Source organism: Ochotona curzoniae, unplaced genomic scaffold (assembly GCF_017591425.1).
Source record: "Ochotona curzoniae isolate NIBS_2020 unplaced genomic scaffold, NIBS_Ocur_1.0 contig_430, whole genome shotgun sequence".
In the NCBI taxonomy this organism is placed as follows: Eukaryota; Metazoa; Chordata; class Mammalia; order Lagomorpha; family Ochotonidae; genus Ochotona; species Ochotona curzoniae.
The window spans coordinates 23688813-24265528 of NW_024466219.1; the positions used below are offsets into that span (position 1 = coordinate 23688813).

General features: G+C 41.4%; 1 protein-coding gene across 1 annotated transcript; it reads right to left on the bottom strand.

Moving 5' to 3' along the window:
- Positions 1-15393: 15393 nt before the first annotated feature.
- On the bottom strand, positions 15394-242449 carry ESRRG (estrogen related receptor gamma). Its single transcript, XM_040985312.1, has 7 exons — positions 242248-242449; positions 195867-196282; positions 166795-166911; positions 82709-82819; positions 78966-79127; positions 30519-30788; positions 15394-15761 (listed from the first exon to the last, which is right to left on the bottom strand). The coding sequence occupies exons 1-7, from the start codon at positions 242301-242303 to the stop codon at positions 15517-15519; spliced, it is 1377 nt and encodes a 458-aa protein (XP_040841246.1). The 5' UTR covers positions 242304-242449; the 3' UTR covers positions 15394-15516.
- Positions 242450-576716: the final 334267 nt, after the last annotated feature.

The following is a 576716-nucleotide window of genomic DNA, read 5'->3' on the forward strand; positions in this document are numbered from 1 at the left end:
AATGGCACTGGAGGTTGGAAGGTTGGAAGGGTTGACCCATCAGGAGGGAGCCCTGGCCCCCCAGGTTTGTGGAGGACGCATTGATCAAGCACTTTTGAATCAGGCTGCAGATGCCTTCTGCCATAGATGACGGACTGGGGGCAAGGCATGTGAGAGGCTCAGCAAAAGGCATTCTTTTAACGTTTTTATTGCCTTTCACATGCCAGGAGAGTTTCCAAGTAAGAGCAATCACTGTTAAAGAAAATAGGACATAAAATAAACTGTTATTACCTCCAAAACAGCTGTATTTCCTTCTCTTCCCAGAGAAGCACATAAACCCTCTGTATACCTTGACATGAGGAAATGTAATAGAACTTTTATTTCTGTAAACACTAGATATTTGTTCCTTGATAAGTAACATCTGAAAAAAATTTTTTTTTTGCTCAAAAGTTTATCAGCTGTTCCACGATTACAAAATCAACGCGAGGAGTTCACGTGTAGCTCCAGTCACTCACTGTCTCTAACAGGAGGAAGTGCTCAGGGCTAAGGGCAAGTGTTTTCCATCAGGAAACATTGGGGCACCATCCCAGTTCTGCCCCTTTGGCCCAATGTGTCCAGGGGGAGGTCATTTCCTCTTTGCTAGCCTCAGTGTTCTCATTGTCAGAGAGCATAATAGCACCCACCTCGTAGGTCTTGAGTATTACATGAGATAAAATATGTAGTGTTCAATACAGCATTTGATCCATCAGTAGCACCAAATCAATGCTAGTAACTTTGGCCAAACTTCCCCTAACAAATGGTGGTGTCATAATATTTTTTTAATATCTCAGGAACACTAAGGAAAATTTAAACAGACAATAATATTTTTAACTGAATCTTTTTTTTTTCCTTTTATCTAAACTCATCGCTTGCTCTGTTTTGTCTTTTTGAACACCGTGAATACTTGCCCACCGCCCTTCTCACCCATACATGTCTCACAAATCTAGAGTCACACGATTTTTCACTAGGGATAACTTGTATACATTTTAATATAAATTCTCCAATTGCTAGATAACGAAAACACGTTTTGAAAATGTGACATGGTCTGTGAAAAGTCACAGTTATAATCATCAACAAATTTCCAAATATTCTCGCTTTTTCTGCAGTGTGCCATCTGGGTAAAACTCAGTGAGTGGGAAAGTGACGCTCATCCTATTGGACCGTGTCTATTCACACAGGTTCCGACTGTTTCTCACTGTCGTTCTGTCCTTTTTATGACATTGCTTAACACTTTCCAGATTCTCTGGCCATTTCTACAATTGTCATAGTCCGAATTAAATATGTAATTCTATTTGGTGTTTACTTTCAGACAATAATTACCAATGGCTTCTTCCACGGGCCTGCTGTCTGCTCAGTGATATCAGCTGAAGACAAAATATAGAGTCGCACAGATGGAGACCAGGGTCTTAGTCTCTGCTTTCTAAATGACCTACCTTCTTTCTCAAACCCACAAAATGGGCATCACAGCACAAACCCCACAGCAATTCTGAGACTCACTGAAAAACTATTATTTACTTAAATACTTTTGCTCATTTTTTTAAAAAAAGATTTATTTTTTTAATTTTTTTAATTTTTTTAAGATTATTTTTTTAATTGGATATATGCAGAGGAGGAGAGTCAGAGAGGATGAGCTTCCATCTAATGATCCACCCCTCAAGCAGCCACAATAACTGGAGCTGAGCCGAACCGAAACCAGGAGCCAGAAGCTTCTTCCAGGTCTCCCACATGGGTGCAGGGACCCAAGGCTTTGGGCCATCCTTGACTGCTTTCCCAAATTTTTCCACAAATTTTTTCTTTTTAGTCTTCAAAAAATTGAAAGTTGGAACTTTTGTGACTGGGTGGGAGAAAACTAAAATTCAGTTCATACTGGAAATAATGAAGATTGCTTGGTAGGGCCTTTTATACATTACTATATATCTATGCTTCCTCTGAAAGTGTTTGGGAATTATAAAGTAGATGGCAAAGTTGGTCTGGGCAACTACTTTGGGAGTCTGACAGTGTTACAGAAAAGTTCAAAGAACCAATCAGAAAGACCAAACAGGTATGGAACTCAAATGGTTTTCATTCTGTGAAATTCCTGACAACTGAGAGACCCACAATTGACCTCTAATTGCTGTAGCTCAGCTTGCTTGCTGGATCCCTTTGCATGTGGTCTTCCCTGCCATGTGGTTCTCCCTTCCACTCTCTTCAGGGAAACCAACAGATAATGAGTTTCACTTAAACTACTTCTCATGCAAAGTCACTTTCTTCAGCCTACAAAAGTCTGGATTAGGGCTCTTCTGGTATACTCCTTAGTAGCCAGAAATTCCCCTTTGTAAGAATTCACTACAGTTGTAACCTTTCATTCAAGCCTGTCTGCATCCTGGCCCAGGTCTGCAGGCTTGGGAAGGCTTGTCCTTCCCAGATGCCATAGGACCAACACATGACAGGCTCTTAGTCTCTACTCCTTACTCAATGTAACAGACAGTGATTTAGGCTTGTGTCATGTACTGGGATGAATAAAAATGGCAAGGTAAAAAAGCAAATGAAAAGCCTGCTTCACAATGTGTACCTTCCATGTGGGGAAACAAGCAACAAAGAAAATAAATAGTTGCACTTCATAGAAATGCTTACAATGACCTTCACTCTGGAGAAAGGCAATGAGGGAAATGGGGATGGTGAGGCTGAAGCAAAAGACACTACGGGGAATGAAATAGCACAGATTAGGCGAAAAGAAAATTCATGAATAAACACCTAACGCAAAGAGTTAATTTTAAAAAGCAAAATTGATATAAGTGAGCAGCCAAAGGTAAAATACAGAAATCACCTAATGGAAGAGAAACCAAAAACAACAAAAAAAAGTATATATGTATCCAAGTGTTTTCATAGAAGCCACTTTTAAAAATCACAAATATTAGAGAGACTGGCTGCAGTGTAAGAGGAGGACATACAAATCAGCAGTGTTAGCATTAAAACAGTGATCAATACCATGATAGACCGAGGAATAATCCTACACTTATCACATCCCAGTACTCTCACGTAGAGCTGCAAATGTTGCTTCCCTTGGAAAAGCAGTTGTGTGATGTAATGAATGATATTATAATGGAGAGACTGTGTCGGATTTTGTTGGCACCTTAATGACATCACAAATAATGTTATAAACTACAATGATCAGAACCATGGAGCATTGCACAAAAGCAAGCACACAGATCAACAGAGCAGAGGTCAGACATAAATCCACACATTTACAGCCAATTAATTTTAGACTAAGTTTCCCAGAACACAGCACAGGAATAGAAACGTCTCTTCAAAAAGTCATATTAAAATAACTGAGTCCCCAGAAGCCGAAGAATGAACCTAGACTCTTAGATAATATTTTCAAAGTCTACTAAAATGCTCTGAATGACTATATGTAAGATAGCCAACAACTGACATGAAACATACAGAGAAAGCTACATGACACTAGATTTGGCAAGGATTATTTGGATAAGAATCCCAAAGCACAGGAAACAAATGCTAAAAAATGAACAAATGGGTCACAACAGAGTACAAAGTTTCTGTTGGGCCAATGCCATGGTATGGTAGGCTGAGCTCTGTCTATGGCACCAGCATTCCATACAAGCATTGGTTCAAGTGCTGGCTACTTCACTTCCCATCAGGCTCCCTGCTAGGAAAGCAGAGGAAAATGAGCCATGTCTTTGGGTGTCTGCATGCATGAAGGGGATCTGAATAAGTCCCAGGAAGCTGGCTTCAGACTGACCCAGGTCTGGGCACAGCGGTCACTGAGGAGTAAACCAGCTACTGGACAATTTCTTCTGTGTAAGTCTCTCCTCTTTCTATAAAACTAATCTCAAATAAAAATAACTAAATCCTTTTTGAAACTTTCTGCACAGACAGCCAAGGAAACAATCAATACACAAATAAACACAACCTACAAAACGTGAGGAAATGTTTGCAAACCATACATGTGCTATGAGATCAAGATCCACAACGTGTAATGCCTCAATAATGTAAATAAATAAATAAACTCAATGGTGAAACAATGATGGAGGCAACCAAACACGGATAAAGAATCTGGTTAGGGCCCGGCGGCATGGCCTAGCGGATAAAGTCCTCGCCTTGAACGCCTAGGATCCCATATGGGCGCTGGTTCTAATCCCAGTAGCCCCCCTTCCCATCCAGCTACCTGTTTGTCGCCTGGGAAGGCAGTCGAGGACGGCCCAAGGCTTTGGGACCCTGCACCCCTGTGGGATACCCAAAAGAGGTTCCTGGATCCTGGCTTCAGATCGGCATAGCATCGGCCGTTGCGCTCACTTGGGCAGTGAATCATTGGACGGAAGATCTTCCTCTCTGTCTCTCCTCCTCTCTGTATATCTGATTTTCCAATAAATAAATAAATCTTAAAAAAAAAATCTGGGTAGACATTTCACAATTCAAAAAATGAAGATGTAGAATGCCAAGAGGTATTCATGAAAAAAAAAAAAGCTTAAATCACTAATCATCAGACAATGCAGATCAAATTCAAATGAAGTATCACCTCGTACCTGTTAGAATGGCACTGATGCAGAGATTAGGAAAAGGGAAATGTTGTGTGCCAGTCATAAGAATACAAATTAGTATAGCCATTATGGAAAACATTACGGAGATGCCACAAAAATTAAAAACACAGGAACTACATGATCCAGCAACTCACTACTTACTATATATACAACAGATATGAATTTTGTAGGTCAGTCAAGGAGATAGCTACACTCCCACGTTCAACATGGCTTTATTTTATTAACTAACTTATAGAGTCAACCTGATCTGTTCATCAAATGATGAATGCACAAAGAAAATATGGCATGTATGAATAATGACATGTTCTTCAGTCTTTAGAAATGAGCAAACTCTGTCATTTAGGACAATATGGATGAAGCCAGAGGGTTTTGTGTTAAGTAAAATAAACTAGACACAAAAAGATAATTGTAACAGTCGCTCACTTAGACATGGGACCTACACTTCCAAGAGTGGAGGAATGGTTACCATGCATTGTGAGGTGACAGGCTTGAGAAGATGGTCAAAGAATACATCTTAGTTGATGGGAGAAATATATCCAAGAGACTTGGCTGTGCATCAGGGTGACTGCCGTCTCTAGCAGTGTATTAAATCCTTGACAATAACTGTAAAACTAATGCCTTCCAAATTAATCTACTAACAGACATGAATGCATACAAAATGATGATGCCACATTCTAAATAGAAATGCTAAAACCACACTGTGTTGGGCGGTGGGGGAAACAGGAAAAGGAAGTGCCTCGTCACATAGTAAGCCTTATTATATGTTCTTTAGAAAGTAATTAAGAGTACGTATATACAATTGACAAATGAATGAACAGAGCAGAAGAGGGGGTCCAGAAAAACACTGAATTTTTAGGAAAAGTGACATTATACAACAGAGAACAGTCAGCCTTTGCAACAAAGAATGCTTATACAATGGGATGCTCATACAGAAAAACAAAAACCAAGTAAAGCATTATTCTCACCCATAAAGTACTAATTACACAGGATTCAATAACATTATAGAGATACCATTTTGAGAAATTTAGAAACAGAATTTTCAAACTAATTAAATATTTGAAAGTAACATAAAGCCTGGTAACATAAGCAGAGAACACATGATATGTTAAGGCAAGCTATAAAACTACAGTAATGAAATTATATGACTTTGTGACAGTAAGATATAAATCGTCCAGAGAACAGAATAAAAAAAATCAAGAAATCAGTTTCTTTAAATAAGCTATTTGGGGGCCCGGCGCGGTGGCGCAAGTGGTTAAAGGTCCTCACCTTGCACGCCCGGGATCCCATATGGGCGCTGGTTCTAATCCTGGCAGCCCCGCTTCCCTTCCAGCTCCCTGCCTGTGGCCTGGGAAAGCAGTCGAGGACGGCCTAAGGCTTTGGGAACCTGCACCTGCGTGGGAGACCCGGAAGAGGCTCCTGGCTTCGGATCGGCATAGTATCGACCCGTTGCGCTCACTTGGGGAGTGAATCATTGGACGGAAGATCTTCCTCTCTGTCTCTCCTCTCTGTATATCCGCCTTTCCAATAAAAAAATAATAAAAATAAATCTTAAAAAAATATAAGCTATTTGGGCATAACATTAGTGTGACAACATATGTTAGTGGGAAATAAAGACTTAAAACTTGACATGTTAAAAAAAATCCCAACTTAATTGAAACCTAAATGTGAAATTTAAATCATACAAGTAACTGCAATGTAATTTGGTAGAACACATTTTTAAAATCTCAAACCATGGAGGTGAAACTGATTAACTTACCTTCATCGAACTTAATAATTTGTAGTCAAAAGACAATGCTCAAAGTCAAAAGACGCAATGCTAGACCAGCAGAAGACATTCGCAAATACTGAAACACAAAAGGATCAGTGCCCAGAATACACCAAACACACAGAAACAGAAAACCTCTTGAAAATGAACAAGAAAATAAAGGGAAACCCAACAGGAAGAAAGATTAAACAATTCCAGAAAAGGAGAACCTGAGTGGGCACAACAAAAGGGAAAGTCCAATGGAGAAGGTACCATTTCCAAAACTGACGAATGAGGAAAAATTCAGAGGAAGGTAAGACAGCATACTGTTCAGGGCAAATGAAACTCAAATGCAGTGTCAACAAATGTTCAACTGTTATAATCCTATAAGGTAATTTCTTAGGTGGAAATAAACATATACATGATCACTGACCTAGCAACCCTACTTCTTGACATACATTGCAGAACACTAATTTCATTGATTCAATGGGGGAAATTGGCAAAGACGTTCAGGGCAGCATTAGGTGCCGTATTAGGAATTATCACACCATCTATCACACAAGAAATACAACTAATAAATTAGATAAAATGTGAAACACGTGCTCTGTAGTTTGTTCTGCTGCAACTTTCTTCGTTCGACATGGACAAGTCTTGATCCAGAGCAGATAAAAGCTGAGAAACCTGATATGACAACATAGCATCATTTCAGCGATCACTCAGTCTTACTAAGTCAGAGGAAAGAAATCATAAACCACTGAATCCTCCGTGTGTGAAAACATCTCCTGCCTAAACACGTACTCACTTACTACCAAGTTCAGAAATTACTCTAAACGACGTATCTGTTTCTCTATATGTGATATGGTTTTCGTGTTCACACATATAGGCCATGTCTCTTCATTTGATTAAGAAGCATGGTAAAGTTGATACATCAGGCTTACTCTCTTTTTCTCAGGCAAGGAATATCAAGGCAAAGAAGTCTGCAGGAAATAAAACATCTCTCAGATCATTACCAAAGTAGCTGTAGCATAATGTTTAACAACAGTATCTCTCCTTTGTAATGACTTGAAATCACATATTTCAAGGGAAACATACACTCCTGCATAGCAACGAAACTTATTTTGGCAATTGGTCTTATGGTTTTAGTTTTCTGTGCTGTTTAGATGTGTGTGTGTGTGTGCGCGCACGCGTGTGTGTGTGTGTGTGTGTGTGTGTGTGTGTGTGTGTGTGTGTGTGTAGAAGCAGGCAGTTCTTCACTTCCCAAGGAAACTGTGAAATTCGACTAAGCACGGCAGATTGAATTGGAGTGTGAAAAGTGTGATTTAAGGCTGCTGCTAGTCTGAAATGTTTTTCTGTTAGGCCCTTGCAGCCACTCCTCCCAGCAGTTTGCATTTTCCTAGTGGGTTCTCTGAAGTCAGCCCGTTGCAAAGCACACCAGTCACTACTGATGTCACAAAGGAAACACGCCCCCCCTCACCCCTGTTCTCTCCCTTCTTTCCTTTTCTCCTTTCTTTTTAATTTTTTGTTGTTTTTGCAAGGAGGTGGGGTGGGTTAAAATAAGCTCTTGCTCTAACCTGCTAGCTACAGACTGTAGGTTGAACCAACTTTCACTGTCTGACTTCTTTGCCACATCTGAGATACAGGGCTTCAGGGGAATCATTCAGACCATTCTGCCCGCTCTAAGACATGCTGCCCTAAGTAGTGTTGGATGGTGGCTAGCAGGCACTTGAGCTAGCAGTGGACATGCCACCAGTTGTCTGGTTTTGCATCCCAGCTCTGTTCAAGCTAATGTGTACCTACCTGGGAAGAAGCAGGTGACGGCTCAGGGGCTTGCAGCTCTGCTGCCTATGCAGGAAATCTGGATTGAATTCCTGGCTCATGGTTTTCACCTATTCCAGCTCTGATGGCAGGAGGCTTTGGGGGACTGAACCAGCAAATGGGGGTTGTCTGTCAACTCTAACCCACTGGCCCTCAAATAAAGCGTTTTTTTTTTTTTTTTTTGCAAATGTTGGAAAAGATACATGATGCTCAAAGAGCAGCTTTATTCATGCTTTGTGCTTTTGTGCTATTAAACTCTGATTTTAAAAATCTGTGCACATAAACACACACACACATATGACTTATGATGTTAAATGTAAAAATACTTACTTAGAGCAAATGTTGTCTTGCCCCAAATCCTGTGGCATGATGTGGCAACGCATTAGTATACTGGTACATCTTTTTGTTAAGGTCGTACCGTTGATGGAATGGTTAATTATTAATCTGGCTGACATCTGTAATGAAAAAGGGAGTTGTTGCTTTTAGGCCATGGGCTGAGTACGTAAACCTCTCATGCAGCAGCAATCATAATAGTCCTGCAGCTATGGTGTCACCTACCGCAATTTTTCTGCTAATAAACAAATTTGAGCTAGCCAGGGATCCTAAACTTTTTGACTAGTTGTTTATCTAAAATATACTCTAGAGAAACAGTAATGCAGTTCTGCTTTGAATTTAATTTCAACAGGAACAGGCAAAACAAATCTCTATGGAGGAAATTTGACAATAATAAAATATTTCTCCCAGCGGGTGAGCTGGTAGCAATCGTATCGTTGCAATCCAAGCTCACGTTTCAGTAGGTCATTACCATCATAACAAGCCCTTGGACCAACTGGCATGGACATGCAACATTGAGCCCCTGATGGGCACATTATTTCAGACCTTTAACTTCATGGAGAACAAGACAAATACTCCTGGGAAAGGAGGATTAAATTTTGAAATTCCTTTCTTTTCTATTTCGTTTCATAATAAGATGCACTGCACAATCAATCTATTGCTCCTTGTTTTGTTTTGTACTTTCTTTACTACCAAGGGGCTCCATTGCAAGACTTGAAGGAGCCAAACACAGTGACTTAAACACTTTCATTGCTATTGGACTCTGGAAGCCTTTATTCAGCATGTAAACTGTTGTGGATAAAAAATAATTAAGCATGCTTCTGTTTTCTTTCACAGGTTAATGATAAATCAAATTTTATACTAGGCAAAGTATGCATCAAGTTTTTGCAGAAAAGCAAGAAGGAAATATTCTCTTTCCACTCTACTTCTCATTTAAATCAAGCACTTGGAATCTAAGAAGTGTCATTCCGAGAAATCAATGTTTCGTCTTTGTTGTTCAGTAGAAAAAAATAACTATTTTTCACTCCCACCAAAATGAATTTTAAATATCATTAAAGGGCCAAATAAGTAGGACTTTAAAAAAGATTGTAAAATATTCTGCATCCATGTGTTGGAGCAGGCCTATCCATCTTTACATAGGGGCATAACTAGAAAATGGGGTTCAGGAGTAATCAAATAAAATATGTTCTCCCAGTGTTTTGGGAAAGGGGGAGTTTGGACCAGCAAAAGCAGCAGCAGAAAGAGGGAAGGACAGAAGAGCCATGGTGCATTCACTGGCTCTGTGAGTACAAATCAATCAATAAGCAAATCTTTCTGTTTTGATATTAGAACAACAAATGAAAACCCTAACAAAAACTCAAGAGCCCATCTACAAATGTTTTTCATCTTTAGGGACAACCCTAGAGTTATTTGAGAAATGCATAAAAATTACACCAGCACTTTTCCCATTTTGATTCTAATTTCAGCTGGCCGTGGAGATCGTTTCCATGCCTCCCAAGGCCCCAACCCATTTCAGCACCACAAACCTTCATCCGCAGGCAGGACTGGATCTCAGACATGTTTGTCTTCCTCCTAGGTGGCAGAACTTTGTGTACAAATTTAAGAAACACTTGTTTTCAAAAATTGCTTATAAACAACTCACAAAATAGAAGTGATTCTTTCAAGCAAAGCTATCAAGAGCATACATGTAGCAGAGGGTTTGGACACCAGCATTGCACACTGCAGTGCTTGCATCCAATTCCCAGTCCTAGCTCCCCTTCAGCTTCCTGCCAGTGTGGATTCTGGGAGATGGCAGTGATGGCTCCTGCCGCCTAGATAGGAAAGGTGGATTGAGCTCCCAGCTCCTGTCTGGCCGCACCCATTATGGGCAACTGCAGAGTGAAGCAGCAGATGGGAGCGCTCACTCCCTCTCTGTTTCTCTGTCTCTCTCTCACATATAAACACAAATTAACAACAACAAATGTGTAACCCATCTGTCGGTGTTACTTGTTTATGCAAGGGTACTTTTTAAAGTTCACAAACAAATAGAATTATAACGTAGGTTTGTTTGGGGAAACAATTTTGAAAACTATCTATACAACAGATCTACAGAAAGCTTATACAAAACACATATTAGGAAAAACACCTGGATTTCCAAAACATATTCCGTTTTCCACGATTTTTTTTAAAGTACCTTGGCATATTGAGAAATATAATAGGCTAAAATGTCAAAACTGTACTTAATTTTCTTTTATACCCAAAGCACACATGATTAAAACATCTGTACTAGAAACATTGTCTTGTAATAATCATAAATTACCAAACCCTCCCACCCTCACACACACACACACACACACACAAACCAGCAAGTGAGTGCTGGTATTTGAATCCTTGAAAATATTGAGGGCCTCATTGGAAGCCTATCATTGCAATTTCTTTTGTACCTTGAGTTGTTTTCACTCCATCCAAGTATTTTGAAATATCCCACCTAAAACAAGTCAGAAACAACACAGAGCTGCTGCGCCTGGAATGACATTAAAATAGGACAGACAACACTGAGCTCTTGCGGTAGCAGGGACTCCAATGATCAACGCAATCTCCGGCCCCTAAAGCCAATTCAGTCTTGTGGCCTTTGTGTCATCAGCTTGCTTCTCCAGGGAGCCAGCCCCCTCTGAAAGGTGAGAAGTATGGTGGGCAAACACAATGACAAAACTCTCACGGGCTAGGCAGAGAAGCTGGGAAACACGTAATAGCACTTGGTGATGGACTCCAGGACGGTCCTGTGGAAGCTACAGTTTGACCCTGAGCACCAAGAGCTCTCACCTCTCCCAGCGTAAAAGGCAGGAAGAGGCCATTGGCTGTCAACAGTGCTGCTGTTTCACCCTCTTGAATTCCAAGTCAGCTCCCCCTCCTAACTCAGGACGATCTATAAACTCTGATGCCGAGGTCCATTGTGGAAATGTGGCAAGTCTGGGCTGCTGCGCGGAGACTCCAGCCTGCCGAGGAGCTCAGCGCGGGGGAGCAGCGCGCTTTCACTGTTGGGAGAGGGAAATAATAGGTGTCTCTAGCAGGTTTTAATATGATCTTAAAATAGGGGAAAAGTTTTCTGTTATGACATTGACATAGTGGCGATGATTTGGAGTAATGCAGGATGATGTGGTGATGTTTTAAGATTAAATAAGAGCTATATAAAGGCTTGTCAGAATGAATTCTAATGTGCCATGAGACACTTTGCATACTCTTAAATATGCAAAATGTCTCTTGGCACCCTAGAATGCATTCTGACAAGCCTTTATATAGCTCTTATTTAAGCTCCTATTTTATTTTTAGGGACCAGGTACTCACAGATACTCTTTGAATGGAAGCAACAAAGGGCAGTGTTTATTGATTTGATTCGTGAGTGAGGGAAAAAGAAGCACAGTACGAAAGAGCAGTCAAAAGTGGAAGCTTGTTTAATATTGCTCTACCATCATCCTGAAAGGCATAATAATTTGAGTTACACATCTGAACTGATTGGAGTTACAGAATCATATCTCCTTTTTGCATTTAACAATATATACAATATAAAATAAATACATTTACACAAATGGACATTTGCTGGAGCACACAGTATGGTACACATCACAAAAATATACAATTGATTGCTTTACAGATGTGAAGCCCATCTACAGCTATAGACATGGTTTTATTATTATCATTATCATTATTATTATTTTACTACTGGCTATAATGCAACTCCTGGATTATTATAAGCAGTTTAATTTTTTTTGTCCTTTTACGATCTTTGCACATAAGTCTGCCATAAAGTGTTTTCCTAGGCAGGTAAACAGAGACGCTTAAATAATTAAAATACAATCACCAACACCCATTTTCTCTTCTATAAGAAAAATAGCAGTTTTAAATTTTTTATATCATTTATGTTATCATTTAAATGCAAAATAGCGGAATAAATACAACAATCTGATCCGATTGAAACACGGGTGTTACTACGAAGAGTCACCCACAATCATATTGCTTTAAATAAGAATAAATCTAAAAGAAGCTCAATAAAAACTAAAATTATACGGCTAAAACATACACCTTATAACTTTGCAAAACTTCACATTAAGTAAATGGTCTTGCTTAAAACTTGATGAAGTACCCTCCGGCGAGGTTCTAAGATGCGCACCTCACCCTAAAGCCTGTGCTCTGAGATCTGTGTTTTCATTTTGATTCCTATTTCTGAGACACTTGTTCTTTTGTAATGCAGAATGTCAATTCAACTGAAAACTCATAACCGCATCTCATCTCCAGCTCAAGTTTGCAGCTGGCTGGCTCACAACTGTGAAGGCCAAGTACTTGAATGTGATACAGTGAAAACAACGTACCTATCGTACATAGTTCGTGTGTACTAGTGTGGCTGAACACTAGCAAATTAAACCCTGCGCAACGTTCCGGAAAATAATCTTTTTAAACACCTACATATATAAATAATCTTATAGAATCAGCACCTTTTTTACCCAGGAGTTGTATTTTCTGTTGTTCTTGGTAAAGGGATGTGCCAATTTCTGAACTCCTATCACAGCTATAAATTTCAAGTTATTGACCATCTGAATGAATTGCTAATGATGATTTATCTAGAATCACACTACAGTCACTTCTCTACTGAGAAACCACAATCTACAATATAGTCCCATATAGCTAATGATAGATACACAGTATTCCTAGCACTGGGATGATGAAAGATCAACCCAAGGTATTTTGTTTAAAGCACACAATGTAGCAATAGTTTTGGAAACGAGTCCGCACCAAAAAGTTTTTGCAACAACACAGAGCGAGTTAATACCAACATCTGAGAGATGATTGAGTGAAAGCCATATATACAGCATTTAAAAATTAGACTCATCTATATTCTTGAAATATTCAAAGTTTTATTTCTAAGCTATACATTGGTATTCTATAATAAACCATTAGAGAAATTATTCCGTGTTTTGAAAATATTATTATGATTTTGATGTGTATCTGTTCATAATGAATACTTGTTTGGAGTTTCAATCTCTTAATTATTATGAGGAAGAACCTTATTACTGGTAAGGATTAGAGTATACTACCGTAGTCTCCTGAGGAATTATACATCCAATGTTGTCTCTAATTCTACCCTGTGTCTAAAAGCACACGCCACAAGAATCCAAACACCACAAGAACAAGACAACAGTCTTTGAATGCAACATAAAATTCAGAAAAAGCACAGCAAACATGAAACATTGAAAAGCTGAACTACATTTCTTTTGTTTGTTAGGATTACAATTTTAATTACATCTGTGTACATAGAATAAGACTGTTCACATAGTACAGGGAGCAGCTACTAACACTGGTCCATTGGTATAGCATTGGATGGAGGTTACTGTCTATTGGCTATTCAGCGACTATGGATTTCGGGGGCATCTAATTAAATTCTTCATTAGATTACACCTCGATAGTCTGAAACCTGACTCACTTTCATGCTGTGACAACATGGGTGGAAAAAGCACATTGGCTTAGCTCTTGGTAAAAACCACAGATTAATTTAGATAAACATTCTTAAATTCATAAACTCACATGGATCAGGTTTTAGAATTTGGTCAGGCATCTGCTGCCTTTGATAATTAAAAAAAAAAAAAGAACAATCTGGCATTCGCCTTATTGCCTCTTCAATGAATACTGGCTCACAGCTCCTTCTGAGACAAGGTTTGCAACTTTGCAAACGGGCAGAGTCTCGCTCCTAACCACCGAGGCAGCTAGAAATCATATGGCAACTGTACCTCCCACCCGGAGAGGTACATTCATGATAACTCTATGGATCATGTTCGACGTGCAGTGCTTATAGGCGTGACTACGCCGAGTCACTGCAGGTGTAATCTAATTCTTTATGTCAGTGAACATTTAGGGAAACTGGAGCTCATGTTAAGAAACTGATGTTTGGGACCAGACTGGCACACAACATAAATTGCATCCGTGATAATATGCACCTTCCCTTCGACTATTGCTTGAGTAAGTTAAATTCCCATATTAATAAATGGCTGAAAAGTGGTAAAGCTGGTACAAAAAAATCTCCATTTGTAAGAAGAAACGAAACATTTTTAAAAATCTTCCTTCAGGATTCATTTGTCCTTCATCATTGTTCATAATTGTTCAAAGCCAGCACAAAATTGCAGTATTCTTATTTCTCTTTAGTATTGCATGAATGAATAAAGCTTAAACTATTCCCTGAAAAAGTTACATAGTAGCTAAACTAACAAATACCTGGAAGACTTGAAAAAACAATTAAGGAATCAAATGGCTGTAACTGATCAGGATGGAAAAGCAATGATAAACAGCAGCCGATGCAACGTGGCTTAGGTTGTCTAATCAGAGGCTGCTCCCGTGAAACCTAATACTGCACTCAGTCAATTCGTTTGCATCGCATGATACTTCTAGGTGCACTGGTTCTCTCGCTTTGATTCCTCAGTCATTGGGAACGTTGTATTTCACGCTAAGTTCACTGGCAACCACACAATGGATCTCCATCCTTTGGCAGGGCTGGCTTCCACCACTCTTCAGTTAGAGACCTCTTCTAAAAGTTCAGCAGCAGAAGGACGGACAGGAAAAGAGAGGGAAGGGAATGGGAGCAAAAGGGAACAGGAGAAGGGAGGAAATTACTTTAGCCATTAGAACTACTTAAAGTTTACAAGAAAAAGGGGAAAAGGAGAAGAAGGAAGGAAGAATAGAGAGAGAGAGAAGGAGGAAGGGAAGGAGAGAGGAAAGAGGAGAAAGAAGAATGAAGGAAATGAGGGAAAGAAGAAACCATTCATGTAGGAAGCCATGAAATATGAAGAGGGGGGAAGAAGTGAGGGAGACAAAAATACAGAGGAAGGGAAATGAGAGAAAGGAGGAAGATGAGGGAGGAAGTGGAACTTGTCAGGAAAATACAGAGGAATCTGAAGGCTGCTTCACAGTCTTGCTGCTAAAATATCAGTGCAGTCTCGGTTGATTTTTGATGTTGGTATCTAATCTACGTTTCTTCGACATCACTCTTGGGTTTGTTTTCCCTTTTTCTGATGTGCAGGACGGGAAGGCCCAGGGAGCCTTTAGTCAGACCTTGGCCTCCAGCATTTCCAAAAAAAGTTTGTGCATGGGGACTTTGCCTTCGAGTTTGATGTTGTAGAAGTGCTGCACGGCCTTGGTGGATGTCTGCCTGAGCAGTGGCAGGGTCATCAGCATCTTGCCCGCCCGGCGTGGGTCTTCCATGTGCTGGCCAGCCTCATAATCCTGCAGGGCCTCGTGCAAGACATCCTGAAGCTTCTGCACGGCCTCTACATCTTCTATATGCATGGAGTCTGCACAACGAAGCAAAAAACCCAAGAGATCACATTAGTAGCCATCAGCGGATGTAGGTTACAGTTACAAAAGTTAAGTCAAAAGCTCAAGATTTCTCCAATTCCAAATCACCCTACAGGCAATTTCAAATATTAGTTCAGAATGTGAGAATGACTTATTATTGAAAACTTGAAGGTTTTTTTACCTCCCACACTGGGCATCAAAAAGCTTTCTTTTAACAGATAATAATCTTGGATATTTTATTCTTTCCCTCACTCACGAATTTATTCATTCCCTCAATAAACAATGGTGGAAGACCATCTATTCAAAGCACTATTCTAAGAGCTATATGAAGTGAAGTTGTTCAAACTTCTGAACTTGGGGCAAGCATTTGACACAGTGGTTAATGTACCAGCTGAGATTCTTACATCCCATATTGCAGTGCCCATGTTTCTGCCCACGCAGCTTCCTATTATCGCTACCCCCTGGATGGTAGCAGATGACGGATGAAGTGCCGGTGTCCCAGTCACCGCCTTGGGAGACCTGGGTCAGGTTCTGGGCTCCTGGCTCAGCCTGGCCCACCAAAGCTGTTGCAAGAAAGTGCAGGGTAAGTGAGCAGATGGAAAACCTCTGCCGCTCTTTCAAATAAAGACAAGTTAAACGAAGTACAGAGAAGGGGGGCATTCAGGGTGGACCATCACTCGGATGCTCATATCCCATCTCAGAGTTCCTAGAATCCCATTTCCTGCTACTGCTGATCTGGCTCTCGCTAAATATTCACTCTGGGAGGCAGCAAATGATGGGTCAAGTGTCTGATTCCCTGCACCTACGTGGAAGATGGATTCAACCTGATCCAGCCCAGCTCTGGCTTGGTGAACATTTGGGAGAGACCCAGCAGCTAGAAAGATCTCTCCCCCACTTCTTCCTGGCTGCTATGTCTTTTGAATGAGTAAACATTAATAAAAACTTTAAAATTAAGTTTTAAACCTTCAGTAAATTAAATTTGAACCTCGCTTGACATTTTTCTCAAAGGAAAAAAAAATATTGGTGACTATAAGCTTAAGCAGTCCACATCAACATGTTGAATCCAATATCAAATGAAAAACAAAATAGATAGATTACGTTTTTAGGATGTTTTTTAGGATCTTTAATCTTAAAATCCTACACAACATTCATTAAAGCTTGGCTGCATGGTCAACTTTCCTGCTAAAAAAGCAAATGGTCTTTCAAAATTATTCAGCACTGAAACATATTTCACGTTTGTGAAAGTGAACTTTGCCCTTCCACAGGGATTCCGAAAAATTAATCCAGTCAAGTGAAGAAAGGGTTAACAAGGTTACCACAATTATTCTTGTGAGAAATGCGAGATGTGCAGAAAAAAATAAAAGTTACAGCTCTAGCTCTAAAACAGACACTTAATTATATACAAGTTTGAATCATTTAGCACGTTTTATTGATTCTGATGACAGTTTATCTGTTAATTACACATAATGGAGTCTTTGGGGGATTCTTCATGTTTAATAATTCTAGCTCTCCGTGAATGCTGAGCGCTAAGATATATGTAGTTAGCCTAATCTTCTACACAATTCAAATATACATCACATGAACCAAAAGAGATGAACACAATTTAAAATCTATTGGCTAAACATGCAAAAGCAATGATAAAGCAGCTGAAAGACCAATGCATTTAACCACTAACATGTTTTTTAAAACTTCACATTTTCTTTTTTTTTGCCTTCATATTATCATTTGGGATAGTTCACCACATTGTTGGTGAAAAAACACTACAGATGTTCACATTTCTTCAAAATCATTTTGAATAAACTGGACTCGAGCTGCCTGCAAGTAGTTACTGTTCAAGATTTAATTCCTGTGTATTAAAAACCAAAAATGTTGGGGCCCGGCGCGGTGGCGCAAGTGGTTAAAGGTCCTCGCCTTGCACGCCCGGGATCCCATATGGGCGCCGGTTCTAATCCCGGCAGCCCCGCTTCCCTTCCAGCTCCCTGCCTGTGGCCTGGGAAAGCAGTCGAGGACAGCCCAAAGCTTTGGGAACCTGCACCCGCGTGGGAGACCCGGAAGAGGCTCCTGGTTTCGGATCGGCATAGCATCGGCCCGTTGCGCTCACTTGGGGAGTGAATCATCGGACGGAAGATCTTCCTCTCTGTCTCTCCTCTCTGTATATCCGCCTTTCCAATGAAAAAATAATAAAAAATAAATCTTTAAAAAAAAAAAAAAAAAAAAAAAAAAAAACCAAAAATGTTAAAGGCCGTAGCATTGATACCAGTGCCCTGGAGTAGAGTGAAGGCATCCCGGGATACACCCGGCCTGGCCCTGTGGACAGCCCCTGCCCCTGCCTCCCTCCAGCCTGGCGCCCTTCCACACCGTCAGCTTGCCTACTTTCATATTCACACATGCTGTCTGCTGCCGTGTGCACGGATCGACAAGCAGCTGTGGAAATTACAACATGCTCTGATAATATCTTTTTATTTATTTTAAATGTCACTACACACTCACTATACTAATTTATATATGTATTATGTAGTTACATAAAAGTTTTATTTGTGTGTTCTATTTATACTAAACATATTTATATACCTATATGTCATATATGTATATATATATATTACATATACACATTCAGCCCTGGCCAGTTTATTCCCTCCTTCTCTCTCTCATCTGTGGAAACTTCGTCTGTATTTCCCACAGGGCTCTTAACTAGCTGAGCCGTACCCTGTTGTCTGCGAGGGTTCACACATTAGCAGGAAGCTGGATTCAAAAGCCAACGCTTCAACCTACATACCCCAAAACAGGATGTGGGAGTCCCAAGTGGCTACGCCTGAACCTAATACGCACCCCTCTTCTTCTGTAATTTTGTGCTTAAATGCTGCCTGCCTCACAGAAAACTGGGAGGAAAGGAGACACATGAGTTGGGAGACTCTAGATCCACCAAAGGTTGCAGCAATGATCCTGTGCACAGGAAACGGAGATGGACTGGTCTTAACCAACCTACCTGGGACTGTGTTAGCTTTCTATATTAACACAGGGGAATAGATGGATGGGAAAAAAAATGGTAATTCTTTAGAGACACAATGAAATTAAAACAATTATTTTCTAGCTAGACTCCAAAAGAAGCAGAAATTTTAAAACCTCACTTTATCATTGGTAAACACTTCTTTCAGGTGAACATTGCCTCATGTCATGCCCCAGGACCCTGTACACCAAGTGGCTAAGTTTCACTGGATCCAGTTATGCTGCTGGAAAGTTCAACATTCCCTGCCCATGGCAGTTCCTGAAAACACAGAGCTGACCCTGTGCTTGGAGCTCATCACCTCGGAGCCTGCACCCTCATCACAAACGACCCTACCATATTCCTAACGAGGACATTGCTCTTTGCATACAGAAAACGGATTATTTACAGGGACTGTCTTCTTCATACTCCTCCATACTTCTTCATACTTCAAGCTTCATCCTTCGGTTTTCGTTCTAACCACCAGAGCAATGCAGAATAAATTTCCTTTTTCCTACATGGCATACCTTTAAATGTTCGCAGTCACAGTGAGCCCAGCCCTCACCCGAAGCCTTGCCTTGCCCACTGCTGTGCCCAGCAGGAGATATATCACAGGATGTTGTAGGAAATGAGGCGGGAACACAGAGCAGAGAGATAGGCTCACAAACAGCAATTAAGACTTCAAACTATTCTTTAAAGGCTGTGATTTAGCTTGAGAGATCTAAAAATGATTTAATCAAATTACTGTGATAATTTAACTTCCCATTTGCAGAAAAAGATTCTAACTCATTTCAGCTTTAACCATTCTAAGATCTGCTAATACTTTAAATGCAAACTCACTAAATCTGAACTATTTAATTAGACTGTGATTCAGCTGCCAAACTACTGAAGAAAATATTAATCTCCATTAGGGATCCTAGTTCAAGTTCTGGCTCTTTGGCTTTAATTTCTGTTCTGTTCTTTGGGCTAAATTCAGATATTGATGCCAAGCTCACCAGAACTGGCAGTGGTATTAATTTATGTATTTAGATTTGGGGTATTCGTGATAGTTTCCTTTGAACTAAAAGTGAAAAGAAACAGTCTCTATATCTGTGCTAATGAAAGCCACCCAAACTTAATCATAGCGACCATGTGTTTATGAGCTAACTGTATAGGGCCATGTTACATAGTGCAAACACTGAGTGAGCTTCGAAAAGCTTTCTAAACCTCGGTCCAATCCCAGACCTATTAAATCCAAATCTATTGTATTTATTCGAAAGACAAAGTGGTGGCCAAAGAGGGAGAGACAGAGAAATCTTCCACCTGCTGGTTCACTCCCCAAATGGCCCTAATAGTCTGGTCTGAGTCAGGCAATAGCCAGGAGCTTACATCTCCAGCGAGTACTCTCACACGTGTGGTAGGGATCCAAGTCCTTCAACTACCTTGGGCGGCCTTCCCAGGCACACTTGGGGAACCTCACAGAAAGCAGATCAGCAAGACATAAAACCAATGCTCCAATATGGGATACCAGCAGAGCAGGCGCAACTCACTCCACTGCACCACTGCACCGGCTCCAGGATCAGCAACTTTACAAATCTAGGTGATTCTAACACAAAGCTTGGGTTGGGAGCTACTGATCTGGACAAGAAAGAAAACAAAGCCATCCTAAAAGAATGAAAAGTCTCAAAAGATAAAGTGCACATTACACAAATATTTATACTTATCCAACATTTAATGATAACACTGAACTCTTTTTTAAAATCTTTAACATTTCACATGAACATATCTAAAAGAAATGTATCCAGTTCAGATCATTTACTGAGCAAAGATGATTAAATAGCTTTATGCCAGCAGCTGTAAAATGTAAAAGTACTTAAAGCCATTGCAAATGATTTCATTTTTATATCTTACCTAGAATAAAGTAATGCTTTTCCCTATGGTAAACATGTTACCCTTTGGGGGCATAGGCAGAGCTATTCCAGCATGCCCACGTCTTTTTTTTTTCCAAGATTTATTTTTATTAGAAAGTCAGATTTACAGAGAGAAGGGGAAACAGAAAGATCTTCCATCCTCTGGTTCATTCCCCAACTGGCCGCAATGGCCAGAGCTCAGCTGATCTGAAGCCAGGAGCCAGGAGCCCCTTCTGGATCTCTCACATGGGTGCAGAGTCCTAAGGCCTTGGGCCATTCTCAACTGCTTTCCCAGGCCACAAGCAGGGACTAGAAGGGAAGTGGAGAAGCTGGGATATGGACTGGCACCCTGATGGGATCCTGGTGCATCCTAGAACATGCAAGGCAAGCACTTTAACCACTAGACTACTGTGCTGGGCCCAGAATGCCTGGGTATTGGTAGGAAAATGTCTCCAGGACTTGCAATTCATTTCTGGCGATATATTCTCAATGGTGCCAAATAAACTTCTGGGGGTAGAATTGAATCATTAGAAATAGACAAAGCAGATGCAGAGTTGGGTCAGTGCACAAGATAAAACAACACTGAATGTGACTCTCTTCTATCATAAAATGAATGAGATGTTACATGTAGAAAAGACAGAGGAGTGAACCAAGATGTGTTTTCTAAAAAAGAATTTGTATCTCAAGGTTTGTATCACCAATCTGTGAGACACCTAACAGTAACGCGGAAGGCCTCACTCGGCCGGGGCACTGAAGAACACTTGTTAGCAACAGTTAAATTGGTTCCTGATTAACATAATAATGTTCATAAGTGTAAAAAAAAAAAAGTCCTAACCAAAATTTTGGTTAAAACTAGGTAGATTGGACTTAGGAAAATGGCAGTGCTCATAGCAAGATTTTTAAATTTCTCCAAATCTTCATACACACAAAAAACAGCAACTAAATGACAAAACTCACGGACAGTTCAGCAAAATAAGAGCCGAAGCATCACCAAGAAACACATCAGTTCCCCCACAGCACACACTCACACAGTCAGGTGGATCCTTGTCTGTGTTCCCATAGCTCCAACACGGAGCCTGGAAAGAATGGGTAACCTAGCAGAGACCAGCAGCACCCTGCAGCACCCTGCAGCACCCGGGCTGCAGTGAGGTCTGAAACCCTGACCAGGGATTGTGCCAAAACAGTAGGAAATACGTAGTCATTCCAGAGAGGAAGGATATTCCAATACTGCTAGATCTTTCATGAAGGTTCCAGAGACCAATGCCAAGATGTCCTCACACTCCCAATATGAAACAACATGAGCTTAATAATACTTTATAATTGTCATTGATTGAAATCCACTAAATGTACTTACATGTTTAAATACATGTGTTATAATGATCTCTGATATAATGACATTTAGTGACCTAAACAATTTAAGTGGCATTAAATGACTTATTCTAAAATCAAGCACATAAAATAAAAGAATCAAGCATTCATAGGACTTTCCTTACATAAAATCTGTCACTGGTAACCAAGTAACAGGTGAGAAAAAGTGTTACTTTAGAAATAACCCAAGTACTAAAAGAAAAGAGGCAAAATACAAGCCACTATTTTGGAACCCTCAGCAATCAATGAATTTAAAGAATGAACATTTCCACTTGCTACCGTCACAAGAGAGACAACTACATATGATTTGCTCACTCTGATACACACTATAAGCGTAAAACCCGAGTCTGAGTAAATCTCTGGACCCAAGGCCACTTAACATAAAATCAGAGGACAAAGAAATGCGGTAAGCTGCGCAGAGTACACAAGCTTCAAAACCGCAGAGGCTGAGACAGTCGGCAAGACAAATGCTCTCTTTTCTTCTACAAATATAAAGTAACAAACATGCAGAAGGATATTTGACATTAAAGCAAATTTTACAACCGATCTGTGAGATTGTTCTTAATAAGTGCACAAGACAAAATTACAGCAAAAAGAATACGCATTTAGTAATGAAACTTAAATGAAACACAGGATGGTGTGATGACTCTGAAAGTCAGGATACAGAGTGAGAAGGGAGAGGATTGAGGCAAGCCAGGCAGAAGGGTTTCTGGGTATCTTCCAAAACTTTGCCTCCTTTGTTTGCCTCTATCTTGATTATGATAGGCTGAAAATGATCCCAGAAATATGTAAATCTTAACTGCTGGCATCTGTGATTATTACTTTATATAGCAAACTGAATTGTGATGTTATTTTCTATAGCCACTTCATTGTGTTGCTGTCATTATTTTAAGAGTCTTAATACAGGGGATCATTTTGAATTGTCCAGGTGGGCCCCCATAAAAGCACAGGTGTCCCAGGGAAGCAAAGGAAGAGGAAGGCTGACACCAGAGGATCCACTGCTGGCTGCAAAGAGGAATGAAGTTGCCCAGGAATGCAGGAAGTGAAGCTTTAGAAGCTGGAAGGACTGGGCAAGTGATTGTCCAGAGGGAGGAAAACCATGCCCACACTTGTCTTAGTATGAACCTGCTTCCAGACTTGGGACTCCACAGCTACAGAAAACCAGTGTTCTCATCGATCCACGTTTCACGTTCTTTAAGCTCGTGCCCTTTCCCATTGTAATGTCAAGAGACATAAGGAGGGAGTAGCAAACTTCCCGTGCAACCATCCCCTGGAAGATATGAATACAGCAGTGCCTATACAGGCTTAGAAACCTGTTGCAGAAACACCCAGGACATGCAATAGGTCTTCTGCAGTCCAAAGGTGTTAGAATTTGAATGCTATTAACAGCATTTCTAACACTGCTATGCTAGCCATAGTAGAACCGAACATCTGATTCCAGAACTTCCCATGGAGACATTCATTTCCCCGGGAGGCCTTCTGCGTTCACAGCAGCCACAGATGACTCTCGCTGTACTTCTTTAAACGTTGGATCACAGAAAACCTCCATCATCAGTGGTTCCTGCAGGCATCGCAGACCAATTCCATAATGCTCCTACCTTTCTCACAGTAACCTTGCCCCATTAGGTTCTATGCATATTCCTGCAATTATTCAAGGCCTTCTCACTCCCTCTGCATCTTCCAGCAGCTTTTTAATTGTTCAGTGGTCAATATCTCCAACTTCCACAACATTACAGAATATCTGTGCTATGAGAATGACCTTTGGTACAATTGTTCATTACCCTAAAACCTATAAATGAGAATGATGCTGGGTTATGGTTACTCCTGGCAAGCAAAACAAATGCAGAGTATTTTATGTGTCCTTATTGTACAGGTTGGAAGCAGAGGGATATTTGTGGCAAACATTTCCCAAATTCCACCAAATACAGTGATTATTGAGTGTGATAATGAACATTTAAGGGCCATCTCCTATTTTTTACCTAAAAATGGGCAATATCATAACATGCATGAATTGTTTTAAAAATCTATTTGCCTACTTGAAAGGCTGGATTAGAACGAGAAAGAAAAGATGAGAAAAAAGAGAGAGAGATTTTTCAGATGCTGATTCATCCAGATAAATAAATCTTAAAATCTAAATATATCATCTTTTGTAGCATTAAAAATAAAACGGTGATGGCAGATAAGTAAAAACCAAAGAAAAACATACTAGGAGGTGAGAAGTCATAATATTAGTTCTGATTTAGCTGATATTCATGATGATGTGCTCTGGGTAAGAAATATGAGCAAAGATTATCTGCTACAAGAGACCTGCGTATGTCCATTTCTCAGTAAACACTTTGAAAAACTGGCAAACATTTCACCTCCAATTCTATTTTCATCTTTCTGGGCAGTTTTATGTTAAAATCCTTTCTTATATCTATGGGTGATACAATCACAAACTCAGCCAAACATGGATTGAAAATATTTTTCAAAACATAGAAATCATCAGAAACATTGCATTCTACTAAATATGTGCATATTTCCAACCTGTCATTATTCTTTAACAAAGCAGCACAATTATTTACAGAGTATTTACATTATATGAAGTATTTGAAATGACCTAGACTTGAATTAAAATATAGAGGGGTAGTACAGATTAAATGTAAAACCTTTTGGCATTTTATATATGAGATGTGGGTACCCACTCATTGTATCCTTGGGGAGTATTCTCTGCAAATCCTCGGGGATATAAGCTTACTGCACCTCCATGAAGATGGCAAGATAAAGAGGGTGAGCATAGAATTCTAAGCAAAATTAAACATACTAATGTAAATTATGGCTGTGAAATTGCAATGGCTAATGTCTTCTGCATAAGCTTTTTCAAGGCACAGCACAGGAATATCTGGGAAATAGAAATGGCTCATTGACGCCAGGAAAAGGGGAGCCCAGCCCTCTCTCCTACTCCTTGCATCTCTTTGCCTCTTTATCAGCTGGCTTCAGGCACCTGAAAAATAGTATTGGACATGTTGTCCACACGGGCATGTTGAGGAAATCAAATAAGATTTCCCAGCAGAGACTCAAAAAAACTCACAGAGAGATTCTGAAAAGCAGATAATCTCTTCTCCAGAAGCTAATACTCTCCAGAATATCAAATAAGTAAATTTTGTTAAAACTTTAGCAAAAATTTGCTATAGCCCAGCAGATACTAAAGACTGATTGAAGGCTTTATATTTGTTGTTTAGATCCATGGAGATATCCATATTTCTGTTACAAACTCAGTTTCCATCTCTCTCTCTCCATATATATATATATATAAATATATATAAAGAATTTAAATATATACATTTAATACGCATTTAAATGTTTATTAAATGTATTTATATTTAAATTTAATGCATGTTTACATTATATATCCTATACTACTTAGGGATATAACACTATTTAATTTGCATGGCTTCCAATGAGAAGAGAGGAACCCAGTTAACTCGCATATTCTCAAAGAACGCAATATCTAGAATTTGTGGAATAGAAATGACTTATTTTTTAAAACAAAATGTCTGTGTGTGGGGGTGGGCATTGTAAGGCAATGGGTTAAACCAATGCTTGGGACACCTGCTTCCCACATCAGAATGTCAGTCTCAGCCCCATTGCTTCCAATCCAGCTTCCTGCTAATTCACCCCAGGACCTGTGGAGACCTGGATGGAGCTAAAGGTCCTGACTACAGCTTGTCTTGTCTCGTCGCATCTCCTCTCATGTCCACTCCTCCCTCCCTCCCTCTCTCTCTTTCTCTTTCTTTCTCTTTCTGCTTTTAAGCAGAAGAAAATAAACATTTTGAAAAGATTCTCCCCAAAGGAGTGTTAAGCAAAGATTAAGAAATATAGTGCTAGAATTATACAAGGGTACAAATAGACTAATCTGGCTGCCCCTCTAGATTCCTTAAAGCAAATATGATGTTTCTTTTCCTTGAAATAGTGGTTCTGCACACATTTGTCATATGGCTGCCATAATGGTTTAAGTTTTTACACTGATGTCCAAAATTTTCACTGGTACCTTTTTATCAGTAGCTATACAGATATATCAATAGGTTCCAGAAAAACGGTGCAGACATGAAAAAGAAACGTGACACCAACATGCTTGCCACTGAGTGGATAAGGTTTACTGAGCTTTGGGTTGAGTATGGGGCAAGGGTGGATCTTTGGCATATGAGTGACACCTACAAAGCTTGAATATTTTGTGACTGGAGAAAAACAGAATGATCAGGCTGAATCATTCTTAATCTTCAAATTCTTTTAGGCTTCCAGTATATAAAAAATGACTATATCACCTTGGGGACACTACTAATGGTTTCAAATGAATTCTTGAAAAAGAATCAGTGGAACCGATCAAGAGAACAGAATCCCATAATATCTCATTACCTAAAATGTTTATATTTCACTACATTTTCTGATATAGTGATAAAAGTTAATTGTACAATTCCCAAAATAGAATGCTAGTGATCATTCTAACCTCTTAAAGTAAACATGAAAAAACTGGGCCATAATAATTTGAAATATCAAAATTATGATGCAGCCTTTTTTATTTATTTATTTTTTTTTATTATTTTTTCATTGGAAAGGCGGATATACAGAGAGGAGAGACAGAGAGGAAGATCTTCCGTCCCATGATTCACTCCCCAAGTGAGCGCAACGGCCGATGCTATGCCGGTCCGAAGCCAGGAGACTCTTCTGGGTCTCCCACACGGGTGCAGGTTCCCAAAGCTTTGGGCCGTCCTCGACTGCCTTCCCAGGCCACAGGCAGGGAGCTGGAAGGGAAGTGGGGCTGCCGGGATTAGAACCGGCGCCCATATGGGATCCCGGGCGTGCAAGGCGAGGACCTTTAACCACTTGCGCCACCGCGCCGGGCCCGATGCAGCCTTTTTTAAAAAAAATCAAAATCGCAGATTCATCAGGACAGAATAACTGCTCAGTTCTGCTACTCAAAAATAAGAGGGCCTGAAGCTTAAGTAAGCCTAAGTTTATTATCATTTAGGGTTTTGAAATATTTTCATGTGATAACTGCAGTATTATTTCATGACATTTTGTTATTTTGGCCATATACCTGAAGATATACAATATACTTCCAATCATGATTTTTCATTATAACTAATCCTAAATTAACTTATGACAAAAATAAAGCTGTAAAAATATGACAGCCATTATCAAAATACAATCACCTGCTCCCAGGCATAAGCAAGCAATTACAATTATTTAATAAAGATGGATGTTTAGTGTAAGGATGAAACTTATGGGCCTGCATGGTGGCTTTGGTGTCCCATGTGGCCACCGAATCTAGTCATAGCTGCTCCATTTACAATCCAGCTGCCTGCTAATAACCTGGGAAAAGAGCAAAGGATGTCTTGAGTCCTTGGACACCTGCACCCACATGGGCGACCTGGAAGAAGATCCTGGCTCCAAGCTTCAGATTGGCTCAGCCCTGGCCATTGCTGCTGTTCATGGAGTGAACCAGCACATGGAAGCTATCTCTTTCTTTCACTCTGTCTCTCCCCCAGTCTGTAACTCTTTCAATTAAGACAAATAAATCTTTTCAGAGGTAAGTGAAACTTAGATAAATGGGAAAACAGCGGCTAACACCTGCCACCACAGAGGGAGGGTAACCTAAGCACCGACATAAACAGCACTGCTAGAGTCTTCTGGCACAGAAAGTGACACATATCACACGAAATTCCTAAACACTAAAAGAGAATTAGAGCTTTCAAAACTATTTATAAGAAGCATTACAATATTTTTATATTAATGTGTTTAAGAAAAGCTTACGAAACGTACAGCCAAAGTTGCACCTATACGTTTACTGTTGTCCTCAACATAATGATCAAAAATGGATTGTGATAATATTAAATAGATGGCATCAAAGAAAATGATCCGAAAGGATTATTCCAAAGTAACCTGCATATTGGGTGGGTGAGTTGCAAAAAGGGGGGAGGGGAAATATTCTAACATGTGGCACAATTTAGAGACAGAGTTAGTCCTTGCACTGGATCATTTTTTCTTTAATGCAAGCTTGGGTCTGCCCTTTTTCTTGGTATCGGAAGCCCAAAGGAATGTGAGAGTTACCACTAGGAAAATGTGTCACATAGAAGTTTTCTCAGAAACTATGCTACTCAACACTCATGAGAGAAAAAGAAAGTCTTATTAACTTCTTCCTACTTTAAACAAGAAAGCTAAACTGACCAGTTATTTAATGAAAGGGTTTCTCAATACCAGTCACTACTATAAAGCAGGCCACTTCCTCTTCTAAACAGCACAGCAGGTAGGATCAGAATATTTACAGATCAAATCCATTCACAGGATAGGCATTTGGCACAGCAGTTGGGATACCACTGAAACACCCACATCCCATGTTGGAGTGCATGGGTTCAAATCCCAGTTCTACTCTGATTCCAGCTTCCCACCATTGTACAGCTTGGAAGGTAGCAAGTGATGGATGGCTCAAGGACTTGGGTCCCTGCCACCACACAGGAGATCCTGATGAAATTCTGAGCTCCCATTTTCAACCTGGTCCAGCCTGAGCTGTTGTGGGAATTGAATGAGTAAACCAAATGACGGAATCACCGTCTTGGACTCTCTCTTTTTCTTTTCCAACTTTCAAATACATAAATAAATATCTAAAAATATATATATATATATTAATGAGTATAACTCTAAGCCACAGACATGAACACTGCTACATACTAAGGTACCAATGTAGCTATAAAATATATATCCAAGATCTAGAGTTACAAAACTTTGGCAATTTTGATGACCAAGTGTAAGCATCATTCAACAATTATAATCGGTTAATAATTTATAAGAGCAATCTGAAACAAAAGATATATGGATGTGCTTATTCCATTTCAAAAACAATTAGCCCTGTAATGTTTTCACATAATTTTTTAAGATGAATGTTTTCAATTAGAATCATTTCATGATTAGTAAGTAAAAATGCATCCCCAAACCACTGCTGTAAAATCTTTCATCTAATGCTTAGAGACTCTGTACTGTGAAGTCTCTATAAACCAATACATTCTCAGGAAATTTCACTTGCAGGTTCCACTTTGATCTCCTAGAGAAACAGAGCAAGGGTTCTTGAGGGTTTATAACAACAATGCCACTTGTCACACAGAATCAAATTTTACAGTTGCACATGCAAGTGGGAGGGGAGCAGTGTGTGGCAAGAAAGAAGGTTATATTCACAATGAAAATTATGATATGCTAAACTCTATTATGAAGACAAATAGGAAAGTACAACTTCATTGTTGAAAACAATTTTCCCTCCTATCAGTCGAAGGATTTGTGCATCAATATTGCAGATGAACTGTTAATTACAAAATCAATTAAAAATTATTTCTAAAAACAGTCACGCGTCCCTAGCTCTCATGGGGGCAATTTGGGCAGAAGGTCTCATCTTGCTAGGACCGCGCCAAATCACAAACTCGTCATCCACAAGTAAGCAAAAGCAATCAGGTTTTTCATTTTTCAGCGCGGCTGAGCCCAGCCTGAGATTGATCGTCACATATGGCCCCAGAAAACAAACTGTCAATACCTTGAATGCTGCAGAATTTGAACAAATAGCCGTCCGCCCATTCAAGCCACTCATTGCATCCCATTTAACAGATTTTATTGACAGTTTCCTTCTTGTAATTAAAGGGAAAACTACTGGCCGGCAACCAAGATAAAGTTCAAAGATAGGGTCAAAACAAAAGCAGATGGAGGGGCACGGTGTGGCTGTCAGCGGTACACAGCATCAGAGCGTGTTATTGACATGCAGGTATCTAATGATCGGCATGTCATTAGGGAAGGATCTATCCTGAACTTTATGCAAATGCTAAGAGGGACGTTAAGACCACGATAAAGCAGTAGCAGAGGCACAAAGAAAAGAACAACAAAGCAACAATGATTTTTACTTATCAGAGGTTACTCCCCAATGTAGCACACTTCACTTCAGATGTAAAGAACACTTATTCCCATAATTTTTATCCCTCCTGCACAGGTAGGACCTTTCAAGAAAGTACTCCTTCAGCAGAATTTGACTTCTGGAGAATTCCAGAATCTTAAGAAACCTGCAACCTTTCATCAGCAAAATTTGAAAGCAAGTGGAAAGTTTTCATTGCCGAGGGGAAATAGGTTAATGTACAGTTATAATTCACTTGCTTTTATTTATGCACAAAGAACAATCAAGCGCATTTTGTCCTCAAAGTGTCCATTTATGCCACTTGTGCAAAAGCTTATGCTTTGTCTAGATCTAAGTTAATACATGCATAAAATAGTAAAAGTTTCACAGTTTTCAATAAGAAAACTGAAAGTTACTCCTGGCAACGGTATTTCTCTTCTTTCAAACTTTTCACTAGAAAGCTCCAGTGATTATAATTTTGCTGACTCATACAGAAATTTATAAACTAGGCCTAGCAAACCTCCCCTGCCCCCCGCAAAGAAGTTAAAGGAAAGGGTAGAAACTGACGTATTGAGCAAAGTACCAACAATCATGTCAATATGCCAACCTGAATTAGCAAGAGCTATAGCTTTGAGGGTGACAAATTCTTCTTTCTCCAGCTTCATGCTCTTGTATTTCTTTACCAGCTGCAGGATGGCGTTGTTGAGGTCAAGAAGGCCTGCTAATTTGGACTGGTCTTCGTCCATGATATAATCATCTGCATAGACAAGTTCATCTTCAAACGATAGAGATCGGTATACGACACCGAGGATCAAAATCTCCATCCAAGCGCTCTGCAGAAGGCTCATCTGGTCCGCCAGGGACAGAGTGGAGAAGCCTGCATGGGAAGAGAGGCAGGCCAAGTTACTATAAAACCAACATTTCACATGCAATATGCATCTCCTATGGTAGCGGGCTCTGTGTCAGAGCTCACAGCGATGCTGTTTCCACCGGAAGCCCTTAGCAACTTTTCCTGGTCACTTAGAGAGTGCAGTGTAAAAATAAAAAAAATCAGGTTCAGTTTGTTGGCATTTTTATACGTTAAAAGCACAGTTGAGCATAGCAGAGAAGTGATTTTCTTTCATCTGAGAGAAAACATATTCTCTTTCAATATACGTGATTTCTGGCCGAATTATTTAGGAACATGCTATGTGCAGTCAGCTTAACTACCTCACCTCTACCAACTACCTGTGATAAATCACATCAAAGTCAACAGAAAGCCAAAAAAACGAACCAAATAATTGGGCCTCACAATACTGTACAACTCGGAAGCATTTCTCTCTCACCGTCGCAGCAGATGATGGATTACAACTGGATAACATTATTTAGATGCTCTGCCTTCACTGACACTTAGCAGGAATTTCTTGTAATTTTCTATGATAGTTATTTACTTTTTAATTTTATTTGAGGGCCCGGCGGCATGGCCTAGCAGCTAAAGTCCTCGCCTTCAACGCCCCAGGATCCCATATGGGTGCCAGTTCTAATTCCGGCAGCCCCGCTTCCCTTCCAGCTCCCTGCCTGTGGCCTGGGAAAGCAGTCGAGGACGGCCCAAAGCCTTGGGACCCTGCACCCGCGTGGGAGAACCAGAGGGAGTTCCTGGCTCCTGGCTTTGAATCAACATAGCACTGGCCGTTGCAGTCACTTGGGGAGTGAATCATCGCACGGATGATCTTCCTCTCTGGCTCTCCTCCTCCTCTGTATATCTACCTTTCCAATAAAAATAAATAAATCTTCGAAAACATTTATTTGAAATGCAGATAGATACAGACCTACAGACTTTTAAAGAACTCCCATCCAATGGTTCATTCTCCCACATGCGTGCAACAGCCAGGACTTGGCCACGCCCGAACTAAAAGTAAGGTCTTCAGCCTACCCCACCCCTGCAGGGGACCAGGACCCAACCACTGCGCCCATCACCAGCTGCCTCCAACAGCATGCATTTGTAAGAAGTGGAAACTGGGAGTCCCAAGACAAGATGTGGGCAGCCCAAGTGCCATCTTCATTGTTTTGCCAAGAATGTGTCCTGAATTCCCCACCGAGAAATTATGCTTATTGTTATAAAAAGAAAGTGGAAGACTTGGCAGCCTGGCCTCTGCACCAAATAGAAGACTACAATAAAATTCAGTTATTAGATATAACTTTGGCTATATCTTAGTAGGAAGGCTAGGGGGGGTTCCTGATTGTAAATAGTGGCTCCACTCAACTACTGGATGTGTCACCTTGAGCCAGACAATTATTTGTACCTTAATTTATGCCTGTGGGAAACCGAAAATAATACCCCCTCGACACTCATTCATTATATATATCCCACAAATGGTGCAGTGCTGTGTTATTTTTCTCTGGAATATCTGGCTATTATTTCAATTCTTTTTTTTTTTTTTAAAGATTTATTTTTATTATTTTTTCATTGGAAAGGCGGATATACAGAGAGGAGAGACAGAGAGGAAGATCTTCCGTCCGATGATTCACTCCCCAAGTGAGCGCAACGGCCGATACTATGCCGATCCGAAGCCAGGAGCCAGGAGCCTCTTCCGGGTCTCCCACACGGGTGCAGGTTCCCAAAGCTTTGGGCCGTCCTCGACTGCTTTCCCAGGCCACAGGCAGGGAGCTGGAAGGGAAGCGGGGCTGCTGGGATTAGAACCGGCGCCCATATGGGATCCTGGGCGTGCTAGGTGAGGACCTTTAACCACTTGCGCCACCGCGCCGGGCCCTATTTCAATTCTTTATTACAAATCTGACCTGCATCCACATGGGCGTATTAAAGTCCCTCTCGAGTTTGCAAACACTTATACTTTTTTTTTTTTAAAGAAACTGCAATTTTATAGGCAAGGATGGAGAAGTACAATTAAACTCACTTCAAGTAAAAACGTTTCCATTGCAGAGGGATGCATTTTGTATTCCAGAAGGCTATCTCAGTGAAGTACCTGCTGATCAATTATTTTTTCCCTGAGCATCTTATAGGAGAAATGTTCCTTAAGCCTTCACCCTCTCCACGAATTCTGAAGAAGCTCATTCCCCACCATGATACCAGAGGCCAGTGGTTCTACAAGAACAGCAATTCTATGGAAGGGGGAAGTACATGCTTTTAATAATGCCATAGATGAGATTTATATTTACTCTCTTCTGAAATATTAGTCTCTGAACTAGAAATAGTCATCACCCCACACCTTTGGAGGTAAGTGTTTATGGTCACTGTTGCTCTTCTTATTCATATGAAATTGTTCAGATATACCACAATATTATAAACTACTGTGGCACAATCAAGAATGCATTCTGATTTATGAATGAAACTGATGATTGGCTGTTTGGCTCCCTTAGTATATGCACATAATAAAACCACCAAAAGGAATTGAACTGAGCTTTTTAGAGGAAGATCTAAGCATGTGTTTATAAGCATTTCTTCCATTTTTTTCTAATCAGGATGCTTACATAGTGATTGTCTGGTTTTCTCCCCTTCCTCTTCTTTGTCATTACAATGGGGAGTTAAATTAATAAATACCACCTTAGCACTAGAGATGTCATAAGTGGTAACACTGTAAACAGGGATTGGAAAGAGAAGAATAGAGAGATCAACTGAGTGAACGTGGCTTCAAGCACTTTTGAATTGGGGAACATTATTGTCATTCATGCACCACCATCAACAACAGCATACGCACTACCCTTCATTTCTACCTGCCCCAGAAAAAGCAGGATATACGGCCAGGTATCTAACTGAAGGAAAGGAACCAAGGGAGAATTCCTTGGGTTAATTAAATATGAAAAAAATAATGATAATAAATAAACCCTTGCATTGGAAAAGTGAAGGGCAGCAAGAAATGGACCTCTTCTTTCCGCCCGAGTTCTGTTGTTGCGACTCCGGCTGCCAGGCGGAAGTTCCCCGCGGCAGCAGGTGGATGAGCCTGGGGTCGGCAGCACCTCCCCCTGACAGCCCTATTCTCTCGCCCAGACACTGCTGTTAGTAAATAGATTTACACATTCTCCAATCTCCACACATCTTTCTGCCGAATAATTAAAAGCAGGATGATTAGTTTATTGAGTGGAAGGAGGAACTTTTTTATTGAGGTCCATCCACGATTTTATCAGGGCCAGCACTTTTACGGTTGTCAGGGGGGTGCAGGCATCCAATTTTTCTTATCTGCCTGATTAATACAAACGCTGTTTCAGGACGCATTAATTAACAGATACAAATCTACGTTCTCATGGAAGGATCAATACGGAGAAGAAAAGAGGCATCAATGTGAATTTAGTGCTGATGATGGAGAAGGCACGCTATTGACATTTACGTGCACTGAAACTTGAAAGTTGCCCGGGGGAGGGGTGAAAAGGGAGGCCCCTTTTGTCCCTGTGATTTACAAATTAACAACTTTCCAACCACAGCAACATTTCACACACTTCCTTGGGGTTTCATTAAGCAAAAAGCCATAAAATCTTTTTTAAGGTGGATCCTGCCATTTGTTTCTTCTGTGCGAATGTCTGTGTACGTGTGTGCGTTTGTCCTTCCTGCAACTTAACTTTTTCCTTTCCTTGCATTTCTCTGTGAAATAAAAGGAAAAAAGGAAAAGATTTAAAAAGGGCTCTGTGTGTGTGTGTATGCGCACGCCTGCATTTGTATTTGGTTTTGCTCAGGATATGGAATGATGCACGCAGCACAGAGAGGTTGGACAAGTTTGCTAGTTTGATATCTTCAAGTCTGTTGTGACTGATGAAACAAAATGTTATTTCTGCCAAACTGTAGGAAAAAAAAAAAAGATAATCCATGATACACAGAAGAAAACAAGAGGCTGGACTTTTGTCTCCCTGTGGCCCAGATTACTGCCACAAAATTTAACCCTTTACTCTCACACCTCCGTAATTGCAAACTGGCATCGAGAACACTTTCTGACCACCTACATGCCCGGGCAGCAGTCAGACAAACCTGTTTATGACACAGTCATGTCCCTGCGGTCACCAAGAATGTCAGACATATGGAACACCTTTTATTTTAATAACGTGAAAGTATTTAATCCGTCCTGTAGGTTTGCTAATTATATGGAACCTACATAGAGGCACATGGGTAAGAATAATATCTTTATCAGGAGGCAAGAACAAAGTCTGAACACTTCAATGACCATGCCTTAAAAAAAATGCATGCTTTAATCAACTGAATCAAAAAAAAAATGTTCAAAACATAGGACTGTCCTATTGGCAAGCACACGCAACTACACCAGGATTAATGATTTGTGTATGCTTTTACCAGGTACTAAACAGGGCATCGTGGCATTCAGGCCAGAACGAGTGGTCCTCCCATCTGCTATAATTATAGACTACAGCTTAGGACTAATATTGATACGTAATATCTTTGGAAAGAAATCATTTTCCAAATAAAACCTGATTTGCAACTGTTGAGTTCTTTGAACATCATGTTCTGTCCATTTCAGAGTCTTTAGCATTCGTGTATGACAGCTTATAGTTTTATATGTTCAGCCATGGGACAGTTTTTTAAAATAGACTGAAGCCCTGGTAAGGTTTTTTGTTTCCTTTCCCAGCCACGACCCATTCCCAGAATAACGCTGACAATTCTGATCTCTCTTCATCTCTGTCCTGGAGCCGATGCCATTTCCTGTATCTCTGGCATTTTGCAAGCGACATGACTCTCTGCTTTGACCTGCAGTTAAACAGCAGGTTTGTCTGCAATCCAGTGTGTTCCAAACAATCCAGGCGACAGTTGGAAGAGCATCACTCCGTGGGATCGCAAGGCTGCCTGAGAGGCAGCTTCCCCACGTACAGGCCGGAGGAGAGCACGTGTGGTGCCACCCTCTTGCCTTCTTCTGCTGGAAACTTCGAGGATGACAGTGGTGCCATGGGCAGTTGTCAAGCACTTTTTTTTTTTTTAATCCTGGCAAACTGATGCACTTTGCAGTCAACTTACAAAAAAAAAAAAAAAAAAAGGCTAAGCATTTGCAAGTGTGAAGGGCAAAAAATATCTGACAGCTAGTCTTCAAAAATACACTCTCATTTCAGAAAGCATAAATGTTTATTTCCTGAATGGAGTGTTGACAGAAATAGGCTGCAGCGCAGGCATCTGGGTTTAACCCCTGCTAGGCAGCTTCTTCTCTGCTTTCTTAAAACAGCAAGCGTTTTAACTCTTCAGGGTGTCTATTAATACCAGGCAATTGTGGCATTGATGTGTCTGCTCACATTTTGGAACTGTAGTTTCCATGTTTTACCGAAAAAAAAAATGACATTTTTCAGCAAATAGTATAGCATGCTAGAATTGTAATTATGTCATAATAACTCAGACAGCAAATGGAGTTCATAGTGAGAAGATGACTGAGCAGGATTTCTTTCACTCCCACACAAATAAAAATGTTTTCAGGAATGAGGGAAGGAAAGAACAGTGAGAGTAAGGAGGGATCTTAGTGCCCACAAGACACATGGATGCATAACCCACGTTCCAGATAAACCCACTGAGTATTTTTATATCAGATGTTCTGCGCCCAAGTGGGCAGAAGGAATTACTTGTTCTATGTATGATTCACAGAATTACAAAGCCCTGAATCTCATAAGATATTTTCTTTCTAGGTATGTAATTTCATGGACTGTAATTCAGCAGGACCTAGAGTTAGGCAGTTAGAAGACAAAGTTGGGTTTTCTACATGGTGCTATCAATGATACGTGGCTCAGAAATTTTCTTTAAGAGGAATAATTATGCAAGTACTTAAAAATTAGAACGCTGAACACAATATTATTTTTGGACCATTATTCTTAAAACAAATCATAATACAGATTAAAGGGAGGATGGTATTCCCCCACTCCCACCCATACCCCCCTCCTTTTTAACAATTTGATCACTTGTTTGAACATTTACTGATTCCATCAATCTGTTTTTGCAGCTCTGTGTTTATTCTTCAACTAGATCTTTCAAACAATGTTGTGGAATAATTATTCTAAAAGAGTGATTTGGGGGTTGGTGCTAGCTCCCTTGAGTTTAATGGCTGCCTGCAGATCTGGCATTCCATATGGCTGGGATGCTCCACCTCCAATCCCGCTCACTGCTAATGGACTCGGGAAAGGAGAGGAAGGGGCTGAAGTCTTTGGGTTCCTACATCCACATGGGCAACACAGAGGAAGCTCCTGATTCTGCAGCCACTTGGGGACTCAACCAGCTCTATCCCTGCCTTCCTCCCGATCTCTGTAACTATCTTTTAATAAACAAATACATCATTAAAAAAGATAGTGGTTTCACAGAAAAAAAAATTTAAGATTTCTAATTTTTGTTGGAAAGGCAGATATATACAGAGAAGGAGAGACAGACAAAGATTTTCACTACCCAAGTGGCTGCAATGGCCAGAGCTGGACCTATCCCAAAGCCAAGAGTCAGGATCCTCCTTCAGGTCTCCCACACAGATGCAGTGTCCCATGTCCTTGGGCCATTCTCTACTGCTTTCCCAGACTACAATCAGGGAGCTGGATGGGAAGTGGAGCAGCTGGGATATGAACTGCAATCTGATGGGATCCCAGTGCATGCAAAGTGAAGATTTAGCCACTAGGCTATTGTGCCGGGCCCAGGAAATATTTTTAAAAACCCTGAAAAGTACTTAGCAAGCTTGAGCATTGCATTATATCCAGTGATCATCAAGAAGTTCATGGAAAAAATGTATGTCATGAAAACTGCATGAATTTTAAAGAATTTTTTGTACCAAAATAAATTTTAATCCAATTTTCCATGAATTTTTGAATCATCCTCACATATCATTCAAAAAATGATCTGAGTAATTGTGATAAACTAAAGAGAGAGCGAACAGAACAGTCAAAGTCCCACCACCACTGGAAGCCAGAATTGTCCTCGTTAACTGAGTTCATGTGTGCAAGGAACCACTGAGCACTGACGGTGTTTACACTTTTCTCTTTCATGGGCACAGAAAATCAAAACATGTTGTGCTGGCATTGGTGACATGGTTTACTCAGCAACTGTCCCTTATTTCCAAGTCCAGTTCACTAGAAAAGTTTGAAGTGCAACAGCAGCTGTGCAAAAACCATTCCAAGAGGCAACACAGAATAGTCACAAAATAAGGACACTAGGGTTTTGCTTTGCTTTCCTTTGCTTTGTTCTCTTTTCCCTGGAAGAGTTGGCTTCTAAATCATTTCTCATCTCCATATTAATCAGGACAAAAACAGTGTCTTAATTCCCACTGGAAAACCTGCATGCCTTTTTACGAACTCTGGGTCAAACCCACCTCCTGTGCTTCTGGTCTGGCTTTCCGCTGACAGCTCAAGAATTTGGGTCCCTAACAGCCCTCTGGTGAACCTGGATTGAGTTGGCTCCTGGCTCCTGGCTTTGATTTGGTCCATCCCTGGCATTTGCCAGTTAACTGATGAAAGACCTCTGTTTATCCGTCCACCTCTTTTAAATAAAATGAAAACTGTAAATAAATATAAATAAACATTTTCAAAAGGTCTAGAGATAGGACAGATAAATGCCAATTTCAAATCTACAGAGTGTACAGTTCCTCTCTGAAAGTCCTTACTCTGAGTGACTGCAGGGGAACTGAATCCCTCCCTACACTCCTTGCTTCACCTCAACTCAATTCTTTCCCCCGTTCATCTAAGCCAAGAAGAAACAAAAACTGCTTGAGGGATGGGTTGTGGAGAGGTAGGGAAACAAGGAGACGTGTATGAGCTGGGAGACCTTAAAGGAGTCAAATCAATTGATTCTTTTTTTCTTTCCCTACAAATTACTGCTTACTACTTAAAGATAAGGTTGCCAGAACAACTCTGCTTTCTGATGTGACCAAAATTTGTTCATCCACCAAGAAAAAGGGAAGACAGTGTCATATAATATTAAACCTTAAGAGTAAATCTTATAAACTGACATTTTCAATCTCCCTGTAGACTCAAGCCATGCTGATTCAAAAGAAAAAGAATCATTGCTTGGATCTAACTTGCTCTACCCAACCACTGGTATACAACTGGGTCATGGAATACCATTGCATTTATAGGACACCAAGCCAGGGAAAAGCAGCCAGGCTGGGATTTCAGGTAAATGGACATTGCCCTTTTCATGAAATTCCCAGACGTCAGCACCAACTTTGTCCTAATACCTGATTTAGAAATCAAGCCTGTAAAATAGACATATATGAACTCTATCTTTAACTTTCATCTCTTAAGTTGACAGATGAGTGCATGCGTTTTCCAAAAGACTGTGCAAAACATTTGGTGTCAATTGCCCCAAAGATAAATGCTTCATATCATGACATGATATCCAAGCGAACTGGTCAGTACGGGGAATAGTGAACCAGAGATCTGAGGATCTGATCATAAGTGTCATCCTCTTGGATTGAGCCTTGTTTCCCAGAAAGATGATGCAGCCCTTCTAACTTCCACAAGTCTGTGAATGTGACCATATTCAGAAATCAGAGTGTTGGCAAATGCTGAAACTAAGATAAGGGCATTTTAAGGTGTACACCGGTATACTATGAATACATCTGCATGGAATCAGGAAAATTAGGCACAGAAACAGACACAGTCAGAGGAAAAGATGATGTGAAAGCATTGACATTTTTCACTCAGAGGATGTCTGAAGCCACTCAAAGCTGCAAGAGAGGCACGGTACATATTTATCCTCTGGGTCCTCAGAAGAAATCAAACATGTGAATACCTTGTCGTAGGCTTCCAAAGCCCAGATTGTTAGCAGGCACATTTTTTTTTTTCATTGCTAAGGCCACCCACTGTGCAGGTTTATGTTATAGGAACCCTAACAAATAACCCATGTCCACAGTGGACCTGCTTTATAGGCCTAATTTGAAAAGTGAACTGGACCATTTCAGAAGAATCTTTCCATTCTAGTAGTTTCTGAGCATCACAAGCTGCACTATTTCCGTGAGGCACAAGGCTGTGTGGGTATAGCAAATGCCTTAGACACAGATTGCAGACCTGTGAATAAGGAGACTTGAAACTGGGTGCCGGGCCCAGCGCGGTGGCGCAAGTGGTTGAGGGTCCTCGCCTTGCATGCCCGGGATCCCATATGGGCTCCGGTTCTAATCCCGGCAGCCCCGCTTCCCATCCAGCTCCCTGCCTGTGGCCTGGGAAATCAGTCGAGGACGGCCCAAGGCTTTGGGAACCTGCACTCGCGTGGGAGACCCGGAAGAGGCTCCTGGCTTCGGATCGGCATAGTATCGGCCCGTTGCGCTCACTTGGGGAGTGAATCATCGGACGGAAGATCTTCCTCTCTGTCTCTCCTCTCTGTATATCCGCCTTTCCAATGAAAAAATAATAAAAATAAATCTTTAAAAAAAAAAAAAACTGGGTGCCACCTTTGCCATCAAGTAGCTGTGAGATTCTGAAGAATGACTTCAACTTCCAAGCTCCTGGTAGGAAAAGAAAAGGTGGGAAAGATGTTCTTAAGGTTTGTTCCAGCCTTACATCATTGGGTTCTCAATGGCTCTACTGCTATGAAATTAAAATCAATAGATATGCAAGGCATCAGTGTAGCCTCATCCTCAATACCACTGGAGTAGAAAAAAATGATAACGGTATAATTCCTTCCGCCCACATTTTGTAGAGAATAAAACTAGATTAGACCAGGATAGGCCTTGGCGCAATGGTTAAAGTGCAAGTTGAAAAGCCTGTCTGGGTTTGAGTCTTGGTTTCTCTCTTGATTTAAGCTTCCTGTTAATGGGCTCCCTGAGAGGCAATGATGATGGTTCATGCAAACAACCTGGACTGAGTTTCTGGTTGATGACTTTGATCTGGCCCAGCCCTGTTAGAGAAGAAACCAAAAGATGGGAGATCTCTCTGTGTCTGTGACTTTCAAATAATTTTTAAAAGTAGATTACAACACTAATACAAAGAAGATAGGAACTGTAAGGATTAGTCCAACTAAATGTACATGCACTTCTCTCAGATGGAAGTTTGTTTCTCTCCACCATTTCCTTTCCCTCCAAGATTTGGCTCATGCATCCCTAATTTTGGGGGGGGGGGTGGTGAGTAATCTTAGCAGCCACCTTACAATTCTTACATTTGGTATTTTCTCCTATCCTATCCCACAGGTACTCAAGGAATATTTTAAATAGGAAATCTAATGACTTCATTCATAGATCAGGACGGTTTCTTGGAGATGGGCATCTGGCCTTCGGATTAAGATGATCATGTGTTTTACCGCAGTGCCTCCACTCCCAGTCCCAGCATTCAAGTGATGCACTTTCTGGGAGGCAGCCAGTGATACCTTAAGTAGCTCAGCTCCTAATGTCCACAGGCGAAAACTGGATGAGTTCCCAGCAGTAGGCTGTGGCTCAGCCTGGTCCCTCTATTGTCGGATCTGAAGAATAACCAAGTGGAATGGAATGTTTACTATCACCCCAATGTATGTGTGCGTGTCAGATAAATTTGAAAAAGAACACGTTCTTGTTTTCCAGTCTCCTAAGGACAAAATAGACTCTCTGGAATAACACAGAAATTCTTTTGTTAGTTGGCTCCATTTCCTATTATATTTCCTGAAAAGTATTCCTTCCAGTAACTTCTTGGCAAATGTTAACCACCAACTGCCTCACTGAGAGTTCTCCATTGGTCTAGCACCACACTTTCTTTATTTATGAAATCCTTCTCAAATACATAAAAGCTTTCATTTTTCTTACTGCCATAATCACTGATCCTAACAGTATCTAGGGATACTTATAAAATGTAACAATGCCGAGGAAAGAAAGCACAAGTGTGAGTGATGACGGAAGTATGGGAGTGGGTGTGATGTCACATACCCTAAAAGACACATCCATATCCTGCTTACAGCAGTCGGCCATGTTTTTTCACCTCCTAATGGTACAGAGCTCCTCTTCTTCACATCCTGATGTACCTCCTGCCTCCCACTGTGCTGGTCATATATTAGGTGCTCAGTAAGTGTGTCCTTTGTGTAAGAATGGGTAGCTTTCCAACAGCTCAGTGACTGCCTATCTAAAAGAGGTAAGGGATAGAGATAGTTCCAGAACTCAGTCCCTCCACATCAAAAACAAATATATTATGATGAATAGCTAAAAATAATGGCCTACTAATGTATTACTTCAACAGATATAGGCACTGACTATTTCTGAAGTTCTTTGCTTGCATCTACATAGTACAGGAGATTTTGGCTAGAGTCACTGAAACTTCGATAAAGTCCTGCCTACATTTTTTAACTTTGTCACTGAGGTTTATTATTCCCAAGCACATGTGATTAGTTTACCCACTGTATCCTAATTGGATAATTATATATTCTGACAATGTACAAATTCCAGAAAATGTATAAATTTTTAGAACTGAGATTTTAAACTTGTGAAATCTTTATCCAATCAAGCCAGAGATGAAAACAAATGTTCCTCGGTTCTCTGTACTCCCCAAAAATTCTATGTCTACCGATTTTGTATAAATTCCTACAAGACTTTAATCTAGCTTTTGTGCAGTTCAAGTAAAATTTTCTCATGAATATATTTTTCAGGTTTTTTTCCTCACCATGAATCAAAAAGAGGAAAGATAAAATAGCAATTGAAAATGCATTCAGGCCCCATCACTTCATTCCGTTTTAAGACAATGGATTGGCCAGCACATACTCACTTGACAGAGTCCAGGTATTGACAGTACCACAGCACTGAGCAGCACCTTCAAGCAGCAGACGAGACATTTACTCATTCCAAGATGGTGCTTGTTTGTTATAACCATTTCCCTGTGTCTGTATACAGAGATGTTACTGGAATCTAAATGCTATTTGGCCATGTTTCAGGTTTATCAAACTGGCTTATATATCCATTCTTACATGATAATGTTGAAGAGGAATCACCTCCACCGACTCAAGGAATGAGCATTGGCCTGGGCAGCCCTATGAGAATATTCTGCGCCACACAGCAACTCAAGTTCACCTAAAATTCTGAAAGTTCGATTTGAGCTACTGACTAATGAAGACAGAGGTAAAGATCAGCAAGGGTTGGGGGAGGAAGGGAGGGATGGATGGAGGGGAAAGAGTGAGAGAGAGAGAGCGAGCGAGAGAGAAAGAACTGACCCAGCTTTGGACTTTCATTGAGATAAACACAAGTTGGTTTTGTGTAGGATCTCTAAGAGAAAAATCACTTACAATCCCCCCATCAATTTAAAACATCCTATCTTCCTAATTTGTTCCTTCATATATAAACAAAAGTTCCAGCAAGAGCCCTAATTAATAGAAATTCAGTGTTTGTAGAGTTCACAATGATCTCTCCCCAGGTCTTTTTACTGGTAACAAGTGGGGGAAAATTCTTCAGATGCGCTTTCTTCAATTTCTCTAAAATAGAAGTCACCGGAACTCACTGTCTAACATACACCCTAGAAGAAGAGGAAGAAAGGAAAAATTAGGACATCTTCTGCATAAATCCCAAGTTTAAGGATTTACAACCCAGGCCATTAAAAACAGTGTCATATGTATTCATGAAAGAATGGAGAAGAAATATGTCATCCATGAGATGCATGTCACAGATATGAAAATATAGCCTGCCGACCCTGAAACTCTACATTCAAATAATATTAGAAATATTCGCTATCAGTGCTTAAAGACCTGGGCATAATTTGTGCTCCAGACAGCATGAAGAAACAGCCTATCTGAATTTCTTGTCCCAAGATTTCAGTGTAAAGTCAGGCTCCCACACTATTTTTCTCCGTGGCTAATGGAGATCTGTTTACGAATATTTACTCCCAAGATCACGGCTGGTGTTTGCTGGCTCAAGCGGCACTAAGTCATTGCTGCTTGGCACACATCCCACTGGGAAGGCTACCAGTTGTCTCCTCATTGACAATGAAGGCAACCCCTTCAATTCTTCTCTGCCCTCCCTTCTTCGTTTCTACAGCATCCCCAATTTGGACAACTGGCCAACTTAAAACCAAACAAAAAAAGAAAAGAGAACACAGCTCCTGGAATTCTTCTGCCCCATGAATGCATAACTGCTACCAGCAGGAAAAGGCTGCTTGTCCTATTGGCAGATACATGGCATACACACCAAATCTGCACCTCTTGTAATCATTCTTAGCAGCTCTTCCATTCAAAAGCAGAATGGAGGAGGCAACTACAGGCGCAGAGCAAAGCTCTCACACTCTAATTTCTTTCTTCCCTAAATGGATGAGAACGCCCACAGCCCTGCCTGGCAGCCTCTCTGCCTTGATCTGCTGGGACACATATTTATCTTTGCATCCCACCTCTTTCCTCTGCTGTGACCAGTCCCTTTTATGTCATGGATACCTTGTAAATAAAGCCAGGAGCTCCTAGAAATTCTTCTACCAAGATGATGCAAAACGCAAGGGTTACCCTCCATGGATGAGGCTATTCTGTAGTTGTTCTATTTCCTGACATGATTTCAACAGCACTAAGATTACCTTGGAAGCCACAAACTCTTAAGTCTGCTACAATCCAAAATCAAAGTGGGGAAAAAAGGAGAGAGATGGGAAAAAAAAAAGTCTGCCTGATTCTAATACACCTAATTAGCCATCGGCAGATTCTTAATTGCATACATTAGGATGATTCCATAGTGGAGATTAATTCTAAATATACCCAAGCAGCTGGTTAAGATGCCATGGATTACAGTATGGACTGTACTTTTCCACTTAATTAGATATCAAAATTAAGCAGCAACAAGCATTTTGACATAACGGGGATCAAGCCGCTGCCTGGCATCCCAGAGCTGCACTAAAGTGACCGCTAAACAGAGCCGCACAGATGGAGAGATATTAAATGCCGCACTGGAAAGTAATTTCAAATAATAAAATATCAATATTTACATTTTAATTACCCCTACTGAGAGCCGCTCTGTCATTTTCACTATTGCCGACGCAGCAAGGGGTAGTGCAATGACATTGCGGCTCTGGCTGCAATGACTATTTTGTTTCCATTAAAGAATGACAAGTGTTTTAGAGGCAGTGACACTCGGTGTGTGAACAAGAATGACAGCAGATCAGAAAATTCCTATTAAGGGACTAAATGCCTCAACAAGAGAATTTACTCTGAATACCAGTGCCTCCTTGAAGCGCATAATCCTTTCCAAATTTTCTGCTGAAAGTTTATTATTAGAGAGGCCCAGGGGAAGTTTTAGTCTCCCATGAAATATTTAGATCCGTAAAACGTTATATGATGATTGTCAATTTAAAAACAATAACACTTGACGTGCACAAATATCTAGAGTTCTGTATAAATCATAACGCAGCAGCGGGAGTTTCTGGGTTTTTTTTTTTCTAGATTCTCTCACTGGAATGGACAATCCCATCTGTAATATTTCCCAGAAGCATATCTATTTCTTCCCAAAATCGTGAATGAAAGCTTTGGATGTGGCTTAGAATTATTATAATTAAAACATTTGAGTTTGCCATCTTTTCACTGGTATTTTATTGTACCCAGCCATGTTGATCATAATCTCTTTAACAGACATAATAAAGTCAAGGGGATCATAATTTGCATGTGACAACGCATACCAATGTATATGTCTATGTTTTTCTTTAGCTTCTATTATTTCAATATAGCAAATTCTCAGTGGTTCTTGCAGGCCCTCATCAAATTTAATTACTCTTTATGGAGTATGAGGATGAGATTATGAAAAGAATTTTTTAAAAAAACCTAAGGTGTATATTAGATGTGACATGCTGCATTCACAAGATAATAAATGAAAACAGTAAAGTTTTCCTTTGGGGATGACTGTCAAAACTATAGCAATCTTGAAAGAATTGTAATGCCCCAAGATATGAGAGAGTGTGTAAGGGAAGCTCCTCGGTCAGTGCACTATAGGAGGCTGTTAACTGGCCCTCTGTCCCAGAGCCTGCATTTATTTAATGTGTAGAGATGAATGGCCATAAATGTGATAAATGGCTCGAGCAGGAAGCTGTTCAGAATTTTTCCAAAAAAAAAAAAAATAGAGAAAAGGGAAGTTGGGAAGTTATGTAGATTTCTGCTGTCCCTTTTCCTCTCATTCCTTTCAAAATATCGATGCTGAAGTTAAACACTTAACAATGGGCATGGTATTTTCATGTGTGTATCTCAAGTGTGTGATGTTCCTTTCAACAACAAGAAACAATACAAGCACATTGGAAAGTGTTTGTTAAGCATCTCTAATGTTTTCAGGACAAGAAAGATCCCCATTTCTCAGCTACTAGCACCTTTTAATTTCTGAAAGAGCCACGGTTGAAAATCTTAATTAATTGTTCCATACTGCTTCAGGATCATTATGCAATGTAATAAAGGCCGTGTAATTATGAAATTTTACAGCCATTACCAAGGCTGATGGCTCGTATTTCATCCTCAGCTGGACCCATTGGCTTTTAGGCACTTGGCTCCCTTTTGATGAACTACAGACAGATCTATCAGGCCCAAACAATATCCAGGCTAGGCAGCTATAATAGCTACCTACAGATGAAACCATAGATAAAGATAAACTATAAATCTGTGCACACTCACACACACACACACACACACACACACACCCCCATGGACAGAGGAGACAACCAGAGGGAGTTGCCCTGCAAAGGCACCGTCCCACATCTCTCACCCATTTGCTCCAGAACAGGGTGGAGCTCACACAAAAATGAATGAGCCCAAAGTATGTGTCACATTCATCATCCATACCTCAAAATCAAATGAGAAAAGGGGTGTCCATGAGCACTGTGTTTAGTGCATTGGGAAAAAAGCAGAAAGTACTCAGATATCCCAGCACCTATTTCAGTGGTGCTCAATTAAGGTGAGGAGTGGGGGTGGCTAGATTTATGAGATTTTGTTCCTAGCACATCATGTGAACAAAGCACTCTAAAATCTCTAAAGCCAATTAAATTACAGCTCATAAAAACAACTGAAAATCGGCAAAAACTGAGGCTGACACATACACAAGGAAAATAAAATCACACTCCTATATAACTGAAACCTTTGTTGCCCACACTTCTAATTGATCGGGTGTAAGACCTTCTGCAGCCTTGGAAACAGTAACAACTGTTGTGCTTTGGGTATTTCTGACATAGGTCTCCTGGCAAATTTAGCATTTCTGTAGATCCTTTTAAATACCCATTTAGATGGCAGAAGCTGAGTGAGGAGGCTCAGGCGGCAGCCCCGAGTGCTACACTCCCGGGAGCATCTAGCTCAGCTCTGCCTTTGGGATATGGCAGCGGCTTCACGGAGCTAATGCCCTCTGTCCTTGCGCTGGCACTGGCCCCCTGCTGGCTTATTGCAAGACCATAACCTGGCAACTAGTGTGTGTCACAGCTTAACCTGGAGGAAAAAAAAAAACCATCTGAGGTCAATACCATTCCGGCTGCCATTCCGGAAGCAGTGGCTCATGCATAGCTGGCAAAAAAAGGAGAGGCTACAGAAGCCTGAGGCTGTGGCTGTGGGTGTGTCCAATATAGGAGGTGGGGAGTACATTTCCATTCAGGATGTCTTATTGGTTTCAGCAGCTTTAAACTTCTGGAAAGCACAGTTTGACATAGTGTTCTAAAACTCTGGTTAAAGAGAGAAAATCTGGCTTTAGCACAATCTCAGCTGCTAACCAGTGGTGTAAATTTGAGCGAGTCACAGAAGTGCTCAATTTCTCATGTACCAAGCCAGAGTGCTAGACTAGATGCTCTGGACCCTAGGACCATCCAGCCTGAATATTCCATCACCCTTTGATGTTCTTCACTATGGTCAGAGAAAAAAAGGTTGGATCTAAAGCATGCGAGCGACAGGTCTGTCTGAATCCCTGTCTTTCTAGGCTGGCTGCCTTTGATTCTGCTCATGTGATCTCACCTCCTAGGTTTTATAGCAATGAAAGGAATCAGATTAAAAATGCCCATGACATACTTCCCATCTTCTTCTCCGCCAGAAATAATTTCTTTAAATTATGTATTCACCTTCTTTCATTGTATTTGAAAGGCAGACAAAGAGAGTTAGAGACAGAGAGACACAGAGCAATCTCCCATCTGTTGGTTCACTCCCTGGATGACTGTAACAGTCAGGGCTGAGTCAGTCTGAAGTCAAGAAAATAGAACTGTATCCAGTTGTCCCTTGTTGGTCAGAGACTTAAGTAATTCAGCTATCAACAGCTGCATCCAAGGATGCACCTCAGCTTGAAGCTGAGTCAGAAGCAGGGAGCTAGAATTCATACCAGGCACTTTATTGGGATTTGGGAATCCTAAGTATCAAGTTCTTGGCTGTGTCAAACATCTGTTTCATCAGTACTAATTTTTAATACCTCCCCTCCCCTCTGCCCTTTAAGAGATTACACCATCTTTCTCGCGAAAGCTGTCACTGTATTCCCATCTCAAGACACATGTTAAGAATTGGCTCCACCAATTTTCTGCTCACAGTCTCTCCCTTTCTTCTATTTTTTAACTCCCTTCATCCTCATGTTTGCTTTCTTCATCCCTTGATCCTGATAAAAGTTTCTCTCCTCATTGGCTCTTACTCTATAACTAATTCTCTGTTTCTATCTCTATCTCCACTCTCTGCTTCTTTTCATCACCAAAATTCCTTACAAAATCATGTTGTGAGCTTCTTCTATTCCACCCATCTGTAGTGCACTAACATTTAGACTAACTGCTAGTACCCTGTGGTCATCTGTTGTCACATGCCATGGCCCATGTTCCTTCAGATCCTGTGTGACCTAAGTTACAATGAATCAAGTCTGGCTCTTCCTTTCTTCCCCTCAAAAGTTCTCTTCCGTTGCCTTTGTAACACTTCTTTGTTACATCTGGTCACACACATGATCTTTCCCCCCTTCTGTCGTGCCATTTTTTCCAAATGGTGTCTTCAATAAGTCTCTCCAAGCTTCTTTGCTTCCTCACCCACCTGCTCTTCATTTCTTTTACCAGCACCTATTTTTCCCAAAGGAGCTAGAATCTCATATTTCTAATTCCCTACAGGCAACTCCTACTGAAAAGTCTCATAGAAAGCACATCTCAAACTGCCTAAAACGGAACTCCTTTTCTGACCAAACTGATTCCAAAGAGATCTCCTTTAGCATTATTTCGTAGTGACCAGGACAGAACTCAAGTTTGAGTTATATTCAACTCTTCCTCTACATTCAGTTGTCCTATGCTGTATTTCTGTGTACCAACTCTTACTTCTAGGTGTACAATCCATTGCAGTCCATCATTATCTTCTACCTGAGCTAACTCCACAGCATTCCAATTCACAGCTGTGCTGACTTGAGTCTCTTTTCTTCCACAACTACGTTCAGTAGGGATCATCTCTCCTCCCTGTTCTAATGGTTTCTTTGAGGTTCCATTTAACTTTCTCTTTTCATTTCTTGCTAAGAAATAATGATGATGATAATGATGATGATGATGATGACAACGATAAAAATTTGTAAAATTCACTGAGGACTTATTGTTAGGCAGGCACCATGCTAAGCACTTCAATTTATCAAGTGTTTATTATGAGCCAGCCATTAGGAACACAAAAAAAAAGACAAAACACAGGTCTGTTGGGGTTGAATAATAATAAAATGGAAAGTGATACAGTCGTGCTATGGAGAAAAATATGTTCAAACAACTAAGCAAGAAATCAGGCATGTTGAATGAAGTGTGGAAAGGAGGAGGTGCTACTGTATGCCAAGGCATTCAAATACAGTCTCCGTGAAATCCGACCTTTGAGCAGAGATCTGAGGGCAGAGAGATGGTGACACAAATTGACTGCCTATGCCCTCCCACCTCCACACCCAACAACATTGCATCTGTTGCAATCCAACACCCAACCCAAGATGGCAGTATCAGGAAGTGAAGGTCATGAAGGCAGGTGGAACCACCAGGAATGGGATTAGTGTTCTTACATAGAGGGAGTCCAGGGGCTGGCATTGGGCACAGCAGTTAGGATGCCATCTGGGATACCCACACCAAGATCAAAGTTCCTGCATCAAGTCCTGGCTCTGCTTCCTGATGTGCAACCGGGAAGGCAGCAGGACTCAAGTCCTTGAGTCCTTGTCACAGCAAAGGGCTGCAGGCTCCTATCTTTAACCTGACCCAGACCTTTTTCTCTCTCTCTCTTTCAATTTCTCCCTACTCTCTCACCTTTTTAAATAAAAATACACAGCTAAATGAATAAAAGGAACCCAGAGAGGTGCCTTCATCACTTCCCCACTTTCCCACTTTCTCCATATAGGGACCCAGTAAGAAGATGCAATCTATGAAGCTGAAAGTGCGCCCTGATAAGATACCAAATATGCTAGTGCCTTGACCTTGCACTTCTCAGACTCCAAAAACGTGAGAAATAAACGTTCAGGTTTTAACAAGTGGCCCAGACTCTAGTGTGTTTAGTATAGAAGCTGGAATGGACTGTGATAACTGTAGACAGGCATCTTGGACAGAGGGAAAGACAAAAGACTCAGCCAAAAAATGATTACAGAGCCCAGTGAGATGGGAAGGGTAGCAGTAACGAAGCAGAATTGTCACCAACGCTTTGAAGGTTTTAATGGTTTTACCAGGATATAGGAAAGCAACTGGGAACAAAGAGGAGACTGTATCTGATTTGCGTTTCTAAAACTAAGGAAGAAGTACGGGGCAGCTACAAACATTTCATTTTCATTAAAACCTTGTGGATGTTTATATAGTTGAGAAGGATGCATGCCCATGTGGACCACTGATTAAGGTGGGACAGGTCAAGGAATAGGGGAAAGTAGATGAGACCATATTAAATTTTTTTAGAAATGCACCCCAAAAGCAACACATTGACTAAAATACTTTATGATTATCATTTGAATATATACATCGATCCTTGCAAATGTCATAAAACACACTTTAAAGTGAACAATGTATGTATGTGTTGTAACTACATCTTAATGGAAATGGAATAGTTCACTTAATACCTAAATATCTTCCCCATGGTGAAATAAAAATAAATAAGGAAATGCTTTAAAAAAAAAACCTTGTGGAGTAAATACTACATGTGAGGAACGTGAGCACAAACTCACTTGCGGTCTCCTGCTTAAAAATATTAAAATGGTGATTTGCAGTCTTGCCACTTGAGTTCAGAACATGAAATCTCATCACAATGTAGTGTTATTCTCTTCCTATATTCCAACTATAATTTATCTTTTCCCAAACAAGCCATGTGTTTTAAAACCTCTGTGTTTTTAATATTTTCATATCTTGCTTTTTTTTCTTTCTTTCTGCTAGACCCAGGCCTCTCATCCACATTGGAGAGATTTTCCTACAAGTATGTTCTTAATGAATTCAATTAGAGTAATACTGCGTTCTCTTCTAGCTTCTCTACTACTTTGCCCCATTTCTGTTATTACATTTTGTCAGCACTTTGGGGATAATCAGGTTCCCTATGGTGCCATACCATGTATTCATCCTTGTATAGCTAGTGCTTGGCATATAGTGGGTTTTGTGAACTTATTTTTTCATGTGTGAAATGTGTGTGTGTGTGTGTGTGTGTGTGTGTGTGTGTGTGTGTGTGTGAGGGAGAGAGAGAGAGAGAGAGAGAGAGAGAGAGAGAGAGAGAGAGAGAGAGAAAAAAAACATCCAGAACTAACAAGGCTCAATGACCTAAGTGATCTTGATCCAGGTTTGCCGAATAAGAAAGTAAATGATTTTGGGAAAAACAGAACGCTCACAGCTTGGTTAAAAGCAAAAATAACGTCTCTGAAAAGAACTTCAGAACAACACAGTTACAGAGCAGTTTCCCCTTTTCCCCATCTCTCTCTCCCTGAATTTCTGCTGAAAAAAAAAAAAAGGAAAACTAAGCCTCAGGAAGTTTCTCCACTGTGTCTGCTCTCTAAGCGACTCAGGCAGTTCAAGAACTCCTCAAGGGTAACGCAGGAGAAGCCAGAGAAGCTTGAAGACTCTGCGAAAGAACAGGCCGCAAATGCACCCTGTAGCCCAAGGAGAACAGCCTCAAACCTCTTAAATGAACCCTGACCATCATCCTATTCCACAGCTTAACACCATGTTACAGCTCCACATGCTTAGATTTAAATCTCCTGCAAGCCAGGCACCCAATTGAGAGAAAATGTTTCAAGGAAGCTCTTAAAAGCTCCCTAGCCCTGGATGATGCAGCCTAGGTAAGTGCAGGAAATGATTCTAGAAATCAAATTGTTTAAAACATTCACGGACCGTATGAGGAAGCTAATGACACTTAGAAGACATTTCCCATAATTATAGCAGTTAGCCATCACTAATTTATAATCAATCACAGGATTTAAACAGTTGCTGTCATGACATGGTTAAAGATACATTAAGTGAACTATGCACATTTCTCAAAAATTCTAACCTTTAAAAGTCTAACCTTTAAAACAGAGTCTTGAAAATGAGAAAGATTCCAGTTGCACAAAGCTTAACTTGGAAGCTTTGGAGGGATGGCTCCTCAAGGATTAAGAAGGGTAAAGTCAACAGGGAAACATGGATATGTTTTGCAATTCCACATGCTAGATGATGGTTAGAAAGCATCTTCTGGTGCTCTATTGAAAGAATCCAGAGAATTTTCACAAATATAAGCTTGTAGAAATGATACCATGCTTTTAGCATCATTTGGAAGTATACACCTTTAATTACTGCATTATTGTAGATTTTAACTCATAGGTAACTGTTTGAAAGCACCATGACAGTCAGTTCCTGACCTGCACCACTCTCTTCTCTTATTCCAACCACTTGGGTTTCCTTACATAGTCAAGAAATCCTTACAAAAATTTTTCTTTCTTTCCAAAATATTTCTTGATTGTGCCCACTAAATATAAGCCTAAAAGGGTTATTTTTAAGAACGCCATTGGAAATATAATTGAAATAGAGTTAGAAGCAAGAAAGAAAACAGCATAGTTTAACAAAGGAATTAGAAATTGACTCTTTCTCTCCTTCCCTACCATTTTAGGAGATACTGTTTGGTCATGTTGCATGTAGCTCTTACATACTTGACTATTTCTACCTCGTCACACACCTATGATAGAGGTAACCCTGTGAGCCTTCTCATTATGTCTCCCACTGAATTCAAGCACTACTATTTTCATATACTGAGCACTGCCAGCAAAGCCAATGGACTCGGCTACTTGTAACAGACACACATTTTCATATTCCACATAGAAAAATAGACAATCCTTAGTACACGTATTTTCCATTTAATACACAATTTTCATTCTGAGAAAAAACACCAGATTAATTATTGAAGCCTCTAAGTCAATTCAGGATATAGTCATAAACACATCTTATTTAGTTGATTGTACACTAAAGCAGATGTTCAAATGTTCTTCAAATGCAAAAATTCACAGGAGCAACTTGTCTAAGTCAGTCAACATTATTTTGAAATAAGATGCTTTCAGTTTTCACTGCTAAGTTCAACTTGGGACAGACATTTGGCACAGTATTTAAGAAACTGCTTGGGGCGCCTCTATCCACTGTCAGATGTGCTTGCTTTGAGTCCCAGTTCTGTTTCTAATTCCAGCTTCCTGCTATCAAGCACCTGGGGAGGCCACAGATGATGTCTCAGTGCTTGGGTCCCTGCCACCGCATGAGAGACCTGGGTTGAGTTCCAGGTTTGAGGTTTGGCCATGGCCCAGCTCCAGCTGCTACAGGCATTGGGCAAGTGAACCAGGAAATGGTAGCTCTCTGTAAATATGTCTCTGTGTTTCTTGGCCATTCAGATAAAATTTTTAAAAAATTAAATTGTTAAGAATACTTTAATGCACATAAAACTTTTTGAAAGCAATGTGGGAATAATAACCAGCATGTGTAACTATAATGGGGCTGCATGCTAACAGCATTTTCAGTTTCTCTGGATCTGGCCTAGGACGAATTTGAAAGAACAGTTAGAGATGCAAACTAATTCAAAGCCAATTATATCCTAATATCAACTTTTCTTTATTATGCTTTTACTATGTTCTCTAGACATGATAATTCCTATTGTGCTTGATTAGGACTTTGGCTATTTGAAATTCAACAGATTTGTTTCTTTAAGAAAGAACATCCAAGGATTTTTTTCATTCCTATTGAAAAAACAGCAGCTTTTTCAAGGTATTTCCTTATAACCTAGGAAAATGACATTTACTAATGTGTTGAAGAGACAAACATTCGTTTTTGAGGCAGACAACACTAATAAAGAAGAAAGGGTTCAATGTCCTACGTATTCTTCCAAGTTTATTAATTAGGTGGAAAGCCTTTCCCTCTGGAATAGAGCGAGGTATTTACTAGCACATCAGCCCACAAATAGAACAAATGCACAGCAAAGGAGGTAATTATTAAATACACCAATCCCTTTATCTACTTGGCAGGGACAACCCAAAAGACGGTTTCTGATTATGATCTTATTTCATGATATTTTAATTGTGCTTCTTAACCTGCTAAATTAAAAAAAACTACAGGGCAATCGCACTTAGATCACAGACAAAGGAGATCATATCAATTTGCAACAAAACGTCTGAATGCTTCTACCTGCTTTAATTACAGCAAGAATTTAATAGGCAAATCCAATAGGATCACAGGATTGAGAGCTAAATGTTATCTCTTAGCCAGTGATTTTATCATTTCTGTACGTTGTTACACATTACAGAGTATGAACCTTAAATTAATAATAAGTTTGGGAAATAATGACTTTTACAGTACGGGAGGCTTTGTTCACACATTTGAATCTGTTGCCTATTTTTTCTAGACAGTTATTCTACATACTTTGGTCATGAGCAGAAGAAACTACGAAGAAGAGTGAGGCTGGCCTAATTCTGTCTCCTATCTATTTTCTTCTGCTCCGTGTCTGTAATCATCTTTACCCTAAAACGCTACCAGAATTCTCTATAGCCAAATCTTTGTTTTTTTCTCAAATAGTCTATTTCCAATCCTTACACCAACTGTTCACATCCCTAAATGTGATCACACAGCATTCTCCTGCTTCTTCGCAGCTTCAATAATTCAGGGTTTGGAATGTTCATCCTGATCACACTCTCAGAGTCCAATCCTAGTTCCCTGGTTATAAATCGACCTACGTTTCAGTCTTTGGCAAGTTTCCATGAGCTGGACAGGAACCGTGGGAATAGGATATGAGAATGAAAGAAGGAAGGAAGGAGAAAGAATCACAGTGATGGGGTGGGGGAGGAAGGGAGAGAGTTTCCTGATGTTGATGCCAGTCTTGCTTAATCAATAGCCATTTCACTTGTGCGATTTACAAAAGACATCCTATGCAGCCCCATTTTTCCCTGTTTCCTGAACTGTTTTCTATCTCCCTCCCATATATGAGAACTCTTATTATCCCAGCATTAGGAAGTTAGTGTTTTTCACTTAGATAAATAAGAAAAAGTTACTTCATTTTATTTCCCATAAAGTAATCCTTAACAATCAGCCATAGCTCTGAAATATGTGCACAAAACAAAAATAACATCAACATGCAGGAATACAATGGAGAATCAGCTTACGCAAGGGTGGATGGTGTGTCACAAGTCTCCCTGGTTTTCTACCAGCTCTTGGGGAAACATGGAATGTCGTATGGGTGTTTATACATCAATCCATTTAGAAAACTACTGCTTTCTCACTCCAGTTAGGATATCTGGAAGCAGTCACTCCACATATGGTGGGTAAGTCAAAAAGTTCAGGGACATGCAGTTAAAAGATAAGTCTGTTTTGTTGCAAAAAAAAAATGGTTGAAATGATTGCACAGTTTATTCAAAATAGGCTTTTTAATTTTTAGAGGACTCTTTCATATATTTCAAGTTGCCCTCAAATGTTTGATTCTTCACACTTTCAAATTTTTTATACTCCTTTGCCAAATAAAATATCCTTCTTTACCAAATAAATGACCAAAACTGGTTTTTGAATGTGTCAATCACAAATAAGAAATAAAACCATATTCATTTAGAATTGGTCTTAAGTCTCAGGGTTTATTTACACTCAATTTGTTCTCAATCAAGGGTGTAATTAGCTATCTCCCCTTCCACCAGCAGATGGCATTTAGAAATATATGACAAGAAATTTGAACTAAGATATTAGTGAGAGAACCAAAGGATGTTGAAAGTCACACACACACACACACACACACACACACACACACACACACACGGGAGTTTGGCGTAGTGGTTAAGTCATCCATATTTGAGATGGAAGAGTTCCACTTCTGATTTCAGTATTCCTAATAATATAGACCCTAGGAGGCAGTGGTCCATGACTCAACTAATTGGATTCCTCCCACACAGGTGGGAGACCTGGCTTGCCTTCCTACCTCCTAGCTTTGGCCTGGCACAGAAGATGTGGCAAGCATCAGGGAACAGGAAATGGCACATGGTGGTCTACCTATCTGTCTCTGCCATATGAAGAAGAAGAAGGAAAAGAAAGAAATCAATACTATTTTTTAGAGATTATAATAAATAGTTATACAAAACAAGTTTTCACTAGAACTGGCAACAGCACTCCATGAAAAAATACTGTGAGTCAAGTGCACGGGAGAAATAACATGGAACTGACTGCACAGTTGTCATGTATTTTCAAATCACTGATACGAAATATATTTGGAAATTTCCACAGCAATGTCAAGTTCAACCACCAAATCCTTGGTAGTATATTCATTTTTAGGTTATTGTTTCCAAATATGCCTTCAATAATGCCAGTTTCTTTTAAAAGGATATCATTCTATATTTTAACTGAAATTTTTTGAAGATCTCTGCTACCACTAAAAAAAAAAAATAGCTATAACATGTATTCATTTCTTTTGTAGAAACATCTCAGAAATTTATCCTATGCCCCCCAACCCCTGAAAACTCTAAATCAAAAAACAGTAGTTGTTTTATGTCTCTATGAAAATGTGGCTTAGAAATTCATGTTTCAACATGTATTTTTTTAAGAGTATGACATGTGTCTCCACTGATTCACTATTGAAGCTGTGATTACATTTGCAGTACAGTCTTTGTCTACTGAACAGATACTGTGTACATCAGGTGAACAGTTTGGTAACATCATCCTAAAATCTACATTATTATACCTATTTTTCACATCTTCTTGACAAGCACCATTAAGAAATGGACCATTTTAAAAATAGAAATTATGAAATTTTTCACATGAAACATTTGTTAAAAATGAGAAAACATCAGAGGGTTGTTTCAAAGATCAAACTAATGGAAACTTTTGATAACTGGAACTTGCATATGTTGCAAATTTAAGTGATAAAGACCTGAGTGAGAATATTGGAAAGACAGAGTGAACTCCGTGTGTTTCCTGACCATCATTCAACCTTTGGGTCTTATCTCCTCATCTGAACAAGATAAGAGGGTAAACACAACAACCCCAAAGACATGTCATAGAAATCAAAGGCAAGTGGACAACAAATTTATTTGGGATGATTTTATAGTCCTAACATCCCTTACATGTGATAATCATTGTCACTGCTAATAAAAAAAAAGTAGTAATAATTCAGAACCCTCAAGGAAGGAAGCATTAAGTAGGTGCAGAATATAAACTGCAAAACATTTTAAAGAAACCTTAGTCATTGTGGTTGGAATCCTTCGAAATCATTATATTACCTCTTACTATTATATCTGTTAAATGTACGTTGGATCAGAATCAGGAATCAGATCTGTGGCTACACTGGGTGGCTCTTTAAGTCACTGAAGGATATGGGGCTTACACAGCATCCTTACCGAGTCTCCAGGGACAGGTTTTTAATCCGTGATCTGGATATTATGTTTTCTGTACAGACACTCTTACTTTGAATTGCTGTCCATGGAATTCCCTTCAGCATAAACCTCCCTTCAAATGCAAGAATAATTAACACAGAATAAGCTTTCATGGCCTAGGAATGAGGGACTGCAGAACGCCTTTGCAAAAATGACATATAGCTCAACCAGAACCGACTTTCTGTTCTTTTTTCTACAATGTCGTGGGGAACTGAGGCTGTTGGTATGGTACTATCCCCAGCTGGACAGGCTAAGCTGCAAGACAGTGACATCAGAGAGACTGAAATAAAAAATTCCACATAAAAACAGTGATTATTGCTTATTGTTTTTCCTTTAAATGATTAAAAAAAACTCAACAATTAGAAAATGGCAGCAGTGTTTAAGTTATATAGCCTCATATATGTTTATGTCATTTTCCAATGATTCATGCAATATAATCGTATATTATGCAACATTTTATACAAACTTGAAAATTCATTGTCAAGTTTTTGCCATGCTTATCCCAAGCAGCTGTCCTAATAAAGTGCAGATTAATATTAAGATTTATGGTTATTCTGCTGTTATTTGTACAAGTCCACATAAAATACTTCTCCATTAAAATTCAAATGTCTTTAACTATATAAAACATTTATCTGAGGACTCAGAACTGCTGTCATTTATTGTTTGTAAATTTTCACACATTAATTACATCCAAATAAAAAAATGCTTCTGTTTGCTGAATAAATGTGAATACACATGGAAGTATTTCTTAAAATGTGTATGCCGACTTGATGTGCTATAATGGCTCCTTTCTCATCACATATACGAATGTGTAATTTGCCACATAATAAATATCCTGTGAGAGTTCCAAAAAAGTGTTAATTGAAGAGTGCCATGGTCATTTGAAGAGTTCACTCATAGAAAATGTTTTATTTTTAAATACCAAAGTTGAAACTTTCGCTGCTTATCTGCAAGGTGCTGGTGCAAGATATCACAGCTTCTGAAAGAAGTTATTGATCTTGTTGGTGAAGGAGGCTTCTCCTTAACGGAGGCTAAGATGGCAGCAAAGCTACCATATTTGAGTTATATATTAACGTATGAAATTTGCAAAGCTGAATGCAAACTGCAGGGTGTGAGAGTTTAAGAGGTGTTTCTCCCTCAACACTATCGCCAGAATTCTTTGTCGGGGGAGGAGTGAGCAGGGTGTCTTGCATGTACTGCTCACTCGGTACCAGCATTTCTGGCTTCTGATAAATCCCCCTCGCTACCACAGCATTGTGATCACCAAAACATATGTAGAAGCTATCAACCCTCCCCTGTGAGGCAAATTTGTCCCCCAAGTAGGACCTCCTGATTACGGAGATAATGCAAAACACATCTTTCCTTCTTAAATGAGTTATTACTTGCTGAGAATGATGGTCTCAAAAATACCTTGACTTGTCTAGAATTCAGCATTTTGCCCAACTACCCCAGGTACAGCTTTGAATAAGATTTCCTCTATTATCTATCCCCAAGCAAAATCTTTGTCTCCCACAATACCAGTTCTGCTTCATTGGTCTGAAAGCCATAAGGGAGGCACACTTGATTTAAACCTGTGTAGCCCAAGTCAAAATTATGAGGAACTTTTAACAAGGAGATCTGTATTTTCATTTTACACTGGACTCTGTCATTGGTATCAAATCAACATTATTGGATGGCAGCAGATGCTTTTAAGATCACACTGTGCTGTGAGAACAAAATAAAGCCCATTTGTCTAAACAAGTCATTTGTGTTACAACGGTGGGTCGGGTCAGGGTTTGGAACCCAACAGGACAATATTTCAATCTTACTTCCACTATGTTATAGGCTTTGGGGTCTGAGGCAATTATTTGACTTCTCTAAGCTTCACTTTTCTCAATTATAAAATGGTGTCAGAAGCAATCGTTAGATGCAGAATTGTTTTGAAGATTAATCGAGGTACTGTACATAAAACAATTAGTAGCAGTTCAATAACACAGCCTGATAATGACAATGATGTTGCCAAAACTCACTCTCGACTAGGATTAAAACATAAAATTCAACCTCAAGTGCTTTCTGCACAGGCTTAGAAGGCAGATGTTCAGAATTCCAAGTTCTGTCCCTCTGGTTGAAGTACCATTCCCTCCCTGCCCCGATTCACTATTAACCAAAACGTCCTAATTCTAGATGGTTAAATGTTACCAAGTGCTCAAAACCTGGCCTGAATTTTCCCATCCAGGAAAGTCCAAATGTCCAGAGGAACAGGGCTGCGCCTTGGCACCTGCTGCCATGACCCTCAGGCGATGGTGGGAGCAAGTGTGACAGCACACCTCATGCATTACAGATGTAAATTTTATTCTTCAAGCTGAGAGCCAAGTGATTAATTCTCATAGCATAGGGATCAATTGGTACAGACGCTCCACCTGTATTAATGTTTGTGTTTGTACGCATTAGTAGCGGCAGTACACCAACAACACAGGTGTTTGCCACAGAGCTGTGTAACATTCCCTTTCGCCGGCAAACATTGAGATCAGTACTTAAGGCTGCACGTAGCACTGCCAATTTTTTCAATTAGAACCATTATTGATTTGATGAAAAGGCAAATTAAACATACCATGGTGGTATGTAAATCGGTTAAAGAGAGCATAAGGTTCTGGCACAAGGCTTCAAAGGCTTGAGCTATATGGCTTTCATCAGCTGAAACTTGCAAGGGTCCCAGGCACCTATCTTTATATATGGGGTTCACTGAGTGACGTGGGCTGGTTGGCAGAACAGTTATCTGGAAAGGCCAGTACTGGATTTTAAAATGTAACAGTACTTTTGCAGAAAGAAAAAGATTACTGGATACCTATTGTCTTCAAGTGGATGTGGAAAAGAGACAAGACACAGATGTGGCATAAAATTGCTTTCATGGGGGCAGCTACCTCACAGCTTGCAAGAGTCACATCCATCCTGAGGCTTGATACAAGTCCTGGTTATTCCACTTATGATCTGGCTTCCTACCAACACACCTGGGCAGCAGCTGTGATGGCTCAAGTGCTAGAGTTGCAGCCACCACACGGGGGATGTGCAAGGAGCTCTTAGCTCCAGCCTTCAGCCTGGCTCAGCCCAGAGTGCTGCCGCCATTGGGGAATAAATCGGCACATACAAGCTCTCTCTCTCTTCCCTTCTCTCCCTCTTTCTCTGTATCTATCTATGTTTTACTCATTCTATGTATCAAATAAATAAATACAACCTTAAAAACTGTTTTCATAAACTGATGTTTCATCTTTTCTTGTTCAAATCTATAGCAAGTGAAGTGCATCTAACATATTAACAAAGTGACATTTTAAAAGGTTGATTATGCTGATTCAAAGGCTTATCTTGATCACAGCCTCAAGCAGCGTACATTCTCAATGTCCAAGCATGAAATGTCATAGCCTTGTCTATGACAAGAGTTTAATGTAATCTTAAATCATAATGAATGCTTTAATTTTTGAAAAAAAAATGTTATTCAAACACCAATGAATGATGTGCTTTAGTTGCACTAATAAATATGGCAGAAATATTGAAAATGGGACTCTTCATCTTACATCATAGGTTTCATCTTAAACAGGATGTTAATATATAAATAACACCACTAATAAAGTTAAAAATAAATAAATACAAAATAAAGTTAACACTTAGTTCAACCTTATGTTTGTTATGTTAAATGTTTTTCACTAAATTACTATACATTGTGTAACTCTAGCTAAGATTCCATCTTTCTTAAAAGTCTACCTTGGGCCCGGCGCGGTGGCGCAAGTGGTTAAAGGTCCTCACCTTGCACGCCCGGGATCCCATATGGGTGCCGGTTCTAATCCCGGCAGCCCCGCTTCCCTTCCAGCTCCCTGCCTGTGGCCTGGGAAGGCAGTCGAGGACAGCCCAGGGCTTTGGGACCCTGCACCCGCGTGGGAGACCCGGAAGAGGCTCCTGGCTTCGGATCGGCATAGTATCGGCCCGTTGCGCTCACTTGGGGAGTGAATCATTGGATGGAAGATCTTCCTCTCTGTCTCTCCTCTCTGTATATCCGCCTTTCCAATAAAAAAATAATAAAAATAAATCTTTAAAAAAAAAAAAAAAGTCTACCTTGATTCCCAGAGTTTGTATCATGGCATGACCATAGCATGTTGTCTTACACCATCAATGTACTTAGAACACAGTGCCATGGTGCCTCTCCGGATTTCTCACCGGACTCCAGGTTTCGTAGTAGCGTAGCCATATCCATTAACTGTCACATACTGCCTTATACAGTGATTAGCATCAAGGTTGGGCATACAATGGCTCAGCAGATTCAGCTGATATCTGAGAAGCCTATATCCATAGGAGAGAACTGCTTAAGTCTCAGCTATTCTGATTCCAACCTAGCTTCTGCTAAGACGCCTGACAAGCAACAATCACTCAAGTACCTGAATTTCTGCCACTCACCTGGCAGAAGTGTGTTGTGTTCCACCCTCCTGCCTCACCTAGCCTAGCCTAGCCCTGGTTGCTATGAACACCTGGGGATTAAATCAGTAGGTGGAGGATCTCTCTCTCTCTCTGCATTTATGTCACTCAGACTTTCAAATAAATTAAAAATAACTAAATCCAGCAGATTAGCATAAATGCATTCAGAACATTTAAAGTAAATAAGCAGTATAGTAAGGATTTATTTTTGGCAAATTACATGAGAAATTTTAACAATTTTCTAAGGAGTTCCCTTTTTTCCATGAAAAGCAGGGGCCACACAGGCCAAAGGATTGGCACAGTCAAATGTTAACCTCCACATTTTATTATATACAATATGACAAATCTGTCAAGACAAAATGGAATCACTCAGTGACTATTTGAAGTGCCACTAAAATAAGTAGCAGGTGTACAAGGTCATATAAATATGTTCTTCACATCCTATTTAGCAACTTACACTGGAGAAGGCAAACAACTTTTGCAGAGAAGAAAGAGAAAAAATAAATGTGATGCCAGCAACGAGTTGAGGCTAAAACAAAAAAGAAATATCAAAGAGGAGGAGAGATGCTGTGAATTTTAAACATCATCAGATCAATGATTTAAAAGAGGTTTTGTTTTTATATTAGAAGTCAGAAAAAGGGAAAGAGACAAGAGGAAACTATTGGGAAGCAAAAGTATGAATATTGATTACATTGTGATTATTAAATTGAGTCCAGAGAGATTGGGGAGGGTCCTCCATTTGTGACAAGACAATTTCCGCAAGTAAATAAATAAATAAAAGGGCAAGTGTCACAGTTCATCAGCAGATATTGAGCTGCCAGGCAAGCATAATTAGGGGAAAGACATTCAGGCCAGGTACTTCATCCATACAATTGCATTGCTTAACCCTCGAATTACAGCCACTTGCACGCATTAAGATTTTATGATGTGCCAAAAATTAAGTCCTTTTTTCTCCTGCACTGCGTAAGAGTAACATAACATGCACAGTTTTCGAGGGTAGCTTGGAGCCAAAGAATACATTGCCCAAACACAGAAGGCCTATAACTTGAAATTTTACAAAGTAAAGTTTTGTTCCCTTTTCCCCTGAAAGGAAAACAATTCCATTGAAACAGAAAAAGATGGCATCAATCATCTGGCGAGGGTGTTTGCTTTTTGTTTTCCTTTATTTTTACATTTGTGAGTTCATTTTGATTTGATAGGGAATACAGAAGCAGAGAGCTGGCACTGCCAGCAGTTTCTGATGGGAGACAGCATATGTTTTCTGTCATGTTGGCATCTGACAGCAACAGCCGTGCAGAAGCCAGTTCAAGTCCTTACATCAAAGTTTGCTTGCCATTGTGGGGACGTTGTTAGAAGTTGGAAAAAAAAAAAAGCAATGTCCATTTGAAGCTTGTCTGTGAACTTTGCATGAACCGCTAGGAATAATGTAGTGTGATGACAAGCCAGTTATACCTTCCACTAAATTTGCTGTCTGGAATGAACTGAAATAGTGTTTGGTTTGTGTAATTACGTCCATCTATCTTTATATTCCAGCGGCATATCGCAAATTGAAAATACTAAAAATTGACTGTTGGTTCTGATATTTAATGATTGCCAAAGACAAGACGATGATTTATTGGTTACTTACCGATGTGACACATTTGCATCTTATTAGACGGAGATTACTATTCCTTAAAATGCGGACGAGGCCTGATCATGTCTGATGGATTGATTTGATTTGCAAATGTAATCAAACTAATAAGAGGGAAAAAATGAGCAATAATGCCTTGTTTTTCAACTGGCAATCACTCCCCTGCCAACAAGGCTGATATCCCTGACTAAGCAGCCTTTACACAGTCTTCCTGTCGCCTCAAATAAACAAAGGGATGCTAAGAGCTTGATAAGAGGATAACAAGCCATGCATGGATGTGATGTGTAGCTCACACCTCTGAACTGCGTGGTTGCAGGGGAGAACAAAAGTGAACAGCAGGAGACAGAACATGACCTCAACCAGCTCTGGAAAAACGCTAGCTGTCACCATCTCCCTGTGCCCACACTAGGGCACAGTACACAGAAGGCACGTCCTCAGAGCCAAAAGACCGCTACCCTTCCTAAGGCACCAAACTGAGCCCTGTTCCAAACAGGATCCTTTCCCAGAGGCAACTTAACCATTTACATCTCCCAATGGCTACAGATCCACCACACCCACATGGCATGAGAACAGCTTAAAAATGCTTCCCGTGGGTTGCTGGCCTTCCCTCAGACCACAGCATATCCCTGACTTCCCGGACACAGGGTGACTCTGTGGAGGAGTAAATGCTCAGATTCTAGGCCAGGAAGAAGCACTGACAGCTGACTTCACTCTCACTGTCAAAATACTTCTCTAAGTCTCTCAAGTTTGGGAGACAGAAAAATGAAACTTATGAACCCAAATGAGCTGAAAAGATCCTGAACAGAAAAATTTCAAAACATGATGATGCTATGTGAATTAGGCATTATTTTCAACAATAAAAAATGGGAGTGACTCCAGCATAAGGTCCAGTACAATGCAGATCTTCAATATCCACTCTGCTCTTCAGCTTGCTACAAAAACATGTTACAGGTGGTATTTTTGCTAGGGAATTACATGTTTCAAGGTATTAAAGAAAATGCCAAGCTGAGTTTATAAAACTTATTACCATATTCATCTATCTCACCCTACTTAATCTTTTCAGGATAACTGGACCGCTCATTCTCAGTCATGTAAAACTCACGACAGAGGGTGGTCACACTCACGTTAAATAGCAAATACTTCTTTTCTAACTTTATAAAATTAACTTGGCAAAACAGACACATTAAAGCCATCACTGTGTATAATAGGTCAGATAACTGAACAAGGTAATTACAACCCAGGTTTATTCACAAGCTAGATTTAATCAAATGAGAGATATTGATAAACAACACTTTTTTTTTCAAAGACAGCATATGCTTGTGTGCTATGCTTTTGATGCTTATTAAGTAATATACCTTTCATGAATTGCTGTTAGTTTATCCTTCCATTGTTTAAGCTACTTAACTCTACATCAGAATCCTTGATGGCACCTCATAAGTCAAAATATTGGCCCCCTTTGGGCTATTGTTTATATTTTTCAGTCTCAAACTATTTCACCTTGTACAAAATAGAAGGAACTCGGGTTGACCCTAGAATAGTAATAATCCTTCAGAATACCGTATGCCCAAGATGTATCGAAGAATAATATCACTTATGATATATATTATTAAAATTTTATAACATTTACACTGTTCTTCAACATAACTTCAAGAAATATAATACATCATCCATTTCCAATATGGTTCACATATATATGATATGTGGTGCATGTATATATGACATTAAAATCTGTCATTATATTTTATATGATAAAGATATGACAATAATTTACTAATAAAGAATACTATACATAAGGATATACACTCTTCTAAAAAGCTACTGGTAGCAATGATAAATGGAAGAGTGCTGAATTGGGAATGCAACGACTTGAGTTTCTTGTCTCACTTCTGGCTCTTATTGCCTCTGACTTTGTAAGATCATTCAGCTTCAAAGATCTCAAGTACCCTTAACAACAAGCAAATGCTCGGTAAAGGCATTTAGCATTTGCACACTTCAAGATCTAAGCCTGTTAGACTGAGCACTTTTGTGGCCAATGGCACAGCCGTGTGTCACAAGCATTACTAAACTGAGCTGCTGGCATGTAGCAATACCAAGATTTGGACAAAGGATTCCACCTCCACAGCTTACAAAAACCCTACTAAAACAAAACGCTCCCCTTTGAAAATGCAAAGTTCTAGCCAGTGATTGCTAAAGGTATATTCCAACTCCATTATCCCTGGATTGATGTTTTAGGAAAAGAGACCCTGTGTTATCACCATTCTGTGTATGACAGTACACAAAAAAGTCCATGGAAAATCATTAAAATAGGAGGTTGTTTGGGGGCAAACATTTACTTTGAAGTCCTTACCTACGAGTCGTCAAAATGCTCATGAGATATGCATATTGTGGAACACTATGCATGGATTGCAAAATGTTTTGCACCAAAACTTGTATTTTTTAAAAGATTATTTGTTTGAAAGTCAGAATTCCCAAGAGAAAAGGAGATACAAAGAGAAAAAAACAGAGAGCGGGGGAGAGAGAAGAGGGAGAGAGAGAGAGAGAGAGAGACATGTTACTTCTTCTGGCCCAGGCTCACTCCCCAAATGGCCCCAATGGCCAGGGCTAGCCCTGACCAAAGCCAGGAGCTTTACCCATGGGTGCAGGGAACAAAGCACTTGGGCCATCTTCTGCTGCTTTCTTGGGTGCCTCAGCAGGGCCCATCTCAATGGAAACGCTGAGCGCTGCAGGGAGAGAGTCTGGTGAACGTCCACCTGATCCTGCAGCTTCTCTGCTCTCCCTCTGCGGCCCATGCCACCACGTGCCCTGCGCAGACGCGCTGGCTGGCGGAGGGGCTCAGCCCTTCAGGTAATTAATCCTTTGTTAATGTAGGTTAAGCAGGTGTGAAGCCTCCCTCAGACAGAGGCCGAAGCTCCTCTCGGGAGACACCCCAAGAATCGAAGTGTTTAATTGGGCTCAGATGATTCCCCTGCACACGAATCAGCTATGCTGCTGATCTAGGCACTGCATTATCAACTTCCTTCATCGCAATCCAGTTCAAGAAATCGGTCCTTTCCCCTTCTTTATTTTTATAATATTAACAGTCAGGACTTTGTGACCAGTCTGGCAAAGAAAACAGACTTTTGAAATTGGAATAGGTTTATGTCATGAACAGACATTGCTAAAGTTTGGGGACTAACTAACTATATATATATATATAGTTTGTTACTAAAATTATATATATATAAACATATATATAAATAAGTTTAATATTTTTTCTTTGTAAAAAAGATTATTTTATTGGAGAGTCAGATATACAGAGAAGAGGATAGACAGAGAGGAAGATCTTCCATCCACTGTCTCATGCCCCAAGTGACCACAACGGCTGGAGCTGTGCTGATCAGAAGCCAGAAGCCAGGAGCCCCCTCTGGGTCTCCCACAGGGGCACAGGGTCCCAAGGCTTTGGGTCATCCTCGACTGCTTTCCCATACCACAAGCAGAGAGCTGGAAGGGAAGCAGGGCCACCGGGATTAGAACTGACGCCCAAATGGGACCCTGAGGAGTGCAAGGGGAGGACTTTAGCCACTAGGATATTGCACCGGGCTCTACATTTTTCTTTCTTTAACTAAATTACAATGCACTAGTACTCTGGAGTTCATACAGACCTTTGCTTTTATAAAGGTCTTTTATAAAGATCTTGTCCCTGTACAACATCTGTCATTCTTGCTAGAAACAAACAAACAAAAAACTGGCCAAAAAGAAAAATAAACCATGAACTATAGAATATCTTTTTCTGGGAAAAGAACTTTTTTCTTCTTTTTAACAGCACTATCAAGTATTTAGAAACAAATGTGTTAAAACATAAACTGCTTGAAAAATTTTGTCAATTAAAGCGATTTTGACAGGCTAAATGGGTTCTTTTAATTGCATTCTTCTAATTGAGGTCAAGTATAATGGCTGAAAATTGCCCTGAAACAGGGAGTCCGCAGCCTGATCTGTATTTATGTTAAATAGTTTGTGTATAAGTGCATGGAACTGTGGACATATATGATAGAGTGCGAAGATATCAGCGTTGACTTTTACAATGCCATTTTTAATAAAGACAGTCAGGCTACTTTTGACATCAGCTTCCCTGTTACATGAGTTGATGATTAAAAGAAAGAGAATAGAATGAAGATACAGTTAGATCTGAGTAGTGGCTCGATGATACGATGATGGGAACGCCGGTCATGATTAACAAGGAAGGTTCCTGCTGGACAAGGAGGAGGCAAAGGAGCAGCCAACGGCAGCTGGAGCTGTCACTCTCCTTTGCTGCTCTGACAGAGCCTCACGGACACACTGCAGTAGCCTGTTAGATCTCAATATCACAGAATCTTCCCTGATCCTCCTTGTACCTTTCAGGCCTCGCAAGTGCTCCCAGGGAGTTCAGTCCAAATCCCTGTCCTCTTGGCTCACCCATGCCAGCACAGCTATCTTCACACATCCAAACCACACCTGGTATGTCGGAACAGGGGTGACTTAGCCACCGCATCCTGGTCTGACAAGCAAGTCGTCTGCCTCTGTCACATGAAAGAATACAGAGCCCAGGCAGTCATCTTTGGGAGGAAAGGAATCTAGAAGAGCCAAGTGTCCAAGTGCTTCTATACTGAGATTTGTGATCTAGAATTATTTCATACTCACAAGTATGGTGATTAAAAAACAGTTCTCATTCTTCGCAACACTGACGCAACTACAAAACAACCCCTACTTCCATGTTACCCATGCCGTTTTGTGTACGGTAGCTTGAATACATCTCTTCCAAAGTAAAATTAGGCTACTTTCCAGCTTTCATAAACTAATTGTGATATGCTCATTCCGCATTACGTAATTATTTATAAAACTATATTATATGATCCCAGAATTTCTGAGCTCACCTTTTTCAGTAGGGAACACAGCAATTAGATTTTTTTTTTAAAGCAATCACTTCTTGGTGTGTTTGAAAGGTCCTTTCCAGGAACTCTGAATTCTCTAGAAGACTGTTTCCCCAGTGCGTGAAGTCTCGCGCTGCCATACAATTTATATCTCTTTCCTCACTCTTTGTTTTTCAGCCCTTTTCCCTGAGTGTCAAAGTCAATTTAGTGCATTTCACTTTGCTGAATAAATCAGAGGCGAAATCCTTGCTAAAAGTGAAAATTTGATTTGCTCAAAGGAGCTTAGGGCAACTATTAATCAATGTATCCAGAGTGTCAAAGCCAAGGCCAGCATAGACAGGCATTCATTTGGAGATTGGCTGAGGCAGATAAAGGGGACGCAGCAGGGAAAACGCAGCCAGGCACCAAGAGGCATGGGATCAGGGTTGAAGAGAGGGTCAGGGGAGAGCAAAGGGGAAGACAGACCGCTCCACGCAGTGCTCCGTACTCCTCTCCAGATTCTTCCTTTATAAATGAAAAGGCCATTTTAATCAAAGAGGTAAGCATATGTGAATTATACTAATCATACAAGCCTTTATAGGACAAGCTTCTCCCAAGATCCAAAAGGCTTTCTCTCTTTCATTCATCGGCTAGCCTTGAGATGGAACTAAAGCGTCAGAGGTAACAGCTCCATTAACAAAAGTCAGAATCCAGGAACAGACAAACAGGACCTCAGCCAAGTCCACAGGATGTCAATATTTTTACACTCTCCAAGTCTGTTTCAGGTTTTTGAAAGATCATGATACATGATAAATTCAATGATTAGACTCATCCTGTCATTTTATGCTTCAAGTTAGCTTACCCATGACCATACTCTACCCCAAAAATAATGTATTTTAGAAAATACTACATGTAGAAATCCTGACTACTTAGGGATGGAATATTTTCTTTACCTAAGTTGACTCAAAACTATTTTTTTCAAAATTCACTTCTAATCAGATAATTCTTTAAAATGTCAACAGCAACTCATTACCTTAAGTAGAAAAGTTGCTTTCCTACTAAGAATTTCAAAATTTCCCACGCTGTGGTCCTTGTTTTGGTCATGCCATACCTTCCCATCCACCTTTCCAGGGGCTCTGAGAGAGAACGCATCACAGACCTCATCACTTGCCATCATTGCCGATTCATTCTTCTCAATCACACAACACACTTGTGTGGGTCTTAAAAGCAGAATTGCTGAATTTGGGTGGATATCTCTGATGTATCGGATCAGATGCTTGGCTCATTAAATGCTTATGCAAGGCAGGGGATGAAGAGAGAGGCAAGCTACGACCCAAAGTTTAGTAGTGGAGCGAACATTTTTGATATGGTTGGAAGTCTTATCACAAATAATCAATTCTACTCCAGTTCACCTGAAACTTAAGACCAAATGTAGCATCTTCAGTACCTAGAGAATCTGACCAGTTGGCAAGGGGGAGCATCCAATCACAACAGCCATTCAAGAACTTTTCTACCTATTCGTCTGAGTAGCTAAACAATTTTGGACTTGTCACACTAACACTTGTAACCAGGCAAGACTAAGTTACCCTATAATCACGTAATTTTGTCTTTCTTATTCAATCTCCTTTACTTTAACCTTCTATTCTATAAAGATACAAAATTTTTAGAGAGAGAATAACTATATTACGCTAGCCTAAACGTGCTATGAAACTCAGGGAAGCAAACTGGGACAAACGACAGAGAACAAAAGGGAAATGGGTGAGGACTGGAAAGATAGAGGGAAATTATGGGTAAAACTTGCACTAAAGTTATTCTGTGGGTCTCAGTAACATCAGCAACAGTGTAGGTCACATTGGTGACTCTCAAGTTTACTTTTCTATAAAGCAGGGCTCATACAAATGAAACCAGCTAATGAATCATGTCATAAAATACAAGTTTTTAAAATTGTGTTATAGGGGCCAGCATTTTGGACATGGCAGGTAGAACTGCTACCTGTGACTCTATTATCCCATATGGGTGCTGGTTTCTTTCCTAGCTGCTCCCATTCCCAGCCAGCTGTCTCTTCATGGAATAGGAAAAGCAGCAGAAGAATGCCCAAGTGATTAGCATCCTGCACCCATTTGGGACACCCAGATGAAGCTCTTCAATTTGGCTTGGCCCAGTCTCAGCCTTTACAATCACTGGGGAATGAACTAGCAGGTGGAAGATCTGTCTGTCTTACCTTCTCTCTGCAGTTCTTTCAAGTAAATAAATAACAAATTAAAAAAAATGCTTTTTAAGCATTTGTAAGTGCTTTGTAAAACTTATACAGATATTATTTCCTTCATATGTAAGTTTAAACTCATAATAAGAACAGAATACAGCTGAATGATTCAGTTATGAAACTAACAAAGCGGCAAATCAAGGAGATAATCATAAACATATCATAGACATACATGCATAGGCTTATGCAGACACATAAACATGATTCCAGGTAAGTACTATGTCATGTAAAACTTTTAAACTTCTCACAGTACTGATCACAATGCAAGGCACATACCTGATATCCTTAAATACAGTGCTTACTGTAAAACTGCAATTTTCCCTTTAAGCAGAGGTACACAGTGGGACAACTGTGCAACCTTGGCAAATATATTTGAGGATGCCTGGGGACAAGCAAAAGTAATGCCTACTAGTGAGAAGCAGAAAGGAGCAGAGGTCACCAGACGCATAATGACAACAGAAAGTTTGTAGGACAGGTCACCAACAGTGGCTCTGTGTACAGAGGAGCATTCTCCCTGAGCCTCCTGAACATCTGCGGCGTTGTCCCTTGGTTTGGGTGTCTGCCTTGGAAGTCCTGCTACTTCTCTGTACATCTACATTTTCATTTCCAAGAAGGGTAGTTACAAAAAAAAAGTAGTCCTTCTCTGACTCTTCAGATAATTTTTTCCAACATACTTCTCAAAACTTCCTGTTCCCGTTTCTGTATCCTGCTTACGACTCCAGAGGCCGACTGACATTCTGCTACTCAAAGTTTGGCCCAGGAGAATGGGCTAGATTCTTTAGACTCTCAGTCTTGCATAGCTAGGATAGAACAATGGCAATATCCTCACTATAATCCTTCTGGTGGAAATAACTTAGAGATTTCTTGATTAAAACTGATGATTGTTCTGAACATTCTAAAATGACTTTTATCAATATGAATGCTGCAAGTCACTTGGTTTTATTGCCATAAATGACCCTATATATGATACCTTACAAATAAACATGAACATGAAATGTTTTACATTTTTTAAAGTTCAGTAAGTTTGTGGCTTTCAGTATTTTTCTTTTGACAGGAAGAGAGACAGACAGAAATCCAATTGCTGGTTCATTTCCCATATGCCTTGCAACTGCCAAGGTCAAGAACCAAGAACTCAATCCAGACGCCCCACATCACATGGCTGACACCTGAGACATCTCTGCTACCTCCCAGGGCCTGCATTTGCAGAGAACTGGAATGAGGAACAAATCTAGGATTCTATTCCCTGTACTCCTCTATGGAGTACAGGTGTCCAAGCAACATCTTAACCTATACATATATATAAAATTTTCATTTGTATTTTTTCTCATTTGATTTTCACAGTAAATGGCTGTAACAATTCAGTAACATACAGAAAAAGGAATCAGGGCCTGCTGCGATAGCCAGTGGTTAAATCCTCGCCTTGCATCCACCAGGATCCCATATGGGTGCTGGTTTGTATCCCAGCTGCTCCATTTCCCATTAGCTCCCTGCTTATGGTCTGGGAAAGCAGTGGAGCATGGCCTAAATCCTTGGTACCCTGTAACCATGTGGGAGGCTTAGAGGAAGCTCCTGGGTCCTGGCTTCATATAGGCTCAGTTCTGGCCATTGTGGCCATTTGGGGAGTGAACCAGTGGACAAAAGTTCTTTCTTTCTGTATCTCCTTCTCTCTGTATACCTGACTTTCAAATGAAAAAATAAAATCTTTCAAAAAAAAAAAAAGGAATCAACTTTAGCTCAGGTTTTCTGATTTTCCTTTCAGAACCATTCTACTTTTATTAACCACCACTATGGCTACACAAGTACAACCTGCCAGAAACATTAAAGACAAATTTCAAAATTTAATCGTTGGATATTCTGATTTTAAAAGATTTACTTCCCTATTTGAAAGGTAGAGTTACAAAAAGAGAAAGAGAGAGAGAGAGAAACAAAAACAGATATTGTCTGTCTGCAGGCTCACTCCCTAAGTGCCCGGAAAAGCTGGGCTGAAGGCAGGCCGAAGCTACGCACCAGGAGCTGCCTCAGAATCTCCCTCAGAATCTCCCATGTGCAGGAGCCCATGGACTTGGGACATCTCCCACTGCTCTCTCAGGCATATTAGCAGGGAGCCAGACCAAAAATGCGACAGCCAGGAAGGGTACCAGCATTCATATGAGATGCCAGCAACGCAGGCAATGGGTTTAAACCGCTGTGTCACAATTCCAGCCATGAAACATTCTTAGTCTTATTAAGTGCCAGGGCTTTACGTCTCACATTGAACTTTTTTCCCACTTAACTAAAAGACTCAACTACTTCAGCATTCTGAACTCATTATGTACATTAAAGAAAAATTAATCCAGAAAGAGGCTGTAATTGCTTTAATTAATTCACGGCAAAGTAGAAATTACAACCCCATGTGAATGTAGTTATGGGATGTTGTAGAGGGTGGAGCCGGGGACAATGAACAATTTTGTGTTGTGCATATTTTGAATCAGTGAATCAACAAGCATTTATTAAGTCAAATGATCCAGATTTGAGAGAGTTATCAGGTGCCACATACATTACAACTCCCCCTTCAACAAGCACACCCTGCCTCGTGAACATCAAGTCACACAAACACAGCAAAACATATTTTGCTTTATTACTGAAGACATAATTGTCTCATAATCTTTTCTGCCACACTTTTGTGCTTTTGTACACATCCTAACCACTTAAGAGGGCTATCAATCAGAAATGGCATTGTAGGGGTGGGCATCTGGTACAGTCTTGAAAATACCCACTGTGACTCCCATGACCCATTGCAGAGTGCCTGGGTGAGAGCCCTGGCTTCACTTCTGATCTAGCTTCCCATTAACCCTCACCCTGGGAACAGCTGGATAATCTCTGCTTGTATCCCTGCCATGCATGTGGGATTGAATGGATTGAATGGCTTGAATTTCAGGCTCCAGTTTTGGTCTGGACCAGCCCTGGGTTTTACAGTCATGTGGGGGTGTGTCCCAGGAGTGGGAAGTTATCTCCTTTTCTCTCATATAATTTTATTAAAATTTTTAAATATTGGCATTTTATACAGTGCTAGGTAGTTTTAAATGAGACCTCTCTAACTGGCGGGAGGCTAATACAGTATTGAGAACTGGTTTGGGCATAATGTTTCTTAGAACAATCAGTATATCCTTGAACAATATCCGTTGCAAGACATATTCAAATGTCCTTGAATATTCTTTTTACAAAACTTCCACTCTAACAATGAAATGGTTAAATCCATCATTTCATATATTCTCTCACTGCAGAAAAAAAAAATCTTAAATATTTTGCTGGCCAAATCATTTAGAAACACATCAACAAGCAATTTTTGATATACTTTCCTAACAGAACATTGTAAAAATAAAAATGTTTCAGAGCAAATGGAAAATGTTGGTTTCTACAGCTTAGATGTTGGTTTCTTGCACAAATAAAAATACTTAAAAATAGTTTATCACTTCACCTCTCTGCAGTGTGGTTTTCTGAGTGCTTAGTATCTCCTGCATCCACTCAATATGAAGAAAAATTACAGGGTTTTTTGTTTCTTATATTTGATTACGACAGACATGATTTTTAAAATGGGACCAAACTTGAATCAACCCCTTCTTTTCCATACCACTGCTTGATTTATCATGTCAAAAATAAACAAGCCAAACAGAAAGTTTGCCTAAATGAGAAATGTTAATATTTTCTAAAATATATTTGCTCATTTAATTGCTCAAATACCTTCCTGTTCTTTTAAGGTAAACTGTCTTGCCAGATCCATCAATATGTGTCAGTCACTTAGACGGGTCAACTAATACAGGCTATGCTTTTTTAGGCACCATCTGACTAAGCATATTCTGCATTTTGCTAACAAAGTTGTAGTCCATAATAATATTTTCATCAACCCCCAAGAACAATAACACATTTGACGGTGGAGCTGATAAGCCTCTTATCACACCCTGTGAAACCTAGCTCTAATATCGGACGGAGCCTCCATTACTTGGCAGCCCATTCTAAAAAAAAAAAAAGGCCAACAATGTGGAGAGAATGAAGTGGCGTGTGCAGTGCCTCCGTATCTACATAAAAGAGATTAGACGCGACAGCGTTCCATTTTACAGCTCAATCATATTGTGTTAGCATGCGCTTATCCGAGCGCGGACGAAATTGAAAGAGAAATAAAAAAGAGTCAGGCAGATAGGAAGCAGAAAAGCGAGGCATGAGCAATTTCCAAGGATATAAAAGGATGCTAATGGCGGGGCCCTGTCATTCTTAAAAAGGGCTATTAGGGCACCATCATCTGTTCTTGTGCCCTCATGCTCCTCCAACTAAAGTCAAGCATTTTCTAAAGCCCTCGTGATCTTTTTCCTTTCACAGATAAAGTGTGGTCATGTTTCATAACAACACTTTCCCATTTATATGATGTATTAATATAAGTCAACTAATTCTATTTACTGATAAAAAAAATCCACTCCATATGTATTTTTTTCAATATTTCCTTTTGTTGAATTCTTCACTGTTTTATGTAGCAAAAGCAAAGGGACAAAAGTACACTCAGAGCCGTGCAGAAAGGCTACTTATCTCAGCTGCTAAGTGTCTATGTGTGTGATTATACGAACTGAGAACAGCAAAGGGATAACAAAGACCTGGATTTCAGTACACTTTTAAAAAATATTGCAGTTTAATTTTTAACATAAGCTTTATAAAAACAAACAATTTGAAGTTAAGGCTGACAGGTGAGATTTCAATTTTGGTTTGGCTTGCATTTCAGAAGTGACCTTAAGGACAGATTTAGCTTATGTGTTAAGAACACAGTTTTACGTTGATCAAGACAGAAATGTGACGTTGGCCTTGATATTCTCTTGTTCAGTCCGCCCCAGTCCATATTCTACAAAGCTCACTCTAGTCCTGAGATGCCCAGCATTCCTGAAGGCGGAACAAGCACGTTGGCTAGTATCGGGACATCCTCTCCTACTCACACACCTTGAATGGAGAGACCGTATGCGGGCACAGTGGATTGAGCTAATGTTTGTAACACCAGCATCCCCTATCAGAGTTTGGCTTCGAATTCCCCCCAGCTAAGGCAACCACGAAGGCAGTGGATGCTGCCTCAGGGACTGGGGCTCCTGCCACCCATTTAGGAAACCTGGAGGAGGTTCCTGGTTCCGAGCATCAGCCTAGCCCAGCCTTGGCTGTTGTTACTGTTTGGGGAATGAACCAGCAAATCAAAGCTCCCTCTTTCTGCCTCTCCCTGTCTGTCACTCTATAAATAAACCTACACACACACACACACACACACACACACACACACACACACACACACACATACACACACACACCCTCCCCATGGTATTCATACTGTTAAAAAAAAAAGTTTTTCCAGTCCATTCTTGTTTTCCGTGTAATCACTGGGTATCAGGAACATCAGAGCCACGACTCATCACTTCGCAGAGACCCCCTAAGACATTTGCCAGAGGAACAACGTCAGTCCCACATAGTCTTGCAGCAACTGTCTCAACAACTGGAAATGACGTTACTCCTAGTTATCTCAGACACCGGCTTTACAGGAGCCACTGGAGCCCTGTGCTGCGACAAGTGCCTTTGTAAACTGACATTTCTGCTTAGATGCACAGTCAGAACTACACATTTATCACTGACGGCTCCTTCCCAGAAGGACCAAAAGGAGCTGTTGAATGTCCTGGTCTTTATTCTGCAATGTTTGCATGATATCAAAATAATGGCTTAACAAATCCCTTAACTGGGGGAGAACTTAGCAGGGTTCTCTGAAGAAACAGAGGGTTTGCAATCATACTGCTGCAGCCCATGTCATGCTGTTGTTACTAGAAAAGCAAGATGTGTTCTTCCAAATGCAGTCTTCTCAGGGGCTAAAATATCCTAATTCTACTGAGTGAGTAAGACTGAATGTAGGTTTTGATGGCACTGGGAGCATTTGGGAAGCTGAAGTATTTTGCCCCACCCCCCTTACCTCACATCTCCCTATCTCTTAATAGACAGGTTGGAATAGTGGTTCTCCACGGGACAGGGCAGGGGTCAGCTGGTGAAACTTTTCCCCACCAAGTGTATGTGGAAATATTAAAGAAAAAAAGTTTCCATTTTCCCCAACTGAGAGTCACTACCAGTTCTAGTGGCTAGAGGCCAAAGGTACTGCAAAACATCTTACAATGAACAGGACAGTGTTTCACAATAAAGTTAGTTCAATCACCAATACCAACAAAACCAAAGCTGAAAAAAAACCCTGAGTTATACTAATGATAATTCTGTGTGTATGTGTGTCCCTATAAGAAGCAGGAATAAAGAGAGTCTTCAAAATATTTATGGGAAAGGCATATCACAAAAAAAAAAATAATGGTCTTGGAGCCTATGGTGGTATCTTGGACACAGAACTTCTAGAAGGCAACTATACATGGAAGAGTGGGGTGGAAGGCCATTTTTTGGTGGCTATCAGCAAGGTCTCCAGAAACAAAGACAGCTCACAGCACCTAATATTGAAGGTGTTTATGTTGGAGAGGGAACTAAATTCGGCTCGGGGAAGAGATAGTTCTGTGTGTACAAGGCAATGAACACAGTGACTCCTGGTGGCAAACCCAGCAAAACCAGAGTCATCTGGGGAGAGAGAATCATGGAAACAATGGTGTGTTTTGTGCCGAACTCCAGAGCAACCTGCCTGCAGTGCCCACTGGACACAGAAGCCGTGTGGTGCTGCTCCTCCTGTGGATTTAAACTAATGAAAAGCAGACATGTAAAAACGGAGTTGTTATTTGACAAAATGGAAAAAAAAAATCTATAAATGGATCAAGATGCTTCCACATCAAAATAACTTACCTTTTAACTCCATTTTTCCACAAACATTTTAGGCTATCACATATTAGTATAAATGCTATCTATGATTATCTAAAATTGTCCATGGATATTTCAGCAAATGTTTGTTCCACTTCTTTCAATCCATTAACACTTTGTTTCCACCTACTTCTCATTAGCATTGAAGCCAATGCTGGATGCTTCCACTGCCACCATTCCTGACATCTTAGCATCTTTTATAAATCCTCTTTTTCTTTTTGTGAATGTCATAAAGATGGGATTACAATCCAGACACAATAGCAATGATGGACACCATCAAATCCTCATCCTCCTTTTAGATGGACTAACCTTTGTGGCAGCATCGTCTACAGAACACACTCAAGCTCACCTATTTAACTAGTTTTGACTTAATTTGGGGTGCTTTATTAGCAAACAGTGTAAGACAAAGTAGCTGGTATAATACAGAGTGATGTTTAAATTAGTTTACAATTTGCTTGGTCTCATCGAGAACTGCACCGAACAAAGCCATTCAGAAATGTCAGCTGTGTTCCTAACCACTGTAACAAATTGTCGCCTCAACGCTGCACACCTAATGACTTCAAATTAGCTTCACTGCGATATCGCCTGACAGTTCGTTACGACTGTTAGCAACATAGCTGGCGTATCATGACCAATAAATTGGTTTCAGTGTGGGCTGGGAAAGGGACTTCCATCAATTTGATTAAAGAAATTACTGTAGCATTCAAAGCATAAAGACAAACTAGTTTAAGGAGGCAGAAATAAGTTAACTGTACCAGAAAAACATCTCTCATCATTCAAAACTTGCTTTGAAACTGTTTGAAGAGCAAAGTCCAAAAACTAAAAATGAGTTCAAATAAAATACTCAAAATCTGTAATCAGGCGTATGGCATGGACCAAGAAAGAAAATTAACATCCTACAATATAATATAACATCTTTAAAATACTTTAAAATACTCACTTTAAATGAACATGAGAAAATTGATCCTATTAATTTAATATTTATTTTCATAACTCATATATGAAAGCATAGTAAATATCTAACTGTAAACGAATGTAAAGCTTATGATTGCAAATAACAATTCAATGCAAATAGGCACCATGAACCACAAAATGAGTTATTCTTCAAAGAAACAGAGACATTAGACTACCACTACTGAAAGCAATTGTAAGGTGAAATGCACAAATATTTCCTTAGGAAAAGAGTCAGAATTCTAAAAAGGACAGAGCTATTTTTAAAAAGTCTTCCCCCTGCCTTTTATATTGATAGTAGTAACTTCACATATGAAAAAAATAATTCATACGAGCTTCAGGGGTAGCAAAAAAAATAGAGCTAAATGATTGTATTAAGCTCTGAATCAAGCATAATCACAAATATGAAGGTTTTCAAAACAACAAGATAATTTTGAATTGATTAAAATCTTTGCTTTTTTGTTTTCAGAAAATGTACCTGGAATATGCTTCGCCCATCCAATGATAACCACCAACTCACGGTCGGCCAGGTCACACAGTGTAGTGAGGGCTTTGATGTCACTGTCGGGGACGGTGGGGTCAGGCATGGCATAGATCTTCTCCGGTTCAGCCACCAACAAATGTGAGACAATCTTGTTATCTGCGGGATCAGACCAGAGCAACACAAGTTCACTAGCATCAGCATCATCCCTCCTTTATAATCCCAACACGCTGTGTATTTTAAAAACAATACTAATAACAATTCCAATAGCCTATATTACATGTGAGGTATTTGGGCAGTGTCCAAACACACACACACACACACACACACACACACACACACACACACACACACACACACACAAGATGTGAACCCCTGAGATTGTGGCAGAGTACACTCTTCTGTTCTTTGTTCTCCCTGCTGATTATGGAAGGAAGGACGCGTCCTGCAGTTAGAATTTTTATATCAAACAGCTTGATGCTTTCTCTGTTTTCCTCTTTGATTCTTCAAGTAGGGTCTGGAGAATCCGATTAAGTACTAGTATAGAAGAGCTTTAACATAAAAACCAAGGGTAGCCCATTGGAATATTAAAATGTAATGCGAGAGGTAAAGGACCAATGTCCACAGTCATGAAGCGCCTGAAAGTCATCAATTGTGTTAATTCTTTAAAGGAAGAGCAAAGGTCAAGCTCTCGCCTGGGTGAGCAACTGACTGTATAACTCCATCTCCGTGGGAGGTACCCAGTGAGTCTTTCTCTGCTTTCCCATTGCCCAAGACATCCTCAGCCAATCTTCTAAACATAGCCACTAACAGCGGCTATCCACAAAAAATACTCCTACTTAAAGGTTACATTGTTTTGTCTTGCGAGTGTCTAATTCTTTCATGCCTCTCGTTTCATCTGTTGCCCCAGTTCACTCTCCGGTTCAGACCTATGTGTCTGAAATTTCTGATATATGTTTGAGAAATCCTTCATAAAATAAACACTCGAGACAAATGGGAAGCATCACATCAAATGTGCTCTATTGCTCAGAGGCATGTGAGAGTTTATGGAAGGGGGGTGCAAAGCCTTGCTAGCAGAATGGCTTTTCTCACAGGCCCTATTTTCCATTTCTACATGTAGCTTTGGAATTGATGCTTTCTTCAACCTGCGGAGATGCAGATAGGTAAGAATGAACTCAAACTTTGCAATACGCTATATGCTGTCGCTCAACAAAACCAGGAGATGACATGGGAGTTTTGTGAACCTAGACAAAATTTCCACTGTTTACCAGATCATTTGCCTTTTAAGTTTAATTTTATTTTTAACTCAAAGTTAAGGGTATTCACAAAACTTTGTTTTAAATGTGGTCCTCTTTTAGCCTCCTTTCATGAAATAGTAAGAGTTAGCAGCATTTTTTCAGATATGATGCCTCAAATTGTTTAACAAGACTAACCTATGAACTGCTTCGCAAATAATCAACAATCGTCATCGGTAGTGCCAATCAGTTACTATCAAAGTTAATATGCAGATTTTGAAGTAAATATTCTCCAATACCATATTTTTACAAACAACGTAAAAACAGATTCTTTTTTTAATTTGCAGGATATGCAAAGATTGGCATCTATTTCATGTAGATCCCAGAAATACAATGCCTAATTTTGTTATTTACACTTAGAAAAGTTGACAGCGCAACAAAACCTGTTAACAACCACTAGATTCCCAGGCACAAAAAAACAAAATCTTGTGATTCTAGGTCTTTTTTTTTTCCTAAGGAGGAAAATATAACATGTTTTATGCAAGTCAAGGGCTACTTAACTTGCGAGGTCAGAGGAATCTGGTTGAAGCTTAGAAATTCCCATCACTCAGGAAATGGAACAGCCTGCGGCACAGTTTCTAAGTAAATCTTATTTAATGTTTCCCTAATTAGAATCAATAGAACCCAATTTTCATTCCTGGGCTTTGCTGTACACAAACAATCAGGCAGGGTACAGACATCTCCGCCGTCACCTTGCCCGCACAGCTCCCGCACCATCTCCTGACACTTATCTGACAGGATCTGAAAATTAAGTTTTATAAATGTTTGTTACAAAAACACGCTAATTGGATGGACTAAGGAAATTAACACAAAGGCCCTCAGATAATGAGTAATGATTTATTAGGAGTCCTCTTTATCTCAGACAAATGGAGCTCACTAAAATTGCTGTAATCTTCTTAAAGATACTTGACAAGCCACTTCCCAATTTCTCAGGTTTACACAGGAAACCATAGATGGCCTTCTCCCATGTTGACTTAGAAAGGGGCTTGCGCTCACTCATCTTTCAGTAGAGGAAATTCTCAATGGTTTTTCAGTCAGTGCTTACATAAAATAAATGAGAAATGGGACGTCTGCATATTATTAAATCCAGGAACACTAAACCTCTAATGAAATTAAGCATTAGTGTTTATTGCATTTTATTGTATTATCAGAAAGGTTTTTTTATTATAATGTGCAAAATCTGCTTAATGCAGTCCTAGATTGTATTTGCAGAATGCCAAACCGCTTATGCAGGCTGAAGCGAAGATGCCAGATTGGACAATTGAAGGTATAATCAACATAATGTTTTTTGGAAAGGCAAAAGGAAACTATGCCATATGTTCACTTAAGCTTTAATTTTATGTAAAACCGGTTGTTTTCCCTTTGACATAGTTAAAATGTCCTTCCATTTACAGTTCAGAATCTGTTTTATTTATTTAACAGATTCCCATATGTTCACGTGTAGGATGAACAGCAGTGACCCCTCCTGGAGACTGCAGTCCAGGAGTTAGAAGTGGACAGACACTTCCCTTGCCATCAGAACCAAACTACTCCTAACCATTCTAGAACTGCTGTAGAGGCAGCCTCCTCTGATGAGGGCTGGTTGTGTCTTCTTTGACAAAAGCAGCAAAATGGGAGAAGTCTTCCCACCAAGGCACTCTACCTAGCATGAACTCTTTGCATAAACATGCTAAAGCTCGAGCTCTGTGGCACGACAGCTATTAACAGATTTTTCTGAAAATGGGACACAGTGATTGCCTCAATCTATATTCCACCTCTTCTGAGTTAATGACAAAGAGAATGGGGCTTGCATTTTAGCAATGTACCAGTCATCCTTTCAAACTGCAACCTGGCCTCATAAAACCGCGAGCTCTTTAAAAACAATTCGTAATGCCTATGAGAGCATCGGAGTCAGAATCACCAACCTATGGTTGTTATTAGGAGTGCCCATTCTTGTTTTACCATATTATGAGCTAGAGTGTTAACCTTCTATAGCTCCAAATTAATGAGGCTCCTAATGTATTTTCATTGGGAGGTTGAGCAGTCAAACTCATTTAGTTAGTGAAAACTACAAAAATCACCTTCTTGTGAAATCTGAAACAGCTTCAGAGAACTAACGATCGCAGTAGGATCCACTTTATGTACTTCTGCAAATAAAGGTAACCAGTAAATGTGAAATTCACACTATATAAGCTATGCATTAATATTCTCATGCTCCACAAAGTGACTAGATGAAAAAAAAAAAAAGGCAGGAGAGAGAAAATCATAAACATCTTTCAAAGAAAATAAGAGAGAAAATGAGCAGAGTTACCGACGCTCCTCACAGAAAATCCTTGGGACTGGGCACCATGCTCCTTCAAAGAGAAATATGCTTGGAATCAGAAGGGATGGGCGGGCCAATGCTGATAACACAGCGGGGCAACGGGGATGACATTCTGCGAGATCCGATGCACTGGCTGTACTTACATGGCTTTTTGGCTGGCTGGACCAGCTGAGGGTTCAGGTAGGGGCTGTTCTCTGCATCTATTCTGCGCTTGTACTTCTGCCGACCTCCGCGTACTCTGTCCAGACGCACCCCTGTGGGCAAGACAGGCACTGACTTAGTGTTTAGGCAGTTGTCCTTGAGATCAATCACACATATAAACGGTATTCCCCCAGCGGAGCTTTGAAGACCAACAGGAGAATGTAAAATGAGAGGAATGTGAAGCAGTGGCTGCTAAGTCGAAATTGCCAGTGATTGGAAATCAGACCTACCAGCACAAAACCGACCTGAAAAATGCTTGATGCAAAGCCATCAGAATCGCCATACGGCAGATCGCCAAGTAAATTAATACAAAGCCATTCTTTGGAGCCGATGCCATTTTTTTTAAATTAAAAACATTGGCTAGTTCAGAAGTTCAGACAAGAGAACAAGCCCTTCACCTCCCATCCCACCCACCATGAGATGCAACATAGACCTGTGGAACTGAGCTAGACACAGAGAACCTGCGTATGGCAAGGCAGCAGGACGCGTGGGTTTATTAACCCACACCAGGTCCTGTCCTGTAAGAGGCAAGCATTGTTTCACATGAAAAGGGCATATGTCTCAGAAATGGAAAGTTATTTACATTTTGGCACAGATTTGTATTTTCTGTCATGTGTAGGAAAACTGAGAATTGGGCTGGGTTAAACACAGGATAGCAAAAAGAGCTATCTGAAGGAAGAAGTCAGAAAATTAGGATGTCGGAAGAGAAATATGCTAGTAAGGGAGAGTGGAAGTGATACTGAGGAGAAGGCAAACACTGAATGGCAGGCGTACAACTTTTCCCCAAACAGCAATTAGTTGGGTGAGTTCTGAAAAGTTTTGTGGACAATGTATTTAAAAGCATAAGAAAGGGGAGGCCTCTGAGATACCAGCCAAGATGCACCTGTGCTTGCTGCTGCTTCATTTCCTGCTTAGGTAGACCGTGGGAGGCAGAGGCAACTCAAGTGATTGACTTCCTGCCACCCATGTGGGGGTACCTAGATTAAGTTCCACCCCCTGACTTCCACCCAGCACCACAGAGCCATTGTATGCATCCATGGGAGTAATTTGTGGATGGGAGCTCATCATCCCTCCTGAACTCTCTCAAATTAAAAAAAAAAAAAAATTAAGGACAAATTCAAAGGGAAAGAGAGAAACTGAAAATAAACAAAAGGTGGGATGGACATTATGGCGTAGCAAACAAAACTACCACCTGTGACAGCAGCACTCCATATGGAATGCAGTTCATGCCCTGCCTGGTCACTTCCCTTCTAGCTCTGCTAATGGACTGGGAGAAGCAGAGGAAGAAAAGTCAAGTTCTTGGCCTCTACCTCCCCCATGGGAGACCCGAATGGAGTTCCTGGCTTCAGAGTGCCCCAGGTAGCTTTTCCAACCATCAGGGAGGTAAACGGGTGTAATAAGGCAAAGTTTCATTTCTATGGGGAAGAGCTTGTTAAGAAATTTTAACGTACATATATTATTCAAATGACAAACATTACAGTAATCCGTGGGACAGAGGAAAACACAATTTTTTCATAGCACTTTAAGATATGTTAAGAGTTGATTATCTTTTAGTGAAATACATACACAAATTGTTCTAGCTAAAGCCTGGACTTTCATATTTAAGCATACTATTATTTAAATAAAATTAAGAGATAACTTCTATCACTTAAATAGAAAAACATGTATAAAAAGAAATGTTAGGTATAGTTTTAACTATTCACAGAAAATTTTCATGTTCATGGGTCAAAAGGACAAAAAGAAACCATAGGAATTGGTATTGTGGTATAGTGGGCTAAGCCCCTGCCTACAAGGCTGGGATCCTATATGGGTACCAATTTGAGTCCCACATGCTCCATTTCCAATCCAGCTCCTTGTTACTGTACCTGGGAAAGCAGTAGAGCATGGATCAAGTAAGTTCTTGGGCCCCTGCCACCCATGTGATATATGCAAATGGAGCCCCTGGCTCCTGGCTTCTGCTTGGCCCCGTCCTGTCTACAGTGGCCATTTGGAGTGTGAGCTGTTAGAAAGACAATCTGTGTGTCTCTGGCTCTCCCTGACTCTCTGCCACTCTGCCTTTCTAATAAAACAACATCTATCTTAAAACATTTTAAAAAGGAACTACAATTTTCATTGCTGCTTTTAAGACATTCTGTGCCAATAAAGAAGTTCTACTCCTTTGTCTAATCCCTAATATGTTATTATTGTTGTGACTGCATTGTCTGAAGTTTAACACTTTCTATTTCCTTCCACTGGTACGTTTTTTCTCTTTTTCATGGCTTCCTGTTCAAAATTTTCTCCAAGACTTTTCTTTCTACTTTACAGAAGATAATCACATTCTGTTTGGTTATCCAATATACACTTTCATGTCTTTCATTGTTTTTTTAATTCAAAAAAATACTGGAAGAGAAACAGCTTATATACTAGTGTTGTTCTCACATGCTTATCATCCAAACCTTCAGTCTTGTCTTACTCAGAGGTAGGAAAGGAGAGAGGGAGAGACCACAAGAGGCAGTGACAGCCAAAAGCTAAAAAGGGAGCAAACATTTTACTCATTTTTAAAGTTGTTAGGACTAAGAGAACTCACAGAATACATCTCAATGGGGTTAGCAGCTTCCTAAATTTGCTCCTGAAGCTTGTCAGGAAATACAGTTACCATGAGCAATAGAGCCTCTATATTAATAAAATATGTCCTCTCAGCCCTGAGGCAAGCAGGTGAGTTTCTGAAAACACCGTTCGTGCATCGTGAAGGTCCATGAAGGTTCATCAACAGACTTGACTCCAAGTACAACATGGAAATCATTTGGACACACAAGCCCAGCACACCAAAGCCACCTATCAGCTTAGTTAACTGGGCAAAATCTGTAAAGAAAGAGAAACTCTAAAAACTAGCAACTGTACATCATGGGGAAAAAAAAAAATCACACAGTATCAATTGAAAGAATTTTTCGTATGTGCTATGGCTCACCTTTTCTGTTTGTGTTTGCTCTGTAACTATTATCAAATAATTGGTATTTTCCTTTCTACGTGGAAAATGGAAAAAGGTAAAATCATACCACTTTCTCTGTGCTTTTCACAAATCTCATGGAATATTCTGGTATATATCCCTTACCTCCACCCGCTCCTGTGTGGGTGGAGCAGTAAGTACGCAGGAGTTTATACCTCATCTCATCCCTGCTATCTATTCATTCATCTCACCCATGCCTCTTTCCAAGTATCCAAGAACTGTTAATATTAAACCATGATTTTACACTTTGTTCCGTAAAATAGAAGTCAACTGGAGAAATAGTGTTTTCAACATTTGTAATGTTAGCAGACTGGATATTAGATGCCAGCTCATCAGTACATCATCAAAGAGATTCACTTGCAGGTAGTATCCCTCCAAGCATAGACAAGAGTGAATGGCGATGCTAGAGATATCTAGGGTAAATATGTTTGAAAGGACATAATGGCATATGCATGGGTATCATCACTCCCTGTGTGAAACAGACGCACAATGTAATTTCCAATTCTCCAAATCAAGTCAAAATTAGTTACGACTTCCCTTAGCCACTTTCCAAAATCTGGAAAATATGACTTTTTTTGCATCTTCTGGTAGAAATACCACTATTATCATCAGTCTTGGGTGACTTCATACTAGGGGAAATGTGAGAACCAAAAATTGAATATGACACTAGTACAATTAATTCAGTATCATCCTGTTTTTACAAAAGAAAAAACAAACAAGCAAAAGGCAAGCTACAGATGATAAAATATTTCACAAAAAAAGTGATGGTTCTAGAGTTAAATGACAATACTATTGGTCAAATGCTTTCAATGGAGATTCTATCTCCACTTTGCAATTCCCTTAGATACAGACATAAACCACGGTCTCCAGTTAGAATACACGCAGATGATATAATGGCCGAAAAGACAGATATTTATCTTTGAATATCAGTGGTCTTTCTACTTCCTGCTAGATGAATTCTTTGTTTAGTGGAGCGGCAAGTTTGTTATAAAGCAAACAGAAAGTATGTCATTGCACAAATTAAAATGAGGGCCACACCATGCCATAGCATGTTAAGCCACTGCCTGTAATAAGAGCATCCCATATGCACTCTGTTTCATGTCTGAGCTGCTCCACTTCTGATCCAGCCTGGGAAAAGCAGTGAAAGATGCCTTAGAGTTCGGGTCCCTGCCACCCGTGTGGGAGGCCTGGATAAAGCTGTTGGCTTTGGCACGGCTCAGCTCCAACTGCTGCGGCATGTGAAGTGTGAGCCAGTGGTTAAATGATCGCTCTGTGTTCGCCCTCTCTCTGTGTCTGTAACTTTGATTTTCAAAAAATTAAACAAATCTTTTTTAAAAAGTTAAGATTAAAATAAGGAATGAAGGAGAAAGTGAATATTGAAGGTTGAGAAGTTCTTACAACTATATTTGAAATATATCAAATCTATTCTCCATGTAAGATAAATAAAATCTAAAAAGAAAACTGATAAGGGATCAGTAAGAAATGGAAGGGGCAATAAAATAATCCAATAAGGACATTTTATGTAGTTGCTTATAATTACGATCAATATATCTAACCATCAAACACAAATTCCTATGCATGTGATATATTAGCACATGGATATTATTTAGTAATAATAATTTTGTGAAGAACAACATTTCCTTTGTTAGTGTTCCCAACCATAATTACATAGAAGCTTACTTTCCAATACATGTTAATACTATATCATAAAAAATAAAATAGTTTAATATATTTTCCTAGTTCTTGACCAACTAGCCATATCAATTCTCATAGGTTCCTTAACCTATTAGTCTCTTTGTGTACAGAGCATACACCTTGATGTTTTTTACAATTATCTAATAATACTACATCATGGATATTATATAAACGTACATTTAAAATATTTTATAAGCCTTAAAATACCAAGTGAAAATAAAGATATTGCCTCCATGTCATTATCTCTTTGAAATATCACCTTATTTAGGTCTGAAATACGTTTTTCCATGACAATTCAAAGAATGCTAGTCAAATATTGGGATTATTTGATTAAAAATTCACATCAATAGTAGGTACCCTGTTTTATTTATTGGTCATCTCTTTTACCAATAAAATCACCTAGAGGTGTCACCACTTTAGGGAAAAAAATCACACAGAAATTAGTCCATTTTATTGGAAAGAGTGTTTTACCTGAGCCTCGCTGTAACCACACAACACAATATAGAGAATTTAAATGCCCCAAACCAACCACTTTAGCAGAAACAAACAGTACTATTAGCATTGGGACCTCAAAAATCTGGATTTATGATAAACAGCATCAATGTAATCCAAATATTTCCACCTGACATGACAGAACTGTCTGTTTACACTTTTACAACCTTAAACACAATTTCTGCCTGGACTTCACTTGTAAACTGCTTTTGAAAAAAGTTTTCAAGATTTCTTGCAGGAAATATTCACAATGAACGTTGTTTGACAGTATTTGAAGTTAATTAAGGCAATTGGGTTTTTCAGGTGTGTGGAGACTGTCATTATCTTCTTTCCTTAAAGAAAAAAACGTGTTAATGCTTGGCATTCCCCATCTCATCGAAAGTTTCCCACTGTTTCTTCTTTCACATACTGCATATGCCCACATCGCCACAAGGGGATTACAAATCTTAGACACTGTCAGAATTTACAAAATTGGGAAAGCAAGAGTAGGGCAAAGAGGAAAAAAATATGCTGTGAGGCAAATAGTCACCAATAGAAGCAAAACGGTTCAGCACTAGGTCTTCCTAGGTCAGCTAATTTTAAGCCTACATTTTATGCTCATATGCAGATTTTTTTATAATATATAGTCCAAAGTCAAAAGTATTTTTCACATTTTTAATAGAACAAAGTCAGAGGCGTTTCATAGGATAATAAAAAAATCTTCCCTTTGGAGAATCACACAAGATGCTCTAGCCTACTTTCCGGATTTAAAAATAAGACCATTATTGTGTTGTTTCTAAACAAAAGTTGTGTAAAACCCATTAATTATAGAGACCCTTGGAATACATAAGAAAAATACACATATGTGAATACTCAAAAAAGTTATTGAAAAATGACTTAAAAGATAAATTTATTATGGTGAAAAAAAAAAGATTGGAACCCAAGCAGTTTGTTCATAAGAAGCATTTTCCATGAACTTCTTGAAGATGCTCTACATGTATGCATTTCAAAATTCTGGGGAGCCAGCTCTGAGTTACAGTGGGCTAAGATTCTATCTGCCATACTGGCATCGCATATGGTTGTTGGTTCAAGTCCTGACTGTCCTATGTCTATTTTACATCCCTGCTCTTATGCCTGGGAAAGCAGCAGGGCTCCAGCATGCACATGGGAGACCTGGAGAAGTTTCTGGATCCTGCCTTGAGCATGGCCCAGCCTCCATGGTTGCAGCCATCTGGGGGCAGTGGGAAGTGAACTAGCAGATTGAACATCTCTTTCTCTGCCTCTAGCCTTTTCTCTGTAATTCTGCCTTTCAATAAAATAACTCTCAAAAAAATTTTTTTTTGCAACAGTGCATCTTTTAATCCCATGTTCAACAAAACTGAAGTCTCCTCATAGTCATATCAAGTTCCTAATAATTTCTAGAAGACAAATAAATCATTGTGTTAAGTGTCATCAAGCATGACTGAATGAGGTGAACGTTCTGGAAGGGCAAGCCTTCTAAAAGAACAGAGGATGAGCAGTGAACCTGTGGCTTTGGTATCAGATTGCTTGGACCATCCACAGCCAATATCAGCATGCCTGGTTTGAGCCTAGCTATTCCACTTCTGAGCTCATTTCCTGAGGACATGCACTGTGGGAGGCAGCGGATGACTGCTCTAGTTCCCACGTGGGAAATCCTGAAGGAGTCCTGGGCTTCCGGCTTCAGTTTGGGCACAGCGCTGGCTGCTGTGGCCACTTTGGGGACATGAACTGGAGGACAGGAGATCTCTGTCTACCTGCCTGTCTGCCTTCAGATAGAATGAAAGTAAATAAACTTTTATGTAAAAAAACCAAAAGGAAGAAAGGGTAAGGATGGGAACTTAGTACTGCACGCTATGTCCCCCGATGCTGCAGCTCCCTTTGTTATCTGACACAGTCTTCTCCCTTCCTTTAGGATGACAGTATCTACGGATGCCCTTGAATTCTCTGGGGAACGACTATAAACACTAGATGGAGAAAGTCCCCTTCAGGAGCTGCCAGCAGAGGCAGATGAGCAGAGTCACGCACAGCAGCAGGGATGTGCTGGGAGCCTTAGCTGGGGTTCTCCATCGGGAGGAATCCTGACGATCCAAACTTAGAGTAGGGGTGCGAATTTCTACACTTCTCGGTAAGTGGATGAGTGAAAATGACGTGTCTACTCCCATGTATACTTCAGGGAGAATCTAATCACATTAAGTCCTACAAGGCAACAACAAAGGGTAACAAGCAACCTCAAGATGCCTTCTATAAATACCACTGCAACTGGTAACCAGCAGTCATTGGTGACTCAGGGCTCGGGACATCCTAGGTTGGGCTAGTTCTTTACATACATGAATATTGTTTAGTCCTGTAGCAACCCTCTCAGGCCAGTGCCGTGAGGACCCATTTCATGGATGAGAAAGGTGGAACCACAAAGAGGCAGAGTCAGCAGAGAAAATCTGCAAGAAGGCATGCTGAAGCGCTGTGCTGATGCTGCTCTGCTGCCATCCCAATCTATTTTTGGAAAAGAGCATTTGGTATATATTCCTGAAAGCAGATGCACAGGCAGATCAAAGCAGTTACTGAGGGGAGCATTACTTGTTAGCACAATCCATGGCAAGAGTGAAAAGGTAGGCAGGATGAAGAAAGTGCAGAAGCGAGGCGTACTCCCCTCGCCACCGCCGGCCTCCACCCCCCATCTGCCCAGCCAAGGTCTGGTGCCTCTGCATCTAGAACATCCTAAATCAGGAGAAAGGCAACAAACTAAAGTGAGCACAGGGATTCAGTTCCTCTGCTTTTCCACAGAGGCAAGAACCCAGAGACAGACATTTCCTTTTTCCTGTTTCTTCCTTGGAATATCAATGCAAATGAGCCTGGGTGTATTTTGCCAGTACCTTAGAGCAAGTGAGACATTGCAGCTGAATTTTACAGTTCAGAAGGGAGGCCCAGACGGCCAATTTTCCACTAGACACCCAAGCCAGTGATCACATTGACTTCTGCTGGAATATCATGACCACAACTCGGGAACTTTGGAAATTGCTCGGGTGCATGTGGAAAGACTGTAACGTCTGCTGATAGAAAAAAAGTCACGCAGGGAGTGGAACTGCATATCCATTAACCAGACTTTTTTCCTTTTTTTTTTTTTCAAACTGAGTCCTCAGTCACTAAAAGAGATAAAAGCCATGACTCACATTAAAGCCTCCTTGCTCTACAGATGAATTAACAATTAGCAAGGGGAAGTCTTTCGTTTTGGTCTCCTGATAGCTATCTGGACTATTAAACATGTGAGGCTTGCATAGGAAATTACGAAGGCAACCTCCCTCCAGTGCACATTCAAGTTGCATCCAAATACACCGGCAGATTTTTGAGCGTAGGACATAGCCCCGAATAAATTCCTTCTATGTTTTTTTTTTTTCTCCTTCCAAGATGTGATTGACTGCTCTCAGCTGATTCTGGGGCTCGTGTGCTAAATTTATTGCCTGAATCGGAGACAAAATTGAAATGACAGAAATTTGAAATAAGAGTAAACAAAATCTTTAGCAGGGGAAATGTTCTCTGAGAGGTAAAGTTGCCATGTCTGAAGCACAGAGCCCTCATCTATGACACATACAAGTACAAATTAGGTCACCGGCAACAGGTGACACGCTTTAATTGAATGTCTTCTGTCTGCAATTCTGACAAAAGGTGAATGGAAATAAATGAGTCTGGCAAGACAGCCCTGAGCCTTACAATACCCAATATCTCATTATTTTTAAACAGCTATCTATAAACTGATGCTGACAAGCCTTGAGCCTTTTATTTCTGCTCAAGATGAGGTGGCTGCAAAGGGGGGAGAAAAAAAGAAAAAGAGAGGCATCCAGAACACTACATTAAACATGCAATACCTACCATTATCACTTCCCCAATGTAATTAAAGGGACTCTCCTATTCAAAAGGCACTATTTCTTTCTTTGCTCGATGTCAGGAAAGAGAGAGAATGGACAAATGTGGCCGCCTTGTTAAATATAGACATTATCTTTTTTTCTATTAATTATAAACCATAAAAAGATATAACTGTGGTTTCTACCTGTTTAAACCATATTTTGTCTGGTTATTATTTAGTACTAGTGTCTTTCCCTTTATCCTTTTTTGAAATTGTCTTCTCATGGGCATAGCTATGAGTTAGAGGGCAAAGCCATGAAATGTGGTCATGCTGCAATATCAAGACAAGTGATTCTACTAATTCACAATTCAAGTTAGAACTGGAGGCAGTGAATCTAAACATAACAATCATAGTGATAACAATGATCAGAACCCCATGGAGCTACCCGGTATAAACACAAAAACACAAGCACAAATACTAATTTTTGCACAACTTAATGCTTGCTAAAAAATGTATTACATATACAATAAATCAAGAAGGCATATGCGTTGGTGGGCTGAGAGCTGCAGTAACTATTCCTTGAGTGAAGAGGAATATAGACCAAACCTCAGAACCAGAAATGGCAGACAAGGATCCCAAAGAGAAAATGGACTAAAACAAAGTGGTAGAAGATAAAGGTGGCCTGGGAGGCTGGGGACCATTTAGGTCCAGCCTGTGAGAGGCTAGATTACATGGACAACCCAGGAAGGGTTTACGAAGCTCGAAGAGAAGTTACAGAAATTCTAGTAGAAGAAAATTTCAGTCCTGGATATTTTGTTAGTAATTCAACGAAGAAAACAAACATCACTTGCCAGTGACTTAAACAGAAATTCTGATGTCAATTATAAAATAACAAGAAAGCATGATAGTTGGTATTTCTCAGGTGATCATTATAATTGCACTAAATTGAGGATTCAAAATAAACCAAATCAAGGCAGGACTTCGGCCCAGGTGTTAGGATGCTAATTGGAATGCCTGCATCCCAGCCCAGAGCCCCTGCTCTCCTGACTGGAGCAACCTAGCAGGCAGCCGGTGATGGCTGCAGGACGCAAGTCCCTGATGCCCAGGTGAAAGAACCGTTTCTCTGGCTCCTTCCTGCCCCATCTCTCAAATAAATTCAATAAAGAAATGTAAAGTAAGTCTGATCTAAGAATGCAGTACACATTCTCAGGGCATGTCTAAGGAGAATTCTACTGAATGCATAAAATTTGGAGGAGAAAACCAGTTCAACAAACATGAAATGTAAGAATTAATATAACGTGTTCAAATCTCACACCAATGAGAGTTTCTTTACGATCCTGCCATACTTTTCATTTCCTATGATACTGGCATAGTAACAACAACAACATAGAACACCACAAAGGAGTGTTGTGTGTCAACGAAAGCATGAATAATCCTATTTAACAACTCAGTATTCCGGGGCTGGTGTCGTGGCATAATCGGGTAAACTGTGACCAGCAGTTATGGTCTTCCACGTGAGCACTCGTTTTGAGTTCCAGCGATTCCCCTTCCAATCCAGCTGCTAACACACCTGGGAAAGTAGCAGAGGAGGGCTCAGGTCCTCAGGCCCCTGCACCCAGGTGGGAAGTCTGGAAGAAGCCTTTGGTTCCTCATGTCACACTGGCCCTGTCCTGGCTGTAGCAGCCATTTCGGGAGTGAACGGGCAAGTGGAAGCCCTCTCCCTGTTTCTCCATCTCCTCCTTTCTGTAGCCCTGTCTTTCAAATAACTGAATCTTAACAACAACAACACTTCAGTATTTTGTTAGAGGTGAACTAAACAGAAAACCAAACTGATTTTTCATGTTGCTAGTTGTGAGCCATAGGTACTCTATTTGAGTTAGTAGAGAGGAATATAGTGAAATAAATAAAAAATAATGAATATAAAAAATTGCTAATTATGCAATATGTAGATTTGGGCCACATCGAACCCAGAGGTCAGGGAGTCCATCCCACCTGCCACATTAACAGCAGCATCCAAGCCGTGACACCATCAGCCACTGCCTCTGGCATATTAGCAGGAAGCTGAATCAGAAACAGAGAAGCTGGTGTCCCAACAGTAGCTTAACCTACTGCATTACAGTGCCTGCCCCTTCTTAGCGATTCTTATTCAGTTTGCTTTTCTCAATATGCTAGTATATTGTAATTGTAGAAGGCACAAAAAAAAATAACAAAAGAATGGAAAGATTGTGAATGGAAAGGCAATGAGTTGACTGGAAGAATTTAATTGTCTAAAATTCTCCTGGATAGCATAAAAACAGCACTTTATTACTGGGACTACATTAGCTAGATACTAAGCAGAACTAACCCTTGAGAACTATGTTTCATAGTGAATACTGAATAAGAAAGATCACAGGTCCCTCTTTGACCAATGAAGCAAACCATTCTCTTCCCGAGACATTTTTATTGCCCTCCTGCCTGGAAGCAGATGAATGAGAATGATCACATGCTAAGCTTTCTCCCAGGCCCTATGAATGAGATGTTGTACTTAAAAAGATGGAAGTGACCCGCAAATTCAGACTCCGACAACTGCCTTGGCAGTCAGAAACATCAACATACTTCACATCTTAAATCAGGGAAGACCAGAGCCAAATGGATAACGTTAATGAACCAGGAGCACAGAAGGCTTTCTGGCACAGGCCTGCGTGTTCCCCTCACACTGACCTTGGCCAAATGCATTTCCTTTTGTTCTTGACGATAATAAAGCAAATAAAGTGCCCATGTTTGAAAAATGCTTCTAGCTTATTACTGCATTAAGAAAAGATCAATGTCTGTTGCACATTGCTGTGGAGACTGAAGTATAGGAAATCATGAACAGCTTCAAATCTGCATGCATTTTACAAATAGACAGATGAAGTCCAGGAGGGTATGACCAAAGAGCAGTTCTTTTGAAAACATTCAATGGTAAACTGGTAGATGTTCTGTTGGTAATGAAATTTCACCTAAGATTTTAAAAGGCATTTTGGCTACAAGCAGATTTGATTGATTAAATATATCACCGTGGGCAGTGATTCATCACAATACCTACAGATATACTTTTCAAACAAGGCAGCTGTCCCATATTATCAGTAAAGGACTTATCTGACACCTTCAGTGGATGCGTGAAATCACGCAGGACCAAACGCAAGTCATGTTTTCCTACACATACACAAGTGCAAAGTCTTTTCCATCCTAATCAAGCATTCATCACAAATTTTGGCTATAGCAGTTGCAGGATGAGGTGGAATAGCAAAACTGTCGCAAGTTGGTGGCCAGGGGCCAGAGTGACAATAAAACAAATTCAACTAGTGCTAATAACATCAGAATCCAATACCAGAGTACCAGTTCAAATCCTGGCTGCTCCACGTCTGACCCAGCTTCCTGCCAATGCACCAGGGAGAGTAGTGGGAGATGGTTTGAGTACCTGGAGCTCTGACATGCTTGCACAAGACCTAAGTGGAACTCCTGGCCCCTGGTTTCAACCTTACTGTGCTTTGGCTGTTGTAGGGGTGAAGCAGCAGATGGGGAGATTCCCTCCGTCTCTCTTTTTAAAACATCAGTAGCTATTTAGAAAGCAGGCTTTAATCATAATCATTCTTGCATATAAGCATAAATTCAATTATGTCAAAACTGCTTAAGTTATTCTAAAGGCTACAATTTGAAATACTAATTTGAAAACACTATTTAGTATGATTTCAGGTATAATAATAATACATAAAACATAAAAGTTTTCATTAGAATTAATTTCAAACAGTATAGGTTTAATCATACATGCTCAAACTTAGCACCTAATAGTTCAGAACGCTAACTTGTTTTGGCCCAGACAAGTTCTCGTAAAATTCTCATGCTAAACCCTGGTCTTTACAGGTATTCACAGTGAATAGCAGCAAAAGCTTTCTTGAAATCAGTCTATCATGTTTGCTAAACATTTTCAGTTTTTTTGAAGCAATGTCTTTCTGTACAGGGAAATCTGCAGGAACTAGCAATTCAGTTCTCCATGTCCAACCGGTATATCCTCACTGTCACTAAGACCATGATAAACATCACCATTGGGAATTAGTGGACAAAGAATGTATCTTCTGGTGGCTGGGACCCTCTGTCTCCCATCTTCCTATATTAGATAGAAAAGAAGGCATTTGAATGAAAAAAGAAGAGGATATTGAATCTTTTTGGAATAGTTCCATGAAGAATTAGGACTTGGGGATTAACAGTGTTGCCTTTGGGTTAGTAGATCATAGACTAAAAGGAGCAGAAGCTTCTGTGAAAATAGAAAACTAGGGAGAGAAGAACCAGCATCGTAGCATAACAGGTACAGTGTATGCCTGCAATGCTGGCATCCCTTAGGAAGGCCTGACTGAGTACTGGCTGCTCCACTGTTCATGCAGCTCCCTGCTAATATCCTGGGAAAAGAAGCAGAAGGTAGCGCAAGGGTTTAGGTTCCTGAGCCCACAAAGGAGACTGCTCGGATGAAGGTGCTGGCTCCTGACTACAGCCTGCCCCAGCCATGGACACTGCAGCCACGGCCATTGCAGCCATGGACACTGCAGCCACTGAGAGACGTGAATCTCCAGATGGCAGACCTTTACATAGATAGATAGACAGATAGAGAGATAGATAGATAGATAAAGTCTGATTTCCAAATATATAAATAAATTTTTTAAATTAAGGGTAAGAGAAATGGTCCTGAGTATGGAATATGTCTAATCAAGATATCTATGATGGAAATGAAAATGAAGGAAATTTCCTTTGAAAAGATGTACATGTTTTTAAAAAATGAACCATACATTTGAAAGAAGATGGTAAATCAGTTTTCTACGAGTATCTCAAAAATACACAAGTACATTCTGAGCAAATAACTGTTCCCCAGATTTAAACGATGAGTTTTGAATGTGAAATGTTAAATACTGGACAGCTAGCTATAGGCAGTACACCAACATTATATCATGGCAGTCAAGATTATTAAAAATATAAACTTATTATCAAGAGATGCCAGGCAAACCTGTACCCCTGCTGGAATAAATGGCTAAATTCCATTGCTCCTGCTAGGACCAAATCACACCAGGAATAGGAACCTCAGAGAGTCACCGACTTCTTCCCACATCTGTATTTCAGAAATTTACTTTAAAACCTCTCATCTCTGCTGTCATCGAGAGAACTAGAACGGAATCCCCTTGGAGGCTGTCACTGCAGGGCCCTAATCAGTCAAGAGGGCTGCTGTTGGGCAGCATGAGGCCTCCGCTCCATCTACTGGGGCTTCAAGGTTGGCCTCGCCACACTCCGAGTCCCTGCTGACCAAGGAAATGGAAGACCGTGAAATTGAACCCAAGTTACCACACGGCGGGTCAAGAAAGCACAGCCACAGGTCCCCAAAATAGCCCAGGAGCATTCTTTACTATCGCAATAGAATTTCTCTCACAGTCTTGGGATGAGAAAAAAGTGCAGCCCTTAGATTCCAAGTTAAAAACAAATAAACCCTAATGGAATAGACACAACTCAGATCACTCCTGCTTAACCACTCCGTAAAGAAACAGTATAGCTAAGAGTTTGTGTAACCTCAAGGAAAACAGACAAACAAAAACTACTCTGTCTGCATTCCATCTCCCCCAGCCCCATCTGACTATTCAATTTAACCTAATATATATATATACATATATATAATCTAATATATACATACATATATATATATACACACACACATAACTCAACAGTGTTTAATAGAATAAATCTGGCTTTGTGAATCAACATATTCTATTTTTTAAATGCTGTTTAAAGAAAAAAGTTGTAAGTGGGAAGAACTGGCATTCTTCCATGCCTTTCTTGCATAGCTACTACTGAAACTATTTCAGATTTCAAATATTTTCTCAGCACTGCTTTCAAAATGTACATGTCCTTTATATAATTGTTTTATGTAAAATGCAACATATGTGTTTTATTGCTACTTATAACAGCACAGAAAATAAAAAAGATGCTATTAGCCCAGTGTTACAGATGAGGAGAACTGAGCGAAGTCCTCTGTTTTTCCATGCGTCCCTCCAGAAATGATTCACTTTACCCAAGAGGTAGGGTGCAGTAAGTTCAGATTAGTTGTACGCTAAATATTGTATGTGTTGAAATGTTCCAGAGCCCAAGGTGCCAAAAATCTTTAGTGAAATACATTTTTAGCAAGAAAAAAAAAAAACACAGCTGAAATTATATAATTATCATACTGCTATCCTAGCAAGAAATCATACCAGTATGTGTTCTGTCCAAAACCAAGATAAACTGTAAAAGCTGTGAGATTTGGTAGGGACTTGGTATGAGGTTTAAAGTTTGATTCCCTGTTGCTTCTTGTGGATGTGCGCCTTTTGTTTGTAAGTTTGTGTTTATTCTTTAAAAGAGTGGCAGGGAGAAAGAGAAAGAGATCTTCGATCTGCCGGGTAGCTACATAAATGGCAGCACCCATGAGGGCTGGGCCAAAAGCTCAGGAATTTCCTCGGAACCTCTGCCCACAGACTTGGGCCATCTTCTACTGTGTTCCCATGCACTTTAACAGGGAGCTGTACTGCAGTGCAGCAGCCACGTCTTGAACTGGCACCCATATAGGATCTGGCATTGCAGACGGTGGTTTAACCCTCTGTGCCACAGCACAGGGCCTTAGATTTATCAAGGATGAGAAACGTTTAAAGAAATATCAGGAGATGAAAATTATGGCATGAATTCCGCAGATCTCCATTAAGTCATAACTAATAAAAGTCATGTGTTTAGTATTTTCATCTAAAAGTCATCTTCATGGATTCATTAACCAATGAACTCTACATTTCAACCCCATTTTTACAATGTAAATGATAACACAATAAACAACCTGAATTTAGAATGCACAATTACAAAAATCAAAGAGTCACATAGAAAATTGGAGAGTAAATAAATCCCAAAATATTCACTGAATGACTAAAACAGGGAGAAAGCTTGACCCAACATCTGTGAGGAAATATATTCAAAATTAAAATGTCATTCATTTCAAGCAACATTAAAATGCTTGTTTGCGAATGTGCATGATTTTTAAAAAATCGCTACGGCATACAACGTAAATACAAATGTAGGATCAACTATGCATATTTCATCAATTCCACTAATCGAGTCCAATAACAAATAAATAAGAAGAAAACTTTTATGTAAAAAGTTATTTTTAAGAAAATTTCAGGAAGCAACAATATTCTACTCTTCACATAATGAAATGGGTATATATACAATTAGTTTAGAATCACGGAATTGATTTCTTGAGTTAAAAATTCACATTGCTTTCTTTTACATAAAACCTAAAGCAAATTAATGGCAAAATTAAAGATGAATCAAGTTTAGCTCTTAGAAGTGTGCTAACCATTTTTAAATATAACCCAATAATTATGCAACTATTAAGTGAATCACACAGAGTTCTATGTCAGTTTCTCCTTTAACAAGGAGGCAGATAGTCCAAATAACTTGGGTTTTCCAAACTTTCATTTATTGGTAGTGTTATGCTATTTAAAACTGCATTTTATTCTGCTTGTAACTTCCACATCTGCTGTCTGAAGCTCATATGATAAACGAGAGCTCAATAAATAAATTCACCATAAAGATGCTTCAATATAAACTGGGTATTATAAATCTCATATATATCTCTGATAAACTGACAAGAAAAATAAAATAATCAGATATGTACTGTAGACATTCAGACATCTTTAGTACTGTAAACAAGAAAATCATGTTTTTAGAAAAATGATAATTTGCTCCATAATTTATAATAACGCTCCAAATGAATGTTTTGGATTAAAATGGAAGTATTTTTGAAAAGTCCAGGGCATTTAGTAATAGCCAGACATATTGATTACAATATGTGTCCACAGTGAACTTTAAAAAGAAAGCAGAAGCAATTGTATTGTAATCTGATAAAGAAGCATTCGGACCTTTGGGGAAAGAGTTAATGAATTATAGATCTGAGACCAGGTTTCCTGAATTCACCGTAAACTTTCACTCTAATAGTTAAAGTAGATGTCTGTCAAGCTGCTTATGAGGACAAATTTATGGAAAATAAGCAAGAGTACAGCTTTGTTCTTATTAAGAAACATGAATATGTATGTAATTTTAGCCAGACTAAATTAACCCAAAAATGAATAAATAAAAAAATAAGGACAATAATTGTTGTCACGAGAGAAGACTTGCTTCCCTTCCCCCCTCTTAAAAGCCTTTATGTTTTATGGCTTTAAAAAAAATGACAATTTAAATAAACCCATCTGGAAGAAACAAAAGAAAAAGATTCTGCAAATAAATCACCAAGGAGCAAGCAACGTAGACAGTTTTCTCGCTCAGGAATAAGCTTTCTTAAAGCCAGAGGAGTCTGCAGGTTAAATACTGTGTTTGATAAGCACATCATACATGAAAATGAGTGTCCATGCAAGCAGCCTGTTATTGCTGAGGTGTGTCCATCTCATGAGCATGACTCTTCATTTGGAAAGGTTACTGTGAGCCATTAATCTTCATTTTATATTAAACATCTTTTGCAGCTGCCTAAGCTCTGAATAGAATAAGATTTTATTTAGGCAGCAACAGCAAAAGTATGAAATGAGTATGAAACGTATCACAGATGGTTATATTAATTTGTGGGCATAGTACATTACTGTGTTCATATGCTGGGTAATGCTCAATCATCAATTATAAGAGCCAATATCAATAAGCAAGTAAATTATACCTGTTATTTCCTCTTTATTTCTAATCTAAACGGTTTGACTGAAGTCCACTGATCATTAAGGGTTTTAGCGTATGAAATAGGCACTGAGTGACTTTAGATACAAAAACCGTTCAGCTATTATCTCTTTCATCCCCTTGGCCTACTGTTTCTTCTAGAACATTTTGATATGCAAAGAGCTGCGAGTAAGGAGCTACTGCATTAAACAAGCAGCCAAAACAAAGTCAAGATAATCTGAATAGTTGTATTAATAAATTATTATGAATGAACTCCTGTACTGTCAAACACATGTAGAATTAAATTACTATAATTACAATGCCTTAATATTCTAGATACTTCTAATATATTATCCACCTCTGTTTCGCAGACTTTATAACACGGTTTTAACACCGAAATAATTTTACAAAACATTTTCCTGGCGATCATTGCATTTAATTATTACAAATCACTAGTATGTCCTATACCTTCTTTAAAGGTCTGAGAAGTTCAGCAACTCTGTGAAATTTCTTTAAATGACAAGAAACAGAAGGAAGGAAATAAGGAAAAATAACAGAACATAATTCCCCATGTTTCCAAAGTGTTTTGGAAACCTCTTAGGTGCTCGGAGGAATTGCAGCCCACAGGACGGAGTCGAAGGGCTGGCATCTAACACATCAAGTGTGCATCCTTAAGGAAAAGGAAATGAACACAGAGCCAAAGGAAATGCTAAAATTTGATCTCAAACTAGAGATAGTGTTCTTGACCAGAATGGAGAAACTCAAAGAAGAAATCAGTTGCTAAAGAAAGAAACATAATTTGTGTTTGTCAAATGTCAGATGCCCTTGCAAAATCCAAGATAAATTACATCAGTCTTCAAACTAATCGAGGTGAGAACGCAGGACTGGTGGTGTGAACTTGAATTAACCAATACAGATATTTGAAAATCTAAGTGTATATTTGTTCTGTTGAAACTAGAATAGAAAGAGTAAGATCAATCTTGGAAAGGAATCATAAATATAGATAAGAAGCAGTAAGTGGAATCAGAGAAGAAAACTAAAATTGATTTCAAAAGCAGAAAAAAAGAAATTAGTGACTACTGCACTGCAGAATTCAAAGGAGGAGAAGCCACTAAAACAGGAAATAACACATAAATCTGGAGTGAAATTTTAAAAAAATAACAATATAAAGATAACATAGGCATATAATTGCAAAATGTAATAAAATTGCTTATATTAAAAATGGTGGGCCTGATGTGATGGCTCAGTGACTAAATCCTTGCCTTGCATGCGTCAGGATCTGACAGAGGTGTCAGTTCGTATCCCATCTCTCCCACTTTCCATCCAGTTCCCTGCGTGTGGCCTGGGAAAGCAGTTGAGGGTGGCCCAAAGCCACCTGTACACACATGGGAGACCTGGGAAGAGGTTCCTGGCTTCAGACTGACTCAGTTCTGGCCATTGCAGTCACTTGTGGAGTTAACTAGAGGATGGGGCTCTCTCAACCTCTCCTCTCTATAAATTTGCCTTTTCAATAAAAATAAATAAGTCTGTAAAACAAATTGTATGGGTAGGGTGGAGTGCATGGGTTGCACTGCCAGCTCTGCTCTTCATTCCAGCTTCTCACTGCTGGTCCACACCTGGAGGGCAGCAGGTGGAAACCGAGTGAGCCCCTGTTCAGTGTGGGAGATTTGGTTTGAATTCTTGGATCCTGTTTTCAGTCCAGCCCAACCCTGGCTATTGTAAGAATTTGGGGAATGAGTGAGTTCAACATATGCCTTTGTCTTTCTCTGTCTCCCTTTCAGGCTGTCCAATAACAAAACATAGTAAAAGTCCTTTAAAAGAAAAAAATTAAAATAGCATAAATACATTACTTCCAGACTTTTAATCAACTGATAAAATATGTTCAATATCTCAGATCTTTGCTTAAACCAAAACTGCTAACAGAACTACCAATATATAATTATCATAGTATTGTTATACCAATAAGGAAATAACTCTATCCTACTTTATTGCTCTATTTATGTATATATTAAAGATAATCATATAGGAGTTGCGACATATTCTTATTTTTCCTGAACATAGCATGGGGGAAAAACAGATCAAAATCGAAGGAATATATCAATACACAATTGAAATATAGACAATTATCATTTTCTTCCAGAAAAAGCACAAAAGCTTCATGTTACCAACAGGTCTAAGAGTCCATGTCACGGGACTAGATTAACTAGGATGTCTGTTACTTTTTGGCAAAATTCCAGGAAAAAAAAAATCTTACAGTAGGTAAAACTGTGGAATACTTCACAGTATTTTGAATGCTATGAACTCAAAACACTGAACAACCAACAGCCTTGTATATGGAAATGTTACATACAATTTAATAAAAGAATTCGGATATATACATAAAAGGGAGCTTTAAGATTGATTTCTTCCCTATCTGGAATTTAGAAAAGCATGAAGACTGCTGAAATCCTATACCCTGTGATGTTTCCTTACCAGGAACATCATTGCTTCCACGGCTACAGTTACAGAAAACGAAGACAGAGTACAGAAATACTGGTTTAGTAATAAAGCCCCAAGAGGCTGAATATTTTTCTGTGAATTTAATTCTTCAAATGTATGTAAGATTATCTGATGCATCATTATAATATGGAAAAGTGTTACAAGAATTACAGACACATGCCTTTTTGTATAAAAGTGTTTCAGGCACATTGTCCCAATTAGAGTCTAATTCAATACTGAAAAGATGGGGTACCGATATATGTTACTCCCTGTCTCTCACAGTTCTTGGTTTATTGATACATGACCTTTTTTTGATACATGATTTCCATGGCTGAAATCTTAAAGATTCATGAGCACTCCACAGTAATAATGCGGCATTCCATTTATAGAAACAATTGTGACAGGACAGCATGTTGCTTGGTCTTTGTTTCTGATTCCAGGTTCCAGAAACCTATAGTCCTTGGACTTGGAATTTCCTGGTGTCAGAATGTGAAGGGCCTCTTTGATTCACTGAAATGATGCTTGGTTGATCCACACACAACTTGAGGAAGGAAGTTGGAATCCAGGTACAACAAGCCTTGATCAGAAACTTGGAATGTTCAGTCTCACTCCTCCCTAACTTTAACAAGGGGAGAGAGTTAGGAGACGGAGTTAATAATGTCTAATAACTGAAAAAAATCATAAATGGAATTCTGTAAATTTCTCGGTTGGTGAATATATCAGGGGACTGGGAGGGGGGGTGAACCTAGAAAGGCACTGAAGCTTCAATGTCATCATACCTTACGATGACAGGCCTACGCTAGCTTTAACATGACAATTACTATTATCTTCAATTCTACTCTAAAATTATTGGAAACTCCCTACCACTCGTTTTGGTAAAATGATCAGTGGGATCTGATACTAACTCTAGGTAGAAAGGATCAGAATTGAACTGAATGCTTAGACAACAAATGACCACCCAAAAAATTAGAAAACGTATTGGGATCGGAAAACAACCCAGAATGACGCAAATCCAATAGCAACAGAATCTAGATCTGGGTGTCTTAATATCTTTAAACACCTCAATGAATTATGTTTTCTTGGACAAACAGTAGATAGGGACTGCGGCATGAAATCTATCAAAAGAACGTGGTCACTTTTTTGTATCAAAAATGCAAGAACTGAGCCATGATTGCAAGAATGTGCCAAATAGTCACCAGAAGTCATCTTAATGGGACTGCCTACAGATAAATTTGTGACAATTGGAAAAGCAGAATACGTGATCATATAACACATAGTACCAGCTGAATAAAGCAGGAAGCAATGAGTCCAGAATAACATCAGCAAATAACTGAATAAACTGACAGAGAAAGTTAAAACAAACAAACAAACAAAAAAGCATATCTTTTTTTTTTTTTTAAAGATTTATTTTTATTATTTTTTCATTGGAAAGGCGGATATACAGAGAGGAGAGACAGAGAGGAAGATCTTCCGTCCGATGATTCACTCCCCAAGTGAGCGCAACGGCCGATGCTATGCCGATGCTATGCCGGTCCGAAGCCAGGAGCCTCTTCCAGGTCTCCCACGCGGGTGCAGGTTCCCAAAGCTTTGGGCCGTCCTCGACTGCTTTCCCAGGCCACAGGCAGGGAGCTGGAAGGGAAGCGGGGCTGCCGGGATTAGAACCGGCGCCCATATGGGATCCCGGGCGTGCAAGGCGAGGACCTTTAACCACTTGCGCCACCGCGCCGGGCCCAAAAAAGCATATCTTAAACTATAACTTCACCTAGTTCTTACTACTTTTGAAGTGGAAAAGAACATATTTACAGTGGACAAGCCTGGTAGGTACCCCAGTCAAATATTCAAATCAAATGAATGTCATCAGTCATGGGACCAGGGACAATTATAGGCCACCTGATTATGATATAGTGAAGTCATTGCATCATTTCTGTGATAACTGCTAACAAAGATTATGAGTTTACTCATTTAAAAAAAAATCCCAAAAACCCAACTATAAAATAACGGGCCTGTGATCTTCGAATGTATCAGTCACGAAAATCAAAAATACAACATTCAAGTGCAATTTCTATTGCGTGTCGATAGACACACATTGGCCTTCCTTTCCAGTAATTCTCTGAAAGGTTTGAGTTTAGCCCTGTTCTTGCAGTGTGGCTCACTCTTGGTTCTATCATCCATTTCCTTTTCTTTTCTGCAGACTTCAAAATGTTATTGTTATCTAGTAGCAATATCACCACATTGTCCATTTAACTCTCAATATTCTTTGCCTACCCCCTGAGCCTATAGTTTCTGTTCATTTCAATGATGTCAGAAGGAGCACAGTCTCAGGATCAGGCTGCTGCCTTGCTAAAAACCTGCCACCAGCGATAATTGGAAGACGATCGGAGTCCTGCTTTTCCATTGATGAAGCAGCTCACGGACCTCCCTCGTCTGCCCCTTGGATTTACTCTGCAGCATAGGGACTGGTAGGCTTCTCGTTTTACAGAAGGGGGGAAGTGAGGCAGATCCAGTGCATAACATGGATTATGGAGCACCAGGAATATTTCTAACATCAGTCCCAGTCGGCTGCCGTCCTGACATAGCAAAACCTCTCTGAATTTCAGCACTGAGAAAGAAGAAAAAAGGAGACAATTAGACAAAAAAAAACTGCCACTGAGATAAGTTGGTATTGTTCCTGCTGCTCAGTGTGAGGAACAGCCACAGTGCCATCTCAATGAATGTGTGGGAGACTACAGCCATCCATCTCCCGTTCCACTGTTGTTCGGCTTTGTAACTACAACAGACACTCCTTTAGAGCTAACCGCACTTTTAGACGTAATAAGAAAAAAAAAAGAACAAAATCAATTATACTTGTTGGTGGACTGTATATATCGGAGACAAAACTTTACTGTTTTAATTAAAAGGGAATACAGGCCTATTGTTTCAAAGACATTAAAAAAGGCAGTTTAAATCCTGACACACTCTCTCTCTCTCTTTCTCTCTCTCCAAGTCCATCTTTTTCAAGTGGAACATATACAACAAGCATGCTAACCACACTTAGCAGATTGGTTTCTGATAACACTCAGCTCTAAATAATTAACTAGTTGCATTCTAATTTTCCCTCTTAAAAATCCAACTTTACAATTCTACCATGTTACATACTTCTGTTAACTTTGGACAGTTGTACAGTTTAAAGGAATTAAGTAGACTTGCAGGCAAAATTGAACTAAACCAGAAATAAGTTACTCCAGGATTTATTTCATTCTCACTGACTGAATTTTAATAGTAGTATGAATATTGAAAGACGAGAAAAATCTCTTCTGTGCGAAACAAAGAGACAAATAATGCAGGCATTTAGACCTCTGAGGGTCAAATCCCTGCTCCTTCATTTTTTGGACATGAACTTGGTCTCTGTGGGCCTTGGTTTGCTCTTCTGTAAAATGGGCATCAAAATAATATCTCCTGGAAACATGATGACTAAATGGCTTAGATTCCTGGTTCAAAAAAAAAATGCTAGCATTCTTAAAATTTACATTTCCATGACAATTACCTTTTACTGTTCTTTGGGCTTTGTTTTGGTCCTTTGAAATTCCTTTATATGTAAAAATCAAATCAAAATGTGGATTATGTTTTTCAGGTTGCTACCACTTTCCAGGAAGCCATACTTGATATTTATGCTCTCGTCATCATAACATTTCACTTTCAGTACTCAGGCTAGACCAACATTGACAGGGCCGTGATTATCTAAAACTAGAAAATTCTGATGCAGCCCAACTGCTAGCTGCTAACATAATCATAACTAGATGTATATATCTTGAGAATTGATAAGATACGTTCTAAAATTGCTGCTGGAGTTATAGACAATAAGAACAAGCTTAAGTAATTTCAGATGATTAAATTTCAAACAATAAAAGCAACTGCTAGTTTCAAATGTTAAATGCACACAATGTCAATTTCTTGCAAAAGGAACAGTATGGATTCATGTCTATTATGCTTTTAGCCCTTTTCTCTACTTCTGCAGACAAATAAATTTCCAGAGTGCCTAATTAGCTGTCTCTTCAAGTAGTACTAAGTGTAAAGCTAAGGGCATTTCTAGCTGGGTGTCCCCTCAACTTGTGATTCCTTAGAATGCAGAATTTAGACTTCAATTGCCTCAGATCCCTTGGGATCAAGTGCTGATTTTATTTTCTACAATGCTGGATTATGAAAACTGTAATGCAACACATCACTAGCAATTTTTCTCTCTGCATAATTTTGGTAGAAAAAAAAGTAGGTTATTAAAAAGAAAAATCAGCAACAAGTTGAGTGTTTGTAGTAGCACGGGAGAAAAAGACAAGGGCTTATTGTCATATTTCATATGCATGATTTTGACATTCACTACCCCAAAGTGTGTTCAAGGGGCAATTGGGGGTTATTCACGGCCCCGTTTTCTGCAGAGAAGAACACATATTTCCTACACTGCTTGCAACCTGTACAAGCCTCATCCCCAGAGTCAACCGGCTCGGTGAGAGAGTCAGATGAGGAACAACATAAAACATGGTTACTGCTCTAGTTTTCCCTAAATGCTCCAGGTAGCCGTCACTTTACTCAGTGTACATGGCATTCCATTACTGCCCAGCGTAATAAAGACTTCTGTCACTGCAAGGGCTTTTCATCTCCAGTGCACCTTTCTCCTCTGCTGATAAGGCTGCCAACTTCATTCTCTGCAAATGAGCTCATGTGAACACTTTATTTTCGGTTTGTGAAAACAAAAAGGCCAGCGCCTAGCCTCACGCCTGGAGGGGTGGTGCCCCGACTTCAAAGTCAGAGAAAGATGTTTGAAAAGGATGGGAACTGACCCAGGGAGGCTCTTTTGGAAGAAGCAAGTGGAAGCTGAGCCACTGTAACTGCTCCAAGAGCCTCAGTTGTACTTTACTACTTGCAAGTGTTGAGAGGGATGGCGGGAGAGCAGGCCAGCTATCTCTAAACCAATTTCTGTTTGTGGACATTAAACATTTGCATTCATGTTGGCCAACACCACCAGCCAACATCAACGCTCCACGTATGTGTGAGCTGAACATTTCACATGTGGGACAGATGGCTAAACCATCACAATGCAGTCAATTCCGAAATAAGTGAATCGCAGAGTAGGCTTCGGCGTCCAAACAGTAACTAAATTTAATTTTTTTGCAATCAGTGGCATATGTTTGCATCTGTCTACAATATGACTGGGGCCAAATCTGATCTGGCCATGGCTGCCTGAGTACCAAGGCTACACAATTCCTAGTGTTAAATTTATTGCAAACACCAGAGGAGGACAGGTTAACTAATTAAAACATACATTTGTGGTTTGGGGCCCTTTGGATATCTGCTGTGCTTGTGACAAAGGAAAGAGCTGCTAAATGATTTTCTCCATCATATTTCCAAATGTTAAAAATTTTCCCATCCAATAATAACACTGATGAAAACAATGGTAACAGTTGGAGCTCATACTTGAAAATCTACTACCTCTAGGAGGAACTGCTTTCGTCTGTTGGCCTCACCATATTCATCCAATCCGATTCATCCAAGTATGATGAAGCGCTTATGTGCCAGGCACAGTGCTGGGCAAGGGCTCACAGTTTAGTGATAAGTACCCATGCCTATGTGATGCTTGTCTTTCAGTAAAGGCATGGGCCAGGACCTTAAGGAAGCATAAGGAAAATAATGTAACTCTTTGTAGGAACATCAAGCAAGATGTTCTGTTCAGGAAGGATGGGATGACGGGGGAAGCTGCATATCCAGATGAGGAAGGACATGTGGTCACAGCAAGTAAGTGGGCAGAGAAGCAAGTAAAAACGGGAGATCTGGGCAGGCATTCGGCCCAGCAATTAGGATGCCTTTTAGGATACCCTAATGGAGTGGCAGGGTTCAAGTGCTTGCTCCTGCCTCTATTCTATTTGCCTGCTGATGCTCACTCTGGGAACATAAGGTAATGGCCCAAATAGACCTGGATTGAATTCCTGTTTTCCAGCTTTGGCTTGACCTAACCCTGGCTAACATGAAGCATTTGGGGAGAGAAGCATGAGACAGATCTGTCTCTGCCCCTCTTTTTTTTCCCCCATAAATAGTAATAAAATTAAAAACAAATACAAATCAAGATATAGAAATGTACTATCCCAGATGTAAATAAATTTTATTTATTTTTTAAAGATGTATTTATTATTTTTATTGCACAGTCAGATATGCAGAGAGGAGGAGAGACAGAGAGGATCTCCTGGCCACTGATTCACTCCCCAAGTGGCCACGACGGCTAAAGCTGAGCTCTTCAGACACCAGGAGTCAGGAGTTTCTTCTGGGTCTCCCACATGGGCACAGGGTCTCAAGGCTTTGGGCCATCCTTGACTGCTTTCCCAGGCCACATGCAGGGAACTGGATGAGAAGTGGAGCAGCCAAGACACAAACCATTGTTCATATGGGATCCCGGAGCGTGCAAGGCGAGAACTTTAGCCACTAGCCTATCATACCAAATCTTATATTTCAAAAGCTAGAAACACATGGCTAATGGTTTAGCACATTGGAAAGTGTAGTTAACGAATATTTCCATAACTGTAGGAAGTTCTGTTGGACACAGCTGACTTGGAAATACAGACTATGAAAAAGCTGAGAAGCAAGAGAGCCGAAAAGTGGAAAATAATCTGGTCCTGCAGATCCAAAGGAAACAACAAAGGAAAAGGATGTAGTAGCTTACAGCACTTCAAGCATCACTAACAGTTCAGGTGCTGCACTAAGTGGTCAGATCAAAAACAAATGTCCTGATCAGATTTGTGTTTTGACAAAGAACTTCACTCAAGCTACAGTGTGGAAAGTGGCGCACATCCATCCATCCATTCACACTTTCACAGCACACGTTACACACATGAGTTGGCAACCAGACATGCTTATTTTTTGTGTTCCACTGAATACTAATGATAGCTGACACCTATTGAGTGTTTATTGTGAAACAGGCACAGCCCCAAACACTTCATATATATTAACTCAAAATCAAGAAGTGAAAACATACCTTAGAAACATTCGCTGACTTCTAAAGGCCAATATTTTAATTGATTCATTTATATTGTCTTATAGAGTTAGCATTCACAAACTGTGAAGAGAAAAACTACAGAAAACAGAAGATGATGTTGAACTGATGGCACACCCTGCCAACCAAACTTGAGTTGTAAGCAGGTTATTCTTGAACTTGGGGGCTGAGCAGATTGTGGTTACATGTTACATCCACAGACAACATGGCATTGTTGAAGATGCCACTCAAATCCTCCTGGACTGAGTTCTCTGCATACACTGAAGCATTCCAGCCACATCCCAGCTCTTTGTTGTCCCAGGCAGGGTATTTTGTTCACCATCCTCATCACTTCAAGTCATCATGTGCCACCCATAGCAAGTTAATACAATATGATTTTTTTTTCTTTAATGATTAAAATTTGATCCAATTCTAGATGACGAAAAAGAGGCTCGCTCTGGTCCGGGAAATGGAGTTGCTTCCAAGTTACTCTTGCACACTTGCTGTTTTCCCATAATCCACTGAGTCCATTCATCAGAGATGACTGAATACCTACTTAGAGTGTATGTAGAAAAGTGTATGGTATATAACAACACTCATAATTCTAGAACTCAAAATTCTAAACCCAATTAAAGGAGACAAGGCATGCATATGGGAAGGAAAAGGACAATTAAAAAGCAACAAGTAATCATGTTAAGACAGTACAAACTGACTCGGAATGCTCACAGCAACTGGGAATTCTTCATCAAGAGATGAGCAGAGTACATGATGTCAGGGAAGGAAAATCACTGGAAGGAGATTTGGGAAGTCAGCTTGTGAAGAAAGTTTTGGGGCAGAATAAATATCGTAGCTCATATATTTATAAGGGGCTCCAACGAATTCTTTTCTATTTTAAAACAAAACAGCAATCTGAGGTTTTGAAAAATCTGAAAAGCAACATGAGATAAAGTACATTAAGCTAGTACTCGTTCCTTAGGGATTTTGAAAGAAATGAATAAAATGACACCAGAAATTGCAAGACTTCACTTTCATCAAAAAGAGAAATTTACATGGTACACTTTCTTTATAATTTCTGGAAACTTTGCTATTTACAATTTATGATATAATTAATGGGGTGTTTATCTTGCTTAATGTTGAAAATCCTCTGATCTAACTAATTTTTAAAATGAATTATTCCACTTAACAAGGAAAAAAAATCCTTTCGATTTTTGTCCAAGTGCTACAGTTCTCTGAGTATTCCATATTTTCAGCCATTATCCCCTTCTTACAAAGAGCCCACTTAATAATGTTCACTCTAACAACCTCATTTATTTTCCAGAAAATTAACTCAGTTTCAACCCTGATTAATGATTTCATCTAAATGAATCAAATTAAAAATTGAAAATTATATTTCAAAAGCCAAAGGAAAAAAAAATTGACCATTTCCAGTTAACAAATGATCCTTTCAAATATTAAAAGATGACCATGAAGAGTTCGTGATAGTAATGAAATCTGGCTCAAGCCTGCTGCTTATCTGGAGTTCATGAAGGAGGAGAATTAACAGGGGGAAAAAAGAGAGAGAAGAGAAAAGAAATGAGAGAAAAGGAAAAGGTACCCTATGCATTTTTAACACCGAAACCCCCTGGGACAGCACACGGCCCTGCAGTAAGGCTTGGCCGGGAATCAGTGTACCAAAATAATGTGAGCTTTTCTCTGTTAATTAAAACGGGTTGGGCTGGAGATGCCCCTCAGCAGAAGGGGGATTCGGAAGTCACACACACTAATAGCCCCCGTTAACAAACCCTACCATATGCAAGAATGCTGCATGCCACCAAGACAGCGTCTCCAGGAGCCCGGAGCAGTCCATGAGGAAAATAAGCAACTAATTAGGGAGCAACTTCTGGTCTGATAAGTTATTTTTAAATATCCACTTTGGGCTAAGGGTTGGGGGCAGGGAAGAGATGAAGAGGCAGACCTCAGTAAAAGTATTCCATGTGACACCGTAATGACATGGTGGGGCCATGTCATGATGCATTTGTCAAAACCCACAGAAGCACAACACCAGGTCAGAACCCCCAATGGAAGCTATGGGCTTTGGATGATAACACTGTGTCACTGTGAGTTGGCCGAGAGTGGCAAAGCCAAGATGCTGGCACTGGAGGGAAGGCAACGTTTGGGGATTCACGGATTTGAAAGTATTTCACATTAAAATAAACATCTCTTTTAATCTTCCCAAACTATTCTGAAGGAATATTCTGATGTGTGCAGGAGCAGAGGAAGAAAACAGACTATTGCCTGTTCAATTTGATTGCAAATGTAAGATTGGTTTGAAATACATACTTTAAAAAAAAACTGAATAGAATCCAAAATAAATACAAAAACTCACTTTGAACATCTACAGGATTTCTGAGGTCTTGTTTAAAAATAAATAAATAAATAAAACGTTGTAGGTGATGTCGTTGTCAGCTAAATTTTTTTACTTGGTTCAAATTTTTAAATGCATTCGCATCAAGAGTGGCCAATCCACAAAGACTGCCTTAAAACAGGTCCCAGGAAACCTACACCACCCCGCTTGTGGGCAGCCTGCATCCTGTTTCCTTCACATACTCCACCTGATGTCTTCCCGACTAAGCACAGACTGTTTAAGATAAAACATTACGTCAAGTCAGGGGGGAGACAAAGTCGCTGCTTTGCTGGCCTCTCCCGTTCTCTTCTGGGATTTGTGGAGAGGGCCTGGCAAGGAGGCAGCAGCGGCCGCAGCTGCGGGCAAGGGCGGAGAGCCCACCTCAGGCCCTCTCCGGCCACCCACAGGCTGCCCACGGGGCCCCAGCGGGCGCAGGGCCAGGGGCTCTGCACGCACAATGGACAGCTGGGAGCAGGGACGCCGCGGGAAGGGCGGGCCTGCAGCCAGCGTGCACCCCTGGGCCTCACACCGGTGCCTCTGGCTGACCTCCAGAGAGAGGCTACCTACCTCTGGGTGCCCGGGGGAGGGCGCTGTGCACATGAAGAGCCAAGACATCACATCGCAGGCCAGAAACTCATGAACAGAGAGCAGGTGCCCCTCTGGCCTAGCAGGACAGCACCAAGCCAGAACCAGACGCACGGCGAGTGTCAGGGTCTATTATTGCAAACAGTCAGTGAACAGGATGAATGGTCATGAACTGTTCTGGTTCTCACAGCGAAAAACGAATTCCAAGCAAATCAGCACGGGCCTGTCTTACTCAGGGCAGGCGGATGTGTGGGTTTAGGATGACTCTTCCCCCTCGGCTCCCTTGGTAGTGGCCTGCGCCTGCATCCCTCGCAGTGGCATTAGGCCCACCCCCCTCCCTTACAGGTCGGAAGATTAATTCCTTCATTACCACAACAGAAAGCTGATAGTAATACTTACGATTTACAAGGGGGAAATAGAGAAACAGGAAAAGCAGTGGCTAGCATAGAGAGGAAAGTACCACAGTATAAGATTCCTTAACTATCTGCATCCTTTATAAAAACTTGCAAAAATGCATGTATGTGTGTATGTGTTTGTGTATATATATATATATATATATTTTTTTTTTTTTTTACAGTACTCTACACATCTTTGAAAAACTGAAATTCACTCGAAAGCCTTACCACTGATTAAAGCTTTGGGAGCATTCCTAAACACGTCTTCCATGAACAGCAGCAAGAACAAGAATTCATAATAGCTGAAAGACTTGTCCAAGGCCACACAGTTAGTAAATAAAAACAGGATACAAACAGATGAATATGTCTGGGGAAGATCTGGTCCTGTTACAGTCTGCTTAAACAGCCCAGTTTCGAATCACGGCTTGTATCATCCATCATTAAGGTTCTAACCCACGTTAGCCAAGAAATGAGCTGTCCCGGATGCAGTTTCTGATAGCTCAAAGATTTTGTAATGATTAGTGGGGAAGTCCCCGTGTTGTCCATTTCACTCTCTCCTAGTAAATGCCCCAGAACAGGGGGCACACAGTCCCCTCTAGGTTGTCACAGGCCAGAAAGACTTTTGAAAATACCCTGGCTACACTCAAGCTTTTGCTGTAGAAACACAATGCAAAGACAAAACAAAACAAAACAAAAAACTCTGCTTGTAGAAGCAAATAGTCTTCAATTCTGGGTATCATTTCTTTGCATTTTTCAAACATTAAAACTAGGATAAGAAATTCAGAACCAGAGCTTGTATTAACAGGTGCTAATAGAATTTCCTCATGTAATCCTGAGCCTGACCTGGAACACTTCGGCCATTTTAATGCCTGGTTTCCCTGGATTATCTATTCCAGGTTAACTGTTCCCATGTGGATTGCTGACTCAGTGCAATAGTTAGAGGATCTATATGGATTATTCTAAAATCTCACAAGACTTTCTCTGATATACAGCGTACAGGAATGAGGTTTCAAAGATTGCAGTTCAATGAATTGCCTAGTCAAGCAAACTGCACAGTTTAACACAACACCGGAATGATTTCTTCAGTGCTCCAGGTTCAGAAAATAAATGTAAACTCACTGTAAGTTAATTTAGTCCTTAAATTAATAGATGATCAATAATCTGGTACTGTCTTCATTGTCTACAAGAAGAAAATTAAAACAAAATCATTTCACAGCTCCACGTATCTGTCTATCACTGAGGAAAACAAAAAGGTAGAGATGCTATTTAATTTGTTACATAGAGCAAAACAGAGAAAGAGAGATCTCAAAGCGTTATCTTTTAACTTCCATTATTGCGTTTAGCTTCTGCTTACAATGATCAGAAGAGCCACATTAGCTTCCTTGATTTTTTATATTACTAAAATTCCCATTTTAATCACTGAGTATGCTGATATACCATTATAAAGGAGGTTAATTTGTGTATTTTGAAATAGCATTTAATTTTCATCCATATTTCCTTGCATTTTTAAATCCAAACTGTCATTACAGGAAACAGCCCAGAACAGGCCATGGAAAGTTACCCACTGGCAAACATTTGGCATGGGTCGGGGGCAGACCAGGCTGAATCAGTTCACGTCATCCACTGGCAAATCCAAGCACCAGAACAGTGTGGGTCGAGCCGGGTTCAGTCGCAACAAAAACTAATGCACAATACAGAATGCCAAGGTGAGGTTGCCTGTACCAGATGTGACTGCAGTACCCAACCAGCAAGCTTGAGAACCAGGAAGGGAGGGGGTGGAGCCAGCAGGGGGAATATGTGGGGATTCCCCTGCTGGATAGCTACTCCCACTGGAGAGCATGGGATGGCATGGGGGCAGACCAGACCAAGAAGAGCTATAACACCTCTGTGCCTCATGTGGACTAGATCAGGCAAAAGCCAGGCTGGGCTGATTATTCCTACTGGTGCAAACAAAATTAGAGTGGGTGAGGGTTGTTTGGGCTTTGCCATGGTATCAGCTGGCAGAAGCTGGCACTGGGGTCTAATTCTGCCAAGTCAAACCACAGAACTACCTGGAGAGTGCACAATCTGGGAGTGGGAGAGGCCTGGGAGGGAAACAGTGGGCTCCTCCCTCTTGGGTTACCACTTCCACAGGAGGGCACAAAAACTAGGACAGGGGCTGGGGTGGCTAGACAGACACCCAACAGCATCTGTTTGGGCTGCATAGTGGAGCTGGTTAGAGGGAACAAAGCATTAATATCCATTGACATGTATGAGAGCTGAATGGGATGTGGGGCAGACTGGACTACTGCTATGCATACTGGCAAACCAGAGTAGGGAGCGGGCCTGGTAGGGGTTATTGTGGGTCGCTCTGACTAGGCTGCAGCTCCCACTGGTTTATGTGAGGGCCAAGTATGTGCTGGGCAGAACCAGGCTGGACTGCAACACCCATTGGTTCCAGCGGAAATCAGGGCTGAAAACAGAACCAACCCAGTGATTGCAACCACCAGCTGACCGAGGTGATGGACTGTGCCAGGCCCTGTGCTTGCTAGTACATACAAGAATCTAGTCTGAGAACACCTCAAACAAAATTTCTTTGGACATCTCCCCAATCGAAATGCTGGACTCAGAACCCTAACCAAGAAAAGACAGAAGACAGAACAGGTCAATCAACCATCTCAGCTATATCTTGGCAGCGAAATACTGGGCAAATGGCAACTCTATGATAGACTGTGTCAACCAATGGATTTTTCAAAGACCTCATAGTGTTTGGAGTGGCAAGATTGGCAGCGATTCATAACTGGTGAACAATCAAAACCACTTGAACAAGAATCTCGGAACACTACATCTGGGACCTGGGGAGGGTGGGAAATTGGGTGGGCCTTCTCCCTTAATTTTTAAGCATGAAGGAAACAATATGGAAATAATAGTCTTACCCACTTTCCTATAGCCCTTGAACCTTTTTACCCTAATTAACTATGTAAAGATTGTCAAAAATATAATTTAAAAAATAAATAAAATTTTTTAAAAATCCAAACTGTGCTTACGTATTAAACACAGCTGAAAACCTATATACCTGACAGCCTTCAAAATTCATGTTTTTCATTATTTCTCCAGGAGTTTGACACAATCCCTAAATCAACCCTAATTTTTTACTGAAGTAGTTGCAGAATATTTGTTATTCCTTTATCCATCCGCCTTACCTGGTTTTACCTAACTGAGTGAGAACAAATTTCTATTTAATCCTCACCAGGAAAATGCACCACTGAATGCTAAGAATTCTGCAAGTATCCCAGAAAAGATCATTCACTTCAAATCTGTTTAAGTTGTAGATATAAACAAAAAATGAGGAACACAGGTGCTCATTGACCTCAGTAATTTTCAAACTGTTCGATGAAATGCTGAGATTCTCAGGAAAAAATACAACACAGGAAATACTGCTTCATTTTATCATAACACTCTCATCACACATCTCAGCAGCATTATTTCCCAGATAATATTAAAGACGCTGGCATTAAAACAGATAATGTATATAAATGTAAGCGGTGGTTGTTCATCTTTGTCGGAGTCCAGACAGAATCCACAGTAGGCATTTCAACAGGAAGAATTTAATCAGGAAAAAAAAATTGTTCAAAGGTTTCTGGCATACAGAATACAATGCAACAGGAATGTTGTCTACAGGAAGCTACTGCTGCCTCTGGAAATCGTGGGAACAAAAGGAGGGGTTCAGCACAATTAGCATCTGGAAGCCTGGGGAAGCTTCCCTCTCGGGAGGGAAGGCAAGGACTCCCAGCCTTATGCTGTGCACAATGGAGCTTGACCCAAGAGGGCTAGCAGAAGCGAATGCCCGTGCCAACTGTCAATACTAGCACCAAAGGGCTTTGATGGGGAGGCTCTGTCAGGAACAAGAAGTCAACAGGAAGCAAACACAAGGCACAAATCCCTTCTCCCTCTTGCCCCTGTTTCCAATCCCTGTCCCCATTTTACAATAGAGTGGGTTGAGAGCTGACACATAATAGCTTAACAAAGGGCACATACACTTAAGAAGGCTTAACTGGATCATCAACTTCATCTCTAAAAAACAGTAACCCTTCCAGAAAAGTGCATCGTCTGACATTAGAAAGGGATTGGGTCACTGTCATGATCCAATAATCTGTTGCTAAGACCAAATGTTCACCTCCCCTGTATAACTACTGTGTGAACATTCTTTGCCCAAGCCTATATTCCCTAAAAATGCATCTGCCAGTTCTGAATACTTCTTCTTGACATTTTAACCTTACAAAAGACAAATGATATCATCATTTCTCACAAACACATGGTGGTGTTTTTTTTTGTGTGTGTGTAAGATGACTGTATCTTGAATATATTGAAACGCTATCTGCTGTCTGGCCTTAGGGTTTCCTTGGCTCATTACCAGGTGGACAGGTGGATGGAAGGAGGAGGGGGAATGTTTGTATGTGAGCGAGGTATGGGTATGAGTGTACAATAAGGCTGTGATTTTAACGAGAAAACCAGCACAAAACAAGGCTAAAACTATAGAATCAAGAAACACAGTTTAAACTGAAACTTGATGGGAGTTCTTTGGGTCTTTCCATTTTTTTTTCTCTTTTCTCCTTTTTTTCACTAATGTTGTGGGTCAGTTCTCTAATGTTATATGGAAACAGAACCATGCCACGTGAACCAATTTACTAAACAAATAGCAGCTGTAGTTAAACATCTGTTTGGGAAAGAGGAAATATAAACTCATAAAATCAAATGAAGGCAATGCGATCTGTATTTTCAAAAAGAGGTGAATAAGAGACATATGGAGCAGTCTGCAAAAGATTATCAATCATTCTATTAAAAAACAAAGTGTGAAATAGGCGGCATTATGATCTGCACACAGGATATCAGACAGTATCTGAGTATGACTTTAGAAAAAGGTGTGCAAATATTTGGGGGGATGAGAATAGCTACAAACATCTCCCTTGCAAAATGTTTAAATATAGAGTGGCCATTATGTCTAAAAATAACGTCATGTGTCTATTTATATTTCCACTAATGTTAGAATTGTTAGAGTAATATACAAGATTAAATAACGACTGAAAGAAGCATCGTGAGTGGATTTGTTACATTACGCGTTGGGCTGCCCTCTAGTTTATGAGAACCAAAGTGGTTTGCTTTCTGTGCATCAGTCATTAGAAAACGCCCAGTCAACATTTCAGTGAAACTATGAAAGAGCAAAGTTAATGAAAGACTGGATTTCAACCTAATGTGCCCAGCCTGGGAGAAAAGCAAAAAAAAAAAAAAAAAAAAAATCAATAAAGCAAGCTTAAATTAAAAAGAAAGAACTTTCTGAAGAAGCTGTTGCTATCTCCAAAATAGCAGGAAAGCTGATTCGGGGGTTCGTTTGCTGTCTGCACTCACCCTGCCTTTGAGTCACGGAGTCTACGTTAAAACTCAAGAAAGACATAATACAGCCACCAACAAAATCACATCACCAGTCGAAAGCAAATCAGAGAGCAGTAATAAATGTCAGTGCGGTAACGGCAAAGGCAGCAGCCAGGTGCCTTTCTCGTCCCCCCCATCTTTAAAAGTGAAATGCCTAGCTGTTATCTTGGCGCTGGCAGAGCCTCCCCATTGTAGATTCAATAATACAAGAGGCTTCTTATCAGCAGCTGGGGTGACTGATTGGAGCTGTGATATGTTTAGACAATGCACTGTATTTAACTGAATTTACTGATGCCCCAACTCAGACGTGGTAGTAAACGCCAGAGACTAATAGGAAATTAAACATGTACAATGGACTAACTCCATTTGCTCTCACACCCTGTAATGTGTTTAGTTAACTTACTCATAGTCACACTTTATCTTTTTCTCTATGGATTCTCTAGGATATGTTTCAAATTGGCCTGAGATTAAATCTTCTTTTCAATTTTTTTTGTTACCATTTTATTGCCACTTTCCTTTATTATTGGCCACTCTTTCTCTTGCAGAGATAAGCTAAACAAGATGACCCCCGGTACGCCCTCTCCAACCCAATTATCAGACAGTCAGCAAGGAATGCAAGGGTACAGAAGATTCCATAATATTCATATTAATATAACATGAGAGGAACAAAAACCAGTCACTTATTTGAAAGCAATGGTGTATTTAACTCATTTGAAATTTAAATGTGAATTTTAATGTACCTGGTATGTAACACACACATACAGAAAGAGACTGTGGGAGCGGCATACAGAGGTCAAGTTGAGAATTATTTTAACTCCTCGTTGTTTCATAGACTTGTTAACAAAAACAACTTCAAACAGACACATGTCTACATAAATGCACAACTGTTGAGGGGGAAAGAAAAGATATCACAATGCTCTAGCACTTTCCATCTGCTTAACAGAGAAAGGTAATTTATGGTTAGATAAATCCACAGTTTGAGCTGTAGATGTTCTAGAGAATTTGAGAGGCCGTTCCAAGATCATTCTTATTCATGCAACACAACAGAATCCATAATGGCTTTTGCTGTCCTTAGGAAACTTAAAAAAAAAAATTCTGCTTTATGACAGCAAGTTAGCTGAGAAGTATAACAGAGATCTTGCATTTTCAGACACCTGAGAGGGTTAAAGCTCCATCTGAATCATGCTGAACCCCATCTGCCATGACCCTGGCCTTGAGAAGAATGGATGGAGATACATAAAAAAAAAAAAAAAATCAGCCACCAAGCCTCTCATCAGGCTTGACAAAGAAGACCTCAGTGTCACAGGCTTACATTCATTATGTAGACATTCAAGAATACTTTGGCACAAACCTACCTTGACAAATACAGGTAGATGATATCCAGAGCCAGCTAACTGGTCAGAAAACGTAGACAAGAAGGGGATAGTTGGTTGTACCACAGTTTACATCTTTAAAAATTGAAAGAATGAAACTGGGTAGGAAGATGTTACAGCATAAACTGTATATGCAAATATTCATGACTGCTTCGGAAACACTGGTCCCTGCATCAGAACAGTTCTAACCAGATACATCAGCAGAGGCAGGCCACTACCCATGGCCATGATACTACACTTTCTTCCCTTCTATTTCCTATTTTTTATGCTGCTACTTTTATTAAGAACACAGACTACCTACTAAAATCTTGCCTCAAAATAAAGAAAATCAAAAATGTGTAGCAATGATGATCAAATAAATGTGTGAATACCATAAGTATTTGCAACCCATTGGTTAAGGAACATTTTTGAGAGCAAGGTGGCATTCCTGAAGGTACATGGAACCACACAAAACCACTTCTAAACAAAGTTTATACTAAACAGATCAAGGCACTATCCTCCTCACCACCCTTGCTTATAAAAATTGGAAGAAAAAAACAAGGGAACATGGTATCAACCAATACTGATGGCATTTGAAAACTGAATTATAATCAAACAACCATGACTCAGTACAATCGACTTCGCAGTAATCGTTTCTTTCTATAACTGAGCAGGGCAATAAATGTTACTTCTCTTAATCAGTTCTGATTGGTATTTGCCTACAGGAGACACAGACAAAACTTTGACCAATCTTTAATTAGTATCACTGATGAAATATTTATTCTTTTAATTTGAATTTGGAAACTCAATAAAGCCATGTTTGCATCTTTTATCAACTTAAATATTATCTTGCTTTATTGCTTTTGTCATGACTGCAGAGTTTGAAATTTTTCTCCTGAAGCAATGTGCATTTCATATAGGCACAGTTGCCTGGGTCCCATTGCTTGGAGGGCAAATATTTAATGCAGGCATTCAGGTCATAAATTCATTTCAATCTCCTTTCAGAGGCGATCATGAGGTAGATTTCCTCTACGTGTCCAGAGAGAATAAGAAGCTATTTTTAGACATCCTAAGATCTTCTTAGGGAATCACAGATTCACCAAATCATAACCTAATCCTCCCCGGGGCGCCTGGTGTCCAATTCACAGAAATGCTGGGGCTGAGCATCACAGAGCCCTTCTGTGCGCGGTGGCTGGAATGTTCTAGTGCATAAGAACTGAATTCAGAGGCCAGTGTTCTATTTTTGTCTTGATTACCATTGAGCTGCCACTGTTAGCTTAACACATCTCCCAATCACAGTTACACAGCTCTCAATCTGATGGTTCCCAGGAATCTCTGCCCGTTGGAAAGAGGCAGAGATCACCACACATATTATTAAAATCCAATGAAGAACTTAGATCACTTCTTATTGAAAAACAGATTTGGCAGTTCCCTCTGGGACACAAAATAACTCCAAAATGAGTACAGCCAGAAAAATCTAGGCAGGGGGTGGGGGGTGGGGAGGAAGACTCATATTTTCTAGAAGATCCACACATAAATGACAGACCTATCTTCTTTACATCTTAAGAGTTGTAATATCTTTTCTAGTTTTTTAGGATGGATATTCTTCCACCTTCTTCTTTGCACTCCAATCTCCAATGAAAGAAATCTATTGGGCGTTTAGCAATATGTGGAACAAGAGGTGATTCACAGTAGCTGTGTTTGTTCATCTATTGAGTATGCTTCATGGGACCACATTCCTCCACACAACAGTGTCATAGATACGTGTGCTCCATACTTGCTTGTGAGGGCATATGACTGGGATCAGCCTTACACATTGGATTGCAAAATCTTTCCCAGACAAGAACCACACTGACTCTTGCCATCCTGACAGTACATTTATGGCTGAGTATACCATCTGGCACATAAACAATCATTAAATGCAGAACCCATGGACCATTCCTCACAGAAGTTAACAACTACTGTGCACTCGTCCCCAGTGAGCCTTTGGGGCTCACCTTTGTCTACCCTGGTGGGTGCACCCATTGTTGCTTCAGTTTCCACAACAGAGCCCTGTGCTGCAGGGGAGGTAGTCCCTGGGCCGCCCACATTCTTACTACTTTCCAAAAATAACAAAGCAATATTACCTAGTTTTTGATGTTTCAACAATATTTGTTCTATGAAAAAAAATGCAAAGCAGGAGCCCTAACTTTTTAAATCCAATTCAATAAAATGGAATACATGCTACACACACACACACATACACACACACACACACACACACACGTTAGCTAAAAACCACTTTATAAATAACTAGTCTATTTTTTTTCCTAAAATAATCTGTCATGAAAAAAGCAAGAGATGTAAATATAAAAATAGCCTTACTGTTGATATGTCAATTAACAATCCTTTGGGCTGTGTATGCAGGCATTTCCTGTTACAATCTTCATTAGGAGTTAATTCTGTCAAACAGGATCTTGGCCTACAATTCTATTTGGTGGTGACTGTCACCTTGCATTTTGCACATTTCAATATTATTTAAAAGTGCTTTTCCATATTTAATATATGATGGCTTACTGTACCTTTCCCCTGGCATTTATCACCTCTCAAGAGCCATCAGTCTCCACAAAAGTGAAGTGCACTGTCACAGAACGGCCTAGGTCTCATTTATTTTCCCAACACAGCATTTGGTACAGAGCAGAGTGTACAATAGCAGGTGTGCCTTCAATTTAGAGGGCACACATCTAGCAATAGAAATGTTGGTTATTAAAATAGACTTGTGATCCTTAAAAACATAAAGTGCCCTTAGAGTGAAGTCTAGGTAATTGTAGAAAATGCAACGAGTGTGTTTTCTTTCGTTTCAGGCTCCAAAATGATCCTAAAGATGCTGTCATTTCCCCAACCGGAATTTCTTTTGTCAGAAGGATAACCTACAATTTGTAAAAACACAGACTTAAAATAGCCTTAAGAATCCATTTTAACCTTTCCAATTTTTTTTTAATCCAATGAGATAAATCAGGTCAAAACAACTTATAGAGCTTGAGGTGCTTAAAGAATACTTAGAGGATCATGCTTTTCCTGTGTGACTTAGCTTCAGCGTGGTAAGATCATTAAACAGCCTGTGATCACGACTGTTGAAGAGGGAGGCATACCCAGGAGAACAGAAGATACAGGTGCAAAATCACTGTAACGGATCATTCTCATTGCTCTACTATGTAGTACTTCCTGGACTTAGGACAGGACATAGATCCTACTTTCAGATCTGTGAGGACATAAGGATAGGATCACTGTTCCTAAAAATCTATCATTCAAAACGTATCTAGGGATATTTCTCTGTATGTGTGATAATATATATTATTTGTTGATGATATAGAATGCTTATCATGTACAGAGCAATGTCTTAAGCTCTTCACATATATTAATTCATGTATCTCTTACAGAGAGAGAGCAACAGAAACAGAAAGTGGTTAAGAAATTGTACTTGACTCCAAGAGCAGAAGTGGGACCTAACTATTGAACCGCCTCTGTGAGAGGTATAGGAAGATTACAACAGCATCTAGGACAGAGCTAGGAACAAAACAGAAATTCTGTACAATTCTTCTTTCTGCTGTCTGGCTGTCTTGCACGTATACCTTTCATATAAATCAATAGCCAGATTCTCCTTTAGCCTAAACAACTAATTCAAGATCAGGTGCTTTGCATAGCTGTTACAATGTGTGCCCGCACACTGGGACACCTGGGTCCAATTTCTACCTCTGACTTCTGACTTCAGCTCCCTGCTGGTGCAGATCCTGACAGACATCAGTAAAGGCTCAATTCTTTGGCTTTTTCCAAAATCTATTGGGAAATCTGCCTTAAGTTTTCCTGGCCTGGACCTCCCCCAGAATTTGGGGAGTGAGCCATCAGTGGGTGTCATCTGCATCTCCGTAAGATAGACTGAGAGAGCACTGATTCAATTAGGAATGACATTTCTCAGCATGAAGTTGCTAAATACAAAAGTGTTATAAAAGTGTACATAATAAAAAGCTAACAAAAAGTGCACATAGTTTAAAAAGCCTACTGACAAACCCAATGCATGTATAGTTGTCTCCGCAATGCATGCGTGTTCGTGTGCTCACAAGCACACACTACCAACGTCAAGGAAGCATCCATAGAGTCTCCTGGAACACCTACTGCCAGTGAATGTGTCATCACTATTGATGGGATGGTGACTCCAGTCACATTTTGCTGAACTTAGGAGCAGCGAGGAATGGAGATAACACAGGAATGAAAGTCAGTGCCTCTCCTCCCTCAAGGGTTCAAATATACACTGAAGGGGCTTTTTGATAATCCCTCTAATATATTTTATGCTATGCTAGAGGTATGTAAAAAAAATCCTGTGTTAATGAAAGGCCAAGGAACAATTCATTCTGCTTTGGGATTCTCCAAATAGAAGTGATTTCTTTGGTATACGCTGAAAGGCTCCAGGAAAGATGATGGTAAGAAGGCGTTCCAGTCTGACAAATGAGCCAGTAGAAATAGGAAGACAGGGTAAGCAGGTGATTAGCAGGCAATCGGCTAAAATATACGGGACCTGAAACAGGCAAAGAAGGTAAATGATGTTTTAATTGCGAATTGCTCTTAAAATGAATACTGGAGAGTTTTGATTTTATCTAAACAGTGCAAAGACAGGTGAGAATGGAGGCATTGATCTCATATAGACCAACAGAGATGATTTGAGCAGGCCAGACTGAAGATACTGAAGTGATCAATCTACATTAAAGCAGTGCCAAAGGGGATATTAAAAGAGATGAATTCCGAAGCATCTTTGGAGCTACAGTCTACTGGGTTGGGCCCAGCGCAATGGCTCAATGGCTAAATCCTCACCTTGTAAGCACCAGCATCCCATACAGGCACCGGTTCATGTCCCAGCTGCTTTACTTTCCACTCAGCTCCCTGCTTATGGCCTGAAAAAATCGGTGGAGAATATCCCAAAGCATTGGGACTCTGCACATTTGTGGTAGACTTGGAAGAAGCTCCTGCTCCTGGCTTCAGATCGGCTCAGTTCTGACGATTGCAACCATTTGGGAAGTGAATGGTAGATTGAAGATCTCTCCTTCTCTCTGTATATCTCACTTGCATTTCCAATAAAAAACAATAAATCTTTTAAAAAATCTATTGGTTTAGGAAACCAAAGCGATAAAGAATTTAGGGGAAAAAAAGATGGATTCCAAGATTATTTCATGATAATCATCCACATAATTGATGCACTTATGACTTAGTCATGCTCAAAGTGAAGGAAAGGGATGAGGACGAGAGAGATCAGTGAAGGATTAGGAAAACAATGGTTGGTTTCTAATATGGGTTCCACATAATGAAAGCAGCCTGCTGTCTTTGGTTAAAGTGTGAGATACCAGGTCCAGTGCAGTCACCTAGTGGCTGAGGTCCCAGCCTTGCTTGAGCCGGGAAACCATATGGGCACTAGTTCTAATCCTGATGGCCTAGCTTCCTGTCCAGCTCCCTGCTTATGGCTTGGGAAGGCAGTTGAGAATGGCCCAGGGTCTTGAGAACCTGCATCCACGTGAGGAACCCGGGGGAGGCTCATGGATCCTGGTTACAGATCGGCTCAACTCCGGCCATTGCGGCCACTTGGGGAGTGAACCAGTAGATGGAGGATCTTTCTGTCTCTCCTCCTCTCTGTATATCTGACTTTCCAATAAAAATAAATAATAAATCTTAAAAAAAAAAAATAAAGTGTGAGATACTTAACCGAGGTCAATGGCCACTTCTCATCACTTCCTCAGCCACATAACACAGTTTACAAGTCCACCTTCCCTTCCCCTTTCTCCTGCATCTTCCATTCACTTTGTTTCCTCTTTCTCCCTTCTCTGTGGTGTCTCCTCACCCCAAACACAGGAGTGAAGCTTAACCTCTCAGGGTGGGAAGAATCTGCGCGATCTCCTCTCCCATTTCATACATAGGAACATTAGCGCCACAGGCACAATTTACTTTACACTCCTCAAAGCCCCATTATAAAAATTCAAGTTCTTCCAAAATGGCTTTGTGAGACTTATTTAACCTAAACGCTCAGTGATGTTTACCTCTGAGCCTGCAGCAGCACGGTGGAATAACTTAATAAATGGAAGTGGCGGAGACACCTTTGTGTTTCCTATGCAAACACTGCTTAGAAAAGCCATTAATGGGAATTATGGAAGGGAAAAGCCAACTAAGTACATGGGCCAGAATAAGCTGGATGACTCAGATGGTCTTCAGGGGCCTTCTCCTGTGCTGGTAATTTTATTAGAACTGTTACCAGGGAGGAAATGTGCAGCTTTTTGAAACGACTGTAAAGTGTTTCTGCTTTCCATGGTATCTTAAAGGAATTTCAGGGAAATTTTTCTTTGATTTATGGAGTGAGTCCCTGCAGGACCAGGGGAAGTCTTTTGGAAATTTCTGAGTTACCGCTGGGGATTTTTTTTTCTCCTGAAAGAAAGTCTTTTTTAGAAATATTTGTTTCATTTGAAAAATACATTGGACAATTGCTGTACAAAAATTTGCAGTGTGCTCCCCATGTTCTGCTCATGTAATCATAAAATATTATGGTATCAGTGATAGCTCTCATGGTGGAAATTTCTACTAGTTAGGAAATCCCAACCTATAGCTTTAGTTTCTGCAGTAAAAAAAAAACCCTATTTTTAAAAACACAGAATAGTTTTCTGACAATTCTTCTTAGCCCTCTTTATTTTTAGCAGAGATGCTCTAATGTTTTCCTTTTTTAATGTAGTAAAAAAATATTTTTTGCATAATTCTGGGAAGTAAGACTACAAAAGGAAGTCAAAAGCATCTCAAAATGTTTATGAGGCCAGATAGAGCTGATAATCACTCTTGTGACGTAGCTTCGATGGTGTTCAATCATCACAACATTTCTTTTACTAAAAAGTACTTGTCTTTCTGCATATGCCAATTTTAACAAAATAGTATTTTACCATTCACATCCTCCTTAGCAACTCTCAAGTTAACGTAAAGGTGTTGACCATTCGTGATGGCAACACAAAAAGTCCACCTTGGTTCTCCTCTAGTGCTTCGTTTTCAGCCGAAATCAAACAGCAATAACAACAAAACGCATTTGAAAACGGATAGGATACCAACGGGAGTAGTGCTTTTCACTTTCGGAGGTCAGCATCTTGTGATGCCCAAAGCTTTACTCTTGCTGTTATTCTACAGCACCAATAGATTCCCTTTTGCTCTTTTCTGTGCCGCAACCTAAGTTTCATGTGACAGTGGTTCCTTGGGCTATAACTTTTGCTGTCTTTGTCCCGTGTTGCACTGAACTGGGGAGTCCCTTCTCCCTGGATTCCACACCCTGCTTTACAAAAACACACCATTTGCAGATCAAAGAGAGACGATTTATGCTTTCATCCAGCTGACGGACGATTAAATTAAAACAGATCAGCGGTGCGGTGCATGGGCAGGTGGCTCCCACCACCACCATCGGCCTCAGAGCGATTAAATTGTGGCGGAGATGGAGGGCCTTCCGCTCCCATCCCCGCACTTACAGATCAAACGGTGACAAATGAGATGTTACTGCTCTTGTAAAGCAAGGCTACAATCTGTCAAAATCCAACATAATTTGTGACCCTCTGTGACATCCTCTTTCTCTCTCTCTCTCTCTCTTTTTTTCCCTGACATTTGAATACAGTGATTGTACTAGAGTCAAGTCCATTTAAGTGAATATAGTCAATTCTATCTAAAGGAATACAGCCTGTTAGCTCCAACATGGTAGCTGAATATGTATCTGGTGAGTACTCCAGCAACCCTTTGTGTTAAGTGCATACCATTAACAATGAATTCTGATTTTTTCCAAGTTACATAATTTGATATCTTGACAGCCCAGACACTTAAAGCACTACTATTTGTTTTAAATGGCTTTATTTTATTGTTTAAATGTCAGTATCAAAATAAAGTAATGCACACAGTCTTGTCAGTTCTCATGCAGGAGGAAGCACTCCTGTTGAGAAGAGTCTTGAAAGAGTTCGTTCTAAAAATGGACTCAAAAGTCAATTACAACGTCTCTTGGCTGAATCCTTAAATGACTCATGAAACATATTTATACTGCATTTTCTGTTGAGCTGGTGCATTTAATAAGGCACCGAAGCATAAACAGCAAAGGAAGCAAAGCATCTTAACTTACTGAAGTTGACATCATTGCCAAGTCTTACAAAAAAGCACTGACTGTGGGAAATAATTGTGGAATGCACAAGTGAAGCCAGGGCTCACTGTGCCCTAACTCCATCACCTGCTACAGAAGCACAGGTGGCTTATTCCTGAAGGCAAAGGTTAACTGAGTCTGGAGGTAAATGGAACCCAGTGTCTAATACAGGAGACCACCAGGTCGGCAGGAATTGGAGATTCTCTCATGCCTCTATTGCGTTTAGCCTCGTTTGGGGCAATATGCCTGTCACATTTCAGCACAGGCATTGCCTTCATCTTCAAAGTGACTCAAGCTCTTTCCCAAAAGATTTTTGTTGACCACAAACCTTGAGGCGGGTTAATGCCAACCTTCAGGGAAATTGCTCTGAAGTCACTTTGTTTACAAAGAATAAAAGTGTATTTGAACACTTTGAACACTTATATTTTTTCCAGGACATTGCTCTGTAAGGTTCTTGGGCATAAGATAATTTTCTGCCGGGCAACACATGCTGTGATCCATGTAAGTGGGCATGCTTGGGTGATTTTGCTCATCCTGGTGCATTTCTGGCACTTTGGGCTCTGCTTACACTCTTTGTAAAGTAATTGGTCCCCTTGATGTATGGTCTTTAAATGAATGACTTTGCTTCAGAAACACAGGCGGCTACAGAGCAAACCCCAATTCATGGCACTATGGAGTATCAACTGGGACTGAGAAGCCACTGGCAGCATGATATTCACATCTAGCACTAGGGCTGACAAACATCTGCCCCTATCAAGGTAGACCTTTAAATTCCCTCCAGGTTTTAGGGTTTGTCATTACCTTACAGCTACATGCATGTGGAAAGGTAGGGCACAATTCCTGTGACCGATAGACTTTGCCTTATTATTATTATTAATATATTTCCTTTTATTTGAAAGAATGATGGTGGGGGGAAGGAAGAGGACAGAGACAGGCAGGCAGCCAGATACACAGAAAGAAAGGGAAGGACAGAAGGAGGAAAGGAGGAAGGCAGGGAGGGAGGCAGGGGAGAGAGAATTTTTCATCAACTGGTTCCCTCTCCAAATACCTGCTACAGTCAGGGATGGACCAGGTGAAGGCCAGGAACCAGGAACTAAATTAGAATCTCCCAGACTGAGCCATCATCTGCTGCCTTTCAGGGAACACATAAGAAAGAAAGCGGAGTGGCCAGGATTTGAACTAGGCACTCCAAAATGAGATATAGGTATCCCAAGCAAAAGCTTATCACACTCACCACAACACCCACCCTCGCCTGGCCTAGCAGATGTATAGTCTTAGTCGAATCCACCATAGAAGCCACACAATTGTTTACTCCAGCTGGGAAAGCGCATCCCATTCCCACAAGAAGTCCCCCCTCCCTGCCCCCTAGCCTCTTATCAAAAATTCTATTTCTTTCTTGTTCTTTTGTTCCCCCTTTCTTCCTTCATTCTTCCCTCCCCTCTCCTCCCCTCTCCTTCCCTCTTCTCCCTTCCCCTCCCTTCCCTTTTCTTTCAAGAATAAATCAAGGCAGAGACTGCAAAGAATGTTCACAAAATACAGCTCAGCATCTCCTACTTCTTATTACCATGCATCCATAGAGACCTGGCGTGCAGAAGCACCTTGTGGGGTACAAGGGATTTTGCATGATAATGAAACCCTACTAGGAGACTGGGAGTGAAAGAAAGGTCTCGGTCCCACTCTGAGGCAGCAAGGGGATGTGTGTCCTGACACATGCATGACACACGGATCCTGCCAACATTCTCTTCATAACCAGCCTCCCAAAAAATCAACGGGGAAGATTTCAGCAAAAGTGCAAATCTATCAGTGTGCTCTGTGCCACTGCCTTGGCACATGGCATTGACTCAGACACACGCTCTGGCCTGCACTGGTTCATAGAACCTCTCATTTCTGCGAGTCCCGGGGCTCCTGGGTCTGCAAAGGCCTTGACTGATCTAACAGACAACCGAGAACCACTGAGCTGATCTCTCCTCCTCACTTGCCTCCTTCTGCTCCCTATTATCACTGTAAGCACTCCAGGGGATAACGGGGCAGGTGTGCACCTTTGCCTGCAAGCAGCAGGAGACCAAAGAGAAAGGTGGCAGAAATATTAACTTTAACATTTTCCCTCTACCTCCAAGATGAGAATAAATGTTCCCCAAAGATTTCCTAAGTACACATAGACAGTTTTCCCCATAGGATTCTGTGTCACTTCAGTTTTGTTTTTTTTTATCTTTTACTTCTTGTTGGAATATAAGACCCTCAGTGTATATGTGTATCTTTTCTAATGAAACCCTGGTATGGAATCTGTCAGGTGATATCTTCATAACATAACATCCATCCAGTTTTTTTTTTTAACATTTCCAATATTTGTTGCAGGCTACCAATTGTATCTTACCATTACCTTTCCATACCTACCAGTGTGAAGTCTCATTAACTTAGCCAGCTAAAACTTACACATTCTCATTTAACTTGCCAAGCAGCATAACAACCATGTATGAGTGGCTGACGTTAGTCCAACCAATAGGCTCTTGAGATAGTCACCCAAAGAAGAGTAGCTGATGGTTATAAAGGAGTGACATTATTTCTAAAACACACACAGAAGGTTTCATGAACAGTGTGTCACATTGCTCCAAAGTGGCTGCTGTGCCAAAGGTGTACGTAATTGCGGCATGGACACAGAATCATGAATTTTCTAATTGGGGCTCAACTTAATCACGGGCTCAGGGAGTAAAATATTTCCCATCCATTGCTGCTTTGTGTATCAGAAAGACAAGGAAAACTTGGGTGGGAGACTTTTCATGTGAAGAAACACAGCATCACAGAGCTAAGTTCCAAAGAATTGACATGGTTTGAACATTGAGCAATAATTATACCATGGCACGTAAGTCCACCAGGAACGTTTTGATAACAGGAATACCACTCTCCTGGTCTTTACCTCTTGCAGCACTTGTTGCTGCTGGGAGATTAATCTTTTGCATTTGAGCAATCCATATATATGTCCAAAATTAAACTGTAAATCAAGAGCCTATAAGATGGTTTTTAACAGCAATTTATAAATACTATGAAAATGCAAGTCATTCTCCCTCAGCTGAATGGCTAGTGCAGGACAAGATTCTGGGATACCTAAACCACTGAATGTCAGAAAGATTTAAGCTCAAATCACACACACTGATTCCACGGTATAGCAACACGGAAGCCTGATGGCATGAATATTTTACAGTAATGCTTCAATATTAAAATCCTCATACTGAGATTCTAGAGTAACATACAAATTATATTTAACCATCAAAAAATTCATTGAAGTACTTATTAGAGTATCAGTAATAACAGTCATTAAAATTTTATGATCACTTTAAAGAACACTAAATAAAGGCAGTTTAGCAAATGCCCTATTTACATATTTTAACAAGGCTTACATAGTGATATCAAAATCATTTGAATTTGAGAGTAAAATTAAGCTTGCCCTCAACAGGATAGATAGAAGATGATCTACCTTGACAGGTTTTCTTGTTTTCCCACTAGTGGAATGTACTGCAATGACTCACTTTGCTCTGTCCCTTTGGCTAGACTGCAGTGTTATACAAGATCTGAACAAGCACCAAGGGTTCAATGCAAGAATTAACACTTGCTACACAGAAATTCAGTCAGACTCTTTGATCTCATTTTTACCATGCCCTACACGTTACTTATCTGCAAATGTATACAGGGATCCACCTAATTTTATATTCAAATGAGTAATATGTCTATAACCACTCAGATATCTGTATGTACACATATGTACATACACTTATATTTTGAATTGTTATAGTATTTATGCAAGTTCTACTCCCCTAGGACCTTTTAAAAAAGATTTATTTTCATTTCAAAGGCAGAGTATCAGGAAGAAGGAGAGACAGAAAGAGAGAGAGAGATTCTCCATCTGTTGGTTCATTCCAAAAATGGCTGCAAATGGCTGCACCTGAGCCAACCCAAAGCTGGGAGCCTGGAGCTTCGTTCAGGTTTCCCACATGGGTGCTGGGATCAAGGCATTGGGCTTTCCTCCAGCACTTTCCCAGGCCATTAACAGGGAGCTGGATTGGAAGCTGAGCTAGAACTGACACCCATGTGGGATGTTGCTACTGCAGCTGGGGGATTAGCTTGATCTGTCTCTGCACTGGCCTAACGGTACTGCTCTTTGGCACACTTACTTGAGGTTTTCCCACTATTTTAGAATGCTGAAGAAAATCATCTTCAAAAGGTGATTCCCAAAAGGTACACAAACCCAGGGTAGAGCATCACACTGAAAAGAATTGGCTGAGACTGAGTTTTTCCACCTTATATGTTTAAGGTTAGCAGTGATCCCTGTAAATTCAATGAACTTGGGTAAACACTAGGTCACCACAAATTCTCAAAGACAGATATATGTGGGCACTCAGGGAAGACAGGTGGCCTGGGGTCAACAGCCAAAGCTTCTGAGAACAGCTATGCCAGTGAAACAGGTCACTTCGGTTTCCTTGGAAAGAGTGATTTACTGGCAAACACATCCACTAGAACCTTGTAGGCTCTGTCAAGATTTGAGGCTCATGGGCAGCAAATAACTTTGAGGCTCACGGCAGCAAATTACATAAGGAATAGATGTAGTACATCAACACACGGGTCTTTAGCTATTTTCCATCTTTCACAAACTCTAAAATGATTGACTATTACAAAATCAAAGAAGTGAAAGACTTCACTGTCATATAGACAGGGCATCTAATATGTATGTGTGTGTGTGTGTGTACATGTGAGTATACGATCAATGGCATCCATAGGTTTACTCCTGTGTGTGCGATAAGGGATCTTACAGAAATTATGGCGATTTGCATAACTGAAAATTTATTTTGAAAAGCAAGTATGAAATATCAAATTATATTTTCAGTAGTTTAGATAGAAAAGATACCATTAGAAACACTGGAGACCAACTTCATTCTACTGTGGATAACAATTCATCAAAAAAAAATCCAATGTCTTTATTATTCCTGTTTCATTTCTCCCAAGAAGTGGGAATTAAGTTGGATATAAGTAGAAGGGAGATATGGCTATATGGGAGCTTTACACTGAGGCCAGTAACATTGTTTTCTGCCAAATTGTATCAAACAGTAAGCAAGAAGTTTGGTTTTGTGCTGAAATTTAAATGATGGTGACAGAAGTCAGAAGGCGACAGGCAGCACTTGGCAATGCACTTGACAACCCTTCAGAAGCATGGTAAACCTCCTCAGTCATATTTTTTTAAAGTTAACATGAAAATATGGTTACATTTTTTAATAAGGGGAAAGCATTTAGTTAGTTGATGAGTTGGTGTATGGCTGTTAAAGAGACATGATGACTGAATAATTCAGAACACAATGTATGCACATGGCAAGCAGAGTAAAAGGTAACGATAAGCACTCATTAGTGCATCTGAAGAACTTTTAAACTGAAATATGTATTCATTGTGAATTATAAATATCCTGAATAAATAACACTGGGTCAAGAAGACCCAAAGCTATTTTCACTATTTTTCTACTTAGGGCCCTTCCCAGTATTTCAAAGCGTGAAAAAACCAATTCCTTTTGATATCAGAAACATATCTCAAAACATGCAAAGAGGATTTGCTCATGTAATATAGGAACTGTCCACTTTGTTACTTCAAATCATCATCAGATGTTCTTTAATACAAATCAATTCTGGCTTTGAATCTCAGCTCTCACTTATTGGTTTGAGGATTCTTAAAACACACACACACACACACACACACACACACAAACCTGTGGGTTCAGCGGCGTGGCCTAGCAGCAGAGGTCCTCGCCTGAAAGCGCCAGGATCCCATGTGGTTGCCGGTTCTAATCCCGGTGGCTCCGCTTCTCATCTAGCTCCCTGCTTGTAGCCTGGGAAAGCAGTCGAGGACAGCCCAAGACTTGGGACCCTGCAGCTGTGTAGGAGACCTGGAGGAAGTTCCTGGCTCCTGGCTTCAGATCAGCACAGCACTGGCCATTGGGGTCACTTGGGGAGTGAATCATCGGACAGAAGATCTTCCTCTCTGTCTCTCCTCCTCTATGTATGTCTGACTTTCCAATAAAAATAAAGAAATATTTTTAAAAAAAACATATTTAATGTTTTTGTTCCCCAATGTTATTATCCAAAAATGGGTGAAAATAACAATTTATAGTGTTGCTGTGCAGATGAAACAATAATACACATGTGGCCCTCAGTATTAGGAGATGCAATGATCTCTAATTACAAACCCTCATTAGGATCCAATGCATTTAAAGCAGTTCACCACCACCAGGCCCAGATTACTAGCTTCAATCGTATGTTCCTTAGGAGAATGCTCTGTATTCAGTTTTTTACTCATTCATTCATTCAATTGTTCATTTTCACAAATAACATTTGGAAATAGATGCACCACTATCAGGATGCAAAACCCAACCGAAAAAAAAAAGAATTAATAAGGCCTACTGTTGACAATAAGCATGCATTTTGATGGACTGGAGTAATTATTTGGATAATATAAGCCCGTCCTGCCTTCACCTTAACTCATTAGCATTACTTTGTGGGCAAAAAAATGAATAAGCAGTTTAATGACTTGTATGTGACCCAGGAAAATGTCTACAATGTATTTTATTTGACCTAGAAAAAAAAATCTAGTATGTATGAGAATGCACGTCCCTGAAAGGTGGCAGTCTCTCTGTTCACTGTCCTTTGATTTGTGTCCACAGTTACCAGGTAGAACATCTTTTCTGCTTAAAGATTCTCAATTTCAGGAAAATAGCTCACAGCAGAGCAGCATTTTGAATAATGTTGAAAAACGAATTGATCTCCAAATATGTTTGGCTTTCCAATCCGAAATCTGCTATCCCCCTGGAGATAATATCAATATCGACATCATGTTTGGACACCAGATGTCAAGATGCAGGGTGTTTTCCAATGAAGACTCCCATCCTACTTGGCTTTTACATCAGCTGATGAATATGGATAAGGCTCGGGGAGCAGCCCTGGATATGTATCCACAGCAGAAAGTTAATGTAAGTGGCATGTAAGTGGTATTTATGTATAAAATCTTGCTTACTTATTCTACACCAACACAACTCAAAGTACTAACCTTGACCTATCCTACCCAAATTGGCAAAAATCCAATTTATTATCCAATTGAAAAAAAAACTCCTTTTCCTCTGGTTTATTGGAGAATTATGCCTGTCTGGCTCATGATTTTACTAAAATAAACATCCTAGTGGTATATGCTTAAAATATTTTGACAAACACGTCTAACACCAAGGTCTACACAGTGTAATCATTTTTGTCAGTTTCATACGTCTCATCAAAGAGGGCCATCGGTTTCGGCCTTCTATCTTGTTGCTAACTCCAGGAAGAATGGACACAGATCTTACTCTACTTGTTTGGGGTATATGGTGATAAATCCACACCCTGTAGAAGAAATGTTTCCTTCAGATACACCGCAGCTCCAAAATCCTGTTCACCATACCTGGATGGTAAGAAGAATGCCTCTCATCCATCAGGGCAGGTAGGGGTGGTCATCAATGCCAGAATATAAAATTTCATACTCCAAAGTCCTCTTTGCTTTGCTGTTCAGAACTGCAGGCTGCTGGCATATGGGGATTAATCTATGGCAACAGATGGCTCCACTGATTTTCCTGATGAAGTGATTATTGCTCCTTCCAACAGTATCCCCAAATCCAGTGAGACATTGGTCAGGTTAATTCTGCCTTTGGACTGTTTCTCAATTCTACCCCTTTCTTTCTAGATCCACCACCACCAGTTTCCCACGGGAGCTCTCCTTCACACGTGCCAGCTCTGTAATGATGTGCTTGCTAAAGCAAGAGCCCATCACACTGACCATTCTGCATCCCAGATAGGCGTGCACTTAGGATCTCCCTGCACAACAGCCTTTATTTCGTGACTGTGCAGAGGACTCAGTGCAAAAACTTTGCTTGGAATTCAAATACCACCTGCTCCAGATCTTTCCTACATTTCCAACCTGATCTCTAAATTCTGCCCTTTATAAAACCTTAACCCTAGGATCCAGTGCTGTGGCAGAGCAGCAAAGTTGTATCATCCGTGGTGCAAATATCCTGCAAGAGTGCTAGTTTGAGTTCCAGCTCCTTGCTAATGCACATGAGAAAGATGTGTAAGATGGCCCAAGTTGGTGGACCCTTGGACCCACACAGGAGACCTGGAAGAGGTTCATGGCTCCCGGCTCCTGGCTCCCGGCTCCTGGCTCCTGGCTTTGGATCACCCTAGCTCTGGACATTGAAGCCATTTGGGGAGTGAACCAGTGGATGTAAGATCGTTCTTCATTTCTTTCTCTTTTCCTTCCCTCCTTCAATCTCACCACTTTGTAACTCTATCTTTTAAATAAATAAACAAATCTTAAAAACAAAACTAAAAAATCTTGCAGCTAGTGCCATGGTTCAATAGGCTAAGCCTCCAACTGTAAGGACCAATATTTCATATTGGCACTAATTTATGCCCTGGCTGCTGCACTTCCAATCCAGCTCTGTTAATGGCCTGGGGAAGCAGCAGAGAATGGCCCAAATCCTCAGGATCCTGTCCCCTCATGGAAGACCCAGAAGACACTCCTGGCTCCTGGCTTCAGATCAGCTCAGCTTTGGCCTTTCCTGCTATTTGGGGAATAAAACAGTGGATGGAAGACCTCCTCTCCCTACCTCTCCTTCTCTCTGTAAATCTGCCTTTCAGAGGGTTGTGGGAGGGGTGGGGGGAATCCCAGTACCTATAAAACTGTGTCACATAATACAATGTTATTAATAATAAAAAAATAAACTAATTTTTAAAAAAACTAAAGAAAAGAAAAAAGACACCTTACTAGAGCCAAAATGACATGTATTGCTCCTTGAAAACACTACACAAGTTCAACCTGTTAGATATAGCTGATTGCAAGAATGTCTTTGGCAAATCCATTCATCTCACCTTTACATTCCTAAGAACCAACATCTCCTTAGGAAGAGTAGAAATTTCACTTTTAGGGAATTTATTAAAACAGTAGCCATTTTTAATCACTCCAAGGAACTGAACTCTGAAAGGTATCTGCCATTTACATGGTATCTCACCTGTGCTCATCAACGACGGGTTCTCTATTTTCCGATTTCAGATGAAATCAGCACAGTTTTCAAGACAAATAAACAATGAATGGAGATTTGTTCATGTGAAGTAATTTAAATACTTTCAATAGAAGATCTCATCATTTTAAAAGATTCTTCCTTTTATTCTGTTGAAGTTCAAAATATTTACTTATATGGTCAAGGTTAAACGCAACTGAGCTTAAATTTAGCAGCAGTTAAAATTGTGAAGCTCTACCTTTTAAGAATAAATGGAGGAGTTAGCATGTGTGGCACAGAAGGTTAACCTGCCTCATGTGATGCCAGCATCCCATGTGAGTGCCAATTCAAATCCTGGTTGCTCCACTCTCAATCCAGGTTGTGTTCTCTTCTCCAAAACATGCTCAGCCAACATCTCCTTTGCCAAGAACCAGAAAAGCCTGAGCGATGAGTACCATGAGTGAGCACTGACTGCTGCCCTTGGACTCTTTCTTGCCCCTGTAGATCACAGGCAGTAATGAGTTTGAGCACAAATATGCTAAAAAGGAGTAAACTCCTAGAAGCGTAAGTAAAAAATGTGCCTCTGCTCATTTCTAGCGGTATCATAAGTTTCTCTTAGAACATTCACTCTGTGCAGTGACGACAACGCATTCAGATACTTAACAGTGTGCAATAACTGTAGACAGCTTAGAACAGAAATAATTCCAGATCTCTAAGAAACCTGTCAAAATTTTCCTGAGGTTGAAAAAAAAAATGACCTGCAGTAGACTGTGACCATGACCTTGCAGTTCGAGTGTTAACTCTTTACAAAGCACCATGAAATTTTTGATGACATCTGATCAAGATATCACTTTCACAACCTATGTTGGACAGAAACTATACCTTGAAGTGAATATTCAGCACGCCTGCCTCCAACTCCATTAGCAAATGCACAGAGAGACATGAGCAAAAAGGTACATTTTCCCATGTTAAGACTATTCAGGATATATGATACAACTCTCCCCTTGATGCCTCTGCTTTGAACTAATATTCGCACATCCAAAATATAATGGGCATCATTGTAATATTTTTGATGTAAAAGGATCTTTAAATTTGCCCGACAATGTGAAGGCTCAAGAAAAACATAATATCAAGAGAATTAAGAATTCTACACTCTCCTAAAAGTGAGAAATGTTAGTAAAAATATCGGTAAGTGTTGAAATAAAAGAAATCTCAAGGTAAATGATCACACATTTTGCAAAATATAAAAGTAAATGAAAGTGAGGTTGAGACTGCTCAACATGAACCCTGGACATTACGATATATACACATGTAAGACAGATCTTCAAAAGTTCAGAGTGATGTTGACGTCATATCAAGAATCGTACAACTAACACATACTACTCGACCCAGCTTTCCTTCCCAAAAGGAATGCATCTTAAACGTATTGTTCAAGGAAAGAAAAAGTTCATAATGATATAGAAGAAAGTAATATTTATTACAAAAAGAGATAGCATTATTTATAGTAAAAGAAAAAACAGAGAGCAACATATAGACACATGAAACAAATAATTAAGTGAATAAATATTAATTGACATGGAACTTTAAAAATACCAAAGTAAGATAAGAAAAAATTCATATACTATGATTACAGCTACAAGTGTAAAACATATGCATTAATAAAGATGTCATGGAGAAATAAAAATTTATTCACTATGAACTTGCTTTCAAATAGAATTTTAACAGACTAAAAACAGATTGCGTCTCCAATAACAAAGTTTTTAGATCTCTAACTTTAAAATATAATTATTGTATTATTGAGAATTTCAAGGGGAAGAAGAAAATAGTGTCTTTAGAGCTCACTGTGGCTGATGAAAATAAAAAGCAAATATTTATTGAACATCTATGACTGTTTAGGTCCTTTACAACATTGTATCTTCCATGTGATTGTTTCATATGGTGGACAGTGTCAGTTCCACTGAAGAGATGAGACTGAGCCGGAGCGGCTCAAGCATGGATCCAAGATGCAGAGCTACACGTACAGTTAAAAAAACAAAGAGTTCCACATGTTGCACCTTCCTGATTCCCATTCTTTCAGAACTTTGAATTTGAATGCATTTTTTAAATGGAAAGGAGGTAAGTGAAAGAAATTCAAAGGAAAGAAATTAAAACCAAAAATACATTCACAAATTATTCAAGATTTGTAAAAGATGTTAAAATAAACATGTTTGATTCTAATTGTCCTCATTTACATAGGAAAGAATGTTATAGTAAGCATACACTTATTTATCTACTGAGTTTAACCTCGTGCCATAAGACAATGAAAATTGCAGACATCTGCTCACCTGAACCTCACAGCAACCTGAAAACCTGGCCTGATCTCTGAACAGGAACGTGGACACTGAGAAGACGAGAATTCGTTGCAGTGTTGAGAATTCTTTGCCGTGTCCACTGAACACACGCACTGTCCCCAGAACACATTTCCTTGGCATGAATTTAGTTAAAGCCCACTTACTCAGCTACCTGCCCTTCCCCAAGCCTGTCTCTACTATTCCCATCGACTACTAAGCTACAAGCCTGAACCCTTTATTCCTTTTCTCTTTAAGTTAACTGGTGTTGATTTCTGTTGATTGTAAGAGCTGTTAGAATGGTAAGATAGTGAGACAGAACACATGGCCAAGTGATAGTAAACTATATCTCTGTTGCTTTTTCTTCACCATTTTCCTTCCATCAACAAGAATGATCTTCCTACCAGGGCAGTACTAAGAGCATCTACAAACTTGAATAAAAGTCAAATTTCTAGACGCCAAACTGCAGCTTGTCCAAGTGAAGAAGCTCTTTTCTGAATCTTTAAGAAACCATGAGAGTAGAAGAACTACATCTGCAGATATGATCTTGTTTAGATCCTCCAAAAAAGGGAAAAAGAGGGATCTTTGAACATCACAGAACTCATGTGCCTCTTTAATAAATTTTAGAGTCGATCTAGCTCCCTGTGAGAAAGTACATGCTCACCCAAGCACACATGGTGAGCAGTACCAACAGATGGCCTTCCAGTGGTAAATTTTCTCCTTCTCTTATTCTGCATTTCCGCATTCATTTTCTATAATGAATAATTAATCTTTTTTAAATGGAAGAAAAAATATAAATGTCAAATAATATACCATAAAAAAGCCTCATGCCCTTTTTAATGGGTTTGTTCTCCTAGTGGATGGCTAGAATACCACAGACATCTTCATAGCGTCTTCCACAAACTGCTTAACAAACTCCCCAAGATCAGTGGATGCCAGTAAATTTAGGAGAATTTGTGAGAACGTAATATTAGAGTTAGGCAAACCCACAACATGTACCATCACAGTCACATGCTGTGTATCAAAGAATGGACACCAGTTTTCAAGAAGTAGGAGCTGCAGAGGTGGATAAGAACTGAGCATAGCAGGCTCTGCTCAACACACATCCCAATGACTCAATGACAAAGAAGATAATGTCATAATATTTACAGGTGATCCAAAGGAGATGTACAGACATAGAGGGATGGTAAGTGATTCTGAGCTACATGTAAAGTTCAAGATTAGGCTGCATATCCAGTTAGGGAAGTAAAAACTAGGAGAACCAAAAGTGGACAACCATTTATGAATGATTCATGAGAAAAGCACCTGAGGATGGGAGCTGATGGGGTTAACAGCAAGAGGGAGAAGAGCTGTTGCAACAGCAAAGAGGTCAATGGATCTGGCAGGTCAATGCATAGTTATAAAGCATCAAAACAAAAAACCTAACCCTGTGCAGGTGTAAAACCACATGTTAAGGACATTTATTAAGTAAAAAGTAACGAGAGAAAGAAAACCAGCATAAGGGGCCTGAAACTAGCATTAGCAAAGAACCTTAGACAGTTGAATCAGAAAAAAACATGAAAGGAAAAAAAGTAAGCAGCTTCTAATTAAAAACAAGATGTGGGCAGAGGGGCATGGTGGAAGGCAGTATTGTGCCACATTGGCTTTTGTTTGAGTCCTGGCTGCTGCACTTTTGATCCAACTTTCAGCTAATATGCCTGGCAAATCAGCGGATGACCTGAGGGCGTGAGATGCTGCCACCCACAAGGGGCAACTCGACTGGAGACTCAGCCTATGGGCTTTGGAACAGCCTAGTTCTGGCTGTTGAGGTCCTGTGAGGAGTGAACTACCAGATAGGTCCTCTCTTTCTCTTCCCCTTGCCCTTACTCTCTGTCATCCTGCTTTTCAAATAATCACCTTTTAGAAATTCAAAGTATTTATTGAAGAAGCAGATAAAGAAAGTACCTAACCACTGATGTGCTCTTCAAACGCCTGTAACAGGGTTGGGTACTGGCAACTTGATCTAGGCCTCCCACATAGAAGGCATGAACCACACAGCCTGAGCCATTACCTACTGCTATTCAGAGTCTGCCTCAGTGGAACAAGGGGGAGTCTGGTGCCAAGCTAGGACTTGACTGCTCACTGCCAGTTTCTGATTCTTAAACCAAATTACACTTCTCTGAGATTTCAGACAGCTATCGGAAGGATGTTCAGGTGGAATTTGAGGGATGTAAGAGCTGTTATTTAAATTACAGATTCAGAGCAAAAACAGGTAAATTGGATGGAATAACAGCACAGCATAAGTTCATTCCGTGGAGGAAATACTTCTTCCTTTGTATCTTTGTGCTGCATGGCTCCATCAAAACATAACAGACTTTAAAAATTAAGACAAGTAGAAATTCTGGGGCTTGTGAGTACTGATGAGTACGAAATGGCCATGAAACCCTCAACAGACAGATTTCTAACTCAGTTCCATGGCGCTGACTTCCAGGGCTAGAGTAAGTGCTGCGTCACTGACACGATTTCATATGAACAGAACTGCTGCTTAGGGGAGCCACGAATCAGTAACTATCTCTGATAAGGCAACTACTTTGTAGTCATAAATCTTACGATTGTATCTGTATACCCGGCAATTCCTTCATTCCTAGGTGCTTTTTTTTTCTTCTAACTTACATATTTCCTGGTCACTCTTAATCCATACTGGCTATTTCCTATCATACCCATCTCCCCATATAAGCCACCTTTTCTTTTTGTATTGATCATCATGATCTGGTTCTTACTTCCTCAGATGCCAACCAGGCTCTTGCAATGCATCATCACACTCCCCTTAGTTCTCTTTCTACTCTGCTCCATCTAGTGGAATGCTGATCTTTGCAGTGTGGTATCAGCTTAAAAAAAAAAAAAAAAGCAATACTCTCCTTTATTACCCAGAGTTAGGAAAAACACACAACAAGATCTGTATGAAGGCATGCTACATTTATTTATGTTAGATAAATTAAATTCTAGTCTACAAATACTTTCAGTCAGAAAAACAATTTGAATAGCACACTTGAAACAAGAAAGTGAAAATGTGTCCAATCAAGTAACAGCATATGAACTAGGCTTAGTAAGAGCCATTATATCAAGAATCAAAAGGTGAATGATTATTTTCTCTAGTAGAGCAATTTCATTAGTAAACTCCTGTTAATAAGTAGTTATTTGGGCCCAGAATTATGGTGCCACTGTGCAGGCATCCAAACCCCAGCTGTTTTACTTTTGATCCAGCTCCCTGCTAATGCTCCTAGGTAAAGTAGAAGATGGATCAAGTGTCCCTAATGGGATAAGCAGGGAACTCCTGGTTCCTGACTCTGACCTGGCCCAGGTCTGGTTGCTGCAGTTGTTTAGAGAGTAAACCAGCAGGTTAAAGAATGAAAGATCTCTCTCTCTCTCTCTCTCTCTCTCTCTCTCTCTCTTTCTCTCTCTCTCTCTCTCCTCCCTCCCTCCCTCTTAACTCTGCCTATTGAATAAATAAATAAGATCTTTTCAAAAAGCAGGTTGTTATTTCATAATGGTAAATATGCTCTAGGGATCATTCTGAAGGTTGTTTCCCCTTGAACAATAAACAGTAAAAGTTGAAGTATTCAGAAAGTGAATATACTCCTAGCTTTGTTTTCTTAAACTTACAAAAGTCCATACGCACTTAAAATTATGTAAATATTAAAGTCATTACAAAGATATTACTATCTTTCTCTGAAAAAATCCATCATATCCTCTGTGAAGAAAGAGTGCACAACATTCATAGACTAAAAACTACAGAAAAAACTAGAGGTTGATAAGGTACGTTCTTCAGTTATGCAGTCATTAATATGATATCCTCATGATTAGAATAATGAATTTTTAGAATCAGAAAGGGTCTTAGAGTCTGTAGCATTAAATGTTCACTCATACCCTTTCTGTATTCACAAGGGATAGTGCTTGTGAATGCAAAAGAAGTTTGAAATGGACAAGATCTCTCTTCAAGATTCAAACTAAAAGCCCATTTGGAGAAAGCACCTTTCTGATCCTAGGGACATTGAGAAGTACAGGAATAAGCCCTGACTCAATCACTACGACATACAAATGAACAGCACTATTTTAAAATTTTATCAGGAACACAAAGAGTATGGACATAAGCTTGGATAGAACAGGGAAAAGTTTGCCCTGAAAAGGATAAGTCTAGGCACACTTCACCCTCAGGACAATATCACTGGCTCATCCATCTACTCCCAAATTGTAGGCATGCCTCTTGCTTAAATAAGAATCCAGTGTGAAGTAAAACAAGAAAGAACAAAGCCTTCAAAAACTCTGCACTGAGAGTTCTAGAAAATACTCCAACACCCTTGAGGAAGAACCCAACATCCTTAACTGAATCCCACCATCCTTCATGGTTATGTCCCTCACTCCATCTTCATCACTAGTAACCTGCCTCTTCGGACCATCCAAAGCTCCTTTGCCATTTTTGGCAAATTTCATTTCTTCAAAGAAACAAAACTCTTCAAGCCTCTGAGTTCGTGTCAACCAGCTCTTCACTGAGAACATCTTTACTCCTACCCTTCCCTAGTTGAAGTCTGCTCATTCTGGAGGTCTCATTTGTACAAACAGGCTGTTAGACACCTTCTTATGTGCTCTCCTGCCACCTCCCCCCGCCCACACCCCCACTGGAGACAGAACCTCTGGAAATTCCATTCACTATTCATCCCCATCAACTAGAATACTGCTTGGAACAAAAGAAATCATCAACACAGAATTGTTCAAAGATCCAATGAATATAGACGAAAATGAAATTAACATCCCAGGAATGCAGCACGGAAACCAATGACCTAAGAGGGAAAGTATCACACTTCAGCTTTATTAAACAAACGTAGAATGACAAAATTCAATTTGTAAAACTTTTGTAGTAATTTGAGAGAGACAATGAGAGAGAGAGTTTGATTTTATCTGCTGGTTCACTGCCAAAATGCTAGCAACATCCACAATTGGGCCAGGCTGAAGCCAGGAGCCAAGAACTCTATGTGTCACATGTGGGTGGCAGGTTCCCACGAACTGGAGCCATTAACTACCACCTCCAAAGTATACAGTAACAAGAAGTAAAATTAGGAGCTGTGCCAGGATTTGAACACAGGCACTTCGATTTAAGAAGCAGAAGTCCTAATTTATATGTTAACCACAGAATCAAATGCTCAGTCTGATTATTTTTCTCAAATGCAGGGTTTAAAAGCCACATGATTTTGCTTGTTGGATACATATGGACAAAAATACCACCATGAGAAGCACATTTAAAACACAGCTAGTGAGGGATGTCAGAATGGGCTAAATCTGGAAGAGAAGGACTACCCTATTGGACTTATTAACTCCAATATCGAAGCTACCCCCAGGGGAGATTTTGACTCTTACCTAGGAATGCTAACTTTTTTCACCAGAACAGCCTCTAATCAACTGTGTAAATGCACCAAATGGTAGGGGAAATTAACATCCCTCTTGTGGGTTCCCAAAGCATCTGACCACCAGGAAGTAACTTATGCACAGAATAGAACATGAATCATCAGAAAGAGTAATGCAGATCTTAGCAACACAAATAGTCTTTGCTTTTTGTGACGGTTAGAATCTGATGATATTTTCTGGGTGTCTTTGAGGTAGAGAATCTAATTAGTAAGTTTCACCCATGATTGCAGAGCTAAGAAAAGAAAACCTAGAATACAATTACAATGGTTATCTGTTTTTGGCTTCAAGCATTACATGAATAACTTTCTCATTTTTAAATACTCTAATAAAAAATAGTTTAAGTAAAGACACACGGGAAGTCTTGAGGACAATTATTTCTTCAAATAAACATACAAAACTGGAAACTCTGACACGTTCATTACAAACACAAATCTTGATGAAGTGGATCAGAATGCAGAGAGAACTGGCCAGACTTTTAAGCCCACATTGCTTCTTGGTCATCAAGACAAGACCTGATAACAAACAAGTACCAAGAAGAGTGTGACGACCAACTCTGTCTCGTGACAGTCACTTCGGTAAATTGGGTTTGTAACGAGCCAGAATCTTGGATTCCCTTTGGTCAGAGAGACCATCACCGATTATCAGCTGGAATTCTCTTCCCTTCTCCAGTACAGAATTACCACTACAGGGCAGTGAGATTTGGGAAGTCCTGTCTACTTGCTTATCAAACTTCACTTTTGCAGTAAAAACTAACACAAACACAGGACAGTAAATATGAGAGGAAAAGGCTCCCTACTTCTGCCAAATTTCAGCTGGGAACACATTTTTATGGCTACCTAATAAACCCGCTGCAAACAGGGACTGATAATGGAAACCCTTCGGAGCTCTTAACTACAGTGTGCGCAGCTAGAATAAAAAGAATTAATGCAGTCAATTTGTACCACTGTTCTTGGAACAAAAAACCCTATTTCAACCACCGTCTTTTCAACAGCTGATTGGCAGCCCTGTCCATTTCCCCACTGCAGTGTTGTCAGGAGTCTTCAACATGATAATGAGCCTGTCACCATATTCAAATAGCCCCGTGACAGCATGTTTTGTGAGTGTGACGTCCACTGCAAAAGCTCTGTCAAAAAGCACCTTTCAGAAAATGAAAAGAGAATGCTTCCCTGATGATAAACCTAATTTCTCCAGAGATAAAAGAGTGAAATTTTTCATCAGATTTTGTCAGTGTTGTGTTGCACTTAACTCTTCAAACATTCCTGTTTTCTTTTCTTCCTTTTAAAAAATATACATACATTTAGGTTTGTCAGTGACGAGGAAAAAAAAAATGATGATGATGAAACACGTTGTGCTGCAGGAAGCTGAGTCCACAGCATTCCCAGAGAAAGAACAATTCAAGAGCTGACACTTCTATCCCAACCAGAACTGGGATACTCGCTCATTCCTGGTTGCCGGAGAAACTTCAGGGATGTGTGCTTCCTTCACTGTGGCCAGCTGCCTTCCGAGAGCTACATGCAGAAAGTTGTCACAGGCAAACTGTGTCTCCTTCATGTCCTTGCCTCAGCACCCAAGCAAAACGGTAACCGTGTTAGAAACAGACAAAGCTCCAGCTCCAATTTGCAGGATGTTTATGGTCTTGGTAAATTGTGGTTGGGCTCTGAACAGTATGAATACATGTTTCCATGCCACACTTCCACACATTCAAGAATTGTGTCTGCAGCCAAGATGCTTTAAAGTCCTCATTGTTGCGGGGAAAAAACATTTCTTGTCTTGAATTCTCAAAATGAAGTTACCCAAAGCCCAGAGCACTACCTAATTTTCTCCCTTTTTTTCCTGTCTCCCCCTCTCTCCATGTGGACCATGTGCTCAGCACTCATCGAAAAATCCATCCTACTCATTTCCTAGAAAGGGACACGTGTGTGTATATGTGCATATGTATCTAATAGATCCACACACAGAGGGTGGTGCATTCTAGACAGATCACACACACGAGTGGGAAAGATATGCAATGTGCAAGGGGTTGCATTTTGTGATTGCTAGTGTCTGAAATTTTAATAAAACCCACACAGGTACCCAAGGAAAATGAGGGGCTCATTGGTTCTGACAGAGGAACAGGACTAGAATAAGCAAGTCCAGGGACAAGAAGATGCTCTGGACCGGTCACTCTCCCACTCCTGAGTGCCCCATGGACCACCTTTCTCAAAGAAACACAGGCAGGTGGCCCCATGGCCTTGTAAGACAGATATACAGGTAGACATTTCAATCTAATGCCTACTTGACTGTGATATAATTTCTGTTACTGTAATAAACTATAGACATCGTGACTGATAATATAGAACATATGGTACATCTCACTACCCTGATTTTAGTTGATGGTCACTCATACAAGACTCATTTTTAAAGTAACATTTCCCTTTAATCCTCCTAGCTATACAGCTTGATGCATCCCTGTGTGATGACAGCATTTCTGAAATACATTTGCTATATAAAAGCCAAAAAATGATTATCATTCTCCTAAGTTTGCAAAACAACAAAATTCCTAGGCATGTTCCCTTGGAACTGAGGTCTGAAGCTGCCACAAAGGTATATTAAAGAAAATGACAATATCACATTTTGTTGCATGTCATATAAAGAGTTTAAATGGACACAGCTGGAAAGTTTTCATCATTTACATACTCATTCATTCCCTAGACCAGGTGGAAAGTCTCCATCTTTGCCACTGATGTTATCCTAATATACCAAGGAAGATGAAAATTTCAAACACAAAATAGATTTTTAAAAAATGATTCACCTTGATGTGTCAACAATTGGTGACGTTAAAATTATTGAGGATTTTAAGATTTTTTTTTTAATTCCAGAACAATGAACAAGCAACAAGGGAGAGAAAAGGAGGTGCGGGGCTCCTGGCTGTGTAAGTGTCAACCTTTGAGAGAAGGCAAAAGTAACTACATAAGAAGAAGCAACAAACCTGACTGATTTTGAGTTTGTCAGCTGGATGAAATTATTATAAAGCCAATAAATAGAGCTGTCGACAGCTGTCTTTGTACAATACCCTGTTCCTTTGCCTAGATGTTTAAAAACCTGGTTTATTTTTGACTTTAAAAAAATCTTACACTGGGCTATCTCCAAATACAAAGCAAATTCCAGAATCTTGAAGACTCATTGTCTCTGAAAGTCATTGTCACCACCCTAATCCCCTCATTAAAGCTAAAGAAATGCTGGGATGGCATGAAAATGAATGCAAACCATTTGCAGCAATCTCCAGCTCACACCACCTCCAAATGAAGGCAGGCACATTGCATAATCCGGGCAGCAAGAGCCCCTGACAGGTGGATGATTTATGCTCATAGTCAGAAGAATCGGAGGGCCTGCAGAGGAGGCAGCATGAGCAAGGTGGTGGCGAGACAGATGCTCTCAGTGGGCTTGCAGGGGCTGGCAGGCTCCAGCTAGTTCAGGTGCAACCTGGACACTTTAAGTGCTGAACTCCTATTGCCTGGATTCCAACACTCTGATGTGCCATTTGCAATATTATATGCAATGTACACAATGAATAAACTGTCAAATCTATTCAAGCACTCTAGACACGTGGCCATCCCTCTTCCACACATAGATGCTTCGTACACGATACCCCAGTAACAGGAGTGAAAGCAACCTATGTTTACCCAATGATTATTTTAATGCAGATGTGAACATTCTATAGTTTAAGGACCCTTGCTCCTGAAAAAAAATATTTAGTCCAGGTATCATGCATAGCAAATGACAAAATTTCCTAACCATTGGATCAATAGTAAAGATTGCACGGGGGGATTAGGAGAAAGACACCTCAGCAGAAAACCAGCATCCCTGTCGATTATATTAATTATTTTTCAGATACATGACATGCTTTCATGACATTTTCTTCTGAGAAACCGTTTGAATATTTCAGAGGGAAATGAGGAAGGGATAGATAAAACGGAGAATCACTACAGGATTGAACTGTTGTGAAATCAATCGTTAAAATAGTTTTCCGGAATTTCTCTCAATAGCCCCAAACAATAACAATCTGGTAAAGATTATGGTATTGGGTAAGAGGGTAGATAAACCTAATTACAGCTATTGACGACAAATTACTGCTACTCTGGTCTGTGACACAAGGTATTAGCCAACATTTACTGGTCAGCAATAAACCTCCCCTGGACAGGGAAATGTACTCCACAGATCCATGTACAACTCCATAGTTCATTTGTTTCCTGCTCCTGCCAGGAACTGCAGACAGAGTACCCACAAAGGGCTGCGTATCCGCAAGCAAAGCCTGCAAGTTCTCTTGGATGGATAAGGCTCTCCTTTCAAACTCTGCATGCTTTAGAGTCAAAGGTAGAGCTGTTGATGAAAACCAAAGCCTTGGGCATCCCTTTAACTAGCTACCAGTAATCAAAGACCATAAATTCCCAGGCAGCCACTTTACCAAAACAAGGGTTACCGTGTTCTCTGGAGGGAGGGAGGGAGGGAGGGAGAAGAGCATGGGCGATGGCACTATGACTTATCTCCCACTAAAAGTTAATTTTTGAAAAGAACATAGTGGCATAAAGCATAAGTAATTTCGAATGCTCCAGACTATACAATTTCCCATAAAGATAAAAACATCAAGCAATGTTAACTATATCTAAATCATATTTTTTTCTAAGTTCATTAAACTCTAATACTTAAAAATCATACATAGCCAAATACTCTGATTGGATGCAAGCTAGTAGAGGAAATCTACAGAGGGTGTGTGTTCGCCTAGTAACAGGACAACCTGGGGGGCTGGGGCAGTGGGAGAAGGTGGAAGTAGGAACAGGCTGGAATTCACTGAGAAATGGGGTTGACACCTTTCCCTCTTTCTCCAGTGAAAGGTGGAGGTACAGGTTGGGGCGCTAAAGAGAAGGAGTCAGACAAAATCTTTGTGGTCTCAGTGTTCTGAGAGCAAGCATCAAGAAAAACTAAGCCGTGTGCCCTCGGATGCCGATTCCCCCTCGATGCCACGAGACTGCAACACTGCCTCGGGAATAATGGTTCTGGTACACAACTGCCATTCCAGGTGCCACAAAGAACCTCTCTCTGCAAGACCACCATTCACCTGACAGCAGGAAGCAGGGATGGAAGTGAGAGATTTCTACACATGGATAATTTAGACTCTATTTCTATCTCTAGGATGATGGCTTTGAGACAGGGTTTCAGAAAGCACACAGAGAACTCACAGGCTCCAAGGCACCTGCAACTTTGCAACCAAGTTGTTTGCACATATCAATAAAACAGCAGCAACACACTGACTTTTTAAGGGACAGGGGAGCCATTAAATACTTGGGACTCAAGGGAAAAGTCCTTTCTTCACTAGTGTCTCCGTTTTTTTAATCCTACAAGAACTGATGCACCCAGTAACATGAGCAAAAGTAAGCAAAATATGTGTAAATTACACCTCAGCAAGAGTTATCCATGTCCAGATGAGAAGGATTCCATGGAGTCAAGGTTATTTGTTTCTGGACCATGACAGACTTCCTTGCTGTCCCCACACAATTCACAGAGGGGTCTCTAACTCTGGCAGGCTTTGTTGACCCTACTTGTCACCTTCTGATCTCCTGCATACAGGCAAGGGTCTCAGGCTGGAGTCACCAAGAGTTTTAGTGGGAAACCTTTGACCTCAGCAAGTCAAAGCAAGCAGGCAATGTGAAGACAGCACAGACCTGCTGAGAACATAACACTCGGTCATTTTGGAGAGGAAAAAAAAATTCCCAAAAGATGGCAGCTAAGGCCAAACAGAAATGATTTTTCGCTGGTATAGCTAGCGAAAAAATCAGAGATTTTTTCGAAAAAAAAATTTTTCGAAAAAATGAGATTCTAAGTATTGGTACAAAAATGGAATAGTGACAATAATAATAATAATAATAATAATAACAACTAATATTTACCCAAGACTTATATGATATTTGTTTGCTAGCCATCGTGCTAAGCATTTTAAACACATAATTTTCTTGAACTTTCACTGCCAACTTGGCAGAAAGCATTATATGAATGCTATTGCAGTTGGAAAACCTGAGACTTGTTAGAATTTAGCAACTTAACAGAAATCACGCATATTAGCAAAGTCCATGATCTCATGCTCTACAGAATGATGTGCTTATAGTCAAAGTCCAAATGCAATCTCTCCAGTTTTCAGAAATACTGAAACTATCACACTACCTACTGGAATTTTTTTTTTGATGTTAGAAGAAAAGTGGTCATAATTTTTCTTCAGTCTTGAATTTTTCTAAAATACCCAGACTTTAAAAAAAAACCCAAAAAGTAAAAAACAAAGAAAATATGAAGGGAATAAGGCAAAGGCATCTTAGCACTTTATATCCGAAGACTTTTTCTTAGTGATGTCTCTTGCTGAGATCGAAGGAATACAGTAGTCAAGTCCCAGGAACTAACCTCGCTTCCCTGGCCCATTAGCTGTCTGCCAATGTGCAAATGCCTGGCTCTCCCAGGAGTGTTTAGAGTTCAGCTGACTATAGCACCAGCTCCTTTTGGGTTTCCAGTTACAATCAATGCATTAACCAAGGCTGCTAGTTAGATTCTGTGAGTGCAAGTTAAGTCAGGAGGGTGAGGAAGGGGAGAATTCTTAGCTTTACAAGCTTGGAAACATTCAAAGAGGCCAGTTCCCAAATGATTTTGAAATAGAAACAGAATCACTTGGAAAAAGATAGAGGATTTTGTTCTTTCCTCCCTTAACAAAACTTTCGATAGATTTTTCTCTTTTGGAGCACATAACTAAACAGTTAAAGATCTGTGAGACAACCAGGAGGTGCTCTAACATTTCTTGAGCACACGGCTTTGGAATTGAATTTCTATTCCTCTCACTTGGTCACCATTAGCAACGCTTTATTTTTCTCCACTACCCTCTTCAGATCCTAATTCATGACTTCTGGGGAGAACAAGAGACACATGCAGAATCATTGAGAAATACATTTGTTCACAGATCACAAATTTGAACCTGTTGGCCACAGAGCATCAAAGTGATGCTACAAACAGAAAACAAAATCACCAGTGACCTGGAGAGGCACTAGGGGACAGCTGCTGGCCCCTGGGAGTCTGTTCCGCTGAGCTGAAGGCTACAGCAGTCTCCCACCAGGGAAGGCACAGTGGAGAAGTGTGAGGAGGCTAGCTCCCTTATTCTTCAAATCGTTTCCAAGGAAAGGCAGGAAGAGTCTATACAAGAAAATGAAAGAAATAATGTCCTTGTTCTTCCAAGAGCGGTATTGACAGAAATTAGAACAGTCCCTGTGGCAGAATAGCTCTCCTATTTCAGAGGGTCTGCCATGAGGAGGGAGTGTGGCATTTTAACAACTTCCTCGTCAAAATCAGTCCCAGAAGTAAACGTCTCCTGGCTCGCCAAAGGAAGTCATAAGAGACTACAGTAGCTTCATGAGACTTTAAAAGGATTTCCCTTGGAATATCGGTAGAGCAATGCAGTGCAGTCAGAGAACTGCTACCTTAGTAGACTTCTGATCTTGGACAAGCTATTTACACAAGCTATTTCAAGTCTTAGTTTCCTCATTCAGGCTCACTAGCTGATCAAGTGTCCAGGGAAGGAAGAAAGACATCTTTCTTGATATCAGTTGCTTTTATGGCCAGAGAGGTCAATATAAATTCCATGAACATGACTTCCAAAACACAAGTAAAGTAACATGGGACCCACATATACAGGAATGTGCTTGTGACTTTTTCTAAAAATCATTATTTTTTTTTTCTTGCTCCAATGTATAAAAAATACAACTGAAAGCATGCTAAAATAAGTTAAACAAACAAACATACATACAAACCCAAACCAAATAAGAATAAAAAACCTCATGGTTGGGCTTTTAGCCCAGCAGTCAAGATGCCTATGTCCCATATCAAAGTAACTAAGTGGAATTCTCATCTCTGACTCCATTTTCTTGCCAAGTGATTGGTTAACTGGGTTGCTGCTACCCACTTGAGAAACCACAACAATTCCATCACAAGATGTCTGTTGGATCCCTATACCTTTTTATTCTATATTAATGACTACCAATGAGAGAAAGCATATGGCATTAGTCTTTTGTGGACAGTGTTACCATGATGCTTACTGAAATCAACCAGGCACATTCACTTTTAATCCCTAGGACTTAATGCATTGAGTGATACAGAGGTACCCTTCTAAGTACACCTGTTGAATAGGAGAATAGAAGTTTGGGGCTGTGTTACTCCAGTGGATGTAAAGGATGTTTTTTTTTTTTTTCTGGGATAGGCAATGAAAGTATTTACAGAGATCAAACCAAATCATAAGGCAAGAAATTACTGTCCTTCCAAATATTTCCAAATTATGTATAAATTGGTAATAACCTAAGACTGGCTGAAGCTGGAGTAATTGCCATTTAATTGGCTTCAAATATACTAATGATGATGATAATGTAGATACTGAAGAGACTTAATAAGCAAGTGTCTGGGAGAGCAGACAGAGAGGTGAATCCATGGGCGGTAGGGAGTAGAAGAAGGATAATTAGGACAGAGGGTCATAAGCCTGGGAATCACCAAGTGGTCACCCTCAACATGTGAAGAAACAATTAGAATTAAAAATAGTAACAGGTATAGCTGGGAAGGTAGCAACAAGGAATGGGAGTTGTCTGTGTTGCAAAAGTCTATTTAAAGTAAAAGCTTGGTTGGGGGAAATCCTCTATGTAAGGGCTCAGGCTGGCCCAAGGAAAACCTAGTTACTGTCTAGTGCTGAGAGGAGGCCAAACAAAATGGACTTGACTTGTCACAGGGACAATGTGCTGGCTTGCACGAAACACAAAACTGGAAATAAGTACAAAAGCCAGATACAGATCCATGCAGAGTCACATCCATTTATCTCATCCTTTAAATTTCCTATGGTCAAAGCATATTAGAGTTACCATGAAGCAGCCTATGTCAAAAAGACTTAACAAATGAAAACGTATTTATGGAGAAAAACAAGGAACAGACCAGATCCAAGATAACCCTGGGGCAACTATGAAGAAACACACCCTTGGGGTATTTCTGTGGGTCCCATTTCATCACAGATGGTCATCTGTAAGAGAAGAGTGTCTCACAATTTGGGGTTTCGAAAGTAGCAGAAATCCTGACACTCCTGTCAAAGGTCTCTGGCATATATCCTGTTTCTCAAGCCATTTCCATGTCACCCACTTTCAATGCAACGATGCATATTTGTGTCAAGTTTCAAAACCGTTTATGCTGAAGTGTGATAAGTGACAAATGTGTGACATGGACAATCACAGCAGTCTATCACATGTGAGGGTCACACACTGTGCCTGGGCTGGGCATTCTACTTGGTAGAGCTGAGTGGGAGTGGCAGGTGCATGATGCTTGTTCTAGTAGCCACAAAGCCACACAGCTCTCAAAAAGCACAATCTGCCATTCACTTGAGTTTGATTTGCCAGGAAGCCCAAGGATGGACTCCCCACTAATACCATCAGGCTCAGGGAATTTGGCTAGCACCAGGTACCTCAGACTTCTGCCAGCTAATTGGCTTTGGGGAAGCCGCTGACCTACTCTCCACTGAGTGGCTTTTGTGAACCTGGAACCCAGCCTGCCTCTCATCATTGATCAACCTTGGCCAAGCCAGCTGGCTTGTTCCTTTGCAGACAGCTTGCCTTAGGGAAGCTGGTTGGTGGCTCCTCAACCTACTAAGAGATGAGAGAGGGAGAGAGAGAGAACAGCTACAGAAGCATAACTTAGGAAATGGCTTGTGCTCATTTTCAGTTGAGGGAGACTGATGGCTGAACAAACACATGTCTAAAAACTGATGCAAGATAGATAGAGTAGAATTCTATGCAGCCTTAATAAGAGTGAAAGAATATTAACAAGTTAGAGATGGGTCCCAAATGAAATAAAACCATGAAGCACAGCATTACATGAGCCTCATTCAAGTGCATATCAGAATTCCTTTAAATTAAATTGAGGTACAATGTCATAAACACCAATGCTGCATTGATACATCTATACGTTGCTGATGAGGAATAAAAATCTATTGTTTGGAGGCTGGTGGTGAAAAAAAATCCACATCCAACAGACTCTGATAGGCTCCGGCCTGTGCCTCCCTCACCATGCACCAGGCTGTCACTGGATTTCCAGGGCTGAGCAAATGTTGAAGCAGCTTTCCTCCCCTTGGGGCTAAATCCATCGGGGATTTTTTATAATTTAAAAGGTATAAAAATGCGTAACATGCTATATAAATTCTGGCTTCCTATTTGAAGTTCACAAATGGAAATGAAAAATGGGGACAATCAAATAAATGATTAACTTTTAATAGTATTCCAATTAAATCTGGAGGAAGAGAGCTGAAAGCCCTGTTTCTCATGATTGTAGTCTTTCCCTCTGTCCTTTCTTAGTACAAAAGCAGGGAGAGTAGAATGATGGAGCCCAAAGAATTCTTAAGCCACATCTTTGGTTACTTTGTGCAAGAGATTCTATCTACCTCATTTCTAAAGTAATTTCAAATAAAAATATATATATATTAATTATTTCAGAGAATCAGGCATGCACAGCGAATGACAGTCTTCAAAGACCCACATAGATTATATACAGAAGTATGGACTAATCTTTAGAATACCAGTACTCCAATTCTCCTTATTTATACAATAGATAAGATTATAATACCCCCGTGGCAACTATGACTATAGCCTCAAAACCAATGAGGCAAAAGTGACCCCATCAAGGAGTCCAATCATTCCTTCCCACAAAGGCATGACATATAAGGAATGTTCTGAACTTTTCACTATTTAAACACCAAGAGAATAAAACTACGCCACAAGGCAAAAACTTCTACATTCCAGCTGGATTTAAATAAGATGTCTCATGCCATTTGACAAAACAGAGGCCTCCAATGAAGTGCTCCCAGACTGGGACAACTGCAGTACCACCGGGGTTGATTTGCGTAGTCTATAGCTGTCACGTCTCTCCGAAGTTCAAGTTGTGGCCTCGAGCCTTCCAGTGGCAAACCACCCCAAAAGACATTCTTGTCCCATATGCACGGGACACCCAATCTTGTTCCCCATAGCATTCCCAGAGAGCTGGGAGACCTCCTGCCTCCCTAAACAGTCCATTTAAAAGTGCACGTAAGTAAGGACCCTAAAACACAAACATAGTCCCTGGCACACAAAGCAAAGAAGCGGGGAGGGGGTTGAGTACGGAAGTAATCTTTGAGGGGTTCAGTATCTCACAATAACCATAGCCTCTGAAACAGAACATAAGCTTGAACATATTGAAATCAATATATACTTGATTATTCCTAAAGAAACAATATTAAACAAATACAGAGCCCAGGCAATAGGATCAAACTCCAAACACCTGCTCCAGAATCTCAGCTCCCTCATTAGCATGAGGACATCAGCAAGAATTATAATCTTTCTCAGACTACATTTCTTCTGTAAAATGGGAAATCCCTACCATGGGGGGGGCAACATATGGATTACCAGAAAAAATTAAAATCAAACCAGAGCTCATAGCGGATGGCCTAAGATACGGTAAGCTCTCAAGCATGTGTGTTGTTAGTTTGACCCTCAAAATCTTTGCTATTCACTTTGAGGCAGACTATTCAAGTTTCATATCAACAGCAGAAGAAAAAAAATAACTACTTGGTAATGAGGTATCTGTATGTGAAATAACTTTTTGTGGCACCTTAAATACATTCCCAAATGGCCTAATGTCAAGAAAAAGCGTACAAAGAAGGAACTCTTCGCTACTGCTTAGATTATAACTTGTAACTTTTGTTTAATACTCTGCATTAATGAGGAAGCTTCTTAGGATAACATTGCAACAGAAAGTGCAAGAAATAGCAGCGAGGTCAACACAGTTCTATTAACTGTCATCTCACAAAAAAATATTTTCCTTGAATACCATTAAAGCATTCTCTTCCTGTCTTTGTTCTGCCTTTTGAAGGCAGTAGGAACCCAAATTTTCCCACCAATAATTTCTGTTTTCAGCTCGGCAGCATAATGAGATTAGACTTGAGTAAAAAAAAATCACCTTGGCAATGTCTTCTTAAGAGATTTTTACAAAAGATATTTTGCTAGGATCAATTGTACTAAGCAATTGTTCTTTAAGCACAAACACATCCACTTGTCATAAGATACACTGAATAGACTTATATTTAAAAGAAAACCTGCAACAAAAATGCAATAGTTATTAAATCAACACTTTACTAAAACAGAAAGTATGAAAGAGGAAGGTTAACCAGATAAGTCAGAGGGCCCTTTGTCACTCTGGCTGTTAGGGTAAACCCAGAAGACTTAGAATTCCCACTGTCGTCCGTAAATCAAGACTCAAGCCAGAGCTGCAGGAAAATAGCACTGGGTCCTTTTTCTTTATAGACTGAGGGTTCAGAACAACTGGTTGAAACAATGTCATGATTGCTAAGAAAAAATGCATAATGTCCTCCTAACATACATTAGTATATGTGTAGATAGATAGATAGATAGATAGATAGATAGATAGATAGATAGATAGATAGATAGATAGCCTTCTCTAAAGTGTAGAAATAGGGGCCAATGTTATGGCACAGATATGAGCACAGGTCTGAGTCTCAGATGCTTGATTTCTGATCCAGTCCTCTGCTTATGTGCCTGAGAAAGCAGAAGATGATGGCTCAGGGATATGAGCCCCTGCCACACGTGTGGGAGACCTGGATTTAGCTACAGCATCTGGCTCCAGTCTGCTTGACCCAGGCCTGGCTAGTGTGGCCGTGTGAGAAGTGAATGACGGCATGGAAGATACCTGTCTGTTTCTCTTTCTGTAATTCTGCCTTTCAAATAAATAATAAGTCCAAAAAGAGAAAACAACTTCTATTTCAAAACAAAAACAAAACACAAAACAGACTATAAAGATTGTTCTAAGAAAAACAATGAAAAGGACCATGGGCCTTCTAATGTGGAAGAACACTGACCTCTCTCTCCATTCTCCTACCATGCTCCTATGTCCTTCCACTCAAAAATCTGTTCAACATAGGTCAGCCCTATTAGTTCACTGCTCAAAGCAAAACAGAGTCTACTCATCCAAACAGCCTGGCAATTCCTGAAGGATTTGAGATGCTTTGTGCAAAGGATTAAGGTTGGACACGGATGACCCAAGATCGTTGAAAGTTAGTGTCTTCAGTCTTGTCATTTGTCCATCCACTGCTCCTGATACATCCTGCTTACTGTGACTTCCAATCAGCGAGAGACCGAGCAGTCTGCTGAGAGTGCTGTAAGAGACTTGCTGGGACCACTCTCCATCATTATCTGTCTCCGCACCTTCAGCCATCTCCAACTCCAGATGAGTAGCCCACTTGTCCCACATTAAAATCCTAGGGAACCCCCCCAATCAATGTCATTGCCTAACTACCTTGACTTAAAACTTTGAAATAAGCCCACAAGTTCGACTATTTCCTCACATCTCTACATATCTTTTCTATTTCCTCTACCCTCAAATGAATATTTCAGACGAGTACAGGCCTGCTGAGCAGAGGTACGGGCAATTGGCCATCGTGTGAAGCAGAAAAGAACCCTTTTGTCCAAGACAGCAACAAGCTTGATGTAGATAAGAATAGCCAGGGAATACGACACGCTTTATTTTTATTTTTAGCTATTTATTTTTGAAAGCCAGAGAGACAGAAAAACCTTTCATTTGCTGGTTTACACATCAAATGCCCGCAACAAAGCTAACCCAGCCAGAAACCAGCAGCATGAAATTCAATCATGGTCACCCATGCCAGTGTTAGGGACCCAACTACTTGAGCCATCATCTCTTCCCTCCTAGGTGTGCCTTATTGTGAAGCTGAAATTGGGAGCAAAGCTATGACTTGAACTCATCCTCTCCAAATGAAACATAGGTGTACCACAAGTCACCTTAACCATTGTACCACTAACACCTGCTCAAATCTGATTGCTATTCTTATTTGTACTTTATCTGCCACGGACCTTACAGAGTTCCTTATCTAAATAACTAAATCTAAAACAACCTGGATCCCCTTTTTCTATAGCAGGTAAAACTTTTAAAAATATTTATTTATTTTTATTGCAAAGTCAGATATACAGAGAGGAAGAAAGACAGAGAGGAAGATCTTCTATCTGTTGATTCACTCCACAGGCGGCCACAATGGTTGGAACTGAGCCAGTCCAGTCAGGAGCCAGGAGCTTCTTCTGGGTCTCCCATGTGGGTGCAGGGTCCCCAGTCTTTGGACTGTCCTCTACTGCTTTCCCAGGCCACAAACGGAGCTGGATGGGAAGCGGGACCACTGGGATTAGAACGGGTGCTCATACGGGATTCTGGTATATGCAAGGCAAGGACTTTAGCTGCTAAACTACCACACCGGGCCCTATAGTTTGTAAATTTTTAATGTGATAATTGAGCCTTAATACATTTAGTAACTCTTTCAACACTGCATGATGGCTTATTCCAAATGAACCTTCCCGATCTCTGGTTTTATTTCATCTTTAACAGAAGAACTGAAGAATCAACTACATTATTTTTATCATCTGCCTGAAACTGCCATGGTTATACCTTGTAGGGTTTTAAGAAGTGGGTGGAAAAGGGTACACATAACATTGAGCGGCTCTGTAATTGAAACATACTTTAAAGAACTCAGATCAGATATGAAAGTCAAGAAAGAGCCTCAATGAAGCACGCAACCACTATGTTGCTAATGACTATTTCCTCTCCCAGAGGAAGTATTTAGACGGTATTTAACATTGTAGAAGCTTCCTCTTCTTCCCTTTTTACTGCTGTCAATACTTTTATTTTAAAGAAAAATGGAACAACACTTCAAACAAAATCTGATTGGTAGCAATCACAGCAATCTGTGATGAGATTTTAAATGCCCAGGAAAGTAAAACCATACTGACTGCATGCACTTCAATAAATTGACAGGAGGTGGTACGAAACGTGAGGAGTTATAGAGAAGTTTTTCGAACGTGAGCAAAAACACACAATCAATATTTCCGCTCCTAGTTACTCAAATGCTTATTATTTGCTTTACTGCTCCTTTAATTATCATTTCCATGAAACTTCAACAAAAGTAATCTACTTCCAGCTTTTAGGAGGTAGGTGAAAAGCAATCAAAGGCATTTGCTAAAACTTACACAAGAGCATACTTCATTCTCCATGCCTGTAAAGGCAGAGTTCCATTGTAATGCCAATCTCACTGACTTCAGCATCTATATATTCAGCATCCCTAAAGAGTCTATAGGTTATCCACGAGTATAATGTCTCTGCAGGAATTATATGTCTAGTGAAAGTCAGATAATTTGGTGTGTATATACATATGGGTCTTTTGCTCAACTTCAAGATAGAGAAAAAGAAATATGGTTCTGACTGTCCCGCTGTACTGATGGGAATAGAGACCCTTAAAGCTGAGTGGATATGCTAAATGCTAACTGGAATCAAAAGCTAAAGCACAATAGATTGTCAGGCACATGAGAGAAACTCCACAAGTGTGTGTTGAGGGTTTACTATAACTGATTTACTATGACTTTCCACTGTGTTGTCTCATTGAATTTTCATAGAAAAATGTTGCACACCTGAGCAAGGGCTATGGGGCTATGGGAACCTGGTGCACCTTCAAGAGGAAGACATTTTGTTATGCATCTACAACAGGTCCACATCAAAAGCTTAAAAACAAAAATGGGGGTTGGGGCAGCAATTGTGCACCTGCTCAATATGCCAACTTCCCACATAGGAGAGGCCAGGACTGAGTCCTGTCTCCATCTTCTGATCCAGTTGCCATGCACCTGAGGAAGCAGCAAACGATCATTGAGATAAGTGAATCTTTTTACCATTTGTAAGACCTGGATGGAGTCCCAGGCCTAACTCTAACTGTTGCAGGCATTTGGGAGTGAAATTAATCAATTTTTTCTGTCTTTCTCTCTGTGTCATCTCAAAATAAATAAGGGGGAAAAGACAAAATTTCAATGTTCAAATGAAGTTGGTAGATTTCTCATATGTCTTCTCGCCCATTTTAATGTGTGTGGTTTGCCCAGCCTTCTGGTGTAACATCTGCTTTGTCTCCTATTCTTCCTTCTCTTCCCCTTCGCTTTACTTTTGACATAATGAATGAAGTGCTTTCTTTTTAAACAAGAAAGAAGTCTTTTTTTTTTTCCAAACTATATTGGTGAAAACTGCTTAGGTGGAAATTTCTTTTCTTCTTCCTTTTTACGCTGTTGTCTCTCTTCATTTGACCTAAGGTCAGGCATCAAAGATGTCCTCAGAAAATTTCCAAGCAAATTCTCATCTAGGGATTGCATTCTTTTGGAAAGTACCTTCAAGGCCACTGACAGTGCCAAAGGACAACACATTTACGTCAACTTTGGTGTGGTCCCCAATCAACATGCTAGAGGAAATATTCAGCTTTGAGCTCACAGCATCTCCTGCTAATAGGGTGCCATATCCTGTGTCTACATGGGATCTCTTGGTCTTTATTGAAACCTCACAGTATGAGTCAATCTCCAACCCTGTATTTACAAATAATTAGATTGAACTCAGAGTCTTGAAGAAGTTAAACAATTGCCTCTTATCCATGAGCAAGGTCAGGTCTTGATTCTGGACTCATCTAACCCTAAAATTGAACCCACGTTATCTCTGACAGTAGCCCTTGTCGATCTTGTCCAAAATCCAGACCACATGGTAGGGTAAGCACTTAACTTGCATAATCTTATCCAGTATTCACACCGCTTTATTTGCAAATATGATTATGGATGCCACCACTCTGCAGGTGATAAGATTGAAGATTACAAAGTTTAAGTAACCGCATTTTGTTCTAAGATGAAGTATGTAGCACACTTTCTTGGCATGATATAACTAAGCCAGTTCTGTGTTCTGCCAGATCTGTTTACACTCTGGCAATGCACTCTGGTGCGGAGGCTGATCTGGGCAGAATATAGTGTTATGTGTTACTATGGGTCTTTTGTTCACCTAACAGAGCACAAGAAAAACACCTGATTTGCCAAGATTAAGTCCTTTGTGTCAATAAACATAAGAACATTCTTCATTCCCTTGATCAGTGGATTCTTACCTACATAAAAACAGTTATCGCTGTCATGCAATGTATCTGTTTGCCAGTGACAGAGAAAACTGAACCACTACATCCTGCAAGAGCCTTTAAATAACCAAGGAGAAAGATCAAAATAAAAATAAGTCTTGACGAGATTTATAGGTGCCCTTTGATTAGTTCCCATTTTTTCCTTCAAATAAACAATACCTGAAAAAAAATGAAAAGCGAATGTTGGGACGAGATACCACGTAATAGATGGGTTTTCCCTGACATGCGGTATGGTATAATGTTGAAAAAATAATACTGTCCCATCATTCGTGACGTTTACCAGCAAACTTGGGCAGAAAGAAAGATGAAGAGGATTTTTCAGGACCCTTAGTGGTAGCACCAGTTGGGTTGAGCCAAATATCACTCGTTTAACAGCACTTCTCAAAGTTTTGCTATGGTGTGACATTCTGTTGCTTTCTCCAACACAACAATCTGTTTCTTTCTCTTCGCCTCTTTTATTTCAACTGGTAATAATTCTTGGATCCACAAACTCTAAAAAGCATTTTTTTTCCCCCAAATGGTTAAGATGCTGTGTGGGAGGTATGCATTTCATACCAGAGGGCCTGGGTTCAAGTTTCAGCTCTGGCTCCCAATGTCAGCCTCCCCATTCTGTGTACTCTAGGAGGGAGCAGGTAATGCCTGAATTAGTTGGATCCCAACTACCCATGTGGATTCAGTTTCTGGCTCGTGACTTTGGCCTGGCCTAGACTAGGCTACTGAGGCCTGGGAAACGAACCAGCAACCAGCAATAATAATAACAATAATAATAATAATAGATAAAATTTTAAAATTTAGAAAAATTAAAAAACCCTTACTGGATACCACTCTGGTGCTAATGAATGAGAAAGTGTGTCTTGCAAGAACGTATTATTCACAGTGTAATGCAACTAGAAGTATTTACCCACTAAGCCGCTGTTTCCCTTTCACATTCCCACCTACAGTCATATATCTTTGAAAGCCATATGCCTCATTTAGCAGAAATTCAAGCCCACAAAACTAAGGATTACTATTTTCTCAAAGAGTCAGAGTCTCATTTTCCTATAAATCACTTACTTAATGAAAGCTTCTTCATTTCCCTTAGGTGACACTAAAATACACTTGGTTAGTTGAATAAAAATACCTGTTAAAGGAAAGATGGTTCCTATCAAAGCTGTGGAAATTTGATTTCATTTCAGATTCCAGAATTAATGCTGTTTGTTGGTGTAAATAGATTTTTGTCTGTAAATTTCCAGACCTGCTGTGCCATCAGCCTGTATGGACTGCTGTGGTCAACATGGGGGTTGTAGCAGCAAATTGTATTATGAACTGGTAATTGAATTGAACAGGTTTACATTTGAATAGATTTACTACATCATGATCTCTGACATACTGCACAGGACTGAAATCCCTCTCCATCCATAAAGATACATTTAAGACAGTATCATTCTCTCCAGGCCCTGAAAGGAAGTCTTGAGCCAAGGAGATGGCCACACATAATGGTGCATTTATATGCAGGGTGTAATGCAATATTTCACCGCATTTTTTAAGTACAAAGGAAGAAGAATACTCTATATTTACTCATATCTAACCCATTCTTTCTATGTGAAGCAGGACAAGCTTAGAGAACTGGATTCCCATTCAAGTGGATATAAGGGAGTAATGGAAAATAAATTATTATTTGAGTATCTCAGCAACAGCAGCAATTCCCTTGAAAACAGATCCTCTAACGGCTTGATAGCAGCAACTGAAGAGGTGTGAATTATAGATAAGCACTGCCCCATTTACTTTCACCAACAATGTTTAATTAAACATAGTTCACACCTCTTCATCCACTCTTACCACCCCCATTCGGTATCGCTCCTGCTAGAAACCACAAGGAGGCCTTTATTTAAGGGAAGACTTTTTTCCCCTCTGGCTTCTGAAACTTGGCAGGACAAACAGTTGAATAAATTATAGTAATACAACCAAACTCATCAAAAAATCCTGCCTGACTAGAAATAAAGGCATATCTTCATATTTAGTTTCTGAAAATAATGTTCTAATCTAGAACACATCAACACGAAGTGTTCACTGATATAACACTTTTATGATGTTTTTAAAATATTGATTTGCTTTTGGAAAATGATTCCTGAACTTTTAAGGGTTTGAAACTATTCTTAATAAATCTAGGAAGGAGTGCAAAGTTTAGCTACAGTTTCTACGGCCCACCAAAGTGGCAGTATAATTACAAGCCAGGAAAGTGACAGCTGATCGCTTGCTACATTCTTTTGTTTGTTTCTGTTTCGGGCTGAAGACAATTGCTAAGATAAAGCTTTCTACTTCCACGAAGTAAGTTATAACTATCGTCCAAACTGAAAAAGAAAAGTTGAGGCTGGCATGGTGGCATAGCAGGTAAAGCTATGGCCTGCGATGCCAGTACCCCCAAGAGCCCCAGCTTCTCCACTTCTGATCCAGGTCCCTGCTAATGTGCCTGGAAATGCAGTGGAATATAACTTAAGTTCTTGGGCCCTTTCACCCACATGGCAAACCTGAAAGAAGCCCCTGCTCCCTGGGTTCGGAGTGCCCACCTGTGGCCTTGGCAGCCATTTGGGGAACAAGCTAGCAGGTGGGAGATTGCTGTTTCTCCCTGTCTCTCTCTGTAACTCTATCATTCAAATAGATAAATAAAATTTTAAAGAAAGAGGAAAAGAAAAAAAAAAACTTTTTTGTTGTGTTTTACTGCTTGGATCTTGTTGAATTTAATCAAAAAATGTCCACCTGATGTTTTTAGTTAGGTTTTCTCTAGCAAGAGAGTCTGGCATGTGGAATGACCTCAAAAAAAAAAAAAACATTTATGAAGATAAAACATACTGATTGAAAAATCCCAACTTAACCAAAGCCTATACAGTAAAAGTATCCCCCATACTCCTGGCCATTGCACAGGTAAAACCATATCACAAATCTTCATGTATCCTTCCTCCTACTTCTTTGGAAACATAATTAATAGTACGTGTGTGTTAACCTTCTACCATTCTTTGCTCTGTTCTCTCTCTTTCTCTTACACACACACACAGACACATACACACACACGACTTTCCAAAAGCTCATGGAAAATGGAAGTAAAGGATAGGCTTCTTCTGGGTGCAGAAACTATGTAAAACCCATGCACAGAGGGGGCCATCAGACAGCTCATAACAATAAATGTTATAAAGAAACTATGCATAGATTCCAGCATTTGTTTGCATCAGATTATCTTTTAAACTTCTTTTCCACGATCTTTTAAAATCTTCTAGTGTGTGAATAAGTTGTGTGTGTGTGTGAAATCATACTAGTAGACATCTTTTTTACTTTATAATTCGCAGTACATCTTGGTCATCTTTTCGTAAGACTTTAATTATGAAGTTCTACACCCCTTTGTATACAGTTCTTTTTCAAGGTGAGAAGCCAAGCTGAAGAGGAGAAGAAACTGGGCTCTTCTTTTGACCAGACAGGTGCGAGGCAGAGGAATCCCACATGAGTTCCATGCACACAAATACCGTCTGATCTACTCATCACTCCGTAACTTTGCACATGGCAACAATCTTAGAATAAGCCAAGCAAAAGTGTTAGATCGAGCAACGACATCCCCAACCGCAAGCCTCTGGCTCATTCTTGGGGAAGTAATACATGAATCTATCCAGGTTCAGAAATTTAGAATAGGGGCTTTCCAGTAGCAATAAAATATACAAACTGATAAGACCAGCCCCAGGAACCAAACCCATCCATACCAGGCAACAGAAACAACACATTTCAGCATTTAATTAACCTAATTTTCTTTCAGAATCTGATTACGATATTTTTGTTCTGTTGTTCATATATATTTCTAAACTCTGGTAAAATCTGTAATGAGAAGGAAATAAAAATCTAAACGCAATGTGTAAATTTCACACTTTCATACACACCCACATCCCGTTCAAAAAAAAAAAACCTAAAACACCTAAAAGTAAGTGGTAAATTTCCCTCAAAAAATGAGCAAATTTTCTCCATTTGTAAGCTGATATGTTAGTTACACCAGATATGCTTAAATGAACAATTTAGAACCTTCATGTGTGGAATAATTGAGGAGCATCTAAAATCAGTAAGTTCCGTTCGTGGTTTCACCTCTTATTAACTATGTGACTTAGGCTTCTGGTTAGAGAGAGCATAAGCCTACTGTTATTATTTTGTATTTACTCCTATTATCCCCAGTGGGAGACAATTTTAATATTTTATAGCAAGGTCTTTATTATTAAAAATAAGTACAAGTATTAAGGTTGGAAATGGGTGGAGAGTGTTTTAAACCTAATGTTAAGATTTGAAAAATAAGTCTCTCTGTGAAACTAGCAATAAATGAGAAAAAGGACAAAAAGGCAACAGCAGTAGCATCTGGCCTTGCCTTCCACTAATGGTAGAGGCAAGAGCAGAAGAGGCAAGCGCACCTGCTGGACTGAACCGCACCTCAGATACGCCCTACTGGTTCCCTTTTGTGTGTGTCAAGCAGTTGGCCACGGGGACTCGCGAAGTTCAGGGCAAAGAAGCACCACCCCATTGGATGCTGGGTACTCACTGTCACCCCATCTCTTTCTGGTTTCTCTGATGTGTCTCCCTGCCATGCCAAGCACCCTCTGCGCCCCTCCCGTCCCCTCCCGCCCCCATGTGAAAGCGGAGACACTCGCAGAGCGCCTTACCTTCTTTGAGCATGCCCACTTTCAAACACTTCATGAAGCGGCAAGCCTGGCAGGATTTACGTCTGCGCTTCGTGATTTCGCACTCGTTTGTGGCAGGGCAGCTGTATTCTATATTACCTAAAACAGAGTGTGAGGAAAAGCAGCTGTGAGACTCAGGAGGAGACCCAGGACGAGACTCAGGACAAGACCCAGGACGGACTAGCACCTCCAAGGCAGCGGGCACTCTGTCACTGCAGCCCGGCTCCGCAGGCTCTAACCCACCTGCGCCAGTCCCAGGAGAGACAGAGAATGTGAGAACTGCCTCGGAGCTGGATATGGATGCTGGTCCACAACCTCTGAAAATGCAGCCAGCAATGAGGACACACATGAAGAAGCTCCTCTGAAGATTTTACATGAATTTTAAAAAGATTTATCCATGTAACTACTTAGTTATTATTTAAAGGCAGATTTATAGAAATAAGAAAGATTTTTTTTTCCATCTGCTAGTTCACTCCCCAAATGGTTGCAGCTGCAGGAGCTAGGCCTGCCCAAAGCCAGGAACACAGAGAGTCTTTCAAAGTCTCCCACATAGGTACATGGGTAACAAGAACAGGCATCTTAGCAAGTAATCACATGAGAAGTGGAGCAGTCAGAACTCAGACTGGCACCAACATGGGATGTTGGCACTGTACGAGGAGGCTTAGCCTGCCACACCACGGAGGCAACCCTTAAGATCATTCTGTTCTTTTATAAAACGAATCTACGTGGAAGCTTTTGGGATCTTTTTGTTTGAAAGACTAAAAATGCTACACTTAGTCCATCATTGCAGAGTATCAGTCCCTCAGAATCTGAGGACCTAAAAGAAACATTTAGTTGGATTATGGGTCATAAAATGCCAACAAAAGGGCTGTATTATCATGGATCCTATATATAGATATACTCTCAATGCTTTGGTATATCAGGTGTATTGCCTCTGTAACATTCAGCAGCCTAAACTTCACTGGGAAATGTTCAGCAGTCTAATTTGGGGGCTGGGGTGAGTCCCTAGGGAGCAGGCACACGAATGGAAGGAACTGCTGCAGCAGCCACCGGAGCCTGGCAGCACAGTGCTGTGCTGGGTGGACGGTTACTGAGGGTCACCATTATCTGCATATTTAACGCCAAGCACTCAAACACCGTGACAACGCTACGCACTGGAAAATCTAGTTGAAGTCATACTCTTACTGTTAGACGTTTCACCGTTCATGGTAGTACCTCCATGTCTGACATGCAAAGTGGATAACCAGAATCTCCGAACAGCTTCAGTTAGTCGCCATGCCGGTGTGCGGGAAACATTTAGGAGCTGCTACCGTTTGGTGAAGCAGTTGTCTTTCAAATAAAGCCTCCTTCCCCATCCACTCCGTCACACAGTGCTCGGAGGCCTTTCGTTACTTCCTAACCCTTCCCCCTTGTGATTAAGTGCATTAGTATCTTAATGAAAATGCATTCTGTTTATTGTCCTCCTGGGAAGGGGGAGGTCATCACACCAAATGCATAAATTGTCATCAGAGACGGTCCGAGCATAATTGCAATTTTGCTGCTCCATGTGCGCGGTACTCAGGGTCCAGCCAAGTCCCCTGAAACATTCACAGTGATTAGTAATTAGCATAGAGTCTGCCTGGGACCACAGCATTGATGAAATATTTCAGAGTTAATCACACTTTGTAAACACTGATTTATATTGACTACCTTTCTCCAGACTGATGTCTTCTCATTAACTATCGCATTAGTGGATTGCAGGATCGTACAAAGACTCAACTACTCAGCAACTGCTAATTCAACAGGAAGTAGCACCGAACCACTTACAACTACAGAAAACCAGTTAAGCATGCGTGACTTAAAAAAAAATGATCTGTGCATTACAACTAGAGATGAGCCTATCAAAACTCTTTGACTAAATTAGCATCCTCACTGGGGGCGTTTATAGTAATAAAAGCAACCATTTTTAACATGAGGTTATGTCAAAGGAATAATAGGAAATGCACCCACAGAAGCAGATACCATCACCTGTCTCAGAGACACTACTGATGCTTGGCTTACACAAAATCAAAGTGGAATAAAGCAGAAGGGCTGGAACATGGCTGAGAAGAAAAGGCTTTATATCTGAACTTCAGATGACCCTCTCTTCACGGCAGGGTTTTTTAAAACCATACCTGAAGATTTCATTTTGCATCAAATGGGTGGTGTTAGGTTTTTTTTATTTTCCCAAGGGTTAATTAGTATTGTAACAACCAGGCCCATGCTCATTTTGCAGCTTTGCCTGTAGGAGATGTGAAAAGACACACGGGCCTTTGCTCTCTGAGGAAGGACTCAACAGTGCTGGTGTGAAAGGACCAGCCACTGAGCACTCCTTCTCTACCCTGTGCCTGCAAAGTCAGTAATAATACTACGCTTGATCTTAGCCAAAAGGCCGAGGAGCGATTGCAAAGTCAATATTAATGCTTTGCTGACTCTCCCTAATGGAGGCCTGAGCACTAGCCCATTCCTTTAATCCAGCTCTGGAAAGTTCCATCAGGATGACCCCCCACCGCAGAGAAATATCATCTTTCTTTTCCCACGAGTTCTTCCTTCTCGTCAAAAATTGTATCCCCATCCTTCACATCAACACATCAGTCAGGCGGGTGGGAGTCTACTCCTGGACGTGGCAATTTAAACTCCCATCACGAATTTTGCCAGCACTTGCTCCCACCTAATCCTTGCTACATACCACTGTCACATTCCTCTTCTGGTGGCTGCTTTATCATGTCACTACCCTAATTAAAGAGAAAAGATCAATAAATTCTCCTGCCCTCCTGAATCAAATGTGTAACAGTAGACTAGCAAACAAGCTGCTCTGTCAATCCTACTCTCACCTACTTTTCCAGAAATATTATCATTATTACCTCACATGAACTTTCTGCTGCAGCCAATTCGATTTATTCATTTTTTGTTACATGTCTTTCAGACTTCCCGCTGGGAATGATCTATCTTTGCCCCTCTTTACTTCTTAAAATTATTTCCAAGCCTCAATGTTCAACTCCAGTTCCAGTCAAATCTTATACGAAATTTTTCCAGACCAGCCTAGGGGAAAATGATGTCTTGGTTTTCAGATTATTTTTCAGGTGTTGTCATCAAGCGAGAGAGAGAGAGAGAGAGAGAGAGAGAGAGAGAGAGAGAGAGAGAGAAGCCACATTTTGTTCACCTTTTCACATGCTAATTACCCAATAGATAGTGAGATACTAGAAGACAAGGGTCAATTTCTTATTCAAGATAAAGATCTTCTACCCATTGGTCAGCATTGGATCAGGCACTGCAGCACTATGACAAAGCTAGCATCCCATATGGGCACTAGTTCAGGTCATGGCAGCTCCACTTCTGAACCAGCTCCCTGTCAATGGCCTGGGAAGGGCAGAGGAAGATGGCTCAGGCGCTGGAGAGGCTGCTACCCACGGGGAGCACCTGGAAGAAGTCCCTGGCTTTTGGCTTTGGTCTTACCCACTCCCAGCTGCTGCAGCCACTCCAGGAGTGAATCAGTGGATGGAAGATGCTTTGACCAATCGATGGATTGATCTCTACCTCTTTTCCATAACTCTGACTTTCAAATAAATAAGCAAAACTTTAAAAAATATATATATTAGAAATATTAGGCCAACACTAAAGTTTATACATTTATAACAACTTGACATTTTCCTGTTAATTCAAGTTCATTATTATGAACACCAGCTATGGTGGTGTAATGGATCAAATGATCTTATGATGTATGAGGAAGCAATATTAAAATTAGGAAGAAAACCAATCCCCAAATAATTCAAGAAGAGAGAAAAACCACAGCACAGATATACAGAGGGGAAAAAGAAAAGGAGAACTGGTAAAATTTCCCAAATGCTGAAAAGTGACTTCGGAGGTGGGTCGGAGGCAGGGGAGGTGGGGTCGGAGGCAGGGGAGGCGGGGTCGGAGGCGGGATCAGGGGTGGGGAGGCGGGGTCAGAGGCGGGGCGGGGTCGGAAGCCAGGTCGGAGGCGGGGTCAGGGGCGGGGTCAGAGGCCAGGGCTGAAGCTGCCACTGGTGAAGGCAGTCCCACATCACAGCTGGCTGAGTTCCCCTTCGGATCCGGCTCCCTGCCGAGACACCCAATGCCGGTGCAAGTACTCCATCCCCGCCACCCCGAGGGAGACCCAGTGACCCAGGCTTGCCACTGCAGCTTGGCCACTGTGACCAATCTCCCTCTGTCTTTTGAGTAAGTACATCTTAACAAAACAAACAAAAAACAGGAGAAAAAGGAAGCTTTCAAAAAATAAAAATGCATAGCAATGAAAGGAGAGAACATCAAGGCAAAATTACAAAAAAAGAAGCCTTCTGAGGAATAACGTATGAAAGGAAAAGAAGCAACTTAAGAGGAAATACAAGGGCATCGTGACATGAACACGCCGACAAGGGGAAACCGAAAGAACAAGCAGGTGGCACCGACAGAGCTATACAATTCTTATCTTTTAATATTTACTGACAAAATAGATGTTCTCAAATTGGTAGTCCTATCAGACATAATATTTAGGAGAACTCTAATAGTAGCAGCCAAATTTGTGAATGATTCTTCTAAGAAAAAAACAGTCATTATCTGAAGATCTTTACAAAAGACAGAAGGGAAGCAGTCGAGCTGCCATGTGTGCTGTAGAATACACACAGAAGTAAGCTAGAATATTTTCTAATCATGACTTCTCATCATGCTTTGTTCACAATCAGTGATAGAAAGCCGAGTAAGCTGTTTTTTTTTCAGGAGATGTTCCATCCACAAGGACCCAAGTGGCTGTAATGGCCGGAACTGAGCCAATCTGAAGCCAGGAGCCCAGAGCCTCTTCCCTCATGGGCGTGGGATCCCAAGGTTTTGGGCCATCCTCATTTGCTCTCCCTAGCCACAAGCAAAGAGCAGGATGGAAACTGGGGCCACCAGGATAAGAGCCAATGCCCATAACTGGTATGTTCAAGGCGAGGACTTCAGCTGCTAGGCTAATGCGCTGGGCCCCTGGGTAAGTTTCAATGGCGACTTAGGAGGAATTCTGAAAGAAACATTGCTGCTTCAGTCTGAGCTGTCTCCTAAGTGTGTTTCAGCGAGCATGAAATTCATTCACTTATTGATTTCGAAAGTGAGAGTTACAGAGAGAGAAGGAGAGGCAGAGAGATCTTCCATCCACTGGCCCACTTCACAGAGAACTGCAACAGCCAGGACAGACCCAGGTGGAAGTCGGGAGCCAGGAGATTCCTCCGGTTCTACCATGTAGATGACAGCAACCCAGCTGGGTGGGTCATCCTCTGCTGCTTTTGCCAGGCCGTTAGCAGGGAGCTGGATTAGAAATAGAGCAGCCAAGGCTCACACAGGCACCATGGCGGATGTCAGCACGGCATGCGGCAGCTTATTCCACTACACTCTTGCCAACCTGGAGGAATCCGAGTCAAAGCTGGGTTTCTGGTCTGGGGCAGGCCACAGTCTCAGAAGATACCAAACAGGCAAACAAACAGCACCTCCATGTAGCCTGTGGTGTCGTAGGCAAAGGCTGCGGATGCAGGACTACTCAGTGTGTGCGCCCCACTTACAGTCCCACAAACACGGGACTCATGCTTCTGAAAGTCAGTGAATTCTTCGCACAGGAACAAATGCTTAAACTACGCTGCGACCACCTTGGCTAAAGAGATATGGACAAAGCTACGGGAAACATAACATGTTTGCAAAAAATGTTATCAAGGCTGGCTGGCAATTCTAGTGGTCTTAAGAGTTTTGCACAAATATTACATTTTCAGCTTAAATATACAGAACTTATTCACTGGGAATCAAGCACCCTCCACAATTGTTCTGGCTACATAACACTGTCTTCCCACAATGGATGATAACCTTGATTTCATTAAGTAACACTGGTTTATTTCTTGAAAAACAAGTCAACATCATCCTAAATAACTTATTTGCTGGAGGAAAACCTCTCTCATTTCTCCTGTCTCCTGCAGAGCTACCCAGTTCATTATCGCTGGCTATGATCACCCTGCCCCCAACACACTCTTTGATCCATGTTAGACTCTACGAGAGACTCTGCCCTTGAAAAACCTTCCCTGGTGTTTCTCCTGTTCAATAAAGAAAACATTTCATACTAAAATGTGCTGCCCCAAGCACCTGGGTAACGCTGTTCCATCTATTTTGGTAACGGTTCATAGACGCTATTCCCAGTCGGCCATATGATCTCCGTGGGACACTTGTTTTCCTTAGATTCGCTAAAAGTGGAAACTAGACAAAAATATTTGCAGCCTTGACCGTGGGCACCTGGAACACCGACACTGGACGGTCGTCCGGGAGGAAGCAGAAGTTCTTGTTTGCCACATGGGACTCTCATTGCAGACACAGAGTTGTCTTGGATTATAGCGTGCTATTTTCTGGGACGCATTTGTTGGATGGGCAGCTATGGATGACACGACTGGAATTTTCCCAGCTCTGTCAAGGGCCGGGGAAGTGTGCTGTGCTGTGCAGGGAACAAATCAACATGGAAACTTCGGGTCCCTCCACCAGGCTGACAAGAATGATAGAGCAATTTATAATATCTCCTGGCGGCTTTTCAGGAAGTCCTGGGCTCTGATTACTTATTTCAGAGTCTTTTGTGCAATTAGTTTGCAGGCAATATAATTTTCTCACTTACTGCTTAATAGAATCTTGCAGCTAGCTGGCGGACAGAATAACAGGGTGTATGTAAAACTCCAGCCTGGAGTGCCAGAGGATAATTTGTATATTCCTTTCAGTCACTTAATGGACTTTTACAGTTTGGCAGTGAAAGGACTGGATGATGTAAATTAGCATGGCATCTCAAAATAAAAATATACGTCAAACCCCCACTGCTCATTCCCACGCGGTCCTGATACACTTAGAGATCTGGAGTTCTTAAGAGCCACCCCCTTTTGCATCCATACAGACATCATAATTGTAAAGCCAATTTGAAAGCATCTGTACATTTCGCCCAATTGTTTTAATTTTATTAACAGAACCAAATGGCTTGAGATGACCCACAGGGCATTCCAAGTGGGATTTATCCAATTGTTTTTCAATGTTAAGTGATTTAAAAATAATGGGATTTGCCTTGGTACACAATTATAGAGCACTGAAAACATGCAGGCAATAATCTGGAGTATTTTCATTTTCAATGCCCTAAGACACAGATTAAGAAAGAAGCCATCTCTTCTTATTAGTCAGGGCTTTCTATTTGTACTGCCGTGTTACAGCCTTCTCTTCACTTTCTTGTTAACGATGCTTTGTTTCTAGCTATTCCCTGATCACTGCAACTTACAAAGAATATTCTGATACAAAATAAGCATTTCTATTACACCTGTAGCTTTTAAAAACTCACAGGTTTACCAAAGCATACCTTGGCTAAGGAGTCTGCTCGTGTTTGTTTCAAATAACACATTCTAAGAGTACTTGTTGTAGAGCCGGTTAAGCTGCTGTTTGTGAGACCAGCATCCCATATAGGAACACTGGTTAGAATCCTGGCTGCACTACTTCGGATCCAGCTTCTTGCTAATGTGCCTGACAAAGCAGCAGAAGATGGAGGCATCCCTACCATAGGAAACCCAGATGGAGCTGGCTTTAGTGTGGTGCAACCCAAACCATGGGCAGTTACTTGGGGCATGAACCACTGAACAGAAGATCTCTCTCTCTCTCTCTCTCTCTCTCTCCTTTAAAAATAAATAAAAACCCTTTTTAAAATAACATACAAACTAGACTTTAAAATACATCACCTAGTGACACTCTGCCTGCTCCCAAGGGACAGTGCCAAACACTTTTTTTCTTCCTTTTACAATTGTCTCCAGATTCACTTTGCAAACTACAAAGCCGGGAGGGAGTTGTATTACACCTTGTTTTCCCCTAAAACATTTATTACCCTCCCCATCACAAGACACACTGAATACATTACTTTTGTCCTTACAAAGTTCTAAATCTGTTCCCCGGGAGGTCACAGATCTGCCATCATTTCAGTCATTTCAGGAATCTGCCTCAGGCTCTGAAAGAGAATTCCCCCAAGTGCAGCAAGGCAAAGTCATGGCAGTGTCAGACAAGGACCCCAGACCACCTGCCAAGTACAGGCTGTGGCCAGTGAGGGCAGCAGGGGAAGACTGTCAAGTCAGGTCACTGGCACAGCCAAGCTCTTATGGAAACCCATTTCTCACGCTGTGCTGTGCCGAAGGGTCAAGCTGGGTGCCTGTGTGGATGATGGTGCTTTCTGTGTCTTGAAGGAAAAAGGCCAGAAAGAAACCCACCATGGGCAAGCTTGTTGGCCCTGACAATGTCTGCTGATGGAAGACCACACACTCTGGTCTCATCCTGCGGGAAAAGGAGCCTGGGAGAGACACTGAGGCTGCAGTTGGTCCAGCACGCGCTGCCTACCTGTACAGAGCATCTAACAGTGCCATCGGATTCCTCAGTGACAGTGAAGCAACAGTGGCTGGCAAGGAAAACAAGTATGTGAAAAAGGATCAAGTCTTTCCAGCCTTGATTTTTTTTTTCTTTTTTTCTGGTTGAAACATGATTTGACTCACGTGTTAGGATACCAGTGGGGAATGTGACAAGGTACAAACTGGGTGCTGACGTCACATAGCAGTGAGCGGATAGGACTGTGCTGTGACTACGTTTCGAGCATAGCTAACTGCAGCTATCTGCTTTGTGCTTGTAAACATGCCTGCCAGCTGACTGGCTTAACAGTGTGGTCTGAACTTTGTGTGGTGCGCCACCCAGGTGGAATGGGTGCTTTGCTTCGCGTGCCAGTGTGAGCTTAAAAGCCCCCAACTTCACAACCACGCAGTGAGGTGGTTCCTGGAGTGCAGAGAGCTGCCTTTGCCAGCAAGCTTAGCTAATAGACTCCTCTTATATCCAACACTTGGGACCAGTGGGAGCTTTCTCTCTTTCCATAATACTTGCATCAGTTTCCCTACATTTGTGAGCTGGACCATTGTGTTCCTCTAATCGTGTAACTATTGACCAATCAGTAGGTTCTATGTGAAGAGAAGACAGAAAAAAGATTCTTGTATGTCATGGAATGTCCGTCTTTAGAAAATTCTCTTACATGGTTCAGGAGGACATCTGAGAAGGAGAGGAGGAGAAAATGGCAATAGAGATAGGGGAGGAGAGAATGGGAAAATAAAGCGGCAATTCTTTCAATTTACTTGCTGCAATTTTACGAACCGTGTGGACTTGAACTAGCCACCTTTATTATTCTCATTATTCTAAAGTGCAAAGGAGAGATAATTACATCTGCTCTACAGTTCTGCATAAATGATAAGAAATAAAAATATTAAAAACATATATGGTGGGTCTCCGCTTCTAAGAAAAAAAGGAAAGGGCTGCGATGTAGTAGGTTAAGCCACCACTTGAAATGCAGGCAGCCCATATCAAGGCAGAAATTTCAGTCCATCTGCTTTGCTTCCTAGCTAGCTTCCTGATGCACCTGAGGAGGTAGGAGAAGATGGCACGAGGACTTGGCTCCGTGACACCCATGTGAGGAGCTGGGACGGAATTCCCAGTGTCTTGCTTCAGTCTGGCCCACTCCCAGCTATGGTAGCCATTTGGGAAATGAAGCAGTGGACGGGAGATGTCTCATTTTCTCTGCCACTCTGCCTTTCAAATCAATCATCAATCAATATTCTTCAGAAAATAAATGATTCTTTTTAAAGATTGACTAATGATTATACACCTTGACTCTAGCTCTGGATCTGGACTTTGTGACTATTATTAAAAAGCTACCTTCCTCAGATTCATGCCAGTAAAAACATGCTGACATTCACTCCAAGAAGTTGCAAGGGAATTTTTGTCTTGTCAACAACTCCAGAGTGAGTTTATAATTCTATTTCAGAGATACTAAGGAGGAGGAGGAGGAAGGAAAAAATGTAAGAACTCAAAAAACTTAGTCCATTTCTACAGGCCAGAATTATCTAAAAAGTAAATTTCTGAGCTATCAATCACATCTCTTGAGCATTTCCTTGGCCTACGCTGGAGCTCACACACTCCCTACCCTGAGTATAATCTGATTATAACTGAGAGGAACGCATTTGCAAAGCTCTTCAAAAATCCTAGCCCAGCCTTATCTCTTGCCACAGTCCCAGGTCAATTTCTGCCTCTGCCCCAAGGTCGCTCTGTTGGCTGACACCCACGCTGAACTGGCCCAAATTCCTGGAAAGCTGCATTTCCCCCTCTGCCTCTCTGCAAGGCTTTTATCATTCATCAGTGAAGTCAGCCTCCAGCGCACCTGGCTGAGCTGGGGGTTCTGGTGGGAGTAACTCGTTGACCTCGTAACTCCCTCCTTCCAGGTGAGTCATCCACTTGCAGCACCTGACAGGGCACCAGTGAGCTGGCCCTGCTGTCCCACCTGCAGACACCCTAGATTGCAGATCTCTTCCGCCTGGGCCTGGTCAAGCCTCGTGACTAGCAGGGGGCACTCACTGTGAGTGTCACCTGCACTGGGCTTTAGGCATCCTCTTCATTCTCCCATTTTAGCGATTAGTCACACTTAAAAATCTCACAGAATACAACTAATAGCGATCCGCTAACAAGATACCATTTGGTATAAATCAACCCAGATCTCCTGGATAGTCGAGTTCAAAGAGATCCTTTATTTTTCAGTTGCTTCTCATCTCTCTTCTCTGTAGAAGACCACAGAAGGGTGAATAGGTACTGACTTTCTAAGGATCACTTGACCATCTTTATAAGAATATGGGCTAGATGGTTTGTAGACATGAGACTAAAACTGAGACGCTATGACTTGCAGTTTAACGCTCCTTAAATGTACCCAGAAAAACTTATTACGTTGGAAAATCTAATAATAAACACTACAACTGCCAGGAATTCTTTGTTGTGATTTTCCATCCACACATTCACATGTTGCAGGTAAAAGACTGAAGACAGAGACAAATCTAGAATCGTACAGCTGTTCAGTGACACAAGCAGGCTTGGAGCCCAGGCAGTGTGGGTGCAAAGCCTGTGCTCTCACTAGGAGGCCAGGCTGTGTACCACTGACCTTTTCAAAGTAATTACTAATTGTTGCTCAGAATAGAAAGAAGAAATAAACACGCTCCCTTCCGAAAGGCTGCTTTGTATACCTGCTGTTGTTGCTAGCGCTACTGGTGGGAAAGGAAATTTTGAAGCCCGACATAGGCGCTTGGGAGTGATGGGATAAGGATGGCTCTTGGCATTGTCCCCTGCTGTTGTCGGACGAAGGGTACAAGGCAGGTGTGGGCTGGATAGGGTTGCTTTCAGAGAATGGAATCTCTCAACACCTCCAAAAGAAATCCCGCGAGCTGCCTCCGCACCATGCTGGTTTGTGGTCAGTCTAATTCCACAGAAACCAAACAAAGCATGTCTCCACAGCAACAGGTGTCAAGTTGTACACAATGCATTTTATGGAGCCCAAAATAATGCTATTGTTCATGATAAGCGAGAGGGGGTGGGGGGAGTCATCCAGGATCACAAGGTTGTGTTTGGAAATGCATTTAAAAAGGATCAGTAAGTGTATAACAAGAATACTGTCATTGGTGGACACAGGGAGGCAATCATTATATGTCACCTAAAGTGTGTACAAAGTCAGTGTTTGCAGCTTTCACGTCATGATGTTCTTGAAATAGATTCTTTTCCAGTATATTCTGTCGCTTGTGTTGTCCTGGCTTTCCTGCTGTAGTGCAGAAATATAGCCTACATTTGGGAAGCTACTCTGTCTTTATTTTTCAAGTTCTCTAGGACAAAGACCGTATCTTGGAGACACTTATAAGAAAGCTCATCAGTGCTTGTCACAGTAGCCTGGGCCTAAAGTCCTTGCCTTGTACACACCGGGATCCCACATGGGTGTTCATATCCCAGCTGATCCAATTCCCATCCAGTACCCTGCTTGTGGCCTGGGAATCAGTGGCTCAAAGCCTTGGGACCCTGAAACCACATGAGACACCTGGAAGACGCTCCAGGCTCCTGGCTTTGAATTAGCTCAGCTCTGACCATTGCAGCCACTTAGGGAGTGAACCAGTGGGCAGAAGATCATTCTCTCTGTCTCTCCGTACTTTTCAATAAAAATAAATAAATCTTTAAAAAAAAATCTCAATAAGGCCCCCTGTCATGAGGCATGTCTTCTAGCTGAATTAACCATTGGTTCCAAATTTGCTGTGCTTAATACCCAATGTCAACTTCTACATATCCTTTCTTCATCTACAAAATTTAAATAGGCAACTGCCTTCCTCTCTTTTAAAACATGCAACTAGGGCCCGGCGCGGTGGCGCAGTGGTTAAGGTCCTCGCCTTGCACGCCTGGGATCCCATATGGGCGCCGATTCTATCCCGGCGGCCCCGCTTCCCTTCCAGCTCCCTGCCTGTGACCCAGGAGAGCAGTAGGGGACCCTGCACCCACGTGGGAGACCCGGAAGAGGTTCCTGGCTTCGGATTGGCATAGCATTGGCCGTTGTGCTCACTTGGGGAGTGAATCATGGGACAGAAGATCTTCCTCTCTGCCTCTCCTCTCTGTATATCCGCCTTTCCAATAAAAATAATAATAATAAAAATAAATCTTAAAAAAAACAACATGCAACTAAATTTTTTGTTAAAAAAAATACCTGGCAAAAGAAATATATATAGATATATCCACTATTCTTGGATAGAAAAAGCTTCGGTATGTACATTTCACAGTGATAGTTGCGGACTGACAGAGTAAGTCTACATGCCAGCTGTGGAGGTATTTAAATCAAACCCCATGTGATTTTTAAAACTAAGAAATCTGACTTACAGAAATTTTCTTTGTATTGTAAACTGGTGGCAACAACTGTAACCTTTCTGAATACTGCCGCTAAGTATTTTTGTTCTGAAATAGTATGAATGTCCCAAAAATTTGGTCATAAAAGTGGCATTAGAATTAAAGTTTATTTATGAAACAAATACCTGTGTCTTCTGAACTTAATACAAGTTGAGTGGCTCTACTCCAAAAATTTGAAATTGGAAACTTTTCAGCACTGACAGGTTCCCACAAGTGGAAAATTACATATCTGACTTCTGGGTTACAGTCTGAATCAAAATGCTTTATAGAATTACATTCAGGTGCCAGCATTGTGGCATAGCCAGCAAAGATCTCAATTGCCAGCATCCCATAAGGCCCCACGTGCTCTTCCAACTCAGCAATCTATCAATGGGCAGAAGACGGCCCAACTTTCTGCGGCCCTGCCAGCCTGGTGCATGACGAAGATGGAGTGCTTGGCTTGTCGCTCAGCCTGGACCAGCAGCCCTGGCCACTGTGGCCAGTGGGGAGTGAATCAGCAGAGCAAAGATCTTGCTGTCCATATCTCTCTATATAACTTTGACTTTCAAAATAAATTTAAAAAAATCATATTCAGCCTATGTGTGGAAGACATGCATGAAAGATAGATTTCATATTTGTATGTGGGCCTCATCCCCAAGATTCTTTCATTACATATACCTAAGACAATGATTCATCTGACTGAAAACAGTAGGAGGAGGTAAAATGCGCTGACTGCGTGCTGACCTCTGGCAGTCAAATGGTCTGAGTTCCTGGTTTTACCATTTTCTGTGTGACTTTGAGAAAAGCTTCCCATGTGAAGTCACTGTTCACCAATGAAATAGGGATGGGTAACAATAACGGATGCATGACTGAGTTGCTGAGTTGCTGTTGATACTAACCAAATGCCTGACCTAGTGGGCATGGGTTACTGCAGCAATACACAAAGGTTTCCTGATTCTGAGAAATTTTTAAGACGGGCTGGAAAGTTGCCTAGGTACTTGTCTCTACACAGAAATGCTAGGCAGAGAGGTTCATGCAATAGGGCTAAACGGCAGAGGCCTGATGCCCCAGTCAAAAGACAGAAGCAGAAACCAAGCAACCCCACAGAGGACCACCACGTGGACTTAGTGGGAGAACAGGGCACATTCAAAAGAGAGCAAATATTCCAATAGTGAGGGAAGTGAGAGTTGCAAAGTGGATTTAGCATAATTCAAGGTAAATGTTGAGCAAGGTGATGTGGGGACTGGAGGGGCTGGCCGCTGGGAAGAGAAAGAAACATCAGCAGAAAAGTGCCTGGTATTTCCTCCGGGAGAAATAGTAAAGACGAGGAAGTATAGATGAACACTTAGCAGGGGGTGTAGGAGCTTCCTGTTTAATGATGGTCTGGGGGAGGCAGGTGGCTTGCCTCCTCCTCCTGCAGCATTTGTCTAACTCTCTTTCACATAATAGCAGGGGTCAGCAAGCTTCCCCCTTGAAGGCTCGTGGTCCCTGTGGTCCCCTTTGAGGGCCATTCAGTCCCAGTGGTGACTCCTTGGCTCCGCTGTAGGGGCACAAAAGCAGTCACAGACAAGGCAAGAAGGGGTGTGGCTGAGTTCCAATAAAACTTCCGCAGCAAAATGGATTTGGCCCGAGGCCTTGGTTTAGTAAGCTCTGCTCTAAGCGCTCAGGACAAAAGGTTTCCATGAAAAACAAAAATTCCCATCTATTGCCCATTACTTCCTTTCTTATTCACTACCAGGTCACACTAGAGTCCCCCAAGTTAAGTACAGACTTTTTTTTCAAAAGATATTTATGTACATAAGCATAATCTTGGAAAGACCAAATGGACTTAGAAGAGTTTGCTTGGAGTAAGTACATTTGAAATGGTTCTGCATCAAAAACATAGTGTGATTGGGCTGTTTCAGGCACATGGGGAAATTTGCCTGGTGGCAGGAAGGACAAGACTTTGGAAAAAGGCAGGGGTGTGGGACTGGAGGAAGGAAATACACTCAGGGACAAAATACAGGGATAGATTCACTCCTTGGAAGATTCTTGTTCTTCGGTTGAGCCTCCCTTAACTAGAATCTGTGTAAAGAGTACATACTAAAAACTGGTTATGAGAATGAAGACTAGAAATAGGCTTTCAGATTCACCTTAAAGTTCACATCTTAAGTTCTGAGTTAATGAAGATTTCCCTATACCATATTCTCATATTCCCTTTCCAGTAATACACAGAATCCTTTTTGAAAAAGCATAAAAATATGGTTATTTTCTCACATTTGCTCAGACTAAGATAAAACCAAATTTAACTGAATATAGCATTTAAAAAAAAAAATCTGGCAGGGCCTGGAGGCATGGCCTAGCAGCTAAAGTCCTCGCCTTGAATGCGCCAGGATTTCATATGGGCCCGGTTCTAACTCCAGCTCCTCCACTTCCCACCCAGCTCCCTGCCTGTGACCTGGGAAAGCAGTTGAGGACGGCCCAAAGCCTTGGGACCCTGCACCTTTGTAGGAGACCTGGAAGAAGTTCCTGGATCCTGGCTTCGGATCGGCATAGCATCGGCCGTTGCGCTCACTTGGGGAGTGGATCATCAGACGGAAGATCTTGCTTTCTGTCTCTCCTCCTCTCTGTATATCTGACTTTCCAATAAATAAATAAATCTTTAGAAAAAAATCAGGGATTGAAACTTCGACTTTCTCCTTCTACCTGGTACTCATTGTGCCACGACTCTAAACTGCTGTCTGCTGCGGTCACAAGCCTCACAGATGAGGACAGTCAGCCCCCTGCCAAACAGAAGGAGATAAAAGCCCTGTTCCTCATGAAATGAAGAACACAAGGGTCTAGAAGTCCTATCAGCAGTAGGGAGAAGATGCGCTTTTAGAACCACTGCAAGATCACCAACTGAAACCTGAATGGAGAAAGCAGCATCCAGCAAACTGAGAGCGAATGAAAAGGGGGTTCCTGAAGAGCCGGCCTCCAAGGCTCAGGTTCATGGGACCCCTGAAAGTCAACCGTAAACTTCTAAGACTTGTTCTGACCATCTCCCTCCCAAGAACCGTTAACATTATCTAATCATATCTTCTCGAATATTCCTAACACCTCATTTTTATTTTACTCATAGGTTGATTTCTCAAGAAAAATATGTTCAATCATTATTCAGTGCTTAAACGACTTTGAAAATACATATGACAGTGCAACGGAGGGCTTACGGACATGGACTCTGGGGCTCAGACTTTCCGGAGCACAACTATGATTTGGGCAATTACTGTCTTATCCCTCAAGTTCAATGTTTCTAAAGGGAGAGAGCATAAGAATAGTAGCCATGCCCACTTCAATGATAAAATGAAAAGATGAAATAAGGTAATTAATGTGAAGTACTTAGAATATACATAAGTGTACAAACTAAGGTAACTGGTTCATTATCATACTGACAGCTGCTTCATCTACGACTAATATGAAGGTATCTCATTGACATTTACAAGGCTGACAACAATTACGTGCACTGTCTACATAGTCACCATGTAATGGGAAACCTAAGAAAGCAAAACGTGGGATGTATGTAAAACCTGTCCAAAATATTCAAATCATGTCACAAATCCATTAGGTTGGCTATGGACCAGTAATGCAATATATATATTATATGTTATATAAACTATATATATTACATAAATTATATATTTATATATATATATTTTTAAAGCAGAAAATAACAAATGTTGGAGATGATGTGGAATGTAAGATGGTATAGCTATTGCAAAAACAGTAAGGGTACACCTCAAAATACTAAAAACAAAAGACCGTATGATTCCTACTTCTTCTTGCCATATATCTCCTTGATATATATCCAAAAGTATTGAAAGTAGGATCTTCTATGTGATCCACACTCACAGTGTAGCATTGTTTACCTTAGCCAAGAGGCAGAAGCAACCTGAATGGCCATCAATAGATGAATGGATAAAGAAAGTGTGGAACATAGACACGTGGAGTATTGCTTGGCTTTTAAATGGAAAGTGTTCCATGTGCTGTACAGGTGAGCTTTCAAGATGTTATGTCAAGTGAACCAGCCAACTACAAAAGGTAAGTAAGTAAAGTAGGAGGCATTGGGCTTAGTGGTTAAGCCTCTGCTTGGGATACCCATGCCTGGGTTCCAGGCCCACTCCACTCCCAATACCAATCTCTTGCAAATTCACACGCCACAGCAATGACAGATGACAGATCCATGCAATTGGCTCCCTGCTACACGTAAAAAAACAGAATTGTCTTCTTGACTCTGAACTCTGACCTGTGCCAGCCCTAGCTGTTTGGGCATTTGGAAGAAAACCAGTACATGGGAAATCTCTCAATGTCTGTCTCTCTTTTTCTCTCTGCCTTTCAGATGGATACATGCAGACAGACTTTTACAGATAAATATTGCATGATTCTGTTTATCTGAAATATCTCAAGAACTTTGAGAATCAGCATAATGGCAGCTGCTAGAGAATGGAGCAGGGCAACAAGAACGAAGAACTAATGTTTAATAAATACAGAGCAAGCTTTGCAAGATGAAAAAGTTCCAGTAATAACATAAAGACAGTCAATATACTGAAGACTTAAAAAGATGTTAAGATGGTAAATGTATGTCTTCTGATTTTACCACATAGAAACATTCTTAAATTTCAACATCATTAAATATAGGTGTGCATTTGTGTCTGTCAGGATACTGTAAAATTTTATCAGCCTATTTTTTTGTTTTTATATGAAACTCTGAAATTTTTCTAAAGTGTCTTCCAATGACTGTCCTAACACACTTGAACACCAGTTACAGAAACTTAAAAATGAAAGTGAATTAATGCAGTTTATGACTTAAATGGACTCCGAAACTTTACAATGTCTAAGATAGTACCTAAGCTTATCAACTGATGAAGACATCAGAAAAATTAATCACTGCCTTGGGCTGTACCAACTGAAGAAAAGCAGAATTGTGAGTCATGCCCTGGACCTACCCTGTCATTCCAGCAACTTATCTGAGAGCTTTCACTGCTAGACATTTAACAAAACTAGTATTGCTTTTCCTTGGGAACTGGCAGGTCCTGATGACTCATAGATTCCTACAGCTAATTACCAAAGAAAAGTGACCTTCGTCCTTAGGGACTTTTGACCACTAGGAACTCAATGCTCAAAATGGAGCTAATCATATCCAATTTTGAGTTTCATTGTGGAAGAGTATTACTGTGTAAGTATAAAAGTATGCATTTTGGAAAACAAAGTACAGGTATCATTCCCATTATTTTGTGCTCTAGCATTTAAATGTTGCTCTATGGGCCTTCCATTCTGGTTCCTGCTAATGTACCTGGGCCGGCTCACATACCCTGGTTCTTGGCATCCAGGTGGGAGCCCAGGCTGGGGTTCCCACCTCCTATCTTCAGCCAGTCCTGACCAATGCAGCCCTTTAGAGATTGAACCAGGGGATAGGAGACTTTAGTGCTCTCTCCTTCGCTCGCTCACTCACTCTCTTTCTCTGACTTTCTCCCTCCTCTTATCCCTACAGCTGTGACTTATAAATACATAATTAAATCTTCGTAAAAAATAAAATAAGATGTTGCTCTTGGGTAATCTAACAAGATCTGAATACAATAGCTTTATTTGTGGAGAACAGGCTATCAAGTAAGTCTGGGCAAGAAGGAAGGAGAAAGCTCTCACAATGTTAGCACAAGTACTGATGCTTTTGTTGAGCCCCCGCTCCTCCACCGAAACAAATGGTCATGAGGCATTTCTAACTATGGGTGCTGAGTCCTAGAGTAAAGTCCGGTGCTCTGGAGGCACACCCCACTTTCCTAGAAGTCCCCCGACAAAGGCAAAGTCTGCCTCGCTAAAAGGTAGGAGTTTGTGACAATTAGCTGGAGCAGATCAGAAAGGTCACCGTGTGCTGCTTGGGTGGGCTAAGGAAAGAAAATTAACCACAAATTCCTTGAAAGAAATGACACTGCAAAGGTTTCTTCTGGATGGAATGATTGAAGCGGGAACAGGAAGGCCTGTTTGAGGGGTCAAGCCGGGTCAAGACAGGGAGTGTCCCCACACTGGAATAAACAGGGCAGCAGGTGGCCAGCCAGAACATCAGCTCAGGTGAGTCATGGAATACTGATTTTTTTTTCCCCCTCTGAGTGCAAAGGGTTTTATTAAAAGAAAATGCTTATAAAGAGAAATAATAGCACAGGTGCTGATAAAGCACGCACATGTCAAGGTAATGTATTTCAGAATGAGACCTTTTTTTTTTCAGATTCTATAGAAAAGCCATATCATTGCTGAATCTGATAAACAGGCTCACAATACAGATACATACTTGAAGTTCAGTAACAATAGAGAGATTGGCCTAAGTTCAGAAATACATTAAATGGGGATGCTGTGATAACTCAACTAGCTAATCTTCCACCTGCAAGCACTGGCATCTCATATGGGGGTCGGTTAGTGTCTTGGCTGCTCCACTTCCCATCTACCTCCCTGCTTGTGGCCTGGACAAGCAGCAGATAGTCCAGAGCCTGGGGACCCTGACCCTGAGTGGGAGAACTAGAAGATACTCCTGACTCCTGGATCTGGATTGGCTCAGCTCTGGTCGTTGTGGCCATTTGGGGAATGAACTGGATGATGGAAGATCATTCTGTGTCTCTGTAAATCTGCTTTTCCAATAAAACTAAATAAATCTTTTAAAAAGTTCATGAATACCTTTGTGCTTTTATTAACTATAGCGATTATAATTACTGATAAGGCTACTACAAAATATGTTAAGTGGTATAGCAGGAAAAACAGCCATGAACGTGCTAGCCTCCCAATTGGATACCAGTTTGAGTTCTTGATGCTCCTCCACTTCTGATCCAGCTCACTGTTAATATATCTCAGAAAGCAGCAGATAGCCTAAATACGTGGGTTCCTGGACCCAAAAGGAAGACCCAGCAGAAGTTCTAGGTTCCTGCATTAAGACAGGCCTGGCTCCAGTCAAAGAAGCCACTTGGGGAATGGACTAGCAGATAGAATATTCTCTTTCTTTTTTGCTACCCTTCTCTCTTTCTCACTGTGGCTTTCAAGTACATAAATAAATCTCCAAAATAAATAAATAGATGCATAAGTAATCATGAAAACCATACTATCACTTCCTTCCAATCACTGTGAAGCAACATTTGGGAAAGAGGGTCATCCAGTTGGCAAATATATTCCCAGAAAAGCCCATGGTTTGCCTAGTTCTACAGTAAGCTATATTTACTTACTTTAATATGGCATTGAGCTCACTGCTAATCCATTTTCTTCCTGAATGCCACCATCATCGTATATGCCTTATAAGGAATGGGCTCCTATGCAGGGTCACCTGCTCAGAAACCAGAAAACTTGCCCACAAATCAAATGCTAAAATAATGTATCAATGTTTAAAATTTCTTCCAGGATATATTGGCATAATAAATATCATGTGTTTAATAAACATCTAAATGACAACACAGATTCTGATGTCTAATGAGCTGAGTTCACACCATTTTAAAGACACAAATATAATGCCGGTCATTAAGTTTGCTTCTGTTTTCCCTCCCTTAATCAAAGATCATCAATATAATTTAATATCTTGAAGTAATCATTTGGATTTTACATAGCACTAAAGTCTAACTTCTTTGAGTCATTCACTTAGCTATTTTATCTTAATGTGTATTGATTGTTTTCCTGTAAGCTAGGTCTCTCTCTCACACACACACACACACACACACACACACACACACACACACAAGTACATGTTATAGTACTCATGGATGTGTTTTTATTGAAATCAAACTCAAGATATTTAATAGGGAAAAGACATTAGAAAATTCTGTTCCCTAAAAAGCCAAAAAGATTGTGGAAGTTGAAATGAACTTAAAATGTTATAATATTCAGAACTTGCTTTCAGGTTAAATAAATGCTACGTACGCCACTTAAAGATCTTGTCAATAAAAAGAGAGTGTTTTGGTCTTAGAGTTACTCAACTACAGACAGCAAGTCCAATCCAGCTCTGTTCTGGTGTGTTCCCGCTCCGAGGGGTTTTTACAGTTTTCAGGAGCTTAACAAACAAGAGGACAGGGAAGGTATGAAACCCACAGATTTTACAATATTTAGTATTCTATGGTATTTAAAGCATCTATTATCTAATCCTTTATCTAAGTTTTATGATCAATAGGTCTTCAAACACCTCAAGTGGTGTGACTACTTGGGTTATTCTCTAAAAGTCAGAAGGAAGTATGGAAAGGAAATCACCACTCATTTAACAAAAGAAGTAGCTGATCAAAACTAACAGGAACTAAAATGAACTACTTAAGGGCAGCCATTCACACAACACATCCTCCCCAGCAAAGAGAGTCTCCAGGACTTTTACTAATAAAAATATCAATCATTCAACTTATTAAAACAGCAAGAGCTGAAAAGCACTTGTCACTTATCATTTGATAATGTGAATACATTTGAAGAATTCAGCCAAAATTGGCATCAAATGCAAGCAAAAGAAAAGTCAGATTTGTAAGAAAAGCAAAGTTCTGAGCTAAGGCAAATGAAAAAGCCATAATACTGCTTTTGAAACTGCTACTTGCATGTTCAACTTAATACTGCATTCAGATTCATAATCACTGAGATTCATCAAGTCAATTTAGACACTACCAAATCATTTTCCATTTCAATTTGGGAGCTTATTAAAAGCTAACGCTTCTCTTTACTGTACACTGAGATAATTAGTTTAAAAATATTGTGTTATTTTCTTTTGGGAGGCTGGAATTGGCACAGACACTCAACTTGTACGTTTTTATTACCGCCACTGCTGTGACTATTCTGTTCCAAGATTGAGACAGCACCCGACAGAAAACAAAATGCGACATCTAGGAAAGATCCTGTAGGACCACAGTGCCTGCTTCAGGAACGAGCCAGGTGACGTACACCCAAGAAATCGGCAGTTCAGATCCAAGAGTTGTAACCTATATGCCTTTAGCAACAAATACCTCATCTGGCAGGGTTTCAGGTGTCCCACCTGCAGACTCAGACAAAAGCCCCTTCCCAAAGGCACCGTGCTTTAGAAGGCTTCCACAAGGTGCTGAGAAACAGCCTGGCTGTTGTTGACCCTTGTGAAAGCCATGACTGCCAGCACCCAAGTCACTCAAAGTCCCTTGCTAAGCCAACTCCAGAGCCTGATATGGCCTCTCTTCTGGCTTCGTGCTACAGAAGCTGAACGCACCAGCAACCTGTGTGTGGCCATGGGTCTGACAGGGAGGAATCATGCAGCAGGGTGTCCACATCATGTGCAAGACATGACGGGGAGGCAGCTGTAAAAAGCAAAACTCCTTATTTGCCACTTTCTCACACAAATTCCTGGGAATCTCAGACTGAAAAGTACAATTAGCCTGCTCAGTCATTACAAAGATACACTTGATCAAACGAGAAACTCCAGGAATTCCAGCAATGTCTTCCATGTGGGAGGCAGGAAGCCGTGTACTTGGACCATTAGATGTATTAGCAGGAAGCCGGATCAGAAGCCGAGTAGCCAGGACCTGACCCAGGTTTCCCCGTATGTGATGTGGACGAGGCAACCTAGTGGTTTAACCCACTGGTTGTCAAAATCTGCTATCTACCATATTTTTAAATTTATAATTTCTTCTTTTAGTTTTTTAAATTTATTTTCATCTACTAGAAAAGTAGAGAAAGGAAAAAAAAATCTCCCATTTTCTGGTTCACTCCTGAATTCCCTATAACACTTGGGGCTGGGCCGGCTAACGCCAGCAGTGTGACACTCTGTCCAGGTCTCCCACACGGCTGGCCAAGGCACCTGAGTCGTCATCAACTACTGCCTCCCGGGATGCACTAGCAGGAAGCCAGACTGGACACAGCACAGCCAGGACTCACCCTAGCACTCTGACATGGGATTTCAGCATTGTAATTGGTACTTTAACCCACTGTGCTGCAGTGCCCGTTCCCCCTCTAATGTTTTAATTTTATTTAACAGGCAAAAAAGAAACCATTTTCTCATTCACTCATCTACTTCCCAAATTTCCACTAAAGATGAGAGTCATGACCGTTACTCAGGTCTCCTATGGGGATGTCAGGAATCCAATGACGAGCTACCATCTTTGCCTCCCAGGTTTGCATTAATGAGAAAGTGCAGTTAATTAAACCAAGGTACTGTAATATGTGATACAGGCATATTAACCAATAGGCTAACTGCCCATACCTATAAGTTCCTCTTTGAAAATGGAAAAACAATAATGTTGGGGCTGGCATTGTGGCATACTAGGTTAAGCTGTCGCCTGGAACGCTGACATCCCATGTGGGCACCTATTCTGAATCCTGGATGCTTCACTTTTGATGCAGCTCCCTGTAACGTTCTGGGAAAGCAGCAGCAGGTGGCCCTGTGCCCACATGGGTATCTTGAGGGAGCTTGTGACTTCTGGCTTCAGCCTGGACCAGCTTTGGCTTTTGCAACGATCCAGAAAGTAAATCTACAAATGAAAGGGCACTGTCTCTCCCTCTGTGTGTGTGTGTGTGTGTATAATATATATATAATTTTAACTTTCAGTAAGTAAATAAATCTTCAAACATAAGCAGAATTTTTTAAGTCCAACAATCAAACAATTGGAATCGTTATATTGCTGTCCAAATTTTAAAATGCACAAAATTATTTTTCTTATTAGAAATTAATTCCTTACATACAAATTAAAACTTCAGAGGACACATATTTTGGGTATCAAGTAGTGAGACTTGAGATGTGTAGTAAACTTTTTGGGACCATAAGACACTTTTACTTTTCTGGCTTCTTCACATGAGTCCAGGGAAAACTCCCCCTTCATTTGTGAATTAAGATCCAAATTGGACCTGCTGTGATGGCTCAGTGGCTAAATTCTTGCATTACAAGTGCTAGAATCCCATACAGGAACTAGTTCATGTCCCTGCTGCTCCCCTTTCTCTCCAGCTCCCTGCTTGTGGCCTGGGAAAGCAGTTGAGGACAGATCAAAGCCTTGCGACCCTGTGCCCACATGGAAGAACTAGAAGAAGCTCCCAGTTCCTGGCTTTGGGTCTGTTCAGCTCCAGCCATTGTGGCCACTTGGGGAATGAACCTGTACACAGAAGGTCTTTCTCTCTGTCCCTCCTTCTCTCTGTAAATCAGACGTTCCAATAAAAATAAATCTTTTTTTTAAAGATCAAAATTTAGACTGGAATTGAAAAATTGGAACCAAATAGTTATCATACTCCCCAAACTGAATAGGCCTAGAAAATGACAATAAAATTATTATTATTGCAGTAACCCTATTGGATTTTTGGCAGAATCATCAAGAGTCCTCCAAAATACATTTAGATCTTTAAAAATAAATAAAATTTTTTTTAAAAAAATCTCAACTTCTATTGAGTTCTGGCCTCAAGCATGATAACTTGGAAACTTTCAATAAATAAAATACCTTATGGGGCCCGGCGCGGTGGCCCAAGTGGTTAAGGTCCTCACCTTGCACACCCGGGATCCCATATGGGCGCCGGTTCTAATCCCGGCAGCCCCGCTTCCCTTCCAGCTCCCTGCCTGTGGCCCAGGAAAGCAGTCGAGGACGGCCCAAAGCTTTGGGACCCTGCACCCGCGTGGGAGACCCGGAAGAGGCTCCTGGCTTCGGATCAGCATAGTATCGGCCCATTGCGCTCACTTGGGTGTGAATCATCGGACGGAAGATCTTCCTCTCTGCCTCTCCTCTCTGTATATCTGCCTTTCCAATAAAAAAATAATAAAAATAAATCTTTTAAAAAAAAGTGTAACTCAAAATATTAAAAAAAATACCTTATGATTGAGATTCACTGAAATTTATGATTAACTGCCTTTCACAACTGAAACACCACATTCATCTTCAAGAAGAACAAATCTCATTACTGTTTTCAAGCTATATGCTCAGGGCTACACGTTTAAGAAACAGCTGAATTTCTTCTGTTTTTTTTTTTTTTAAGATTTATTTATTTTGATTGGAAAGCCAGATTTACAGGGAGAAGGAGAGACAGAGATAAATATCTTCTGTCTGCTGGTTCACTCCCCAGACGGTCCCAATGGTCAGGAGCAAGCAAGGAGCTGCTGAGTCTCCCATGTGGGTGACCATCCTCTACTGCCTTCCCAGTCCACAAGAAGGAAGCTGGATGGGAAGTAGAGCAGCCAGGATACAAACCGTTGCCCATATGGGATTCTAGGGCATGAAAGTTGAGGATTTTAGGGCCTTACCCAGTAGCCTAACAGCTAAAGTGTTCACCTTATATACACTGGCATCCCATATGGCCACTGGTTCTAATCCTGGAGGCTCCACTTCCCATCCAGCTCCCTGTTTTGTGGCCTTGGAAAGCAATAGAGGACAGCCCAAAGCCTTCAGATCCTGCACCCATGTAGGAGATACAGAGGAGGCTCCTGGCTCCTTGATTGGGATCAGCTCAGCTTCTGCTGCTGTGGGCAGTTGGGAAGTGAATCAGAGGATGGAAGATCTTCCTCTCTGTCTCACCTCCTCTCTGTATATCTGATTTTCCAACACAAATAAATAAATGTTTTTTAAAAAGATGAGGAATTTAGCTACTAGGCTACTTCACAATTTCTTCATGTCACACCTATCATTCATATAATAGTGTACTGTAAAAGTAATCAAAATAAGAAGTAACACCCTCCAGAGGGACCATTGCACATGAACATGTCTATGCTTGCACACATCATCCCTTAGTGAAATCAACGAGACTCGAGTCAAGCCATGGTGAGGCTGAAGTCACACCGCATGCCCTGGCCATGAGGGTGGTGAGACAGTAGGAAGACGCGTTCTGAAGGGGCGTCACACGCAATCTCTGCTCACTCCCTGGAGAGCTGGGGTGGAAAGGATGGAGGGCATGCTCTGTGGAGGAGAGTTTGGCTGTGTTGCCAATGCTGCCTGAAGCCACCAAAGTGGATTCCGTGGTCAAAGAGTCTCTGATGGTTACTAAACGTTCAGGCCACTTTCACCATCTTTGATGTTCAATCACTCTCACTATTTGGCTTCAGAAAGGAGGGGACGCTCCAATCTTCCTTACAATTACCACACTAATTACTACATTGCATTTTCACAATTTAATCCCTTTATTTGCCTCACTGCCTTTTTGGGGCTAAATGTGCACCACAGTGTGATGCCTGATGATGCAGCTAGCGGGGTAGCATCTCGGAGGGCTGCCCAGCTGCCAGCTACAAACACAGCCAGGTGGACAAGTCCAGAGTGCTAATCTGGACAGTGACATCTCTGTCTCCTGCTCAAAAATCCTTGAAACTCACTCTCTCCAATATGGAGGGAAACTGAGCAGCATGCATCAATGCCAAGAATCACCCTGTGCTTTGCTCTGTTGTGCTGCTGGGAGCATCACAGATTCCTAAAACAAAAAAATAGCAGTCAAGCACAGAATTCCAGTTGTTCGCTTCTAATTATTGCTCTGCAAATAACCATGGCAGGGTGATTAATATTGAGAATATACTGCTGGTTTATTTTAACAATTACCAGGATTTTCTTTCTCCCATAGTTAATCTATTTTTATTGGATGTGCTAATGGATTAAGAGTATAATCCCCCCTAAAAAATTTGGTATTTCCTTAAGGCAAGAATACATTTGTAGAAGGAATTTGCCTGAATGCACCATGTTCAGAAACAAAGCTTCAGTAAAATGCAGAGAAGAAAAAAATTCAAGGCAGCACTGCCTGACTCACAGTAGGTGTTCGTTCAATATTTGTTGAGTAAATGGGACTGATGTTCGCAGTGAGAGATTCTTGCTCGTATTAGCATACCCCGTACTTGTTAATTTATCCCAAAATATTTGCTTATCTTTGTGTAGTTAGTCTCAGAGCTGCGTATACCAAGTTAACAGAATCAAATTACTACCAACAGTTTAAATTGTATATACTTTGCAGCCGTAGGGATTATAGGACTGTTGAACTCTGGCAAGTCGCAACCCAGAGATGCGAGGTGTGTTTTCATCCCTGAGTCTCACAATGCTACCATCCAGGCAGAGGGGATCTGTCAAAGTATCCAAAGTGATACAAAACTTTCAACTTAGAATACTCTTAACTTTCTCATTGTACGTGGAATGCATATCATTTTATCTTTCAGGATTCCACTCGTTGCTAATTCCTTTCACATATAGGCAAGGACAAGTGGATGAGAGATGTTCATGAGAAAACACTAATAAGATATGGCCATGATAAACCATAAAATATGAATATGCATATATTACAATATTCATGGATTCCACATGCATTCCATACTAACTTGGCTTTGTGTTTCTCCATCAGAATTACGTCTTCTAAAGGTTTGAAAAGTTTAGGCTTAAGTATCTGTTACATTAAGGAATAATGATGTCTTGGAAAATTGTGTGCACTTCTAAATATGTTTTAGTTATTGTTTTATTTTCTTACTTACTTACTTGAGAGTCTAAGAGACACACAGGCAGAGGTCCTAGCCACTGACACACGTCCCAAATGCTCACAGTGGTTAGGACCAGACCAGGGACAAAGCTGGGAGCCAGAAACATACGCCAGGTTTCTCAGAGGAGCAGGACAAACTCAGTTACTTGAGCTATCACCCGCTGCCTCCTGGGGTGAAAATGAGCAGAAAACTGGAAGCCAAGCTCTGCCAAGACTTGACACCTGGAATTCTAATATCAAATATGGAACCTCAGCATCTTAATCACTACATCCAATACCCAACCTCAAAAACAGAGTGCTGCAAGAAAACCTTTTTACCTGTGTCTTCATCAGCCATACAACCAATGAAGCTATTCCACTGGCTGCAGAAAATCAAGGTGCAGATGAGAAGACCTAAGCCACCAGGATAATCCCCACAATCCCCAGTGCAAGAAGGAACAGCACTGCCAGAAACTCAGAGAAGGGCAGGGTGGCGGACTACTCTATGTGCACTTACATGATGTCAGCATCAGCTTTTGTTAAAGTATATGAGCATTAAAACTCAAAAAACATCTGTTTTTATTTAAAGAATCAGTATATGACAAAGTTATTACAGATCCAAACAAAATGAGTTTCATCAGGTCTAACAAGGGGCTATTAGATGACTACGATGGGATAAAAATGGAAAATCAGCAGCAACATGGAACGGAGCAACCTGGGGTTCACAAACCTGAGTGAGCCCAGCAACTGCCCAGAGGGCTTGGACAACTGCTGAGCCCAGCCTGGAGATTCCAATTTATTCCTGAATGAGGCCCAGGGATGCCCACTTCTAACAAACTTTCAGGTAACACTAACGGTTACCTGAGGCAGGCAGGACACTTTCAGAACCACCACACTAGAAGACAACCCTGGTATATAGGGCAATGATTTACCACCTTGGCTTTCCATGAAGTATCACAGAGGAAGTTTTCAAAATTCCTTCCTTTCCCCAGTCATCCCCATAGTCAAGTAGCTCAGAATCTGGAGGGAAAACTGCTGGCATTAATATGTTTAAAAAAAAAAGCAGCAGAAGTGGCTCAATTTCTGGGGCCCTAGCAGCCACATGAGAGATATGGGAAAAACTCCTGTGTCCTGACTTGGGGCTGTGCCAGGTGTGGCTGCTATGGCCATTTGGGGAGTGAACCAGTGTACAGAAGATCTCTTTCTGTCTTCCCAGTTCTTTCTGTAACTCTTTCAAATAGACGAAATACATTTCTTTAAAACAAAGAACTTATGCATAAGATAATATAGAAAGTATATCCTCTCACAGGGAAATAATGAAGATGAAGAGATAATGAGATCCGTCTACAGCGTTGGTCCTCAGAGTGTGGTCCCCGGACTGGCCGCATCTCCATCACGTGGAAATTGGTTTTAAAAAAAAATGCATCCTCAGATCACTGCCCAAGAGCTGATAAACATGAAGCTTTGCATCTGGGACCGAGGAATCTCCATTTTTAACAAGATTTCCAGGCGATTTTAACGCATGCTCAAGCTTGTGAACCACCGATCTGAAGTATTTATTCCTTACTTCCATGCCTCTAATAACAGAACCAAGGAGTAGAAGGCACTATTAATCTAATGTGCGTTTGTTTAGTCGCTGTAAACACTGCTGTAACAATAGCTATACGTTTAAAAACTGCTCCCAAAGCTTATTATCATTGCATTACGAGAGCTTATTAGCGAAAGCAGAATTAATGGACATGGAGTATATCTGGGGGAGGGATTTATTCTATAAATCCTCCACTATTCATTATAGTCTACTATTGTTTACTACTCCAGGTGGAATTAAGAATGTAAAACTTGACTTTGAAGAGAAATGGGGGGGGAGGGGGGAATGGGAGTTTGGAAAGGAGAAATCCCCAAATCCAATGACTAACCTTGAATTGTCCTCTTGAAGAACGCTTTGCAGGCTTCGCAAGATGCGACCCCATAGTGGTACCCGGAAGCGATGTCGCCACACACTAAACACAGTCTCTTGGGCATCGAGTTGAGCATGTATTCACACTTTGTTTGAGGATCTTCCACAATGGTGCTGGAGCAGTCATCATACAGTTTCCTGACGGGCCCGCTACCTCCCAGGATAGGAGCAGAAGGGTAGAGAGGTGGTGAGTCAAGTCCGTTCTGATGGCCATTCATGGTTGAACTGTAGCTCCCACTGGCGTCTGAAGAGCCACCAGGGCTGTGGTGGTTGACGCTGTCCGTCAGGGAGGCTGGGCTGGAGGGTTCCGTCTTGATGAAGGACGAACAGCTGGAATCAATGTGCCGATCTTTGTTTGACATTCTGCAGAGAAGCCTGGATTGAGGGAGACACAGACAGAAAGAGGAGAGAGTGTCAGCCACGGCACACAAAGGAGGGAGAAATACAGAGCTGGTGAAAGATTAAAGAAAGTGAAAAAGGAAGGCTAGAAAGAGAGGGGGAAAAAAATACAAGAATCCGTATGTTACAGACACTGCTCTTTGAGAGCGCTATCTCAAGGGCCAGGGACCACACATCACTCATTCTGTAGTCAATATCTCTTGTTCTACAAGAAGGTAATCAGCATAAGGGCATGACAGGGTTACATCAAAGGGCCCAGACAGGCCATAAACAAAAGCGCTAAAGAGTCCCATCGCTTTTATTTTACCTTTCTTGTGGAGAATCACTGTCGATATCTAAATCAACTGCCCTGCTGCTGAATTTACCCCTGGAAGTGGTGGAGCGTCGCCAAGTCCAAATCACTTGTAAAATTGCAATTATCTTCATTCCCCTTCTCCTGCCTCATCATGATGCAGCATCATTTTATTATAAGCAGAATCAAACTTTTCTTTTTCCAGACTGAACAGATGATCCTCTGTAATTACTGCCTGTCAGCATGCTTCCATAAGCATAACTGTGTCTTTTATTGATCTGACTAAAACACATAGGGAACATATCCTCAATCACTTGGTTGTTTTTTTTTTATATTATTTGAATGACTCTATTTCAAAGCCATTTAGCAATACAGAAAGACATCAAGTATGAAATTCTAGCGCAAACTTCAGGATTATTTTCTGGAGCCCACAAAACTTAGTGAGTGGGCATCAGCACTGATGAGTAAATATCTACGTGTGTGTATGTGCCTGCACGTGTCTTCCTGTACGATTTGTCACTGCTTAGGAGACGAATAAGTAAAAGTCATTTTAGCCTCCAGTACAACTGTGAGTCCATAAATCTGCTTCTTTATATTCAGAAATAGAACTGTGCTAAAAGAATGAGACCCCTGATGGACCTTCCTTTTCCCTCTTGCTGGCTGCCCTTTCACACCATACTTCCCAAAAGGAAGTATGAGGTAGACCCTCTTGGATATACTATTTCTCTCATATCTGAAAGAAACAAGTCACCCCCTTTCTTTGTTGAACCCATCAGTGATTGAATTTCTGAAAAGGTAACCAGATGAAAAGATACAGTTGGTTTGCTTTCTTTCCATTCAACCATCATTGCAAAAAACCCTTTGAGCAAAGTCTCTAGAACCTTCTGGGAGAGGGTCCACAATAGAAAGAGATGAGGGTTGAGAAGGGGACTTAGATACTGGCTTCCCAGTGGGAAGTAGGTTTATAGGACTTGCACTGCGCTGCGGCCATTCAAGGATGAAATTACCTTGTTCCCCATAAGTCCAGCATTATGTTACCACTGCACAAATTCCGCGCTCTCCTCCAGGGTTCCCTACCCCCATTGCCCGGTGACCCCCCATTGTCCGGTGACTTTACAGTGCAGATGGGACATGGACATTTCAGGAACGTGCATCCTGATATTCTAAGAAGGCTGAGCGTGAAGGTTTGAATGTGACTCAGTTCTATCTCCCTCTGCTTGCAGAGGTCAAGCAACCACCAGAAGTGAAGAAAGTGAGTAGGAAGGGAAAAAAAAAGTCACTAAAAGATCTCTCTCTCTTACCCGTTCATTTGCATTGCCATTTGCTTAAGCACCAGTCCAAGGAAAAAGCACCCCCCTCACCAGCCTGAACTCTGGCGTCCTGTCCCTCCTGCGTCTGCTGCCTTGTCCCCGTCACTGTTAATGAGCGTTGTAATGAATAGATCGCTCTCCTTGTCTCCCTGCTTGCACTCTGGGCGAAGCACTTTTCTCAAGTCAACGTTTGAAAGAAAGCGGGTCGGCACTGACTTACAGCAGCCCTGCGAATTCCTTTTAATTTAGAGCACTTACACCACCACTTCACTTATTACCTTATAATTACTGGACTGCTCGCACATACATTATGATCCTAGACTACAGTTAGAAGTTATTAGGGTACTAAACCATGGTTGCTCCACTCTCCTCCCTCTGGCACTGAATTTCTCACAGCGATGACAATTAACTCTTTCACCATCTGCCTACACCATCAAGTCCCTTTTCGCCACCCCTCCGGGGAATTGCTTGTACTGGTTTGTTCCCAGTTTTCCTTCTGGCCCTGGTTTCTCTCCTCCCTATGTCTCTCCCCTCCCCATCCCTCTTTTTCTCTATGGACTATGCTTACCAGTTACTTTCTTCCCAGTTTTCCTCCTCTTCCTTACCCTTTTGTGTTGGGGTCCATGCAGTAGATGTGGGGGACATGAGGGGGTGAAGAGTGTTCCATTGCAGGCAGGGCTGCAAGGAATTTCCCGCTGTTTCGCAGGGCCCACCCGGCGGATGTCTCTACAACCACCTGAATGCAACTCCACCTTCTTTTGCATGGACACTGGACCACCCTGCGGAAGAATTCCAATCCATCCTGGCATTTGCTACTGTGAGGTTAACCTTTTGCTCAGCCTGAGCTTGGAGGTCAATGTCTTGCAAATGGGGCCCTTTATCATTCCTACTGTCTTGGCTGTCCCCATTGAACCTATGCTAATCAAGGGATCTAGATTTAGGCCTTCATTCTTTCCTCATTCTTTTTTTTTTATTATTATTATTAACATTTAATTATGTGATACAGTTTTATAAGCACTGGGGAGTCCCCCCACCCCTCCCACACCCCTCTTCCCATAGTGGATTGCTCCATCTTGCTGCATAACCGCGTTTCAAGTTCAGTTGAAATTCCTTCATTGTAAGCATATACCTAGCATAAAGTCCAACGTCTTATTGTCCAGATAAGTTCAGTGGCCTCTTGGGGAGACGTTCTCTGGTCTGAAGGTAGAGCTAACAGAGTAAAGTTCTGGTCAGTTAAAACCCCCAAGATTAAGTTGTAGGATAAGAATTATAGCAGGAAATTCTAGGTAATGTTAGCAGGAACTTCTATTGTTTCTAGATAAAACTAATGGCAGAATTATCCTTAGAAACACCCACTTGGTCATGACGTAAAAAGTCTGAGCCAGAGTTTGACTGATTTTGTATAAATAAAGCGGACAGCTTTTGTGCGTGGTCCATTATGATCACAAAGTCCTAGTGGTTCGTCTCTTTCTTTCCTCTTTGCGCCTCATCCACGCACCCTTCGCAAGTTCCGAACTCAGCTGGAGCTGGACTCCGGCACTTTTGTTCATGGGGTTTCTTTTGTTTGTTTTTTTTTATGACTTGCCTAACTTATAATTGTAAGGAAGAAAACCAGAAATGATATTCTTATTTTTTGGAATAATTTGCTAAGCCACCAAATGTTTATGTGTCAAATGTGTGTTGTTGGGCCCTGTGTGATGGCCCAGAAACTAAATCCTTGCCTTGTTACCATTAGGATCCCATATGTGCACGGTTCATGTCCTGGTTGCTCCAATTCTCAACCAGCTCTCTGCTTATGACCTGGGAAAAAAGTGGAGCATGGTCCAAAGCCTTGGGAACAACCATGAACGTGGGAGACCTGGAAGAAGCTCCTGGCTTCTGGCTTTTGAGCAGCTCAGCTCTGGCCATGGCAACCTCTTAGAGAGTGAACCAGCAGATGGAAGATTTTTCTGTCTCTCCTCTCTGTATCTTTGCCTTTCCAATAAAAAAATAAATATTTTATTTAACAATGATAAAATTTTAATAAAAATGTGTGTTGTTAAAATTCCTGTTATTAAAAATGGGAGCATCTCCGACCAGCTGTCTCATCTAACATGTCATCCCATAACAGCACAATAACTCGGATGCACGCGACCCAGTCCCTGGAACAGAGGCAAGATCTAACCCTGCCTGGTTGCTTGGACAGTAAATGAGAGTGAACCAAGTGACTTTCGCCTTAAGCTTTCTAGCAGAAACTGCTTCCTCTGTTGAAACTTCTGTCCTGTGGAAATGCTGACACACTAAAGCTTACCATGTGCTCACCACACACCCCCAACCCAGCTCAGCAGTTTACTATTTCATATAATGCACCCCCCCCCCCAACAATCTTGTGCAGGAGAAATTTCTGTCGGAAACAGACATCAGAATGTCCCCCAAACTTGCTGGAATCCTATGGCAAGGAAGCGATGGAGGGGGGAGGGGGGTGGCGTTTAAACTCAGCTCTGACTCCCGAGCCTGCAGGGGAAAAGTTTTGACGATATCAGAGACCTGGACAGTGTCAATTCACGTGTTCAGATGTGATGAGGTGCAGGTGGCCGAGGTGGTACACACAGCGGTAGGCTGGATGTGCCTCTCCAGTTACGCCACAGGTCACGTGCCCATGGGAAGCAGCTGATGGCCTCCCCACCCTGGTGACAGGTCTGTCCTGTAGAGTCACCCTCGCCAGGGCTTGGACTGAGGTCTAGGCACAGTCTCTAAACACAGTTGTCTCCTAATTACTACTTATCTCGTTCCATTCAACACTTCCTAGACACCATTACATTATAACCTAAAACTACAGCAAGCCTTAATTCTCTCCCTCTCTGTCTCTGAAATTCTACAGCTCTATTATTCAAGCCTGAAATATTCACAACTATCTATAAATTCAATTGTCAGCTGGTGGATTTTATTCTAGACTTCACTTTCAATCTAAAATTAGAGGCACTAAAATTCACATTAACTCTAAGAGGAATGTAGTGAATAAGACTTTATTTCAAAAGAACACCTTTTTGTCAGAAAGAGCCATTTTCAAAATGATGGCTTTATCTGTAGCCAAAGAGAATAAGCCCAATTCCACATTGTGCTGTTTAATGCAAAAATTTTAGGTCACATTGGATTAATAAAAAACCTAACCTTAGTTAAGACTTATGAACAGAAATAACATGTGTTGAAATGTGTGGGGAAATATTTATTTTAAAGCCTTAGGAGGGTGACTTTTATTTTATTATTTTAAGAGAAATGAAGAAAAGGGAACAAGATGTGTTACTATCCAATATACAAACACCCAGAGAGCAGGCTGAAGGGGGAAGAACCGCGTCAAGAATGACAGAGTTTCCATACAAGCACGAAGTGTGAACAATTGAACAGCCTTCCTGAGGCTTCAACGCTTTGAAAAGCATTTTCAACTAAGTTTGAAGCACAGCTCAGTCAATTATGATTGTCACATACTGCATCATACGAACTTGGCTTCTCACCCTTGCTGAAGGGTGGGGAAAGGCTAACATTTACCAAACATTTCAGCTGCTAGACAATTAACATATATAATTTCTGAAAATTAACTAACTTTGATATGCTTACAGAAAGATAGGGAAAGAATAAGGAACCATGGGGCCCAGAGTGGTGGCCTAGTGGCTAAAGTCCTCGCCTTGCATATACGAGGATCCCATATGGGTGCTGGTTCTAATCCCAGCGGCTCTACCTCCCATCCAGCTCCCTGCTTGTGGCCTGGGAAAGCAGTTGAGGACGGCCCAAAGCCTTGGGACTCTGCACCCGTGTGGGAGACATGGAGGAGATTCCTGGCTCCTGGCTTCAGATTGGCGCAGCACTGGCCGTTGCACTCACTTGGGGAGTGAATCATCAGAGAGAAGACCTTCCTCTCTATCTCTCCTCCTCTCTGTATATCTGACTTTGCAATCAAAATAAATAAATCTTTAAAAAAAAAAAAAAAAGAAACCATGAAAATTGCTGCTGGTATGGGAGAGTGGGAGGATTTGTGAGTAAAATTCAACTATGCTATAATAATTAAGCTTCTGAGTTGTCAGACATTCTGCCTACATCCAGATAAATGAGTAATCTTGAATGAAATGCCATGAGTTTGAATTTCCAGACACTACAACGGTGTCCAGAGAAAACTACATTTCAAAGAAAGGAATTATCCCAGAATTTTGTTAAATGCTAGCAAAACAATAATGACCCAAGCGTAACACACACTCAATTCTCTCATCAAAATCTAGGTCCTTAAAATCAACAGCTCCATATTTTGTCTTCTCAGTCTTACGCAGAATTTGAATTCGTTATTACTTTGATATTTCACTTATTTAAAAAAAAGTACATGCGATTTTTGAAAGGAACATGTTTTGGAAGCTTATCTTACTCTTTTTAAAATTATGATTTTATTTGAAAGGCTAAAAGGTACATTGGTGGGTAGAGACATCTCACCCATTGGTTCACTTCCCAAATGGCAAGGGCTCCGCCAGGGCTCCAATCAGGTGGGGGGCAGAGACCAGCTCTGGGGGCTGGGAGTGCTCGCGCCTCCTCGCACAGCCTGCATTAGCAGGAAGCTGGAGACAGGAGTCGGGCCCAAGGGGCAAGCCCAGGTGGCCTGATGCAGACCATGGCTGTTCCAAATACCGGGCCAAACGCTAACTCCAGACCTTTGGATTATTACACTAAACCAAAAGCTTCTGAATCTTTTAGAGAACTTATACCAATGTCAGACACCTTCATAGGTAAGATAAATGTTAAAATAAATCACTGTTTTATTTTCTTCTTTGTCACTCTAAAGGGCTTGAAATAGTACTGCTCATCACCATCCATCCTAAGAGCTTTAAAAAGAAATTATTCCTCTTGTCTTTGTATAGGGATGTTGAAGCCAGAAAATTCGCAAATTTACAAATACAGAGCAGTTCCTCTCACGGAGCCACAGAACTTTAGGATTGGAACAGGAGGCTGTGAAGTCCCATAGGATACTCAATACAGGAATGCAGCTGCCAGGAGTGGGGCACTGTCCCCTATGTTCTGAAATCATCAGATTTTTATCATGCTCTAAAAAAATATATAACGCTTTCAAATAGCTCACAGGCTAGGCTTTTAAAAAATTTAAACAGAAACACTGTGAGTGGAAAAGCTCTAGACTAGCGCTGCAGCCCCCCCACGAGGGACAGCTTAGGAGCCCCTGGCCCAGCAGCTCCCATGGCAGCCTGAGTTACCAAGTCAACAACGGCCTCCCCCACACCCCCTTCCACCTCCCGCTTCAACTAATTGCGCTCTGGTAAAGTGGCGAAATGTGAATCACTTGGTAACAAAATGGGCACCAGCTGCTATTGTCAGAGAAGGAAGATGCCGAAGAAAAGGAAAGCCGCCGAATGAAGTGTCATGTCAGAAATCAACGGTGCAACGTGTGATTTGGGAAAACATGACTGCTTTACAGAGACAGGGTGTCATTATGGCATCACAGTAATACGATGCTTTGACAACTGCTGGGTCTAACATATCATCATTGCATTAAGGTACACTGGCTTAGTTGGGAAAGGAAGAGAAAGCATTTTTTCTTTTAATAAGAAATATCTTAAGGTCTGCCTGGTTAACCTAACGCAAGCCTATCATCAATGGTAAAGGAAGCAATTCTAAATCCCGATCCATTGGCTAAGGGTAAAAACACTTGGGCACACAGTTGAACACATGTGTATGAATAACTTTAAGGCCTTCCGTAGTAAACATGGAAGCCAATTTAATAGAACAGACTAATGGAATTATAACTCCTTATGAACGACTATACTATTGTTACAATATGGGAAAAATCAGTCAAGGGGTGGGAATTTGGGAGGCGGGATCACAGACTCTATGGAATTGTACCATAAAATTCAAAATAAAAATAAAAAAGAGAGTCACAATCATCTAGTAACACTGCTTCTTGGTTCTCTGAAAAAACAACGCATATATTTATTCCAACTTATTCCCTCATAAAAAAGCATAAGCCAAGAGCTGCCTTTAAAGATGGTGCTGAGTTGCTCACAGGAGATGTAGTGACACAGTATGGAGACAAGGGACAAGCCCTGGAAGCAAACTGCAGTCCTTGGTCAAGGCTTTCTCAACGATTCAGCTGCATTTATTTTTATTTCTCTGAAATCCAGGAGAGAGAGAGAATGAAAGAATGAATCTTTCATGTACTGGTTCACTCCCCAAATGCCTGCTTCATCTGGGTCAGTCCAGCCCATAAGAGGAGCCTAGAACTCCCTTTGGGTCTCCAGCAGGAATGGCAAGGATCCTAGTGCCTGAGTCACAAGCTGCTGCCTCCTAGGATATACCTTAATAGGAAGATGGATCAGAGGCAGAGCTAGCAGGGACGGGTGCTGTGCCATAGGGAACTAAGCTTCAGCCTGTGGTATCTGCATCCCTAAGGGCAGTGACTTGATTCCCAGCCATTCCACTTCCAATCCAGCTCCATACTAAGGCGCCTGGGGCAGCAACAGAAGATGGCCCAAATGTTTGGGCCCTTGCATGCCTATGGGAGACCTGGAAGAAGCTCCTGGCTCTTGACTTGGAGCTCACACCTCACTGCTGTGGCCATCTTGGGAAAGAACCAGTAGATGTAATATCTCTCCGTCTTTCTGTGTCTCTCCTTCTTTTCAAATAAACATTCTTTAAAGATAGAGAGAGCACTCAAATCAACTAGGACTGGTAGCACCACAAACACTGCCTTCCGCACCTGCAGCCCCTACTTCTGCAGAGTCAACCACTTGTGGATGGAAAAACTGGGTGTGTATAATAAACACATACAGACTTATTTTTCTTCCTGCTGTTCTCTAGACAATACAATATAATGACCACTTAAGTAGCATGGACAGGGTATCACAGATTATGAATAATCTAGAGTTGATGAAAGTGTCTGGGGACATGGGTACAGGTTGTGTGTTACATGCAAATGTTACTGAGAGACAAGCAAGGGTATGCAGAGGGGGTCTTGTAACCCATCCTCAGTTGGTCCAGAAGGACAACTGAATGTGTAAGCTAGAACATGGCTGCAGACGGCCCCACATGCCATTTCTTACAGGCCACTGCTGATTGCTTTGATAAGTTATCTGGATTATTTTAGATGTAGGAAATTGCAGTCACACCAGTTGGAATTGCCAGATGATTTCATATGCTTCCCGCTTGATAAACTTTATCAATGGGGAAAGAATCAGGGCTATGATATCACAATGTGTCGCACATTATGATTGCTGACAGTTTCTGTATTTAAGGATTCGATCTGACGCAGAGGCTCTTAGCAGTGTAATTTATCCTTAGCTTGTTTCCTTGGACCTATTTCAATGTGGGGGTGAGCATCCCTTGTTTATAGCTCTAAATACAGTAAGTGAGCTACAGGCAAATCAATAAAACTGTTAAATGCATAATAATGCTGGGTAATTGCATACATGATGTTTTGCATAATAAACTGTCTGAGCTTTTCTTTAATATAATGGGCACTCATGTAATATAGAGTAGCTATAAGTCTATAAAATATACACAGTTTATATGAGCCATGATTCTGCTTAAAACTCCGGCTAATCATCTACGTCGGCTTTGAAGCGAGAACTCTCCTTCACTGCCAAGTCCAAATCAATTCTTATGACATTACTTTATAACTAACATGATATTTAACTGATGATGGCTATTAGCTATTACACAGATTGCATCCCAGGACTGTAACAGTAGGGGGAAAATACCATTTAGTTTAAACAAACTTCTGCCATGTAATCGATACTATTGAGGCAAATTAAGTGTTTTAACAAGTGTGTATATTTGCCCTAATGCAGCTTAATTAACTATATCCTCACAATTGCCCAACTGCATGACACCTATGGGTCTTAAAACAGAATCTCAAGAATTGCAGACTCAGAGACTCAGGTGCACAACAGAGAGGAAAACAAGCATTTCCTCTTTGATCCCTGAGACCGCGGCTTACTTTACACAAGTTCCTCTCCTGGGAACCCAAAGCCAAAGGAACAGAGGGGCCGTTAGGAAATTGTGTCCTATGGTTAATCCACTTGGGTTGTAAATGTCCCCATGCTGACCAGGTCACCATCCCCAGGGGAAAGTGAAACAGCCCTCGGGGAAGTGGATGAGAACTGATGCTACAAAGCAAGGTCCTTACACGGGTTAAAAAAAAAAAACAACTATGCCAGATAAATCATCAAAATGAAGCTTACAATATCTTTGCTGAATGTAACACCTATTCGGTCTTAGAGATTTACTACGCCATGAGCTACCTCCCCTGCAGTAAGCTTTCTAGACGAAAGAAATAGTCTCCCACTTCTACAAATCTCTGGTCTTTCAAACAGAAATATGGATCAATAAAGTTTGCTTGTGTTCGAACAATCCTGTTTTTAAACAGTCAGGGAGCACAAGGAAGAGAAGTCAACACAACAGGGGGAGTCTGACATCTCAATGAAGACCTTCCCATGGCACCTTGCTGCATAGAACATAAACACGCACACAGCTCATAGAAAACCTTATGCACTGGTCTTTACAAATGGCAACCGGCTACAGACGCTTTATACACATAGCCCAGTCATGCAGTTCACAAATCAAATCCAGGTCAATGAATGCTCAGGCTGCCTGGAGTTCCTTCTCTTAGTCTGCTGGTTACACTGACATTGGAAATAAGGATGCTAGTATGAGTTGATGTAAGGACACCGAGACCATAGTATTGCTATCAACCTTTACTCCTTAAGAAAATGTTTTGCAAAAGCAATTAGAATTCTCCACAAACCAGCTGCCTCTGCACAGGTAGGTCACTACACTTGAAACTCCAAGAAGGAATCACTAGAAATAAAGGTTGCTTCAAGCATAGGCAAAAAAAAAAAAAAAAAAAAAAAAAATCTCTGTTAGAGGGAGATTCACAGTACAATTGGAGATAATAAAACACATCTGTTGGACAGCAGTTAAACTACATACTTTTCACTTAACAGCTTAGTCTGCAGTAGTTAACATCTGGATGCAAATGCAGCTGGTGTCGGATGATGTATGATAGCAGAGGTTACAATTATGGTCTGTCGGTATCAGGTGTTGTCCAGCTGAAGGGGCGGAGGGGCATGCCTGGGGGAGGGCAAACCAGCTAATTATGAAATCTAAAGATTCTTTCTTGTTCTGTCCTCATTCTCTTACACGCTTTCCACGAGCTAGCTGCTTACGAAGCAGGTAAAGCTGAAACATATGGGCCACTACTGCAGGGCAACGAAAAACAATCTACATCCACACATATCGTTAATTCCAGCCAGGGGAGTGACTAAGGATCTGCTCCGCCGCGGCATGACAGCTTTGGTAAAAAGGGATTATTCAGCGCCACAACAGCAACGGGGGAAGCCAACAGAACCATCCAAGCACTGGGAGTTCAGATCAGGCAGACTTGCTTGTTGTGTGTGACATTTAAAGGTTTTAACAAAAACATGCAGAGAAAAATCCTGAAATCTTATTTGCCCCTAAAAAAAAAAAAAAGAAAGCAAACAAACAAACACTTGACTTCAAATCAAAAAGCAGTTCTCACACAATTTCCCAGGAAATCCTGCCTTCTGCCAGTCCCTGGTAGAGGAGGAGGCGGCCTGGCTCTGGATCTGGCACCACATCTATCTCAGACAAAGCATGGTCCTCTCCCACCCTCCCTTTCCAAACTTGTAAAACAAAACGGAAGATTGCACAAACGTGCATTCTATAAAATAAATGATAGAAGAGGAAGCGTTGCTTTACTCTAGGAACACTGGATTAGCCTGGGACTCAAATTAGCCCTGGAGAGCAAAAACTATCCTATCAGGTGTGTGTGTGTGTGTGTGTGTGTGTGTGTGTGTGTGTGTGTGTGTGTGTGTGTGTGTGTGTGTGTGTGTGTGTGTGTGTGTGTTGCAGGAGAGACCACACAACTTGCACTCAAACTGCAATGACCACATTCAACTGAGGAGTCCTTCCTAGTGGGCTACAAAGAGACAAAGCAGCGATCATTTCGGAGGGGCTGGGGAACGGGACTGGTGGGGATCCCCCACCCCCAGCAATGGCTCTCTTTACACTCGTTCTGTTTCTTGTGGTGGGAGGCGCTGGCGGAAAGGGCAATTCCCCGCAATCAGTGCTTAAGTGAGTGTTTGTCCCAGTGTGTGACACCACGCTGTCAGCAAGCAGCGGGGCGCCGCGGAGCTGTTACTACATTTGATTTGACTGCCAGTAGGAAGCTTCATTTCTACCAACTGTTAGTGGCTGGCTCAAAGAACCTTTGCTTCATTTTTGGAGTGATTTTTTTTTTCTCTCTCTCTCTCTTCTCTTTCCTCTCCCAAATGCCACGTGGATTTGTAAGAGGCAACCTTGTTCGGGTCTCTTAAGCATGTCAGAAGTAAAGGGCGGGATATCCATGGCCCAGGCAATTTCCTCAGCGTTTCCAGTGTCTCTGTGCAACTTCCGACATCTGAGGGCTGCGTTTTAACTTTGGAGTTCCCAGAATCATCACAAGGTCAATGTCACCATGCCATGCCAGAGTTTACCTGGTAGAGTTCATTTTAGCGAATGGAGCAGAGATTTATCCAGCACCTTTAAAAAAAAAAAGTTCTGCCTTTCATATTTTCATACCGTTTGTTTTAACAGTTGCTGTTTGGGTGATTTGGTGACATCATTATATAGTCCTTCACTTTAATAACAAAACAAAACAAAACAAACCGGTGCTGATAATTAGGATTCTTGAACATTGCCTGACACGAACTTCTCAGAAGGGAAAGCATTTGGGGGTGGCGGGGGAGAGGGGAACAGCAGAGAAGAGGCAGAGTAAATAGGGTGGGACAAAAGGAGGAAGGAAACCCCTGAGAGGTATTATCGAAATTCAGGGTGAATGGAAAAGTAATTAACACTAAACAGCTAAAGCTGTAATTACAAAAAAATTTCATTAAGGGGTAGGGGGAGGGTAGGCGAGTCTGCTTTTCTAAATATGACAAGGTGCTGTGTGACAATAAAATAGAAGCAGGTTTCAGCGAGTGGAGCAGGAAAGCCATGTCTTTAACCAGATCAAATTCTCGAAATTGGCTGTCAGGACAGGATTGCTGTGATTTATACCCGTCTATCAAGTGCACGGACGCAGAGACAGAACAGAGGCAAGCTGCTGTCGCTTCCATTCGCAAAGAACCTTTAATTTCCACAGCACCATCTGTTACCAAATCTAATTCACATTCCCCCTTAATCTGGTTTAGTTCCATAATACTAATTCTTCCCCAACCTTTATGAACACAAACTACAGGGGGAAAGGGGCTTTGGTTCTCGGTGAGTGAGAAATTGAATACTACAGAGTTAAGGTGTTAAAGTCCGGGTGACTTAAGTAAAGCATGCGTTCCTGTAGAGGGATTTGTTTTCAGCCAATACAGTGATATGAAATCGTTCATATTTAGGGTAAAAAAAAATGATATTATGAAAGTAGGCCATGGACATGAAAGCAGAGGTTGCCATTCAATACAATTGTTGTCAAGTTTAGTCACTTTCAGAACTGGCTATAAAATCACTTTGTCATGGTTTTCACATAAGGAAAGCCTGAAATTGTGCTTTTGTTAAAGAAAAATCAAGAGTGGTGCATGTATTTAGGAAAGTTGGAAGGAAGGGGGGTGGGAAACCTGGGAGACATGGAAATGGGGAAAATCATGTCTGCTTTAACATAGAGTTGTGTGTGGGTAAGTCCGCGTTAGTTCCGCTCAGCGTAAGCTTCGATTAGCCCATTCTTTTATTCTTCATCAACTTCTACTCAGAGCCAATATAATAACTGGCATGCACAATAATGAGCCTGCAGAGCTATAAAATTATAAAGTGCTTTCTGCATCAGAGAAAGATTAAACTATGCTCAGTAAAGATTTAGTGTTAAATGTATTTTATTGCTTTCTAAGTCTGTGAAAATTTGTTATCTCTGAAGGCAGTAGTACATAAAGATTCGCAGCCATTTGTTATAAAATGAGGGGGGAAAAAAAGTATTGTTTGAATTCTGGGGTGAGTTCTGATTACACGTTTAGTCAAGTGGCTCAGTACCTAACTCTCCTCTGAACATTAAAACAAGTATCCTTTTGTCTCTAACCTGGCATTACAGGACACTGGCTGGGTCAAATGATATCATACCTCTAGTTTCAGTAAATACCAGGAGAGATGATAATAGAATAATATTTATGGTTAGCATAGTTAGGAATGTCAACCATAAGTTCATTTTTGTATGGATGATTTCAGAGTTCCTGCCTGAATTGGTAGTAACTTCACATCTAACTTTTTATAAAAACTAAAATCTCTTATGTAGAGATATGCCCTTTTGAGAGGGAATTTTTCATTTTATCAATGGACTCCTATGATTAGCTATGCCAATATTTTCAAGCATAAGAATTTGATTTTAGAGAAGGGTGATCATGGCAGAAGAAAAATTATTTCATAATACTGTAGCAAAGAAATTGAGACAATAAATATGCTTAGACACACAAACATATAACATTTTACATATATATATCACTTATAAAATATGAATGGGAGCCATAAGCAAACAACTAAAGATTCAAGATAATAAAACATTACACAATGCTTAGTATTATCATCATTAAAGACTGTGCCAATTCTAAGAACCATCAGTTATTATATAGCAGTTTATATTATATGATTTTTAGAATTTTGGTTATAATTGTAAATGAAAGAAAAGTTTCACTTTCTTCACCCACAAAAGTGCCTAGAATTCATAAGACTGACAACACCAAACGCTAGGGAGAATGAGGAGCCAGTGGAATTCACACGTTCCTGGGAGGGCATTCCATGGCACATCATCTTTAAGAAGGAAGCTAAGACATTGCTTACAAAGTTAAATACACCACATCACAGCAAGGCCACACCTAGATATTTACTAAGAATGAAGATACATTTCTAGAAAAGTAACTACGCACGAATGTGTATCACAGCTATTATTTATAAGAGCTCTGGGCTGGAAACACACAAAATGTCCACCAATGATAAATGAATAGGCAAATTGTTTTATATGTTTGAATCCCAAAGTTAAAAAGAAATGAACTGTGATAAATCCAACAACATGGCTGCACTTCGAAGGCTGTGGTTGACAAGAAAAAGACACTTAGCTAGAAAAGAGCCTACAGAGTAAAAATCTGTTTCACAAAGCTCTAGAACAGGCAATACTAGTCGGTCATGATAGAGATCTCCAGAGCCCATAAGGAATGGGGATTGCCTATAAAGGGCCATTAGGAAACTCAAGATTCTCCGTTTATATGGGTCAGATTTGCCAAGACTCCTGTAACAGTGCAGGGAAATTACGCATTTTATTGCAAGAATATATTAGCTCAAAGATAATATAAACAACATTCCAAATAAGGTTAAATAGGATATACCCCCAGACCTTGGCACTGACTGTTAGGCCTTGCGCTAGATCTTCACCAACGAGACCAAGATGAAGTCCCACTTGTCATTTATACACCAAGACATAAAGCGCTAAGGAAGAAAGGTAATTTTATTCAAGGATTCCCAGAATTACAAGCAGATAGGAGATAAAATTCCAGATTTCCAGGGCTTAAGTCAAATATTTTTCTAACTTGGATACACAGTAAAAAGCACTGTAATCATTTAAAAAATATCCTTTTGCTATTTAAAAAAACCATCTCAGATATTTTTTAAAAAAACATAAAATATTGCTACTATAAATATAAAGTACTTCTACACTTACTGCAAAGAATGCTAATACATAGCACAGAATCAAATAAGTTGAGGAAACATGTAATACATGGTTAAGCATAATGTGTCAATATAAATAACTCAGGATTTAAAAACTTGTTTGGGGGCGGGGGAGGCAGCGCACAACACAGTGGCATAGCAGGCCAATCCTCTGCCTACAGCACTGGCATCCCATATAGGCATCAGTTTGAGTCCTGACTGCTCCACTTCCCATCCAGCTCCCTGCTTGTGACCTGGGAATGCAGCAGAGGACGGCCAAAAGCCTTGCACCCCTGTACCCCCATGCACCCAGTGAAAGAAGCTCCTGGCTCCTGGCTTAGGATTGGTTCAGCGCGTGCTGTTGTGTCCATTTGAGGAGACAACTGGTGGATGGAAGACCTCTCACTGTGCCTCTCCCCGCCCCCCCATAAAATCTGCCTTTCAAATAGAAAAAAATCAACTTTAAAAAACAAAAACAAAAAAACTTGTTTGGTCTGGTTTTTGATAGATGTTACAAAAAAATAGAAAAAAGAAAGTTAAAATTGGAAAATGGAAATAAGAAAAACAATCATTAAAAAAAAAAGAGAGAGAAGTCTGATACATTGCAAAAGAAACAGACACTTTCTAGGAAGTCACCAGCAAAGAGAATATCTATAGCAACTTCAACAAACTTAAAAACTATTTCAACACCAATTTGCCAGATGCTTCTCAGGCAGAAACACTTGGATGCTTTTCCTTAGCAGGAAAGGAGATGAACAGAGCACGTTTCTTCCTGTTCATGTTCACACACATGAAGGTTGCGGCATTTAGCACCAGCTAAGGAGAAACACCATTATTATCCAGCTAATTCATGTTTTCCTCAAAAGACAGTTCCGCAGAGTTGTAAAGCCGAAAACAAGCCCAGTGAAGTTTCCCACATACTCCTTTCAATGGCTCCACAAACTCTCCCTAAGGTGACAGCCACACCCCTTGATCAGGGTATCCACATCCAAATCTTAGCTGAGCTGAACCAACGCTCCATCCCCAAATCTCATTTCACCCATCCTTGTACTATATACATGCAGATTCATCAAAGGGTCCACGGAAAACAAAACTCAAAGACAAGCCTATTTTGACACAAAAATTTTAGAAATTTTAGATATAATTCTTTGACACCAAATATTTCCACGAATTTTTTGACGATATCACCTATAAACCATGTTTAACGATTTCCCCCATGCCAGCCAGCCATCTGCTGCTTTTCTTCTGTTCTGTGATGCACTCCTTCTCCCATTGGCCACAGCGATCATTCTTCAGCCAAAGCCTCCCTGATTCATCCCTTCCCCAGCAAGCCTTTGCCGGCCTTCCTTCACCTTGATGCCCCCATGATACCCTGAGCTAATTTCTGCTATTGCACTTGGCACATAGTTCATAATGTATAGTCTTAGTCCTCTGTCTGAGGACTATCCCTTCACGTATGACATTCCTGAAACTGAGCTTGGGTTACTGAAAGAATGAAAAAAAACAGACACACACCGACACAAACACATGTAGCTGCGGACACTCAGTGCTGAAGAGGAAATGTGCTAAATTAAAACCCTCTTCATGCAAGCTCAACAATCCGTGAAATACAGTAGGCACAGGAGAGCCATTTTGATCGCTCATGTCACAGTGACTATCCAATGAGATTCAATTTAAAACACAACAAAATTCTGCTAGGTATACTACAATGACTAGAAGACTCTTCATTAGGAAGACCTGATTTTGAGTTCACCAGCATTGTTACTTATTCAAGATGGGCTCTGAAGCACTGAGCTACAATTCTCATTGCTACATTTATTAAATAGGTGGTGTAGCTCATTGCAACATGATGTAAAACAACAAAAAAAGTATTTGCAGATATAAGCCTGAATTCTGAAAGATATCCATGAGCAAGGAGTAAAGTTAAAAAAAAATAATAACAACTCTGTTCATAGTGAAGAAGCATGACCCTAATAATGAAAGGGCATAAGCAAAGTCAGAGCACAAAGGAAGAGGTGATGTTGAACGATGCAAGAGGGGATGTGGACGCAGAAGGCAAAGTGGAGACAGACTGTGAAAGGTTCCATGTTTTTCTCGGGCAATAAGAAGCTACTGAAGGTAAAAACAGAGAAAAGATGTAAGAACCAAGCTATGTGTGTCATTAAATGCAGTGTGTGCTCCAGCATGGTCCATCTATCCACTCACACATTTGTGTGTCGTAAGCCTATAACCTGATAGACAAAATGAACTAGATCTCTGAACTCACGGTAGTTAAAGCTTAATGGTGATGCTATTCTATCCAGACGAAACACGAGGGAGATCTGAATTAAGGTAGTGACAAAGAAGTTAGAGAGAAGAAATAAATACTGTATGTATCATGAAAGCAGGCTGTTCCACTGTTAGCGATTCACAGATAAAATATATAATAACCAGTTAAACAAGTTGTCTTGTGCAGGCCCTGTGGCAGCAGTCACAGGGATCTCACAGGACCACGCTGCGTGGGACTGCACACACACAGATGGGCAAATGCACGCAAAACACGGGTGACATCTGAAAACCCAGTGGACAATATATCAATGCCCATTAACCGGCTGTGAAAGTAAACCTCACTTATGCAAACTGTTACCATCAAAGGCAACACAGAGCCATGCCATGTCGTGCCATGTCATTCCCGTGCCATGTCAGTCCAACATGTGTGGGTCCACAACTATCCCAAACGAAATGTTTTAGAAAGACAAATTAATATTTTCCTTCAAGACATGAACTATATCCTATTCGATTTTCTATTACCAGAACACTGTGTTAAGCTGATTCTATGTTAACTAGTTAATACAGCCATCATTTGATGGATGTTTGTTGAAGAATAAAATGAATAAACTACCAGGCTTTACGACATCTGGAAATATCTGTTTTTACTAATGTTCTTATACACAGGTTCACAAGGGTTTCTATGTCTGACATATATATTTTATTTTAAGAATAGTTTGAAAGGCAGAGTGACACAGAGGAGAGACAGATCCCCTGACTGGCTCAGTGCTCAAATGCCTGCAACAACCAGGCATGGCCAGCGCAAAGCTCACAGTGAGAAACTCCTTCTAGACTGCGCTGTGTGCCCAGGACCCAGTTCCTCTGCCATCACCCACTGCCTCCCAAGCGATATGGACAGTGAACTGGAGGAGAAGCAGAGCGGCCAGGTCTTCAGCAGGCACTCAGGTATGGAGTGGCCGGCTAAAACATCGCACAAAGTGCCTGCCCCACTAACACTGTTTTGGCCAAACTCTGATCCTACATGCCAGGAAGTGAAGGTCATCTAGAGGCTGGTCCAGTAGGAAAGGTGGTTTTTCTTCTGCTACTTTTTAAAAAAGATTGATTTCTTTTCATTGAAAAGTCAGATATATAGAGAGGAGGAGAGACAGAGAGGAAGATCTTCCATCCCATGATGCACTCCCCAAGAGGTCGCAATGGCCAGAGCTGTGCCGATCCAAAGCCAGAAGCCAAGAGTCTCTTCCGGGTCTCCCACACAGGTACAAGGTCCCAAGGCCTTGGGTTGTCCTCAACTGCTTTCCCAGGACACAAGCAGGGAAAGCAGCACCACTGGGATACAAACCAGTGCCCATATGGGATCCCAGCACATGCAAGATGAGGATTTTAGCAACTAGGCTACTGCACCGGACCCTCTGTTACTTCTTAGACACTATGCTGGGTATCGAGTTAACTTTCTTTAGAAATATTGGGGGGAAGTAGGGAAAAGTGTTTGGTGCAGTGATTAAGTCACCACTGGGGACTCTTGCATCCAATATTGCAGTATCTGATTTGAATTGTGACTTCTCCACTTCCAATCCACTGTCCTGCCAATGCATACCCTGAGAGCAACAGATAGTGGCAAATGGGTTAGGCTCCCACCACCAACACGGAAAACCAGAATCAAGCTCAATACTCCAGGTTTTTGCCTAGCACATCCCTGGCTGTTTTAAGAATTAGGGAAATGAATCAATGAATGGAAGATTTCTTTCTGCTTCCCTGCCTTAAAGAGAAAATGAAAATAAAATACTGAGATGATTTCACTTGTCCAACACCAATTATATTTTCTGTGTTCATGGAGGAAAAAAAAATCAGTCTGACATGTGTTCTTAGGGTAGACTTTTAAGATAAGGCTTATCTCTATTTTCATAGATGAGAAAACAAGGCTTTTATGAAGCCAGAACTTCGACCTGAATTTTCAATATATAAGTCATTCACTTTGCAATGTAAAGGGCTGCATCACAATTATTTATTAATAATATTTTATAACAGGCAATTTGTCAATTGTAGTCATGCCTATATTATTAATACTTTAATCTTCTAAAGATTTTGTTTTTTAATGCCTCAATTTTTTTAAGATTTGTTTTATTATTTATTGGAAAAGCAGATATACAGAGAGAAGGGGATAAAGAGAGAAAGATCTTCCGTCCACTGGTTCACTCCCCAAGTGACCACACAGCCAGAGCTAAGTCAATCTGAAGACAGGAGTTTCTTCCAGGTCTCCCATGTGAGTACAGGGTCCCAATGCTTTGGCGGCATCCTCTACTACTTTCCCAGGCCACTAGCAGGGATCTGGATGGGAAATGGAGTAGTCAGGACATGAACTGGTATCCAAATGGGATCCTGGCACATGCAAGGCACGAATTTACCACTAGTCTATCGTGCCAAGCCTCCGATACTTTAATTTTTAGAACAGTCTACACAGTAAGTTTTATAAGTGTACCTGTCATGAGTGCCTGAATTCATGATAACAATGTGACCAAAATAAAACACATCTTAAAAATATAAGTCACTTAGTTCTTCTTGAGGACCCAAGGAAAAAAATGAGAAAAGTCAAGATCATGGAGCATCTTATAAAATAAAGGGATTATTTACATCAGAAAAAAAAAGGAAAAGGCTGAATATAATTGCTATTCAGTTGGTATAGCCTTTCAATAATTTAAAAAAATGACTTATTTCACAGCATGGGACACTAAAACTAGATATTAGGCATAGCTGCCCGGCCAATTAGTTGGTGTCATTGGTCATCTCATTCATTTCATGTTATGAGAGTAGTTTTGAAAATTTATGGAAAAAAATGAAAGATGCATTTAGGTGCCGGCATTTTGGTAGAGGTTAAACTACCATCTACAATGTTGACATCCCATTGCTGGTTCAAGTTTTGGCTGCTCCAGTTCCAACCCAGCTCCTTGATGATATCCTTGGGAAGGTGGCAAAGACTGCGGCGAGTATTCAGGGCCCTGTTACCAATGTGGAAGACCTAAACTGAATTTCAGGCTGTGGGATTAAGGCCAGGGCACAGGACCAGCTTCTGTGATGTTTTGTGGGAATGATCCAGGAAATGGAAAAGTTCCCTCTCCTTCTTACATTCTGTCTCTTACTACCTTTCAAATAAATAAATATGAAGTTTATTTTGTCATAAAAATCGTCAAATACATGCTTAGGCTTTTCAACGATGCACACTTTGCAAGAAGCTTTTCAAGTATCTTTATACTATGTAATAACTCACTCAGAACATTCAATTACGTTCCTAGTACTTCCCTCCAAAAAAGTAGACTGGAGAAACTTGCAAATAACTTAAGCATTATACAAAGATAAAGTATTACGATACATTTTAAGGGCAAAACATAAGTTTTAGTGTTTGCAGTTGTCATATCTTTAAATAAATATGTGTATAATTTGGAAATAAAACTTGGCAGTTACCAGGGCTACTCACAGAAAAATTATTCAACTTTTGTGACTGTCATTTGTGATTGGTGAAATGATTTCATAACCCAGTCTAGTGTTATTGATTTATTTTTTGTTAGTGCTAACTCACAGCATCACACGGAGTGTTCTCCTTAACTTGATGGTACATGACACGGCGAGGGTATGCTACTATCACGGCACAGCTCCAGTCAATCCATAAATGGTACATGAATGTGTTCTGTGTGCCAATCAGATGGTGCTAGCTCTGAAGAGTGGCGAGTTCCAGACAAAGTCAGAAAATTCAGGTTGTCTGGGAGTTATGGAATCACCGAAGCAGCTGAGCGGTCTCCCGCCAGGCTCCATGTGGATCACCATTTATTTAACACAAGCCTGGGGAAAGAGTGCTATCACAGACAACTTTATGTCTTTAAAAAAGGGTTGGGGGGCAGCGGGGAGAAGAAAGAAATTACCTCTTGTCTACCAGATCACTGCCCTAAGTTCCATGAATGCCAGTGCCACAGCCGGGAGTCAGGAACTCAAGTGAGCAGACAACACTGAGACTACTCAAGGAAGGCAGCAAAGACAGCGTAGTGAAACCTGTCTATTACTACTTCCAGAAAGAAAGTGACTGACAGGAGCAGAGGCATGGATGCCACGCAAGAGCTGCTGGGATCTTCTCAGTGGAGCTGCTTGTCAGCACACAGTATGAATTACAGGAGGGCCTAGTGCCAGCAGCCATCCAGGCCCACTCCATACACATATGTCCATTTGATCCCATGATGGCTAATCTGTCCATCTCCCAGAAGGAACACAGACAGGCCAGGGGTTTTCTTGGTTTTTTCCAAAGCCTGAGATGAGTTAGTGAGGGAACACAAGAGAGGGGAAAGCCAGCATCGTACTGCTCGTGAAACAGCCAGTGTGATACAGTAGGTATCTGGTTAGAGAAAAGATTTCCAGTGCCTCAAGAGCACTTATTTCCCCCATGCTCATGCTCATGACTAGAACTGCTGCCCTGCTCCAAAGCCACAAGATAGAAGAGATCATGGGAAACACAGTTACAGAAATAAGATCAATAGTGGGAAAGCAACTCCGGGGCAGATCAGAGAACGAAATGGGAAATGAGGTAGAGAGGCGCTGGTTCCATCACTCTAGAAACCTCTCTGTTAGCGGTGGAAGAACGTCTCTCCCAGGCCCAAGAAACTAGGGCATGTGACGGTGGAAACCGAGACCAAGTACAGATAACTCTCTGGAGAAATAGTAGACTCCTGGCCTAGCCTCTCCCACATGCATATACTTCTCCCAAATTCAGCAGGCAGGCTAGCAGGCTTGGATGCAAACGCTGACTGATGCTAGGAACCTCATTCATTCATCCATCTTTTCTACCCATAGGCCCTCATGAAATGGAGGGCTGCATGCTGAGGTCATAGCTAGTGCATAAATAAAGTCATCTGCTTCTATACCTGCAATGCTGTATCAAACAGGCTGTCAGGTTCAGACTAGACGGTTTACTAAAATATCTGTCGCAAGAAAACAAATAATGATTGCCACATGATGCTATGTGATTGGTTGACTGTCCTGGGGTGGGGGTGGGGGTGTTACTCTAGCAGTTTTATTAAATAGGAAAGCAAAAAGATTTATGCTGTGGGTGGTAAGGGCAAGAATGCTGTAGAAGTGAGAAAATATGGCAACAGGATGCTGTACATCACAGATGGGATAATTATTTATCTAAAAAGTTGGCATTCTTAGACTTCCAACATGCAGTGTATGGAATTCATATATTCAAAGGAGACACCATAATAACCTGCCGGCTGCTGGTGATGGATATGTTTTTAATCCAAATGACCACAATCTTCAGGCTGCCTGTCATGGAGGGCCAGAAAAAAAATGGAATTTTCTTTTCATAACTCTCGATGCTGAAAGAGGGAAAACCTGGAAGAATGATAAGTGGCTCATTCCAATGGACAAATGGACAGGGAGCTGAGAGAATGAGTGTGAATAAAAGTCATTGTTCCTTAACGAATGCAGTTTCACTTGTTACACACACACACACACACACACACACACACACACACAAGGAGCCCTCGGTGATTTCTACCCCCTTTCATGTCTGGGAAACACCAGTTCAAACTGCTACAAAGGCTGGGATACCTTCCACAGCGTGGCAGTTAATTTACAAATTACACGTCACTCGAAAAGTTCAGGAAAGGCTGGCATAATATTTGTCTATTAACTAAAACTTACTGTACACAGGCAGCAGTGAGCATGTCACTGGCGCGCTTTATTGGCTAGAACCTCTCGCCTACGACTTGCTTTCTTTGAGCTGTAAAGGAACTGTTATTTCTCATTGATAGTCTATCAGAAAAGGTACGTGACCTGTAATTTTTAATTTAAATAAAATCCACTCAGTCCATCAGTCTGGGTTGAAATGGAATGGATGGACCTGTCCTTGTTGGTCTGGGGTGAAAGCATGGGGTCCGCTGTCCACCACCCCCCATGGTATCTTTCTGTTAGACTCTATTGTTTGGCTGTTTGGTTTGGGTTTTTAGCCTTGCTAACCCATGCCGCCCTTTCCTGTTACGCTAGAAATCTTGAGAAGCTGTAGCATGAAAGAAAGAAATCTACGTGAAGATAACTGGAGAGAAATGTGGGCACACTCTTTGCTATCTAGTATTTTTTTTTCTTTTTTCCATCTGTGTTACGGCAACTTTATTACACAGTCATCAGATTTACAGAAACAAGATGTTCCAACAAAATAATCACTTTCCAAGCATTTTATCAGATAAATAAAATATCACCACAGGAGGGTAAAAATGAGCTCAATCAGTAAATTTAACCCTTCCTTAGGAAACTCACTTGAAATTGACTCAACAGCACCTTATGGACAAATGTCATACAATCCCTTCCTGTCTTTCTTACCTACTGCTACTATCAGTAGCAATGTTTGTAAGCAACTCCCTAACTTAGATCCAGCGAGTACTGCTTATTGGAGTCATTTGAAAGACAGGTATTCCTACGCTTTTCAATAGCCAGGAGAAACAGAAAATATGATAATCTCTTTAAATTTTTTTTCAGCCTGTGGTACACTGTGATACAGCCCAGGATGCTCACATCTGTACTGGAGTGTTCCGGGTCAGGTCCAGCTCTGCTTCCCATCCAGCTGCCCAGCAGTGCACACCATAGGAAGCTGCAGGTGCCCAGGTGGGCTCCTGCCACCTAGGTCAAGACCCACATGGAGTTCTCCACTTTGAGCTTCAACCTAGACCACTTAGGAAATCCACTCTTCCTACTACTCTGCCTTTCAAATAACTAAAAATAAAAGCTTAAAAAAATCTCAATATATATTCTCTATATTCAATATAGATTCTCTACTTTCTGCTTTGGTACCCTAGGTAGAGGACTCAGCATCATTGCTACATTCTTCTTAACAGTAATAATACTTAAATGTTACATTGTGAAAGTCTTATTCTTTCACTAACATTCCAGGGTAGGCAGAGAGCAGCCAGTGACTAGGCTTCATGCTTTACTTTGCTTTCCCCTTTGCTAATTTCAGAAAGCGAATCCAGCAATTATAAGTAGTAGGCGACTGATAAGGCGTCACACGTGCAAGAGAAATAGGTTCAATTCAAGCTTGCCTGACTAATCCTTATTCTGACTCATTTCGACTTCAGTTTGTCGCTTGAGGTAAGAAGCTAATTTGGCTTTCAGAAGTGGAATTTCAGTTGCGTACTCTCCTTCCAGTGCTACTAACAACCCCATTATTAAACACAAAGTTGAGGGGGAACGTGAAATTTATTTGGTGCCTACTCTTACCAACAGTTGGTGCATGCTGCTTGATTTCATCATTAGACTTCACACACTTTAAGTAAATGCATCATTTTTGGGGTACTCACACTCATGGTCTGTACCGTACTCGGTTGTGTCCCCAAATAAAGCATACCATTCTAAGAACCTGCAGCTGATAGGAATCTGGAACCACGAACCCTAGACCAAGTGTCTGATGGTATGAGAAGCCTTGACAGACAATGCCAGCTGGTAGATTTCTCTTGTTTCACTCCTGTCTGCCCACATGCTGTTCCTTCTGTTTGCACTCAGCAACAGGCCTGTCTCTTGTGCCATGGGTTCTGTCCTTCCAAGTGCAACTTGCATGTTTTAAGAAAACAGAGAAAGCTGGCATGATGCCTGGAAGAGTTGTCCCGCAACAAAAGATGACCAGGCCACACTGACTGGCTTAAGCAAATACCATTGTGTTTATTAGCCTGGTTTGGGGGAAACACCAAATGGTCACCTTACCTTCCCCCACATGCCACCATAAAGCCTCCAGGGTTTATTGGTGTTGAAACTTCTTTCTTCCTGCTGATGAATGGCGAAATGAAGTTCTTTATGGGAGGCTAGTAAGAAGCAACATAGATGCTACTATTTGCTACTTATCCCATATAATTAATAACACCGTAACTGCTCTTAGAGGACAGTATTTAAAGCAGTGAATGCCCCATAAAGATGGCTCATTTGACTAAACTTTCAAAGGCAAATTTCAAGAGGAATCACTAAAAGGAGATTTACCTTTGAAAGGGAGAACGTGTCATGCAAAGCCTTTTATTAACATTATTTATTTTGAGATCTAATGAAATCATTAGACTTACCAATTCACTACATAATTATAAAGTCAGCATTCTTAAAAAGCAAGTAGACACATTAATTAATTTCCTTCTGGGTATCTATTTGACAAATTGTAAAAGTTCCCTTTTAAAGTTTCTCACACATATTTGGGCATTTAACTTTCTTTGAAAGACGATGCTTGTGTTTTCAAATAATATCTTCAATGAGGATGCTGATCAAATCAAAAAGAAATCAACATCCAAAGTATGGATTCTCTCATCTCAGCAGAGAGCAAAGGAAGAAATCTGGAAAATGCCAAAAAGATGTTCACAAGAAAGGATATTGTGCTGATAGATGTTACTGATTCAGTTTCTGTTGCTATTTTTATGTGAAGAACTCACTTTAGTCAAAAAACATACTGTTATATGACCTTAGGATGAAATAAGTTACCACATAGTCCATACGAAGTTGACCCCAAAGTCATGATTTGATGATATCATGTGCATAGAAATTATTCTGTCCAGATTCAATCAGAGACCTCCAACACTGAAACAGGAGAATACAAAAGAAAGTAACAGAATCTGCAGGAGGACCCGTGCCAACATGCCTTATGTAGAAAAATGTTTAAAATATACACAGCCAGTTGTGAATGCAAAGCAATTAAAGCAGGAAGTAGAAAGTTTAAATATTCTGTGGTAGCACATTTTAATATTTTCAACATTTCGTTATTTTTATCTATTTAAGGAGTCTCAACATATCTATCAATGTCCCTGACAACTGTCCATTAAACACGGAGTCCACTCCGCTACTTGATGTTAACCACTCCTTCTAGAATGATGATTCATGAAGCCAGGTCTCTGTCAACTACACCCTTCTTCACCTGTCTAGAGTGGCACAGGTCTCCAAGGGACTCTCAGAGAAGGGGAACACACGTCAAGATCAAACAAGAAGAATAAGACCTTTGCTAATGATTCTAAGTAGATGTAATTTTGGAGCTTTTTAAAATAATGAACAACCCGACATGGTAGTAGCCTAGCGGCTAACATAGTTGCTTTCTATGCACCAGGATCCCATATGGGCACCAGTTCTAATCCCAGAGGCCCCACTTCCCATCTAGCTCCCAGCTTGTGGTCTGAGAAAGCAGTCAAGCCTGGCACAAACCCTGGGACCCTATACCTGTGTGGGAGACCCGGAAGAAGCTCCTGGCTCCTGGATGCAGATCAGCTCAGTTCTGACTGCTGCGGCCACTTGGGGAGTAAGTCACAGGACAGAAGATCTTCCTCTCTGTTTCTCCTCCTCTCTATATGCCTGACTTTTTAATAAAGATAAATAGATCTTAAAAAAAATAGATTTACAAAAATGATGACCCAAAAACACTGGCAAATTGTGCTGACACGGGCCCGGCAGCATGGCCTAGCGGCTAAGGTCCTCACCTTGAATGCGCTGGGATCCCATATGGGCACCAGTTATAATCAAGGCAGCTCTACTTCCCATCCAGCTCCCTGCTTGTGGCCTGGGAAAGCAGTCGAGGATGGCCCAATGCTTTGGGACCTTGCACCTGTGTTGGAGACCAGAAGGAAGTTCCTAGATCCTGGCTTCAGATCGGCACAGCACCAGCCATTGCGCTCACTTGGGGAGTGAATCATTGGATGAAAGATTTTCCTCTCTATCTTTCCTCCTCTCTGTACATCTGACTTTATAATAAAATTAAATAAATCTTTAAAAAAAAATTGTGCTGACACTGTGATGTACAAGGTAAAACAGCCACTTGCAAGGAGCAGCATCCCTTCAGGTGCCAGTTCTAGTCTGGTTATGGCACATCCAACCAAGCTCCAGGAAGATAGCCTGGGAAACTCAAGGAGGACATCCAAAGTCTTTGGGCCCTTACTACTTGTGTAGAAAACCTGGATGAAACTCCTAGCCTGTGGCTTCAGCCTGCCCAGCCCTGGCTATTGCGGCCACCTTGAAAGTGAAACAGCAGATGGATGATTCTTTTTCTTTCTCTCTCTTCCCCTCTTCTACTCTGTAACTCTTTCAAATAAATACATATATTTCTATAAAAAGAAAGATGAAGCAGTGATACACATGTTCAAATGGAAGCTGGTGTTTAGAGGGGGTGGTGGTGTTTACTATGGAGCTGAGAAGCAAAAGTGAGCACACTGGACCCAGACGAAAGTGTGAGTGAGGAACCCAACTTTGGTGCCTAATTCACCTAACTCCCTAAAGTTTGCAAAGTTCCCCATCTTAAGACAAATATTGCCTAGTGTTTGGTGCAGGAAAGTGGTTTGGAATGCAGATAAAAAGAAATCATCTCAAACATTATTTTTAAGATACTGAGTTTAAGTAAAAAAAAAAATTACTTATTTGAAAGGTAGAGTTACAGAAGTTGCAGAAACAGACAAGGAGAGACAGAGGACCTGGCCTTAATCAATCTGTTTTCTTTTTCACAATCTTACCACTGGCTTGTCAGCTAAAAAATACAAACAAGCAGAAAGGAATTTTAAAGAAGGGAAATGCTGATTGCACTGATTTGATCTTGCACACCTGTACTGCAATGCTACACAAATGCATACAAGTATTGTTGATATAACAAAAATAAGCTGGCTCGGGGTAAGTGTCTTGTGCACATTTTTGTCTGTGTGTGTGTATCTTTCTCTCTCAAATAAATAATTGCTTAAAAAGTTAAGGAAACAAAGGGAAAGCATTTCATTAAAAAAAAAACCAAAGTTTCATATAACATAACTAATGTCTTTATTCATCTAGAACATGAGAACAGTAGATATAAAATCATAAATCACTACACATGAAACCTATTCTCACCCTAAGAAAATGCTACAAATGATTCAGCAGGGAAAAAGTAAGTACCATTGCTCTAAGGGAGGACACTGTGATGTAGCTATTTGGGTCAGCCCCACCCCATATCAGTGCTTGGGATGAATGTCCTCTGTGTTTCCCTGCAAGCTTTCTGCTAACAGGACTGGCAGGCAGAAAATGGTATCCTAAGTGGTGGGGGTCCTAGCACTCCCATGGGAGACCAGGAAAGAGGCCTGGCTCCTGGTCTCAGACACCTGGGAGTGAACCAACAGAAGGAAGAGCTCTGTCTCTGTCACTCTGCCTTTCAATAAATAATGAAAAGAAACGCTTGCTTATCAACTAGATACTATCAATTCCATTAACAATCTTGAACATTCATTTACAATGTATCTACCTCCTTCTAGACTTCAATCATCATTACAGCTTAGAAACCCATCCTGTTGGATACAAAATGATGCCAGTGAGTCATGATCGTGTTGAAGTTTCCTCATTTCACAATGAGTATCAATGCCACATGCAACTCCAGTTAACAGTTTCTTAACTATTTCTTTTTTGCATCAATTGAGCAATTCCTGGGACTTTTCGTGCTGCTCATGTGATTTATATAGGTACAAAACACCCAGAGTTATACACAAATCCAAGTTTGAAAAGACTTTCACTTAATATTTAGTAGATCCTAATGACTATGATGGATCAGTAACAATGCTTTGTCCACAGCAGTTAACACATTTTGCCTGATTAACCTACACAAGTAAATCAACATGGACACTTTTCAAATGTTTTATTCCTAGTAGGAAGACGAGAGGGGAAAAAATAAGTATAAAGTATCATTCAGTAAAAAGTCAAGCATGTTATCCCCATGGGAAAAATAATTATATTTGTGAAAGGACACAGAGTTGTTCTACTTTTGGTAAATCAATGTCTAAAAATATTCCATTTTATCAGTTTCCTTTGTGTTGAAAGTCTTGAAGATTCCCTACCTGAATGTGACCATATTTCAGTGCAAAACAGGCTGAACTCTATCGAAATCTAGATAACACTAGTTGGTTTCTAACCTGCACAATGATATCTGTACGTCTAAATCTGTATGCAAACGGTCGTGTTCTTGCACTGGAGCATTCCAAAGCACTCAGAACTTCTTTCTCTTCTTTCCCTGCTATTCTCCTCCTTCCCTCCTATTTATTTATATTAGCTACCTAAATAATTCACACTGCCTGCTTTTCAGCCTGAATGTTCCTCCGAAGAGGCCTATGATGAGCGATTGCAGTCACCAGATGGACTCCTGGATGCAGCAGGTGGGGCAGATGGCAAAGCGCCCTGTCTGATGCTGCCTGCCTGGGCATGGGCTGCCTTTTCCTTCCAGGTACATTATCATCATCCTAACACCGAGCGGTGTGGAGTTTGGGGGTGGGGTGGAAGTGGGGCACTGGCAGATCTTTTCCATGCAATTCTGGAAGAATCATAAATTACCAGCTGCCCTCCTCTTCCCAATGCCCCACCCCCCAGCTCCAGCAACACCAACGTTTTATTATGTTGCCTTTGGGAGTGGGTCTTTCTTTTGAAGACTGTGATGAAGGCTTCGAAATGCATTTCTGAACTAGGCATAAAGAAAGCTGTATCCATTTTAAATGCTCCATCGCATTTTTTAAAAATAAAAAGTATTCAGGAGGAGTATCGACACGAGGCGGGGGGCAAAGTCTGGAAGACTATGTGGGGAAAAATATTTTCACAAATGTTTTGGGGGCAAAAATCTGCAAATGAAAGGGCAATACAGGTGAGAGGATGACTCAGCTCACTACTGTAGGATTTACATAAATATAAGCTGCCCTGGCATACATGGACGGGGGAAGCCAAAAACAATATTTTTATAGCCTTTTGGTGTTGCACAAAGTATTGGCTGTGCCCAGGTATAGTTCTTTGTCTCATATTTCCAGTGTCATTTCCAAAAGTGTGACATTTCCCTTACAAAGTTTCTAATCCTACAGCACTATAACACACACGCAGATGCTCCTTGTATCACTTGCAATTAGAAACTTGCAGCATTATGATACCAAGCAACCATGAGACAGGCTCTTGGTAACACGCAGTATAAATTTTAATAGAACATAAACACTTGACAAAAACTCTGCTGAGCCAATTAGGCATATTCTGGTTGGCAAGAGTATCATGATGCTATGACTTTAATCCTGCTATTAACTGATGCCAGTGTAAATCTCATTGCCTAACTTCACTCATCATTTCATTACAAACATTTAAAAATGTGAAAGACAATACATTTAATGACCTTAAAGCAAATTAATTTGCATCTTCAAAATAAATAAAAAAACAAAATACCAAAATAAAATGCACCCACTGAAGAAGATGCTGCAAAGGGACAGAGTTCTGCTTTGAATTCAGTCTTCCAGTCCTCAAGTATATTGAAATCCCAGGCTTTGGGGAACTCTACAGGGCACTTTTGCAGGAATCCTGGACAAAGATAATAGCTGTGAGATTTCTCAAGAATAAGGGTGAGGTTCCCTTATAAAAACTGCCTTTTCATAGTCATTCAGTTCGATAGCAAAGAGCTTGCTAATTCAAACCTTTCCCTCCACCTCAAACAAAATAAACTTTCAGGTAAACCCGCTTGCTTTTCTGACCATCAAAGAAATATATTTTCCTATGTGGTCTGTGCAAATAATTTTGCCCTTTCATTATCAGTCTATAAGTAAGTCTGCACATGTGTAAAGATTCTAACAATTTGCTGATCAGCTCTTCAAAGCTTCGTGCAGAAACTGGTCCTTTACTTTCTAGCTGATGGAATACAGGCCATCCCTGAGCTCAGACTCCAGTGCCACCCTGTGACATTCAGGACCTAAATGCACTTGTTCATTGCGTTCATGGTACTAACTTCATATCAGTTCTCAAAGGCCAAACCAGATTTTCAGAACGCAAGCTTCAGTTGGCTCAACTTTTCTATAAAATTACTTCTACCTAAATTTCTAACTTCATTTTCTGAAGACTGAGACCCATTTAAACTGAAGACTTAGGTATTAAAAAAAAAATCTCATTTCTAAATGTCACATAGGCAGTCATGATTATTCCATACTTGTATCATTTACTTCAGGGCCTTAGTGCCTAAAACAGTGCGTGCACACAAGTGCTTTTGACCGAACGATCAATAAAATGCCATAGAAGATGCTACATTTAAGACTTCAATGATTTGAAACATTGCAAAGGAATGCATGTAATCTGTCTCGATGCACCATGAAAAGTTACTACAAGCAATCATGTTGACACTGGAGAGTCGGTCATGAAAAATACTCTTCAAAAATCAATTCTAAACTGATATTGTTTAAACCTGTCATTAAGCCACAAACTTACAACCTAACTAAGGCAAATAGCAGAAAGTATTTTAAAGTACTAATTAGGAAGGAATAATAGATATTTCTAAGGTAAATGGCATTAACTGTTTAAGATAGTAACTGTGGAATTAAAACAATTTTTAATGCTCGTTTCGCTGGCACATACACTAAAATGTAATGTTTAGAATTCGTACCATTTTTAATAATGATTTAGATATTCTTGTTAAATTCCATGGGTGATAAGATAGTCATAATCAAACTGTAAGATCATATCACTTTTAAAATAACATTAACAGCTATTTAAAAAAATGTTTTAAAGCCAGCATATCTAGCAATGGGTGAAAGAATGAGGAAATAGTTAAAATTGGAGTCCTGGATATAAGTGGCAGTAAAAACAATGCACACGACCAAGTTGTTACAGAAAAAAAACAAGTAAAATTTTGATTTTTTTTTAACCTGACAAAAGTCTTCATGAATTACATTTGTATGATATTTCTAAGAACAAACTCATAAATGTCCATATAAGTGTGTAATATCACACACTCAACAACGATGTCAAAAGAGAAGTGAACCTCTAGGTGTGACACCATTTCTTTAATTGATTACATTATTATTTCCATTTGTTCCAGTTTTTTCCTGGAAGTTTCAAAATACCAGCTAATCTAAATTTCATAAAGGAAATAGATATCTACAGTGCAATCTAACATATAGTATATATATTAGAATTAGTAAAATTTTTTCTACTGTTCTCCTGCTGAAACACAGTATTGACAAAATGATTCAAACATCATAAATCCGATGCAATGCCCCATTTGCTCAATTCATACAGCATGTTGCCTCTGATTTTTGTTTCGTCACTTTGATAGTTGTATGTCGGTAATGCTGATTCATTTTTTAGATTGAGGGTGGAAGTGGGGGTATACTGTATGATGAAATTTCTTACTCTATATATTTGCGGGATAACCTACCACTGAGAACATCAATAAAATCACATAATTGAAAAACAGAAACAAGAATTCCCAACTAAACCTTCCTTAATATTGGTCCCAGATAGGAGGAATAGCACACCAAAGAACTCTTCATGTCTCATTTTTACATAAGCACAGTATCTTTGAAATTGTAACCTAAAATGCTGGTTCAAGATTTACCCAGGAAAATTCTGTTTTTAATTTGTTTGACTGCCTCCCTACCTTCCACTCTGAAAAGTTTTTAGTTTATGGCTTAAAAATGAGAGAATGAATCCATAACACAACCATTTGCATAGCCCATTGAACACTGTTGAGTAAACAAGCAGTGCCCCGGTCCGGACTGCCTTCCATCTTGCAGCCCTGACATTCTCTTAAAAGCAAGGCAGGGGTTCTGTTTTTAGTACACACTTTGGTTCAGTGTTAATCCTGTTTGATGTTGTTCACACCTGCTGCTGACTAGCAGCCTGCTGACGGGCCCGGGGCTCATGCTGTTCAGGGGAACGCTACTCCATGAGAAACTGCACAAAAGGTATCACTGTACAGGTTAGGGGAACCACGTCTGGTCCCGGTCCAGAACCCAGGAGCAGCAGACCCACAAAATCCTTCCTTCCATTTGCAAATAAGGCTCTAAGGTCCCAAGTTTGAAACACAACAACAACAACCAAAAACAAACACGCAAAAACCAATCAAACAAACAAACAAATAAAAAACACTGCCACTAATTGATCTTTTCAGAAACTAAAAAAAAAAAATCATTGAGTTCCTTTTTTTCTTGAGCCTTTTATGTCTTTTGGTGAAATTAATGCAAAATAAGAAAAAAGAAATGTCACTCTAATTCAGTATAACTGAGCTACTGGTTGGGGCTCCTGCCATAAGAATGTATGCTAAAACACGATTATTAATTTGAAAAGCTCTGTAGCTGCCTCACTGTTCATGGAATTTTATGTGAAAAAGGAAGAGAGAATATACAGGGGCCACCGTGTGGTCAGGACACTGCTGTGTGTGCTAACACTGCTCTCCTTCCACCGCCAGCCCCCCTGCACTGCATGTGCCTAATAGCAAACATCAAAAGGAATGATTTCTTTTTTGATCCCAGAACCAGCGATAAATCAAATTCAGTGCCACAGACAGGGGGGAAATGCACTACTAAGAAAAAACTCCAAGACTGACAGTGGGACCAGTCAGAGGCATTCGCTCAATCAAGTCCCCGTAAACGAAGCCCACCCTCCTTGTCTGCAGAACAAGATGTAAGCTGTCGTGTGCTTACCCGGGGTGAGAAAAACTTACCCAGGCCAGCCGTGACCCTAAGTCAAGATGTGTTTTGTGCTGACATTTCCAGCGGTGGTACCAGCAGTCCTCCCGACTGTCTAGAAAGAGCCAATTTCCTTCCTATCTGGAAGCTAAGTTCTGCCCACAGGTGGGCATAGAAAGCTTCCGTTGACCAGCCACAGGTCAGCTCCGAAAGGAGCCGCACCTCCGTGCAGGGGGCGGGTCAAACGGGTGCACAGGGATCACTTTATTACAACGCCTGAAGCCCCTTTCCCGCCTGCACCAGCTAATAAAGCAGCACGGGCTCCACTGACGACGCGGCGTGTTCTGTGTCTGCACAGAGGCACCCAGGTTTAATGGAGCAGTTTTAATACTTCTCTGGGGAAAGCCAGAAAAGTACTAACTAGCATGTTAAGGGTCTCTTAACGGAGAGATGTGAGAATGAAGTACTTGAGGTGTCTGCATCTTTCCCCCAGTTTGCTTTCAAACGAGTTTACCCTTAGCTGCATTGTCTGGCGGAGAAGGGGAGGGGGGTCCTATTTCCTGACCCGAGGAGACTTTCCTCTTGCTGGTGTCATGGTCTTCCCCAGTTTACAAAGCTACTCTTAGCATGGGAGTTCCACCTGGAGACCCACGAGACACCCAGTGTCAACAGCAGGCAACACTGACAGAGAGGAAGGACACAGCAGTTGGTAAATGTAATAACATAGTTGTCACAATTATAAATGGAATTCTTTCGTCTTTCATAGTCTGACCCAACCCACCACAAAAGACAAAAGTTGTCGCTTTCAATAGAATTATGAAATATGAACAGTATGGAAATAAGTTCAATGCTTGTGTCAAATCATATAACATTGCTGATATTTGATCATTTCTTGACCAACAGTAATGACAACTTTGTATGGTTCCACCTAATATAATTAGAATCCCATTATCTTGTTTTCATTTAAAAAAAAAGTGATGTTTTGTCAGAGAATTTCAGGGTTCCAAACTGGTTCTTTTAAAAAAAACATTAGTACCAAATTCAGAGAAATTATCTAAGAGTGTAAGATGTGAAACCTCTTAAGGCCTTGCACACCCAAGTCCTAGCAGTAAGTCTCAGCAATCAAGTTTGTACACAGGACTACCTCCACATTGGTGAACACACCCACACCACTCACCTTTGTGAAAAGCCACTTGGCAGTATGATTGTATGTAACAGCAAAAACTTCATTCCAAGCGCCAGGACTGCACAACGATGGAATGTGATAGGAAAGTTTACCCTTGAGGGCCTTGACTACATGACTTGAAAGGATGGAAGAATTTTGCAGCCAGCAACTTTGTAAGTTTACTCAATACAGAGAGATTCCAGGGGATCAGCAGTAGTAACGGTTCTTAGATCAAATAATACTTAGTGTTTTGCATGTAGCATGGGCGACATGATGAACACCCTGAGAAGGGGGGACAAACACGCTGCTGTGAGTTTGATCACAGCGTTCCACCTGCTGCTGCCTCCCGGCGCTCCTCCTGAGCATGCCCACTTCAGAAGGGAAGACCACCTTATTTTGATTATAGTGCTTTCCTCAGGCAGGAATTTTTATTTCCGTTTGAATCTTAAGCCATTACATTTCCAGTGATGCATTTTTATGTTTACAATTGACATCTTCATAAAAGAACAAAACCTTTGAGCAACAGCTCAAAAGCATGAAGGTTGCCTGCAGTAAGTCCTTAAATTATTTTACACCTAAATGGAGCCCAGTTGTTTTTAGTTAAAATTTAATAAACCTTAAACTGATGACCTTTCTTCCACAGAAAGGCCCCGAGTTGCAAAAACGAACTTTCCAATGAAATATATTTTAAGGAACTAGTGCTGAACAAAGGGCTATTTAAAGCTGAATGCTTTGTCAATTTATCAGCTTGTGAACATTCTGTTCCTGTATTCCCCACTGCCGCTGAATGTATAGAACGGTGGTGCCTTGCTTAATCGAATACTATTGATTCGAGTGTGTCACAGTGATCTCATTGAGAGTAATCAATAGTAATCCAAAATCAATCAATCTGCTCTTGCACTATCATTTATCAAATCTGAATACGCCAAATTATTTGTAGGCGTCAAATTACAAAGAAGAGAAAATGAGAGAACTGGGAAACCTAATGGTTTATCTGAAGAGCAAAACCAATATCTCTTCCTTACTAGGAAGTGCTTGAAAGCGGACCACTGCTTGGACAAAGGCATTTATCTTCCTATTAGAAAGTATGCTAGATTTATAATTAATCTCACTTCATCCCTAATTGGGTGGGGTGGGGTGGGGAGGTGGTTTTCTCTTCCAGGAGTTTGCTTGCCGGGGCTCCTGCTGGAAACTTACAGATGCCCTAACTTATTTAACAACAGCACTCCAGTGTTTTACAAGCCAGATAAGCTAAGTTTCAAATCCCTATCACCCACTCACAGGCAAAACAAGGAGACTCCACTGACACAGGGCCTAACTACATCTTCTGACATCAGAAATGATGTTTAATAGGATCGGAGTGGAAAAAGGCGTACTTAATTTCTCTAGAGAATGTTCAGCACAGAGGCACCTGCTTATCAAAGAAGCTGCTGTTGATGCTGAAGGTTCCTTTATCAACATATTCACCTGTAATTTAGGCAAGGTAATAAATCCTTCTATTCATTACAGCACACTCAAAAGCTCCCCTTCTATTTAACTTGAATGAAAAAGGCGCAGAGTGTCTAAAACATTTACTTTTGCTAATGTAAAAGTGTTGGCATTTTCCTTCATTCCCGATAAGCTGGTGCCAGGAGAAGTGATTATTCTTTTCTTATTCAAAGCCTATCAGCATTTTGAAAAGCTCTCTCAATCTTATCGGGTGTGTGAACAGCACAGTCACTGAAAGCAGTTTGTACTGCTCCTCTCTCTTTCTGCCAACCTATCAGATAAACCCCCAACTAACTAGCTATATTTACACATAATCAAACATAACTTGTATCTTCTATGCACTATAGCCAGATTCCAGGTTGCCACAAGTTTCTGTGCTGTGACATTAACTTAACAAAAATGTCAGCGGCGAGTATCCCAAAATGACAGTAATAATAACAAAAAACAAAAGCAGTATAAATACACCCAACTAGAATGCACAACAAACAGAAACAAAGAAAAAGCAAACACGAGAAGTTGAAGGCAAGCTCTTTGGAATTCAGAGGGAAAACCAAACGCACTACGTATGCAAATGTTGATGAGTACCATGCACTTACCTTTGGCCAAAGTAAATGATCCTTTAGCAAAACAGATGGATGGAAACAGAAATTGGAAAAGGCTCTACTGCTGGGTTCGAGAAGGGTAAGGTGTTCAGGAAAGTGGTTTAGAAGTGAACAGGCATTTCCCCCCCACTCCAGGTCATCTCATTGTGGAGGGAAAGGGATTCCATAACGTAAGCAAATTAAGACAGTAGACAATATCTCCGAACTTACCCCATAAACTGAAGACAAGATAGAAAGCAAGGCTGTCACATATGGTGACCACATTCTCAGGATAGATTTTCCAATCATTAAAACCCTCATAAATGCTCTAGACATTAAAGTTTTGTTCACTATAAGGAAATAAAGAAATAAGAAAAATACAATTTGAGTTTTTAACCTCTCATTATTTTCCTTATTCTTCAGACTTAACCAACTGAATAGCTCAATATAAAGGTATACATACACACACAAAAAGGATAATTATCCAAAATAATGTAAATAGATGGTCTGTTCTTTATTTCTAGCTATGGCAAAATACTTAAACCAGTTCATGATTGGCATAAACGGGGGGACCCACCTAATCATTTATGGGGACAACTTTGGAGCAGGAAGGACAACCATGACATTTCCCAAAACATGAGAAAAATCTGAAATTTATTTCACAACTGAGCAAAAACAAATTCCTGACCCTGGGAAAGAATCTGTGATTAAATTTCTGTGCATAAATGGTCCATTTGTTCCTCGCCTCTCTTTGCTGCATGGTTAGGGAAAAAAAAAAAACAGTAAAAGATGGCCACATGCTCCCACCTGAGCCCAACTTCTGATGCTGTCTAGACTCCAAGAAGAGAAGGAGCCTTCCTTTAGATGTGCAGAGCAAGAAGATGAATGAGCCAAGTGTGTAGTTCAGTACAATTCAGTGGATGACTGTTTTTCCATCTGTGACACTATGATCCCATGACTGATGAGGCAGGTCTCACTCAAGTCTATGGATAAAAGGGATGCTTCTGTCATTTCATAGGACCCAGGACCAACTGTATACAGTGCCTTCCCCATTGGCAAAACACATGGTTTTCCTCGACCGTTTCACATCTTTCCCATCTATAGCTCATGGGCTTAACATTCCTTCTCAGAATCTGTTTTAATAGATGAATGGCTAGAAAGAAGGCATTGTCGAAATATTCCTTGCATTTATGGAAACGTGAATACAGTTTAACATGGTCATCTCACTTTTTTTTTTCTTAAGACAAGCTAAATCCTTATGATAAATTGGAATTCTGGAGGGCAAAGGACAATTGATTGAACAACCTCATATATGAATTTTTTTCTTTTAAATAACTACTGTGGTCTGTCCTTATCACATGCTTTGCTCCTTCTGCTAACTTCAGATAGAATTCTGCACATATGATTAAGAAACTCTCAAATTATTTTCAAAGCAAACTCAATTTTTATAAAATTTCTTAGATATTTACGAACTTGAAAAGTATATCCTTTAAAACCTTTTCACTCACATTGTATTAAAAGGAAATACATTTATTTAACAAGTGCTTTGTGTAAATTCTGAAAAGTCACTAGAAATTAATAAACCTTCCTATAGCAGATGAAAAAGAAATTACCACTTACAAACACATCCTTCTGATCATGAAAAAAAGCAGAATTTAGAATCATTTGGTCTTTCTGTATACACAAGCTTCTGATTTACTTTATAACATTTTCTTTGCATATTGAATAAGCCATGTCAAAAGAAAACACAAGAATTTTTTTCCCAGAAAATGTACACAAATTACAACAAAAAAGATGGACACACAATTAAAATTGGACACACCTGACCCTACTTCCTCACATTTTTACTTTATAAAGAAAAGCAATCAAAGTTCACCATCTGGGAAATCCTGTTGGAAAATCTCATTTTACTTGCAAGGCAATAAAAGATAGGGCAGAAAGATTGAGAAGTTTAAATTATGTATTTGAAATACTCCTTATTGTTGATATTATTATAAGTATTATTTGTATTTAAAGCAAGTATTTAAAGCAAGTACTTATTATTATTTAAATAATAAGTATTATCTGTATTTAAAGCTGATTGTCATTAATTTTACCCTTCCCATCCATCTCTGATATGAAATGAGAATTTACAGGCATATTCCTTTTTACTTCACATCATCTTAACCAACTATTTGCAGAGATGGTGTATGATGAAGCAATGTTAAATTGACATGCCTGTGATATGTCTGACAGCCTTCAGTATCCTTAATATTAATGTGTTTTCTTTGGTTAGGTAAGTGCTGCCAGGCATATTATACATAATGTTTATGTCCAATCAGAAATTATGAAAATAATATATGTGATTTCACCTCACTCAAAGCAATATGAGAAAGTACTGAGGAATGTATATAACAAAGAATGTTTTCACAATTAAACATAAATTTAATTTTAAGCTCTTTTTTTTTGGCATGTAATCTAACCTGAAGTAGACTTCCTATGGGTTTTAACACTTCAATGAGGATCAAGCAGATTTTAAATGCCAAAAGGAGCTCATGTTTTCATTTACTATATTGTGTGAAAGAATTCCAAGTGGCCTTAAGATGTCATTTCCAATAACGATTGTTATGTGTTATGCATCTTTGGTCCAATGTACATACAGAACTATGCTAGCATATTGCTAAGGACTTTCAAGTTAATTTCTCTAAAACTGTACCTTCTCCATTGTTTCACCTCAGTGAGTTGCCATCCAAATACATGTGCATTGTCCCGAACTAAAATGGCATATCATGTGAGGAAATCAAGACATAAAAATCAAGTCTCCTCTAAAAATTTAAAAATAATTTTTAAAAATAGAATAAGGAAGGGATATATGTATGCACACACATACAAACAAAAGGCACAGAATCTAAACCCTCTCTTTCCAAGGTTTTGGATAACCAACCAGAAAATATCTCGTAGAAAAACTGCTTGGATCAGAGAAAAGCAGACAGCTGGCACTTTGAAAAGAGGAAGTAGACATGGAAGACAGGTGTGCTAAAACTCTGAATGGATACTATTCTCCATCAGCCAAGGCTTCCCCAAACTTAAAAAGCGTAAGCCTACAAATAAAGTTGAAGTTAAGAATAAAAAGCCAGGTAAGTGCTCCAACAGATGCAAGGCTGTCACTTATCGCCCTCTGACAATAAAGGTGCTAACTTTGATCTGATGGACTGACATTTAAAAGCAGCTAGCAGCAGGTTTGGGGGGAAAAAAAAACCCCACCAGTAACCGTCACCTTGTTAAAGTGCTACTCAATCAAACAAAGGTAAAAAGCAAAGCTGGGAATTTACATAGGAATATGAGTCAGAATTAGAACAGCAATTGTGTTTTCAGAGAACACTCATTTAAATTTGACAAATAAAATCACAGCCCGCTAAATTTATTTCTTAAAATAATATTTAGTAAGTGTGAAAGCCGTGATGCTCCCTTAGAAATATTTACTAATTTTATACATTTTGTTTTAGCCAAAAAAAAAATAGCAAAGGAGATATTTGTATAGTGCAGATAAATGGAATTCATGTTTTGCATTTGAAATTATCATGGTTTACATGAAGGCGCATCTGTCAGGCCCAATTGTATAAGACGGAGCCAAGAGCTAAATCCAAATTGTTTCTTGGATATGGGCCCAACCCATTAAATAATCCATTTATTATCAGTAGTCTATTTCCTATTTTACAAATTATTTATTATTATTCAATATTGAATAAATGAAATGGATAATCTTCACAGCATATCCATAGACTGCACAGATCTCTTCCCATGCATACATGGATTTCACATGCATAGCATACATGAACACACACACACACACTCGCGTGGAGATCGTCAATGGCTCTGGATTTTAAAGTACTACATGTGTTCTATTAAGGGTGGCATAGAGGGTATACCCCCATACGTACACAGCTGGGAGAATGGCCATCACGGGCAAAATATACAGAATGAGATAAGAAGAATGTCGAGCGGCAAAGATGCTTTGTGCCATCACTGCACTATCAAAGACACACATAAGTATGATTGGAGAAAGAGAGGCTAAATATTTCACTGTCAGAGAAGGTATGGAACTGCAATTCATTTCTATCTCATGTGCTTTAGGACAATGACAATTTAATACAATGCCGGTGGATGTAAAAGAGATAACAACTGAACAAACTGGGCCAGGGTAATCAAAGATTTTCTCCAGAGAACTGGCTAGGGCCGGGGCTCACGCGCACTTACAGCAGATCAACATTGCATTGTCTCAGCCATGAACTGGTTAGGAAGCAAGAGTCAGAGCAACACTTCACTGCTGGGGTGACTTCAAAGTTCTAGCAAGATCTCTTACATGCTCTCCTCTCACTGCCAGACCTGGTAGGGCATTTTTCAAAGTTGATTTGAGATGAATTGATTTAGCTATTAATTGCCACTTGCAAGGAAAAGTATCAGCTCTAAGTCCGCACTGTGATTTCTCTTAGGAAATGAAATAAAGCAAGACCTTCAGGACAGAATTCTCACTTCCCGAGTTAGACAAAAAAAAATATTTAGTTTGTTCACTAGGCTAAAACAAATGTTAAGAAATTTCTCATAAGTGATTCGGACATGGGATTGCACATTAAGCCTACCTTTAAAAAAAAAAAGTCTCTTCTTTGTCTGAAATTCTTGCAGAATTGAGGTACTGTGAAAGTATTGTTAAAGAACATCATAGAGAAGTTAGCTGCCCTCTTTGATGAATAGCACCAGGTATCTAAAATTAATTGCAAAAGTATGGCCCGGCTAATGAGATGGTCCTTATCTTTTCTCAGCATTGGAAGCACAAGTATTTTTCTGCTGGCTCAATATTTTACAAAAATGCCTCAAGTGTTATTAGCTAAGTAAGAACCTGATCCAAAGACCTTTCAGATACAAATTATTATAAATTTTAAGATCTGGAAAATTTGCAGTTAAAACAGATATCCTGCATTCTTTTCCTGTTAAGCCCTAATTTCTTGTCTTTTTTACTTTGAAAGGAACAATTTTTTTTCCCTTCTTCCTTTTATTAGCATTTTGAAAAACCAAATTAGAATACCATTCTTCATAAGAAGGCCAATATATATTACAGGTCAAATTAAATCAAAGAAATATATTAAAAGCTGCCTATTTAGAATTTTTTTTTAAAAAAAGAAGAATACTATCTTATTGGGGGAAAAACACTAGAAAAATGATCATCCATGCAAGAGAATTAATGGATATCCACAAGGGCTTTGCTAATAACATGGGTTAATTACCGCTGCAACACACTCGGCTCAGTAAATAAAACAGCAGTGCCATGAACACATTCAGATGAGAAACCATCACTCTAAGAAGTGGCCACACCGTCCCCTTTGCCTCTGCCCAGGAAATGGAAAGCTGTTTTTACAGCCCTTTCTCCAAAAGGAGGATTTTTCAACTTACCACCAAATGTGCATGGGGTAATACACAACATCCTGACACAAAGGGCTGGCGGAACCTGGTTGTCCATCATTGGCTCACCACTCCCATTCAACATTCATCCCATTAACTTAGGGACACTTCAGTTTTCATTATTATTTTTCTTAATTCAAGGAGAAAATCGTATGTTACATAACATACATCATCTGGCTATTTCAACTAACAAATAGTTTAGGACATGTACAATGATTATTTAGTTTTCTAGGAAAAAAAAGAATCTGTTCACTGTCGTGATGTGACGGGCAGGGCTGCAACATTCTAGAGCTCACCCCTCTGCGAAGGCAGGCTCAGCCCTAGCTGTGGCTGGTTGTCACTTGAGCAGTTTACAAAAAAAAAAAAAAAAAAATCATCTGAAAACCCCACCAACACCACATACCTGTAAGGCTGCAGATGATTTCAACAGATTTAGAGAGAACAGCAAGAAAAGTAAAATGAGCTCCAAGTCTCAAGTTTTAACTCTTCTTGCTTAGAAAAATCAACTTAAAGTGCCTGTTCATAGTTGTCAAATAATACCACATCTGAAGTGACTTGGGGAAAGCTCCTCACTTTCCTTTAAAAAAAAAAAAAAGGCTTCCACTGTGATTTAGATGTTGTTGTTACAGAATAATTTTTCCCTTTCTGCCTAGTTTCATTTCCTACGTTTTGACATGAGGGTATCACTTTTGAGAGTTACATTGCTATTAAGTTTAGCTTCGAATAAGGAGAGAAGAGCAGAGAGAAAGAGAGAGGAGAGAGAAAACAACAAACAAACCTGAAAGAAAAAGAGTTGACCACACAAAATCAAACTTCAATGGCTCTGAACAGGAATCACAAAATACAAAACTGCTAAATGTGCAGTGTCCAGATTTCAATGAGCAGGCTGAATTTTACTAAACTGTTCCCTCTTCGCCTTGTCTGTTTTGGAGTGTTTCAATTGCCTTTCCTTCTTCCAACAGCTGTGACAACTGTTAAAACAGTCGGTAAAATTAAGTCCGCTCTATAATCCTGTAGTCAATGTTACATTTTAATCAGAGGTTGAAAGGGATTCATGCGCTGAGCACACTCATTTACAATGATTAGACTGACACATATGTCAAAATGAGCAGATATATTATTTTCATCTATTTATGCTATCAGCTATGACTGCTATTAAATGTGAAACAAGCTTTCAAGCCTTATGTGCTTTAATGCGCTGGCACATTTCCTAAAATAAAAAAATACATAGTTAGAGGTTAACATGTTAGACTCTCTTAATGGTGGTCAATAAATTGTACAAATCTTTTCTAACAGGCTCCAAAGCAAAAGCTGTCCGATGTTTTCCCCTGAACTGCACGACACTGGTTTCATTTCTGTGTATACGCACACGTGATGGGGTTTAACCCAGTACAATTACTATGAATATTAATAGCATGTATAAATTCCGTGGTTTATTAATTGAGACAGAGAGACAGATGTGTTGCTTAGCATTGGGTCTGTCTGTCCAGTGAACCACATAACCATGAGAACCACATCTAGACAATAAACCTGTATTTTTAAAAGATGACTTTTAATTGAGCCAAAAAGAGAGCTAGTTTGAATCTTGCGCCAAAGCCAAGGAGACGTGTGCCCCGATTTCATTTAAATGCATCTGCTTTAAGAGGCTTATCTAAACTAATTATTCAAATTAGCTATCTAAGAAGTTAAATTCAAGAAAACCACTTTTAAAAAGATGCGGGGGTGGAAGAGGAGAATTTTTAAAGTTTGGTTTGCTTATTTATTTATGAGAGAAAGTTTAGAATCCGGGTGAGCCTGGCTAAGTCTCCTCCTGGCCTGAAGACGTTTTCAACTTCCCGAGCCCCAGGTATAGGAACCTTCAACCTGCACTTGAGTGGGCAGTCCTGTCTTTGTTTAGTTTTCATTTTTATTTTTGCATATTGGAAGGCTGTTTCTCCCCGTGAATGTTTCAAACTGATGCAAGCACACCCTGATACCCCTTCAATTTTGCATTCTTTCAGTTGGCCAACATCTCGTGGGGGAGTGTGGCTGTGGGGGCAGTGCGCGTGGGCGTACGCCTGCATGTGTACACACGCACAGACACACACCCGGACATACTTGAGCAGCTTGCACTTTTCATTTCTTATTTAATTACTAAGCTACGCAAAGCGCAGTCACTAAGGACAGCTAGTGGACATCTACCCACAGTGCACGGCCCCATTCTCTAGAGCTTAATATTTTCTAAACAATCTACGCAGGGAAATGTTTGCCAACAACACTGTTTTCAGAATGAGAACTCTTGGTATTAATGTAATGTTCAAGAGAAGCAGTATAACTGACTCAACAGAAAGAGAGAGAAACCAGTGACAATCCCTGCGATGTACTAATATTTTATCTGAACAGTGGGTTGAAATTAAGTTTATGACCTGCTCCTTTACCCAAGAACGCCTAATGTACTGCTTCCCCTCGCCCGCACCCCCTCCACCTTTAGCAATTTGAATAGGTATTCCTGTGTGGATATGGATCATCGTAAATACAAATGAAACTGCAATTAAGAACGAAAGTACTTTTCTACATTTTTTTTTTTCTGGCCAGGAAACACAAAACAAATCCACAATCCTAACACCGTCCCTTTCAGAGGAGATTTTAAAAGTCATTACTGCTTCTTCCTGAGTCTTTCCCCCCCTTAAATATTTATAATGTGTGAAAATCTCATGTTACTTAATGGACTGATTTGTCAGTTAACTGCTGACTTAATGCTAACCATGCAAATAACATTATTCTAGCCCAGAATCGCACAGGGCTAGTTTTGAAATTGTTCTCTGAAGGAGAATTAGTCAATGTGCAATTTGCCCTCGTGCTGAAATGACAGGGAGCCTCAAATATCTGTCAACCTGCAAATACATAAGAGGCACTCAATAGTATAAATCATTTTGAATATTGTATTTTAAAACATCTTTCCTTGGGAAAATGGGTCCTAATAAAAGATGCATTTTAACAGTTCACTAAGCATTTATGCCAAGTGCCTATTCTTAGCACCTGAATAAGAAGTGACTGTCACACAGCTGTTTCACTGCCAGTCACTGAGCTTGCCTCAAAGGTAACCCAGCAGTCAGAGAACAATTCTCTACTTCCTGAATTAGGAGCTCACCCTCCACACAAAAGGCACAAGAAAGACACAAACAGGCACTCGTGCACACACGAAACACCCAGGGCATTACCTGAACCAGGGTGCGAAGATACATCCTGTCCACCCCCGCACACGCACCCCCACGCCGAGTGGGAAAAAAAAAAAAAGAAAAAGGTACCTACTCTTCCTCGTAGTGCAGGGAAAAAGATTCAGGAAGGCAAAGTTCTACCGAATCCATGTGCGACCGGCAACCATTATTTGTGTACCCCAGCTATAAATCAAAGTTTCCTTGACAGAGCACGGTGCAATTAACACAAATGTTCTCCTAGTGACAAGCCTATAGGCACAGCCAGTTGGGACCAAAGCTCTCACACTCTCCTAATCAAGGACTTAAAGCCCCGATTGGAGCTTATTAATATGAAGTAGAGCTTCGCATATGCAGTCCCACCGGCCCAAGCGCGCAGCCGATTGGGGGGCCTCTGCCCAATCAGGAGGGAGGCGACGCAGGCTGCACGGAGCCGGAGGAGCCAGGCAGGTAGAGCGGTGCAGAGCAGCCAGGGGGTGGTGAACTGAGCTGAGCCGGCAGAGGCGGCGGGGCCGGCCGGAGGGGGCCGGCCGGAGGGGGCCGGCTCGGCTGCTCTCTCTCTCTCTCTCTCTCTCTCTCTCTCTCTCTCTCTCTCTCTCTCTCTCTCTCTCTCTCTCTCTCTCTCTCTCTCTCCTTCCCTCCCTCCCCTCACCCCCCCACCCCACCCCCGTTTCTCCAGAAGAAACACAACTAACTTCACTCTCTAAGCACTGGAGGGATTTGCCTGTGGTTTCTAAGATCTGTGTGGCTTTGAAAAGAAGAACTCACGCAGACTCTGTTAATGTGGGAAAGGATTCTGCGGAAGGTAGATAGAACCCCCAAGTTTGTCCTGCCCTGTCTGTGTTCTGTTCCCCTGGGGGCCGCCGCTTCTGGGGTGCCGGACTTTCTCCCCGCTGTCCTGGCGTATAATGGACGTTTTTGTTGGTGGTGGTGGTGTGAGTGTGTGTGTGTGTGTGTGTGTGTGTGTGTGTGTGTGTGTTTAATAAAACACATCCCTCTAAATTGTTGAAGCGTGTAGACTGGCAGGGTCCTCTCAGAGATAAAATCCAGTTTTGCAAGGACTACAGGGGAGGAATTAGTGCATCCACGCACTTTGAGAGAATGCCTGTGTAAATTATGTGTGTAAACAGTTCGCTGCCTGTTCCTCTCTCCACATGGAGATACACAATATGAAGCTTTTCAAAACAAAAAGGAAACAACCTCCAAGGGAATTGGTTCCTTGGAGGCCAGCGGACTGAGGGCTGCAGGGTAAAGAAACACTAGTTTGGATGGGGAGAACTTTACTAAAAGTGTTCTTGATTATACACTGATTTTAATGCAGGTTTCTAAACTCAGAGATGCATACAAACGTATATGATTTTACCCCCAAAACGCCCAGCTTTCAAATAAAATACAGTGTACATATTTGTTTCTCTAATGCTTCCTATTTGCCTAGATACATTTTGTAAACCCTCACGCAGCCTTAAATACTAGTTTCAAACACAATGATTGACCAAACAAAAAAATTCCCAATCAAAAGTGTTCCCAAAAAACTAAGGTGTGAGAAGAAAGAGGTGTTGTTCCTCCTTTCATAGTGGATACGGCGCTTTTAATTTCTATTTGACAAAGAGCAGGCTGGAGTCTTATTTTAAACAAGATTTTTTTTTAGATGAGCAAATGCACATTGCGATAGACACATGCTATTTATGAACATCTTGTTAAGACCCCACATTTTGATATAATTCAGCTCTACTGTTTTGAGTCTCAGCTTTGCATATGACTTAACACAAATAATGTAAACTCTGAGATAAAATCCATGCAGCTTTTTTTCAGTGTGCATTAGATGAACAAAATCAGAACTCAAGTCTCACAGCCCTCTTTCATTTTCTAGGTCTTCAAAAATCAACACACCGAAGGAGGACTGCCCCATTAACACAGAGGGGAGAAAATGACAGCCGTGATGTGTTTCTCCCCCCACGCCCCCTGGAATAAAGCAATCTCCCTGCCCTGTATTTAGCCATGTCTAAGACACGGGCCCGACTCCTTTTATTTGTGGTCTAAATGCAATCAAGTTTCCAGACCCCAACTCACATAGCTAACACTGTGCCTGAGAACACTGTATAAAAGCAGGTAGTAAGAGCTTAATTACCAGTAGCATTATGCTGTCTATATTGTTAAATGTGAACTCTGCAATTAAGATGTAAATTTGGTTGTGAGCAGTGAATTAAAAGGCTTGGAGATGTAGAAAAGTCAGGCCTGCTGCAGCCACTCTCGTAAGGGGAAGAAAAAGACTTGTCTATTCATTCTAAAAGGAGAGACATGTAATCACTGGACAATTAAAAGAAATCAATAAAAAGGCATTTTGAAAAAGGAACATGACTTTTCAAAAATGCAATCAAAGACATATAGGAGCTAATCCTGCATTAGACAGGAAAACATCTTTGTTTTCTATTCTTACTTAAAATCTTGAATAGGTTTAATTGCACACTGTTTGAAAAGACATATGTTCCAAAAAAAAAATTCTAATTTTTGCCCAATATCATTTCTTAAGTAAAAATTATTTACTGGGCTCAATACATCATAGTGGACTCGATGCACGCACTACAATTTGAGACGTGTGCAGAGAACCTGTGCTGTATTCAGTTTCTTTACATTGTTATGCTGTGACAGAGCCTGTTTTTATTCCTCCTTTGAAATGGCTTTTTAAAGGCAAGATTTGTAGTCAATTATTTACTGACGGACCTTGGGCCATCATATTTTATAGAGGTGATTGTTTATTCCCCAGAATTTTCTTATTTCCCTTTCAGGGTGTTTCTGCTCTTTTTGGGAATCATTTGATTTCTTCCGTGTGTATTCTGAAACATATTTAGACTCATCTTCATGCATACATCTTCCTTCTGTGCCCACAGAGACACACACGCGAACACGTACGCTCTCGTCCCCACTGATCTTGCACTCACCATATTTCATCTACGGAGGGGCAGTGTTCCCTGAGCGTGCCGCTTTCTGCAGGACCAGAAGTATATTAGGTTTGTGGAGCTGGATGTTTTCCCCTTGGGATCAAAGTGTCACCTGTATCGGTCAAGGGCCTAAGATTATACTTAGAATCTTGAATCCAGCATCACCAATTTAAAATTTAAAATCATACCCACTGCCCAGGCCTTTGAAGACAGCTTTCTAGCATATTTTATAAACCCATAGCTCAGTAGCTCAAAAATCTTCCTTATCCTAGAAGTTTCTCACCTCGAAGGTGAAAGGAAGAGAGTATCATAGCGAAATAGAGTAATACTGTTGTTTAGCCTTCAAGAAACTCAACTGCGAAAGCATGTGGAGTATGTGTTTTGGGGCAGGGTGTTTGTGTGTGTGTACAGGGGGAGCGGGCAGGGGGTGACTATCAAACACAGAAACAGCATGTAATAAACCCAGAGTGCTAAGCAGTCCATTCACTTCACAATCTTACCACAAGGAGTCAACCCAAATCAGGAAAAAAAAAATGGATTCAAGCAACAAAACGTCATCTGCCAGTTTCAAAAAGAATATTAGCACGCTGGTTAATATCAGTCTGTCACGCATCACACCATCGCTATAGGCATAGTTTCTCTTTTCTTCCTTAAACAATAGTTACCAGTAGTCCGACAACTTCACTCCCCATGTTCCCAGGTAATGCACAGATACACCAAAGACACCAAGCATTTGCTTTCCATTTGAAACAAAGGAGGGGCACCAGGGCCTCTCCTGTGAAGAGAAAAGGTGGAGTCCTATCAGTTGCACAAACTACGCATTTTTACTGCGCCTTAACCAGCACCATTGCCACCAGCATACTGACAATGGTTTTTATGCTGTTAAACAAAGTGGTGAGAGATGGTAAGTTTACTGTTAATAGTTATTTTTAGCTCTCATTTTCTTTATCTGATAATTAATAGGACTAATCTGTAGTAAACTGGTTAAAGCTTATCTATGTCATTTTTGAAGCAGATTTAGATTCTGCAAAGAGACCTACATAGAGTTCATGGAAAATGTACTTACAAAAAACAATGCCTGGATTTTGAATAAACCTGCTTTTTAATTCAATTTTTTTGTGAACTTATTGAAGTTTCCTCCAATAATGCACATGGTTCATTTGCTAAACATTTAAAACTAAACAAGTTCAAGCAATTTGGAGCTTTAAATCACTTTGTGATCTACCTTCCAGATTTTTCTGCCAGATCATAAAACCTTTGAGAACCTGTTTAACTTCTTGCACCATCTTCCCTGCGCCCTTTGAGGAAGCTTGCATAGTATATCTCACTGCAAAAAACACGCCGGGGCTATTTCAGTTTACTATGTTGAGCTCCAAGGGAAAAGCCACATTTTCTCCCATTAAAGAAAAAGCCCTTAAAGGATAGGCACAAAGGTCCGGATGCCATCCTTGCCGCCTTGTAAGGTCCCCTCACCGACTCATCCCGGATCTTCATCTACGCACTGGCATCTCTATTGTACTCTAACCTGCCCACCTTTCCCACTGAGAGCACACAGACTTCTTTGGAAGTCAGGATGACTACTTTGTATTACCACCAACCCTCTATCAATTCATCATATTTCATTTTCTGTTGCCTTTCATTTCTAGGGCACAGGCTTTGATATTTAAATTATTGTCTCCATTGGCAAGAAGCAATCATTTCCACTGAAAGTGATCACTTCCACAGAAGCACTAATAAAAATCTTTCCTTTTGATAAAGCTCTTGTCCTATAAATCCATCCCATTCCCAAATTATGGAGTCAAGAAAAAAAAAAAAGGCCCATTATCTAGAGAGCAATTGCTTCACCTTAATAATACAACAAACTTGGGTTCTGATGTTTTTGTGAACGTGAAAGAAAAAAAATTATAATCAGAGACACAAAATCTAATAGAAATAATTTGGCTCCTGTTTAATTAATTCAGGATTATTTCCCTTTCATTTTGTCAAGCTAATAATATACATGGTGAAATGTCAGTAAAAATTAAAGTATAAACTACAGTAGCTCCAATGGGACAATCGACTTTAGTTATACTGTACTTCCAACACACTCATCAGACCAAAATACAAAGTGTGTTTTATGGCATCCTACAGAGTTTCAGTAATCTCTATGGCACATATTTACAGGGTGCTAGTTAACATTTTGAGATTATACATTAATAAATGAGTTGCAGTCATATTCTTTCCTGAATGTTAAGCACTGTGAGCTAAATGCAAAAATACATTCAAGGTCAATGTCCCGTTTTAGACCTTTTCAGGCAGCTGTAATATTATGATAATCAAGCTTCAAATATTCCTATAGAAAGAGTAAATTAGCCTTTTCACTTGAAAGATGATTATGATAAACAATAAACCTAAGAGAGGACAGAATCCCTATTCTTAAAAGCCATAAATGGTTGACTCAATCATGTGGGTGATAGTGTGGTCCCAGGTGAAGTGTAACTTAACTCTGAGACGAAGGCAGGGGGTGGGGGGGTAGCACAGAGGAAGAACGGGGAGAAGGTGGGACAGATAAAACAGATTTCAGAATCGTCAACACCTATTCTGATGCCAGGAAAGTGACTCAGTTACACACCTTACCCGCTGCAGTCAACATATATTTGAGGCTATATATATCTATGAATTACCAAAACAACAACAAAAACACCAGGTGTTTTTTTTTCCTACTGTGCCTGAATGTTTTCTGAGTAAGAAAAGCTCTATTTGCTTTTTTTTTAAAAAAAAAGATTTCTTTCTTTCTTTCCTTCTTTTTTTTCTTTGTTGGAAAGTCAGATATATAGAGAGGAGAAGAGACAGAGAAGATCTTCCGTCCCATGATTCACTCCCCAAGTGACATCAACAGCCGGTGCTGTGCCGATCTGAAGCCAAGAACCAGGAGCCAGGAGCTCTTCTGGGTCTCCCATGCAGGTGCAGGGTCCCAAGGCTTTCGGCCATCCTTGACTGCTTTCCCAGGCCACAAGCAGGGAGCTGGATGGGAAGCAGGGCTGCCGGGATTAAAATCAGCACCTATATGGGATCCTGGTGCTTGCAAGGTGAGGACTTTAGCTCCTAGGCTACCACAGTGGGCCCAAAAAGCTCTATTTTTCTGGCTTTTGTTAACCCTTCTGTATAAATTTCAAAGAACCAAGTTGGAAAAAAGTGAGATATGAACATGTTATTCACATGAACAGTTTTAAAGTGGTTATTACGCTTGCTTTCATTGATATACTTTGAAGATTCCTTTTCACAAATGAATCCGTTTGATAAAAAGATGCTTATCCTAACCAAGGCAAATTAATTAGCGGTGTGTGTGTGTGCCATAACCTAGTGGAAGAGAGAAGACTGCAGAAGTGTTTAAAGAGGTTATAGCTGGCTCATGATTGGGGCTCAGATTACAATTACCGGGGGGTGAGATTGTCCTACCATCACTTCATCCAGCACCAGTTTCTTTAGCTATTAAATGGAAATAGCAGTAACAGTCAGACTTGTTACTGGAATTGGAGAAGCTGAAGCAATTCAGCGTCACTGACTGGTCATCATTGGTGATCACTGGTCATCACATTATAACCCAGAAGACTAAGGGCACACTGCCTTATCCAAGGTGTTCTAGCCGAATGATGTTCAGTTTCTCTTCCTTGTGTTTCAGTGTGGATACTAAATTTTATTACCAGCCTACATTTAGTGGCTCTTCCATAAACACTGGTCATATTATTTTAAAATTGTGCTAATCGAAAGATGAGATAGAAAAGAATGGCCTTGTGGCACAGTTGGCCTCCACCCTTGACCAGGAGTTCAAAACCCTTAATATAGAAAAGGAAACGAAACACTAACATTCCCCCAGTGAAGACAGCACTCATTTTTATCATGAGAATTTTGAGTTGCTGCCTCTCCTGCCCAACAGGCCTAGGCTTAATGTAATGAGAGGGAACAATAACAGTGTTTCCCCTTAAAGCCATCACCATGTTTAATGCATGTGGATGAGGAAGACAGACCGGAAACCTAAGTGATTTTGCTGACTCTTGGCGAATTCAATTGAACATTGTTTACCAGGAAGAAGGGGAGAGTGACATTGCTCCTGCTCCTTTTCTCTTCCTTTAAGACACTTCTTCCACATCCCTCTACCCTAACCATTCAGTCAATAATGCTGCTGATTTTATTACTATCTCAAGCACAAGCTCATTCACCCAGGAACTCTTTTGATCAGATACCCCAAGAACTCAATTTCTTCACAAGGCTTTGCTCTTGTTACATTGAATGGCCACTAATCTATGGCAGAACAGAAAAGTCTGGGCAATAGGGAATTACAGGCGAGGAAAGACTGCGGGGATTATGGATCCAACTTGGTTCTCATACAGGGGCAGAAAAGAAGGCTCAGGATGGTTAAGAGCCTTAGCCCAGGTTACACACCTGGGTGGCAGGAAAGCTCATATTAGAAAAGATTACATTTCTCCCCTCTGCAGTGCTTAGTTAGTAACAAGCTACTAATGTTAATCTCCCAATTGCTGACAAGATGCCCAGTGCATGGAAGTCCAACTGAGCTCAGAGCCCTCTTAGGACAGAAGTCCCAATGAGCCACATCAGAACTCGAAAGTATACACTAACTTGTACTCCGTTTTCAACAAAAGCTAAGGCACATGAAAAGAGAGAGAGAGACATATTTAAAAAGAGGTAGGGATGAATCAGTAGAAATTAATCCTCTCTCTTCCCCCAGCTAGTCAGTTGGACTTCTATAAGCACATCTTGACTATTTTTTGTAATTAAATGGCTATCTCTTTTGCCGTTCTGACTCCTACCCAGGTGTGATCTGTAGAGATGTGCCAGGTTTGCTGGAGCTTCCAAGGTCACTGACATGAACATGGCTTAGGATGGGTGAAGGAATGGAGGAAGTAATGACTGATGCTTTCACCCAGTGTACTATTGTTCACTTTAAGGGATGTACAGTCAGATCACTGAAATAGTAAGGAATGTTCTGAAAGATAAGGTAATGGAAGCAAAAACAAATGGGCTTCAAGATACAGGTCCCTTGGGAACTCAAAGAGAAGTGTAAGTTTGCCATGAAAGAGATGGGGAGCCCAGACATCAGGCTCAGCAAAGCCATCTGGGCCAACGCAAAGACCTCGTTGGCCTGGGATTGTCTAGAAAACATAGTGAGGAAGACGGTTTACAAAACGAGCTCTACTCTTTAGTGACCAGTGTACCTGTCATTACTTCTTAAAAAAACTACAATGTGGATGAGAGCTACAGATTCAAGTTGTAAAAGTGGAAAAAGAACAAACAAAAACCACAATCCCATAGGGAGGGTGTTTGGTCTTTTGGTAGAGAAGTCCCTGTCCCATACTGGAGTCTTTGAGATTAATGGCTGGCTCTAGCCGTTGATGTCAGTCTGACCCTGTTCTAGCCACTGTTAGCACAAAGGGAATGAACCAGTTAGTAGCAGCTCTCTGTCTAGCTGAATATCTCTGTGCCCAAAATTAATTAATTAATTAATTTAAAGGACTTATTTATTTGAAAACAGAGTTTAAAGAGAGGGAGGGGGAAGAGAAAAGGATAGAGCTTGTTTCTCTGCCAGTTCATTCATCACATGGCCTTAACAGCTGTAGCTAGAAGCCAGGAGACGGGAACTCCAAATGGCTGTCCTATGTGAGTGCACAGGTCCAAGGACTTGGGCCCATTTTCTGCTACCTTCCTAAGCACATTAACAGAGAGCTGGATCAGAAGTGGAGCTGCCTGGGGCTACAGCAGTCATGTAGCAAGCTAATCCTTTACCTGCAGCACTGGCATCCCATTTGGGCACCAGTTCATGTCCTGGCTGCTCCACTTGTGATGCAGCTTCCTGCCTATGGCTTGGGAAAGCAGCAGAGCATGGTTCAAGTTCTTGGGTCCCTGTACCCACATGGGAGACCCAGAGGAAACTCCTGCCTCCTGGCTTTGGATCAACACTGGCAGTTGTGATGTAAACCAGTAGATGGAAGACCTCTCTCTCTCTCTCTCTCTCTCTCTCTCTCTCAGTTTTGTGGAAAATCTGCCTTCCAAATAAATGTAAATTATTTTTTAAAAATCATATGCCCAGATATGTCCTGGAATCAAATTCCTGTGTTTCAGGATATGTAATGAAGCTGGCCTAATGTCAGCAGCTCCTACTTTTCCTTTCTGGTTGAGGAAACCCCTTTTAAACATGTGCTCTGCTAAACTCCTCATGAATCTCCTAGGATAAGCGTGTGTGACATTGGTAAGCATTTGGACATGGAAAGGAAACCTCAGCTCGCAGTTTCCCTTCTCCATCATAGATGTCACTCAAAGATTGACTATAGCTCCCACTGACTGCTTTCTCTTCCTAATTGTCACTGTCATGCAACTATTGAGTAATTCTAGCACATTCAAGTCTGGGAATCCAGACACTTTAGGCAGTCTCTGGATTTTTGTTTTGTTTTGTTTTGTTTTGCCCAAGACACAGCAGTAACAATGCAAAGACATTTTTAATTGAATTTTTTAAATTGCCCTACTTGCCTGGGGTTTTTCCAAGATTTCTCTCTCAATAAAAAAAAAAAAAGGATGATGATCAACCCATTTAAAGTAACAGATTCACAAACATCAGTGTTTTCCCCAGAATCACTCTATTTCATTTCTCTAATCGTTCCAGAATGCAATTTCAGGAGACTTTTGTTGCACAGTGCCAGGGACTCTTGGGTCTGGATATGTCACTGCTAAGATCTTGGAAGGAAACATAGCCACATTTTGTTTCCTCTATTAGTAAAAATGATCAAATGAGACAACATTATCTTTAATGGGCTCTTTCTGAGGTTAGAGCTTTCCAGTACTGTCCAAGTCTGTCCCACCATTGGCCTCATTCCCATTGATTGGACAGTTAGACCTACTCAATTATTCAAACCCAATCAATAATCTGAGACATATGGAAAGGAGATGTAAACATTTTGTTTATTTTTTTTCCTATCAGATTTAATTCATGTGCTCTTCGCCACGAAGAAGAAAGTCATGTTGTTTATAAATAAACTTTATGGAATTCCACAAGAAGTGTTCCTCTTATTGAAATTTGGCTCTCAGTCAGCTACAATATTTAGCAACAGAAGCCCTGAGGAAGACAGGACACCCTACACTGGTCTATTACACTCTCAAGGGTCCTTCTGCTGAAGATGGGATCAATGGTTCTTTCCTCTGTGTCTCATGATGTTCTATACTAACTGGTCTAACTGGATTCTCTCTGTCTTCCATTCATAAACTTCCTGAAGGTGTTTTTCATCCATCCTGTGCCTGGACTATAATCTGCTCACTTGAGGCTCAAGATAAATATTTGCTAAACAAATTTCTGATTTTGGCAAAAATCGTTGACATTTATGGTTTTTTTGGGTATATAATTTTTAACATCTCTCTGAAGATATCTTGTTCAAATTTTAATGAGGTCAATACATGAATGCTTTCACAATTACAAATAAAATTTATTTAAACTCATGAAGAAAAGAGTACTATTATTGGTAAATCCATTACTGTCCCATGGACAAGAATGTATGAACCGTATTTTTCAGCATTCTTCTTTTCCTTAAGACAGGGCTGGTATTGCGATGACAAAACACTGCCATCCATGACAGAACCTCCAGGATGGACGTTCAGTAGTTTTCAATACTCAATGTCATGTTTGTCAATAAGTCTCTGAGTCAAAGAACTCTGCCTAGTCTCACTTAACTCAATGATTTACTGAAATACTTGTTTGCCTGGGTCACAGAATGACCTCTACCAGAGAGAGAAACTTCCCAAACAGCAATTCCTTGTGTCTGTAAGGTAGAATCAAGTTGCATTTTAAGATAAGGATGAAAATGACTATCTCTGGATTTCTCTCATCTTGCTCAGAAGAGACAGTCACCGGAGGGAGAACAGTTGGGGAGTTAGAGTTCTTTGCTGTCAGCTGTGATCTTGGGTTGAGCTCATCTCCTGAGAATGCTCCTGCAGCGGCATAAAGGTTGTCAGAATGCTGATTCCAGATCTGCATCAACTCTAAGTGGGTTAGTAACACGAATTCTCACATCCAGCTTGCAGCTCCAAGATCCAAAAAATCTGGGGGCAGAAGCCAGCCATCTATTTTAACAATTCCTTAAGGGTATACTGATACACAGTAAAATGTGGAAACACACTGTCCTGGAGCATCTCTGGAGTTTGCTTTTGTTCCAAGAACTTAGAACTTCAACAGCAGGAACAGAGCTCCTAGGAAACAGGAAATGGCTTAGGGCCACTTGGGATGGAGTTCTGCCTCTACTTCTGGTCCTGGTTCCCGCTAATGCATATTCTGGGACATGGTGGCTAATGATGACTAAGATACTTGGGTCCCTGCGCCCCAAAGGGAAACTTGGCTTGAGTTCTGGACTTCTGGTTTTGGCCTTGCTGAGCCCTGGCTATTACCAAGGCATTTCTGAGGGAAGGCAATGGGAGGTGGGAGGTGGGCATAAACCAGCGCAGATGGAAACAATTTCTCTCCCTCTTTCTTCCTTTCAAAGAAAAATTAAAATAAAATTAAAGAGTATAACGAAGTGTTTTTATTTTTTTTTAAACTTGTTTGTCCTTCATCCCTACTTTGGGTCTAGGGACGACAGAAGAGGTTCCCTATGGGACAAAGACCCTGCATCACTCTCATGAACATGAACTAAATGTTCCTGACTTCCGTGCTGTAACCCCATCCCCGGAGAGGAAAATCGTACCCTTTCATTTTTATAATAATCTTGGCACTGAGGGATGAGTACAAAAAAGGTGATTTCCAAAGATTCACTAAAACAACCCTCCGTGATGTAGATGGGGATTCCTGAAGCGCTGAGAATCAGATGTCACAGTATCACAGCACCATTCATTTTACAACAAAGCAAAGATCTGTGCACGTAAGCTGTCTTGTGCAGTCTTTCAGGTTCTAGGTGAAGTTAACAGTGAAGCGCTTTCAAGACCCATGGCCCACTGATTTAACTGACAGTTACTTGGAAATGCAAATTATTTGGTCCTCCAATACATTGTTCCTGGCAGTGGTTCTCAAAGTAAAGGATCCTTATCTCCGAAGACCTGATAAGAATGGAAATTTCAGGGCCAACCAGGGAAAGTCCAGGGATGGGATCTCACAATTTGCATTCCTTGAAGTCCTTCAGGTCATTCTGAGGCAAACTCAAGTTTGAGACCCAGGGGTATGAAATTGCTTATAGCTGGGATGGAGATGCCGTTTCAGGCTTGGGACATCAATCGGTTTGGCCCAGTCAAGACATCTGTAAGCAGGACTCAAAATCTATAGTTAATGAAAAAAAATTTTTTTTTATTTTACTTTTATTGCAAGATCAGGTATGTAGAGAAAGGAACAGAGACAGAGAGGAAGACCTTCTGTCTGATTCATTCCCCAAGTAACCATAATGGCCAGCACTGAGCTGATCTGAAGCCAGGATCCTCTTGTGGGTCTCCTATGTGGGTGCAGGGTCCCAAAGTGTTGGGCTGTCCTGGACTGCTTTCCCAGGCCACAAGCAGGAAGCTGGATGGGAAGTGGGGCTGCAGGGATTAGAACTGACGCCCATATGGGATCCCGGGCATGCAAGACAAGAACCTTAACCATTACACTATAGCACCGGGCCCAAGCAGGCTAAATTTTAACTGACAATTTTGTATGGTCCCCATGATACCACAAATACTCAAATGGCCCTCAACAGATTAAAACAAACAAACAAATAAACAAAAACATGGCTCACTCCTAGAAGGATTGAGAAGCAAAAGGAAAAGCACTCTCATTGTTCCACTTCTCTTCGGATCCCAGTTCCCTAACTCAGCTCTGCCTTCTGATCTACCAAGGAGCAGTTTTCAGAACTAAGGAAGCCCTGCCTGAACTGTGACAGTTGCCGTTGCCAGTCCCGAAGGAGACCAAGGGTTAGGATGCAAAGGACAAACCTGTGTGCAACATCTATCCTTCCGAAATCCCTCATTCTTGACTCTTCCCTACAAATTGTCCTGCAGAAGTGGCCAGCACATGGTCAGGCCTGAAGCTGACTCGCGACCTCCTGTCTGTCACCCAGGTGGCCTCCTCTGTACCCAAGAACAAGCCTTTGGATCACTGACTTCCTGTTATTCTATGCGTAATAGCCCTGACCTGAGCAATTTTTTTTTTTTTTAAATTCTGGCTACAGTCCTATCTGTAAATTCTCTGTTTTGAGTGAGTACTGATTTTGTGACATGAAGCCTGCTATATAATGAAATGCAAACAATGAAAAGGCTAAATCAGTTTACAAAAAAATTCTATTTGTCAAACAGTGTGGAGATGTTCCCAATTTAGTCTGGGCAGTTCGTGCTGCTCTAGATAAGGGAGGTAAAAAGCAAGCTCTTGGCCAAATGAAAATAAAGGCTTCTGTACCACAGATATATTTTCCTTTCAGAAGTCTTTGTTGTAACTTGTAGCTAATTAAATGCCCTTACACAAGAGATGCACACACATAGCAAAATCAGGCGAATTTTCTTACCAGGGTGAAGCAAGGGGTAGAGCACTCCGGCTTCCCACTACCACCCCTTAGAATTCATTTCCATTTCTATACAGCTTCATCAGTCTGACAAAAAGAGCGCAAGGGGAGGCCCTTTTTATTCACTTTTGAACCAGAGAGATTTCTAAGCCCTGCAAAGGAGCATGCCTCAAATAAAAAGAAAGAAAGAAAGAAAGAAAGAAAGAAAGAAAGAAAGAAAGAAAGAAAGAAAGAAAGAAAGAAAGAAAGAAAGAAAGAAAGAAAGAAAGAAAGAAAGAGAAGGAAAACCTAAAAAGAAGGGGAGAAAGAAATAACACCCCTTTTTTGGCTGCTTCTGGAAAAATAAGACTTTTTCCAAACCTTTCTATATAGCCATTAGAGTAAATGCAAAATCATCAAGAATGTAAAGGGTTCAAATTCAAATACTTGGAGAATTTTCTTAACCCATGGAGACTATTTGCTGGCAGACATGTTCTTATATGAAGACTGACATTTCTTCAAGTGGCTTTGAACTCACCACGTCACATCTATCAAGACGTGGATTCACGTATATTGACATCCCTTAGCTTTTGCACCTCTCAATTTAACTATTTCATTGGGCAGACGTGAAAGTGTTAATTCTCAACCGAAACGTTTTTATCACGGAAGAAGTTCATTCTCCAACAACAGAACTGGTTGTCATCACCATCCTTAGTGCCTGTCCTCTATTCAGGGTGTCTGTCCCCTGTAATGAAATAGCATGGGATTTAAAAAGAATACATTGTCTAAAGCAAGAAGCCATTACAAGAACATGGAAAGTTCTTAGACTCACTGATTCATATAAAACCCTCTTTCTTTGTGCCTGGAACAATCTCATGACACTGCACATGTGGACTCATCAGCTTAAACACCATTCCCCAAAACTCTTTACTCTACTTTTTTTTTTTTAAGATTTATTTATTTTTATTAGACAGAGAGAATCTTTCATCCACTGGTTCACTACTCAAGTGGCCACAAAGGCAGGGCTAAGTTGATCAGAAGTCAGGTTCCTCCCATGCAGGTGCAGGGATCCAAGGCTTTGGGCCATCCTCAACTGCTTTCCCAGGCCACAGGCAGGGAGCTGGATGGGAAGCAGAGCAGCCTGGACATGAACTGGCACCCATATGGGATTCCCTGAGCATGCAAATTGAGGATTTTAGCCACTAGGCTCTTAAGCCAGGCCCCGTTGCTACACTTCTCCCTTCACTGATCTTCATGCATACACAAAGATTTCTCTTTCCACCTGCAAACTCAGAAAAATGACCTCCGCTCTAGAGGTCTCTGTCATGCTGCCACCATTTTGTGCTCCCCTATCTATATGTTTACTTCTTTTATTAAACTGTGAGCTGTTTGAAGGCAGTACTGGGTTATCCTACATGAATGCTTACAACCCAGCCTAGGGCACTATGGAGAGCTGTGCATTGAATAAATGAATGAAGACAAGGATAGCAAGGTTATTTGCCATTAACAAAAAAAAAAAAAAAAAGATTTATTTACTTGTAAGGTTTAAAAAGAAGGGAAGGAAAGACAGAGGGAGAAAAAAAGATGTCAGTCATCTGGTTTGACTCCTCAAATGGCCTCAAAACCCAAGCATAGGCCAGGCCAGTGTCAGGTGGCAGGAGCTTCATTTGGATCTCACAAGACTGGCAGCTACAAGTGCTTGGCCCATCGTCATCACTACCTCCCAGGTATACCAGTAGGAAGCAGGATAAAAGTTTGAAGCAGCCAGGACGTGAACCAGGCACTCCGAGAGTGGTGTGTGCCCCATCAACCACAGCAGTACCTGCCCTTTCAGCTTACAATTGTTACTATCCTAAGAATGATTCATTTGGGTCATTTTTTGACCATCAAAAAATATATGATTTTTGCATACAGATGAGAAGAATTTACCATTTTCTAGGTCCTTTTGATTCCTACCCAATTCACCTCTCACATTCTTTAATTTCCACCTACTTGAATCTTCTAACCAGGGGTTTCCTTGATCATCCTGCCACCTTTTCAGCTTTTTTGTTTAAATCCTAATTCCATTCTCCCCATATGCTATTCTCAAAGACTTCACCTCTATTTAAACTACTCCAGAACAAAATCAAGAGTTTAGCAATCTGAAATTCAGATCTGTGTACAACCTGACCCAAAGTATTTTGCCTTGCATATTTGTCTTTATTCTGCTGCTAACAACCTGGTTATAATCTCTTTCTCAATTGAACATACTGAATGCATTCCTACCCCCAGGATTGGAGAGATCTTTCATATGTTGGTTTACTCCCCAAATAGCCAAAGTGACTGAGACTGGGCCAAGTTGAATCAAGGAATCTGGAGCATCTTCCAAGCTTCCCCTCTGGGGTCAGAGGCCCAAGGACTTAGGCCAACCTTTGCTGCCTTCCCAGACACATGAGCAGAGGGCTGCATTGGGAGTAGAACAGCTGGAACTCAAATCCACAGACCATATTGGCTGCTGGCATTGTAGATGGCTTAATTGGCTATGCCACAATGCTGACTCCAAAAGAAAGGCTTTCTGAGCTAAGTCTCTAAAGTCTCGGGAAGCAAACATTTTTGGTAAAATGAGACAGGTTTTAAATGGCAGAAAAGAAGAGACCATATTTTTCCAGTGGATTCTAAGCACCATGAGGAAAGAAAATACCTGATTGATCTTACAGTCCAGCTGGCTCTACCAAAGTGTTTGCATGAAGAACTAGTTGGCCAACATCTGCTTCTTTGCTCTTCTCTACCATATCCTTTTAAGTCCTTAATATGGAATTTTGCTTATAGTAGGTACTCAATCAACATGCTAAATGAGTAAATGGTTTCTTAACATTTCCATTATTTGTCAAAATGCAATAGTGGGGAGAAGGATAAAGTAAGATTTCAGTTACTGAAAGAAGCCTAAAGCAATGGCTCAATTGGCTTTCAAGGATCCTATATGGGAACAGGTTCATTTCCCGTCCAGCTCCATGCTTGTGCCCAAGGAAAGCAGAGGAGGATGGTCCAAAGCCTTGGTACCCTGCACTTATGTGGGAGACCCCGAAGAAACTCCTGGCTTCAAATTGGCTCAGCTACAAATGTTGCAGCTACTTGGGGAATGTCTCTGTATAAAATATCCTTTTCCAATAAAAATAAGTAAATCTTTAAAAAATAGCCTATAGAAAATGAATGGTTATGAATATAAGGTGTTTATTTTGTTTACACATCTTACATGAACCAGCATCTGAAATGAGTTTATATGTTTTATTCACATCGCCCTCTGAGGTTAGATGACCAGGCAACTAAACACCCTCAAATCTACAGTTTAGGAAGATTTTAATGAAAAGAAAAAAGGGGTACAAGATTAAGCTTTCGCTGATAAATGCAAAATGAGTGTAGCTTTGAATAAGAAGTGCTTTGTCTTTCAAAATCACTTTGTTTAAATTTTAACACCAACAAGGAAAAAAACCAGCAGTGTATTTGCTTAATGAAGTAAATTTCTCCTTCTGTCAATGTCACTGCCTTACTCAGACAGTCATTAGAGACCAATGGACTGAGGTTTTACCACAGGTTGTTTTTATAAAAGGTATGCTTTAACACCCAAGAAAATATGACTTTGCAGTATTGCACAATGAGGATTTATCTCGACCCTGAACTTGGTAAGTCTGAAAAAACACAATGAGTAGAGAAGTTGGAGCACAGGTACAGTCTATCCCTTTGCTATAGGAGGTGGGAGTAATCCGGGGATCGGACTGGGCTCTCTGTCACTCTTCCCCCCACCCCACAAGATTTAAAACACATACGCTTGTTGGTCTTCAGGGGTAACTCAATTAAGACAGTTAGCTTATCTTTCAAAGACTAAGAATATACTTGAAGATGATTTTAGATATAGAAACAAATTAGAAAACAGATCGTATTATCAGCCTTTGGAGGAGAGTTTCTGCAGGCAGCGATTAGTCACTGTATGATCTCACCACCACCATCATCATTGCTTCATGGTCAGTGCTGCCCAATATCACAAACTGACACTTGGCTGGGCTTGCGTTCTATATTCTACATCACTTAGCTCACGTGTATAAACTCAATAAGATCCCAGTTTTTCTGATTAGGGAAATGATGTTAATAAACTTACTACAGCTTCTCTGGTGGGTGACTGGAGAAAAAAAAAATTCTAATTCTGTTCTGTTACACTTGGCTTTTGCTTTGAACCATGCTCGTTACTGCCATGAGGCCGGAACCCTTCCATTACCTCCTAGTTCTCCATGCTAAAGACATCCCCGGAGTGTGACTCTCTTCATGTATCTGCGGCATCCCTCAGTGCAGCTAAGTCAGGAGCAGCATGGCTCTCATAGGAGGGTTGGAAAGGGTTCAGTGCTTCCAGGGAGTAAACCTACAGAGACGAATCTCAGGTATTGGATAAGGAATCATGAGGGACTACGATGGGGCTTTGTCTGATAGCCTCTTCTACCTCGCGTCTGTAGAAATGGCCATTAAAAGAAAAAACTACTAGACTTCTGGCTGTCAAGTCAATTTATACTATATTGGGCAAATATTTATCACAGCTTTGTTAGCAGTGCACCAGGTGCTAAATAAAATATTTGTACACAAGAGAAGTGCAAGCCCATATCCTTTCCTTAGAAAGTAAACAATCAAGCGACATTCTCATGGTGGCTCATTTGATGTTTTAATCAGCCCTATCTCATCGGCAGCTCGTAATGCACGTTTGGGTATGTGAGTATGTGTGAGTACACGCACACACACACACACACACACACACACATGCATGCACTCACCCGCTGAACATAGCCCTGGGAGCAGGAGTTTAACAACAATTCGACTTTATAGATTTTAGGTGAAGCCGTTCAACATACAGATAGCAATAATAAAAATGTGAGTTCAGGAAACGCATACACACAGGACTTTTAAAGGTTATTTCTACATCTCACCATCTTTATTCCTGGCAATGCATGCTGTGTTACCTATGAGTAGTCTCTTTTTGGCTACAAATGTGTCCCATCTTCCATCTGTTCTTCTAGCAACACTGCTGGCCCAGTGCCACCCCCAGCTACATCAGCCTTCATGATGTCATTTGACTAGGTTTTCTCCAGGACCCATTTGTTTCACCTAGAGAGGGTGAAACAAATGAGGGCAGCCCTATATGTTTTTCAGCAATTCTCTGAGCAGATTTTAATGTCGGTTCCATATTAGTAAACAGCTATGTTTCTGCTCTATTTACCAAAGCTTGCAGCCTACTTGGCTGGGGTTGAAAACAGACTACGAAGTTTCTCAAGAAATTGCTGGCTGAGCCACCAGAGCATTTCTCCTTGGATGACAGGCTGTCACTAGGCAAAGTACTATTCTCTAAATCTTTTTAAAGTCTTATTTTTAAAATTTTTATTTGAAAGGCAGTGTTATAGGGAGAAAAGGAGAGACAGAGAAAGAGATTTACCATGTATGGTTCAGTCCCCAAATGGCTGCAATGGCTGGAGCTGAACAGGTCCAAAGCCAGGAGCCAGGAGCTGCTTTCAGATCTCCCATGTGGATGCAGGGGCCCAAGGACTTAAATCATCTGCCACTGCTTTCCCAGAACAGGGAGCTGCATGAGAAGTGGAGCAGCCGACTCATATGTGGGATGCTGGTGCACAAGGCAGAGGCCTACCTTGCTATGCCACAGTGCTGGCACGTGTCTCAATTTTTTTTTTTTGAACTGTCATTTTCCTTCATTCACCCACCTAAAAAACCATGTAGCCATACCTGCTCTGTCCCAGGCACTAATGAGGTACTGGAATGTTTGTCTTCAGGAGCTGAGTTTCCCCTGCACCTCACTGCACGGTCATGTGGCTGCTAGCCTAAGGTTAGCAGGCTGAGTCTCCTTGCCTGCTCTGTCCTTCACTGGGCGTTTGTCCTTGAGAAAGTTTCTTAACTATTTCGTACTTACTCATCTACAAAAGACGTACTCAATAAAGAGCAGCTATTAGTTTAAAATTGTATTTTGGTGATTTATGTTTCTAATCCAGATTTTTATATTATATAATCTCCTATGTATCAACCTTATGGGCATCTTTGTTGGAAAAACATACATAATTATTAAGTTGTACCATTATTTAAGACAATACTTAAGGCATGTCTTGTCTTAGTTTGTGTTGAAAAAAAGATAGAGCATTTATCGAGCACCTACTGTTTCCTCAAACAATGTGTTGTGTACAGATTATTTTGTCTAATCGCAAAAAAGTTAATACAGCGGAAGTAGGCTTTTCTCTTCTATAGCTACTCATAATTTCACCCTAACAACATAACATATACAAATTAGATAGGATGAGGATGACGATGATTCACATTTTATGAAGAAACAAGAGGAAAGCTACACAGCTGAGACATGGATGGTTCCGAGGAAACCTGGCCACTAGCGAAGAGCCAGAAGCTCACTGGAATCCCCTGTGCCACCAGGCCGTGCCCGTGCGCCATGGCAGATCCACCTCCTGGATGCAATACAGTAGGCTGTGATCGTTGGATGAAGAGACACAGCAAACTGAAAAATAAAGCATTTATTCTTTCAAGCAAAACGCCCTAACAGACAAAATAGTAATTTTATGTCTAGTAGATTTTTTAAAAAAAAACTGTTACAAACAGATTTATTTCTTTGAAAGAATGAAAAAACAAGAGAGGGACCTTCCATCTATGAATCAACTCCCTACAGCAACCGACCTAGGATGGGACAAAAGCAGCGGTGGGGACCTTTGCTCAGGTCTCCCAGACAGGCAGGAGGGATCCAAGCCCTTTGTCTTTCAGTGTCTCCCTGGGTGGATCAGCAGGAAACTGGCTCAGAGAGGTGCAGTAGCTAGGCTCGAATCAGGTGTCTGATATAAGATACAAGTATCCCAAGTGACGGCCTGACCCGTAACAACACAACACCCACTCCTCATTCGTACACCATCTAACACCTCAATTCTTAAGGCCAAGTTTTCAAAGGGTTTTTTGGGGTCCATTTTTAAAGATATAAATGACCATTTGTATCATTTATTTATATTTTAGCTGATAATTGGGCAATAATAAATAACTGTCCATAACTGGAAAACTCATAAAATTAGAAAAACTGTCCACTGTTTATTTATCTGTTAACCTGAGCTCTTGGTTATCAAATGCTAATTCTAAAAGCTGTACCCACCCAATAAGTAATGAATACACTATTCTGCTTTGTCTTGCATTATGTCTGTCTACACGAAATTTTGATGACTTTTCTCACAGCTTTTTAATTTAATGTACTTTTTTTTCCTTCAAGATATTCTAAAGGCCTTGGATTAGATCTGTAATTAATGATTTAGCAAAGACACCTCATTGAAGAATTGGTTAAAAATGGGCTTAAAAATGATAGATTTTACGGGTTTGCATGTTTGGTAATTTCCAGCACAAACGTATCACTTCACAGGTTCCAAATATGTTTGTACACACTTCATCTGACTCAGTTCTTTCACCTCAGTGTGAGATAAATGATGTTAATTTTCCAGTTTGATAGATTATGAAACAAGGAATCTGAGAGCTTGTTTAAATGGCCTGGGATCCTATCAACCTTTAAGTGGGAGAGACAAACTTCAGAGTCATTCCCTCCGCACGGGCTGTTCCTCCCAGTCTCTGCACCCCCTTCACTCATCCACCTCATCCTACAAGGCAGACACAAGCTAAAAATCCCAGCAGCGTTCAGCAGATCCCTTTGTCTCAGGAGTTAAGGCCTCGCCAGATCATCCCCACACCACTGTTCTTTGCAAAGCTTCCCTCCACATCCGCACAACAATATAATGAGAGAGCTGGATTTCACTCCGCTCCCCACCTCTGTCTTCAGCACTCCAGCTTCTCCCTGACTGGGGAATGCAGGAGACCTGGACAGAGGGGGGAGTGGGGAAGACAGGTTCAATGACTGCATTTTCTCCCAACGCAGAAATCATGGCTTTGTCAGCTGACGGATGAACATTTAACGCCAAAACGGACCCATGGATAGCTGTTGCGCATGCCCTGATCTGCTGTGAACACTTTGGGTGGCCTGGGCTAATCATCCAGTCTCTGTAAGCCTCTGTCTACTGAAGTTCCAGTGACAGAAATGGACTGATTTGTACAAAGCGCTCATTCACGTCCCCAAGTGCTATTAATAGAATGGTGTTTTACACGAAGAGCATCAATGCCCAGGAGCCCAAAATGTGGTTAATGAATAGAATCCAAAAAGTTTTCAATCTTATTTTGTATTTAATGTTACTTGGACTATTAACCTCATTTTGTTTGTCTTATGCAACCAAATTAGAAAGGGAATTGCATAAAGATGGATTCTAACTTGCAGTTTAAATAACAAATGTTGCTAAAATAAATAAGATTAAAAACTTCAGGCCCCGGTGCGGTAGCCTAATCACTAAGGTCCTCGCCTTGCATATGCTGGCATTCCATAAGGATGCCAGTTCATGTCCCAGCTACTCCACTTACCATCTCATCTCTGCTTGTGGCCTGAGAAAGCAGCTGAGGATGGCTCAAAGCTTTGGATCCCTGCACCCCTGTGGGAGACCCACAAGAGGCTCCTGGTACCTGGCTTTGGATTGGCTCAGTTCTGGCCATTGCGGTCACTTAGAGAGTGAATCATCAGACAGAAGATCTTCCTCTCTGTCTCTCCTTCTCTCTATATCTGTCTTTCCAATAAAAACAAAATAAATCTTTAAAAAGAGAGAAAAACTTCAGTATGTAAGTTCAATATATAATTCATCATGGGATATAATTACTGATTTACAAATAGTTTTAAAAAAGGGTTTCTGACGTAGAAAGTAAAGTTGGAATCTTTCATAAGCAACATATTCTCATTTCATTTGAAAATTTGGAAATCACATTTTTGATCAACACTTAGTGAGAGAGAACAGAGCAGCCAGTGAGAGTGGGAAGGCGAGAGGAATGGGGTTGGGGTGAGGTGGGAGGAGACCTTCCATTTGGTGACTCATTCTTCAGATATCTGCTGGTTTGCTCCCCAAATGCTGTCAACAGCCGTGGCTGCAGCAGGCTCAGACTGGAAACACACACTGGTTTCTTCCGTGTCAGAGACCCAAGCGTAAGAGCCTTCAGTCTCCCCAGGGGGGGCATTAACAGGAAATTGGAATCAGAAACAGAGCTGCCAAACATCATCAAAATTTTTTTAAAAAAGAAGAAAGAAAAGAATAAAGAAAAAGAGCTGGGATTTACCCAGGCACTGCAATAGGAGATGCCAGCGGCATCTTCACCTGCCAAACTCCCAACTTGACAAGTATCACACATTTTAATCCATGTTAACCAGACAGGCCAGAAATAGACCTTTTGTGGCACCGGAGTGCCCACTTATGCTCATCCAACTGAGACCCTATTTTGCATCCAATGTTAACAGTATAAGGAAAACCTACAAGGTAATCAAATGCTTTTCCAAATGCTAAAGCAAACACATGGCAAGTCATCTTAAAGAACATAAAATACAGTCTTGCTTCTCTCTCTTTTTTGCTATCAGTACCAAACCAAGACTCTGAATATTAGTAGAGCTATTTACACAAACTGTTTTCTACTCAATGCAGATGTTTCCAATTTCTTTTGCAAGTTGCTCTATCTGACACACAGGGGCCTGCACATCTGCCTTTGCCGTTTGCTCAAGGTACACAAGTGAGTTCACGAACTTTTGCCAATACATAATTTCCTATACCTTATTGGGGAATATAAGTTGGCCTTGTATGTTTCAAGTAAAATGCTTTGGAAGGGTGCTGTAGGGCCAGCCAACTTTTCTGAACTCACTTTAACCAAGTGCTATTAAAAACAGGGAGCAGCATGTGGCAAGGAAAGGAGATCCATGGCTGGGTGGAAGAGGCCTCACAAACCAGAAAAATAATCATGAGAGGTGGGGCATGTGTGGCCTGCTGGGTACAGCACCTGTCTTGGCAGACAGGGACAGAGCAAGACAGTGTGGCGGTCGTCTTCAGCTGCCTGCTTCTCACAAAGGAAGGCAGCATCTGCTTAAGTCAAACCTCAGCCTTCCATCCCTTCCCACTTCGCACAGGTACATCGTCTTCCTCCCAGTCATTTCTGTTCCTGACACTCTAAGGAGCAGGGAGAGCTGGCTAGAGCCCCCAGCAGCCGTCCCTTCGTGGAACAAGTGCACACCTAAGATGTAGAAATTTTTTTTTTTTTTTGCATCCTATGCCATCCCTCGGGGATCAACTAACTGGCCTTGGTAGCGAACGGCTTGTTCAGAGGCTGGTGCCCTGATGTGCCCTGGGCGAACAGACACCAGTGACAGACGTGTCTGTTGTTTGTCTTGCCTCTCAGGTTCCCTCAGACCATATTTGCGGCACCTGGTAAAGCTGCTTCTGCTAAGCTGTTCTGCCTTGGCCTGGATGGACTTGAACTTCCTGGATCTCTGACTGAACACAACGTGATTAGAAGGCCCAGTGTTTGGCGACAAGCACGATGGGGGGGCGGCGGGGAGGACTTGGGTGGAAGCTACAGGAACACCCTGTGTTCATAACCCCGTGCGGCGAGCGTCCTGCTAGATTCCTCACGCTGTGCAGATCAAAATCGTCTCTGTCGTCAGCTGTTAAACAGCAGCTGTCTAATGGAATCCCAAATGATCTGCTTGAATGAAGTTGTCATTCTTGCAGCCATTTTAATTTAGTGACATACGTAATGGAGCAACATTACTGTTATTTTAGCTTTAAAGAAGTTTGCAACCCCTGCTTTTTTGTATCTGGGCAGCAGATAAAAATCTGACTTAAGAAATATGCAACATTGCAAAGGAGAAAACTAGTCATCTATTAATATCAGCGTTTTCTACCATAGTAAGAAGTTTACCAAAGCAAAGACTTGAAAGAACTTTTTCCTCAGTAACGCTGCCGTCATCATTGATAAATTTAACTTGCAGCTTTCTCTTAAGGACTACTTCTTATGTTAATATACACACACGGCTTGGCCAGAGAAAGAATGTTTAATACATTTGTTAAATATTTGAATAATAATTAAGGCTCAAACGATACAATGGCCACACACAGGCTTCTCTCTTTCCCCCCTACCTTCTTTCCCTTCCTTTCTTTCTGCACCTGTTCCTTCCTTCTCTCACTTTATTTCCTCTTGTCAATCAGGACTTGCAGGGAAGTCTGTTTCCAAGTTAAAAAAAAAAAATGCCTGGCTGTGTTCTCGGGCAACCCTGCAGTTCTCCTGTGAACGACAGAGGGCACTGCTGCTTCTGATCTCGCAGAGTGAAGCCACTCCTCCGCGTGTGGCCGGTCTTTCAGCCAGCTGAACCCCCCGCACCGCATTCCAGTCCCCATACAGTCCCTCTCCCAAAGAAAGCTGCCTCGACTGACTCTTTATCATTCTATATTTCGTGTCCAGTTTGCAAAGCACTCTTTTCAAAAGCCATTATTCAGCAGCAGCTCATTTTTTGTTTCTTTTTAGTATCAACCGGCTTTTCTGATTAGAAATAGCTGTTCTTAAGTAATTCCTTCTCACCTCGTTGCTCTTCTTCCTAACCCCATTTTAATGCAGTTCCTCCCAAAAGGAAGCCACTTGGCTTAGAAAGTGAAAGTGCCACAGGCCACAGTCTTTAAGGATGTATGTCCCGACAATCTATTGTCTAGTGACATAGTTTACCAAATGTGGCAACTCAACAAATTGACAGTCACCGGGTGACCATCTTGAGAAGAACAAGTCATTGCATAGTTCTTTACTAAAGAAAGCTATTTGCTTTCGTTATAAACTCAAAGCTGTAGCGATTTCAAGTGTTTCACTTGAATCAAATGAGAGGCTCATCCGTTCCTCTGGTGTGCTTGCAGCATAGAAGCACTGACATGAAATACCTTAGGAAAGTGTTCTGTGTTTAACCATTTTCTCACCATAAACACAAAAATCAGCTAATCAGAAAACGCTCCATCATTTTACACCGAATGGCTCAGAACAGCCTGAAATCCCATTTAGCACTGTCACCTGCTCTCAGCTTCTACCCATGTAGAATGCTTACCCATCCTTCTCATTGCTATTCAGAGAAACCGATTAATTTCTCACCCCGGAGTTGGGAACTTTGGCATGCCAGATTGAAAATGTACCCAACACCAACCAGTGGATGGGTTATTCTTAGTCTCCTTACACACTTAAGAGAAAATGGGGCAGCGGATATCTCTAAATCAAGCAATGTTCTTCGGAAACTCTGACTTCAGCTACAGCTAGATTAGCAAGACTGTTATGTGAGAAAAAGAACAGGGATCAGGAATGACAGGAATTTGCACTCCAGCAAAAGAGATGCAGGGACACCTCAGGGATGGCAACAAGAGGGTGCAGAGTCACAACTACATTCGTCAGATGTCTGGGGGAAAAAATAACTTTGGTGAAGGAAATCCGAAAAATTCCTCCCAAGTCTCTTTGATGTCCGTGATTTCGAGTGGAAAAGGCGACCACTGACATGGGTGTGTCTTCACCCACGCAGCTGTGCAAACCCCTTTCATCATTCTCCTGTGATCCCTTCATCCACGCCCGGCTCTTCTTTCACGTCTCTCCCAGCCTGGGCATCGGGGTCTGGGAGCCCTGCGTGCCCGAGTGGGTGATAGCGACACGGGTCACAAGTGTAGCTGAGACGACTCCCGACATTCCCTTTCCCAAGTCTGGGGGAAATGTGTCACTGGATAATACACCCTGCATCACAGACCCTAGATCTTCCTAGCTAACGTTAAAGTCTACAGAATGCAAATTGGCATTGTCTGTGTTGACCTTTCTTGTGTTTCAGACTGTCATGGTAGGTGGGGGATATGAGGCTGATTTTGTTTTTGTTTTTTTTTTTTCTGTTTGGAAGAAGCTGTGTCCAGGCTGGCGCTGCGCTCTCCGGCAGCCAGCAGTGCCTTTGATTAGACGGCGACTTCATAAATTACAAACCACCAGAGTGAGAGTCATTATGTAGAATGGGCTCTGCCATCTGGTCGTCCACTCTCGACATGATAGAGCCCATCAGCTTTATAGCGTGGCTTACTTCAAGGGGCTCATGGCACAAAGAAAAGAGCTACGTTTCCATCCCAGACGCACTTGACCTTTAACTCTATCCAGGCACACAGAAAGACCCTCATCCCCATTTAACGGATTGGGGAAACTGAGAAATAAAAGTGTTTCCTTACAAATAGTCTTTAGAAAGGAAGGAAAGCAGCATTTCTCTTGGTGTCAACAGCAAGAGAGCAAGTTTTTTTCTCTGTGGCAGGATTTTCGCATCTTACTCCTCTGTTTTCTGAAAAGTTCTACCAGTAGAAGTTACAGGTGCCTGCGACAGGAGAGAATGGATTTCTCAAAGAACAAGTAGGTACTTTGCAACAATTCATTTCGGCTGCCTCCTGGGGAAAAAATTAAAGTTTTTTAGGAGGCTAATAAAATGCCAGGCAGAAATCAATTCTTGACTTTTGTGTGATTTCTTTCCCCAAGGAAACCGGAGAAACACGCCTCTCCTTAACTCTGAAAAAGAGTGCAGAACACACCGCTACAGATCCTGTCAACTTCACAAAGAACCTGCAGACATACAAACTAAATGTCACCAAACCAAGGCACTGCTCAGCTCCACAAGGGCTCTGTGATGTGAATGGCATCTTTGGCACTTGGCATGTCTTCCCCTCTCTGTAGCTTTTCAGAGTTAGATAGCATTTTGTAAGTGAGCAGTGTAGTCATGGAGGCGCATGTGTTATGACTCAATGGGTTAAGCTATAAACATGTTTACAATCTGTACCAGAGTTCCTGGTTCAAGTCCAGGCTCCTCTTTCAGCTCATGCACCTGGGAGGCAGGGGTAGGTGGCTCAAGTAGTTGGGTTTCTGCTACCTGCATGGAAAACCAGCCCGTCTCAGTTCTGGATGTTGTAGGAGTTTGTGGAGTGAACCAACAAATGGAAGTTGGATCTGTGTTGCTCTCCCTCCTGCCAACTCTTGCCTGTTACTCTGCCTTTTTAAATACTCCTTTCTTTTTTTTTTTGGAGTATGTTTTCTGAAACCAGTATCCATGTCCTGTCTGTAGCTTTTATTAGCTATTTGGCCTTGGGTTTGTAATAATCCTTACTTCACTGGCTTGTTGGGATAATTAAAGGGACAAACTTATTACACTGCCTAGAACAGAACTATTCCAATGAGAGCATTAGGTACTTTCTCACCAAATTGTTATACTATCCCTCTCAAGATTAGAAGTTACTAAAATGTAAAAACGCTTGGAGCAGGTGTTTGGAGTAGATGTTAGAATGCCTCCTAGGCCAGTAGTGTTCCAAGTCAGAACACTTGGGTTGGAGTCCTGCCTCCACTTTGGCTTCCAGCTTCCTAATGAGGTTTACCCTATCAGGTACTTGGGTAGGCTCAGGCTGGCTCACACTTTGGGGTGGCTGTCACCAATGTGAGACCAGAGTTGATGGCAGACTCCCAGCTTATCCTCTCAGGTCAGTCTGTGGTGGGCAATTTGGAAAACAAACAGTAAATGGGAGACATCTCTCTCTGTGCCTTTCAAAGTAAATAAAATACATCTTTTTTTTTATTAGGTAAGGCCAGGAATCAGAGGTATATTTACATCAAGATGATAACTCAGTTCTGGAATAAATTTGTATCTGATGTTGCTGTCTCCGTAACCTGCCGGCATGACCAGTTACCATGAGCAAACTGTAACAGAAAGCAAAACCTTTGTGTGCATGTGCGCACATCCTAGCATCCTTAGAGTCCCTGTACAGACACACCTGTGTCCCATGTGTTCTTATATGAAGATTTTAAAGTCACACTCTAGTGTTCTGGGTCTGTTTACTCTCTAAAAAGACATGAAAATTCCATCGGGTGCTTTCAACTCATGCTCACAGATTTCTGCCTTGTCATTACAGAGTATGTGGCCAAAGAAATTATCAAGGAGTATTTTTTAAAAATCCATCCTGATTATTATTGCCCCACTTTAAGAAAAAACTACTGGCAACAGATTTTAAGGAACTATTACTATTGCTTATTGCTGCAGGTTTCCTTTTTCTCTTAGGCCTGTGTTGTGGTTTTTAGTGAGATAGAAAAGCAGAGAAATACAAAGAAAGCAACTCATTTCCAATTTATTGGTTGACAGTGTCAATGCCCACAGCAGCCAGGACGAGGTCGGCTTGCAGTCAGGAGCTGGAAACACAATCTGGGTCTCCCATGAGCATGGCAGGGGTCCAAAGCCTTGAGCCATCACCTGCTATCCCCGCCCCCCGCCCCCTGTGGGTAGCCGTTAGCGGGAAGCTGAGATCAAGAGTAGGGATGGACACACTACAGGATGACATATGACATATGAGCAAAGTGACAACTTAATTTCTAGTCCAAATGCCCCTTCACTACTTTCTATCTCTCTCTCTCTCTTTTTTTTTTAAAGATTTATTTAATTTTATTGGAAAGGAAGATTTACAGAGAGAAGGAGATACAGAGAGAAAGTTCTTTCATTCACTGGTTCACTACCCTAGTGGCCCCAATAGCCAGAGCTGAACCTGTCTGAAGCCAGGAGCCAGGAGCTTCTTCCAGGTCTCCCCCATGGGTACAGGATCCCAAGGCTTTGAGCCATCCTCTACTGCTTTCCCAGGCCATAAGCAGGGAGTTGGATGGGAAGTGGATTAACAAGGACAAAACTTGGTCCCATAGGCATACTGGCATTTGCAGGTGGAGGATTATCCAATTGAACCATCATGTCAGCCCCTACTTTCTGTGTGTGAGTGTGTGTGTGTGTGTGTGTATGTGTGTGTGTGTGTGTGTTTAAGATTTATTTATTGCAAAGTCATATATACAAGGAGGAGGAGAGACAGAGAGGAAGATCTTTCATCTGATGATTCACTCCCTAAGTGACAGCAACGGCTGCAGCTGAGCCGATCTGAAGCCAGGAGCTTCTTCTGGGTCTCCCACGTGGGTGCAGGGTCCTAAGGCTTTGGGGCTGGCCTCTACTGCTTTCTCATGCAACAAGCAAGGAGCTGGATGGGAAGCAGGGCTGTCAGGATTAGAACTGATACCTAAATGGGATCCAGGTACGTTCAAGGCGAGGCCTTCAGCTGTTAGGCCACCACGCTTAGTCCTAAAGAGTTAGTCCTAAAGAGGCATTTAGGCTTTCTGTATATTTCACATTACCTGTGCAAGATAGATTAATATATATATATATATTTAGACATTTCAAAACCTAAGAACAAGATAAACACACAGTCAGGGAATTTTAAGCTACTGATTTACTCATTAACCGTCCTCAGCAGTTCCTGGCTGGGATCAAAGCTGGAAGCTTAGAACTAAGTACAGTTCTCCCATGAAGGAACCCAACTCCTGAAGCCATCACTCTGTCTCCTGGGGTCCACATTGTTGCGAAGCTGGAGTTTGCATCCAGAGGCAGGAATTGAACCAAGGCACTCCATGTGGGACAGGGCCATCTTCATCATCAGATTAAATGCTCCCCCCAAGGTTCACATTAGGGAGCTTTTCAATACAATGTAAAGATATGGTCTAAATAGACCTTCTTAGCTGAAAAGCAAAGCCTGGTGGGAGATAGCCAGGAGTGTGTTCTGGCTTCACCTAAGCACACATAAGCTGTTCTGGTTTTAAATATCACAGGATGGTAAGGTGTGCAGCAGTGTCACAGCAAGACCAGGAGTGTATGCATTGTCTCCATTTTCTTCAGCACAGGAATAAAAATCAGTCACAAGTGATCTTGCATGCAACATAAAGCTGGCCTTCCTGGGCTGGTGCTGCTCAGCCATGATTCCACTCGGCACAGGCGACTCTGCCTGGTGTTTGCTTATCCCTCCATTGTTGCCTGCAGGCCTGTAGTCAGAAACCATGCTGATTTTACTGCCCCTTTTTCTTGCAAATCACAAGAGCTTTCAAAAACAACCTCATGGGAAGTAGTTGAACGTGTAAAAAGAGGAGGGGGAAAAAGCCACACTTTCATACATCCTGAAACATAAGACAAACAACGAATGTGACCTAGATCCAGGTTTTCCATTCTTCCCAGGGCTTGTGGACTAGGAAATCTCAGGCTTTCTCCCCAGAGCACCCAGACACACACACTGCAGCTGGCTCCATAGAGTCCCAGAAACCCGGGCAGGCATCGCGGCAGAGCAGGCAAAGGCATAGCCATAGAGTCAGTTCATTTCGACGCTTCTCCACTTAGCATTCAGCACTCTGAGAGTGGCCCGAGAAAAGCAGCAAAAGACGTTCCAAGTGCCTGGGCGCCCGCCACCCATGTGAGAGATCTGGAGGGAGCTCCAGGCAGCTCGCTTCAGCCAGTTAGCTATCTGGGGAATAAACCAGTGACCAGAAGATTCTCTCCCATCTTTTCTCTCTCCTTCTCTCTCTCTGTAACTTAGACTTTAGAATATTACTAGTTATTAATTGATATTAATAGCAATATCACAAATTTGTGCTTTTGAGGATTCCTTAGAACATTTTTACTTGTATTCCCTTCACCCACTTCCACCCCAAAATTAACAGGAATCTTTCATCATTCAATGTTCTCTTGGGACATCCTGCTATCTTAGGTCAAGTTTGTCAAAGACTAATAAAAAAATATCCTCCAAATTTTTAATAAGGACAGTGAATGAGGCTTAGGGCACTGTTGTGATTTTTCAGAGATAGTTAACTATGAGACTCTAGATATTTATTTCAATTGTGACTTCTGATTTTATTTCTGGTGAGGGGCATCATAGCACAGTTGGTTAAACTGAAGCTTGAAATGCCTAGATCCCATATTGGAGTGCCTGGTTTCAAGTCCTATCTACTCGATTTCCAATTTTGCTTCCTGCTAGTGCATTTGGGTGGCAGGTGGTGACTCAAGTGCATGGATCCCTGCAACGCATGTGGGAGACCTGGATGGATTCTGTGGCTCTTGGCTTCAGCTGGGCCCAGCCCGACTTGCTGTGAGCACTTGGGAAGTAAACCAGCAGAGGGAAGGCCTGTCTTTCCCTTTTCCTCTCCGTGTCACTCTTTCAAATAAATAAGTAAATCTTTAAAACAAATCCCAGAATTTTATTTTATTTCTTCATGCTTAAGTTAAACAGAGCCAGGTAGTAAGAGCTTAATTACCACTAGCATTATGCTGTCTATATTGTTAAATGTGAACTCTTCAATTAAGATGTAAATTTGGTTGTGAGCCAAGCCAAAAAAGAGAGAGCTCCTGTGTAGCCACTTTTGCTTTATTACAACTGAGTTGGGTAAAAGATTTGGTGGGAAATTTTGAAGGTAACGGATCAGGTGAACTTTCTCAATGATTTGTGGGTTTCACTCTCAAATGTTCCTTTCCCATTTCAGCTCCATTATAATGGATAATTGAGAACTGACTCCACAGATGGGGAATGCATCCATCCATTCATTCAACAAATATTTCAAGATGATGACAGGGACATCAAATTTGCTAACATGTACCTAGGTCTCGCTTAGAAGAAGCAGATTATGACAGAGTATGGAAGAAGGGAGGGATAGAGTGTGTGTTTGTAATTTCAGGGATTCCAAGATCATGTCTACACAAACAAACAAGAGAGAGGGGTTGCACAAAGCACAGCTTATGGATTCCAAGCAATTCACATCTTTGTATTATCTACCATTTTCTTTTCATGAGATATGACAGTCTTAACAAAATTCAACTGCTGTTCTCAAGGCAGCACATTGGTGAATTTGTGATGTTTTATAATTTTGCAAATCTTGGTGTTGCATTCAATCTCATTCCTCTCTAAGTGACAGTAAGCTGCATGACTTGCCCCCTAAGCAACATGTATTAAGAGGCTATAGTGCTGGTTTATCTTCCCCATGGAGAAGAACCCTAGATGTTCAAGTCCCCCCAAACCCAGGTGCACTCTATCTTATGATACCAAATGTACCATTTGGTCAAATCAATAGCTACATATATTTTTCGAAGTGATGGTATCATGCATATGTGATAAACACTTCTTGTTCAGAATCTTAATTATATATATTATTGTGTTAAATATAAACATAATTATTAATGTTAGATAAAAATTAAGTGTGCAAGCAGCTCATTATAAGTAGTCCATTATATTATTTTGGCAAAAATAAAATTTCTTTTTACTCATATGACCTTGTATTTATTCTGTGTGGTCTCTACCTCAGAGCAAGCATTCAGAACTCGGCCCATGCCGTCCTGTGCCTAACACCCAGTCATTCGCTGCCAGACCTGAAGAGTATGCACTTTAACTTTCTCTTCTGAAAACTGTAGAAGGCATTTGCTCCAAGTCACAGACATGTGTGGAAATAGATGCAATAAAACAAAAAGCTCTGATAGTCAATAAAGTCCATTGTGCCTTCCAACCTATCAAAACCAAATGACTCAGAAAAGAAAAGTCACATATACATATAAGGGATATTCAAAAAGTTCATGGAAAAGTACATTGCAGGGGGAAAAAAGCTCCATGGATTTCAAAACATTTTGCATCAGAAATAAACATCTTTTCATTTCATTGTCCATGAATTTATAAAAAAGAATTCATTTTAGTTTTACAGAAGCAGCAATGGCTAGAGCTGAGCTGATCTGAAGTCTGGAGCCAGGAGCTTCTTCTGGGTCTCCCACATGGGTGCAGGATCCCAAGGCTTTGGGCCATCCTCTACTGCTTTCCCAGGTCATAAGCAGGGATGGGAATTGGAACAGTCAGAATAGGAACAGTGGCCCATATGGGACCATGGCTTATGCAAGGCCAGGACTTTAGCGACTAGGCTACCATGCCAGGGCCCCTAGAATTTTTTAAAGTGCACTCCGTGGAGATTTTTGTTTGTGTTTTTGCCTCTTGTCTTATGGTTCCAAGAGATCACAACGATGTACTATGGTGGACAGGTTCAATGAGCCCAGGTAATACAGTGTTTCTTGGTCTTGGAAGAAAAGAACAATTGGGGGAAATGGACAAGTTTGTTCCAATCAGCAAGGCATTCCTTGTCATTTCATTGTGTAACCCCACAGCTTGAAAGCAATGGGAGCATCAGCAACAGGACCTCAGTTATTGCTAGTCAAGACAATCAGATTCTTCCTCCAATAGACTCAGCCCTCAGATGACAGGCTTCGGCTTCTGAGGCATTGACAGATAACTCGCTCTAGCTTCTCTAAAGGGGACAAGGCGAGGGAGGGAAAGTATGGGCAAGACTACTAAAACTAGAGAACTTGAAATATATAATGAAATGAAACACGTATTTTTAAATGTTTATTTTGTCTTTATTTGAAAGGCAGATTTTGTTTTTCTATAAGGAGAGAGGAGACAGATACAGAGAGAGAGAGAGAGAGGGAGAGGGAGAGAGAGAGAGAGAGAATTGTTTTACTCCCCAAATGGCCAAATGGCTGCAATGGCTGGAGCTAAGCTGATCTGAAGCCAGGAGCTTCTTCTGGGTATTTCAGGTGGGTGTAGAGTATCCAGGACTTGGGCCATGCTGCACTACTTTCCCAGGCCATAAGCAGGGAAGAGTATCTTTGAAAGAGTACTGGCACTCATCATACTTAACTACCATCATGTTTTTCCTACCTGTCCAAACTGAAGGGAGAGACGCAGGCCTACAGGAGTTCTCCCAAGCCACAGCCCTCCCCAACCACCCCCGACCACTGTCGTTTCCTCAGCCACCTGAACACCTATCTAAAGGCTGCTGTTGCAACTTGGTGGTGCAATGCTTTTACTCTAAACAATTTGCTAATTCAAACTGTAAATCTTTATTATAAAGATTTCCTTTTTCCTAAGCAGTAATTCTCTTGGCTCTGAGGGGAGAGGAATGATTTGTTTTTTCGTTACTGGTTATTTATAAGATATCTACTCTAGATTAGTCCTGCTTGAGTGACATCCTAAATGGCTCCATTCCCCAGCAGTACTCTACTTCTGATGGGAGACTGACAACCTCTACTTAGAATGTCTTTCATGGTACACAATGAAGTGTAAAACTGCTGTGAAAAAGCCCATGTTTCAAAACAAACCGTCTCTATAATAAGCACTTAAAACACTTTTCATTAATATATTTCTTTGTGTATAAAACAAAAGCTTAATGCTGCAACATGGCCTTTGACAACTTAAAAAAAATAAACATGATTGCAATTTTTAGCTAGGCCAAAATAAGAAAACATAAGTGTTTGAGATTTTACCCACAGATAGTCTCTTAATGCAGGTGCAAATTGCGCTGTTTCCAGCCAAAATATTGCAATTCTATAAAAATTAGAAACGAAAGCCTGATTTAGTGAATACAGTTTCTAACAACCTTTCTACCTCAGATCTTAGCAAATTCTGAAAAGCTGTAGTTCTGTCTAATCCGTAAGTGAATCTGCAGTTAAGACTTCAGAGTTACAGGTATGTGAACGCTAGTCTGTCCACAGTTCTGCTCTCTTAATTTTATTTATTATTATTATTATTATTATTTTGCTCTCTTAATTTTAAATGACTGGACTCAAATCAGGCTCTGGATACACTGAAAAGTAGATCTCTATTGTCTAATTCAAGTAATAGATAATGCTGTTTTCAATGCCACTAATCCTGAGAAACAACTTGCAGTTACTGGGATGGGAAAAATGAACAAATCAAACAGCATTTAAAAAGGAAGGTGAAGGGAGAAAGGGAAGGAAAGAAGGGAGAAGGGAGAAAGAAAGGGAAGGAGGAATGGACGGAAGTAGGAAAAGAGGAAGGAAGGAATGAAGGGAAAAAGAAAGAGAATCCTCTTTGGGTAACTTGTCATAAAACTAAGATTATTCAGAGCCTTAATATAAACACAAAAGCAAGCAGATTCATGCTGATTCTTTGCTGTCACATCTCCTCCTCCCTTGGTCTAAATGTGCTTTCAGTTGCATTCCCATTCACTTCCATTAATTGTCGACTCCACCAGCACATTGCAAGAGCCTCGACATGAAGCACTCAGGACTCTTCTTTTTCAATCTCTTGTGGGCTTCTCTCAGTTTATCGCAAATGAACAATCATGTTGGAAGGGGCTCCGTCTGTTTAATGTCATTAGCGATTGTTTCGTAAAACAAACAGCCGCTCCACCGTTCGGCTGCAGTTAATCTTAAATCTAAATGTGGCGGCACTCAGGGAGCAGCGCCTGAGACGCGGTTTGTTCTCACCAGTGCAGGTCTCTTAATCTATTGCAAGTCAAGGCGCTTATCTTTCTGCTCAGTTCAGAGCAGGGATTTCTTTGTCCAAATACTCAACCAAACCCAGTTAACACTGTGCATTTACAATTTTTTTTTTCACAACCCCCCCAAGGCAATTTTTAAAAAGTGACTCAAAGCCTACAGTGTATTTATTTATGGACTGGACTATTTTACAAATATTTCCCCAATACTAACAAAGTCAAATTCTCTTTCAGGTTGGCGCCTAGAGCCAGCCTAATCAGTGAGTTTGGGAATCCTGATAAAAGGCTGAACTGAGAACAAAAACACATTTACGGGCCTGGAAGCGATGGGCATTGAGGAGGCGGGTGTCGCTCCCACAGGGGTTTGACGATGCCCACACACATTGAGCTCAGGTATTATCTTAAACAACAACAGTACTTATGTTGTCAAAAGCATGGCTATGAATACTTACTGCATGTTCTTTTTTTTTTTCACAAAATCAATCAAGTAACCCCAAAGATGATGTTATTACCCCCGTTTTCAGAGGCTTAGACCTCCTGGAGATGACACACTAGCTGACCCAGGGTACACATGAGGCCTCACTGGCTTCCAAGTCTACATTCCCAGCTATGAGGTCCATCAGAAAGGGGGATTAAACACATTTTGAACACCCCTGTCCGTAGCCATTATATATGGCACAGTTCCTGGAAGATTTTAATATATCAATTTTTATACCTCTTCTAGAGAGGTTTTCTTCTTTCGGAGATTTTTAAAGGCAAATATTATTATGATGCGGGGTTGGAGATCCCAGGAGGTGGCAGCTCTGTGGCTGTCCAGGCCGACAGTGAAGGGAACTCCAGGGTCACACCATCTAACTGTTCAAGGTCATCACCAGGCTCCACAGAGATGCTGGCTAAGTTCTCTGACTTAACCTTCAAGAGACTTTGAGTGCCAGTGCCAGCTCCTCCTCCCCACGTGATTTCTTCCATTCACCAGGCCTTTCAATGGCTGCTTGCTCTTTCGTGGACTTGATGGATTCTTAAAACATCCTTTAAAAACATCTTTATCTTGCAGAGAGAAAGACAGACAGATGGAGAGCTCTCCCATCAACAGGTCTATTCCCCAGATACCCTCAGCATCTGCGGCTGGGCCAGGAAGAAGCTGGGGACTTGCGGGTGAGTCCAAGTGTCCCACATAGGTGACAGGGACCTAACAACTTGGACCACCCTGCGCTGCCTCCCATCGGGAACAGTAACAGAATGTCTGAACGCAGAGTAGCGTAGAACCAGGACTTGAGCCAGGCACTCCAATATGGAGTGTTCCAAGCGATAGCTTAACTGCTAGGCCAAAGGTCTGACCCTTCCTTTTGTTTTAAACTTCTACCAGTTCCATAATACAGCAAAAATATACTAGCAGGCATAAATCAATGTATGAAGCACCTTACATACTACTGAGTACTCAGCTATCAATGAGCCAGGGAACATTTATTGATTATCTGTTACCTTCTAAGTTCAAGGCTAAGCACCAGGTAGGCTAATATTTGCTTCCTGATATACCTCTATACACACACTGTCTTCCTCTAGTACCCTGTCAAAGGTAAGCTGAAGGTCACAGGTCGCTCCTGTCCCTTTGCTTCCAGCCCTTCAGAGGCACTGCTGTCTCCAAGCATTCAGGCACAGTCCTCTCTGGCAGGTGTATTACCATCCCTCCCCTCACTTGGCTAATTCCTCTCAACCTTCACATCTTAAGAGGATGTCATCACACCATACCGGAGAGAAGTGTCTCTCTGATCGTTTTCTCTGGAAGCCAAGTTTTCTCTGTCGTTGCACTTACAGGTTATCCCTGTCCCCCACAACCCTATAAGCATCACGAGGTCACGACTGGTTCATGTTATTCACTGCCTGCTCTACCCCTAGTCGCATCATGAAGAACAGGGCCCGATAGAGAGGTGTTGCTTGACAGGTATTACCCGTACGTACGGACAAATAGATGGGAAAATGGATGGATGCATGCACAGATGGGTAAACAATCTCTTCAGTTATTTTATTGTCTTAACCCATCGAAAATATCTGAATTTTCAAATATTTGAAAACAGAGATAGGGTCATGTATGGCACACACATATATAAGTGTACTTATGTATGTGTATGTATGTATGTATGAAGCTAACTGATATGGATAAAGTTGAGTCTTTTGTAGTATTAATGTGAGAACTAAGAGGACATTGGGTTGGAGTCAACAACTTCTCAGGAAGAGTAAGAGCTGATTTCAGCAAATTAGAAGAAAGAACACATGCATACTGTCTGTTTTACAGTTCTGACCAATAGAAATCCCTGTTTTATCAGGATGCATTTAGAATCCACTTGACAAGTAGTCAATGGCCTTAGCCCTCGAGTAGATATGAACAGGTGGTCAGAGATCATTAAGACACTGTGATTTTGTACTGTCTGAGCAGAGAAACAGAAAGCAAAGCAAAGGCACATGGAAATCTCTTACAAGACCACAGGGAGCCAGGTGGCTCTGTCTCCTTTCTCACAGAGGCTCCACCGGGCAGATACAACTCACAGTCCACCCCTTCCAATGTCTACCACCTCATCCTCCTGCTGGGAAGAGACAGCGATGTCTCAGAGAGAAAGAAGGAAGACAACATGAGTATCCACCCTTGAACTTTACAACAGGAACTTTACGAGGCTCCCATGTGGGTGCCAGGGTCTTAAGACACTTAGGTCATTCTGAGTTGTCTCTGTGCCACATGGTGGCTTCCACAACTTGAGTTTCAAACACAAATATCTACCCTAAGAAATCTTAAGATTTAAAAATGTTTTAAAACAGAGTGACCAAAAATAACCAAACCATCTTGGCTTCACTCTATGCCCCGTGCATGTCTACTATCTAAAGCAAGCAAAACTTAAACACAGTAATAACAACAGTAACTCAATGCTTTGAGAAGAACAAAATTAACCTTTTTTGCCCGGGAGAGTTGTTATGATGCAGTGGGTTAAGGCATGGCTTGCAGCTCCAGTATCCTAAATGGGAGGCCTGGCTGCCCCACTTCTGATCCAGCTCCCTGCTGACGTGCCTGGGAAAGCAGCAGAGGATCCACTCTGGAAGCACTTTTCTGTAATTCTTATATCTACAAACTTGACTTAATACTTACACTCAGAGTACTTTCTCAAAAGTAAAAGCTCAGAACCAATAGGTTATACAGAAGTACCTTCCACAGACAAACTCCCTGCATTATTTGAATGAAATGCCCAAGACTGAACAATTTTTAAAAGTATATGAAGCAAATATAAAACCAAATTGTTTCTTGAATTAAACTCGCAAGTTATTATCTAAAAGCATGGAATCCTACAGAATTTTTAATAAATTACTAAGAAAAATAAAATCCTGATTATTTGGAAAAGAGTCTTTGGCTCTCAACCACATTGGCTGTACTGTTTTTTTTTTCCTTTTTACCAATCCTGTTTTAGTTTCCATCAACCAACAAGGTGCATCAGAGTAAAGCAGGATTGTCAGCAGAGATAAGAAAACAGAGGCGAATGAGAGAAGTACCATGAAAACACATCACCAAGGAGAAAAATTATCCCCCAGTTGATTTCTGCCTCATATTCCAGGTAGTTAAAATCAATGATTTTCTCCCATGATGTTGCAAAGTTAAGTTCAAGTGCCTATTTTGATTTGTAGTGGTCCTTCTCATTTAGATTCACTCCAGCATTACAGTGTCAAGGTGTTCTCTACACAAGGGGCCATGACAGCCGAGGAGAAGAGTGAGTTCTTGGATCTCAGCAGCCAAGGGTGTGGACTGGTGTCCAAGAGTGGCCAGCTCTGGGTACACGACTCCAGCTCGTGATCCACAGGTTTGTCATTTGCATAATAGGAAAAATAAGGATGAATCTCAGTTCGTGGCTATTACCTATAGTTTACGTAAAAAATTGTGAGAGTATACGGCACACAGGAGGTATTCAATGCGTTAGGGTTTCGTAGAGAAGATAAATCCTGGAGAAAAACTAAACAAAATTCAAGGTAAAATGAGATAAATGCATGGATAGTTAAAAGCAATATCATATAAACTTTGATACTTCCATGGTTTGAGAGTCCCCTGGGGACCCTGGCACCCACACAGATTGCTGGGATCCTTGGTAGGGCTGCACGTGGAGTTCAGAGGGTTTTTGATTCAGGAATCTGAAATTCTGCATTTCCAACAAAATTGTAATTGATTCTTTTTCTCCCCCAAAATGAGCAGTTGCATTCTTTTATTTACAATTTTAATGTTTCTACTTTGAAAGGCAGAAAGATAGAGACAAAGAGAGAGATTCTCCATCTGCTGGTTCTCTCCCAAAGCTTACCTCAGCCAGGGCTGGGTGTGAAGACAGAAGCTCAAAACTCAAGGTGGGGCTCCCGGAGGAGTGGCAGGGACCCCTGAGCTCACGTCCTCATCTGCTGCCTCCCCAGGTGATAATCAGCATGAAGCTGGAACTGAACATGGAATTGGGACTTTAACACAGAGGCTCTGGAAATGCAGGCATCCAACACATGGTCCTAACTACTCTGCCAAACATGTGCCTCACTCATTGTTTCTTGCAGGCATGAAAATCTGAGAACCTCTATTAGGGGGAAAAAAAAAGGAATTTTACTGATGAGAGAATCTAAGCTGAAACAGACAGGATGGTCAACTTGGAATAATTCTAGGAGGATGGATCTGCCAAGGAAGATGTAAAAGGACTGAAGAGGTGCCTAGGGAAGCCATAAGACATTGTGCAGGAACCAAGGGTAATGATAGCTCTGGAACCTGGAAGGGCTGTGAGGTGACTTAAGCTAAGGATACAGTGACCTTTAGTTCAAGGGATACTGGCATGGGGGGGGTAGGCTAATTGGAGTATAAATGATCTCTTTGCACTCTTCTCCCTTACCCCAATTTCCTAATGCACTTCCCCATTGGCCAGAACCATGTGGAATTCAGGAGATCTAGGAACCCTGTGGATTGATGTGATCTACTAAGATCACTAGTAGCAGACAACAGAACTAGTAAGAGAGGTTAGAGTTTGATGGCGCAAGGAAAAGAAGGAGGGGGACAGCAACAATGGGAAACCAGCCCCAGGACACAGCTGTCAGTGTTGCAAGTGACTCAGACATGGCTGATGGTACCAGCCATGAGGATGAGAGTCCTAGAGCCCCCGTTTCAATAAGTTCTGTTTTAGGTCATAGCTGATTAGCAGAAAGCTGAGTTTAGTTGAGCCAACTCTACTCTGGCACTGTGTGAATACGCTAGAACTCAGTTCTCTATATGGGGCTCCAAAGTGAGTAAAAAATATGAGCGAATGAGCAGAAGGCGTGGAAGTAGCCAGTGTGTCACTGAGGCAGAACCTGGGGAATTGGCCTGACAACAAACACATCCGAGAATTGGAGACAGAGGAGTAAGTTTTGCCTTTCCACACCTTGGAGGTAATTTTTTTTTCCCTCACAGTGCCTGTGGGACATTCTACTACCTCAGAAAGCTTTTGAACATGCTATTACTACAACCTGGGGACTGAGCTAAGCCCCAGAGTTGAGCTGAACTCTACATGCACAGGCTGAGGACAACTTCAGCATCATTCACAAGAGTATTACAGATCCTGGTCCTTTTTCACCTTTCATTTTTTTTTTAAACTGATATAACTTTTTTATATATTGGTAGCAATAGATACAAAAGCTCAAAATATCTCAAGGCAGTCGAGGTAAAAATAGACGGGGATAGCAAAGCACGACGCTTCGTCACAAATCTTATAAAGTGAAGCTGTCAGATCTTGATCTCTTCATTCAGCGAAGTCATCCTCACAGAAGTGCTGGCATGTACCACAGTGACAAAAGGCTCTCCCTCCCTCTCTCTCTCTCCCTCTGTCATTCTCCCTTGCTCTCTCTAATTCTCAGGCACCGCAAGGAAGAACAGAAAACTCCCTAAGTTCTCTGAGTTCCTAGCTGTGTCTGGGGTCACTCGGGAAGCAGACTCAAGTGTGGGAAGTGAGCGTGTGGAGGGAATCACCTGGGAAGGAGGAAGGGGGAAAGTATTAGGAGATAGCAGATGAAAAAACAACCCTGAATTCCATTTTCTAGTCCTTGATTCTCACTGATGCTCCACTCTTTCTACATTTCACACTCATTCTTATGGTCCAAGTGTAAATTTTAGGATAATGAAACTAAAAAAAGAAAAAAAACCCGAGTGCTATTCAGTGGTAAGCATCTGATGCAAGGGCTTAGATGCCACCAGTTGATGCCTGTATTTCATGATCAGAGTGTGCCTGGGTTCAAGCCCCGACTACACCTGTAATTCCAGCTTTCTGCTAGTGTGGATGCTGGGAGGCCACAGGTGGTAAGTCAGGGACAGAGGGCCCCGCTGCCCTTGTGGGATATGCGGATTGAGGTCTAGATGTGAACTGAAGCTCATGGCTCCACAGCTCCAGCTGTGTGCAGCAGGCATTTGGAGAGCAAAGACAGAGAAGGCAGGTCTCCCTGAGTCTTTCATATGAATAACAACAATCATGATGATGATGATAAAGCAAGCTATTCATCCATTTAGTGACTTTCCCAACACTGTATGAAGTGCTTTGGGGCAGAAGCAGAGTCCATCAGTTTAAGTGCTAGGAACATTTCAACACTTAAACTCTTCACCAGACTTGAAAAGGTGCTTTAATGTGACATCTGGGGTGAGGGCTCTGAGTATTTCACCACGTATCAAAAAGATGCTCCTGGGACCAGCAAGGTGGCATGGCAAGCTAATCCTCTTATCCTCTTCCTACAGTGCCAGAATCCCATAGGGGCACAGGTCCATGTCCCGGTTGCTCCATTTCTGATGGAGCTCCCTGCTTGTGGCCTGGGAGAACAGTAGAGAATGGCCTAGGTCCTTCGGTCCCTGAACTCAGGAGGGATGCACTGAAGAAACTCCTGCTTCTGGTTTTAGATCAGCTCAGCTCTGGCATTGCAATTATCTGGGAAACAAACCAGCAGAGGGAAGATGTCTCCATCACTCCTTTTCTCTGTACATCTTTCTTTTGAATGAAAATAAACAGATCTTTAAAAATATATCCTTCTAATTTCAATCAGAAGTTACACTATGGATTTTGAGCAATGGCCAGCAATTACATAAAAAGCGAGGCTTTCTCCTTAGCAGGCTCTACTGTACCTATCACTGATCTCAATAATTCTTCTCTCTGGGGTCAGACATGACTCAGACCGAATGCCTTTGGCTGGAGAGCCGTGTTCTCTATCCATTATTCTGTTAGTGTGGCTGTTATATATTTGATTGTGGTTATTACATAATCTCTTTTCTGATCTAAACCAATTTGCCTTCCCCTACAAATAAAACCTGATGAAGCTCAAAGCACTTATATTTAATGAACTAAGAATGCGAAGGTATCTTAAATCCACATTCTCCAACTCCCTGCTACCAAAAGACAAGAAGACTGAGGCATAACCAAAGGCAAGACCCTTGTCCAAGGTCATAACGTGTAGTGAGCCTGACTCGAAATGCTGTGTTTGATTCATCTCATCTCACTGACTCAGCAAGTTACTCAGAATTAACAAGGTTTTCTTCTCTTTCTTTTTTTAAAGAAAACCTTGTTCCTTATTTTTTTAAATTCACATTGGCATCTAAAGAAAGGAAAGTCAAGGAAGGAAAACACACAGAGTGGGAACTGGCCAACATCTCAAAGACACCATTTCTGAATAGTAAGGGCATAAGGGAAGAGGGAGGCAGTATTTTTGAGCCTACTGCCCAAAATGCCACCCAGATAGCTTACCCTTAATCTAATCACCAGCAAGATTTATCATGGGTTATGGAAACAGTGAGTTTAAAGCTATTTGAATAACAAGATAGTGGGTTTTTGTCAGCAATAGCTCCATGATGTCTGTAATTTTCAGTATATCTCATAGTGGAAAAACATAAGCAATCACTAAGCCTTTGATTGCTAGTGGTACAGTTTACTTAAACAGATGCATAACTTATCCACTGCAAAGCAGATAACTGACTTAACTGGAGAGTGGTCACATGCCTGTGGCCAGGTAAATGGGTGAACAACACAGAGTCCTAATCTGGTTTTCTTCTTCGGATAACTTTTTTTTTTGTATTCCAATAGCTTATACTTTCCCTGGATTTCAACAATTAAGTATGCACTGTGATTCTGGCACAAAACGTTGGGAATGAGAAAAGCAGGAAAATGACAATGCGTTAAAAAGACTTGACTGGCCTTGTTTCTCAGACAAAGGATTGCTTAGGAAACAATTCTGCCCATTAGGGAGCTACACTTGGGATTATTGGCCACAATAACAAAATATGAAGGTAAAAAAGTCAGCAGTTTTTACACCTTCCCAAATTGGAAGTATGCTTTATTAGTGAAAGTGGCTCATTGGGTATTCTAGAAGAGCTAACATATATCGTTTTCCACCCTCATACAAATCACGTGAGAAAGGCTGAGAAAGACACTATAATTCCCCTTTCCAGATGACGAAACCAAAGGCCTGAACTATTCTGACCACAGAAAGGCCAGATAGTGAACAAGCAGAGAATCTACAAACATTCAGGAATGTTTCGTCATCCATGTGGGAGCTAACAGTGGAACCCCATGAAGTCCGTCCCGCCCTGGCTGCCACAGGCATTTGGGGACTGAACCAAAAGATGGATTCCCTCTGTCTCTTTCTTTCAAATAGCACAAACAAAATAAAATAATTTTCAAAAGGGATTTTGGACAAAAAAATGTTCGTTGCATTTGGAATTACATTTTGTATATACGTATTCAACAATTTTTGCTATGTCGTAAAGTGTTGATAAGAGGTCCACCTTGAAGACCCTGCTGCATAACAAATTCATTTGTCTTTCCCTCATCCTTTGTCCATCCCAGTTCTTCCCCTTCTTTCTTTCTCTCTCCTTCTCTTCACCAATTCACCAAATATCCCCAGTGTCCCTGATGCAGTAGGTTAAACCATCAGCCCTGGCTTATCCATTCCACCTTGTAATAAATTTCAAAGATATGCTTTTGTGTCAAATGAGCCAAAGCTATATATTCTGATTCCGAGGCATTTTAAAAGGATAAGTATATAAGAAAACAATATCTTTTATAATGGCTTTACTCATTTAATACATTTAATACATATAATTATTTGATGTAAATACACATATGCTTACAGTAGTATATAAAAAATTCAATCGGAAAATTAAAATTGGGCATATTTCTAATTTAGTGCCCTATTATCTTTGCCATAGCACATGCATGTACTTATCTAATAAGCAAAATATGTAGAACAAGGAAGAAGAGTCTGGCCTTGAGGGAATTGATAATATATTCTAATGTATTCTAATGGTGTGTGAAATATACATTCCAAGTCAGAATTTTTCAAAATTTTGTGACTGGGAGTTGCTGATAACTACATTCAAGCATGTGTCTAAAATATTCCTGCCAAAGCCAAAAAAATAAGTCTTTATGTTATGATGCCCATCTATTATATGTAAAAGCTGCCTGATGTACTGCAAGAAAAAAAAATTAACATGCCTATACAAACAAAAATGTGAGAAAATAATCTAGGACAGTCATATTGGGCTTACTGATTATATTGTGTACGTTTTATTTTTACTTCCTGTTACATCACTACATAGGCAGATGTTAAACTTATTCCTGCTATTTGTTTTTTAAAGTTGTGTTCTTATTTTTTGAAAGACCCTGGTAATGGGATAAATAATTTAAATTCCAGACCCTACATTGTACCATGGAAATGTGACTGCTGTGGTAAGGAGGGGACCCAAAATCCAGCCTCAACCCTTCATAACCTGAACTCATAACCTCACACAACCTAGGATGGGGGTAAAGAAGAAGTGGTGGCCACATAAACTGATGTCAGCTCCACGAAGGTGGAAATCCCGAAAAGGGACATGTCCACAGGGACCACGTAAGTACCCAGCACGCTAAAACCACAGGGAGCACCAGCGTCCACCAAACCACAGAGACCCAATGAAAGGCATCTGCTTTTTCATGAAACCACTGCTACACACTATTCAAACAAGGCGTACCTGTAGCACTGCTACAGCCAGGAAGCAAAATCTATACTAGATGATACAAACAGAATTCCCACTTTTAAAATAAAGGCCCATGAGACTCCCCCCTAAAACCCTCTGCATTCTTCTACTCGGGCATCCCGAGGAAATCCAACGATGCTTCAATGTCACAGTCTTTAAATGACTTGTAGATTTATCCATGTTGGAATAGCTACAGCACAGTGTGAAAAAAAAATTTTTTTCAACAGGAAGATATGAACACTGAAGTACCCAAACTTCTTCTCCCTAATGCAATCATTAAAACTGCCAAAACATATTCTCTGTAATTCTTCGGTCTCTCAGGGCAAAATGTTTAGCTTGAAAGATCTGTGTTATTTGCCAATGAGCTCAGAAAAAGCAAGTTTCATAAAACAGAATGACACACAGAGTTAATTTTTGCTTACCAACATCTTTGGCTTTGGAGCCAGATTCCCCAATAGCTTAGTGAATCTGACCCAGTGTCAGGTTACTTAAACAGAGGCTTGGGTAGCAGCAAAGCAGAAATGCTAACATTTTTTTTTTTCTTTTTTTGGAAATAAGTATATATATATATATATATATGAACTCACCACAGTTAACCATTGTTTTTGTGTTTGATCACCACTGGGTAGGAGAGCAGGTGGCATCATCTTTTAATGCTCAATCGACTTTTTCAAGGTGTAAACTTGCTTTTGGTCTGACTGCTTCGGTAAACAAAGAAGCCACACAAACAACTCAGCATCCCCAAAAGTCCCAGCCAATAAATAGTGAGCAGGTAAAGAAAAATTGGCCTTAAAATTACAGACTGTCTTTTGGGTAATAGTCACAGTGAAAGATAGTATCAACTGTTTTTGTTTCCAAGAGATGGCAGAGTGGATGGTTTACCAAGCAGATAAAAAATTCACTCTGGAATTCATGCATTTTTGCACACAAACATAGCTTGTTTTTGATTTAAAACATCTACCAGAGATGCAAGGATCCAATTTAAGTAACACATAGCTTTCTTGACTCCCTGGTCTGCCTTGATTTAGATGTGATATCTTACTCAGGGAGTTTATTTCTGCACCACTGATTCCACTAAAGATTATTGAACACCGGAGGGATAGCCTGGGTTTTGACAAAATTGTTAATTGTAGTCAACAATGAGAATACTTCTGTATCAGTGGCATTAGACACAATCAGAAAATAAAAAGGAGGTATCAGGACTCATTCAACAAGCAAAAGATAGAAAACCATCCACAAATCTCCATCCTGCAGCCTCGAAGGTGTTTCACAAAGAGAAAGGCTAGAAGTCTCTTTTGTATACAGGAAAACAGTTAGACTTGCATCTTTCAGAGAAAGCAGTTGCCAGTCAACTTGTTTGGAGGCAACAAAAGATAAGATGAACAGTAGGGAGCAAAGGATATTAATAGAATCGTGTATTTTTTGTATATGTGCTTCTGAAGCAAGCGTGGGTTCATGAATTCTTGGAAATGAGAGTCTTTATAACTCAGACCATGCAGTTACTGGTAGGTTTTGGCCACAGATAACATTCCAGCCATAACATGCTGAAGTTCCAGGATTTATACAGAAGTGCTAGATGGTAATAATAATAAAAGTAATGAAATTAATATTTTAAAGGGTAATCTGTTGCTAAATATCTTATTTCTTTTCATATAAATCACAATTTTGTAAAATGGTTACTGCGCCACAATTTACAGATAAATTCACTCACAAAGATAAAGGCCATATAAGTCAGCCATTCAAGAACTCTTGGACAGAAATATAAACTTTTTGACAACAGAACCAATGTCCTGGGACGCACATCGTGGTACGTAAGTTAAACTGTTATCTGTGATTTAAACTTCTTTGTGAGTGCTGGTCCAAGTCCCAGCTGCTCATTTCTGCTAAGAAGCAAGGGAAAGCAGAAGGCAATCTAAATATTCAGGACCCTGGACCCAGGTGGGAGACCTGGCTGCAATTCAGGCTCCTTATGTCAGTCCACTACAGGTTTAGGCATTGCAGCCAACTGGAGGTCCAGTGATAGAAAATCAATCTGTGTGTGTGTGTGTGTGTGTGTGTGTGTGTGTGTGTGTGTGTGTGTGTGTGTGTGTGTGTGTGTGACGGAGTCAAAGTTACACATAGAGAGCAAGAAATCCACCTGGTTCATTCCCCACATGGCTGTAATAGCTAGGAGCTTCATCCAAGTCTCTCCCATAGATGTCAGGATCCCAAACACTCAAGCTATCTTCTGAATAGGGAGCTGGACTGGAAGTGGAGCAACTGGAACATGAACTGGCATCCTTGTAGGATGCCAGCCTCACAGGTGGTAGCTTTACAAACTATGCCAAGGCTGGTACCAATATATACATCTTAAAAACAAACAAACAAACAAGAACCAGTGCACTTAATGCCCTGTGCTCTTTTAAAGAGCCTGGGCAGGAACAGCCATCTTAGTTTGCGGAGTTAGTTGAGCTGCTTCCTGGAAAAAGTACTTTCCTTACCAGAGTCTCTGGGTTCAAGTCCTACTCCTCGTTCCAGCATACTACTATGAAGCATTCTGAAAGGCAACAGATAATGACTCAAATGCTTGGGTCCCCGCCACCACACGAGATCCTAACTCCTCCTTTGGGACTTCCTCGGCCCTGGCCACCATGCGCACTTGGAGAGCAAACCAGTAGATGAAACACTGTTTGTTCTCTTGCTCTCTCTGTCTATTGCATAAATAAGTTTATTATTATTGTTATTACTATTATTATAAAGAACTTAGCTCTCAAGAGGAATAGAACAGTTGCAGCTCTCCCTGCTGCCCTCTGCATTTTGGATCTGCCAGTGCAGGGGAGCCCAAGGAAACACTTCGGTTCCTTTCCGGATAATGCTTTGCCCTGTGTCCCAAGTCCATAGCAGGGGCCACAGTACAGCTCACATTAGATCACTGCTCGAGTCACAGATGTGGAAGCACATAATGTTCAATGACACAGTGTGGTTAGAGATTTTGATTTGCAAAAGCAACGTGAAATTCTAAACTTAAATCTCCTCTGTATGTAAGTCATGTCGTGCTGCCATATTACTCTCACTTTATGAATGAAAATCTATGTTGCTCGACCCTCCCAGTCTCATTTTCTCCCCTGCCCGCTTTAGATAGGCATTTTCAGGTCTCTATGCCATTGCTTTTAAATGAAGATTCTGAAGCCATGTAAAAAATGCTCATACTATACTAATAAGAAGAGCCCCCGTGCAGCACTACATCCGTAGTTGGATTAAAAGTGTGTGAAAATTGTGACTATGTAGGAAACAGAACCACAAAGGAATGTTGAGAAAACCCCTTAAGACGGAGGGACAGTGAAGGAGTTCTTTTCTTAGTTTTTACTTGTAGGAAATGTTCCTTTACTGTAGTAAAACTGTGGACATGGACATATTGTTCTTTTTCCCTTTGCCTTCTGCCATCTGTTGTCCATCTATTTATTGTGTAACAAGAGGGTTTCCCTGGGATCCAAGAGCAGGCCTTTCCCAGTCATCCTGCTTTCCCTGTGTGAGTTCCTCCACCCATCACAGTGTAATTGTCCCCACATAAGCTCTGCAACTATTTAACCCACGGTCAAGTGAACATGACAAAGCCATCGGAAGAACTACCTCAGTGTCAAATCGCCCTTAACTATTTCCTTTACTGCGTTCCACATGCTGATGAACTACACCATTCCTCCCAGCTGCGTGGCGATTTCCCATGTAAATAAAATAGTAAGTCTCTTTTGGGTAATACCACCCCCAACGTATCACTCACCTTTTACCCATTGCTATTGTTTTAATGGAGCATACTCTTGTTAGGAATCAAAGCTAAAATTCTTTCTACCAGGTCATACCAGTATCCAATGACAGTCCAATAGTTTGGCTCAACACCAAGACTGTCTCTACAGGAGCTAAGGAAGGTGTCCAAAAGGAGCTATGATCTCATTGCAAAAGGCCCCAACAACAAGTGCCAGCATCTCATCTTCCCTTTATTCTTTTAAAGCAAGACAAAGTGAGGATATTAAATGGGGAATTCTTCCTGTTATTCCTCTATGTGAAACCCTAACAAAATCTCCTGTCAATTTTAGAATTAAGGACAAACTGCTTGACAACTTTTGCAAGGTACTCTGACCTAGCTTTTAAATTTCTTCCTCCCTGCTATCACCTCTTCCTTCTTTATCAACCTAACAACAAATCATAACAACTCTAATCAGTGATTTGCCATGATCTGCTACTCTGTCCTTTGCACAATATAGGATCTACTTCCCTCTCCACGCCAACACAAAGTTGCTCCAATTTTAGTGTCCTTGCTTCTGAGGCTCATGTACTTATACATAGGTTGATGGCCAGGATTGTAGGCTTGTCCCTGTTAGCATTAAGCACACTCTGCTATAATTGCTCTTCAAAGGTCTGCATTTTCCCCGTGGATACCAGATATCTTGGAGATTGGACCTCTGCCTTATCCGCAGTTTGTATCCTTAGCACAGTCCCCGATACGGTTTATTGTAGACCAAGGCAACGCTGATTGGACATGTTTAAAAGTCAAGATCTACTCAAATATCCAGTATATTGGCATAGGCGACATTTGATAAAACGCACTCTAGATTTGTTTGTAGTAAGAAATTCTGTAGAGTTCAAGAAATAAAGGAACATTCTGTGACTTGCAAAAGAGATATGATGAGAGACAGGACAAATCTTAATGTTCCCAAATCTTGACGAAGCAAAGGGAGAGGAATGGTGACGTTTAGAAGCCAATGCTAGAAGCACAGTCAGCACAGGGAATTAAAAATATTCACAACATCCAGGTAGAGTTTGTTCTAAGAGCTGAATGTAGGATTAAAGCGATAGAAGATAAAAGAGGGCACCACTAGGCCTTTTAAACTGTGCACTCACACCCAATCATCTCTTAACCTTCTGATGAATATCCATCATTATTTGGGATTTATCCTCCTCTCTTCTCAGCTAGGTACTACTGGCATGATTTGTGCTAAGGGGCATAATTCACCAGTGTAGCTTGCCTATATAGGCTGTAATCAGCCGCAGCGTATTTTGTGACAGTTCTGTGTAAAAGATTACTAACATAAATAAAAAGCATTGTATATTATAGTCATAGAATATAAAGCACTTCCAATAGTCTCCTCTAGCAGTGAGGATCAAAGGCCCAGGAACTGCAAGAGGCGTTCTGACGTGAAGCTAGGATTCTCCTTATTAGCCCTGTCATGATGTAGTGGTAGCCCGGCAGTATGGGCACCATCAACTCAACACAAACGCTGCTTCAGTGACACTCTAGTGCAGGGTGTACCCACTTACTTGCTATCTCAAATCAAAACTGGAATAGAAATCTAGATTATTTCATTTGTTATACCAAAAAGGTTGTTTGTGTATATGTAATACATTATAGATCACTAAAACCAACTGATTTTAACTCTCAGCATGATGTTATGCAAAAAGGAAGAGAACAGAAGTTGATCAAAGTCTTCCTTTTCACTCCATCACTAAACAAGTGCCTTCCCATTACAAAATCATGGGAACCCCATTTTTCCTGATCTTTAAAAATGAAGGGTCAGGGGCCCGGCGTGATGGCACAGTGGTTAAGGTCCTCGCCTTGCACGCCCGGGATCCCATATGGGTGCCAGTTCTAATCCTGGCAGCCCCGCTTCACTTCCAGCTCCCTGCCTGTGACCCAGGAAAGCAGTCGAGGACGGCCCAAAGCTTTGGGACCCTGCACCCGTGTGGGAGACCCGCAAGAGGCTCCTGGCTTCTGATCGGCATAGCATTGGCCGTTGTGCTCACTTGGGGAGTGAATCATCGGATGGAAGATCTTCCTCTCTGTCTCTCCTCTCTGTATATCCGCCTTTCCAATAAAAATAAAATAAATCTTTAAAGAAAAATGAAGTGTCAGGCATTTGGTATAGCATATACGATGCCATGTGTGGGGTTCATATTCCATTTAGGAATGCCTGCTTAAAGTCCTGCCTCCTCTGCTTTAGTCGGCTTCTCTGTCTTTTAAATAAAATGAAAATAAAGAAATATGATCAAAACCTTTCCAATGGAGATCTTATTTATAATATATATGAAAAAGTGGTGATGCCTGTGGTGTACCACAGTTGGTCAAACTGCTGCCTAGGATGTTGGCATTCCATATGGGTGCTGGTTCGTGTCCCAGTTACTCTACTTCTTACCTATCTCCCTGCTGATGCTGGTGGCCTGAGGAAAGCAGCAAGAGATGGCCCAAGTGTTTCAAACCCTCTTGCCCATGTCAGAAATTCAGATGAAGCTCCTGGCTCCTGGTTTCTATTTGTCCCAGTCCTAGCTGTTGCCGTCACTTGCGGAGTGAACCAGCAGGTTGAAGAGTATCTCTCTCTCTTTCAAAATAAATAACGAATATGTTTTTTAAAAAGCTACTTTAAAATGAAACAGAGACAGGGACAGAGAGAATGAGATAAACAGGTAGAAATCCCATGTATTGGTTCACTCCCCAGATGTCTGCAATAATTAGGACTCAGAACCTGGAATTCAGCCTAGGTGTCCTGAGAGTTGCACGGACTCAAACACTGTTTCCTTAAAAGGTTTGCATTGGCAGGATCAGGGAATCAAAGTTAGGTACTATAATATGGGATATGTCAATTGCCTACACTTCATCTCCTTTCTTTTTTTTCTTAGTGATTTTTAAGTCTTTATTGGACAGGAAGATATACAGAGAAGGAAGAGAGACAGGAGAGAGAGGAAGATCTTCTGTCCCATGATTCACTCCCCAAGCAGCCACAATGGCTGGAGCTGAGCCAATCTGAAGCCACGAGCCAGGATCCTCCTGTGGGTCTCCCATATGGGTGCAGGATCCCAAGGCTTTGAGCCGTCCTCAACTGCTTTCCCAGGACACAAGCAGGGAACTGGATGGGAAACGGGGCTGCCGGGAATAGAACTGGTGCCCATACAGAATCCTAGCATGTACAAATTGAAGATTTTAGCTTCTAGGTTATCATGCCGGGCCCAGTCTCCTTTATTTCTACAGTCCCATGTTATGACAAATGATACACATTCTCTCTCTCTCTTTTTCTCTCCCAACACACACACACACACACACACACACACACACACACACACACACACAATTTATCATTTCCTATACTGAATGTTGACACACTGTTCATCTCATATCTCTCACTACAGAGTGATACATATACTTTGAGCTTCATTACCCCTTCTAAGCTGACTTATCAATACAACCAGGGCTGCTACCAGTAGTCTGAGAATTATCTGATGCCTTTAATTCAAACAATAGCACCTTTTACCTGCCTTGTACCCCAAACAGCTAAGTACTTGCTAGAAGAGCAATATACTGACTGAAGAGTGAGACATTTGTCTAGGAATTTACCCATGAGTCATTTTGGGTGCCTGATCTCAGGTATATGGGCATTAGAAAACCAATCAAATAAAGGAACTTGCCGAGTTTCATGGGAAACAAATTCTGAGATCTGCATATGGCATGATAGTGGTTGCTTACAAAAACTGCACGTGAGAAGAGGCAGCAATGGGCAGAGGGGAGTTAAGTGCACTGTACGGAGACCCATCGCAAGTTCCTCTAGAGTTGTTCCTGGTTGAGACAAGCAGGCTGGTATTTTGTAATATCTGTAACGACCAGTCACCGGAGCCCTGCAAGAAGCATGTTCCTTTGGTGGGTGGGATGCCTGAGGAGGGCCTCAACCCTCAACCATTGCTTCTGGCATTGGTGGGGTTGAATTTCTTGATCCTGAAAAATCTGGGCAGCATATCATGGTGCTGTGTCAGGCCTTGATTATGAGGGTCCCTGGACCCCCGAGTGGTAGAATAATAGTCTCTAATGACCTTTCTCAGCACAGCTCAGAGGATGGAAACCGGGATACCAGTGACCCCGAAGCCATTCCTGACCTGGCAGTACTTAGCAGGCCTCAGCAGACCACAGACACGCAAGTCAAATCTTTGTTTTGGCTGAAATGCATAGTACACTTACTGTAAAAAATTTCCTACTTAGATACAGGTATTTTTTTTTCTTTGTTTATAGGACATATAGCTATGATTAAGCAAATAAGAAAGAAATATTGACTATTATTGCGAGAGGATGAATTATGAAGAACCCCAGGTCCACTGCTTACATCTGATCACCTGCCTGGAGCCAAGTTCCTGAACAGAAACCTGTGTGTGGCGAGAGGTCCTCGGAGGGAAACAGCAAGGCAAGCATGATAGCCTGTGACTCCCTTGGCCTTGCTCTCAGTCATTCCACACGACTGACTCCATGGCACCATGGCGATGCAAAAATACAAACCTGAACTGCTAAGTAAAGCCCTTCTTTTACAGTTATCTAAATTCTGCTTACAGTTCTAGTATGCTAAAGTTGAAATCTTTGAACTATCCATACACAAACTGCTAGGGCAATATGTTCATCCAGTTTAGCTTTGAAAAAACTTTTGCCCTTTTAATAAAGTAAGATTGCGGTGGAGTTAGGGGAGGAGATGGTTCCAGCGTTGGTGTCTTTGGGTTAAGCTGTTATCTGCAGTGACATCATCCCATAGGCGACGCAGTCAGGTCGTGGCTGCTAACCTCTCATGCGAGTTCCTGCTACTCCTCCTGGGAAAGCAACAGAAGATGGTCCACGTGCTCAGGTCCTAGCCACCCACATGGGACACCCGGATGGATTTCCAGGTTGCCACCTTCACTCTTGCCCAACCCTGGCCATTGTGGCTGTAGGGGAGTGAGTGGAAGACCTTCTGGTCTCTCCCTCTCTCTGTAGGTCTGCTTTCAAATTAATGAATTAATTTAAAACTTAGTATAACATGTCTTCCTAGCCATTTAGTCGGTAATACTGAGGTAATTACAGAACTCCCTTTCAGGATAGGAGATTGGAGAAAAGATTCCTGCAGGGAAATAGTAGAAGATTCTAATCAAGGGATAGAACTGAATATTTTGAGATTGACCTCGGACAGCTGGCTTATTTCCTTGAGACTCTGTCGCTGTCCTCTACAAAGGGCGTGATGATGCACCACGGGGTCAATGTCAGAGATAAAATGAGAATGTCATGTACTCAGTGACCAGTACCTAACATGTCATATAGACTTAGCATACATTGGCTTTTTTCTCCTCTGAAACCTCACTGAGCACTCTGTTAAGAACATGCTGGGGCAGAAAAGACCACGAGCATGTTTCTGTGGCTGAAATCTGTAGCAAAGAAAAAATTTTTACAAAAGGGTATCAAGAGAACTCAGCAAAGAAACTGTGCTCCTGCGGCACAGCCAATGATTAGACCTTAATACAAGTTGGCAGTTTTAATTTTTATATAAATACCACCAGGGCCTATCATTCATATCCGGGATTCAAGCTTAACAAATGTAATTTGAAAACAACAAAGCTGCTCTTAAAGGAGTACTGTCAAAGCACTGACATTTTCAAAACAGAAAACGTTCCCTCTGTACGAGTTGAAATGGAAAACCCTGCCATTCTTCCCTTGACCTGACAGGAGTTTATGAGGATGGCTCCTGGGGATGCCTGGACATTTCTGCAATTTGAGTTATCGAAGGGTTGAAACAAATTCTCATTGACTCATCAACATTCGGATAAAGTCTAGGAGCTAGTAACTGGTGAAAGTCGCTGATCACTGAATCCAGTTCTGTGCATAAAGTGAGCTCTGTAACTGTCACTGGGAAAACCAGGATGGAGTGACATCTGTGCTTTTGATTTCAGGTTGTTCTCCTGTGATTTCTAGTGTCCCTGTATCATCACAAATCACAGTGCCAGTAGGTTTCTACAGAAGAAAAAGCAGAATCCCAGGAGGAGAAGGGACCCTTACGATCCCAGAGACACTGGAGCAGGCAGACAAGACCTGAGTTCTCAGGTTTACGCTCCTCTTCGGTACCTTATGCTTTCTCCAGTTTGTGGCCCAAACACTACAGATTAGAATGTATTCAGCAAAACCAAGCTTTGAATGTTCACAACCTGGAGCTCAATGTTGTGATTTTATTTAAGATCCTTACTGAATAACTTGCGTGAGTTCTATCCCTTTCGATTGCAGAGCTAAATTCAATTAGTAAATTTTAAAATAATGTAATCGTGTCACCATACAGTCTAAAGCAGTTCTTTATGCACTTGCAACCCACATTAAAAATAATAGACCTAATCCAAAACAAATAGAGAAAACATCTGGTTGATGGGGAGAAATTTCATAGAGGAGGATACGAGATTATATATTTTAACTGTTTGTATAACATACCCACTTTCATTTGGCAAGTATTTGTTGAGCACTTACTATGAAATTGACATTGTGCTTAGCACATAGGATGCCTCCCTGAAAAATAAGTAAAACCAAAAATCCCTTTATTCAATCTTTGCTGGTCAGTCATATCATAGAGAAATCAAATAAATCAGTTTAAAAGCAGTGGGGAAAGTGGCAGAATTTTTTTAAGCACCCTTATTTGCAAGCTTCCCTAAATAGCCTTCATATATTTCTCAATATCCAACAAAGGTCTGAATCGTGTGATCATATGCCAAAGGGGTTCATGAACGAGACAGTCAGCATTTATTTAATTTCCTTCGGTACTCCCGTCACTAAGCCAAACATTTTGTCACAGTTCTAAAAAGCTAATGAAGTGAACTAATTAAAGGAAGCAAAATAAGAAGTCGGCCCACATACTACCAGCCCGAGGCCCCTTACACAGAAGAGGCCAACGGGACAAGTGCAAAGAATCGCCCTTCATCTATCTCCTTGCAAGCACCTGCTGAGGCCAAGCAGGGGACCAGGGGAGCTAGAAATCATATGGGACCTGCAAGCATGACTCTTCAGCATGCTTCCAGACAATTCCTAGGAAACATGAGGTGCCGAGCTGGAGTCAGATTGGCCTGGCTCATATTCCTGTCGTGCGCAGCAGAGTCAATTCATGCCGTGTGCAAATGCTGGTGATTTCAAGGTGACAAGCCTTGGATTGAAAAGTCTGAAGGTCAATGTCTATTTGGAGTCACCTCAGCTTGTTGTTACTTTTTGCCTGACAGAAATGTTTAGAAAATATCCCTGAGAAAGCTTTCAAAAGGTGTAGTCTCCATTTTCAAAATATTTATCACACACAATTTCTCCTTGCTTTTATAAAACATCTGATTTCACATTTCTTTCTGTTATTTGCAAGCCTTCTGTGAGTAAACAGTTACCAACTGATTACAAAGTCCTTCGTTTCCAAGCAAAACACATGGGCAGGTGAATGTGACGGGCCTGGTAGCACTGCCCTTCCAGTCCCTTTTCCTTGGTCTCAGGGACAGAGCTGCACTTGCTACAGGATGACTGAGTAAGTCATTCATGGCACTGCCACTTGTGAATAATGGCAGGATTCCTTCCTTGTTGGGCTGTTAAGTATCTTCTGCCTCTGTCTTTCCCTGTATATATTAATATCTAATTTCCAACTGGGTTATCAGCATGCAGGCAAACATGTTCTGATATTGCATCGGGAAGATTGGGGACGTTTGAGAAACTCCAGAGGAATTCTAGCTTCAATCAAGTCCTAACTTATTGATTTATGTGAATCAATATGTATTTTTGCAAATTATCTTTCAGCGTGCTTGCTTTTTTTTTTTAAGTTGGCACTTAGCAGGGGAATTGGGTCATTTTCATTATAAAGGGCCTCTAATTAACTAGTACTTTATTTAAAAGAATACCAGTTCTGTTCTCCAGAATGCTATAACATTTTGTCAATTGCTCACAACAGGCCTAATGATCATTACTGAAAGTCCAGTGAGAGTTTGAGATCTTGATTTTATTTATTTGATCAAACTATGGGATCTCAGACAAAAACAATTTTACAATAATGATTTTCCATCTGATGAAAAATATAAAACAAGCATGCCCAAGGTGACAGTAAATGTGTGGTACAAAATTTTTAAAATAGTATTCCCCAGTAGTTCTTAGAGATACCTTGAGTTTGAAATTGAGACCATGAGAACTTGGGGGAAAGAGTTTCCATTTCTGTGTTTGTCTCTAAAAAATTCCTATTTGCATTAACATTAAATAACCTCATTTATTGAGATGAAGTAAGAAAGAAATGGGATGTGGACTGATGGCTTAGAAGCTAAATTCTTGCCTTGCAGACTCCAGAATCCCACATGGTCACCGGTTTTTGTCCCAGCTGTTCCACTTCCCATCCAGCTCCAAGCTTGTGGCCTGGCAAGGCAGTGGAGCAAAGCCCTAATCCTTGGGACCCTGCACCCACTTGGAAGACCCACTTCTTATAATCTGCTTTTCTTTTTAAAGATCTATTTATTTTTATTGGAAAGTCAGATATATAGAGAGAGGAGGAGAAGCAGAGAGAAGTATCTTCCATCCAATGATTCACTTCCCAGGAGACTGCAACAGCTGGAGCTACACCAATCCGAAGCCAGGAGGCAGGAGCTCTTCTGAGTCTCCCACATGGGTGCAGGGTCCCAAGGTTTTGGGCCATCCTTGACTACTTTCCTAGGCCACAAGCAGGGAGGTGAATGGGAAGCGGGGTTGTCAGGATTAGAACCGGCAGCCATATGGGATCCCGGGGCACATTCAAGGCCAGGACTTTAGCTGCTAGGCCATCATGCCAGGCCTGATAATCTCCTTTTTGATAAAATAAAATAAATCTTCAAAAAATCACGTTTCCTATTTCTACCTTTAGCTGCAGTTGTACATCTAAAATATGCCATCTTCTCATCTAACAGCTCATAGCTTTCCATCTTCAGTTACTATACTACCTTCTTAACCAGTCACACATTCCCAATAACACTCAGGTCCTCTGGTATACCTTCTAAGATCCTGACAAGCTTATGCGACTCGGAGGTGAGCAGTCCACACATCAAGGGGTCCCAAGACTACATTTCTGTAGAAGTAATCATGAAACTGCTCGACTCTTCAGTATTTTTTAGTCCATATTAGTCCAAAACATCCCCTGCTATTAGTTTATAAAATCTTTCTCTGCGTGTCTCTCTCAAGGAATTAGTGGGAACAAACAGAATGGCGAGACTTGGTAATTTTATTGCGTGGCCTCCTTTTGTAATACTGGATGATTCCAGCAGTACATGGGGCCATGCTTGGCTCTGATTGTGCACCCTGGCTCTTGGTTTTGTTTCTTGGTCTCTTAGTGCAGTTCTTCCTAAACTAACTATGGTCTCATGAAGTTAAACAAGACCATTAAAAGCACCACTTTCCTGTTCATGATTTCACCATAATATTCCTCTGAGAACTACCTTTCCATACGCACATCTTATTCTTTCTCTCATCAGCGTGTAGTGTTTCTCAATGATTTAACCTCTTTTGTTCATTTTCCATTCTTCTCCTGTTTGAAATAGTCAAGAGATTATTGCTTATAGTTAATTCTTTTCTTTTTGTATAAGAATAACTTTTTCTTAGGAGTAAAGTAAATCCTTTAGAGAAGTCTGTGTTCCAGTCCACAGCAACTGCATGTCTAAATAACATCTTATGAGTCATGCTAAAGGAACACCTTGTACACTTGACTTCTACGAATACAAGAACACATACTGACTGTAAAACATACATATAACACTTGGTTCAAATTCTGACGTTCAACAGAGAAGGAGGCCCATAAAATGTAACAATTATCCCAGGGAGCCTGAAAATAAAGACACAGTAATGAATTTCTCTGCAGTTTCATTTACTTATCTTGTATATCATTAAGGAATTATAAAACATGGCTCTGTTGATCGTCGGCTAAGCATGCTCCATTTACAAAAGATCACTACTTGGCCCTAGTTCCTTCCTTCCTTCCTGTCGTCCCAAGCCCCCAACAAAAAGCTTACCAGTTGGTTAGTCTCTGTGTTATTAGTTCATGGAAATGCTAGTATTATTTAACAATAAAAATAAAAACCGCACTCAAGCAAGCACTGAATTATTCATGCAGTCTGATTTTACATAATTTGGCCATCCCTCTTTTTATTGCTATTCCAGTTTCTATCACTAAACAATTCTCCTCTGGGTCCACCTTGGATTGCTGTGAACGAGGAGATAACACTTGCAGAATGTTCCGTCCGAGACGATGTTCTGAGCTGATGTCCAAACATCTGCAGCTAATGCCTAAACGTCAAAAACAGCAAGGAATACCCTCGGTGCCCAGAACGGCAGAGTTTTAACAAGACTTAAAAATAAATCAAATTTCTTTAAAAATCTGTAGGGACACAAAAGCCAGCAAAATGGAACCATCACAGCAACAGAATTTTAAGACCTACATCGTCAAGTCTATATTTTCATTATGAGTGCACACCGACTCGAGGCATCATTTAAAACACAATTAAGGTACTTAATGCATTTTTAGCCTTCAAAGTAGCTAATGGCCAATGTCAATCTCTGTTCAGCAAATAACAGGACACAGGGGCAGGAATGCATCTGAGCAGCCTATAGAATGGAAACGATTATTTGCACCATCAGCAAAACTTCCAACACTGGGGTGGTGAGCAGTGAGATGGTCAACTTTCTAGAAACCCAGGGTAGAGGGCTCAGCTTGCATTGCTTCTTGTAGCAAAAGTCTCTGAACTTCACAAGACTTTTTTTATTCCCCCTCACAGTTGGAGAGAAAAAGTGGTTTCAGAGGTGACATCCAATATCAACTGAACAAACGAGAAGAAAAACAAGATGGCTATGCAGTGACGATCAAGCAATAAAAATGGATTTGAGAATTGTCTTCAACAAGAGAAGGATCTGCTTCTTTAAAAAAAGAACACCGCTTTTCGCACTTCCAAAGTATTATTTTTAGCAAGTCATTAGTGTAAGTGACTGCAAGTGTAAACTAAACCTTTGTGGAGACATTCTTCAAATGTTCGGTGTTAAGTGTGGGAACGAAAAAAAAAACACACACACACACAGATGGAAAATACTATAATGAACTGACATGTTCTATTTAAAAACTGTTTGTCAGCCGTAGTTAAGTTGACACTGTCAGCATGGCAACAAATCATAACATTTTGCATGTTTTGCTGCATGCTTGAAGTAACCAGAGTGCGTGGCTCGCCCTGACTGTGGTGGTGGGAGTCTAGGCAGGGCAAGTCCATGCAATGGAAGAGAATGCATTTGTTTTCTTCTCCCCGAAAGGTCAGCCCCTGCCAGCCCTCCTCCCACCCCAGGGCAGAGGAAAATGCCTGCTGGGCTATTTCTCATTGACCATAAAATAAACCTACTGTTTATGTTTTTTTTTTTTTAATAGGATGTGAGCAGTCCAGGAGTACAAAATGATTCCCTCCCCTAAATTGATTAATTGTTGTAATTCACTTGGAAATTCCTGTATTGCAAGAATAGTCTTTCCAGACTTCTCTGATTCTAGTTTTATCTCAAGAAGAAACACACACACACACACACACACACACACACACACACACACACACACACTGATAAGCAGAATAAACTGGAAACAAACTAAATAACAAACTAAATATAAGACAGCAAGATCTCAGAGACTGAATTCACGCATTAAAAGAAAGCATATGTAATGACAAATAATTCAATTTCATAGTGATGTGTTGTACTATGTACTTAGTTCTGGGATAGGAAATGTAGGCTCTGCAACAAACAACAATAATAAAATGCTGGCTGTCATAATGGAGTAAACTACTATATTGAGAAAGTAGCCCTTTATACAAGTTTGTACACTAACTACTATGGACATTTGGCAGTAAGTGCAAAAAACCCCACGTTACCCAGAGTGAATCTCAGCTCTCAGTAAAAGAAGATCTGAACAATCCAAAGTAAACTACAGGAAGTTTACTTTATTATTGCAAAAGCCATCTGTGCACCAAGAGCATCACTTCCCTGTCTGATTATCACTGCAGTCAGCCAGGTAATACGACTTAACATGTAATATCCCAGCAGAAAGACTGTAAGCATTTAGCTCTGCACATTTTGGGGATACTTTGTAAGGTTTTGTGAATTATTTAAAGTATATTTAATTATATTTTAGAAGAATTACGGTGAGGGAAGGGGTTGGCACAGTAGCTCATCTGGCTAATCCTCCATCTGCAAGCACCGACAGCCCATATGGGTGCCAAGTCATGTCCTGACTGCTCTACTTTCCATACAACTCAGGGCTCATGGCCTGAGAAAGCAGCAGGGGATGGCCCAAAGCCTTCGGAACCAGCACCCCTGGGGGAGACCTGGAGGAAGCTCCTGGCCTCTGGCTTTGGACTGAATCAGCTCTAGCTGTTATGGTCATTTTGGAAATGAAGCAGTGGATATAAGATCTCTCATTCTCCCTCTCTCTCCTTCTGTCTGTAAATCTGCCTTTCCAATGAAAATAAATTAATCTTAAAAATATATATATAAAATACCTTTTGAAAAAAAGTTACAGAGAAATGGTAACACATGCACACTCCTGAGAGAGTGCGAGAGAGTGAGAGAGAGTTTTTCACGTGCTGTTTCACTCTCTCGCTGTTGCAATGGCCTGGAGTGGGTCAGGGTGGGCCACGCTAAAGCCAGCTGAACAGAACTTTATCCCTGTCGTTCCCACAGGAGGTCGGGTACCAAGTTCTTGGGACATCTGTTGTTTTCCCAGGCCATTAGTAGGAAGCTGGATGAGAAAAGGGGCAGCCAAGACTTCAACCAGCGCCCACATGGAAAACAGGCTGGCGGGTAGCAGTTTAACATTGTACCACAATACTGGTCCCAGGTTTTAGGAATTTAATTTCATACGCAAAAAATAATCGAAGGCTAGAAACAAAGTGGTCTTTCTGGATGTCCGGCAAAGCTGAACTTTTATCCAGTAGTTTTCACAATTGCATATTGTCCTTCTCTAGTAGAAATGTAGAAACATGAAGCATCCTGTTGGCCAAGGGCCAGCGGCGTGGGAAGCATAGGCCCTGTTCTACTTCTTCATTTCCCTGACCCCAGGAAAATCTACATCTCTCGGGCTAGCAGCTCAGGGGACTCCTTATTGCCAAGGAATTATGAACAACAGTGTAACTTCTACTTGAATTACTCAAAAGAAAATATTTCTGTCTGAACCGGGTCTCATCTGGTTGCTCGGCTGTACTGACCGATATTGACACAGCCTGGAAAGCGGTGTGATAAAGCGGGGAACACTGTCACCCAGGATCCTCTAAACAACCATGACGAGCAGAGTTGTCAGGCAAGCCAGGGATCCATGTTAGTCTGCTACCTGAGTGAGAACCAAGCAACCACATTCTATAACTAACACAAGTTTGGAGAAATCTGTAGCAGAAGTTTAGTATCCTCAACTCGCTGATTTTTTAAATTTTATACTGGACAGGATAAAATCTTAAGAAAGCCACTGACAGGGGTCCGGTGTAGAAGCCTAGTGGCTAAAGTCCTCGCTTTGCACACACTGGGATCCCATATGGATGACACTTCATGTCCCAGCAACCCTGCTTCTCATTCAGCTCCCTGTTTGTGGCCTGGGGAAGCAGTTGAGGATGGCCCAAGGCCTTGGGACCCTGCATCCGCATGGGAGACCCAGAAGAAACTGCTGGCTTCGAATCAGTGCAGTTCCAGGTGCTATGGCCAACTGGGGAGTGAACCAGTGGACTGAGACCTTCCTCTCTGCCTTGTAAATCTTAACAAATGAAGTCTCTCAGCCCTTTGCAGCCTGTTCTCCATCTCCTAAGTTCATATGGTCATATTTTATGTTTTAATGAAATAGAATATGGAAAGAAATAATTTTATAAAATGCTTTCATACAAATATTAAATACAAATTAACATGAGAATGTAAAGGAAAAAGCCATCTCATCCTGCGGGAGTGATCAGGGAAGACCAAAGCCAAGAACTGGAAATAAATACTCATAATTGGATAGGGTCTTAACACGCAAATATGTAAAGAAGTATGACTTGTGATTACACATAGACAGCTTGTGTTCCGAGAACAGCAGAAGGGAACTGGACTGCTGTAGAACCATTTGGTAGATAGGCAATGGGAAATAGGCTAGAAAAATAAATGTGGGTATCAGATTGCGTGGGTAAGAAAGACTTGAAAACCAGCAAGATGCAGTATGATGGATACTAGTCAGCTGTGATAATTTTATGCCCTTCACCGATGCTTGAGAGAGAACAGTTATCTGCTTGCATCACTTACGGAAAAGCCAAAGGAATCACCAGAACCAATCCAAACTGTCAGCCCTAGGGATCGGCCGAGCACAACCGCAGGCGGCTTTCTCCAAGCTTCCTGTGACCTCGTGTGCAGGTCACATTGAGCGGCATTTATGTGACTGTTAGCTGCGGGTAGGATTAACATAAAAACTAAGCAGTGTAAACAATCAACACTGCATCGCAGAAATCAAGGGATGGAGGGAAAGGTCTGACCGCCGAGAAGCTGAGGTGCAAAAACCACTTCAATTACTCAGAGAAGTGCACATCATTAGGGACAATGGGGCCACGGACCATCCGACCCTCACAAGGTCATACATACACACCGCATTCATCATGAAGTTCCCTCTATGTGAGAAAGACATTTTTCTTAATGAGAAAATATATTCTTGCTTTATGAACACAATAATATCATCACACCACTGGTGAGTAGTGTGTGTGTGTGTGTGTGTGTGAGAGAGAGACAGAGAGAGACAGACAGAGAGAGAGAGAGAGAGAGAGAGAAGGCCAATATACCCTTTGTTTGATAAAACCAGGAGAAATCTGATAAGTCAACTAGATTGTTCCTAGTTTTATAGGTGAGGAAATTCAGGCCTAGACGCCACCTAGTTGAGAATTTAGCATTCACCTCATTCTTTTTCTTCCCTTTTTAGATCACAATTAGTCCCATTGCGATCAACTAAATTTCCCTTTTGTTCACAGCACAAGAATTATCAGAAAAATCATTGTCAAGCTTTAGAGGCAGGGGTCAAGGCTTTCTGGCAATACCTATAATTAGTGCATCTGAACAAGTGCATTGCATCTAAAGTACTATATTTAAGAGAAGTATTTCAATGGTGTAGACCAAAGGCATATCCCAGTACATACACACTGGCAAGCAGCATGTTGTCACTGTTATTCGATATGTCAGTGACATCCATGCATAAACCGCTAAGCATTTCATTTCTTATCTCCTACATATACCTTATTTTACTAGAGCTAGTCCTGTATTAAGGAAGGATTTGAAGTCAGTCTGAGGATAAGTACTTTACTAGAAAGTAGTGGCAATGCAATCTGTTCTTCCTCTACCTCTTCTAGGTATTAGTGTCTCTGTATTTCCAAGGCTTTTTCCAGGTAAAAATTGGAGAAGCCCAGGGGACACAGGTTGTTTAGATATTTATTGCCTTTTACCATTGCAATCAAAACAAATATTCACGAGCAAAAGGTAAAGCAGAAGGCATATCTACTTAGGCATCCTTTGCATATTTGAAGATGGGGTAGGAACATTAGGAAAAAATGTCCATGTTCATAGACTGAATAAATGCCTTTTAACAGATTTCTTTATGTGTAATAATTCAGATACAGACCTATGCAGAATATGGTACTCCACACCAAGGTGGAAATAATTTTGCAAAGGTACCAGATTATTTTACAGTAAACACTGCATTAAATGTAGTAGTGCACGGAGAAAGATTGCTTAGCTAGAGTTCATTTGGATGCCATACTACCGGAGTCATGGTGGGGAATTCATTCAAATGCAGCTTTTCATGCTGTTCCCATTTCAATTTTTATGAGGCCTCATGATTCCTTAGTGAAAAATAAGTGCTTCTAGACTGCTGCTGATGCGAATATCATCAGCAGTCTTAAATCCCTTCCCTTTGAAAATCAAAATCATGACGACAGAATTCAGAATTTCCAGCCAACAAGTTTCCTACTCAGATATCCCAGGCTACTAGCCCTTTTAGAAGATCTGTATTTATTATGTTCACAGTCCCCCTTCTAAATTTCACTGCCTTCTCCTTCCAATGGCATTAGCCAACATCCAGATATTTCCATTCCTACTTCTTCATTGCTAATCTTAGGAACCTTGCAGGTCAGTATTTACATGGAGGCCCAGCAGTACGAAGCCCTGCGGATTTTGTCCAGGGAGTTGTCACTCCTACTATTCATTGAGTTGCATAGGCTCCTCCCCAATTGCACCTATGGTCCATGGGATGAATAGAAAACAGCACAGGTAGTGATTTGTCACTCCTGAGATTAGGTCATAAAAAAACATAGAGGCTTCCATTTTGGCCTTTCTTATTCTGAAATCATTTGCTTTGGGGAAGGCCAACCACTGTGTTGTAAGGAGCTCCATCAGCAGGGCTCAGAGACAAGAAATGGACACCTCCAGCTGGCAGTCATATGCAGCAGCGTGGGAACAGACCTTGCCCTGTCATGTCTTCAGGTGACTAGTGCCCAGTCAATATCATTGCTTTTTTTTTTAAGGATAACTTATTTATTTGAAAGGTAGAAGAAAAAAAAAGAAGCAAAAAAGAGAAAGGATGAGGAAAGGTGGGTGGGTGGGAGAGAAGTAGTAGCTAGAGAAGGAGAAATTTTCCATCTACTGGTTCAATCCACAGAAGTCCACAATGACCATCACCGTGGCAGGCTGAAGCTGAGTACCAAGAACCAGAAACTTGATCCCCGGGTCCCACATGAATAGGAGAGGCTCAAAACCTGGGCCATCTTCTGCTGTTCTTTGTAGACCATAAGCAGAGAGGTGGAAGGGAAGTGGAACAGCTGGGACACAATTTAGGATGCCAGTCCTGCAGGTAGTGGCATGACCCACATCCCACAACACTGACCTAACCTGCTCCTTGCCCAGTTAGCAACTTGAGTACACTCTCCGGTGAGATCCTGAGCGAGGACCACTCAAGTCAGCCTGGCTGGACTTCCTGAGCCTCAGAAACTGGTGAGAATGTAGATATTTGCTGTTTAAATCACTTTCAGATGATTTGCTGCAATGTAGTATGGACCAAAACGAAGCATAGGTTTGGGGATGAGGTTGTTTGCTTCCCCTAATTTCCAGGTAACCTAAGGACAAGTATTTATTTGTTTTTAGATTTATGGAGTTGCCTAAATAAATAGCAGATTTAGTAACCCTTTTTTTGAATGAATGATCAGCTTCTTCCTATTTTAATGATTAAAGTAAATTCAATGACAATTATACTGCCAGACTTTTGGCTTAACTAAGGATTTTTTTTTTCATTAATAATGTGGTTTAATTCACAGAGTATAGAAAAAAAAACAATCTGAAATGAGATCACCTTCCAGAAGTTCCAATTTTTTTAATGCTCCCACCATTAAGAGTTCAATATAAATTTACAATGAGTCTCAGTGAGCAATTTAGGAAGCCTTGGCCTCATGCCTTACAAGCATTCATGATTACAAACTAAAACTTGGCCTTACCAGCTAAGATATGACAGCATGATGGGAAAGGCTAAAGGCTGACGTAAGTGTGAAATAAATAAACTCCTGCAGGTCTTGAGTTTAGGAGACAATAGGCTAACATGCACCATGTCTTAGGGGCAACATTCTTAGAGGTAAGTGTCTCTTGGTAACTCAGATGGCTTAGGGGAGAGTCAGGGATCAAATACCGTCTCTCGTTTTCATAAACAGGAACTATATTCCATAGTATCAAACAATAGTTCTGAGAGCCACTTTTTAGGGATCCATCCCTCCAGACCCACCAACTCCCATATCCTATGGGGAAAATACAGGTTCTACAAAAGGGTTCATAACCCCAATACCATGTAGAGAAATAAAGATGCATCCTCTCCTTGGAGAGGTGGATGCTTGAGCTGATTCACAGAGCAACATTTCTTTTCTGCCCACTAGTTAAGTCCCTTTCCAAGACAGTGATCTCCTCTGGGGGAGAGGCATTCAAGTCATCAATCCAGGCTTAGCGAAAAGAATCCACCAGATGGAACAGAGAAAAGCAAGTGTTTTGCTCAGCACCGCTGAAATTTTACCAAAGCAAAGTCAAGTTGCACGAATGAAAGGGACAGTTTTTTGTTGGGAAATCATTTCCTGGATTGCATGAACTGTATCTTCAGAGACAATGAACCTGGGAAATCCCAAGCATTCTTTTGCAGAGAAAAAAAAAAACACCTGGGAAATCTGTCTTCCCTTCCTCCACACTAAATTATCTGACGAGTGGATATATAGCTCAAGAAGTCAATAGGCAGAATCAGATTTTCAACCACTTACAAAGTTCCCTAAAAGAATAAAGAAGATTCAAGTGCAGCAGTACAATATAGGACTTCAACTCGTTTCATCTCCATCACCCACAGCAAGCTTAGGTTCTGACATCACTCAGTAAAGACTGCTTGCTCCTCAAAAATATGAGCACCACCCCAAAGGCACACGCTCTAAGGACTGAACTTAAATGAGTCAAAACTACCAGATAAATGCATAGGCAGGTATGTTCCGACTATACATCTATGTATGTGTGTGTGTTTTCACTAAAATAAACAACCAAACTAAGGGAGATGTTAAATATTAGCATAGAGTTTAAATCTATATAACAACAAACATATATAGGGCAATAAATTCTATCTTAATTGTTGAGCACCAAAATTTTAAGCATTTGTTTTCATTTATTTTAAAGTCAGAGTGACACAGAAAGAGACAGACTAAATTAGCTATTGACAATAAAAAGATTTTCAGAGCTGGCACAGCCCATAGCACACAAAAGTTCTACCTGTTGCGCAGGCATCCCATATGGCTGCTGGTTCGGATGCCAACTATTCTATTTATCATCCAGATCCCAGCTTATTTCCTAGGACAGCAGAAAAGGCTGGACTTCACCCATTTCAGAGAGCTGGAACAGCCTCGTGGATCCTAGCTTTGGATCAGCCCAGCACTGGCCATTGTAGCCACTTTGAAAGTAAACCAATGGGCCCGGCGCGGTGGCGCAAGTGGTTAAGGTCCTCGCCTAGCACGCCCGGGATCCCATATGGGCGCCGGTTCTAATCCCGGCAGCCCCGCTTCCCTTCCAGCTCCCTGCCTGTGGCCCGGGAAAGCAGTCGAGGACGGCCCAAGGCTTTGGGACCCTGCACCTGCGTGGGAGACCCGGAAGAGGCTCCTGGCTTCGGATCGGCATAGTATCGGCCCGTTGCGCTCACTTGGGGAGTGAATCATCGGATGGAAGATCTTCCTCTCTGTCTCTCCTCTCTGTATATCCGCCTTTCCAATGAGAAAATAATAAAAATAAATCTTTAAAAAAAAAAAAAAAAAAAAAAAAAAGAAAGTAAACCAAAAGTTAAAAGATCTCCCTATAACTCTGCTTTTTTAAAAAATTAAGAATCTTAAAGCAAAACAAACCGGACTTTTCTGGTTCAAAGTACGAGGTATTGGTTTAAAGTGGGAGTAGGCATAAGTTAGAAACAGCAGAGGTTGCCTCTAAGTCCCTACTTCCTAAACAGCATCGCAACCACTTTTCCTCCATACTTTTTCTTTGCAGAAACAGCAAAAGGAATTATGAGGATAGCAATGATGCAGCTGTGAGTGAGTGAGCAGGGAGCAGAGGGGTGCCAAAGAACTCCTTGTTGAAAATGAGAGTGTTGTAGAAAAGCCAGCCACATTCTCACTTCCCCATCCCACTGGGCTTCCAGGCCATCTCAGCAGTTGGATAACTCCATGGCAGGATGCTGCTCAAGAGAAATACAAACTACCGGTAAAAAGGCCTAGAGACACCTGTGTTTTGGAATTTCCTCAACAGCAGCAAACACAAAAAACTGGTGTTTTACAAAACCATACTTAAGTAAAGCCAACCTATTCAAAGTCCCTATCCACGCATCTAATGATCACCTTTCGAGTGCCTCACTTGTAAACAGGAGAGCAACAATCACTTGGGCAATTTCTTCCTCTTTGTTAGAGGCACATAAACATTTCCTCAAGTCTCGAAAAACATTTTTCCTGACCTCTACCGTCTCTGGTTTCTATTCAATGCCCTTTTCTATTTACCCTGCACAACTTCCTGTGGAATTTCTTCCTTCTTAGTTCCAGGGTCTCATTTCCATTATTCAGCATTAATGACTTGTTGGTTTCATTCTACACACTAGTCAGATTTCCCTAAATTTTACCTATGTCTCTTTTTCTGATCCATACCACATTACTTTTTTTCTTCTTAATAAGATTATTCATTTGCAAGGTAGAAGTACAGTGAGAAAAAAAATATGAGAATCTTCTATCCCTTGTTTCATTTCTCAAATGTACACAACATCCAGAGCTGGGTCAGGTGGAAGGCAGGAGCCAGGAGCTGCATCCTTGTACCATCTTTTGCTCCTTTTCCCAGGTACATTAGCAGGGAACTGGATGAGAAGTGTAACAGCTGGGATACAAACCAATGCCTATACGGGATGCCAGTATTGTAGGCAAGGGCTTAACCCATTGATCCTACAATGTTGGCCCTGGAGCATGTAACTTTAATGCCTCTTTGGGCTCCTCTTGACTATAACAGGTCCTTGGATATTCCTGAGGAACAGTGGTCAGACACTTTATGGATTCCTCAATGGGATTTTCCTGGCATTTGTCTCATGATTAGACTAGTTACGTGAGTTTCAGAAGAAGGACCATGGCACCGAAGTGCTACGTGATGCCCATGTTGACCCTCCAGGTGAGGTTACAGTCCACCTCGTCTCTGTACTGCACTTTGGGATGCAGGTCCTCATGCACAGTCTGTACTTGGAGTGTCAGTCTATCTCCTGGGGTACTTCATTTGGCTTTGGGATTCTTCGCAGCATCACTTCGACCCCACCCTTTTATGGTTACTCTCTAATTTGTGCATTTCTCCAGAAGTAAGAGTATGGCTGGGCTCCAAATTAGATCCATGCTACAAACCCGATCTATCTTATTGAATCACCTGGAGATCTTTCCTTCCTGTCTTCTACTCCTCTCCTTTCTTCATTCCTTCTGTTCTTCAACAGACACTACTGTTGGCTATAGATTAGGTAACTAATCAACTGTAGAAATATAATGTAGGACATAGTCCCAGGGTGTTCAAAGATTCCTAACAGTGGCATCCAATCTATCCAGGGACTCAGAGAAGGCTTTGCTGAGGAGGAGGAAACATCTGAATAGGGAGTAGATGTCCAGGAAAAGAAACAAAAGCACCAGAAGGCAACCTGGACAGGGGACATCTGCTAGGCGACACAATGTGGGGGATGCATGGGAACGGGGATGACAGAGGTCTCCAGAAACACAAATGGCTGCCTCCTGAAAATCCCAGAACCCATATGTGACCACCAAGAGAGGGACAGCATCACAAACACATTGAAACTGTAAAAGCTGGGAATAAATTGTTAAGTTGGCCAATGGCAGAGTGTACCTTGGCAGTAAGAGCAGAGGCAAGACTACCAGTGAGAAAGACTTAATAGAAGCCCAGACGGGATATGATGGTAGTTTGGGTTAAAGTAGAGACGTGGAAATGGAGTGAAATGGGCAGATCAGGTGTGACACACACATATGTCATCTTGGAAGAATAACTGAGATCCTCTGGTTCCACTTTCTTGTTCCATAGAAGGGGAGCAATTATATATCTATCCTATGGAGCTTCTGTGAAGCAACAACTTAATATGTGCATAAAATTTTAACAAGTACATGCTTTGTGTGAACTACTGTGATAATCATGCATAGATATCTAAGCTGTGAATTTAAACCCTTGACTGACAAAATGAGGACTCTACCCAACTGTAGAGGGTTAACTTTCTTAACCATTATTCTTGGAGGTCAGAGAGGAGTACAAGCTCTTATGAATGATGTCCCTGAAGAGTTCAATAAGTGTTTATCTTCCTTAACTCTAACATTCCAAAAATCTGACACTAGCAGGAAAAAGTTCTCCTGACTTTGAAATGCTGATAAAGCTAAAACTGGTTTTTCTCTTCTACATACTTCACATTCAGAATCATCAGAATTTGGTCACCATTATTTTATTTGAAAGGCACAGTGATAAAGAGAGAGGGATGCAGGGAGACAGAGATCTCCTGTTCACTGTCTCACTGTCTGAAGGACCACAGAGGTCAGGATTGAATCAGGGTGAAACCAAAAGCCAGGCACTGTGCATGGGTCTCCAACACAGGTCAGAGGAGCCAGCCACTGCACTGCTTTCCCAGGTGCATCACCAGGAAGCTGGGTTGGTAGTGGAGTGGCCAGAACTAATACTTGTTCTTAAATATGTATTATTGGTGTTGTAGGCAGTGGCCGCAGCCACAGAACACAAATACATCACTTTTATTCATTAAACAATGGCCTTATGTTTCTCTTTCTTTCATGTTGAAAACATACCTCAAGGAAGAATCTTCCTCAATAAACACTACAGAGAATAAACATTTCAGGGGAAAAATGTCATGAAAAGATATGCTTATTTTAGTGTAAAGTGTTTTTTGCATATTTTTGCATTATACATTTTTGATAACTCTTAATAACTCATTGATTAATTCATTTGAAAGGGGGAGTTACAGATCTCGGAGGAGAGATACACAGAGAGAAAAGTCTTCTATTTGCTAGTATGTTCCCCAAATGGGCACAATGACCAGGCTGGGCCAAGCTGAAACCATGGGCCAGGGGCTTCCTTATTTATTTAGTTATTTGTTTGTTTTTATTGGAAAGACATATATACAGAGAGGAAGATCTTTTATCTCTGTTTTACTCAAGTGTCTGCAATAGCCAAAACTGAGCTGATCCAACACCAGGAACTTAGAGCTTCTCCAGGGTCTCCTAAGTGGGTACAGGATCCCAAGAGCTTGGTCCATCCTCTACTGCTTTCCCAGGCCACAAGCAGGAATCTGGATGAGAAGTGGAGCAGCCTGGATATGAACCAGTGTCCCTATGGGATCCCTGTGGATGCAAGGCAAGGTTTTAGCCCCTAGACTATTGTAGCAGGACCCAGGGTTTTGTTTTGGGTGAGATTTTCCACTGCTTTCCCAGGTGCATTAGCAGGGATCTTAAACATAAGTGAAGTAGCCAGTATACACATTGGCACTCAGGTGGGATGCTGGTGTCATGGTCGATGGCTTTACTTGGTACACTGTAATGCTGGCCCCTTTTAGAGGTTTTTGAAAACCACTCATTTTCAAAAGCACTACCCACAGAATCACTATTTAGTTGGCTGATTGGATTTCTCAAGATCAGAAACAAGCATCAAAATGATTGCATCACCGAGAGTTAAAAGCCTTAACAACAGGCCTGGCACAAGCTGCTCCATACACACGATGACGAAATTGGACTCTCGATGCTATGATGATTTCTCAGTTCAAACTCTAGACATATGGGCAAATATTTCAAGGAGAGAGAATGACGAGATGATGGAGCAAGCCAAGAACATTGGGTGATATAAGCACAGTGAAGTTTTTATTTATCAATCAAAGGCTTACAAAGTCTCAGCTAAGACAAAATTTTATTTCTATCAACCTCTGGCACAGCATATAATGTCAACATAAACACAAACTAGATTAAACAGAAATATTGCAGCTTTTTTCTATGATCTCTAATGAGAACTGCAAATACATCATTTTTTAATCCTTGGGATTATGATTTACGTAGTTGCAGAACCACAGGGTACCCTGCAGTATTCATAGGGGATTGGTCCTGGGATTATCTTGGACACTAAATATTCACAAGCTCAAGTTCTTAGCACAAAATGCCACACAGTCCTTGTCACCCTCCCACATCCATTAAATCATCTCCAAATAACTGGTATTCCTGATGCAATGTAAATACTATGCAAATACTCACTACATTCTGTTGTTTCAAGGATGCCCAATCCTTCTCATGACAAGGGCAGTCTGGATATTTATGACATCATTCACAAGCCACACAAAATTAGTAACATAAAAATTAGCCTGTTAGGATGTATTGAATTTCAATCCCACCTGTTGCAGCTTTGGCAGAATAACATGAAATGATTTTGAAGGCCTTTACATGACTTTTGGGCCAGAATGTATCCCATCCTTGTGATATAAGACCAGAAAAAGAGCTTGTATATATTCAGGACTGTTGCATATTTTTCTGAATTCTTCCACGATACAGTGGGATAAGTCTGCAGATGTGGAATCTGTGGATAAGTCAGCTTCTGCAACACGCTTGAGGGAGTATTCCCTTCAGAAAACTAAACGTCTGTTTGTAGGTAATCCTCCTAAATTAGCAGGTGGAGGATAAGTGAAATTCCCACACTTTCCAGTAAAATTGCATGAAAAGAAACAAAGTGGTGAAGGTGGGCTGGGCATCAGGTGCAGTGAGTTAAGCTCCTGACCGAGACACTGACATGTCTTGTCAGAAAGTCCAGGCTGAGGGTAGCCTACGCTTCCCTTTCATGTTCCTACTCATTGTGTACCCTGGGAGGCAGCTGATGATGGGTGACAGCTCATGCATTCAGTGCCTGCCACCACGCAAGAGGCCTGGATTGAGTTCCCTGGATCCTCCAGCATCACATGAGACAACCACAGGATCCAAGCTCTTTCACTCTCCCTCTTCACTCAGTCTTTTAAATAAATAAATAAAAATAACCAAGGTTTCACAACTGTTAACAGTGACAACAGTAGATCCAAAATTCAGTTGTAAATGAACTTACATAGTAGGTGAATTTAAACTAATAAAACAGATTATTTTACCTGAAGCTTAACACCTCTCAACACAACTGTCCAGCAAGTTAGAAAGCCATTATCATCTTGTCGCTCATGACCTAAGCATGCCAATGATATCACAGGAACCCAGAACAGAGGCACGCATCGCCAAGTAAGCAATGGCACACAAACTTTCTCAGTGGCACCTTTCTATGCCGAAGGATGCAAAAGCAGCCAGAGCACAGGTTGGAGAAAGAAACGAGGAGACTTTTCCCCCAAACCTATCGTTGATCAATGTGGGTTTGTTAAAACCATGAACATATCCCTTAAATAATGGCAAGCCATTTTAGAGAGCCTTCTGCTCTGCAAAGGAGAAACTACCGTTTTCTCAAATTGAAATACTGAAACAGAGGTCTTTCATTACTTTTGGGTTAGAAGCTCCTTTGAGGCTCAGATCAAAGCTTGTGCACCTTCTTCATGGAAAGTTGCAGATGCTCACAAAATGGAACTTCCGCTACCTCGTGGCTCAGCCCACCACCATGCCTTCTCCTACATGGGATTGCTGTGTTCTCCTGGGTCCAGGTGTTAAAAGCCTCAAGACTCCTAAATTTATGAATCCTTGTGCTAAGCAAAAAAAAAAAAAAAAAAAAAAACCAAAAAACAAAAAACAAAAAAACTTTACGTCTTTGGAGTAAGGGTTCTATTAACATGTTATCAAAAGAATAAGAAATATAAATTCTTTTATAGAATAATATACCGACTTGTATTATATGCTATTTACTTTCAAGTCAGCTCTTTCAAAAATGTTAAGGTGTCTTTTTAAAAAGATCTGTCTATCTATCTATCTGTTTGTCTATCTATCTATCTATATTGAAAGTCAGATATACAGAGAGGAGGAGAGACAGAAAGGAAGAGCTTCCGTCCGTTGATTCATTCCTGAAGTGCCCACAACAACTGGAGCTGCACCGATCTGAAGCCAAAAGCTTCTTCCAAGTCTCCTACGTGGGTGCAGGGTCCCAAGGCTTTGGGCCATCCTTGACTGTTTTTCCTGCACGCAAGCAGGCAGCTGGATGGGAAGCGGAGCTGCTGGGATTAGAAGTGGTGCCCATATAAGATCTCAACATGGAAAAGGTGAGTACTTTAGCTACCAGGCTACTGCACAGGGCCCTTTAATGTTTTTAAAATACGTAAAAGTGATGACATTTACTAGTTTAGGTAAACAACATGTTCTGGTATACAAATAGTAAATTGGTTAATATAGTCAAGCAAATTGCCTAGGCATCATCTTAGTTACTTCTCTGTGTGTGTGGAGATAATATTCGCAATCTATACTTTTTTTAGCAAAAATTTCAATAAATTTCAGTATTAACTCTCCTTTTCTCACTCCATCTCTAGACTTGTCCATCACTCATATTGTTCCTTGGCCTTTTTTTAACCTATGTCTCAACTTTTTCTGTCTTTCCCTGGCCTCAAGTAGCAATTGTTTAATTCTCTATCCCTGTGTATTTTTAAAACTAAGATCCCACCATCAAAAGAGATCCTGGCAACCTATTAACAGGTGGTCACATGCACAGAGCAGGGGAGGCACCCAGAGTGGAGCAGGCGAACAGGAGGAGGCTTGTGTCCCAACCCTGGAGATCCCAGATCCCCACCAAGGACTGACAATATGGGCACCAAGGACTGCATCCCAACTGCCAAAGAGACCACGGGGAACTGGAATGCCTTCGGAGGCTGAGAACTCAGAGGACATTCCCCCTCACCCCCGGACCTACCTACCATACGGGATGGAAGAAACCTGAGCCCTTCATCATGGGACCGAGGGCCATCGGAACAACAGACAGGAACCCTGAGTAGTCCTCAGAACCAGAAGAACAGTAAACCTTCGGAATTGAGGAGAGGAGCCTTCTCTAGTTCTTGCTTGGTTCCAACTTGGGGTCCTCACCCTCTCTGCAATGACCATTGATTGGGGCTGCTCCAGAGCCCCCCCTCCAAACATACACACAAAGTTAGAATAGATAGGCAGAGAACAAAAAGGAACACCTGATGAGCATAAACTCATACACACTTCACTAGGGAGGACACGAAGATTAAGTACTCCTCAGCAAGGTACTGAGAATTTCGCTGCATACCCCTCCTAAACTGCTTCGCACCTCAATAGTTGAAAGGTCATCTCAGTAGTCACAGGATGTGGTTAAGAACTTGCTTACTCGATGCTATGTCAGTGCCACAAAATTGTATATTGTTGCTGATGTTATGTATGGGCTTGTAACTGACCAGGATTTTACTTTGTTTGCTCTAACTTTGGACCAGAGAGGGTCACCCCAAGAAGCTGTTGAACTTGTCTGGATGATGAGATGCTGGACTCTATGCTAGGTATAGGTTCACAGGGAAGGAATCTCAACTGTACTTGAACTGTGGATACGCAACAAGGTGGAGGGATCCACCATGGGGGGAGGTTTGGGGAGGAGAGGGGGGAATTCCAGTACCTAAAAAGCTGTATCACATAATGCAACGTAATAAATTGGAAAAAAAAAACAAAGATCCCACCTAAAAGTGAAACTGTACAGTAGTGTCTTTCTACAGCTTCTGCATTTCATTTAGCATGTTTTCCAGGTTTAGCCATGCTGTGGCACAGGGCAAAAGCTCCTTTTTATGGGTTGAAGCTTTACGTCTGGATGCTTCAAATATAGCAATTTTTTAATTGGTTAGTTTGCTGAAGGATACTTTGATCATTCCAGTGTCTTGCATTTTGTGAAGAATACTGGCATGGATATCAGACAGACATTTGTAAGGGCTGGTAATATCACCTTCTCTCATTACAGACACAGAAGAATGAGTACCAGAGCATACAGGGATTCTACTGTAATTTCTTCTAGAATCTACACGCTTTTTCTACAATGGTTGCATCCATGTACATTCTCACCAGCAGTGTACAAGGGTTCCCTTTTCTCCATATCCTTGGCACTGCTACTTTGTGTGTGTGTGCATGTGTGTATGTGTGTGTTTAAATGATAACCATTCTAGCCAGTATGAGGGCACATCCTGTGATGGTTTGGATGGGTATTTCCCTGATGGTGAGATATGCTGGGCACTTTTTGTATACCTGCCAGCTGGACATTTTTATGCCTTCTTTGGACATACATGTGTATTTCAGTCATTCAGGTTTCTACCTTGGAGGCAACCCTGCCTATTTGTTTTTCTATGTACATACATTTGAATCATCCATTCCTCAAAAAAAAAAATACTCTGCAGAAGGAAAACAGAGAAAATGTTTATTAAAAAGTGAGACAAAAACCAGTTACTGGCAGGTGCTTAGCAGAGCAGTTAAGATGCCATTTGGATATCCCAATGGAAAATGAAACTCAGGGACCTTAGGGAAAAAATGATTGAGAACATCAAGACATTGACAGTAGAACATTAACCCAAATGCAAGGCCCTTCTGAGCATAGGAGCTGGTGCGACAACCCAGGTCACATATTCAAGAATCTAGCCTTGGCTATATTAGACGAAAATCTCAAATGTCAATGCTCACCCTTCATGATCATAAGTGCATGTCCCATGTTCCTCAGCATGGCTGCCATACAGCATTTAAAACGTGCAATGCATCAAGCTCTGAACTTTCCAGTCACTTCATTTTCTGAGTAGCCCTGTGAGGCGGATATTACTACCTCTGCTTATAGTTAATAGAACCAAGAGCGGTAATAGAGGAAACAGCGATCTCATATACTTGGAAGATATTCCCTCAACCACTCGCATCATCCTTTATATGAATTACAGAGACTTGGGAATGCCTGTTCTCATTGGTTTACCATGGGTTTCTCTTTTGCCTGGGCAGTAAAATCCAGATTCTTTGAAGCCAATCAGAGGGTTTGTGCTTAGAGGAGAGAAACTAGAGGGAGAAGGGACAGAGTCCACTTTCCTATGCAGTCCCATAACAATTACCACTTGCAGGAGTGCAGGGTGGGCCTGGAACAGAATGGCAACACCCCATAGAATTATCCCTTTTCCATCCACAGTTCTAAGGGGAAATGATATAATTTCCATGAGAAATTATGCATAAGAAAGTACATGTACATTACAAGAGCACTGAGTCTATTTTAAGAGAAGTTATTAAATCCTCAGAACCTAGAGTAATTTCTGATTTCTTCTTACAAACTTTCAATTAATAGTTTCTTCTTACAAAGGCTCGCTCTATTCGTGTTCAGGTTCCACCCACCCCGTCCCCCCGCCCCTCCCCCGCTTCCCATCCCAGTCCTTTTAATCAAATACTGCCATACCATCCACAGCCATCGATGAAATCGACTTTCTCCACACTAGAATGAGAGTAACAAGTACAACCGTCACAGCAGAAGGTTCATTTGAATACCCAGATCAAGATTCTTAACATTTATTAAAATTTTCTGGATTTTTCTCGACTTATCTGTACAGGTCATCACTCTTACATTTTACATGGGGGCTTCCTTGGCATATTCAGGACTTTCTGTCAAGATGACCCCTTGGTATTCACTATATTCATACAATTTCTGTAGCTTGATTAATAGCTCTGCCAGCCATTCCTGTTTAAAAATGATTCTTCCTTTATGTTTTTTTTTTCTTCTCATCCCAGATTTTTCTTGATTCTTATTTTTCTCCTCAGCAGAAACGACCCACTGTCAAGCATTTCCTACCCACTCCGAAGCCTTGTTGTAACTTTATCCCACAGTGTTTGGTTTGGGGGAGCTTCAGTTAAACAGATGAGAAGGTGAAACCTATTCAATTCCACCAAGTGCTTGGCCCCAAAGTTTCTATACAAGTTTTCTATACTAGTAGCCTGCTAGAACAGTTTCAGGTACCTAACTTCTTTGATCCATGGTTCCATTCCTAATTGCCAAGTTCAAAGCAGGAGAAAAAAAAAAAAACCCTTCCAACCACCACAGGGTGCACTGACCCACGCCAAGCAAGCATCCATTGCCTTGTTCTGCTTGCTCCCTGAAAGTGAGTGTAAGTTGCATTTTGGAAATTATTCTGTCAGGCTCATGCCAATTTAATTAATTAATTAATTTATCCACTTTCTTAACTCTGTGTGGGTAGTGATGTCTCATCAATATCTCATTCAGGTGTAGCACAGAGAAGCCGAAAAGCCCCGGGCTAGAAGCCAAGCTTACCAGTGACTGGCATTAGCTTAAGTGAGCAAAGATTTGCTCTGTAAGGGGAGGGCCTGACTATACAGCAACCAGCAGTGACAGCACGAAGGCTGGGTAGAATCCTAACAAAGCTACTTCCAACTTCGGGCTCAGGCAAGTGGAACTAGCACTTAAACTGCCTGTTAAAGGGCTCCAATATTGGTGCTTTTCTTCCCGCTCCCCACCCCATCATTTACCTTCTGAATAAAAATTGGTTGTTTAAAGGAAAAAAAAAATAAACCAGCACATTAGCACACTTAAATCGCAAACCCTTGTCCCTCTGTAAATCGCTGTTAAAGATTTATTAACTTGTAGCAGCAACGCGTGGTTTTGCAACACCACATACTATTCTTTCAAATGACCAAATTAAACCTGCTATACCAGTGCATGCTTTAAAGTTTCTGCCCAGGGATCATCCTTTGAGGGAGAGATAAAAAGAGGAATTGAAGTGCTACACTCACGTACAAACGTAGGCTGAACACCCACCCCAACCCTCACCCCACCTCCCTTTTGTATACGGAACACCATTCTCCTTTAAACGTTGCTAATTCATTTTCCAAGCCGGGTCCAAATCTCACTGTCATATTTCCCTCTGAAGTTTCCAAAGGAAAACGCATAAGCATTTACAAACAGAGGAACACAGCATCGACAATTTGGGGATGTGTAATGTGGCTGTGTGTCTTAGGAAAGCATTGTCACGATTGTTTTGCTGCACATCCTGTTTAACCGAAGAATTGTATGGTCTCAGTATAGCTGAAGAAATAAGTGAGAAACAGAAAATCTGTTCAACACCACGAACCTGTAAAAACTATTCTTTGAAACGACCTGCTACAGCAGTTAGCAGAGTCTGATGTTTAAGACTTTATCTCACAGATCAAATTCTACCCAAAGCAAATAAAGAGAATTTACTGTCTAACCTCCCTGCATTTGGTGACTTGCAACCTCAGAAACAAATGAGTAGATTGATTTCCCAGTTCAGAGATGAAAACACTGTAGGCCTGGATTGGTCCACACACACACACACACACAGCCCCCTGATTGGCATGACCAGTGCTGCACAGCTGTGTGCGCGCACCCACACCATGCCAGGGTGCCGGAGGGGGTGCGTGTGGGCTGTTGAAGTGCTGGATGTCTCTTCCTTGGACAACAGCTCTGTTCCGTTGCGTCAGACACCAAGTAACATGATCTCATCAGCCACTGTGAGCATCAAGCCCGTGAGGGTCACAAGAGAAACTTTCCTTGTTGCCAGCTGCAATTGCCATGTGATCTGGCATAAATATTGCACTGCCCAGGTCGGCCAAATTGGTGGTCCTGAGAACCAACAGTGGACCTGCTGGCATGCTGAGGGGGTGGCATTCATAGTGCTTCAGCCCACCTTGGCGGTTTGCTGAATTCTTGTAGATTAAAACATACTTCCTCTTGGGAATCTTTTTTCTCCCCCTTTAGGTACTTCATTTTGTTTTGTCTGTTTGTTTCTGCTGTTGTTAAAAACAAAAGGTGTTTATGCCTAGAATACCTCAAGGGGACATAAGTGGGCCTCCCCACTAGGGACCTGAGTATCTCTGGGTTTTGTACGAGACAGGACGCGGGAAAGGGCATTACAACTCCCAGGGAACTCAAACCTGGCTAGCTAGGAAAGTGTTCTTCTCTGGGACCGTCCTTTCTTTCCTCCTTGGGGCGTGGAACCTGGAAGCTATAATGGAAAGCCAGTGTATTAAGCATAACACATCAGACGACTGTTAACACCCTGCCTCCTGCAAGGCCGCCTCCTAACAGCTCTGTTTTCTGCCTACAGTATGTGCAAGCAAGTGGAACCGGCGCATGCACTGCATGCTGAAGGCCGCAGCCTTTGTCTTCTCCAAGTTCTGTCTGTTTCAGAGGCTAACATGCAGCAATTAGTCTAATTAATGTGAAACAATGAGCTGTGTTACCACTTATCAAATTGATTGTTCCCCTATCAAAACAAAACAGGCTGGGTTTTTGATGTAATTTCAAGAGATGATTTGAAATGTCATGTTGCTGCAAGCCAATTACCTTATGACTAGAGTCACGGTCAACAGAATACATAATTAGCGTGAGTTTGGGAAGGCTGCTTACTGCTAGTATGTTAATTAACTGTCTTTTGTCATAAAACAAAAAGGTTGTAGGGAAGATTTTGAAATAGGTCTTTTTTATTTACACTTCTTTGTGCTTATCAATGTGAGGCATGACAGTGCAAAAGAATAGAAAATTTTAATTCTACTACTTCAAATTAATACTCAGCTGCAAGGTCAGGCAGGAAGCTCACTGCAATACCATTCACCTCGCTCTAGTCCTGCCCCAGTGTATTAAATTACTCGTGGAGTTAAATTAAGTATCGGGTAAAGCGCGAATGTAAGAAATACTGAGTGCCACGAAACAAATCCCCTAATAGACTTCTTGGGGGGCGCACTTGTTTTTGTCCATCTTGCGGAGGGCAGGACAGCGCTGGGCTACCCTGGGAATTGCATTCAGGTGTCGTCTTTCCATTTCAATCTTGAAATTTTGAGAGAATAAACCCATCATCAAATAGTGTTATTGCCTTTGCCTCACTACAGTAGAGAGGGAATGCTTAATGGGCACCAGTGGGCTTGTAAAGGAATCCTATCTGTGAGGCCAGGGCTCCATAACGCATCCGCAGCTTGCTCTCATACACGGTGGCCTGGCAATTCCACTTTCTTGATTAAAGAACTAATTCTGCATTGTTTGAGCTTTAGTGCATTCTGGGGGTAGCTGCCATCAGTAACTGACAATTAGGAATCAAGTTCACTGGCAGCCTTGAGCCAGGATTTGCCATGCCTGTTAGTAAATTAGCTTCCGGTTTAAAGTACAAGTTGGAAGTCACCCCCAACAAATTCTAACACTGTTCCTCCGTTGTTTAAAGGCACAGTTTTCACTTGCAAAGGCAGTAAGGATAGGGTCTCTTGGGCATCTCATGATCTTCTATGAGAAATGGGCTGCCGTTATGTGAGTGCTCAAAAAATTCTTGAGTGTTTTCTCTGGATCAGGCCAAGGTCTTACAGTAAAATCAGAATGATTTTTAGTCATACGAAAACATAAAATCTTGCTGTTAGGAGAGTATCAATTTCAGCTTGCAAACTAGACTCTATCCTACTTTATCCTGTTTTTCAAGGCCATCAAAAAAAAAATGTGTGATAGAGCATAGTAAGTGGACAGGGTACAATGCTTTTCATTTGGAATATGGGGGTCTCACTTCGGGTGACACAGTGTAAAGAAATCTGGGATACAGATAATCGACAGGGAGGAAGTTGGTCTCAGCTGGACCAGGTGGGAGAAGATATCACTTGGTGATACGATGTTCAACCCTCCACTCTGCATCACTTCCTTCTGCCAATATAGAAATGCCTCTCGCATTGTGACTACAGTTTTCAAAGGGGTAGATGGGAGAGAAGGACCAGAATTGAGCATGTCTACCCAAGGAATCTTACTCATTCAGCAGTAAGACTGACTAGGCATTTCTGAGTGCTTCCAAGTTGACAGACACAGTCCTGATCCCTTCACATTTCAGATATACAGAAAGCCACACTAAGGTCAGGGGCTTAATGCGTGACAAGGAATACAGCAATGGAAATTTGCTGGTTTCACAGCTGCATGGAGATTCTGCAGTGCTGGGTACATTTCTATTTTAGAATCAAAATGTTACAGAATCTGAAAGTTAACTGAAATCTTAGAAATAATCTGGGGTGAGTGTTCAACATCGCATTTAAGAGTCCCTAGTCAGTGCATGGGTTTGAGTCCCAGTTCTGTTCTCTATTCCAGCTTATTAGTCATGTGCATCCTGGGGACAGTAAGTGATGGCTCAGATGGCTGGGGCCCTGTCACTCATGTGGCAGTACTGGATTGAGTTTGTGGCCGTTTCTATGGTATGGCCTAGCCCTGGCTTTTGTGGCCATTTAGGGAGTGAACACACAGATAGGGGACCTCTTCTTCATCTCCCTTTGCTTTCTGAGACTCTATGCCTTCTAAATGAATAAGTAAACACGTGTGTCTAAAAAAACCAAATATCCTGATTTTTAGAAAGAACTGATTTTAGAAAGAACTTCCCTTCTTTCTCCATGGACCACAACAGGGAATTCTTTCTCCACTGACCACAACAGATTAAGATGAAAGAGGTCTCTCTGCTGGGATTTAGAGAAACATCTGAGCATGCTTGGAAAGGGTTTATACTCACTCTGATAGTCCTTGGAACTCATGCTACTTCTTGCTCTAAAGCCAAGGTCTGGCTCTTAGATAACGCGAGGTTCCATGACATCTGAGCCTTGGCTGCTAAGCAAAATTAGACAAAACCCATGCAAACAGATTGCCTGAAACCAGAGGCTCGCATGAGCTTTGATAAGACATCTTCAAGGAGTCTACAAGTTCAATGCTGGAGACCACAATATCAGGCTTAGTTACCATCATATGTAAGAGTCTCCTACTAATACTTTCTTCCCAGCTCAGCATTCAATCAAACTATCCCCTTAGATCACAAAATCAGGATGCAGAGAGCACCATATCATTTAAATCTGACAAATAATTTCCCTTTCCTAGTTTATTTCCACCTTAGGTGGGGAAAGAACAACAACAACAACAAAAGAATTGAAAGAGGAAAAATTGAGAATACGGCTGGAGAAAGACACCGTCATGAGACTCCTAGGTGCTGCTGTGCGAGTTTGCATGATTTCTAGTCTAATATTTATGCATCAAGTGCTGTTCTTAGTTTCCATACCACCTTAGTAAGTTCTCATGAGTAATCCTGCAAAGTAGGCACTATTTTTTTAAGCTAGATTTTTTTCTTTCCAATGTTAATTATATGTCAAGGAGAATTAAAAAGGATAATTAATTAAGCATAGGTTTTGAAAGTCTGATTCTAAAGTTCCGTTCTTCCTAATCACACAGGGATGTTTGAGCGTTTGTTATCTTTTCTGTTTTATTTTATTCATTTTAAAGATTTATTTATTTTCATTGGAAAGGCAGATTTACAGAAAGGAGGCGAGACAGAGAGGAAGATCCTCCATCCAATGGTCCACTCCCCCAGCAGCTGCAATGGCTGGAGCTGAGTCAATCCGAAGCCAGTAGCCAGGCGCTTCTTCCAGGTCTCCTACGTCGTACAGGATCCCAAGGCCTTGGGCTGTCCTTGAATGCTTTGTGAGGCCACAAGCAAGGAGCTGGATGGGAAGTGGAGTTGCCAGGATTAGAACCGGCACTCATATGGGATCCTGGCGTGTTCAAGGTGAGGACTTTAGCCACTAGGCTACAGTGCTGGACCCTTATATTGTCTTAACCATGATGAAATATCTCAACTCAACAGGATTTTATTGCTTTGTCACAACAAAAGTCAAATAAAAAAAATGACCCAGTGAAATGTAACAAAATGAACTGGATACAGTAACCAGCTAAAAGGATATAGCTGTTGAGTTGCAGTTCTATCATTTGAAGGTTCACACATGATAGAATTAAGGAGACTGGAGGTTGGCAATCTTTTCTGCTGAACCCAAAGCAATTTCTTGACATTTTAGGAAATGAGATATTTTTCCAACTTAAAATCCAAAAATGGGCCCAATGCAATGGCTGAATGGCTAAATCTTCACCCTGCAAGAACTAGCATCTCATACAGGCACTGGTTTATGTCCCAACTGCTCTACTTCCCAGCTCCCTGTTTATGGTCTGGGCAAACAGTAGAGGATGACCCAAAGTTTTGGAACCCTGTACTGACATGGGACACTCAAAAGAAGCCCCTGGCTCCTGGCTCTCAATTAGCTCAGCTTCAGCCACAGTGGTCATTTGGTGAGTGAACCAGCAGATGGAAGATCTTTATCTTTGTTCTCCCCTTCTCTTTGTAAATCTGCCTTTTCAATAAAATTTTTCTTAAATAAATAAATAAATCTTTAAAAAAAAATTCCAGAGTGGGTGTTCGCCATAGAGGTTAAGTCACATCTTAGCACACATCCCGTCCCTGGCTTTCTACCATGACTGTCTCTGATGCTGCACAGATTGGGAGAGTGCAATTGACAGCTCAAGAGCTTGGGTCCCTGTCACTCAGGTGGGAGAGCTGCACTTAGCCCCATGTCCTGTCTTCAGCTATGTTCAGCCCTGGCAGTTGCAGGCATTTGGGAAATGAACCAGCAGGTGGGAGATTTCTGTGCTTCAACCAAACAACACAAACAAGGAAAAGCTACACTTCAGTTTCTCAGAAACGCTTTCTGTAATTTTAACCAAACTTGAAGCCTCCTTCAGAAGCAAACTGCTGCCCAGAAAGCATTGTCTTCACCTGCCCATCTAACTGGTATGCTGCTCCAAAGCCCAGGGGACTGGCCTAAGAGGTCTCCTGGCTGGGGCAGCTCAGAGTTGGAGACAAGAGAAGGTAGTCCCCGCAGTCACAGTATTGAAATGTCAGTCAGGCAGTCAGCCTGCCTCCTCCACCTTGCACAGAGCTAAACATCTCCTTATGTGAGAACAAACCGGGCAAGCCTCAAATCTTTTTTCTTTTCTCTGACTTCAATGAGATGAGCACGGGTGATGAAGAAGAGAGGGAAAGGCAAAGAGAAGGCGAGTTCAGTTCACGTGAAAGCACCATGACGCAGCCTCAGAAGCCTGTTCCTGTAAATACTTACAACCTTTTGTGGGTGGTGGTAGGGACAGCAGGGCAGCAGCAAGGCCAGATCATCCACTGTCTCACAGTGAGGTGTCAGCAGAGCTCAAGGCCCTTCCAGAACCTGTGTTACATCCCACCAGATTGACACTGAGGCTTTGGTGCAATCGGCAGGCATGCTGGATCCTTTCTGCACCATGCCACTTCAACTCCTTTTTTTGCTCTTGGTTACAGCCTGTATATATATGCTCACAGCACATGCTATTATAAATGATTTTAGAACAGCATACAAGTCAGTATGCCTACAGAAGCCTCAGAGAAAACATGAAAGACTGGGAAGAGCCCAGCTGAGAAAAAGACAAGATAGCACATAAGGGGAGGAGACATAAAGTTTGCAACACAGGCTGAAAAGCCTCAAAATGTAGCTGATGGAAAGACAGAATATACTAGTCAGTAAGAGGGCAGATTCTATGTTTAAGTCCCCATGATACTTTTGATATGCATATATGCATATATGTACATATATATGAGTGTGTGTGTGTGTGTGTGTGTGTGTGTGTGTGTGTGTGTGTGTGTGTGTGTAAAATCTACCTTCCCCAGTGCTTAATTCAGGGAAGGAAGGCTAAGCTTTTAAAAGAATGTATATGTCATATACACTACACACACCCATACATACACATTGTTATATAGTTGAATCTCTCTGTCTTTAGAGTAAACCCTAGGGAACCCAAAATCCACAGAGGCCCAGGTCCCTCATATACAATGCATACATTTTTCATGTTACCTATGCACACTTTCCCATGTATGATAAATCGTCCCTTAGATTACCTGTGATACCAGACACAAGGTAAATGCTACGGAAATAGTTGCTATGCTGCATTGTTTAGATAATCACGGTAAGAAAAAATCTATATATGCTCAACACAGGTGCAATTTCTTGAAATATTTTATATCTGCAGAAGGCTGACTCATGGACACAGAACCCAGAGACATGAAGGCCAACAGAGAGCGTATACACAGATGTATTCCTGGGCGCCATATTTAGGAATGATCCTGGCTTTCTGAAAAGTAGTATTAGAGTACAAGCAGGAGATACACACACACACACACACACACACACACACAAAATCACAGATAACTAGTTTTATGCACAGTCCTGGGGAAAACATACTACATAATTATAGCTCTGTTTTGAGAGGCAAAAACAAACATCGGAAACTAAGTGGAAAAAAATGAGTAAAATGTTGGATTACGACATTTATTAGCACAAACACAAAGACCTTGAACCCTACAAGGATTTCCGTTTTAAACAGGAGGCTACAGTTATTCTGGAGGAAGTGTTTGGTATGGAAGAAGATGGAATCTATCAAATAAAATGAGATAATATAAATATTTCATTTAGTCGTTATCATCTCTTTATGATGATGAGAAGACATTATTATCATATTTTTTTATTCTAACTCATAAAAATAGTCAATCTTCCACATTTGTAATGGGCTACAGCACACTAATCTTAGTTTGGCATAAAGCTCATACAAACCACTCAATATTTTCAATATAAATGTAATGACTTCTGATTTTAGGGAAAAATAACAACGCTCAAAAAAAACATTCCTAGTTAACTCTCACCTCTCCTATTGGCCATGCATATAAGTATGTGCACCTGCAAAAAAAAGAAAAAAAACTTTCTGCATATTCATTATGAAAAAGACGGATGATAATCAGTCAGAGAGACAGCAAATTTCTTCTTGAGGATTAGGCTACAATTGGTTGAATTTCAACATCAACCTGGCAATTTTACTATTAAGTCAGCAGAAGTGAGTTCTTATACACTATGCCACTTACTACCAGAGAACATCAGGCAAAGGGAAAAGAACACGCTAGAATAAATTGTGCATTATTTCTGGCATTAGTTAAAGGAACAGAGCATTATAAGAAAAAAAAATACAGTACCATTGATTTTTACAGGTGTTTAATACAGATAAGCTGAAAAAAGGGTTTCCATTTTAAGCCCAGTGATGGCTAAAGATGCATTCAAATATGTTCAAAAGCAATCTAAAGTCTTCTAAAATGATGTTTAAGCTATTCAAGCAAAACGTAAATAGTTTTTGTTGTAGTACTGAGGACTATAGAACAAAAATGGTGTGCAAGGAGCTGACTCTGGCACACTGGCGGCCACAGCCAAAATTAGAGGGGGTCATTAAAACAGAGGTAATACTGTTTATCCATTGCATGATCACAGGTTATTTCAGAAAAACACCAACAGACTGTCCTTAGAAAGCTAAAAGGCATAATTACTCCAAGAGCCTCCAGGACCCACTCTGGAGAGAAGATAAGCAAAAAAAAAAAAAAAAAAAAAAAACAAACAACAATGAAGTCCAGGAGTCAGACACGGACTTGAGAATGTTATTATTCAAAGAAGCTAAGGCCTTGATCTTCTAACCTTGTGTGTTTCTATTTCTTTAAAGTTTGCTTGGGAAAAAGAGGAAAATTCTTGGCTTGTGTCTGAAAAAAACTAAGCATATATATGTAAGAGCCTCGTGAAAACCACATTAAAAAAGGGAAGGTGATGTCTACAGAAGCGGTGAATGCGGATCTACTGGTCTTCATTGCTGAACAGCTGTTTGTGCACAGCAGATTGCATAATGAACGAGGCAGCAAAGACAACAGCCATTCTTTGGCCACAGAGACACGGCATTTATAAACCCGGCAAGAAAAATGGAGATGTCAGGTTTTGGCATTTTTCGCTATGTTCTGTGCTTTGTCTTGCTCTCCGAAGAGGAAGCCTTTCTTAAAAACAAATTCTGGCATCTTGGGCTCAAATATAAACCTAATTCTTGTAGATCCCACTTATTCTGGAATCTTTTTTTTTTCTTTTTGAAATCTATTTCCTCATATCTACGACCAGGACTAGATATCAGTTTCTGCTACCCATTGCTTGTGTGGCCATGTCCTAACTGACTACACAACAGGTAGCTTTTGACAACAACTAAGGACAGTAGTTGGCCAAAGCTGGTCAATGGATGGACAAGTTACATAGCAATGGGGAAAAGACTGGCATAGATCAGGACAGACAAGGGTCCATGGACCAAAGAATCTCCCTCTCCACAAGAGTGAGAATCAAGACATCAGACTACAAAGGAATAGAATAGCCATAACAGTTGAATATTGTGGGATACAAGCTAGTAGAGGCAGCCAGAGGTAATGTGGGTGGGGTTTACTGTGAAGAAGCTCTGTCCCTCACAGATCCTTTGAATTGGAGTGGAAAAACACGTGTTCGGGAGACATAAGAATGGACTCAGATAGCACTGTTCACTAAACACATGATATGGACACCTGCAACCTCGCCAAGCTCGTTAGTGATGCTTGTGCACATACAGTGGCTCAGCTATGTATCCTCTAAATGTCTTAGAATTTCTATATGTAAAATGCATAGGACATCCTTAGGTCAGAAAGGACACAAGAACAAACAAAATTGGTATTATTTGGGAATTTTGCTATATTTCATTTTTTTCTAGACACCAGACACCCAGTTCCAGTGGGTCAGGGGATACAAGTCAACTCTGAGGATATAAAAGTTGCCATTACAGGTGCCACTGATTGCTAAATGGGCTAATCTTCTACCAGCAAGCCCCAGCATCCTATTTGAATGTCAGTTCATGTCCCAGCTGCTCCAATTCCTATCCAGCTTCCTACTCGTGGCCGGTGAAGGCAGAGGAGGATGATCCAATGCCTTGGAATCTTGTACCTATGTGGGAGACCTGGAAGAAGCTCCTGGATTTGGATCTGTTCAGCTCTAGCTGTTGCAGCCATCTGGGGAGTGAACCAGCAGATGGAAGAACTTTGTCTTAATCTCTCCTTAACTCTGTAAGTCTGCCTTTCCAATAATTAATAAATAAATCTTTAAAATATTGCTATTACAGAGAGTTACAACTAAGATTGGACTATACGTAGGTAGCATGAGAAGTAGGCAAGAAGATGAGTTTTCACGTCAGAATATGAAGACTCAAACCCTTACTTAACTCATAAGTGAGCAATATTTGGTAAGTTAACCAACTTTTCTATGCCTTAAATGGCACATCTGTAAAATGGTGCACTAGAAAATTTCACCCCTCCTGGGACCATAGACAAGCTTGGAGGAAGGAGTAATAAACACAGAGAATGACCCAGAGGGCTTAAGCAATAAAAACACAAAGTAGTTAATCATTCTTCCCCTAGGTTAATACCCCAAAGTCCTGCTTGCCTATGGGAAAAATCAGTTGGTAAACCTGCTCCGTTGGTTGGCAAAGAAATCTTAGTGCGCTCGTGATTTTGAGAAAGAGTATCCCGGCTGCATTAACTGGTGTTTATTAATGTATTATGAACCTCTGCTGTGGCATCTGATTCACAATAAAGAGATTAAGCATACTAATTTGTCATTTATTTTCCAATGCCTGCTTTCCTGCCCGCAGCACCACTAATATCCCAGGAGCTCCTGAACCCAATTATTCCCCATTTTGCATTACTGCTCAAAGTAGCGCTAATGTGCCCAAAAGGCTTTGCTCCTTGGTGATGGGGGTGAAAAACACAACCCCTGCTCTACCCACGGCAACACTGCTGTCATTTGCTCAGAAGAAACACCCCCAGACCACTGGGTCATATCCAGCAATCAAACCAAATTTGGCCTGACTGTGCCGCGGACACAAGCAGCAGACCTGTGCTTATGCAGGATTTTTTTTTTTTTTGATGGGGGAGATAGAACGGTATTCCATCTGCAGACAAACTTGCAACCCAGAGGGAGTTGAACTATACAATGCCTATATACACCAACTGTTTCGTTTGCTTCTTGGGGGGAACTGTGCATCAAAACTTGCTCGAACAGCTGGTGAATTTACCTTTTTGCTACTCAAAAAAGTCAACAACCGGTTGTTCCACCAACTCTAAATATTAACTAGCAAGCTAATTTGTGAATATTGACACAGCTCATTGTGAAGGAACACTAAGGGTGCTTTCTAATCCAATCCTTCAAAAACTGGTTTTAAACTGACTGTATAATAGTTCTGCTACTTTCTTCAGTCCCTCACTTTGGAAATGTGCTTTTTGCGTATCCCCGGAGTTTCTGTACTACTCAAGGCAAGACAGTCTAGCATACTTTCACAATTAGGAACTGTAAACATTTTTCTACTTTATTCTGCCACAGGCTTAGACCTGTCTTATCTATGGATAGCGTCAGAAACCTACACGGCACCACAGAGTCACCAGCAATAATTATATTTTTAAAACTTGCCAGTTTCACCAAGAACATAAAGCTTGCATTTTCAAAAAAAAAAATCCAATAATTCTAGCCATGGAGAGATACTGACTGAACGTAGGTTGTTATTTATTTCAAATATGATCAGCTTCAAGGATGAGATGCAGCAGATTAAGTTAATCTCTATGAGGTGATTTCTTACCATTATTTTCTTAAATCCTCCCCTCGCTTTAATCACGACTAGGAGTGGTAAGGGCTTGATGCGGCAGAGAAGCATAGATTAGTGGTTAGCATAATAGCATGAAAGCCAGGAAACGTGGATTCTATTCTAGGCCAAGTGGTCTCAGGTGAGCTCATGATTTACAGCCTCAGTTTCCCCATGTAGGAAAGAAAGCACTGGGCACACGACCGAGACCAGCTGACCACATCGCTGAGTGCTAGGTGCGAGGCACGGAGGGAGGTGAACTTCAAAGGAATGCCTCGTTTTATCTTTTGTATGACTATTCTTCTATTTTATTTATTTTTATTTATTTGTTTTACAACGAAGGTGATACAGGCACAGCGGTGTTAAGTCAAAAGCTTAAAGCCACACAGCTGAAAGCCAGCTGCACAGGCGCCGCTGCTCTGAGCCATCAGCACTCCTGCTGTCTGCATTGTTGGCTTCAGTGTTATGTGGACAGACTGTGAAGAATGGGTTATGTTCCATATCGAATCCAGAAAACTTCCAGAATAGTGGCCCAGAATTTTCTTCTCCTCTAAGGTTTGGCCACCTGCTGGGGGGGCCAAGACCACCCGCAATCAAGCTCCCTGGTTTGGTTGCACCTGGTAGCTCCCCCTCCCCACCACACTGAAGTTGCGACACAGCAGGGCTTTATCTGCCAACTGAACCCGAGACATTTGTGTTGGATTCAGCGCAGCTGCTGGAGGGAGGCTCAGATTTCCGCTGAACTGAACACAATGAGCCGGCACTGTCACACGACCATTACGAAAAGCACGTGCTTACTAGCTAATTTTTGTAGTCTAAGTGAGTGGACTATTTAAAACTCCCTACCTCCTTTCCCCCTCTCTCAGCTTAAATGCCTTCCTAGGGGGAAAGTTCATCTAACGGCCTTTCAGTCATATGTTATTCTCTCTCTTTTTTCCATCTTGGGGAACGCACGGAAATCAGCTGCCAGAAGTGTGATCCCGATTGCTGACAGCACGTATACTGAATGACACACTTGCACGATGCTAAAGGAGTGATGCTATGAATCCTCTATTCAAGCCTGATGTCTGCAGGAAAAGGCAACTTGAACTTGACTTATCCAAATGCTGGAAAAAGCATTTTTTTTTAAACTACCAAGATTCATCTCAGTGCATTAGAATTATTTTCCAAAACACAGCAAATATTTAAGAGGTGTTACCACATCATGTTGTATGAAAGCCGGCTTTAAAATATACCGCATTCACATGTGTTCATTAGTAATCGATAACACACCTGTAATTATGGAATTCAGGCTATTTAAAAATATATAAGTGGGTGAGCCAATGCATATTTTAATTAGCTCAACTTAACCATTCCACATGGTATGCATAGTTCAGAATGTGCTGCATATGATAGATGCATACAATTTTTGTCAATTCGTCACATTTCATGACTGCCGCGTCAAATAAATAAATAATCAGTAAATGAGGAATATTGCTGTGAAAGGACCAAACTTCCAGAAATTCCTTGGTACTGCAATGTAGCCCTAGACCAAGGTTACATTTCAAACACACTTAACTTTTCTGAAATTTAAGTTTTCATGTGCAATTGCTAGATCAATAAGTGTGCCTTTCAAACAGCCAAATTAGGTTAAGAGAAGCTTGGTGTCTGCTGCAGTCTAAATTGGGGAAGAAAAAAAAAGGTGTCACATGTATGACTTTTGAAAGGGCATGAAAAACTTTTCTCCTTAAAGGCAGCTTTCAGATTGGGCAAATACTGAAAATCTGCCAATAAAGAAGAAAATTCCCTAAGAATTCACTGAAGAAATTGGTGCATCAATCAAGGCTTCATCATCCTGCTAGCAGGTTAGGAAAAAAATTTTTCTTGGTCTTTGCACATTTAGATATTCTCTTTTCAAAATACTACCTGCATTGGTTGAAAAATCACAACCAAATTTCAGATGGCAAATGATTGTTATTTAAGAAAAACCAAAATAGGAGCTTTGCAAATCAATGTAGTACAGCCCTCCTTCAGAGAGGGAACACTCAGGAAAACCTGTCGTAGGTACATCAGTGTTTGTGCTTCAAATAATATCTGTAAGTTGTGAAAAATAACAGGGGAATGGACTCCTCTGGTCCCCTACAAACAGTGAAACAACAGCCATCAGATGCAAATGAACTGTTGAACTCAATCCTGGGGCTTAACAATGTATCTCAATAGAATAGTCAATTCATCATCTCACCATGGAAAAGATACACAGCAATGGCATTTGGGAAATGAATTAAGACTACATTGCCATCAGCTCCAGCAAAGACAATCAAGGCAGAAAGGATTAAGAGGCAAGCATATCTTTCGGAATTATAAAATGGGTTTATAGGTCTTCTAATAACAACTTTTACTCAAACCTTACATAAATAGGCTTAGATGATACAAATATAACGTGGGCTGTGTGGACACTCCCAGGTTCCTAATCATGTTTAGGGATTACTTGACAGAACACCGACATTTCATTCCTATTGGGCCGAGGGATTACAGCAAAGAAACATCTAATATTCCATTTTTTAATTTCATGCATTTTTTATTTACCTTTAATGATGCTGTATATATTCATCATCCTGAAATATTAAAACAGTATGAAAAAAGTAATAAATTGGTGGAAAATTTAGGGAATAGGAATGCAACAGCACGCAAATCATACACTATCAAGTGCTTGATACACATTTAAAATCACTGCCTACTACGGCAAAGCCAAATTCCTAGCAGATTTCTGAAGCACAAAGTCACAATAAGAAGATCAGCAGAACAGGCTGAAATAATAGAATATTCATCCCTCTAATCCATATGCAATTCTTTAGGGCTTTTTTTTTTTAACAATGCATATGAGGTCTGACTGTATTCAGGATTTAAATAAGTTGTCTCTCTCCTTCCTGCTCCTATTTTTATAAAAAATATGTATATACAGTTATCATTTCTGCTCTGCTGCCCCAGCAATGACAAGGTTAGCACATTTTCTCACACCTCAAATGAAACAAAAGCATTTTTAAACAACCAGAGTGATAAAAGAAATACATTTATTCATCTCACTCAGACCTCCTGAAATGGCTTTTGGGGAAGCATGAAAGTTGCCTTCATTTATGAGGGAAATAAAGTGATGCTTTTGTCACCTAATTACCAATTAATGAATTGATAATGTAATTTAATATTCACTTTAACTACTAACAAGAGGAGCAAAGGATAGGCATTCCATCTTCACTCCATCCAGCCTGCCTTGCAGGGAGAGCAGGTTGTGCACCAGGCGCTATTCAAAATCCTAACAGGGAGAAGACTGCCCAGAAGCAAGCCTGATCCTGCCCACTGCGCTGCCATGGGTTCTTCCAGCAGAGCACTTGGAACTGAGGGAAAATGAGACCACGTGGGCCGTCAGATGCCCCCTGATTCTCCTCTCAGAGCTTCTTTCTGACTGCCAGGAGTTGAAAGCAGCTGTCTTTCAGTGGCTGTGAAGTTTTTAAACCATCTTCTTTCAGTCTGTTGGAATAATCTGATGTTTTGTAGTTAATGAGTGTTTACTGCCTTGTAACAAGGACGAAAACTGTCAAAACAGAAACTACTTGAAATGCTTCCTGGTCTTTGAAGTCTCCCATATAGCTCCTTCTTTCTCTTGGTTCACTCACCCAATGAGTCCTTCTTTTGTGTTACCATATACAGCAGATTTCTTATGGCCCTGGTCACCTGCTGCCTTATGGTGTGGTCCTTCCCTGTAAGCACACCTTTTATAGGCTTACGTCCTTTCAAAATAAAGTCTGGGTCTTCCTCACTGTTGTGCTCTCTCTTGCAGTACTGGTCGCAGTTCCTCGTGCTTAGTAGATGCTTCATTTTTTCCTAGTTGTCACTCAAACATAACTCCTTTTATTCTGATTTTGTTTTTACTTTGTTTTCCAGCTGATGACTCCAGTTAGCCAATCCTTCTGGCTTGGAGACGGTGAGTTCTCACGAGTCCCCCTGAACACAGGAGTGGAGCACGTCTTACACGCAGGCTGGTGGGGGAGGCACGCAAGGCTGCCTCAAAGGCGGCTCCTCAAGAACATGCAGTTCTGCAGAGCAATGGAGACACTTCCAGGACGAACAGCACACTTCATCCGGCAGATGAGACACGGGCAACAAAGGAAAGCGGTATGTGGTGGGGAAGAATGCTTCACTTGGCTGGAGAAATCAAGGACTTCTTTACATGTAGAGAAGTCATCACACCCAAATGTACATGTCAAGACATAGGTTCCTAAGATTTCTCAATGAGAAGGAAGGCTTTGAGAAAGTACTTGCATTCCAACCAGAGTTCTTTGAATTCTTTGCCTGTTGCAGTCATGTGTCATTATTTTCACACAGTCCCCCATCAGCTATTTTGCAGATAAGCTGAGAATCATCCCATTAAAATCCAATACCGTCTTCAATATCCTCAGCTTATTCCTTCACTTCCCTTTAGGGATATCCAGAAACTTGAGGGGAAAACCACATTTAAAATACAGAATGAATAATGGCAAGAGGAAGAGAGGAGAAAATAACTTCATAAAGCTACTGGAATAAAGCAAACAATTCTTCCAGTTCCTCTGACTTGCATCTCAGCACACTGCTGTCAGTTCTGATGATGACACAGAGGTCCCATCTACAACATGATGTCATCAGTTTTCAGCTCCAATTTCCTTGCCTGTACTCCTTTCCACTCCAGGCACTCTTTCAAGAATGCCAGAATGTTCTCAAGTTCTTGTGTGAACCAAGTTGTGTCATCCCAGACAGGTGGTTCAGCTGCTCTGGGATTCTTGGCTGAGTCCATTCAGCATTAGGCTTAAGTCTCCCACAAACACTCCACCGCTCTGCAACGAGGGTTAACAAGTAACTGTATTTGTTATTTTATTTACAACTGCTGACAACAGAACAAGGCAGGGCAGAGAAAGTAGCAAAAACACTGCTGACCTTTGTATCCTACAGCAAGCAACAATCACATTCACAAAAATTAGTATTTTTCTATGGAAACATCCCTTTTCCTGTCTATCTGCTGCATCTTGATGGTCTCAGAAACTTTGCTCTTCATGGCAGCATTGGTGGGCTGGTGTTAATTGATCAGAAATTTTTGAAGACAATTATAAAACATGAACAAACCACATTATAGAGTTTTTGGAGCCTGGCTAGGTTTTAAACATTGAGCTACACAAAGGATCTTCAGCGGCCAACATTGTGCATAGTGGGTTAAGTCACTGCCTGCAAAGCTAGTACCCCATCGAAGCTCCATGCCCCAGCTGCTCCACCTCCTTTTTATGTTTTCCAATATAATGCACTGTATAAACAGATCTAGAACTTGGTGTACTTCCCACTAAATGTACTGAGAACAGTGTTCCCATGGAACCTAAGTTTCCATCACTTTAGGGCATATCATATTTCATCACACGCAGGAACCCCAAATAGGATTTTCCTACAGATTTGAATATTTCCCAATTACATTAAGCCTCCTGACCTAACTGTGAGCTCATCTCCCTGACAGAGACCCATGGGATAATGAGGTCACCATGTACCAGAATGTGTGCTGGTTACGTACTGATGTTGGATTCTTCCCTGGGCAGCAGCACTAGTCAAAAATATCTTCAAGAAGTAGTGAAGAAGGCCTGCTGGGATGTCATTTCAAGCACACCCTATATAAAGGGACACTTTGACCACATGGGGATACATAGGGCAGTGTGTACAAACAGAGTTCCAGGTCCCACTGGAAAGGCCTGTGACACAGATGACAGGCCCACTCTTTTAGGAGAAGCTTCCAATAGGACACCTTGGGCATAGCCCGCCTCCAAGGGTATGAATTGTTCCATTTCCACTCTGGACCAGCTACTCCACTTTTGATACAGTTCCCTGCTCATGAACCTGAGAAAGAAGCAGAATATGGCCCAAATGTTTGGGTGCTTGCCACCCATGAAGGGGCCTATGGGAAGCTCCTGGCTTGTGACTTCAGCCTGGGCCAGTGCTGGCTGTTGCAACCGTTTAGGGAGTGAATCTATAAATGCTAAATCTTGCTAAATCTGTGTGTGTGTGTGTGTGTGTGTGTGTGTGTGTGTGTGTGTGTGTAACTTCAATAGGGTTCCAAGGTCTTGGGACATTTCCTACTGCCCACCCAGGATCACCTGCCAGGAGCCAGACAGAAGCGGAGCAACCACATCTACAGTGGCCCCACATGGGACACTTGTACTTCAGACACTGGCTTAAACCTATCCATGAGGGTACTTTTGAAAAGTTAATGGAAAATAAAGTTAAAGAATATGTTTATTTTGATGTTACCATAATGGTTTTCTAATACATAATTTCCATACATTTATGATCAAATATGGCAAACTCCTGATCATCCAACCTAATACACTTTGTCATCTGAATGCTGCAATTCTTATTTTCAGCAGATAGTATTATCTCCATTTCACTATTGCAGTGCAGAGTCACTCTACTTTATTTTAAAAAAAGCCAGGTTTTATTGCTATTTTAAAAAGTTTTAATTTATATTCATTTTGTTTTAAAGGCTGAGAGACAGATCTTTTTCTACTGGTTCATTTTCCAAATCTCTGAAACAACCAAGGGAAAAGGCTGAGTCAAGCTGAAGCCAGGAGCATGGAACTCAACCTGGGTCTGCCACCTGTTTTAGCAGGAAACCAAGCGCTTGAGTCACCACCTACTGTCTGCCTGCCAGGGCAGCAGGAAGCTCATCCGGAAGCACAACAGCCAGGATTCCAACGAAGCACTTTGATATGAGATGTAGGCATCTTAAATAGCATCCTACCCTCTATGCTGAACACCTGTACAAAGTCTGGACCTTAAAATTGTGTCTATGAAGGTCCAAAGCTCAGGCCACAGACATCCCTGTTCTGATGTCCCTCAAAACCTCGCCATTGGTCCTCTCTCATGCATTCAAAATATTTAGCAACTTGTTTGGCAACATTCATATAATAAAACATAGGAGCTCAGCTTTAGACTGCCCCATACCACCTACAAATAAAGAATATTATTACATTTTGATAATCACATCAAATATTGCCCCAAGACAATATTTGATGGCAAGCTTCAGGCTACGCATGGAGTTGTTTGGTGCCCAGCACACCTGTAAATACACAACTGTGTCCAAAATTGTTCTCAAAGTCACTATGCTGAAATGGAGTTTCCTCAAGAAATAAATACCAATACTTTCTAAAATTCTGAAAGATACAAATTATATGAAATAGATGCAACTTTCAACTCAGATCATCTCAAGGGTAAAAGAGGGAAGCAACAACAACAACAAAAAAAAAATTCTTGAAGAACAATCAGTAGTATTGAAATGGTCACTCTACAACTTGGCAAGATGTTCATGAATTAACAAAGACAAAACATGGTGTTACATCAGTCAATGTTTTTCTCACAGCCCTTTGCTCTGAACCCAGTCAATAGCATGAGCTCACACCTGTTGTTTACAGTGACTTAGGCAGGTGGGTGGAAGGCTTATCTTCCCGTCATGTAGGATCTTTGGACTGCTTAGATTAAGGATTAGCACAGCGTCCTCCATTTGTTTATATAAATGGGCCCATGGATGTTGAACCACTTCAGAGCACTTACTCAAAGCAAACAAAGGTCTTGAACATTAAATATCTGGCAAGAGCAGCTACTGACAAGTAAGAAATCTTAGTATCACTTGCAAGCTAAATCCCATCTTCCAGATTTACAAAGCAGCCATTAACCTGATTTTTTTCCTTAGGTTGGCCTTGAGACTGGCTTCAACAAAATAATGCTACTGCATTCTGGTTTTGCTGTATGTTTTGTTATTGAGACTGAAGGTATATTTGTGTACGGAGGAACTAGACTCGGATGCATAGAACTTTTCAACTATAATTATTCATTATTCTATTTATTACAATGCTGGAATTGACTGATCAGTTTAACTAGCTGGCTAGAGAAAGAGTGCCATACTATTATTTCATAGAGTATTGTATTAAAAATTTCTAAGTGGAAGCAACAGATGAGGAAGAAATGAACAGCATGTTTCTCTGATGGTTTTTAGCAGTTTAGTCCACAATACTATGGAGATGCTGAAGAATTGCATTATACCCTTTTCTCAGCTCAGTCTGTCCTAATGACTACCTGGAAATGACTTTGCTTTGATGCCAGCAGGAAAAACAAAAGTAAACTCCACCTTTTTAGGAAAATCAAATTGTTTAACTTAACTCCCATTTTCCTTTCTATGCTGACCAATAAGTTGAATTCTAATTCTCCATGTTTAGACTTTTGGATCTGATGCACTTGTTTCTCTTCACATCTACATTATTAGGGCATCAGGCTTCCGGTGGAGATGCAAACTTTTTTTAAACTAGATTCAAAGCTGTTCAGGGAGAGGCTGGCATTGGAAAACAGTGGGTTAAGCCATCACCCTTACAATGCCTGCATCCCATATCGGAGCATCAGTTTCACTTCTGATCCAGCCCCTGCTAGCATGACTGGAAGGCAGTAGCAGATGGTCCAAGTGCCCAAGTTCCTGTCATTCACCAGGTGACCTGGACGGATTTTTAAGTGTTGCAGTCACTTGGGGAGTGAACCAATAGATGGAATCTCTCTCTCTCTCTCTCTCTCTCTCTCTCTCTCTCTCTCGCTCCCTTGTCAGTTTGCATTTCAAGTAAATAAATTAATCTCTCCAAAACAGAGGAAGAAAGACAAAGAGACAGGGAGGGAGAGTGGAGGAAAGGAAGAGGGAGGAAGGGAGGGAGGAACGGAGAGAAGGAGTGACATTTCTCAGGGAAAGCTGGAAACTTCTATTGGCCTATGACTTTGTAATTTACAGGGCATAAAGTATCAAAGTAACACATGTTTGGCTGTGGTTCACTTTACAAAATGCATACAGCTGGAATGTTACAGGACAGAGGGACAATTCGCAAATGGAAAATTTTCTTGTTTATTCCTTTGATGACAGACGATATGTAACAAAGGAGTAAAGTCTAGAAAAGTTCAAACTGACATTCTTCTTTCCCACATTTCTCAAAACTGTGTGGGAGAGCAACAACCAATCAAGTGTCTTGCTGTGACTTCAGTTACTTATGTATTTATCTATCTTCTTGGTAGCCTGTCCTTGAAAGAGGGTAAATGACCCAAAATGTGATGGCAGACATCGATCATATAGGACAGTGCTTTGGAAATTCTCTGACATGCTAAGTTATAATTGAGTTTCAATGCATAAAATGGCTGAGTAATGTTGAAAAGAAAACCATCTTTCCTTGGGTTGATGAAGTGGTAAACCTATTTCTTATCATGCTGAGTTGTGAGCCATTCTTTCAAACAGGAACATCTACCAGCATATGTCCCACACAAGAAATGCTGAGGGCACATGCCAGTTTACCAAACTCATGTCTTACAATAATAGATGCAGAACACATAGTTGTCTGAGACATACAGATGAGAAGAAGCAAACCAGGTCCCCCAGTGGATGGAAGTCCCCCCTCTCTCTCTCTCTCTAAATTTGCCTTGAAATAAAAATAAATCTTCAAAAAACCAAAAATCTGGTTACAGTAGAATGCTATCAGATTGTTTCAAACACATAGAAACAGTAAATATGGATAATCATAGCCACCCACGTTCCTAATTAGCGTCTGCAGACGTACAGTGAAGAACCTGGGAAAGGCAATATGTCATCATCATAAGGAAAATTTGGCCTTAGAATTTGTTAGCAACATCTCAGAGGTAACAAGAAGAAAAGGTCAGGCAGAAAATCTGAGACTATGCCCTCCAGGTGACATCAAATGGGAAAGGAATGAGCTAATAAATGCATAAGGTTGGTCCTTGTTGCTGCTGGAAGTACATCTAGTCCTCTGTTGGGTTTCAAATCAGGAGCGGCTGCCTCCGCTCCCCTGAACTTCATAAAACGAGGACTGAAGGCAACATGGCTTCCCAGCATCAACCTCCTTCCAAGGCCAAAGGAAATGTAAGGACAGGTGTCCTTGCCTAGGGAGTGCTGGCAGGTACATGGCCTCCTGTGGACACAGGAGGTGCTCACCACGTCCTGCCATCCCCATATTTACATTCAAATCCATTACACCCTCTATGGCAAAATTTCCCAGCCAGTGAAGTGCAGTAAAGTGTCTGAGTGGAAGTGGCTATCAGTACTTCTTTGATAACATCTAGTTTGGAGTAGGGACTCCCCCTCAAGATGCTTGTGTTCTCCTTGCTGATAGAACAAGAGGAGCAGTGAGATTCATGTAAAAATTCTCCTATGCTGACACATGAAGGGAGAGCAGGAAGAGTTACTCTGAATTTCAAATAAGTTCCAACAATAAAGTATTCAAGTCACTGTGATCCCAGCACATTGTTTTAGGAAAAAAGAAACACAGCTACACAGATACCGGGTTCATGTGCAAACAGAATGTTCATGCACATTGGCTACAGTCTAATATGATACGTTTATCTGGACATGTAAACAGATGGTGTGACAAAATTTGCTATCACGATTCAATGTATAGTGTGGAACAATGGAAGCTGGCACACCTATTGACCTTGAAGTCTGAGTGTTAGCTATGAGATCTGGGCTTGCCAGCTATATCACACATAGTTTACAACCTGGCTCAGAAGTCAGCGTCTGTGATAAGGAGAGGTTAGGGACAATAATACTGTTGTACTATTAGAATGTCATTGGTCAGAGTGCAAAATTCGTTTTATGAATGTTTATAACATTTCCCTGTTGAAACCAGCATTTTTACATAGCAGGTTAGATCTCTTCCTGCAATTCTGGCATCCTACAAGAGTGCCAATTTGACTCCTGGCTGCTCGACTTTTCAATCCAGCTCCCTGCACATGCACCTGAGAAAGCAATGGAGGACTGCCCAAATGCTTGCTTGGGCCCCTGCAACCAAATATGAGACCTGGAGGAAGCTCCTGGCTCCTAGCTTTGGCCTGGCCCAGGCCTGGCTATCCTAGCTTTCTGGGTAATATCCATCAGATCAGAACCTCTCTCTCTCTCTCTCTTTTCCTATCTCTGTAACTCCAAAGTATTTGCAGTTTAATCTCATCCCTATCCTAATAAGCCTTTGTGGTGGTTAAAACTGTCACCCCTGCATTTTACAACTAAGGAAACTAAATGTAACAGCCTTCATCTTTCTGCATAAAAAGGTCTAGCCCTTACATTGAGATCATGGTACAGAAATTCCATTTCAGAGGCCTTCATGGAATGACATCAACATTGCTCTGGTCCTTGGTTCAAACGGTTGGAAATTGTTCCTCCATACTTTGCACACATTGGTTCTCAGATAGCATAGAAAGCTCAACGGGCAGTGATCCCCCGGGCACGTGAGGGGACTTTCAGTAAATGTAAGGGGGCAGGACTTCCTGCTCTTTCGTCTCCCAGCTCCTTAAGAACAGGGAGATCCTTACTGCCCATCACACACCTTGACACTGGAACACTGATTGCTTCAAAACCCAACAAGCAATACAGCCCAGCTCTGCAGATTGTACCAAACGACAGAAACCACTTGTAATTTTAATAGTGACTTCTGGAGTGTCATGTAGAGACGGGTGATTTCACTTTCCTCCTTATATTAACAGTTTTCCAAGAGACAGGCATTATTTGGTTACTAAAAATGTTGTATTAAGAACAACCTTGTGATATTTTGGGGCCTGATGATTTACTTTAAAACAAGTCCCTAACATGTTCCCGCTCACCATACAAAGAATTTCACCTTATTTTGTTACAGTTTTAGAAATCTATTCAAATGAGATCTGTAGTTACATGGGATTTATCCATTGCCGTCTGGTTTCACCTCCAATTTCTAGCCTCTGACAATACCTGCGGAAAGCTGAGATAAAATCCTAAGTCTTTCCCGCACTATCTAAATGACAAGGAGAAATTTAACCTCTCCATACCCTCAATTACAAACCAAGAATAACAACACTGATCTCCACATATTAAAGTGAAGTTTCCTAAAATTCTCTTCTTCTTCATAATTTTTCCTCTTAATGAGTATAGAAGTGACTTCATATAATCCATTTGACATTTAGATTTTCTTAAATTGATGTTTTCTGTGTTCTATATCATCAATTGATCAAAAAAAAAAAAAATCCAGGTAAGGGCATCCACATGCGTATTCAGCATCAAGTGGGCGTGGAGAAGAGAAATGGTAAGATGGTCAGGGAGGTCCTGCGGCCTTGGGGCTTGAGATGCATTGTGGGTTACCCATACTTTATCACGGAGTTCCTGGTAAGAGTTGTGAGCCAGCTTCCAGTTCTGGTGTCCTGCAAATGTGTACTCTGGGAAACAGATGATGGATCAAGGACTTGGGTCACTGCCACCCATGTGGGATGTACCGATCACTTCTGATACGTAGGAGAATGCCACCCTGCCTCTCTCTCAAAAATAACCAGCAAAGAAAAAATGTAAAAGGATCAGCTATGTAAACAGCTCGTTAGGAAAAATAAGAATATCTGTTCACTAGTTGCAACGCCTAGCAGATCCAGATACATTATACAATACAGGCTAAATGCTAAAGGAATTTAGGGAAAGGTAAGATTAAATCCAAATGGAGCCCTGATCAACAATGATTTCATGCATAAGGTGATATTCAACCTGGGGACTTGAAGTACTTTCAGAGGTTAAGCACTGAGTGCACACCCACAGGAACAACTAGGAATTTCCAAATTTTCCACACATACCTTTTTTGTTAGCATTGTATCTTCACAAAACACCTGCCACTGTTTCACTGGTCAATAATCTCAGGTTAAAACATTTCCTAGTTGAAATTAGCAGAGGCTGAACATCTCTCATGCCCAGGTAAGAACCTGAGCTTGAACTTAAGGGGCCTTATTTGGAGGTGGGACAGCTGTTCTGGATCCTGGGACCTTCAGGGACCCCCTTCAGCTATCAAGGAAATAGTTCCATTTGCTATCTGACAGTATTCCTGTTATAGAGAATCTTTCTATTTTCTCCAAGCTTTATGAGTTTCAGAAATATGTAGTTAATGAGTATAGAAACTAAAATTCTGGTTGGGCACAATGGCTCAATTGGCTAATCCTTCACCTGCAAGCACTGACATTCTACATGGGCAATAGTCCATGTTCCAGCTGCTCCACTCCTCATCCAGCTCCCTGCTTACAACCTGGGCAAGCAGTGACAGATGGTCCAAAATCATGGGTTCCTGTACCCATTTGGGAGACCTGAAGGAGACCCACCCCTGCTTTGGATTGGCTCAGCTCTAGTTGTTGCGGCTATCTGATGAGCGAACCATTGGATGGAAGATATTTCTGCTGCTCCTCCCTGTAAAGGCCACTTTTCCAATAAAAATAAACAACTCTTACAAAAAAAAAATACCCTAGAATTCCAACCTTCCAACCCTGATCTGTATATAACAGCACAAGCCACATTCCTAACCACTCTACTTCACTGCCTTCTCACCTTTGAAGGGGTTGTCAAGTGATTAAGCAGCAGCTAAAATAGCAGCAAGCTTGATAATACTCAAACTGTGGCATCCACAAAGGGCTAAACAAAGCCTTTTGTTGAAATGGAAGCATCCAGTGCCCTGGCTGCAAACTCATACATGGTGATTTTATTAGCATCTTCTCTCTGCTGAAACTTCGAATGCAGTATTACAAGGAATTCATCACAAGGCGTCATTAGGTCCAGCCTCACTTCAAGTGTTACCAATACATGGGTAGATTAGAGGGCGCATTAATAACCTAGTTAATATGAAGTTTAGCCCTTCACATCAGTAACAAATACAACTCGGCCAAATTTCCTGACCACTAAGGCCACAGAGGAACAAGTTGGTAGATTTCATCAACAGTTCTAATTATGTCCCTGTCAAGTGGAGAACCAAGTAATCCATAACTGGGGGGGAGGGGGTGTCAGGAGACAGTGGCACGGAGGAGTACTTTACACCCAAGACACGGGGTCCTTTCTGCAGTTAGTGGGCACAATGCTTGACTAGCAAGTAGGTTTGTAAAGAAATTTATTAAGGAAAACATGGCCTCTTGGCATAAGAGGCTTGTCAGGAGGGAGCTTGTAAGAAGTCAGGAGGTAACGACTTCTAGAAAGTCGTGTTTACACAAGCATCTGGAGTCTGGGGCTCTCGGCAGCCCAGGGAAGCACGGCTCCTAACATGCAGGATCCCAGCTGCGGGTGTCCCCCTGACTTTTTCCAGCGACTGGATCTGTGCTCTGTCTTTTTAGTGGATTTGTGAGCAGACCTCTGAGTGTGGCAGTAGGGAGGCTGAGCAGAGTGAGCCAATGAGGAGTCAAGGTAGGGAACAGATTTGATTTCATTTGATTTTAAAAATAACAGCTCCATCCTCACATAGCATTATCATCAGAGATACAAGGATATTGTTAGGAGGGGAGAAAAGGATGCTTTTATGAGGCTATAAATAGTGTGCTAATGGAATGTGTAAAGGAACTGTTAGAACAGTGAACTGAAATGTCACAATACCCCCTCAGTCCTGTGCCTGCTCCCACCCCGCTACAACTGAACTGTGTGCAAGACAGGTGGAGAGAGTCGGGGAGGGCAGGTAGGGGGGTGAAGAGGGGCGAGAACACATCTTGCAATTTGGAGTGATTTTCCACTGTGATCTATATTGGGATGCCACTCTTGTTCTTTCCAGCAGGGTAATTTTATACAGGGCATTCTTATTCAATATTTCAAATGGGGCAGAGGAGGAAGAAGAGGAGGAGCTAGGCGTCTGCTGCGATTCCACTCCTTCCCCCCCGGAGTAAAAGCAGCAGCTTTGTTTTTATTATTGATCAGTTGCTAATTAGAATAAAATGAAGCCCGTGAAACATCAACACCTTATTGCAATTTATGTAAAACAACTAACTGTAATATTGGAAAAAAATTAATTTAAAAAGCAGCTTTGTGCAAAGCTAAAATGACCTAATCTCAGGGGCTTTTCGGCCTCATTTAAGAGAGACAGTTGAAATTTTATAACTACATATTAATAGAGATACTAAATAAATTTGATACTACTTCAAACTATCAGATAATAACTTTAGATTATCTTTACCCAGTACCTGCCATGCATTTGGAGCAGTCAATTCCTGATCATGTACAAATAATTGTCTAGGTGATTTTGTAAAACCAGGCCCCATGATTACCAAGGCCTTTCTGGACATTAAATATAGGCCCTGGACAGAGTGGAAAGAAATCACACGAATGATGAGAAGATGTTGGCAAATCACTGAGTATACGTCAGTAAATTTATACATATGCATATATTCATATATGCACGCACAATTTGCATTTACTTAGATGCACTGTAAAAATGATTGACTGAGAGTGAGAGTTCCTATACACCGACTCCCCAAATGCCCACCACAGCCTGACTGAGCAGCAAAGAACTTGATTCAGGTTTGTCACATGGGATGCAGTGCCACACCTCCCTAGGCTTGCATTCACGTGAGTCTGGACTCAGTAGCTGGGGCCAGGAGCCGGACTGAGGCACTCCCCTGTGAAACATGGGCAACTTAACCTGTGTGTGAACTGCCTGGCAAAACACCCATCCTTGGATACCCATTTCGGAACAGTGGGAAGGCTGTCATCCACTCTGCATTCTCTCCCAGGACAGACAGCGGATTACTGCCTGTGCCTGCAGCTGATACCTCATGGCTTTTTTTAAAAATGCATTTATTTTATTTTGATTGGAAAGTCAGACATAGAAAGAGGAGTAGAGACAAGAGAGGAAAGATCTTTCATCCGCTGATTCACTCTCCAAGTGCCCACAACGGCCAAAGCTGCGTTGATCCAAAGCCAGGAGCCCAGAGTCTCTTTTAGGTCTCCCACACAGGCGCAGGGTGCCAAGGCTTTGGGCCATCCTCCACTGCTTTCCCAAGCTATAAGCAGGAAGCTGGATGGAAAGTGGGGCCACAGGGATTAGAACTGGCGCCCTTATGGGATCCCAGCACATGCAAGGCAAGGACTTTATGCACTAGGCTACCGCACTGGGTCTACCCCATGTTTTGCAGCAGACTTCAGGGTACTCTCAGGTCCTCTTTGAGCTCTCTTATGCTCCCCAAGCAGCAGTGTATGAATGCAACAGTGGCGTCTGCGCTTTCATACACAAGAATAGCACACTTTGCTCTTTCGGCATCCTTGCACATTGAATATCATTGGGATTGCTTCTTTCTTCTTGTCACTCCTTTATTTCCCAGGCTAGCACCATTTCTGCTCTTTTGGCAACAAGTAAAACCTTATATGGACAAATGGACAATGACAATCTACATTTCAGGGCATTCTTTGCGTGACACTGACTGCACCTGCTAAACTGAACAGAAAGTTCCTTCTGACTATTAGCTTTGGCTAGATTCCTCCTGTAGGTGGAGAACACTAGCATTATTCTTCTGATCCGAGAGAAAGACAAATTCCCTACGGAAATGTCATCCAGCCTCAGGGTCATGTTATATAACCCTTTAGATAAACAGAAATGGCCTGAGGAGCATCCTGCACCTGACAACTTGGGAAACCGAAAGGTGGTGAGTTCACTTGGAAAACGGTCAGATTAGCCTGTGGTGGGAAGCTGCCCAAGCCGACGGAATACCCCAACACACAAAGTGTGGGAGACAACAGGCGCTACTTCATTTCATGATAGGCTTTTAAAATGTCCGCCCCTGCCATTTTATTTGAATTCCACTCCTTCCCCCGCCCCCTCAAGAAAGACATCCACCAAGATTTAGGGGAAGAACAGCAGAAATACACCAACTGTCCCCCAGCGCTCATAACTCCAGCAGGGCCCACGTGCTCACACATCCTCACCACTTCGCTTGGAAGCCGCAGCTTTGATTGACCTGAACTTGTTCACTTATCTCATGCAATGCCTTGCACATTGTAAGTGCTCAGAAAATTACCTGTGGATTGACCTTTTCCAAGGAAAATTGCATATTTTATCAAAAGAACACCAAATGTTACACTTCAAGTTGCATAAAAGCATAATTCTGCCACACAGTGTTTTGAAAAACATGTAATTTAGAAATAATGCATAAGGTGCAGAAATCCATTCAGTCTTGAGGATTCACGGTGCTTGATATCCGGTGTGTCGGGTTAGATGTGTTTGCAGCCTCAGCTGCACTCTCTCAGACCAGCTACCTGTTCTAATAGGAATTAGAAGACTTCCGGGGACCTGCCGGCGGCTCTGTGCTGAGACTTCACCATTTCCACTTAGTTTTGTTACTCTTCAAGATCTAGATTCATTGTTTCTGTGAAAAATGTGACACACAAACTTTGCCAACTAGCACCTGTGATCCTGTTACCTTTTCACGCTTCTACAGGAGGTGCCAGTAGACACAGCTTAAGGCTATACTTAGGGGAGGGAAAGATCACCTACCTAAATCAAGGAGGTTAGTCTAATTACTGAAGTACTCCTGCAGAGCTGCCCTCGGGCTGCTGTGGATCCTAGGCCCCCTAAAAAATGGCTCTTCCAAGACCTTGCTGGGCAGGCCTTGCAGCAGGGTGCTACCACATGCAATTGGAACACGCAAGTGGGAGTAAGACAGTATGAGGAGGGCGTGTGTTGAGAAAGGCTTGGGCAGAGTCCCAGCTGTCCTATCAAGAAGTTGTTCCCTGTACAGGGAGGGTTAGGGCTCAGTGGATGTCAGAGGTGAGGTGAGCCTCTCCTATAGAGAACAACCCCAGGGGAAAGCACTGTTCACCAAACACAGCGCCAAGCAGATGGAACGCAGTGTTTCTCATCCAAGGTGTTTTGCAAACTACAAGACAGGATCAGAAAAAGAATCAAGGAATTGGACCCTTTTTCAGCGTGGATGTTAGATGGAAGGGTGAGCCATTCAATCCCTAGTCAGGAGGCAAAATCTTGTAAAGGAATCCATGAAAAACTGAAAAATAAGTATGCTGAGCTTTGGGTAACAAATCCAGGTGATGTTATCTGTCGTCTTAAAGTGTTACTGGAAATCAGAAGAGTGGGTAAGGACCAGAACATGCAGTGGGGAGCGATGAGGGCGGACACATGCTTTGGAAGAATGATGATTCTACATGCTAGTGATCAGAAGACAAAGAAGCATCGTCAAAAAAGTAGGAAGGACTTCGGATAGTTCCTAAGAGGCAAGAGCTTTTCATCACAGCAAAGTTCGAGAACATGAGGACTCAGAAAACATCAATGGATTTGATGGCTGGTAGGTCACTGGTGGCCGCTGAGGCAGCAAGTGAACTGCGGAGTGAAGGGGGGCTGCAGATCACAGGGACTATGGAGTGGTCAGGGGCAGGAGAGCCTGTTGGTGAACACAGGAGAGCTGCCACAGGGTAGCTTTATTGGTTCATTTTGGTTTTGTAATTAGAGAAATTTAGCGTGTTAAGTGGAGGGATGGATTCATGAACTTGACACTGTCAGGGAAGAGTAAGATTAGCTCTGGGAAAGAGGAACATCCCCTCTGAGGCCGAGGAGGAGAGAAAATGCTGAAACGGGACAAGAATGGCAGGATGAAGTGCATGACAGCTTCCAATCTCTTGAAAGAATGACAAGTGACTGTGACCAGGAACTTGAGTCATGTTGAAGCTACAAAGCAAGACTGAGCCAAAATATAAGGATATGATAGGTATATACAAAGTTATTGCGGGAACTTAGCTTAAAGGATCTTTTGTTCTCTTGCAGACAATGTTGGTTGATATACAAAAGCTTCTACTTTTAAAAAAAGATTTGTTTGTTTGAAAGACAGAGTGACAAATGGAGTGAGAGACAGTGATAAATACATCCCGTATTTTAACTTCCCAAATGGCCACGGCAGCCCAGGGACCTAGGCCAGTGTGAAGCCAAGAAAGATGAACTCTGTTGAGGTCTTCCATGTAAGTGGGAGGGACTCTGCTTGAGCTACCAGTTTCCTGCTTTTCACATGCTTTTGCATGCAGCTGAATCAAAAGCAAAGTGCTCAGGACCTGAACCGACACTCAATATAAGATCCAAATATCCCAAGCAACGGCTTAACCTGCTGTTCCACAATGTTTGATTATAGTTTTACCTTCTAACCCACAGTTCTGGAAGTATGTAGACCTAACTTAAATACCAGGATTACATAAAAAATATATACTTATAAGGGAAATCTTTTAGAAGTTCCAGCATTGGCCCATTTAGAGTGAAGGCAACAAAAGTCGGGACTGATAAATTAGAAACATTTTTGATCAGCAGACTTCTTTTCATCGCAGCAAAATTATTCAACCTAACTGGTAGGTTTTAGATAACAGAAACTATTCAGATGCATCCATAGCCAAGTTATAGAAATAACAAATCTTTCTTGTTGCTCTGGTTTTCTGTTGGTGGTTATACATAGCAAGATTCCTTTGTGCTAGGCAGTCTCTAGTAAGTAAACTTCACAACTGGGAGACTGAAACAAAACAAGAAAATCGAGTTGTTTTCTCACCAGGGAGCGAAAACCCAGCAGCGTAAAGTCATTGAATCTAACTGCATTTCATTTATTATTTTATTTTACTTTCATTGTTTGTATTTCTACCATCATAGGCCTACTGAGACCGTAATCTCCCAGTGGGTACCTGGAACCTGCCCAATAGCATGACCAGTAAGGCAGCAGGAAAACAGGTGACCACTCCCCTTTTTCCCTCTCCACCGGGTAAAAGGGCCTTGGCATGAATGAGTTTCATGACAGCCAACAACCATTTCTTCTTTTTCGTTGTTTTTCTGAGCAATCATCAATATCAGCATCAAGTGGTGCAGTGACTTTACAATGAGTCTGGGCAGCCGTGTGAACCCAGCATGCTAAGGTTTTGGCTAATTTAAAATCCTTGTGCAGCCCAATCAAACATGACAAGACGATGGCAAAAAGAGAGGCTATTATCGCAAATGAGGGCTGGTGGATGGCTGAAATTGGCTTGAATGGCAGAGACAAAAGAGTGCGAGAGAAGTAACTGAGAATAATAATCCCAGATAAAACAGGCTGCTTTCTTATACACAGGCAGAACCACACAAAGACACACACACACACACACACACACACACACACGCATCTTAGGTCCACGTACAAAGAATCAGAGAAAACCAAATGCTTGCAAGCTACAGTACTGGATACATCAAATGTACAAGCAACTTAGCAAAAGAAAGAATACAAAGATAATGATATAGGGCAAAGTACAAGGAAAGATACATTTAATTTTCTTAAAAAGCAACCCTTTCTACAGAGGTCTTTCATTTTAAGGACACTCGAACTGCCATTTTTTTGTGAATTAATGTACTGATATGAAACACTCAAGACTATGGCCAACTGTGAGCAGCTGCTTCCAGGTCTCTAACTGTTGCCTGGTGGGCATGGCTTAGAGCTGACTTTCCCATGACCTGAGGCAAAGCTTCCAGGCCTACATTGGACCGTGACCTCCAACATGACAAAAAGGTCAAGGAGAAGACACATGGAACATGACCTCTGACATGACCAGAGGGTCAAGGGAAATCCACGCAACTTTATAACCAATTACAGTGTCTTTGGTGGACTGGGGGCCTGTTGGAAGATGTTCTCCTGCCCTCCCTTTCCTTAACCTTTAACATTTGTTACTGTTGCATAATAAAGTGGATATTCCTCACCAGTTTGCCTCAGCCTTGGTGATCTTGGGGTCTGCTGGCAGGTAAAAAATGGAAAGTCACTGATTTGGGACTGACAACTCCTGGGTTAAAGCAGGTCAACAGGATTGTGCTAAGAGCCCAAAGATTTCCTCAAGTTATCTGAGCATCAAGAGAATCAACATAGGGCACCAGAGAGGATGAGGAACTTATCAGAAAAGGCAGCAGGGTGCTGAAAAGCAGGCTGATGTGGCCCAGGGCCAGGAATTTCAACCAATTTCTAGCACACATGTGCATGGAGACCCCTCACGGATCGGCCCGTCCTTCGTAAAAGCAAACACAGACGAAAGCTGCAAAGTCCAATTGATACCGGTGTGAACTTCTTGCAAAGCAGGGTATGGGGCAACTGGTTTTCAGGAGTTTTACACTACAGAGTTTTGTATTGTTTTCTCCCCAATTGGTGCAAGCTACAGTCCTAAACTCAAATACAACTGAAAGTTGCTCTTCCACGACCCAGGACCAGCAGATGAGCTGTCTCCCCAGAACGAGCTTGTCATAGAGCTGAGAAGGCAGAAGGCTCAGACTGAAGGCATGTACACAGCTTGCGCTGTGTTCATCAGGACTCACGAGATGAAACTCTCTCTCTCCTCCTAGCTGACCCTAAGGCCGTTCCCACATACTCACATGGTACTTTCTCAGCTTTCATCCGGTGAGTGGCGGAAGTAGCCCTCACATGGCAGAAAATATGGGTTCCTATTCCAATTTATTCAAGTGGCATGTAAGTATATGAAGATCATCCCTCTGACATTAACATTCATACATTTTGACATTTCTTCCTCAGTTTTAATAGTGACTGAATCCTTCACTCTTTCTGGATAACACAGCAAAGAACTCGTGAATTTTAGAAGTTAATGTGATTTTGTGAAAGAGCCAAAACAAAACAGGTGCGAGGAAGAAACTCAGCTCTGGGCAGACTCCAGCACTGGTCTCCCAATAGTCCCTTTGCCTTTTCTGAGTCTTACAGCACAGAGACTAATCTGTTTGCAGGCTAAACATCCACCCGGTCCGCCAGTAGCCAGCAGTCCGGGCAGCACTGGTTTGCACACTGTCCTTGTCCTGGGGGATTCTACAGGAATTCAATCAGGAAGGAAACTGCAGAGGCACATGAGCAGTGGGAAGAAACACCTGCCAACATCACTTAGGACAGCACCTCAACACGAAGGAACAAGGTCTGGGAACATTCCACTGCCCACCTTGGAGAGTGGTTAGAGAAATGCTTCCCCAGGACAGTGGCAGACCAGGTGAAAACCTGAGTCGATACGGCAGGTAGCTTGTGGCAGGCTTACATCCTCATGCCAGCACCTGTTAACCTCCTCACTGGCCTGCAGTGGCCCACACAGCTTGCTGTTTGGAATAAAAGACCACAAGCAAGTGTCAGCTCCTAACACAAAACCTCTGGGAAAAGCTCATGTTAGTTCATTCTGGTTCAGCAAATAGAGCAAACTTTGGTTCTTTCTTAATTTTTACATTCAAAAAATGAGAAAAAAGAGAAAATATCTGTAATAGGGATGACACAGACAGTTTATATAAAAGAACATGATTTTCCATAATGAGATCATTTTCATTTTTAAAGCTAAATCAAGCAACCTTGCAATATAAAATAAGTTTTGGAAATTAAAGAGAATTTTAATTTGTCTAGAATTTTGTTGCCAGATTGGACGCAGGAAGGCTGGAGATATTTTTCTCCACTGTTCTTACTGTGATGGAAGATGAAAACAAAAAACAAAACAACCAAAGGTCAGTTCTGATGCCTGACAATCTTACTTAGTAAATCCATGCTATACGCCTATTCATTGTGCCAAGATATATGTAAGATTCTTAACTTTTTTTCACTTTTTTCCCCTCAAAGTTGAATTTATATACTAATTACTAGGCTTTGGAGATCCATAATTCAGAAAGACACAGCTTCCCTGTGCAGTTTGATGAGGGTCCACAGAGCATCTCATCCATCCCCTGCTTGCAATGGGGTCCCTTGGCACTTACTACCAAGGGACCCCATTAGGAAACAAGGGTACCCTGGAGGCTGAACCCAAATACATGGGTTGTCGCAGCTCCGGTTGAGAATTATTAGCATTCAGAACATTAGGAGCCAGGACATGTGAGTGTTCACCAATTCCACTTCTTCCACCAGCCCATACTATTCTTAAAGCAAGATGGTTAAATCTTTTCTGTTTGGAGATGAAGTTAACAGCAGAATGTCATCCCAGACTCCAATGAAGTAATAGATATTTCTCTTTTAAGTCAGCAAAGGAGGATCTGGCCATTTCTCTGAGTTTCCAATGACACTCACAAGAAGAAAAGCATCTCTATCTACCCATTGACAGGAAAGCAAAACAAGTTCAATGTGCAAAGCTGCCATGGATTTGCTAGCGCATTTATGCCACCAATCTCTGGAGGAAACAAAGGCTTTACTGCCCCATGTGCCAGAGGTGACCCGGTGCACACAAATGCAGGGATTTGGAATTCTCAAAGTCTAAAGCCCACTCAGCTAGAATACAGATTCCCACTGGTGAAGTAAACACCATAAAAACCAAATGAGCAGAGGAAACAGTCAAGTGGCATATCAGGGAAAGACACTGCTTGTGAAGCTGCCATCCCACAGGCAGATTAGTTCATGCCCTGGCTGCTCCACTTCCAACCCAGCTCTCTGGTAAGGGCCCATCCCCTCGGGCCTCTGCCACCCTCGCTTGGAGACCCAGATAAAGCTCTGGACTCCAGGCTTGGATCTGGCTCAGTCCTGGATGAGTCTAGCCACCAGGAGAGTGAACCAGAACATGGAAGATCTTGCTCTCCCTCTCTCTAATTTTGAGTTTCAAAGAGACAGACACACACACACACACACTGGTCTTGGTTTACATTTTGCTTCGAAGGGAATAAAATTCCCCATCCTATGTTGCTCCAAATCCACAATGACTAGCAATCAGACAGGACACTGAGTTGTCCCATAGCCACATACTGATGAATAGAAGATAAATGAGTTATTCTTTTAAAAATTTTTTCTACGCACTTTTCTACATTGTCCTCACCAAAAAAACAAAACAAAACAACACAAAAAACAAACGCTATTAAGAAACTGAGTTTTGCTTTATTATACATTACCTCAATTTTGTGGGATTTTTTTTTCTAAGCATAACTGGCAGGAGAGTTTCTAAATTATGATTTTATTAACAAATGGGGGACAACCTTTTTTTTTTCTTTTTGAGACTATACTTTACAAAATATTCCATCAGTGGAAATGCTAGGCAGGTCGGAGAGACTAACTTTTCCAAGGTATTAAATGAAAAGATGTCGAATTACATTAAATGCCCTACATTGAATTGACATTTCCCCCTTTTTAATGCAAGCTAAGATTGATGAAAAATACCACTTATCTACATTAAGGGTCAAAATCTCTCACAAAAGGAGCTTCTGGTTCAACACGCCAGAGCCGAGTCAGTCTTCCATAATCCAGGCACCAGGACGCGGATCACATTCTGATGATCCAATTAATGGTGGGATACTTTGCAATCATCCGGCCAGCAAGGCCCCTAACAGATTGTGGGGCTGTAACATCAATTTCTTAAGTGCATTTAAAGGATTACAAATGTTAGTCCTGGCTTGAGATTGAAACACCTAGTGAGGTGCGCTGAACCACATTACTGTAATTGGGTAGCTGAATTAATGCCATTTCTTCTGATGGGTGACTTGAATACATTGGAATTAAGTTTTTTTTTTTTGCTGTATTTTACTTTCTCATTCTTTCTTTTTTTGTTTCCTTAGAACATAAATCTGAATAGAAATAACTCTTTAAAAAAAAAAAAAGCTCCAGATAGCTTTAATTACAGCTCTCGGGAATCCAAGCATTGTCCTAATTTTACCTTATGCACTGTTTGGGTGCATTCTCTTTTGAGCTTGTTATCTTAATGTGCAGCACTTAGACGATGATGAAAATATAATTCTTTTCTTAATAAAACTCAGGGAAAGAGGGAGGGGAAATGGGAGAAGAATCCCTCTGGTTTCCGATCCAGCTAGATGAGCCTCTTTTTGAACTCAGAGCACAGCACCCACAATTCAATACAGAGCTGGGAAGTTAAACAGCAGGTCCTCTCAAAATCTTCCACTCTTTCTGAAGTCAGTCTGAGTACAAATTCTCATTCAGGGTGATGTGAATAGATGGGCATCGTCTGCATTTCTTAAACTTTCTAAACTCCTATTCCCATCTTTAGCTCCATGAAGTTCCTCAAGTCAAGGGAAGTCACACAGCATCACTTCTCTACTCCAAATCTTCCCAAAGCCTGTTTATGATAAAGTAAGAACCAACTCCTCACTTAGCTCTACAGGCCCTGCATGCTCTGCTTTGCTAAGCTCTGGCCTCACCCACCTTTTGTCCTATTCTGTTCTCCAAACACAGACTTCCTTCTCCATTAGAGTCTTCCACAATGGGAATTCTTTCCTGAGACTGCAATCATCATTCCTTTCAGGTTTCTATTCAAAACAAAACGATAAAGAGCTCCCTGAAAGAATACTCCTGCACCCCTTTCACCTCAAGGCTCAGGCTCTCTTATGTTGCTTTAACTTCCTTTGCCACATTTCCATGTGTGTGCTAATTATCATTCATACTCAAAAAGATGACTTTCTTCAAACAGAGGTTTTGTTTTGTTCTCTACTGTAACTCAAGTGACCAGAACATTACCTGACATAATTCAAGTTTGTTGAGTTCAACTGAATAGAGTTTTTGCATGGCTGAATTCTGCCTCATTATTCTAATCTCCGATCACACATCTGTATAGGGAACCCCTACATGATTTCCATCTACAGGAGCACTTTCTTCACTGCCTTCCAAAATACCTAGCTTATTATCTTGATTTACTGATTTCCTAACAACTATCATTTACTGGCACTCTATTATTTTTTAAGATGTATTTATTTGAAAGTTACAGAGAGAAAGGGAGGAGAGAGGGATGGAGGTAGAAAGGGGAAGGGGTAAAGAGATCTTCCATCTACTAATTCACTCCCCCGATGACCACAATGGCCAGCACTGGGAGAAGCTGGAGACTGGATCCAGGAGCTTCTTTCCAGGCCTTCTACGTGTATAGCTTGGGCCATCTTCCACCACTTTTCCCAATGCCATTAACAAGGGGCTGGATCAGAAGTGGTGCAGTCAGGACTGGAATTGACATCCATATGGGATGCAGGTGATGGGTTTATGCACAATGTCACAATGTAGGCCCCATATTTTGATATATTCTATATATATGACATACATATGCATGTATGTATAATGTTTATTGTATGTTTTCCTACTCTGGTAATTAAAGATCATGAGGGCTAAAATGGTGTTTCTAGCATATTTACTTTGATGTCTTCAATACCGAGAATAGCACATCACATGTAAGAATAGTATGAGTATTTTTCAAATATGGATGGATCTAAATGAACCAGTGGTAATTGCATCCAAGAGACTTTGCCAAAATAGGCTCACAGAAGACACAAGTTTTTCTCACCTAATTTTATCAGAAGCACAATAAGAATCTAAATAAAAGGAATGACATTCATTTTGTATTCAACTGCTGGGAGAAAAGCCAAGTAGGTGGTCATACTCATCATGGGCTTTGGCAGGGAGGCAGTGACAACCAAAAGACAAAGTTTGTGAGTGAAGCTGGCTCTTAGCAAAACTGTGAGAAGTGAAGCCCCACCTCTCCCAGTCCAGACCTTCTCTCTGCTTCGGAGCTGTCTGGGTTCCCCGAGTTCCATCCTCAACTGGTAAGCTGCCTCATTCAGTCTCTGACTCAGTTCTTTTGTTCCCCGCAAAACATTCCTCCTCTAGAACTTTCTGACCCATTCCTGGGATTCTTCCAAAACATCCAAATGCAGGCATCACACTCTTCATGTCTTCAGTCTTAAACTTGAGCTAATGTCCTAACTGACTCGAGCAGTGAGCAAGAGCCCACTCCACAGGAAGTAGCTCAACCATGGCCTCCAGAAGGGACTTCTTTGTTCCACTTGCTAAAAGAAAGGAAACAGACTTCTCTCTTCTGTGCCAAGAAGGAAGCAGCCTGCGGATGCCCGCCAACACCTCTTCTCTTTCCTTTTTAACAGTAACCATGTAATCTCTTTTAAATTCCTGATAATAAGTGATTGAAAACACATACACACACATACACACACACACACAGTCGAAAACTTAGGTCACGTAAAGAGAAGAAAATTTAAAGTACTCTTAATCCCCAAATCCTTAAATAATTACTTTGTAGTTCTTTTCTTTTTAATCTCTTTTCTTTGGACATTTTTCCATAGTTAATATCTTACTCTGTATTTAGCTTTCAAATCTGCTTTTTCCCCATTTACTCTGCTGTGAAAACATTTTCGTGTCTTTAAAAACTCTTGTTCAACATTTTAGGTAGAACAGAATATCTCAATACAGGGATTTGTTGCCACTTATTTAACAACACCTTACAATAAACCCCTGGGTTATTTTGAAATGTTGACTTCAACACAAAGAAGCAATAAGTCTGTCTTACTGTCTAGAGGGGCTGGCAAACTTTCTCTTCAGAGGGTCGATATCTTAGGCTTCATGAGCCATGTGGTCTCAGGCTCAGCGATTCAGTTCTGCCCAGCCATAGACAATATGTAAAATCAATGGCTGTGACTATGTTCCAGTGAAATTTTATTCACTAAAACAGGTGTTGGACAGCACAGGCCTGAAGGCAATAGTTTCACAAGCAGACACTTGGTTCGGATCTCTGATTACACTCTCAGGATATCTGTATGCAGAATCACTGAGTCAAAAGATGAGAATCGGGCCTGGCAGCGTGGCCTAGCAGCTAAAGTCCACGCCTTGAATGCTCCTGGATCCCATATGGGCGCCGGTTCTAATCCTGGCAGCTCCAGCTCCACTTCCCATCCAGCTCCCTGCTTGTGGCCTGGGAAAGCAGTTGAGGACTGCCCAAAGCTTCGGGATCCTGCACCCACATGGGAGACCCAGAAGAGGTTCCAGGTTCCCTGCTTTGGATCGGCACAGCACCGGCCTTTGTGGTCACTTGGGGAGTGAATCATCGGTTGGAAGATATTCCTCTCTGTCTCTCCTGATCTCTGTATATCTGACTTTGTAAAATAAAATAAATAAATCTTAAAAAAAAAAAGATGAGAATCCTTGTAATGCAGTTTTTCTACCTAACTTTGGTCTTAACTATGGTGGTTTGCTTGGGTTTTCACAAAGTCATTCATTCAGCAACTGGAGGAGTCCTGACCCAATTAAAACCACCCAAGAGGCAGAGAACCTGAGGTCCAGTTAATGCTGTCAGTCTTCCCCACTCGTCTGGCACTGCCCGAATGCAGTCCTCAAGGACAAACATGGTATAACTCACTCAAGGCAGGAAGCAAATTTGCACCATTAAAGAACAGTTTCTTGGGTTCTCAGAGCTTTTATAACTCCATTTTCTTTCTAGGTAAGTAGTTCACCGGCAGTCAGCTTCAGGGTGACAGCTGCTGCTTCTTCTTCTTCTTCTTATTATTATTATTATTTTAAAATGAGTAAGACAAGAAAGAGACCGCTAATCCTCTTTGAGTGCTACTGCATGGGCTGCAGACACACGTGCACAGCACCTTGCCTGGCTCCTCTGGGTCAGCGGACCAGGTCTGCAGGAACTGTGTGAGCGTCTTAGTGTCTTCTAGCTGAAGTTTTCAAGTAAAGTTTAATCCTTTCACTATGAATTTGCTCTCACACGGCAGGGTACTCCAATTTTGATTTTACTAAATAACCTGTACAGGAAGAGAGAGCCTGTTTGCTCTTTATCTTGATTCTCAGCAGAAGAGGAATCACAGTCCCTCTCCAGGGGGTGCAGAAGGCACCAGGATTTCACTGGAGTGAGAAGGAAAGGAATGCATAGGGATTCCTCAAGTGACTTCCTCTGGAGGACCACGGGCACTTTTTGCATCTTGTCATATTTTCTTCCTAACTGTACAGATCCATCCCGTTCCCTCAGCCTCTCAGAGAGGAGGCGGCTGGAATGAATCCCGTGAGTCATGTGGGTGGCAGGCTCGGATGCTGCTGGGCACCCTTCATGACCCTCAGCACGGCGTGTCTCCCGAAGCTGGGAAGATTCAGGCCTGTGATCTGACTGTGTTAGAATGTGGCGTTAAGGCCAGGTGAGCTTGGGCTTCGGTCATGGTCTCTAATCACAGCACCATCATGGATGAGCTGGAAAGCCTCCATCCGCTTGCAGACATTGGACATTTGGTTGGTAAGAAATGCTGCTGGGGCTATGACCTCTGAAGCTCAAACACAACATCTGAGGAGCACATGGGAAACACACTTCTTCCTCCATTTAAAAAACTCTATTTATTTGAAAGGCAGAGTGACAGGGAGAAACACACATACACACACACAAAGAGAGAAAGAGAGAGAATATCTTCCATTTGTTGTTTCTTTAACCAAATGGCTGCCATGTCTGGGGCTGGACCAGGCTGAATCCAGGAGCTTGAAACTCCATCTTCTCTCCAACATGGCGGCAGAGGCCCAGTCATTCAGGACATCTTCTGCTATTTCCCAAGTGCACTAACAGGGAGCTGGATCTGAAGTACAGGAGTAGATACTTGAACTAGCAGTCACAGGTGATACTTCCTTGAAGCCAGTAATTTTAAAAATATCATAAATAGGGCCTGGCGTGATAGCTTAGTGGTTCAAGTTCTCGCCTTGCATGACCTGGGATCCCATATGGGCGCCAGTTCTAATCCTGGCGCCCCACTTCCCATCCAGCTCCCTGCTTGTGGCCTGGGAAAAGCAGTCCAGGATGGCCCAAAGCCTTGGGACCCTGCACCCACGTGAGAGACCTGGAGGGGGCTCCTGGCTCCTGGCTTCGGACTGGCTCAGCTCCACCTGTTGCGGCCACTTGGAGAGTGAACCATGGGACGGGAGATCTTCCTCTCTGTCTCTCTTCCTCTGTATATCCGCCTTTCCAATTAAAAAAAAAATCTTAAAAAATAATCACAAATAAATGCTATTCTAATGTGGCATAATAGGTCAGTAGTTCACCACTACAATACTGTTAACATCTGGAAACACAGAATTCTTTGCTGTGGGAACCTCCCTGTACATTTTGGGATGCTTAGTGGCATCCCTGATTTCTATCACAGACCAGCAGTCAGCTGCCCAGTTTTAGCAACTGAAAATGTCTTCAGATATGGTCAAATGTCTCCTGGGGTCTGGGGTGGGAGAAGTGGGGAGGGGCAGTGTGAAGTCATCCCAGCTAAGGAAGCCTTAAAATGGCAATCCAAAGAAAAGCAAAACACCTAGAAGTACACTGTACACTAGGCCATGACCTTGAGGAAAAAAGTCTCTGGAATGCAAAAGGCAGCAAGCACCACATCCCTGAGCCTGCGCAGACACGTCAACTTCTTCTGTACTTACAGGTTTTCTACTCAGCCATCATTACCAAGCCAGAAGTGATTGTCTTGGCCCAGTTCCTTCCTTTCTGCCTGCCTGCCTTCCTTCCTTCCTGCCTTCCTTCCTTCCTTCCATCTTTTTATTTATTTATTTTTTTGTCTACTCATTAGGCTGCCTTGCTCAAAATGATTTACATGCAGATAATTAAACTTAAGCTCTAAGGACTGGTTAACTGTTTAGCAGTGTATACATTTCATATAACCATTTCCATACATCTAGTTTTAAATTCATTAACAAAAATTAATAGCCGCCCAGCGCTCTGCATTGCACAGCATGTTGCTAGGGTATGCTGCTAAATTGCCGCTTTCTATCACTCCTCCGGCCAGCGCAGAGACAGTTAAACCTTGCTGTGCTAGAAATGTTGCCTACCAATTTGCAGCAAAGCTCATATTTACTATATTTAGTGTGAATCATTGTCTGCACCTCAGAAAATATCTGTCTCTGTTTGGTAGGTCTCTGGAATATTCCATCAGCTTTAGGGAACAGCGCATGCATTTTTGTCACTCTGAGAAATGAATGAGAGGCTTTTAATCGGTAATATTAGCTTTGCATATGTATTAGAATTGTATTTTTTACCAATATATCTTTCAACATAAAGTCCCCTAACTATTCTTAAATATTCTGTATTTTTGCCTCTTCAAATATCTTATGAGAATAAATGCCTTTCTGATGTGAGGTGCTGATGATCCATTAGCTATCTTTTTATTTCTGAGTATCAATAAAGAGAGAAAAGTGAAACAATCTCTTTTCTAAGATCATATCACTGCATTTTTACATATTTTAGAATTTTTTATAACCTACAAATATTTTATATGAAAAAAATTATTCTAAATCATGCTTTACCAATGGTGACAGTGTTCACCTTAGGGTTGAAAGAGAATCTGGGTGAACGAATTCATTGTTTACTCTCAGAATCCTAGGTGGCCCAGACTCAGAAAGGTAGCACAATACGCTGTACCTTTCCTTCTCAGTACTTATCTTAAGCTTAATAACTACCCAGACTGGTGACTCCAGAGTCCCAGGCTTATCAACTGGAATTTGTCACATGAACCCAACAGAAGACAAGAAATGCATTATACAAACCAGTATCTTTCGATATTTAAAGGTATGCATTCAAAAGCCTATATAAGATTTTATTTATTTATTTATCTTGTGCTGAACTCAAATTCCACTTGTTCCTATTACATCTGATAGCAAATCAACAGAAATTCTCTTGTTAGTTGTTATCTGCAAAAAGAAAAAAAAAGTAGTTTACTCCCCAGAGATCAAAAGGATTCGCCTACTTCATTTTAGAGCAGGTTATCAGGGAGAAACTGCTTGCAAAACTTCCTTTCATACTGATTATTTAGGAAACAGACTATTAAGAAAATCAAAAGGCCCATGTTTTTCAAACAGTTAGAAATGTCAGCTGTACTTGATTATACAACCATTATAAACACAATTCTTTTGCTAATTTTATGGAATATTTTTCTATATGTATAATGAACTACTTGTTCTCATTGGGGCTTCAAACAGAAAATATACACAATTGAAAAATAAAGATGAGTGCAAACGAAGCAGTTTCCAAATAATTGTTTAAAATTACTGCTTCTAATTTTTGTTTTCAAATGAAATGAACTGTGAAACTCTTTGTTAAATGATATCTAGGGTTCTGCTTTTTAACCTATTCTATTGATCTAAACATACTGTTAAATAATTCATAGGCTTCTAATTTTTATCTGCAGTGTTGATCCGGATATACTTTCTAATGAATGTTACCTATTACCTTTCCTCCAGAAAAAAAAAAGTTTATTAGCTATTTTTGGAATTCTTAACTTTAAGAACACGTTGCTTATGGTGAGAGTAGCACAGAATTCATGAACAATTGCACCCTGAAAAGAGACATTTTGAGGCCCATCACAATAGCCTAGGGGTTAAAGCCACCACCTTGCAAGTGCCAGGATCCTGTATGGTCTCCAGCTCATATCCTGGCTGCCCAACTTCCCTTCCAACTCCCTGCTTGTGGCCTGGAAAAGCAGTCAAGGATGGTACAAAGGTTTGGGAACCACATGAGAACCCAGAAGAAGCTCCTGGCTCCTGGCTTTGGATTGGCTCAGCTCTGACCATTGCGGCCACCTGGGGAGTGAACCAGCGGGTAGAAGATGTTTCTCTGTCTCTCCTTCTCTCTGTAAACCTGCCTTCACAATAAAAATAAAGAAATCTCAAAAAGAACAAAAAGACACCTTATCGCTATTCAACTCCTCACATGTGGTTCCAAAACAAAGGCATCCATAAGAAATGGTACCATGTTAGGAAACAGGTTAAAAAGGACAGATGGTGAAACATGTGGACGCGTATCCTTCATCTGGTGATAGTATAAGTCATGAGATTTTTATCTCAGTTATAGCAATTATCAAAGGTGCACTTCTTGATGGCTTTTCAAGATGTGCAAAAATAAAGGTAGCAAAAATTCCCTTGGGATTAAATTCTTCTTATAGTCTGTAATAAACATCCCGTTGCTTTCAAAAACAGAAATGAGAAAGATTAATGATATTGATTACAGATTTTACAGTGTGCACTAAATCTACTGATAAAGCATTTACCAAGAATGAAGGGCACAGAGGATCCATGAAAATATCCCTTAGTTAGAAGATGAGCTTAGACAATATCAAAATATTTTATCAAGATTGTAGTCTAAAGTACAGATAAATTCCATCTCAAAGATCTGGTCTTCTAGAAACTTGTATCTAAACAAAAAGCAAGCCTATATAAACTTAACTAATACATGTCAATTTTCTGCGCCAACATTGGATACTAATTTACTGAATGTACTTTATATTTGATCACATACTGTGATGTAATCATATTTTTCTGGACTCTTCTTGTAAATCCTGGCAGAACTAGCAGGAAAGGTTAAAGATCTGTCCCTAATTAGAGAGAGGTTTTTTTTGTAAAGAAGGAGTAAGTACCCTCTTCAGAGAACCCACACATTACTAAAAGCTGCCCACTCTGAGTCAGCCTGACCTTAAACCAATGAGGTGCACTTACTTCTTCCCTTCCATTTGGCATCCTAACCAGTTCTGAAACAGCAGCTTAACAGAGAGCTACCTACAACAACTGAATGCTTGTGACACCTCGCCTCCACTCCAAATCCGTACCTTACAGTCCTAAGCCCCCAATGTAACAGCGTTAGCAGGTGAGGCCATGGAATACAATGAGGTCCTGAGACGGGAGTTCTCATGGTTGGTAGACGGCATTAGTGGCCAGAACCCTTCTCCCACTCCTCAGTTCCGTCTGTCAGTCAAGGTAAGAAAGGGGTCCTCATTAGAATCTGACCATGTCTAGGGTCTTACAGCCTCCCATAGTGTGGAAATCAGATATCTGCTGTTGGTAACCTATTCTTTCTATGGGCTTTGTTACAGTAGTTTGAACTAAGATGCTCCTGTGACCTGCCAGCATGCAGAAACATACATCTCCTCCCAGCACGGCCAAGGAAGGCTCCTGTGTGTGTACCTAAACACTATGAGAATAAGCAAGACCCAGCAAATGGATATTAGAAACTAGCATTTAAGGAGACAAAAATACTCACATGAGCTGGGCCATGATGACACCAACTTTATAAAATAAAGAAACATACAAAGAATAATTAAATGACTCTATAAAAAAACACAGAGGGAACCCAAAATGTTGGGAAAGCACTTATAAAACGAACAGTAGGAAAGAACAGCAAGGGGTGGGTATTTGATGCAGCATTGTGGATGCCCCTTGAGACATGCATGTCTCAGCTCCTCCTCGGATGCCAGCTTCATGCTGATTGCATACCTTGGTAGCCAGCAGGTGATGGCTCAGGAGTTAGCGTCTGCCACTTTTGTGGGAGACCCTGATGGACTGCCTGGCTCCTGGCTTCACGCTGAGCCCACCCTGAGCCCACCCTGGCTATTGTGGGCATTTAGGGAGAGCCTTGGGAAATAGAAGACCTGCCCCTGTCTGTCCATCCTCCCATGTGTTCACTTACCTGTCTCAAAGCAATGAGAATTTGAAAAAGGAAAGAATAGCGAACAAGAAAGAACAAATGTTTGCGTGGCAAACTGGAATGGCAGGGAAGACTAGCAAGCAAGCCCCTGTGCGAGGATAATGCAAAAATTCATGAAGTGTTGCATATTTCTTTTTTTAAAAAAAAGAAAAGAACTAGACACAACATACTGCTGAGAAGTTCTCTAGAAATCTAGAAATGAATACAAAATCAGGGCAAAGCGAAAAGATGCATTTCTGAAAAGAGTAACTTCTGTGTGGTTTCCTTGAGACTTCAAAACGTTCTTTTAAAATTAGATTTCTTTCTTTATTTTTTTTTTAAGATTTATTTTTATTAGCTGAGGTCCTCATATTTGAAATTCATTATCATCTTCTGCAAAGGGGTTACTGGTGGGCCTCACAGAGTCCACTGATACTTAACCCGTTCTTGGTACTTCTTCTACAAGGATGCTAACAAAGAACCAGTTAACCAAGATGATGAACCCACTAACGGTAAACAATGTCTCGTACAGGAAATCCCTGTGAGTTGCAGCCATGACACACACTTTACAGACTGCTTAAATAAGATCAGAGGGCTCTGTTCAAACTGAGAAAATGGTTCACTTATCTGCTAAGAATTTTATTGTTTGTCACATATATTTTGGCAATTCAAGATATCCTGAGGTTTATTTCCACAATGAGATAAACCACTCCTGGAAGGCAAGAAAAAAATTGTTTTGGTTGTCTTGCTTAACATAGGAAAAAACTGAGCATAGATATACAGATATGTTAAGATTCAGTGAATTTTGAATAAAGGCAGTTCACAAGATGCTCCAAAAATCACAGAATTGTTGAGAAGAAAATGAGGTGAATCACCCAAATTTTCTAATTCAAATTTATAGCCTCTATGGGCTGAGTGCTATGTCCAAAGTCAGGATGTTTAGTCCCAGAAACATTACCTACTCAGGTTTACTTACGCCCATCAGAGGCCTCAGCAAAGTTCCAGTGTTTGACTCCCTCTGTTTGTGAGAGATGTTTCTTCTAAGATGCTATTTATTTTAATTATTTGAAAGAGAGATGCATGCACAGAAAGATCCTCCATCTGTAGGGTCCCCCAAACACCTATGGTTACCAGGGCTCTTTTTATAATTATAGACTCAGGCTGGCACCTAGAGCCAGGAACTTAATCCAGGCCTCCACATGGGTGTCAGGGACCCAGTACTAAACGTATTACAGGGAGCTGAATCAAAAGTGGAAGAGCTGGGCCAGGCATGATGGCTCAGTGACTAAATCCTCACCTTGCATGCACCAGGATCCCATGTGGGCACTGGTTCATGTCCTGGCTGCTTTACTTCCCATACAGCTTGCACATATTTTCTGTAAATGAGGTGTGATTCCTCTATAATAATATTAGTCTTAGAACCCTTCTCTGTAACAGTCAGTTCTCAGACACTGTAGTACTCTGCCTTGGTCGAGGGCACAAACACATGCCCAAATGATTTGTACTCTGGCAGGTATGTACGATGCTAATAAAACAAATTGAATGGTGAAAAAAAATCAAATCTCTCTTGTAAATCAGTGGAGACAAGCCAATGAGCTCATAAGCAGAGCAGGAACTAAAAGTCCCCCCAAATCTGGGCCTGATTTTCAGTGTGGGCTCTACATGCTTGTTAACCCACCAAAGCGCGGATTTCCTCGTACCTTGTGGCTATTATCACAGGCAACTGCAAAAATGCATAGCAATACAAGTTCCTATAGAATAATAAAGTGCAAAAACTACAGTATTTGACCTTTTCCCCACTTTGTCCTCAGTTTCGTACATTATTTAGCAATGACACCCAGCTTCGACACACATGTCCCCTCTAGCCTCTGCATTTTTCTGTACCTTTCTGCTCCCTCCTTGTCCTCACATAGTCAGAACGCCCAACGCCATCCCTGTACACATTCTCCTGTTTTTCCCCTATCCCCCACTCCTAACGCGCTCACTGTCTAGGCTCCATTGCTCCTTCACAGACCAGTCACAGCGCTCTCCTCCGCAAGGCCCGCGTTCCTCGTCTCGAAGCTCCAAGGAAGCATTTCTTGCTGTAAGCATCCACAACTAATTACTTTCAGCACCATGTCTAGCTTTCTTTCATCTTTCCTAGTTTTCTAGCACTTGATGATATTTCTTGATGAACTGATTCAATTACTCTTCTATATTTTAGATATATTTTTGCTACCATTTCTAATAGCTTGAAGTCTGTACATTCTTTTTTTATATATTTATTTGAAGCCAGAGTGACAGAGTGAGGGACACACACAATCTTCCCTCCTATGGTTTACTCCACAAATAGCTACAACTGCCAACGTTGGGCAAGGTCAAAGATAAAAGCTGGGAACCCTATTTAGGTCTTGCAGGTGTATGTCAGGGGCCCAAGTACTTGCACCATTTTCTGCTGCTTTCCCAGGTTCATTCTTAGGGAGATGCAGGGGAATCTAATGGGCAGAGGCTAAAGCCAGTGTTCTTATAGGGTATCAGGGAGCTGTCTGGTCTCTCCTCATAATATTCCAAGTACCTGAATGTACACATGATTATAAATATAAGTAGGAGCCCAACACATTTAACTGAAATGTAATTGACAGCCCAGTCTAAGAGTAGGCAGCCATTCTACTTTCACATCTTATGCAGAAGCAGACTGGGTGCAGGCAGTATACATGTGAATGTCTTTATGGAGCCTGTGGTGCCTACTTATCGCTGTCTGACAGTCTCAGCTGGTGGATGCAGAAACGGGCAGTCACATGGCTCAATCCTCCAGAAGTACTCTGCTGCTCTCTAAAAATACCTATGAAACAATAGAAAGCTCGTGGCTCCCGTCTGCGGGGTAGGCTTTCAACTCAGTTGGTCAATGTTACACTTGATTTTGGAGGAAGTTGTCCTGTGTATATATTCAACTTGAAGTAAAAAGGTAATCTTATCTTTTTAAATATTATTTTTTTCAAACTCACTTAGGATCTCTGGGCAACAGATGCGACAGTTGGATTTAACACATGAAGCCAAAGAACGTTGCCACAAAGGTTGGCTTGGACAGTCACAGGGCTTAGGGGCGGAGCCAAGCACCTGGCAACAGCACTTAAATAACAACAAACAGGAGCCCTGTGCTGAGTTGAAAGTTGCTGCCAATGCTGATGGTTGACTTGAATGTTTATCTGCTGCTAGACATTCCATGAACTCTCTCGTTGAAAAAGAAAATCTCTGTGAGCACCATTATTTCCCCATTGTACAGATGACAAAATTAAACTCTGAATTATTAAAAAAAAATCACACATTCAAAAGGTTAAGTAAAAATATACTTGTGACTAGCTGAAGTAGAAAACAAAATGCATTATTTATTTATTTATATATTTTTGTATTTATTTATGGAAAATTATGTGGACCCAGCTCAGTGGCCTAGTGGCTAAATCCTCACCTTGCATCCTCAGGGATCCTACATGAGTGTCGATTCATGTTGCATGTTCCACTTTCCATCCAGCTCCCTGCTTGTGGCGTGGGAAAGCAGTAGAGAATGGTCCAAAGTCACGGGATCCTGCACCCACCTGTATGGAGGCTTCAGAAGAAGCCTCTGGCTCCTAGTTTCAGATTGGTTCAGCTCTGGCCATTGTGGAGGCTAAACTAATGGACGTAAGATCTTTATCTCTATATCTCATTTTCTCTGTAAATCTGCCTTTCCAATAAAAGAAAAGAAAGAGGGAAGTAAGGAAGGAAGGAAGGTAGGTAGGTAGGTAAGGAGGGAGCGACGGAGAGAGGGAATGGAGAGAGGGAGGCAGGAGGAAAAAAATTTTGTGCCTGACAAAGATCTTCCATCTGCTGGTTTACTCCTGTGTTGCACTGAAATCAGGACTCTGGAATTCATTCCAGATTTCCCTGGGTGACAGGGACCCAAATACTTGAGCTAGCACCTGCTGCCTCCCGTGGGACATGTGAGCAGGCAATTTTGGAATGGGCAGTAGAGCTGGGATTTGAACACAGGCATTCTGATTAAGGAAGGGGTTGACCCCTGAGCCTACCAACTGTTTTCTCAATCCAGTGTGAAGATGGTCCTGCTGAAGTGGCAACAAGTCTGAACACAAGATCCAAGGGAGGCCACTGGCCTCTGTGACACACTTATAAGTAATCCACTCCATCGACTGTCCTGGCCTGCCCACCAGGCCACTTGGGAGCAAACCAAAACACCGACCCATAAGCAGGGCCGTTAGGATGCCATGCAAGGCTTCTGCAGAGTGTACTTCCCAACACTGTCCGCCCTGGACCGTGGTTGAAAAGTGGCCTGTGTGTGTCGTGGCATTCTTCCTTCCCCTTCCCATCCTCACTTCTCCCTCTCATGGGTATAGACTTCATCTCAACGCAGGGCAGTACGTCCCTGGTGCTGAAGGATGCTGACGGACTTCTCCCCACATCACACCAGGTAAGTTCAAGAGATTCCAACAGTTTGGAATTCTGCAAATGTCTCCTTTTTATCATTAGAGAAAGAGGTGGCCTCTTACCTGGCCGTCTACAGACACCAAAGAGCAAAGCATTCGATTTTCCCCTTCAATCCCTTACTCCGTGTCCCTGGGATTATAACTCGGTTGCTTGGTGTTATTTAAAAAACAAAAACACAACTTTCTATGAAAAGAAAACATGGAATTGCTAAGTCTATTGGATAGATGGAGAAACGGGTGAATGGATCTCATAGTGCTATAAAAGGAACTTTCCTGGGAATTGTGCGGGTGCCTTCACTACATGAAGGTTAACAATTGTTTAATCACTGTGCTTGTCTCTGTTCCCTTTTCATCTCACAAACACACACACACACACACACACACACACACACACACTCCCTCTCTCTCTTTCTCTCTCTCTCTGGAAAGGCACATGTAAGAGTGAAAAAAACCCATCACGACTTGAAACGGCTTTTGGACCAAGTCCAGCTCTGACGTCAAAACAATTTCTGGACAACGAGGGCCCAAGTTCAAGTACCCCACAACATAGCAGCTTATTTAAACCAAATCCACTCCTTTACTGAAAGTGGTGATATTTGAAGCACACACAAGTAAAACTAACCTTTGGAAAGTTATCTCTGGAGACAAGAGTCAAAATCCCTTTATAAGATTTTTAAGCACTGCAATTATTGACGAGGAGTATATTACTTCGGTTTTCTCTGATCAGGAAGAGAAAAAAACGAGAAAAGGCCACGAGAGACATGAGCAGCTGTCAGGCTGTTTTCCAACCGCAAAGAGGTAGTTTACAGTGGGCTTGCGCCAGTCTCTTAAGACCCAGTTAAGAAGCCTTTTTAAAATGCCTTAAAAAGCCAACTCATACATTAATCAAGTTGAGCCCTCGTCCATACTTACTGCAATACATCAATTACTATGTCTTTTTTTTTTTAAATAAATTCCCGTTGACAGCAGACACCTTATTAAGGCCCACTAAAATGATACAATAAGTAGAAGGCTATTAATATTGCTCTTTTTTCTCCCTGCTATTGTCTTGCTGAGCTGGTCTGCAAACACATTCAGGCTGCATTACAATTAATGCCAGTGGAACTCCTTCTAACGATTTCCAGCTTGCTAATTTTTTACGCTAATAATAAAAAAAGGCATTGCTATGCAAGAACGACCCCCTTTTATCATGCTAGCATGGCACACCAGAGAGTGTCTGCTATTGTTCACATGAAAGACAATTAAACCCTGGAACATCAAACCTAAAAATGACAATCTGCTAACCAGCACTGGGCATTGCTCAATGGTTTCCTCTATTTTCTGAACTGATAGAAAACAATTCTCTGAAGACATTTCTTTCCTGTTTTCCCTTAACCACCCTTTGGCGGGGCGGGGGGGGGGGACGACTTTAAAAAATACCCTTTGCTGATTTATGCATCTGTGTTTAGAATTTATTAACTGTCTAGGGCCAATTTCACTTCAACAGTCCTGCTTGCCTGCAGGTTTAAATTCTGGACACATCAGAAGAAATGCACCAATATCATCCATATGGTATCACATTTAAAAATAAACATTAGAAGTTTTTTTTTTTTAATACCTACAATATAAAAGTCTAGAAGGAGGAAAAAAACCTCCTTCTGCCCCTCTGTGTATCTCATCCTCTCTGGGGATCCTGCCAGAGTAACAGTGGTTCTAAACACCAAATCTAAGACAAAGTAAAAAACAAAAACGTGTTCCTTCATTCTTAGTGATATAAAGATGCATTCACCAAAGCATATACTCATTTACAGGAAAAAAATACCTTCTCTTCAGACTTTATTTATATCACAGACATAAATATATTCACTTAAAAGTTCATGGACTTTCTCAGATAATTTTCAAATTGTGACTGGCATTGTGCTCATTTTCAATCAGGACCAGGATGAGTCAGCCCCAAAAGTCACGTTGGCTATGCAATCTGCTAACCTTGGCCTCGAGTTCAAATCTTCCCATCATTGTGAATCTGTCTTTTCCCCTGTAAGCTTAGAAAATAGCTCTTCAAGCATAATTAACATGATGAAATGAAAGGCAGGAAATCATATGAAAAGCAGGTCCTTTTCATGTTACTGCCACAACAATAATAAAGTCAGTGCATGCCTTCAAGAGAACTGCAGTACAAGTATTATTTTCTGATTAGTAGCTAATTATTGGCAAATGCCAGGCGTGGCCATACCCCACATTTCAACAGCATGGTGTTAGAAAAAGGACTGGGCCCAGCAGGTACTATACAGTTGATATATTTTTTAATTTTCACAAGAGCTCTCTTCAAAGAAATGGTTGTTTTCTGTGTGCAAAGCAGAAAAAAAAAATGAGGGAGGGCTAGCATGATTTGGGGACTTGCCTAAGTGCCAGAGCCGAGACTTGACAGTCAGAATCACGGTACCACGGTGGGTGGGCATTTGACACCAAGGCTGTTTCCTCTTGTGATACCACTTCTCACTTCACAGTGCCTAGTTCACATCCTGGCTCCTTCACTTGTGATTCTGCTGCTGCCGATGTGGAACTTGGGAAGAAGCAGGTGTCAGTTCAACCATGATGCTCCTCCCACTTGCTTGGCTTTAGCTGGCCAGTCTGTGACTTATGTGGGTTTTGGGGTTGTGAACTAGCAAATACAAGATCTCTATCTTTGCCTTTTGAATAAAGTAAAAATAAATACATTTATAGCAAATTAAAAGGGAAAAAAGATCACAGTGTTGATCCTATAGAAGATAGCCAGCAACAGCCCCATGCTGTGTGATCAGTAAGGGTTGTATCTCTGGGCAGCCAGAGTAAGGGCTGAATAAAGACAAATTGTGCGACACACTGGCTGTGACACCTGAGCTGGCCGGTCATTCAGCCTTCAGTTTTTGGCATCTCTAAAATATGGACTTTTATTTCCTGGATTTGAGGTGAGGATCAACTGAACTAGTTTCTCTGCAATGTGGAGAACCGGCGCCTGTCTCAGGGCAAGTGTTTGGGGTAAGCTGATTGGAGGCCCGCCTTGCCTGTTTGAGGGCCTGGTGTGAGCCATCATGTCCCATCCCCATTCCTACATCCTGAGAGGCCACTCAAGCACTCAGGCCCTAACACTCATGAGGGACATACGTGGGCTGAATTCTCCATTCCTGGCTTCGACTTGGCCTTCTTCCTGGCTCTTGTGAGCACTGGAAGCGTCAATCTGTATTTGAGGAATAAACCTTTGTGTTTGCCTGCTTTTTGAACAAAACTGAAACAGCAAAAAGAATAACAAGGTCTGCCCGATAGTAAATATTCAGTAACTGTCAACACATACTTCCTTGCCTTTCCCTCCAGGGCTGTGCAAGAAGCTCTAATACATAAAATGAGAACAGAATGTATGAGTAACTTCTACATTTAACCAAGCTACCAAATTTTCTCTTACTCATAATAAAGCAAAACATAAACAAAACACACAGAACAATTTACAAGACCCTGGAATGAGGTAAGGAGAGACAGTGATCTTTTAGAGATGAGAATCAAATGAGGTTAAAGATCCAGGATGGTCTGTGTGTGTTTCCTCAAGGGAAGGTACAGGCCATTTCTCATCCGAGAAGGTAAAGTCATGCCAGGTGGCAGCCTTTTCCATTTCGGACAACAAGGGTGAGGCACTTATGAGATCACAGCAGCTAAAGTTTGTGGGACAAGAGAAGATAGAGCTGTCCAAGGCAGCAGGATTTCACTGAGTCCTAAGCAGTGCACGTGTTACATCACCAACCCAAGGCCAGGCAAGGAAGCATTTATAATTTGAGTTTCAAAGTGCCTGCCTCCATCCACCAGACTAGGAAAACACCACCATGTGGGAGCATAGCGTGGAGCACCCAGGGGTGTGTGACTCAGTAGTGAAAAATAGAAAAACTACCTGGAACAAGCTCTACTCCAGTCCACTCAACAAATCATAAAAGTCACATTATTAACAACTTCCAGCAACTTAACTGCATCCCAAAGCAATGCTCAAGGATAGTAACAAAAGTATAAGATATTCAATATATAAAAAGGTAAAATCCTCAATGTCTGGCATTTAATCAGACTTTAAAGGCCTGATGTGATGACTCAGTGGCTAAATCTTCAACTTGCACTGGCCAGGATCCCATATGGCCAACGGCTCCTGTCCTGGATGTTCCAGCTCTACTTTCCATCCAGCTCCCTGCTTGTGGCGTGGGAAAGCAGTGGAGAATGGTCCAAAGCCTTGCACCCATGTGGGAGATGCAGAAGAGGCTTGTGCCTCCTGGTTTTGGATTGGCGTGGTTCCAGCCATTTCAGCCACTTGGGAAGTGAACCAGCAGATAGAAGCTCTTTCTTACTCTGTCTCTCCCTCTCCCTGTAAATCTGCCTTTCCTATAAAAATAAGTAACTTTTTTTAAGGTTTTCATTGAATAGAAATTCCTTTAAAAAAAAATTATCAAGCATTCAAAAAAAGAGTCCAAAGTAAGAAGAAGCAGTGACCAATTGCAATAGATCTTAAATGACCCAGTTGTTGGCATTAGCAGAAGACAGCATTAAAAATATCATTATATTTTACATGTTTCCAAAACTGAGGCATGGGAGGCTTAAAAGTCTCAATGAGCCATCAAAATATGGCATAAATATCAGCATAAGAAAACTATAGGGGGCAGATGTTTGGCAGAGCAGTTGAGACACTGCTTAGACTTGCGCATTCTGTATTTAAAGGGCTGGGTTCAAGTCCCAGCTCTGATCCCCAACCCAGCTTGCAGCTAAGGCTGACAAATGGTGGATGAGGGGTCAAGTACTCAGGGCCCTGCCACCCATGTGGCACCCTTTCCATCTCAGTCTGCCATCAAGTAAACAAGAATATTTTAATAGCAATTAAAAAGCATTTATGTGAAATTAACGAATGACAATACAAAATGTTTTATGCAGAAACATGAAAAGTATAAACCAGTGGTTCTCAAACTTTCATATACATCAGCTTCATCTGGTGGGAGTGGTAAAACAGATGACTGAACCCTACCTAGAATTTCTGATCCAGTAGGTGTGAGATCGGGCTTACAGGTCTGTGTTAGTAAAAGTTATATATCTGTACAGACATTTGAAAGGCAGAATGACAGAGATATTCTACCTGCTTTTTCGGTCCTCTGATACCCTGAAGACCTATGTCTGGCAACAGCTGAAACAAGGAGACATGTGCTCCAACCAGAGTTCCCAGATGCAGAGCAGAGACTCAAGCACTAGGACCATCCTGTGCTATCTATACCAATGAACACAAACCACCCTTGCTTTGAAATTTCCATGTCAACCACAACAATAAGGATGCTAAGAACACAAAATAGAGCTTCAAATCCATTGGCATCACTCTCAGGGTAACCATGAACTTTTCCTACACTGAGCGTTGGAGTCAGGGGAGTGTGCCTGCAATGACTCAAATAGGCAGTATCAGGGACCACTGAACTAAGGCGACCCTGCGAGAGCCTCAGCACCCTGGGAGGAAGAAGAAGTGGTCATGTGGTAAGGTCAGCCATGCTTGAGATGCAGGCTCTCACTTTGTAAGCCCAGCCACGCTCATCAGTGGGACTAGGATATTGGTTCCTGACATCTGGACAGTACCACCCTCATGGAACCCGGGAGCATAACCAACCTCTAGCCTCTGCACAACAGAAACTGACCTACTTCCTTTCATAGAAAAATCTGATATTCAACAGAAAATACTACCGTTAATCTTGAGGCCTTCTCAGTATACCTCATATTTTAATGAGTGACCCTCCCCCCCAAAAATTGGGCTGTCTAATAAGGCTTTGTTCTATTTGTTTGTTTTTCTAATTTACAAGAGAGAATGACAAGAGAGAGAGGTACAACTAGAAGGATTATCTTCCCATCATGGATTCACTTCCCCAAAGCCTCTCATAGTCAGGGCTGGTTCAGGCCAAAGCCAGGAGCCCAGAACTTGGTCCAGGTCTTTCAACTGGATGGCAGGGATGCCTCCAGCCTCCCTCCAGCTTCCTGCCCCTGACACGAGCCACCATGATGAGTTCAGCAGTAGGAAGCTAGACTCCAAAGCAGAGCTGAGACTTGAAGCCAGGCATTCCATTGCAGGACGCAAGCATCCAAAGATGTTTCCTTAACCACTATGCCCGCAAATTTTCCTATAGAAAGGTTTCCATCAGGCTCAAACTTTTCAAAGCTATGCAGAAAAAAATGTTACTGCAAAGGAATAAAGAGCACGGGCCAAAGCAATTTCACTCTTCACTCTCAGAGATTTTGTAGCAGCTCTGAACTTCCTTGAAAAGGAAGGACAAAGTGGCCGTTTTGCCCAGCTTATATCATTTTGATTGAGACTCATATGTTATTTTAAATGAACATTGCTCAGGTAGTTAGGCCTTAAAAATCAACCATCCTTGACAATTGTCCAATATTTTTTTTTAAGTCTTACCTTAAGGGTTTCAGAAACACATTTTTAAAGTGTGCTGCAGTGGGAGGTGGTTGAGCTGCCCAGCTGAGCTCCCAGCTCAGATGGGACTTTAGGACTTCGCTTTTTGTCTTTCAAAACTGTATGTGCCAATTAGAAGTGGGTGTATGGGGGTGAGGGAGTTACCCAGAGTTTGCCAGCACAGCATACTTGGTATAGTTGCTTTAACAGTTTCCACAATACCAAATTCCAATATGTGATAAAAATATAGTCCCATAGAATACTTAATGTTCAAGATACTACTGTTATAATTTGATAAGAAGGACCAAAAAGTAAAGGAATGAGACCGAAATGTGCCTTATTTCAACATTTCCTTTGAGATATTAGAGCTTAAGTTGCCTTGGCATTTTCCATGGGGTGAATTTCTATGGCAAACAACTTTAGTTGCTTTTACAGCCGTACCCAGTACGAGGGTATGCCAGAAGTTGACAGAGAGGGCCAGCCTTTCGGTACAGTGGGTTAAGCTGCCACCCATGACCTTGGCATTCTATATAAGTGCTACTTTGAGTCCCTTCTGCTTCCAGTTCACTCTCTACTAACATGCCTGGGAAAGGTAGGAGATGGCCCAAGTATGCAGGTGCTTGTCGTGTACACGGGAGTCCTCAATGGAGTTACTGGCTCAACCCTGGCCATTGCATCCATTTGGATTCTTTCTTTCTGTAACCCTGTCTTTCAGATAAACAAATCTTTTTCTAAAAATATTTCATGCAAATGGAATTAAGGGATTAAAAAAAGTACCAAAATAAAATTCTTCTATAGCATACAATTCTATGACATTTTTTTTCAAATATTCTCATATGTACAGATTTTGCAACGTTTCTGAACCAAAACAAACCTCACTTTTCCATTCCATTTCCCATGAACTTTCTGAAGTGCTGTGGTTTAATATATTTTTCCCTATGTTGTAGAAGTTCCAGAATTTTGTGCCTTAAAGCAGTGCCAGCACAAATGTTTAAGGAAAGGCCATCCAATGGAAAGACATGATATTTTGCAGTCTTTACTTTATCTTTAGAATATACAATTATAAACTGCTTAAAATAAGCTACCCAGATATTTATGCTAGCACAGAAAGTCTGCTACCATTAGATCTTGCTCAGTAAATGCAAATATTGTGAACATGCTGTTATAAGAGCAGCAAACATCATCCCTATCCAAAGTAAAATTGTAAAACATGCCAATCATTAATAAACAAATCTATTAAGTGGTCTTCTGTACTGTGCACAGTTTTGTGACCAGTTACTAAGTAGTCAAGTGTTGACACAATGGGATATCCGTGCACATTCTATTAACATTGTGCAGCCATAATATAATAATGATATGTTTTAAAATGTGCTATTTAAATATGTATACTATTAATGGCATTAATATATACAATTTGTACGTAAGAACAAGTGACAATATTAGTTTCTACATTAGACTTTCCTAGGACAACCAAATTAAAATAATATGCATTAGCTTTCCAGTGTGGTAGAAATCTCTTTCATATATTTATTTTCCAAGGAGGCTTATGGTGTATGTGTATATTCTTTCTTTACATAGTAACTGTGATTAAATTTCTTTTCATGCTTTGATGTGGCTTTCTCAACTTAAAGAAACCATGTAAAAAGTAATCTTTCCCTTTTTCTGCTGAATAGACAATTTTTCTGACTATAACTATTGTATATGTCTCTAATGTCTATCATCTTCCTGATCGATATTCAAACTGTGAATTAAAATATGGGCTCGATTTTTTCAAAGATACGTTTTCTTTATTTGATAGGCAGAGTTACAGAAAGGGGGAGAAGGAGATCAGCCACCTGCAGCTTTACTCGTCAAGTGGCTGCAGTGGCTGAGGCTAGGCCGGGCCAAAGCAGGAAACGGGGGCTCCTTTCTAGTCCCCCACATGAGTGCAGGGGCCCAAACCATTGGGCCATCCTCTGTTGCTTTGCAAGGCACATTCACAGGGATCCGGGTTGGAAGTAGAGCAGCTAGACTCTAACTGCTGCCAATATACGATACCACCACCATAGGGGGGTCGCTTAACACACTATGCCACATGCTGATCCCCCATTGTTGCAACTTTAGCACTCAGAGCCTGTTAGGCTATGATTCCATTTGCATGCCCTGTAAGTGCTAAAATGGTCTCAGGAAGCCGATCAGCTGTCGGAATAAATACCTTTGTATTATGTAGCTGGAAATACTGAGATTTACAGCCACATCGCTTGGACAACGGACCCTAAATACTATGTGTGCACAAGCAAATTAATTAAAAGGAAGATAGACTAGTTTAATTCAAATCATTTTCTAAAAGAACTCTCCATTTGCTGCAGTAATATTTTTCTAACATTCCATTTTCGAACACAGTCCAAATCTCTTCCGTAGTCAGCACATTGATTCATACAGAATTATTTAAGTTGATAATTTTTATGGCTTGGGCAAACATTTGCATTCAAATATCAATGAAAAAAGGTTTCTCTAGGTAAATGAATAGTAAAACAAATTTGCATAGGGATATTTAACTACTTAAGAAATAGGTTTATGAGTACCAGTTAATTTAGAGACAACTATTTCACTACAAAAGATAAGCAAATCACTCTAAGTTTGTTAAAAACAAAACAAAACCCCAAACACTCTCTAAGTATCTCTATTTTCATGCTTCATAAATCAAGCTCTAATTCTATTTGAGCTATTTATTTTAGCTTCTGCCCTGTCCCCCTCATCACACTAAGCAGTCATTTCCATGGTGGTAGGATGTTTCTCTTTTCAGTGGGGATTTTTTTTTTTAAAGATTTCTTTATTGGAAACAAAATGAGAAAGAGGGAAAGAGAAAAATGGGGCTTCCATTCAATGATTCACTCCTCACATAGATGCAAAGGCTGTAATGGCTGGGGTTGGGTCAGGTAGAGGTATTAAGACAGGAACTCCACCAGGTTTCCCACATGGATGGAAAGGGCCCAAGTACTTGAGCCATCTTCTGTTGCCGTCCCAGCTACGTATAGGATACCAGTGTTGCAACCAGAAGATTAAATCACTGTGCTACAAGGCTGACCCTAAGTAGCTCTACGTTTTGGGGGAATGTGTTCATTCCAGCAAAGTAGCAAGATTTTCTACATTAAATTGTTCATGGTATCCTTTGTTATCCTCTAAATAGTTGCAATATCTGCAGCCATCTCCTGACTGACAATTTGTATATTTTGCTACTAAATTTCATTAAACTTTAAAAAGAATTATTTTGTAGTCTACCTTTGTGATGTAATTAATTCCTACTGAATGATTTAAATTAAACTCTGCTTACTTGGCATACACTTTATGTTCTTTTTATAGTTTATTAGGCTGAAACAAAATCTTACTTGAAGATCTTTTTGTTCTAATATAAGCATACAGTAAAATAAATGTCTATTCCCACTGTTTTAATTGCGTCACCCACATTTCTGTGTGCATTTGGCATTGTTACTCAGTTGAAAATATTTTACATTTTCCCTTGGGACCCGGTTTTTCAGTATAGATCATTCAGGAATACATTCCAGAATATTCAAATTTGGGCATTATTATTATTATCTTCCTATTTTTAATCTATACAGTAATTCTTTATGGTGATAAATATGTGTACATCATTTCAAATTCTATAGTTAAAGAATGACCTACACTAAGTCAGATCTGCCTTGAAGCCTCTGTGCTTTGCTGTCACTGTGTAAACGGCTATGACCACATCAATGATTTCAATTGGTTAAAAGTGTTACTCAATTCTTCCCTAATCTTGATCATTTCCTAGGAATTCCTTCTCTTACAGAGAGAGCAGTATTGAAGTCTTTTTGCTTCTGCCTGCTTTTGCTTCATACCTTTGAACTGCACTCACATTCACAGTTAGTTCATTCTGGTGAACTGTTCTCTACCATTCCGGAATGTTCTGTATATTTCTGGTATTCTTATCAGTGTGGCTGGGAGGCCGACTCTTTCCACTGACATTGCTACCCCAGCTTTCTTTTGACTAGCATTTACTGGAATATCTTCCATTTGTTTTATCTAAACTTTTCCTTCGAATTTACTTACAGGAGTTTCTCACAGACTACATAAGACTCGGGTCATATTTTCTTTTCATAACTTCTGGTCAACTTTTTTTTTAATTCTTGATTTTAGACAATTCACATTTTTTTCTGTGTGCATTTAGAGTAACAGCTACGTATTATCTTTTTCATTGTCCTTCATTTTCTTTGTGACTCAATTCTCAGGTCTTCATTTCCTGAAATGTTTATAGTGACTTGAGAAGGTTTTAGGATTCCATTTGAAGTGAGCTGCTCTATTTTCTTTCGTTATTATTATTGTGGCATGTGTTGTTTCTAATAGTTGTCCTAGCAGTTATAACATGCACACAACAAACACATAAAATATATTTTACTTTTCACAGTCTGCTCCGAATCAACTTTACCACTTCAAGTAGAATACGGAAATCGAATCACCCCTACATCCCTTTGTCTTTCCTTTATATATTGCAGGTGCCTGACCTAGTACATCTATATACACTGAAAACTCCTTCAATTCATGACACAAGTTTTGCTTTCAATGATCAACTATATTTCAAAGAACTCAGGAGAAGTAAGTCTGTGATTATAAAGTGGACGGAAATTACATTTTTGCACACCTAAATAAAGGAAGGCAGGTGGGGATTGATGGGAGGCAAGACAAAGGGCGGAAGGTGTGATGACATTGTTACAATTCTACCTACGGAATACACAAAATCTCTTTAACCTATAGTTATAATTTTTAAAAGGAAAAGAAACTACATTTTTAGAAAAACGCTCATTTTAACACACACACAAAGAGTCTATTACATTATTTCTTTGCTCCAGCCTTCTGTCTGAGATTGGCTTCTAACTGAAGGAAATCCTTGTAAAACTAGTTTGCAGGCAGCAAGTCCTCTCGGTTCCCCTTCCTGTGAGAGGAGGAAGCTCAGCTTCACTTGGGAGTCATGGTTTTGCTGCATAAGGAGCTCCGAGCTGCCCTTTCTTTTCACTACCTTTAAATATTGTGTCATTTCTTTACGCCTCTCATGGTATGAGGAGAAATTCCTAGTCATTTCAGTTGGCATTGTTCCACAGGAAATGCAGAATTCATTTCTGCTTTTGCAAGATTTTGGCTATATTTTTGTTGCGTTTTGATTATGTATATCTGATCATTCAGTTGAGTTCATATTATCTTTTTCAAACCAGATTTCTTGGATCTACACATGATTTTCTTTCTCCTAATGGTGGGTAACTTTGTGCATGACTTCTTCCCATCTGTTTTGGCAGCATAACTTTTTCACTCCATGTAGAACTCCTATGGCCCAAGTATTAATTATTTTTCATTGTCCTACAAGCCTTTGATGGTCTAGTATTTTCTCCCATCTTTCTTCTCTATGCTTATTAAATTCATTTTAAAATTTAACTTTATAAACTCATTTCTCTTCATTTCCATTTTACTGAGTCAAGCCAATAAGATTTTTATTGTGGGCTAAGACAGTTTCAGTTCTAGAATTTCCATTTAATTACATTAATTTTTCTCTAAATGTCTTGGCTGAGACTCCCTATTTTAGCTTGTAAAAAAAAAGGCATCTACTCCTGTCTGGTACCAGATCCACAGTTAAAGTTTCAACAGTTGACTCATGGAGAAAGCTGATACAATCTAGTATTTTCTATGACATTTACAAATGTCTCCTAGTTGTCTTAGAATAAAGAGAGGTAACTGGAAACACTTGTTTCTATGAGAATCTTGATCAGATAATTCCAATACAAACTCCTTCTCAGCATTGCTGAGGTTTTCCATGTAGGTTGAGACTGTCCTGGTTCTGCACGGGGCAGAAGTCATTCTGGATTGTATCCTAGATAACTTTTAAAATCCTTTAAGAAACTGTCTGTGATGTTTGTTTTAGAGAGCAATTAAAGTGGTAAGATACAATCCACATGTCCCACCTGGCCTTCTGAGGGTTGGGTATCAACCTGGGGCAGTTTTCCAAGCCCTGGCACTGCTCTTTAGGTGTTTCTATTATGTGCACCACCCAGTGGCCAATATAGGCATAGGCAAGAGTTAGTTTTCCAGGTTAATTCTTATCATTACTGACATGCTAACTTTAGGATCAGATTTTCAATTCAGAGATAAACCCGGGTGGTTATAAATTTCTATAGGGAATTACCTTCTCAAGTTCTTAACCCACTGAATTCCCTCTACATGTGGGCCCACCTTTTCTGCCTCCCACCTAGAGATGCAGGCCTCAAGTATCCTACTCAATTTGCAGTATGGCCGCACAGCACCAGAGCCAAAGGAAGGAGAGAAAAAGTACATTGTACATGGGCTTCAGTCTTTTGGAACACTGCTCTTTTTTTTTTTTTAAGATTTACTTATTTTTATTGGAAAGGCAGATATACAAAGAGGAGGAGAGACAGAGAGGAAGATCTTCCGTCCAATGGTTCACTCCCCAAGCGGCTGCAACAAGTGGAGATGAGCCAATCCAAAGCCAGCAGGCAGGAGCCTTTTCCAGGCCTCCGACGCGGGTGCAGGGTCCCAAAGCTTTGGGCCATCCTCGACTGCTTTTCCAGGCCACAAGCAGGGAGCTAGATGAGAGGCGGGCCACTGGGATTCGAACCGGCGACTATATGGGATCCCAGCGCGCACAAGGTGAGGATTTTTACCACTAAGCTATTGTGTCAGGCCCAGAACACTGCTCTTCTAATAAGAGCAGCTTTCCCTCTCTAAGATGTTTGGGCCTGCAAGTACCTGCTGCCATCACCGATAACAGAGGATTGTCTGAAAACTGGAAGTAAGTCAGGGAGGCAGCAAACTTACAGAGGTTACTTTTGCCCTTATTATCCCTTTCATCTGACTTGATTTTTATAGAAAAGAAGGATCAGATTTTACAGAGAGAGGGAGAGACAAAAATCCTTCATGAACTGATTCATTCCCCAAATGGCAGCAACAGTTGGAGCTGAGCTGATCCGAAGCCAGGAGCTTCCTCTGGGTCCCAAGGCTCTTGGGCCATCCTGGACTGCTTTCCCAGGACACAAGCAGGGAGCTGGATGGGAAGTAGAACAGCTGGGACAGGAACCGGATCCTATATGGGATTCTGGCACTTGCAAGGTGAGGAATTGACCATTGAGCCATTGTACCAGGCCCTTTATTATTCCTCAAAATAATTCAGAAGATGTCTGAAGATCTCAGCATAAACCCTAGTACTCACTTTCACATTTCAACCACAACACAATCAGGTCGAAAACTAGCAAGAGAACAACTGGACAGTCATCACCACCTGAAGTGTATTTCCCGGTCTGACTTTTACTGATTCCTCTGAGAATCTTCACATGGTAACTCCACGAATTCTGTTTTGTTTCGTTTTGGTTCATTTACTTGGTTTTTAAAATTTTTTTTTCTGGGTTCACTGGCAAACATAGGATAGTCTGCACTTATTCCAGAAGCTAAACTCAGTTTAAAAACATTTCAATATTTTATGTGTGAGACAAATGCATTGTACACACAAAAGGCAAAACAGAAAGTATATCTGTGAAGTGTTAATGACGTAACACCAGCAGTCTCTCACCTAAGTTAAAAACTAGAAAACACCAACCACTCTCTTAGAGACCCTCTGCCCTTCCACACTGCCTCCCACACAGGGAAACCTACAGCTTGACCTTGGAAGGAATTACTGCTTTAATTTCACCTCTGAAGTATATAACGTTAATGGTTTGCACTTACATTCTAATTAACATTCTGTTGAAGTTGACATTGTACAGAAAAATGCACCAATTAATGATCCCAAAGTGAACACGCTGTATTCACTCCCAATCCCGGTACAACGGAGCAGAATCAGCGCTGGAGAATCCCATGGGTCTCTCTGAATCATCCCGGCCTCTTCCAGAGGTACCGGCTAGGCACACTTCTGATCTCTCAGGTTTCTTTGGCCTGTTCTGAACTTTGCATATGTAGAACCACACGGTATGCCTGTCACCTCTAGCTGCCCTCCGATAGGACAGTCACACATTGCTTAACCACATGGGTATAGTCATGGCGGGTTGGTCCTCTTTGTGTGAACATGATCGAGTGCATGTACACAAATCTGAACATCAATATCAGTGAACAACGCAATCTCTCTCTTTTTAAGTGGTATTTACTCATTTTAGAGGTAGGGAGGAACAAGAAGTCAACAGGAAAGCAAAAAGGAGGGGGAAGGTGAGAAGGGAGGGAGGGAAAGGAAAGGGTGGGTGTAATCCCACCCACGGGCGCATCACCTGCGTGCCTGGTGGTCAGGAGCTTGATCCAGGGCGCCCAAGGGACACGACCACGTAGGCTAGCTTCTGCTGCCTCCCGCAGCACATACGCAGGAAACTGGAATCCAGAGCGGAGCCAGGGTGGAACTCAGATCCTCTCACATGAGCTGCTGGCATTCTAACCCCTGAGCCAAATCCCTGCTTTTGATGTGGTCTCTTTCGACCATCGGGGCACTAAGATAACAGATAACCATGGGATGTAGGAGGCCACCGTTAGCAGAAGATGAGTCAGTAATTCGGGAGTTAAGTATTCTAAAAACTTGTTTATTTACTGATTTATTTTAGAGGCAGAGAGCGAGAGAGCATGCTCCCATCTACTTTTCAAATGACCCAGATGCCTCCAGGAGAAAGGAAGGGCTCTGGCTCAAACAGGAGTCAGAAACCCAGCGGTGCAGGGGGCAGCAGGAAGCAATGCAACCATCACTGCTGTCTGCCAGGGTCTACAGTGACAGGAAGCTCGAGTCAGGAGACAGAGCCGGGAGTGGAACCCAGATTCTGTGACACGAAAAACAGGTGTTTTTTTTAAAAATAAAAGATTGATGTGTTTTTATTGGAAATTCAGATATATGGAAAGGAATAAAGACAGATAGGAAGATCTTTCATATGCTGATTCACTCCCCAAGTGGCCACAATGGCCAGAGCTGAGTTGATCTGAAGCCAGGAGCAAGAAACCTCTTCTGGCTCTCCCACATGGATGCAGAATCCCAAGCTTTGAGCCATCCTCGACTGCTTTCCCAGGCTGCTGGCAGGGAGCTGGATGGGAAGCAGGGCTGCTGGGATTAGATCTGGCACACATATGCTATCCTGATGTGTGCAAAGTGAGAACTTTAGCTGCTAGGCTACAGCACTGGGCCCAGGAAACAGGTATTTAAGCACTAAGCTAAACGCACACTCCAGCTCTAATGCAATGATAAAAGTATAGCCAAATCAGTGCATAAGCCAGTCACCTGGGCGTGCATTATGTGCTACACTTAATTGCTTTTGCAGGGCAGATGTAGTTCCTTCAGTATTATCACTAAGATATGAGGAAGGCATTGTGCCACGCCGTGAAGACGACCAGGACAGCACTAGTTGAGAGGAAGTTTTCTGCTCCACCGTAAGTCTACGAGGCCACCATCAGACAGATCCCTCACAGCCCAGTAAGTCTTGTTGAGGCACGCAACTGCATGCACATTATGAGAATTTCAGATTCTTTGGTCTTTTGTTCTGTGCTTAAAGTCCATTCCAAACAGGTTGTGGAAAGAACAAATTAAATTAGAGTCATGAAAGGGGAGATTAAGTGCAAGGAGACCTTTATTCTTCTGTACACATTTTAGATTTGCTTGTCTTATTTATCATCATGTGTCTCATCACATGGGCCAATGCAGTGCACACTACAATCCAAGGAAGTGGTTCCATCTCCCCCAGGTCAAGGTAGGGACCCGCGGTGGGTGAGCGCTGTAGGCCAAGCACACAGGTGCCATGAGAGAATGTGGTCTTGGACCCACTGTTTCAGCATCAGCACAAAGAGTTTACTTCTTCTAAAGGTAAACAGGTGAACACAGAGCCACTGGAACATGGTCTGCTTATGGAATTTTTGTTAGCAAACCAGCTTGGCCATCTGTTTCTGTCTTTAAATAACTTGGAGTTCAAGAGTTTACAGGGGGGTGCGCTCCAGCTCAACTTTTTTTTTTTTTTTGGTAAATCGTTATGGAGCACTGAACTCACTGTCAAAAGAACAAACAAACCAAACCATGTTGACTTCCTGCCCACTGCGACTCATCTCTCTCTGCAATTGCCGTGGCAGTCTCTGATTACTGATATTATTATCCCCAGAAGATGGCTCATGGAAATTCTCGTCCCCTGCTAGGCTGTCCCAGTTTTATAAAATGAAAATGTGGTTGGCTTACTCTTCAGGAGGAAAAAAAGACAGCACAAAAAAAGAAAGAGAGGAGAGAGAGGCTATTTGAAAAAGAGACCAGCTGCTATATTAATGTTGACACAGCAAAGACAGACGTCTGTCTAGTTTGCTGTGTCGTAGCTCTTCTTTACCCCTCCCCACCATACCTTTAGTGACAGTAGAGCTAGAGAGAGAGAGAGAGTTCCTGGAGGAGGCACAGTCTTGGAATTCTCTGAGCAATAAAATGGTTACCCATCCCCCACCCCATAATGACCTCAGTGTAAAAGTTGAATCCAGTAGCTATGTTCTCGCTAAATCTATCCCTATCTCCAAGTGTCCTTTTGCAAATAAGAGGCAGCACATTTCCACTAGCTAAATGTTTTGGTGGCACTCATGAAATCAAACAAAACATCACCAATTAGGATTTTACGGATTTGGAGTTTCCATTCTGCGTAGTTATTCATCTGAAATTATTCAGTGTCTATAAGGTGGATATGACTTTAGTGTTACTGTAGATAGCAGTAAACTCTTTACAAAGGGCAGGTGCTTCCACACACGCTGGATACTTTCAGAGCACACATTGATACTTAGGGGAGGAACACGTGAGTGCTGAAAGAAACCAGGAGATCATTTTATCGAGAGCTTCTCTTACAGATGAGTAACACACCGTTTGAAAAAGGAACGGGACCCGATATAATCACTCAGCCGCCTAAGGATTTCCACTAAGCAAGTTTCTATTAGCATCATCCAGATGCAGTTCCAAAAATGCCGTGTTACTCGACCTTCACCAGGTAAACACTCCTAACCTCAGTATCTGCAGTATAATAACGCTTTCGTTTCATGTAGGAGATACGTGGCATACAGGTTTAAAATGATATGACCTCAAATCCCTAGAGTTGGTGAAAAGTACGTTATGGAGGAAAATGAGACTTTAACTTAAAATAAAACTAAGATTCTCAAAATACATCTTCATTTATAATAAAAGTATTCAATAAGGAAACCTCTGTTTAAAAACACGCTGATCCATTATTATCGAACACACACTAAGATAATTATTGCCTTTTAATATGTTTTGCTACTTGAAAAACAACTGAATCTACCAAGTATTAGTTAAAGCTTAATTGTTCTGGAGTAAGCCACAGGAAAATATCTAACATTCAACACAAAAGAAATAAATTCATAAAGGAAATTATCAAAGTTCAAATGCTTCTACTTTTATGTAGATTAGAATGTTTCTTACAGTGAATAGGAACAAATGTTACCAAAGAAGAACTTGATAAGAATTATCTGGAGTAAGTCCTTAAATAAACTCCCGGTCCCATTTTTTTAACACATTTCCTAATTTCCTCACTCAAGCAGGACATTCTCCAGATGCGTGAAGACCAGGGACAGATGCAGAACACCCTCTGAGCAAGCGCAAGGCTCGCCCGCTTTGCAAAGACAGCTTCCCAGCGCAGAGAAATCACTGCAGTTAGTTACTTCCCTAACGCGGGGGACTCATTTTTCAAAGATACGGACAGATGAACCCTCCATGTCTGCCCATGAACTGCCACCAAACGTCCTCCGGTCCTCTTCCGTTAGTGCATGGACGATCAAGGGACACCAGAGTGGAATCAGAGATCAGTAAAGAGAGGAGAGGTGGAAGCAATGTCACCGAGAGAGCCACAAAGGTCATGCCCCCGCTAAACTTCCATGAGCATCCAGGGTTACCATTGTCAGCATTGCATACACTTCCAGGACTGCTCCACGATATCTCCTCCCCACCCAACCCCCACCTGAAAAAAGACTGCGGATTAACATTGTCCTAGAGGTCAAGGGAAAAAGTACCTGATGTAATTACAATCAGATGGCAGGGAAGCCAGATGCATATTACACAAATACAAAAGGAGCATAAAAAATCATGGACACATTCAAGCAAATGTTTCAAGGCAAATGAAGATTTATTGCATAAATCTAATAGCAAAGATGTGCTTGGAACCATCTGGAAAGTGACTCCTACAGCCCCATACATTAGCATCTGTTGTCATGTTTTCCAAGCACAGAATTCCAGAACCATGCTGATGGGTCCTCTGGATGCAAAGGCCTTGTTATGCACTGGATTCTAAAGAGAAGGTTTGGACTTGACCTTCTACCTCCAATGTGCACGGCCTGTTTCAGAGGTCCACAGCACACTCTCATGATATGACCTGCTGGGCGCTGGTATCACAATTTCCCCAAGCACAGGGTTCCAGTGACTCTCCCAAGGTTATCTGAGAGCTAGCTGCATCATCAGACTCTGAGCCGTCCATCCCCTGATGCTCTCGTTTGCTGGGACTACCTGCAGGCTTCGATTCAGAGTGGAAGTTTTGTCGGTTATCAGAGCATCCCCTCCTCCTTTCAGCTCATCAGAGAGCTCTTGGCCCTGCGTGTACACTCCTCCACGGTGGGGACTAAGGACTCCTGGTGCCTGGTGGAGGATCCTTCCCTATAGCACAGAAGCAAATCCCTCACAGAAGGTATTAGTGAAGGAAGAAAAACTAAATAATCCCTAGAACACAGAATTCTGGAGTAAACCAACTATAGATTTTATTTCACTAACATCAGCAAAATAGAAAGGGCAAAGAATGAATTATTATAAACTGAGGTAGCACTGTGGCAGTAGTGACTTTTGCCACTGTTTGTGGTGCTAGCATTCATTACGGGTCGTGGCTGCTTCATTTCGAATCCTGTTTTCTGCTAACATGCCTGTGAAAGGAGATGGCTCAAGTCTTTGGGCATTTGCACCCACAATGAGACACCTGCATGGAGTTCCAGGTTCCGTACTTTGGTGTGACCCAGCCCTAATCATTGTAGCCATTTGGGAAATGACTCAGGCAATGGAAAATCTCTCTCTCTCTCTCTGAAACTCTGCTTTTCAAATAAATAAGTATTTTTTTTAAATAAACCACTCAATATAGACCATAGTCAAGAATAATCAAGAATGGTTAATTATAGCGCCCAGTGCAGTAGCCTAACAGCTAAATCCTCACCTTGCAAGCACCAGGATTCCATATGGACATCGGTTCTAATCCTGGCATCCCCGCTTCCCATCCAGCTCCCTGCTCGTAGCTTGGGAAAGCAGTCAAGGACAGCCCAAAGCCTTGGGCTGCATGGGAGACCCAGGAGAAGCTCCTGGCTCCTAGCTCCAGATCGGATCAGCTCTGGCCATTGTGGCTACTTGGGGATTGAATCAGCATATGGAAGATCTTCCTCTTTGTCTCTCCTCCGCTCTGTATATCTGACGTTCCAATAAAAAAAGAAAGAAAGAAAGAATGGATAGTGTAAAAGCTGGGATTTCAGTTGTATTTGGTAGTAATTGATTACCAAGAGAAAATGAGGAGGGTATCAAGTAGCCCCTAAACACACAGAAGCAATGAAAATAAGCATCATAAAAAGTAGCAGTGAGATGCTATCAGTGAGACTATCTTTGCTTTAATTTCTAAATCTGACACAAGAAATGGCAGCGTAGCATAAGTCACTAGTTGTGATGCCTGCAGGTCATAGTGAAGCTCTGGTTTAAGGTTGACTCCTCTGCTTCTTTTTTGTACTTAGGAATTTGAAAGAGAGGAGAGAGAGACAGACAGACAAAGACAGACACAGAGAGAAAGAGAAAAAGAAACATTTTCTAACTGCTGTTTTACTCTCCAGATGGTCACAGTGGCTAGAGCGGGGCCGGTTTAAGTCAGGTGCCTGGAGTTCTTCCTAGGCCTCCCTGGGGCCTAAGCACTGAACTGTCCTCCGTTGCTTTTTCAGGCATTCTGGTAGGGAGTTAGATCAGAGGCTGTGCAGCAGGGACTTGAAGTGGTGCCCATGTGATATGCTGGCACTATAGGATATGACTTCACTTGTTATGCCATGGTGCTACATGATTGGTTCTTCTGCTTATTGCCAATCCAGCTTTCTGCCAATGTGCCTAAGCGGCAGCAGGTGATGTCTTAAAGTAACTGAGTTCTTGCCTTCTTGAAAGACCAAGATGTAGTTCCTGGCTCCTGGCTACCACCTGCTCCAATCCCAGCTCTTGCATACATTTGGGGATTGTAATAGAAGCTGGAAGATCTCTCTCTCTCTCTCTCTCTCTCTCTTAGTCACTCACTCTCTTTTTTGTCAGTCTACTGTACAAATGAACTTCTAGATAATACATAATAAGAAATCTAATCATTTCTGCACCATCAGCAATTGAAGTCTAAGAGACCACATTTAACTAATTTTTTAAACTGATTTTCACTTGTGCCTAAATAAAGTCAGGTATTGCCTAAAAGCATCATCCTGTGCAGACTGACATCCTTAAACTCTTTCCTTATGTGTGGTGTACCAACAACATGTCTAGGCAACGGCAGGCGGGAGGGCATGTCACATTCTAAGCTGGGATCTTCTGGAGATGGAGATAAGACACTCAATGTGACTGCCATGATATCCTTGATTAAAACAAAGAGCTCGAATGCCAAGATTGCAGAAAGGCTTCATTGCTTCAGTGCAGCCAAGAAGCTGAAACCTCACCCAGCAGCACAGACTAAAAAAAAAAAAACACGAAGAAACTCAAGAACTGTTACATTGCTGCTCCTGTCCATGAGGTGTGTTTTCCCGCTGCAAACCAGGGTCCCTGCAGTATAAGGCTTCATCAGAGGCAGAGCGAACAATTAATTAGCCACTGCTCTCCACTGAATACACCACTCCTGGTAGTACCCCACAGACTCAGGGGCAATGCTTGCAAGAGCAGTCAGTTCCAGGTAGTTACCGTGAAGAATATCCCTGCAAATGAGGATCAATGTCCAACACCACTTCGGAATAGTAATTTCTTAATTCTCATTCAAATCTGGCAGGCAAGATAATATAACTTGATCTGAATTGGCCATGTGATCCTGATGGCATCCTGCTAATGGGCTGTTCACTTAATTTATGTAATTTTTAAAAATTAAATAAGTCATATTTTAAATCCCCACTACAGTCCTTCAGATTCAAAGTACATGTTTAAAAAGTTATAGTGCCTTTCTAAATCAGCCTTATCAAACTTCTTACCTTGTTGACTGTGCTTTCTCCAAATTACACCTGTCCTTGGTTCCCCTTTGGATCTGTGAGGGAACATTACAGAATCCTAGCAACAAGTCACTCGACACTGCTAGGGAAGGCAAGGGTTAGTTTAGACAGGCTTAGTTCTAGACCAAAGTGTGAGTCTAGGTATCCTGAATATGCAGGAAGAATGCAACGAGCTGTAGTACAGCTTTGAAAGATTAGGTGGGAGAGTACATGCCACATTCCAAAGTTCGAAGATCAAATCCACTCTTTGATACACATGTACGACTCCAGCAATATCACAAGTCATGAAACAGTCATTGAGCATCCACTATGCTCAAGACGCGATGCCAGCTCTTGCCAACTACATCATCGCTCTCAAACTGATTGATTTATCCTGAGCTATGTGTGTGGTGACTGTCAGATGCCTCCTTAGACTTCTCTTGGGTTCCAGCTTTGGAGCTACCTCATGAGCACAGGGAAAGCTTCTTGGAAACATTAGAACATCACAGCATCTGCTGACGTCTTTTCTTTGGGGGTTCTTCAGTGTCTGCAACTATTGTCTCAGTTTTCACTAGCCCAAGTTAAGACACTATTTTCTGAAACTTCCTTCCAAAGCTTTGGGAAGAGGAACGGATATTATACTACACTTCAAATGCAGCTGATATCACACTCTTTGCTTGCTGTGCCAGGCTTTGCTCAAAATGTACTAAGATATACAGCCATTTTGTTCCGGCTTATAAATAATTCTCGAATAAGTTTTTTTTTTATGATAGTCATACAGTATGATAGTAGGATTTTCCACATTTCACTGATTTTGAAAAAAAGCAAAATCCCAGGTTTAAGATCATGTCAGATGATGTTCCTTTGGGGATTCCTCCAACTGAACTGCTGGACTCAGAACCCAATCCATGAAGAGAATTGCAGGTTCCGTGGTCTGACCGTGGAGTGCACGTGCCAAAGCTGAGCCTCATCAGTGGCTCGCATGGAGCAGTAGACAGCTTATCCAGGTACACATGGAAGATATGGCAGTACATTGGAGCCTGCAGAGGACACCTGGTGCCATGAGATAGGACAACAACTTTATCAACTATCCCAGCCAAGTGTTGGCAGTGAATATCCAGGCAAAGACTCTAGGGTGGACTATGTCAATCAGTGGATTCTGGACCCATTTTGTTGTGCCTGGAGTGGTGAGATTGGCAGAAACTCAGAATTGTTGAACTATCAAAACGTCTTGAGCAGTGCCCTCAGAGCATGCCCCACACTGGGGAACCTGGGGTGGAGTCAGGTGGCTGTCCTCCATCCCAGGGTGCAGATGTGTCTGGGAGGCTGGGTGTGTCTCCTCTGCTTGTCCTATCCCTTCCCCCAGATACAGGAAGGAAAAAAAAAAAAGAGAATGTGGAAATGGTGATCTCACTCACCTTCCTGTAGCCCTTGAACCCTAATCACCCTAATCAACCATCATCAAAAATATAATAAAAAGTTAAAGAAAGAGAATTCTCTAATAAGTTTTTGATGACAGCCACATAGTATAATAGTAAGATTTTTCACATTTCACAATTTTTTTTTTTAACTTGCCTATGTATTTATTTAATTCTCATGAAAGCTTGAGAAAGAAAGATACAGAGATAGACATGTCCCTCTTGCTGGTTCACTCCCCAAATAACCACAACAGCCAAAGCTGGACTATGCCAAAGTCACAAGTCAGAAACAAACAGGAGCCCAACTACCTGAGCCATGACCTGCTGCCTCCAGGGCGAACACTAGCAGGAAACAGGAATTGGAAGGTGATCCAAGATTCAAGTCCAGGCATTCTAATACATGATTCGGGCATCCAAACAGTATCTTAAGCCATTAGGTCCCAACACCTTGCCTACAGAACAGGTACAGAGGCTCACTCTGAGGAATACATACATCACTATAGTTGACTTGGAGATAAACATTGTATCACTCTAAGCTTAAAACTTAGAACTGAAGGGATTCGCCCATCCCAGCAATCAAATATTTCACATTTGTGAAAGATGTTGTCACATAAAAAAGTAAAAAGTGAACTGTGCTTATATATGAAAAAAAGAACTGACAACTCCAATATCATGATGCATGAATGTGCTGCAAATAGGCTTTAAAAACATCATGTTATAAGACTGCTTTCCCTGAAGGAGTCATTTAATAGCTAAAATCTGTTTCTTAATAAAAAATAGCGCTATGTTTTCCTATTGTCTTGTTACATTTCCAGCATCTACACACACTATAACTGCATTTTCCATTCTTTGGACAGTTACACTTAACTTTAAAGAAAATATCATTTTCCCCATTTTCAAAATATCAACAGAAAATCCACACAGCAATGTAATTTGCCCACAGCAATTGAGTTGGCAAAATTCAAATTCCATCTTCCCACAGGTCCACTTTGTCCAAATCAGTGTTACATAGATAGAGAATGTCAGCTGCATATCAGGTAAGTAGACTTCCCTGGGATACACCCACAACCATCTATTCTGTTTCTACAGTGGAGAAATGTCTTCCCAGCTTTAAGAAACTGATGTTAAAGTTGAACTATCAGAACTGTCAGGACATAGGTGCTTAGAATTCGGAGACTTCTGCACCAGCATATATCTGATTCAGGTCAAGAAATTTGGTGTAAGATTAATGTTTGGTCTTTTAAGCAGGCTTCCACTTTCATGCAAGATGATACTCCATATATATGATACATGGCATATGTGTGTGTGTGTGTGTGTGTGTGTGTGTGTGTGTGTGTGCGTGTGTAGTGGTCTTGTTTGTAGAACAGTGCATTTTTCTTTTTGCTAAATATCTGCTTTATAATTTCCTGCTACAGAAAGAAGCCACTGCCCACTTCGCTTGTTAGGCCAATGCTAGTTTTCTCCTGCTGAGCCCAGGAACTAAATCTTAGACGAGGTGAGTTTCTATTTGCTCTGAGTATTCATTATTCGAGTTGTTTCTTGGCCTGACTGGTTGAAAGAAGACAACACAGTTTGTAATTGATTTTTTTTAACGACTGAACAACTAATTTTATCTTCCCCCAAAAAGCTCTAGTGTTTATTAACTGTGCAGTCACAATTTACTGAGATCCTTTCATGAAATTAGCCCTGCAACAATGCAATTTTTCCCTTATTTTACTTCCATTTCAAGCTGGGCTTTGCACAATGACTAGAAGACAGGCATTCTCCTTCATTGAGGGGCTTTTCTCAGGACTATTCATTATTACAGCCGCAGAATTTGTTAATCCAATCCTAGGCTCCCCTTCCCTTATATCCCATTTCCTTTAGTATCATAAAATATGTTATCTCCAGCTTCTAGCTACCACTGGCTCCTGAAACAATTCTGCTCTGTTGTCTTCAGAAAAAGGAATTTCAATGCAGAAATAATTGGCTAAATTCTGGGACCTTCTGCTTGTTTCATGATGTTATTTACTCACATATTTCACACTTGGGTTCCATAATAACAGGTTCAATGAACTTGACTATAGTATTAAAATCTCCTTTATTTGGAAAGTATTCATTTCCTTCAGAGTGCCAAACAAGATAAATGGGCTATATTTCACCTTCCTCTCTTTTGCTTACAGACTGTTTGTCAACACCTGCATAAATTCTTTACACTAGTTCCTCGCACCCAACCTAACACTCGGCCCTCGGAGGAACAGCCAATATCCCAAACGCCAAATGAATGCGTGAATGGCAATCCAGAAAGAGAGCCCAGAAGATCAATAGATTGGCCCGAGAAAGCACTTACATTCTCCGGGGCAGAGCTCAGTGCGTTTCTAAGTGGATCAGAGATATGATCCGCAGCCACTGTGAATGGAAAGGAAACTGGATGCCATCAGAGGGAGATACAAGTTCTAATGCAGTGAGGTAATGCTGCAAAGAATAGAAGAATCAAGGAATGAAATGCTGCCCCGAGGAATCTTAAAATAAGCTCAGCCTTGCAGCCCGATCCTCAGAAGCAGGTGGAAAGGCAAAAGACAGAATTTCAGAGTTGAAACCCCGGGACCTGGGGAGCAATATGACTTTTTTGCTTCCTCTGCCTATCACCTGAAGTGACGCCCTGAGTAGTTACACGAGCGTTATCTCAGCAGGTTTTCCTAGGAATGTAATAAGCGAAAGATTGCTGACATCTTTCTAGTTTGGTGGGAGGGGGCCCATGTGCTGACTCTCCATACCGTGAGCTATCCAGCAGCGGTGGCCGTGACGCAGGTTCTGCCTGGACATTTCGAAGAAGGCTGCTGAAGCACAAATGTCAAGCCCAAATGCCTGGTAAATGGTCAACGGAAAGGGTTTTTGCACATGCTAGGCACACCGCAGTAGTCTTTGTGCAGAACAAATCAGCAACCTGCCAATCAGAGGTCCTGAGGCTGACAGAGCATGCACACCCACTTCTGACCTCGCTGGGCAACCAGGACAAGGAGGCTACAAAGGAGCTGACAGCAGAAATCCCCTCACTGCAATACAATTATTTCTAGAGGAATTTCTCCCTTCTGGTCTTCTCTGTACGTCCATTGTATGCTGTTTAGTGCTTTTACCTAAGTTTCCAGAAAACAGATATAATGTTGTCAGAAAAACAAAAGGAAACCCTTGCAGCTCTACTTCCTGAAAGTTCCATAAAAGCATTCATAGCCTTGGTTTGTTTGGTTGTGACCCTACAGCATTTCGCACTGGGTTGGGTAACCAACATATCCATTCACTTTAAAACCACCTTTCCTGTGTCTGAGACACAGAGATGGACAGGCAGACTGAGAGAGATCTATTTACTGGCTTACTCTGAAAACACCTGCAATGGTCATGGCTGGGCCAGGCTGAAGCCATGAGCCTGAAGCTCAATCTAGGTTTCTAAGAAGGACGACCAGAATTCAGCAACCTAAGCCATGACCAGTAGCTTTCAGGATGCATATTAGCCAGAAGCTGGACTCAGGCAGAACGGGAACTCCTACCCAGGAATTTAGATACAGTATGGGGGCATTCCAATTGCTATCTTGTCTACTGTGCTGAATCCTCATTCCTAGTCATTAGCTTTGATGTTTTGATTAAACAACTCCTTTTAAAAAATATTTCTTTAATTGAGAGGCCAAGTAGACACAAAGAGGAAGAGATGGGGTTGGGAGTGAGGAGAGTTTCTACCTGCTAGTTCATTCTCCAAATGCCCCCAGCAGCCAGAGGTGGGGCTGGGGGAAGCAGAGTCTTGGATCATCATCTGAGTCTCCCAAATGGGTGGCAGGGGCCCTCTGCTGTTTTCCCAGATGCATTAGCAAGGAACTGGATCAGAAGAAGTATAGCCTGGACTCACCAGTGCCCACAGGGGACACTGGCACAGATGGTGGCTTAACCCAAGGAGCACCAATGCTGACACATTATGCAATTTGTAAAAATCAAGAGCTGATTCTGGATTAATGTATTTGAAGGTACTTAAGTCTAGTGATTGTTAAATTGTGTAAAGAAGCTGGAAAGAAAGAAAGGCCTTTTTAGGACAGAAAACACTAGAATCTTCAATGGTAATAGCTCAGCATGCTGATGTTAATCTTATGTCTTCATTATATGTTTAGCATAAAGCCAATTTTCATACCTCAGGACTTGTTGATGGGGGTAGGGATGGTTACAGAACCTGTATCATTGTCCTGTTTGATGGAAATTTACTAGATTAGTGGGCTTAAACCTTTAACTGAAATCCAACCAAGAATTATTACACAAAAGAGAATCAGACATAGATCCCATTTCTATCCTTCGGGAGTCCATAGTCTGGTGGGGCTGTCTCACACACAAGCAGACAACTATAATATAATCAAATCTGTAACCCTATTATTGCCCTTGTTGGGCTGGAAATGATAGTATCAGGACATACTGAATAAGTATATGATCCTCATTGCTCCCACTCTGAATGCATTCTTCATCACCCACCTGCACATAGTCTTATCAACCTGAGACACAGGAACTATGATAGAAAAATCTGACTTAGGAAGCCAGCATTGTGACACAGTAAGCTACCACTTGCAACAGTTATTTAACATTAGAATGGAGGTTCAAACCCTTTCTGCTCCACTTCCCACCTAGCTCCCTGCTAATATGCCTGGGAAAAGAGCTGGAAGATGGACCAATCACTTGGGTCCCTGCCAGCCAAGTGGGAGACCTGGAGACAGTTCCAGGCTCCCTGCTTTGTCCTTATCCAGACCTGCCTACTGTACCCATCTGTAAAATCAACCAGAGGATGGAAGATTTTCTCTCCCCATAAACAGCCTCTCTATCACTCTGCCTTTAAAACAAACAAATAAATCTCTACTTAAAAAAATATTAATCTGACCTAACAGAATTCTACTTTGATCAAAGAAACCTGAACCTATTATTGAAAATGTACACACACATGCATGAAGTAGTGTATATATCTCGTCTATAGCCTTGTTTATTCTACATGTGTGTTTAACTGGCATAAGCGCCCTTACTCTGCCCAGCTCTATCCCCACGCCTTAGAGCAACAGCTTCTAGGGAAGAAGAAATAATAAAGAATGATTACACAATCTTATTTGGGCAAAAAGGTAACATATGGGTTTCAAGGCCCAAAATACGGATTTCACGAAAAAACATATGGATACCCATATGGAAAAAAAAGGTTTCCTGGACGGAAACTCTGCTGTTGCATTTTTTATGCCTGTGTGTATGGTGCAGTTCTCCCCTTCTGCCGAGCAACGCTGCGTGCCCACAGATTATCGCGTTAAAACTGCACATGCAAGTCTGAGAAAATGCTGTTATCATCTTCATTAGATTTACAAAATTCTCTTAATCCTTTTCATCGCTTAATAGCTCAAAGAGTAGCGAGTTTTTAGTAAAACAGCGAGGCTTCTGAGACTCAAGCCTGTGGCTTGAAACTCATTTTCGAAACTCATTTTTCAACAATCCTTCAATAAAAAGTCCTTTCCTGGGCACTTTTAAGTGGGCATGGGGGAGTGCACACAGACAACAGCAGGTGGTTCATTTGTGATACTAACGTACAACACTGCTTCTGCCTCAAGCTGCTTCCTTCCGCCTGGCAACAAGGACTCGCCCGTCTTCATCGGTTAGTGTCCTAGCAGGATACAAACCACGGAGACAACTAAACATGGGTCAGTAAGAGAAAAATTGTCAAAAAAAAGGATTCTTTTTAGTCTCTTCATATTGATCCACGATGATTCTTTTGGGGTGGCGGGGAGGGGGGTGGGGTCAAAGAAACAAATATCTAGAGCAAATGGGACACATTTAACAAAACCAATGCACCCTTGTGCTGAATCCCCACTTAAATTGCTGGGTTCTTTGAGAGCAGATGTTTAAATCTGAAATTGCCATGTTATTTACTAAAGATCGCCTACTTCAATGGAGAACTTTTAGCATATTCAGATAACTGCAGCTTGATATAAACTCTGGTCTTATAAGGGGACCCTACAGGGGCAAATATTATATCAGGTGTCCCCACCAGGAGTCCCCTGAACTGCAGATGTTTATTTATTTTCCAATTTCAGAGGGGTTAGAGTCCATTTGCTGATTTTTTTTTTTTGTTCCTGGTGCCCTAAATTCCTAGTAAGAACTTTGTCTTGTGGTCTAAGGGTTCCCTGCTTCCTTTCCCATCAGAAGTAAGTAGCCCAACTTAACAGAAATCATTCCTATATATGTATACATATATATTACATTTTTATTTATTTGCTGGGGATGGGGGAGTGCAATTAGCTGTGGAATTTAATGGTCTGAGGGAAGGTTTCGGCTCCTTTTTTTCTTCTTTCCAGAAGCTAAAGTAGAAAAGATGTTGGAGGTTTAAAGGATGTCACACCGTGTAAGCACAGTGTGTTGGGTTCTACCTGAACCAATTTATGCTCCTGGTACAGAAGGCTAAGAAAACAGGGAGAAGTTAAATGCAGAGAAAGGACGAAGCAGTGGCAAGCTGATCTATAGCACCAAACACAGCACTGTCCTCACATACTTTAACAGCACTCAGCTATTAGAGCAATTATAGCCAGCATATCTGAATTATTTAATCGTCCTCCCCATGTCCCGCCCTGCTTGGTGCCTCTTGAACCAGAATAAGAGCCTAATTCTCCCCATACTCTTCTTCCTAATACATCATGGTCAAGCTTACCTTGTCTTCATGCGATTTTCTTCAAATTAAAGTTATAGTGATTAGTCATTAACTATATTCAGGTTCCGCCCACAGGAATAAAGTCCAAATTCCTTAGGTGTACATTCAAGACAACCCCAGTAACCCCTCCAGACTTATTCGCCGTGATTTCTTTTGATCAATATCATACTCTATAAACTGTTTGTTGGGTCTTGAGAAACGAAATCCTCATCCAGCTTCTGGGCTTTTGTTCATGTTCCCATAAGCTGCTCCTTCTTGCAACAGTTCCACTGAGCAAGCCATTTGCCAGTGATATCAGACAACGTAAGTATATCGGAGAACAAGCACACACGGTTTCTGAATTCAGGAAGCCAACAAGCTGCTCAAATTTACAAGCAATAATTACCCACTTCTACGTCAAATCACACTAATATCCCACAGAGTGTAACATAGTCCCACAGCCTCATCAGATGCATAGGAATAAATATAAAGACATGAACAAAAGGAGCTTTAAAGATAATAACAGAATGATACTACTACTAAAGAAATGCTCAATTTCTTTACTGAGTGCTTGACTTAGGTATTGTGCTTGGCAAATATGAAAATAAAAATATGTGCATCTATTTTATTATATATATTAAAGAATATACTTCCCCCTGTTAAGAAGCTTTCGGCCTTTTTTTTTTTTTAACATTTACTTGTTTATTCTAGAAGTACAGATAGAGAATAGAGACAGATCTCCCATTTGCTGGCTAATGGCCCAAATGGCCTCAACAGCTGGAGCTGGGACAGTGGAAGTCAAGAGCTTACAATTCCATCTGGGTCTCCTGGAACTCAAGCACTAGGGCCAGATGCTTTCCCAGGCACATTTGCAGGAAGCTGGATCACAAGGAGAACAACAGGTGCTCACAGGGGGTGTTAGCATCACAGGTGGTGGTAGCTGGCTGCACCGCAACCCCAGCCCTGAGCTTACAGTGGGAATAAAAGGCAAAACCACCCGAACGTCCACTGGGAGTAGAAAGCTGGCCAGGAGGGCAACCAGACTGCAAAGTAGGAGAGACGTAAAGCCATCAGTCCAGTGAATGCTCCCAGCTGGAGGATTTGAAGGGGGCTGCTTTATGATGACTTCAAGAATGTAATGCATCAAACCATGAGAATCAAAACTAATTTGAAATGATCTTCAAAATGCAAGGTTAGATTTGATTCAGTTAAGGAGATGCTATGATTGGGGACAGAATCAAAACACCACCTCCTTCAATGACTCTGGAAAGGCCTCTTCGAAGTATGTGTTGACAGAGTTTATGAGGTGTTGACTTCCTAGTGTGGAGCGGAGGCACGTAATTTCCACTATGTTTACGCAGTGGATTTTTCCACTCCCTAATCCCAGTTTACCAATCGAATATTCTGCTCCGACCATAACCTATATTCTGCTTGACAGTGGCTCATCCTGCAAAAACTGTTACTGTGGGTCAAGAAACTATGGTCTGGCTCTGAATTTCATTTCACTGACTTAAAAAAACATGCAGCCTTCTTGTGTTTTGGCCCATTTGGTTCATTTCTCTCTTAAGGATCGCAGGCCACAGCTTCCCAAGTTGCATAATTTGTCCAGTTAAATATCCTGAAAGGGACAGAAGGAACCCAAGAGACAAACGTGAAACGGATGAAGCCAGCGATTCCTATGGCAGTCTGAGTGAATTACGTCTGTTTACACAGCCCCTCATTCAAATGCTAGCATAGAGTAGCTGTGTTTATTTCTCCTGCTTGCATCTAATCTCTTTATTATGCTTGCATTTTTATAGAGAAAAACTAGCAGGATGTCATTGAAAGGCTACCATCGGTCTAGCTTTCAAAAATCTTCTTTTTTTTGGAAGCAGAAGATGGAGTTGGGAACACGGGAGGGAGGCCAGGGGTTAGAGAGCGGGAGTTAAAAAAACGGGGGGGAGCGGGAGGGAAAGCAAGGGGAGAGAATGATTAGTTGCCAAAGCAGCACATGTTCACCAGAGAACACGGTCAAGTGGTCAGGAGCAGTGCGGATGTTAATTAGCAATGAAATGAGGAATGAACCAGCATTAGCCCTGAGACTAATCAATGGGAAAATCACTCCAAACAGCAGCTTAATGAAGTAGTATACAGCTGTTTATTTTTAGTCCGTTTATATCCTAACATTTGCCACCCCAAATCCCATTAAAAAAAAAAACCTTGCTAAAATACGTTTCTATGCAAAGCCTGGTACAGTGCTCATGTATCTATCTCTATTAAAACTCCCCATATATCGTTATTTCATTGACTAGGACAAATCATTACAATCAGGTGGGTAAAAATGCCAGCAACCATATGAAACAGCTTTTTCCTTTTACCATCTTAAGACAGGAATTTATACTGGAGTTATTTTGTGAAAAAAAACAACATCTTCGAGATATAATTCTGATCTGAATTTTTCTTGCAAGTGGTCAGTGAAAGAAACTATTGAAAGCTACGATGAATATTCTCTAACATTTTTTCAGGCCCGAGGAAAATATTTTTGCTTCTCACTTTTAAATTAATGACTGTCATCCGCGTGAGAGCAAACAAGCTCTAAAGCCTACTTATTAAGACCTACCGATGTCTGGGGCTTTTTCATGGCAGGCTTATCATGACATATATGGGAATCAAAACTCGAGGACTGGGCCCAAAGCAATAACCTACTAGTTAAAGTCCTAACCTTGCGTAAGTCAGGATCCCATATAGGTGCTGGTTTCTGGTTTCTGACCCAGCTACTCCACTTCCCATCCAGCTCCCTGCTTGTGGCCTAGGAAAGCAGTCAAGGACGGCCCAACGCCTTGGGACCCTGCACCTGTGTGGGAGACCCAGGAGGCACCTGGCTTCAGATTAGCTAAGCTCCAGTCATTGTGGCCACTTGGGGAGTAAGCCAGCAGATGGAAGATCTCCCTCTATCCTTATCTCTGTAAATCTACCTTTCCAATAAAAATAATAAATAATTCATTAAAAAAAACTAGAGGACAGTTAGGAGAAGAAAATTTGGGGCATTTTATCAGAATAACAGGAAATGGCATAGTCAACTCTCTGTTTCAGAATTTCTTCTTCAGCTTTCATTCAAAGAGAGCATTTTCCTCTGAATGTTACAAATATTGCTCTATCTTAGTAGGTTTCAATAAACCAAAGGAACCTCTCAGTAGAGCAAATATCGTTTACAACTCAAGAAGTAAGAATTGAGCTCACTTCTTCTAATGACAGAGCTGTTGCTAAAACCACATCAGCAAGCCATATGTAACCAGAATTACTTAAATCAAAATGTAAGTTGTGCAAGGAGAGGACAAGAAGAAGACCCAGAGAGACACTTCTCTTGGGCTTCATTTTCCCTTCTCTTTCTATTTAATAATTACTCTAGTGGCAATATTTTACCCAACACACAAAAAATTACATTTGTATAGTTTGCCCGGATGAAATTAAGACTATAAAACACAAACATCACACTTCTTTGTTTTCCTTTTAGATTAACAATTTTCAACAAAATATGAAGCTTCTCTGTTTATTCTTTCTCCAAGTCTAAGTATAAATACTGACCTTGTTCTTGCCTCATTGTGTCCAAAGGGGAAGAGTACACAAATCACAGTATTTTGATGTCTAGTCAAAACCAATGAAATGCAAATGAATCTGGCAAAATGGCTCAGTGGCTAAAATCCTTGCCTTGCAAGCACCAGGTTCCCACATGGGTGCCAGTTCATGTGTTGGCTGCTTCACTTCCCATCCAGCGCCCTACCTGTGGCCTGGGCAGCAGCAGAGAGTGGCCAAGACGTTGGGACTTTACACCTGCATGCAAGACCTGGAAGAAACACCTAGCTCCCAGCTTCAGACTGCTTCACTCTGGCTGACACGGCCATTCAGGGAATAAACCACAAGTCAAAGATTTCTGTGTGTCTTTCCCTCTCTCTGTAACTCTGCCTTCCCAATAAAAATGAATCAGTTCTAGCATGATGGCTCAATGGCTAAATCCTCACCTTGCATAAAGGCACCAGTTCATGTCTTGGCTGCTCCACTTCCCATCCAGGTCCCTAATTGTGGCCTGGGAAAGCAGTCTAGGATGACACCAAAGCCCTAGGTCCCTCCACCTACATGGGAGACAGGGAAGAGTCTCCTGTCTCCTGGACTTCAGATCTGCTCAGCTTCAGTCCTTGTGGTCATTTAGGAAGCAAACCAGTGAATGAAAGATCTTTGTCGCTCCCTCTCTCTGTAAATCTGTCTTTCCAGTAATAACAACAACAACAGCAATAATAAACTAAGTGTATATAAGCTTTAACTCTTACCTAAGAACAGATCAAGCTAGAAGGCCAACGGGCCTATGCTCAGATTGTGTTACTAATTGGGAAGAACGTAGAACCTGTGTGAATGGGAAGCAGCTTCAGACACTTGTCCTGCGGATCTCGGTGTAGGGCCACTGCAATTTTTTCAAACAGAACTTTCCATAGAACGAACTACCCTGAGATACCAAAAGCAAAAAAGCGAAACCAAACAAAAACAAAAGCACTGCTAAATGCAAACCTGGGAAGCAAGAGCACTCAGGTAATCCCCTTTATGGGCCCGTGTGAGAGCTTCGGGAAATCGAAACAAAGCACCAAGCTCGAGAACATCAACAGCTGGTTGGGAAATTGCCGCAGATTGTTAGGGAGAGCTGCAAACTAGAGATAGGCAATGAAAAGGTTAGAAATGATAGTTAAAAAAAGACAAATTACTCCAAAGACCATATTCTTTAAATCGCTGAAGCAAAACATGTTTATTCGATTTGTTTGTATGCCTATTACAAAAATGCTACTTTGGGATTCTAGGAACCCAGTCTGTCAATTTTTCAGTTTCTGCATTTTCATGGTTGCTTAGAGCTGTTTAATGCAAATACACTTCCAATAAGAGATTTCATGCCCCTAAATTACACCCAGTTAAAAGCGAATGGAAATGTAAGGTAAATAACTATAATCAGCCGTATTATCTTTCTCTTGGCACCTCTCACTTTACAGGCATATTTAAAGGCATCTCTGGGGTCCTATCCTTTTTAACAAGCGGCAGCGTATTTCCTGGAATATTACTTAAGATGCTGTGCAGTGAACATTACACAGGTTAAAATGTTACCTAGAGACCTAGAAAGAATTGCATCTGTTGCCGAGCCATCTTTTTTTTTTTTGCCACATTTTGGAATGTCTGAGAAGATAAAAGGGCATTTGCTGCACAGGGGATGAAAAGAGATGAGAAGAGTTTAAGTTTGTCTTTTATGTTTAAGTTCATTGATCAGCCATTGTGAAGCGCATGGAAGTTTGAAAAAGTAACTCTTGGAAGCAGTGAATGAGAGGGAGAAGAAACGTACCAATGGGAAGGACCCACTGGATTTGCCACACAAAGACTTTATGAGTAAAGACGCTAAATCACTCTTGGGGTTGAGGGCACTTCAGATGCCAGTGACCATGTTTACCTTAAAAAAAAAAAACCCTTTCTGGGTCAGTAGTTCACAAATGTTAGTTTGTGTCCTTGTGAAGGACTCCAAATGCAGATTCTTGAGGCATCCAAGGAAAACTGGATGAAAGAAATGAAGGCGCATGCCTTTGTAACGAGCACTGGTACTGGGTCTGTGGATTACACTCCAAGAAGCGGGCTCTCTGACGTGAAGCACACATGTATATGTCTTTAAATGACAAGTGTCCTTTCAAGCCAATGTTCTACACGTTCATAGAGGCTTTCCCTGCAGAGGACATAATTAAGACATAGAATCAAGCCTCGGGAATGTGACTAGCACAGGGGAGCAGAGGCTAAAAAGAACTAATAAATGGCTTGAATATGTGAAATAACCTTGTTCACCCAAAATATAGCATGGAGCTGTACTGTCACCCCAGGGTTCAGTTGCATCGTTTCAATTTTAGGAAAACTGGTAATCATTTCCTTGGGCGGGAGAGAGGGCACAATCTCTGAAAAAGCCAGTCGTTTAAACAGTGAGCTCTCACACCCTCTGGGCAGGATAGCCACTGGCTCAGCACTGCTCTATCCGGATGGACAGCGCCGCTCCTAAGGCCAGTGGGTAGGGAGTGCATACAGTTCTGTCCCGCCACTGCCCACCCCTCGTAGGCAGCCACACAACAGGAACGACGGATATATATCCCAAGCTGAGGCAGGCTTCCAGACCTAAGGCCAGCGCTCCACAATTGACAAAGAAGCCTGTACCTTAGCATGGAACCTGAACCCTGGGCAACGATGGGCAGAATCAGAGAAACCTCCTCATCAAACGACGTGGTACAGCTTATGTTTCAATCACTTCACTTGCAGCACTAATATTCTAATTCCACTTAGCACAGCTATTATCAACTTGAGCTTAGTTACAAGACCATTAAGATAAGCTAGCAAGAGCTAGGACTCATTTCAGGAATTCCTCTCAGTTTCAGACAAAGACCACCTTAGGAAGTTGGTACACTGTGCCACCCACTGACCGAATGGCCATCACAAACTTGGTATTTTTTAAACTAGATTTGGATTCAAAGATTTTTGAGTACTCAGAATCTTTCCACAGAAGGGAAGCTGTAACTGGAACTTGGGCAAATGAACTATACTGTTCTGATGGTACAACTTGGCCATGAAACAACAGGATACATCTTTCTCAACTGCTCATCTTAGTTCAGGGTGTTAGAGCATCTGTTTATCCAGGTGACAACACAGGCCAACCCAGCAATGGCCTGTCACTTTAACTTAGGAACAAATCAGCCAGTTCTGTCCTCTGATGGATTTCTGGGTCACAGAAGGACTAGACAGAGTTCAGGAAAAGTAGGAAGGTACAGCAGACCCATTATCTGCATATTTTGTTAATTTTCATTAAAGAAAACATGGGATACTATCAAGGAACCAATGATTGGGGCCAGAACAAGGGCTCTACGGGCTAATCCTCCACCTTATAGTGCTGGCATTCCATACAAGCACCTGTTCGTGTCTGAGCTATTCTACTTCCAACCTACCTCCCTACATATGGCTCATGTCTTTGGGACCAAGCACTTTCACGAAGACCCAGAATAAACTCCTGGCTCTTGGCTTTAGATTGGCTCAGCTCTGGCCATTGTGGCCATGTGGGAAATTAAAGAGTGAATAAAAGATATTTTTCTCTTTGTACCTTATCTCTGCAAATCCCTCTCTCAAAAACCAAATCATTAAAAAATACGAAGAGGCTAACAATTAAGAAACTCACAAATAACGGCAAGAAAATTCCAAGGCTTCATATCAAAACACACCAATTATGAAGGATTTTGCTTGCATATTACTGTTTAATTCCTTTCATGAATACTTAGAATTTATTCTTTGAATATTCTTAATGCTCAATTTTATACACAATATCCATGTGTTTATATTCTTCCACACTGTTGAAAGGGGATTGAAAAGGAAGGAGCAAGTATTATTTCTACTCATTTAGGCACTGGTTTTATCCTTCAAAGGCTTCAAGGCAGGCTCCCAAGAATTGGGCGGTTACTCAGAACCTCTGCACCTGAGGGAAAGAGATGCTTCATTTATACTTTGAAATTCTAGAAGGCTTAGATGATCACTTTGGAATTTTCCTGCAACAGAACGTCTTCTGCCATGGCTTTTGAACTTCAATACCGAACACCTAATGTTAGTCACCAGCCATAAGGGAAGTTTCAGGGGATCAGTCTAAGCCCTCTTCCACTGACTAATATGCTTTGCTACTCAGCTTCGTGCAGTGATATAGTCACATATCCCACACAGCACATACAGAAGTTGCAGGAGAAACTCAGATGAGGTTCAAAGACGTACTCCTGGAGGAAGACAGGAAGCCAGAACAGAAGGTGAGAAGCAAGGGTGGCAGGGACCGATCAGCCTGCTCTGGCAGGTGCTCGTAGCTACAGTGACCTAGAAGGTAGCTGGATTACCTCCCAAATTTCTGAATGTACAGCCTTAATCTACTGCCTCATCAGCTGCGTTGTATGTTACACTATGGCTTGTGTGTTAGTGTCATTCATTTCCTATTTCTCAGCCATAAAAAAAAATTCTGTCTTATGCAACGAAACAGACACAACTAGAAACCAAGTAGAAACCATTACACTTAGTGAAATAAACCAACTTCAGAAAGACAAATGGCATCTATTTTCTCTGATAATGTGGCAATATACTACACGGAAATAAAATGAATATTTGCACATATGAGCATTGTTATTAGCCCTTGTTATATTCCTATGGAACTGGGTCTTCTTACTTTTTATTTGTTGAATATTATGACTAGGAGAAAATTAAGCCAGTGAATATAGAGTGCCTTAAAATTAAGTTTACAAAATCTCATGAAGAAAGGGAAAGGAGAGAAAGTGACTGGGAGGAGCAGGGGAGTAAGGAAGTGTGGTTGTCTCCTGGGAATGATACCCAGGCAATGCATGAAATTTGTTCTCTCTGTTAATAAAAAGTTTTAAAGACAGTCACTCATTCCAACACACCACACATCACTTTCCTTCATTGCTTTGCTTTTGTAATACTAACAATTGTATCCTGCGTTTATTGCATCACCAAACTGATTAGGAGATCCAAATTTGGCTTCTTCCCTTTCATCATCAGTAGCTTTTTTTACCTCACCGCAAAATGTTTAAATAATGAGGCATGGAACTATCCCACAAATAAGTATGTATTGTAGTTCCTGCAGACCTCAGTGACCTGGAGCTATAGACCACAGTCTGATGTGCCAGTGCTTCTGGACGGGCACACACATGGGGAATGTTGGTCAACGGCCAACAAAAACCATCACCATTCAGGTTTCAATCAGCATGTCTACCCCTTCTCCAGAAGGGCTGCGGAACATTTCCTCCACTCAGGTTGTTATTTAGGTTGCTGACACTGAATGCTCCCAGAATAAAGCAGTGATGTGAATGATGCTGCAAGCGATAGAGACTGGAGTAAGCATGGCATCTGGGATATGCTTGCATGTGAGTGCGCACAGTTCAGTCTGATTTGGGTGAAAGAATTTTGACCCTAGTATGTAAACTATCCCACACTAGGCAACATTATAATCTAAGGCTTTCATAGGAAGTCAAGTCTCACATTTTATCTCTTGGTCCCAAATCACAAGGACCTTGACACTTTAAGGAGTGGACCAAGGGTAGATTATGTAATAAAATTCTAAACCACAGCAGCTTGATCTCCTTTAGTTACACTAAAGGCTCACAGGTAATCATAATACATTTACTATATCTGTATCTTTAAATTGCAAAGTGTACACTGGAGAGAACTCCACGACCCGTAACCATATCCACTTCTCGTGAATCTCAGATAATGACTATGAAGAGAAATAGCAGAAGTTAGAAGTGCACTAAGGGTGTCACATTGCCAAGTGAAATAAGCTTCTGGAATATTCATACAAGAAGCCAAATTTCTCATGCACTGGCCTCCCAGCTGCCAGGCCAGAGGAAGCTAAGGCAAGACACTGAGGGGCAGCCCCAGACTTACTGCTGCTGTGGTTCATTTCCAATCCTGTGATCACATATATGCATGAAGAAAACAGGAATGGAATGGATAGGTGCTGGGGCTTGGCTGGGGAGTCAGTACCTTTCAGTGAATTAGGGCAGTGAGAATCAGGAAGCAAAATCAGCAGGTAGAAATGCCCTTTGATGCCTGCACAGTCCCCTGAGCAAGCCTGTCCCCAGTGCTCCATTAGGGAAGCACCAATCCTTCTTCTCAGTTTCCTGACACACAGGGTACCACATCCGGCTCATACGGCATTTTCAGGACAGAACACAAGTCCTCCTCCTCTTCCTAAAACACAAATGCTTTCTCTTTCGCAGTACAACTGCAGTCTCAAAGGTAATTAATGATAAAGTATTCAACACCATTTCCCTTTATTGCTAATATTCATCAGACTGGTCTTCATAAGGTTTATTTCTAAGCTATTCTTTACTAAACTTCCAGTTTTGGGTATTATCTCTTCATTCCCTTTATCAATCATGTTTTGAAGTCTAGGATATTTCTGTCCTTAAAAATAACGGCAGTTATTCCTACTCCCATGAAAGAAAAAGGTAGAGAAACCAGCAATTCCTTTGTGCCCATCCTCCAGTGGTCCCACCTCCACACACCTCAACGCTCTGATTTTTCTGCTGTTTTAAGATTTACTTATTTTTATCGGAAAGGCAGATTTACAGAAAAAGAAGAGTGAAAGAAACATCCATCTGCTGATTCACTCATCAAGGGGTCACATGACTAGAGCTGAGATGACCCGATGCCAGGAGCTTCTTGTAAGTCTGCCATGCAGGTGCAGGGTCCCACGACTCTGGACCATTCTCGACTGCTTTTCCAGGCCACAAGCAGAGAGATGGATGGGAAGTGGAGCAGCCAGACATGAACAGCTACCTATACAGGATCCTGGTGCTTGCAAGACAAGGATTCAGTCACTGGGCCCTTGTGCATCCTCTTCCCCGCTTCCCCTCTCTCCTGCTTCCTTCTCAAACTACTTCTAACATGTCCTAGAGTTCACTAGTGGGCTGGTAAAAGTTCTGATCTCAGTTGAACCTTCCATTAACTAAGAAAGCATCCGTGGTTAACATGGTTATATGGTTTCAGTTTAAAAACAACTGTCCCCGCAGAGGGCTCTCCACCTGAGCGAACATGCATGTGTGTTAACAACATACAATCACAGGACACACGCACTGCAGAGCGCTTTCCTGTTTTCCCTTTAAACCTAGCATCTTTTTGGTGAGAGTTCATCAGTACTGAAACATTTGGTTTGTGGTCCATAACAACTACCAGCAAACTCTCCTTCATTCTACTTTCAAGTTCTATTTGAAATCGTACAAAGCTTCATTGTTGCATAAGCATTTATGAATGGCCTTTGTGTGAAGAAGGTAGTGTCAGAATTTGTCTCATGACCCAATGTTCAGGATCACGTGTGCATAACTGTCTACATGTGTCTGCACTTTATTGTGTGTTCCTACACATATTTCTCTGGCCTTTGTCAATATACCTGAAGTCACATGTACTCTGATTCTCTATCTTAATCTATTGTGTGTCCACAGCCATGTCATCCACATGCAAACCCAGGACTACATAATACTGCAATGTGTCAAATCCTGGTTACAGAAAATGTTGACAAGGGACAGTACCCAGCCATCATTCTCATAAAGTGCTTTTTGGAAAGATCATGACTTCTGGCATGAAAATGATTAATCTTCTTTCTTATGCTAAAAAGTACTTTAGTGAAGACATATGCACAGGTAGGCGACAGTGTCCTTGTATATGTATGTGTTTGGGAGGACAAGGAAGGAAAGAAGGGAGGAGTCTCTAGTGCTGAGGTAACTGCTTAAGCTGTGATGGGCCAGCTGCCAGGAAGTGGGGTGGGGGCTGAATTCCTCCACAGGAAGAGCAGGCAGCAGAACCCTGCTCACTATGCACAGGACACAGACGGAATTGCATCTAACACTCAGGTAAGAGAAAAGCCAACGCAAAGAGTCAGCGCTGCCCTGGGGGCTGGAGAAAGAGGAAGGTGGAAGTCCTGGTTAAGCTGAATGCCATCTCCATGCTCTCCACAGGAGCAACAGCTGCAACTTGGGCAACTAGTCACTGTCTTGGTACAAAAAACAAAGGAGCACCTGTGCAAGACCAAGCTCTGTCCTCGCGTGGACGGACACTCAACTGCTGATTTCAAAGAAAACACACCAAACCCAGGGTGTGAGGGAAGGAGGCGGTGGCCTGGGTTTGAATCTCCCCTTGACACATATTCCTGATCCTCAGTAATTCAGTTTCCTCATCTTCACAAGGAAAATCCTACCTAGTAAGATTAGGCATGAGCTCAGTGAAGCCCCCAGAGCTAAGCAAGTGGGACTCGGGAAGTAATAACCCCTAAGAAACTCGGAGAAGGCTGCAACTTATGACATTGATTGAAAATCCAATCACTGCCCTTCCCACCCGAGGATTAATTACATTTAATTTCTTCATTCTCTAAACAAGATACACAACAGTCTCTCATGAATGACACGGTGCAACTGACATTCCTAAAACTAATTCTCCCTATACGTGAGATGGTTCTGCCAGGGACGAGCAGCTTCATCAAACCCTCTGTTATACTTCAAAGTTTATGGGATATTCCAGATATTCTGGTAAATGCAGTGTGAGGTTGCTACAATTAAAGTCATTAAAAAATATACTTGGTGCTTGTTTTAAGCAGAAATGCATTCTTTTCTCCTAAAAATACATTTTCCCCCTCCTCCCTCCGTATCTCTTTACTGCTGGGAACCGCTGAGCTTAACAAAGTAAACTTGGTTTTACTTATCAGAGTGAGCCCAGGAAGCCCCTAGGAGAAAAAATGACCCAAAGAGCAGAAGCCCACAAGACAGTGTCATTCCAACAGTCTCCCCACCCCGGTAGCTGCACCAAACATTTAGGCAGGTTCTGATTTTTACAAATCCAAATAGGCCATATTTTTTATATGGCTGCAAACTCCAGCCATGGCCCGGGAGTTGATTACGTGAGCGGCCCTCTGGGACCTTCAGCAGTTTCTGGCTGCTTAACACTGAGGAGAGACTGAAAGGACACACTGAAGGGAAGCCTACCCTCTTCCAAATGACTCAAGAAAAATTCCTCACCCTCAGTGAGATCGCGGGCAGAGAACTGCCTGTCACATCTATTTCAATGCCACCAACACAAAATGGCATCTTGTTTCATTCAAACTAGAATCTCTTCAGAATTCTTGTGAGGATCAGGATGGTTTTTCCTTCAGGCTATGTAAAAACAAAGGCCGGGCCAAGCAAGGGGTCCTACGGAAGTGCACTTAAGTCAACTTTCCAGTTTCAACACCACAGCAGCAGGTGTTGGGGAATGCCCCATCACAGGCTCAGTGCGCTGCCTGCCCTCACCCAGGGCTCCCAGGCTCAGAGTGCTGAGGTCTCGGCTTACCTGGCCACTTCAAAGCCCAAGCACTCCTGTATTCACAGCACTCCGCTTCCGTTGCTCTTTCTTTTGTTCCTTGAGCCAGCAAGCTCATTCCCATCTCAAGGCCTTTGCACTTGCTGTCCTGTTTGCCAAGAACATTCCGCTCTCAGGCCTTCCCAGGGTCGGCTCCTTCGCAGTCAGCTTTCAGCTCAAAGGTCGCTCCTCCTGAGTTTTGAAGCTTTTCTGGCTATCCAGTCCCTGTCTATCCTATCTCCATTTTGCCTTCTCATAAACGCTTATCACCATCCAGAATTCCATGCAATTCTCTTTGTGTAACTGCTAAAAGCAAAACAAAATAAAACAAAAAGCATGCCCACTGGATTTTCCTGTGTGTGAGCGCTTAGATCTTGTATGGTTACCACGACAGCCCCAGCCTGGGGAGAGGTGTTAGAAACTAGAAGATTCTCGAAAGCCTTTACTATTAAAAGTAAGCCATTACAAAATGTAAAAGGTCTTCATGGACAAAAAAACTCATGGACAACGTGTTACAGTGAAGCAGAATGGATTCCTATAGCAAAATAAAGCTATATTTTAATCCCATTTTACATTAATTTTTTAAGTACTCTCATGCCTAATTGTTAAAAATCTTTTTGGAAGCCTTTCGCTTAGAAATAACTTTAGGTTGGCATGGTATCTATCAAAAAGTAATATAATAACATAATTTCTTTAGCTCTGTATTTCAGACTTCTTCCAAGTTTGGACTGACTATTTCTTTACCTTTCTCTTACATATATGGTCTCCATTCCATTTTATGTACTTAAACTGTAAGACAAAAAAATGCAGATAAGTATTATAAACTACAATTGATAGTGCTGCTATTAGTTTTCTGTCATGGTATCAGAATGATCACCATGGAGAATATTTCCCATGAGAGGAAGGCTAGATTATGGCTTGGATTCATTCAATCCCGGCATTTGCCACCATCCGCATTCTAGTTGGAGCTCTGTTCCCTGCATCAATGTTTAGGAAATCACAGTCCTAAGGCAACAAACAAGTTGCCAAGTGACTCATACGCTGCCTTTTCCCATCATCTTGATAGGTCAACACCTAACAACAATATCATACACCCCAAAGCACACAGCATCCCAAGAACCATGCATATCTGAAGACAGGTTGATCACAATGAAACAAGAATGCTATATGAACAAATGAACATTCTTTCCTATGTCCTGGGACCCAGCACTCAAAGGGAGAACATAAAGGAAGAATGCAGAGAATTCCTGCATTTTTTGTGTTATATGACCTGCCATCACATGACCTGAAACTTTTCTGTCCCTCTCTCTTAAGCAAGTAGTTCAACACATCCTCCTGCTTCTTAATTTGCACAGAGATAAGGATGTTTCTGAAGGGAGAAATGAGATAAATGCAAAACCTAGGCTCCTGCATAGCACCCAGGAATGTCTCTTGAGGTTTCTATTTGTAATGAACTACATGCCTGTATGCAGGTGAATACATACAGGAGAATGTACGTGAACACTTGTGCTCAGATGGGAAACAAAAACGTTGAGGAAGGACTTGTCACATTAGGAGGCCCTCCAAGCACTGGGGCATTCCTGGTGGGTAATACTGTATGTTAGTAAAGTGTCCATGCAGCAGGACTGAGGGAGAGGCACTGCCTGGCCACCGGCTGTTCCTGACTCTGGGAAAGTGAAACCACAGCATCTCTGCACCTGTTCACCTGATGGCGAAGGAAGGAAAAGCCATTACCGAGTGACAGGAGACGAAAAACCAAAATCCACTTCAGCAGCTCATCCCACTGCTGGTGATTAATCTCACACTCCCATAGCCTGATGCACATTAACCAGATAATTAATAATTTCTTTAGGGATTCTGGCTCGGCAACTGTTTTATCAACCTGCACAGCATTAGGAGAGAGATGCTGAGTTTGTGATCAAATGTCTGGAACTGGGAAAAGACTGTAAAGGTACAGTGAGGGCTTTGCAGCAATTTGTGAGCTGATTGCAACAAGCACACACATAACATGAGCAATCCAATCTCATTTGTTATCACTACAGCTGGCCAAGTTGCGTGGTCAAGGGCCAGCACCTTCCCTCGTCCCTTCAGAAGCCCTGCCATCAGAACAGATCAGGTGTGGTTCACTACTTTGTGTACGAAACAGAATATACCAGCAATAGCTAAAGTAGAGAAATAACATTTTTTTAAAAGAATGCATAATCTGAGACCTTGTCCGAACTAAAATCCAAAGTTTCTAGGAAGTGTTTGACCAGAACCATGTCAGTTGACATAATCCTTGTTCTTGCTGGCTCTTACTTATATATATATAGAAGAGAAGAATGCACAAAGAAATGGATCCTTCTCTAAGGTTAAAATTTGTTCTACAGGGAGAAACCAGAGCCTCCTTTTCACATATACTTTTATTAGGATTTTAAGACTAGGAATAAAATCCCAAGGAGAATAATAAATCATAAGCAATGCTCTTTTGAAAGGGCTCCCCATTAAAATTCCAGCTCATTCATGTTCTTTTTTAATGAGAAAAACACGACATGGAAAACATTATTATACATTTCTTTTAACTTTATCCAGAATGCTATTTGGCTGGAAAAGAAACACGTGTGTAATTCATCCTTGTCAAGAAACACAGTGGACTTGCAGGCAGAAAATCTGGGTGGAGGCCTGCCACAATCCTACTGAGTTTCAGTATTAGATACTCCAGCTTCGTGAGGGATGCTAGACTGAGCAGCCAAACTGCACTCCACATGGGTTTGGCCATGGGAGTGTAATGCTGGCAATCAGAGAGTGTGTCTACCTTACGTGAACCCAAAGAAAAAACTTCCCTCAGACCTGGGGGCTGGGTACCCTAGACTTTTTTGAATGAAGGATAATAGAGATGAGGCAAAATTTAGGTTAGAGAATGGTCCAGGATGACGTTTAGTAAAATCAACTGTACTCAGTTCACAAAAGCATCATACAGATGTGCTTCTCCAGTGCTGACCGCAGTGTAATCCCATTAGGACACCCTGAATTTCGGAGATTTTAAAATGATACTATATGTCTATATGAGAGTCCACTCAAAATAACCTTGGACAAATGTGACAAGAAATGACAGAGAGAATGCAAAGAAAAAAGTATAAAATCCAGCATAAAACACAAGATCACTCATGTTACACAGAGTACCTGAAGCTGAAAATGTTTAGATTTACCTAATTGTGTTGGCACTTCTCGGAGGAAGGCAGTGTGCACAGGACACATCCTCCAGAAAAACACATGGGGCATCCCCCTCCCTCCATAACAGGCTTCCTGCCATCTGATTTAGACTTGGAGAACAATTTTGCTAAAATGAAAACAGATGTAATATCATGTAAATTCCACATTAACACTAAAGACAAAACACCTAAGACCAATGCATTGGCGGCTGCTGTCCTTTTAAAGCCTGATCCTCACATCACATAAACACATTCTGTGACCTTTGCTTGGGAGGACATGTGTAAAAATTCTAAGAAAAGTTCAAGTAGATCACACTAGATATAGGGAAAATGATGCTCATGGTGTTCACATTTTTGGACCTTAGGCTCTCCATTCCTAACAAGGATGTATCATGAGTATTTTGTTGCTTACCATGAAAATCTAATGGGACAAATGATCATAATCTATAAAGCAGTGACAGCCATACCGTTTCCAAGAACACCTGTGATCCCGATTCACAGAATTCCAATCTTGACCTGTAACTCCACAGCACTGCCACCTGGTCATGTGAGTGATCAAGTCACAGTCCATAGGGTATACTCACTTACATGTGGGCAAGACTATACCGCAAAGATTAGACTCTTCCAGGGCATACTATGTGCTTCGTGTGGGTCAGGGCTTTCCCTGACTTATTGCTTAGAACCATGCACAGTGCAACCAACATATTAAGCACTCAGTAAGTGTTAGCAGAACAAGTATTTATTGAGCTGAGATCTAGAGGACAGACACGATTAAATCGAAAATCACTGAGGTGTTACAGCCTTATTTCAAAAGCAGAACCATCACCATCAATAGCAAAGAACGCAATCAAATGAACGAAGCAAAAACATTCCAGAACTTGGAGACATAAATGCGGGGCGGTAGAAAGCAATGAATTTTGAATCATAAGACCTGGCATAACTCCCTAATTTTTCTTAGTTATATAAACTTAAAGGTGTAATCTCAATCATACATAACTTATTTCTTCATTAAAATAAGGAGGCTAATAATACCAATCTCAAAGTGTTGCTGTGAGGAATAAATTAATATAATTTTTTTTTACATTAAACTGTTAAAAACATTGGTTAGTGCCTACTATGTTGGTAGTGGAAATGCAAAATTCTGCTTAGACACATACACATATTGTGTGGGTTTTTCTCTCACTTTCACATGGCTTGATTCCAAAACAAACTAAACCAAGATCCTTACAAGCTAGAAATAGTATTCTAGAATAACTACATAACATCTCAGCTACTAGTTCTTTTTTAGGATTTTACCATAGCTGGCTAATTGAAAATGTTCAGTCCTTTCCATTCATTAGTTTTATTAATAAGCACTCGGAAAAACCCATCATCCCACCTTTCTTGAAACTTTCATATATTGTCACAAAGGCCTTGATCTTTCAGAAGCAACTCACATTAATTCAACACAAGTCACCAAACTGGATAGAGGATGAAAACTTGGCATTTCTAATAAATAGGACACCATTGAGTAAGCTTGACAGAAGGATAATACATTCATGATGTCAGGAAATGGGGCAGATAATGATTTGCTTGTTACAGTGAGGTATATTTTGTATCCCAGACTATCTAGCAGGTCTATTGGCCGGCAGCAATGCATTTGTGTGAAGTGATGCACTCCTTATCAAAAATGTTACTTTATTAAAAACTCAACTATGTGCATTGGTGGAATTTAGATCTGAAAAAAATGACAAAGATCATTACTAATAAAACTGACACTGTATGCATATCTACATAAGAAAGGCATGTTACTACATATAATTCAACATAAACAGTAGTTCCACCTGCCTGCATCCCGTACAGGTGACTTCCAATCCAGCTCCCTGCTAATGTACCTGAGGGAATTAGTGGAAGATGGCCCATGTGGGGTAGCCATTTAAAGCTACTGACTCCAGAGTTCTACTGACACAGTTCTGGTTGTTGCAGTCATTTGGGGAGCAAACCAAGAGATAGAAGGCAGCTCTCTCTCTTTCCCTCCACCCCTCCCTTTTTCCTTCTCTGTAATTCTGTCTTCCAAATGAACGTCAAATAAGCAAAACAAAATTTTTAAAGATTCTCGTCTATATATCTCAGATACGCTTAGGAATATCAAATGCATAGTAGCTATAATAAACGCTTTACAATGTATAAAACACTATATGTCGTAAATTATGACTATTAGTGAACACAAAAGGTTTAGGAAATCTTGAGCAATCAGCTATCATTAACCTTAAGGGAGTGGTTGCTTGGTTTTTACCTGTCTTATGATTTTGAAAGGTTCATCGATAATATCCTGAGGAATTAGGAAGAGATGGGAAATAATCAATGTGTACTATTTCTAAACTAAATAACATCAGATGACAATGCTGTATTTCCAAACTGAAATGACAACAGGAAAAGCACCAAAAAAAGTTTATTGAAATAGGTCTGGTGCTAGAAATATCTACTTTACGTTTTTAGAAACCAATTCCTCCTCTGTTTTTTTCCCCCTTCTTAGCTTTGTGTTCCCTCCCTAAATGACATTTCCATGGGATCTTCTGTCATCAGGGAATAAAATGAATCAGTTATCAGCAAGTGAAAGCTTGAGTTCTAATCTCAGCTTGGACATGGGGGATTAATAACCAAATATTTACAGTGTTTCATGAATAGGATATGTCTAGTTTTTTATTAGTATTAGTGGCATATCCATATGCATACTTGGCCACAACACTGAGTTGCATATTTAATACTGATTATAATATGAACTTCATTACGGAAATGGAATAAAAAGTTACATATAAAAATGCTCACTCTTTTTCTGCTGCAATTTAAATGCATTCCTCAGAGGTCATTTTCAAACCATTAGTGGCCCTGCAATTTTCTAAAACTTTCAACTTTTCTCCAAAAAAGTGCCCACATAAAATGTCCTCATATGAAAAAGGGGTTTTGGCTACATAAACACATCTAATTGTCAGCTGAAATGACCCAAAACTTGAATTGTACCATTTCCAAAATAAAGCACACTCAACCATCAGCACAAATGGTTAGCCTGTTGTGCATGTTAACCCTTATCATCCCTTCTGTTAAGCCTTTAGGGGGCCCGTGCCAGTGTTCCTGCTATGCAACCTGATGACCCAGCTATGGTGATCACATCGCAGGAACTCACTGTTCCTGTACCACAAGACACCCCACCCAGCTCTGGTCCCCATACCCACTGCCTGGCTGGAAGACCTATGGACTAAACAGACAGGCACCAGGATGCTACATGCTCCTCAATGCTTTTGCTCCACAAGCCTTACGACCTGAGACAATGTACAAGGTACAAGAGAGATATTTGTTTCCCGCAAAGATCTAACCATAACTTAAGGAAACTGGCAGCAGAACAGTACTAGCCAACAGTGCTAGCCAAAACTATGCACATAATTTCCAAAGCTTTCCCTCAGATTCCTACCAGTCAGCGTGCAAGCTGCACCAGATTCTCTTCCAATTGGCTTAGCTTCTGCAAGTGTGGTTGCTGAGGGGGTGAGGGAATACAGCTCCTCCCAGAGCCTCAGAGGGTAAACTGTGATTGTCATTAACCAGGAAGCTTCTAGCTCCCCACTTAGCAACATTACTTGAAAAAAAAAAAAGCCAAAACAATAAAGCAATAAGGCCAACGATACTCTGTTTCTGAAACGACTATGGAGAGCCAGGCTGCTCACCTTGCATCCCTTGGCTGGCACATGGAGGCCAAGTAAGATGCCACAGTAGAAAACTGCTAAGAAAATCATTTAAACATGGCACTTTCCTTAAACAGGTTATAGAGGGGGTAGGAGGAAGGAAGAAAATGCCCTTCCAACAGCAAGCTTGCACTCACGCAGAAGTCAATTAGTCTACCAGCCAACCCCAAACAGCCAGTGTAGACTTTACAACATCTTGGAACTATCTGGAAAGAAACATTTGAACTGTGGTTCAAGTACTTTATGCACACAATAGAGAGGAAGTCTGAAGAAAGGAAAATGGTTATGTCATGTCATAAAAGATCGCAGAAATGGTTCTTTGGGCAAATGAGGAGCTTGCTGTTCTTAGGGTGTCATTATGCTTGTTTTCACCCTTGGTCATCACAAGATTCTAAAGGAAATAGCCAAAGACAGAAACCTAGTTGGTATGCACCTTGACAATTCAGATCCCAAACTCTAGGCAAGCTTGTGAACTATTCATCAGGGAAGAAAGACACTCACTTCCTTTATGTCATACTTTGAAGAACTTTTAGTCTGTTGTGATTCTTTCTCTACCAGTGTGTGTGTGTGTGTGTGTGTGTGTGGTGTACACACATGTGCCCACCCACACCTCTCTCCCTTTCAGCCTCCATGCAAGCATTAACCTTTGATGTAACATTTTTTTTCCTCCTCATCAGAATGGAAGGAATGAGCTTCAGAGAAGCAATTGAGTTGAGAGAATAAAAAAGATGACATCACTTCAAACGTGGACTTGCCAGAAAATTATCCTTTCAAGTGCTCCCCTGTGTTATCAGCCAGGGACCCTCGACTCTCCCTGCCCGCTGCATGCTGCCCTTGCTTCGTACCTTTTGATCACCATTTGTTTCATGTCACCGTTCATCACACCCCGCAACGTGTGAATGTGTGTGCTGCACTTGTGTGCTTCTAAAAGCTGCCGTGGGTGCTTTGCTTCAGAAACTCCCCAGCGAAAAAGAGGAATTCATTAGCATCAGTTATTAGTTTGATAATTCTACATAAAGTCAATACAAACATTTACATGGCATTCGTCCAGGAAAGGGATCAGGAGTGAGGGTTTTTGGATACCTGCTCATGTTCTTTCTGATCCATGCATTGCCAGATATACATGGCATGATACCCCGGGGATGAATCCTATGTCACCAGTCTCTCTGTTTCACTCTTCCTCTAAGGCACAAGAAGTCTTCTTTTTCTTCCTCCCCAATCCATTCAGGTCAGATGAAGACCATTTTGAATGGTGCTCAAATATCATTGCATTCAATTCCTCTGTGGCCCATCACATGAGCATAGGCAATGAGGAAGAAAATACAGGTATGAGTCCGAGTGACTGGATCCAAAACCCACTCAGCCATTGCTCCAATCTTCTGCTGTGTAACCACATTTCCAAACCACTGTGGCTAAAAATAACCCCTACGGTGTTTGTTCACAAGTCTATAGTCTGGGCCAGGCTCAGCTGGACCATTCTTCTATTGATCCTCCTAGTTTTAACACATATGGCTGCCTTCAGCTGGCTGGTTTGGCTGAGGGCTGGGCTCAGATGGTTTACTAGTTTGGCTGCCTCTCCCTCTCTCTTTCTCTCTTTCCACATAATCTCAGGGTCTTTTTCTTTTGCTGTTTCTCTACATGGCCCTCTCATATGGTTGCTGCAAAAAGGTTAACTACACTTTCTTATACAGTAATTCAGCACTTTTAGAGATACAAGAAAATGGAAGGTGCCAGACTTACTCAATGCCAAAGTCTGAAAGTAGAGCAGTATCATTTCTGCCACAACCCATTAATTGAAATGAATCTCAGAATCGGTTCAGATTCAAGAAGTGATAAACCAAAGCCATGATTCACTGGGAGCTACCAATGTAACCGACCAGCACCACAAATTAACAAACCACTAAATCTGTATGCCTTGATGCTTGTTATCCAATTAAGGGAAAAATCATGATTATTTTCTGGAACTCTAACAATTAAAATCATGAGCACAGCTACTAATACATGCCAATACGCTATTGTCTCATTTGTGTGTGAACCAAAGAAACATAAATTTCTAGTACCAGAGATGGTGGGTCCCTTCCTGCTACTTTGCAATATGCTGTTGACAGCAGATCCATCGTTCCTATTAGAAGTCACCCTGGTTGCCCAGCATCTCGTAAAAAGTGTTTGTTGATGGATTATGTGATCAAAGGAACTGGTACACACTAGTGCTAACCCCTCATTTCCACCACACATGGACGTACTGAGCTACTTCAGAAGAATTTCTTACATGTAAAATGAAAGTCATCAAATCCAATGTCATGAGCACTCGCAGCAGTCTGGAGTTCATTCTCGCTTCTTTTTAAATATAGTACATATAGCAAATCCCCAAAAATATTTTGCAAGATTTTCACTGCCTCAATTTTATAACTCAGGCACACATATTTCTGATAGAGATATATGATATTCCATATGCCTAGGATTCATTTTTACCCAGCTCATCAAAATGCTGTTGTTATATTAAATATCAAAATGCCTTTTGTGTATTTATGGGCCTTTTAAAGTTGTTATTTTTAAATCATATGAGAATATGTTTTGACAAATGTAAAATTCGCAAAAGCATTTGCAATTCTGTTCCAAACATAAGTTTCTGGAACAGTTAATTTTGTTTTACTCCTGGGAAGATTCCTGTTTCAGAATAGACTTTTAAGCATATTTTAAATACCTGTAAACAATCTTATTCTTCATTTTAAGTGTACTGGTAACGCCATCACCTATTTGCACATGGAGAATTTGGAAAACCAACATATGGCCTATCATACTTCCTATTTGTCAAAGTAAAACAGAGTACAAATTCTTTCTCTACAGGTGTAGGCAGGGCAAGCACACCTATACAGATACATAGCATGGTCCCCCTCAGTCCTAATGTTCACACTTCTTCAAATCTTTCCTCTTTTCCTTCATCCTTGCTATGAAGTTTTCACAAGATTTTTTTAAAAGGATAATAACAGTCTAATGGGACCACTCCATAACTCAAATTCCTGTAATAAAGTATAATTTGCCTAAAATATTTACTATCTGAAAAAGACAGGCATTTGGCACATTACTTAAGAACCACGTGGGATGCCCTCATCCCATATTGGAGTGCCTGGAGTTGAGTCTTTGTTCTTCTTCCAGTCCCAGCTTCCCACTCATGCAGACCCCAGAGAGGCAGGTGATGACTCAAGCATCCATGTCACTCCCATGTGTGACCTGATTGGTGTTTCCAGGCCTTGGCCGCAGCCTGGTACAAGCCTGGCTATTGCACACATCTGGGAAATAAAATGGTAGATGCAAGATTCCTCTCTTTCAAATAAGTAAAACTAAAATTATTCAAAAAAAAAAAAACAGGATTCTGAAAGCCCTCAACTTAAAAATCAGAAAATCTAAAAGCCAGAGTAAGATATGTGATTTTGGATAAGTCAATCAAGTTCTGAACTTCAATTCTATGAAATGAACTACCTCCTGTTACACACATATGAATATCAAATGAATAAAACTTGATAAACCACAAAAAGCAGTGGTAGCGTGAGGGCAAATAAATATCTGGTACAGCTTTTTCCTCCCAGTTTCAAACAGAAAGGTGCCTCACAGTTTTGAGGCTCCCCACGCTTCCTTGCTCAGGGTCAACAGAGCCAAAGGTTGACTCTCAAAGCTAGTGCTTTACTCCCTCTAAAGTATGGCTGAGCAAAGAATGCAAACCCATGCCCTCACAGGGAAACTGCCTTCTGCATTCCCCAAGACTCCCTGACTTCTACACTCAACTGAGGATGTTAATCACTCAATGGACCACTCTTAGGGGGTTGAGCAGAGCGACAGCGCAGTTCAAAAGCCAGCAAGCCCATGCTAGGACCAAAAAGCAGCTCTGAAAGTTCAATCCATTTAGTAAAAAAAAATCTGTTCCTAAGTTAACAATGTTTTCTAGTAAGCAAAGTTTGCTTTTTCAATAAAATATCATGGTGGAATGTATTGTTGTTAGTCTTCTGTTAAACAATGCAAGAGAAAAAACAAGCAGGCTCACTCCACAGCTAAACCCATGTCTCTAGAAATCAGAGGTAAGCAACTCATATGTCACACTGGAATTCTCCCTCTCTGGAGGAGGAATCTCCTTTGTTTCCATAGCATTGCAGAGCTGAGCGGAGTGCTAATTTGAATTTTAAGCAGAACCAACCTCTCACTCAAGTCCATCTCACCTGTCAGTGGATAGTGATGTAACAAGATAATAACTTCCTCTTGCTCCAAAATACCAGGCAACACTTCCATGGCAAATGAACAGAGCTCCTGTGCTAAAGTTTATTCTGATAAGTCTGAATATCAGCAGCATCTCATTATGTTACACAGTACAATAGTGGCAGATGCCACCTAAGCCCTATAATAAATATGAGAATTCTAGTAACATTCTGGGGAAAAATCTTTTAAAGTCACGCATGTTGCATTCGTCTAGCAGTGCTTCCTTGGTGCAGAATAAAAGGTTGAAACGCAAGGCCATGTGGAGAAGGGATATAGCAGTGCTGTATTAGTTCATTGAAATGCTAGAGATTTTGCCTCTATTGTCTCCTTTCTAACAGGTCTATTCAGTGCCCGGTACTGACTGTAGCCAGGCATGATGCCTCACAAGGGCTGCATAATGATGTAACACTTCTAAACAATGCTGGTGAGGATTATCAACTTAGGTCAGAATTCCATAGAAGACCACAAAAAGAAAACAACGCTGATCATGTGTGTGTGCATGCACACGTGTGTACCTGTGTCCTTTCTTGGAAAAACCCTTATACATTCGATAGAAGAATTATAGCTTATATACCAGGAAACCTTCGTCACCTCCTGACAGTTTATAGGATCTGAAAAGAGGAATTCCTAAAGACAATGCAAGTCTAAGGACGGTCCCTAGATGATTTCTTCTATGTCATTCTACATCACTTAGAACATGACTGCTTTCCTTACCTACAGGGTTTCAAGAGCACCCAGCAAGGAAACTGGGTACCTGCCCAAGGATCTGTGCTGAAATACGAAAGAAGAAGCTTAAGAAAAGGAGCTGCATAAAAATGTCACAGGCAGGTGTCTAGTCATCGTAGATGCTGCATGTACCATGGTGTCCACAATTAAGCAAACCTATGCAGGCAGGGTGAGACCTTGAACAAGGCATGTGGTTCACAGGTGAACAACACAACTACATTCAAATGCCAGACCCAATGCTGCCTGCTTATGTGACCTTGAACGGTTCTATCCAATTTAAAGATTTTTCTACATTCTGCTGTCTCATTTGAAAATGACACAAGGATAAGTGCTTAGTGCTTAGTGCTTAACTGAGAGCACCTGAAGGGTCCAGCAGAATCCAGCTATCCAAAGGAAACCATCTTACAAACAGTTGAGGGCCTGAAACTGTGGTGTAATAGGTGAAACTGCCAGAGCCAGCATCCCAGATGGGTGCAGGTTTAAGTCCTAGCTGCTCCACTTCTAATCCAGCTCCCTTGCTAATGCCCTCGGCAAAGCAGAGAATGATGGCCCAAGTGCTTATGAACCCTGCATCCATGTGGGAGACCTGGGAGATCTCCTGCCTTCAAACCCGCCCAGTTCTGGCCATTGTGACCATTCGGCAAGTGAGCCAGAGGACAGAAGTTATCTCTCTTTGCCTTTAAAAAAATAGATCTTTTTAAAAAAAAAATTGACAATTTTTTCCCCATTCCTTGATAAGATATCATGAAGATACTAGACATTCTTTATCAGGAGATAGAGAGTCAAATGTGACATTGGAACAAGATGGCACGATCTCTAATTTTCTGTGATATGGTGACTTAGCATGTTTACACTCTATACTCTCTCTGTAGTCCTCTATATTCACCTTGTTTTCTACACTCCCTCTGTATTGATGAAAGGAGAAGAATGATTTCAACCTCTTAGGCTTTCAAGTTCAAGAGCAATCACGCCACTCTGCTCTAAAACTCCCCAGGAAAACATCCGGACAATGGGTTGTCAACACCTACAAATGGAACCTCTCTGACCTCCCCTGTTCTCCCTTCCTCACTAGCTAACATCAGCACCTACAACACTCCATGAGTGTGTCTTTCTAAGGATGCTCTCACCTCTTCACTCTGTGCCCTTCCTCACTTAACCATGGGACTCTTCATCCACTCCTCTAAGTTTCTGCTCTGACGTCATCTGCATAGTGGGCCTTTTCTACTCCCATTCACACTTGTAACACCTTCCCGTTGTCCTGCTTTCTCCCTATAGCACAAGTATGATTATTCTCTTATTGTACATATTACCTTAAGTCCTTTCACTAGAATGTAAATTCAGGAGGCCAAGAATTTCCATGGAATTTATTTGTTGTTGTTATGTCTCTAAAGAGAACCTGGTATCTGGGATTGCCCAGGACATATTTATGGGATGCATTATAAGGTATCTGATAGCATGCTCTCAATTAAGCACTTAGCACAGTGCTTAGTGCCTGGTAAGACCTTGATAAATGACAGTTATCCATTATGGAGAGGATATTTGTAGGGAGGATTGTCATCTGTGGGATTGTAGGCAGGCTTGTGCTGGCTCTGGGCTCATCCACTCTGCAACTGGCACAGGGTTTCCACAGGGTGTACTGGAAGGCCCCGTGCTATTGTTGGCTCCCTGCATGACTCACTCCTGGGCTTTGGACACACCAGTTCCTGTAGCTGCAAATATAGAACCGTATCTGCCCTCCAGGAGAGAGAGGACCTAAAGTAAGCTTGTTTCTCATCTGCTTTGCCATCAGAGATAAAAGCATTTTAAAAAAAAATACATATGATAAAATTAAAAATAATAGGGAAAACCAGAACCAATGATTTTCTGGCCTACTACCAGTGTCTGCCTTGGGCTCTCCTGTGCCTGGTATCTGAGGGAGTCAGCTACAGCCTTCCTGTCCTCAGGTTGTGGTTAAGCAGGAACAAAGCAAAACCCTGTTAGAGACCCTCCTCGGGAAACATGGGGATCAGACATGCCAGTTGGGGCAAGTTATTCCTTTCATGAGGATAGGAAAATACAGGGAGGGAGAGAATGCTGGCCTCCTGTTCATTAACCGGGTAGAGTTACTGCAGCAGGAAGGTTAATAATTACACAAGTAATTAACACTCCCTTCATTTTCATAGTCTAATCCTGCAGTTGCAGGATTTCAACTTTGGTCCCAGAGTCCAAACACAGATGAGAACAGCATGGCAATGAATCCGATCGGCTTGGAGAGGGAGCTGGGAGAGGAGGGCATGGCCTCGTGTTTCTCATCGCATCCTCATGAACCGCACACTGCCAGTGAGTTGTTGGCTGCTGTTACTTTTTAAAGACAATCACAGGCTTTTAGCTGCAGCAAAAATCCGTCCCACACTGCTGGGCACCACACAGGTATTTGACACCCCCCATCTTTCCTAAGCCCCTACTCCCACCCTTCACGCCTGCACACTGTATATTTGGTGTCACTGTTTATTAAAGATAACTAATGCCCTAAGTCTTTATTTACTTCTGTTTATTGCTATTTTAGCAAGAGGCACCAGAGAGCAGCTATGTTTCTGGTCCACTCGGGTTCTTTAATCACTGTTAGTGGGTAAAATCATCTGTGACAACTAATCCAAAAAGCAGATTATATTTATTTTGGCTACAGTGGCTTGCAATTCGTTAAAATCAACAAAGCCTTTTCATTAGCCCCCTGCTGATGTCCTAAAAACAGACATTTCGAGGGTCTCAAAGCACCGAGCTACACATATGCAGCCAAGCTAATTCTGACAGATTCTCAGTGCCATTCTTAACACAAAATCTTATTAAACTAACAAACAAGAAACAGAACCCCTCTGCTTTCATACAAAGGCTTAATTAACATGCCTAAACTCCAAAATCAGAATCAGAGACGCAAAGCTTCCTGAACGTGGAAATACAACAAACACAGGGACTGTGTCATTAGCTAAGCAAGATTTACCAAAAATTGGAACTTTAAAAAAAAAAAACAAACAAAACAATGTGGGAAAGAAGCAGAGATCAGATCCACAGTGCTTGTTCCTAAAGCAGTTCTGTGTGGGCATGTTGGCCTTCAGACACTGGGATGGCGATTAACCGGACTGCTGGTGGCGTCAGCAAATCTGGTGAGCAGAGGATAAGGATCTCATTCCCGGGGTTGTCAGAGATTAGAAATAGTTGCAGCGTGCTTTAAGGACAACAACATCCCATGTGCTGCTTGCTTCTTCCAAACTCTCATGCCTGCTGCCGCATTCTGGAAGCACATTTCTTTGACTTGCTACCAGCTGGGCTGCCCACTGGGAAGAGGAAGTTGAGTTTTAGGACTCCTTGTCAGAAATGGGGTGTTCCAGAAAAGATGCTCACAGCAGTGACTCAGCCATCACTGTACCACCAGGCAGCGGCCATAATTAATGAATGTATCAAAAGGTCTACTCAAGGAGCAAAGAAGGCAGACAATGATTTATGTTTACCTATGAGGAAGATTATTTAGCTTTGCAAGAGCTTTCGAAGCAAGGGAGCCCAGAAGCATTCAGATCTGGTATAGTACCTCCTCCCCAAAGCTGAAAAGAGACTCCAAGAGTGAACAGGCAGATCACGCAGGGGCAACTGAGCTGGGGAGATATTCTCTCCCACATTTCCCCTCCCGAGCTGTGATTGGAATGCAGCTGTGAGTTGTATATTTCCATGACTGCTACTGCAACAGAATTACTTGTTTGGCCCCCCAGCATAATCCTAAACGTTGTCAAAGATGATTACCAGATGAGACTTCATGCAAGCCTCTAACCTGACAGGCCGATTTCCACTCAGTGAAAGGGGAAGCCAAAAGCAGCCCTCATGAGCAATGGCCCCTTTGGTTCTTCCATGCGCATGTGGCGAGTGCATCGGATGCCTCCGAGACAGAGAAGTCCAGTGCGTGAGGGCCTCCGTCCAGCAGCCCCTTCAGCCAGTACTTCTGCTTCTTCTGGTTCATTCCAGAAGCAAAAGAGCTGTCTGTTAGAGCAGATAATAAAATCCAGCCTAGGAGGAAAATCCACAAACAAAGCTTCCCTCCAATCAGAGTTTTGTCCACAGGGAGAAGTGAGCCACATCTGATATACAAGTTATCATTTTGGCTCTCCATAATTAAAACTATTGTTGCCATGGCAATCCAAAGAGTGTTGCAACTACATGAAAGGCAAATGGCAAGGCTTTTTGTTGGTGGTGATGTCGCCTGCCTCCCTGGCTTGAGCTCATTTGTGGGAGGCTAGAAATGGGACTTGGGTAAACAGGGAAGCCATACCGGGTGAGGTGAAAACATCTAAAAACTTCATTAGGGACCCAGGACGCTGTTTCCAATTGTTCTGCAGTCCCCCAGCTTGCCTTCTTCCGGGGAGGATCAAAGCCTGCTGTCTGCCGTCTGCACATTTGCATCCAGGAGCGCTCCCCAGCACACCCCACAGCTTCCTGGATTTCTCCTCTCTCCTCTATCACTATCTAGCGGATTAAACTCAAGAAGATTTCCAGGTCATTGGCACAGGGCACTTTTCTGAGCCACTTTATCAGGCAATGGGAACCACATGCAGTTCTCACACAGGGAAACAAAGAATGCACTTGGTGTGTGACTTAAGCAGGATGGCTAAGCAGCCTTTATGACTGCTGTCACATAAAACATGTTGAGACAAGCAAGACAGCAGCGTGGCGCGGAGGAGTGCTGTAGCTTTATACCTCCGGAGTTTACTCTCAGATAAAGAACTGGGCCCGCAGGCTTGTGGGTGGTTTGGTGGTGGTTTATTTATTTATTTTTCTTGGTTACTGCTGGGAAGGGATTGGTTATTGGCTTCTTTATTTTTCTTAACAGCCTCTATTGCTCCTGGTTTATTCAAAGTGGGTCTGCTGTTTAAGGTTTGTGACTATGTAAGGCTCCCCCTCAACCCGCTAAACAAACAAGAAAGAAAGGCCACGCACTTGCCCAGCCTCTCTGACAACCCTGACATGCTGTGCGGTTCTGTGAGCAAAAAGCCAAGGGTCATGGGTTCCTAGACTGGCAAGATGCAAAGAGACACTTGCCAGCACTCTCTAAAAACACAGAGTTCTAGGCCCTCCTTCACAGGCTCTGCCACAGCAGGTGGGTGCACATCTGGGAAACACAAGGACTGAGGAGTATTTCCAGGGACCTGAAGGGACACACCACATGTTCCTAACTGAATGAAAAATTGAATCCAGAGTCAACAAGCAGAAGAAGCAGAGGGGCTCTGGCCTATCCTACAATGCCACCAGGACAACTGAGAACCCCGTGGGAATACAATTACTCAGGATATGCTTGCGTGGCTCTTTGACTTCTTGAATCCAAATATCAAATGGCTGGGTGACATTTATCTGGCACAGGAGGCGAGGAAGTTATACTTGTTTTGAGCTTGCTTTTTTCAATTAAGAATAATAATTCATCATTTAAAACTCAGGCAAATGACTGAGTTACTTTTGTTCTTCTCCACCCTGCCCCCCCCAACCTCCACTCTGAAAGGGGCAGTGGAGGAAGAGTTGAGACACAATTAGAGACACAAGTACCATTTGTATCACATTTCACTTACTGCTGGGACACTCTCAAGATGCTGAAAGAAGCATATGGCATCTCCCCAGGGGAGGGGTGGGGGGCCAGCGGAGGTAGCAGTGTGGGTGACAAAAAAAAAAATGCCTGGAGGATTGTTGCAGGGAAGGGAGCTTTCATCTGGCCAAATGAGCAGCCCAGTGCAGGTGGAAAGCTGCATGCTGAAGGCAACATGCTGTCATGCCCTGAGCTCCCCCTGCAAGAACGGCCCTGCATAGCCCCAGTTACTGCATCTCCTGGACACCCTGTCTCACTGGAACACAACTCGTTGGGGGATTAGTGTCTAGAGAGGAAATCTGAAATAAGCTTTTCCTAAAAGGCCAGATACGCAAAGATGGCAATTGCTGCTTTTTCATTCCAAAAACGAGCCAAGCCATAACCCAATAGTTCTGCCCTCTGATAACTGAGTAAAATCTAATTCCATCTGAAATTTTATAGATGCTCCTCTCTTTCGAAGTACATGAATAGTGTATATACACTCTTCAAAGGCTCCATTTTTCTCTTTTGTAGCAAAATGGCAAGAGCCTATGGGAGTGCGGTGCCTGGGGCAATGTTCCTTTTTGCTTAGAAGCCACCTGCTAATCACCTGCAAGTAATAACAGACTACAAGGGAGGCAGCCCAAAGACGGCCCCTCACCACCATGAAGGGCAGGGGTTAAGTAGAAACAAAGTGAGGGAGGCTTTCTTGGCCTGGGGGAGCACAGCAAAGTGACCAGTGAGAGTCTCCCCAAGGAACGATTCAAGGGGCTGAGGAGCAGCAGTTAAAAATCAGAGGCTACTTGAAATGAGCCACCGTGCTAAACTTCTGAAGTAGGAAGGGGGAAAAAAAATACAGTAAGACTTCCAAAAATGTAACACAATCTCAGGACCACCGATAACTTGGAGAGTCCCTTGCTTTGCCTCTAGGGCGAGAGCTACAATGGGCCCCTCTCATCAAGCTGCTTCTAGAATCATGGTGCTTTCATTCCACTGCTAGGTCAGTGCCACGCTGGACCCTGACACTGTAAGTTGGGGCTACTGGATCATTACACTGAAGAGCAGCTTCAAACAGGATACAGCCAAATCTGGCTATTCCTACTGGTATACTTTAACCCGAGAGAATTTACAGCAGACCATTCAAAGGGCATTAAAGGCTTAGGAAACTGTAGCTAAGAAGTCGCTAAGGGGGAAAGAGTTTAATCCAATTCCAATCTGGGAATGGAGCAAGAATTCAGGCATGTGAGGGATTTTCATGGGGTGAGCCTCAGCAGTTCTCTACCGGCTACTACAAAGTCAAGGAAAAGAAAAGGGCCTAAATTATTCCAGTTGAAAAAAGAAACTCTTGAACATGAGGGATTGGTACCTAATAGTGGCTGTACAATCTCTTTCTTTCTGCTGTCATAACTGTAGAATTGACCCTCATCAATCTCGTCCTGCCGAGGACTCTTCTTGCATAAAGTTCGCAGAACAGCTCTAAATTAAGATTTGATTGGTTCTTTCACTGCCATCACGTCTGTCCCCTGAAGCCTGGAGAACACCTTTGGCCAAAGGCCCTTTATCCTCCTCATTTTTCTCACCTATCTCCATCTACCCAGCATCCTGTGTCTACTCTAAAATGATGTCTCACTTTTTCTTTATCCCTTCTTGTGCACCTGTGTAATAACAAGGGAAGAGGGGAAAATGAGTGTCTCGCCATCCTCCTCCTCAATATTTGCTCTCATCTGGAATCCCAGATACCCATCGCCACCACCCTCTTTTTATCAAGGTGGTCATGGGCCTGCTGGAATGTTTCTTCTATCAAAGTCTCCATGTCGCTGGACACCTTCAATGATTCTGCCACTCACGAGGATCATTGCTCAATCTCTTGTTTGCTTCCCCTGGTTGGACGCCTTACTCTCAGTGCTACGGATCATGTTCCAACCCAGATTTCAGGTGGAAGGTGTTTGTTAGCATTGAAAGCAATGGAAACAACCCAAATGCCCACCATCAGTTGAGAGGGATATTAGCCAGCCTTATAATATATTGGATCATATCTGGGCATGCTATAATATGGACTAACCTTGAGGATGTTACAGAGAGTACAAAAGCAGTGCATGAAAAGACAGGCTGGGAGATGAAGCTAAAGCCTATTAGACCTTTTTTTTTTGCTAAATATTAAGTGAGAATATTGGAGCCGATCTCTCAGAGTCCCTCCTGCTTATGGTGGGATTCAGCCATGAAGATGCAAAGTCTGTGATCCCTTTACAAGGTTGCTATCATCCCAGTGATACCGCTCCGTGCCAATGTCCTGACAGAAATGATCAAATTTGCAAACTCCTGGGAAAACTATGCCCCCAACAACACCTATCCACTACTCCTCCCCCACCTGAGTTGATGGGCATCGCACGGCTTCCCCGGATGTAGTCTCTGTCCATGGTTGTGACCCACGCTTGATACACATTCTGCCAAGTTTATTATGTAATCTTTCTGACTCACATCCCCTCTGAAGAACCTTTCTCTGACTCACTTGTCCCTTTCACACAATATTCTTTTTTTTTTCTTTTTGTCTGGCATCTTTCATCTCTTAACTCATTTCTCTCTGCTTCACATGCTCTTTTCTTTGTAACCATCCTGCTCTTTGGTCCCTAAATGCAAAGGAAGACATGAACACCTCATCACTAGCTCATTCTGTTGAACAAGACTTTGCCCCTCGCCATAAAACAAGGGGTCTATTTATTCATCCTGAGAGCTTCCCTGCTCTCCCTTTTGGAAGTTTCTTTAGGATGACTCTCCTCTGGCTGCAATCTCTGATTTGCAGGGAGTAACTTCACATTGTCAGCACTTTAGTCTGCGAGCATACTCTTGGGCCCTGCCTTGGCTGTACAAGAGTCTATTTCTACAGACGGCCTCAGTCTTCCAGGCTTTGTCAGAGATACTAGAACTTCTCCAGGGTAAAGACCTGGCGGGTGTTAGCAAGTGCTAGCCACAGTTCCTGTCCCTCCCAACGTCTCAACCTCAGTAAGAACACGTAGAAACATGCTAGCATAATACTTTGCTCTTCTAGAATGAGTCTTTTTGGGTTGTGACTGGTGCTAGAATAACTTTAAAATCTTGATATCCAAACTAGAGTAGTACAACATCAAAAAGTGAAATAAATTTATGAACAAAGATGACAAAATTAAAAAAATAAAACATCAGTAAACTGGTAAGAAACCTAGTCTTGAGCAATGCATTTTTTCAGGGTATATGAAAATCATTTTATATTAGAATATTTGTTATTGTAATTACTTGCATCAAAATACCAAGAAAAGCCAAATTATCACTTCATGGATAGAAATGGATCACTTCATTTAAGACATTTGTTAAAATTGGCAATCTATTCACAATACAGTTGAAATTGAACCACCTCGCTCATATGTATTATATTTAGGACTAAGAACATGATATTGGTAAGATGTCAGTTCTTAATTAATCTTTGAATTTAGTTTTGAGATGAGAACTTTTTAAAGATTTATTTATTTATTTTTATTGGAAAATCAGATATACACAGAGGAGGAGAGACAGAGACCTTCTGTCCAATGATTCACTCCCTAAGTGGCTGCCATGGCCAGTGCTGCGTGCTGATCCAAAGCCAGGAACTCCTTCCGGATCTCCCACATGTGTGCAGGGTCCCAAGGCCTTGGGTCATCCTCAACTGCTTTCCCAGGGCACAGGCAAGGAGCTGGATGGGATACAGGGCTGCTGTGAGACACAAACTGGCACCCATATGCGATCCGAGCACTTGCAAGGTGAGGACCTTAGCCACTAGGCTACAGCACTGGGCCCTAGGATGAGTCTTGAGTACCAACATATATCTAAATTTCTTATAGCTAAAGAATGGTTAGTAGAGGCAAAGAAAATCTTCAGGAAGAAGGTGACATTTAATCTGACTCTTCGATGTAAGCAGGGTTCCAGTAAGCGTAATAAAGCAGTATGGCCCTCCATACTCCCAAACAGAGACGCACTTGGAAAGTGCGGAGAAGGCATGCATGGGAACAAAGGTGTCTGGAAATATGTGATGGCTGATGCCACAGAGCATCTCCACACCAAATATGGACAAGAGGAAACACACCTAAATCTTGTTTCCTGTGCCCTGTAGTGAGATCTGGAAGTCGAGAGACAGAAGGTCAACTTTAATCAGGAAGCATCAGTTACCACCTGGTCCTAACACGCAAGGAGGAAGGGCCTGACAGTGGAGCGGAGCCACGCGTTGCTCAGAACCCTCAGACCGCGAGCCCTGCCTCCTCCGAGGCGATGTGCAACCCGGGCAACAGGGGCTTTTATACCCTTTCAGCGTCACCATCCCTGTTTTTAAATCTTTCAGAGTTTTCTTTTTTTTTTTTTTCTCCAGTTTAAGGTTTTTTTTTTCTTTCATAAAAGTAATTTCATAAAAGTAATATCAATTACTTAGGGGAAGTTCAAGAAAACAGTTCTTTAATATTAGATGATTTCCAGTGACCCACACTGAGAAATCTTTTCTTCCTCTTTCGGATCACTTAGTGAATTCTCAGTGGTCCCATCTCCTTGGCTCGCCATTTCACTCACCTGTCTTCCTCGTGACCCTTGCCACCTCTGCCTTAAAGGTTCTGCTTCTGTGTCCCTGCTCAGGAGACCAGCCAGGCCACTGCACCACCTCTACCCAACTGATCTGGGTGCATCCCCATGGTTCCAGTCTTAACTGACTCCTCACACACAGCACACATTCATCCGCATGGAGTTTCCATGCTCCAGCAATCACAGATCCTTTTGAAAACAAGGGATTTGTAATTTTTTCTTTCTTTAAACAGAAAAGCCCATCGAATCAACAAATGAGAAGGTACAAATAAACACGACAAACATATTTTTCCACTTCTATGATCCAAAATACCAGGTAAAAATAAAACACAGAGACATCATTGTAACACAACTGAGAAAAAAATGTTAATAGTCTTAGCCCAGAAGACATTTCCATAAAGTACAGAAGATACTAAATACTTTTACTGGAAATATAGTAACATGATACAAATGTAAATGCACTAGAAAAAGACACAAACAATAAAATAATAGAAGATTTCCAACTCCATAAGTAACTTTAAAGATATAAGTTAAAATAAGATAAGATACCGCTTCCTACTGAAATTTGTAAAAAACTCACAGGTGGGACTTTCACAGTCAAATCATATCTCCTTTACTTGACCAAAGCTCTTAATTTGTCCATCCTTCAACATCTTCATATTTGAACTGAGATAATAGCAACTACCTGCTGGGCTATTTCCGTAAGTAAATGATTAGGCTTAAAGCACTGAAAATGTAAAGAGTATATCCAACTGTAATAGAAGGATTCAGAAACATCAGAGTTTCCAAATTTTCAACAGTGTACATATGAGTACATGCAATAATAAAAGTGCATTTTAAAAAACCAGTGGCAGGCTGGCATGATAACCCAGTGGCTAAATCCTCACCTTGTTGGCCAGGAAACCATATGGGTGCTGGTTTGTAAATCAGCTGCTCCACTTTCCATCCAGCTCCTTGCTTACGGCTGGGAAAACAGCAGAGGATGGCCCAAGGCTTTGGGACCCTGTACCTGTGCGGAGGACCCAGAAGAAACTCCTGGCTTCAGATAAGCTCAGCTCCAGCCATTGCAGCCACTTGAAGAATGAACAAGCAAACAGAAGATCTTTCTCTCTCTAAATCTGACTTTCCAATAACCATAAATAAATCTTAAAAGAAAGAAAAGCCAGTGGCATCTAATGGTTTCTAACTCAAGTATAAACTGGCTACCTCCACCAGTGTCCAGCTGCTCACTGAGATGGAATGATTTTCCCAACATAACCCTGCCTTCTGAGGTTTTCCACTCACCCATTCCTGCTTGTACCCTCTCCTTCACTCCAGCTCCCATCCTGTCTGGTAAATGTCAACAACTGGCTGTCAACCAAAAAAAAAAAAAAAAAAGAGCTTCATACTTTTGTGGTCTACATATTCCTTTCCATAGCTGATCTCAGCTAGCAACATGCCACCATGGTCCACAGAGCTGGCGAGGAGATGGGCAGCAGCTCCCCCAGGAGAACTCACCTGTCAGCATCATGGCACTGGGTTTCCAGCTGCCAGTGGCTACCAAGAACCCTCCAATGTCCAAGTCGCTTCTGTTAAATGGCACAGGATCTGCAAATCACCTGTGTACTGCCTCCTATATACCTCCAATTATCTCTAAACTGCTTGCAATTCCTAATATAAAATAAATGCCAGGTGAATAGTAACATGGTATTGTTTAGGGAATAATGATAGAAGAAAAGTCTTCCCATGTTTAGTACAGGTGAAATCTTATTTGACAAAATACACACACACACATACACACATAGTTGAAAGCTGAAGTTGGCTGGATTTCTGTAGAACCCGCATAAATGGAGGCTGATTGTATACCACTTCCACCATCTCAATTCTGCAGACATACCTCAAGAACATAGACAACAGCACAGCATGTGAAGAAATCATTTAAAAGTGGTACATTTTGAATATAACTTTTTAAATATAATTAATTATAACTTTATATCACTTACTCGTTAATAATGCTAAACAAAAACTGGCTCACAGAATTCTTAGAAGCTGAACAGCTGGCTCTCTTGGCACGAGCAGATTGCAGAGCCCCACAGAATTTTCTTCCTCAAGCATTCTTCGCTCTTACTCCTCAAGCACCTTCTCCCTGAGACTCCAGCTCTGCATCCCTCCTGGACTGGTCGCATCAGTCCCTCTGCTGACCGCATGCTGCTTGCCTCTGTGGCCAACTGTGTCCGCATTTCCAGAGCACACCATCCACTCCTCACCAGAGTATGTGTAACCTATTAGCCTTGTCCAGATTATTTGGTATGCCACGATTACTCCCAATACCAACACGTGCACACATTCTCACACAAAGACACATTCATTTATTTACTGGAAGGGCAGAGTGACAGAGCCATCTAGTTGCTTCTCTTCCCCAATGGTCATAGCAACCAGGAGTGGGCCTAGCCAGCCTCAGGAGAAGAGAATGCCATCCAGTTTTTCCACACCCATGGGTGTCATATAGCCCTCAGTCCATAACTTTCTGTCTTCCCGGGAGACATTAGCAGGGAGCTGAGTAGCTGCGACTTGAACAGGCACTGTAATATAAGATGTGGCTATCAGAAAAGGCAGCTGAACACACTGGGCCACATGTCTACTCCAGACTTGATTCATTTGGCAGAAAAATTTTTTTTTAACTTAGAAAAAGAAAGAAGGGAATAGGGTGGTAAGAAATAGAATGAGGAGGAAAAAAGAGGAAAAAGAAGAGGAAGAAGAAAGGAAAAGGAGAAAGAAGAGAATGAGAAGAAAGACTAGGGAAACGAGGAGATGGAAAAACAGGAGGAAGGGGCCAAGAAGGAAGAGAAAGGTTAGCAAGGGACAAACTGAGGACTCCCATGTGCTGCCTTGCTCCCTGAATGTTCTCTGCAGCCAGGGTGTGGCTGGGCTGCTTGCAGTGCTTGGCTCGAAGCTTACTGTGGGTTCTTTTGGGGTCCTACAACTCATTAGCATGGGTTAACAAGACTATCCTACTTTAGACATCAACCAAAAGTTGCATGCAGGAGCCAGTTGGTGGCTATCCAGCTAATCATCTGCCTGCAGGTCCAGCATCCCATATGGGCTCTGGTACTAGTCCCACCTGCTCTACTTCTGATCCTGCTTCCTGCTTCTGGCCTGGGAAAGCAGTGGAGGATGGCTCCACTTGAGTCCTTGAGACCCTACACCCACATGGGAGACTCAGAAGCAGCTCTGGTTTCTGGCTTTGGATCAGCTACTGGGCCCATTTGGGGAGTGAAACATTGGATAGAAGATCTTTTTCTCTCTGTCTCTCCTTTTCTCTGTAAATCTGTATCTCAAATAAAAATAAACTTAAAAGATAATTGTATCAAAATTTAAAAAAATTAATTACATTCCACTCACATTATTTGACTTGGCTACAAATTAGATACAAATTAGATACTTCAATGACCCCCTTCTCCAGTTTGGTGAAGGTGTTAGAATGGCTCACAGAACCCAGGATAATACTTTCTATTACTCATTTCTCTCTGTAAATCTAACTTTGCAATAAAATAAATAAGTCTTAAAAATAAAAAAGGAAGGAAGGATGGAAGGAGGTAGGGAGGAGAGAGAGAGAAAGAGAGGAAGGAAAGATGCGAGGAAGGGAGGAAGAAGTTCCAAACCTCTTAGCATGACTGTTTCTGGACCAGTCCCCATCCAGGGGAGAGCCTAGTGGAGTTGCTTCCTTTGAACAAAAGACTGTTATCACACAGGAAATGCAAAGGGATTAGGAGCCCTGATGCATGAATCAGATGTAGGGACCCAATAGCATAAGTTAAAGAAACAACATAATTGTGGTTATTGTCACTGAGGCTTAAGAGTGTGAAAGTATGTTAACAGGTTGAACTGTCATTTCCCAGAGAGGAAACACAATAAATGCCACCACTATTAAAAAGATAAAGTGATTAGTGACTTTGTTAATGTGACATCATTTGGAGGTCCCTGCCATCTTGGTTGTAGAGAACTTGGGATTGTGTAAACACACACACACACACACACACACACACACAAATGTATATGCTCACTGCAAAACATGTTTAAATCCAAGTGTGATGGGTGTAAACTAACTTCATTAGATGTAATACAGTTTAGAAATCGAGTTGCTGTGTTCCTACTGACTTTGCCATAATTAGCATGTCTCTCCTTTTTCTCAAGAACAAAGTGGGGGAAAAGGGAAACAAAGTTAACAGCCTTCATGTTCCCTGGGAAATGTTGGCTTATATTAAAACAGCCAAGAATAAGCATGCGTGGCAAAACACATAACCCTGCTTTTCAGAAAGCCACACTCACGAACTCAAGAACCATGTGAGTGTTTCTTCTCCGTTTTAATTGCTTCTTATATTTGCTCGAAACAAATTAGGCTTTGTTTTATGCAGTCTGTTTGAAAAAAAAAAAAGTTTGGCCCCAACTTAGCCAGTGGTAAGCTTCACTCATAAATAAGTAGCATTGACAAAGACATTAGAGATGGAAACAATAAAAATAGTCAGGAAGGGCAGGAAAAAGACTGTCATAATATTCCATCTCAGTTTACCAAAATGGTACTAAAATGTCAGCAATACAAAAATAGAATGGAAAAAAAAATTTTGTAGAGAGGGAGCTAACTCCTCGCAGACTTCCTAAGAGGGGCATCTTCAAGGTTTCATTGATTAGCTGATAACTTTGCCAGTGAATGATTAGTCGATTAGTCAGAAAGCTTTGAATTAGTTACCAGAGCTCTGGCTCCCATGAATAAAATGCGGGCAGTGTTCTCTCTCCCACCCCCTGTGACAGATGAGATCTGTTTTCTCCTGTGAGTTTGAATTTAAGAGCCACTGAAGCTCAGCAATGGTATATTCTGGCTCAAATGAGCTGAAAATTGCATTCAATTTGAATTTCAAAAATGAAGGGGAGGATGGATGGGGGGGCTACTACTCAGCACCCATCAAGTCCCCACACTTTTCAGCTACTTCCTGCTGCTCAGCTGCATTCTTCCAGGCTGGGGACCCAAAACCCAGGATGTGTTGCAGGGGAAAGAGCATCGCTGGATTTCTGCCCAGTCTGAGTTTAAAAATAAACTTTTAATAGTCAGGATCAAAGCAAACCTCACTTCTACGCACATGCATAATGCAGAATGCAACCCACCAAGGAAACAGATTCATCTTTTCCAAACTCAAATGGGCCGACTTGTTTGTTAGGTTTTTTCCTCTGCTCTGGAGGTGATAAAGGTGAAGGTGTTTTTTTTTTCCCCTAGGCAGCTCCAGAAAAGTAAATTCTTTTCTAAATTAAAATAAAATCCTAGTCAACTCAAGATGCTCATTCTTTGTGATTCACTTTCCTAGCCACATGCCTCACGGTACAAAGCAGATATGTTCTGGAAAGGTTGGGTCAGGAGCCACTGATTTTTTTTTCAAACCAAATCATATTTTAAATGCTGCAAACGAGCTAGTTGCATAAAGGAAACTTGTGATGAATTGTTACATGAAGTCAAGATATTTTTAGCGTGCAAATAGTTGCCCCTTCATGTAATGGCGTAGTAAGCCTGAATTTGAAGAACATTCAAGTTTTACCATAGCAGGGTACACTTTTCAGTATATGTAAGTACTGCCAATGTTTAAGACCAAACCTGTACTATGCAAAACAACAACCTCCCAGAATCCTCTGAGTGACTAAGGCAGGAACTCCATTTTCGTATAGTCAGAGCCACGGAGGCACAGAGAACAGAAAATTCATTCCAATCCATTGCAGACAATGAAATGTATTCTCCCATTGCCTACATTATTCTCAGCTTGCAAATTAAGCAACTTGACTATCGCGAAAAAAGGTTAATTCAACTTCCACACTGAAACAGGAGTCCATCAAATGCTGTTCAAAAATCTGACTGGGTCCACACAGTTGAGCAGCAGGCATGATGGGAAAAAAGCATCCTGGACAGGGGGTACCTGTGCATACCTGCAGTAGGCATATTGAATAATGGATGAATGACTCATATTAGGGGAGGATGGCCTCGTCATCCCATCCAAGGTACAGATCGGGTGAGGGTCTGATGGAGGCACAGGCTGCTGGTGCGAACCAGAGACCTCTACACAAAGCCTCTCACATCTCAGTTATCGCAGCAGGAGACACACATCCAAGCAAAGTCCTTGCGTCCAGTGGCCAACTCCACAAACAATGGCATCCCCGGAAAGTATGTACGCTTCTCCTTGAAAACCGGAGGGAAGGCAACTCGACCTCGCCACATGCTTGAGAAGAACCAGGTCAGCAACTGAAAACTAACATCACACCACAGAGTTCATTAAGTCCGCAGAGCACAGAATCAGAAAAAGAAAGCCTTCTATCTCAACACAAGTCAGGAAAAGTAATATTTTCCTTCTTGTACGTCACCAAAAGACAAGAAATGACAAACAGATCAAGCCTGACAGCCAATACACAGAATCAATACAAGGGAGGGCAAAGGAAACCACGTGATCGCTGCACACACCCGCACAGACACGCGCACTCAGTGAAGTCCAATCTGTCAGACTACCACACAAACAAAACTTTAAATGCAGTTAAAATGGTATGTTTGCATTTTAAAAGGCAGAAAGAGGAAAAGAGCAATGCCTCTTCATTTGATACTGAAGAAATGTGTGCCGTGAACATTCCCATAGCCTAAGCTGTCAAGAAGCCACTTAACCCTCTCCTAATGTCATAGGGAAGAGCTTACCTTTCAAACTGCAACGATGTTAGTGTGGGGTTTCTTCCTTACATCTTCATCATTTAATATTGTTTCATTGATGAACCAGTAAACTGTCAGCTCTATTCATTTACATGACATGAGCAAGGATCCAATCCAAAAAGAAAAAAGAAAAAAAAAAGTCAGGTCAATTTTCTTGGCCACTACATTAAATAAAATCTCCCAGGCAATAGTGTTAAGCCCGCATTAATAACTATGGCTAAGGTTCTTCCTTCAGCAAGTCTTTGATTTTCCTATGTATATACTCAGGGCTGTATTAACACTCAAACAAAGGTACAATCTTCATTTCTTAGTTTAAGTCTTCTTCCTTTCCAGCTTTATCAGATTTTTTTAATCTGCTGTTCCTCTCTTATTTATAGCAAATGCTCTGGTTGGGATTTCTATGCATTTTCCATTATAACACCCATTTATAACTTTCAGAAAAAAAAACTTCCAAGACCAAGGGATTTCCTGCTTATTTCATATTAGTCCCCAAATATATGTATCTCTCCAAATATGAGGGCTTTGCTACCTATTTTTGTGATCTTCAGGAAAGAAAGGGAAAAAAGTAAGGAAAGGCAAATTTTCTAACTAAAAAAATCTTGGAGTTTATCTTTTGAATAAGTCCACTGTGGGCTCTATAACAAACATGCATTAATGGTGTTCTAGGTAGATTGTCTTTCAAAAGAAGATACTGAGTAAAATGTCATGGAATGGCTGATATTCTACCAGCTTTACTCATAAAAATGACAAGATCACATGATTGACCTTAATATTTCTCATATTTTACCATCATATTATAGGACTGTTCAGAAAAATAAGACTACTCTATCAAGTAACCAAGAGAATTCTGTGCTGAGTTTCAAGTACAGCAAAAGTAAAGGGGAAGGGGCCCGGCGCGGTGGTGCAGTGGTTAAGGTCCTTGCCTTGCACGCCCCGGGATCCCATATGGGTGCCGGTTCTAATCCCAGCAGCCCCGCTTCCCATCCAGCTCCCTGCTTGTGGCCTGGGAAAGCAGTCGAGGACGGCCCAAAGCTTTGGGACCCTGCACCCACATGGGAGACTGGAAGAGGCTCCTGGCTTCTGATTGGCACAGCACTGGCCGTTGCGCTCACTTGGGGAGTGAATCATCAGACGGAAGATCTTCCTCTCTGTCTCTGCTCTCTGTATATCTGCCTTTCCAATAAAAATAAAATAAAATAAATCTTTAAAAAAAAAGTAAAGGGGAAATTGAAGGTGAGAACTGACAGGCTCCTAGAACATCCCCAACAGTTTATTTCCCATTTCTTACGTAAAGGATGTGGTAAAGCCACATCCTTTTCCCATCACATCCCTTGAGGATTGTGTACGGTTATTGTAGAGTTGGATGAAGGAAGTTTTCCATCATATTGGAAATTGCCAGTCTGGAATCAAGTCTGATCACAATAATTAAATGGGTACAGGCAACTTTACAAAACAATTGCATCTTAATCCTCATTTAGCAATTGATAGTATTGGATTCAGAATATTTGCAGACAGTAAGAAAAATAAATAGTAGTGAATCTTCTAGGTTACCCACAAAATCTTTTTACTATAGTAATACTGAATACACTGTAAGCTAAACAATGTTTACAACGGTCTTATTGTCTTTTCTTTAGTGAATTATCCACAGTAGTATAAGAGATCTACTTGGGTTGGTTGTCACCACTTAGAGTAGGATAGGTCTGGGGAACTGTATACTATATTTTGTAAGAAATGACCGTACAGGTAATAGGGACTACTTCCACACTGCGTTCCACTGCTCCGTTACTTTCCTTATGAATCCTGATTCAAGTGCTGTGGCCTGGATTCTGCAATTCATAGATCTGGGGGGAATTTGGTACAGAGCTTACAGTATGAATGGCATGACAGTGGAACCCAACCATTATGAATACACCTGTCCCTGAGGAAAAGCACATTTGAATTCCAAGACGTGAGAAGTGCATGTAAATGGGAGGAGCTACCATAATCTACTGACACTCAGGTACAAAATGTGTGCAGTATCTTTCCTTAAGCAGGACATGGACAGCACCGGGAAAGCACAAATTGTTTGTTGATTCTTCTGAATATGAAAACATGTCGTCAGAAAGTAAGAGATAAACAGAAGAAACAGCTCAGCTTTCTACAATGCCTACCATCTGTTGTCCATTTGGGCCTAGTTGGTTCATCCAGTTGATTTTTTTGTTTGTTTGTTTGTTTGTTTTTAAGGATTTCCATAGAGGTAATCAGAAAAGATTCTCTTGCTCAAGCACAAGATTTACAAGCAAGCTGCTGGCAATTAAGATGTGGGGCAAATAGGACTTGATAGCCCTCACTGGGACTTGGCTCTAACAGGGTGAAAGTGTGATGTTATGATCCATGGATGCATTCCTTCAAAAGACGGAGGTCAAGGATTTTAATTGTTCAAAGAGAAGAAAGCATCAATGCAGACAGCTTTTCCAGGGCAGATACAGTGCAGGTATTTTTTTTCCCAGTGAAACAGTTCAAACTTAGAATTCCAAATTCAGGTCTCCTAATATTTGTCACTCTATACTTAGTCTTCCCAAATTTAATAATGATGACGACCATCTGATGTAATTCTGACAAAGGAAGCTTTTCTGTAATTGAGAACAGAGTGTTTTTGAAGTTAGGGATTCCTTTTGAATCTAACACATTACCCATCAATTTCCTTTCACTTTGATCCTGGAAATGTGTAAAGTCAGGAAGGGAGAGGAAATGGGATTTAAAAAAGGGGGCCGCGGGAGAATAAGTGAAAGATTAAGAGAAAAGAAAAATGATGGCAAGGAGGAGGAAGCTGAATAAGCAGCAACACTTGTCACCCCCTTGGCTCACACTTAAGGGATCAGCAACATATCCCCAATCAAAAGGGAGTGCAACCTCCCTCGGCCCATCACACTGTCTTGTTCCCCTGTGGATGCAAGAAGATATTGCTGATGAGGATCTTCCATTTGGTCTATGCCAAATTTACCAGCAAGGAGAAGGAGATCCTGGAGGGAAAGAGACTCAGTCAGGGCCAGAAAGCAGGATCGCTGTGGACCAGTGCAATGACTGCCAACCACAGCTGCCTGAAAGCAGTAATGGCTTTTCCAAGTCTTAGACAACCGCTAATGACACCAACTGTGAAGAAAGATAGAGATACTCTTCCTCTCTCTGGGGGAAAAACACAGATCAACTCACAGTATTAGAACCTGCAGAAACAGCTGGAGTTGGGCAAGGAGGCAGCTGACCCAGCTTCCAAGGTAATTTGACCCTTGGAGATAGCACATTGCAAATTTCGAGGGACAAGCCTTGAGCCCCATTTTCTTTTACAGTCCTAACAAAACATCTCTGGTGAAGATTCAGACACATAGTTCTGATGGTTGAGAGCTTTTCCTTGCATTAGTCAGCTTATCATTAACAGCTCTCCTATAAGAAGAACATGAAAATGAGAGACAACAAATATTAGGTCAAGCTCAAAGCCAAAGCAAAGCCCCCCTTGCTCCTGATCAAGTTGGCAAAGAAAGCAGAGAGGGAATAGCAGGTCTTGTTAAACAAAGAAAAGAACAGAGAAGGCTGCGGAGAGGAAGGAGGTATTTGCTCAATCAGTACCTATTTTCAGAATTTCCTTCAAGCTGGCTTGGACTAAGAGCTATCAATTATTTAAAACATGTAACATGATGCTTCCTTTGTTGGAGCAAAGCTGCAAGCAGACCCCGAGAGAAAATAAAAAATGAATTAGGCAGAATTTATTAGTGTGCTTGAAGAAAACAAAGATTTAGCCATTGGGATTGACCATGTTTTAGAAATAGCGCTAGTTTGTCTCGCAACATGCACAGCCCCCCCCTTACCTATTTATTCATTATTTCTTACAGTAGATCACACAAAAAGAGGAATGAGTAATTTCCTAACTTCCCCTTTCTTTTCAGTTTCAGCTTGATGTATGGTCTTCATTTAAATTACAAATACACTAATCTGAGACACTGTTTACCAAGTAGCATTTTAAATGAAAGATACAAGAAATTGCATCACTCACATTTTAAAAATGACTTGAGACTCACGACCTCATAAAAAACAGCCGACAGTGTTCTCGGCCTTGGCGGCTATATTTCAGTCCAGTGAATGAAATTCAATTAGTAGGCTTTGTACTTGGGACATTAGGATGCTGACGGTCGGTCTGATCACAAGGAGAGTGCCAAACTCTGGTACTGTTCTTGGCAGACCACAGTTAAGGAAAAATTCAATCGAGTTAGGTTCACAAGGGGAAACTTACTTTCAGAGTTCTTGTTTACCATCCCTGGAAAGTGGGGTGGTTTTTCCTAAAGCTGTGAATTAACTTTCGGAGAAAGTTCAGAACTTGAGTCTGTTATTTAGCAGCTTTAGTCATTTCCAGAAGAAGCAATTGTCCTAGTATGAGCCAATGAATCAGATTTAACCCAACTACAATTGTCTTGTCACAAATTTATTTATGGGGAAGACAGAGTGACGGAGAAATCCTTCATCTGAGGGTTCATTCTGCAAAACTGTGCACAGCAACACTTGGGATTGGGCCCAGCAGCAGCCAGGAGCCAGAACTTCAGACAGGTCTCAGATCTCCCCCATTGGTGGCAGGGGCCGAGTAGGTGAGGGTCAGCAGCTGCTGCCCAGTGTGCAGGTTAGTCAGGACTTAGACGGGGGGAGGGGTGGAGGAAATGGCTCAATTCCCGAATTCTGACACAGGATTGGTCTCTCCCAAGCAGCAGCTTTCCTTACTGGGCCATATTTGCTTGCCCCCATTTGTAAGGTTTGAATTTGCTTGTCTTCCTAATGCCTGTTACAAAGACTAGCACCCTAGTAATGCCATCTTTTTTTTTAAAGTTTTATTTATTTTATCTTTATTACAAAGTCAGATATACAGAGAGGAGGAGAGACAGAGAAGAAGATCTTCCGTCCTATGATTTACTCCCCAAGTGACCTCAACGGCCAGTGCTGTGCCAATCCGAAGGCAGGAACCCGGAACCTCTCCTGGGTCTCCCACACGGGTGTAGGATCCCAAAACTCTGGGTTGTCCTCAACTGCCCTCCCAGACCACAAGCAAGAAGCTGGATGGGAAGTGGAGCTGCCAGGATTAGAACCGGCACCCATATGGGATCCTGGCACGTTCAAGGCAAGGCCTTTAGCCACTAGGCCATGCCACCAGGCCCGGTAAAGCCATCTTAAACCTCCTAAGTGAAAAACAAAGCAGTAAGTACCGAGTATGAAGCCCTGAGCCAGCCCGGTGCAGACTAGAGACGCATCATGATTTTGTAAGATGCTGTGCCTTTCATATGTCTGAAAAAAAAACGACGAATGGCAAGAATAACTGGGCGAAGCATGGGGCCTGCAATGTCTTGGCCTGTCCTTTGGACCACCAAACTTTCAGGAGCAAAATATCCACAGCTACACGAATCAAAAAGAATGGTCAGGGCAAACTGAACTAATCATTATGTGGCACAACTTATTTATTTATTTTTTTTTTGGAAAGCCACAATAGACAAGCAACAGTGCAAAATTTCAGGATATAAGAAAACAATCATTGCTCACCACCAAACCAAATAATCATCTTAATTAATTAACTGCATTAATTAACTGGTGAGCTCTCACCATCTATTTGTGCTGCCGAGCTTTTATTCTCATAACACAGACCAGCTCATGTTACTCTTTGCTTGTGTTACAGGGAAGGATACCATAGAATCACTCTTTTAAACAGAACAAACAAATCACTCTTAGCATCCCCTTCCTCTCCTTGTCAATTATCCATCCCATCTCCAAGTATTTCCCTCTTCTTGGAAAACAGTAACAGGAATAATGGAATTCCAAGGGAAAAAAAGCACATATACATTCATTCCAGTAGTGGCATCCCACTTCTTGGCACACTCTTTGGAAAGCTGTTCTAGGTTCTTTTGATTTTGCCTTAGAGGATGATCCCAGGGTCATCACAGGGAAAACACCCTCAGAGCTGTTTATTTCTGGTTCAAAGTTGTATGTCCCCGCCTACAGACAGGAGGACCTCACATGTAGTGGAGGATTTTTGTTTTTTTCAGATGATAACGAAATCCACTCTGTGGTCAATCTTGCTTTGTGCCAACGACCAAAGGGAAAATGCACACTCACTTCCTTTCCATAAATGGGTTGTTCCAGGTGTATTTTTCAAACTTTGCTGGTAAAGTGAAGGGTAAAAGCTGCAAGCATGATGTGAACGTGTGTGTCTTAGGGTCCTGTTCAGGGAACTCAGATCGGTAGCTTGAAACTGGCCATGTTGTGTGGCCAAGCAATCAGCAAGCAAGACAAACCCAGAGAGGTTCTCCCAACCCCTAGCAAAGCACAGGGAAAGACTAATTGCATCTCTCCATTTGGGACAGATAAAAAAGTGTCAAGGGAGTATCCCGCACCAGCACTCCGCCTTTGCTTCTCATTTCTTCTTAAGGGAGACCAGCCAACTGCTGACCAAACTCGGGTCTCCTTTTTGGTACACAGTTACACGCATACCCTAGCTGCCCTTTAACTTAGGAAAGATCATGCAATGGGACTTCCTGCACAAAAACTGTAGAATTGATAAAAGGCCTTCCACAATTGGCCCATAAGACCTTTCCTCGTGTCATAGTCCACAGTTTCCTTTTTGCAACCTTGACATCTGACACAAAAATCAAGCAGCCAGAAAAGATGGGCTCAGGAAAGGGGGGCAACCTCAAAAAAAAAAAAAAACATTCACAGAGTTGATGTGAATGAAAAGCTAACTTTATTATGTTTGAATCTTTAAATAGCTGGGGCTAAAAATTTTTCGGATGCCCTGATCAACCTTACCATACTATGCCCCTTTTTCTCTTCTAATCATTTCTTTTCACTTGCTCATATATAAAACCTCTAGAGATAGAAACTAGTGAATATTAGAAAAACAGCCCTAAGAGAATTAATATTATACTATTTTGTCACCTAAACTTTGTGTTTCACGTAAGGATTTCTTGTTCTACGTCTTTGGGTAACTCCTCTCATTAGCCGTCGGCTAGAAGGGTGTGTGAACTCCTGGTACTTACAACCCAGGGTGAAGCTTACTCTTTTTCCCTTCAGTGATGTCACCTAAATAAAATGTTCCAATTTAGAATCATTTCCACGTTAGAAATACATGAAGAATCCAATCCATATGCCCTACGACTTTTTAAGGAAATTAACTATAAAGACAGTATCGATATTATACAATTAAAATGAGAGCTCTTAACATATTTAATTTCCCCCTGACCTGACTTTCTTCAGTCATTATGGAAAAAAAGTATGAATTCATTATTTGCAAATAGCCCAGACGGTTTAATATATTCCAAGAGGAACCAAGACATCCCCTTGTGTGCTCACACACACACACACACACACACACACACACACACACTCATGCATCCCTGTTTCTCTACCAAGGGCAAATATCATAATGAAGGCAAAGATAAGAAACCACTACATTGTCAACAACAAAGACTCAGTACAGTAGAAATACAAACCTATTTTCAGTCCATATGTCGTTATTTGTCTATAACATCCAAAAAGAAATAGAGCAAAGAAGGAGGAGATTGAATGAAGAAAGCAAAGAAACTACAATACGATAAAAAGATTCTAACCTTACCAGACTGCCTACTATGTAAAGCATCATATGTTTCCCCTCCATAAACCTGTGTAAGGATTCTATCTAGAAGTATCTGGGATTGTTGTGTTTTTAAAACTAACAATCATAGCTCTGAAGCTTAATCACTTGTATGTGTTATAAAACCAGATGGTTCGAGTGGGTGTTTGTTTACAAGCTTTTTGCATGAGGTTTTTAGCTGCTTGCTTAGACCAAGGCTAAATATTTCAACTAAGAAAGCAGGCAACGAGAAACAAAGGAGAAACCACTGGGCCTCAAAGGTTCCTAGGCTTCCTGCCTTCCCCCTGTCACTACCGGGTGCACTTTTAAGAGCGTGTCTTTAGGGCACGAGAAACACCAGTCTGTGACTCCAGTGCTGGAGTTGCTGTAGGAATTCTAACACACTTTGGGAGAAGCAGGTGTCTGCCAGGGACCCTTGACTGGGATGCTGTTAGTGGGGCAGTGAGAAAAGGCCAGAGCATCCTGTCTCCCCAGCTTCTCCCACAGCTGGAGCAGCAGCCACATCTACTTACACCTGCCTCTGTCTGAATGTACATGAAGGAGGCAGGGAACATTTTCTTAGGGATGTCTTCATTTTTTTTCCCCCTCCTGCACATGGAACCATACCCTCACCATGTGTAATCTAAGCTAGGCTGTGGGCTCAATTCCTGCAAAATACGTGAGAGATGACGCCGGGTCTTAAAGAGAGAATGAACGATGGCATTAAGGCACATACTCATGTGAATTTGAAAAGATGTGTATGTTCTCTGGATGAGGTCATCCTGCTAGTTCTCTATCCACTTTGGCATGAATTTCTTCCAAGTTGGAAACAAAACAAAACAAGCATGGCAATGCTTCCTTCCTTATCTTCACTGCCACTGGGGTTAGTAATGCCAGCACAGTAGTAACCTGGTATTCATATCTAAACTCAAGAGCTGTTTTGTTTTTCTGTTACTTAAACTTATCTCCTTCCCGCTACCTAATCAATTCCCCCACATTAAGGCACTCAGTTGTAAAGGGTAAGGAAAATGCACAAATATGTCAGGGAGTATTTTCCTCCATCTTATTCTATTATACATTACTAAAAAATTATAAACTTAGTTGAAAATGTTTGGTTTGGGGGCCCGGTGCAGAAGCCTAGTGACTAAATCCCCACCTAGCATCTGCAAGAACACCGTGGGTCACAGTTTGTGTCCTGGCTGCTCCAGTTCCCTTCCAGATCCCTGTTAGTGACCAGGGAAAGCAGTTGAGGACAGCCCAAAGCTTTGGGATATTGCACCCACATAAGAGACCAGGAAGAAGCTTCTGGCTCCTGGCTCCTGGCTTCAGATTGGCCATTGCAGCAACCTGGTGGGTGAACCAGTGGATGGAAGATCTACCTCTCTGTCTCTCCTTCTCTCCATATATCTGTCTTTCCAATAAGAATAAATAAATCAGGCACAACACGGTAGCCTAGCAGCTAAAGTCTTTACTGCGCACGCACTGGGATCCCATATGGGCATCCTTTTTTTTTTTTTTTCCACGTGGAAGACAAGGCTGGAAACAGAACTGACCCAATAATTGCAACAACTAGCACGTGCATAAGCTGATTGGGCCGATGGGCGGTGCCAGACCCTGTACTGGCAAGCACACACAAGAATTGGGTTTGGGATCACCTCAGATGAAGTTTCTTTGGAGATCCCTCTAACTGAACTGCTGATCTCAGAACCCCAACCATGAAGAGACTGTGTCAGCCAGTGGATTCTGAAGAGATTTCATTGTGATTGGAACGGTGAGATTGGCAGCAATTCAGGACTGTTGAACTATCAAAACTGCTTGAGCAGGACCCTCGGAGTGTGCCTCACATCGGGGACCTGGGATGGGTGGGAGGCTGGGTGGGGATTCTCCCTTTGTTTCTCCCCTGACCCCAGATACAGGGGAAAATGATGATATTAGTGTGGAAACAATGGTATTACCCACTTTCCTGTAACCCTTGACCCTTTGTACCCTAAGCAACTAAGTAAGATTATAAAAACAAATTAAGAGAATCTTTGAATAAATAACAATAAAAGGATTTATTTAATTACAAGTTGACTACCACATGGTAAAACAGAGGTAGACAGGCCCGTTTTCTGAGTACGACTGTTCGTGCTGAAAGTTATGACAATACTTCAAGTTGTTTCCATTACTTAAGTTCATAAACAACTAAAAAAACGTAAAAAAAAAAATTGTCTTGTGTATTTGAAAGTCAGAGTAACAGAGTTGCTGGATGATTGAAAACGAGAGCTCTTCCGTCGGCTGGTTCACTCTCCAGCCGGCCACAGCTGCCAGGGATGGACTGAGGCCAGGAGCGCCCTCCGTGTGCCTCCTTTGATAGCACAAGCCCAAACAGTCGGAGCCAGGCCATTAGTAGGAAGCAGATCAGAAGTGGAGGAAGCACGATAGGAAGCACGCCCATATGGGATGCTGGCACTGCAGGCAGCGGCTTATGGGACTGAGCTACAACACGCGCTCCAAAAGGTTTTTTTTGTTTGTTTGGTTTTTTTTTTTAATGTTACCTTCAAAACAGTAAGCAAAACAAGCATGATGAATGTACTCACTTATCTAGGCTGTTTTAATTTTACATGATGAAAGCTAATGACACATTTATATTAAGTTCATTGAACTGCAAGGGGAGAGCCTCATCTGCTCCTTTGCTCATTCAGTGTTCTCTTTTGAAGCCCCAGCTGCGCGTCAGAAACCATGTTGTTTCTTGGAAAAGGAATGAATGGGGCCCCATTTTGTACTCCGAAGACAGAATCAAATGATATCATTTTTTTTTTTTTTTGCTGAAGTAATAAAAATAAGCTCCACAGTCAGTCAGTTCCTGGGAGTGGACACTGCTTGTGGCACAGCCAGTTAAGCATCCACTGGGACACCGCATCCTTTATTGAAAAGCCTGATAAGAGCCATCTCCTCTGCTTCTCACCCAGCTTTCCACCAAGGCACACCCTAGGAGGCGACAGATGACAGCCCAAGTGCTCGAGTTGCTGACACCCACTGGGAGACCCACGTGGAGTTCCTAGCTTCAGACTGCCACCTGGACTAGCTCTGACTTTTTGAGCGGTTCAGCAGTGAGCCAACAGATGGAAGTTTTGTTTTGGAAAGGTTAGCTAAGTGAGTTAATCCCAAAGAAATCAACTTCACGTCAAAGTGAAGAATCCACCTGAGCACAGGTGCTTACACAGAGACTCGGTTCTTACTTTGCTGTCCCTTCACTGCTCTAAGCAATGTCTACTCCTCCTGCGGCGCAGACCATTTTGCACAAGCAATAAGGATGCTCTGTTTCTCTTGTTCAGATGAGAACTGTGGCCTTACGTATCTAAGACATGTGCGATGTCTGAAAAACATAGAATGGTACAAGAACAAAACTAGAACAGCTCGTTACAGTTCCTCACTTTAAAAAGGAGAAAACGCTTGCAGAAAAGTCCATGACGTTGCTCTTATTTCTTATTTTTGAAAGCATATAGTTCTTAATTGTTTGACATATAGTGTCTCCACCTAATAAAGGGTTCCATCTCTAACTTTTAATGGCATGCTCCCCATGAAATGTAGCTCAAGATAAGCGGTCCCCTGAAATGACAATTTCAAAAGTCAACACGTGATTTCCCCAATCATAACCCTCTAATAAGCGGAAGGAAAACTCTACTGAGCTTCCAGCTCCCGGAGCTTTGGTCTCCTCCGGCCCTTAGAGGCAAGTGGGAAACCCCAGCAGCAGCCATGGAATACCGCCTGTAGCCACCATTCCTGTGGCATATCCTGTGAGCAGCAGCAAGTCCAGACACTCAGATGATGCAGGCGTCAGTACTGCCGTTACCCTTTACAGGCCAATAAACTACACTTTGAACAACATGAGGAATGTTAGGCCGAGGTAGCACTCCTAGTATTAATGCCTTAATACACACACGTGGCTGTCAGCCTAGTTTACAGCATGGAACACAAACACAGACCCAGCGCTGCTAATGCATCATGTCCCTGACGCTTAAAAACAGCCAAAAATGCGCTTTATGCATTACACAATGGAGCAGAAGGCAGCAATATATATTTAAATTTTCCATTTTTAAGCTGTCACTCAAAAACTTTTCATATTTTTTTTAGCTTATTGATCTTACTGGCTTGTGATAAGATCTCAACTGCTTGGTTGAGCTGTTTTTAGCTTCTGCTTATTAAAAGCGCTAAATCAAGAATCGTAAGTTGTTACTAATCTAGCATTTTTTTTCAACAGAAATGATAGCTAAAAACAGCACAAAAATCGGATAACCCTCATGGTTCATCGCCCTAGATTTCCAGATGTGTCTACCATGTAGCATAACCTAATGGGCATAAACTAACCCTACATAATGTTGTATGAACACACATACAGATTTCTGGTATAAAATATAAACTAAGATAACAAAATATTTTAGGGCCCAGCATGGTAGCCTAGTGGCTAAAGTCCTCACCTTGCATGCCCTGGGATTCCAGATGATCGCTGGTTGTAATCCTGGCAACCCCGCTTCCCATCCAGCTCCCTGCCCGTGGCCTGAAATCAGTCAAGGACAGCTCAAAGCCTTGGGACCCTGCACCCGTGTGGGAGACCCAGAAGAAACTCCTGGCTCTTGGCTTTGAATTGCCTCAGCTCCAGCTGTTGGGGCCACCAAGGTTGTGAATCAGCAGATGGAAGATCTTCCTCTCTGTCTCTCCTCCTCTCTGCATATTTGATTTTCCAATAAAAATACATAAATCTTTAAAAAAAAAAACCTCAAAAAACAAAAAAGCTAAAATAATAAAATCTTGTATCGATAAGGTAAAATGTTGCCGGTTTCAGCCCCTTAGTGGGTATTTTCAGCACAGGAATATGCACAGGTGAGCACTGCCATACACACATGGAGCTGCTGAACTTTATTCTCCCCATTTTATCTTGTAAAGAAATATGCATGCTTGATTTCTGAATGTTTCAGCTACTCCTCACCATTGATACTACTCCTGCATCAAAACAGAGTATCAACATGACCGAGTCACTGGCTGATCCACCAACCTAAACACCCTCCCTTCCTACACTCTCCCCACGCCACACACACACACACACACACACACACACACACACACACACACACACACACACACACTATACAACATACAGATGAGCTTCCCAGTGATTTTGGCCTCAACATGTTGTGCTGCAGAACCTGCACCTTTTCTCATAGTAAGGTCCCTTTGAGCTTTTGGCAAAGTGCGATTTGTTCCGCCCCACACTCGCGGTTCGGTGTGGGAGAGTGGTCCTCACGGCTAATTGTCTATATCTTAGACATGGTAGCAAGGAAAGGGAAAAACCACAGCCTCCTACTGGTGGGATCCATAATAAATGCTCCGAGGATGAATGAGCTGTGTGCCCAGCATGGGAGGTCTTGGTGGAATCCTGAGTCTTGTCACTGTACTAGCTTCATTCTTATTCCTGCCACTGATTTCCTCACCAAGATGGGTAGTGGTGGCAATGATTCAACAGCCCTGGAATTCATTTTCAGTAGGAATGGCAGCTGGAAGTTTTGTTCCTGTTGCTATCATCACCTTTTGAGAGGATCCTGAGAGCAATTCAAGAGAGAAAAATCTGTATTAAAAAAATCCCTCCCTAACAAAGGAGAGACTTGTTTCTTAGCTTACCCAGAATCACCAGGCTTCCACAAACAATTTTTATTTATTTGACAGATCCTATTGTCCATAATTTTAAACTTCCTATACCATTTCGAATTGAGCCACCAAATCTTTCCAGAAACTGTTCTGGTGTCAGTTCCTAGCAGGTGGAACTCACTGTATCCCTCACTTCACACTGCTTCTTTGAACACTGCCTCACAATGACTAGCACTGAGCTGCTTGGGCTTGTCTGAGATCTGCATATGGCTATGTCCATGGGGGCGTGTACACACAACCAGAGAGCACACGGAGGTGCGTTTCCATTTCTCCCCCACATAAACGTGGTGATGGATTGGCCTCTCAGAGCTGTTCTGACAGCCCGTTGAAATGGTAGCTACAGTGACCAGAGGATGTCCTGCTTCCTCCACACAGAAAGGGATTCAGCGCACGTAATAATTATCCATCCGTCTCGTTCACACTAAAGGCATGGCAATGCAATTTTAGCCTTATAATCAAGACCATATGACAAAAACCAAGGCCATTAGGGACCAATTTTGAGTATTCTCTGCAAGACAATGATTTTCCAACTGCACTTACATATGCTGAATAGTTACCTCTGCAGGATCGCACCTGCTCTCATTGATGTAACCCTTCTGTATTCCAAAGCCTTCCTTAGCAATGCAATAGAGCAAAGTTTTCAAGGCTCACTGGCTTTTCTCTTCTTCCATTATTATTTTTATTTTATTTTCCACAGCGTCCTATGAAAATGCTGAGAGTAATTTGTTGTTGTTGTTGATGCCAATCACTTTTCAGAGATCTGCTTTCCTCTCTCTTTCCCTTTCGGTGCCCTCTGCCCTGACTCCTCCATCCTGCCTCAAAGTCTGGCTCGCTCTCCTTTGAACTGCAGCACGGTCTTCCAGGCCCGTAATTACTTCACATGTACTTTTGACCTCACCGCTACAGGTTCAGTGACATAATAATGTTGTCTCTAAAAGGACATGATGTCATCATAAATCACAGAACTGTCGAAGCAAAGGCCCTACTTGCAAAGGAGGAGGAAGGCTCGAATTATTTCAACATTACATAAAGCATAGCTCACATCTCATTCAAAATGTTTACATAAATGAATGCCTCCAGGATTCTAAACAAGATACAACTTTAATTTCTAGAAATAATAACATCCTTCACCATTGGTGACTTACCAGTTTGGGAAAGCAATTGGGAAAAATCTTAAGACTTCCAAGAAGAAAAATATGAAAAAGCCACCACAAAACGAAAAATGACCTAGACAGACTATCTTACTGCTATAACTTTAGATTTTCCATAGATTTCTGCTACTTCTGACTTTTAGTTTTTTAAGGGAATAGAAATTATCCCTACACATCACTTCATTGACCCCTTGGTAATTTATGAGTTAGATTTCATCATAAAATCTCAACTCTAAACATTTCTTAAAAATCAAATAATCTATGTGTTAATCTATGTATCAGTATTTTTTGGTAAAATTGTAACAACACACTGGTCATGAAATGCCATAATATCTTTAGTAAAATACAAAAAAAAATTAAAAACTGAATATAATCCCTTCCCACTGACCAACTATTCACATATTTTTGGTGGTCATTTCTGGGAAAACTGGGAAAGTACTCAACAAGAACTGTGGATGTCAATGGACCCGATTCCCTTGTTGAATCCATCGAAATCCAAATTCAGTTTGCTTCATTCTATGCCCTCGAAACACTCTCCCACTCCACGCTGCTGAATTTAACACAGTGAATCTTGACCTGTTCCAGGAAAACAAAGTGAATGCTGTATAACTGTCAATATAATGGACTCAAAATCTCCCAGTCACTTGAATTAGGCACGTGTAAAGAAGTAGACTTCATAGGATGAGATAAAGATTAGGGCTTGGGTATTGTGCCAGCTGGGCAGTATTCTGAATAGCCCACCAGGTTTCAAGTGCAAATACATATTGCAGCCATCGGAAGACCAAGGCTATCACAAATAAATGGAAACTGTTCCTGCTCGCCCACATACTCTATCCTGTCCATGAAGACGCTTGTTCGCTGGCAGGGAGGAGTTGGACATCTCTGTCGTTATCCTGTTTCAGCATGTATGACTTCAGGTCTTCATCTGACTGTCACCTCGTGGGTACTGTTGACCTTGGCAACTGCACATGCATGCAGTCGGTTTTAACTTCAAATTAAATCTCTTAAATGCCTTCCAAAGACAATAAATGAATGCCTTGTGACGCTGCCCTGGAAATAGTCATTGTGTACACAGGCACTACTCTGCCACATGTTGTGCAGTTCAGGTCCCAGACCTCAAAAATGGCCAAATATTTTTTTAATGGTCAAATATTTCAGAAGAAATAAGAAAATTATGAAAGCAAACAGAGCTTGGGGGTGAATAATTCCTATGCAACTTAAGTACCAATTGTTTCTCTGTCAGAATCTTTTCTATCAAGAAATAAAATAAAACACAATAGTAAAAGAAAAAACAAAACTAATATTCTGTAACAAACCTTGAAAATATACCTCTAATTTTAAATATAATAAAATGTTCAAACAGAAAAAGACAGGCATAGAAACGACAACATCACTGTAATGTCAACTGTATTGAGTAACAGACAGAAGTGATTACAACAAACCTGAATGTGGAGAAGACATGGCTAGATTCTTCCACTTGTCCGTAAAGGATGTCATAGCTACTTCACGGACTTGATAGCAAATCTATTTACTGACAAATCACAAATGTAGAACTTCACTGTAAGACTATTTCCAATTCCAGCTTTTCCATGTTCTCTCCTGTTGGATATTTAATATGCATCTCTAATTTAGCAGTTCTTTAATGAAGTTCATTCTTCACCTGTTTTCCATCTTCAGCCCCAAAGCTTCAGCTTGCTGACTCATTCTCTTAAAACACTCATGCAGTCCCTCTGCTGGGCACTTGCTTCAAAACGCACCGAGCTGACCATGTCTCAGCACCTCTTTGCAGATGGATATGTGGGATTATTTCATAGCATTTAGCTATTGGATCACTCCAATGGCACCCTAATGGGTTTGCCTGTTTCTATCTTTTCCTTCTTTACTCTATCTCAATAGAAAAGCCAGACGGATAATATCCACCTTTTAAAAATTAAAGCATTAATTTACTACTTAATTATTGCCTATAAAAACACACAGATTTCAAGAGTCAAATGTGATGAATTCTGACAAATGTATGCTTGCTTAAATATCACACTCATATGGATTTCTGGCAGGGAAAATTAATTTTTTTAAATTAATTACATTGCATTATATGACACAGTTTTATAGGCACTGGGAGTCCCACCCCCCCATCCCCAAACCCTCCCCGCATGGTGGATTCCTCCACCTTGTTGCATTACCACAATTCAAGTTCAATTGAGACTCTTTCATTTCAAGCATGTACCAAGCATAGAGGCCAGCATCTTATTGCCCAGATAAGTTCAACGGCTTCTTGGGGAGACTATCTCTGGTCTAAAGGTAGAGCCAGCAGAGTATCATCCCAATCAATTAAAAGCCCCAACATAAAATCTGCCACAATTTATAACATTATGGAATTGACATAGTACTGAGTAACCAATATGTTAAAAGGAGAGAAGAGAAAGTAAAGGAAAAAAAATGCAAGTTCTTAACTACATCCTGTGCCTTGTTCATTGACATTTCAATTTTAGTTTATATACAACCGGGTTCTATACACCTTAAAAGGATTATAGATTATTATTCAATTGTCATGTGTCTAGAAAATTAAGTTTTGATCATAGAAATCACAACACCAATTTTCTCTGGAAGTAACTGGCTAGACATAAACAGAGCAGAAACTTTTCTTGTATTATAGAAATGCCCTGTAACTCAATTAAGATGGATTATAAGAGGATTTAACAGTGGCTCCATGTATTTATTGGCTGTATCTTTTAAGTGTCTACTCAACTTTGTTTTGGGGTTTGGTGGTCGGTTTTTAATGTTAGCACTTGCCACTGCTCTGCACAGAGGAGTCCAAGAACATTTGAGATCACACAGTAACAGCCAGAAACATTACAAGTTCCCCTAAAATACAGTTTGCTCCTGGAGTCGCTCAGGGATCTCATCTGGAAGCACTCTGTCTGTCCGCACACTGAGTCTCCTGACAGCCATTACTCTCTCTCTGAACTTACTGGGGGAACTCTCTGGTTTCCAAGAGCCACATGGCCGCCTTCTCACTTCCTTTAGTGCCTTCTGGAATATTCTGTATAAAATGGCAATCAAATCTCCAATGGTGTATATTCCCTTTATCCACGTTTTTTCCTACAACACCATTAAATCCAATTATTTCTAATCTTGTTCCTTCCTCATTACATTCTTTCTCTTTCTTCATTATTGTGTATGATCTTGTTCCAAAAACATACGCTCTATGAGGACAGGGAAGCTTTGCCCCTCACTGCATGACTCTCTTGTTCACTACTCATTTCCACATATTAGACCAACTTTAATCCTCGCTAAGACTATCCAGAAGACTACATATCTGGACTATTTGCCAAGTTAAACACACCGTCTTCATTTATACTTCCTGTAGGAAACAAAAACATACCTGTCTAAAAAAAGACAAATGTTAAAACTATACTTCCAACTTAAGCTAAAACTCATTCAATTTTTTTTAAGTGAGGCTGAGTAATATGACCAAGCAGAATTTCCAGATCAAAGTGAACAATTATGCATATTTTTATGTATGTATAACTATATATCTGATTTGTCCATATACTTGTAAATATTCTGTTAAGTATAATAATAAAATAATGTTTTCTGAATCCCTACTATGAATCAGAAACGTAATTTTTTAAAGATGTACTTATTGATTTATTGGAAAGGCAGATATACAGAGAGGACAGATTGAGAGGAATCTGTCCATCGATTCACTCCCCAAGTGGTTGTAATGGCCAGAGCTCTGCCAATCAGAAGTCAGGAGCCCAGATCCTCTCTGGATCTCCCACGCAGGTGCAGGATCCCAATATCTTGGGCAGTCCCCCAGTGCTTTCCCAGGCCACAAACAAGGAGCTGGATGGGAAGTGGGGCCGCTGGGATAAGAACCAGTGACCATATAGGATCCCGGCACACTCAAGCCCAACAGCTAGGCTACCACACCGGGCCCAGAAATTTAATTCTTGCAACAATCATGTGAGGAGCTATTCTCACTTGAAAGATAAGGAAATTGAGGCTTACTGTAATTCAGTAGTTTACTAAATTTATATAACCAATTTATCTAGTTAGTCCCAGAATTTAATTGAATCACATTAACTTGCCCAAATATCATATATGATATATGTGTGAGCATGGTTTTTCAATTAGAGTTAAAACAATTATGAAATTTGTGTAACAGATACAGTCCTTTGACTAATATTGTATAAAATTCTCATAATGTATAGAGAGAATTTAAATTTTGTTTCTATAATAGTTAAGACTATACACATCACATATGTAAATTATGAGCATTAAGATGGACTCAGGAACCTTCTATCCAGGGACTGGAGTGACCTACAAGCCCCAGCATACTCACACTGAACTCTGCTTCTCATGGAAGGACACATCATTCTCATTTGCATCCCATTCTCTTGCTTTTCTTAGTAACAGTACAACAGCACATCCCTCGTAACTTATTATTACATCGTTATTTCTACGTGATCTTCCACTTGGTATCACTCTGTCCTCCTCTCTTTTGCTTCCTCGTTAGACTATCCTTCTGAGATAAGCATCCATTCTGAGGCTTACGGCCAAGGGTCACTGGCTTCACTGCTTCACTGGATTCCACTGTATGAACATATCAAATTTATTTCTTCATCCTTCTGCTGACTTCTTCCATCAGACATGAAAACATATTATAAAGCTACTGTCAGACAACGTGATATTTAAACCCAGAGAGACACATTGATCAATAGAGCCAAACAGACAGCTTAGGTACCAGAACACAGCACATGGTAAGTTGGTATCCAACCAAACCGAGTGGGGAAAGGATCCACTCTTCAGGAAATTGTGCTAAGATAATTGATAAAGATGAAAAGAAGCCCAACCTACATTGTGCATTATAAACAACAACAAACTGCAGCAGCATTAAACATTGTGATCTCTACAACTTTGAGAGCCATTTTGTTATTGTGTGTAGCCATTATTCTATTCCCACTGAGCTTGGATATTTTTCCTTTCTAGTGGAACTCTCCAGTGGAACATTAGGCCTCTGATTATAAGGTAAATTACTAATGTCATTTCAAAACTTAAGAAGAGTGGTACTCTTCTTGATTAAGAAGGGGTTGGCACTGTGTCTCAACAGGTTAATCCTCCACCTGCAGGCTTGGGCACTCCACATGGTTACCAGTTCTAGTTCCAGCTGCTTCATTCCTCATACAGCTTGGCCTAACCAGGTAGTGGAGGATGATCCAAATCTTTGGGCCCCTGTGCCCATATGGGAGATTCAGATGAAGCTCCCAGCTTCAGATCTGGGCAGCTGTGGCCACTGTTGCTGTTTGGGTAGTGAATTTGTGCATGGAAGATCTCTCCCTGTGTTTCTCTCCTCCTCTCTGTAAATCTACCTTTCAAATAAAAGAACTAAATTTTTTATAAAAAAAAAAAAAGAAGGCGGGGAAGAGGTATATTCATATTATTGGAATAGTTTCTGCGCAGTACACTGTATCTGTTCTGTTCATACTAATAGTACATTAGCATGAGAACTGATAAGACAACATACATGAGCATCCTGACGACGAAGGAAAAAATTCATTGCACTGTAGAAGACTGATAAATCCTAAGTAAAAGTGAGAAATTCCTTCCAAAAATGACACGTTAAAGAAAACTTTAGAATATATACTGAACACACTTTTTAAAAGATATTTATAAAACACATTTTATATAGCTTATCAAGATTTCTAAGTATAATATATCATTGCTGAAGCAATAACTTTATAACTTTCCTCTTTTTACTTTGTTTATTTCTAGCTCTTGTAAGGATAGGCACTTAACACACTGCTAACAGACTTGACTTTAGGCTGTTTCCTGTTGCAGCACAAGTCAAATTTTACCTTGCTTTAAACAAAGGCTGCTAACCATAGGTGGCATTGTTGTAGCATCTATCATGTTCTTAATTACCTGTGTGACAGCAAAGACTGATACTAGTAAAACTTAATTTAAGTTTTTTAATTCAATTGAATGAGGAGGTCATTGACACTTCAGTAATTGCAATTGAAATTCATTTGGCTAAAAGAGAAAAACACACAGATATTCATACACACAAAATAAAACTGACACAATCTTGATTATGGATGATTCATTTTAAAAGAACAACCTAGTATGATTCCAATTGTAAGACGATCATGACTTCAATTATTCCACCTACCACATTTTTGATGATCTGAAATAATTACCAAATATGCTCTAACTTATTTTTAAAAAAAAAACCCAATAAAGAAAAATGATCAGTGCTTTCTTCTTAGTTGTTTTTTTCAGCCATAAACAGCTTCATTTTTAATCTTGGTTCTGGCTCTAGATTACAGAATAAACACAAAGGGAGGAAGAGGACTGGGGGAGGAAGGCAGCACTTCGGGAGACTCTGAAGCCCCTTGACCCACGGGCCTGCACCGCAGTGGGTGAGTCACGCAGGGTCAGTGCGGGGGACGTGGGCATTTCTCCCCAACATGGCCCCTCGAATCCCGTTGGTGAGTTGTTCTCTTTCTTAATCCCAAGAACACAAGACTGAGTTGTCTAAAACTCCCTTGTCTATGAATGTTTAAAGATGTGTTCCTGCTCAAAAGTATGACAGGAAAAGGAGTGTGAATGAATAACTCATACTTCACATTTAATCTGTAAAGACCCACATCTGTCATCACGCCCATTAGATAGTTCTAACTAAATTAATAAAGTCCCGGGGAAGCTAACTCATTTTGTGGCAAAAAAAAAAAAAAACAAAAAATCCAGAAAAATACAAGAATGATTAGTTAACAGGAATATATAAGGACATATGGAAATTCAATTTTTTAAAAAACTTTATAACAAAACCACATTTTATTTCATGGCTGTGTAACCAATATTAGATAGAAAATTGAAAGCTCAGGAAAAAAAAAGAGTAAAAATGAACATTGATGTGGAAAAGAGCAACCAGGAAGATATACACATTAATTTGTTCAGACACTGATTAAGCCACAAGAAAAACTAGCTATATGTTATTCTAAAAAGCAGGATGACTCCCAATGCTGTGAACACACCTTAGAGTTTGAGAGCCGTGAGCAACCCACACACGAGCCATGTGAGCCTAACATGTTCTATAATTTCTCTTGGACGTTTAATGAAAGAAAAAGTAACATTCAAGTCCCTGAATTGTTTCAAGATGTTATGAGAGGTGAGGTAATTAGCTCTGTAGACTTTGCAACCTCTGTAAATTCTGTCAACATTTTGTAAAGTACAAGGCACTATATGAATGTAACTCATTTATTTAAAGGATTATCATCGGGCCCGGCGGCATGGCCTAGTGGCTAAAGTCATTGCTTTGAATGCACCGGGATCCCATATGGGCACCGGTTCTAATCCCGGCAGCCCCACTTCTTATCCGGCTCCCTACTTGTGGCCTGGGAAAGCAGTCGAGGATGGCCCAGGGCTTTGGAACCCTGCACCCACGTGGGATACCCGGAAAAGGTTCCAGTTTCCCGACTTCTGATCGGCGCATCCCCAAGAAAAGAACTAAAGGAAATGAGTTCATTAAATTACGGCAAAAAGAATTTATGTCAAACAACAGCACAAAGCTTCTTTAACACAACATGGTTTACCAAGAAGACAAAGTTGCTTTCTGAGGTCATAAAGCGCCATGGCTTAAAAGAACTGAGACAATCTTCTTAAAAATAAAGGGACAAACTATGCAACACTTTCTGCTGCCATGCAAAATTCTAGTTGGATTGCAGCTCAGTTTCCCAAAAGGAGCCATATACCATGTTTATTGAGGCCCCAGCCTGATCAAACCATGGAACTCAAAGATATTTCTGGACTCCATCTTGTAAAAGTTGAACGAAGATCTTTCTATTTCTCTCTATTATCCCCAAATGAAGTGTTTCAAAATCAGCCACAGACCTATAAAAGTAACCTGATGATATTTCTGTCAAACACTAAATCATATAGTGTTCTCCTTAGGAAAGCCCAGAGAAGAAAATCACACACTACTCCCTGCTCCCTCCGAGTGCTCTCAAAGTCCTTCTCTGTACGGGGTCAGATGCTACGCCACTTCATAGAAAATCCTCATTTCCAAGTACACAATAAAGGGATTAGAGAAGCCAAAGAAAGGTTATATGAGGATGAAAAGAGAGAGTAGCCTTCTAAAGCAGAGGTGGGCCTACTAGACAGATAGGACTTGTTTATTTCTAGACAGGGGAACGACCTGTGGTGAAACCTCTTAAATCCAAGGATCTAAAACAGGGTAGCAAGGAAAACTCACCGGGCAGCAAGAGCAGGTGACATGAGTGAGAGATGCAGAGGTCAGTCTAGACAGGGACATTTACGGCCATGTTTAAAAATTTCAGTATTAATCCTCAAAACCAAATGAAAACGAAGTCACAGAGCAAGCCAAATAAACACTTGTGGAAAGGATAAGGGGTGACCCAAAGTATTGTTGCAATGAAATACAGGGAGAAATGAGTACAGCAAAATCACTGGATACTTGCTTAATTCACAGGTGTATTACCAGCAACCTTAGCTCGCCACGCCCCCACCCCCACCCCCGCCAACCCCTGGCCATCCCCACCATTGGTACACCATAGCTGTACCCCATAGGCAAGCCTGCTGAGGAAGTCACTTGCGTAGAAAGGAGCCGTTGGGCCACTGGAAGTGCAGGTGAGAGCCATGCACGATGAAATGGCATTTTCAAAGCCCGTGATGCATCTTCAGAGGGTGAGAGTGGAAGCCCATGTTCAAGGTGGATCTGTATGCCTCTATCTAACCTTACAGGGAGGCAAACCTTCTCCATGGCCCATGGTTTCTGCTTTCAGATCTAAACAATGGTTCTCTGTATTAAAATGTTTCTACAATTAGTCGTCGTTTTTTATAAAAGAAAAAAAAGAAAGAAAAACTCCGGCAGGAAGATAATAATAAAATGTATGATCCACAGAGGTGGTGGGAAGATGTAATGTTATTTTACATATTTGATATAGAGCCTAAATTAAGCCATAGAAAAGCGGCCATGAATCTTCACAGCCTCATTATCAAGCTTCCCTAAACCTCAAATACAGAAAAATACATTTCATAAACAAAGACCCAATAGGATTTTAATAGTACAATAAATTTCACAGACATTTGCACTAATCACATTTCATTAGATTAGTGTAAAAAAAAAAAAGAAATCCCATTTGATGGAGAATCAGATTTTGGAAGAATGTACAAAACAGCCTCTGAGGAGCTAATGGGCTAATCGCAAACAGGCAAGTCAAGTGTACTGCAAGCAGGCCAAATCTTGGCAACACCAAAGAGATACAGAGGTCGTTTTTATGCCACTCTTCAGCTACGTCCAATGTCAGCCTCTTAAGCATCTTTGACCCAGCTTTCCTCCAAATAGTGATCAATGGCAACAAATTTAGACCTCAGTTTCCATTGTAACTTGGATCCTGGATAGGTTTTACCAGCTCATTTTTAAAACATATATACATGAATTATTTTCTGAGTCACGTCTCCATCTGTTGATTACTTATTCGGTAAACACACTCGATCTGGAGGCCATCACTGCGATGATCTCACACCTGGGGAGACCCATGCACCAAGGACTGCCCTGAGACTAGGGCATTCTGCAGAGCTTTGCTGCCATGTCCTACTTTATGACAAGGAAGACACAGGCATATGATCACCTAGGAGCCAGACCCCTCTTCAGACCATTCTGAGTACTTGAGACCCTGGAATTCCATTCTGAACTGGCCCTAAATCTCTATCGGCCTAGAATGCATTTTCCCAGTGGCTGTCATTGCTACCAGCTGCATGCTAGGCCTGAGGGAGAAGACGAGAGAGCAGCTGTTTTAGGGATATGAATGTGTGGGACCAGTGCACTTGCCCAGTGCACTAAAGGCACTTGCTCAGGCTAGAAGGAGCTGTGGGTGGGTGGGAAGAGGGCAGGCTGACAGTCAATGGCCAAGAGACAATTCTAGTGCTGTTGTCACAGATAAGAACCCTAAGGAACCTGTACAAGTGTTCTTCCAACTTTTACCTGCTAATCAAGCATATGTAGTTCTTGTTGAAATGCAGATACTGAGTTAAACTGGAGTAGGGCCTAAAGTCACATTTCCAGTGACAAAGTCCAATAAATGACTTTTCATCCATTCATTTTGTCTCAAACAATGCCTCAGATGGCTGCCCGGGTCTACAGGTACCAAATCAAAAAGCATGAACAAAGTGAGCTGTCAATTCCTAGCAGTCACTCCACCCACCTGTCTTCTCCTTTCGCAACAACTGGGCCTCCACTTCCACATCTCAGTTAGCATCTTGTAAACAGACTCCACACGTTCTAGATCTCAGAGTAGACACTTGCCTGAGCTCCTAGGCAGATAGTTGCCTTCCATGGGGACAGGCTCCTCCCACAACAATGTGGACACTGAAGCATCCTGGCAGGTTCTCCTGCCCTGTCCTTCCTCCCACCCTCACAGCACTCAGCCTTTTGGCCCCAGCTTCTTCAGAGGCCAGCACTTCCCTGAGGTCCCTTCTGCTATATAAAACCAGTCCTAGCTTCTATTTTGGACCCCAAAACTGCGAAAAACAAATTCCATTGCATTACACAGTAAACAAAGGACCCATCCATCTCAAGGAGGGTGGTTGCTTCTAAAATCCTGCACACACTCACACACAGAAAGAACAGAATTAAATATTTGTAGGCCCATCAGCCTCTCCCTGTGGCCCTATTAACCCCTCAGGCCACACATCTTAGGACTCCTGACTTTAAACATTTCCATCTATCCGGGGCTACTTGCTTTTTCCCAAATAATACCTCATGGTTTGGCATCTCATTATGTCAAATTGAAGTTCCCTGATGACACATTTATATTATCATCTACCACCTGTGTAACTGTTTTGTTGATGTTTCTGTTCGAGTTTTTTTTTTTAATGGATTAGTCATTTTCTTTCTGAGTTTTATATTTTGGGTAACAGTCTTTTGTCAGATAAATCCTTTGCAAATATTTTCTCCCTATGTGTAGAATTGTCTTCACATTCTTTTGATGGCAGCTTTAACAAAGTATGAAATATTGATTTTAATTAAGTGAAACTTGTTTTTCATAAAAATAACTTTTTTGTATATCTTAAAGTCATTGTTGTACCTAGGGTCTATCAGTTTTATAGCTTTGCATTTTTAAAAAAGATTTATTTATTTTTATTGCAAAGTCAGATATACAGGGAGGAGGAGAGACAGAGAGGAAGATCTTTTGTCCATTGATTCACTCCCCAAGTGACCGCAATGGCCAGTGCTGCCTTGATCTGAAGCCAGGAGACAGGAACCTCCTCTAGGTCTCACAGACGGGTAAAGGGTCCCAATGCTTTGGGCCGTCCTTGACTGCTTTCCCAGGACACAAGCAGGGAGCTGGATGGGAAACTGGAGCTTCCGGGATTAGAACCAGCGCCATATGGGATCCCAGCGAGTTCAGGGCGAGGACTTTAGTCATTAGGCCATTGTGCTGGGCCCCAGCTTTGCATTTCATATTTGGTCCACAGTATATCGTGAGTTAATTTTGTGAAGGGTAAAGTCACTTTTGCTGCCATAAGAATGCCTAGTTGTCCCAGCACTGCTTATTGACTAAAGCTATCTTCTTCCCAAAGTAGTGCTGTTGGTCCTTTCTCAAACATTAGTTTGCTTTACATGCATGAGTTTATTTCCGAGTTTCCATTTCTGCTCCATTAATCTATTTATTCTTTGGCTAATATCATACTGCCTTACTCAAGGCAACTTTCTAGTCAAGTACGGAAGTTGGGAAGGCCCAGTGGCTAACTTTGTTTTTCTGTTTTAATATTATGTTGATTATTCTGGGTCTTTTGTCTGTATCCACGAAGTAACTTGCTGGGGTATTAATTGAGAATGTACTGAATCTATAGAGGAAGTTGGAAAGAACTACCTTCTTGAAAATATTGAGTTTTCCTTTCTATACATGGAATAATTTTCAATTTGTGCAATGCTTCTTTGATTTCTTTCAACAGTTTTTAGTTCTACTCACATAGCACTTGCTCATATCTTTGTCATATACACCTCTCTATATGTTTTTTTCTTTTGGCTGAGAAAGAAAATAAGTGTTACCTTACACATTTTCCTCTGCTAGAACTTCCTCCCTGTACTTTCACTCTTTCAACTTCTTAGATCAAACCTCAACAGAACTCATGGCCAGCCTCAGACTCCCTATCACTTTGAGGAAAAAAAAAAAAATATATATATATATATATACATATTTATTTATACACAATGTCTATTGTATGCCAGTTGTCATTTTAAGCTGTGAGGATATGGCAAAGACAATGTTTTCCACCCACCCTATAGAATTCATATTCAAACGGTTGCATGGATAAGGGTGTAATTATAAATACAAGAAATCTTACTGTTGGCAACTCCAATACTCCAACGTGGAAACATTAAACACTGAATGAATAATGAAGATCCCTGACCCTAATTGTGTTCAAAGAACTGTATTTGTGGTTAGCCCTTTCTTGTACCAAAAAGAAGGAAAATAGAGATCTTTTGTTTATGTTTTGACTGACTCTTGATCTAACTCAGTGATGAGTTCACCATCAGTGCTTAACTAATATTCAAATGAGTTGAATGGTGCTTCAAAAAGCCAGATTTTGAACTTCTGTAGGAATTTGCAAATAGGAACATTAAGTCTGAGCTGCCGAATCTCTCAAAACAGATGTGTATAGACTGCCCAGAATCTTAAGGGGATGAGGCACCTAAGCAAATCACGACCTTTCACTACCTTCTTAATTCCACATTAACTTCTGTCCCTCCCTCACATTGTAGTTCAAACAGTTAAACTCCACAGTTCTCCATCAGGATCAAGTTTAACAGAGTCATTGAGGGTGGTTGTTTCTTTAACCCTAAGAGTATTTTTTTTTCAGGCAGAATAATGCTGAGAACCACCAACAGAAGGGTTATTAAAATCACCCAAGTTTTACTATCAACTGGAAAATCCACCACTAAAAATGAAGATAAGAAAATGCATCCCTAAAAATCTAATGTGCCGTTGACTAAGTGATAAACCAATTTGAATTAGTGAATACTAATTGAAAAACTGCATGACAAAGTATTTTCCCATTAAAGCAGGAATTTGCTAAAGGCATTTTCAATTATTTATCACGCTTCAGTAAAAAGCTTCACACATTCTAACAGCATAGTGTCTTCTTCAACTTTGCTTTGCTGATCAAATTTTTAGTACATTGGTTACCTGGTCCAAATGACTTTAAAATTATATGCCAATGACCTTGACAATGTTCTTCAATTTTTATGAGGTTCTTTTTTTTTTCTCCTGCCATCATCAGACTTAACAGAACAGATGCTTTTAACTTGAGAACCTAATTATTATCTATGAGTGTTAATATTTCTAACCTTACCATGGCTTATCTGCATGCCAGAAACTCACAATGCACCATGCATTGCCAGACAAGGAGAATATTTGGAAGTTCTGACCATCTAAAAGGACATTTTTTGATGAAGGACTATCTCCCTTTGAAGTTCACAAATATTTCAATGTCCTTTCAATTGCTTAGATAACTTACTCTTCTCAAAATCAGGGCAGAGGTGACTGCTGGGAGCCAAAATTGTGGATTCTTAGCCTACAGGGAAGGGAATATATACAGAACATAATACCCTGTTGGTGTTCAATAAATGTTTATTAATGAGCCCCAATTTTTGACCCAGGCGCAGAGAATAAATGCAAAGAAGGAAGATTATGCAAATAGACAGAAAGGTCACCCAGCCCTACATGGGGGTGTGGCCCTGGGTGGGGGCAGGACCAAGTCATTCAGGTGACAGGACATTCTCCTGGGTGTATAGCCATGACCCTGACAACCTTGATTCTGATAGTTCTCTATTCTATTATAAAGTAACATTCCAGTCAGTGGCTGCAGAAACTGCTATTTGAGGGGGGGGGGACAGGGAAGAGGCTCTGCTTACAACAGACTTAAGAGATTCTTGGATCAAAAGACACTTGATGGGAACAGACAGCAAGGAAGGGAATCCAAGTGTGACCTAGAAGAAGCATTTGTCATCAGAATGTCCACATTTTATAACAGCAGGAAAGGGGAGTGATCATGAAACGAGACGTACAAACGTCTTTAAGGTGAGCAGGTGTGTTGTCAAAGTGACACGTCTGAAGGAATTAAACGTGCTGGGGAAAAAAGTGCTGGAAATTCAGATCATTGAAATGGATGGTTTGAGATAAGGATTATTGTAAAGCAAAAATTTGCAAACAATATTTCATGTTTGCTGCTATAACATAGAAAATCCATGAAACAGTTACCAAAATGCTTTCTAAGATTCATCTGTTCTTTCTCCCCAAAATTGGAAAGAGAAAAATCTGTGTGATGTGGCACAATTCATTAGTTACTTTAAATTATTGCTTTTAATCTAGTAAGTAAAGCTGAAATTTGCAATAGTTTATTTCAATAAAATATGCATGATGCTTCAGGAAAACAGCTAAGTAGCTCTGACTTGAAAAGGAACAATGAAACGGAACTAAGTGACCTCTCCAGTAGGACACACATTTTAAGAAACACACACTCATAAAAGACTGACATGTCTAACAAATTCTAGTTCACATTCCTTTCTTTTAATTGAAATCTTATCTGAGATGAAGATTACCACTTTTTCTTCTGCCACACTAATCTTTTCGTGCCTGAAGGCCTGTAACTTGTGAATTATTAAACAATCATATTTGTAGCAGCAAATTGATTTTGAGAGATTCCATATTGATTGAAATATTCAAGACTAATGATTTTGAGGTTAAAGTGTTTAGGCATTTTTACTCCTAATGAACTAACTTGTAGTGTTTTTTCTTATTTGTATTTTTTTTTTATTAATAGATAGTACACATGGCTCTTCAATCTGGAATCCATCTAACAGACCGATAGGTATGCTTAAGGCAGTTAGTTGGCTTAACTGCCAACTGCTTACTGGCTGGTTAGCAAACTACCTGGTCAAAGTTATAACTGTTGGTTAGGCTAATTAGTCTTGTTCTGTGTTTGTAATACAGGTGTATCTCAAAAGCACAAAGAACTGCCAAGTCAGTGAATGAGAGTGCAGTGGCCAACTCTGGGTAAACTGATTGCTAGCTAGTAAGAGTACCAAGTGCATGGTCAAATGTTCTTGACTGCAGGTCAGCATTTCTATCTTCATACACAAAAGGTTACTCAAGTTTATATATTACAACACACAACAATACAGTTCGATGTTACGCATTGACTGAATGTTTCAAAGAACTGCCTGCATCATTGAAACACTTGAACTCCATAAGCTACGGTCTCAGCATTTAGTCAAGTTGATTATTTTTAAGATGGCAGTTCTGCAGAAAACCTAAATTTCATGGGTCTACTCTGCCTTTGGACTGTCTTCATAAACTCAGAGCATATAACATCACCAGGTCTGTGTCACCAAATATGAAAATACAACAATACCAATTCCATATGTTCCAACTGATTAATGTAAGTAAAAGTTTATTCACTTTTACAGGATAATCAGTGTTGTTTTGTTATTCTACTTGATGTTCTATGGTTTTTAAAGTTCAGGAATCTGTAGTTCAAAGAGTTTTCTTTCTGATTCTGAATCTAAGCAGCCACCGCACGCAGCCATCAGGCTCTACAGTGCATCTGTAGAGCTCAGCCACTTGTCTTCTTGTGCTGCTCCCATTCCGGTCCTAGCTTTTCCTGACCACACCATACGTATCCGTTGTTCAGAGCATTCCTAAGCTGTTCTCATTACCCATACTAAACCCTTCCCTGTCATCAACATAACTACTCCCTCAAACTTCCTCAAGTATTTTTGAAAATAAAAAGAGAATTCCTCTCCTGATCGCCCCAATTAAAAATACACTGCAGCTCTTCTTCCTCTCATTGTGTTTCCATTCTACTTAGCATTATTCGATAGGCTTTTCTCCTACTTGGTAAAATGTACAATCTTTGAGAGCAGAGGGGTTTGTTCACTATTTTATTCCCAATGTTCAGAGAAGTTTGTATCAACACACATAATGAATAAAAAGATGAATGAAAGAGGAAGGAATTCCAAATCCAGCCTGCACCCTGACACCATTCTTGTTTCTTTGAGCCCAGACAGTACATGCCTAGTTTTGAATGTAACATCATAGGAACAGCGAGTACTTCCACAGCTATGCTGCTGTCATTGTGCCCACACATGAGCTCCCATACTGCAGATCAGACCCCGGTTCTGGCGAGGACCGTTTTTGAACATTGAAGGAGTTCATTGTTATAATTAGAGCCATCACTCACACTTCTGTTTAAGAACCAAGGTATGCACCTTTTCACTCTCTTCATCTTTTCTAAAACTCTTGCTAATTGACTTGAGCCTCTGAAATTCCTGATCTCCAATAACCTGGACCTGATTCTTAGCTCTATTCATTTTCCAAAGGGGAAAAAGACAGCAATAAAAAAGATCTCAATGGTTTTTTAAACTGAGATTCATAATCTTTTTATTTTTAACCACATATACATTAGTCTCCAGAGTTCTCCGAGCAAAAAGAGATAAAAGGCTGGTTTATAATTTTTTAAACAGAAAAAATGGGTGGCAGCACTTTAAAACTTCTCAGTTGGAAAGGGATATTTTTGGTCAATGATCTATTTTTATTTCTGCTCTGCTGTTTCTCGAGGAGTCCAATGACAAGGACCTGTCCTTCAAAGTTTTAGTCTGTGGGCACAGAATTAGCATTTTCAATTACTTTCCTCGCATGAAGTACACAGGTCTGTGTCCCTCCCCACCCCAACTATCTCTTGCATCCCCCCTCTTCCCTCAGAGGAGAAAAAGGGCAGGCCAGGGTTACCTTTCCTGGATTCCTCTCTCAGATTTTCTCAGCAGGCTGCAAGCATACTTTAAAACATAATGTATATACACATATGTATTAAAAAAGGAGATATGTATAGAATTTAAACATCAAGTAGAAGCAGCTCAAACTGTAGATACTGCTGTACTCAACACATTTCTTTTATATCATTCTTCATCAATAACCACATATTTTTGCTACTACCATTGATTCTGTAGCAAAGTCAGTTAATGCTGGTATCTCAGCCAGTGTGCTTGGAACAGTTACCCTTACAGGCATTTTTAATATAAACATACTTCCACAGGGACTCAGACATGAAATCAAACTGCTTTATCTACCAAGGAGCAACCATTGTCCTATTTCGCATACTTTCTTCAATGTCCTCTGAAAAATATAACAAAATCTGGGCAGATCAAGGACAAATACGAAAAGGGAAAGACAACAACAAGTCACTTCTGTTCAGTTTTTGGTAAAGCCAATAGTCAAGGGGGGGAAATCAGAAAGTCAAGAGCGGCAGGTGCCAGGGCTGAGCTCAGGTAACGGCAGCCATAGATTGGCCTATCGTGATGACTCACCCTGCCAATTCAGCAAATGATCTTGGAGGGCCCTTCCTTTATTCTGGCTCTTGTCTCTATTAAATCAGAGATTAATGTTTCTCAAACCCATTTGCAATGCACAGTGCTCACTAAAAAGGCACTCCTAACGGCTGAATGTATTCACTTCCTCTCTACCTTTTCATAAGATTTGGCGGCTCCTGTTTTAGGACTGCAGGAAGATGCCTGAGACAAGTAACTTTGGGGTTTAATCTCTTATCAAAGGAAGTTAATAGGCAACAGACTACGTAGTTAGGACATCTCCTGCCAGAAGGAAAGCATCCTATTCTCTGAGTTCCTACTAGACATTGGTATTTTGGTGGATTTTGGCACATGGCTAAAACAAATCACCTTATGCCTCTCACCCCAAAAAAAGCTTGGAATAAAAGTGTCTTATTTGACGAATATTTCAAAAACCTATGCACCATGTGAGATATCTCTGAATGAGATCTAAAATCCTCCCAGGGATGAAGTCTGTTTCAGATCATGTTTGCCAATGCATCTAATATTCAACAGAGACTTCCAATTCAAATTTCTTGAAAAGGTGTATTTTAAAAAATTACTAGTAAAGTGCTGTGTTCATACAGAAAAAATTGTCATTGAAGATACATAAATGTGAAAAATAGGAATCACTTTAATAACTCCTAATAACTAACTAGCTTTAAGCCACACAAGAATAACTTTCCCTAGCAGAAAATGCTCCTAAATGTGTGTATGTGTTTATGTGTGCGTATAAGAGAAAAAAGAATGATTACTCTCCTCCCTATATCTACTCCAGCCCTCCCCACCTTAAAATAAAATAAGATGAAGAGATTTAAACTACGGCACTTCCCCAGGAGGTTGCAAACGTTGCAGATATAGCAACACTGACTGCTTTATTAACTTATCCTTTAGCAGGTAGAACCTTCGTAACCCACTGTCTCTATCGGTCTGACATTTACCTGGAAATATCTTTTAAAAGCAATAGCCTTCAGTGTTAAACACCTCTTAACGTTGTTCAATGGGTTCATTGAACAAAGATAGAACTCATCTCTTTGTTTTGCAAAGACAGTAGTGGTATCACTAGTTATTTGTGGGAACCTAACTGCCAGTTAGACTCCTTTTTATGACCCTTCAGAAATGAGGTTTGTGTTTTGTCTGGTGTTTCAAGAATGGATTGTACTCAAATGAGTCTGCGTGCCTCCTTGTTATTCATATGACTTTCCTAAAGAAGGAGAGTGAGAGTGCGTTCCATATTCTACCTAACCCAAACATTCCACAGGTAAAGAGAATCCAGAGCTTCCTTCTTTGTTCATTTCATCATGGTGGATTCCAGGGTTCAGAATATATAGCAGAAATAGAGTATTTTTTTCTTATATTCTGCTCCTTACTACTTTTTTTTTTTTTCAAATTTACAGAGGTTTGGGGTGGAGGGGTAAGGATAGGGCAACAAAATTGCTTAACTGGCTAATCCTCCCCTTCAAGGGCCAGGATCCCATCTGGATGCCTGCTCATGTCCCAGTTGCTCCACTTCCCTTCCAGCTCCTTGTTTGTGGCCTGGGAAAGTAGCAGAGGACAGGCCAAAACCTGGGAACCCTGTATCCACATGGGAGACCTGGAAGAAGTTTGTGACTGGATTGGTTCAGCTCTGGCCATTGCAGCCACTTGGGGAGTGATCCAGCAGATGGAAGATCTCCGTCTCTTTAGATCTGCCTTTCCAATAAAAAATAAAAGTAAATAGATAAATTTTAAGAGGGGACAAAAGCCAGTGGAATTTCACAATCATTTCTCTCTCCCTCTTTTAATGTATGTCCTTCGTTGTTTGGAGAAATCCCACAAACCTTATGGAAGCAAGAAATCACATACTTGCTCCATTATTGGCTTAAAAATTGTTTTAGGGGTCAGTGTTAAGCTTCTGCTTGCAATTCCAGTATTACATATGAGGCATGGTCTAAGCTTCAACTGCTCCACTTCATACCCAACTCCCTGCTAAGGCACCTGGGAAAGCATCAAATGATGGCCCAAATACTTGGGCCCTTGCCACCCATGTAGGAGGCACAAGTGGAGTCCAGGGCTTTGGCCTGGCCCATTTTCCCACATAGCAAGCACTTGGAGGGTAACATAACAGATTAAAAATCTATTTTTATGTTTATCCCTTCCTTTCTTGGTCACTCTGCTTTCACATAAACAAGTATTCTTTCAAATTTTTTGCTTTTATTTTTGCAGAAGCTTCCTTTACTATCACCTAGCACATTTGCTCTAGGGCAATGGGCCTCCCTTTCAAGTCCCTAACACCTTCACACTTACACAGTATTTTCTGAGGCCACGTACACAGAATGTGAGAGCTGGGAAGGTCTTTAAAGATGGCCCTTCACTGACTGTAGGAAATGACGTATAGAAGCAAAGCATAGCATCAAAGTCATGTGGTTAGCAAGTGCTGGGCCCCCAAGAACCCAAGTGATCTGAGTCTATAGCTAATTTTCCTTGTTCTATGTGCCATTTATTACTCCAAGCATCTGCAATCTCTTGGCCTGACGGGTGGGAATTAGCAGCCAAGTGGATGCATGGGGAAACTGAGACAGAGAAAAGCTTTACTTAGACTTAGATTTACTTAGACAAAGGTCCAAATAACTACAGTGGCTCTAATTTACTTCCTTCAAATCTCAGATTCCTCTTCTATACCCTGCTTTTTCAAATAAAAGCTTGACTGGGACATAGTCACACTCCTCCATTTTCCTATTGCCTTTCTTTAGTGCCCAACAGTGGCAAAGCTTAGTTGTGACAAAGATGCTAGATGGCTGTCGAAGGAGAAAGTAAATACCAACTGAGCTTTTGCAGAAGAAGTCTGCCAGTCACAAGACTAAGAAACACAGATGGTAGTGAAGCAGCTGTTAGAACCCAGCTCTTCTAATTTTGTTCACTGAAGGGATAAAATGTAGTCTAATAGGCTAACCCTACCTTTACCAGAATCAAGAAGGAACTCCAGGACATGATGAACTTAGCTTCGAAGAGGGCATCTTTCAACCTTTACCCACATTTCTAGTCCCTTGGGCAACCTAGAGTCTCAGTTGCCCAACCTAGTGTCTCACAGAATCCATTTCTGTAGTTACCAATCCAAGCTATCACACTAAAGAACCAAAGAACCAGTGCATTATACACATTTATCCACCTACTGATGGAATGTGAAAGTACAGGCACCTTGCTTTCCTAAAGAATTTTAAAATGTAAAAGCCAGGGTCTCTTACCTTTAGGGTCCTCTTCTCTCCACCTCTTTTCCTAGAGGACTCAAGTTGTTTGAGCCAATTAGAGTATATGCTTAAAGAAGTGAACAGCTATAGCAGCCAAAAGCACAACCACTATGTGGTCATGGGCTGCATTTCCTTCCCTGTTTCCAAGTAAACTTTAAGAAAGAGGAATCTGTTTCAAGTTCTCTCTCCCCATCCTCCTCTCCTTATCTACCTTTAATTTGGGAACCTCATCTGGTATACTCAGGGACACAGCTGATTATGGAGACTAAGCCCCATTGGCCTTTCCCTTTCTTTAGCGATCTCTCTTTCCTCCTGCCCTACCTCCTTGGACCACAGTGAGGATGTGCCAGATACGCCTTAAAGAAAATCAACCTGTGGCACAGGATCACTTGTGTGGAATGAGCAGGAAGAGGTTCCCAAACTCTTGTAAACATCTACCCACCAAAGATTTAGGTTAATGGTTAAAGCACCGCTGGTTGATCCATCAAGGTGCAAGCTTGAACTAATTATGGTGACTGAAAGTGTAGCCCTGATAAATGGACTGAACTAGACTGCCTGGGTGGAGGCCTCATGATTGAGTCACTTGGTAAGGAGACAAATCACAGGTGTTATTTGGAGGAATGCTCCCATGTGTCCACTTCCTGACTTACCACATAACTACTCTACCACATGGGCTCTGTCACTGCCAATCTCAACCAGACACCAAACCGACAGAATCCAACCTTGGACTGTGAATCTTCGAACTGTAAGCCAAAACAAAATCTCTTCCCTGCTAAGTGGCTCCTCTCTGGTATCTTAGCTCAAGTAATGAAAACGGGAGGATACCAAGCCTTCCCTCTCAACTTCCAAATGGTCTATCAGAGTTTTCCCTTGATATCTGACATTGAATAGACAACACAATACAGCATTAATTTATGTGCCCTAATTCCACTCCTCACCCTACTCTCATTTTCCAGTCACGATCCTAGTAATAAATACCCCCCTGGAGTTTCCAGGAAGTAGAAAGCTTGATTATGGCCAAGATCCTTGGATTCTTGGGTCTCTGGCCATGACAGTGCACAGTACTGGTGCCAGAATACCTGGATTCAAAATCAGGAAACCAGTCAGTCACTCTTGAGCTATTTAAAAAATGATTGAGACTCTGTACCTGTGCCTTCTTATCTGTAAGATGAGAAGAATAATAGTAATAATACCTAGCTTACAGGAGTGCCATGAACATTAAATCACTTAATACAGACCTTGCACTGACTAGCATCAGAAGAAAGAATCAGTGTTTAATAATTGAGATGAAAATTGAAATTTTGTTTTAGAAAATGCATGTCATCATTATACTAGGCAGAAAGTGAAATTAAATGGTAAATTTGCTTTGGTGCTAAAAGCTTCTGAAATCTACGCATAGTCTTGTCATAATACACACTTTCCATCAGCTTTTTGAAGACCTTTCATTCAGTCAGCTGATCAATTTCAAAAGAGAGATTAGTCGTGATTTAATAAAAGTTAACGTTTCACATGTGCTCCTAACTCTGTTTTGTGCGTGTGTGTGTGTGTTTGTTTTGTTTTGTTTTGTTTTAACTTGAGGGGCAGAGACACAGAAAAAGAAAGTTCCTATCACTTAGCTCACTCAAACGTACACAACGGCCAAGGCCTGAAACTGCATCCAGGTGTCCCACCTGCCTGGGATGGACTTAACTAGTTGAGCCATCACCTACTTCCTCCCAGGTGAGCAGTAAGAGGAAGCTACAGTCAGGAGCCAGGAATTATCATGGGTCATCCTATATGGGATTCAAGCATTTTAATTAGAGTCTGGATTGCTAGTTCAATGCCTGCCCTACTCTTATAATTCCTAAAGCACCTTAACTTCCAGAAACAAATGATGCTTAATTGGAAATGGCTCCTTCCAAGGGAAGTTACTAAAAACATCATATTTCTGAATCCAAAGAATTTCCCATATAAAACTTATCTCTTCCCTTCCTTTTTTCCCTCAACTACATCCTCTCCTTCGTGGCCCTAAATCTCTTCTTCACAAAGTCATTTCATAACCTATGAACTCCCACTCTGTGTACATTATGGTAAACTCATGTAGCACTAGTGTTTGCTCTCTACACTGCACTACCATGCAGAGTGACAACTGGTGACAACATTTCACTAAGGATAACTCCCAGGCATGCTGTGTGTGAATCGTGTGTGTTCAATTGCTTCCAGACACCTGCTGTACCCCGAAACACCCTCAAATCTGACAGAATTGTCAAATTCATGATTTTCAATTTTAAACCTTTTATAATTGTCATATTTCCCATCTGATTAACTGCATAATTGCTAGATAATTTATTTCACACTAAGATCTGTCTTCCAATTTTGTCATCTCCATTTTCCTTATATGTAATGACTGACTAGCCTTACTGACTCCAATGATTGAATATTGCTCCAGTCTATCAGAATGTTTCAACTCCACTGTCAGAATCCCAGTTCACAACTACATAAATAATCACTGATCATTACAAAAGCATCCAGTCTTAACCATTTCCCCATACCTTCGTTCCATTCTCCAAGGGGCTGTTTGCCCAACCTTAAGGTGAACCACTCCTTCTCAGTGCTCTCATTGCACAATTCGCCTCCCCACTACTCCAGATAAACACATACCCCATTGCATGTTCACAGTATTCGCCCGCTTCTGCTCGTGAGCAGTCTTACCCATGCCTTTTGATTTCCACTTTGTTTCAGAATATAGAACCCATTTAGTTTACAGAATACACCAGAGGGTCCCCTTCCTTTTTATACATCCTTTTCTGTCATTCTGGAGTATCTTTTCCCATTTTATACACACACAAAAAATGATTTATCCATAAAGTCTCAGTTAAATATCATCCATTTGCAACTTTTTTGACTACGCGATTTATTTAACACTCTTTAAGGCCAGACACCATGCTGGTCACTATGTGTATAACAGCACATTAGGAAAGCACTTTGAGAGACAGAGGTGCCTTTCCTCCATACCATCCTTGATCCTAACACAGATTTCTATTAGAGCAAGATTCTTATCAAGTGGAAACTATGTGCATGCCTTCTTTCCACTCTACCATAAACACAATACTCAATAAAAGAGATGTTGAAAGCATGAAAAACTATACTGTGCCTCTTTAACTGATTTGTCCTCTGCTTTCATCGGATTTTTCAAAGGACATAATCGAATACAAGGAACAGTGGTCAGCAGTACAGGTTTTGGAGTCAGACAATCGCAGTTCCAAACTTGGCTCCCCTATTCATTAACTCTGTGACCTTGAATAGGCTACTTATCTTCTATAAAATGGAGACAATAATGGTACCCAATTTCACAGGGCTATCATGAGGAATCAATGAAGTAATACATGTAAATAACTCAAAACAGCACCCAGCATGAACAATGCTTCACTAAATGTTAACGCGTTATTTTATGTTTCATCCTGTATTGCTACATATATGAGATAACAACTAAAATAAAACTAATGGAAATAAAAATGAATATCTTGATTCAAAAAGTCAGATGCCACAATTATCACCTCTCATATGTGCTCCAAATTCTGTTGTCCCTAAAGAGTTAAACACACACATACAGACACAGGCATTTTTCCAACCAAGGCTTGTCATCTGAGGATGAGGGTTGGAGAAGGGAGTGCTGCTGGTTATGGATGTTAAATAAACAATTTTTTCTTACAACAAACCTCTGGCACCCTGTTCTCACCATGTCATGGCCTGTGATGACTTAGTGTCTCCCAAGCATGACGAAGCGATTAACAGAGCGGTGTCTGTGCATCTCGACAGTAATGGGAGCTCTCTTTCCATTTGCCATGTATTGGAGCCTGAGCGCTTGGCTGCCTCGTGCATTTTCAGCTTGATGAATTCATTATTCTCCATATTTTTCTCCTCCCTCCTTCTGAGAAAACCTTTTCCCAGAATGCCAGCACTTCCTTCCCTTCAAAATAGGGGACTTTTCAATGCAAATATGTGACATCAAGTCTTTTGCAATTCAGCTGGACCCCTTTAAGAATGATACCTAAGTGCTCTAACACTGCACTACTGCCTCTGACTGGATGGAAACACAGGCAGAGTTGGAAATTTTGGAAGAAGAATGCATTTTCTCCCCCTAGATCTGAAGAGCAACAAGCCAAGCATTATTTGTTCTAGCTGAGCAATGGTATGCTAGATGAAATAACAGATCTGAGAGCTTCTCTCCTTTCTTTTCTCTGATAGTTTCTCCCCACAAATAAGGCACTGCAACACTTGGAGTTTCTCTTTCACCATTCATTGCTACAGGAGCACCTTCCATCATGGCCCAAAACTCACCAGCAAGGATGCCACTGGAGAGAAACAGTGGCAAGTTTTGCAGAGCGTCAGGTTTCATAAAAGAATCTCAGTCAGAAAGAGAAAAAAGAAAATTAGTCTAATGGGCTGGAACTATACACAGAAGAACATCATTTTTAAAGTCAAGTTTTGAATGCCAAAGTTAGTTTTTTTCAGCCAGGAGTCCTACCGCGTTTTCAGCAGCAAAAAATATGTGAGACCCTACTCCACAACAAGCAATAGACAAAGAGGTCCTGTGCATTTTTTTCTGCTATCTTAATAAAGACCCTAAGTTCAATGAGCTACATGGACTTTGTCCATAGAAAAGGTGACAAAACAGGCGGTGGTCTTTTCTACCACCTGCAGATACCCTGGTTACGGTCATATCAACAATTTTATCATCTCACAAAAGATGAAATAAGTCATCACAGAACTCTATCTACCGTCAATTAGGATAACGGTTAAAAGCTCTGGCTCAGGGCTCAGATCATCTACATTTGAAACTCAACCAGCTCTGTGACCTTGATTATGTTATTTATCTCTCTAAGCCTCAACTTCCTCATTTAAAGTGGGAAACCTGTTCTATATGTAAGATGGTGATTAAATAAAATAGTATGCAAAACATGTTTGGCACATATGATCAATTGCAGTGATTATTTTTTAATTTCCCAATTTTCTGATCAATCTTTAGATCTTAGTATAGTCTTTCAAAAGCAAGTGCCAAAAATTCAAAAGTTGAAAGTTTTGCTGGTGTTGTTAAACTAGAATTTTTAAAATTCGAAATGATCAACTAAATTATAATTATCTTATGGATATACACACAGTAAGGCTCTAGCCTGCAAAATTCATAATAGGTAAGGACAGCAGTGCTTTTTGCAATGCTTATCCCATTATTATAAAGGTGTATCTTTCTATAATATGATATGAAAGAGATCCTGTTTGCTGAGCTTCTTGCATAAAGCAAAGCCTTATCTTCCATAATGTGAATATGTCCCCAAAATGGAAGTCTCCTCCATTCAGCTAAATTACCACATATCCTGCTATCCTTGTGAGAGGCACAACCTTGCGGTGGTCACGCAAGATGACATGTCGGATCTAAATATAGGGTCATGGTGCAGAAGGAAGGGTAGAGAGATAATACAAGGGGTAGGTAGGTGGGGGTGCCTGTGCTATAAATAATCAAAGAACATGACTACATTTAGAGCTCCCCATGTGTGGGATTCAAGCAAATCTCATGCTTTGTTTCCTGCAACAAAAGAAACAAGGGCCGTGTCCAGCTTTCTCAGAGTCCCTGGCAGGAATATATTCTTCTGTATATTTTTTCTTTTGAAGAACTCAGAGCCCAAAATAAATTCTTATGATCACTTTAAGACATTCCAAACCCCACACTGCATCTTTACAACATTTAGAGAATGACCTGCCCACATTGACGGACAGTGAGCAAACTAGCTCCCTTCATGGAAAAAGTTTTACTTGGCAAGTGTTAAGCACAGGACTACACATTGCATTTGCAAGTATATGTTTTGCCAATGATGATGTTCTTTACACTGTTTTGGCAGAAACATACATTTGTTTGGGGGATGATACCTGATAATTTTAACCATTTCTATAATGGGAATGTGCTGACTAGAGAAAATGTGTTCAAAAAATCTTTGTACAGTGAGCATATGCCCGGGAACCCATAAAAATGTCTGGTCAGCAAAATCTCACAACCAACCAACTTTGCTGGAAATCTCTGGGCTGGCTCCCCAAAAACTTTTCTAGGCTGCTATAGCAGAAAATCCTTTTTTCCCCCTCCAGAGAATTATGTGCATAATCCTGTGCTATCCATAGATATGTGGTGACTAATTTGCATTGCTGTCAAATTGAGAGGAGTCTATATGTGTGTGGAACTGTGGAGTCCCAGGAGAAGTTTAGGTCCATAAACCTGTGAATGAATCCCATTAATACATATACATTGCATTTTCATCTGTGACATCAATGCCGTTTTTCACTTGCCTATTTCTGAATATTCTTTATTAAATAATAAACTCAGCAATAATTTCATATAAATCACCAGTGTGTGTGTAACTATTATTCCTGATGATAACAATGGTTTCCTCACAGGCACAAGTGGTTTTCCAGAATTGTGAAAAAGTCAATTAATGTGGAATCCTCTTACAGCAGGTGCAGATGGCAAAGTTCCTTTTTGCAAAACATAACTGGTCAGAAGTTCACTTGGGGAGAAAATGGGATAAACTCTGAACTTCAAAATCTATGCTGAAGTCTCAGGGGCTGGGTAAGGTGGGCAGCAGGTTTTTTTGAGCAGCTTCCTAAATCACCTTTGGTTTTTCCCAACCCCACAGGCAAGAAATCTCTGGCAAATAGTTCTTTTGTAGGCACACGTGTCACCCTTCTTGAATCTCTGCACACTGAAAGAGGCTGTCCAATAAAACTAAGCAAGCAGGTGGAAACTCCACCTCAGAACCAGTCTGTGAGACCTCTCCTAACATTTGAAAGGGAAAGTGGCTCCTAGTGGCTACCTTGTAGAGTACAGTTTTCTGTTTCCCCACGAGCTACTCAACTTCTTCACCTTAGACTTGGCCCAGAAGACTTCAGCTGCAAAGAGAAGGGCTGCCAAGGTAGACAGCTTCTGTCACACAAAGATGGCCCAGGAACAGTGAAGTAAGGAGTCAGGCAAGATCTACAACAATGCAGCCAGTCCTTTGGAGCTAGAACAGGGATCTTCTCAACAAAATGTGAGATAGGTCAGGGTAGGGTAGCTTTGGAATATACATTATGATACCATTTCCTCGTTTAAGGGAGATCTGATTTCAGGGGAGGCAAGAAAATGAAATGACCCCTATGGTTTCATTCAAGCCTTCCATTAAGACCTTAAAGAGAGGATGGGCATCTTACATAGTGGTTAACATGCCACTTGAGACACCTGTGGGTTCACTATAAAGCTAAATGTGTCGCCTCATGACAGAGCCTTTCCCAAGTTCCTGTGTACTTCAGTGACATGTTCTAAAGCAAGACATTTGAACCAGAACTATTTTCTGGCTTTCACCACATACTTCTCTGTGGCAAGGGGACTTGGAAATAGCCTCAACCACTATTGCCATTTGCCGAAGAAACCGGTAGGTTGCCAACGTATTCTGTCTAGGTGCAATGGTTTCTATTCGATATGGATCGCAATGTATCCACATGTGAATTACTGTAGGAATAATTCATAGGGGAACCATATCTAAAAATGTAGGATCAGGCTTCAGACAAACTCTGGGGCCTCAGCGTTGAATATACATAGCCATGGAAGAGAGAGGCTTCAAATGCCTGAAGCCACACAGACACTACCATGGTAAATTCTTCTGAACCTCACAACTCGACCACAAAATAAGCTTCACAGAACTTTCCCCAAAATTCAACAATTCTAAAAATTGACTCAGCATGACCAAGAATTAAGATTGTAATCTGAAGGAGGCCACTCAAAAAAATTAAATTATCTTTATGCTCTCTATAAAGAAAGATACTATAAAATCTTTTTTGTTATATGAAAAATTAATCAGGGCATGTCATCTACAAATATACATGTACATGTCTATATAAAAATGTATTAGAGGAATGTCAGGCAATTAGAATTTTTTCAATTTTTTTGAATTTGCTAAATGTGATATTTGTAAAACTCATAAATGTGTAATTTGTTGTGATTTTCTCCTTCAGAACAAATAGATTCACTTGTGCACATAATTTCACATTTTAGATTTTACATTCTTTATCATAGCTGTAAGGAGAGGAAGTATGAATCCATGTGTGGTCCATTTTAAAGTAATAGCACAAGCCCACGAAGCACCAGAATGCTGGCAGTACCCCAAAAGAAAGACCACTCCTCTGACTGGTCTAGCTTACCAATCCTGCTTGGAAATATCATCCTAAAACTTAAGGCTTGAATGTATGAATATGTGTGTGTGTGGTGTGTGTGGTGTGTGTGTGTATGGAATAAAAAAGTTATAATCCTACTTACTCTGAGGAGAAATAAGATTTCAGAAGAAGAAAGAAAATGAACAATGCAGAGGGTGTCATTCAAGCTTTCTCTTAAAATATTAAAGGAGCAGCAGTAAGAAAAAAAACCAAAAAACAAACAAAAAAAATATTAAAGGAGCAGCAGTTAAAGGTATAGCAGGTATTAAAGGTACAGCAGTTAAGATTCCACCAGGGTCACCTGCATCCCATCAGAGTAACTAGATTCAATTCCCAACTCTGATGCCAATTGCAGATTCCTGATAACATGCACCAGGGAAGGCAAAGATGGTAGCTCAAGTAATTGATTCTCTGCATTCAAAGTGGAGATCTCGACAGAGCTCCTGTCCACCTAAAACAATGAATGCATCTGGGGAGTAAACCAGCAAATGGGAATTGGTTCTTTGCCACTGATCCTCTGCCTTGCAAACGAATGAATAAATGTACTTTTTTCAAATACCTTGAACAGGAGTCTGGGTTAATTTTGGATGAAGGCACTCAATTCCTATTCACCACTTCTTACCATTGAACTTAGGGTGACAGAGCCAAGGCACACCCTTGTGCAGCAGGCACACCACAGTGCAGCCTGGCATGGTGACTGAGTGGCTAAACGCTCGCCTTGCAGCTGCTGGCATCCCATATGGGTGACAGTTTGGGTCGTGGCTACTCCACTTCCCATCTAGCTTCCTGCTTGTCACCTAAAAAGCAGTGGAGGATGGCCCAAAAGCCTGGGACCCTGCACCTGCATGGGAGATCCAGAGGAGGCTCCTAGCTTCAGATGGGCTCAGCTCCAGCTGTTGCGGCCCCTTGGGGAGTGAACCACTGCACAGAAGCTCTTTCCCTCTGTGTCTCCCTCTCTCTGTAAATCTGCCTTTCCCATTAAAAAAAATCTAATCTTATTAAAAAAAGAAGTTGCCAGAGCTTCCCCCCTCCCCAGATCATTTTTCCCTTTCAAAAGGAATACAGGCTGACTCAAGAGGCAAAATTTGTATTTAATTTTTTGCCCAGAGGAGTTCTCTGGCCAGCATGATGGTTTATCTTCCTGCTTGTGTAGTAGTGGAGATGAGTCAGGCAAGGGTTCGAAGTACGCAGCATGTCTAGCTCCAATGTAAAGTACGAACTACAAGAACTGCACAACTTGTAGAACTTGCCTGCAGAAAGCAATCTTACCTGTTCCACTGCAGGCATTCCATGCATGCTTCTCAGGCATAAATCACTTTGCCCAAGTTTCCCTCTATCCTCAGTCTGTGTGGTGATTTTTGTCCCTAACTCTTCCCCGGGAGGGTGTGGTAAGCTGCTTTACACACACACACACATCAGAAGGCTACCACGTCGATTCTGGATTCTTGTGTAGTCTGGATTTTTTAGACCAGATGAACCAGCTGCACCTGCGTGACCTCAGTTAAGACGGCAATGGGGGCTTCACTTTGGCTGCACAACCTAAACCACACAGGGTGCTTAAGCTTCCAAGCTGTCAGTCTTCATGACTCGCCTTTAGCAATATTTAACTGCTTGTGACATGAGATACTGAAAGCTTTTTGAAAGTCTTATTCACTAATGGAAAAGCTTCTTGCATATTTTATAAAACTAAACAAACATCAAAGTTAACACTCAAATGCAACTTGTTTTTTTTCTAAACTCTCAGAGCCTTGTCAGCATATAAATCCCTCCTGTAAATTCTACTAAAGCAAATAGTGCAAGAGTCTTGAATTACAAGATTATAAGCTCCCTGAGGCCAAAGACACAACTTCTGCGAGTCCAACATAGTATCTTACATAAAGTAGATGGTCCAGTAATGCTTGCTTTATTGTACTGATGGGGGAAATTGTAAAGATTTTTAACCACAGAAAACATTCCAATGTTAATGAGATTTTTTTTCCTTTTAAACATTATTAGTCATTTCTAACTTCTAATTATAACTGGAAATAAAATTTTTGTTAGATGTACAGATATGGAATTTCACTGTAAGTATGCTCTAAATCAAGCTCTCTGTAATACTGCTCCCCGTATTTGCAAAGTGTGGCTAAAGTATTTTGATGAAGATAACTATGATAAGTTACACCGGTTAAATGCTGTGTGCCAAGTACTGTGCTAGATGCTCCTGCCTCTTCCTTCGTAGGTCACTGTACCTATTACCTTCTGCATCCATCTAAGAGGCTTCCCCTGGTTCACCATATTTTGAAAAGCACCATCAATTGATTCATTTCTCACCTCATTTTACCACCCAGCCACAGATACTTCATGTACTTGACTGTCCAACGGTTTCTTGGGTCTTGCTCTACCAATGAAAGTAGAGACTTTCAGCAGCTAGTAAGAACTCAATATACAATTGATGAAAGAATGAGTGATTCTATTCACCCTTTAATGCAACTGCAAAGTAACACGGTTAGTCCCAGCAATCTGAACCTCTGTATCTCCCAGCTCCACACTCCTCCATGGCCCCACAACGATGCAAGTGGAATAAACTGAAAAGAACACTCCACCCTCCCTCCTGTTCTCCCTCCATCTCCTACCTTTTCCTGGTAGAACCAAAGTCTCCAATGCGCCCTCCCTCACTCTCAGAGGAATACAGTGAGAAATCATCTCCTAGACACCTTCACACAACAGATTCAGTTTCTGAGGGAACGGTTGCATGATTCAGAGTTGGGAAGCAGAGATAGTCTGAGATGTATGAACCCTCTCAGAGTCACCTGAAACTGCCCTGCAGTGTGGTCGTGGCCTAAGGCACAGACTGGAATCCCCCAAGTTGATTTTTCAACTCACCCAGTGATGTGGAGGGCAGCTCCAAGGTGAAGGTGACAGATGTCCCTGTACTGCAGCCTTGCCCATTTATAACCAGGACCCTCCACCTAGGAGGTACCCTGTTGAATGACTCACTCCTGGCTACTTTTGTGCCTCAAAAAATATTGGGTAGAGACTGCGCTCACTCTGGCTGCTGTTCCAGAATGATCTCACCCTAGCCCCTGTTCCATAATGATGAGGCTCTGCCTGAATTATAACCTACAGCAGAGTCTCGGTAACTTCGTTCAGAAAAAAAAAAAAAGGACCTTGCTCTGCCTTAAATTTTAAATTTTCTCCTCAGGTAAATACCACTTTTTTCTCTCATATATTTTTATTTCATGAGTGTGATGGTTGACAACAGGAGCCAACATTTTAATTGCCTTCATAAAATGAATCATCTCTTTCATTCACATTTTATTCCTTGCAAAGACTTTCAAAAAAATATCTGTAAGTGCATTTCTGAGAGTTCTTCAAAAGAAGCCCATCTCTGAGCTTGTTAATTACATTTCCCATAGTAGGCTATTTAAAATGTACTTAAAGTAGATCACATATCCCCAGGGACTGCGAGTAGGCTATGGAGCCACTCGAAAGTCACCAGTTCAAATGTAATCCAGACTTAGAGTAGTGGGGAAAAAAAAAAATCATTACACCGGGCATTGTTTGGCTTTACTTTTGAGGAGATGCTGTCAATTGCTCCATTCCAGATCCTAGGTATCCACTTGCAGGCTGCCATCTCCATCTCAGAGGCATTAATGTAGACCCTCCAGTGAAGAGGGCCCCGGAAGTGATGTTACACACTCACGCGCACACACACACACACATACACACACGTGCACACACATCGCAGCACAACTATTCTGACAGAGCTCATTCCTGCGGACAATAAGATATTTTAACCTTTTATTTGGCAACACTCGATTCACTCACAACTGTTCAACAATGTCTAGGCATTGTGGCAACATTCAGTAATCCTGCTCTGGACCTGCAGGATGCTGCAGATGCGAGCTCCTTCACAAGCCAGCCTTCCTGTTCACTGTGATGAAACACAAGATGGCATCAGTCTTCAGGGATGTCAATCTGGAAGCTTTTAGAAACACTAGTGTGCACTTAAAGATCAAAGACAACCGAGATGCCTCCTCAGAAGAGGTCTCTTGCTTCAAATCCCAGGAGACCAAAAGCTATTCTTGACCCCTCGCTTCTCCCTTATCCTCTGCATCTAAGCTATCAGGGATGGCCTGGCTCTCCGTCCTCGCTAAGTATCATTCATTTCCATGCAGCTCACCATCACTTTAAGAAGGCCACCACCAGCTCTTTACTGTCTGCCTGTCAGTGATTTTATTCTCAAAATATTGTCTGCCCTATCAGTGAGTGATTTTGTAACTCAAAGATGCTGCCAGATGGTCTCCCAAAAACGTCACTACTTTGGCTTAGAACTCCTCTGTGGCTGCCGTGGCCGGGAACCCAGTCTCCTTAGCATAGACAATAAGATCTTTATGATTTCACCCCTGGAAACAAGCGTGTTTCACCTTCAGCTTAACTGCATTTCCTTCCAGGGAACATGCCCTAATCCTTGCAAGTTTCAGGTTGGTGCCTTGTCCTGTCACACTCCCAATTCTCTATACTACAATGGATTACTACCTCCTTTAGGCAAGACTGAAGACGGATTCTCTGTAAAATCCCTAGTCTTTAATATGCTATCAAGATTCTAACACTATGAACCAATGAATGAGTCAGAAACTGGAGAATGGCTTATACCATTTCTTCTAGTCCAAGACTGTATTTTGTCTTATCTTTTCAATTCAGTTGTAATCCAACCTTGTATCCTTCTCCCAGTCTCTATGTTCTTTCTTGCCATTGGCCCCTCTGCATATAAAACTTGGACCAACACAAATTGAGAAGGCATGAGAATTTCCACTAAATGCCAGGATTCAAAGCTGTGTTACTAGAGAAGAGTAGGCAATAAGCCTTTCAGGAGAGCTTCTACTTAAAAATAAGAAAAGAAACAGTCAAGGGCAGTTTATCCCCTGGATGAAGAGTTTTAAGCATGAACTTATCTAAAGATAACAGGATAGATCGGTGTTTGTTATGAACAAAACCAGGCACGGTTTTTAAATGAGGATGAAGAACCTAGAATGATTTCTTACATAACCACATCTGCTTTCTTGGACCTCACAGAGAAGGAAGTGCCAGATAAAGGGCTGATAAGGTATGTTCAAAAGGCGAGAGAGAACAGAAGAAATACATATATGCAGAGGATTGAGGTAGAAATCGTAAGGTCAAGAGTGAACAAGGAATGGAAGCACGAAAAATGGACAGAATACAGGAAAAGGCAAAGGAAATGAGATAAAGATAGGTAAGGATAAAATCAACCAGCAGAGTAAAAGAAGTGCTCAGGCAAGACAAATTGGGACGTATAAGATAGTAACTGGCACATAATAGGGGTATTGTTTTGATACTTGAAAAGTAGACAAATGAATGAGGAGAGAAAAAGCCAAAGCAAGACCAAGACTTTGAGTCCATTGTGCCGTGTCATGTATACGCTATACTCACAAAATACTGAGCGATGAGTTCCCCAACCCAAACAATGAGTAAAAGCCTTTATATGAGGAAGAATGAGTGTGCTAACACCACTCACTCACTTCCTCATTCATTCATTCTTTCAATCAACATTCACTAAGTGACTTCCGTGGACCCAGGTACTGCATTAGGTGTTAAGAATCTGGCAGGAACACCCATCAGCTATGCCCCTAAGGAGACTGCAAAAGAAAGCATTAAATCTCTTTTCAAATTGGAAAGGCTCTTCTACTTGATATTGCACAGGCTCCATAATCCTAGAAAAGAATATCAGAATCCAAAGTAATAGTATGGCTTGGCCCAAAGCCACAGGAAACGGGGGCATTTTTCTCAATAGAATTAGATGACATTACGACATGTGCCCATTTTGAATGGAACTGCAAATCATAAAAATGCCAAAAACGTGGAGAAGAAAAACATTAAAGGAGTTAACAGTAGAATATTAAAGATAGACATAATTAAAGAGAGAAAGGCATAATAAATACGGGGTACTTTAGATTCTCTTTGTCATAGGGCCCTACTGCAGTATGGCTCTCAATCCCATTAAAGTCATTCTAAATGGATTCCCTTGGTATAATGAGCACCTCTTGATAACACCCAAACACTTAGCCTCTTAAGAGCTCCTTACAGGTGGCTCCGCAGAACAGGCTGCCAGAACAGTCATGCAGAGAACCACTAGCCCCTTCCCTTGTTGGACCCAGACACAGACACACTGACCAGGGTCTAGCTTTCCCTGGCATGATCAGGAAGAGCAGAATACAGATTCCCATTGCTCAGAATGGTAGCTCTTTTAGATAGAGTTTTCAACAACACAGTATCATTAACTCCTTAACTTGTGAGGCTTCCTGGCTATGCATGTCTAACACTGTGAGTTACTCCATATTATACATTTCCTGTAATGGATACCCTGTATCACAAGCGGGCTTCAAATCGTAGCCTCCCACTTCATTTAAACAGAAGAATTTGTACAGTTTCCTGCTCATCATCTTCCTGATGTAACTTTCAAAGATTCTGAACAGGAAAGAGTTTAGGACATGAACTGAGGGAATCAAAATTCACATTGTAGCCTGCACTGCCCATCTCCACTGTTCAAAGCCAGCAAGCTGAAGGGTAATACAAGTCAGAGGACATCCAGGAAACCCAAATCAGGCTATTTCTTGGACCCCCATTAACCCTGGGCCAATGTAAAGGTCTTCGGTTTGCAAAACAGCCTTCAACAACTTCTCTAGAAAAAAAACAAACAGCTACAATGCTCAGCATTTTTCAGTCCAGTCCAGGTTTTCTTCTCCCCTCCCCTGCTTTAATCACTAAAGGCATTTGCATGAAAACAGAATCTTTGTTTCCCCTGGATTGATACACTTGCTGCTCACAGTAGCTTCCCTTCCACCTGGGTGACATCATAGTACCTGCTAAGGAACTAATTTCAATTTCACAAAGGATTGTGATTTCAAATGGCAACAGTTAACCTCTCATCAAACAAAGACTCGGTTTTCCAGCAATTGTTTCTGATAATAAAATGCAAGAAAAGCTAAATACCTAAAATGTAAAGTAGATGCTTCATCTGAAGAATAGATATTAACAGTACCTCTCAGTCTCTACTTCTTAAAGCTGCAAGAAAAAGTTACTAAAAGACAAAAGGAACTAAAAATAAACTTGCAAATGTGTTAAGCTTTCTCTACCACTTTACCAATGCATTTTTTAACAACATGGGACAATTACATTCTTATTATCTTATTGTAATATTCTCATTTCATTATGCAATGTCAGGCTAAAAAACAGGTTTGGAAAGTGGTGTATTTTAGCTCGACATTACTTGTATTTTGCAAATATAAAACCATTTATAACACTGTAATAATTTCATGATCCTCAGATAATTTAGCATTTCACTTACATCATTTCTAGCATCAAAATTAAGAATCCATTTTCAGTGCTTTAATCACAGCAATGTGTACATGTGAAATACTCCTAATTACTCTGTTTATAGAATATAATTACAAATATTTTTATCATTTATTATGGAATAAACATGTAAATCTCAGGAGTTACAAGACGATTGGACAAGAAAGTAGAACTAGGTTTAAATGTGCTTTTTGGCACATTTATGAAAAAGTGGAACATAAGGATAAGTGTAACTTTAAGAGAAATTGGGTGAGACCCAGCCTTAGGGAAATTACAGCAAAGATGACCAGATACTAACATTTACGTTTGCATGGGCACAAGTGTGTCCTCTCTTCTGTGTAACACTGCAATAGGCAGGTAGGGTATGGTCACTTTACTTGTGTTTATGTGTAACCCTGCTGTGGTTAAATAGGGCAGTAAGTCAAAAGGAGAAACTGTAGGGTGGGAGATGAGGGCTGTTCAGCAGGGAGTATTGTGCTACAGCAGGTGAAAGTGATGCCAGCCTCTCCTGAGAGCTGGAATGAGTTCCAGCTGCTCTACTCCTTGCTCATGTGCCTGGGAAGGCAGCAGACAATGGTCTAAGTACTTGGGCTCCCGACCTCCTCCTGGCGGTCAGAAACTAACAGACCTGGCTCCGGTGGCCACTTGAGGAAGTGAATCAGCCGATGAAAGCTCTCACTCTACCTTTCTCTTTCTCCATTTCCCTTACTCCATCCTCCATACTGCTCCTTTGAAATGTATCTTAAAAAACAAAACAAAACAAACGAGGAAGCAGAAGGCAGTTAATCACAATCTCCTCTGAGCTCCTTAGTTTTACTCTCTCTGTATCATGTGCCCAGACAACTACATGTGAAAGGATAACCAGCTCTTGAATAAAAAGAGAACTGGGGAAAGACAAGAGGCGAAACCTGGCTCATTCCTCAGCATGATTCGATGACAGTCAAGTCTTGGGGCAGGATTTAGGCCAATGGTTATGACAATTGCAACCCATGGGGGAGTGCCAGAGTTCCAGACTTGGTTCCTAACTCCAAGTTCTTCTTAGCCCAGATCTTGGGTGGTGGCACTGAGAGTTTAAAGAACTGAGTACCTCCCTCCCATGTGGAGTCCATCTTTGGCCATGACCCAGCCTCATCATGGTAGACATTTAGAGGATTGAATCATTGGATCGAAGCCCAAATAAATAGAATCAATAATTTAAAATAAGCCAATTCTAACTGACCTGCCATGTTGGTTGATAATGTCTTACCTTACTGCCACGTAAGTGGTGATATCATTATCATGTGTAATATCTTGAGAATAAATGTGATCAAAAGGCCACTATTGGTTGAGGACATACATGCTAAGAACAGTACTCAGTGTTTCACAGTACTGTCTCACACTTTGGACAGATTTGGAAGGTCTGTTGATTTGTCTTAAGAAATGGTGTGACTGAGGCTTGTAAACCAACCCAACTTCAGACAGCAAGGTGTTGGTGGTCTCCAGGAATTCAAACCCCATTAGTCTTGACCATCTCCAAAGCCTTTTAACCTTCCTTGTATTACTAAGCTACTGTTCTCATCTACATGAAAAGCAGTAAAAGACATCTAATATTTAAATTCTGGTTTTAAAAAAAAATCTTCATTTTTACATATTCACTTAATGAATACTTTTTCTTCTTAAGTGGTTCTTGGGAATACTGGAGATAGATCCTAGATAGACAAGCTTCCTTCTTGGCTTCCATTACATGATTATGGCAAATTGCTGGGCCTCAGTTCCTTACGCTGAATGTGAGAAAATCAGACCAAATTTTCCACTGTGCTTCTAAAGGGGAAACATTTTAATACCTCTATTCTAATTCCCATACTAGAATCAGTTGTTTTTCAGCAGGCCTATTATCATCTAGTTATTGCAAAGAATTAGTAGCTATCCATGAAAATGAGGGCTCGACAACTACTTCATTATATAAAAATAATCTATTATTTATTTTTATTTAATTATTTGAAAGGGGGAGAGAGAGAGAGATGGATTGCTTTTCCGTTCATTGGTTCATTCCCCAGATGACTGCAACAAGCAGGTTGGTGTAGGCTTTAGCCAATGGTCAGGAATTTCACCCAAATCTCTTAGGTGGGTGGCAGGACTCAAATATTTGGGTCATTTCCCACTGTCTTCCCAGGAGTATTAGCTTAGAGAAAGCTGTATCAGAAATGGAACAGCTGGGGCTAGGGCACCACTCTGAAAATGAGATGCCAATGCTGCAAGTGGAGGTGGCTTATTCTACTATGCCAACGAGGCTGCGCCCCCACCTCTAGATTTTCTTACATATAGATTGTGCTAAGTAGATTGCTACAGAATCAGTTTAATGCTGTGGATGGATAACTTTGTTACACATAGTGAATAGTAATTGATGAGTGTGCTAGGACTGCCATAATAAAATACCACAAATGTTGGTGTACTAAACAACAGATAGTTCTGGACCCTGGAAGTCTCAGAATCAAGATGTTGGCAAAGTCGGTTCCTTCCAAGGGTTGAGAGGGAAAATCTGTTACAGATACTTCTCCAAGCTTTGGAGACTTGCCAGTAATCGTTAGAATTCTTTTGTCTATGGCAGCATAAGCACAGCCTTCATGTGGCATTCTCCTGTACCTCTGAAGACAAATTTCCTCTTTTTGTAAGGACATCAGTCACATAGACTAGGGCCATCCTGTTGATTTTAACTTGATCATCTGCAAAGACCCTGCTCCCTATTCGAGTCATATTGTGAGGTAGTGGGCACTGGGACTTCAATACGTTTTGGGGAGAGGGTTCAATCCACAGTAACTATTTTATATGAAGTGTGATTTATTTAGTTGTCTCAAAAGTTCTAAAGGTTCAGTTATCTCCAGTTGAACTAAATCCACAAGAAAGCCTATGCAGGGACATTGGTACTAGAAGCCCACAGAGAACATGCAAGACAGAGCTTTAGGGTTAGAGAGGGGTAGAACCTAGCTGGACATGAGGGCCTGTGCATTCTGTTCCCATTGCAGGCAAGCCTCGGACATCACAACTCCAGCCAGCCATACCACACACGTTAGACAGATACAGCTTTCCTTGCAGTTGGGCAATTCTGATCATATGCACCAAAAATGAACTATTCTGTGCTGTGTGGGATGGCAGCCTCACAGAGACACATCTTGATTTAATAGAGAAATAAAAGCGAAATAGGGTCATAAGCTAAGACCATCATAAAGTGCATGCAGGCACCCTATACTTTAATACTCCCAAGTTGCTTCTTAACTCTGAGTGAAACAATTTGCCTAATGCCTACAGAAATGGTTCAATTAATTTCCTCCTTTAAATAATATCAACTCATCCCCTGTAATACACCTTAGTAGAAGTAGTTTCCTTTTCTTCTATTTTTTCCTTTTTTTCCTTTTATGGTAGAACTCTGAGGCTAAGGGGGTTAGAAGCAATGCTGATTTGTGAGCAGCAGGAAATAAAACATGCTCACACTTGATTCCTGTCTCTGGAGACACTTTGCAAACACCAGTGTCTGAAAAGGAGTCAAGTGGAGGAAACCAAACTGCCTTGGGCAGAACAAAGCAGCATCAGCTCCCAGTTGGGTTGTAATAACTCCATCATGGAATAATGCAAATGTTTTGAGCACTGACTATGTCTCAGGTTCTTTGTTACTGGTTCTAGGTAGAAGTCTGAAGAAGAATGGCTAATTTTTCTTAAAAGACTTACTTATTATGGTCAATGTTAGGGGGCAGATTGGCAGATTTAGTTGAAACTCAGAGTTACAGAGGGTGAAGAACGAGAGAGAGAGAGAGAAAGAGAGAGAGTATCTTTCATTTGCTGGTCACTCCTCAGATGGTTGCAATGACCGGCACTGGGCCAGGCCAAAGCCCAGAGCCAGTTTCTTCTTCTGGGTTTCCCAAATGGATGGCAGCAGCCCAAACAGCAGGGCTACCTTTTACTCCTTTTCCAAAGTTGGAGGTTGGATTGGAGGTGGAACATCCAGGACATGAACCAGCACCCGTATGGGATGTGGAGTTGCAGGCAATGGTTTTAATAACCATGCTACAACATAGGCACACACCACACATTTTTCTTTTTTCTTTTCTTTGTTTTCTTTTCTTTTTAAAAACCTCATTGCAAAGGTAATACTGGTGAATGATTTGGATTATGGAAAAGTTTAACATCAGGAAACGTAAGAATATTCAAGCTGAGAAAACAGCCAGTGCTGACAGGAGCAAGTCTGGTAAGCTCGAGGAGGCCAGGCAAGGAGGCCAGGGTGCTGAAAGCCGAGACATGAGGGGTGAGCAGCCAGGGGTGAGGCCAAGGAGTAGACTGAGCCAATGTTGCCAACACCTTTTGGACACCACAAAGACACTAGCTTTTACTGAGGGAGAGCAAGGCCATAAAGCATCCGCTCTGCATTTTGAACAAAGCAAGTGATCAGACACATGCTTTACCATTTCCCAACCTTTGAAAGATCTCCTGCTCATCAGAAGCAAATGCATCAGCGAGAGAGGGCATTTGGTCCAGCAGTTAAGATGTCCTTCAGCAGGAACAGTGCTGTGGTATAGTGGCTTAAGCCTCCACTTGTAATGCTGGCATCCCAAGTGAGAGTTGGTTCAAGTCCCATCTATTCTGTTTGTGACCTAGCTCCCTACTCATGTGATTGGGGAAGCAGTAAAAGATAACTCAAGGGCTTGGGTCTCTGCCACTCATGTGGGAGACCAAATGGAGTTGCAGGTTCCTGGCATCAGCCTGGTTCAGTCCAAGGCCTACCCTCAGCTATTAAAGCTGTTTCAAGAAGGCTCAGAGGATGAAAGATGTGTGTCTGTGTAAATCTCCCTAACTCTGTTTTTTTTTTTTTTAAAAAAAGATGAATCTTTACAAAAATATATACCATTTTAGGAACCCATGTACCATGTTGAAGTCTTTGTGTTTACTCCTAGCTCCAGCTGTTGATTCCAGCTTCCTGCCAACGTAGACCCTTGGAGGCAGTCATAATGGTTAAGTAGTTAGGAAACCTGGGTTGAGTTCCCTGTCCTGGCTTTGGCCTGGCACAAACCAGACATCGTAGGCAGTAGAGGAATGAGCCAGTTGACAGAAACTCTGTATCTCTTCCCACCTTTCTCTCTGTGTATTTCTCTCACAAGTAAAAACAATAGCAACAATAATAAAATTAAGTAGCCAGAGAATGATAGCTCAGATTAGTTCAGCTCATGGAAATAGCCCTTCACAACGATTCTCTACTGGGAACAATCCACAACTGTAATCCACTGACTGTTGCTCCATTATACCCACTGTACAATACTTACAAGACAGATTCTTCCCTAAAGGCATATGAGCTTGAACCCGTCAAGGACTCCATTTGCTAGAGTGCAAGATGTTCAAAAAGAAATACTCTACACAATTAGGTCAGCCATTTTTTATCAGATTTGAGACTTGTTTTTAGTCTGCTGTTACTCACCATAAATGTAATTTTAATGACCATATGACATGCAGATAACTACATGCTTGGACCAGAAAAAACCAAGTTGACATTATCATTAATTTCAGTACCAAAATTAGCCAGGTCATATCATTTAATTTGGATGTATGCCTTTATTCCCAATGAATACTCATAAGTATCTTATAATATCCTTATGAAGGGAGAGAGAAAGAATGATCAGCAGGTCTGAAAGAGGGCAAGGAGTAAAAACCAGTCTTGATTCCCAAGTCTATTACATTTAACTACACCCAATGTAATTTAATATCTACATGCCAGGCACTGAAGCAAGCACCAGAGGCATAAAAATCCAGACGGAATTTGTTCCCACTCCCAAAGGATACCTAATGTTCTCTCTTCAGTGGTTTCTACAAAGTAAAACTGACAGAAATGATGTGTTTTACTCCATCCTTAGATGTATCCTGTGTTCCAAAGGTGTACGGAGGACTTAGACTGAAGGGGTTGGAGTTGTTAGCCATATTTAAAATGCAGTCAGTGTTGCCCAGTCCAAGACTCCCCAGGTAAAGCAGATATATATAATTATTAGAAAATGGATTGTGCTAATAAATTAATCTGCATAGCTATACTAGCCAAGACATTTAATTTTAAAAAATTGCTTATTCTCAGGGATTATGCTATCTGATAATTTATATATAGTACCTGTGAAGTGAGAATGATATTACTTTTGTATCTAGCTGCCTTGATAAATGATATATTACTTTGATAATACTGAACTAAAAATAGCAAAATGGATTAGGAAGTTGTTACTGTCAAGGAAACTTGACACTGTTTAGAGTTCTCCCTGCATCAATCCTATTGTTGCCTCTAAAACAAACTGTATTTAGTTCACAAGAAACCTTCTACATTTAATAATAAAAAGCTAATTATTATTGAGCAGAAAATGTTCTTTGTATATAATTCAGTATTGTCAAAAAGGGAAGGAGCTCAAAAGTATAATGCTATCAAAACCAAAAGGATGTTTTAGTTATCTTTGCATTATTGTGATTTTATTTCTTTTCAATACAGAAACAGCTAATTTTACATTACTTCTTCCATGAATCCTCAGCTGAGAATTATTCTGACCAATTACCTCCTTTTAAAGAAGATCAAAGTCATAGCCGTTACATGATTAGTCCCAGGACACAATTTAAGAGTGACACCAACAGAACCAGAAATTAGGTATTAAGCTCAAAATGTATCTTATCTCCACTCTGATGAAATAATTGCGTATGTAGAAGACAAAAATCAGCTCAATGAGTCAAACCAATAAAAGTTTATAAAACAATTGTTATTTGCTGTTCACAGATCAGCTCTCCAAAAGAACAGTGAATTCTTAGGGCATTTAGGACACAGTATTGTTGGATAATGCTAAACAGGGAAAAACTGAAAAGAACTTTTCTGTAATATTCTCTTTCTCAAAGTTGTTCATGTCAACCAAAGAGAACATTCCATTTCTTTCATTTCACTCAAAATCTAACATGCCATCTCACACCATAAATTATTCCTAAGTTTATTGCTTATGGCATTAGAGGCTTTTTTTAAAGTAACATGTCCAAATTGGGTTTTATGTACTTATTTTAAATTATTTTTTTTATTGGAAAGGCAGATTTACAGAGAGAAGAACAGACAGAAGGATCTTCCTTCTGCTGGCTTACTCCTCAAGTGGCTGCTAAAGCCAGGGCTGAACCGATCGGAAGGCAGGAGCTTCTTCAGAGTTTCCCACACAGGTGCAGGCTTCCAAGACTTTGGGTCATCCTCAACTACTTTCCCAGGACACAAGCAGGGAGATTGATGGGATATAGAGCAGCTGGGACACGAACCAGTGCTTTAATGGGATCCTGGTGAATGCAAAGCAAGGATTTAGCAAATAGGCCATTGTGTTGGGCAATTCTCAAACTCTTTTATCTTTAGGGGGGAAAAGCCAACATTATTCCTAAAAATTCAAATTTTCATATCAAAATTCTCTCTTCTTTTTGTGTGTGTGCAGAACCTGCCCTTGTAGGCTCACAGGAATAAATTCTTCCATTTACTTTGACCTTATTCCCGTCAAAGCCAGCCTCTGTTGCTGTATAAATCATGCAGGTCTTTATTGAAGCGTATTCACCCCAATAATACTATAGTTTATCTTTAGGAGAGCAATAACTAATAATTAGGAAGAGAATTAGTTCACTTCTAAAACCTAAGGACAAGCTAGCCCGGTTTGAATTGAAATGACTATAAGCCATAGTTTTAGTCTTTTTGGCATATTACAAGACTTTGTCCTGTACACTCCAATCCAGAATACCACAATCCAATATAGAAAAATAAATATATACTCAATATTCAACAAAATAATCTGTCATGCTCAGAATAAATTTGTATATAATTTCAAACGTGAAAAAGTAAAATGTACCTAAATACTACAACAATTAGTATAAGATCTATAGTGTTAATATCATTGGCAATATGCTCATCTGAATAGTCAACTGTACAATTTAAACTTATTAGTAACACCATGGGTAACTGAATTTATTCATTGTAGGATCATAATTTACATTTAACTCTTAGAAGCCTCAAAGTCTGTATGGAGCGAAGATTCCATTACATAACAATAACAACGATTGAATTTAACTGCTAATAAGCCGAACTGTTCTCAAAGTAATATTTTGAATTTTCATGCTATTGTCATTAGTGATAAAGGCTATTGTCTTCTTTTTGGAGTTTCAGGCTTCACTGTTAGTACTTTCATTCTCTGTGATTTAATGCTTTAAATAACCCATCAGAAATTTTCTTGAGGTCTTTCAAAAGACTAACAGTCCGTACCATACTTGCAAAAAAGAGTAAAAGAGCTGAACAAGGTTTCTCAGTTTCTTTGGAAACTGAAACTGGGAGGAGCTGAGCCAAGAAGGAGAGAAAAAAAGAGTTATCATGATAGGATTTCAGCCTCAAGTTTTTAACCTATTTTTCCATATTGCCATGTCCTTGCTAACTCAACAACTCTACTCTTTCTTTCCAAAGGGAGGAGGATAAAAAAGGAAGGAAAGAGACACTAAACCAATGATATTTCACTACAAACTTTGGAACTCTGGCACTGCGTTGTTGGAGAATTCTAGGACATTGTCCTTATCTTCAGTTCAATGTCTGGAAATACTTATACGGATTATTGTCAAAAACCATTTATAACTTTCTTTTGGAGGATAAGGGAGTGAAAAAACTTAGTATTAAAAATATCTTTATCAAGGGAAGCTCCATAAGACTCTTATTATTAGATTATTTTCTTGGACGAAACAGAGATTTCTAAAACCTATCCAAGGAGGTTTTCCTTGGATGTGTTGATCCCTTTCGTCCTCGGTTTCTTTCCTAATGTCCAGCAGTTATTCAACATACAAGTACCAAGCATCTACCGTGTGGAGGGCCCTGGTGCAGGTGCCACACAGGCAGGGATACAGAAGATAACAAAGATCCTCAGCCCAGTGTGCAACTGTGGTAGCAAGAACAAGAGAGGTGTGTCAATAGATGCATAATGTGCTCTAAAAGAACTGTGACACAAGCAAGAAGAGTTTAACAAGGGGTCAGACAGCACAACTTTTCCCCTAACTGGATATTGCTCCAATGTATCCTAAAGTAAACTAGGCACATGAATCAAACAGTAGCAACATCAGAATCTCCAACCTTAGTGTAGCAGACACTAAGATTTTTACCTGTACACACCGTTCACTTTTTAACTCCCGTGAGCTTGGCAGCTACTGTGTGATCTAGGAGGGTAAAGCAGGATTCCTTACACATCACAAATGAGATAACTTGAGTCTCTCAGCAAAGCAAACCGAGCATTCTAACTTGCAAAGCTAAATAGCAATGCAAATATCCTAAGGAAGAATTCACATTTTCAATCTAGAGCTTTTCCCCGCACATTCTTGTTTCACCACCATCAGCCTATATTTTCAGCAAAAGGACAACCCAGTTACTCAATGCAAACCTTTGGTCCCAGTCACTATTCCAGAGTTTCTATGCTTAGGCATGCTGGGTGGCAACTGGCAGTTGACGATTCTATAGGAAACACATTGGATTTACTTTGGTTGTTTGCACTTTCCAGGTTCTTGTTGCCAATAACTGTGAAAACTCTCAGGGATAAGAAACAACAGAATGGGAAAGACAAGTACGGATGATGAGTTAGACCCTGAAGGCAGCACAGACACCTGCGACAAGCTGCCATGTGAAACAGCATCCCAACTTCTAGTTCCAGAAAAGGTCAAGATCGAATTTTATTAATCCAGGACAATGGCTCTTGATTTACCAATTAAGTGCACATGTCCAAGGCTCTTATTGTGGCTGAGTGGAAACAAATTCTACTTCCTTCTGTGGTCAAGAGACTTACATAAATAGATCAGTGTTCCCCAACTATCAGCTTGCTATCTAAATATCTTCCCACAAGAAACTGGGTATAACCTACCAGACTTAGAACTCGAATGTAACACCACTCAAACTTCAACCAGAAACTTCACGGGATAGGTTTCTGTGTCACATGATATGACAGTATTTGTGAGAATTTTTATATGTCCAAGAATTTCTTTGGAAGCTCTTAAAACATCCTCATTCTTCACAGTAAGAAGTATCATATGTCTCAACCTGTCACATGACTTTCTTCTCTGTAATTTCATCCTGCTTCCTTGTGACCAGAAGGCTACCTGCTGGAGTCAGTTTGATCTTTCTGAATTCTGGCAGTTTAAGACTAGAAATTGCCCTGCCATCGCTCAGAGCACCTAGCACAATGCAGGGTCCAGAGAGAATAGAACGCATCTCCTGACTTAACCCTTAAAGGTATGGTCTCCAGTTTTTTTCCTAAAGTTTTGCTTATGTGTTTATTTGAACATTAGAATAGCAGGAGAAAGAGATATCTTTCATCAACTGGTTCACTCTGCAAATACCTACAATAGCCAGGGCTCCATGCTGAAGCCAGGAGCCTGGGGCTCTACTGGAGTCCCCAACAGGGATGCAACAAACCCAATCACTTAAACCATCATCTGCTGCCAGCCACATACATTAGCACAAGCTGGATTAGAAGCAGTGTAGCTGGGACTTGAACCTGTATTGCAGTACTGGCTGTTGGCATCCCAAGCAGCAGCTTAGCCCCCTATATCACAGAACCAATTCCTTCTGATTCATTGTGCAGAATGGCAGATCATGTACACTCTCATCAAAACTCGCCTAAAATAAATGCAACTCCTGTGTGGAATCAAGTGACTAGCTTTGGGGCATAAAGGTCTTACATTAATAGCTGCAAGTAACCCAGATAAGCTATTTTATTCGATTTGGGAAATAATCAATAACAATGGCAGGCCATAAAACAAATGTGGAATTTTCCATTGTTTGACTGCCACTAAAGTCTGTTTACTGTCTATTGTCAGTAATGTTTGGCATGGATATTTTGGGTCTCAAAGTTGCTTAAGGAATGCTTAGAGTTCCAGTCCTCACCATCCATGTCTCCCATAAGCCATTTCCCATTGAGTACAGATATCAAATTTTAAATTGCTCTGACACACAGAGCATAATCATCAGACCACCCATGGGGACCTTTTTATTTATGGGATACAAAACCGAAGAGATTTCACTGTAGGGGAAATATCGGCAAATCAGTAAAAGTAGAGATGATCCCAGCCAGCCCCAAATGAGAGGGGCAGATGTAGTGATTAACACAGTTGCCGATGAATAAACATACCCTTTTGCATTATTTTGATGCTTGCCTGTTCTTGCCTGCTGTGTCTCTTTAGCGAAGAAGAGCCAATATCTGTATCTGAAAATGTCTGTTAATCACATTTTTGAAAAAACATATTTTAGTAAAGGATGAAAACACTCAAAAATGCAGCTGGGATGAAAAGAGAGAGAAGGGGGTGGAGATAGAAAAGCAGTCACCCCTGCAGCCAAAACAACTCAGTGTGGGAAGCATGTCATGTGGACGCATCTCCGAAGCCCAACCGATTTGTATAACCATCCGAAATGAGGCGGCTGGCAATGATCACCATTGTGATTTGGGGAGTGTATTTATCGTTCGATGGAAAATCTGCTCCAGTGAATTCTCCCACATCCAGGGCACCCATCAGGCAAGTGTGCAATGATCTTCAGAAAGAACTGAATGCTGTCAAAGGTTATCTTCTCATTCAAAGGTACTGAACTGAAAAGCAGAGCTGCAGCTTCACACCAGATTTTGCCCTGTTGGAAAGGACTCATCGATTTGACCAACTAAACAGGCTAAGAGATTTTGAATATGCTAGCCAAAGACCAGCAATGCAATGACCTTGCATGAAGAATTACAGAAAATACAATCAAGTTAGGTGTGCAGAAACCTTGGAAGTGAAGGTAGCAAAGGAAGACAAGAACTTTTGATTCTGGGAGTACCAAACCCTTGCCTCCTTATCCATTCCTCAGGACAGATTAGATGTGAAAGATGCTTTTGACCTTTGGCAGACAGGTAGCAGCAGCAACAGGTTACAGTAACCCTGGGCAACGGTCTGCAAATTCCAACAAGCCACATTCAATAATCAGACCTATGGAGGATTCCAAGGTTACCCACTCGTCACTGTCAACTCACAGTGCCATATGATCTGGTTAGGATGCAAACAAATACATATGTGGAAACTCTTCCTTTTATAAATAACTCATTTTCCAGACACAGACACACTCTGCAGAGAAAATGACACATGCCTATCCTGAAAGAAACCCAGGGAAAGTGAAACTTCAAATCAGGCTTGCGAACCCGTTTCTCCTGATTTTAGCTTCTTGTCAGGAACATAAAACAAGAGCTCTCTGGCATTCAGCAACTGTGTATGCAGGTGGGAACTGTTCTGCCATGAGCAAGGCTAGCTTCCCCGGGGGTCTGAGCGGTGACTTGATGAACTATGAGCCATGCTGGCTCGTTGCCCTGGTGATAGGACAGGGTGAGGCAGGTCACAAACAAACTGGCAGTCACTCTGGCATCCTACTTCATCTTCACTTTTGTTAACTGAGTGTCTACTTGTGACATTTGCTGTGTAATCTCCTAAAGAGTTCAAACACCACGCTCTTTCTCCTCCACATGAGGGCCTACCCTCCTCTTCCTCTGCTTTGGAATGGTTTTTGTCATGGACAGTAAACAGCTAAGCGCTGCAGGCACCTCACTTGGGGAAATCTCACATCTGGTTTCTGATCTGAACTCCCCAGGCTAGTGCTGTGATCTCTGACTGTGCAAGTTTGGATGCAACATCCTTCCTCCTTCTGTCCCATCTGTGTCTTCCTCCCTCTGTCTTCTCTCACCTAACTTCCCCTCGGTCACTTGGCCCCTTCAACCAATGCATCTCTATCTCTGATTACATATTCAGCCTTGATCTATCTTACTGTCGTTCCCTCTCATCTCTGCAGGACTACCTGACTTTCAGAGGACCAAAGGGCCTCTGTGGGTCTTGAGGGAAGCAGACATTGTATAGTTGCAAAAGAATTTTCGGGATACAAACATACCAATCAAATTAACAAAACCCAAGTTCAGAAAGGGCCCATGCAAGTGAAGGGAACTTGCGCTCATATTTTCGCCTAATTTTCAACAGATCCACCCCATAAGAAGTTTGGCCAATCTCCTCAGAAGCCCATCTATTTCTATAGTACTTAAGATTCTGTTTTCCTTGAGAATTTGAAAATTTAATAAAACCTGAAAGTGTTTATGCCCATAAGAGGCTTTCAATCGATATCTGCTGATGTAAATAATAAAAGTGCTGATACCACGGGATCACAGAAGTCCCCAACCTCCAATACCTAAAATTTGTGGAAACAGAAGCTCACAAACCCAATGTATTCACTGGGAAATTGCTACTGCTATACAACCAGCTTGACAGTGTTTGAAAGAGCTTCCAATCGGATAGCGTTAGAAATCTCTTGCTTTGAGTCACTAACAGTATGAAAGTGACAGTGACATTGGCAATTTAGAAAAGGCAAACTCAAAGTACGTTCAGGCTGAAAGAAGTGAAGAATACAGGGCTTTTCCCCCTTCCTCGTGCTGCTTCCCTGTGGCTGCCTCCCTGCTCCCCTCTCTCAGCCACAGCCTCTCCCTTTTGCCCTCAGTAACCATGCTCTGCCAAGGAATTCATGGATTCAGGGAACAGTGGTGAAGGATCACCGGTTACCTTCTTCTGAGTCTGGCCATTGCAGCCATTCGGGAAAGTGAACCAACAGAATGAAGACCTTCCTTCTCTGTAAAATACACCTCACAAACAAATACAAATACTTAAAAAATAAAAACCCTATCTCCAAACACGATCAGATTTCAAGCTTAGGACAGCCACATATGTTTTGGGGGTTCCACAATTCAACCCATAGCAGGACTTTCACCAGACCCCTCTATTAGGCAAGAGAAGAGAAATACACAGCTAAGGTAGCCATTAGCAAGTTCACTGAGCAAGAAGATATAACCTTAAGGTACCAAGGAGTACCCCCAAATGCAATCCATTAAGACAAAAAGAGAGCTTGGAGAACTGATGGAGACATGGTGTAGAGGGACAAATATACTAAATCTGGAAGATGATAATGTGAAATTGTATAACCCTTGATGTTTTGCCTCCACGCCCATAGACAACTGAACAAGTTAACACCTGCCCTAATTTTTGGAAGGACAAGTGTTTCATAATTTTTGATAAGCCATAGTTCTTTAAAATATCCATCTGCCCAGTAATTTAGAATTCACAGAAGAAACTAAAGCAGGCCACTTCCTCTTAAACACAGTATCGATCACTAGATACACGCTGAATAAAAGAAGTAGGGATCCTTTAGTGTTAAGTTTGTGACATACAGATTAGTAACATGACCTGGCATGGCATGTGAGGTCCTTTTAGCTGTCAAAGAGGCAGTCACCTTGCTCCACCCAACTCTTTTCAATTACAATCTTGCCACATCTCCAACCATCAAAATGAGAGGCTGAACCACCAGCACACTACAGGGAATGAAGAGGGAGGGTGTGATGTGGTAATCATGAGAATCGAAGCCAACCATCAAAGCAAGAAAGGAAAAGGCGGCTTGGGCAGATTACACCTGGAGTTCTTCTAGATGAATAACACTTGATCAGTAATGCTAGAAAAGGAGTGCCTACCCACCTCTCTTCTCCTTCTTGTATTTGCTTGGAGAATTTGTTTTTTCTTCTTAAAAATACCCTCTTTTCCCCTCTTTCCAAAATAAAATTGACTTTTGTGATTGCTGTGGGTGTTTGGGTTCTTATTTTAATTTATTTTAAAGTTTGATTTAAATTTGGAACCTGAATAAGACTTTTGACATTTATTTCTGGGGGTGTTTTCTGAAGCTCGATGAAGTGGGTGTTGATTGACAGGCAGGTTGCTATGGAAATAGCTGTCACTGCAGAGACTAAGGCTTTATTTTGTACTCTTCTTTTGTCAGGCAAAGGTTTGTGGGATATTTTAAAAATAGTGTAAGTGCCCCAGAATTAATAGGAAATCATTCAGCGACTCTCTTGCAACATACCTATCAGAACCTGCAATGGTTTTCATTCTGTCCTGCTCTGCTCAGCATATGTATTCATAACTTTTTGTTTTAAAACATGTGCTTTCCATTATAGTTTGTACTTATTGGTTGTTTGTTCATTATACTCTCCTTATGACACTGGCCTCCTGTGAAATTTTGCAGGTAAGAAACATGGAATAATAAGAAGCCCTGAGCAATTCTGACCACGAAATCCCAAATCAGCACCTTGATACACTTGGTGCAGTCTTCTGCCTCATCCTGGGATCTACTGGCTGGCCGACTTACGCATCCCATGATTACAGAAGAAATTGAAGAGATGCAAAAAGGCACACATATGCAGAGAAGTGTATGAGTTATCTTAGACCTAAGTAGGACTCAGTTATTCTGATTTCTATTCCATTATTTATTACCCAGTGTTGTAAACTCTTGGAAAGTTATACAGATAATTAAGTAAGAGACAGCACTTCACACCAAATGGTAATCAGGCCCAAATCTCCTATTTCTCAGTTCTTCCCATGTCTCATTATAACCACAGAGCAATGGAATGCTGAATACTTTCAAAACATCACTTTAAAAAAGTCAGAAAATGGGCCAGTATGGTGACATAGCAAGCTAAACCTTCCCATGTGGCACCAGCATTCCACATGGATGCTATTTCTAGTCCTGTCTTCTCCACTTCTCATCTAGCTTCCAGTTAATGGTCTGAGAAAGTGATGAAGGATGGCCCAAGGCTTTGAGCCCTTGTAGCCATAGGAAAGACCCGGAAAAGCTCCTGGCTTTCATCTTTGGGCCAGCCATTTTCCTCTCTGATTTTCAAGTAAAAAATAATACATCTTGCAAAAAGGGAGCAGAAACTTATTGGAATAACCTACCCTACAAAAAATGAAGATTGACTCTTCTCTAAACTCAGTTTCCCATGAACTTGAATCTGATCACCTATTTTTCTTTATGACAGGTGCCTTCCCTCTACTACACACATATCACCACAAAACAGGACACTGAACAGTTCAGTTTCTGGAGACATGAAAATAGTGTAGGGAGAATATCTGAATTACTTTGTATTTTTCTAGCTACAGTCAATTTCTAACTTCTACTTTTGGGAAGTGTTTCATTGTCAAATGTTAAATTTTACATTAGTGAAGGGCTATCACTTTTCCCTAGTGAAAAGCAAAATTTCCCTTGGGCAATGTCTTAGATTTATATTATCTAAATAAAAATTAAATTCATAGTTTATAAGAAGCAATATATATATAGAAATACAGATTTACTCCATTCAACTATGGAGAAAATTTACACAATTCCTTTTAGTATTTCATCAGGGGAATTCATGGAAGGATTTTCTTTTGGCCATTACATATAAGATTCATATGTGCATGCCATTTTGATGTATAAAAGTGCTTAATACAATTGTCTATCACATTTTCTCACCAACTGAAAATATTTATACGGCATCAAAGAGATTAGTGAGGATCTTAATGATGTGTGGCAAAACATGGTTGACATTTCAGGAACTCTGGGTTTTAGAAGCTAGATTTAGATTAGGAATGGGAAGAAATATAGCACAGACCTCGCTTGGATTGAACTTACTGTCTCCTCTCTAAGGCTAAAAGAACTGATTTGAATTATAATCTGCAATGGTCTATTTCTCTGCATTTAGTGCAAAGATTCTGAATAAGGTCATTGAGGTACAGAAGAACAGATAAAAATGACAAAAAAGTAAAAAACTTTAAGAGGAGTTAAACAAAATTCGATGATAACCACATTGGGATATGCTTCCATGATAACAACTAAGACACTATGCAATTTACTCTGTCCATTCTCTGAGATTATCATGGTACAGTCACTGAGCTCTAACTCAGATGAGCTAGGATTTAGCTTCTCAAGTCATTTGATAGGTGACCTCAGCAAGTAAAAATATCTAGTGGGGACTATATTTCTTTATCTTTAAAATAATGTCATGCCTAACCTCCAACCTCAGAAAGCATTGTGGGATACTGTGAACTATTCTTTAACTCTAAGATAATACCATTGTCTCCATATTCTTGTCTTTCTCCCTTGATTCTAGATTACTCTGACCTCTACTTCACTCTGATGCATCATCTCCATCATTGCCAACACTGCTGTCATTGTGACTTGGGGAAAATATTTAAAGCTGGAAAATCACATTTTTAGCACCTGTTCCCCGTAGTCACACACTTACAAATGATTTGCCTTTAAATCCAGGAAGTGACTCCTCCAAAGAAATTTTCCTAATTTCCTTTCCCTTTGCCTCACTGATCGTGAGCTAGATGTTCTGTTAAATTTTGTTATAAATAGATTCACTCTAGCCTATATCATTATATTCATAATCTGGGTAAGCTATACCTTTACATAATTTATATGCAACCTGGAATACTCAACTTGGAAATATGATGCCTAACTACATCCTCACAGTTTATCTTTAAATAATACAGGAAAACTGAAAATCCAGTAAGTGAATTCTTATGCTGAGAGATACAGCTAAAAAGCCTGTTGTCACTTTTCAACAGACTGCAAATCAATAAGTTGATGTAGGGTTTGACTTTTTGGTAACATTAGGATGTTGACTTCAGCAATAAACACACTGTAGATCAGAAGTTAGGACAGAATGTTCTGCTACAGTACACAAGTCTTCTTCTTATAGAACTGTACACATCAGTTATCCTATTCAATGACCAGCAATCCTGCTGTACAACATAGCAGAGTAGAGAGTAAGCTCTGACAATCACAATGGTCTTTCACTACATGCTTTATTCAGGGAAGGGGAAATTCAATGTATTATTGTAGAAATTACCAAATCACAAATACAGAAGAACCTAATAGAATAAAAACAACTCTTCTCAGCCTCCTTCACACTGAGAATAAATGAAAGTGTTATTATTCATACTGCTGTCAGACAGGATCACGTCTGAGCCACATCAGACACTACTGAACAGATCTTTTTTTTTTTTTTGGTATTTTCAAGATCCCTGGAGAAAAGAGGCTACAGACCTCAAAAGGAAGGAATCTCATTTCACTATTTGCAATGTTCACTTTCAGGCATTTTTACTTATTTCGTTTGAAGTTACAGAGAAAAGCGACACAAGGGTTCCATTTCCAGGTTGATCCCTTCCTACTATATTTTTATAAAGAAGCCACCTAACATTTTTTGCAGCTCAATTTTTCATGTTTCTAGAATGAGGTGATGATATTCACATTATCTGTTTCATAGGGTCTCAGAAAATAAATCAATTAAAATAAAAATCATAAAGATCCTGAAAGCTGCATTATGGTATATAAATGTGAGTTGATGGCAATAGTTCAGGGTGGCAGTAGGAAAAATAACAGCAATAACAGCAGACACACAGCATCAATTATGTAACCTTCAGTAGGATGATCAGCCAATACATTAACATTTCTGCAGCAAGAGATGTGAATATTAGTGAGATGAATAAGAAACATATAAATAGTCTAATGTCATTTAAGGTCATATTTTGCTGCCAAACAAGTTATGTGGCCAAATCTATATAATACATTTAAAAAACATAAACCAACAACTTTTTTGATTTCAGAACTGAGACAACAGATTTTGCCTATAAGTTAATATACGAACATATGTGAGCAACCTTAATGCTGGAAATAATGGGTATCAATATTCTCCCCAGCCTGTCTGCATCTTGACAAAATCATTCTCATTTCACATTTATACTTGATGTGATTCCAAGACCCCCTTATCATCCTATGCCTCTTAAAATTCTCCATGGTCTCCATGTTGTTAGGTCAGGCTCTCTAATACAATATCAAGATTAACTTACAGATATAATTGAAAGGGTATTCTACTGGCAGCCTCCAATCCAGTCCAATCCACCCTGCAACTAGTAATTAATCATCCCTTTCTGCTAAAGCCTTTCACTGTCTTTCCACAATCCTACTCGACAGAGATCAGTCTTTTTAATAGAGGAGAACACACAACTTTCTGTGAGCTGGTTCCCACTGCTTTACTCCACCTCATCTTCCCACTCAGTCTACAAATGCCACATTTCTATTCCTTTAAATGAGCTATAATTATCCAAACACATAATCTGTTACCTCTGCATATCTGTCACACTGCTCATTTTGCCATGACCATCCTTCCTGAACAAGACCTGCCAGGGGACTGTGATGTCTTCTTTACACCTGCTCCACACCCTTCTTCTAAACCCTTCACAGTTCTTTTGAAGGCTGCCACTGTCATGTGTGCATGTGATCATATGGGAAACATGATGGCACATGACTTGCTGAAATGATTTGTCTACTCTGCTTCCTTAACTTTTCAACCAGTCTTTCTCAGTCCAGCCACTAATACAGACACCTTACAAAGTGTGTGCTTGGTAACCACCTGCCTCATGAATAAAAATGCATCATAGAGGTTTTCATCAAAACTCTACATGTTAAAGGTATATGAAAAGCCACCACCCACTAACTTTAAAGTGGGGGAAAAAGTTCAGATGTCTTTCATTTCTAACAATAATTTTAGGTTTGTTCTCTTTTTTGGCCTTCATAGTTTTGAACAGTCTAGTGCTCAAGTAGAACAAAATCCTTACTTTTCACCTTACTCGATTAACCAAATCAGAAATGCAAAAAATTTAAACAGATATCACCAGCATTACAGAAAGAGTAGAATTTGGCCAGTGATATCTTGCTTTCAAGCAGAAAGTCTTTCCGTACATAAGATGCAGAGAGAGGATGTAGGTCCATAGAATGTTCCACAAATGGTACTTTCCCATCATTTTCAGTGGAGTTATTTTGCATGTGGATAACATTTGCTCCGCATATCAGGGCCTAGAAAACAACTTGGAGTCAATCTTGCAAATATAACTATTTGTGCATAGCTGAAGAATGTCCTAATTACAGCAAAACTTAAATGTACAAGGATGCTCCTGACAGGTTGGACTTGCAGCTTGTACCTATGGCTTCCAAACCATATTCAGAGAGATTATTTATGTACTTTATGCAAAGTTGGAACAAATAACTAAAGAAGGTATTTGTGTATGAAGAAACGTTGAGTGTGTCTAATTTGTCCTCCTGTGTAATTTCCTGTTTTATCAATGAGAGTTCCCCTCCCCACATTAGGAGGAACAAAGCATGTTCTGGATAGGCAACTCAGTATCTTGTTATTCACAGTCACCCCAGTGCTGTGACTGCCCCATCCAAAGTTCTTAATAGATGCTCACTGGAAAAAAAGATAGTTTTCTAATTTTCACTTTCTAATTTACTTATTTGGGTGGCCACTTGTAGTAAGGCAAGGTCAAACTGTTTTTTTTAAACTCTGAATTATTTATGGCCAGGTACACAGATACCATGGCCAGACTCCTGAATTCTCTTTCCTCTTCTAATCTAAATCTCCAACATCCAGGTTCAGATCACATTGTTTTGTTCAAAACAACAAAGAAGTGTGGAAAAGCTCCTAGGGAAAAAACCCAGCATTTATCGGTTACATACTAATTTTGAAGAAACCTTTTCTTTTAAAAACCAAATGGTAACCAGTGGACATGACTTCACAGTGCCCTATGTTAAGAGCAGTAAACTACAAAACAGGGCCGACCAATCCATCACACTTCAGAGTGGAGTGCACAAAGCATCCACTTACGCATCAGATGCCATCTACCTTCTTCCTTTCAGTGTTGTTGCTAACTAGAGACTCTCTAACTTTTTACAAGAAGGAAGCTGAGTGTTGAACGGTAATTTCTTTGAGTTCACACATTCTGACACCCAGAGGGAAACCCTGCCTTCCTCTCCTTTCTATGGGGACTTTACAGCAATAACAGTCTTACTTGAAAGAGAAAAAGGAACAATGCCATCTACCTCCCAATGAGTCTTTCAATGATGCAAGTAAGACTGCAGATTTCAGTGGCTTGGGGGGGGGGGGGGGGAAGCAAGGACAAGGGGAACAAAAAAAACAAAAATGGGACAGAAGATCTCTTTCTCTTATTTAAGCCTCAGAAGGTACTGCTGAAAAAAATCTACAGATAAGCATCTTAAATCATGGTAAATTACACACTGCATGCTGGTGACTCGGTCATGGAAAATTATGAAGCTACGTGATGTCTCATTTGTTGTGCTGAAAACAAATGTAAATAAATTACTCGGAGAATCTCATTTACATTTAGAAATTCATCCTGATGCATGACATGACTGCCAATTTTTTTTTTAATACTTGGAGAAGAAATGCCACTCATTAAATCCAGATCATGAAGACCATAGAGTAAATTTGATTTGGTGTAGCCTTTTCAAGGCAAGGAAATCCTACCCCTGCAGAACACGGAAACACAGTCCACCTCACCAATATCTGCCCTTGCATAGTTGCTCACTCACAAGGGGGGAGAGGAAGCAGCATCGAGCTCATCGTTGTGTCTTTCCCACTAATAACCCATCTGCTGCTCCTCACATTTAGAGAACACCTTCCAAGCCCATTGTGAGTGGGACTAGCCAGTTGCCCACTAGTAGAGATGGTTTGTGGTAAGCCATTCACACTCTCTCACCCCATTCCACCCATGACCTAAGGCAGCTGGCAGGGGTTAATAGGACAGAATGGAGTTAACTGGCTCCTGCAGGGATCAAACCCATGACCGATCTCATTACCACTCTGCTTTGACCAACTGAGCTGCAAAGCCATGGACTCCCATTGAATAGGAATTGGTCATCCAGTGGCACAGATGCCCTGTGCTAAAATGCAGCTGACCTGAAAAAGACAGATATAAAATACAGGAGATTGATGGGATTTGAGCAAAAACCTTGAAGGGCTCTAGGTCTAGGGTGGCAGCCAGACTCGTTGCCATGCTTAATTTATCCCATCTACTTCTCCATGACTCCATTCTATTCACCCAAGGCAAAAGCAAGGACTTACGAAAACAAGACACAGAGTTACAGCACACTGAGTGTTGTGAGAGCAAACTGAGTAAGCACTTAACAGAAAGTTTTGAGATCCATTGCATAGCAACTAAAAAGCTATAGCTACAAAGAACTGGACTGGTGCTTCTCACTATTGGAATACTACACACAGCATATTGTAGCAAATTCTGTATTGCTGTTTCTCCCACATCAAAGCCACAAATCACAAGGTCTTCTCTGTCTTCTAAATAAAGTGCTGGGAAGCAACTTATTTTTTCCTATTTTAAATCGATTACACACACACACACACACAAAGTTGTTGAGCTTTGTGTTCCACCCCACAAGGGTGAAATTCAACCATTTCCTAAATGAGGATATTATGGTGTGCTCAGCCTCATCCACAGCAGAGTATTTACATAAGCCTGAAGAGGTCTGAGAGTTTATTGGTTAAGGGAAAAATAAGCAGGCCATGAAATAATTATTTTTCATTGTGCCCTGCCAAAGCCATTCAGCCAAAGGCTAAATTGAGCTGCTATTGTGATTATTTGAACTGTGGAGCCAAAAGTCTTTGCTGCATGGCATCCCAGCTGTCCTAAATTTTGTTCTGATGGCTAGTTTTCATTCTGGCTCTGATTCTGCTCCCCTAAAAAATGGTCCCCTAAAGGGGGGTGGGATTAGGGCTGGGAGGGTTTCTTTATCCAGCCTTACGTCAATTACCGATTTAGGGCCATTTGGAGAACTTGATTAGTAACAAATCACTCCCTGAAACTGTTATGACAGGGTTCCCATATGCAAATAGCAGGCTGCTCATAGTCACACAATGAGGCAAGGAAATTGACGCTGAGAGATCCTAAATATACTAGTGCTCATTTCTTTTCATGCTCATTGTACTTGATGCTAAGTGAGTTCTTTCCAAAGGAGGCCACAGAGGCAGAAGTTCCCTGGGATGCTTCAAGGAGGGCACTGACCCTGTGCCCACCTGACCGCTCCACAGGTAAATAAAACAAGCATGGGGGTTCTACAATCAAGTCAAATGGCCCCTTGAAAACCCTACAAAGCAAGGAAAGTTTAGATTGCTCAGTGTGACATCCATAGCATGAGGAGGAATGTCTGTCCCTTGTAGACACCCAGTGGCTACATGCTGCAAGGAGCAGAGAACAGCACAGGCCGAGAGGGCAGTGGGCTAAGATGCTGAGTTTGCCCTATCTTTTAAATCCATTACCCCCTTTCATACATTGAAATGGACACATTTCTGAACATTAACTTTGTGAATAAAGTTGATAGACGAGATGTTTTTTAATAAGCCAGTATTTTTTTCCAACTTTGACCAAGATCCATTCACAATGAAGTTAAAGAAGCAAAAGCGATATTTTATCCAGTGCATCACTCTACCAAAACACAGACTAGACTAGAACAAAAACAAGTGTGCCTCTATAACATCTGTTATGACATGCCCTGTGGTTCTCAATCATTACATTTAAGAAATGGAATCAGTTGGGACTTTCCCTACACATCTGTTAGATTCGTCATCTACAGTACACAAGGAGGACAGCAGAGGCCAGGAAGTGAAAACAAGCCTTGCAGAAACTCTAGGCACACATTGCTATTTCCTGCATCTGCAGGGCACCCAAGGGAGCCCCCTGGAGTCCCGTGGTACTCAGGCTTTTGACAGGACAGGTGTGATATGCCCTGAGGCCAGCTCCTCCACATAGGGACAGAGTGGAAAGACACTGAAATCAACCAGAGGGTGCTGTTATGCTGTTTCTGAAACTACTTGGAAGACAAGCCTTTCAAACGTTTAAGTTTACATCACACTATCTACAGTTTAAAGGCATCTTCTGACTATGGTAATAATAATAAAAAAAAAAAGCACACACAAACTGGAAGTCCCCTTCTTTCAGATGCTTTCCTGGAAGAGGTGCAGTGACGAGGCTTCCTTGGCTGTCTCTGTGATCGACTTCGGTCACTTTCTGCTCGCTTAACTAAGGCTTGGTGATGGAACCCAAGTGGGGAAATACAATCTGTCACCACCGTGCTTTAACACCAGCTCCCCTGACTGCCTGTCATTCACTCATCATGATAAATGAGTGAACCATCTTTAAAACAGAGATGACAGGCACAAATATACTATAGCAACACATTCAGAAGATAACAGAGGAGCAGGTGTGGTGGTGTAGCCAGCTAATCCTCCACCTGCAAGCATTGGCATCCCCAGTGGGCACTGACTGCTGTCCCAGCTGCTCTGCTTCCCATCCAGCTCCCTGTTTATGGTCTGGGAAGGCAGTGGAGAACGGTCCAAGGACTTGGGACTCTGTGCGCACACGGAAGGCTGGGAAGAAATCCTGGCTCCTAGACTCAGCTTGGGCTGCTATGGCGATTTGGCAAGTGAAGCAGCAGATGGAAGACCTCTCTGACTAAAAGTCAGCCTTTCAAATAACAACAAATAAACCTTTAGGAAAAGGATACCAGAAACTTTAACATACACGTTTGGTAAACATGATACATTTGCAAGTAAAACAAAATGGTGTGTAGAAGGACTCAGATGCAGTCCACCTCTGCGTTATAGTGAGTCCATATCAGGACATAACCAAAGCGAATGGTCCTCAGAGAACATGGGGCACATGCCATTTGTAAAAAGGGCCTGTCGGTGTTCTAGAGAATTCTCTTGGAAAACACCTGGTGTATGCTTACACTTCCATTTAATTTTCTCAGACACAATAGGTCATTTCCATTGATTTTTCTATTCTCCCTTTCACATTTTGTTACTTTCTATAATAATACATAGCTTGAGATTAGAAGAAGTAGCTAAAAAGGAAAAATTCTTGTAAAAAAAAAAAAGATAAAAAGCTAAGCCCTGGACCCCCAGCTGAGAACAACCTTTGCCCCACTATTCCCTGCTGTGGTCAGTGGTGCGTGGTGACTTAACACCTTGCCTTTAGTTTCCTGACCTCTCATCTGGCCCGCTGAGCCCCACAGAACTTTCTGCACCTTGTGATTTAATTCCTATCTGAGTTGGAAGCATGAAAAGAGGCTGACCCATGGCCTGTGTGACAGATGCCGCTCTACCTGCTGATCAAATTCCCTCCCGAATCCAGCCCATTGGCCAAACGGAGCAATAGAATGAACATCTTTTCCTCTAAGGCAAAGGCAGAGGTGCCAAGAAACGCTTCGTTTCAATTAAACTCAGCAGAGAGTCAGAACCAAATCGGCCACGTGTATTGGAAGACCCGGCAAATGGCAAGAGCTTTAAAGACACCGCTCAGTGTTAATTAAAGAGAGTGTAAAACATAGACGCACTCAAGGCAATTCACTTTTTCCCAGTTATGAGTTCAGGAAAGGCCAGGGCTCCAGTTTTCAAGGTCGAAAATAGCCCCTCCAGCCTGAGTGCGGCTTCAGCGGCAGAATGTCTTACATTTGATAATGTATGTGGCTATCCAGTTTGGGGTGTCTGATTTAGAGCGCTATTAATGTTCAGCCGGTTCTAGCAAATCCACCTGAGGGCTTAGTAACCCCCAAAAAGTTCAGTTGATTATTTACTACATTAACTTTGCAGCCTGCAACATAGTGTTATGCACAAACAGCCTACAGTGTCTTATGGATGACTTGTTTTACAAGAACGTTCCACAAAGGGTCCTGTTGCTGAAAAAAATTGTGCCCCATGAAAACAGATGTTACCCTGACCCCTACCAGTGCTGGTTGAGACCTCCCTACCACCCAAAAGCGTCCTATCTAGCTTACTGATGGTTTTGTTCAATTGTAAGATTTTTTTTTCTGCCTGTATAGTACTCTTTCTCTCTGTATTTTATTGCTGGTCCAGCCCCTCCCCCACCCCACTGCTCCCTCAAAGTGAGCTGAAAATGTCTACTCTTAAAAGGCAAAAGTTTTCAATGCTCTATGTACATTTTTTTTTAAACACTTACCACAAAGGCCACACGTTCATCCTGTTCCCCAAACACACTGTCCCCAAGAACAACTTCCTAACAACTATAATATTTCCGGAAAAACCACAGAGGACAATCTTGTTACTCTCTCTAGCCCTCAGCATAGAATGAACATAGCTGGAACCCACATTATAAATAGGAGAAATGGCCACTATTCTTCCACCCAATGCCAAATGTCTTCGAGAAGACTAGCTGCGAAATATCACCCTCCCTCCTTAGGCCCTCATTCTTTGTCACACGCATTCTTCGGCCCTCCCACCGCTGTCACAGAGGGGATTCACTGTAATTAGAAATTGAGTTAAATCTTAGGATCTGGAACCTTTATCTCTTCATAATGCTCCTGCCAGTTAGCAATGCAATTATGTTGTCTAGAAATGGAGACACACGATAGATTTTAGTATTTAAACAGGAACTGAAACTGCAAGCACAGAACCGCAAACCACACCATTAAAATGGAATTAGAGCTATCTCGAAAAAGAGAAAAAAGTTTCACTCCCAGCCATCATCAGCCCATTCTGCCCAAAGAAGTGACTCCCAGAACAGAGGGAGGTGAAAGTGTGGGGAGACTGGTTTAGGATGGGACTTTGTGGAAACCTGGGCATAAAAACATAACAGAATGAAACACATGTTCCAGAACATGGGACAACACTTGTCCTGTGACAGCTACATGAATGACAGAATGGTCCTCTAGTTGATAAGGATCTCCTGTGCACAGCCGTTGTGCCAGTTCAGCCTGACCCTAATCTTCATGCGCACCAAGGTCTCCCAGGCTCATGACTGACCATCAGATTTAGGAAAGAGAATAAACAACCCTCAACTGAGATGTCTCCCCATTTTCTAGAAGCTATAATGAGAATCAAAACACCCAATTGGGAGGCCTGACCTATTCCCTTCTGGAGTCCACGCCTAGAATTTCTCCACTGCATGCCTACCCCATCCCCTTGGTCAGCACATGCACCTTTTCTGAATATGATCTATAAAGGGACATAGAACTTACAGAACAGCATCTTATTTCACCTTTATGGAAGGAATGAAGTCAACCTCGATTATCATTACCATTCCACAGAGAGTCCCCGGAGGACTGAAAACACCAATCCACACACACAACAATGGAAAGCAGGTAATCTCAGAAGACTGCAGGAAATGGCTGCACAGAACAGGGAGACTGAGGGGCCCCCTTAGGAGAAAGGAAAGTTACCCAGGCTCGAGGCAGCCCTGGCTGCAAGCTACACAAGCCCCACGCTCCTTCAGAGGACAGTCATGAACATCCTTGAAATCAAGATCGGAAGATGCCAAAGTGAGTATGAGTGCAAAGCCCACAGTGCAGAGAATGCCTCCAACAACAAGTCCGGGGGTTATTTTTATATTTTCAGGAACAGCTACCCCACCCCATCTCAAGTAGATAAACCATTGTTGTTTTTTCCTCAAAATACAAGTGGTAAGGAATGTTTTCCACTTCTTGGAAATTGTACAAAACGGCAAAGAAAAAAAGAAAAAGAAACCACGTATGTGGTTAATGGGTTTGTACATGGGCCACGTACCTAATTATGTGGACATCTGGCACCAACCGCTGGGCGGAGCCTGCAGACATCTCTGTCTCACCTCTCTCCTGTCTTTCGCTTGCATTCAAAGAGCCTCTTCACAGGTCTGCCAGGCCCTCTCCTTCCCTCTCCTCTAAAACAAAATGCCAGTACTACAACCACCACCCTGTTTTGGTTCGTTTGTTTTTGCTTTTTTTTTTTTTAAGGGTTGTACCAACAGCTGTATTAGTTACCCGTGCAGTATACTATTGGGTTCTCAGAAAAATGTCTCCCCGTTCATTTTACTTCCAATACTAATAGCTCAGTATTTACAACGGGCTTAATAATAACAATAATAAAATGATTTTAAAACAAAGGAAGAAAAAGTTACTTCTAACCCTTACCTTTGGCATCTCATAAGACTTTCGGTCATGGCTTACCTGTATAAATAGAAAGAACTAATTTACTACAGAAATGCCCATGGGCGAACGTGTACTGGCTAATGAAGTGTTCAGCTTTTGCATGATTAACCAGCTGGTGGGGGTAGTCTAAAAGCACAGGGCGTAGAATAATAAGAAAATTGATTAGCAGCCCTTTTAAAAAGTGGTCCATGAAAAATTTCTGTAGCTCAAAAACAGACTGTTGATCAACTTGAATGACTCACCAGGAAACGGAACACATCCCATGGCAGCTGCTAATGTCTTCCAAATTCACTAAGGCAGGAGTCCCAGGTAAAGGAACACAGAACACCCAGCCGCATCCAAACTGGCAGACCTTGCACAGCGGGTGCTGCCAGTTGTCCTAAAGTTAATTTTCTAATATGTTGCAAAATGCATTCCATAAAGTTGAAAACTGTGACTGGGCTTTGTGTCCATTCAATTTTCTCTCTGAAGCACTCTGCTAGACCACACTTGGCTGTAACTACTGCCAGACCAATTCATTAAGAAAAAAGGGTATAGTCTTGAGCCAGAATATTTATACACTTGACTCAGAAACAATCTATTCTAGGGGACATATTCCCAAGCTAAATGCACTACAGGGCTTTCCTATTCATAAAATTCTTGAGCTGGTCTGCAACTCCCTTAAGTAAGGAGAAAGGGAGTTGAATCCAAAGAAAGAAAGAAAAAAAAACACACATACTGCCCCCAAAGAAAGGAATTCCTAAAGGGAGGCCTGGGTTGGAGGCTACATATAAAGCAATAAAACATCTCTTTTTTACTCTGAGCACGCAACTAATATTTACTCAGCTCAGTCCTTCATTTAGTTCGGAGGGCAAGCATTTATTTCCCAGGCAGGAAACAGAGAAGAACCAAAACCCAGAACCACCCAGTACTGCAGGGTCCATCCTCCAACAAGGCTGCTGCCAAGGTCAACCAGAGAGCAAGATAATGCAAGAGCAGAGGTCCCTAAAGAGAGACAGACAGAGACAGAAACACACTCACACAGCAAATCCCTAAGGACAGAAACACACACCATACTCACACATCCATACACCTCCTGTACACTTCCATAACCCAGATAGTCAAAGCACAGGCTCTCTCTTCCCCTCATCTTTCCCCGCTGCCACAGTAACACCCATTTTCAAAACTACACCTCTCACACATTTGTGACAGATCAGAAGACTTAAAAAGGGGTCGATAGGGCCCAGTGTGGTAGCCTAGTGGCTAAAGTCCTGGCCTTGCAGGTAGCAGGATCCCATATGGGTGCTGCTTCAAATCCCAGCAGCCCCTCTTCCCATCCAACTCCCTGCATGTGTCCTGGGAAAGCAGTTAACAATGGCCCAAGGCCTTGGGGACCCTGCACCCTCATGGGGGAACTGGAGAAGGCTCCTGGATCCTGGCTTCAGATCAGTTCAGCTCCGGCCATGAAGGCCACTTGGGGGAGTGAACCAGCAGATGGAAGATCTTTTGCTGTCTCCTCTCTCTCTCTGTATATCTGCCTTTCCAATAAAAATAAATAAATCTTTTGGAAACAACTGAACAAACAGTGTACACAACATCATTTGAGAACATCAACCATTTTGTTGATGACCCCCAGGTACAGACAAAAGCATCACTTTATGTAACTAAGATACCCCACGGTGTAATGGGAAGGACACCTGTCGAAACAGAAATTTGAGTTTTAACATATGTGCCTAACTTGGCTCTGTGAACAAAGGCAAAACTTACCCTTCCTGATCTTCAACTTCCTCACTTACAAACTGAAGGGTCAGTGTAGAAAATCTCCGAGCCCCCTCTCGGTTTTAACTCCTCCTCTTCCTCATTTGTGCCCACTGACAGGATGGACGACAGGCTCAGCATCTATCAAATTGATATCAACTAGATTTTTCCAGAGCTGACGTGGTGGCATTGGCCACATACAGCAACCACGGCAAGGTTGAAATGTGCCCAGTCTGGGTTCAAAGACAGTATCACACCATGTAAAATATCTCATTCGTAACTTTCACCTCCATTAAGTGTTGAAAAAGTGATATTTATGTTCAATAATTAAAACGAAAGCTAGTCATTTCCTTTGTTTTTGACATTTGGATACTAGGAAATTTAGGATTAAAAACATGTTTTGCATTATACTTCACGTGCACAAGCCTGTTCTCTACAAGAGTTCGCTAAACTTTGGCCTGAGGGACAAACACAGCACACAGTCTGTGTATACACACCCCGGAAGCTAATACTCAATTCAACATCTTCAAAGTATTCTTCTGGGCACAACTATACAGAAAAAGCCATGAATGACCAATAAAGGTTAATATATTTACTATTGCGTTTTGTACAGAAACCTTGGTTTGGCAGCTGACTGGCACAGTGGTTTAGCCCTCTGCCGGGGATGCCTGTATCCCATACTGGAGTGCCTGGCCTTGAGTCCCATTAGCTCTTCTCTTGATTCCAGTTTCCTTGTAATGAGCACCTAGGCAGCAGGGGTGGCCCAGTTAGTTGGGTCCTGCCACCTGCGTGGAAAGCCCAGATTCAGTCCCAAGTTTCCTGCTTTGGGCCCAAAGCCCTGGCTGTTGCCAGCACCTAGGGAATGAACCAGCACATGGGGATCATCTCTCTGCACATCTGTCTCTGTGCCTTTCAAGGAAATAAAAACAGTAAGTAAGTAATACAAAAAGAAAAGACTTGTTCATTCTTCCTTCCAGCCTTTGGGTTTATGTTATCCAGCACACACACACACACACACACAAGGAGATAATTTTTCCCCAACTCTCCATATCCCCCCACTTCACCCATTGCCTGAGTTGGAGAGGACAAGAGGACAATTCCAGAAAGAAGGAGTCCAAACTCTGGATTCTTCTTCTGTTTCTCCATGGGGGCATCAACATACACATTCAATCCTAGATTTCAGGTCCCTCCCGTCACTTAGTGAGAATACCTGACTTAGTGTGAAGAAATTCAGTTTAGAAGAAAAAAATGACAACTCTAATTGGTTTTTTTTTTCGGTCCCCAACTGTCACGTAACTAAGCCAGAGCACACACCTGCCCCCGTCCCAGCATTCAGAGCAAGGATGGAAGAGTAGACTTTAAGAACCATGAGGGAAATGAGGATTCTCAACTCAAGGCAAATGGACAACTGGACGGTAACTGTCAATGGGATGGGTTGTTAAGTGTTGCAAGCTGTCCAACACTCTAAATGGAGAGAAAGTTGAATCAATGAAAAGCGTATGTATGCAAAAGACACTTCAAACCCAGGTAAGGTTATACTTAGCATACATAAGGGCATGTAAATGAAGATATTTTATTATCTGTTTCGTAGTTTTGGGGTGATTGTTTTGAAAACCAAGGGTAAAATGATAGTACATATCATTTTCATAAACAATTGAAAAATTTACTAATGAAATTCCCGTTCTCCCAAATGGTATGGAAATGTTCTCGTTGTTTAGAAGATGGTGTCATTCATTGCATATTAAATACACACTCTCTATGTTTCATTGGGGATGCTCTATTGTGCAATAATTGGTCCCCATTGTTACATGCACAATTTGGCTGCTCAGTTGTAAAAGTAAAACCTCTTAAATAGCTAACTCCACTGATAGCCGAAGGCAGAGGAGGGCCCCCTGTGGCCACACGCCTGCAGCAACCCATGACTAAGGCATATGGAGGGGAAGGGAGATTAAAAGGGGGTACACTATAATCCTTTATTGATATTAGAAAGGCACCCCCTGAAACTTCATTAGCTATGGCTGAGGGCTGTGACCAGTCTCTCACCAAGGCTCTGCGCCAAGCGGAGCCTGCTAAGGTAGATACTCACGCCTAGGGCAGAGGGAAGCTGTTGTATAACCAATCAGCACCAAACTGAAATGATGCTGCTGCATCCCAGTCCTTCTTCCCCAACAGGAAGCTGCCCCTTTGCTTCAGTGCTCAATTCCCCCTGCTTCTTTGTTCCACGTCTCAAGCTTCCCAAAGCTCTAGGTTCAAGAAACGATTTCTCACCTTCAAGAACTACCACCCTGGCCTCTACTGCCCTGTGAGCTCAGCCAGGGAGGAGTGCAGAGGGCCTCTGCCCATCTTACACCTGCTCCTTCCTCCCGTGTGACAATTTTCCTTCCCACCTTCTCAACTTTTTTCAGATACAAGTCACATTCTGATGTGTTTCATTTTGACAATCCCATGTCCCTTGTGGTCTAGCTCAAACCCTCTAACTTTGGAATTGAGTTCAGGTTCCCGGGAGTCTTTTTCTCTTCATTCAGCTTGGTCTCCTGATGCACTGTGGGGAGACTCTCTAGAGAGCATCCCAGTGGCCACAGATGACTCAAACCACTGTGCAATTCTGCAGGGCACCAGCAAGCACCTAACAACCCAGACAACCAGGGGTCCCCAAAGACAAACACCGACTTCCTCTCACAAGACCTCCTGAATGGCAAGGAAGCAGGTGAGCTGACCTCAGCCTCATTCCTAGGGTGATGTTCAGAGGTGCCAAGATGGCAGGGCAGGAGCCAGGCTGCCATGCTCCTGGCGCTTACTCCCAGATGCAGTGGGCTTAATGGAAATGTTAAATAGCAGCACAGCTGTAGGCAAGCTATCCAGCACAGAGTGGTGCATCATCAAAGAAAGGGTCAGGGGCTACGATTTCCTGTTTATGTAAAAAAAATAACAAGTAACACCTTCTACGTATCTATGTGTCACCTGATTCCAGCCAGTTGGAGATATTTGTCAAAGTCTTCTAATTAAATGCCATGTCATCCTCATGGAAGCAGCAGAAACAGGGCAGGCTGCTCCTGGAGCTGCCAGGTCCCGGAGGTCTAAGAGCATGACCATGACCAGGAATCTTAACAGGACTTGGCCTCAGTTGGGTCGTTGCTGAAGTGGGACTAATCATAGCTGCCTCGTCAGGACTGTTGCAAGAGTCAAGTGGGTGATGTAGAGAAAATGCTTAAGCGCTAATGCACAGTCTCCATAGAAAAGAGCTGCGTTCGCCACAACTAATCCTCGTGGGTGCAGAAGAGAGCAGCACTGGGGGGCTGAGGTCACTGGACTTCTGTACCTCCGTGGCTGGGGTACGCCTGTGTATTTATTAAGTCACATTCTGCTTTCTCTCAAGTTTCAAGACCATCCTGAAGTGACAGAAATGAGATACATTCCAGGGTAGGAGGGGGAGGGGAACCTCCCTAGGGCCCACAAATAGAAAGTTTAATGCCAAAGTTAAAAACTTTGATAAAGTAAGAACTCTAGTTATTCTAACGGAAAAACTCAGGTACTTTAGGCAAAGCTGTTGGAAAGGATTCGTAGATGGTTTACAGGAGATTTAAGGAGGCCCCTATTAGCCCTAGTCACATCTGTGCCTCAGGCCAACATCTGTCCCTATTAGGACTGGTCTCTTGCAGGCTGGGAAGGCAGGTCATCGGCCAATATCACAATGCTTCTTCTCCAAGCTGGTACCTACCTCCAGTGGGAGTCAGAAGCTAGCTGCACCGGATGTTTTCACTCAATCCCAGCTGGAAGCGCAGACTATCAGAGAAGAATCGCTGCCCCACGACCAAAGGAATCACATGGCCGCCAGTTTCCTCTGGACCAGGACGCTGAGTTCACTCTGTAGGAGTTGGGCCAGGAGCTGATGATGTTCCCTTGGGCTGCTCGTCAGCTGTGATTTCTTGCTAAAAGGTACGCTTTGCACCATCACCCCTCACTCCTTCAACAAACACGGTTTTTATTACCTTGAACATTTTTCCGACTTAGCTAATTTCATTACCAGTTCCCCTTACACCAGCCAGTCCTGCCCCAGATGCTTGACAAGTCCTCCACGTGTGTGTAGCTTGCAGCGTTCTGCCCTGACTCTGAAGCTCCGAGCACTCACACGCTGTCTTCACCGTCTCCCTGTGCCGGACAACGCTATCATCTCACTGTCACACGTGATCAACGCAGCCGCCACTCGGTCTGAACCTGTGTGGGCTGGCCTCCATGGGAATGAGGAAATAAAGATAAACACAGCTCCACGTGCACGCACACACACACACACACACACGCACAAGTGGCAAAGAGGAGGGAGGACAAAGACCACTGTGCACTGATGTGGTTAGAATGGGATTCTAAGTACTGTGACACTTAGTTCTTTTCAAATTTCAGGCTAGCAGTTGCAAAGTGGGTTACACAAGTGGCAAAATCATAGATTTCTAGACTGGTCAGCAGAGGAAATAAGCCACTATGTTGATGACTTCAAATGCCAGCTCTCCTGCAGCTTGGTTAGGAAAGGTTGGCAGTCACTGCCCTGTCTGCCCGTGGGCTGTTGAAGGAAGAAACTGACAGGACGCTGGGGTGCTGGGGTGTCTGACCCCCACCTGCCACAGAGAAGGAAACACCCTCTTTTTCTTCCTTTCCATACTATCACCTGCCCTTGGACTGTACTTGGTCATTTCTGTCATACTTATTTTGCCTTATATTCGTATTCTGCCATTTTAATTAAACTTGCGTAAGAACGTGTTATCAAAAATTGCGCTTCTTTATTTTGCAGGTGAATTTTAAACTTTGAAACACGCCAGTGTTCCTTTCAGCAATGCCTGGTTTTCCTCTCCCGTGAAACAATTTCCCAATATTACACCTTCATCCTCCAAAAACTTATCCTGTGACATGGTTTGTTTTGATCGTGAGCAAACTGCAAAACAGGTTAGCTAACTTGTCCAAATCAACATCATTTCAGCAGGTGTTCTTACCGAGCTACTTGGACTGCATCCCCTTCTCCTCACACCTAGGCAGGACACACAATGGAACAGGATGAATGCTTTGCAAAACCCAGAAGGCACTCCCGGCTCCTGGCTTCAGCCTGGGCCAGCCTGGGCCATTGCAGCCATATGCTGAATGAACCGACGAATAAGAGATTTCTCTCTCTCCGCCACACTCGCCCCAACCCTGGCACACTCCCTTTTACGTACTCCTCTACGGTACCCTGACTAACACAGAGGGAGGCTGCAGGATGTGGGTGGAATAAAGGAAGTGGATGCCAGATGAACGACATGAAGATGGAGCGTTCTGGGTTTTACTCCCACTGCCCTCGAACGCACTCAGTCTCTTTCACTCTGGGCAGCCTCTATAGCTCACATAGACCCTTACACTTAGTTCTGATTCCCTGCCCACAACTGCCACCAACTTAGTTTATAAGCGGGTGCTTGCTAAAATCATGAGAGAAATACCCTTATGTTTATCATTTTGAAAAAAAAAATTCAAACATGCACAGACCCTGGGATCTCTGGCTAAGATCCCTGTAGTCAGAAACGCTGTACAGAGATCAGAGCCGACAACACCCCAGTCGGTGAAAATAACAGCCTGCAAGCTGCGTCGGAAGCCCCTCCTCTTCTAATCCCCCATCATTCTTCTGATACGAGACAGCAAACACACTAAATCCTTTAAACTTTCATTCCAAGTTGGCATAAAGGTAACGCATTTTAAGAGTTGAAAGGGTGTCTGTGTATACACACACACACACGTAGCACACCCATCCATATATACCATGGTGGTGTGGACTTTTAAATGCAATTGGTTCAATAGAGGCTTTACAATAGTCATATAAGCTAATTGCTCCTGGGTTGACAATAAGGAAACAATTCTCAGATTCCAAGTGAGAATTCTCCAGCTTTGGCTTCCCTGGAAAAATCCTTCTCCACCACAGGTCCTAGTAATGTGGTTTTCATTTATTGTATCCATTTTGCTTGTTCCCTGGAACATGAAGGAGGCTTGGATATCAGAGAGTAAACGGGCATCTGACGGTCACCCTCCCACTTGGCAGATTCAAGTGTCACAGCTAAAGCCCACACCTGCTCAGCTTCCCACAGAATCCTCACTTTAATTAGAATTAGAGATTGATCCACTAGTACATGTGCTAAATTTACTTTTTATTTTCAAGCTTGCCTTGGCATGACATCTTATATATTCTTTGATGAGAATAAACCTAAGAAATCATTATGAATATATTCAGAGTGTTGCACCTAGTAGGTGCTCAGTTGACACTTTATGACCTGCCATGCGAAGACTCCTGCTAGCATTCGGTCTCAGTTTGAAGGAAGCCATCACTTCACTAGACAGGCTCTCTCCAACCAAGCTATGCATTTCTGCTTTGATAAAATGTAGAATTATTTCTATTATGGAGAGTTCTATTTGTTTTTCCTGAATCACTCACCTATATAGTATGCTGAATGACATATAAATATAGAAATTATGGAAATAGAGAAATCATTTTATCCTGTGAGGATCCCGAGTTGCTAAAATGAGGCACTAAAATTCCTCTCTAGGTTGTCATTTAAAATCTAACCTTGTCTCCAATAACAACTGACCAGCAATCTCTTTGATTCTGAAGGAAGCCAGAGACCTGTAGTGCAACTCTGGCACCCAGTGTTTGCTGGTTGGTTGTGAACCAATGGCTTTGGCACCCAGGCAAGGAAAAACACGTAGTTGTGCACACAGACACACACACACACACACACACACACACACACACACACACGTCCTCACATGCACACGTAACAGGTCCTGAGTGCTCAGGCACTCAGTGATGACAGGAGATGCATGCAGGGCTCCTCTCCCTCTTCTCGCCTCCGCCCAGCCTCTTCCCACCAGGCCCCACCAGCCCATTCTGAAGCTGCAAACAGTATTGCTGCAGGTGTTTGTAAACAAGTAAGCTGGGAGAGGATTCTAATTATAAGCTGCCAGAGCTAAAATTAGAAATCCGATCTGTTCGCTTCCTTTAAAAAAAAAAGAAAGTATATCTCTCCACAAAAGGTCTATTTAAATGAAAACGGCCAGAAAGCTCTGATTTGGCAAGGAGCGATAAACTTGAGTGACATGGCCAGGGAACTGTTGGTCAGCTTTTCCGCTGTACCATGCGGCATGCTTCCGACTCTCCAGGGGAGAGTTGCACTTTCCATCCGTGGCTTTGGCATGAAACCATCTTTTATGAAATGGCCTTCTCTGGGTTAGTGTATCAATGATATTTCCTTTGTGCATTGACTTAATATCTTTCTCAGTGTCCTCAAAATGGTGTTCAAATATACTCCCCTAGATCCCTTCTGCTCCTCTGACTGCCAGCTCTAATTCAGATTCAATATCCAGTATTAAGCATTTTTGACAAACGCACATATACAACCTTCAAACTTCCTAATAACCCACGTGTAGAGCCTCAAGCCCCGGTACGCACCGGGAAATAGTGAAGACAGCAAACTTAGTCCATCACAGGACTGCCAACCTCCTCCCACCCCAAACATGACAAAATGATGCGTCTTCACTAAATGATGCTCAAAGATGCTTTCCATAAATGGAAAGAAGGAAGCTGAGTTCAGTTACCAAGAGGAAACTTTTCTCTCCTGTTTACACCAGCAATAGAAAATCTCCAGACACATCCTGAAAACTCTCTGCCATTTTCAAAGTCTATTAATAATAAATGAAAACTCCAAACTTATCTCTAACCAAAAGTCTCAAGCCACACTTCCTAAAAGGGAACACAACATTGCTGACGTTTTAGTTTTGCAGTAGCTAAAAACACAGGTCTTGGGACAATAGCATCGCTTGGTCCGTTTATTGAAGAGGCATTATCCTAACCCAGAACTTTGAAACTAGCTCTGTTAGTCTTTACGCTTAGTTCTCGAGCACTGATCTAGTGTCTCAGAAGAGGCTAAGACAAATTTTTGTGTGTGCCCACACCCTTGCTTCGAAAAACACACCAATCTAAGCTGTATTTCCAAAGACAACATGTTAACATGTTTATAAATCCTGTGCCCACTCAGGAATGAGAAGAAACTATGGACTCCAAATGGAGAGCAAAAGGTCAATGATTTGGGTTACAGAAAATAGACATAATTGTCTCTCCTGGATATTCACTCATTACATATTAGCAACAACTTCAATCTCAGCCTGGAAGTCCAAGGCACTACTTCCTCCCCACAGAATGCACAAGAGGTCGAGAACACATGCTACAGGAAACACTGGGCATGGATTCCCAAAACTTTGGGCATCAAGACAAATGTATGTTTTAATTTCATTCTCCCACAAACTTCTTTTTTTTTTTTTTTTTTACAAATTTTTAATTTATTTTAGTAATTTCATTACTATGATGTGAACAAATTTCATATATTTCACAATACAGTTTTAGGAGCACAGAGAAACTTCCCCCTGACCTTCCTCCTGCCCACATTCCCCACGTACCTTACTCCTCCTCTATTTTAATTCCCCCAAACTGGTTGAAGTATATTAACAACAGATCCATGAGATCATTAAGGAAATGCTTGCCCAGATGGGCCTCTGGAATGGTTCCTTTAACTTTGTGTTTATTCGCTGTATTTGAAGGATGGTGGGTGGGGGAAGAGAGATTTCCCAAGCTGATATCTGACGCCCCCAAATGACCACAACAGCCAGGGCCTGCACTCAGACCCAGAAGCCATCCAAGGATGCATCCTGTACACGCAAACATCCAAGTGGCTTCTTCACAGCTTTAACAAGACCCCACATCCAGTCCCTAGACCATTCATGAGCCTCACTAAAACCTTGGACTCCAGTACCACCCAAACTTTCTCAACTATATGGGGTCCCACTCACAACCTGCTTGTGCATTCGATTCATTGACCACACCACTGCGCTTAGAAGATGCATAGAATGCCACAATCACATTGCACTAACATAAAATGAAGTGGAGCCTTCCGGGAAATCTCATCTTGTGCTGGTTCCAACTGTGATCCACATGGCACACTCACTACTGACACCTAACTCATGGGCACCAGATCCTCACGTGCTACATGGGAGCCACAAAGTACAGAAGAAACTCCACACCTCTTACAGTTGCACGATCACGGGCTACACGCGTCACATAAAATTCCAGTCCATTTCCATACTTTCTAACTGGTACATTTGAAAAAACAAAAAAAGAAGAAGAAAAAGAAAACTCCACAGGAAAATGGACTTCCTGCAGAAAACTTCAGCAAGAACAGCCACCAGAGCAACTCAGTGGCATGGGGTTATTGAAATCCCTGACAGGTATTACTTAAGATGTTAGAAAATTATTCAGGCTCATGTGTAACACATATATCCTCTGCTGTGCACGCGCACGCACACACACATTTTTTAGTAAGTACTCATTAAGCTATCTGAGATATTAAAACTAATCATGGCAGTTTTTCTTTAATGTTATCTTCAGCATAAAGAGAAATGAGCCCATTGTCATTTATTTCGAAATCATTCTTTATAAAAAAATAGCTAATCTCCAGAAGCACACCTGGCGTATTGAAGTGAATACAAAGATGCAGCCTATAGCCTTAATGTGCTCAGCTGGGGAAATATATTTCTTTAAATGAGCATTTGTTAGGGTTTTATTTGCAAATGCAAAACTATCCAAGGCGCTCTTTGTGCATGTAGAGATTTTTCATTTCAAAAACCACATTAATACAGGAGGATTCACATCAAGCCCTTAAAAGCAGCAGAGAAAATTAACCCACATGGGACCAAGAAAACAACAACAAAAACTGGGATAGCAGGTGAGAGGAAGTTCAAACTTCAGGAAAACACCGCCCCGATGGCGAAGCACATCTGATAGATCTGTAATGTAGCCCTATCCCAACAAAGCTGACTCAGATATTCAAAACGAGAAAAGGGTGATCAGCTATGTTTAATGTTGAAAATTAAAAAAAAAAAAATCACCCATTGACTTGTGAACTTCCCAAAGAAAAGAAACATTTCCAGAGCTTTCCATGATCATCTGAGAGGGCTGGCGTCCACTGAGGTTGTCCCAGTTGCCAAGGCTGGGATGTTGGAAGGTTTTTTGTAGTAAAGCCACGTGGGACAGAGTGGGTGGCTCTTGGCCATGTTAGCTGCTGTTTCCTAGATACGGTGGCAGGTGTCTTTTTTTTTTCCATTTGATCAGGGAACGTAATACATCTTCAAAACAATTTTCACCCAACTGGTCAGAGACATTAAAATCCAGGCCTAAGAACAGTCCTTGGCCATGTGTCCTGCTGAGCTCCACTCACCTATGCTGCTCTTTTGAAACATATCTGCTCTGCCCCACCTCCACCTCCAAAGTCTTTGACCCAAGCTTTAATTTTTTAAAATATATTTTTAAAATAAAGCCAATATAGATAGCAAATATTAAGATGCCTCTCCAGCAGCATCTGAAGGAATGGCATTCTAACTGGCAGGATGAACATGAGACCAAAGTAGCTTGGAATTTCCAGTGCTGAACAAGTTAATGTTTAGGGAGCTTGCCATGACCTGGAAGAGTGGGGACACACCTCTAACACAAAGGAAATATACTGGGCACTTCGGCGACCCTATGCTGTCTATTTCTATACAAAGGAAAAAAATCCAGTGTCCATTTTTTTTTTTACATATATCCCAAATGATTAATAGCAAAATAACAGGCGATATTATAAAATTCGTTACGTTTTTCTTCCTTTATTTGAGAGACGGAGTTAATACAGAGAAGAGGGAAGAAGGAAAGAAAAGAAGGAGAGAGGGAAGAAGGTAGGGAGAGAGAGAGGGAGGGAAAGGAAGAAGAGAAGGGAGAGAAAAAAACAAACACTTTCCTGTAAACCACGCGGGCCTACAATGCCTGAGGAGTGCAGCTAAAGCAGAGCCCGTTGTACAACCCAGATTTCCCACTCGGCTGGCAGGAAACCGACTGCTTAAACCACCACTGTGGCCTCCTCGGGTTTACATCAACACATGCTGAAATAAGGAGCCAGGGACAGGCAGCAAACTCAGATACCCCAATATGCCCCCATTTTTAAATTTATTTTTTATTTTAAAAATGTTATAGCCATGTATAGCTATCCAGAATAGTAACAAATACAAAATAGTGATCGATGCATATGTATTAAATTGAATGAATCAGACTACCAGTATTAGATCAAGAAAGGCAGCCTGTTAATTACATGGTAGCACAGCAAGCTAATCCTCTGCCTGCAGTGTCAGCATCCCACATTGGCATTGGTTCATTACCCAATTGCTCCAATTCCAATCCAACTCTCTGATTACAGTCTGGGGAAGCAGCCGAGGATAGCTTGCATTCCTGGGCCCCCACTCCTACATGGAAGAGCTAGAGGAAACTCCTGGCTCCTTGCTTCAGACTATCTCAGCTCTGGCCATTGTGGCCATTTGGGGAGTGAATCAGCAAATGGAAGATTAATCTCTCTCTCTTTACCTTTTAAATAAAAATTTTAAAAAGAAAGGCAGGTTAGTTAGATCACATTCAAATTAAGTCACTTGCTCCTTGGCTTAAAAGTCTTGTTGACTTTCCACACCCTGCCTTCAGCTAGACTCGGAAGGGTTTGTTACTTAGCTCCTGCCTGCATTTCCAGATTCATCTCTCCTTAGCCATTCTGCAAGCATATAGGGAATACGTCAGATAGGAATCAGTTTGGCTTTTGAGAGTAAATACTCAGAAGTAACAGTAAACCTGTTCAAAATCAATTCAGGCTACGTCACTGCAAAGAGACATAATTATTCCCGGGTTGGAAATTTGTTGTAACTCAACATGTTAATATATGTAAGAGCAGAACGTGGCCATGAGAGGCAGCAGCAGAGCCATCACCAACGAGACATGCCATGGGCGGGAGGGCTCTAGCAACCAGGCTCGTTTTGGGGATCCATCTGGTGAGTCTGTGCCTCAGCGAAATGTTGCATCAAGCTGTAGTTTGATCTAGCTTTCACTCCTTTCATTGAGTTCTCATCTACCAACCTTATGATCATGATGTGATTTCTTATAGAAATACAATTTTTTTTGCATTATAGCTCTGTGTATTTACTGTTATTAGAAAGCTCCACTTGCATGTCTCCCAGGAAATTCAAATTGTATATGTCGGAAAAGTATATTAGTTAGCCAGCAAACTGTATTTCCAGTATTCTTCGGTGCAGTAAAGGGTACTACCATCATGGCGCAAGGCATAATCTGGGTACTTTAGCAAGTCCATCAATTCACCTCATTTGCTTAAGCACTATGTACTGTCAATGCTACCTTCTTGTTATTTTTCTAATCTATTCATTATTCTCCATTATCACTTTCATCATTGAAATCCAAGCTACAAACCTCTCTCTCAGCAGACCTTTTTCCTACCTTAAGTCTGTGCACTAAACCACACTCCTTTTCCCCTAGCCGGCTCCAGGGCTAAGCTATGAAGGGCACTGTCCAACAAGCAGGAAGAAGACTCTGCTCCATTCTGAGTCTCCAGTCTGAACTGTGTTGACCTATATTTTTAAAGATATTCACCTCTAAAGCCACTGTCAGCACTGGAGGGAAAATCCACCAGGGGCTGTGGCTGGAGAGTTGAGGGTGAGGGGCAGCAGGTCAGATTCCAGAAGCACACAAAGCCAAACAACAATGCCACAGAGTGGTCAGGAGGCACGGGGCGGGAGCAGCAAAAAGACCCCTGGGCCCTAACCCAGCCCAGACAGATCATCCATAAGGTTCCTTAGCTCCAGAGCTGAGCGGCAGTGGGTGCACCATAAGGTCAAGAGGAAGATGGAGGGGGGCAGCAGTGAGGATTCAAAGGGCCCCCCATCACTGATAGGCATGCATCAGGCTGCCTTCCCCCAACGCCTCTGAGCACAGGAATTCCCTAATCCCAGTGGGTAGGTAATTCAGAAAAACGGTACATTTCAAACAGAAATCACTAAATGTAATGAGAAGGGACTAGGATATATTATACTTCTCTGCTACCCATGGTGCAAGAATTGCTAAGAAAAACCGAACACACAGAACATGAAATGGCCTACATTTTCCTTCCACAGTTGAGTATAGGGAGGACCCAAGAATGACGAAAGGCAGTAAGGACTCTTAGAGAAGACAGACTACTGCTACAGTGGGAAGATGCTGTTGAGCTTCCTCTGAGATGCTGAGGAAGCAGCTGTACAGTAGAGGAGGGAAAGCAAAGAAGCAGCATGCCCTCAAGTCCTGATCAGTGCAACTCCCTTCCTGTTGGGTTCTCCTGCTCTCCATGTTGGTCAGTCCTCACAGTGACTTCCTGGGCACACAGCTAGGGCTGAGCTGTACGCACCCCCTTCTCACGCCACACACTGCACTAGAATTGCTTCCAATCCCAAGAGGCCAGCAAGCATGAGCTGGGCGAGGTCAACACCAGTTTTTTACTTCCGGAAGCCAGAAGCAAAAGGCCGCAAGAAAAGTGAGTCCAAATGGGAAGACGGGACGGTATGAAGATGGAATCGTTTGGGATCGGCAGGTAAAACTATGTGCAAGAACAGAAATACAAAAATATTTCACAGCAGAAGGTCGATGGTTCCATCCGTTATGCAGCAAACTTCACTCGGAGTCAGATTTGTTTAATCTACATTCAAGGGAGTTTAATAATGGAGATGTCACAGAACCTTATTAGAAGGCAATCTTACCTATGGGCCCTCTGACCTGGACCTCAAGGATCGTCTGCAGTGATGTGCCAAGATATTCGAGCCAGGCTGTTGAAAAAGAACTTCTGGCAATACAGCTGAATAAATGGATTCTTTGGCCCAGGGAAGTTGCTGAAGTAGTCAAGTAAGAAGCAGTCCAACAAAAATTGGGTTACACAGGACGAAGATCTTGATAAAATACAGTCCTTCCCCAGAAAAGCTAGTGCATTATGTCCTAATAAATGATACAGACCACATTACCTGTACAGCTTTATATCTGAGGTTAGGTCTTTTAGGGCCAACTGGAGTTTGAATCACCAAGGAGCCAGACTATATGTAAATGACTCCTCTCCTGGAGGCTCCTCACAAATACTCAACCATCTTTTGCATTCCAAAGAAGTTCCACACACAGGCAAGCCATGTGGGAGTAGCTGCTGGTGTGGTAGCCTAGCAGCTAAAGTCCTTGCCTTGAACACACTGGGATCCCACATGGCCCCAGGTTCTAATCTGCGCAGCCCTGCTTCCCATCCAGCAACCTGTTTGTGGCCTGAGAAAGCAGCTGAGGACAGCACAAAGCCTTGGGCCCCTGCATACCTGTGGGAGACCCGGAAGAAGTTCCTGGCTCCTGGCTTTGGATTGGCTCAGCTCCAGGCCTTGCAGTGCTTGGGGGAGTGAACCATTGGCCAGAAGATTTTCCTCTGAGTCTCTCCTTTTCTCTATATATCTGGCTTTGCAATAAAATATATATATATATATATTTTAAAATGCACCAAGAGACAATATTCTCATACCAATTATAGCATGTAAAGGAACATCTTCAGAGAAAGAGGGGGAGGCTCAAGCTATCCATTATCCTTATTGAGAAAAGATTCCCTCCTTTGTTCTATTAGATGCTCCTTTTTCAACAGGTTTATTAATGGTCATAGTGGACAACACTCCAGCAAAATAACCAATTACCCTGAAAATCAGGAAGCCTGGAAGATGGTCAGAGCCTGATCCCAAGTGTCACTCTGTCTTCAAAGTCTACAGTTGCTGCTACAAGACCTTGCTAGGGGTCCACGTGATCCAAACAGAACACAAATCTAAAAACTTGCACTGTTGCATTAAAACAGGAATCGTGCTATGGTCATTTAGGGTAGGAATGGCCAGGTGTGGGAAGAAATCCTCAAACCAGACAGACTGCAAGGTAGAAAGAGGAAGCTTTCAAGGTGTGCGTGCAGGCTGACAAAGGGGAAAGCAAAATCACAGAAGAAAGGCTCTGTGACAGACTTTCTTCCCTCAGTTCCCGTTCGGGATCTAAGACCTCTGCAGTGGCCAGGAAGCTGAAGTCAGCAGTTACATGTCCTCAGGTGGTTCGGAGACAAAAGAGAAAATGGTGGATAATGGAGCGATTGAAGGAGGGGCTGGAAGAATAGGTCATTTGATAAATCTTGGCTTGAACCACCAGGGCTTCCCTTTGAGTATTATCCTGAAGAAAGCTCCAGGCAACCTCAGGTTGATTCTTCACTTGTCACTTCTAAAAGGTGAATCTCTTGCTGCTTACAATGGTTGACTCTGTGCCCCGGTTCACATTCACTTGCACCTTCTAATTATAAAAAACCAGCTTCTTGGGCTTCTCCAGGCAAAAGCTGAGAGGAAGCCAATGCTACTTTTTTTTGCTGCTACTGCAACATCCAAATAATTTTCCATCTGTTAGAAGCTCAAATTAAAAGGGCAATCATTATGAGTCAATGCATGCCCACTGGCAGGGGCCATCCTTGACTGATGTTTCTGAAACAATCACTCTTCAATTTTCTGCATTGAAAAGAAAAAGAAAAATGAGCCATAAGGAGCAGGGGTTGGTCCAAGAGACCAGATACCTGGGTTACATCCTGACGCCGCTTTGAAGCAACTGAGTTCTCTTACGCAAAAACAACTTAACCCATTAAGAGACCCATTACCCATTTATAAAATACACATAGACTCTCTGAAAAGTAAGAGCAACAGCAAGAAAAATACAGTGAATAAAACACCAGCTCGGAATCACTGAAGGTGTTTGTGAAGACACACTGGGAGTATAAAATGCAACTATATCCTACATTGGATTTGACACTGCGTTTTTAAACTACAAAGTGTTTATGCAGCTTTACGAGTGCCAAAGAATGAACTGGGGTGTTTCCAAACAGGTTGACTTTAAGATTTGCAATCAAACACCATCTCCACCTATCCATTGGCTTGCTGTGCATCCCTGAGGGAGAGGCTGGGGCAAGTTTCCTAGCAACCGAACTCATCAAAACCAAGGGAATCTCCAGCTCTACATTGTTCAGAGTAAATTCTTTGTAAGAATCATGTATGACTTTCCTGTTAACATGTTACCCTGTTCCTCTGCATCTTTCCAAAAATTGTCTAGGACAGATCTATGCATTTAGCATCAAGTCTGTAATAACTCTGACAAAATATCCAAACAAAAATTTTTTAATAAATCCAACTCCCCTAACTGGACAGAAGTTAGATTTACTAAGAGGACAAATGTGAGCCAACAATCCAATAAGCACTTTTTAAGGGAAGACAGCTTCTATCTTCTTATTGGGGTGAGGGATACTGAAGACTCTGATCTGGCTAACAATTAGGACCAGCAGGACATTCCGGCAGTGGTTTCACAGAGGCAATCTAGGACAGCTGGTTAAGGTATCCTGTCTCTTCCATCGACCATGAACCAGCCAGCCTTAATCATACAGAGGGCTTGTGCCCTTCATGGGGGCTCTGAAGCTAATAAATAATTCACCTGCAGAGGAACATGGAGATCAAGTGGTACCTTTCTTTTATCGTCCTTTATTCATCCTCCCCTGACCACATCAACATTGCCTACATGGTTGTCAAAAATAAGGTCAAATGCTGTGGCAGATCTGCTTCATTCTGGTTCTAGTCAGACAACTGCTGATTATTCAAGCCTATCTGCTCAAAATTTTCATATGTGTTATCATAATTATTTCCTTTGTTCCAAACAAATTGAGTGGCATGACAAATCAACTACTGATTTTGTTTTCCAAATATGGTTGTTTTCGTTTTGTTTTGTTTTGTTTTTTACTCTCCCTTTGTGGTCTTTCGAGAACCACTGAATGGCTGGCAGAGTCATGGCTGTTACGCAGAGACATCGGGATAATATGGGAAGAAGGGGTTGGCATGTTTTTTTTTTCTGGGAGGGAGGGTATTTGGAATCCCCATGGTGGGTTCCAATGGCACAAAGGGCCTTGTGCATGGTTCTGTTTTACAAGAAAGACTCAGCCAACTCCTCAGCAGCTGTGAAGTTGTCAGCCGTGGCATTCTTTACAAAGCTGCGTGGCTGCTCACTGCTGACATGTTCGGTTTTAAGCTCTGGGAAAAAAAAATTAAAAAATAAATTCACTGGAATGTTGAGCTAGGCAAAGATAGCAGATGCCCAAAATGAAAAAGCCCATCATATATCAGGTGCTAAAGAACCTTCTGGAAACTATCAAAAAAGTGAGCTTTTTTTTCGTACTGTTTGTGCTTAGCCATTTTAGGAGCTTCTGTGGAAATCTGTCTACTTCCCCTTCCTGGACCTTGACAGCAGAGTAGTGATGATCCAATAGGCTATTGATTATACCCACTTCTAAAGGTCATGTTAGGAGGAGCACAAATGCCAAACCACATACTTCTCTAAGAAAGATGCACATTTCATTTATCTTCCTATTTAAGCTCATATACAGACTTTGACCAAAACATACAAATGCCTGGAAAGTGTCCAGGTGAGGTTTAGTATAAAACTTGAGACCACTTCCTAAAGTCTTCTCAATTAGGGGAATCTACTCACAAGAAAGGAAGAAATCTATGCGTTAATCTTCATGGACATTGGTTTAAGATGATCTGATGGCACGCTTTGACGGCTTCCGATGGGGGCGGGGAAGCATTCACCCTGTGATAGAGCTATAACACAGAGGCTAGGACTAGATCTCACCACAATGGTGTCTATTTAGGTGTAATGACCTGAACAAAGCGAAATGTATGGCTACTGTGGTTATTATAAGGGCGCCTGGCAATAAGGTACCATGCCTTCACAAATCAAGAGACATAGGAGGTGAAAAAAGGTCAGAGAAAAAAACAGATGAGAAATCAATGTCAAAAGAGGTCACTTTATGAGCTTCAAAGGGAGCCACAGTCATTGATTATATTATTGAAACAGCACAGACCCCATGAGATCCAAAATTACATTTCCAGTCTGAATTTATAGAACTCACTGCAGACTCGGGTTGTGCTGGTAGCACATTAATGGGAGTTTCCCAGGTAAGTATGATTTAGGTGGGCCCTGGCAGCGGGGGTTCAGTGTTCCCTAGGTTTAGATGACTAGGTATTTGATCTAGGTTTCCTCTTCAACTTCAGGGTAAAGCCATTCGCTGGTGGGTGCCGGAATTCTCTTTCCAAAACATAAACCCGATGCTACTTCTTTGCTTACAAACTACCCCCTTTTTTCATGTAGGATAATACTTAGAATTTTTAGATAATATGCAAGACCCTCCTTAGGAGGCCACTGCAGGGCATTCTTGTGGATGTCATGGTAAGCTCCAGCCGTACTCAAGTACTTTCAGTTTTGCAAGAGTACCATACTCATCTCCACCTTCAAGTCTTTACAATTCTTTTCTGGCTAACATGCCCTGTCTACCCTAATCAAGTATCCCTACCTTCCTCTGTCCCATTTCATCTCGCTGGCAGAATCTGGGTTCACCTCATCCTCTCCTTTTCTTCCCAGGTACACAGTGACTCTACTCTCCCCAGCTTCCCTTACGTTCGGGTAACTCGGCTAGACCCAACTCTGGCCAGTGCAGATGTGGGTGGAAAAGGCACAGGCAATTGTTGGTCCATGACACTCTTTCTCAACATGCAGCATGCTCTCATTCCTGGTGCTTTCCAGTCTGAAATTCTGGAGGATGGCCCTGGGCCATGAATAGCAACGCACTGCAAAGCTTCACACCCTGCCAAATCATGCCAGACCATGACACGAGTGGGAAATAGTCTGAGACACTGCTTGTTCATCAGCTGCTATTTGATGAATCCACTTAAAGAAAAGAATTCTATCGTATAGCAATATAAATACAAAAACAAAATTCTGTCAAGCTTTTTCCTCTTTCTGTAATAGCTAGCTGAGTTGTCCAGAACGTGGCACTGCTGAGATTATTTCCGTGAGTCCAGAAGGCAGCCCTGCTGCATGCCTCAGTTGTATCCTCTTATTCTGAGCCACTTTCTCTCAAGTGTGTACCACGCATCATAAAGATCACTGTTTAAAATCTATGGGGGTAGAGAATTCTGGAAAAACGTTGACAGTAACAGTAGAGTCTTTCAATCATTTGACGACTATATGAAAAAATTAAGATCTCAAAAAAAGAAACCTTAATTCCATAGACAACATTTAAAGAAAAATTAAGAGGTATTTTTCTCTTACAAGTCAAATCCCCAAAGTCAATAACAAGGTAAGCCACCAACAGTCAGAAATCCTGATGGAACAGGCGGAGAAGGACAATGCACTGCAGGCTAGAGTACAGGGCATCGCCAACATGCTCACTGCCTCCGGAAGGCCAACGTGAAAGCAGGGCGCTGACATCTAGGTGCAAGACAACCATTGCTAAAGACCAATAATGAATGGAGCACATTATCCCCGCAAACTCTCTCCTGGGAGAAGTCCTACAGAAACACTAGTGAGAGCAGCATCAAACTTGATCATTTGACACAGAGATGGTCTGCATCAGAGGCTGATGGAAGAGGTGGGCGATGGGACTAGCTGGAAAACAGGGACTCACCGACAGCCTCCTAGCAACATACCATATACACCAGATACCACATGTCTGTAAGGTACAATCATGATGTTCTAAACTACGCCTCATTATAAAATGTTAGAAACATTAATTTACAAAAAAAAACTCCGAAACAGATCAAGGTCAAAGTTCATACAAAGTTATTGTAATTACAAAAATAGAGATTAACACTGACAATGAACATGCTAAAAAGATGTTTTCACAAAGCAGATAAAAACTGCAATCTACCATTTCAAAGCAGAGACATTAAGAAGCCTTCAGATTAGAAAAGCTCAAAAATATGGACACAGAATTCAGAACTGAACGAGAAATGAAAACATCATTTCAGAGATTATAACTAAACCAGAAGGCAACTGGCAGATCAGAATCTCTGAACAAACGTTTCAGGAGAAAATGAAAGGTTCAACAAAATAAAGATAGCATGAAGACCGAAAAAGAATTTGAGACGGAGCAGACAGATTCAGAAAATGGAACATACGAGTAATAAAATGCGAGAGGATAGAAACAAGCTAAGAACCCGAACACTAATCATTATAATTCAAGAAAAAGTCCTGAATTAGAAAAATATTGAAATGGCATTTTGAAAAATGACACCATGTCACTGAGGATACTGACCCCGAATTCCAGAGCAGGGACTTCTTGTAGTGACACTGCGACCGTCCCAGGACAACACTCCCAATGCAAAGACAATGAAATCATTGCATTGCTTTAGAAGCATGCTTTAAGCTAGAAGGAAATGGAACACTCTCTTGTAATACACTACAAAAAATGAAAATTATTTTATATCCACCAAACTGATGTGCAAGTTTAACAGTCTCAACAAACTGTGATGATTACAGGCATGAATTCCAATTGTTGTAAATCCTGTCTAAGGACTAGGGAATGAGCCCAATCAAAATGACTAAAGAGGACACAAATGTAAGGACTGCTAGTGATAATTAAACACTTAGTTACTTGTAGGCTTAACATGAAATGGGGAGGGAACTAAGAAATAGGTGGAAATTTAATGGTTCTACGCCCTGACAAAGTGGACACAGCATAACTGTCAAAAATGATGGAGAGGGCCCGGCACAGTAGCCCAGTGGCTAAAATCCTTGCCTTGCATGCCCCAGGATCCCATATGGATAACAATTCACATCCCGGCAGCCCTGCTTCCCATCCAGCTCCCTGACTGTGCCCTGGGAAAGCAGTCTTGGATGGCCCAAGGCGTCGGGACCCTGCACTTGCGTGGAAGACCCAGAAGAAGCTCCTGGCTCCTGGCTTCAGATCGCCTCAGCTCTGGCTGTTGCAGCCACATGGGGAGTGAATCAGCAGACGGAAGACCTTCCTCTCTGTATATCTGATTTTCCAATAAAAAACAAATAAATCTTTAAAAAACAACGAGGGAGAAGTGGGGACCACATGCAGATAACTATACTGATATTGGTATTAGTTTGTTCTGCAGAGACTGTTGGGCAGATGTGATATAAATAATCAGGAATATTGGGATAATAAAATTATAACATTCACCCTTAAGTCGATATTTTGGGGGAATGAAGAGAGTATAAAGAGTATCCTTTTACCAGAAGAGGGTAAAACTTGTAATGCACATTCAGAATACTGATACGAATGAATATGTTAATGAAACAGATAAAACAGTCATATATATGTATATATATATGACACTTCATATATATATGACATATATATATGACACTTCTAATAGTCAATGGAAAATTACATTAAAACTAAGCTAACTTCAGGCAAATTTTTAAATCCATGCTTAGTTTTTTGCATAATGCACATTTCCCATGACCTTTTTTCTTGGAATATTCCTTATATTGAAATATGAATGTATATATTTCCAGCTTTATCCTCTTCAAATAGTTAAGAAAAAGTCACCAATCCAGTACAAACCAGCATGCCTAGCATCCAGACTGTAGTTTCCAAATAACATTTCTGACCTGAAGAAATCAAGTTCTAGGAGAAATGGCTGATTTCATGTCCAGGACAGGAAGTGTGTAAGGTAAACCTGAAGAGTCTTACATTATCAAACAACAGGTAAGTTATCAAAAGCCTTTGTCTACTTTTACTACATTAATTATTGGAGATGCAGAGACATATAGAGGTAGAGAGAGAGGGAGAGAGTGGAAGAAAGAACGCCGGCACGTTCACTCCTCCAGCACCTGCAACACCCAGCTCTGGGCCAGAGCCCAGGCTCAGGAGTGGGAGCACTTACTCCAGTTCTCCTCGGTGGCTGCAGGAGACCAGTGCCCTGAGCCATCACAGCTGCCTCCCAGCGGACACATTACTGAGACCCTGGAGTGAGGAGCTGGAAATCAAATGCACACACTTCAGTGTGGAATGGCCAAATCTTAACTTGGTTCTTAGCCACTAGATCAATCCGCCATCCCTAGCTGCTTTTCAAGCAAAGACAAAAGCGTTCAAGAACTAACTTGTGGAGGTTCCCACTGGCTCTGGTGAGACAGACACTGCAGGCATGAATAACGACTCTCCCTGGCAACTACCACCTCAGATACTACCAAGAGGATCACCCCCGAGTGCGGTGCAGTGCCTGGGTCTGCATGACACGCAAGAAATATAAGGAACTGGATTGCGAGCGCTGTGGGCTGCGCAAGTGAGGCTCATGGACACTCTCCATGTCAAAAGGCTCTGCTTCCTCAGTAGATGAGTTAATGGGATGAATGAGGATTTCACAGTTTAAAAGAACAATATCAGTTGAAAGCGTATCAATGTATTTTCCTGGGCAACATCGATTACGGTGTCTGGGGTATTCACTGCAGATGTACTTAGATAAGTGTGTTTACTGCGAAATAAAAGTTGGTCTCCCCATGAAACTTACAAATATACCTTCGTGTCACAATACTAGGTTTTCTATCTTTGCTTATACTTATCATGATACATTTAAATATCACAAAGTTAAACTTAGAATTTGTACCAAAGGACTATACTATAGTGATAATACAGGAGAAAATGGGGAAGAAGGCTGAATGGAAGTACAAAATTGCATCATGAAAAACAATTAAAAAATAAAAAAAGCTGTAACCAGATGAGGCACATACATGAAGGGTTTATGGAATACCAAAGCTCTGGATCTAGCCCTGACCAGTATATAAGCCATACATAATATGCAAATATATGTATATGTAATAGATTATAATACACACGATCATGAAAATGATTCATAGAGTTTTCTCTATTTTTGATTTACAAAACAATATGCATTTTTTTTTAACAGTCCAGGTTTCTCGCTCGCCACCTGACAATCCCTGCGGCAGCAATGTGAAGCAATGCATGTGCTTGGGGTGGAAAAGAATGTTCACACACGAGGATGGTCAGCCAACATCTTCGTAAAGTTCTGTTTAAAGGACATCGGGGGGCCAGTGGCTCCCCCTTTTCTCTGAGCTTCCTGACATCTTCACCACATACTCGCTTCTCACATTAAGCTAGGAAAGCTGAAGAAAGATGCAAAAAAAAAAAACAAAAAAAAAAAACGCTGGCCACAAAACTGTTACAGTGGGGACATGAAGAATGACAGCAGGCTGGTGCGTCAAGTCCCCCTAACACTGTTTCCTGGGATTGAACAGAAACTCGCTTACTCTGCCATGCACATTAAATTAAGTTTATCCAGGGCTTTTTGCCATTTCGAGCATCTAAATTACTCTGCTTCTCAGGGACTATGCTAGGACCCAGAAGAAAAAAAATGAACTTTTAAGATAGACAATCGAATGACACTGGACAGTGGAGTGACAGACAGACACAAACGAACAAGTGCGTCCGACTGCCTGAAGTCTGAGCAATCACAACAAACTTACAGAGATTTTCCAAAGACTATGGGGAATATATGCCTTACAAACGATTCCCTAAATCCCATTATTCTATTGACAAATATGTCAAACTTTCTGGGAGAGTCTCCTCTTTAGTCCCCATAAAGATACAGCATTAGGGATCTTGTGGATTTGTCCCTTTTTGCCCCTTAAAGGTCTTAGGTTTCTCTGTTGCAAATTACCCATCCAGTGGGGCTTTTAGGAGTTAATAATGTATAAAATGCTCCCAGTTTAAGACAAAGACAAAAAAAATATGAAGCCTTAAAATTGCCAGTGTCACAGTTAGGATAAAAGAGCCTGCCAATGGGCCCGGAGCCATGGCGCAGTGGTTACGGTCCTTGCCTTGCACGCCCGGGATCCCATATGGGCGCCGGTTCTAATCCCGGCAGCCCCGCTTCCCATCCAGCTCCCTGCCTGTGGCCTGGGAAAGCAGCTGAGGACAGCCCAAAGCTTTGGGACCCTGCACCAGCGCAGGAGACCTGGAAGAGGCTCCTGGCTTCGGCCCATTGCGCTCACTTAGGGAGTGAATCATCGGATGGAAGATCTTCCTCTCTGTCTCTCCTCTCTGTATATCTGACTTTGTAATAAGAATAAATAATAAAATAAATCTTTCTTTTAAAAAAAAAAAGAGCCTGCCAATAACCCAGAGCATAATTCTACCCCATACCCTCAAAAACACTACCATCCAGTACTTTGATTGATAGGTGGGGTATCAAATCATGAATAAATAGCAACACCTGAACTCCCAAGCAAGCGAGAATAGCATTCTAATACCTAACTGCAGGTGAAGCATGCTAAACTCAACAGAGTGGTAGAAGCTTCACAGCACCCATCTTTGCCAGACTGCTTTCACACTTCCAATTCGGGGGTGGGGGGGGCAGGGAAAGTTCATCATTCCCTTAAATATGGAATAAAAAGACAGTTGCACCGGACTATGGAAGAGGTAGGCCCAAATTCACAAAGGTTTTATTAAAAACAGGCAAAGGTCAGTCCTTGTCCCCCAAAGGAATGTTCAGGACTTGTAGGAATTATTACTCCAAGATAGTTTCTTTATTAAATTCACTGTGCAGAAATAGAAACAGCAGGCTAGGGAAGAATGGGAAAGACACAGATAGCCTCGCTTCCCTCTAGCCTGTGCACTGCCACCATTAGAACAACACGAGGTGCAAGGGTTGCACCTCACTGTGTCTCCAAATCCAATCTATCTTAAAAACCTGAAACAAACCCTTCATGTACTAAAACACCATGCAATCAAATAATCCATTAATGATAAATGGATCTTTGCTGCTCATTCCCTCCAAATAGAACAAATAAGGTAAATGGAGAGTGAAAGTTCAAGCACAGTATCTGTATGCCCCTCACTACTGATCACAGACAGGAAAGCAGCACCTGCGTCCTAGCCTACGTCGGCTTCCAGGGAAAATCAAGGGCGTTTAGTAAATGCTTTTCAACATGGGCAGTCCCTGGGAAATCTGAACCCCAAGTTAAGTGAAAACTTAAAACAGATTCCCAAATGGATTCCACCCCCGCCCCCCCAGGCCACCTGCATGAGTTAATTCTGTGTTCATATGTAGAATTTCACGCAGGATGCCACTGCTGGTTTTGCATGACACTCCAGCACTCTCTCGACAGCATTTTTATCATGAAAATGACCATGTTTTGAAAGCTATGCCATACTGTGTAAGAGATTTCACAAGAATGTACAGGATGAAAAGGTGACAATTTCTCCCCTAGTCTCTGCCTATTAGACGGCCTGGCTTTTCAGCAGTAGGACACATTCTGGTGTCAAAGCACAAGGCACTGGATTCCACTGCAGTCAGTAGGTTTGGGGGACCCCGCCTCTTCGCATTCAGAGCCAACACCTTGCAGAAAAGTTAAGGGAATGGGTGGGAACTCCAAAAGAATGCCCATCACCAAGGGACACAGAGCAATAATTCATTGTGAGGTAGTTAAAAAAAAGAAAGAAAGAAAAGATCAAGATCAAGATCAAGAACAGAACAGAACAGAACAGAAACGAAAAGAAAAGGGAAAGAAAAGAAGAAGAAATGAAGCAACACCCCACAGTGCAAAACCTGTGCTCAGTGGCTTGGCCCAAAGGGGAGTGTCAGAGATTGAAGTCCGTCTCCCTGGAAAGCTCCTGCCACCAGGAGCTTTGGGAGCAGAAACAAGGCCAGTTTGGATCAGTGAATACTGGGTAGGGACAAATCCCTCCCTCCAGTCTATGGTTTCAAATGCGTCCTAACATCAAACACTTTTATGGCTTAGAAATGAAAACATCACCTGCTTTGGGTTGCATTTCTTTCCCTTCCAGGCCTCTGGTGGAGATGTCAATAAAACTAACATGGCTACAGAGAGAAGGTAGAACAATAAGGCAAAGGTCCATGCCACTTAATTAACCTTGCAATAAGCCAGAAAGAACTCGCGTGTGCAGCCAGCTGACCAGCTCTATGCCACCTTAGTTACGATCTAACAGCAGGATTTGCTCTGGGGAAATATCTGATCCAGGGGCGTGGGGGTTTGTGATCTTGTTGCCCCTCCTCTCCTCTTCCCTCTCTAAAGGGTTCTAGAAAAAGCATAGGAGACTGCAGCTTCAGCAGACAGGGAAACGAGGGTTGATACGCTCCGCGTAGTTATTTTTATATTTAATCCAAGAGCAAGAGAGGACTAAGCAACCCAGCTGACTCTCAAAAGCATTTTAGGAAGCTGGCAACCTCCCGCGATCGCCCACTGCGAAGTAACTGGATCCGGGGTCTAGATGTGTTCCTCAAAGATATCAATAGCACAGATAATTAAGTTAGTGCAGCAAACTTGTCACACGCTTTGAAGTGTGCCTACAGTTGGTGCGCTAACCCTTCCTTCACCTGATAGGCTAAGCCTACAATCTCCTCACACATGTTAACAATCTCGTGACCTTTCCTCCATCCTCATTATCGCATCATTTAGCTTACCCGACCAAGTGGGGCCTACCATAAAAAGTTCTGCTTATAAACTGGGAGGGCAAGTGCCTAGGCTCAAAGAGGGAGTAGGGAGAACCTCCCAGAGGAGGGGCTCAGCGTCTCCTGATTCTGCTCACCTGGTACAGAGGGGAAAGAGTAACCCAGGCCAGACAAGGTGACCACCCAATCCAAGGATCCTCACGGTCCAGGGTGCACCTGGAACACACGAGGCGCTTCTGGAAATCTAAGCGGCCGTGTCCCAGCCTCGGCGAGGCACGTGCCACGCGCTGCACTAGAGGCCTGAGACCTGTGTCTCCTTGCATTCGGAGGTCACTTGAAGCTAGCAGATCCCACACTAGTTTTTTAGAAGGCATGAATCAAGTTTATTTTTCAGGACTCCAACAGTCCCCTCAGAAACATCATGAACTCTTTCTCTATTTTGTCTCCTTCACAATATTCCAATTTCACAAAGCACCAACAGATCTATTTTAGAGCTATAGAAACTGAGGCAAGCCCTCTAGTAATTGAGTCCAAGGTCAGAAACGCCGAAGTGGCTACACCAGGCATAGAACGCAGCTCTGCCCCCTACACACAAAACCACAGACTCCCACTCAGCCCCCAACAGGGGGAGGTCCCCACGGTTTGGGGTCCCTCCCGATAGGAATGGAATTCACCTGCACTGCTGGCCTTTCCTTCACAGAATGAAGGCCCGACACTGGGAAAGGCTTGAAGCTAATATATACACAATATTAGAAATTCCCCCATTACAAGGGCTGAATGGAGCTACAGCGTTTTTTATTGTGGTTTTTTTGTTGTTGTTGTTGTTTTTACCAAATAAAGGAAAGAGACAAAATAGAGAAGAGAGCAAAAAATGAAAGCCCTCCCTTCCATCTGTCCTGTATGCCCGACCCACACCCCCATCAAAAAAAAAAAAAATCCCAAAAACAATAGCAGGAGCACCAAGGACTAGAATGCAACTCTTCCCCCAACTCAAGTGCCAGCTTTGGGCACTCTGTCGCTTCTTGACGTGAAGCCTTTTAATGCTAAGGAAAAGACAGAGGTGTTTCAACTGCTTCTAGCAAGATAAATAGCCTAGGATATCCATTAGTGCCCCATAAATCCTGCTGCTCAGAATGCTGATATATTTCCAGTGATTTGTGATGTTTTCCTTTCCGGATTTTGATGGCAACCTAAGTTTAATACAGAAGACTGGTCTGCCAAAGGTGAAATGCCCGGCTATGACAAACTTAGTTCCCTAGACTCAAAACCCTCACGAGGTGTGAAGGCAGCAAATCTGGCAGGTGTCCCCATTCCCACAGTCACCCCCACGGGGAACGCGGCCTTCAAGGCGGCATTTCCGGGGTGTGTTGGGGGGAATCCCATTGTTAAATCTGTTCTTGGGAAACCTCCTGGGAGGCCAGCTCACAAACATTTTCACCTATTTTACACTTGAACGTGAGGATGCACTGGGTGAAACCGACCCTGCAGATGACATTTTCAAGGGATGGCCCCATGTGTCCTCTGCAGTCCGTGACTCAGAAGCGGGTGACAGCCCCTTAGGAGGGGGTCACTACGGGCTGGGGGAGGGGGGACAGTTGTGGCACATGCCGGGTGGAGCTGCAAGAGCTCCTGGGTCTCTGTGGCTTGCCACAATCGGAACATCTGCTCAAGTATCCTTGCTGGTCAGGGGAAGGCATGCTGGCATGGGAGCAGGGGAGGAACACGCAAGCAGAGAGCTATACCCTTTCTTTTTCTCCCTCTAGGAACAAATCTAAACTTGCTTTATGACGGCAATCCAAGTGTTCCAGAGAAGTACTATTGACATCATAGCACCACAGAATAAAAAGTTAAGCAACCAGGGCATTTATCAAACGAACGTCTTCCTATTTCTACCCGTTTGGTTGTCATTGCCCTTTACCTTCCACGTCCCGCAAAAAGCTCAGGGGGTTCACACAGATTCCAGAGCTCAGAGGCACAGCCGGCATACCTCCCCAGAGGAGTTCCTTAGAGCATTACCTGAATTAATGCATGAACACAAACTTTGAACTGCTGAGTCCACCAACAGTTAGTAAGCCTTTCATGAGCTGCAGTTATGAATATTGTCAGGTTAGTTAGCTGTAGTAGGTGACCAAATTAGCTGCAACAGGACACATTCCAAATATTTTTAAAATCAAGTGTGTGGCTTGTTTGTGCTTTTCCTCTTTATTGTACATGCAGAGAGAAAAATCCCAATCAATAGATCAGCCATATAAAAATTTCTGAAAGGGGTCCAGCACAGTAGCCTAGCAGCTAAAGTCCTCACCTTGCATCTGCCACTGAGATCCCATATGGGCACCTGTTCCCAGCTGTCCCACTTCCCATCCAGCTCCCTGCTTGTGGCCTGGGAAAGCAGTCGAGGATGGCCAAAAGCCTTGGGACCCTGTGCCTGCATGGGAGACTAGGAAGAAGCTCCTGGCTTCAGACAGGCGCAGCTCCGGCCTGTGGTAACTTGGAGAGTGAACCAGTGGATGGAATATATTTTTGTCTCTCATCTCCGTAAATCTGACTTTCCAATTTAAAAAAAAAAATAGTAAATTTTTTTAAAAAAAAATTCTGGAAGTATTTAAGCTACCTACTTTATCTCATAATGTTGAGATTTTTAAAACTGCCCGAAGTTTGGCTGTGGACTTCCACTGTGAGAGCGCTGTGTAACTTTAGCAGCAGTCCTGAGCTCTCACTCCAGGTGCCAACAGCTGTCACAATCCCAGCCAGCTGCAGTGTGGGACAGGCTCAGTGTCCCTGTCGTGTGAGTAACAAAGGTGCCTCAGGAAGGCAGAGAGGCTGACCCAGCTGCTCGGGGCATGGCACCGCAATGAGCAGACCCTGTGCTGGCCTACCGAGGGCTGAAACCCAAACGGGCATTGCCCAACGGCTGGTGGGGGTAAGATGACCCGTACCGAGAACACTGGTCTAACACTACTGTGAGACGGACAAGTGATCCGCAGACATGGGGTCTCTGAAACACGCCTCCGACATCAGAGCGCTCAGGATTTCGCTGCAGCCACGGCTGAGCGTTTATCAGCAGTAAAATGAAACCCACCCACGGCCGCCGGTGACAGGGAGATGCTTAGCAGTAACAAGGTATGGTGGGTACAACAGTCCAAACTTCTTCACATATGCAAACTCAACATTTAATTTTCTGCAAGGTTACCCACAATAATTACAAAGTTTCCATAATACGGCCTTAAAAGCCTGAAACGAAGAGATCCATACGAATTGATCCTTTATCTTTTAACTTCGCTGTGGACTGTGTCTGCGTTAACACGGGGAACAAACGTGGGCAATATTTTCCTCCAATTTCTGGGAGTAGCAAAGTGAAACTTTACCAAAATTTAATTGATAATTAAATGATCCAATGAAGTACAGAATAAACTTCCAGCGTACCAACAGCATGGAGGTAGACCAGAGACCTGCCTTGCTTACGAGCATGGATCCTTTAACTGCAAATAACATACAACAGCGGCTAGTGCAGCATTCTGAAAGTCTCTTTGAAATGCTTATTGGGAGGTGCTGCGCGTTAGTGATGACTTGAGGGCACACATTTGATATCTCTAGGACAGCAATCTATTCAGTTCACCAGTAACATAAAGAAAGTTCTTCTGGGGCTTTGTGGTGGCTTGACTGGACTTTCCCCTGAGAATCTAGACTCCAGTACTGACAACCAGTAGATCAACTTAAAAACTTGCAGCATCATTATCAAAAAGATATTATTTGCTTAATCAGAGTCTTAGAGTTAAGCCAGGCCAAGAAATTCAACCTAACATGAGTCATATTAAGATTGTATTTACCTGCTATTAACAAAACAGAGATCATATTAGAGAGAAAACAAATTCACTTCACCTTCTGACATCCACATGACTAATACAATTTCCAAAAAGGGGAGAGCAGACAGGCGGATTTTTCCTGAGTACCAGGCCAATGCATTTTTTTCTAAAGGGTATTAATTGCTTTGATGAAGGAATGTGGCACCAGCCACGTACAAACTGGATCTCATGTAAGTTGTCCTTTCTCAGATGATGTTCCTGACGGGGGATTACTCTCCTGTCACATGGTAAAGTGGGTGGGGCTCCAGATAAACACGAGACCTCAGGCTGCAAGCACAAGGTCATTTCCCTTTTGCACAGAGCCTTTTCAATCCCATCTTCTCTGAGAAGCAGAGAGTCAAGCTGACACCCCACTGTGTGACCTCAGAAAGAGGAAACCCCAAGAAAGGCCTCCGTTCTGCACCCCTGGGAGCCTCCAGCAGGCACGGCCCTGCGCCTTCACTGCTCAGGGGAGGATTCCACAGGAATCTCCGCATCACCTTGTGGCTGTGGCTGCCATGGTCAATAAGCCAAATGACCATTCCAGCCACTCCTTCTGACGCCCCAAGTGCCGCGTTTTCCTTTTCCTCGCTTTCTTGACACTCAGTTCCCTGCGTACTCTCCACTGACGCTCTTCCAGGACAGGAACTACTGAGGGTGGGGTCCATTTGGATTTAGATTTCCAATGATGACCCAGTTTCTAATCTTGTGCTGTTTCTCTCTCTTTCTCTCTCTCTGCTTTATTAACAGGCTGGGTTGCTCTGAACAAGCTACTTAATCTTGGCAAGCTAAATCAGCTGTAAAAAGTAGATAATTTGTGACTTCATAAACTTTCACAACACCAATATCATGCATTATTAGAAGAAATACATTTAGAGAAACAGTGGAAGGGAGTCATTTTTCACCTTATTTCAGTGCAAGCAGTAAGAAAACAATTATTTAATCAACAAACACAGAGATTCTCAAAACTGATCACATGGTTTTATGACCTTCTATAGAAAAAGCGGAAAGCCAACTGTCTCCTCATTTTACCTCCAGCAATTTAAACACTCAGCTTCAGGGCCAAGGCCTTCCCAAGAGGGACCTTAAGGTCTTTGAAAAGCAGTCTAGCTACAAGAATTACTAACTGATTTAACCAAGATAGCCTGACCTTAAATTAACCTTGGAAATGACAATGATGTCCCATTTCCCTCTTCCCTCTCTGACGGGTACCATATCTCACCTCTTACACAACAGTATAGTGCCTCCGCTTCTTTTTCTGGTTCCTTACACTTAACCCAAGCTCACGTCTTCCAAATGAATTTGCAGAGCAGGGAGCACCTCTCTAAAGGGAAGTCAGTCTGTTGTCCAAGCAGTGTACCAACCGGCCACCGCATGGCCAAAGATACCACACATGTGGTGGACTCCAGGAGACACAGGATTTTCTCTCCAGTGCCCACCTGCATGCCACGAAACCAGAGGAAGTTGCTGGGAATACTCCTACACTGTCCCTTAGATATCGGACTTGAAGGCAATGGAAAACCTGCACAGAATGGCTACCCTCATAGCATGATTGCCCAGAAAGTCCTTTGAAGCCTGTGTGGGGTAACTCCCGTGTGACCCTGGGTTTAATGGATAGTCACACTAATTAGAAATGATCCTGAAAAGAAAAATAAAAGTTGTTTTTAAGGGGATTGTTAAAATGCAGAAAGCAGTTTTTATCTCTGTTACTATGATCTTACACAAATAATTTAGGGAAACAGCATAATCAAGTTCCTTTATCTATAAAAAAAGAAAAAATGAGCTCTGGGATCCCAGCGCGATAGTGAGGTGGTTAAAGTCCTTGCCTTGAGCATGCTGGCATCCCATATGGGCGCCGGTTCTAATCCTGGCAGCCCTGCTTCCCATCCTGCTCCCTGCCTGTGGCCAGGGAAAGCAGTCGAGGACAGCCTAAGGCTCTGGGACCCTGCACCCACATGGGAGACCCGGAGGAGGCTCCCTGGCTCCTGGCTTCAGATCAGCACAGCACCGGTCATTGTGGCAGCTTGGGGAGTGAATCATTGCAAGGAAGATATTCCTCTCTGTAAATCTGCTTTTCCAATAAGAATAAACAAATATTCAAAAAAAAATAAAAGAAAGAAAGAAAATGAGCTCTGTATTCCACAAACTTTTTAGGAAAAAAAAGAAAATCTATTTCAAAATAAGATTAAGTAGTATTAAATATCTTTTACTTTAAATTATGCCTATAGCTTCAAAAGTATGAGACTTTTGAATACTTTCATGGTTAGTACCTGGAAAAGTGAAAACAACTTAATTTATCAGCAGGTCATTATAGCTGCACTTGTTTCTTCCTCCATGCTTTTTTTTTATGTCTATAGAATCTTTGTCTCTAAAGTTAGCACAACTAAAACTTACCAGATGTATTTTTTTTAAAAAGATTTGTTCCTTTATTTTAAAGGTAGAGTTGAAGAAAAGGGGGGAAAACACAGGCAGAGAAAGATGGAGGAAAAGAGAGTTTCTGCTTGCTGGTTCTCGCCCCATGTGACCGCAGTGATTGCCCAGGCTGAAGCCAGGAGCCGACAGCTTCATCCTGACCTGCTCTATGAATGGCCAGTGCCATCTCCCACTGCTTTTCCCACACCATCCGCAAGGAGCTGCACTGCAGATGGCACAGCCAGGACTGAGAGCAACACAGAAAGCACAGGTGGCAGCTTAACTCACTGTGCCACTTATGACCTCAGCCACCGTACTAAAGACAAAAATACCATAGTGGAAAATTTCAAATACAATATTGGCAGTTGCACTGTCTTGGATAAATTAATGTCTCAAATAAGGAAGATTCTCTTAAATAACCTACTTCCAGGATGTTGAATGCTCAATGAAAGATAAGTATTGATGCCTTTCTCATTCTCTCTCTCTTTTTTTTTCTCTTTCATCCTGTTTTCTCTCTTTCTCCCTTTACCTCCTCTGTTCTCTTCCTGGTCTTCCTCATGACTATTCCCCATCCTTGAGTCCTTCGATGCCCTAGGGTAATTCCACGTCAGGACTCGTGGTCTTCCCCTTCACTCCAGAAAACACAGCTGTCTCACAGCCCTGCAGACTGTCTCCAACTTAATGAGGCAATATGCATAGATGGAGGCAAGATTATAAATCTGAGGCTTGACTGTATCATTTGGTAGCTGTGAAAACTTGAGCAAATTCCATTACCTTTTGGAGGCTCAATTTTCTCATTTATAACATGGGGGGAACATATCTATCTCATAAGTGTAATGAGAGAATTAGATCAATTAAGATACTATATAAAACACATGGCATAATGCCTGGCTAAATGCTAAGTGCACAATAAAGAGCAGCTATTATTATATTAAAACTAAAAATCAGATTTATGTATAAATGACACTGTGGCTAACATGAATAATGGTAATTTGGGAGGGAGAACCTCAAGACTGAATACTGCCCCATCAAACACCTTGGAAACAATAGTCCCTATTAGTCACATGCTTACGGATTACTGGCGCTTACCTGTGTGCCAGAGGCTTTTCTGAATACTTTATCTATGCTAACTCATTCGGACCTTACCACAGTCCTGGGAAGTGCTAATCATTCTTTCAATTCGGGATAAGGACCAGAGACTTGGTGTGGTGCAGTTACTTCCCTGACTCACGATGGACACGTGAGCCAGAGCTCACACCCACTAGGGTGTAGTTTCAGAGCTACCAGGTAAAAGATCTTCCCCAGTTGTGTTCCTCTGCGGAAGATGCTATCTTTTAGACCAATTAGTGCATGGCCAGTCATTTATAGTCAGTGATAAAGTAGTGCAGTCTATTGATGATTTTCTTTTAACTTCAGTAAGTGCAACTGTGCGTAAGATGGCATGATCCTTGATCACTTACACTCTGATTTCCTCTCAGGTGTCAGAAAGAAGCACTGCAAACCCAGCTGAGAGTCTGGGAAGTGCTTATAGTCCTGGGCTTATCTGTGCTATGTGCGCGTCACCCATCAGCATCACCATTCCTGTCACCACCCTCACTGCTGTTAGCATCACGACCCTCATATTACCTCTGACTGATCCCTCTATGCCTGACATGTGCTGATTCTTCACATGCTTCTTCTGTGTAGATTACAAAACTGTTGAGCTACACCAAACTGCATACTTAAAACCCCCTTTTCACAACTCTAACATGCATAACTCGACCACCAGCCTTAAAAAAGGAAAGCGATGGCAATAATACTGAATAAAATCATCTTCTATCAAGCATGGCGCCGGGCACTCTGCACATGCAATCTGACTGAATCCTCACCAAAAAAGATCTAAAGTGTGGACAGTATAAGATACATTAATTCCAATTTTACAACAAATTTACAGCTTTGCAAATTTACAACAATTTTATAACTCACCCTATAATGATTAAATATCCTTCCCAAAGACCAAAGAGATGTTAAAAATCTATCTCTAGGATTTGAACCAGGCCTATCGACTCTTGAGAAATTTCTTTGGAACAGCCCTGCCATTTACTAAACTATTTTTTCCTCCTGTGTTCTAACTTCTTTTTGTGATCTATTTATGACACAACAGGAACTCAGGAGAATGCTGCTTTGCAAGTGAAAAATCAGAAATCTGACTTATTCCTAGTATGACATTGGACAAAACCTGTATCTATTACAGTGAAGAGTTCCCCACTCCAACGTCCTGTACTCTATGGATGTCCTAGAAATAGATACAGATCCTCCTCATCACTTGGATAGCGTTAATTCTAATGACAGGCTGTTTTCCACCCTCAGAAAAGAAGACATTGCACGGGCGCATCTGTTGATCATCAGACAAGGAAGGCTGGCTGAGAAGTGTGAGAAAGCCATCCACCTTACAGCTGTCCCTGCCTGAACAGCACCATGGAGAAACAAGAGACCCTCTCTGGAGATCTCTGCTGGCACCTTGACTTCATTCCTCTAATAAAAAAAAAAAACTCCCATACTTGTGAAGAATGTATTGCCTTCTACATATGACTGCCAAAAACCCAACTGTAGGCAAAATCCATCCGACAAAATCCCTTAACTGCTTTGATTCAGTTCTTAAAGGAGATTAGTTGTTGGAAGGTCACAGAGAAGCCATCCTACTGCACATTGCAGCTTGGGCTTTCAAAGCTTTCACTACTAAGGGAATCTCCCTGCTTGATGCCCTCTCTCCATGCCGTCTAATCAATGAATCAACAAATAGTTACTGAGAAAGGCTTCCCTGGGGTCTGTGGGTCACTTCAGATGTGGCTCTCTGGTTCAATAGCAGGAGAAAGAAAAACGGATTTTTCTGACTTCTCTTAAAGTTTCCATTTTTAAAACCTGGACTGGCATCAAAAGACTGCGCGTCTCCTGTCCCTCTTTTTCTTTTCCTGGAACACTCTGATTACAAAGGAAAGGAAAATGTAGTGGAGCCAGGAGAATATATAAACCTGGAAGGAAGGACAGAAAGAATGTGGCAAGTTCGAAGGGAGAAAGGAACGGAGGGAGGAAGATTTCAGGTCACGGACAAAGGTCAAAGGACATAGTGAACGTGTAAGCAACATAACCCAGAAACGTCTCCATGGTAACACATGCCCCCATGCCTATTAGTGTGCCATCACCTGTCTAGCATATGTTATCTCAGAGGCCAAACAGTAGACCCCACTTCTAACCTTTTAGGATTGGGATCATTATCTCATACCTTTAAGGATCCTTTTACCCCAATTCTAGTAATAGCCTCTTACGTAAAATGTGCATATAGTCCCAATATCCACAGCAGCAGAAATTCAAGGCGCAAAAAAAAAAAAACCTATAAAAAATAGTGTTCCTATGTGATTTGCATGACAATGGAGAACAGGTAGTAAGGCATCACTTTTGATTTTTTTGAATGCAATATAAAACACTATACTATGCTACAAACAGAATCAGCATCCCCTAAGCGATGCCAAGCTGCTGCAGAGAGTTCCCGTCAGGACAGGACCAAGCAACCACATTGCATACTAACCTTCTCAGTGCAGCAGCAGAACTTAACCTAACTCAATTTTTCTTCAGTCAAAAATCATGACGGAAGCAGCTGCTGTTGTGTGGACACCTGCTAGGTCAGACATGGGACATGGGACTCGCTGCTTCCTGTACCTCATCCTGTAGGTCTCTTTCAGTCATCGGTACACATTATCCTCTATCTACAGCTGAGGATCTGGAAGGTCAGACAGCTGAAATCACATGGTTTAAATCGTAAAGAAATCAAGTGATGAGGAACATGCCAATCACATCTCATTTCAGAGGCTGCGCCCCGAGCCACTGTGTAGGCAGCAATGTTAGTTCAATCCTGAGCTGGGAGAATTAAGCACAAAAAAAGTATATATTTATTATAATTGTCCTACCCAAAATCTCACTTGAGCTTGGTGTTACCACATCTGTTCCCACTTCTTTATCAACACTTCTTGATAAGCCATGAGACCACAACCTTCACTGTGATATTCTGAAACATGGTTCCATTCTGGCATGCACTAAGCCTTTCAACATCTTGAAAATATTTTAAAAAGAAAAAAAAAACAGCTGAATACAAGAACCACATCAACACTTGGTACTTATATGTTTAAACAAAAACTTTGGGAGATAAAAATCTTGAGTGCAGAGGTTTACAATTTACTGATCTTCTAAATAAGTCCCACGCTTTTTCACGTGCTGACTGGTGCTATCATAGTGAAGGTATTCACAGAGAAATATGCATCAGAAATTCTATCATTCAGGGTGACATCTAGACAGGTACAACAATGCATCCACTGAGAATAACCCATATGTTACGAAACAAATGTAACATCCTCTGTGGTTCTGAGACAGTATGATTATTCATGCCATCCGGAGGAACCATGTCTGCATCACCTTCAGATACAGCACACCTAGATAGAGTCCTTTGCTCCTGCTGTTGGTGTGTGACCCTCTGAGCCTGAGCATCTCCAGTCCTGCCTGCTGTGGACTGACCAGGTCCCCCTTTCAAATCTGGATAAAGACACCCTTGTGCCTCTGAGATTCCTATTCCTCCCCAGGATCGACTAGCGCAGCAAGTTCCCCTTTGGCCACCTTTCACGAAGCGCAGCTGATCGCGGTACACCAAACAGGCCGTGATGCGGGCATGTAGCACAGGTACAGGTTGCTCCCGTCTCCTGGCTGAAGGAAAATTTATGAACATGCTCATTTTCACAAACAGAAACCATTTCTAATAGGGAAATGCAAATAACCTTGTCAAAACTGGCTCTTAAAGAACCCAGGAAAGGTCTAAGCGGATGAAACCCTGAGGTTAGGCTCAGCACTTCTCCCAGCATCTGCATGCGCTCACTGACATATTGCAGAAGTTGTTGCTGAAGCAAATTGCAGGTTTGTGGACAGAGGCTACAAATGAGTCCAGAGACTTGGGAAGGCAGAGCAAAGGCAGTTGTACCATTTAGAACCAAAGGAACAAAATGACCTCTTCCACTTGTGTCGGGGCTTGAGAACTTCTAGTACGTAGCTAGAATGTCCTCTATAAACGAAGCCCTGAAACCTAGACTTCCTTTTTGTTTCTAAAATAAAAGGTACTTACCAGTGAAAACCCACAAGAATCCCAGAATCACACCAGTGGCCCTTCTCCAAGAAAGCGTGGAGTGGGACCTGCCAAGTTTGAGGGGACATCTACTTGGGTCGGTTGGAACTAGTAAGGAGGGGGGGTGGCAGGTGTCTAGAGGGGGGTAGTGGAGAAAAGACACTTTCCCTTTAAAACTGAACAGCCGCGGACACCAAATCACATGACCTTTTACCGTAATTTCTATTAAAATCATTTCATGTCTGGTTGCCTCTGCTCTCCTGGCTCATTTGTATTGTTTACAACAAGTCGTTGCACTGGCAGTTAGTGGTGGCTGAATCCATGGTTACCCGTTTTTACATTCACTAGTTAAATGGAATGCAGTTCTGCTGTGGGTTTCAAGGAGCAAGCTCTTAAGAAACCACAATCCACCTATCAATCAGACTAATCTGAGTGAAATTAATCTTATAAACAACAGTATTTGTGAATATAAAAAAACCTGATAGACAGGGGGCCACGGGCTTTGTTGGGGAGGAGTTAGAAAAGTGGCCAGGCTGACATCTGACTTAGCGCTCAGAGAGTGAGTCTGTGGTCCACGCATCTGCCAGCCGTTCACGGTGTGCCTTTAACAAGCTTGCAAGGGTCAGACGACCACCCCTGAAAACAAATCCACCACCCCTCGAAGCCTGGGAGCCTTGCTTTCACCTGAATGTTCTCAAAGGCCACACTGTGCCGACATACAGATTGGACCGGACTGCAGTCTCGGGGAAAGTAACTTCAACAGATACATGCAAGACAGCAGAACACCAGACAGCACTGAGTAGGATTCAATTAAGACAAAACCTCAGTGGGATGCTCCTTACAAGTAAATTAAAACTGCAAACTAAGGTTTCATTGAGAGCAACAATAGTACAAATTCATTCCATTGTCTCTGAATTGACGTGGTTAATTCTTTAAAGGCATTCCCCAAAGCTAACTTGTTTATCATGATGGACATGACCAACAATGAGAATTCCTAATAAAAACCTAGAACTTTTATAGTTTAACGCCCATCACAAATGTCCCCCAGATCACATCTAAATGCTGGATGAGAACAGCAAATAGTTAAAGCTAATATATTACAACCCCATCTACTGCAAAGTCACCGTATCAGAAGCTAGAATTGATTTGTTTCCTCAGAACGAATTGAAAATGAATGTAACATAACGTCGGAAAAAAAAAATGCCTCCTGCACTGCTAATCGGATATTGTATAATGGTTGAATGCAGCTCTGTCCTGTGCCATTGCTGCCTAAATCATACATACTTACCCGTTCTGGGTTCTTCCAAGAGTTTGGTGCAGTTTCAAGGACAAATGTCTTAAGGAAGCCTCTCTAGTGTGCAGCAGGGAGCCTAGCTCGGATCTGATGACAAGAGCACAGTGCTAAAGCTCGCAGGAAACTTCCTGTGTGGAGAGGAGCTCTGGGAAAGTCTTGGGGTTAAAAAGGCTGCTTGCACTGTGCTGGTTGATTTGCTCCCTGGTTGTGTCTACACAGTAGCAGCTGATCTGTGTTTGCAGCCTGCAGAAAGGAACCTTTACTGAAAACCAATGGCATCACATTTCAGCTGAGCGGGTGCCAAGTGCTGGGGAGCAGAGCAACCTTTGACAACTTCACACAATTCAAACCGGCAGACTCCGTGCAGGTCAGGGAGGAGTGTGGCCAAAGACTCCCCACCCAGGGGGCAAGTTTAGGGCAGTCCCTGAGAAAGCAAAGGCTGTGGCAGGCTGTACTTGGGAGACAGTAGGGAAGGGACTCCCTGCACTTAGCTGCTCTGCTGTCCTATCCCAGCACCGATCATATTTTAACAGAAATGCTATCAAAACTTTTGTTTAAATGTTTGTTTCTATGCAGACCTTCATGTTTAAGGCCCCTCTGATATTCCACAGACTAAACAGAAAAATAATGTAAGATTGGGAAGGTGGTTGTATGTTCTGTATTCTGCCTAATTCTGAGACTGGAGTTTTGATATTGCTGTGCCGTCAGAGCACTGCTCATGGTGAACTAGGGGTGACTGTCCAACCTCACGATGGTGGCCCCCGCTCCGATGAGGTCACAGGGGTGGTAAAAGCAAATAAACAATGAAGAGCACACAGATGATGCTAGGCAGCATGGGATTTCTTTCTCATCACCCTTTGCAGGAAAGAGGGTGAATATTCCACACCTTGCCAGATCTAGTCATCAAAGTGAAGAGAGCATGAGAGTGAGTGCCAAAGAGATACGGGGAGGGAGGGTTGCAAAGGCTGCTAGCAGCTGTAACAAAGCTAATCCCAGGCGCTTCGTTATCTGCAACTTCTTCATTGCTCTTCCTTTCTCTTCTGAGCCTGTGACAAGGCTAGGTTATGGCATATTATATGGTATTTTCTCACTATTGTGCGCTTTACTTCAAAGGACAGAAATCAGAACTGACAGTTTAACAAAAGGCCATGTTAAATATGTCAGGCAGCTCAGAGAAGGGCTCTCCAACTTCTCCAAGGCAGGCCATAAACTGCCTGGACAACTGGCGAGTGATCCAAGGTCTTTGTTTGCCATTTGAGCTACACTATTGTTCCAGAGGGATAACAATTCCCTTCCATCTGCAAGCCCACACAGTACAATGGACTGTCTCCTTTTGGGCACCGGAAGGACTTAACTTCCCATCCTGACTACTACTTCCTATGTGCAAGGCATTGGGAGTTGTTTGTTTCGTCATCTGTGAAATGCAGATCATATCCCAACCACCTAAGACTGCCTGTGAAGACTTAGAGCTAACATATGTCAAGGGCTTAGCACAGTACCTGGCATGCATGCATTTACAAACACTTACTAAGCCTCTTCTCAGAGCCAGGCACCGGGCCAGACACTGGGAACACACAGTGGAGAAGACACGAAGCTCAGCCTCCAGCACGGGTCCCCAAGCGTTCACTCTTTCTGCCCTCCTTCCCTTGTGTGGTCTTCACGATGAAGCATAAAGGCATTTCCAAAGGCATCAAATTATTTAATCCTTACAAGAATTTTATGAGCTAGTTTACAAGCTGGAAAACTACAGATTCAAGACAACTACTCTATCTTTTCCTGAATGTCAATCCAAGGTCTCTGATTCTGTCAAGCCCTCTGACTTTGTACTTCCTGATTTCAAGAGACAGAGTTTTCATCTGCTGGCTCACTCCTCAAATACCCCAATGGCAAGGCTGAGGCCAGGAGCCAAAGACTCAATCCAGGCCTCCCATGAAGGTGTCAGGGACATGGTTACGTAATCAAACACCTGCTGCCCACTGCAGCATTACTGGGAAGCTAGAATTGGGAGCACAGCCAACACTCGAACCCAGGCACCACCATATGAAATACAAGTATCTCAAAACAGTGTCTCAAAAATGCCTCCTCCTTTCTGTCAAATAGCCTTGTCCATGCAGCACACATGCTTTGGATGACCACAGAAGGCACTGCTATCATGTTTCACGTGCATGTATTCCACTTATTTAGCAGTAGTATAAATCCTTAAAGAAAAGGCCTATATGTTCAAATTCAAACTGAAGTGTTCTGTAGCAAACCTAACCTGATACTAAGTACAACGTAAATTCAATAAATGTCTCTGAAGTGAAAACAAACTCAAACGGGGTCAATTTTACTACCTGCAACCAACCTCACAGGAAGCCAGGGCTCTCTAATAAACCATAGTTTGAAGGTTATTTATAGCCTTTCCATACTCAAACTACCTGTGTCCTCAATTCTGGGCAAGTAATTATACACATGTTAAAGAGCTCAGCAATGACTCACAATAAGAACTCCTGACCACTGCTTTCTTCCCTCTGTTAGCATGCATTCTGCACATCAAGGGCATAATGTATTTTGGTAAGAGTGACTCAACATTTACTCTTAAATTCAAATTTGATGCCAAGACACTTCTCAGTTTCTAGATTAGCTCTGGTGTCCAGACTTAAACAGATCACAGAGCATAGAGTTCTATTCGTCATTAGCTTGTACATCAGAGCAGAGCATATTCCAATTCTCAGGGAGATGAGATTCCCTTGATATGTCATATAGGTGTTACATATAGTCTGTATAAACAGCCCAAATTCTCAAATAATTATTGATCCACTGCTTCATTTCATGCCTTGAAGCGTAGTCTATTTCTGATGGAGCAATTGGTTTGACATTTATCAGTCAATCGCATTTAAAAAAGTCCACAAAAGATATCCGTATACTCTATATAATTTGTAGTTCAACTGATGAATTGCATTGATTCCACAACATTTCAGAAATCTTAGATATATATATATAGATAGATAGATAGATGGCAGTGTCATGGCAAAAAATACAAATGACAGGCAATCTTGAAGGTTAAGAAAACAATTGAATTCTTTGTCTTGGTTTCCAGGATCATTAACTTATGTAGGTGAGTTGTGGCCACCTGTAAGAGAAAGCAAATAGGGCCTGGCGCCATGGCGCAGTGATTAAGGTCCTCGCCTTGCACGCCCAGGATCCCATATGGGCACCGGTTCTAATCCCGGCAGCCCCGCTTCCCATCCAGCTCCCTGCTTGTGGCCCGGGAAAGCAGTCGAGGATGGCCCAAAGCTTTGGGACCCTGTATCTGCGTGGGAGACCCGGAAGAGGCTCCTGGCATCGGATCGGCATAGCATCGGCCGTTGTGCTCACTTTGGGAGTGAATCATGGGACGGAGGATCTTCCTCTCTGCCTCTCCTCTCTGTATATCTGCCTTTCCAGTAAAAATAAAATAAATCTTTAAAAAAAGAGAGAGAAAGTAAACAGTTTCCTCAACTACTATCAGTGAGCACTACAGAGTGATCAGGCTTGTGAACATCCACATTCAACTGCCTTGCTGCATACTATTTCCTGCTTCCTCCAGTGATGAAGTAGTACAGAAAACACCTGCCCAAGCTTATACCCCAGGAACAAGACGTGTCATCCCGAGACCACTCTGTAGTTACACAACTTGGACTAAGGACAGGCAGATCTGGTCAACGCAGGGAACTGGCAGACCCAACGACCACTCTCCCCAACACTGAAATGCAGGAACTCACTAGTGACATCACACCCAAGAGTGTCACCCAACTCGACCATCGCGAAAGGCAGATCATTTTATTAACATTTCCATGAGTGAAAACAAATTCAGAGAATGAAAAAACTTCTCAAAATCCTAAAGGCAGTGAGCAAACTAGCACAAGTTTCTAAATGAGAGCACACACTCTGATGCTAAAACAAGACACTGTAGCTTTCCTTCAGGGAAATCACACACATGCCAATTTTCCCATATCTCACTTGAATATAAACAGGAATACTCCTCCCTTTCTCCCCTCCCACATTCTCTCTCTCTCTCTCTCTCTCTCTCTCACACACACACAGACACACACACACACACACATCACCCTCTTTCAACTCTCACTGCCTTCTAACTCTTCTTTCATACTTTTCTAAAAATTTTATTTGGAAGCCAGAATTAAGAGATCTTCTATCCACTAGTTCACTCTTGTCCAGCAGGTCAAGGCTGGGCCAGGGAGTTCCCACATGAATAATAGGGACCCCAACACTTGAGTCATCTTCTGCTTTTCTCAGACCATTAGCAGGGAGTTGGGTTACGTGTGGAGTAGCCAAGATTAAAACACTACCCATATGGGATGCCAGCACTGCAAGTTGCAGCTTCACCTGCAGTGCCAATTCCTCCTCTGTCACAATTTGGCAAACAGCTTCAAAGAGTAACTGGTTCCACTTGCTTTCCCACTTTTCAAAGAATTTTGGTGTCAAAAAACATCTTATCCCAGATGACAAACTCAGAAGTCGTACTAATACTTTACGGTAAGCGGGAAAATAGCCATAGAGTTTACAACCAGTCTGGAAATTTTAACAATTAAAAAAAATCATTTTTGGACATTCTGAAATAGTTCCCATCTGTCTTTTAAACTTCTAGTTGATGTGTTTCCTGTGAGGCATCAACCTTCAAGAGTCTAAATAAATGATAAACCATGATTCAGTTTTATAGCTACTGTGTTATTTTACCACTCATATCAGAAATATTCTTTACATTTTGTTCATCACTGATAATGTAATACTTCACTCCAATAAGTAGCAATAAGTGTTTTATGGGCTAGCCCAGGAAAGTAATCCGCATTTCAGATTGTTTTCTATTTGGAAAGAAAGTGTATTTTAGTTGATTAATACTTGATCTACAAAGGAGAAATTTTAGTATTAAACCAGCCTGTCTAAATTTCATGAGACTTTTAGTTCCAATCCTCCACATTCTGAGCCTATTGACAATCCTTACCCTGGTGTCTCCACTCAGGGAATTAAGCCATATTTAAGAAAATGATTAATTTACAAAACAGAACTAAATAGGAACATGATAAATCAGTTGATTCATTATTAATCAACCACTTCACTCAAGCAATGGAGCAAAGGAAGCTGGAGACCCTGAGTCAGACACTTTCATCTTAGAAATGAACAAAGAAAGGTTTCCTTTTGTCTTCTGGTGGTACAGGCAAGCAGGTCATATTATAGACGCTGTACCCTCTTCCCTGACCTTTAGTTGAAGACCACCTTCCACATTAGCTATAAAGAGCAAATTGCTAACTTTGAAGGCAATTGCTCCAAAGGATCATCAGATATTATGTCCCAATTCTGCAACCTTAGGAAAATAAATGTTCGTACTAAATAGAAAATGAATTTCTAATAACGGAATTAAATTATTCATCTAAATAGCCAACTTTGGATTTCCCTCCACACATAATAACTTGGAAAAATATATAGCCTGTGTTTACTGTAGCAGTATAGCTACAGTCTCAAAGAAGAGCTATAATTCGCTAACAATTTTCCTGATTTATGTTTGAAAACATACAGGGCATGAAATGATTTTTGCAACCTTACATTTTTCCTCAAGAACATTGGTGAGTAGAGGATATATTCCAGAAGCACATGGGATTCTTATATCTTCATTTTAAGAATTAATTTATGACAAGGAACTACACTTGTGTCACCCAGAACATTTGTTAAGTTTCTTTCCCATTAAAGAAGGAAAGAAGGAAAAATGGATCAGGAAGAAGAGGGGAAAGGAAAGGAACAGCGGGAACTCTCACAAGAAGCTATATTCAGATAATGTTTACCTTGCAAAAAGTGGTTGTTTTAATGAAGAAAATGTAACAAACATTCTCCCAAATATTAGCAACGTACAACTGATGACATACAGCTAGTAAGCATAATCCATCATGCAGATACTAGTTATTCTTGTTATGGAAATCTGCAATCTATATATGGAAGCACACAAGCTGTAAGTATGCTAATAAAAATAGGTATTTGTAAATATAAATTGTAGCGGTAATAAAAAGCAGCCTTATTAATCTGCGATGTCCTAGAATGAGACCACGTGTAAGTGGACATACTCCGGTAACATCAATATCTGGAGATTTTCATCCTTTCGTATGAGTATTGATTAGAACAGGAATGCAAAAGCTAGACTGTGCTTCATGTAATATTGAATTGGAAATCCTGAATTCAAATGTTCAAATGAGCAAAAAAGAAAAAAAAAATCTGCTACGCCTATTTTATAAGCTAAAAAAATAAATCATTTTCACAAAGGAAATAAAATAATCTAGTCCATTAGTTCATATCCTCTTTCAAGTCCTAAACAGGTTTTGTATCTGAGCAGAAGTGCCATGGGAAACTGCCCCGGGTGTCCTTAGGCTAACCAAGCATCATTGGCTCTCTACCGTTAGACATTTAATCATGGAGATTCTACCCATTCAAAACTTTTTTTTTTATGACAATGATGATCGCACCCTTGTGTAAATGAGCAAAATATCCTTCATCACAAAATCATACACAGAGGCCTGGTTTAAAACCAGAAACTGTCCTTCTTTTATATCTCCAGATATTACTGAGCATCATGTTACAGATATCTGATTAACCATCCACTTCAGGTATCCACGTTTGAGGGAGAACAGAAGGCAGGATTTATGCGCCCAACTCGGGAGAGGAGGTGAGTCGTGAGTGGCCTTTTACAGTGTGCATCGTTCGGGTTGAGCACGTGAAGGGTATTGACATGTCCAAGAGAAAGAAAACTCCTCTACCCACGTGAAAAAGATGAAGACAGCTGTGGCATTAATCTAAGTTTTGTTTTTTATTCAGTAATATGTTATTAGGGATTTTCATTTTCAAAAATATGGAGAGATGGCTCGTTAGGCAATGGCTGCTTTGATCTGTACCACCACTGATCCCGATACAAAATATTATGAGGAGTATGAATAGAAACAGCTTGTGGCCCACTGTTACACAGAAAGAGCCTTAAGCTTCACTGCTTCTTCCCACCCTTACTTGCTAGAACAAGGGTAAGAACACACAACTTCCTGCTCTGATTTCCGAGGCCCACTTCATAGGATCATGTTGCAGACCCAACTGTCTACGTGCAAAGTCATGTCATTCCACGGCTTTAACAATCACACAATAAACTGACAGGAGGAAATTTCTTTGTTTGCTTGATATGCTCTAGAACCTCATCTTGCCTTGACAAAAAAAAAAAAAAAAACCTCAACATTATGAAACTTGGGCATTATTACTTCAAAATAGCAGATTTTGTTATTGATGGAGAAATTTTTAGTTGATCTTCTAATGACCGTGGCTCCATTGAAAGATTCACTCCTTGAAGAAAATCAAGAATTGCATTTAAGTAAAGAATATTTCCAATTGCACAGTCCCTAGAAGGCAGACATCACGAAAGGCCGCTTAGCAAAAACAATTCAAACTCTAGTCGGCGTTGCCCTGTCCTCCTTCTCCCCATTTCCCAGGGCCCCGGCTAACTGCCATAACAGTCCTGTCCTGGGAGCACTCCTGTTTGTCCTGAGAAGTTAAAATTAAACCTTGCTCCATCAGAGCATCCTCGCACTAACAAACAAGCAATTACTACTGGACACATCATTTCTGATGTCTATGTGTGCAGAAAATGACTACAGAATATAGCTCGGCTAGAAGTGTTAAATAATTGAAAAGTATAATGACTTAATAGAGTAGTTAGCTTAGTTTACAATGCAGCCAATTTAAAGCCATAAAAATACTGTGTAAAAATTTTATCTTGTGGTTGACCATTACATATCCTATCTATTATTCAAAAGTATCTCAACTGTGTTTTTCTTCATTAATGTGGCTTTTGGCATTTCCCTCAAAATCTTCATAGTTCTACAGTTTGCCTACAGTTTTTAAGCAAATACAAAAATGTTAGTACTATACCATACATTTCCTTTCTTAGGATGAGATCTTTGATGTCCGCCTGAAGCCCCGTGTCATAGGTGAATCTGTAAGACACACTTGTATTTCCTAGTGTGCGATTTGCTTTACATTTCACGCATGCAAGCGCATGAGTCACAACAGAGTAAAAACACTCAAGCTACTTCAAAGGACACATCTGTAAACAACGAAGGACCTCGTAAGTAACCCCTTTCCTGTGCCACACTAATCCGGGGATTTGTCTGTATTAGAAAATGTCATGGGGCATCAGAAAACTTTTGCTAAGTGTTCAGCCGAGGTGCTTAGCCTGTCTACAAAGCAGAAAAAAAAATAAATTAAAAAGACAGAGAGAGAGAGATGCTTCGGAGCCATTTCAAACCTAAGCCCATTACCTCTGGCAGGCTCTCCATAAAACTCCAGGTGCAACCGAGATGTGCCTGTAACCCGGGCTGCTGAGTACGGCCCTGGGTATTCTTCGCAGCAACACTTTGGACTGTGTGCGTAGTCAGTTACACATCGTCTCCCTGCTCTGCCAATCTCATACTGATTCAAAATGAAAGATGCAATATCTTGAAGATCACTTCCTATTGAAACACTATTGCAGGAATAAGCAGTGCTCAGTTGGCATTGAGAACACCGTCCTTGCTCGGTAACCTTTTAATTCTTGAAAAATTTGTACAGGACAACAACAACAACAAAAAATGAGCAGTACACAAGAACATGTAATGGATTGATCTGTTCTACTTTGTTAAAGTGCCACCTCTCAGAAACTCCCTCAGCGTCCCAGGCAATTCCCAGGCAAGCAGACCAACTGGATCCGGTACAGTACAGACCAGGCCCGCAGGCTTCAATGCAATTTTGATTTGGAATTTAAAAAAATGACCTGCTATCTATATTCATCACCCCAGTCCATGGACAGCTTTATGTGCTGATACCACTGTGAATGCACACTTTAAATTCTATGTAATTTGAGTCTACAGAGTTATGAGAAATACTTCAGTAAAAATAATCAAGCCGTGCACAAAAGAAAACTGCTTAAAACAACACGGGGCCTGCTTCATTCCACATATGATGCTTTTCATAGTTGCAGGAACGCACCTCACCCATGTTCCTCCTCTCCCTCTGTCCTTCCCAGGCCTCCCGTGAGCCATCCCTCAGCTCGGATTGGGGGACTGTTCAAATTTCCCGCTCTTGCCCACAACAACAGAATTGTTGCTTAACTCATCTTGATACCGTGAAACCTACCAGACAGGAAGGGAAAAGATAGCTCTCTGTGACCACAGCCGAGGCCACTGCCTTGCCTTCCGCTCTCAGATTTTTCTGTCTCTTTTCTCTTGCTGGCTGTTTCTGATTTGGGGGGGCATTTTCCAAACACACGCCCCTATGTGGTGTTTGGGCAGCGTGAGAAAACAACTGTAAGTTTCTGTTCAAAACTAGACCAAGTCATCCAACTGCTCTGAAACACAGTTTGCAACCTCGGCGGGTCTCTGGATCTTGACAGTATTCAGCAGGAGTGGTTCCGAAGGTGTTGGAGGGGGGGTGGTCATCTGTGGACCTAACAACTTCTCCTCAGCCACAGGGTGGGCATTGCTGTCTGGCTTCTTCCTCTCCGCCCCCCCCCCCTTTCTGGACACACACAGGAAGAGAGGGTGTTATTTTCCACATTGTTCTCTGATTTATGTTAGCAAAATCACCTGCTTCCTGCGTGTGACTGTGCGGCCACCAGTTCTGGTACTACAACACAAACACAGCAAGCGTGCCTCCCCGAGCAGAAGCAGACTCATGTGGCAACTCAGAACATCACATCACCTAAACAAGCACAACAAATCCACGGATCCACAACCATTCCACACCACTGAGGCATGCGGGGGGGGAGGGGGTTCTCCAGGCCCTTCCGGACTCTTCCAGAATTCCTCATTAAGATGCTGAAGTGGGGGTGGGGGGTTCAGTTAGGAAAAGGTTGCTCCGAGGGAAGACAAGGGGAGGAGGGGGCGCTGTGCCCTTTTTCCTGCCTCTGTGAAAATATCCCATCCCCACATCTGGGGGTGGGGGTCCCTACCCTGTAGCTCCTCCAACAGACTTGAGGGGGAGGAAAGGACACAGAGTTTAGAACACTTCAACAGTGGTCCCCGTGACCTCCACACAACTTCAGCGACTCCCTGAGGAAGGTGAAAGGGTTGGGGAGAGAGACGCATGGAAAAAGCAGGGAGACACCTAGGACCACAGCGGCACCATCACCAGAAGGATTCTACAGCCCGGCCACCAGTCCCCCAGACTCCCAGCACCACCCTCTCCAGCGCCCCAGCCCCACGCCCCTCGCCCCTAGCCCTCCCAGGGCCAGTGCCCTAACTCAGCCCTCACTCTTTGCGACTTTCCCAACACTGAAGTCTCTGTCCGGGAGGGGGAGGGGAGGGGTGCCTCAGGAACAAAATTTAATTGCAATTCGGATTTCTCTGTGTCTGTAGCACACACGCTGACAGTTTTGCAGCCGTGCTAGGCAAGTCTGCAAGAGGAGGGCACTACTTGAGGTTGTGTTATTGAGGGAGGGGTTGCTTTTTTTTTCTGTCCAAGAGACTCTAGGCAAGTGAAGGGGGGAAGGGGGCAGCAATAAAGATTTCCACCAGGACTGCAAATAAAGAATGCCCCAGATGCAAATGTCTGTCTCCAGATGTTGATGATAAGGATTTGGAGCAGTTACCTTGGCAGGGTCAGAACTGCAGCAGGTTAATCAGCTGAGTCGTCGGGGATTTTTAAAGAAGCCGAAGCTGGTTTCTTTGGCTATGAAAGTCTACAAAACCCCCATGCAGGAACACTGCACATCTTACACACGCCTCCTTTAACTGGGCTCCCGCGACCTCAGCCGGCGAGGGGGTGCTGGCCCAAGCGCCAGCGGCAAGGGCATAGTCCCCTGCTCGGCCCTGGCAGGCGCAGGGCCGGCCTGGCCCCTGGGGTCCGCGTCCCGAGCGGCGGTGCACTCACCGAGCCGGGCTGCGAGGGGCACAGGGGCGCCCACCGCTAGCCGGAGCGCCGCGGCGCCTCCCTTTTCTCTTGGTAGCGTCGGTCCGCACTCCCTGTGACCCAGGACGTCATGATGCCTGTCTGTTTTCTCAATGATAACTTGGCAGAAGAAGAGAGAGGCTGCCAGGTTCTCCTCGGGTGGTTACGTGGTATGTGCACGTTTCTGTTTGCATGCGTTTTTTCCGTCTCTTTTGTAAAAATAAATCTCTCAATTTTTTTTAAATTCCCGGCACTGTCATAATTTCATTGCATTGCTGCATTTGCATAATTGACGCCTCTGGGTGTGTATAGATGTGTGTGTGTGTGTGTGTGTGTGTGTGTGTGTGTGTGTGTGTGAGAGAGAGAGAGAGAGAGAGGAATTTTTTCCCCTTTAAATCCTGCTGCTTCTGCCGGCGCCGCAGCCGCGGCAAACAGAAAGCAAGCATGCGTTCATCTTTTGTCTTTCATTTTACCTTCAGGGTGACATTCAGTGCCAACTGCTCCTTTTTGACCATCGCCAATCCCCGCCTGGGCAAAATAAATTTGAAAAACGTAGGGGGAGGGGGAAGAGGGGCCCCTTTGGCCCAAATGTTGGGGTTCTCATCCCTTCCCACTGTGGGCTCCCATACCTACCCAACCCACCGCCCAACCCTGAAAAACCATTTACCCTTCTACCCACCGGGCCCAGGCAGAGAATCGGCACCAGGGACAACAGGAGCTTCCACCCAGGCCAGACACTCGTGTGCGCGGCTGGCACTTGCTGACTTGCATCTCAGTGGCATCCCCAGTGTGTAGGCCTCTCACAACTGCAGCTATTTCCAGCTACCAGAGATGTTCTTTAAAGCCTTTGAAAAATGGGGAGGGGGCAGGGAAGAAGGACAAAGCGAGAGACAGCCAAGTGCAAGCCCCCATTTGAGGAGTACTGGGGACACATCATGCAACTGGGGGAGCTCCTGGCACCTGAACCACCAGGGGAGTTGGAAGGGCAGGAAGGGTAACCAGTTTTTATTTGACTTGTCCTACAATGGCAAGAAAACTTTTTTTTTTTTAATACAAAGATGTTACTGCTGACTGTTCACTGGATCTGCCACTTTTAAAATTAGGTTATCCAGAATCAGTAGGAAAGATCTCAGAAATAATCCTCGATCTGTTTTTCTGTAAACATGAGAAAGCATTTCGGATGATACTGCTGCATGCCAGCCCAAACCCAGATGGCTTGTTTTTACAACATTCGCTGTGTGTGTTATTTGTAAAGTGTCTGATCTTTGTGGCTCTCCGTCATCAGTGTCACCCGGATTACCCATACTGTGTCTATCCCTGATAATAAACTTCAAGCCCCAGGTTTGGCTAGCCCTTTGCCCTTCTTTATTCCTCATCGCCTGTCTCGTGTAGCAGCAGGACTTTTTTTGCCCATCTGTGGCTGACCTTGTTCACCATCCAGAATTGGGAAAGGCGCTTTTCTGATTCCAGTGTCCTCCAAGATGAGAGCAGCAACCAAGGCTGCAACAAACAAAGCCAATTGAGAAAGAAACAAGCCCACCGGACTCCTCCAAGATCATCTAGAGCTCCTGTAGGTTTGAAAATGGTTTACTAACTTGAGAGGTTGGCTAAGTTGAATGAGAGTAGGCAGGAACCTGTTAGGTTTTCTCCCACTCAGACTCACAGCCCAAGGATCACTAGCAAATTCCACAGGGAAGACACCGACGATACCAAGACCAGAGGAGAATTGGAGAAGAGCCTGGCTGAAACAGACCAAGAGGGTTGAGGCCTACTGACCAAGGGCCATACATGCCCCAAGACTTGCACAGTGCCTCTCCGCCCTGCCCTCTGCTTACAAGGCCCGAAGGATGAACTGGTACCCTTGGCAGCAGCTGAGAGGCGAGGCAAATACAATCCTAAGGAGGGCCCGAGCACAGTCAGACCTCAGGAAGGACCACCCATAGCTCTTGCTGACTCCTAGGTCATCTATCAGTCTAGTTCTACTGCAGCTTTACTAAATACTAACCTTGGAACTGCTAGCCCTTGAGAACTCACCGCAGTGGGAAAGAACCACACAAACATGACTAACCGTCATCCTAGAAATCCAATTTTCTTTGCTTTTCCTGTCACATGAACTTCTTCCAGGTAGTTTGTCACTCACCCATGAGCCAGTGCAGGTGGACAAGCAGTTTCCTTTCCTCCTGGGGTGTGATGGGTGGGTAACACACAGAGCGGAGGCAGACTTTTTAACTTGCATGATGATATGAAAAGATGATTTCTAAACTCAAGTCCAGCTCAGCCTCAAGAATAGTTTTCTATTCTTCATGCAAGTTCAAACTATTTTCTTTACTTTTTGACTTTACTTTAAATGCAATGGTTAATATTGTTGCAGCAGGTTCAGTGTAACTTCCTGACCAAACTGGGGGGGAAAAAAAGAGTCTTCAATAAGGTGAATGAAATGCTTAGAAAGAACCACTCTAAACTTGAGTGGAACTCGGAACTTGTAAGTCTCCTCAATAACATGAAGGAGGGTGAACAAATGTCCCGATTTTATTCCAAGAAACCGAGGCATAAACAAGTTGATCCATGTGCCAAAAAGTATAAAGTTGAGATTCAAGTTCAGGTGCTATGAGCTCTCACTAGCAATTTCTCAGCTTATCTGGTCACCAATTTCACTTAATTCTAACTCCTGGCATCACCAGCATACCCACTGCTCACCCTACACATTGTTAGTCCTTATTCCTGTGTCATTGCCTAAGCATTCAAAGCCATCCTTTGGTCTCTTCACATTCTACTTGCAGCTTAATTCCTATCCATTGGCCCAGGCCAACTTCAAATCCAACTTCATCCACGAAACTATTGTTTATTATTTATTATCCTTGGGTTTATTGATCATTTTAACTCACTGTTTGAGGGTTTCGTTATTACATAGGGCATCACTGTTTGCCAGTTGTTCCTGGAGTAGTAGTTGTTGTTTTGTAAGCCCTTTTTCATTTCCCAATTCCTTTCCATCCTCCAAAATGGAAAGCACAGTACTTAAGTATCAGCATTATTGGGAGGTTTAAATGAGATGATGCATGTGATGGCATAATGCCTTGTCAAGGTGGGCAGCTGATTAAAGCAAATTCTCTTGCCTTCCTCCTCCTATTTACCTTCCCAGAAGAAAAGAGAATCAAGCTCATTGATTTGTAATTCCTTTCTGACAGACCTATGCATTTTTTCCTGTCTCTTCCATTTTGTCTAACATAGTGCCAAGTAAAACACTGACTCTCATTAAAGAGCTTCTGGTGCATTAATTGCCATGAAATTGCCCTTTGAAGAGCTTAAAATGCTATTCTTCAGTTTGGCAAAAGTTGAAAGTTTTGTATAAGTTTAATCCTTTGGATAAATTATACCTTTTTCTCTCCATCTTTTTAGCAGCCCCTACAAGACAACCAAGTCAGATAAGTAGTGAAATTATTTCCTGGAGAATTATATGATGAGTTTGAATCTAATATTTGGGTGGGGACAGTGAGCAGATCTATTAACTAGTATTTGGAAAGCTATCCCAAGAATGACTATTAAGACAAACTTTTTAATCATTTTCTGTTATAGTTTGGATTTTATCAGTACTGGGAAATTAAGTTTTCAGTTAAGTGAGATGGGAAAGTAGGTAAAGTCCTGTGCTTTGCAGATGTGGGGTGCCGTCTGGGGTCTGCTGCTGGTCAGCTACGTGCTCCTGCTGGCAGCCAGGTAACCATTCTGAGCCTTAGT

Coding starts and splice junctions, on each gene's coding strand:
- ESRRG (XM_040985312.1), bottom strand. CDS start 242,303: ATGGATTCGGTAGAACTTTGCCTTCCTGAATCTTTTTCCCTGCACTAC. Junction 79,128..82,708: donor CCAGCCAGCCAAAAAGCCAT/GTAAGTACAGCC, acceptor CTGATCCCGCAG/ATAACAAGATTGTCTCACAT. Junction 15,762..30,518: donor TATAGCTCTTGCTAATTCAG/GTTGGCATATTG, acceptor TTCGTTGTGCAG/ACTCCATGCATATAGAAGAT.